The sequence below is a fragment of the Cricetulus griseus genome, chromosome 6 (genome assembly GCF_003668045.3).
Source record: "Cricetulus griseus strain 17A/GY chromosome 6, alternate assembly CriGri-PICRH-1.0, whole genome shotgun sequence".
In the NCBI taxonomy this organism is placed as follows: domain Eukaryota; kingdom Metazoa; phylum Chordata; class Mammalia; order Rodentia; family Cricetidae; genus Cricetulus; species Cricetulus griseus.
In genome coordinates, this window is record NC_048599.1 from 28,509,706 (window position 1) to 29,086,421 (window position 576,716).

Below are 576,716 nucleotides of genomic sequence, written 5' to 3' on the forward strand. Positions count from 1 at the left end.
CAGATCATCCACTACTTTAAAGAATTAAAAACTTAGGGGGTTGGCGAGATGGCTCAGGGGTTAAAAGCACTGGTTGCTCTCCCAGAGGCGCTGAGTTCGATTCCCAGAACCCACATGGCAGCTCACAACTCTGTAACTCCAGTTACAGGGAATTCTACACTCTGTGTACAGACACACATGTAAGCAATTCACATAAAATAAAAATGAAGGTTAAAAAATTTAAAGCTGGACGGTGGTGGTGCACGCCTTCAATCCCAGCACTCAGGAGGCAGAGGCTGGTGGATCTCAATGAGTTTGAGGCCAGCCTGGTCTACAGAGCTAGTTTCAGGACAGCTAGGGCTGTTACACAGAGAAACCCTGTCTCAAAAAAAAAAAAAAAAAAAAAAAAAAAAAAAAAAAGAACCGCTGGAAATGGGAGAAAGAATTGGCTTGGCTATTCTTGTGAGTGCTGGAGAAACCCTGAAGTTCACTTTGTGGAAGTAGGGTGGAGGTGAGACTCTGCCATGCCATGGCATGACTGAGTAGAGCTTGTAGGGCACACAGCAAAAGGTTCAGGTAAAATGGAACAACTCAAAATCAGGTATACATTTAGGGTGGATGCCTTTTCTTAACACTGCATGTTGAATTCCATATTTCAGTCCATAATTTACAAATGAAGCTAATATCACTCAGCTCCAGAAAGGGAATATGACCCATCTGGCCATCTGGACCCACAGAGTCCCTGGAAACTAACTGATTGATATAAAGATATGTGGGTCTGCTCAGGCTGTTGTAAACAAGATACCATATACTGAGTAGTTTTCAACAAAACATTTGTCAAGGGAGGGGGTGAGTGGCTGGAGAGAGAGCTAAGCAGTTAAGAGTTAGCACATGTAACATGATTAATAAAAACCCAGAGTCAGACATTGGGCTTCAAGCTGAAGATCAGAGAAACAAAGCAGCCAGCCACTAGCTCTTACCTCAGACCAAATTAGCTGATCTTGTCTCCATGAATCCCCAGAGGCAAAATGCTCCCACTCCTTGTCTCCTCCCACCTTATATTCCTTTCTCCGTCCAAACATAACACTCTGTGTCCACTTCCCTAATGCTGGAATTAAAGGCATGTGGTCAAAAGTGCTGAGATCACCTTTGTATGAGCTGTTTCTCTTTAGGACTGGATCAATTTCGTGTAGCTCAGTGTGGCCTTGAATTAACAGAGATCCATCTGCCTCTGTCTCCCTGGTCTTGGGATTAGAAGTGTGCATCACCACTGCCTGACCTCTATAGCTTGTAGCTGGCTTTGTATCCTGAACCCTCAGACAAGCTTTATTAAATCATAAATAATATATCACTGCAAGCACACCCACTGGGTGGCTCACAACCACCTTTAACTACAGCTCTAGGGGATCCAACATCCTCTTCTAGCCTCCAAGGGCACTGGAACATACATGACATACACTCACACAAACAGCAACAAAAACCTAAGAGCTGTGTGGGATTGCTCAGCAGGTAAAAAGCACTTACTGTGTAAGTCTGACAACCTGAGTTTGATCCCCAGAACCCATGGGGAAAAGAGAGAACCATTTCCTAAAAGTTGTCATCTCACCTTTGTACACATACCATAGGATACCTGTCTATCTCTCTCTCTCTCTCTCTCTCTCTCTCTCTCTCTCTCTCTCTCTCTCTCTCTTTCTCCCTCCCCCCCCTCTCTCTCAAACACACAAGAATAGTAAGTAATTTTTTTTAATTGCCATGGTTATAGAGCCAGGGAAGTCTAAACTAAGACAGATTCTCTGTGTAGTGAGAGCCTGCTTTCTGGCTCAGCACTTGGTTAGTGTGTCCTTGTGGGAGTGGAGAGTGACTTCTCTCTGGCTTCTAACCCAATCCACACCAGCTCTGCCCTCAACACCTAATGATATTCCAAAGGACCCAGCTCCAGTTAGTTTTCGAGGTGGGACACAAACATACAGTAGGCAGCTATGATGCAGCAAAGATACTTTAGGCAGTTGGGTTTCAGTAATGGAGAGGCTTTGTTGTCCCTGTGTACTACTGGGGGTTGAACAAAGAGCTTTTTTTCATTGAGCTACAGTGCCCCAAACTGGGTGGAATAAATAACAGAAATTGATTTCTATCCATTTCTGAAGACTGAAAGTCTAGGCTCAGAATGCTTGCTAAGCTGGGTTCTGGTGAGAGCTCCTTCCCTGGGTTATAGCCTGCTGGCCACCTTCTTGATGTTTCCTCACATTGGATAGGGAATGGGAGAGAGAACTCTCTAGTATCTTGTAAGAAGGCTAATCTTATAAGAAGGATATATTTTATTTAATTCTTAGCTGCTTCCCAAAGGTCCCATCTCTACATACCCTCACATTTTGGGAGAAGGCTCCAACATATGAATTTGAAAGATGCCATTTCGTCCATAGCATAGAGTTAAGGAATTTTTTTAAGATTTTATTTATTATATATACAACATTCTGCTTCCATGTATATCTGCACACCAGAAGAGGGCACCAGATCTCATAACAGACGGTTGTGAGCCACCATGTGGTTGCTGGGAATTGAAATCAGGACCTCTGGAAGAACAGTCAGTGCTCTTAACCTCTGAACCATCTCTCCAGCCTGAGTTAAGGAATTTTTAACTGTTGTTTTTATGGGTGCTGCTAATAATGAAAACAGCACTGAGGAATGTGGCTAGAGAATCTGTATTTCTAAAAAAATTCCAAAGCAATACTCATGTTAGTTGCTTTTTGGATCTCTGTAAATATTATAATCACAAAGGGAAGAAAAGATTTATTTTGACTTGTTGCAGCAGAGGATTTCAGTCTCCATGGCAGAGAAGGAGCATGTAGCAGGGACTGTTCACATAACAATGGACCAGGAAGCAGGAACCAGGGACTGGATGTAATCTTTAAAGGCCCACTCTGGTGGCCTTCTATAAGCTATGGAACCTAAAGACTCCATAGCATCCCACAGTATTATCACCATCTGGGAAGTAGCATATAAAATATGAACATGTAGGGAACATTTCATACTCACATTCTTCAAACCATGGCAATCTTGTTGTCCTGGAAACCACATTTGGAAAACCCACTTGCATAATGGAATAGCTGACTCCTGCAATAAGGACTCCTGAGATTGAAACAAAGAACCTAATGGAAAAGACCCATGCTAGTAAGTTCTATGAGTCCACAGGAAATGTAATTCCCACTTTCAGCTCCCAAGTGAAAGGCATTGGGGTTCTATAATCGCCATTCTCAGATAACCTCTAAAAATGTCTGCCATGCCTCCCCTTTGCTGTTGGCTCCAGGCAGAACTCAGGACTTACTAAGCCCTGTGTCATCTAGCTCTATTTGGAAAAAGAGAAAAGACTTCACTACCTTTCTTAGTTTGCTTTCAATGCTGTGAGAAACACCATGACCAAAAGCAGCTTGGGGAAAAAGAGCTCATTTGATCCTACAGTCCATGATGAAGGAAAAGTCAGAGCAAAGACTCAAGGCAAAACCTGGAAGCAGAGGCCATGGAGGAACACAGCTTACTGGCTTTCTCTCCATGGCTTGCTCAGCCTTGCTTTCTTATACAACCTAGTACTGTCTGCCTGGGAATGACACTGCCTTGCCTATATTGGACTGAACTCTACCACATCAATTGTTAATTTCCTACAGACCAATCTGATGGAAGCATTTTCTCAATGGTAGTTTCTTTCTTCTTACCAAGTAAACTAGCTGTGTCAAATTGACAAAAACTAACCATCAGGATGGGCCTTTAATCCCAGCACTCAGGAGGCAGAGGCAGGCAGATCGCTGTGAGTTCCAGGACAGCCTCTAAAGCCACAGAGAAACCCTGTCTCGAAAAAACAGGAAAAAAACAAAACAAACTAAACCAATCATTACACTCCCTCATGTTTTTGATTCTAACATGCTGTATCCACAGCTATGGAAGTCATTTGTGCTGGAATTTCCTGGGCCATGCTAACAGGAAACATTCTATTCTGTTGCTCCCCTTGGCTCTTTACACATCAGAAAATTTTGGTTCTGTGTAGCTCTGAATTATATTTCTCAAATGACTTTTAGCAATGAAGAACAAGCCTTACTACTCACAAATTCAGAAGTTAGACTGGCAATCATTGTGGCCATAAACAGGGACTCATGTCTCCAAGGGAGTCACAAAGTACTGTGAACAAGAAACAAGATGAAAAACTCAGCTGCCCTCAAAGTTAAGGAGGTCTTCAAGCTCCAGCAAGAAGAGAGACAGCAAGAAGTAGTGAGGCTGGGGAAGAATCTGAATGGTAGAGTGCTTGGCTAAATGTGTGACACCTTCCCCCCAAATAAAGATAAATGCAGTGTGTGTGGTTTTAGATGTTTTGCAAATGCAAACCCCTAATTAAAAGTCAAAATTCCAAATGTATTGTGAAAGGAACCAATTCCAGAGGGGCCTGTTACTCTTGTCTTGCTCTTTGGTGGGGAATTTTGTAGCCCAGACTATCCACTGTGTAGCAAGAATGACCTTGAGGGGCTGGAGAGATGGCTCAGGGGTTAAGAGCACTGACTGTTCTTCCAGAGGTTCTGAGTTCAATTCCCAGCAACCATATGTTGGCTCACAACCATCTGTATGTAATGTGATCTGGTGCCCTCTTCTGGCACGCACTGTATACATGATAAATAAATACATATTTAAAAAAAGAATGACCTTGAAATTATAATCTTCCGGCCTCCATCTCCCAAATGCTGGGATTACAGGCATGTCTGGTTTTATATGGTTCTGGTGATCCAATACAAAGCCTCATGTATACTAGGCAAGTAATGTACAAACAGCTCCATCCCCAGTGTCTCAGAAGGTACCACAGTGGAGACAGTTTACTTCCTTATTATTCCTGCAGAAGCCATTTGTCCTTTAGCCACCTTCTTAGTGAACACAGGGGAGTCTGTGGTGTGTGGAAGAGACATAAACCCAGAGAGCCTTCATGAAAATGGAATGTTTTCTCCTTGAGAGTTCAGTGTCTGTGGAGGGGTTGGATCCTTGAAGATTGTATGTGTGCAGATAGAATCACAGATCATCTCTATGTCTAGAGGAGGCTTGTATAGTAGATCCAAGACTTATTTTTCTAAATTTCACATTCGGGTGCCAGCCATGTAGGTGGTAGAGACAAGACACCTGCTTACTTTGTGAGTTCCTGGTCCCTAGTATCCAATGGTCATGGGTTGAGTGTCAGCATCTGGTGGTCTGCTTGTAAATTCCCAAGTCTGGGGTAGGTTCTCTCCATTGTCAATGACCCTCCAAAGGTTCAGGGTCATCTTCACTCCAGCTTCTTAGTGGAAAATGGAGCCAAAATCTCAGATGTTCATTGTTAGGGCTTCTTCTGTTTTCCAGGACTGTTCCCTCTCAAGGATTGGGATTAAGGATTGTCACACCTAGAAAGTTTGTCAGGGAGGTGGAAGAAAGGACATCATCAATATTTTAAGACTAAATGACCAGAATAATGATTCAGTGGGCTGAGCACACTTAATAAGTATACCCATTATGTAAATACTTGAACACAACAAGCTATATTTCTCTGTCTTAGAACATTGGGGTCAATGCCCCTACATGACACCTGGGTGCTACACTCTGTGTGACTATTCAGGGAGCCAGGTTACTTCTGAGTTTCTAGTCTTTAGAAGGTGATTGCCAAAGACATTCTGTTGTGACTTGGGTTCAAGGACAGAAGAAAAGGGAACTTAGGAGGTTTTCCTGGCCAGGCCTGGAATGATATCAGCCACTCAGCCATACTCAACTACAAGAGTACCTGTGCCCAGCAAGGACAGGAGACCAGAGTTGGATGGTCACATGGTGGCCTCTGTTGTAGATGGTGTGTATAAGAGCCTCTTCAACTAGACTTGTAGGGAATTTCAAGACTGTGTGAACAATCTTCTATTTAAAACCTTGTTTCCTGACTCAGAGGCAGTATCAAACAGTGACAGTTGGCTACTACTGTTGACTGCTTGGTTCTGACTCAGTATTTACAAAGAAACAGTTGGTGTTCCATCCAGAGCCTTGTGGAAGAGAATTTGAGACAGTGAGCAGGGCTGGTTGATTTGCTAGTTAGGGCTTCAAGACACTGCCCTCTGCTCCAGATCTTCCTCACTTCAGAAGCAAACGTTTTTCAAAGGTTAGTTTTTAAATGACGTATACATTTATTTGTATGTATGGGTGTGTGCACAGGAGAGTACAGAGACATCAGACACCCTGGAGCTGGAGTTATAGGTGCTATGAGCTACTTGGTGTGCCTGCTGGAAGTCAGAAGCCATGCTCAGGCTTACCTGCCAAGCCCTCTCTCCAGCCCTTGCTCAAGCTTACCTGCTGAGCCCTGTCTCCATCCCCCAGAGCCAGACTTTGTTCAGATCACTTCAGGCTTGCAAACTCCACATCCACCACTCCTCCTCCTGTGTGTGGGCTCTTTTGCTGCTAGAGGTTGCCATGTGAACAGCTCCAGCTGAGGGAAGCATATGTCTCCTGCCTGAGGCTCTGAAGAAAGCCATTGTATCCCTGCTTAAGGGGAAAGAGAAAGCCAGGTGCAAGGACTCAACCATGTGCTCTCAGAACTTGGTAATCAGAGGCAGGAGAAGATTGAGGCATTGTCTCAAGAGAGATGGTAGAAGAGAGGAAGAAGGAAAGGAAAAAAGAAAAGGAAGGTAGGGACTTAGTAGTCTGCTCAGCATTTCCCCTGTTGCCTTTCTCCTACTGAGGACATAGTCCCTGTGGAATACAGCAGCCACCATGGATCCATGAAGACTAGTACCACATGCCAGGGACTTGGAAGGAACTGTAGAAGGCCTAGTTCCTTAATAGTGTTACTGTCACTGCCCTAAACCTGAATGGCCTCCTTCCAGACCTGTGTGAGAAAATAAATCCCTTAACTGGTTATTCCAATATCCCTTACTCAAACAGCTGAATGGACTTGGGGTAGGGGATGGGGTGAGGGTTAGACAGGTTTCTCTATATGTATCCCTGGCTGGCCTGAGGCTTGTAGATCAGGCTGGCCTTGAACTCACGGAGATCCACCAGCTTCTGCCTCCTGAGTGCTGGGGTTAAAGGCATGTGCCACTACTACCTGTCTGCTAAATGGACTTCTTTTTATTTGGTTGGGTTTTTTGTTTGTTTTTTGAGACAGGGTTTCTCTGTAGCTTTGGAGGCTGTCCTGGAACTTACTCAGTAAACCAGGCTGACCTCAAACTCACAGAGATCCACCTGTCACTGCCTCCCGAGTGCTGGAGGTGTGCGCAACCACTGTCTGGCTAAAATGGTACAGGTACAGGTTGTTTTAGGTGACCCTGCTTGGACACCCGTTGGGGGAGGGAACATAGGCACTGGGAGTCAGTGAGTAGCAGAGTGTGCTACAGACTCCTTTGTTAAGGAAGTTAAGCCTGCCCTTGTACCCCCTCCCAAGGTCCCATTGGCTCAGCCGTCTGACTCTGCTGTGTTGTCCTTTCCTCATTGGTGTCTCTGGTCAAGTCTCTCCGTCAGCAGGCTTGGCTCAGAGAGGAAGTGCCTGCCTCATGTGCTGGCCTGGGCACCTGGGCAGGACAACTGAGGCTTGAGTAGGCTGGCCAGCAGTTTCTCCTACACAGGTTCTCCCTGAAAATTAAGCATCACTGCCTGGCTTACATGTTAGTCTCTGCTAAATTCAATTTTGATGGGTCTGTCCACAGATGGTTCCTATTCCTGTGGAACAATTGGATTTTTTAAAGGTTTTTTTTGTGATTTTTTTTTTATTAGTTCAAATTAGGAACAAGCTGCTTCACCCTTCTCCCTCTCCCTCTCCTCCCCCCAGCCCTCCAGCCCCCCACCCAATCCCCCCTCAGCTCCCCAGGGAGGGTAGGGCCCTCCATGTGGGCTCCCCCAAAGTCTACCACATCATCCTGGCCCAGGCCTAGGCCCTCCCCCATGTGTCCGGCCGAGAGAGCATCCCTTCATGTAGGATGGGCTCTCAAAGTCCCTTCTTACACCAGAGAAAAATACTGATCCACTACCAAGGGCCCCCTAGAGTGCCGAGGCCTCCTCATTGATCCACATTCAGGGGTCTGGATCAATACCATGTTGGCCTCCCAGACAGTAGTCTGGGGTCCATGTGCTCCCCCTTGTTCAGGCCAGCTGTTTCTGTGGGTTTCATCAGCCTGGTCCTGACCCCTTTGATCTTCATTCCTCCCTCTCTGCAACCAGGTACCAGAGTTCAGTTCAGTGTATAGCTGTGGGTGTCTGCCTCTGCTTCCATCAGCCACTGGATGAGGGCTCTCAGGAGAGGTAGGGGTGGCCAGATTTTTTAAAGTTTTATCTTCCTTGTCTATATCAAGATTTGAGGGTAGCCTGGGATACCTGAGACCTTGTCTCAAAATTAGTTGAAATTTTAATCCATTCATCATAATTATACATATGTACAGGATACAGGGTGAAGTTTCAGTGGGTGAACACAATGTATGCTGATAAGAGCAAGGCAATTAAGAGCAAGGCATTTGGCATATCCTGCTCAAAGCTTTATCATTTCTTCCATATTTATTTGTGTGGTGAACATTCAAAATCCCTCCTACCAGCCATTTTGAAATGTCCAGTTAAGTATTGCCAACCATATTTACTGAGCTGTGACACAGAGCATTATAAGTTGTTCCTCCTACCTGGTTGTTCCCGTGCTCACCACCCATCCTTGTTACACCTCCCCTCTCCCAATCCTTCCTTTCCTCCGGTAGCTCTGATACTTTCTCTTCTCAGAATCAGTGTTCTTGGTTCTCATACTGACAAGAGAATCTATGGTATTTGTATTTCTGTGCTTGGGTTAATTCACTTACCATAATGCCCTCCAGGCTTGGGTGTGCTGCCACAGATGACAGGGTTTCATTCTTTTCTATAGATGAATAATATTCCCATGTATACATACTTTTAAAAACACACACACTGTGTTTTCTCTATTCATCTGTCCGTCCACCAATGGACATTTGGATGGACTCTATACTTCTGTTGTTGAGATTTGTGTTACTTTACTCCTGGAGTGCACAAGTCTCTTTAACTTGTCGATTCCTTTGACTATATGCCTGGTGGTGGTGTTACTGGCTCACATGGTGTTCTAGTTTTGGTTTCTTGAATGAACTCCACACTTTCCCACAGTGACTGTATGCATTCATTTACCTTTCCTCCAAGAGAACTTGAGAGTCCTCCTCTCTCACAACTTCACCAATATTTTCATCTTTTTAAAATAATAGCTGTGCTAATCAACTTTCCATTGTTACAACTCAAGATAATCAGCATAAAAGGAAGAGATATGTATTTTGGTTCATTGTTTCAGAAGTTGCTTTGGGCCTGTGGCAGAACAGGACAGCATGGTGGGAGCCCATGAGGACAGGTCTGTCTACTTCAGGGTAGCCAGCAGGCAAAGAAAGGAAGAGGGTGGGGTCTGAATACCCATTCCAGGACAGGTTTCCAGGGGCTTTTCCCCCTTTAGGCCCACCTTCTAGGCCTTACAAGCTCCCAGCAAGCTATAGCCTGGCACCAGGCTTCTAGCACATTTGCCTCAGTGGGACTTAGAGATTTAACCAGAGCAATACTCATTTTAAGTGAGATGATCACTGTAGTTCTGGTGTGTTTCCCTCTTGACTGTGACATTGAGCAGTTCTGCCATATACTTGTTGGCCATTTGTATGTCTTCTCTTGAGAAATGTCTACTCAGATAATCTGCCATTTTTAAATTGTATGATTTGTTTTTATGCTTTTTCTTCTGGGCTGGTTGAGCTCCTTACATGTGCTGAATGTTAATCCCTTAACAGAGGATTGATTTACAAATATTTTTCTTATTTTGTAGGTTGTCCCTTAACTAAAATCTCCTTTGTTGTGCTTTAGATACATATGGCAGCAGCGCAGTGGAGCCCATTGCCTACATGCTAACATAAAATGTTCAAGTGTCCTTATGGACCAAGCAAAGTAATTGTCACCCAGAGACAGGAGCATTCTAAAAGCAGAATATGCTTCTCAGAGCCCTGGGTAGAAATGAGGACTCTGACACACTGGAATGATTCCCAGTTTAAGGTCTTTCCAAAGTACACAAAACTACACTTCCTGAAAGGGCAATAACGGGGGATTGTAACGTATCTCATCTCTTGTATGGTATGTAAGTCAGTAAACTGGAGGCGATCCTCAAAATAACAATGAAAACAAGTTGAATAGGCCTTCCTTGGTTGCTTAGAGGCTGCTAGAGGCCTAACTCATTGTTTGAAAATTAGGGAATAAGGGATTAAAATTGTCCTGTGTTTAATATCTGATCAGCCAACCCCCTTATCAGATTACTCTAGGTCACCAATGACAAAGAAATGATAGGATTAAAGCTACCATGCTGCATTGATTCAGAGCTCCTGTAACCAAGAAATATCTCTAATTCTACATGGCTTCCAGTATCACAATGTGAAACAGAAACAAACACAAGGTGACTGTCTGCTGAAATGCACAGTGGCCTTGACAAAAAACAGACAAAAAAATAAATCAACCCAACAAACAAACAAAAAATCCTAAGTTTGAGCCTGCTCATTCCTCTTAGGAAATCCTGGCAAATCTGGCAGTCCTTTACAATACACCGCCTGTCCAGGCTCTTCCTGCAGCCTGAGTGATCTTTTACATGCATTATAAGTTTATCACATGGCATGCACCTGTGGTCCCAGCTACTCAGGAAGTTGAAGCAAGAGAATCACTTGAGTTCAGTAGTTCAAGACCAGCCTCAGCAACATAGCAAGAACCCCCTTCTAAAAAATTGTTCAAAAAACAAGAAAATGAGCAGTGTAAAGTATGCCCCCTTGTATCTGCCCCTCAGCTATCCAGGTGCTCACTCCCAAAACCACACTCATACTTATAGGGTGTCTTTTCAGAATGCCACTTGCATAGAGAGAAGCAGATATAGCTTCATAAACATCTGCTTTGTATGAACAGAAGTGGCCACACACATTTTTTCTGCCCCTTCCCCCCCACCAGCATTTGAGAGCACAGGTCCTCAACTTCATGTCCACAGCCCATTTCTTTAGTGGGTTTTAGTATAAAGGAAACCAGTCTGAACTAACTCCAAGACCCTCTCCCACACCCTCTTAGGAGACAGGTAGGAGCTCACACCTTATAAATAAACCTTTTCTTTTGCAAAACCTGTTGTTTGTGATTGGCATAATTCAGAGCAGACAAAATAACCCTGCTTTTGCTTCATGAGGATTCTGAGTTACTATCCCTAAGGCACTTGACTTGACCCAGGTCAGCTGGACTCCTAGAATCCCCTCTCTACTGTGGGACAGCCTCTATTTTCACACACCAAGCTCCTGCTCTTTATGAATGGCCGCACTGTATTCCACTGCAGATAGGTACCCTACATTGCATAAGCACCTTGGATGATAAAGTTTCAGTTTGGCTGCAATCTTCTATTACGGACTGACGCAGACCCTTCTGCATGCATACCCCACTCAGGTCCCAGGTGTCCCAGCTCTCTCCACCCTCTTAAGTCTTTGCTCCTGCTCTTCCCAGAACATTCTTCCTCTGTTCTCCAACTACCTAGCTCTCCTCCCACGTCTTGCCTCAGGGTCTTCTCCTTGGAGAGTTCATGTCTGCAGAAGCTTTCTCTTGCTCTCACTACCTTACTGATCCCACTATTGTCTCCCTGCAGATCATACAGAGGTGGCTCATTGTGCATTCTTGGGCCTGGTATAGGAGAGGAAGTCACCAACCCTTGTTGACTGACTGATGGATATCCTAGAGCCCAGTTCTCTCATGTGTTTTATTATCCTAAGTCTTACAAGAGAGCCTGATGTATTCCTCTCCCCCTTCCTCCCCCTCCCCCGTGTGTGTGCGCGCGCGCGTGCATGCGTGCGTGCGTGTGTGTGTGTGTGTGTGTGTGTGTGTGTGTGTGTGTGTGTGTGTGCGTGTGTGTGTGTGTGTGTTCGTGCGCTCTTGCATCCATGTGAGTACAGGTGGAGGCCAAAAGTCAATCCCAGTGTCTTCCTCTATCACTCCCCACTTTTTGTTTACTTGTTTTAAATTGAGATAGGTTCTCTCACCGAACCTGGAATTCAGTGTTTTGGCTAGACTGGTAGGCCAGTGAGCCCCCAGGCTCAGCATGTCTCTGCTCACCCCCTACCCCCCCCCCCCCGCCCAGAGGATTGAGGTACAGATACATGCACTGTGCCCACTTCTTATATGAGTGTTGGAGATCAATACCCAGGCCCTCATGCAGCAAACAATTTGCCCAAGGAGAGAACTGCATTTTAAAAACTGCCTTTCCTTTGTGCTCAATCTCCCAGCTGCCTTGGGCAAGCTCTTTGTCTGAGCATCAGAACCCGCCCACCTCCTGTTCCCTTGGGGAACGCTCCAGTACAAGCTACTTTCTGTTTGGTTAAATTCTCACAGAAAAGCTCTGAGGTAGATGGAGCTATTACCTTGCATTAGAAATGAGGGCATGAAGGTTCAGAGAGGAGAGTTGCTTGTGTAAGGACAGCAGTCAGCAAGGTGGGAGTAGGGTGGGGGGACTCAAATCCAGCTCTGGCTGAGACGCACATGGGTTGCTTGCTGGTCACTTCTCCCTATACTCTTGGAGTCCTGGGTCTTCAGTTAGATTACTGTGATAGTGCTCTTGGGACCTCACCCTAACTGCATTTCTACATCCTGCCATCTGGTGGGGAAGCTGAAGGTACCCACATGGCCAGTCTCTTTTGGTCACTGGTGACTACTGGGGACTTAGAGATCTGTCAGCCTGCATTTATGTTTGGGGTCAAGAGGTTGTCAGGTTCCTGATCCAAAATCATCTGAGAATGAAGCCTTGGCCCAGGGGTACAGGGTGCTACTATGGGCTCCCTGAGCTGACTCCTTGAAGTCCCCCCATCAGCCATGGAGCACTCAAGTTCTCCCTGGAGCTGGAATGTAATTGCCAAAGCTACGAGGCTGGGCTGACCTTGGCACGCCAGAGTGACAGATGCAGAAAACTGTTACTGTGTGGTAAGGCAAGGTCCTAGGGATTAAGTGTGTTGATTCCTTTAATTCCACTCAGAGCCCATTTTACAATCAGGTAAGCTTGAGAGCATAGAAATGAGAGGAGGGAGGAATTGAGCCCAGGCTTCTGAGGCCCATTCTCAGCTTTGCAGTCTTTTCCCATCCCAACACCAAGAAGGGACTTGACCTTCATGAAGGTGAGGTACCATCCCTGGAACTGGCTGTCCCGCAGCTTAGCCAGATGTTGGCTGGACAGGAGGCCACACTCACCATGGAATCCATTTGCCACATCTGTCATGGGTCATACAGCATCACAGACCTGGCTCAGAAAGAGATGGATGAGGGAAAAGGGTCTAGTGGGAATGGAGAGGCCATAACAGGGTCTACAGGAAGCCTGTAGTCATAAGACAGCCCTATACCCTGGATCTGCCTGCCTAGATCCTGAGGACAGTTACCATGGCCAGCATCTGAGGGGTGTGTGCCACTGGGAAACTCATTTCAGCTCTGGGTACCATTTCCTCAGTGTGAAGGAGGAAGAATGACTCAGCTCTGTTTTTACCTGTTCCCTTGACCTAGAGTGCCTCTGCCCCCCTTTCCCTCTCATACCCCCACCTTACCCCCAACTTGTTATGGAAACCAGAGGTCAACCTTGAGCATGATTCCTCCAGAACCATAGGCCTTGTTTTTTGAGACAGACTTTCTCACTAGGACTTGGGGATTGACAACTAGCCTAGAGTAGCTGACCACTAAAACCCAGGAATCCATCTATCTCTATCTCCCCTGCACTGCAATTATAAGCCACTGTGCCACGCCTAGCTGGGAACTGGACTCAGGACCCCATGCATGTTCTGTGGATACTTTCTGTAGGGAGTCACCCTAGCCCCGCCCAATAGTCCTGGGGCAGGTACCAGGTGGACCCGGGGACTGGCCCATTCTGAGTTGTCTCCATACCCCCAGGATGGTTTGCTTGCAGGAATCTGTATAGCTCATTTCCTCCCTCTGTCCTTACAGTTCCCTGCCTTACAGAACTTCTCAGATCAGGGTCCACAGGTCTCCACAGGTCCTGAAAAGCTTTTCAGGGGATGTACAAGGACATGTTACATTTCATAATAACACCAGAAAATTACTTGTCTTGCTTTTTTTTTTTTCCGTGAATACAGTGTTTCCCAGAAGTCATATGGCCTATGACATTGCAGCCAGTTGAAACAGTTTTGAGGAAAAAAAGCCACCTGTTTTCTGTTGCACTAGAGCACCAAGAGGATTTGCAGCACTATGGAACCGCACTATTCTTCATGCTAATTTTGGGCTATTTTCATTAAAGTTGTTATGTAATTATTTTGTTAATTTTCAGGTGTGTGTGTGTGTGTGTGTGTGTGTGTGTTACTGGGGATTGAGTCCAGGGCCTTGTGAGTCAATAAGTAAAGCAATTTACAAGTTGGGGCTGCTTAGCCCCTCCTCCCAGCCCACCTCTATCCTCTTGGGCCTCAGCCTCCTAGTGCAGTCCCAGGGTTCTCCCGATTCTTCCCTACCACTTCCCTCAGCCGATTCTCCTGACCACTATTCCTTTGTGAGTCTAGCAGACCCACAGAATTGCAGTCTATCAGGGACCTCACGGCCACCACACTGTGACCCAAGTCACTGCATGGCACAGTCCTCATCAGAGAAGCTTCCTGCTGCAGTAGATAGGAGTTAACAGAGAACCACAGCTGGACAGAGTGTAGACAGAGACCTTGGAGCACTCAGCACCCTAAATGGGATGTCGTTATCAAACCCTCCTCCCAAGGCTCAAGGATCTATGCAAAACAGAAGGCCAGAAGTTTGCAAGAGCCAGAGGTAGTGGATGACTCCAGACTCAAGTGGTGCACATCGAACTTAGAGAGTGTGAGACAGACAGCATGAGCAAGACCTGTGCAGGGACACTGAGAAGGGACACAAAGTCCCACCCCTACCCAAGAAGCTGTTTGCAGTTGATACCTGCTGGGAGAGGAAAGTCAGTTTTCTCCAATGGAGAGACACTAGGTATATCAGCCACACTTGAGGGAAGGCCCCGTGCCCAGGAGTAAGCGACCAACATAAAACAGACTGAGGAATTTTTATTTTATTATTTAGTGTGTGTGTGTGTGTGTGTGTGTGTGTGTGTGTGTGTGTGTGTGTGTGTGTGTGTGTGGTCACGGTTTGGTGGTTTTTGTCTTCTTGGTTTCTGCTTTCTTTCTTTTGTGGGGTGTATGGGGAAGTGGGGAAGGATCTCGGAGGACTTGGGGGAGAGGAAAGAATACCAAAAACTATTGTGTGGCTGGATGGTGGTGGCGCACACCTTTAACCCCAAAATTTGGGTGGCAGAGGCAGGCTGATCTCTGTGAGTTCAAGGCCAGCCTGGTCTACAGAACCAAGACCACACAAAGAAACCCTGTCTTGAAAAACCAAACAAACAAGAAACTATTACATGAAAAAGTATAAGTAGCTTAGCACTCAATCCCTTCCTGTTCACCCTCTTCATGGCCTTCAGTACAAAACACCATAACTTAAAGCAGTTACCAAGTATCTTCTCGGGAACAGCTGTCCTGTGTGGGGTTGTGCTATTGTGTCCTCAACACCAGGAACAGTTACCCACAGATATTCAGTAAGCACTCAGGGCTGAATATCCCCCATGGGATGGGGAGGAGGGCAGGTCTCTGTCTATTTCCCCAAGTCAGAGGATGATGACAACGTCCTTATGAGTCTAGAGGCTCTGGAGGCATGAAGGGCTCTCAAAGTTGCCCATGTGGGCTGAGGTTACTGCAGCTGGTCTCCCTGCACTGGCTGAGTCAGGCCAGCAGGGAAGGACCTCTCAGCTTGGCTAGGCCAGGCAGGGTTTTGGGCACCAAACGGCATATGTCTTAGGGAAGGTAACAATGACCCAAGGAACCATGAGAAGCAGTCCCATGATTGCTGTTAAACCAAGGCAAAGAGCAGATTGTGGGGGTGAGGGCTGGGGCCAGAGAAAGGGAGAGGTCGCTTTGTAAGCCCCAGCCTTGGCCAGGGGTGAATGAGCCCCACATTCTCAATGTTTAGGGCAGGTACAGGGGTAGAAGAAAAGTCCTGGCTCAGCTGTATCCCTGGCCTTGACTTTGGGACTAAGCTTGAGGCTAGGCAAATTGCAGGGAGGTCTGGAAACAAACCTAGAGAAGGAGTGAGGCACCGGCACACCATACACAGTGAATGCCAGCTGTTTTTGTTTTTTGTTATTATTTTGTTTTTCAAGACTGGTTTTCTCTAACAGCACTGGCTGTTCTGGAACTCCATCTGTAGACCAGGCAGGCTGGCCTTGAACTCACAGAGATATGCCTGCCTCTGTCTCTCAAATGTTGGGATTAAAGGCATGCACTATCACTACCTGGTGCCAGTTGTTTTCTTATGATGATTTTTATTCTTTATTTTAGAGAAAGGATCTGACTAGAACTCACTAGACCAAGCTGGCTTCAAACTCAGAGATTGATCTGCCTACCTATGTCTTCTGAGTTCTGGGGTTAGAGGCATTTGCCACTATACTCAGCCTGTGAATTTGATTCTTATTAAAAGAGCAATGGTCTGGGGGTCTGATGGCCTATTCCTCTGTTCCAGATGAATGATCCTGTGTCTGACCTTTGTCCCAGTCTCTGGGACTATGAGATAAGGCAGATGGATTGGGAGAAGGGGTTTACACCGCTTCACATCCAGGACCAGCATGTAGAGTTCCCTGGGCAGTGCTCCAGCTCTGCCTCCTGCACCGGCCTTTCAGAAGCCCCAGGGCTGATGCAGCCTGCTGAGCCCCACCTGGGAGCACTCTGACTCTGCTCCAGGAGGCTCCTCTGATGTCACCTACGATAAAGGGTCTGTATGTAGTAACCAATCCCCCCCCCCCATCTCTGATCAGCTGTGAGAGGAGACCTCAGACCTTACTTCCTGCTTCTGAGCCCCAGTTCCCTACTCTGGGAATGGGAATAAAGAGTAACCCTTTATTTCTAAGAAGCATGTAGCTCTGTCTGGTGGCAGGAATTGTTCTATGAGCATTTTTAGTGGGATTCTCAGAGGAACACAGAGAGAAAGAGTGAATAGCTCTGAGCAAGTCATACATGGACACAGGCAGTACTAAAGCCTGGTGAAGGGCCTGTCTCCACTCCCACTTTACCCAAGTGAAGGTAGAGGGACCATTCTGTGCAGAGGTTGTGAGGGACTGAGGCTTAGGGTTGTCTAACTCCTTCCCTGAGAAGAGACTCTCTCACTAGCACAGCTTCCTGTAAGTCACGCAAGAGCTCCAGGAATGCAGTTTCCGTGCTAGCTAGGCTATTCAGCAATGCAGCTACCTTTAAGTCACCCATGCTCCTGTAACCCCAATAAGCTCATTAGTTCACTAAGCTAGACTTGGTGTGTTATCAGTTCCTTATCCGGGGTTACTAGACATTTGTTCATATCTCCCCAGGAGAAGCCACACAACATCAACCCTCTTTGGTAGACGGCAAAGCTGAGGTTCAGAGAGTGAAAGTCACTACCCAAGGTCACACAGTATATCAATGTTGGAATTCAAACTTGTCCACAGAACTCTTGGACCTGTTCTGTAATGCAGGTGCCTGTAGGGAGTACATGCAGCCAGGAAAGGGGGTAAGAGGTCAATAGAGGGGCTGGAGAGATGGCTCAGAGGTTAAGAGCACTAACTGCTCTTCCAGAGGACATGGGTTCAATCCCCAGCAACCACTTGGTGGCTCACAACCATCTATAATGAGATCTGGTGCCCTCTTCTGGTGTGAGGCATACATGGAGGCAGAATGCTGTATAAATAATTAGTAAATAAACTAATCTTTTTAAAAAAAGAGGTCAATAGAGGCCTCATTTGGAACCTATTGATCCAGCGTTACAGCCTGCCCACCCCTCCCAACTGTCTAGTGTGGTCACACCAAGCACTCAGGGAGGGCAAGAGTCCACAAACCATAAAAACTCCATCAGCAATGCTCAACCTTGCAGCCCCAGCCTTGTATCTCTCCCAGGGACTGCATTCCTGGCAGCCTACAGGACATTCCTGGGTGCTCCAAGTCTCCTAACCACATGGGAGCTTGCCTAGCTGGAGGCTCAAGCAGTGGAGTTGTTCTTAATTTAGGAGGATCATCCACTCATCCCTGTGCAAACACTGGGTCAGTTCAAAGCTTCTCGAGCAGTTGACTTCAGATTTCCTGGGTCCTTAGATCATACAGCCTCCTCTCCAAATGTTACCCAGGCAGAAGTTATGAGGCTGGGAACACTGCTGCACACATCAGCCAGCCTTCCTGCCTGGCTGCCAACCAACAGTGACATGATGGGTGAAAGGATGAGACTTGGCCAGGGTAGTGGTAGCTTACTCTAGGAGGCAACTTATTGGATCTAACCAGTCCATGAGACCAGAGACCAGAGACCAGAGAGAAGAGAACCCAGCCTGGAGGATTCTGATCCTGACAGGGTCCATGGGAGGAAGTGGAGGAGCTAAACTCTATCTCCATTTGCTGAAGCCCTTGTGCCTGACCTAGTTGGTGGCCATTGCTTCCCCACCACTGCCCTAGTTCTTCCAGGGCTGGCCTCCAGCTCATATTTCTTCCCTGTGGTGTTGGTTCCTCCTCCAGGCTCTGTTCCCAGGTATTCCTGACTTATGACCTAGATTGTTGTCTCTGAGCCACAGCTGGGGGCCAGGTGCTGTGTTCAGCACTTAAAACAACTTCTCAGGGCTTCATAGAGTCTGGAATGTTAGATGTTGCTACCTGACCTCCCATTCTGTTTTGAACCCAGGAAACAGACACAGTCTACTAAGAATTTGCAAATAAGTGGGGTTAGGGTTCAGGCTGGTTGGCTTTATCTATTCTGTGTTAACTACTTCCTATAAGTGCTTCTTGGGAAAGGGCTGGATGTCAGCAGGGAAGGAGTACATTGGCATGATTGTGCAAAAGGCTTTAGAATCCTTTAGATCCAAATTCCATCTCTGCCACAATCTGGCTGTTAGGATGTGGGTGTGACCTGTTTCTTCTGTAAGGTAGGATTCACTCTGAGAGATATTATCAAGCTGACATCAAATAAGAGCCCAGCAGATAGCCTGTACCCACTGATGGCAGCTGACATTGCAAGCTGCTGGCCACTCATTTATTAGTTCATTAATTCATATATTTCCACAAATAAATGAATGGCTAATAGTTTTTAGTCGTGATAACTAATCATTCAGCACCTACTATGAGTCAGCACTGTGCTGGACCCTTGTGACCACATGGAAGGTTGAACACCTGTCCATCAGAGTGCCCTGGACTGCCTCTGGCCTTTCTTACTACAACTCTTTACTTGCCTCCTACTGGAGAAGCTCAGAAGTGCTCCCAGGAGAATGAGGGCCCTGTACTGTGATGCTCTCTTTGTGTCTTTTTTTTTTTTTTTTTCTCTCTTGGTTTTTCGAGACAGGGTTTCTCTGTATAGCTTTGGAGCCTGTCCTGGCACTCGCTCTGGAGATCAGGCTGGCCTCGAACTCACAGAGATCTGCCTGCTTCTGCCTCCCGAGTGCTGGGATTAAAGGCGTGCACCACCAACACCCAGCCTCTTTGTGTCTTTATCACCAGGAGGTGATATTACTCCATAGTAATGCCTCCATGAGGCTAGTATGTTCTAATAGCTTCAGCTAAAAGTTGAAATTAGTGAGGATGTAGGTATGTCAACTTATAATGGAGAGACCCAAAGTGGCTCTCTTAATAGCTTAAATGCCTTCTCTAGTATGAGTCTCATTTGTTCTGGCTGCTCTGCTTGGCAAAGTTATGGCCAGAACACTGTATCCCCAGGGTGAGGCTCTTTGTGGTGTACATGGAGCACCACTATGTCTGCAGTCCAGTTAGAAAATTGAGAAGAAAAACAGCGTATCCTTATGCTTATATAGTCTACTGGCTAGAACTTGGTTACATGTATATTTCTTATTTTTGTTCTTTGTTGTTTTTCGAGACAGGGTTTCTCTGTGTAGCCCCAGCTATCCTGGTACTCTCTCAGTAGACAATGCTGACCTCAAACTCACAGAGTGCTGGGATTAAGACGTGTGCCACCACTGCCCGGCTCACATGGCTATTTCTAACTGCAAGGGAAGCTGAAAAGTAGAGTGTTTGCTTTATTAGAAAACCTGAAGTTCCCATCACAATGAGAGAGAAAGAGAGGAATTTCAGAGCCTGACCCACAGTCCAGCTCTGTGACAGACTGGAAGAGGACCATTAGAAAGCACACACTGTCCATATGTGTTTATGTCTGTGGGCATATCTGTGTGCTTGTCTGTCTGTGAGCACGTTTCTTTGGTGCACATCTGTGTGTAGGACTAACCAACTCTCTTCCTCCTAGAAGGGCATTCGGGGCTCTTGCTGCAGTTGGTATGGGCTGGCATAGATGGTTTCCCTGCTGCTGCCTCTGCCCAATTAGTATGTTCTCTCCCCAGGGAAGCTAAACCAGCTTCTTCTCAGTTTGTTTCGCACTGGTAGGGCTTTAACCTAGGGCCTCGCAAGTACAAGGCAAGCACTCTACCACTGAGCTACACCCCCCAGCCAGCTTTTAAACCAAAAGATCACGGCATGGTTATTCTTACAAGCCCAATGTCTGCAGAAGTTCCCACATATTCGGTAAATGAGTTAATATATTTTGCAGATGAAGCAAACAAGGCTCCAAGGGGTGGCTCACTCAGGTTCCCACAACTAACAAGCACTAAGGAGTCGGGAAACTCACCTATGTTGCAGTACTTTGTGTCCCAGGGAGGAGAGGCTTGCTTGAATGACAAAACAGAGGCCCCTTAGGCCTGTTCATTGGACACTGGGTACCCTGGGATGGAAAGTCACCTACACGTAGGCCCAGCTAAGGGAGCCTGCCCTCCACAGACTTCATCAACTATACCTTGTTCCCTTAAAGACCCCACAGCTGAAGTGCCTCCAGGAGAGCACTGCAAACATTCCCAGAGGGGTGAAGGGAGAGGTCAATTTAGGACTCAAAAAAGACTTTCTGATGGACAGACCTATAGTGACAGAATGATAGGCAGTGAGCTCTCCACCATCCAAGAAGGTTAGCAGAGTTAGAGTGTGGCAGACGAGAATACTGCCTGATAGTCAGAAAAGAGGCCAAGAGGCTATACCAAGAATCACAGAGGAGGAGGCACTCAAGTGCTCATGACCTTTGCACTGACTATGTAGGTCTCCAGGAGCTACAAGTAGTTTTTGCTTTGCTTTGACCTATGGTGTCCATGTACCATAGGGCTGGGCAGTCTTTCCAAGTCTGGAGATAAGATCTAAGGCTGGCGCCAAGACAAAGTAATCTTGTCTCTTTATCCCTGCCAGCAGTATTAGTTCATCCAGTCACAAAAATAAACTTCTGAAATGATGAAAAAGAAAAAAAAAAGTACAAGCGAGTCATAAGACAAAGGAAAGAATTAGAAAATCATCTGTGACTCATATCTTCATATTTCAACACGCATCTCTTTGGTTCTGAAGTGCTCTTTATCATAGGAAAGAAAAAAAAAAAAGGATGAGGAGTGGACGGTCACAGGAAAAACCCCACAATGGCTTCCAATTGTTTGCAAAGATGCTCAGTGTCCTTTGTAATCAGGTTAAAGTAAGTGACACAGGTCCAGTCCCGGGCAAGATGGAGGAGTCTGAAGACAGCTGTAAAAGCCAGATAGGTCACTGGCCAGATATGTAAGTAGCTTAACTGAGGACAAGAATAGACTGAAAGAGGCATCATTACTTCCTTTTCTGTCCTTCTAACATATTTAGCCAGAAAAAACGTAAGCCTCTCCTCCCTGGAATGCAGAGTACTACAACATAGGTGTGTTCCCCCACACATTTGTACCCATTAGTTGTGGGAACCTGGACAGAAATGCCAAGGAAACCAAGTTCTGACTCAGGAGCTGGAAGGAGACACCCCTTCACCCCCCACCCCTGACCTCCCCACTGCTTTGAGCCAGACTGTTGCTATATAGCCCAGGCTGGCCTTGAACTATTCATTTGCCTCCCATGTGACATGTGAACGTTGGCAATCTAGGACAAAATGTGTTCCAAGCAGTAAGGATACAAAAATTCACATGACATAAAATGAGACATTTTAAACTAGCATTTAGCATGTATGTATGTATGTATGTATGTATGTATGTATGCATGCATGCATGCATGCACAGGGCTGTATCCCCAGTAGCCCTTAGGCATTACTTCCTATTCCTTTCTTCCTTGTCTACCCAGACCCTGGGGACATCATTTAGCTCCTGTTTCTGTTGATTTACCAATTCCAATTATTTTATATTGATAGAATTGTAAACTATGTGTATGACTTTTGTATCAGTCTCGTTCACTTAGCAAAATGTTTTTGTGTTTACCTGGAGTTAGTAAATAGCTTCAAAATCAAATGAAGGGGGGCTGAGGATAATCAGTCAAGTTCTTGCCACCGAAGCCTGAAGACCTGAGGTTGACCCACCCAGAAAGTATAAAAATTTAAAAACTATTCCTAAATTGTGGATTTTTTATTATGTGAAGGTACTAGATTTTTTTGTAATTTTTTTTATTAGTTCAAATTAGGAACAAGCTTGTTTCACATATCAATTCCCTCTCCCTCTCCCTCCCCCATCCTCCCCCATCCCCAACCTATCCCCACCCCATCCCCCCTCCACTTCCCAGGCAGGGTAAGGCCCTCGATGGGGGCTCCCCAAAGTCCACCCCATCATCCTGGGCTGGGCTTAGGCCCTCCCCCATGTGTCCAGGCTGAGAGTACATCCCTTCACGTGTGATAGGCTCTCAAAGTCCCTTCTTACACCAAGGAAAAATACTAATGCACTACCAGGGGCCCCCTAGAGTGCTGAGGCCTCCTCATTGACATCCAAGTTCAGGGGTCTGGATCAGTCCCGTGCTGGCCTCCCAGAGAGCAGTCTGGGGTCCATGTGCTCCCCCTTGTACAGGCCAGCTGTTTCTGTGGGTTTCACCAGCCTGGTCCTGACCCCTTTGATCTTCATTCCTCCCTCTCTGCAACTAAGTTCCACAGTTCAGTTCAGTGTATATCGGTGGGTGTCTGCCTCTGCTTCCATCAGCCACTGGATGAGGGCTCTAGGATGGCATAAAAAGTAGTCATCAGTCTCATTATAGGGGAAGGGCATTTAGGTTATCCTCTCCATCATTGCCTAGATTGTCAGTTTGTGTCATCCTTGTAGGTCTCTGGAAAGAAGGTAGCAGATTTTATTGTATGCTTTTTCTCTTTTGAGATGATCATACCATTTCCTCCTTAGGGTAATACTAACATTTAGGTATTTTACACTGATGAACTTTCTTGTGTTAAACCACCCTTTCTATAAGAAATCTCACTTGCTCATGGTACTAATCAACTGTTGGACTTAGTTTTCAGATATTTTGAGGAGGATTTTTGGAGTTCATGTTTACTAGGGATATTGGTCTGTTTGTGGTATCATCTATTAGTCTCACAGAAAGTGCTAGGAATTGTTCATTTTCCTTCTGTTTTGGGGAGGAATTTGGTAAGGACTATTAATTCTTTTGTCTATTTGAGAATTATTTTTGTTGAGTTGTAAGAGTTCTTTACATTTTTTGGCTACTGTGACCTTATATTGGACTTGATTTGCAAATCTTTTCTCCCACTCTGAAGTTTGATTTCTTAAGCTTTAAGTATTTTTTATTATGTGTATGGCTGAGTTGCCTGCATGTATGTCTGCACCATGTGTATACCCAGGGTCTGTGGAGGCCAAAAAAGGGTATCAGATTTGTGGGAGCTAGAGTTACAGTTGTGATCTGCCATGTGGGGGCTGGGAATTAAACCCAGGTATTATGGAAGAGCAGAGAGTATTAACCACTGAGCCACCCCTCTAGCCTTCAATTTCTTAACAGTGTTCTTCACATAAATGTTTAAAATTTTTATTGTTTGATTTGCATATTTCTTCTGTTGCTAATGCCTTTGGTGTAACAGCCAGCCTATTTTTTCACCTCCAAACCCAAGTTCATAAATTTTTCTGTATTCTCTGAGAGAATATAGTTTTGGGCCACATGGCTATCCATATAATACCTCACTGTTGTCCCCACTGTTAACCTGTGATGTTGCTTGATTGATGTATCCACTTTGCAGATGAGAAGGAAGGCCAAAGGGTCATGTGACTTGTCTAGAGTCTTGATGCTAAGGGGCAACGCTGAGATTATGGATACACCCCTACCCCACTTAAAATTACATGATGGTTGATCATGAGTCTCTTTAAAGATAAATGTCTTAGAATCCTAAAAAGTGGGTTAGTGAGATGCCTCAGTGGGTAAAGATGTCTGCTACCAAAGGGTAGAAGAAAACAGACTCATACAGATTGTCCTTTAACCTCCACATGCATGGCTTGGAATGTACATATGTATGCACACACGCACGCGCGTGTGCGCGCGCACGCGCGCGCGCGCACACACACACACACACACACACACAAATTTAAAAGTAATACAATTCTACAAGTAAACTGTGAAAAGTTACACTCTTATATGGGCCATTTTATAGGAAAGGACAGATAGCTACACAAACGTGAGGGCTGCAGTTTGGATCTTCAGCACCCATGTGTATGCTGGTGGCCTTGGCAGCCTGGCTGTAAACCTAGCTCCCGGGAGGCAGATATGAGACTCCCAAAGGAAGCTTCCTACCTGGAGACTAGTCTAATCACTGAGGAATTGCTGTCAGTATATGGCTGACTTTGTAGTTGGTCCATGATATGAATATAATCTAAGAAGTCTTTTTGAAAAAAGGATACCACATGCTATAAAAGCTACAAATTCTGTAGTCGGGAAGATTTGTTCAACAGGAAAAAGAATCTGCCAGAGAGATTTCCTGGGAGCAACATGATCATCAGTGCTTACCTCTGGACTGAGTCATCCTGTCAATCACATAACCTAGAAATGCAACATTTGTGTCTTAAGGATCGTTTTGGAGCCAACCCTAATTTCTGGGATTGTGACTCACCATATCGGGGAAATATATTCTTTTTCTCCCCACTTCCTGAGATTCACTAGCATAGAATTCAGGACAGTTTAGGAACAAATGGACCATTTCCGTAGTGAATCAGCATGTTAACTTCAGCTGTTTTCCCCAATAGTCTGAGTACATCCAATTCCAGCAACAAACAGCTTGTCATGAATGTAACTCATTATATCATCCTTTCTGAAGGGGATAACAGTGAACTGTTCCCCATTACATGGGGGAAAGAAACTTCTCAAATAAGAGATACACTTGGTGCTACAATTGTACACCCTCTGGGGAAATACCAGACAAGTCTCATTTTCCTGTATGTAGTAGCATCCCTCTGGATGTTTGGAGTTGGTAACTGTATTGTGAGGTTGAAACAGCCTGACATCATTTATCAATATTTGTTCCAGAAATATTTAGTTGGATTCTTAGAAAAAAAAAAAAAGTTCTGTGTCACAGGACTGGTCTGAAGAAGGAATGAGATCATGTAGGGGGAGGAATGAGCTTATGAAATGCAGGAAAGAATGCAACAAATGGCTTATTTATTATATTTATCTGCACAAGCGAAACTACCGGAGGAGTGCACTTTCATTTACTAAACTGCTCTGTAACACAGCACACCCTGCTGGTACAACTGTGGGAAACATTCTCCACCCACTGCCTCTGGCCTTATCTCCTACTTTTGTCTGCACTGGCAAATACAAGCTGCCCCACTGCAGCACTGTTTGCAATAACAAAAACAGCAGGAACACCAACAAGTTCTTCACAAGGAATGTTCTCCGAAATCTAATGTGCAATGAAAAAAGATGCAAAAGGGTGGCCGACTGTCATTTGTAAACTAGAGCTACTGCAGCCGGGCTTTGGTGGCGCACGCCTTTAGTCCCAACATACTGGAGGCAGAGACAGATGGATCTCTGAATTCAAGGACAACCTGGTCCAGAGTTCTAGGACAACCAGGGCTACACAAAGAAATCCTGTCTCAAAAAACCAAACCAACCAACCAACTAACCAACCAACCAACCAACCAACAAAACGACAACAAAGAACAGGGTCTGGAGGGATGGTTCAGTTAGGCTCCAGTTCCCAACAGCCAATGGTGGCTCACAACTGTCTGTAACTCCATTTCCAGAAGATTTCAATATCCTTTCCTGGCCTCTGCGGGCACTGTATACACATGGCACACAGACATATACACAGACAAAACACCTGTAGACAGTAAATAAAATAACATCTTTAAAAAGTAATGCAAACATCCATCAATGAAAAGAGAAAAATAAAACATTCCAGATCATAGTCAAGAGCATACTTCATTTAGAGGCATAGGCTCCCTCTTGTCAGGGCCCTGATCACAGGAGAGATGAGAGGCAGGAAGAGCCTACTGGCTCCCAGTAAGCCAGGTGCTCTGAACCCCTCTCCAGACACAGGGCTCTTTGGGTCCTGGTCCAGTGCTGGGAACACCTGCCTGTAGTCCTCAGAGAAGGCCAAATAAATCCCCAGCTGGCTGACTGCTTCTCCCTGATTCCTCAATCAAAGGTCAGTCTTCCACAGAGGTCTCTCAGTCCCTTCAGAGTAGTTCCCTGGGGTCCAGCCCAGCTGTCTATGGCCACCCTCTAGCCCTTGAGAGGCTCCATAGACACCTGGGGTCCAGACCTTTCTAGGTACCCAGTTATCCCTGAAGCCTCACTCTCACTAGCTCTGTGTGAGGCAGAGGCCTAGCACTGATACCATCTCCAAGTTCTCCAGCTGTCTCTTAAGAGATCCTACTTCCTGGTGGAGGGGAAGAAAGTTTGTTCCCTTCCTTTGGAAACTTAATGCCTTTCAGTAACTTAAAGAAAATTTAAGTTTCTTTATTTAAAGAAAATTCTTCAACAACTTAACCTTTTATGGTCTTGTGGGATGGGAAAAATCACGTAACTCTTGATCTCTGCAAGCGCTGTGTGTATCTTACCATGGCTGTAGGGAGGCTGGGCCCCCTAATGTCTCAGAGACCCAGTTTCATCATAGTTCATCATAGTTCATCACAGGGGGCATCGCACTAAGCACCCCCTGTAGTCTGCTCAGCTGGAACTTTCCTTGAGGCATAAAGGTCTGCTCAGGACAGAGAGGGCGCAAGGATGAATGTGTATGATCCCTGGTTTGAGTCTTAGCTGTTGTTACAGATGTGTCTTTGAAAAGCTTTCCCCTCCCTGACTCAGTTCATCTACCCAGCAGACACTTACTTTATAAGGTCCCTTGTATTCATAAGGCACTGTTCCCCCTGAGTAAATGTAATCAAAGCACTTGCCTCCTAAATACTGAATTAAGGAGATCATGCCTGCCCAAGTGTTCAAGGGGCCTGGCTCTGGTAAGGACGCAATAGATGGCAGCTGTACTCATCAGGAAGTTTTTCCTAGAGTCAAACACTTCACAGATATCTTTGGTCCCCAGTGTGGGGTGAGGGGAATACTGTTTCCCTAATGGATGAGAAACAAAGACCCAGAGAAACTTAGGTGACTGCTTGAAGGTCACCCCTAGCAGAAAATGGAACCTAAGCTCAAAGCCAGAACTGCCTATCCACATTACCCATCTGCTAGATCTGGCTCTTGAGGAAAAAGGTCCATCCCCCCTCCCCCAACTTTTTTTTGAGACAGGGTCTCTTTTCATAGCCTTTGCTGTTCTGGAACTATGTAGACCAGACTGGCCTCAAACTTAGAAGAGATCAGCCTGTCTCTGCCTCAGAGTTTTGGGATTAAAGGAGAGCACTACCACGCCTGTGGTTTAGCCTCTTTCAAAGAACCAATCCCAACTCAGAGGTGCTCTCTTGGGCTGACTCCTCCATTCCCTACACATCCTTGTCATCCCTGCCACCTCTGTCCTTGGGCCTTTTTCCCAGCAGAAGAGCCTTGAGGTCAAGGGCATGGCTTTGCAGTCCAGCACTGAGTGATTCAAATGTAGTTCTGCCCATTTTTTCCACTGATGTCATCTTCCATAAAAGGGTCACCATGGTCGGTACCTCTGAGTGTTGACAAATTAAACAAGGTGAAGTATAAAGTTAGTGTTCAAATAATGGCAGCAGCTGGTTTTATTGGTGGTAGCTAAAATCCCGGTCCTGGCACCAACCCCAGGTTCTCGGTAGGCAGTGACTGGAGCATTCTCTTCATTGCATGCCCTACCTCCTAAGTACATCTGGTTTTAGTCTGCATTTTTTACCATCTGCACAGGAAGACGCTAAAGTGACCAATGTCCTTCAAAAAGCTACGTTTCTGGCCTAGAGCCTCCTGAGGAGATTGGGGCAGGGGTAGGAACTGCAGTTACCAAGTACTGGCTACTCAGGGCACTTGCATCCTTCAGATGGGAATCTCAACTCCATTTCAATTGCATCTGCCCTACTAGAGCAAACAGTCAAGGTGTGGGTGAAGAACACAGAGCACCCTGCCCTGGTAGAGCTTGGAATCTATTGAGGGCCAAAGTAAACACACAAATGGAGAGTATATGCTGTACCAGGCAGGAAGCAAAAACAAGGCAAGGGATGGGGGGGGAAGGCGAGGTGGGCAGGGGCTGATCTGGCAAAGTCCCTTAGCTTCCACACAGACAAAAGCACCTGAGGGCGTTAGAGTGAGGTTGCAGCATACAGTTAACGTGGTGAAAGCAGCTCTCTGGTTAAGAGCAGAGTCAGGGGAGGCATGGAGTTCCTGCAGACTGCATGGGAGGGATGATGGAGGCTGCTCAGGGAGCTAAATGGGGAGGACATGTGGCATGGAAGGAGAAAACTGCTCATCATCTGCAGGAGCTGGCTCAGACTTGGAGCAGGGTAGATGCTTTAACCATCTTGACCTGAGGCATGTGGCCTGGAAGGAGATGGGAGGACAGAGTGAGACCCTGAGACAGAGCTACACCCATTTGCAAGAAGGAAGGCATTTTATTTGGGCCTGAGAAGGATCTCAAGACAGCAGTTGTCTTCAATCTGGAAGTCAGGACAGAGGGCAGCAGGGAGCCTGATGTCTGCACCAGCTGCTTCTCATGAATTCCAAGTCACTGAAGGGTCTGGCAGGGGAAGGGCATCTCTGCAGTATTGGTGGCAGGAAATAGCTAATGACACACTGCAAGTAACTGTGGCAGTGTCATCTATAGCCAAGAATGTGCCCAGTCCCTGCCCACATGCTTCCTTCCTTCCACAATGATCTTCTAAGGAAGCAACCAGATGTACACAACCCCACCTGTCAGTTGTTTGGTGTAGTCAGTAACACCAAACAACATGTTCCGGTGGACAAGCTTGAACAGCACTTGTTAGGAAAGGCACCATGGAGCCAGGCATGGAGGTACACACCTGTTATCCCTAGGCAAAATCTCTGTAGGTTCAAGGGTAGCCTAGTTTGCACAGTAACTTCTAGACCAGCCAGAAGTAACATTGAGATCCTGTCTCAAAAAAGAAAACAAAAACAGGCATCATAATTAACTTACCTTTACTCTGGTGAATGAGATATCCTTCCAATAGACCAAGACATGTCCATACATTTTTGGCCCATTTAATTTCAAGTGATTCTCCTACTTTTCATGAAATGTTGGGGATGATTCAAAATGTTTCAGTTGAGAACAACTGCCCTGAGCTCAACAGCCCAGGATTAGTGGCTGGAGTATCCCATAGAAGCCCATCTGGGTGGACAGATGTTTCCATCTGAGCCTCCAAAACAGAAGCCTGAAGCTGGAAACAGCTTTTCTGGGCGTGGAGCCCATTGTATGCAATCCCTCTGGCCTTGGGCCAGGCACAGGACTGGGGCAAGTTGATGCAGCTGCCACCCATACTCACTTCACAGGCAGGGGAAAACCGACAACCCCACGCAAACCACTCAGGATGCAACCAGGTGTTGGAAGGGACCTGAATTATGCAGAAAGGCCTGGGCATTAGAGCATGGTGTCTGGAACCTTGTCCATGGCATGCCACCATTTGCCAAGTATGGCCTGGGACATGTGAAGCACTGAATAGAGAGGTGCTGCTAACTTCCTTCCAAGCAAGTCAATCTAAAGGACAAATTCCATTGTCCTTACTTTAGTTTTTAATGGCCAATTTTGTTTTCTAGACATTTGTTTTGGATTACCTTTACATGCTAGAGACCATACCAAGGGATATGCTGCAGCCACAGGGCACTGTTTGCCAAGGCCCTGTCTCAGGATGTTTCTTAGTAAATCCCAGTGTCAAGTTGGATTTGGCTCAGGGCAGGGCAGGGCAGGACATAGCACAGTCAGGGAGGCAGAAGAGTTCTATCCAAGGTCCCTACTATCCTCCTTATACCTTCAAGGGTGGAGGTCTTTGCTGGGCTGGCATGTGGCTCAAGCTGCTCCAAGTCAGAGGTGAGCAGGGCAGGGAACAAGTGTGACCCAAAGCCACAAGCTGTCATCAATTACATATGCCCAAAGAAAATTTGCTTCTCCTAAGACTTTTGCAATTACCACCACAGTTAAAGGCACTCTAGACACGAGACACTTGTACCTGGATCTGCCATGTTTTCCTCTTAGACAAAGACACCTTAACTAAACTCATTTAGGTTGGCATTGCCACACCCCAATGGAAAAAAATGGACCACACAAGACTTCTGTAAGTAAGGCAATGATAGCAAGCAGGCCTCACCAAGCGGACCAGCGTGGCTGAGGAGGGAGCTGAAAAAGTACTCATCTCCAGTGCATTCAGCTCTGGCCCCAGATGCTGACTCCTACCTAGTTCCACCGGGGCAAGTGAGATGTTTTTATGAAAGGAAGTGGCTGCAGTCTCTTCTTGCAGCCCCCACCCTTCCTTCTCTATGAAGAGGGAATCCTCCACACATCCATCTGTGGCAGGAGGAACACACCAGGAGATAAGTATGTGTGCCATAGTGACTTTATGCAGAGGATAAATGCAAAGTCCCCTTACCATGCCCCAAACAATCAAATACAGCTCCAGCGGGAGAGTTTCTGTACAACAGGATTGGTGTTATTCCTTCAACTTTTTTGGTTGTTTTTATTTTTTTCTTTAAAGTCCATTGATCACCACAAAAACCCAGGAAATACAACTAAAGAGAAAACAAATGTCCAACTGAAGTCTAAGAACCCAGAGCTACGGATGAGACGCGGCACTGGAAGGATGTGTACAGGGAGCAGGAGGGTGATCCCCATGGGCATGGCTGCAGTCATGGGAGACACATAGGGGGGTGAGGCAGCAGCTGAGTAGTTATGTTAACCGCTGCACGATGACAGCGTTGAGAAGGTTGGCTTCCTTCAGGGTCTGGTTCTCGTCAGCCAGCTCTTTGTTAGGGAAGGTAGTCATAAGGACAAAGCTGGTAGCCGCCATGGCTGGCCGGGCATCCACAATGAAGAGCCGGATGTCGCTGATCCTGGAGGGATAGGGTAAGTGGGAGGTGATGAGCAGGGTGCTCGGCTGCTGCCCCTAACCCTGGCCCTTGGGAAGAGGAACACATCTGGAGGCCTTCTCACCATGCCTGCTTCCCTTCTCCATAGAGCAGACAAAAGCTGTCACCTGGAAGCACATAAGCTCATCCCTTCCCCTTTCCGCCTGAAGCCCTCTCTTCCCGAAATCCTTAGGCCTGCCCTGTTGTGCTCTCTTTCCTTGTCCTAATCTCTCTTCTTCCTTCCTTCCTTCTACACTCCGCCTTTCATTATCCTATTCCACTTCAGGACTCTTTGCAAGGCTGCCTCCTATTGCCCCCAATTTTGCATAGCCCTGGCTGTGAGCACACATTTCTGGGACCATCTGACTACTGGCTATGCCCACAGACTGCGAATCCCAGCAGGGCAGATGCCACAGGAGGACTTCTCAACTGATGTCAGCAATTCCTTAGTCCTAGGAATCCCTTCCCCAGGCACGGCCCTGCACCTTAGTGTCACAAGGATGGAGTAAATGGAAACAGCATTTTCCCTAGATGGCATCAACAGAAGCTTTCTGCCACTATGTGCTGTTGACCCATGAGAGTGCATCATACAAGATGCAGCCTAGACCTGCATTCTGCACAGGCTGTCACCAGGCAGGGGCTAACCAGTGAGGTAAAACTAAATTAGTAACTGGTTAGTGAGATGGATCACAACTCAGAGGGAAGCACCAACATTAGGGACATCTTGGAAGAATTCAGGAAGATCTTTGGGCTTGCTTTACACCTTTATCCCATAGGCACATCTGGTCAGCATTCAAGGATTGCCAGAATACTCACTGGCCCACACCTGGCTTAGCTGACCCACCATGGCTGAAATTTAGATCTTGATTTAGAGAAAGGAACTGCCATCTTCACTGTCAACAGCCTTCTGGCATCTGTCCTGCTCATCTCTTCATTCCACAGTGCCCCAGGTTTTCCTATCTTTAAAACCACAGAGATACTTCCTTTGAATAAAGAGCCTGGTGGCTTAATCCAAATGAGGAATGAGACTTACAGATGGGATATGGACAGACCCTGTTACCTGCTTCCCACAGGTCTATGCTGGACATGCAGGCAAAAGGTAGTCCAGACAATGCAAGTACCTGTGGCTGTGGTTGAATTTCTGCACCAGCCTCCCACCATCTGCAAGCCGGATTTGGATGTTCGTGGTAGGTTCTGCCTCGTTGATTAAGATGGATGAGCTGGCTTTGGCTTCATTTTCTGCTTGCTGGGCTGGAGAGCTGGTGTTCAATACCTGGGGGGCCGTGCTAAAGGGAATGGAGCACATCAGGGCAGTGGAGAAACAATGCCTCACAGGCAGGAACTTCTGGGCTCTCAATGAGTAACTGTTTTGTTTTGTTTTTTTTTTTTTTTTAAAGAACTTATTTATTTATTATATATACAACATTCTGCTTCCATGTATATCTGCACACCAGAAGAGGGCACCAGATCTCATAATGGATGGTTGTGAGCCACCATGTGGTTGCTGGGACTTGAACTCAGGACCTCTGGAAGAGTAGCCAGTGCTCTTAACATCTGAGCCATCTCTCCAGCCCTCAGTGAGTAACTGTTATGTGCCCAAAGCTGCTCTTGATGCTGCTGTCAGTGACTAAGAAAATATACTGGTACCAGGAACCCAGTATATTTACCTCAGACCGCAAGCAACAACTACTCGGGTCAAGTGCACAGCCTGTAGTAGCAGAGATGAGACTGCTGTGAGGCTAAAGAACTCATAGATCAGGATGCCTCAGCCTCAGTGCAGTTGTGCTTAGAGGACACAGTTCAAGTCTGTACAGCCTAACAAGTATTGGTTCTGTTATGTTCTCCAGGCAGGCATCCTTGAGTATGAGCTCACTCAATGCATTTCATATGTGCCAACTATGGTGGTGGAGGCGTGAGGATTCCTGAACAGACTGACTATATATGAACAGAATACCTGCCAGTCATTAGTACTCACATCTTAAGGATGAGATGCATCAGGTCCAAATTCACCCACTAGCTATGCGGCCTTGAACAAATCAAGTTTCTTCCTGCCATAGCCTCCATAGTGGTAGGATTACAAGCATGCACTACTATGCCCGGTTTTCAATATAGGACACAAATAACATGAAAATGGAAAGGCGGTTATGGGTGAGTGGGAAGAGTACCAAGAAAGGTCAGAGAATAGGGGAGAGAAGAAAAAGTAGGGGATAAAAGAGCATATGAACTAGTCAATCTTTCATCACTGCAACTAAATACCTGAGGTAATGAACTTACAAAGACTATTTGGCTCAGTTTTTGAGGGTCTATTTCCAAAGGTAGGAATGCCAAATTGCAAGAGCAAAGCCTAGATGGCAGAGTAAACTGCTTACACCTCATGGTCAGGAAGTGGAAAGGGTCCCAGAATCCTTTCTGAGGGCACGTCTCCAATAAACTAAGGAGCATCCATGAGTGTGTACAAACATATTATACAAGTGTGTAAGACTAGAATGGTATACTTTCCAGACACTAACTGGACATTTCTGGATAATTGTGTTAGACAGTACAAAAAACAGTAGTCCTGAGATGCTGTGCTGCCAGGACAATGGAAAAGCAGCCTTTCCAAGGGCAACAATGTCCAAGAGTCCCTGTGCATCCTGAGCAATACTACTGGGAGGCTGTGTTGGATAAGGAAGTTAGAAGCTCCTTAACCCCAGCATGTTTATTCTAGGCTTGGCATCCAGATCCCAGCTTCCCCAACACTCCAGATTCTTAGTCAAAGCAGCAGGTATGTTAAATATACTGCTCATGCCACACAATTCTAAATACATCGGCTCTTTTATTCCTCCCAACAATAATCCTATGGAGTAAGGACTCTTATGAATACTAATTGATAGCTGAGGGAGTTAAGGCCATGCAACCTAAGGCCACACAACTATAAAGTGAAAAGGAGACTGTAGACTCTACAACCCAGCCTCTTTCTCTTCCTCCCCTGAAACACTGCTTTCTTTGCCCAGATTGGTCTATGGCCATGTTTCTGTAAGCAACAAGGAGCTCTTCACAGTGAGCCTCAGGATTGGCTGGTGGGACTGACAGTCCGGCTCCCGAGACATTGCTTCTCACCTGCCCAGTTTCTGGCCCTCGCCAGTGAAGGCTTTGAAAGCTCCCTTGGGCTTCACAAAATCCTCGTCCCGATGGTCCTCCATATCCAAGTTCACCTGCCCACCGTGAGCTAACCTCCGAAGCTCTGCGGGCACCTCCCTGAGGGAAAAGGCAATGTTGGGGTTCATTGTGAGCAGAACGAACACACAAGCAATGGGGTTGTCCTAGTTATGTTTTTATTGTCAACTTGACGCCACCTTCAGTCATCTGGGAAGAGGGAACCTTAACTGAAGAACTGCTTTGCCCAGATTGGCCTATGGGCATGTCTCTGAGAGACTGTCTTCAATGACAAGTGATGTGGGAGGGCCCAGCCCACTGAGGACCACACCATTTCTAAGCAGGTGAATCTGGCTGAAGCCTGTCAGTCCCTTTGCTTTCTCAAGCCCTTCTCCCTCTTTTGTCTGGACACCTCTCCCTGTCTCCCTTCTACATCCCTCAGGACTTTCATAAGGAGAGGAACTAGGAAGAAGATGAGGGGGACCCCACCCTGATAGCATCTCATATCCAAGGGCCTAAGGAGAGGGAGACTGGTCATGGTAAAGTCACCAAGATCTGGCTACCTGCCTGCCTCTACCTTCCCTAACTGCTCAGTCACAGCATTGCCTACTTAGTGCTATCTCAGGGCAAATGGAAAAAAAGGACCAAATATTTTAGAGTGACCTGTGAATCTTCACGTCAACTGTGCTGAATATGCTTCACTAATATTACTTTTCAAATAAGTGCTGCTTCTTCCTTTGCTACCTGACATCTCACTCACTAAAATGAGACTAACCTGGGCTTTTCTGCTTACCCTCTACGGATAGACTCCAGAAACTGGGCATTGGATGGGTCTTGGTAGCTTCTGAGTTCACCATTGTCAAGGCTGAATCCAGTTCTCCAGAGCTTCAGCACTACATGAACCTGTGACAACAGGAGGTAAGTGGTTAGTTACAGGAACCTATAAATGAGTGTGGTTTCACTATTCCACCATGTTACTATAAAAACAGCAAGGAGTGTGTTAGCACCAACCTAACTAGAAACGTGTTATGCCACAGTTTAGGAGAAATGGGTATTGTTTTAAGGAGACTTCACTAGCAAGGTGCCTGTGCAGTACATAACTTACTCACACCTGGGCAACCTAACTGCCAATGTGCTTCATGTATAGCTTGTGCGACATGCAACTCCAATGTCAAATCTACTCCTGACCTATTGTGCAGTTTTTAAAAATGAAACCTGGGGTTGGAGAGATGATCCAATGGTCAACAGCATGCAGTGCTCTTGCAAAGGATCCAAGTTTGGTTCCCAGCCCCATGCCAAGTGGCTCACAACTGCTTCTAACTCCAGCTTCTGAAGATCAAACCCTCTTCTGGCCTCTGTACAACATACATATACCCTGTCCCCTCCACACAATTAAAAATAAAAATAAATCTCAATGAGCGGTGGTGGCGCACGCCTTTAATCCCAGCACTTAAGAGGCAGAGGCAGGCAGATCTCTATGAGTTTGAGAACAGCCTGGACTACAGAGCTACACAAAGAAACCCTGTCTTGAAAAACAAAGGCAAACAAACAAACAAAAACCATCAAGAATAAAAGAAATCTACAATTTGTCAACAACTCCCTATCACACTGGAAAGCTGACAACCAATGCACTGGTGGCCGTGCTACAAGTCTATAAAAATTTTACTTTCTTCCTGCTTGTCTTTATTTTGGAATAAAACTTAATTATTTAAGTTAATATAAATGAATGGACACAAAGCTACACCAAATTGTAGTATAATGTTAAAAAAATTTAAAAAGACTCAAAGTTATGTAGTATTATGACATGGTGTCTGTGTGTGTGAATGTACACGGAAAAAAAGAACAGTCAAACAAAATGAAACCAAACAAAGCCCATCCATATTTTAGACCTTCTTTGACATTCTCTTCAAGCTACACCCAAATTACCAGAGGAACCCACATACACTGCCCCTTTGTCTGAGACCCACAGAATGCTCAAAAACCTTCCTGTGCCCACCCTCGTCCCTACCCTTTGCCCTGGCCCTCTGCCTACCAAGTGAAAATTGTCTCATTTTTATGGTAAGCTCCATTCAGAGCATAGCAAGGACACTATTTCTATAGGCTCCTCTTTCAGAGGCTGCTGTTCACACACGTGACCAATCCCTTCTGAAAATGGGCACAATCAACAGTCCACAAGTATCCCCAAGAAGGCAGACACTTACATCTTGGCCCGAATGTCGCCTCCTTTCTCCTGCCACGTAGGCAGACTCTTCCTCTGGTGCTGCTCCAAGGCGGTAGCCCCCTCCTGCAAATGGCTATAAAGGACAAGTTCATAAACACTTGGTGGTGAAGTTACTCAGGTACAAAGACACACTGGGATGAGGCAGAAAGACAAGATTCTGATCAAGTTTGAGAACTACCGGATATCAAACTCACAGGTCACAGGGCAGGATAAGGGGTGACTGCTGGAATACCCAGCTAAAGGGAATAGCTACCTCAGAAATAAGGGCTACGCAGGAGTTTGGGTACAGCATAACACCTATGAGCTTTTGATTTTCCCAAGCACAGAAATTTTTACATAATTGGTGGTAAATTTAATTACAGTGAAATAAAGGTAAACACTAGGTTGGTTAAATTAGGTAGGCATGTTTCTAACACAGGCCCCACTAGTCTTCTACATAGGAGAACAAGTAGCTAAGAGAGAAAAACAAAGAAACTAGTCAATGCGGGAGGAAAGCAGGCCTTATTTGCCATTGTTGAACTCAATTCCTTTGGGCACCACCACCCTTATGCTCACTCTCGGTTTACTGGTCTCTCCAGGGCTCTTGGTCACTCGCTCCACAGCTACAGCCCCATGCTCTTTGGCACCCTTAAACAGATCATCCACCAGCTCGTTGGGACTTCTCTTCCGGGGAGGACCAACAATCTGCTGTCCACTTCTCTCTGAGCCCCCAGCATAAAACCTGTGTAGAAAATGCCAAACACACCAGAAAATGAACAAATGTACCAGGTTCTGGGCACACTGAAGCAAAGGGTAAAATGTCTCTTGTCTTTATTGGCTAGCTAGGAACACATACAAAAAGATGCAGGCAGGTATGGGAGCAGCCATGAAGTCAGTAAGGGTCTCTGGCACAATGTAGGGGTGGGAAGTTGGGGATGACAGCCAAGGTTGCCTAGGTATTTCCTGGGGCTTTTTAAGGATGAAATCATGTGAAGAGATGGGGAAAGAACATTCCAGGCATGCACAACAACACATCAGTGCAGGAGTTTCAGCAGGGATCATCCATCTGTAGACCACTTCCAGGAAGCAGCAGCTGAGGTCCAAGTCAGAAGCAGCTAACTCTAAGAGCTCTGGATTAATGATAGCGGTGCAGTTACTACAAGCTGCCAGGATCCAGTCCTGGCTCGACAACTGGGTGACCTAAGTCATAAGCCAGTGTACTGCTTGCACATTTTCTTGCTTTGAAATGAGAGAATGAGAGAAAGATCACATGCCCTACCTACCTGCTCCTTAAGTCAAGGACGTGAGGTTCAAATCAGCAGATGTATGCAAAAGAACAAGAAGAGCAATGCACACATGTGAGGCAGAAGGACACCACACCCACAACTCCCAAGACCTGCTCCACCTGCCAAACTTATGAAATGTTATACACTGGGAACCCCAGGAGATATACTAGATGCCAGGGAAGCTCCAATCTTGAAAATAAGCTCCAAGATACTGACACCAGGTGTTCTAGTGGTCCAAGACCAACTTGAGACAAGTTAGTACTTTTTCACCAATCTGGATCTAAGAATGAGTTGTCATGTGGTTGCTCCCTCATCTTTTTTTGGGGGTGGGCATAGGGTTGAGACAGGTTTTCTCTGTGTAGCCCTGGCTGTCCTGAAACTCAGAGATCCACCCACCTCTCCTCCTAAATGCTGGGATTAAAGGTGTACGCCACCAACTCCCAGCCCTCATCAATTCTTAAACTAATTTAGCAGTATGTCTCTAAAAGCGGCCAGTAGGAATTTGTAAAAATCAATTTTGGTCTTCTAATTATTCACAATTACTGTAGAATGGGAGACAAAGCTTAGGCTCTGCAGGGAATGTTTTATGTCTGAAGTGTCTAGGGGACAAAGAAGCTATAGGGATGTGAATTAATGGAAGGTCAAAATGGCAAATGCGACCAGGCTGGGAAAGATGGAGGTGGTACTTGGGAGGTAGGCAGCCAGGCAAGTGATAGTGCCTTCTACTTGAAAACTATAAAACCTTAAAATTAACAACATCCCTGAGTCTCCAGTATATTTAAAAGCAAAGTTCTGACATAGTGTGAAGCACTACATGGATGAACAGAACACATGTGACTTCTCAGAACTCTACTGTGAGGGAGGTCACTACATCTTCACAATGGTTATCTTCAACTACCTGAGGAATGCTTGGTAGACCAAAGCAAACCGACGGAGAATAAATACCCAAAAAATGAGGCTACAGCCACCAGTTTATTCTTGTTCAATCCAGGTAAATATAGTTCTGCCTGAACTGAAAGGTCTTAGTTAAGGGATCTTTAAGTCTTGGCTTAAGAACTGGGAGCCTGTGATCAACAGCCTTAAAAGTATCTATGTTCTTCACCTGGTATTTGTTAGAGGAATTACTGTAAGAAAAACAATTCATAAGTAGACAAAGATGAATATACAAAGATGCTCACAGCATTGACATTTACAGTAGTACAGACACACTACACCACTTGACACACGGGCTAACGAAGTTACAGAAAACACAGGAATTTCAGTGTCAGCAGGGAAGTATCTATAAATTTTCTTCACTATGTAAAACACAAAAGTCTGTTTATACTCAGAACAAGTATAATGGGAACATAACAAAATATTAATGATAATAATCAAAGAATAAATAATAAATAAAAATGCTATACTCTTCATTAGTCATATTTCCACAATGAAACAATAATTCTATTACAACATGCCTAAAAGTAAAAACAATGATTGTGTTGGGAGAATACACATTTATGTGGATACTTGGCTATTTCTGCAGTGTGATATTATGGGTAACTTTTCCATTCTTGGAGGTTTTGTTTCCCTTCCCATACCCTTCAACAAATTATCTTATTTTAACAATTAGAAAAAATTTAATAAAACAAAGCCCAGAACATGAAGTGGGGGGGGGGCACACATAGCAATGAGATAGAGATTACTTCTAAACTACATGGAACAGACTGTTCTTAGGATATCATACCCCCTATAGACAGCAGTGATAGATGGCAATAGTGAACATATGTCCCACATCTTATCCCAGGTGATTTAAGCACCAATGTATACTTTAAATTGCATTCCCTTTCAAAGCCTTACCTCTGTCCCTCCTCTTCCTCCTCCTCCTCATCTTGGTCATGAATAAGGTCTCTGAAGGACGTCACCCTATTATCACTGGGCACAGAAAGGAGCAAAATTATTTCAGGAATAGTTAAAGAAAGGCAACACCTATGGTCAGTATGGGTCAGATGTTATGGTGTGAAGACAACACAGAAGAGTGACCTAAGTTTAGATAACAAAGGATGTGGCATTTGTCTGTTAAGGTCATATAGGACCGAGAATAACTTAAGCAAGTACTACTGTGAAATAAAGTGGAATCCAATTTAAGCTCTTCTGGGAATGGGGGAATGAGGTAATTATTAGTTGTAAAACTTGCTATTTAAGGAGGATGGAAAGATGGCTCCCACTTGATGCTCTTGCAGAGGACCCAGGTTCACTTCCCAGCACACAGATGGTGGCTCACAGTCACCATCTGTAACTCTAGTTCTAGGGAATTGAACACCCTCTTGTGAGGTCTGCAGGCACCAGGCATATACATGGTACACATACATACACATAGGCAATATACTCATACACATAAAATCGAAAAAAATTAATCTTATTTAATAGTTTTATCATTTAATTTTTAACATGACAGGCACCAACTAAATGTTGGATTTATAAAGATAATTAGACATAGCTCTTACAGGCTGGTGGCACAGATAAGTCAAGCACTATCCACTGTACTGCTGCACAACAGTGGTTGTGACAATACACAAGACCTTATAAACACAAAGCCTCTTGTCTAGTGTGGGGGAGACAGAACACCAAGAAAGGCTTCCTAGAATAGGACACATTTGGATCATTACCAAGGAACTAGTGGATAGGTGACTGAGTAGAAAAAGGATGGTGGAGACAGGGGGAAAGGGGAACTACAATAGCATTATGGAAACACAAACGTAAACACAGAAGAAACAAGAGAATAACATACTAGAGAAGGGTCAAGGAGTTGTGGAGAATGCATGTGTGGGTGGCAAGCAGCACTGGTGAAGAGAAGCTCGCTGCCTGAATCTATGTCAGAATAAGGAAAAAGGTTCTGTTGTTTAGATCCTCATGCTTCAGTCTCCCAGGTGTTCAAATTATAGGCATGAGGAACCTCACCTGGCAAAAACAGCATTATTATTAATATTTGGGGTTTGAAAATAGTCCCGAAGGATACAGAGAGGAGGTTTGAGGGGTTAGCTCTGCTAACATTGTTTTCAATTGCCAATTTCTTCCTTGTTTGGACCTATCCTCAGTGCAAAGGTTTAAGGACCATGAGAAATGCATTTCACTTATAAAGATGAAAAATAAATGCCATTATTCCTTGGGAAAAGGAGCTTTCCTAGAATGTAGAATGGAAAGGGGGGCAATTGAGACTCATGAGGCCAAAGAGGAACAGCTGTTTACTAGGAATGTCTATGTCTTAAAGATTTGTTTCAAGGAAACAATTAGAGATCAGGAGAAACTCTGAGGTTTCATCAGTTAGAAATGAGAAGACAAAACCCATGCAAACACAGTTCCTGCTTGAGTTAGTTGAGAGTAACCTCCCATGGATTTTTTGAGAGGCATATGACACAGTACAAAGGATCTTCTTACTGATGACAACTACACTAATATCTGGAGAGGCAACTTAATGGTCACTTGCCCTGGTCTCTTTGAATGAATGATATGTTAGGACTGAGAATCCACTGGAAAAAAATTCTACTGTTTTGTTGTTAAACACATTCATATACATGAATACACCTTCCTGAGCAAATAAGATACTCTCCATATGGATTTTCCCTTTTTCCTAAACCTATATACCCCAAATCCAGTAGCATCTAACATTATTTTGGTGTTGGTCCAGATGATTCCCATCCTAATTCTGCCCCCTAGTTTGGGATTTTGGACATACTATTTAAATTCTAAGCCTTTGCTTTCTCATATGTAAATGGACATAATCTCAGCACTAACCTCTTAGACTTTCTGGGTACTGCTGGGGTGCTGATTCATGTAGAGGTCTCTGCATGCTATGGTGCACTTATGGACCACTGAAGCAATTCTCAAGTGCAGTACTTAGATCAGAAGTGAATCTGTGAATTCTCAACCATCTTAAATCTGAAATCTGCAAGTGTTGCCCTGCACAGTCCCTGCTGAGGATGGGAAGGGATCTCAAGTTTGAGAACAACTGCTCTGGGTTAATGCTTTAGAGAATCACCTTATGGACAAATGTGCTGGGGACATTATCAATGTCAGAATCCTCTATTCAATAGTCTTCATTTGGAGGCCATTAAACTACCTCCCAAGTCCCTCAGTACACTCTCTGCTTTAAAGCCGGCCATCTTGGTTCTGTGGTAGCTCCTTTCAGTGACCATTGGAAATGTTCTATATACATGTCCAACCAGGAAGACACAGGACATCATTTTGGCCACTCAGCATCTAAAGTGTGGCTAGGCCCAAGCATGGTGGTCCACACCTTTATCTCAGGACTTAGGAGGCTGAGGTAGGAGGACAGCAAAATCCGTTACATGTAGCTAGTCTGGGTTACATAGAAAGGCCCTGTCTGGAAAAATAAAATGCAGCACATGCAAATAGATAACTGAACATTTATTTGCTTTTCTTTCTTTCTTCCTTCCTTTCTTCCTTCCTTCCTTCCTTCCTTCCTTCCTTCCTTCCTTCCTTCCTTCCTTTTTTTGGTTTTTCAAGACAAGATTTCTCTGTATTGCTTTGGAGGCTGTCCTGAACTCTGTAGACCAAGCTGGTCTTGAACTCAGAGATCCGCCTGCTTCCAACTCCCGAGTGCTGGGATTAAAAGCATGAGCCACCAATGCCCGGCTTATTTGCTCTTAACTTTAATTAAATAGCTACAAGAGGAAGGGGTAGCCTATTGAACAACACAGACTTAGAAAAGGGGATAATGCAGGTCCTGAAACTGTAAGTACAGATTCTGCTAGATCAAGAGCGAAAAAAATAAACTGCCTGTTGCATTTTGTGAGATTCAGTGACAGGAGTCAGGAGTGGGAAGTGCTGAGCAGGAAGGCAGCATGTGGCAGCTTTGGATTTAGATAACCATGAGCCTGTGTACACCAGGGCAGCAGCTGTGACTCAGCTTTTCTGAGACTACATCTTGATGAGAATGGTGGACAAGAACACAGGTGAGGTTATCTGGCACCACTAGACAGATGGTGAGTGAAACACTTTCCTACTTCTAATTTTATTAGAATAATTTCAGATGAGATTTCAGAAATTACATTTTCAAATGAAAAATTTTAGTTAAATTGTCAGAACAAAGGCTCAAGACAACATGGACAGATGTTACTTATCAGTGCATGGATATGGCTAGAGTGAACAGAATCAAGAGTTGTGAGGACAGGGCTGTGGGGTGCTGCTCAGCAGAGGAACAAGCATGGGGGTGGAAGGTGCACTGAGATTGACAGGCAGAGAGCAAGAGAGCCAGCATGCCTGTTTAGAGAAGAGACACCAACAAAGATAGAGCCACACCATGACAGGGATGGGTCATCATAGAACTTTCTTCTGCCCATTTTACAGACTCCTCCTAGAGGCTCAGGGGTTCCACACTAAATGCCCCATTCTAGAGTCAAAGGAGGAGCACAGTGACGGAGTATTCTTGCTTGGCATCAGATACAACAAGAAAGGTAGACTGCAGGCAAACAGGGATCAGCCAGCAGAAGGCTAGGTATCCTCTAACAGCTAGGTCAAAGGTTGGAAAGCAACTTCCCCCACCCCACTCCACATCAAATTCCTTTGCGGTGCTAGTACAGTTTAGCTTTAGTTTCTCCTGAGAAAAATCACATCAGCATTTCCCTCCTAAACGAAGACAATGACTTAACAAACCACACCCCCTTTCCTTCCTTTTCTTTGCTTCACTGAAGCCCACTATCAAGTTAAGGTAAGGCCAATAGGCCTTCATGTGTGCCAATCTTATAATCTTTTTTTCTTTTTTTCTTTTGTTTTTGGTTTTTCGAGACAGGATCTCTCTGTGTAACTTTGGAGCCTATCCTGGCACTCACTCTGGAGACCAGGCTGGCCTCGAACTCACAGAGATCCACCTGCCTCTGCCTCCAGAGTGCTGGGATTAAAGGAGTGCGCCACCAACGCCCGGCCGGATTTTTTTTTGTCACGGTCTCTTTGCATAGCCATGGCTGTACTGGAACTCACTATGCAGACCAGGCTGGCCTTGAACTCAGGGATCTATCTTCTCCCCAAATGCTAGGATTAAAGGTTATGTGCCACCATGCCTGGTTTGCTATGTAAGTAGTGTAAGGATTCAGGCATTATGCTGGTCTGCCCCTGTCACCTAGCAGAATGCACTCAGGCAGTACCCTGGTCAGCCCAGGTGCAAAGGACCTGTTTAAAAGAAAGACCTCTGCCAACTTATGCTCTCTTTCTCTCTTTCCTGCTGTTCCCCTGGGGCAGAGGACTTTTCCTGTCTCCCTCTTCTCTTCTGTCCTCTGTCTCTGTGTCTCTTTACCTCTCCCCCAGACCTTTCCCTTTCTAATAAAACTTTTCACTAAGCTCTGCCTGGTATGTTTGTCCCTTGCCTTGGTCACCCTTGCCTTGCATGGAATCCGCCAAGGTTCTCACACTTTATCCTAACAAGTAGTAATTCATTGACTCTGCCAAGTGGCAGACACTACCAGCATTTCCATTTGGCAGTGATGAAAACTGAGGGGCTGAGATACATACATATCCTGTTCAAAGTAACAAGTCTCTGATCGAGGGTCTGAACCTGGCAGTCAGCCTCCTTGGCCCGACTCTAATAAACCCTTAATGTGCTAAGACTTTTAGACTGCAGGAGAATCGAGGAGGGAGCAAGTGGCTGGCATTAGAGGTTACATTTCAACTTCTCCATGATACTTCTAACACACCAATAACCCAACAGTGAGGTTGGATCAAAGAGTTGGATCCCAAGAAATTAGCCACCTTTGCCAGTAGTCCACTCATACAACGTACCCCACACAATAACATTACAATGTTTTATCAGCACCTCATAGCCTAGCACCTCATAGCCTAGCACCTCATAGCCTAGCACCTGCAAATAAGTAAAAAACATGACCTTTCTTCTGTGGAAACCAAAGGCAGGGAAAGGTATGAATGAAGGACCAATGAGATTTGGTGTTAGTGTTTCTCAAAGGGAAGAAACGTACTTCAAAGTTCAAAGGCTCTCCAAGAGAGAATTCACCACTTCATGGCAGAGACATTCTTTCTGCATTCTGGAGTTAATTCAAACCCAGCAAAATTTTCTGCAAAGTGCAATTAGACTAAAAGCACATGAGTTCTGCCTCTGAGAAGACCAACAGTCTTCTTCTGTGTAGATCATAACTGTGATTGGCCACCAGAGTAAGAGGTCTAGGAAAGGGGATGTAACACAAAGCAGTGTTTATCTTCCCTAGTCAACTCCAGGAAAGGTGGATCACAGAGGTCCCCCCCCCCATGCAATAATAGGGTGTTGGGCATTCCTAAAGTCATCTAGCCTCATCAACATTGAAGCATCCACAAAGGAATGGAAACTTGCAGAGATGAGATGAAGACCTGAAGCAGAAGCTAGAGAGAAGGCATGGTGGGTAGGAGCACTGAGTGTCTCCCAGACGCCCCAGTTCAACTTCCAGCACCCACTCGGTAGCTCACAGCCATCCATTAACTCCAGTTCCAGGGAACCCAATGCCCTCTTCTGGTCTCCACAGTGCACAGACCACCCACATACATTTTTTTTTGGTGTTTTCGAGACAGGGTTTCTCTGTGTAGCTTTGGAGCCTATCCTGGCACTTGCTCTGGAGATCAGGCCTGCCTCTGCTTCCCAAGTGCTGGGATTAAAGGCATGCGCCACCAACACCCGGCCACTCACATACATTAAAAACAAAAACACTTAAGTACACCCTTGAACCTCTCTGTTCTCTCTCTCTCTCTCTGGTTTTTTTTTTTTTTGGGGGGGGGGGTTCGAGACAGGGTTTCTCTGTGGCTTTGGAGACTGCCCTGGAACTAGCTCTTGTAGACCAGGTTGGTCTCCAACTCACAGAGATCCTCCTGCCTCGGCCTCCCGAGTGGTGGGATTAAAGGTGTGCGCCACCACGTCTCTTAAGTAGATCCTCAAACCCCTTCATACACCTAGGCCTGAACCCTCTGTAAAGCCAGAAAGCCCCCTTCCTGGAAATATTCATGTAGCAACTGAAGTCGGTCCTTACCTGGGAGCTGTGCCTCTAGACACTGAACTTGGGGTTGCCTGTGAAATGGTCACAATGTCTTCATCCCCTCCATCCTCATAAAAGCTTGCTAGTGCAATCTGAAACACAGAGAGTATCTTGGGACCCTCCAGTCTTTCACCCAACAAATATCTTCAAAGACATAGTTTACACTTCAAAAAAAAAAATAAAAGTCTTATACCTGGAACCAGAGAAAATTAGACAGAAAGTCAAGAGACAATCTACACTGCCTGAAAAGAAAAAACAAACAATCCCCCCAAACCCCCACCCACTAAGGGAGAACAAAGATAACAAATAAGATTAGCATTGAAAAGTATGGATTTGTGAGGTTGTCTGTATCCTATACATGTGTTAATTTATTTAATCCACTTAGAACTCCATAATTATTATTATTATTATCTCATTTTATAGCCGGTACAGAAGAACTGAGAAATGAAGATAATTTCTGGAGGTATGAAGTAGGATCAAGTTCAACACCAGGTAATATGTTCAGGCTCTCACTCTTATGTTTTTATAACAGAAGTGATACAGCATAGGGCTAGATGCTATATTTCTTTGTGAAGCCCAATTTCCTATTTTGTGAAATGGGGTTACCATCCTACCAACCCTATAACACTAAATGAGATAACCATTACCATTAATACACTGTCACCTTAGCTTTACACACGAGTCCTTTGGCCATTTGTGACTGTCACCAACTCAATGAGTAGGCATTTATTTATCACATATTCTCTACCCAAAGAGACAAGACAGAACTATGAGGTTCCAGACAGTTGAAGGAGGCAGATACAGCCCACAAGGTGACCAGCCACATAGGAGGAAATGAGCTATCATGGGACAGTTTGAAGGTATCTTCACATAATATAACCAGTGCTGTCTTAGCACTTGCACTGAACTGACATTTAGAGAACCTGCATTCAAAACCTGGCACTGGCAGCCAGGTTACCCCACAAGTAAAAGCCCTGGTTCAGAGGATCTATTGGGACAGAAGCTTTTCCATTTTGTTTCTGTTCAGCACAGAGGTTTCACAGTGCCTGTAAAAAGTGTGCGACTTCCCCCCCCCCAAACAGGGACTTTCTATTTAATCCTGGCTATTCTGACTCACTACTTAGACCAGGCTGGCCACGGAGCTCAGAGGTCTTCTGCCTCAGAAGGTCTGTTTGACCACACCACCAAAGAGCTTTATCTTTGGGGAAGATAATTGGGGAAGCAATTTAAATGCTGCAGTCACACAGTGAGCACTTTCCTTGTCCCTTTGAGGGTCCAATTCCTCATCGGTAAAATAGGGTTAGTCTTTACCTGTTTAATTAGTAGTTAGTGAGGTCTTCAACAAGTTACTTATCCTCCAAAGTCTCAGCTGCAAAATGTGAGACATGTAAATGAGACATTTCTGTAATGCTGAACAGTGTCTGGCTTGTAGTAGGTAATATTAGTCATCATCATCTACCTAAGATGTAGGCTGGCCAAGGACGTTTATGCAATCAGTTCTCTCTAACACTAAATACTGAGCGTTTCTGAGCACCGAAAGATGGGCATTGCTCTAGGGATCAGAAGTGTACAACATCCCCCGCCTGGTGAGGCTTATCTCGTCTTCTAAATTAAGCAAGTACTTAGTGACCATTTACCACGTGTCAGTGAACAAGACGTAAATCCCAAGAGATTCCCCATTCTACAGCCAAATTGACTAGGAAAAGTGAGGAGGCCCCAACCTTGTACCACAATCCCACAGGTAGCTTCTCCCGGCAATTAGGCAAGACGGGGGCGTGGGCCGCCCGGGCAGGGTTCCTCCCTCCAGCACCACACCGCTGAGGGCGCGGAAGTGGACGACCACCGCGTCCTAGGTGGGGCTCCATCTGGAAGCCAGTCTCTTGAAGCCGCCCGGCCACCCGCAGGCGCTCCCCGCGGCAGCCACGCCCCCAGGCGACTCCTCCACGCGGACTGCCGCAGCGCCCCAAAGTCTGGCCGACGCTGCGAGTCCGCAGGAAAACCGAGGCCCTGCAGAGCAGGCCGGGGCCCGCCCGCGCCCCCCCAACTCCTAAGCCGAGCCGGCGACGCGTGGCAAGCGAACGCATCGACCATGAGGCCTGGACCAGGGCCCTGGCCCGCAGGGATGACTGTGCGCTTCGGGCGCGTAGGGATCGGAGCGCGGACTTGGGCTCCGCATTCCCCAGCCCGCCCGTTGCGGCCCGCCTCGCGGAGCTACCTGCAGGTCCCAGCCGGCTGACTCCAGGAAGAAACGGGCCCGGTCCTCCTCAGCGCCCGTCACCGCCACGAACTCTCTCAGCGAGTCCTGCCGCTCCTCCGCCATCTTCGCCCCGTGCACTTCCCAAACCGCTCCGGCCGACACTGCAACAGCCCCAACCTCACTGCTGCGTTCCGCCCTCCGTTCTACCCGGCCCGGCAGCAGGACGCCTGTCCGTAGGCTCCGCCCCTCGCGGTGCCTCACGCAAAACCCTCCGTGCCGGAAACCCAGCCGCTTCGCGCCCTCTGATGGCTGCTATGCAAATCGCACCCTAGTGGCGAAAGTAGAAGGTTGATGGATGTGAGTAGGGAGGGGCTGGTTTTCCCACGGGCCCCAGGGATGTAGGACTTTTGAAGAAGTCAGATCCCGCAATTACTCATGGCCGCATCCTTTTATTTCGTTAATTGATTTACTTGTTTATTCGTTTCCTTCCTGAAGCTTATCTGAGAATCTATGGCTTTATTTTCTTCCAAGGGCTGTGGATATAACAGAGCAAAACAAAGCATTTTTGTCTTCTTGCAGCGTTTGTTCTTTGAACCTAACAGTACAATGCTCACAACCTCTCCATGGTTTCCTATCTTACCTTAGAAGTCGCATGGTTTGCCATTTGTGTATGAAATAGGCCAGTCCTTCCAACTTGTTTCTATAGCTTCCTCTGCTTTAGGTCCCTTAGGCATGATGGTCCTGAAATGCACTAGCTAGGCTTTCGTGCCTCCTTAGTTCCTCCTGGTCAATCCGCTAGGGGTATTGTCTCGAATATAATTCTGTCTTTTAGGCCCTTGATTTTCTTTTTTTGTTTTGTTTTGTTTTGTTTTGTTTTTCAAGACAGGGTTTCTCTGTATTGCTTTGGAGCCTGCCTTGGCATTCACTCTGTAGACCAGGCTGGTCTTGAACTCACAGAGATCCTCCTGCCTCTGCCTCCCAAATGCTGGGATTCAAGGCGTGCACCACCAACGCCGGGCAAGCCCTTTCTATGCTCTCCCCTGCTTAGGATTTTTTCCCTTTGTTAATTGTTCATTTTCAGGTTTTATTTGCTAAGGGGGCTTGAGGAACTCCTCAGCTCAAATTCTGCTCCCTTTTGAGACAGGGACTTTCTTGCTTCGTAGAGCAGTCTGGCCTTGAATTCACCATTCTCTCAATCCTATTTTTTTGTTTGTTTCTTTGTTTTTTGAGACAGGGTCTCTCTTTGTAGTCCTGGCTGGCTGGCCCTAGAAGTCACTATGTAGACCAGACTGGCCTTGAGATCTACCTGCCTCAATCTTCCAAGTGATGGGATTAAAGGTGTATACCAAAACAGGCAGGGTGGTACAATCCCTTAATCCCAGGTATGTAGGGGAACCCTGTCTCAAAGGACCAGAAACAACAGATGAGGTAGAAGGTGTGTACCACCACGCCTAGTCTCTGACCTCATTTCCTGCATTCTAGAATTAAGAGCGTGTGCCCCCATGCCTGGCTTCTAAAGCCTCTTAACTAAAGTTGTTAACAAAGCCCATTTTCAATTAACACTGTAGTTATTTTTCTTGGAAACTGAGATGTCTGCCTCACCCCTGCCACTAACACACTCTTATCATTCAGTCCACTGCATCCCATGTTCCTTCCTTCTCCAGCTTCACTCCAGGCTCCCCCACCCAGTCCCACCCACCCTTCCTTTGGCACTCTCTATGCTGTTGCCTGGTAGTTTCACTGAGGTATAAACTGTAGTTTCCTAACTGTAGTTTCCTGAGAAAGCCACGCTTTTGTTGAAGTTTCTACAGACTGATGATAGAGTTGGAAGGTTACAGATAAACAGCCAAAATGATCTTGGGCCATCTCTAATTTCCTTAATAGCCACTTACCATCTACTTCTAAGATCCTTGTTGATGTGTTTGTTGTTTTGTTTTGTTTTTGACAGCCATAGAATCTTTCTTGGTTCTTGGTGATACTAACTCAGGGAGGTAAGGTGCTTGATGAACAATGGTCACCGAAGCCACCCCATGCCAGTGGCTTCCCAGTTCATTGTCTCACACTCAAGATGAAGAAGGAAACTAGATAACTAGGAGAGAAGAACTCCCAAGAGGAGGTGGGGTCTCAAGGGAGGAAACTGCTGGGCTGCCTGCCCAGTAATCTTTTTTGGATCTAATGGTGGGAGCTGGATGGAGACTGAAGTCATCTTTATTGGGATTGGTCAGTTTTGGATGCCTCATAGTGTGAGCTGATACAAGATAACCGGTTTATATGTGTTCCTTAAGCTCAACTGGAGAAATGATTGCGTTTTACCAGCTCTTGACCCATTACAATCTCTGGCCTTGCTGCCTAAGGGAAGCTAACTCTCATCTCATTGTGACTAATGAGATGTCAAAACCGTGAAATGTATTAACTTAGCAGACTACTAGCTTCAACAAACTTAAAGACTTCAAGAATAGTGTTGCCAGGTGTTGGTGGCACACACCTTTAATCCCAGCACTTGGGAGGCAGAGGCAGGCAGATCTCTGTGAGTTTGAGGCCAGCCTGGTCTACAGAACAAGTTTGAGGACAGCCTCCAAAGCCACAGAGAAATCCTGTCTCGAAAAAACAACAACAAAAAGTTACTGTATATTCATGGTATGTGTGCATGGGTTCATATGCCACTATACATGGGTGGTGATGTTTCTTTGGTCAGTGGTTGGATATCATGTGACAATTTTGAGTGTTTGTGAGAAAACTCCAAGAAAACAAACAAGATTCCTGTGACCTCAGTTTCTTCAAAAACTCAGCTTTGTTCTTGGAATGTGTTTTTGTGCTCCTTGTAGGTGTATCTGATAGGAGTGAGTTTACTGTAGGGAGCCGTCCCTGCATTCTCCATTACAAGATGGCGCCTGCATCCGGCAGGCACCAAATGTAAACAAGATTATTGCGCAGGCGCTGGGTAATTTTCCATTCCTTGATCTCTGCCTATTCCGTGGCGTCATATGGCCGGATGAGCTGCAGCCAATCATGGGGTGACACGTCCGAGGCGGCGGTTGCCAGCCTTTATTAGGGGACGGGATTCTTGGCTCAGGGTCTCCGCTCTGGGAAGCTTATGCTCTCCACTCTCAAGATGCATTAAAGCTTGTCTGCAGAAGGAAAAAAAAAAAAAAAAAACCCTGCCTCAAAAAGAAGTTAAGCTACTGTTTAAGGAAGTTCAGCTGTATTACAGAAATAAGACTTTACCTAGCCACCTGTGTGCTTCTTAAAAACAGATAATGGGCCGGCTTATACCTCTCAAAAGTTCCAGCACTTCTGCAGACAGATGGAAATTACCCATCCAACTGGCCTACCTTATAACCCTCAAGGACAAGGCATTGTGGAACGTGCCCATCGCACACTTAAGTCTTATTTAATCAAACAAAAGGAGGGAATGGGAGCATCCTTACCCTCGGTGCCAAGAGTTGCAATATCCATGGCACTCTTTACCCTTAATTTTCTAAACACCGACGCTCAGGGCCATACAGCGGCCAAGCGTCATACCTCAGAACCTAAAAGGTCTAAGGAGATGGTAAAATGGAAAGATGTCTTAACTGGTCTTTGGAGAGGCCCGGATCCTATTCTCATAAGATCCAGGGGAGCGATATGTGTTTTTCCACAGGATGAAGAGAATCCCCTGTGGATCCCGGAAAGACTCACCCGAAGAGCCCCTTTGGACCCTCAAAAGTCGGAACTCCACCCTCTCCCCGGGAGTTGAGAGCCGCTATTATCCAGATTAACTCCTGTCCTTGACGGAGGGACTGTCATCATGGATTGCTTCAGCTGTCTCCTATTTTAAGGAAATGGGTGGAGGTGGGATTGTTTGGTGCAGCCGTTTGCTGCGGATTGATGTTGCTTCTCTGGCTGGTCTGTAGGCTCAGGGCTCAAACTAAGAGAGACAAGGTGGTTATCGCCCAAGCGCTTGTAGCTTTGGAACAAGGGGCTTCCACTGATATTTGGCTAACTATGCTTAAGCAATAGGCCGCTGGCCAGACAGCTCTTGCACACCCGGAGCCTAGGCTCATTGCACAGGGTAGAGTGCCTGGCTTGAGCAGCCCATGAGGGATGTCGAGCAAGGCATCGCACAGAGAGTTGCCCAATATGCAGGCTTCTCTGGGAGGCATGTTGTCCTGCATAAGGGTTGCCTGCCCTAGTCTCCCTTTCCCAGAAAAACGGCAGAGGACAGGTCGAGAGCGCTTCGGGTCAAGCTAACAGCCTGATGGCGACTCTTGTACACAGTCTTAATATTTGATTGGGAAGGTACAACCTCTGCCTCTATCCCTCAACATTTGGGTGACCTATTTGCTTGTAAAAATATAAAGCCTTATCATTAATTAATAAAAAAGGGGGATCTGTAGGGAGCCGTCCCTGCATTCTCCATTACAAGATGGCGCCTGCATCCGGCAGGCACCAAATGTAAACAAGATTATTGCGCAGGCGCTGGGTAATTTTCCATTCCTTGATCTCTGCCTATTCCGTGGCGTCATATGGCCGGATGAGCTGCAGCCAATCATGGGGTGACACGTCCGAGGCGGCGGTTGCCAGCCTTTATTAGGGGACGGGATTCTTGGCTCAGGGTCTCCGCTCTGGGAAGCTTATGCTCTCCACTCTCAAGATGCATTAAAGCTTGTCTGCAGAAGGATCCGAGTGTCCTGCGTGTATGATTTCTTGCTGGCGAGAAATACAGAGCGCGCGGGACAGTTTACTTTAGATTATTCGCTGCAGCTGGCTGTTATTCGTTTGTATGCCTCTGGAAAAATGTGCTCCCTCCACATTCGGCTTGTCCTTGTGATTGTACACTTTTCTCAGGCGATTCCTCTTCATCCTCAGAGTATAAATTGTCTGATGCACTGAGTACAGTTTGCTCTTGCACGAGACATCAGTTCTCCTCATTTGCACCATTCTCCCACGTCCCACAAACACTAGAGCAGTAAACAGTTGCGGTGCATAGGCTTTTGTTATTGTTGTTGTTGCTAATGGTTCCCCAGGAAAAAATCACTCAACACCCAAGCTAGTCTTGTACTCATTCAATGCTATGTAAGCCTTGGACATTCCATCCTTCTCTGTCAGCTTCTCAGGCAGCAGGTATTGAAAGTCTTGTGCCACCAGGGCCAACTTAAAGGTGTGACAATTGGCCAGGCTCCAAGCCCCAGTCTCTGCTTGATTGAAACTATACATCAAAATAAAACTCTGTTCCAGCCTTGGTGCTTCCCTCTTCTCTCTGCTATTTTGAGGCTGAAGTGCATGTGAGGGAATGAGAACTTCAAAGACCCTGGCCAGCTTCCTGGGCACTGTCTCCCATGTAAGCATAGCCCCAGCACCTCAAGAGCTAACATCAAATCTTCCCAGGATGCAATTCTGCATGCCTTGAGGCAGTGCTCCCTGGCAGGGCAGAAGGGCAAAGTGTGTGTGTGTGTGTGTGTGTGTGTGTGTGTGTGTGAGAGAGAGAGAGAGAGAGAGAGAGAGAGAGAGAGAGAGAGAGAGGATGCATAGACTGACACTAGCAATGAGATGTTTTCCCAGCACTCTAATATACAGACCCAAAAAAGGTGGCCAATAAAACAGTGAAAATCCCCATACTTTAACAGTTAGACCCTGACTACTTGGTTCCCGATGCAGTGACTTGTGATGTCTTATACAAACATTTAAAGTTAACTTCCAATGAGCCATGGCATCTTGTTTGAGATGTCCAGCTTCAGGAAACAACTAGTGCTGTAAAATGTACTATTTAACTAGCTAATACAAACTCTCCCAGCCTCTCAGATACAGACCCTCAAACAAATGACCCACAGGATAAAACTAACCCACCCCTCATCTGCTATAAGACTTCCAGCCCCTCTCAGCCTCACTGTGCTATTCTTTCTCTGAATGCTCACTGGCTGTGACCTTACCAAGATGTATTTAATACATTTTTCTTCTGCTACTTTTTTTTTCATTTTGGGGTGGTGGCAGTGTAAATTCACTTATAACCCATTCATCACCAACCTGTCACTTTCCACAGCATCTAACAAGTCACCATTGTATCTCCGTGGCAGGCTGGACCTGGAAAAGGAGGCTCAGAGTAGAGGTAAGGTGGACATGTGTCCCTACAGAACAAGCTCACGACTCTTGCTCCAACAGTGCTGCCCCAGCAAGCAAGAATGGAGACAAGTTGAGCTGGGGGGGGGTGCACACCTTTAATCCCAGCACTGGGGAGGCAGAAGCATCGGATCTCTGAGTTCAAGGCCAGCCTGGTCTACAGAGTGAGTTCCAGGACAGCCAGGGCTACATAGAGATATTCTAGAAACACTAAGAAACCACAGATGCCAGCCCATAATACTATAACCAGTAAAGCTCTCAATCACTATAGTTGGATAAAACAAGATATTCCATGACAAAGCCAGATTTAAACAATACATATCCACAAATCTAACCCTACAGAAAGTACTGGAAGGAAAACTCCAACTCAAGGAAGCTAACTACACCCACAAAAACATAGGCAACAGATGATCCCACATTACCAAAAGCCAAAACCACACAATACCACCACCAAAAACAAATAAAAAAAAACAAGAATCAACAATCAATGGTCATTAATATCTCTCAATATCAATGGTATTAATTCACCTATTAAAAGACACAGGCTAACAGAATGGATATGAAGACAGAATCCATCCTTCTGTTGCATACAAGAAACACACCTCAACTTCAAAGACAGCAATTACCTCAGAGTAAAGGGATTTTCCAATCAAATGGTCCTAAGAAACAAGCTGGTGTAGCTATTCTAATATCTAACAAATTAGACTTAAAACTAAAATTAATCAAAAGAGATGAAGAAGGTCATTTCATATTCATCACAGGAAAAATCCATCAATGAAGTCTCAATTCTGAACATCTATGCTGCAAATACTAAGGCATCCACATTTGTAAAAGAAACATTATTAAATCTCAAATCACACATAAAAACCCCACACACTTATAGTGGGAGAACTCAACACCCCACTCTCACCACTGGACTGGGCTACCAGACAGAAACTTAACAAAGAAACAAGGGAACTAACAGAAGTTATGACCCAATTGGATTTAACAGACATCTATAGAACATTCCATCCAATCACAAAAGAACATACTTTCTTCTCAGCACCACATGGAACCTTCTCTAAAATCGACCACATACTCGGCAACAAAGCAAACTTAAACAGATAAGAAAAAAAGGAATAGCCCCCTATATCTTATTGAACCACCATGGTTTAAAGTTAGAATTCAACAACACAAACTGCAGAAAGCCTACAAACACATGGAAATTGAGCAATGATCAATTGCATCACTCCTGGGTCAAGGAAGAAATAAAGAAAATTAAAGACTTCCTAGAATTCAATGAAAATGAAGACAAAACATACCCAAACTTATGGGACACTTTGAAAACAGTGCTTAGAGAAAAGTTCATAGCACTAAGTGCCCATATGAAGAAACTGGAGAATAGTCACACTAGAGAATTAACAGCACATCTGAAAGATCTAGAACAAAAAGAAGCAAACTCACCCAAGAGAAGTAGATGCCAGGAAATAATCAAATTAAGGGCTGAAATCAATAAAGTAGAAACAAAGAAAACAATACAAAGAATCAATGAAACTAAGAATTGGTTCTTCAAGAAAATCAACAAGATAGACAAACCTTTATCCAAACCAACCAAAAGGCAGAGAGAGTACATGCAAATTTACAAAATCAGAACTGAAAAGGGGGACATAACAATGGACACTGAGGAAATTCAGAGAATCATCAGGTCATACTTTGAAAACCTGTACTCCACAAAATTGGAAAATTTATGGGAAATTGACAATTTTCTAGATAGATATCACCTACCAAAATTAAATCAAGAATAGATAAGCAATTTAAATAGACCTATAACCCCTAATGAAATAGAAGAAGTCATCAAAAGCCTACCAACCAAAAAAAGTCCAGGGCCAGATGGTTTCAGTGCAGAATTCTACCAGAAATTCAAAGAAGAGCTAATACCAATACTTCTCAAATTGTTCCACACAATAGAAGCAGAAGGGTCATTGTCAAACTCTTTTTATGAGGTTACAATTCCCCTGGTACCCAAAGCACACAAAGATACAACTAAGAAAGAGAACTACAGACCAATATTCCTCATGAACATTGATGCAAAAATACTCAATAAAATACTGGCAAACTGAATCCAAGAACACATCAGTAAAAATCATCCACTATGATCAAGTAGGCTTCATCCCAGAGATGCAGGAATGGTTCAACATACATGACAATCCAGGAGTGTAATCCACCATATAAAGTGAAAAAGAAAAACCATATGATCATCTCACTAGATGCTGAAAAAGCCTTTGACAAAATCCAATACCCCTTCATGTTAAAGGTCCTGGAGAGATCAGGGATAACAGGAACATGCCTAAACATGATAAAGGCAATATACAGCAAGCCAACAGCAAACATCAAACTAAATGGAAAGAAACTCAAGGCCATTCCTCTAAAATCAGGAAAAGACAAGGTTGTCCACTCTCTCCATATCTCTTCAATATTGTCCTTGAAGTTCTAGCTAGAGCAATAAGACAAGAAAAGGAGATCAAGGGGATACAAATTACAAAGGAAGAAGTCAAGCTTTCATTTTTTGCAGATGATATGATAGTCTACATAAGTGACCAGGGAACTCCTACAGCTGATAAACACCTTCAGCAAAATAGCAGGATACAAAATTAACTTTAAAAAATCAGTATCCCTACTATATACAGATGATAAATGCAATGAGAAGGAAATCAGAGAATCATCACCCTTCACAATAACATGAAATATCTTGGGGGTAACGCTAACCAAAAAAGTGAAAGACATGTTTGATAAAAATTTTGAGTCTTTAAAGAAAGAAATTAAAGAAGATACCAGAAAATGGAAAGATCTCCCATGCTCTTGGATAGGTAGAATCAACATAGTAAAAATTGGCAATCTTACCAAAAGCAATCTACAGATTCAATGCAATCCCCATCAAAATCCCAGCACAATTCTTCACAGACCTTGAAAGAATAGTACTCAATTTTATATGGGAAAACAAAAAACCCAAGATAGCCAAAACAACCCTGTGCAATAAAGGAACTTCCGGAGGCGTCACCATTTGGACTTCAAGCTCCACTATGTAGAGCTATAGTAATGAAAACAGCTTGGCATTGGCACAAAAACAGACAGGCAGACCAGTGGAATCGAATTGAAAGCCCTGATATTAATCCACACACCTACAAACACCTTACTTTTGACAAAGAAGCTAAAATTATACAATGGAAAAAAGAAAGCATCTTCAACAAATGGTGCTGGCATAACTGGATGCTGACATGTAGAAGATTGCAGATAGATCCATATCTATTGCTGTGCACAAAACTTAAGGCCGAATGGATCAAAGACTCAACATAAATCCAGCCACACTAAACCTCCTAGAAAAGAAAGTGGGAACTACCCTTGAAGGAATTGGTACAGGAGACCACTTCCTGAACATAAAGCCATTAGCATAAGACACTGACATCAACAATAAATGGGACCCCCTGAAACTGAGAAGCTTCTTTCTGTAAGGCAAAGGACACAGTCAACAAGAAAAAACGGCAGCCCACAGAATGGGAAAAGATCTTCACCAGCCCCATATCTGAAAGAGAGCTGATTTCCAAAATATACAAAGAACTCGAGAAGCTAAACACCAAAACACCAAATAATCCAATTAAAAAGTGGGTACATAACTAACTAGAGAATTCTCAAAAGAGGAATCTAAAATGGCTGAAAGACACTTAAGAAATTGCTCAACATCCTTAGCCATCAGGGAAATGCAAACTAAAACAACTCTGAGATACCATCTCACACCTGTTAGATTTGATTTTGCTAAAATCAAAAACTTCAAAGACAGTTTATGCTGGAGAGGATGTGGAGAAAGGGGAACATTCCTCCATTGCTGGTGGGACTGCAAACTTGTACAGCCACTTTGGAAATCAGTATGGCGGTTTTTCAGGAAAATGGCCATCAGTCTCCTTCGAGATCCAGCAATATCTTAGGCATATACCCAAAGGATGCACATTCATACAACAAGGACATCTGTTCAACTATGTTCATAGCAGCATTATTTGTAATAGCCAAAACCTGGAAACAACCTAGATGCCCCTGAAAAGAAGAATGGATAGAGAAAATGTGGCACATCTACACAATGGAGTACTACTCAGCCAAAAAACAAAAACAAAAACAAAACCTTTATCCAAACTAACCAAAAAGCAGAGAGAGATCATGCTAATAAACAAAATCAGAAATGAAAAGGGGGACATAACAACGGACACTGAGGAAATCCAGAGAATCATCAGGTCATACTTTGAAAACCTGTACTCCATAAAATTTGAAAATCTAAAGGAAATGGACAATTTTCTGGAAAGATATCACTTACCAAAATTAAATCAAGAACAGATAAGCAATTTAAACAGACCTATAACCCCCAATGAAATAGAAGAAGTCATCAAAAGCCTACCAACCAAAAAAAGTCCAGGGCCAGATGGTTTCAGTGCAGAATTCTACCAGAAATGCAAAGGAGAACTAATACCAGTACTCCTCAAATTGTTCCACACAATAGAAGCAGAGGGACATTGCCAAGCTCTTTCTATGAGGCTACAATTACCTTGGTACCCAAGCCACACAAAGACACACACAAAAAAGAGAATTACAGATCAATATCCCTCATGAACATCGATGCAAAAATATTCAACAAAATAGTGGCAAATAGAATCCAAAAAACACATTAGAGAAATCATCCACCATGATCAAGTTGGCTTTATCCCAGGGATGGTTCAACATACGAAAATCTATCAATGTAATCCACCATATAAGCAGCAGAAAAAGAAAAAAACAATGGAATCTTGAAATTCGAAGGCAAATAGATGGAACTAGAAGAAACCATCCTCAGTGAGGTAATCCAATCACAAAAAGATGAACTGGTATGTACTCACTCATTTTTGATTTTTAGACATAGAGCAAAGGATCACTAGTCTACAATCCACACTGCCAGAGGATTGAGGAAACAAGGAGGACCCCAGAAACATCTGACCTTAGCAAGTGGGAACTCATGGACCCCAGGCAGATAGCTGGGGAACCAGTATTGGACTGAACCAAACCTCCTCAACTTGGGTGACAGTTAGGAGGCATGGGCAGTCTATGGGGCCTCTAGCAGTGGAACCAGTATTTATTCCGTGTGCATGAATGGACTTTGGGAGTCCATTCCTCCATGGAGGGATACTATCTCAGCCTAGATACACGGGGGAGGGCCTAGCCCCCCCCCAAATGATGTGATAGAATTTGATGATTCCGCCATGGAAGGCCTCACTCTCCCTGGAGAGTGGATAGGGAGTAGGACGGGTGTGTGTGTGTGGGGGGGGGTTTGGTGGGAGGCATGGGAGGATGAGAGGGTGAGGCAACTGAGATTGATATGTAAAATAAGATTGTTTAGCGGGCGTTGGTGGCGCGTCTTTAATCCCATCACTTGGGAGGCAGAGGCAGGCAGATCTCTGTGAGTTCGAGACCAGCCTGGTCTACAAGAGCTAGTTCCAGGAGAGCCTTTCCTGGGCAGGGAACCAATGTTGTAATTTAAGAAAAGCATCGTGCAAGAGAAAGATGACATGAGACAGAGTTCATGTCATGAGACAGAGGCAGAGGGTCTTTTTGTTTTGTTTTGTTTTGTTTTAGGGAAAGGAATCATAGAAAGGGGAAGGGAGAGACCAGTCTCCAGAGACAGAAGCAGCAGGAGAGAGAGAAAGAGAGGAGGGGAGGTGGGCAGGGCCCTTTTAAAAGGGAACATAGTGAATGTGCACAGGTTGTGCTCTTAGTAGCTGCAGCTGAGGGTGTATCCTGTCAGCACCCAAGGACAGGCAAGTACAGATGCCTGACTACATACCGTCTATATATCCCTCATTTTCAAGGTTAAACTGATACCATCCTAGACTCTACTTAGGTGTTGACCAAAAATTCCTTCAGCTCAAGACTTATTAAATATTCGGTGAGGCTCATATCAGCTGGCAGCATGCTTTGTCTTTCTTGTCTTCCTATACCTGAGACTCAGCATCACTCACTGTGCATGAAAGCTCTATGAATGAATGGATGGATGGATGGATGGATGAATGAATGAATGAATGAATGAATGAATGAACGAGAGTGAAATGACATACCGATCAGACAATGAGGATATCTCAGAGTAGGGTCTGTCTTAGGGTCACTGTCAGCCTTTTTGTTCCACAGAGAATGAAAATCAGGAAGAAAGTTCTGCCAAGGATGTCTCCAGCTCCAGAGCCAGCCTCAGGGCATGGCTGCTCATCCTGACACCACTGAGCTGCTAGGGACACCATCCTTTGTAATCAACTGAAATGGTCCACAGAGGTGGTTCAGAACCGGACACATTGCAGGAAAGCAGACACCCTCTACTGGTGACAATGAATGAACAGGCTGAGCCAGAGAATCAAGAAGTTGAGTTTCCAATCAGGAGGGGGAACCTGCTATCTCAGATGAGAAGGGAGGATGGGGACCCCCCTCAGCTCTTGATTCTGAGTCTCAGCCTTTCTGCCCAGCCATCAAGACAATAGGAATGACCGTGAAAGCTGGTTCTTATGGCTCCCTCAGCCTGCTGAAGGAACTACATCCACATTGCTAACTTTCACCTTAATAAGATAATCTCTGCTAGGAAGAGACTATTCTCTTTTTACAGGTAAAGACAAATCAGAGACTCAGTAGGACCATGTCCAAGGGAAAACACAGAACTCTGGAGAGGCCTGGAAGCCGAGGCCTGGAAGCCTAGGCCTGGCATCCCAGCTGCTCTGGAGACTGAGATAGGAGGGCGGGGTTGCAGAGCACATTCAAGGTCAGTCTGGGCAGCATAACCAAACCTATGCTAAAAGGGCGAGGATGTAGCACAGTGACAGAGAACTTGCCTGTCATGTGTGATACTGTAGGTTCAATCCTATTAAAAAATAAAAATCCCTAACCTGGAAGTTTGGAGAAAGACTGGACCAACCCTCTCTCCTTGCTCTCTCATCTCACAGCTTCAGCTGTGGTCAGGTTCTGGTTTCAAATCATATTTGAATCTCTGCTACTCAGGTATGAGGTATACCCCAATATCTACAGCTTCCAGTCAGTCCGCTCCACACCTTCTCCCAAATATCCACGATGTTCCACACACCAGTGCCCATGGCTTCCTGGTTAATACACACACACACACACACACACACACACACACACACACACACACCATTTCCCTTGGCTTCCAGGCTAAGACACACAGACATCATCATCAATCATCATTACTCACAGGCCAGTCCACTCCTCACACACTGCCTGGGGCTCACACAGCACAGCCTGCCCGGGGCTCACACAGCACAGCCTGCCCGGGGCTCACACAGCACAGCCTGCCCGGGGCTCACACAGCACAGCCTGCCCGGGGTCCACACAGCACAGCCTGCCCGGGGTCCACACAGCACAGCCTGCCTGGGTTTTACACAGTGCATATTCTGCTTCTATGTCAAAGCACACACTGTCCATACTTCATTAGTCGAATTCTGCTACCCTGCTGGGAGGCTCAGGGGTCACAGAGAGACCGTCAGGGTTTGTTAACAAGATTCTGTATGTGTACCTTCTGGGAAAGGATGGACAAGGGAGTCACTCAGTCCCAGCTGTCTGTCTGCCTCTCTTTCTTTGTAGTGCCACAGCCTCAATGTTCATGTAATCCCATCAGGAAGTGAAAGCCACCAGCAGGGGGCGATGTGGTTTCCCAAATGGCAATGAACTCTACACCAACAATGGGGTGGGAGGGGAGACAGGCAGAGGGGAAAATGGGGGAAGGAGGAGAGAGTTATACAATCAGTTGTGACAAATGTCTGGGAGAAACAGTGTAAGGGAGGCAGGCCTTATTTTCACAGTCTTGGAGTCCATTCCAGGGTGTTGTATTCGGTGGGGTATGCCCACCCTGAGATGCTGTATTCAGAGAGGTAAATGGTCACCAGGGTACATCTACCCATCCTAAGGTGTTGCCAGCTATGGGGTATCCTGATCTTGGAGTGCTATGCATTGTGGGTATGCCTGTTCTGAGGCCCTTCCCACAGTAGACTATATTGACCCTGAGATGCTGTGGTTAGTAACACATACCCCAGCTTCTTGTCACAGTGTCTCCCTGTGCCTGGCATAGCCACAGAGAACAGGGGAGAGGAGAGTTTGCATTTGACACAGGTCTCTGGCAAGCAATGTCATGTTGTGGCTGCAGGAGGCATAGGAATCTATAAGGAACAAGTCTATAGGCAAGGGCCGTCAAATGGCCCTGCAGCCACATTGTGGAATGCATTTCAACAAATTCGCTGCCTTTCACCCAGTTCTCAAACCTGAGCCCAACATCTCGCACTTCAAGGTCACCTCCTTGACCTCCTTTCTTTCAGCGCCTTGGCTGATCCGATCACCCACACCTTCAATCTGGAAGCTTTGAGTGCAGAGCCCCAGACATGCTATGCAGAGACATCAGTGACCAGCTTCGGCTCAATGAGGAGGAGGGAAACAGTCAGACGCTGCGGAGACCTAGCTTTTAAAAAATCTTCACTTATCCTGGAATAAAAGAAAAGGAACAAATGAAAGCTAAAGGAACTGGGTGGGAGTGTGAGGGAGAGAGACTGACAGGGGTTGTGGTGCTCTAGGCTCTGGGAATGAAGCTGCAGCCTCTGTCCTCAGTTGAGATTCTACCATAGAGAGCAGGCCCTACTTGACTTTCCTTAGAACCTGGAGCCAGCTCTCCTCTCTGACAGAGTGGTTGGGGACTCCTCATTCTGTGAATTGTTGCGGTTTAAAAGAGATTTATCCTGCATTTGTTAACAGTGACTGTCATGGCCTTTTCCTCCTGCCAGCCCCTATGCTAGGAACTCAGTTAAGGAGCAAAGCATTGGGTGTAGGCCCAGCTCCTGGCAGGATGATTCTTAAGGATCCATAGGTTTCACCACAAAGGAGACACTTTGGAACACACCATCTGGGAACTCGCCCAGCTCTCCCCTGGTCCACCCTGGAACAGATACCATCAGGGCCAAAGTTCCAATAAGAGTGTCACCTGACTGTCCTATCCCTATATTTCTCAACCAATGAGGAGGCATTCTGAGGAGGAAACTGATAGGAAAAAAAAATTGCCAGAGAAAACAAGCAGAGAAAGTGTCCCCACCCCCAAAGAGAGGAGGGTCATGGGAATAAACATGGCTTCCTGGGGACATGCATTTATGTTGGAGAATCCACAAAAGTGAAGGAAAAAAAAATCCAGGGCACAGGAGCAGCAAAACTGGCTGCGTGTGAAGCAGTGGCAGGAAGTACAATGGGATATATACCATTTCCTTTCTCAGTGCCAAGAACCCAGAATCCCACTGGCCAGAGACTAGATTACATGGCCACAGGTACTTGCAAGGAAGGCTGCAGCGGGAGTCTCTAGATGTTCACTCCCTCTGGGCAAAAGCTCAGTGACTTCCACTGCTAAAAGAAAAGAGGGGCATTAATGATGGGGACAAGTGAGTGTCTCATTCTCATAGTAGAGCTAGAGCCAGATAGGAACATGTCCGTCCTGTGATTCAGGATGGCTGACCATATTTGATAGTTGTTATACATTCAAAACAGAACTGTTCCTTGTGCTAACTTTACACAGCAATGCCTGTACCACCTGCTCATGGAACAAGTACAAACAAGGATAACGCAGGTTAGCCCATTGAGAAGGCCCCACTACTGTGGGGAAATGAGCTAACTTATCCCAGTTAAAGATCTCTTAGGAGCAGGCACTTTTGGTCCTGATAACAGTAAGAGTCCCTAAAGACTGGGGGACAACCACTGAAGAGTGACAGAAAGAGGCCTTCTTGGAATCAGCTAGTGGCCAGCCAGCCTTTTAGTTCCTGTGCCCTTCTCTGTATCTTGAATGACCTCCAAGGGGAGCTGAGGCATACTTCTTTTTGCTCTGCTAGGAAAAAGTGAATTCACACCGACTGACTCATGTCAACCAGCTGTCCTGTGTTGTCAGCTTCAGGTTTTAAACATCCTAAAGCCATGATGGGAGACCACCCTGGCTTTGAATTTAAAGGGGCAGCACAGGCTATAGTTCTGGTTGTAGGACACCATGATCAGGGCTGGTAGGATGGCTCTTTGCAGGAGGTAGCTGTTGTATTTGTCATGCTGACTCTGTTGTACCTTTGCAACAATTGGGCCACCAGCCACCTCCTGAGGATGAGCTCATCCCTGTGGCAATCTCTGGTAGAAGTTGAACTTTAGCTGCAGAGAGTGTTGCTCAATGCTGGGCTCTGTGTGGGACTCTTTACAGCTTAGCTCAGCAGTATTGCAGACACTCAGCGCTTCCCCCAGACCTGAGGCAAAGGTCTATAAGCCATGATGGGTGAGAAATCCAACTCTAAATGTGAGCTGGAGCCAAACAGCAGGAGCTCAGGCCTTGGTTGCCACCACTCCCCAGGAACTAAGCAGGGGGAAATGTCCAGAAGTTAGAATGGAAACAGTATGATCTGGGTATGATGCAGAAGTCTCTGGACATTTTCTTCTCTTCTCTTCTCTTCTCTTCTCTTCTCTTCTCTTCTCTTCTCTTCTCTTCTCTTCTCTTCTCTTCTCTTCTCTTCTCTTTTCCTTCCTTCCTTTCTTTCCCTTTACATGCACATGCATGTTTTATTTATTTATCTATTTATTACTTTTATTCTCTCATACATTATATCCCAAGCAGTTTTCCTTTCCTCCACTCTTCCCAGTCCCTCCCCCGACCTCTTCTCTCCCCCAGATCAACTCCTCCTCTGTTTCTCTTTAAAAAAAAGAGCAGGCCTCCCAGGGATATGGCCTAACAAAGACAATAAGACTAGGCACAAACACTTGTATCATGGTTGGACATGGCAACCAAGTTGGGGGGAAAAGGGTCCCAAGCACAGGCAAACGAGTCAGAGACATCCCCAACTCCCGTTGATGGGAGTTCCATGAGAAAATCAAGTCACATAGCCATACATTTATGCAAAGGACCTAGCTCAGACCCAAACAGGCTCCTTGTTTGTCACTCTAGAACACAAAGAAGCCAATACACCCCAGAGGAGTAGACACCAGGAAATAATCAAATTGAGGGCTGAAATCAATAAAGTGGAAACTAGGAGAACAATACAAAGAATCAATGAAACAAAGAGTTGGTTCTTTGAGAAGATCAACAAGATAGACAAACCTTTATCCAAACTTACCAAATGGCAGAGAGAGAACACTAATTAACAAAATCAGAAACTCAAAGGGGATATAGCAACAGACACAGAGAAAATCCAGAGAATCATCAGGTCATACTTCAAAAACCTGTATTCCTCAAAGTTCGAAAATCTAAAGGAAATGGATAATTTTCTGGACAGATTTCACTTACCAAAATTACATCAAGAACAGATAAGCAACTTAAATAGACCTATAACCCCTAATGAAATAGAAGCAGTCGAGCCAGGCATTGGTGGCACACGCCTTTAATACCAGCACTCCAGAGGCAGAGGCAGAGGCAGATGGATCTCTGTGAGTTTGAGGCCAGCCTGGTCTACAGAGCGAGTTCTGGGATAGGCTCCAAAGCTACACAGAGAAACCCTGTCTCAAAAAACCAAAAGAAAAAGAAAAAAGAAAAGAAAGACAAAAAGAAATAGAAGTGGTCATCAAAAGTCTACCAACCAAAAAAATACCAGGGCCAGATGGCTTCAGTGCAGAATTCTACCAGAAATTCAGGGAACAGCTAATACCAATTCTTCTCAAGTTATTCCACACAACAGAAGTAGAAGGGTCATTGCCAAACTCTTTTTACGAGGCTTCAATAACCTTGATACCCGAGACACACAAAGACACAACTAAGAAGAGAACTAAAGACCAATATCCCTCATGAACATTGATGCAAAAATACTCAATAAAATACTGGCAAATCGAATCCAAGAACATATCAGAGAAATCATCCATCCTGATCAAGGATGCAAGGATGGTTCAACATATGAAAATCCATCAATGTAATCCACCATACAAGCAGACTGAGGAAAAAGAAAACACATGATCATCTCACTAGATGCTGAAAAAGCCTTTGACAAAATCCAACACCCCTTCATGTTAAAGGTCTTGGAGAGTCAGGGATAATAGGAACATACCTCAACATAATAAAAGCAATATTCAGCAAGCCAACAGCCAACATCAAATTAAATGGAGAGAAATTCAATGCAATTCCTCTAAAATCAGGAAAAGACAAGGCTGTCCACTCTGAAGTTCTAGCTAGAGCAATAAAACAACAAAAGGAGATCAAGGGAATACAAATTGGAAAGGGAGAAGTCAAACTCTCACTATTTGCAGATGATATGATAGCCTACATAAGTGTCCCAAAAAACTCTACCAGGGAACTCTTACAGCTGATAAACACCTTCAGCAAAGTGGCAGGATACAAGATTAACTCAAAAAAAATCTGTAACAGATTTTTTTTGTGATATATTTGTGGAGAAAGAAATCAGAGAAATTACACCCTTTACAATTGCCACAAACAACATAAAATATCTTGGGGTAACAATAAACAAAAAATTGAAAGACCTGTACCCTAAGAATTTTGAGTCTCTAAAGAAAGAAATTAAAGAAGATATTAGAAAATGGAAGGATCTCCCATGTTCTTGGATAGGCAGGATCAACATAGTAAAAATGGCAATCTTGCCAAAAGCAATCTACAGATTCAATGCAATCCCCATCAAAATACCAGCACAATTCTTCACAGACCTTGAAAGAAAAATTCTCAACTTTATATGGAAAATCAAAAGATCCAGGATAGCCAAAACAACGCTGTACAATAAAGGAATCTCTGGAGGCATCACCATCCCTGACTTCAAGTTCTTTTACAGAGCTATAGTCCTGAAAACAGCTTGGTATTGGCACTTCTTATTGGAAAAATGTTCTTATTGGAACATTTTCTTAATTACGTGAAATAAAAAGAGGCAAAAATCCTTTTATGATTTGGATGCACAGTTGTGCTCTGCTTAGGGACCTTCCCTTGCTGCAGGCCAGGGCTCTACTCAGATACAGTGGGGCAGGTACGTTAGTGGACAACCTTGAGGGAGATGGACACAGCTAGCAGCGTAGAGGCCCTTATAGTCAGGACAGCTAGGCCACCAAGGTGTCATTGGGGGTGGGAGAGCTGTGAGTATCCAAGCCTTCTTGGTAGAGCAGATGGATGGAACGCACTAGGATGAGAGGATGGGGCCAAAGCTGGCTTCAGTTTTGCATTTTGATGTGGGTGTGAGAAGTGTGTTAAATCTAAAAAATTACATCCAGGTGGCCTTACAATTTAGCACCGGGGAGCACTGGCAGTGTCACTCTGGTCCCAGCCCTCATGTGTAGAAGGCAGGTAGAGAGAACTGGGTCTGGGCTGTCTGCAATGGTTCAGTGAGTCAGCTGGAAAAGAGAGAGAGAGAAGAGACCAGGCAGGCTGGAACCCAGCCACTCCGCACCTTGTCATTTTGCCCCTGTGTTGGCCGTGAGGAACCCTCTGTGTGTGTCATCGTGTGAGGTACAGGTTGGAAAGGCTTCTCAGAGCTGGGCTAAGTCTGCTGTTTACAAAACTCACTGGGTGGGAGTTCTGGAGGGGACAGCCTCGGTTGACTGGTGGACATGAAGATTTTTCAGCTCCTGCCACCCCCCACCTCCTCTGGCCCTAACAAGAGCCTGCTTGGGTATACACTGTGTCAGCAGGGATGTCTTCTCTGTACCTCTTTTATTCTAGAGTCTAGAACTTGCCATGTGTCAGGCAGAGGTGTCCATGGAGCCAGTCTCCAACAAAACCCTGAACTCTGAGTCTGCCACAGATTCCTGGCAGACAGCATGTCAGAAGGGCCCTCACAGCTCTCTGCTGGGAATCTGTGGCTGGCTGTACGGGATTCGAACTCTGGGAGCTTCTGGACTCTGATTGCTAGAGGGGGGAGGGACTCTTCGTCACATGGTTTGGGCTTAAATCATGTTGAAAGAGGCTCCTTTGAAGCTGGAGTTCTCAGGACCCTTAATTTCAGAATATCTCTGAGTTTTGGAGTGCATTCCCCAAGTGTGCTAAACTGTGGGACCCTTCTTATGAACAGCACTTGTCAAAACCTCACCAAAGCACAAATTGAGCCATCTGTCAAATGATCAGAGAACACTTGCTGGGCACCATGATGCATGTGGCTCTTTGCTAAAGAAGGTCTCATTGCCAGAGACATAGATTCCTTTTCTTTACCGCAAACACGTGGGTACCTGCTGGTTCTGTCTAGAGTGTCCCTCTTCTGAGGGCTTTCCACAGCATGTGCACCTCTTGACTCTGGTATCCTCAACACACCACAGGCGAGTGCCCAGGGCTAGACATCTGTTCCCATGTCTCTGTGGGAGAGGATCACTTCTGAGCAGGGCCAGCTGGCCCCTTTCTGTGTCGTGCACATGGGGTGATTTGATTAGCTGCCTGGTAAAAGGTGGGAAGCAGAGAGAGCCACAAGGACATGAGAGGCAGCCACACGACATCTTTGTGTCACTAAATGCTGCTGCCTCTAGATCCAGCTCTGAGCCTTTAGATTCAGCTGCAGCTATCAGAGGCATGAACTTTCCACTTTTTAAAATATCCCATGCTATCTTTGTGTAAAGGAGGAGGCAGAAAGCGTTGCTCATTGACTTAGGAGATAAGGTCTTCCACAGCAGAGAAACAGGCAGGAAGAGATGAGGTCCCACTATCTTGCTCAGGGGCACACTCCCAGTGACCATCAGGCTTGGTTTGAAGGTAAGGCATCACCCACAGCCTGTGTTTGAACCCTGGGTCTCCTCCAGCTGGTGGCACTGTTTGGAGAGGTTGTGGGGCATATAGGAGCTGGGGGCTTTGCTGAAGAAAGTGGGTCACCGGAGGTGTCACTGGAGGTGGATTCCGAGGCTGTACCCAAGCCCAGGAAGGGCTCTCTGCTTCCTAGGCCACTCCCATGTAAGGACCTTCACCACACACCAGTTTCTCTATCAGACATGCCTCCCCTGTTGTGGAAGACTTTATGTCTCGAACTGTGAGCAAAATATAGTCTTTCTCCCTGAAATTGCCTTTGTCAGGCATTTTGTTACAGAAAAAAAAAGTAACTAATGTGACTAACTTCCTCCCCAGAGACCCATCTCATAAAGTGCCAGTCACCTTCCAGTAGTGCTTTTGGGGGCATTCAAGAGCCCAAACTATCTCAAGGGTGTCTTAGGCTTCAGTGAAAAAGACCTTCATTAATGCAAGTGACAGTCCCCTGGCACAGGGAGGCATGCCCTGCACCCTGGGGACTGAGGTCACTTGCACTCAATCTCCCTGGTACCCAGAAATTGCTGGAGAGCTGGAGAGTGATCTGCTTCTCCCTTTAAATGTATTATTGTTTTGTTTCTAGAATTGATAGTTATTTTTTAAGTATAGTGATGTGTAGACATACTTTTTCTGGTTTTATTGACCTTTTATCAATAAAGAATGTCAATTTGACCTCTTGCAAGCTATTCACACAGTTTGTTTGGCCTGTGACATATGGCTGGATCTTTGTGGTTCCCAGGACGCTTTTATTCAATGTTCAAAAGTAATGGCACTTATTTAACTCTCTCGAAGTATGGCTTCAAGGACACTGTAAGCTTTGCTCCAGACCACGCCCCTCAGCTGCTGATATCACAATCATGGGTGTGCCCACCCTGTTTCCAGTGGCAATGATTTCTAAGTTCTGATACCTTATTAGCTTAGATCATATAGAAGACAAAATTGTACTCTCTTTGTAGAGAGAAAGCCCCAATAAAAGAGCCAAAAGTATAAGGGCAAATTCTCCCACTCTTTAGTGTTCAGCTCCTCCCTGCCTGAAGCCTGACACAGGGTTTGTGATGCCTTGTAATTAGGACCCAACTGGAAAGCCCCTGGTGCCTTCTTACCCCCAATGGTCATTTTCAGAACAAGAAGCCAATGGTGTTATAAAGCATAGTGATCTGTTCTCTTAACTATTCAAATAAGAGGCCACACAAATGGCCCAAAGACAAGGCCAGATAATATTTCTTAATGGCTATAAAAACGGATCCCATTCACTGTCATGAAAGGTACTCTCTCAGAATTCACCCGCTGTGTGTCTGCCTAAAGTACCTATTATTCATTCAAGCTTACATATCTATATGGTTAGGCAAATATTTTACCCTGATCCTTGGGCTCCTTTATCTCAATGTGACAACTTAATAGCTGGCATGTCCAGATCTTACATAGGGACTTTCTACCTTGTCTTTGAGATCCTGCCTGATGTCTGTCAGTAGAACTGTAATGATTCCCCCTCGATCAGGTCACATCTAATGGTAACCAGCCTTAGTTTGTGGGGTATAGTGTTGGAACATGTATCCCTCTGAATCCATATTGAATCTTCAGTACTGAAGCAATGATAATATTGAGAGTTGGGACCTTTGGAGATACCAACCCAGGACGTTCATCACCATGACAGACTATCGAGGTCAGGTGGTGGTGGCTCATACCTTTAATCCCAGCACTTGGGAGGCAAAGGCAGGAGGATCTATGTGAATTCCAGGACATCACTGTCTACAAAGTGAGTTCCAGGACAGCCAGGGCTACACAGAGAAACCCTGACTCAAAAAACAAAAAACAAAACAAACAAAAAGGTCTGAAAGTTTACTCTTCCCAGGACCATGTGAGAACACACAGCAAACTTCCATGCCATGTTAGAACAAGAAAACATGCCATGTTAGAACAAGAAAACAGCCCTCATATATCCTGCAATACACCTCATGTACCCTGAATATCCGATTCTTACCTTAGCAACCTGCAGAAGCACAGGAAATCAATTTCTAGAAGTTGCTTATAAATCCTGGTCCAAGGCAGTTTGTTGCAGAACGGGGTGAGACTGTGACATCTGAGGGCTCTCCTTCTCCCACACCCATGGGAAGAATGCTTTTGCTGTCTGTAGGATTCTAGGCTGGTGTTTTTCTTTCTTGACCATCTTGACCATCTGCCTATTGTCTTCTGGGATTCTAGGTTTCAGATGAGAAATCTGAGAGTCTCTTGAGGGAAGTTGTGATCAAACTCTTCCTCTCAGTTAGTAACTTGTCCTGACGTGTCTTGGGAAACAGAACATTTTGTTATAGTAGCACAAGCCGGTAAAGGGCTAACGTACTTTTTTTTTTTTTTTTTTTTTTTGGTTTTTCCAGACAGGGTTTCTCTGGGTAGCTTTGGAGCCTATTCTGGCACTCGCTCTGGAGACCAGGCTGGCCTTGAACTCACAGAGATCTGCCTGCCTCTGCCTCCTGAGTGCTGGGATTAAAGGCATGCGCCACCAATGACCAGTGCTACCATACTTTCGACACCAATCCAACTTTAAAGAGAAGAATGAATACTCTGAATGTAGGTATGTTGAGCTCTGTTACAGTCAAATGTTACCACAACATTTTTGGTCCCACTTACAAAGGTCGTTGGAACATCCTCTTGGTTCACCTTCTTAATGATAGATATCAGAGTCTATACCCAGTAAAGCATAGAGCTTTGGGGGCCTATATTATCATTGTTGCCATTTCTATTATTACTATTAAAGTGGAGTGGGTCCTTGCTGTGGTTTATATGTGAAATGTCCCCTGTAGTCTCTTGTGTTTGAACTTGCAGTCTCCAGCAAGTGATAATATCCTGGGAAGCTGGTGTCTAGCTTTAGGAGGTGAAGTCTAGCTCTAGGAAGCAGTTTGTTGGCTTGGTGTTAGTGGTGGGGTGACCACCAGTACAGTGTAAGCAGCCACATGCTAACACCAACCACTCCTGCCACCATGCTTTCCCTGCTCCCTCAACGTGTGAGCCAAAATCAACCCTTCCTTATGTTGCTTCCTGTTGGGCACTTGGTAGCAGTAACTGCAGAGTAGCTAATACAGTCCTTTTGGACAGGAGTATGCCCATCCCTCATTGGTCCATGTCTTGCTCTGACCTCATAAGGTGGCACTGTGAGGAATGACTGACACCTGAGCATATAGCGTACTGCCTAGGGCTGGGTTTTGTCCTTCTGGTGCAGAGAGCTGGTTGGTGGTGATCTGTGGGTTGGGACTTGGATGTTGGCAAAAGTTTTGGACTCGGATATTGGTGAAATTTTCCACTCGGACGCTGGTGAAGTTTTGGACTTGGATGCTGGTGACCTGTTGTACTTGACAGAGTAAGTCTTTCACTTTGCGGGTTGTGTTTTGGAGGTATGGGTTTTAGTTTTTCATTTTACTTTTTGTAATTTATATTTCTGGTTTTAGATTTTAATTTTTACATATTTTAATTTTTCTTTATTAAATATCCTCCATTTTTCTTTTTTAAACAAATATTCTTTATCTTTTTTTACTTTTTAAAGTTTCTGTTAGTAAATATTGAACATAAAAAATAAAAAATTCGCTGTGACATTTCTGTGTATGTACATAATATACTCTGATAATATTCACCTACTGTAATACATATTCCCCCCTCCTCTTCACATCTCTACTCATTCCCTTTACTGTCAGGTTCCCTCCTTGACCTGTGATTCAGGATTTAAAAGCAAATGTCTTTGTGGGACTGGCTTGTTATACACAGCACCATGATTTCCAGGTCCATGTATTCTCCCCCTGAAGAATGACAATTTCACTCTTCCCAGCTGAGTATGAGATTCTGGCCCTTCTGTTTCTGCACAACCTTGTTAATCAATTGGCATAGGTTGCTTGCAGCCTTTGCATGACTGGGTGAACCCATCTTGATCATGAAGTATAGTTCCTCTTAGTGCTGTTGAATTTTGTGTGAAGTACTAAGTACTCTTACAAAGGATTGTTAGGTCTATGTTCACCAAAGATGTTGATTATACCTTTCTCTCATTGCTGTATCCCCCTGATTTTGGTACCTGAGTAATGCAGACTCATAGAATGAGTCTAAAAGCATCCTTCCCTGTTTTACTTCACAGAATAGTCTGAGGAGCATTGGTGTCAGTTCTTCTTTAAAGTTCTGATAGAAATCATCTATGAGTTTGTCTGGTCCTGGGCTCTTTTCTTTTCTTTCCTTCTTTCTTTTGTTCTTTCTTTCTTTTTCTTTTTCTTTTTCTTTTTCTTTTTCTTTTTTCTTTTTTTTTTTTTTTGAGACAGGGTTTCTCTGTGGCTTCGGAGCCTGTCCTGGAATTAGCTCTTGTAGACCAGGATGGTCTTGAATTCACAGAGATCCACCTGCCTCTGCCTCCCAAGTGCTGGGAATAAAGGTGAGCACCACTACTGCCCACCACCCGGTGGTCCTGGGCTTTTTTGTTTGTTTGCCAAGAGTTTATTTTAAATTACTATTTCAATTTTGTTGCCATTTTTCTGTTTTAAATTAATTCTTTAAGAATTTCATACAATGAATTTCAGTCATATTTAATTTATCCCTTACTCCAACCCCTCCCAGATTTCCACACTCCTTTCCTACCATCCATATTTGTGTCTTTTTGTTTTGTTTTGTTTTTGGCCATCAAGTGCAGTTTCTGTTGTCCTTATATTCTTGGATATTTGGCCTTCCACTGGGGAGTGGTCTATCCAACCTACCAACAACCACACCCTTAAAGCGTGTTCTCCCTCTTCTGGAAACTATCAATTGTCAGTAGCTCAGCAGGAGTGTGACTTCTTGTCCTGCATCCCTTCTTTCTGCTGAGATTTTTGTCTGGAGTGAGCTTAAGCAGGTCATAATACTATGAGTGCAGACAGGAAACTGCCCTGCTTTGTCCAGAAAACCCTTTCCCTGTTGTCACCCACTGCCTCTGTGTTTTAGTAGCTGATGTATGTCTAGAAGTTTATCTATTCTAGATTTTCCTAATTCACTGGAACATTTTAAAAACACTCCCTAGTGATTGTATGGATGATCAGGTATATCCCTGATAATACTACCTTATTTTGTCTCTAATATTATTCACTTGTATCTTAAATTTTTCTATTAGTTATTTTGGTTAACATTGTATCTGTTATATTTAATACATTATATCTCATGTGTTATATAATCAAGTCTTAAAATAATCAAGTCTTTGTTATACTGGTCTTTGTATTAGTTTAGTTTTTATTTCATCAATTTCTGCTCTGAACTTGAATCTTCTGTTTCTTTTGGCTTGTTTTTGTTTTCCTGTGACCTTGACATGCTCCATTAAGTTATTTAGGACATCTATGTTTTTTTTTAATTGCATGAATTTATACCTACAAATGTTTCTCCTAGACCTGCTTTTAATTAATTTTTATCTTGTGCCCATAGTTGGTGTGTATACTGAGCATTTATATTAACAAAGATGAAGAGGTGTGAAGAGGCGCAAGACAGAAAGTCCAAACCCTTTGATGAAGAGGCTTTAACAGAACATTATAAAATCCTAACGACCCTTGGCCAAGGAGGATTTGGGGAAGTAAAATTGGCTAGCCATCTACTCACACAGACAAGGGTAGCAGTAAAAATTCTTCCAAAAGGCAAAAAGAACACCTTCATCAAATCAGAAATTGAGATAATGAAAGCTCTAGATCACCCCAATATTATTAAACTTCTGCATATAATCGATACCACAAATAATATTTACATGGTCATGGAACATGCCCCAGGGGGAGAGCTAATGGGCAGGATTGTGGAGCTTGGTTATCTACCAGAGGAGGAGTCCCGTAGGCTGTTTAAACAGATGGTATGTGCCCTCCAGTATTGCCACAGGAAAGGGATTGCCCACAGGGATCTGAAGCCTGAAAATATTTTAGTGGACGACAAAGGAAATATAAAGCTTAGTGATTTCGGGTTGGGCGCCAAGCTGATCATGGGACAGAAGCTGGCCGCTTTCTGTGGGACCCTCCCTTATTGCGCCCCGGAACTCTTTGAAAGTAAAGGCTACGATGGCCTTGCAATTGACGTCTGGAGCTTGGGAGTTGTACTCTACTTTATGTCCACAGGGTGCCTCCCTTTCCAGGGACATACCTATGAAGGACTAAAGCAGAAGATCTTGTCAGGAAAGTACTCAGTTAAATTCAAGCTGTCACCAGAGCTTTGGGACTTGATTGCTAAGTTGTTGACTATAAACCCTGGACAAAGACCAAGAATAGGTGACATTTTGAGCTTTCAATGGCTGAATCAAAGCAATGAATTTTTTCTCAGTTCCTTTAGAGAGAAGACCAATAGCCACCCAGACCCCACGGTAATGGTCATCATGGGTGTGATGGGATACAAGCAACGAGAGATAAAGGAAGCTTTACGGGAGAAAAAGTTTGATCAGGTGATGGCTACCTATTTGATTCTTAGGCAACAGTCACCCTGGGGGGACAACTTTATAAAAAAACTGAAGCCTAGCAAGTTGGATCGAACCTTGAACTCTACAGAGCCTCCCACAATGCCAAAAGTGACTACAATAAAGAGGGGCTCTAGTGCCCCTACTCTTCCCACCTCCATTTTGCCCACTGTACCTGAGAGTCCTGAGAATGACAAAACACATAGAATGAGATACAGCATACCTCCCACCCTGAACTATCCAAACAAGAAGACAGCCCCTGTTCATGGAATCTGTCCTCAACATGTCCAGGAGGCTCACTTCATGAGCAGCACATGGGGGGACACAGAGAGCAATAACACCTCAGATGAAATATGTACCCGAATGTCTTTAGAATCTACTCCACTGGACTCTTATTCTTCCCTTGATGTATCCAAAGCTGGCTCTAACAATTCAAAGTACAAGGTACCCTTGCCGGATGGTTTATCTCATCATGCCTCTGTGGCAGGAGCCCAGTGTAAGTACACCAACATACCAAGTGAAAATATCAGCTCATCTCTCCCACAAGCCCCACCTCAGGAAGACTTCAGGGGACAGCCTCACAGTGTGACTACAGCTGGTTTAAAGAACAGGACCTCACAGGATGGTTTATCTCATCACACCGCTGTGGCAGAAGCCCAGTGTAAGTACACCAACATACCAAGTGAAAATATCAGCTCATCTCTCCCACAAACCCCACCTCAGGAGGACTTCAGGGGACGGCCCCACAGTGTGACTACAGCTGGTTCAAAGAACAACATGACTTCATGTGATGTTTTATCTCATCACACCTCTGTGGCAGGAGCCCAGTGTAAGTACACCAACATACCAAGTGAAAATATCAGCTCATCTCTCCCACAAGCCCCACCTCAGGAGGACTTCAGGGGACGGCCCCACAGTGTGACTACAGCTGGTTCAAAGAACAACATGACTTCATGTGATGTTTTATCTCATCACACCTCTGTGGCAGGAGCCCAGTGTAAGTACACCAACATACCAAGTGAAAATATCAGCTCATCTCTCCCACAAGCCCCACCTCAGGAGGACTTCAGGGGACGGCCCCACAGTGTGACTACAGCTGGTTTAAAGAACAACACGACCTCATGTGACGTTTTGTCTCATCACACCTCAGTGAAGGAAGTCCCGTTTAAGGACACTAACAAATCAAATACAAATATCAGCTCATCTCTCCCACAACCCTCAACTCAGGAGGACCTCAGGGGACGGCCCCACAGTGTGACTACAGCTGGTTCAAAGAACAACCTGACCTCACAGGATGGTTTACCTCCAGTCTCCAGCAAGGAGGCCCAGGGTGATGGTTCCACTGTACAAGAAAAAGACCTCAGCCCATCCTCCCCAGAAACACCCCAGGGACAGCTCGGTGGCCGGTGCCAAACTGCACCCAGAGCCCCCTTTAAAAAGCGAGTTTGGAAGAGCCTACAGAGTAGGATTATAAAAGGCCTGAGAAGTTTATGTTGCTGCCTGCCAACTGAAACTAGGGAGCGTCTAGCCAACAATAAAATCCTGGCTGTGAGCTAAAAGGGCTGTGAGGCCAGCTGTGGTAACAAGTAAGTGGAGAGGCTACAATGCACTTTTGCATCTAGGCTCCCCCCCCCCCCCCGTGTCCTTTTCTTTAAAGAAAAAAATATTTATTTACCGTGTGTGGAAATTAACTTGGAGGAGTCAGTTCTGTCTTTATACCATGTGGGTCCTGGGGAATGGAATGAGGTTCCCAGGCTTGGTGTCAAGTACCTTTATTCACTAAGCCATTTCCTGGACTAAATGATAAGCTTTTAAATAAACAGATTATAAACACACCCATTTTTTAAAAGGGTTAGTGATAATATATTATCACACCAGAAAGCAAATTCCAGGGTATCTTTCCTAAGAAACTTGACCTAGATGTAGGCAGACAGCAGAGGATAGTAGCCCGAGGCTGGGCAAGCACGCAGGAGGAGGGCTGGTGAAGAGAGCAATGGGGCAGGCACTCAACTCAGGAGGAAGCAGACAGAGGACCCATCCCAGCAGAGGGCCAGCACAGCCAAGCAGAAAACCTGCATATTTCACCTAAGAGGCCCCTTTCTTGTGTCTGTTTCAAGCACTGTTGGATGCACTGTGTTCCCTGGAGGCTGACACCAGAGAGTGGGGAGCAGTGTGCTGAGGTTGCAGAGAGGCACAGGAGAGAACCAGGTAGGAAGTTCAGACAGCTGTGTTCACAGCTGAAACTAGGGGCAAAGCATTCCTGTGTCTGAGGATGAAGACTGGGGAGGAGAGGGCATGTCACCCCTTTTTCAGATCACCTGGGACTGTGGTGATATATTGTTTATAATTTAATAAAGCTTGCCTGGGGATCAGAAAATCAAAGCTAGCCAGAGCCATAGAAACTGGGCAGTGTTGATACACAGCTTTAATTCCAGGACTCAGGAGACAGAGGCAGATGGATCTCTGTGAGTTCAAAGCCATCCATGGCTACATTAGAGTAAATCAGTCCAAAAGAGAAAAAAGAAAATGAAACAGATCTCATGCCTTTAATCCCAGCACTAGAGAGGTATATAAGATAGGAGCAGGGTATTCAGTAGTCAGTCTCAGGGTATTTAGTCTCCAGCCACTGAGAGATCAGGATCTCCCCAGCCTTGTTAGAGGTAAGAGCTCTCTGGTGGCTTGGCTGCTTTGCTTCTCTGATCTTCGGCTTGAACCCCCATATCTTTCTCTGGATTTTTATTATTTATGCTATGTGGGACCCTGAGGACCAAGAAAGGATTCTGGGAGGCAGGTCTGAGCTCATGATCCTCCTCACTCTCCATCTTGTGCCCATCGGGGAAGGTAGAGTGTATGGAAACAGGTAAGTCTGGGAGGCAGGTCTGAGCTCATGATCCTCCTCACTCTCCATCTTGTGCCCATCGGGGAAGGTAGAGTGTATGGAAACAGGTAAGTCTGCTGGCTATGGTGTGGCTCTCAGCACCAGCCTGGCTTACTAGGTAGCTTGCTTCTTACCCCCACCAAGATCCAGAAACCTTCACAACTCACCCTATTATTGGTGCTTGTTGCTTTGCAATCTTCTGTACTGTGTATCCGAACATACACACACACACACACACACACACACACACACACACACACACACACACACACACACACACCCCACACTCCACACTTCTCCCAAAGTACCTTGTGCATAGTTGACACTAGTGAAGTTTGCTTGTACTGGAGAGGACTCCCACTCCAGACAAGGTAATTTCATACTTTATGTGATTTCCCCTCCTGGAAATGCCTCAGAATTCCTCTAAGTCAGCTTGTTCCTGTCTCCACCCCTACCCCAAACACTTACCACCCTGCTCTACTGCTTCACAGGAGCCATGCGTGTGAAGGCAGCACATGCCATGGTGTGCACTTTGCCCCAGGGCATCCAGGTGTGTGCAAGGTAAGGCCCTCCAGCTGTGCTTTGAGTGAAATCAAGGTGAAGTCTGGCTTGTTTGACAGTTGAATTCAGAGATGGAGCTGGTCCCAAGCATGACCATGGATTAGAACGGGTTGATGGAAAAACAATGGATAACCCTGGTCTGGCTGTAAGGGTGTTCCTTTGGGTGGATTCATGGTCCCTTGCCACATTCCCACCTCCTAAGAAAACTCAGAGACATTTAAAGGGATTTAAGGGTTCGGATTCATACCTCTCCTTAGACCACTCTCTAGTATACCCCCAAGATACTATTTTCAACAGTATCTCATACAAAGATCCAAGCTGTTTTCTTTCTGACACCCTGTAGTGACATTCCTGTTGCTGAAGCTTTGTGTCCCCGGGCAGCCGGCTGGGAAAGACTGGTGCCTTTGCTGCCTGAATGACCCTATGCTGGGGCTACCAAAGAGACTCCTGGGACTACACTCATCAAGGGACAAAGCCTGAGTCCAGCTTCACCTGCGTGGTGCTTAGGACAGGAGATGCCACTCAAGCCCTAACACATTGGACAGAAGGACACAAAGGTGATGCTCCCTTGCTCAGGCCATGGGGAAGGCATGATTGGTTACAGGGTAATTAATGGGCAACTGAACACTTGGTAATTTTACCAAAATGCCTTGTTTTCATGTCTCCTAGATGTAAGAGGCTCCTTCTGATTGACAGAGAAATTGGACCAGAGCCAGAGACTTACAAGTAGATGGACTGAGAGGAACAAGGCAAAAATGTCTGCTGATCCAGGTAGCACCCGGACCCTTTTACTAAACCCTTGTTGTGTGGGAACAGTGTCTGAGGCAGCTTGAGGCTTTCCTCACTGAGGGATGCCTCTCTGTCCAGGCAGGAGCCATGTGAGGGTGAGATGCTGCTCAAACCCCCTCCATCTACTGTATGGAGTCAGCTGTTGTTACTGTTCCCTTCATCACCTAGGCAGGGACATCACTTCCCCATCAGAAAGACTGACAGCTGCAAGGGACAGACATACAGAACACTGACAGTCACTTTGGGGGCTTTTTGTACTGGGTCCCCTTTTAGAGAGTGACATCAACCTAGAGAACTGAACCATGAAGGCATCCCCTAGGAAAAGGTCCTAGATACTGAAAGCTGGGTGACTGTTGGTTTTATGATTGTGTATACAGGTGAAGATCAGTCACCGAGGATATGCTCAGAGAGCTGGGCATAAAATTGCTGCAGAAGTGTTACCAAGAACGACACAGGCAACTGGGAAAATAGATTTGGCACAAATAAATCTGAATACAGAGACTATTTTCTTATTACAATAAACTACTTTGCATATTTGAACCACGTGCTGTGGTGTCCTGATTTGTATCTATATACATATCCTGACCCTGGAATTATTCAGCATGTCTATCTTCTGAATGCATCATTTCTCCCTGTGGTGAGAGCAGCACTAATTCTCCATGATACTCTTTGATCTTCATCCTGGGCGTTAGACCTCTGCTCTCTTCCTCCTACATACCGCCTAGTCTACATCCTAGAAACATCTCTCCATCCTGCTATTATCACTAATGGAGACTTTTGTTTTAGTTTCCACATATGCAGTGTTTCTCTCTCTTTTAAGGGTTATTTTACTTAGCATAATGTCCTTCAAGTTGACCACAAGTCATAGTATCCCTCTCCCCTTTGTTTTTCTGAGGCAGGGTCTTGCTGTGTAGCCTGGGTTGACCAACAACTCCTGATACTCATGCTCAGAATCCTGGCTACTGTGATGACAGGTTTGTACCCCTGACATATAAGGCCTAATGATATTCTTCTTCAATAGACATGTGGATGTAGGGTAGACACATTGTTAAAGGATTAGGTTTTGACTCATTTGGAAACACTCCCAATTTTCTGTGTAGTTGCCCTATCTCAGTGTCATCAAAAGAAAAAGCCTTACAATTGGGTGTGGAAATGCTCACAAGGGCCCTGACTATCAAAAACCTTCAAGGTCCTTGTCTCAAAGGCCTTTGTTCAGGATTGGAAAAGAGACGCTGCAATAAGCACAGTGTCTAAGTCTGAGGGCTGTAGAAAAAGAATCTCCCCACACCACATTCTATTCATGTGCTCTTTGTTCTATTTCTACTCTGGTAATCCTATCCTGCTTCTAACTTCTCCATGCTTCTTACTCTTTTTCTTCATTTTCCCCCACACTTGTTTTTCCTACATTCTTCTACATTTCTGATAATTTCTGCCAGCTCCTCCCTCCAGCTGTTCCCTCATTAGTCTCCTCTTCCCAAATTTCTCTGTCCCCAGAGGTTTGAGGCAAAAGATAAGAATTAGAGTTAGATTTTTATTGGTTAGAAGCATATTCCTAAGCTAAGCAACAAAGGCAGAGCCATTGCCATGATAACATAAGGCCATAGGAGCAAAACTGTGACCAGACAGGAAGGGTACAGAGCCCAATGACAACTTTAAGACACAGATCTATTGTTAGTAGACTGGCAAGTGAAGAATAGGCATGCTTTAAGGTTAATGTGAGGTTAGCTTGGGACAGCTCTTGGGACAACAGAGAGAATCCAGGACACTCCTGTTCTCTATCTCTCTGAGAGCTATAGCTCTGCAACTTTAGACAGGCCATAATTCTTGTCATTGGGCATCTGCAAATGTCTCAATTGAGGTATCTTTGCCTGGACACTAACACTGTCCAACTGACTGCCAAGGAAGATAACTGCAAGGGGGTCAGACTTTTTGTGTTGAGAGAGTAAAGGTATCGATTGATACTACTTTCTTGCCCGAACCGTTGCTGGGGGAGTCATCCAATATACCAATGCATAGGGGAAGTTGTGTCCAGTAAATGATTACTACACCGCTGGAGTTTTGGGGATGAATCCCACCATAAAAAGGGAGTGCTATGGCTGCCCAGGGAATTTACAGTAAGGACAGTGACTATTCATAAAGCAAATACTCCCACTGCCCTGCATGTGAGCCTCCTACATCAGAAAATGATCCTGGTGGGTTAGCTTCATGATTCTGTCAGCTGCATTCTCACTGTAGAATTCTGTGGTCTGTAGCACCTGACTCCTGATCACAAGGCACTGCCTTTGTGTAGCCTGTAACCTGGCTCCCTCTCAACTTGTATTTCTGCCCTGCCATTCATATCCTGTTGAGGGGGCAAAGTTTTCTTCAGGGGGCAAGGGATGCTCTGTGCTATCATGTGAACTAGAGATGAAGAGGCTTCCAAGATGACAGGAGCCCTGGCCCCCTGCAACCAAATCACTGTAGGGAAGAAACTCAGAAAGCAGCGCACTTCTCTTCCTGTGGAGGCACAGCCAGCACTGGCCATCGGGCAAGACTGGTTTTGGTTTCGTGAGGGATCCTGTACTGGGCTGTATCAGCTCATCCCTCACCGCATGCTGGTTGACTCCGTAGCTTGGCAGTCATGAGTAGGCCTCTGATACATGGACAGTACCAAAGTCTCTTTGGTATCCTGACATTCTCTCCTTTGTTGATGCGTGGGCCTGGGCTGGTGGCTTCAAAGATGGCTGGATCACAGGGAAGACGTGGTTTCACACTTTGAGGAATCTCCACACTCTGTCTCATGATGGTTGTATCAATGTTTGCTCTGCCGGTAATGTGCAAGGGCCCCCAAATCACAGGCTAATTTTTTTCTTTTGATAATATCCAGACTAGTGACATTTATGACAACTCATTTACCAATGGTTGGCCATACTTCCTGGACAAATGGCGTTCAATTTACAAAGTTCTAACCTATGTCTCTGCCTTGGCAAGTTTTCCCTACTTTTCCAGTTGCAATTTCAGAGTATCATCAGGTCTTATATTAAGGTCTTTGGTCCATTTGGAGTTGATTTTTATGCAGTCAGAGAGATAAAGATCCACTTCACTCTTGAACATTAAATGGCCCAGGTTTTTCTAGCATCATTTGGCATCTACAAAGAAAGTTGCAAGCTAGTCTGGGCTAATTAGATAGATAGATAGATAGATAGATAGATAGATAGATAGATAGATAATAGATAGCACAGGGGAAGTGTTAGGGGATCCACAGGAATGACCCCAACTAAGAATCTAGGCAGTGGTGGAGAGTTGCCTTTGATGCCCTTCCCCTATAATGAGATTGATGACTACCTTGGTTACCATTCCTAGAACCTTCATTCAGTGGCTGATCGAAGTAGAAACAGGCACCCACAGCTAAACACTGAATCATACTCCTAGAATCCAGTTGTAGACAGGGAGGAGGGATGAGCAAAGGAGCCAAGATAGTGCTGGGAAAACCCACCGAAACAGTTGACCTGACCTAGTGAGAGCACGGAGACCCTAGATGTAAAGCTGGGGAACCAGCATTGGACCGAACCAAGCCCTCTGAATGTGGGTGCCAGCTAGGAGGCCAAGACAGTCTATGGGACCTCTAACAGTGGAGCCAGTGTTTATCCCTAGAACACAAATGGACTTTGGGAGCCCATTCCCTATGGAGGGTTACTATTGCAGCCCAGATAAAGGAAGGAGGACCTGGGCCCTCCCCCAAAGGATGTGACAGACTTTTGACCATCCCTGTGAAGGGCCTCACTATCCCTGGGGAGGGGTTGGGGGGTTGGGTTGGGGGGTTGGGGCGGAGCATGGGAGGTTGGGAGGGAGAGGGAATGGGGGATGGATATGTAAATAAGAGTGCTTCTAAAATAAAAAGATAGATAGATAAAAATGTAAAAGATGGATAACTAGTATTAACTTCAAATTTGCTTGTTCCCTTCCCAAACATCTATTAACTATTTAATCAACAGTAAAGAATCATGAAGATGCTGAGACAGGAGACTGTCTCCTGTCTGTTCTGTTTAAGGAGTAATTAGTGCTTTGTTTAGCATTTGTCTACTAAAGACCTGGGGGAAATGTGAAAAAGTCTATACCTAGCAATAGCTAACACCTCTGACATTAGAAAATTTAAGCATGTCATTTAATAGATACTGTTGGATCTTTCTGTACTTGTTAGAATTTGGTCTCTCCTGATCATAGATTTAGGTGAAGGCTGAGAATACTGTAAGACAGAAATTAGCATCCTTTCCCCAGTTTCAAAAATAGCACTTACTGCTCTTTCAGAGAATGGGCATTCCATTCCCGGTACCCACACAGGGAACCCCACGACTGGTGTCCTTACATTTCCATGTATCCAGCACCTCTGACCTCCATAGGTACCTCCACCTCCACCTCCACTAGCACGCACCCACCCACCCACTCAGACACACATGTAAGTGTGAGGGAGGGCACAGTAAAACACCTGAACCTGGCCACTCCACAGGAAAGAAGGCTTTCTTGGGAAGTCCAAAGCTGCATGGCTACCTCTTGGGAGGCAGAGAGGATGGCAGAATGGGGGGGGGAAGCCTTGCCTATTTTAAAGAGGTGGGGGTGGTAGCTGCAGGGAGGTAGGTGTGCAGGCCAGAAGGGCCTGGAAGTTTAGTGGGGGGAGGTTTGCGGGCCAGAGGAGACTAGGAACAAGCATGGCAACTTTGATGTATTACAGGTAAGTGCTAATAGGGTCCTAGATGCCCCATTTGCTATAAGGGAACTGATAGCTCTTCCTAGGAGACAGAAACCCATGTCACAGTTTTCTGAGGAATGCTGAGTGGATATATCAGCAATGCTTCTGTTTACCCTGCCAAGAGCCTAGGCTGAGCTGAGCCCAGTGGCACTGCCATGTTGGGGGAGCTGGGACTTAATACTACTTTTGCGGTTGATAAGGGCTGATTGTAGCCACTATGTGACTTCTTCTTCAAGGTGAATTGGGATGTTGTAGGGGTTCCAGGAAGTCTAGGAAGTAGCCCCATCAAAGGGTGAGGAGGCAGGCAGAAGGGGGATGGTAGGAGATCTGGGGAAATGTTGTCAGAAGTGTCTGCTTTATGGCCCACTGTATAATTTTCCAGTTTTTCCTCGCAGAGCATCATTATTATCATCATTATGTGGCACAAGCAGACTCCACCTGGGACCAGCTTCAAGCGTGACAACACTGACACCTGGGCATAAACCATTCCACACTTCACCTCCTGTCAGGACCTTGCCCAGACTGAACAAACAGCAGTGGAGAGTAGACCATCCCACTCTGCCTTGCCCAGGTAGTCAGGTCCTAAGGCTTTAATGGAACTCCAGAGGATGGAGTTTGTGTGTCAGCTAATGGACGTCTTTGACCCTCTCTTTCACTTGGCCGCACTGGTTCACACAGCAGCAGCATTCTTCATCATGGCAGCCAATGAAGAGGCTCATGGAGACAGAGATACAGGCTAAAAGAAGTAGGTGGGACAACAATGATACCTTTCTCCAGTCCATTCCTCCTCCTTTAACATAGTCCTAGCATACACATTTAGTGGGTTGGTGACACTGTGTTGATCATCCCAGAGGGAAAATCCCATCCTGCCCTCCCTCCTACTAGGAGTTCTCATAACTTCACCTAGAAGTAGGCAGACAGCAGAGGATAGTAGCCCGAGGCTGGGCAAGCACGCAGGAGGAGGGCTGGTGAAGAGAGCAATGGGGCAGGCACTCAACTCAGGAGGAAGCAGACAGAGGACCCATCCCAGCACAGGGCCAGCACAGCCAAGCAGAAAACCTGCATATTTCACCTAAGAGGCCCCTTTCTTGTGTCTGTTTCAAGCGCTGTTGGACTCACTGTGTTCCCTGGAGGCTGACACCAGAGAGTGGGGAGCAGTGTGCTGAGGTTGCAGAGAGGCACAGGAGAGAACCAGTAGGAAGTTCAGATGGCTGTGTGCCAGTGGGACGCTGTGTCCATATCACAGGCTGAAACTAGCATCAAAAAGTTCTTGTACCTGCAGATTAATGGGACAGTATTACACCCTTCTCAGATCACCTGGAAACCTGAGGACTGAAAGAAGGTTCTGGGAATCAGCCCTCAGCTAATGGTCCTTCTGCTTCACGCTTGTAGGTAGCTCTGTGCTGGGAAGTGGTGCCAAAAATAGTCCTGGCCCAGTACATTGCTCTGCAGGGAGCAGAAAAACCTGTGATAGGAGATCCATGAAGTTCTCCGCAACATCATGGAAACTAAACAACAACAAAAAACCGAAACAAACCCAGCAGGTTTCAGAGAACCTTCCATGAACAATGAGAATGTCACCCTAGCTATTTACCCCCAGGTGTACCTGTGAGCTGAGGAAACAGTGGTGCTGGAAACCGAGGATCCTGGAGGACCTGACCTGGTGGGTGTGTCCAGGAGATACATAGCTGACCAGGTCAGAGCAAGCAGCAGAAGACTGAAGCAGCAGTGAGGGACTATCTGGAGTCCACAAATCACCCCAGCTCTGGTTTCTGATTGTGCATGTTGTAGAAAAGTTTATTTGAAATGAAGAGGGTAATTTCCTATCTCATGACTTGCCCCTTCAGGAAATGTCTTGTGGACCTCCAAATCAGCCCTCAAAGGACACTCAGTAGGTCAGACTTGCACATGGCTGGATGCCCTGGGGCAAAGTGGAGAAGAAGATGCATACCGGCTTCCCATGGCTCCTCTGAAGCGGCAGAGCAGGATGATAATGTTTCAGTGGGGGTGGAGACAAGAGCAAGCTGCTTTGGAGGTCCACAAGACATTTCCTGAAGGGGGCAAGTCACAAGATAGGAAATTACCCTCTTCATTTCAAATACACGTCTCTACAACATGCACAAGCAGACACTAGAGCTCGGGCGCAGTCTGGAAGTGATGAGATGGTATGTTCATTCCTGAGAGGACAGTTGTTATGGGAGTCTTGGGTGTTCAACTAGGGTTACTATAGAGTTCATTCTAAGGGATGAACAAATAATTGTACATGCTAAGCATAAGGTCCAAGCAGAAAAACTGAAAGCAGCAGGCAGATAGAGATAGGGTATATGATACAATAATAATCTCAAACTTCAATTGAACAGAAAAAGACTCCTCATGCGGATCATGGGAGGGGTCCCAGACAGAGGTGGGAGTCCTGTCTGAAAGGTTCAGACTTTTGATGCTAATGGGCTCTACCTCTTTAAGAGACAGACCCCGCCCCCTGACAATACTCAGGGCATGCTACACCATGCTACCCGTCACCCATGACGACTCTGGACATGCATGGAACCTCAGTGCGCATATCTTCCCTTTAAAAGCTCCAATCTCTCTCTCTCTCTCTCTCTCTCTTTCTCTCTCTCTCTCTCTCTCTTACTCTCCCTCTCTGTTTCTTCTTGGCTCTCTATGGCGACCGGTCATGGCGGTCAGCCATTACCCCTTTTCCTCCTCTTAGTCTCCCTACTCTGCCGGGCCTTATAATAAACTTATAGTCAGCATGTCTCATGTCTCAGCATTTCTCTTTTCTTCTTTCTAAACAAAAGAATAACACTGTCCTTCTATCACCAGATCTTTTATGTGCTCCAGAGGGCCTCTGTTCCTGCTAAGCATGACAATGGCCCCTGGGTATTGAGGCTTTCCTAAAGGGAAGTAGTTTGGGATCACTGGATACTACTATTGCCATATGCCATCATTGGTGTGGCCCCCTTCACACAAAGCCTGATCTAAGGTCATCATGTAGTTAGTGCCCAGGATACTAGACCTGTCTTGTGGGGCAGTGTGTGGGCCACCTGGGTATTGGGCCTAAAGCAGCCATAAACATGATAGTGCCTGATAAGTGCTAATTTGCTTTGGGCACAGCCCGAAGACTAGCCCCTGGCTTGTGCCTTCCCTGATGTCGGTTAGGTGATAGGCCCTGAATACTTTTCCCAACATGGCAGTACAATGCAGTTGGTCCCTGGCTATCATTCCTTCCTGGAAGGTGCCATTTCTGTGGCCCACCTGGGTACTGGCCTGTCCTGGTGCCTGCCTACTGTCCCAACCCTGGGTACTGCTCCTGCCCTGGGGAACAGTGTGCTGCTGCCTGGGTGCAAGCCCTGCTTTGAATAAAAATGTGCTGGGTCCTCTGGATACGGCCCTCTCCGAGGTCATTGTTTGTGTGGCCTCCTGGCTACTGAGCTTACTAAGGTCAGTAGTCTGTCCTGGAGGCTATTTCATTTGCCCCGGGAACAGGATATTGGGCACACAGGAGGTATCATGTGAGCACACTATTGGAACTTGACCTGCCCTGAGATCCAGTATGCATTCAACCATTAGGATACTAAGCAGCTGTGGGTGTGGCGTTTACTTAGCTCCTGGATGTTGGGTCTGTCCTGTGGTCTGCCTTTAGTGGCCTCCTGGATACCAGGCTTGCCCTAGTAGCAGTGTTCAGGAGGTCTCCTCAGGAGTGTGACTGCCCTGAGGCCTGCATGTTGTTGTGGCTCTCAGATCTGGGCCTTGTCAAAAGTCAGCATGCAATCAGCCCCTGGTCCCTGGGCTTGCCCTTGGCCCTGTGTGCTGGAGACGTGACATGGAGGTGAGGTGTATCTCTCCACTTGATGTTTGGCATAGGGGTAAATTATAGTTGGGTCCCTGGTTACTGTGCATGAACTGGGTTGAAACACTAGTTCTATGCTTGGTCTGAAGTCAACATTGGGTCACTCTCCCTGCAGCAGTCCTGCCTTGTGAGCAATGTTCAAGATGTCTTCCTGGGTACCATCCCTACCTTGTGAAGCAGTGTGGGCATTCCTCTGGGTACTGAGTTTGAACTGGGTAGAAGCAAGAGGGCCAGTCTTGGGTTTAAAATGGGTAGAAGCAAGAGGGTATGGGTATGTGTCTGCCTTCCCAGAAATCTGTGGGCATTCCCCCTAGTACTAGGCACACCTCACCTCAGGGTCAACAGCCTGGGTAATAACCTTCCAGGAGTCAGCCTCCAAGAAACCTTCTGAGTCTTGGTCTTGGCCTGGTTGCACCATGGTGGGGACCTCCCAGAAGTCAGGGAGTGGTGGTCTTCTCATATACTGAGTGTGTGGGTTAGTTTTTGTACCTGACACAAACTGGCATTACCTAGTCATATAGAGGGAACATAAAGAGTTGCATCCATCAGATTAGCCTATAGGTACATCTGTGGGGTACAGTTTTGACTAATATTATGGGAAGGATTGGCCTTTCTGAGCAGTATCTCCCCTAGGTAAATGGTCTTGAGTTGTAAAACAAAGTATCTTACGGCTAGCTTGGACTATATAGTCAGACTATGTATCAAAAATAAATTAATTACTTTGGAATGATAAATAGACCAACAAAAAATGTCTCAAGGCATTTTCTAAATTAGCGACTTAGCTGGAGCCCAGGCCATTGTGGGTGGTGCTGTTTGAGTTTCTTCCCTTAACAGTGATAGTGATATAGAAGTGTGAGCCAAACAAACCCTTTCCTACCTCACTTGCTTTTTGGTCATAGTGTTTCATTGCAGCAATAGAAACCATAACTAAAACATGACCCTATCTATCACCCGCATGCATGGAAAGGATACTTTTGCTCTCTGGGATTCTGGGCTCACAGTTCCTTCTTCTTCATTTCAGATATGTCAACCCAATGGGACCCTGGAGTTCTGGTGAGAAAGACAATGGGGAAAGCTAGAGAGGTGGCTCAGCAGTTAAGAGCACTTGTCTAGCACTTGTCTAGTCTTGCAGAGGACCTATGTTTAGTGACCCCAATGACCTGTACCTCTAGATCCAAGGGATTCAACACTCTCGTCTGTCTTTCATGGGCACCCATGAGCATACATTTGCACATTCTCATACATAGACACACACACATAAATTAAATAAATGAAGTTAAAAGAAACTTACAGAGGGCCTTTTGCAATCTATGGTGAAATTCTTGTCTCAGTCCCATTAGTGTTAATAAAACACTCTGCTACCATCCTTTTTCTTTCTGATCAATCAAAGTTTAGAAAAAGGTAACTGCATAGCTTAGTGGTGTGGTAATCATAAAAGTCAAAAAGTTACTAGAGAATATTAGGAACAGTTTGAAAAGTCCATTGCCATATCATATATATTCACTACCCAACTAGTACACATAACAAATGAAGCATAATCATTATCCTCATTATTATTATTATTATTATTATTAATTATTATTTTATTATATTATTATTATCTTAAGTGAAGGAGAAGGTCCTTGCTATGGGTTGGATGTGAAATGTCAAGGACAAGCTCATATATTCGACTGCTAGGCTCCCGACAGGAGTTGCTCTTTTCAGAAGTTGTGGAACCCTCAGGTGGTGTGGCCCAGATACACAAACAGGCTCAATGGGGGTATAAATGGTGTTATGTGATTTTTTCCTGGGGAAATACAAGCAAATGTTTAATCACCTCAGATAGGGAACCAGTGACAGACCAGAGTAACCAAAGTCCATTATGATAAACCAGTGTGTTTATTAGGTTTATTTACAAGAATATGGGGCAACTTGCAAGAGCATGAGTGACTCATAAGCAACTACAAGCCCGAAATGCCCATGCTTTATAGGTGATAACTCACAAGAGCCACAAACCTGGAGCTCTCTACAGGGCTTGCAAACAGCTCCACATGTAGGAGAAACTCTACCCCAGCAGTTGTTTCTTATATCCATAACCCTGGGGAGGGGTCTTGAGAATCTTTTTAAGACTCAGGAACTTCCTCAGATTTGTGAGTTGTTTATTTCTTGAGTTTGGTGAGCCTTCTACTTCCCTCCTAGAGGGAACATTTCAATTCTGGGAAAAACAAAAATCAAACACACAAATGGCACACAACATTCTACCCCTTCCTCTGGCTCTTACAGTCTTCCCGTCCCCTCTTCCGCAATGTTCCCTGAGCCTTGGAGAGGGTGATGTTTGCCTCTGATTAAGTATCCGGTCACTATGCCACAGTATTCTCAGCATCTTCATTCGTGGTTATGAGTCTGGAAGTTTCCTTCTGTGATCAATTGCAGCCGACAGCAACAGTAATCTATGGGTGTAAGGAAGCGCGAGTACTTAGAAGACAGTCTGACATGACACACTTAGCACATCCACTTAACAAAACAACAACAGCTGCTTCCCCACTGGGGTTTTAACTTTCCAGCCACAGGTTTCTGCTCTGGTTTACAGTACCAGACATGAGCAAGTCTTAAATCTAATCAGAAAGCTGTGGCTATATCCACAATAGTCATGCCAATATTGTGCCAGCAGGCAGATACTGGTATTATAGCACACAGGGCCCATAACTGGAATGTTGGGTGACACTTCTCCCCAAAGCACCTTTCAACACTATGAAGACCAGCCAGTAAGGAGGGAACTTCCAGGTCAGTCTCAGCCTTGTTTCTCCATGACCTGTAACCAAAGTATATGGTGTCTTCAAGAACAGGGCCTTATCAACTAGTTCTGGCATGTAGTTAATAACAGTTCCAGAGTCCTTTATAATTTGTGTGCCACAGGAACCTCCCTGGTCAACAACTCATAATGAGTTAGCCTATCCCTAGCGCTAGGATTCATTAAAATACTCTATGACATCTGAAAGTGCCATTTTTGACCCATGAAATATACCTCTTGTACTTAAACCATTTAGCTGCTGTTTTAAGAACCCATTCTTTCCTTCAGTTAGCCCAACCCCAGTAGTATCATAAAGTTGGTGGGGGTATCATTCTTCATCCCAGTTTCACACATCAGTTTTTAAGAAATGACCATCTTTGTCACCATCAATTCTCTGTGGGTGTGCATGCCTAACACTGAGTTGGGTGAGACACTGATGGTGGCTTCACCTGTTGCTTGCTAGAATAAATATGCATGAAATAAACCTGTGGTGGTATCCATACAGGTGAGGGTATATTTGCATCCCTCACTGGCAAGCACAGGCCATGTTTGGGCTATTTACCACTTTCTTACTGAGCAAACTTACATATGCACGGGCCTCATCATAGCATACACATACTGGGAACAGGATTCATATGACCGAATAGCACACAGTATTATTATGATATTTTATAGAAATTCCAATAGCTTTAGCTATATTTTAATTCCATGTTGGTTCCCTTTTTGATCAGACTTTACACAAACCCAATGAGCAGCCTCTAGTGGCACCTGAGAGAAAATGGCCTGTACTTTGGTAAGCATATCTGCTTCCTGATTTTCAGCAGTTCTGATTCCTCTTGAACTCAATTCTATCTTTCCTGTCATCTCTTTGTGGCTGAACCAGTACTTGCTAGTTTTCATTTCCCTGTTGGGCCATCCATAAAGTGAGGCCTCTAAATACAGCTCAACTGTCAGAACAGATTGACACAGGCCATGTCTCAAAAGTTACTACTAAACATGCTGTTCTTAGCTAGACCCACGGGCTACATTTTCCTTCTTTCTAGAGCCACACGATGCTTATGTTTGTTTGTATGTTCATATTGATGCTTCTACTCATACCATACTTGTACCAGGTATTCACAGGTATGGGTGGTGCCTCTTCTAATGCATTGTCTGCCAGAGCTGTTGGTTCAGGTATTTGGAGGTGGCCGAGAGACTTGAATAGGGTACTGCTGCTAGGGCAGCCTACAGGGTGATGGGGCTTCCAGACACCATACCACACAATTGTAAACATGCAAATTACCTTTGTAGGGTTTGATTCTGTGCCATCATGGAAAGAGGCTTTGCCAAAAGGCCTTCACTACAATTCTTTTTTAAAAAATATTTATTTTATGTATGAGTGGCCGATCTTCATGCACACCAGAAGAGGGAATCAGGTCCTGTTTACAGGTGGTTGTGAGCTACCATGTGGTTGCTGGGAATGGAACTTGGGACCTCTGGAAGAGGACCCAGTGCTCTTAAACTGCTGAACTACTTCTCCAGCCTCCCTCACTACAATTCTTAATTGAATAAGCTTGTCCTTACAGTTGCGGAGATGGAGCCATGGATGTATTCCGTCTGTTGTAATGCCTTACATGCTGCTAGCAATCGCCATCTAGCACTAAACTGAGCTTCTGACCCTTCTCATGTCTGAGGACAAAACCCCATTGGAATCATTTGCTCAGATTATGTTTTTCCATAGCCCCCAAATGTTCTAGTGCCTTCTAACAGGAAAGAGATACTGTGGCAATGAATCACACAGTTGGTTGACCTATTTTTTACAAAGATCTTAGCCTGTAAAAAAGCCTTTGAGTCTCTTTATCCCAATCCCACATTGTTGCAGGATATTTGATCACACTGTGAACCCCAAGATTGCATTATTTACTGGAAAAAACTGTTTCTTGTTGTGGTGTGGCTCAGCCCTAGTGCACATCTTTAATCTAAGAGCTTTCTGCATACCGTAAACAGGATTAAATAAAGTCAATCACAGGTCAAGAGGCAGAGCAAGCAACCAATTGACAGGAAAAAAAAAACATAGTAAGAGGGAGTCAGGAGGATGGGTAGAGACTCACAGGAAGTAGAAAGGAGGGATGTTGAGTTTCAGGATTTTTGTTTGAGATGGTGCAGGAGAAAAGCCTTTTATCTGGGATGATGGCAGCAGAGGAAGGTCAGCCCCATGCTTGTTCTGCCTCTCTGAGCTAGCAGGTTTTCACTCCAGCATCTGACTCCCGGGTCTTTTTATTGGTAAAAGTGAATGTTTGAGGTTCAGTAAAAACAATACTACATGCATCCTATTTACCAAATTATTCAGAGGATGGGCAACTTGGGTAAGGCAGCATGTGAGAATCTACCAGTTTCCCTCCAGCTCTCTTATAGTTACAGGCACAGGCTTGCATACAATGTTTCCAATAACTTTGTCAGGTAATATGTATACCAATGGATCATAATGCTCCCAAGAATTTTATAGTTGTACATCTTGTGTGGAGTGAGATCTCTTTGCTGTTTCTTTAGGCACACTTACAGCTTTTTCGGTACTGTTTTAAACTTGTAAAACATTCCCAGGTTGGACTTACGGTCATCAGTGTGTGTGATGGGTATATGAGGAGTGCATGTGCCATGTTGTGCATGTAAAATCAGAGGACAATTTTATGGAGTTGGTTCTTTCCTTCCACCTTTATGTGGATTCTGGGGATTGAACTAAAGATTGCCAGGTTTCATTATAAACACTTTTGCCCACTCAGCCAAATCACATTCCCAGATTGTCAATTGTTGTGTTCAGCGTGTAATACTTTCAGGAACTACATTGCTCTAAACCTACAGTTGTTCTCAGGACATCTATGTACTCAACAGTGTACTCTACTCATCAAGCAGGCATGTACTCCATACCACACAGCAGACTTCCAAACTTTCAATCTTCAGGAAACTCTTAGTCACATGTCTCACCACCCATCACAAGGCTCACACAACTTCTGACAGGGAGGCACTATCCCATACTGCATGGAGAAGGGAAGTCACACCAGAATTCCTTCTGAGGGTGCTCCATCCACAGACTTTTCAGCCTTAGCTTCATGCCTTACTAACCAGGACTATTAACTAACTTCTCTCAATTTCATCTATACTCTGTCATATCCCTGCTTGGGTGCCAAGTATGTTGCATGACTTTTCTTGGGAAGCCTGGAAAGGTATGATGAAATGTCTACCCACCACAGACAGGGGACTGACAACAGATACAAACTAAAGATTCCACCAAAATGGTGAATCAGTGAGGTTATCAGCATCACTTGAAACATGGGTGATAAGAACAGGACACAAAAATTTTACCCCCAGGTACTAGTCTTACAAACATAAGCATCTAAACCTGGCTTTTTAACCTGAATATTGGGGACTTAAACTCAGGTCTTTATGCTTGCTAAGTAGGCACCTCATTGACTGAGCCATCTCCCCAGCCCAATACTAAGTACCCTTGTTAAGGATTTTCCCACATATGTTCATCAAGTGTGCAAGCTTATTTTTGACCATTATTGTGTCTTTGTTCAGTTTTACTATCAGGGCAATCCTGGTCTCGCATGTTGAGTCTGGAAGTCCCTGCCTTTTCTGTGCTATGACTAGTTTGAGATCCACTGGTGTGAACTCTTCCAAGCACTGCTGTAGCCCATCAGTGACTCTGTCTGAGCTTTCATTTTCTTTTTTGTGAGATTTTTGTTATTTTATTATTTCAATCTTGTTTGTTGTCACTTATATGTTTAGGTAGTCAATATCTTTAGGTTTAATTTTGGTATGTCATGTATGTCTACAAAGTTATCTATCTCTAAAAACTTCCAGATGGAGGACTATGAATTTCCAATATTCCTTACTGATCTCTGGAATTCACTGATACCCTATCCTATCACCTTCTTCTGTGTCTACTAAGTCTATTAAACTTAAGTAATGTTTTCTCTTGGTTTTTAAAAATTATTTTGCCACAAGTATGTCAGTATTTCTTATCATTTAATTAGTAAACTCTTTGTTCCACTGAACATTGTGTTCTTGTAAATGTCATTTCATTACATTTCAGTTCTGATCCTTATTACTTCTATCTACTGTCTCTGGGTTTGATTTGTCCTTGTTTTTATATGAGCATCATATACATCAAGTACATCATTGTGTTATTTGAGACATCTATGATTTTTTTTTTACTGTAAGGCTTTATAGATATAAACTCTCCTAAATCTGAGTTTAATATTTTTTATTTGCCTTCTGTAGTTGGTGCTGCTACTGAATATTTCTGCCAAGGGGAGGGGTGTTAATGGAGGAGGACCTCAAGGTCAGCTGCTCTAATGAGCACACCCTTGAAAATCATTATCACTGTCATCATGACACTTTTGGCCAAGGTGCCTTTGGAGAGGTGAGACTGGCCTGGTCCCTCCTCACAGAGACATAGGTGGCATTGTGTTGGAACATGGTCAAAGGAATGACCCCTGGTGAACAATGCCTTTGGGTACTGTTAGAGAGGCTCCAGGAAAAAAAGGCAGAGGGCCTTTTACCTCAGGTACATTTTCTTCCCTGGATTGTTCTTGGATGTGATTTTGTGTCTCCTGTGTTAAGCATTTATATCCAATTTATAAGATATGTTTATTCGTCGTATTTGATGTAAAAACATAGTTATAGAGCCCAATCTGGTAAACGGACATGCTGAGTGCTCAGTATACCCTGAATCTGGATATGGCCTCTGCCTTGCTTTCATGCTTTCCCAGGTATCATCTACAGTACATGCCAGGCAATTTCGTTTAAACTGATCTGTCCTGAGAAAGATCTGGGAAAGTGCTGCTCTATTAATATTCAGTATGTGCTTACTGGCATCTATTTACATGTTTTTCTGAACTCAAACAACTTTCATTAGATCATTGTTTTCTTTGTTACATTCTTGTACACTGAAACTGAAGTAAGATTGTCTACAGCATCAGACTGTAGTTTGCCACATTCTTTCAGGTCCTCAGACCCCAGGTTCAACAGACAAGATCTGCACAGGTCAACAAAAGTTGACAGCAGTAAAAATCCTGAAATGGGAAAGAAGAAAAGCTGCCTTACTATATCTGAGGTTGCGATCATGAAATCTTTGGATCATCCAAAGGTCATCATACTCTACCACACCACCAACCTCACACAACACCTATATCGTTATGGAACATGCCACGGTCGGTGAGCTGCGTTACAGAGAGTCATGGCATCAGTGCAGAGCGCCACAGCGAATGAACCATATCACATGGTTTGAATATATGCAGAAGGATGAAGTCTATAGACTCATAAACTATTCAAGCAGGTAGTGTGGGCCCTCCACTACTGCCATGGAAAAGAAAATACATATAGATACCTCAAACCAGAAAATATCTTAGTAGACACAGAGGAGGACATAAAATAAGTGATTTTGGTCTGGGCAGCGAACTGACCACTGGGAAGAAGTTGAAGGCTTTCTGTGGCATACCACTGCAAGTTGTACACCTGAGCTCTTTAGGAAGAGTGGATGATGGGCTTGCTGTGGACATCTGGGGCCTGGTAGCACTGTTGTATTTTATAGTTGCTATGTCTTATCACCCTTTCAAAAAAAAGGGAAATGCTTACATAAGTAGCAAATATCAAAAATTGTATTACATCTTCTCAACTTTCTCTAGAACTTCATGACATGATCAGCCAGTGGCTGGCCATTGATCCTGGACAGTGGTCCAGATAGGCCACATAATAAGACACCTGTCTGTAAACCATGGTGATCAGTCTTCCCTGGGTTATTCAATAAACAAATTCCCAACCAACTAGAACCCTACAAATTTACAAATAGGTTTGTGGTACAGTCTTCAAGAAACACAAGATTCTTTAAGACATAAAAACAGGAGGAGATAGTATTTAACTGGTCAGCAATGGTCACCCTGGAGAGGACAAAATGACAAGTTCAGACTTGGAAGCAGGGTAGCACCATCACCTCTGCACATCCTTCCACCTTCCTTCTCAGCCTGAGGAGACCCAGTTTTCCTGCCCATCCCAATCTCATCTTGTCCACTAAAGGCACCTTCTATCATGGCAAGAAGGGTGAAACAATGCATAGCATATCTGCAACCTTGTGCTGCCAGAGAGGAGCCGGCCTGCATCAAACTCTAACAAAACATATCCTAGTGTAATCAGGAGGCCTCACTACATGAGCAGCAAGTAGAGGGAAATGGACAGCACCATCATACCTAAGGATGCATTATGGACCTTTCAGAGAGTTCATTATCAGAAACCTCCTCCATCGAGCCACCCCAGAACATGACCAGATCTGGTGCTTACAACCCAAAGAGTAAAAGATACTCTTAGGATAAAACATCTCCATTCTCAGGGAAGGAAGTCCAATGTGAGAACAGGAGCACACAAAGACACAGACAGCAGTTCATCTCACAACCCCCAGCAGACATCACCTCAGGAGCAACTCAATGGCCAGCCCCAAGGTGTGACAGAGCCTACAGAATCAAATTGCAAATTGATTGCACAGACTGTTCCACTGCCTTCTGGCCCCAAAGAAGCAGTGTTGCCCAATAACAGACACCTGTCAGTGAATCAGGAAAACAGCGGAGGCAGTGGTGGAACAAATAGGTAGGTAGAGTGGTGGTGTGTATGTTTGTGCTTTCTCTTGATACTTTTAATGTCCTTTTCAAATATACATATTTTAGGGGTGGTTGACTTAACATGTATATCACCTAAGAAGGCAATTTCCACAGCATCTCCCTTCTGGGTAGTGAAGCAGACTAGACAACAGAACATAATGCCTGGAGGCTGAGCAAGAGTGGTAGAGAAGGGCTGGTCAAAGATAAGAAAAGGTTACTCAGGAAGAGTCAGCCTAGGAAACCATCCTACTACAGGGCCAGCCCAGTCAAAGAGAAATTCCATGTATTTCAATGTCACCCCAAGTCCCTTTCCCATGTCTCTCTGCTTTTAAGTGTTGATGGAGCACCTGGGCTCCCTGGAGGCTGACATCTGGTATGGACGCCACCAACCACAGCAGAACCCAGCCTACGTCTAGGCAGCTGTGTGCCTGCACCCCAGGCAAGAGGATCCTGTCTAGCATGAAAGGTATACAAATTACCATATGCTTGTCCACATAGAATCCACTCACAAAATTATTTGGTTCAGTGCTGGATTTCAAATGTGTACTGCCCGCAGACAACTGGGGACTAAAAGCCCCTGTGAACCTCTGAACAGACAATGTAACACCCTGGTGCTGACACATGTCCACCTGATTGCTCCTCTGTCCATTCTCTATGTTTCTGGGCAAAGGGAGATGATCTTCTGCGTGAATTCTCCTTCCCAGTCAGACTAGCCCACCATGGACAAAAGAGGGTACAGATGATGCAGGACAGCTCAAGCCATGGACCTTGTAGTTGTTGGTTACAGAGTGATAGACAATTGAACATATTTAATTTGTTTGTGCAAATCTCCATTTTCAGATTCCCATGAGCAGTGAAGTGTCACTTGCCTAAGGGGAAAGAGGATCAGAACTAGAGAGAGATAAGGTGGACAGGCAGAGAGATGGAAGAAAAATGATCATCTATCCTGAGAACCCCCATCTGCCTGCACTGTACGTTTATATACAGAAACACTGTCTGAAGAACTGTTACCATCATGGAATCACATATAGGAGCCTGAAGAAAACATTCCAAGCCACACATGCCTCTGTAACACAAAAATTATTTTCTTCTTTAATTTTCTTGTATATATTTAACCACACACTCACACTATGATGTGCTGATATGTGTGGTAAAATTCACAGTAAAATGTTTTGATGCTGGAATATGCCCATCATCTCAAGGTACCATTTGCCTAGGAGACAAAAGCATTGGTAACTCACTATAATTCCCTAGTCATCAGTATGAATATTTGACAGCAGACTTCTTTCTCTACCAGCTTATCTACATCTCCTCATTTTGTGCTCATTTTTACAAACATGTCTAATTAATAAGCAGGTTTGCAATACTTTTCACATGTGCTTATTTTCCTTAGCAAAATGTGTTCCAGGTTCACCCATTTTGTGACTCCCCTCGGTTTCCTAACACCGGTTCTTGCAGGGTGATCCAGGCTGGCCTAGAATGAGTGCCCTTTCTGCCTCAGCCTACTTTATGGCTCTGCTGAGCTTACAAGGGTACTTCCCCTCCATTTAGGTTCCAATAGTGACCCTCTTTGCTAGGTATGTGGGTGCTGTAAATGGGTATTCTAAAGATTCAAATCCTGCTTGGGCGGGCTTTGATTGATGAAAGCATTTCTGTGGCTGGCACTCCTTTGTTGTTTTCCAAACCCAGTGTCTTCAAATGCTTCAGTGTTGATGTTTTGAAGATTCTTACAAGGGTCTAGACTTCTGTCCCAAAGCACTGTCCCTGAAGTATAGTCTTGCTTTCACCTAGTTTGCAAGTCTCCCTCAGAAAAGGAGGCCTGGGTAGTCATGCAAATCCTGTTGATGTAGCAAAGGTTCTCTAGAAGAACAGAACTGATAGAATGATATATATATATATATATATATATATAATATATATATATATATATATATATATTCATATATATAGAGACTGTAGTTCAACTGGTCCAACAATGGCTGTCTACCAACTGAAAGTCCAAGAATCCAAGTAGTTGTTCACTCCATGAGGCTGGATGTCTCAGCTGGTCTTCAGTATACACCAAAATCCCAAAGAAGTAGGTTTTTAATATCAGTGAAATGAGTGAGGGCAAGTGGACAGGGAGCACAGACCTTTTTTCTTCCTTTTCCTTTATACAGGCTGTCACCAGAAGGTATGATCCAACTACAGGATGGGCCTTCTGACCTCAAATGATCCAGTTTTATAGTGGGTCTTCCCACCTCAAGTGAGACGAATTTAAGGTGGGTCTTCCTACCACAAATGATCCAATTAACTAAAAATCCCTCACAAGTGTACCCAGTGACTTGGGTTTTTACTTAATTCCAGACATTGTCAAGTCGACAACTTAGAACAGCCACCACACCTTCTTCCAAGGACACAGTGGGGTCTCAGGTTAAGTGGACTTGGTCTCCTGATGCTCTAGGGAGCCCTAGCTCTACCTCCTCTCATGTCAAATAACCTCTTTGGAAAGAAATATATGCCACTCTGCCTGGAATACTCCCTTATTACCAGTTCAGAAAACTGGGACTCAAGATCATAGACTGGTACAAGATTTAAGAGAGGTGAATAAATAGGTAGAAATCATTCAGCCAATTTCCCCAATTTCCTATGTCATACTCAGTCTGTTGCCACCAGGACATAAGGTTTACATAGTACTGGGCTTGAGGGACATGTTTTTTCCACCCCTTTGTCAAAATTAAGCCAGCCCATCTTTGCATTTGAATGTGTTGCTCCTGAACTGGGGATATCAAGGCAAGTAACCTGGACCTGATTATCTCAGCGAGTAAAGAAGTTCCCTACCATCTTTGATGAAGATTTTAATTAGGACTCGAGCCATTTTCACAGTAAGTATCCAGAAGTCACCCTATTTCAATATGTGGATGATTTACTGTTAGCAGTCAAGAACAAGGAGGAATATTTAAGAGCTACTCGGGGTCTCTTAGAAACTCTGGCTCAATTACAGTGTCCAAAAAGAAAGCTCATCTTTGTTTACTTCAAGTTACCTATTTGGGCTATAATTTAAAAGAAGGAAAAAGGCTTTGGACAAAAACATGCATAGAGAAAGGACATTAAGTGTAATTAACAGTCTCTTCCAACTGCTACATTGACATCAAAAGGGGACTTATCCCCACCCTGGGTTTTGACCCACATCCGTGATGATGTCCAAGCTGTCACCAGACAAGCCAAGGGCAAATCAAATAAATAATGAGGATTTCAATTTGCATGGCATACTCAACTTAGGTGCACAACCTGTTTAACCATTTGTTCAAAGTCGGAAGGAAGGTCTATACATTTTATGCTCCACACTCTTCTGGGCTATGGGCCCAAATTATATGTGTAATTGAAGCAGGAGTTGAACTTGGAGATGCACTGGACAGTTGCCTACTAACCGTCTGTGTCCATCATGCTTATGATGGAAGTGCTGAGGCCTTTATGAATAGCGCAGCATATGGGTACCTGGAGAGAAACTGCACTGATTGCTGGCTTCTGAGCAACAGTGTCAGCAATAATTTGATTTTTGTCCTTTTGTAGCTTGTTTCTCCCAAAACTAGTAGTTGGGGAAGCTGCCTGCCTAGAGAAAGTGCAGTGTCAGATGGTGATCCATGAAGAGCAAGGACTAATTTAGTATCTACAGGGTTAGCAGACGTTGGGCTTCAGGAGGATTTTTTTTTTAGCCTGATGACAGCAAGCTTCACTTATAAATTTTTGCCGATACACCAAGGAATCAATATGAAGGCTGGGCATGATGCCACTAACATCACAATTACCAACTCTGTAGCCCAATCCTGCTTTTCCAGACTGCTCATTGTGAAAGCAGTCTTAGAACATATCCTTTGCAAGGAAGAAACACGTGGGTTGTTCTTCATCCATTGGTGAAATTGGTGCGGGTCAGGTAAGAAGTTGAAAATTTCAAAGTTGCAATGAAGGGTCTCACTCAACACAAAGAATACACTCCATTTTCAAGAATCTTACACCTTGCTGGCCTCAACAACCTAGAACATGGCTTGTTCCCTTCACTCTCAATCACTGCACTTGGCGATGCCATTGCCCACAGCTGCACACTTGCAAGTGTCACCATGGGAGAACAATACCAGTAGCGAAGGGAAGCTGCCACGGAGGCAGAATGGAGGCTGCAGGAACACGCTGAGGAGAAAGAGATTAACAGACTAGGCCTTGATAAAGTTGAGACTAAGATCCTGATCGACTTCCATCGGAAGCATCATGAAATAAGCAATCAGCAAACCAAGAGGAGATCCTGGATGCAAAGAGAAAAAGGCTAGAGCAGCTAGATGCTGCCAGGCAAAGGCATGCTGCTAGCAGTAGAGCATCCAATCTTCAGGGATGCCCTTCCAGTGGCCTTAACAGAACCAGGCCCCCTCTTAGTAGTGCCAGGACATTCCCTAGACAACCAGGTCCTCTGATCCCCCCAGTCGAGACCAGTCAAGTCACATGGTTGACAGTGATCAGCATGCCCCAACAGATTCTCCACAAGGTGGTGATCCGCTCCTCCTGTTTCATTCCAATTCTCATAGAGAAGAATACAGACCTCGAATGGGCACAGCACACAGGTAAGATCTTGTTAAACATTTCGATTTGTTAGACAACCAGCGTGTTCTTCATGGTGAAATTCTCGAAAGCCCACAAGAAGTGGAGGACGAGAATGCTGATGACGAGATAGACTTTGAGAACGAAATGTCATGTACTCTGACTCCCTCACAAATGTCCCTAAAATACTTGAAGAACTAGATGTCAACATCCAGTCCTCCCCCAGTCATCCACAGACCAGTCTACTCCCTATCATTCATGAAACCTCTGAGGAGGAAAAAAGCACAAGCAGTCACCACGAGTTTCCTCTCCCCCGATTTATCCTGGAGATGGAGTAAAAACCACGACTGTCATTACCAGACCCAGCAGTAGCCTCCCAGTGGAAACAACAACAGAGGAAGCAGCCAATATGATGCCTTGTCTCAGACAATTAGCCTACCAAAAGAACAAATTCAAGAAGTAGAGAGGGTCTTTGACAGGTAGGTACGTTAAGGAGGGAGACTTACATTCTGGGCTTGTATTTTTCCATAATTTGACTAGTATGGGCAAAACATTCACCACAAAAACTGGGGCAATTCTCCCTTACCCTGACTGTCTGGAGCAACTGCTCCTCAGGCTGGAATTTTGGTGAGGAAAGGCATGTCTATTTCAAGGGGACAGAGTACACCTGGGCTGTGCTTGCCACCTGCATTAAATTTGAGTATTGTGTGGATTCTCTATGACTCAGTCACACTATTGGTGGAAGCCATGCTGACAGCCTTGGGAACCTCGCATAGATGTGTTGCAAATGGAGCTCCTTAGATGACAAGGCCCTTTGGAGAATCCCATTTGGCAAGGACACAATACTGCAAACTCCTGAACTGACCTTGGGGAACTCATGGGCTTCAGGCTTCACTAACTTTCGCTATGCTTATTCTTATGGAAATTCTTAGTTCTGCCTTGTTAATCATGATTATGCCTGAGTATACTGGGAACAAAAAGTTTTTACAGAAAAACCAAATTTCTCTCATTTGTTACAGAAACCAGTTTCTCCAGTTGTCCCCGGCTGCCTTTGCAGTCATCCTGAATAAGCAGGAGGGAATTACTAAGGTTAATGCTTATTGCTTATTCAATATCAGAAAGATAAATATATTCCAAAGAACGTAAGAACCAAGAAGACAGTTTCTTAAAGATGACATTAAAAACCTTATAGGAACACAGAAGGAAAAAGAGATAGGACAATAAACGTCAGACATTTCTCTGGCACTCAAATACTTCTCCAATACCAAAGTATCAATAAAGAAATCTAAAACTCCTAGTTCCTCTTAAAGAAGTACATTTAGAAATTGCCAGGAAGAATAAAGAAACTTAGTCTCAATAGTTAAAAAGTTAGGTATTAATCATTATTTTGAGAACTTGTAAAGAGTAGGATTACAACTGCAATCCATATAATAAAGTTGACATACAGATTACTCCGAAACTGATACATACCTGAAAATGATACTCTAGGCATCACAATATATTTAGCTGATTTCATATTTTAAGAATTAGTCACTGGGCTCAATTTTCTTTCTTTGTAACAGCATGTTTGCTGCCTGCTAGGGCACAGCATGAATAAGATGTACCTAGCTAGATATAAACACTTGGATTGCTATATATTGATATGGGGTAAAGGTCAATGATGTCAAGGGAGTGGGGAAGAAGGCGACTAAAATGTTAATGATTCTTGGAAGTGATTAAAGAGAAATGCTTTGAAACTGCTCATGCTTGAATGCATTAGAACCTGCATAAATAAAGACAGCCTGAGCTAGTCGGGGCCATCAGTTTGAAAGACAACTGGTGGCCAGACTCCTCATTTTTCACCGACTTCACACATCCTTCCTGTGGCACAAGAACCCGATGGAGCTGGACTCGGGCACACTATCATCCTCCTGCCTCCACATCTTGAGAAATAACCACTCAGGATCCTTAACTAAGATCAACTATCTTATTCATGCCTCTTGCACCTTGCTTTGGATTTTTGAAGTCCCAATTCCTCTTTTGGGGTTAAATTCACTATCATCTGTGGATTCAGAGTTTCCACCTTTCTGCACTGCACCTTATATTTTTGTGCAATCACCTCTTTTGCACGGACAGGACACTAATGGTTTACTTTATACCCCACTTATTAAGAAAAATTTGCAATATTGAAGGACATTAAAGTGTGAGCTTATTGGGGATTTTGTTGTACCCTTTGAATTGATCCTCTTCAACTAGAACCACTCCAAGTATCCCTCACCAGAATGGCATCAAATCCTCAATCTACTGACGAAGCCACTGAACAACTAATGACTGGGGTGTTATCTAAAGATGGGGTGTTCAATCTTACGGAGCAACACCGAGCAGCTGCTTAGCAAATTGACACAGGTTTGTTGATGATTTCATTTACAGAAGCTACAGTAGATGCACTACTGGTCAAGGTCACCCAGATGGAGAAGCAGAGTCAACAGATCAACTCTACAATTAACTGAATGCATTCTCAGCGGGAGGAGATGAGCAAGACCCTTTGCAATCTTCTCTGTGACGTGAAGCCAACAGCAGCCACAGCCCGCATGGTAGAAACTATTAAGTGATGCTGCTCCAAACTTTTGGCCAAATATGATGCCCTAGTCATGACCACGGGGTGATCAACCTCCATGGCAGCAGCTGCTGAAGCCTACTGGAAAGAACATGGGACAGCCCCGCCCTGGCTGGCTCTTTTTGAAGCCCAGTATCTGGAACAACCCTGCAGTGATCCCAATTCATCTGTTTCTGTAGAGGTATGGACTGCCCATGAAGCTCTTAAGATGGCTAGAAGTCTAAATGAGGAGACATTTTCAAAACCTCAAATAACAGCTAGGGAGTTTGTTGTGCCCAAGTCATGAAGACTGCCCCCAGAGACCCCCCAAGGAGACAGACTCACTGAACTGCAAATGCAAGGCTTTATTGTTTAATCCTACCAGTAGGGACTCGGTCTAGCAAGCTGATGCAGCAGCCTCCAGAGGGAGTGTCCATCTAGTCTATTGCAGGATTTTTAAAGAAAAAAATTACAGGATTACATCAGTAGGTTCAGGTCGGATCCTGATTGGTTGGCATTTGGGGAATAATTAGTGGGAGTTTCCCAGAGTCAGAGCAACTGGCTTGTTAGCATTTTTGATTGGTTGGAACATTTGGTGGTTTCTATGGCTTTATCTGTTACTTGCAGGTAGCCTGTTCTCATTGGTTGGTGCTGGGAGGGAGCATTCTGTGGTTTCTGTGGTTTTGTCTCTTGGAGGTGGTTTGTTGTCAAACACAGTTTCCAGGTACCAACTAAGTCTAAGAGGAAGGTTGTCTTGGAGTTTTGCTTACAACACAAGAACTAGAGGCTAAGGGGAAGGGTGAACTGGGTTTGTTCTGAAGGCTTTTCCACAACCTTTACATTTATATGGTTTCTCTCCAGTAAGAGTTGAATGGGAACTTAAGGCTTTGCCACATTTATACAATTTCTCCCCAGTGTGAATTATTAGAAGCGAAGCCTTTGAGTTTAGTTTACTTCTTTCATGTTCATGTACCTCTTATATAATCATCTCCCAGGGACAAACAAGGCATTCCATATACTAGCCCAAGCCATGGGAAGGATTGCAAGGCACTGTAACACTGTGGACATATGAAATGCCTGCCTGGCTGAGGGTGAATTTCCACAATGTACACATATGCAAATGGTCCGGCATATGCCTTGTCTAGCTGAAGCTTCACCCCCAGAGCTCAAAACTAAGAGCCACACAGAAATTCCAAGGCCCTGTCAGAAAAGCATTCGAGCCATCCTGCCAAATCCCAGACTCGATAGAGGCTGGGTCTGCATATATGTACTCCCTTCAGGGCACAACTTCGGGCTTAAGATCCAACATGCCACCCACTTTGCGGGGGGGTGGGGTGGGGTGGTGGTGTTGAGACAGGGTTTCTCTGTAGCTTTGAAGCCTGTCCTGGAACTCAATCTGTAGACCAGGCTAACCTTGAACTCACAAGAGATCCACCTTCCTTTGCCTCCTGGGTGTTGGGATTAAAGGCGTGCACCACCACCACCACCACCACCACCACCACCACCACCACCAAGCTCACCACCCACTTTTGTTCAACACTGCCCTCCAACCCGTCCTCCATTGTCAACTCGAACTGCCTTGTCCAATGGAGGTTGCTCCACCCAACTCGTGCCTCTAATTAGCCTAGTACCTTGCCTACAACACTGAGGGGCTACATCACCCCAATAAGGAAAAAAATGCACAGAGCCATAACGAAAATCTCAATCTCAACCACTAAGAAAGGAATTCCTGGAGGCTGTTGCTAGATATTGCCACTTCCAGATGCCCAGGTTTGTGAAATCACCAAGCCTTTGTGCTCAGGTACAGTAGAGGCAACACCCACTTGAAATGGACTGAGGAATATGAGCAGGTGTTTTGAGAACTTGAAAGAGGCTCTTGTCTAGAACCCCAACCTTAACCTCTCTGACATCATCGAGTTCTTCTATCTTTATATCCATGGAAGAAAGGGCATTGTTAAGGGTCCCTGATAAAGGTCAGTAGCCTGTATCAAAAAGACTGGATTCTGTGGCCTCAGAATGGCCTCCTTGTTTACAGGCCACAGCAACTACTTCGATCTTTGTTAAAGAGGTAGACAAACTTACCCTGGAACAGACTTTAACCACAATAGCCCCACATGCTATGCTATAGAGTCCCTATTAAGAGATGCCTCAAACTGTTGAATCTCTAATGTCCACCTAACCCAATATCAGGCCCTTCTCTTGGATAAAAAATTGACTGACTTTGACAAATCCCATGGCCATCAATCCCGACACCCTGCTCTTGAACAACTATCCTGAGGAACCCACCCATAACTGGAGATGCCTGGATGTCATTCAAGAGAACTGAACCAGACCTGACAGACACTCCCCTCTCAGTCAGAGACACTAACCTCTACATTGATGATAGCAGTTTCGCCTGGGAAGGAATAAGGTACACAGGGTTGGCAATAGTTACAAGTCAGAATAAAGTAATTTGGACACAAGCCCTACTCAGAGATGCATCATCCCCCAAAGCAGAAATAATAGCCCTAACTCAGGCACTGAAATGGGCCAAGGAAAAGAAAGTACATATTTACACAGATAGCCAATATGTTTTTGACATGGATTATGTTCATGGACAAATAAACAAAGAGAACTACTAAACTCAGAAGGAAAAAAAAACATTAAAAACAAACAGGAAATCATCTAACTGCTGGAGGTTATTTTGTTGCCATCTGAACTGGCTTATTATACACTGGCTGGACATCAGAAGGACAGTATCCTCCAGACCCAGGGGAACAATTTGACAGATCAAGCAGCCAGAGAGACAGCTCTTGGGGACCCTTACCCCCAAACCATCTTGGAGCTATCAGCTGTCCCTGAGCCTCCATTCCACTTCCATGACTATACCCCCACATACTCTCCAGAAGAGAGAATCACACTCCAGCATGGGAGCCCATCAATATTGCCATGGATAGTGGATCCTACCAGATGGAAAAAATCTGCATTCCTCGGCTATTGTAATAAATTAGCTGATTGCTCTCCACAAGTCAATGCATTTGTCATCCCCCTCCCCTACAAAAAAATCTCAGAACTCATCTCCCATCATGTTTGGTTGCCTGTACATTGGGAGATACATCAAGGCATTTCAGATTGCTGCTGACCTACACTCGTGTAAATGCCAGAAAGGACTTGCTCCCCTAAGTACACCAGAGTCAAGGTATAGTACTTGGTGAATTCTGGGAATTAGACTTTACTGATGTCATACAAGGACCATATGGATATAAATACCTGCTTGTCTTTGTCAACACTGTCTTGGTCTGGGTAAAAGTCTTTCCAACACAAATGGAAATGACCAGATAGTAGCAAAGAAATTAACAATTGAAATTATCCCAAAATTTGGCTTTCCTTTAAACCTAGAGTCCAACAATGGCCTGGTCTTTGTGGCCAAGCTCTCTTAATTAATCTCAAAGGCTCTCAATATAAATTGGAAACTACATTGTATGTATCATCCTTAGAGCTCAGGAAAGGCAAAAAGGATAAACAGGACTTTAAGGATGTTTTAACTAAATACACTCTTGAGACTGGTGGTAACTGGGTTGATCTCTTGCCTTTTGCACTCCTAAGGATCCATAGCACCCACTACTGGAAAAAATTCACCCCATATGAAATAATCTACAGATGTCCACCTCCCATGATCCCCTGGGCACATCAAGAGCTGCTAACAGATTTCCCTCGTCGCTGAATCCCTGGAGGGATTACAATTAACTCTGAATAAGATCTTTTCTCAAATCCAGACTTCACAATCAATAAGGCATGGCACACCTGACCTCTTGTTCCAACCTGGTGACACTGTAGTGATACATCACTTCAAAACTGACCACCTCAAGCCCAGGAAGGATGCTCACTGCTGTTAGGGTTGATGGTATTCATGTCTGCATTCATCACTCTCATCTCAAGAAAGTACCTTTGGATCCCAAAGAAAGAGAAACAAGCCACCTGAGATGGAAAGTGACTGAACAAAGTCCCCTCAAGATTAAAATTTCCAAGGTTTGATATTTTATTACTAACCTTGTTCTCATTTTATATTATGAAAGCTATGATATTAGCATACTGGGTTATATTTATGTCCTCAAATTTTAGATATTCTAACCCACATAAACTACCCATCTGGAAATGAGAACTTGGGGTCTCTGATATAGGTCAGATATTGGACATTGTTACAACTTCTAACTAACTAACTAACTTTTGACCTAACTTAAAGGAGATTACTGTAAGTTCTTTCCCCTCCATTCTGGGATGGAGTGTGGACACTTAAACCTGGAAAAAAGCCCTACAAGACATCCTGATCTATATATGGACCAGCCCAAGGAGGCAAATCTTGCCAAGGTACTAATTCATATCATTATGCCTCTTGGAACTGTGTAACTATTGCCCCTTGGAAAAAGTAAAACACAGATTATCTTACCATCTCCTCCAACCTGTCTAAACCAACCCTGTCAACTGGAGCCATGTAGCATTGTAAATTTCCAACCTAAACTCTGGGCCATCTATGACTATTCTGGCAAATCCCCCTGGGATGCCAGAATGACTTTGGCATTTAGGCTATATGCAGTTGGTCCAGACTCTGGTTCCTCAATCACAATTCAAAGAGGAAAACAAGAAGAACCTTAAACCCACAGGGACCAATAGACAACTCTTCCTGGTGCTTCAAGGTCCCCAGTACACCTACACCCTGAGAGTCCACTAACTGTCTCCACCCTTTCTAACTTCCACTGAGCCACCCCCACCTGTAGGAAGACAAGGCCTAAAAGGCTGAGAGATAAGCCAACCTGGAGTCTGTCTGAGGGCCTAGCAACAGGCACTGTCAGAGGTCCTGATCATGCCTAGCCAATGTCAATGGATCAGAATGCAGCCTGGCTGCGGGGAGGAGGGTATAAGGCTCTCCCCATTGCTGAATAAATGAGTCTGCTGTTTGCCTTTACCTGACTCTTGTTACCTGTGCTGTTGACACCACGCCTTCTCATCCCCTCCCCATAGGGAGCCATTGGGACCCAGCAACATCTGGCATCTGAACAGGTTCTAGTCAGCTACCTCCTCTCATTCACTGCACTAGACTGCACCCCCAAGATGATGTGTTTCAGTGACAAGGTCCCTCAGTGTTGTGTGCTTTCTGTCCCTTCATCAGGTAAACATTGGTGTAGGGTAAAAGAGCCAAAAATACCCACTCTGGCCCTGACATCAAAAGTAATTCTCCCCCTGACCAACTGAAATGGGAAACCAACCAATCCCAGAGCACCCTCACTGAACCCAGAGTCAGTGAAACAAACACTTTATCCCCAAACCCAGAACCAAAGAAAAACATCCTGACTTCGAAACCAGTGCCAAAGAAACACACTTTGTCCCGAGAATCAGAGCCAGTGAAAGAAATATGCCCTGGCCCTAAAATTAGAGCCAAAAGAAAACAGTTTGGCCCTGAAACAGAGCTCTCTCTGCCCCTGACCCACTAAACTAGCCAATCCCTGCGCAGGAAAACTAACCAATCCCCGAGCAGAAAAACCTCTCCCTGGGAAAAGTCCACCCCTAAGAAGCCCTGTATAAGCTCCTCTTCCTGTTCAGTTGCTACCTATCCTTTCCCACCCTGGCAGAGGCAGCCACTCTCCCGGACTCCTCCTTCCTAAATAAACTTCTTTCTCAGGAACGTTCAGGGTGAAGATCTTCATCACCCGAGCAGAATAAAAGAACTTGCTGAGACATTCCCTTTGTGGGGCTGAGCAAGGCTGAGAAGAACATCAGACCAGAAGAAACTTGCTGAGGCATTCCCTTAGAGGACTGAGCACTGCTGCCACAGAAAAAAGTAACAACTGTTCTCCAGAGCTGTAGGGGCTTCTCCTTCAGCAGACTGTAGCTGAGAGGGCGGAAGAAGTGCTTAGCTCTGCTAGGATGTTCACTTAGGGGAACAGAGCAGGGCTTGGCTGTAACAGGTCTCTCCAGGAAAGGGGCAGGATTGCTCTATCCTGTGGGGAGACCATCCCTGACTGCATCCCAGCTTCAGGTAGCCTGGCTTGCCCACAAGTCAGGACACATTTCTCTCCAGGGTTGAGCTGTCCTGTTACAGCTCTAGGTAGCCTGGCTTTCTGATAAGTCAGGACACCTTTGCAGCCCCAGAACTGCAAGACACTCACTTAATTTTGGTGCCAAAACCTGGGACTCACACTTGCTTACAGTTGGGACCCTCCCTTTCTTTGCTTCTTTTGTGTTGTCTGTCATGTTTGTCTGCCTGTCCAGTTAAAAAGGCACACTTTTTTTTTTTTTTCTGTTTTGGTTTGCCCAGTGCCTCCACATAAGGACTGACTCCCCTCCCCAGGAGGTAGAACAAGGCTTGCCTGCTGTTTCCCTCTACAAAATGAACATTGAGGTACTTCACTCCAAGGGTACCACGGCAGAGGGGTAGCCTCCCGCGATGGGAGTGTAGCTGATAGGGAAGCCGCACACGTGGTCTTAACTGTGGCCACCACGTTCCTCAGCAGGTTTCGCTGGGCCTGAATTGCTTGCCGCCTCCTGTCAGATGCCGTAAAGAAATCAGACATGGAGGGGATGAACGTGATGTTCACTCGCTCCTGAAAGCAGAAATTTCCTTACACTTCCGGTATGACTCCCAGCCTCCACAGCTGGTGGAAGCCTTTCTGGTCAACCTGGGACAAAATGCTGCTAGCCATCCCTGGAGTCCCACCCCCATAGCTGAAACTAAATCAGACAAGGGCAGAGGTAATGGCCTTTGACTCTTCATTTTCTGAAAAGGTTTGACATATTTAAAAAAAAAAAAAAGGCTATTTGATCCCTCATGGATGCTCCCTTTCTCAGTCCTCTGCAGGAGGTTGTGCATGTCTGGATATCTGAAATTCAAAAGGCTGCCACCTAGTCCCCCCTGGTAGCTCTCCAGGAATGAATGCTCTTTCAGAGTGGGTAGTCAATGATGGATAAGAGCTTGTTCGGCAGGCCAACCTAAGACAGGCATACAGTTGCTGAGCCCTCCTGAGGCAGGGTCAACAGGCCTGAGCAAAAATCTCTGGCTCCCTCTGAGTGCCCATGTAATAAATAAAAAAGGATAGATATGTAGGAAAATAAGGCCTATAAGGCCAAGAGACAAGCCAACCTAGAATCTGCCCGAGGGCCTAGCAACAGGCGCTGTCAGAGGTCCTGATCATGCCTAGCCAATGAGGGGCGACCACACAATGTCAATGGATCAGAATGCAGCCTGGGTGCTGGGAGGAGGGTATAAGACTCTCTCCATTGCTGAATAAATGAGTCTGCTGTTTGCCTTTTACCTGACTCTTATTGTCTGTACCGTTGACACCATGCCTTCTCACTGGTGCTTTTCTCTGAGGAAGCCATTAGGACCCACCTCTCCAACAGAAGTCCCTCTCCTGACTATGCTAACAGCAACCTTTTCTGTCCTCAACCACTCTGCACCTAACCTGATACAGGACTATTGGCTTTGCCTTGACCCAAAACCCCCTCATTATGTAGGAGTGGCCTGCATCCTGTCACTTGCAGAACTGCCACAAGCCAATACTGATGTCTGCTCCTGGTTCCAGCCCAAACTAACCCTAGGTGACATACAAGGACAGGACTATATGTCATGTCAAAAGTATCAGGTTACTTGGCTTCTCCCTATGGATAATTGTGCAACTATTATCCAGAACCTGACTGCCACAGGTACCGACAGTCAACAGCTGTTCCTTCCTGCCCCTTCTGTCACCTGGTGGGCCTGTATCAAATGTCTATTGGTCTCCCACATTGTCCATAGGACACATCCTCTCTTTTACGTCCTTACTCATATCCTCCCACAAGTTTACACCTACAGTGGGGTCACAGGCCACCTACACCTAGCCATGACACCAGACCACTCTTAACCAAAATGGGCATTCCCCACACTAATTCCTCTCTTAGTGAGTTCATGGATTGAAGGGTCTGCTGCTCTAGGAACATCAGCGTTGGTACTATAAGATCATGAGTTCAGAACTTTGAATGCCCAAGCTAAGCAAGATTTAGGGTTCTTAGGAGCCTCAATATCCAGGCTAGAAAACCAAGAAGACTCCGTGGCAGAAGTAGTCTTGCAGAATTGGAGAAGTCTCAACTTGCTTTTTATGAAACAGGGAGGACTATGTGTAGCCTTAGGAGAAATCAGCTGTTTTTATGTCAACCAGTCAGGAATAATCAGGGATACCATGGCCGTAGTAAGAAGCAATATTAAAATTTAAATACTTAGACTACCAAGAGTGAAACAATTGGTATCAACCACTGTTCAACTGGTCCCTCTAGCTAATGCTTGTTTCATCCACAGTGGGTCTCCTAACCCTTCTGATGAAGTTCTTCACAATTGGTCCATGCATCTTTCAGTATTTCATAAATTGTTTCCCGCCAGATAGAAAATGCTAAAATACCCTCTGTCTGCATTATCAGCACTTACAAAAACTAGAAATGGAAGTTCCCTATCAAGAATTTGAAAGGGACACATAAGAAAAGGGAAGAAAGCTGGGCAGTGGCAGCACATGCTTTTAGTCCCAGCACTCAGGAGGTAGAGGTAGGTGGATCTCTATGAGTTCAAGGCCAGCCTGATCTACAGAGTGAGTTCCAGGACAGCCAGGGCTACACAGTGTAACCCTGTCTACACACACACACACACACACACACACACACACACACACACACACACACGAACACACTCCAAACAAACAAACAAACCAGGGTGGGGGGAGGGGTTAGGAAGAGCCATTTTGATACCCTAGTTCAGTTAAGTTTCGATTTACTGTAAAACTTAAGTTTCTGATTCTCAGAATTAGACTGTGGACCACAGAATGTTCTATAACAGATGTTCCAGTAAAATTTCCTTAAGTGGCTGGTGTCACTTCTGTAACCCTACTTGCTTGCCAAAGCACCCCCACCCTATGATTTTGCCATGTAAAAGAGATACGGGAAACTGGCTCTGGGCTGTTCTCTTGAACCCTATCTTAGGTGGAACCTGAGCTGTCGGCCTGGCTCAGGCATGCACCAAATAAAGCTTGCTTTGATTTGGCTGTAATTTGTAGTGGGTGGTCTTTCTCCTTGCATCTGTGGGATTAATTAACAGCAGCTGTGCACATCCTAGTGGCAATGTCTATCTGTAGAAACCTGACCGGGAAAAATCCCCTGACAGTCAGTGGAGACTCTGGGTCACAGGTAGAGAGAAAAGCCAGAGATGCTACTGCAAGACCTGAGCCAATGTCTGAAGAGCCCTCAGTATCTGAGGGAAAGAGGGTGTAAGCAACTTGCCCTGAGAGACACCTGGTTTGTAGCTATGCACCTGGTGCCTAGACAACTTTAGATCCTCATAGCAGCAGAGTACGTCAGGGCTAATCCTAAAGGATACTCAGGATTCCGGCTACCACTTTAAGTTATCCAGTCAACTGAGGGACAATTGTAACCCCAAGAAACTGTCCACCTATTTCAGAAGTTTTCATAGTGCGCCTCTGTGGAGATGGGCAGTTAGCAGCAGTGTCTAATAACTGAAAGGCCTCTACTGGCGATATAAAACCTGGGTTCCGAGCCCTGACGATGAGGCTCCCTTTAGGAGGCAATGAGACTTCCGGAAGGGACTGTTGCATTAAAAACACTGGCTCTCACACAACTTCCTGAAGTCAAAGCTTCAAGAAATAAACCCTTTGCTGAATCCCTGGCACACATGGGAACCAGGAACAGTAGATGCAATTGGGAGTGGGACATGTTATAATTTCCCAGTATCTGCAGGAGTTTGAACAGAAGCCAAGGAGTCATCAGGGAAGGTGGGTGTTGGAGATTTAGTACCACCTGAATGAGCTTATTTTGAGACAAGGCAAATAAGATAAAAGATTCAGGGATGGAAATGTAACTAAGCAAATGCAGAAGTTAACTGTAGGCGTACACACAGGTATAGGGACATCACTGAACAGCTCATCCAGCTTCTTTGAAAATGCTTAAACCTTTTTAAATAAGGAAACATGGAAAGAGGTCAGCGAAGGACTGAGTAAGGGGAACTTCCAGCTGGAAACAGAAGGGTCCCGGGATAGAGAGTCTAGCCAGCCAGTCAGCCTTGTGGCTGAGCACTTAAAATGGATAACTTTGAAACCAGAGGTGGCGGCTCAGGTGTGATCCAGCAAGGGAAGAGTAAAATCCATGCCTAAGTATCACACAGAAGCCACTGCTCAAGAACCAGTGAGGTCCTCAAGCTACAGTCTAGAAACTTCATAGAAGGACCAGTGAGACCCTCAAGCTACAGTCTAGAAACTTCATTCAAAGACTGCATAAGCAGATGATGGAAAGAAAAGAGTAAGATACAGTCATTTGTGGTTAGTGACAGAATAAAGCCTAATAAATGACACCCAGAGTTGCAGGCACTCTGGCAAAGATATGTCCTATACTTACTAGCATTAGGGTCCTCAGACAGGAGGGCATCGAAGCAGAAATGCCATCTCCAAGAAATGAAGAGTCTCTGAGCCACAATGAAGAGAAAGTAGAAGACACACAAGTCAGAGGCACAGGACAGTGAAGCAGGCAGTGAATAAAGTACTACCTGGTGCTCAGAAGCTTTTAAGATGGTAATTCCCAGGTCTGCACCAGAATTGCTGTTCCTAGGGTCTTGGCAACCTGGGGGCCTGAGTTTTCCCACACAGCCAGTATGAGCACAAGGAAGCTTATCAACAAAGGTACACAGGCACTGCTCCTGGTCTTCCATGCCCAGTGTTTGTATGGGGTCTAGCACTCATTTCTGGAGTTTCCTTTGTGACACTGGCCATTCTGCTTACAGGGGTGGATATGATGCAAACAGCTACTAGTCCTGAAGGGAACTGCAGAATGGTCTCCAAAACAATCATTTGTTCCACCTTGGAGTGCGCCTGCCAGCTTGACCACTGGCCCACAGATCCAGGGCACTATGCCAGGGCCTAATGGCTCCACTGCCAAGTCCAGCCACACAGAGCAGCCCTGGTACTCTAACAACGAACACCCTGACACATGCATACCACACCTTTGCTTATATTGTTTTCTCTGCCTTTTCCCATCTCCGTGCCTTACTGGCAAATGCTTATCTAATAATAATCATCAATACCCCACCAAACATACCCTCTTGGATACTGTACCCCCACTCATGGCCAACGAATTCCAGGAGAGCAAAGAGTGCATTCTGAGAACAGGAACCTGAAGGAAATGGGTTACGGAAACTCTGAGGCTGCCATGGGCCTATAGAGATGTTCTGCCATGAGCAAGTAGTCAAAAACTCAAGCAAGCCTAGAGTCTTGAGTCAGCTAGCTCTCTTAAGGCCAGAAGATTCTTCAAGTGCCAAGCTTCTGGTAAGGAGTTAGCAGAATCAATGCCAGTGATGTTGAGTGCCAACCAATTAGCCCAGGCAAGAGCAGTATCCCTGGTGAACTGATGAGTGGCACTGCTGACTGAGCTTTGGGCAGATGTCTGGGCATTGGTTCCCACTCAGGGAAGGCACAGAGAGGCTGTCTATAGAGACACTGCCTCCTTTTCCTACCTTTAGACTGGTGAGAGGCTGCTGTGTCCTTCAAACTTCTTAAATAACAAGGTTGGAATGATACATCAGAAAGCCAAGAGAGCTGGCCCTGGATGACGCTATTAAGATAGAGCAGAACCTCCATGGCTACATGTCAAGGCCAGAATCATGTCCTCAGGCAGGACAACATGACACTAGGGATGTGTTTGAAACCCACAAATTGTAAAAGGTGAAATGAGCCCGAAACCACCCTAGATAAAATGTATGGCACCTGTTCCAGTGACCAGGTCAGAGCAACACTGGCCTGTGTGGTCAGGTTGATTTACCAAGGCTCTGAGGGAATTCTTTGACCCAATTTTGTCCAACTCTTCACTTCTCCAGGCTACTCAAGGTCACCTGCCAGATTTAAAATACAGCCATTTAGATCTCCTGTAAGCACATTGTAGAGGGAGAGAAACTTCTAGTGTATCCATGTAACAATAAGGCCACGTACTGGCAACCTTAAACCACAAGGATATTGGAAGCCCCATTATGCTTCAGTTGAAGCCCCACAGCACTAAGGATAGGCAGACAGGTTCATTCAAAAGACAATTCCACTGTGGTATGGTATGAATAAAATAAAACATGTGTGTGCCACTTGATATCAGCCCACCTCAACCCTGGCACCTGGAAAGCGTCCTTTTCTCTGTTTTCTGGTGGTTTTTTTTTTTGTTTGTTTGTTTTGTTTTTGTTTTTTTGTTTTTTTTTTGTCTTTTTTTGTTTTTTGTGTTTTTTTGTTTTGTTTTGTTTTGTTTTGTTTTGTTTTGCTATTTCACAGGATAATGTAGAAAAGTCCTGCTTTGGGTGGTTGCATCTGGTTGCCTCATGGTGTCATCAGACTCATGGTAGGAACTGGTACGTCTTGCAAATGGATACCTGATACCATGAGTTGAGGTGCTATGAAGGTGATCTGGGAGAGAAGAAGTGGAATCTGGATCCTTCAAAATAGGTGCCAGTGGTCTGGCCTACCAGCACATAGAGGGAACCAGGCGATGAGTGTGATCAGAGACTCTGACCATGGGTTAGTCTCAGGATCTGCAGAATTTGCCTGGTTTCTGAGCTACTCTGGGAGGAAGCTATCCAAAGAGCTGCCTGACAGCAGGCCTGGTGATGGGCAGAAGCCTTTGAGGCAGGCTTCATCTGCATGGTAGTCCTCAGCCAGCTCCAGATTCCAAGCTCCACATCAGCTCAGAAGTTAGCAACCTAATCTGATAGACAGGCATTCCAGGACCTTCCTTCCCAAGACTCTAGGACTTCTTTGGGGGTCTTGAGACTGCCTGCAGAATTTGGAAGTGAAGGAGGGGTTTTTATTTGAGAATGGCTAGTAGGTAACTGGAGTATGGGAGACATCCATCTGAGAAGTCCTGGTACACCACCCCCTCACTAGACACCCATCTCCCTTCTTGAACCTTCCTCATGGGAATCCAGGAAAACTGCTCAGGGTGCTTTGAAAATCTCTGGGAATAATAACTCTGAAATGAGTTCCTTCTTCCTAATAACAAAACAGGAAGGAGTAATTCCACATGCCCAGCACCCACAGCCTGGCTCAGTGGAGCTCATCCCTGGTAACGAGAAACAATGGTTTCATGACCTGAATAAATATACCATATATATCATTAAAGAAATTTTCCTTGACATAAAGGCATATCTGGCTGAAGAGCTTAGTAATGGGAGATCATTCATACTTGTGTGTATATGAGAAAAGGAAATTGAAACTAACAAAAAAAATTATAGGAATAATTGGAAGGCAGGTTGATATGCCATTGATGGCTTTATTTGTAGTTGCTGCAAGTTTTTTTTTTTTTTTTTTTGAGGCCAAGGAGTGATTGGTAATCATTGACAAGCTAGGTGTGCCATACCTTCTGTACTTTGTTACATGTGTTAGCCATTCCTGTGGTCTCTATTGAAAAAACAAGCACTTGTAGCCTCATGAGATCCATGACAGAATGCTTTGCTTAGTCCTTTAGTCTAGAAAACCTTTGGTGCATTTAAGGTTCCCAGTTGCATGAAAGACACATATAGCTGCTTCCCTAATTGGGGGGGGTGTCTTATGGAGGTGCTGTGTCATTTTTACCACACTGGCTAGCAATCAGTACACAGACAATATAAGGAATGAGTATGTTAAGACCTATTAGGAGGAGGATATCAAAAACTAAGATCACAAGTCACTCCGAAGTTAGAGTAATCATGTGTAGGCACTTGACCTGTAAGGCTGGCTGAAAAAGGTAAAATAGCTTGCAGTCCTTGGACCCAAGCTGCGCTCAGGCTCCACATGGGGTCACACTATGAGTTAGCAAAACGACAGGGATGAGAGCAGAACATGCGTGGAATACTTTTGGATGCTTTTTATGAGGATGCTGGGGAGCTTTTGCAATATATTTCCCTCAATGATAGGGCTGCTCTGGGCAATGTGTGTGTGTATAGAGTGGGGGTATCTCCTGTGGAGGTTGGGTAGAATCTCCCAAAGGGAAGCCAGGACGATAAGAACTGACAACGTGTCACCTTTTATCATGCTCAGGGCAGGGACAGAGATGAGTGAAACTTCTGGCTACCGATGCCAGTCTCTTCCTGGGTATTGTGCTGGTAAGGCACAGGAAGGTGAATGATGATAGCTGAGGTGGCAGTACAGTTGCTGCCTTGGCTGGTGTCTAGTCAGCTTAGTGATTTAGAGTGACAAGGAGTCATTTTCTTTTGGGGGAGCCTGTCAAGCAATGATCACCACTTACTCTGGGAGTCTGACAGCTTCCAGAAGAGCCATGGTATTAGGCTCTTGATGGGGTATTTGGTAATCCCTTTCCAAGTGGCAGCATGGGCATGAATCACATGAAGGTAGAGACTAAGTAGTGTGTGGACACAAAGTGTGCTATTGGCCAGTGGCTGAAGCACAAAGGGGAGAATGATAAGGTCAGCTTTGTGTCCCTGTGGGTCTGGTTAGCTAGGGAGGGAGAGTGTTACAGGGCAGCCAGTTCCAGTAAGGCTCAAGGTATCCAAGTGTAGTCTGAGTTATGGCCTTGGCCATAGGTGAAGTACAGGGCCTCAGAACCAGTGAGAGGAGTGTCCTGTAAGTTCTGGCCTGGCTTCTATAGGTTCCAGATAAGGGTTCCAGGCAGCAGCATTGGGGTGAAGGGGCATAGCTTGAGTCTGGTAATGATCTGGTGGGATTCAGGATTGAATTCTAGGGATTCTAGAAGTCAGGTCTGGTGTTTGTGACCTCGGGCTTTAATAGATCTATAACACCCAGCAGGGTGTGAGGACAGAAATTCTTTGAAGCCGGGTGTTGGTGGCACACGCCTTTAATCCCAGAACTCTGGAGGCAGAGGCAGGCGGATCTCTGTGAGTTCAAGGCCAGCCTGGTCTCCAGAGCAAGTGCCAGGATAGGCTCCAAAGCCACACAGAGAAACCCTGTCTCAAAAACAAACAAACAAACAAACAAAAAAACAAAAAACAAAACAAAAAGAAATTCTTTGTGCTCCTACTCCTTTGGAGGCCTCCTGGATTATGAAAGAAGCTGTGGTCAAAGAGACTTGGAGACATAGAGAGTCATTTGTGGGATTCTAGGTCTCTTGTTTTTGATAGGTAAGCTACTGGGCAAGAGATCAGTGCCAGAACTTGGGTGAAGACCCCCAAAGCAACAAATCCCCAAGGCATGACAACTCATATTCCTAGTGCTGACCCTTATAAAACTTCTGTCAGGCTGGGTCCTTTGCAGAAAAGCAAAATATAAAAGTGCAAAACCCAATCCTAATGACCTTAACAGGAAGCTGTCTGAAGTCTCAGGCACCTTGAGCAAAAAGATGGGAAGTACAGCTAGGCACGGTAGTGTGGCCTATAGTCCAGCTAGTCAGGAGGCTGTGGCAGAGGGATCACTGTTGTCCAGGAGTTTGAGCTAATCTGGGCAACAGGGTAAGACCCTGTCACAAAACAAAACAACATAGCAATACCAAACAACACTGGCAATTAAGGAAGCATTAAATACAATGTCTTGGAGATGTGGGATGTTGTAGCTGGAATCTCAAGTGAGGGTCCCATGACCCTCACCAAGCCCTCTATTAGGGAATGATAGAGTCCACAAGCCTGATGTTGAAGATCCCTTGCAGTCACTCATGTTCTGATGATGGTGGTGGCAGTAATGCTCAGAAGATGGCATTCTCCAAACAGTAACCAGAAGTCCCCCCAAAACCTTGGAGAGTGCAAATCCTTGTTGCAGAGCCCAACATCATCTCTCTCCCTGCCACCAGGCCACTGTGCTCATGAACTCATGTGTGTAATGACATGGTGGGTGGCAGGAATAGAAAGCTGACTAGTAACTACATGTCAAATCATTCAACACACTCAATTATTAAATTCCTCTTCTCTCTACTAAGGCCACCTTTGTGGAGACCATTCATAGGGGACACAAGTAATTTTATATCATTTGTCATTCAGAGAGGTCTATACAGCATCTCTTCCTCAAATTTTCTTATCATGCATACAGAAATCAAGATGAAACAGACCTAAAAACTTCCTCACAGCAGACCAGTTTTCATGGTGCCAGAAGGTACAATGCAGGCCACCAAGGGAAGAAAAAAAAATCAATGGCCTCCTCACAGCTAGCCCTGCATAGCTACAATACCCATCTGCCAGGCAAGATGGGCCCACTGGTTCAGTAGTAGCACAAAGGTTTTACAGGTTAACCAATGACTTAGATTGGATTTGAGATCTGCTCCACAGAAAGGAATCCAAGCTTGGTGCTATAACTTATGCAAAAGCCCATGGTTTGTGAGTATATGATAATGGCTGGACCTACTGCTGTTGTTTTATTAAACAATATATTGTCAAAATTAGTGCTGCCCTCCTTTAGCCAGACGGGCTCCTCCGCAGTGGTCAGCAGTTAGTACAGAAACTCGTAACTGGTCAAAATGCCGAGAAAAAGTGTCTATTGAGTGTTCATCCCTAAAGGAGCCATTTATATCAATCCCTCCCCTACCTTCAAGGCGCAGGGAACATCACAGAAGAAGGGAAGAAAGAGCCATAGGATAGAGAATAGTGCTGTGAAATGCTATCTACCTTTAGGGCACTCTACCTTTCTATTGGTGAGCTCATTTGCATGACCCATGTCAATAAGATCTGTCACCATAGCGATAGGCAGCACTAATCAGCCCCTGTGGGTTGTTAGGCAACAAAAGAGAGGACATGAAAGCAGGGAAGGAGGGTGTTGGGAGTGGCGGGGAAGTAAGAGAAGGTAGCTGAGGTGCATATGATGAAGATGCATGGCATACATGTATGAAATTTCTGAAGAATAAAAAATATCCTGTTAAAAATTTCCTTGTAATCTACATTATGTTCATGTGTTGGAGTCGCTGACCCTCCAGAGCTCATGAATTTGTTCATTTCTCCTTACAAGTCAGTTGCAAACCAGGTTGTCTACTGTGAGGGAAGAATATCCCAGGAAGGAGGTGTCCCAAAAAGCAGATGTTCTAGAAAAAGAGAATTCCACAAATTGGCTGTAAATCTGCAACTGACTACTTTTTTGTGGTGCCTGACTGTTTTGTCACACAGAACTACTTGTGGACAAAACGCAGTACTCTCTTCCTTTGTGACATGAGGATATGAGACAGAAGGGAGTGGTGTTGTATGTGTCAAGTTAGCAAACTACGTGGATGCCTCCCTACTGTAAAGTCTGTCTTACAGAGAATAGTGACAGTACTCTCCATGGATGCTGGGACTCCCCTTACAAGTCATTCCTATAACAGTGGTGAAAGTTATATCTTTCAGACCCTTTATGTGGGTGAGTCTTAAATGACAGTCCCCCTTATACAACTCTCTCCCTGAGTCTTTGAACCCTTAAACGACAACATAGCAAGCATTTCCAACTCACTGACCAAGGACCATTCTTATGGTCTGTGTTTCAACCAACCTAACAAATTGTTAGAGCATTTTCTTATTAAATGCCAGGTCTCTATCTAGTGAGCACATACCAGCAAATCAAGCTGATCTGTGTTTTTTTTCTGCCATCATGACCATTATCCCTACCCACACACATTCTCCAGAGTTCTGTCTCTATCAATTAGAAATTTCAATTGAAATTTTGGTGTCAAGTACACATTACTTTAGTCACTTGGCAAAATATCTCATATTCAGTGACCTGCTTAGACTTCTGCTATCCACCTAGAAGCAAAGCAAGATGACAAAGGTGCTTCTTGAGCACAGTCAGCACTGCCTTGCTTGGGGTTGCCTTAGAGAAGCCATGAAAGCTTTCCTAGGATGGACAGGAGGCAAGACGCATCACCACTAAGGGAGGATACTTCTGCCACCTCGGGAAAGAGCAGTCTCCCAATGAGAGGAAAGATACCTCTCTCACCATCAGAATTTGTCTTACTATCTGTGATGGCTATTCTTGATTGTCAACTTGACTGTATCTGGAATTAACTAAAACCCAAGTGGCTGGATATACTTGTAAGCAATTTTTTTCTTAATTAAATCATTTAAAGTCAGAAGATGTGCCAGGCGTTGGTGGCGCACGCCTTTAATCCCAGCACTTGGGAGGCAGAGGCAGGAGGATCTCTGAGTTCAAGGCCAGCCTGGTCTCCAGAGCGAGTGCCAGGATAGGCTCCAAAGCTACACAGAGAAACCCTATCTCAAAAGACCTAAATAAATAAGTAAATAAATAAATAAATAAATAAAGTCAGAAGATGCATTTTTAATAAGACCTCCCGAGGTGAAAGGATACACCTTTAAATCCAGATCTTTTTAGGGTGCTGCACCTCTGGCAGCCTTTATAAAGACATGGAAGGAGGAAGCTTTTGCTCTTTGCCTGCTTGCTCTCAGTCTCACTGGCAAGTCCATTCCGCCACTGGAATTAGAGCCTACTTCTTTGGGATTCTGATGTACACTAAAGACCCAGCCTCATGGACTGAACAACTGTGGGATTCTTAGAACTTCTATTGGTAGACTGTCATTGTTGGACTATATTATTGTGGAAGCTATATATTATTGAAGCTCCCATTGCTTCCACACAACTTCCCAGGAGGTAACTGAGGCACACAGGTTGTTTCTAAGGTCACTGGGTGTTAAGAAGTCAAGTCTAGTATTACTGTCTTCCTCTGCTACCCATTCTGTATTTTGCCAGAGATCAAAAGATGACTGAAGAAGGAAGAATTTTTATGTTTGTTTTTTAAATTCAAAGACAGTAAAATAACTTTAAAAGAAAGATCTGGGGAATGGTGGGAAAGTGAAGAAAAGTTTAGAAGTATAACAGTTAAAAAGAAACCAGTATCATCAATGACATAACCATTATTTAAAAAATTGTTTCATGGCTGGGTGGTAGTGGCTCACACCTTTAATCCCAGCACTCAGGAGGCAGAGGCAGGTGGATCTCTCTGAGTTTGAGGCCAGCCTGGTCTACAAAGCGAGTTCCAGGACAGCGCGGGCTGTTACACAGAGAAGCCCTGTCTCAGAAAAATATTGTTTCACGTGTATTTTATCAAAGTCCCTATTCTGAAAACTGAGGCTACATACAGCCCCTTTCCTATTTTAATTGGAATTGTGTTTAAGGAAGACAAAGGGTTCTCACTTTGGTGTAGGAATTCATGAATTAGTTGCCAGAGTTTGAATAACATTGGTATAACATTTAAAAGGCTCAATTTTCCCTTCACATAGTAGATGTAGTGTTGTAGGCTTCCAGACCTTTGCAGTTCCTCAGACATTAGCACAACTGATGCCATGACAGAAGTACCATACAGGCCTTGGAACCCAGCACGTAGGCAACAACGTTTGCCAAAATGAGAGCAAAGACCTAATCTATCAAAGTCCATAGTTAGTTTTGGGAAAGTCCCCAAATGTACTAATCTTGCTTTTTGGCTTCTAGAGTTTGGCTTCTGGCTAAAGTTTCTTGCTAATGGTGGTGTGTCATCCAGGATGTGGGTTTTTTTTTTGTCCTTAAAAGCTCACCCTGAGAAAGGCTTAGGACTGCACTTAGATCCCAAACACCTAGTGTAATTGATACCAGGCTAATAAAGAATTCCTTTTGGCTTGAACCATGCCTAAGTGATCTTCTCTGGCAGATACCTCACAAATGTAGCTTAAGGACTTGCACAATGTGCAAACTTGAGTGCTGGCCCTTTACTTCACAGATCAACATACCAATTTAGAATGCTATTACTATCAGTCACCAATCATATCATTTCCTTTAGTGCTGCTTGTAATAGGCTGGTCCCAGTGGGCATCTTTCTCAATATTTGCATGCCCAGGAAGTTGATAATTGTATTCCCTCCTTGTCACTCGGTAATGAGCCCTCACAGTATTTACATAGTAAACAATTTGTAATGGAATTGGCAAAAACAAAAAGGATAAAAGTTCAGAGAAGAACCAGGAAGAGTTACTGCTGGCGTAAGATGCAATCTCAACCAGAATGGAGTTAGGGAAGGATAAGCAGGTGCTGTAGCGTGTTGGCACTGGCCCCGTTTGAGAGACTCTACTTGGGCAGCCAAAGAATTTCATGAGGAATGTGGTAGTAGCAAAAGAAGAAAGATGGTACTGTCTAAAACTTCACAGTAAAGAAACTATTGGAGAGATCTCCCAGCACCAAAAGTACAAAGGATTAAGTGTTGGCTGCTGATCCAAAACACAGAGGATGATGATTTACAAGATAGAAAAGATGCCTGCCATACAGAGAAATTGTATAAGAAGTCAATCACTGTTCAAAGTATTCTTTACATGCTTTTCTCAAAAACAAAAGACAAAACTCACAATGTCTAAGATTTCAAATTGCATAGTACTAAGAATAATTTTTGTATTATTCTTTACTTACACATTTAATTACTAACAGTATGAAGGGGTTTTTTTGTTTTTTTTTTTTTGTTTTTTGTTTTTGTTTTTTTGGTTTTTCAAGACAGGGTTTCTCTGTGTAGCTTTGGAGGCTGTCCTGAAACTAATTCTTGTAGACCAGGCTGGTCTTGAACTCACAAACTCTGCCTCCCGAGTGCTGGGATTAAAGGCGTGTGCCACCACCACACGGCTCAGTATGAAGGTTTTTTAAATATTGCTTTTTATTTAAACAATTTTATTTATATCTATATTATGTGCAAGTCTCTCTCTTTCTCTTTCTCTCTCTCTCTCTCTCTCTCTCTCTCTCTCTCTCTCTGTGTGTGTGTGTGTGTGTGTGTGTGTGTGTGTGTGTGTGTGTGTAGGTGCACAGGGAGGCCAGTAGAGGGAGTGGATCCCTGGAGTTGGAGGTACAGACGGTTGTAAATCATCTGGAAGTAGGTGCTGGGAACTGAACTCAGGTCCTTTTCAAGAACAGTATAATTTTTAACTGCTGAGCCATGTCCCCAGCCTTGAAGGTTTTTAATGTCTGTAAAACCTCATAAGGTTCACAAGGGGATGAGATGATTCAGTGGGTAAAGGGCCTGATGGATAAGTGTGAGGACCTGAGTTGGTGTCACCAGAACTTACATAAACAGGTCATGAGAGTATGAGTCTGTAAGCCCAGTGTTCCTCCAGCAAAATTGGAGGTAGGGACCAGAGAATCCCTGGAAGAGAGCAGGCCAGATAGCCTACTATATGTAGTCTGAAACAGGAAACCCTGTCTTGAGCAAGGCTCAAGGAAAGGACCAACACCCAAAGGTGCCCTTCACACATGCACCATGGCATATGAACAACACATTCCTAAACTCACATATATAAACACATACACACACACACAAATACATATAAATATTAAATAAAAACAACCTCACAATCACATTTCCCTCAAAGGAATCCACAGATGGATTCTACCAGTTTCAGTTTCTAACAACCCTGCTTTTCAATACAGAGCAAGGACTGCCTAAATCTCAGAAACACAGAAACTGGAGTGGGTAGAGGCTAGACAATGGTCCAGGGGGTGTGATGGGATGTGATATGGCTGAGCCTAGGGGAGACAGACTGTAGACACAACACAGTGTTGTGTTGGGAGTGGGTTGGACTGAGAAATCTTGTGTTTCAACTGTTAGTAGCCCCAAATTAACCACAGTGAGAGAATCTATATGAGAATAACACAAGCATTACAAATCATTTTTTTCCCTCATTTTAGACTCAGATTTGGAAGAGTTACCATTTCATCAATGGATATAAGCAATTTCAGTCTTGATTATAATGGGGGAGAAAAGAGAGAAAGCAAGACTGAACTGTCCTGTCCCACCACTGGCACGATGGACGATAGGGACAAGAAGAATGTAGGCGCCAGAAGAGCTGACGTCGCAGAGAGGGTAGGGCAGTCTTTTGTGAAGTGGGTCTGGGACTAGACCCACTTGTATAAAGAGAAAAGAAAATAACTTTTATTTCTAAGTTAGGCTAGGGCTTATTTGAAAACATCAATATGGTTTGAGAGTTTGATTAGCCAGAAATCCAGAAAATGGTGTAGCTATGGAGAGCATGACTAGTGTATTTAGCCACAGTCAACCCCATGGTGAGGGTAAAGAGACACCCAGATATGCTCAGATTGGGTTTATCCCTCACATTCTAGGGAGGGTCCAGAGTCGGGGCCCAGAACCCTTTCCCAGGCACCTGTTCAGTACCATGGATCCAAACCCAGCTCTGGGACATCATGGCCTATGCAGAGGAACAACCAGATATTATGGGCTAGTCGCTGTCCTGAGAGGGAAGGCATTAGGAGATAACAGAAATTAAAGGTCCAATGTGACAGAGGAAGGAGAGAGAAATAAGGAAATGTGTCCCACTTAATAATTTTCTTATCATTGTGGATTATCCCTCAATTTCTATGACATCCCTAATGCTGCTCTCCTCCTGGTATGCATGTCCTCGGTAGATGAGAACCCCATGCCACAGAATTATCACTTCTGCCTCCTTCCCAAGTCATGACCATCTTTCCTTGTTACTTCTTGGTCACAAGCAATAGAAACATCCCTAAGAGCAGACCATCTATAACTCCTAGAAATGTAAATTTTTTTTTGCCCACAGACCCTCTAGCCATCTATTAATCTAAAGATGGTCTCCAAGGAGACCATGAAAATCAGCTCCTTCTGTCACCCCTTGGTCCACCTCCTTCAGATCATCAAAGATGCTGTGAATACTGTTGACAAACCCTTGGCATATCCCCTTCTGCATATCACACACATACCTCCCGGGGGTGGGAACTACCCAGGGTTTCACGAGTCTCCTGAGTATACAGAGCAGTGTGTGATCACCTCCTCCAGACTCCATAAACCTGATGCTGTGTGACATTACCTGACCCTCCGGCTGGCCTTGCCCCTTCTATGACAGTCCTTGGACTACCCTCCCTCAAACCTACAGTCAGATCTTCTGCCTCCTGTGGACACAGACAGCAGAGACAGCAACCATCCACAGTACCGAGAAGCTGAGGAGCAGAGCTATGAGGACTGTAGCAGATGATGCCTCCAGTTCTGGAAAAAAAAGGGGGTGCAGAAGAGCCGTCAGAGATGAGGACATGGTTCCCTGTTAGCATGGATGTGTGGCAATCTAATCAGTTTGGTGTCAGTGTTAGGATTAACAATAGGCGACCATGCAGTCCTTGCCAACATTCTTCCTCTATGCCATGCTGGGGTATACCACTATCAACACTCTGACCCAGGGCCACAGAAGGGACACTATGATTCTCACTGCTGTCTCAGTCTTTGCTGAGTGTGGACTTCTGCCACTACCTGCTCTATGGGCAGGTGTTTCAGGTGCCTGCAGTTCCCAGGGCTGCAAGTGATAAAGGCCTCCCTACAGCTGATCTCAAGCCTACAGTTATTAGGGAAATGTCATGACTAAATTGGTGGCATTGTACTCTCAACTGTTGGTATGTCCACAATGGGCATCCCATCCTTTTAAATTAATTCACAAATAATACAGCTGGTACATGGAAACCAAACACTTGCCCAGCCTCTGCAATGCACATCAGTGAACTTCTAGATGGACAGGACTTTGTTTCATGGCCATTCTGAAGCAGTGGAGCTATTAATGATACCAAGTTTACTCCAGCGCTCACACTGGTACCTCAGTTATATTTTTATACCAAAGTCATTAATTATTACAGCCAGTTTCCCATTTCTTCAGTTTGAACTTCTGAATTAGGTTGATCCATTTGCAGCCTGTACTGCCTCAGCACCTCACTCAAACTCATCATTGTTCTGAGTGTGCTCCAGACAATGCTGAATCTCAAGAAAGTAAGAACCACCAGACTGCTTCTCCAGCAGCTGGGCTCTCAAGGCTCCTGTGTAAGTGATGTCAAGCTTTGTGGGCTCAGCATTACCACCTCAAATGAAGGCTCCAGTGAGGGCATGATCCAGTGTTTACCACCCACCACAGAGACCACAGCAGTCACACCTACTGCAGTGGTTGCCATCTGAGCCATCAGGCCTGGATGCCAGGACACAACATCAGGTGAGCCAGCTGCAGATGGTGAAGCTGCTGTGGGAGGCAAAGATGAAGGTGATAGCCCGTGAGCAGCTTTCATCTGAGGTGCTCAACTGGCCGGAGGGGCCACCTAGGAAAAGTGACTTTGACTTCCATGGGGCATGCCAAGTGTTTGTATACTGAGCCTCTAGAAACTACAAACTGTAAATTTCTTAACATATAAACTACCATATTTGAGCCATGAACACTTTGAAACCCTAAACAGACAATAATGAGTGACAAGATTGAATAAGTAATCAATAGTATAATAGAAATATTAAAAATACATTTAAATTTTTTTTAAAAAAAATATTTGTCAGCTGGGAAGTGGCGGCACATGCCTTTAATCCCAGCACTTGAGAGGCAGAGGCAGGCAGATCTCTGTGAGTTCCAGACCAGTCTGCTCTGCTGGACAGCCAAGGCTGTTACACAGAGAAACTCTGTCTCAAAAAACAAACAACAAAATGCTTGTCTACTTTATTAGTTACTTTTCTCTTGCTCTGATAAAATACCATGACTAAGTGTGTTAGTCTGAATGAAAATGGCCCCATGGATTCATAGGGAGAGACATTATTGGAGGTGTGGCCTTGTTGGAGGAAGTGTGTCACTAGGGGTGAGCTTTGAGATTTCAGAAGCTTAAGCCAGTCCCACTGTCACTTTCCCTTCCCGCTGCCTGCTGATTCATATGTAGAACTCTCAGATACCTCTCCAGCACCATGTCTACCTATAACGTTTCAACAAAGCATGGCTGCCTAAACAACACCTGAAGAAAGACCATACTAATAGACATACTAACATGGAGAGGGGAGATCTCACAGGGCCTCACTCATATGCAAAGAACTGCCGGTAACAAGGAATGCTGAGAGCAGAAGAGACAGCTGTCCTCAGGGAAAGAGTTCCCCAATTGGTTATCTAATAGCAAGTGGGCATCCCTGAAAACATAGACATACAAGCAACATCATATAAACAGCGTGGGCTGTACTTATATATTTAGGAATAGATTGTACAACAATTAAGGAAAAGTGTCCATGACTTTAAGACAGAACAAGGTGGGTACATGGGAGGGACTGGAGATAGGAAAAGGAAGGGTGAAATGATATAATTATATTTTAATTTCAAAAGGCAAAAAAACAAAGCAAACTGAGCAAGCCACGGGGAGCAAAGCTGTAAGCAGCGTTCCTCCATGATTTCTGCATCAGTTCCTGCCTCCAGGGTCCTGCTGTGAGTTCTGCCCTGACTTCCCTTCACAATGGGCTATGAGCTATAAACTAAACCCTTCCTCTCTGCTCTATCCCCTAAAAGTTTAGGTTTGGTTCTTGCCCTGCAACTAGGCAGCCACAGGGGTAAGCAGCAGACATTCAGAGCCAGGAGAACTGGCTGAAACAGCTGGAGGACCTAATAGTAGAGCTCTGGCTGACAACTGATAAAGTGACAAAGGCCCCTGCCAATCTCTCCAAGATCCAAGATGTCAGCAAACCTATTTCCCATGTTAACCCAACTGTCTTCGTTAGAGTTTCTATTGCTGTGAAGAGACACCATGACCACAGCAACTCTTGTAAGGAAAACATTTCATTGAGGTGGCAGCTTACAGTTCAGAGGTTCAGTCCATTATCATCATGGCGTGGAGCATGGAAAACATGGTGCTGGCTACATCTTCATCAGAAGGCAACAAGGAGTGGACTGGGCATGACTTGGACCTCAAAGTCCACCCCCACAGTGACATACTTCCTCCAACAAGGCCATACGTATTCCAACAAAGTCCCTCCTCCTAATAGCACCACCTCATATGAGCTTATAGGGGCCAGTTACATTCAAACTACCACACTGACCCAGAGGGAAATTCTACAATGGCAAGAAGTGCAAGGCTTGGGGGAGGGGGATGCTGCAGCCCTGGAGGATAAAAGCTCTGCACTGACCCTCTCTCTACACCCACCATAGAGCTAAAGACAAGCAGCAGCTGCAATAGGAGCACTGTGCGCACTGCACAAGGACACTGTCAGGGCCGAAGGTGATACTCAATAAAACACAAAACAGACTGGGAAAAAAAAAAGGAATAGGTTTGAATACTTGTAAATGACTAAAAAAATCCCATTTCAGGCTTCCTCTGGGGAGCAAATCCTGTGGGGCTTCTGACAGCAGGTGTCAATGCAGGGTCTTCTTTACCAGACTCCCCCTATAAACCACCAAGGATCACTTTCATAATAAAAATTTACCACTGAGTTGTTTAACATTTCACTGTACCATGAACTTTCACCCACTTTGAATGAGCCACCAGGAGCTGGAGAAACGGCTCAGCAGTTGAGCACTTGCTGCTTTTTTAGAGGACCTGAGTTTGAGTCCCAGAATCTACATCAGGAGGCTCACAGTGCCTAGAACTCCAGCTCCAGGGGATCCCTGACGTCTCCTGGCCTTCTTGGACAACTGCACATATCCACAAGTAAACACATAATTAAAAATAAAACAAATCTTAAAAAAATGTGTTTCTGAGCCAAGATAAAAACAAAATGTCCTTCAGACTGGGATGAGGACCCTTATAATTTCATATACATTTATTATGTTATGGGGAAACTTGGACACAGGCTACTTCAGTTTACAAGATCTGTTATATAGCTGAAACCCACATTTTTTTCCTTGCTGAAACCAGATATTTTACTCACAATACTCAAAATATTGTGACTGTTGTGTAAACTGTAGTCATTTTAACAAATCTGTTTTTTTGACTTAACTGTTTGCTCACTTTATAGTGAATACTTTTTACCATATAAACTAAATATATTTTATTTATAGGTATGTCAACTCATTAGTTTGTAATTGGTTGTAAACAGTATGGGAGCCCTCAACAGCTGATAACTAGGTCCCCTTGTCTTAGGCTATTCTGTATCGATTATGTACTTATTAAACCTGAAATGATCTTTACCCTGTAATTCTCAGCTTACAGATTATAATGAAGAAACACTTGTTTTGGTTTTGTTACAATAGACTTAACCTCTGCTATAATGTGAATTAATTACCCTGCTAAGTAGGAAAGTGTGTACCTTTTATTTGTTGCTCTTCACATTTGAATTTTTCTACAGAGACAATATTATATAGACACCTTTTACAGATCTTACTGTAGCTTTTTCCATCCATGTAAAATAAAATGTTTTTCTACTGTACACACAGACACTCTGACATAGACATGCCTCAATTCAACGCTTGAGGTAAGTGTTGGCAGAGGATAGACAAAGGAGCTGGTTAGCTTCCTAAGGGAATCATTTCCATGGTTAGAAGTCCAGTCTGACTGTATTCCCAGCTCAAAAAGGACATCACACACATCTTCATTTCATTCTGCATTAGGCTTAAAATACTTACAGATGAGAAAGCAAAGCTTCATGATTTGTCTCCATTTTCACTGCTAAATCCATGCTTTCTTCTGCCAGAGAAACCTTTGAAAGAGAGCAAAGCAAATGAAATGAATTCATAGTTTGAAATTATACTTAAAATCTAAATGTAAACCACTCTGCCATGACTAATATGCCATGACTAGTTAGCAGTCAGACTTATTCTGCCAGCACCGTAAACAAGCTTCCATCTCTTGCTGATCATTTATCAGAAGAAGATGCCAAGGACAGTGATTTTCACCCATTTCCTAGCAATGAGGGGATACTCAGGACTACCCTTTTTGTCCACGAATGCTCAAAGCACTTACTACATCTCCCCCCCAAAGTTTGGCTGTTACAAAGCTGGCCTAAGACCTGGCACCTGAGAAACTGGTTTTCAGGAAGGTTCCAACCATTAACTCATAAGAGTGGTTCACGGCCAGGCATTGCTGGCACACGCCTTTAATCACAGCACTGGGGAGGCAGAGGCAGGTGGATCTCTGTGAGTTCAAGACTAGCCTGGTCTACAAGAGCTAGAGCTAGTTCCAGGACAGCCTCCAAAGCCATAGAGAAACCCTGTCTCGAAAAACCAAAAAAAAAAAAAAAGTGGTTCACACCTTAAACTATGTGCACAATCAATGTGACTTATGCTGAACACAGGCTTATGTGTGAGTCTGAATTATTGGGACCTACTATGAACAGGACACCTATGTGAAAGATTTCCAATAAACTAGGAGCACTGCATTTCTTTCTAATGTTCTTCACAGGTTCAAATATCACCATATGTTGTCACAACCCAGTGTCAGAGAAATTAGACAAATTCTGTGTGACTCTGGAGGAGTCCCCGTAGGCTTGGCTCTCCTTCCCTCAGATGTACCCCCCCTCCAGTCTTCTGTAATAAATCCTATTCAGGTGTAACTATGTACTGAATCCTGTGTAGCTGCTACAGAATCAGCAGATCTGGTACCAGTGTGAGAATTCTTGCAGCACGGGAACCACCTGGTGTCTCACCGTCTTCAGGAACTTGTCATCTTCCAGTTATTTCACTTCTGTCATTTCTTCCTCTGTCTCCCTAGAGATCGCGGGAAAGCACAACAGTCAGTGAGTTCTCCAGTGGGTCCAGATGTTAGGACAATTGCTCTCGTCTTCTCCTAAAGTGATTGCTAGTGAGTGATACATGTTTTATCATTTTGTGATGAACTTTGCTTCCAAATTATAGATGAAAAGTTTAATCTCTCTGCAAATAAAATATTGAAAGGCTCAAAAGAAAACCCTATACTATTTAATTAGTCCACAAAGATGCCATTCTGATTAAATTTACATACTGTAACTTTGGATTGTTTTGATAACTCAGCAATTTGTTCAGAGTACATCAAATGATTTCTTGAGGCTATGATTATGCTTTTGGTTATTTTGATTTGCATTTATTTAAAACAATGAAAATTATACCAAGTTATTTAATTCTAAGAATGATAACCAGAATATCAAAAGATCCATCTATTTTCATCTAATTATGCCCTTTTATATATTTCCATCTTATTGTGATTAAATAACATCTACAGAAGTCAGGCAGCCAGCTAGTAAGGGTTAAGGTTAAAGATGGAATTTTAACACACCTACAAATCTTATTTTTTACCACATTGTTTGGTTTTCAAGTGTTGATATATGTACTATAGGACATACACAAATTTTGTATATGTGAAAGGGGAAATAATGAAAAAGATTTCAGATTAAAATTATGGATGAATTATTGCTATGAAGATGGTGAGTCACAAAACTAACTCTGGAGGAATTTCAACATGAAGGAAACATTATTGAAAACATTTTTAAGAAATTGACAGGGGACTGAGTTGAGTGTTGTGCAAAACTGTCTTCCAGGTATAACATGGTTGTGGCACTGTTGAACTCATAGCAACTGTAATGACATGCACATAGTTGAACACACCAACATCCTATCATGGAGAGACAATTCCCTACTTCTTCCTGAAGATTCATTGGCAATTAATAGTTGCTAAAGGGAAGGGCTCAGGAGGCCACAACAGGCCCTGAGGATTTATAGGCAGTTAGTGGTTCTAGGAGAGGGAAATACATTTTCTTCAGTGGTGTAACTACTATTTAAGGTGCCCAAGGTTATATTAGCCTCTTACTTATGTTTCTTTAAGAAACTCATTTGAATACATACACATAAACTCACACACAGGCACAGATGGGGCACATGAACCTCCACCCTGAGGAGCAATTTACAGTTGATTACCTGCTAGGAGACAGGGAGTCAGTTTTCTTTAGGTGTGTGGCCCATGGTAGGTTGAGCATACTCCAGGGGATGGCCCCACACTCATGCATATGCAGACAGCACTAATTACACTCAATGATTATATTAAAAACAGTACTAGGGTCTACAGAAATGGCTCCGCAGCAGTTAGGAGCACTTGCTGCTCTTGCAGAGGACTAGGGTTCAGTTCTCAGCACCCACACAGTAACTCACAATCATCTGTGACTCCAGTTCCAGGGGATCCGACCTCTGTAGACACTAAGCACATTGTGGTGCATATATGTACATGCAGACAAAATACCTCCACACAAAATCATTGTTTTAATTAATATATATATATATATATATATATATATATATATATATATCAGGTTGGGACAGGGGATGGAGAAAGAGAGTACTGAAAATGAGGGGGTGCACTTCCCGCTCAGGTAAAAACCTGGTGCAAGGGACTCTCCCAGGAATAAACAAGGATGGCCCCAGCTAAGACTCTTAGCAATAGCAGCTAGGTAGCCTGAAATGGCCATCTCCTGTGACCAGAGAAGACATCAAGTGGAAGGAGTGAGAAACCAACCCAGCCACATAACCTTTGACCTGCAGTCTATCCTGCCTATGGAATGTGCTTGGGTAATGGCAGCCTAGAGATTGAGGGAGTGGCCAACCAATGATTGGTTTAGCCTAAAACCCATGCCAGGAGAGTAAGCCCACCCTTGACACTGCCTGGAGCATCAGTACCCACAGGCTGGATGGCCCAGAGACATTTGATAGAACCAAACATGACTAGAGGGAAAAAAAAAATGTCAATGTAATGATGTCTAACATTATTCTTCTACACACATAGATTGGTGCCTAGGTCAATGGTCATCAGGGAGCCTTCATCCAGAAACTGATGGAAACAGATGCAGTGACCCACAGTCAAGCATTAGGTGGAGGTCAGGGAATTCTGCAGAAGAAGAGGAGAAAGGACTGTAGGAGCCAGAGGGGTCAAGGACACCACAAGAAAATTCACAGAATCAACTAACCTGGGTTCATAGGGGCTCAAAGGCTGAACCTACAACCAGGGAGCCTGCATTGGCCTGACCCAGGCACCCTGCATATATGTTATAGTTGTGCAGTTGGTCCTCTTATAGGTCTCCTAACAGTGGGATCAGGGGCTATCTCTGATTCTTTTACTGGCTTTGGGGGTTTATTCATACTGGGTGGCTCTGCCCAACCTTAATATATAGAGATGTGCTTAGTCTTTTTTTTGAACATTCATATTAGTTATTTTTATTACTAGGGATCAAATCACATTTAGGAGATTCAGTGGATTTGATTTTTTTTGCAGATTTTTTTATTTGAAATAGAAACAAGACCACCCCCAACTAAGACCCTAACTATCACATATGCTTTCTGCTCTCCAGGGAGGGTGAGGCCTCCCATCCTTTAGGATAGGGCCTAGGCCCACCCCCATGTGTCTTGGCTCAGGGAGCATCCTCTATGTGGAATGGGCTCCCAAAGTCCACACCTATGCTAGGGATAAAGTACTGAACTACTACAGAAGGTCCCGTAGATTTCCGAGGTGTCCTCACTGAAACCCATGTTCCTGGGTTCTGGATCAGACCCATGCTGGTTTTCCAGCTATCAGTCTGGGAACCAAGAGCTCCCCGTTGTTCAGGTCAGCTGTTTCTGTGGGTTTCACCAGCCTGGTCTGGACCCCTTTGCTCTTCACTCGTCCTTCTCTGCAACTGGATTCCAGTTCAGTTCAGTGATTAGCTGTGGTGTCTGCTTCTACTTCCACCAGCTGCTGGATGAAGGCTATAGGATGGCATATAAGACAGTCATCAATCTCATTATCAGGGGAGGGCATTTAAGGTAGCCTCTGCTCTGTTGCGAGATGTGCTTAGTCTTACTGCAACTTGATATGCCATGTTTTGTTGGTACTCATGGGAGACCTGCCCTTTCCTAAACAGAAATGGAGGAGGAGTAAATTGGGGGGGGGGGGAGAGAGAGAGAGGTCCGGGAGTAGCTGGGAGGAGATGAGGGAGAAGAAAGTGTTCCAGGATGTAAAATAAATTTACTTAAAATTTAAAAAACAGAAAAAGAAAGTAAATACATCATGGGATTTAAAGTCAGATGTGAGCTGAGCATAAAGGAAAGTACTGGCAAGCAGGAAGTTTGCAGGCATGTGCACGGGCAAAGACCAAAGGTCAGCCTTGGATGTTGTTTTCCAGGAGCCACTCACCTTGTTATTGTCCCACCTTGTCTTCTGTGGCACCTGGAGATCACTAACTCAGCTAGACTGACTTGCCAGATGGCTCCAGGGAAGACAGTCTCCCTCTCCCCCAGGACCAGGATAACCAGCACAAACTACAACACCCAGTCTTTTTCATAGATGCTGGGGATCAGACTCAGGTCTTCATTATTCTGGAAACGAAGAGCATTTTATTAACTTACATAGGTCCAAAGTATTTTTATAAGGAAAGCTATTACAGCTATATCATTTTTTGTGAGTTGAATTGCATGCTTCTAAAAAATATGTGTTAAACCCTAATGCAACCTTGTTTGGGAATTAGGGTTGTACTAGTTATTTTGCATAGTTGGACCAAATTCCTGATAAAAATATCAAAAGAGATGACTTAATTGTTTCGACTTCCTATCAGTCGGTGTTCACACTTACTTGATCACAAGGTCATGGTGGCAGCAGAGTGTAGAAGACAATAAGAAGCAGGGGCAGTCTATAAGATATTTTCATGGGTCATAAGCAATAAGAGCCACCCTCCCTTGTCTGGAAGGTTCCAGAATCTCCCAAAATAGTAAGGCTGGAGAGAAGACCAAACAAGAATTCAAAGCATGGGTCTATGGGGGACATTTCAAAGATTCAAACCATAAGACAGATCTTAGCAGATGTAATCATGTTGAATTCATGTGGCGTCTAATCCAGTGACTTTCATATACAAAGTAAAAAAAGAGAGACACACAGACACAGGGTTTGATGGAAAAACAGGCAGATGGTGTGGTGTGAGTCTACCAACCAAGAGACACCTGGGATTGCCAACCAACATCTAGGTACACACTAAGAGCTTCCAGAGTACCCAACACCGGGAAGACCTTGATTTTAGACTCTTAAATGCCAGTCTGTGAGACAACACATTTGTTTTAATCTACCAAGGTTGTTACAGAAGCCCTAGGTATCTCACCCTCTCTCTTCCTCCCTGTGCTCCATCACATTTCTCCCATGGAAATGACTCCTGGGTAAGCACCATGACTGCCAGAGATTAAATTGTTGGGATTAAAGAGATCTTTAAAAACGTGAGGTAACCTGCTTCAGATAGGTACAAAAATATAGCAGGCAGGCAAAGCTGTTAGCTACTTTACAAAGCAAGTAAGTAAAGGAGACTGAACTACACTGTATACTACAATTAGTTTAAGAAACTAAGGAGTGCATCCGGGAAGGTCACATTTAAAAAATAAATAAAATAAGGGTCCCCTGAAGCAAATAACTTGTGTTAGGTAGAAAATAATTAAAGATTGTATACATTTACTGTATTTAACCCCCTTTCACCTGAAATAACAACGTCCCAGAGCCCAAAGCTTTGAGCTTCACCTAAGTCCTCCATGCCCAAGCGGTAGCACCGCCCACCAACTGCTTCATCCAGAGGCCTTTGCGCCAGAGCAACAGCAACGCTTGTCAACTGCTTCACCCAGAGGCCTTTGCACTCAAATGTAAGACCCACCAACTGCTTTACCCAGAGACCGTTGCTGCCTTGTGCAGTGCCCGCCCACTTCTTTACCCAGAGGCCTTTGAGCCCAGGCAGCAGCAGAGACGGAAGGCACGTCCATTTCTCCCAGATGTCATTGAGGGAAAGAATAATGTAATCACTTCAGGCAGAAACGCACTCCAGCTTGAAGTGGCAGCGAGCACACAGAGAGCCTCAGTTTTCCCAGAGGAGCAAGTGGAATTGCAATGATGGCTTCCTGAAAGCACAAGTGACTTGGTTTAATAAAGTTCATGCCCCCATCAAGAAGAGCTATATATTCTAAGGTTCCCCAGAATTCCAGATGTGTCAGTTGCACAGCTGTTTAGGTTCTAAAGAGGGAATTCACTTATGTGTGATAGAAAATGAAATGTTGGCAATCTAGCACAGAAAACGAAGTCTAAAGTTCCCACAGTGTCACTGAGTGCTAGGGCCAAATAAACAGCTGAACACATGAATTATGCACAGTCAGCACTTTCTTTAGAAGAAAATCTAATTTATTGAAAGCGTAGTTCCCAAAATAGGTAGAGTCTTTATTCTCAGAAAGATCCAGACATTATTATTAACGATTACACAATAAATAGACAGGTTTGGAATCCTCTGTTACTATTGAGAGATAAACACTTGGAGATAAAGACTGCTGTCACAGCATACTCAAACATCGGCAAGGCCAGAATCCTGGGGTGACATTCTGGGTTGTCCACTGAGCAGTTATATTGGGCACAGACAAGGGAACTGCCCTGTCTTGCCTGGTTCTTCTTTATAACTCCTAATGTAACCTACCTCCAATGAGGTTTTCATATGCACAGTGGTTAGGGTAATGTCTCACACCTGTAGGGTAAGCCCTGGGAAAGCTAACTCATTTTTTAAAAGAGAGTTTCCCTCTTTAATTAATATATATGTACATATACATATACATATAAATAAATGCAAGCTGCTGAATCTGTTTAGTGTTACTCATGTGTATGTTTTGGGGCTAACCACTTGGAATTGAATAATCCATTAGAGAGCTCATCCCTGGAGAACACTGGTGTCTTCCCTCTCTGGCAGTCATTAGCTGCCTCTAACTCTTCATCTAGGGATCTTGTAAGGGTTCCCCTGTCAACCGGTATTCTCATCATCCAGATCTTGTCTAAGCAACCATACTGTTGAGAATTCACAGGCAAGAGCTTCCTAGAAGATATATTCTTGCAATATGTAACAATAACAAAGAAAAAGAGGCCATGAATTCAAGAGGAGAGACACATAAATATGGAAATGATACACACATGGTTCACATGCATGAATTAAAAAAATAAAAGCAAAAGAGTTTCCCTTATATGAGGATTTAATGGAATGTTTGCTAAATGGATTTTAGTGCCAATAAAATGTATTTTTATGGAAATGTCAATAAAAAGACCATCTGTTTTTCACTTTATCAAATAATGCACATAACATTATGTTTCTCTTTTGTTCTGATAGTCTCCTAAATCTAATTATTTGTTATGATAGTAATTATTAGTAGTGCAATTCTCTGTCCATTTATGTCATTCTTTTCATTCACTGTTGAATGTCCTTGTAGAGAAAACACTTTTAAATTGCCTATAAACGTTATGAGTAGAAATAATGACAAATCCAGAGGTATACAAAAAGACAATAGCTTAGATATTCTTAATATTTTACATATTTAATGCTTTCCAGAAAGAATTTTGTGAACTATATAAAATAATTGTTTAAAAATACTGTTTTATTAAAGATACATTTTAAAATTTATATTGATGCTTTAAGTGAAAAGGATCTTCCAGGATGTAAAAGGGGGAATAAGAAATAGAGACAAGTGGTGGTGGCTCACACCTTTAATCCCAGAACTCAGGAGGCAGAGGCAGGCAGATATCTGCGAATTTTCGGCCAGCCTGGTCTACAGAGCGAGTTCCAGGACAGGTTCCAAACCTACAGAGAAACCCTGTCTGGAGAAACAAACCAAACCAAACAAACAAACAGAAATAGAGAGAATGACTATGGTCAAAATCCACACTCACACAGGGAAATATCATAAAGAATTCTTTTACTTTGTATAATTAACACTACACAATCCCCTGGCCCCAGCTCTTTGCAGATATGTGCCTTCAAGTATATCACCTCCCTTCTCCCAGCCGTGGTTCTCTCATCCATGAAATGAGGCCACAAGGCTGAATTGGGCAATTTTGTCAGGCATACACATGTTCAGCAAACTCCCATCTATCCCCATAGTTACCATCTCTTCCCTTTTGTGAAACCGCAGCTGGGTTAAAAATGGTTCTTCTTGGTTTCCTTTTCACTTGTTTCTGGAGCTGAAGGAGAATTTTTGAAGCCCGTGCGGCTCTTTGGAAACTCCTCTTCAGTCAGCTTGTTTGTCTGACTTGTTTGTCTTTCTGTGCATTGTTCATACATGGCTATGTTGTCTCTGTTCTATCATAAAAGCAACATGTTGTTCCATTTCATTTCCTCGGTGTGATGGATGCTTCCTGCAAAGATCACAGTCCAATTTCAACTTACAGCCCATTGTAAAGGCATAGGAGGCATCCCCTCTGTTCTGAAAAATGGAAAACTATCAAAGGTCAATACAATAATGGTAAAACCAATGAGTCATAGCCCAGTTGCCAACTAGTGACATCTGTATAAACTGCATAATTCTCAAAGCCATTGGTAAACCCAGACTTCTGTCCTGTGTGTCAGATGGGGAAAGTGGATCAGAGTCCCTGGCCAGTGAGGATGGCAGCTGGAATTTTCTCTCACTTGCCTGGTTTCAGGTAGTATTCTTCACAGCCTGGGATTAAATCACCTTTGGCAAAATGTCATAAATGGATCCTGTGACCCCTAATATCAAGATTCCCATATGCCCTGGCCCACACCTCCTGTGACCACAAGGATCTCTCCTCCAACTCAGCTGAGAGACAGACCTGCCCAATATAGACAAGAGTCAGAGGCTGAAGGGCAGAGGGGTAGCCCGAGTGCCACAGCAAAGCAGGGCCTACTCTCAGAACTAGCTGGGCCTCAGGAACAAGTGATGCTCCCACCCTGAATCCCACATTCTCCAGCACTCACATGAACACATTCTGGCCTGTTCTCAGGCCCCCAATATTCCAGGATATGCAATCCATGTCCATGCCTGCTGGAACTGTCTCTGTATATGCCTTGGGCATAGAAACACAGACTAGTGAGGAGCCCTGAGATCCAGGATCTTGCATCCAGTGAGACAAACCTGGGTCCTCCTAGCGCTACTCTTTGCTCATTGGAAGGGCCAATACTATGGCCTCTGGTGGGATCCCAACCTCCCTCTCCTGCATGGGGTGGGGTGCAAGCAGCATATGAGGCCTGTCGCACTCGAATTTGCAGACCTGTCTTAGTTAGGGTTACTATTGCTGTGATAAAACACCATGACCAAAGCAACTTGGGGAGGAGAGGGTTCATTCAGCTTATGCTTCTGTACCACAGTTCATTGTCAAAGAAGTCAGGACAAGAACTCAAGCAGGGCAGGAACCTGGAGGCAGGAGCTGACACAGAGGCCATGGAGCAGCCTCTGCTTACCGGCTTGCTCCTCATGGCTTGCTCAGTTGACTTTCCTACAGCCCAGTCTTATCTAGTCATTTTCTTCTTTTTTATTAATTTATTTTTTATATTCTAATCCCAGTTCCCCCCTACCTCCTTGTCTCCTACCCCCCCCTCCTCCCATCTGCTCCATGGAGACAGTAAGGCCTCCCCAAGGAAGTCTGCTAAGTCTGTCCCATCATCTAGTTGAGGCAGGACCAAGGCACCTCTCCGTGTCTAGGCTGGGCAAGGTATCTCTCCATATAGAATGGGCTCCACTAAGTCAGTTTTTACGTTAGTGTTAGGCCTTGGACCCACTGCCAGTGATCTCATATATTGTCCCAGTCACACCGTTGTCACCTATATTAAGGGTGTCTAGTTTGGTCTTATGCAAATTCCCCATTTGTCAGACCCAAGTCAGCAATCTCTCAGTAGCATGGGTCAGCTGATTCTGTGGGTTTCCCCATCATGGTCTTGACTCCTTTGTTCATATTATCACTCCTGCCTCACTTTGATTGTACTCCAGGAGCTTGGCCCATTGGTTAGTTGTGGATGTCTGCATCTGCTTCCATCTGTTTCTTGAAGAGGGTTCAAGCTTCTCTGGGGTTATGAATTATAGGCTGGGTACCTTTTGCTTTATTTCTGGTATCCACTTCTGAGTGAATACATACTTTATTTGTCTTTCTGGTTTGGGGTTACCTCACTTAGAATGTTTTTTTTTTTCTAGTTCTGTCAATTTCCCTGCGAATTTTAGGATGTCATTGTTTCTTACCACTGAGTAATACTCCATTGTGTAAATATACATTTACTTTATACATTCTTCAATTGAGGGGCATCTAGACTGTTTCCAAGATCTGACTATTACAAATAATGTTGCTATGAACATAGTTGAGTAAATGTCCTTGTGGTATGAATGTGTATTTAGGCATTTACTTAACTGGGGTTCCCTCCTCTAGGGTGACTTTAGTTTGTACCAAGTTGACATAAAACTATCCAGCACAAAGTCCCTAATGGTACTGACTCAACTGACCTTATATCAATGGAAATCACCTTGGAAAAGTCATCTGGGGAATCCTGTGTACTACTGAGATACTGGAGCAAGAATTCAGGGAGTTAGTACCTATAGGGACTCCACAGGGTAGGGCATAGAAGCACAGTAGGATCATTAAAAATGGGTTAATTTATAAAAGAGAGCTAGCCAGTAATAAGCCTGAGCCATTGGCCAAACAATTATATTTAATATTAGCCTCTGAGTGATTATTTCATGAGCAGCTTCAGGGACCCTAAGTGGGAGAGAAACCGGTTCAGGGGAACCACTCCTTTTGGGGGCCATTTTCTTTCAAGCCACCACACTGGGAGATGGGTGAGGGAAGGTATGTTAAAGGAATGTTGGTCAGAGAATACAGATTTTTAGTGGAAGAGTTCAGGGCATATGTTGTACAACACAGCCCATGACTAATGACAAAGGCAATATATATTAACTTGATTTAGCCACTCCCCTATATTTACAAATTTCAAAACACTGTTTTGTACAATACATACGATTATATTTGTCAACAACTTAAAATTTTTGAGCAAAAGAAAGAAGTCTAAAATAGTGTGCTGTCTAGTTTTATGTCAAACTGACACAAACTAGAGTCATATGAAAGGAGGAAGCTGTCTTAGTTAGGATTTACTATTGCTGTGGAGAGATACCATGGCCATGGCAATTCTTATAAAGAAAGCATTTAATTGAAGGGGCTCACTTAGAGTTCAGCGGCTCAGGCCATCATGGCAGGGAGCATAGTGGCATGCAGGCAGGCATGGTGCTGGAGAAAAGGCCAAATGTCCTACATCCTGCAGACACCAGGAAGTTGACTGACAATCACATGGAGCAAAGCTTGAGAAAACGAACCCTCAAAGCCCACTCCCACAGTGACACACTTCCTCCAGTAAGACCATACCTACTCTAACAAGACTGCACCTCCTAATAGTGCCATTCCCTCCGGGGGCCATTTTCTATCAAACCGCCATAGAAGCTTCAACTGAGAAAATGCCTCCATAAGACCAGGATGCAGGCTGGGCGTTGGTGGCGCACGCCTTTAATCCCAGCACTCGGGAGGCAGAGGCAGTCGGATGTCTGTGAGTTCGAGGCCAGCCTGGTCTCCAGAGCGAGTGCCAGGATAGGCTCCAAAGCTACACAGAGAAACCCTGTCTTGAAAAACCAAAAAAGACCAGGATGCAGACAAGCCTGCAGGGCACCTTCTTAATTAGAGACTCATATGGAAGGACCCAACCCATTGTAGGGTCCTCGGTTCTATAAGAAAGTAGGCTGAGATAGCCATGTGGAGCAAGCTTGTAAGCAGCACCCTGGCCTCTGCATCAGCTCCTGCCTCCAGGTTCCTGCCTTGTTTGAGTTCTCCTGAATTCCTCCAATGATGGGCTACAAGGTGAAATTGCAAACCAAAAAAAAAAAAAAAAAAAAAAAAAAAAAAACCACCTATTCCTCCACAATATTTTAAAGTCATGGTGTTTCATAACAGTAATAGAAACCATAACTAAGATAAATCCATTATAATGGATCACTAAGAAACTTTGATCACTTCTAACCCAAAGGACACCTTAAATGTCTACACTGTGTAATGTTTAATAAAGTTAAACATAACTTATCTCATCGTTTTGAAACAAGCTCTTCTGTATAGCTGAGGATGCCATTAAATCTGGAATCCTCCTGTCTCAGCCTCTGAGTGCTGGGATTGCAGGTAGGTGCCACCATGCCCAGATCTTATTTCCTTAAAAGCTCTTATTTCTCATTCAGAATGGAAATTTGTATGCCTAAGAACTCAGTCCTGTGGGCCTTGCCCTTCCACCCAGGCAGCATTATTCCATCAAGAGGGTGGAGTCCAGTGGCCTAATTACCTTTCAGCAGGTCCCCGGCCACTCTAGTTCTATCAATTCACTATCACACTTGGGGCAAAGCTTCCTACAGGAATCTGAGGCACAAACTGACAGCAGTTAAGAGTTAGACCCATCTTTTTTGTTTGTTTGTTTACAATGCTGCCAGAAACAATCTAGTACCTGTAAGAAGAGAACGTTTTGAAAATATGTACAGGGGTAAATTCCTAACAGTATGAATGACTGGCCAATGACAGACATTCATTGCTAAATTATTCTCAAAAGTGTACCAATTTACAATTCCTCAACCAGTATATAAACATCCATTTTCCTGTGTGGTTGCCAGGTTTCGCTGTTAAATATTTAACTTAAAAAAAGTTTCTTGGGGTTGGAGAAATGGCTCAGAGGTTAAGAGCACTGGCTGTTTGTTCTTCCAGAGGTCATGAGTTCAATTCCCAGCAACCACATGGTGATTCACAAGCATCTATAATGAGATCTGGTTCCCTCTTCTGGCCTGCAGGCATACAAGCAGGTAGAACACTGTATATATAATAAATAAAATATTTTTAAAAACAAAAAATGTTTTCTTGGCTTCTAGTTTTCTGTTTCCAAATACTCAGATGCTTTCTTTTTAAAATTTATTCTATTTGATGTGTATGGGTGTTTGGCCATGCACGTATGTTTATGTATCATTACTTGTGGAGGCAAGAAGAAGGTGTCAGCTGTCCCTAGAACTGGAGTTACAGACGACTGTGAGCCATCATGTGGGTGCCTGGAATCAAATCCAGGTCTCTGGAAGAACAGCCACTGCTCTTAACCACTGAGTCATTTCTCCAGCCACCAAATATTTAACTTTTATTACATTCATACGCAATATATATTTTTGAAACAGGGTTTCACTAAGTAGCCTTGGCTGGCCTGGAACTCACTATGTAAACCAGTCTGACTTGGAACTCTTGGAGATTTGCCTCCCTCTGCTGCCAGAGTACTGGGACTAAAGATGTGGACCATTATCATGGCTAAATATGTTATCTTTATTTATAACTTAGATTTACATTTCTTAATTATTAATGGGCTTGACCTTTGTTCTAGCTTGCTTCCTGTTCTGTGATAAAATATTTTGTTCAAAGCAGCTTGGGAAGGAAAAGGTTTATTTGGGTAATGCTTTTCGGTCACAATCCATCACTAAGGGAAGCCAGAGCAGGAACTTAAGCAAGAACCAGAAACAGATACCATGGAGGCATGTTGCTTGCCGTTTTTTCTTTTATAGCTCTGACCTACCTGCCTAAGAATGGGCTAGGCCCACAGTGGGCTAGGCCCTCCCAAATTAGTCATAAATCAAGACAACCTCTTACAGTCATAGCCATAAGCCAGTCTGATCTGAGCAATTTTTCTATTGAGGTTGACAATAAATAAGCTAACCAGCACCTTTCAGCTATTCATTAGCTGATGTTCACAGTATTTTTTAAAATCATTTTGCATCTCACTGCTTAATTTCCATAGGAAAACTTCCAGACATATAATTTTAAAAGGAACCCAGGCTGTAAAGACCCATGTTTGAGTATCAACTGTGGCAATTTGAATGTAATTGGTCCCCAAAAGCTCATAGGGAGGGGCACTATTAGGAGATGTGGCTTGTTGGAGTAGCTATGGTCTTGTTAGAGGAAGTGTGTCACTGTGGGAGTAGGCTTTGAGGTCTCATATATGCTCAAGCCACACCCAGTGTCTCAGTTCACTTCCTGTTGCCTGTGGATTAAAGATGTAGAATTCTCAGCTCCTTCTTCAGCAATAATGTCTGCCTGCACACCACCATGTCCCATCAATGATGATAATGGACTAAATATCTGAATTGTAAGCCACCCAATTAAATGTTTTTCTTTATAAGAGTTGCCATGGTCATAGTGCCTCTTCACAGCAACAGAAACTCTCACGAATGTACCAACCAATTCAAGGTATCATAACGGGAAACAAACCTGTCTGTTAGGATTGATTACATAGGTTGCTATACTTTGTCTAAGTGTAGATCTGCCATTGAATCAAGCAACACTCTATATGCACATCAGAAGACCTGCTCTAGCTAGTAAGATTCATGTGCCCATTAGCAGCTTTGTCTACATTTATTATGACATTTGACACAACTACAAAAAATAATTCAAAATAATGCATTCATAATTTTGGCTGACTGCTAGCCTAAGAGAACACAAGTGATTTGCTACCACTGTACCCATGGAAGGCAGTCTGCTGGAGGAGGCATACTTTTGGTAGTCTGTCATTCATCTCTTTCTACTGCGCATTAGAAATCCATTTGTGACTGTCTGTGTACCTCAGGTTATGGGAGCAATTTTTTTTCTGTACAGAGCTAATTATTTTAGACCTCAAAGTCATGTTATTCAACTCTGTCATTGTAAGGCAAAAGCAGAAATATACTACACAGAAACAAACAAGTATGCTGCATTCCAAACCCAAGATGAGTTAAATTTATTTCAACAAAGGAGGTTCTATGGCCAGGCAAAAAACTTCAGATGAAAGTTGGTTTAATGAGTTCCTTATGTATACAATACAGCTCAAAGTTAAATTTATAGCCAATGAAAAGACAATGGTATACAAGAACAATCTGATTGGCTGAAGTCAGTATTAACCTTTTACAGTTATATTCTGGCCATTTTGGTCTGATTGGCTGGAGGCTCAGCTGTTTTGTCACATTTTTTTGTATGTATTACTCAGGTAGGATAGGGTTCACTATGAACAGAAGCCACTTTGAGATGGTATCATTCCATTATAGACATAGATCTTAGTCAAAGTTAATTCAAGCCAGATTGTGTATATGCCTTTAGAACTAGCACTTGGAAGACAAAAACAAGTGGTTCACCGTAAATTTGAGGTCAGCTTGGTCTACATAGCTAGCTTCAGGCCAGCCAGTTGCACAAGAAGACATTGTCTCAAAAGACAAAAGGAAATAAAGTTAATTCAACACACTAAAATTATGGACAATTAAATTTGAATTTCATCAATTTTCACGTCATGAAATACTTTTTGGATTCTTTGAACAAATTAGAATGTAAGAACCTCCCCTAGTTTGCAAACTCAACAAAATCAAGTCTGTGGCATTGACGGACCCAATAAACAATTTCTGGTAACTGATGGTGGTCCAAATTTCATTAATCACAAAGGATTAGAGGTTAATTTCAACTAACACAAGGCAGACTGTGTTATTGCCCGGATTCTGGACGAGGGAGGCCTTTACAGACTGTCTAGTTTCCTTGCTCCAGCTCGTGATGGTGACTGTGCAGCCACCAAAGACAGCCAAGTGCGTGGAGAGTTCCTCCAGCGCGGTTCGGACATCCTTCTTAACCCGCACCACAGAGCAAGGTCAGGAAAGCGAGCCCTCCAAGCCACGCTTCGCCTATCTCGCGCACGGGCACCTTCTACATAATGTATAGCGTCCGAGTCTCGCGTAATTCCTCGGCTCACACGCTCAGGTGCCGAGCCCATCTCGCGGTAGTTCCCCACGGTCCCCGGCGCTTCGGGAGGGTCAGGTGACCCTGCGACTCCGCCCGACGGCTCCTGGCCGTCGTCGCGCATGCGCGGTGCGGCGGAGGCGGCTCGCGCGCGGCTTGAGCGGCCGAGGCTATGGGGCTGAGTCGGGTGCGCGCGGTCTTCTTTGACCTGGACAACACGCTCATCGACACGGCCGGGGCGAGCAGGAGAGGCATGTTGGAGGTAACGTCCCCGCGCCGTCGCCCTCCCCCGCCGCGTGCCCATGGAGGAGCTGCCTTCCCGCGCGCGGGGCCGGGCGCTGGACTCTGAACTGCCACGACTGCAGAGTCGTCGCCACCTGCGGTCACCCGGGCTCGGACGGCGCGGGACGAGACCGCGCGCCCTCCTCCCGCTGCAGCCCGCGCGGGATGGGCTGCCGTGGGTTTGGGGAGAGAGGCTCAGACGAGGTTTTGGCCCAGGAAGTTACATAACTCTGAGAGGCGGGCCTGGACTTAACCTACATCAGAGTATTTTTTCCCCCCCTGCAGGCCTCTCTCTGGCCTTCCGGGCTTCCTGGTGTTGAGACCCTCGGGACGTAAAATGCTCAGTGGGCATTCTTTTGATGAGGCTTGGCTGGTCCGCATCCTCCTTCCTGTAGCTGCAGATGCTGTGGGACATCTTCCTCGTCCTTCAAGGAGAAACCGAAGGAGTATCAGTTGCGGAAAAACACTTACAAAAGCCAGCCGTTTCAATACTAAAGGTCCTTTGCTTCAACGAGGAAGTTTTTGTTTATCCGGATCTTAAACCGTTCCCATTTCTTGCCGCATTTCACACATGCAGTTCGTGTCTATCTCATACTTTTTTTGTTTTGTTTTGTTTTGTTTTAAACACAGCACCTCTCTTGGACTGTGCTTTTCTGCACAGCTATGTTTTTAGGAAAATCTGCACACCATCTATGTATTATCTCAATCTATGTATTTACAAATCCATTAGCAGGTAGCTTATGTTTCCACCACTAGAATACAATAGGCTTGCCAAGTGGTTAGGCCGCTCCCAAAGTGCCAGCGTCACTAGGAATTTTGAATTGGTTTTGGATCTGTGTGTGTGTGTGTATGTGTTTTCTTGGTTCTGAGGTTTAAACTGATGGCCTTGCCATCCTAAACAAGAGTTTTCCATTGAGCTACTTCTCCCCACACTTGGAAACAGTCCACACTGTTGCCTCTTACGTTTTGACACCCTCTCCATTATCTACCTGCAGACGGTGCATACTTAACCCCGTGTTCTTACTCAGCTAAGCCCACTGTTTTGAAACTCAGTTTTTGTTTTAGGCTGTTTCTTGTTATAGGCCTCTAAAACCTTACATTTAGTTTGAACCACAGTTCTTCCAGTACCAAGTGCCTCAGCAGGTCCCCTGCCTCAAATCCTTGTAAAATTTGAGTATTAGCCTGTGAAACACTGTCAGATAGTTTTAATAAAATACATGGGAAGAATGTAGCACCCGATGCGCACTCAGTGAACTATGTCCTCATCTACTCTTGTCTCTCAGGCCCCCTTACCTTTGCCTCAATTACAGAACGGCTCAAACTATGTAGATTTTTGCTGTGATCTTGTCTCCAGGCTGATCACATCCAATTCATCCTCCACATTCCTGCCACGTTGAGCTTTGGTTTCTTTTGTTGTTGTTGTTTTTTAAAACAAAAATTTACTTCGGAGGCTAATGCAAGACCGTTGTCACTTGAGCTCCAGAATTCGAAATCAGTCTAGGCAACATAGACTCCTATCTCAAAGTCACACCACCAGATCACAATATTATTCCATTTTGTTGTCTCTTACGGCACCTGTCAGGATGTTATCGTTAATTTTTGCAACTCGTGCCTATGGCTGAATCCTGAGTTTCCTAAAAGAGAATATGCTGTCTTAATTATTTGTGTTTGATACGTAGTAAATGCTGAATGAATACTGGATGGTGGACAAGAATTCAGATCTCCAGTCTTGGTTCTTTTACCACCTCCTTTATTTACAAATGGTCTATGAAATTAGCAAAATTAAATATTGTGAAGGCTGCCTTGTAAGGATGCAGCATTCCTTTTAAATTTCTACCTATTCCAAAATAACGTGCCAGCTGTCATAAGCCATTCTGAATGACTTAGGAGGGGCTAAGAAAACACCTGACTTGGGAAGGAGCATTTCAACTGTGCTTTTAAAAGAATCGTTTGTAATCTCTTTAGGCATATGTCCCAGTTACTGTTGTATTGCTTTGACAAAACCATGACCAATGCAGCTTACAAGAGAAAGCCTGTAAGTGGGGGCTTACCCCACTTAGAAGGTTCGTCTCTCTGATCACCATGGCGGGGAACGTGGTGGTAGGCAGGCATGGTGCTGGAGCAGTAGCTGACAGTTCATATCTGACCTCCATGTTGGAGGCATAGAGCAAGACTGGGCCTGGCTTTTGAAAACTCAAAAGCCCACCCCAAGGGTACCCCTCCTCCAACTAGGCCACACCTCCTAATCCTTCCTGAATGGTCCATCAATTAGGAATCAGACTTTCAAATACATGAGCCTATTGGGGCCATTCTTGATCATACCACAACAGCATACTCTCATAGTCAAGAGGAAACCTACATGTATTTTTTTATTGAACAGATCAAAAACATCATTTGTAAATTAAAGGTCTGATAGAAATAGCTGTGAACATGATAAATGCATTTACAAAGTATGTTAGAAAAAGTAGATTCATCATATTTGGCCTTAGTAGGTGATGTCTGACTTAGCTAGACATAAAAAGGACCATCTGAGCTGTGGATATAGTTCATTTGGTAGAGTGCTTGCCTAATTTGCACAAATCACTGGTCTCGGTCCCCAGAATCATATAAAACTAGGCATGAACCTGGTGGTGGTGGTAGCAGCGGTGCACATCTTTAATCCCAGCACTTGGGAGGCAGAGGCAGGTGTATCTATGTGAGTTCAAGGCCAGCCTAATATACAGAGTGAGTGCCAGGACTGACTCCAAAGCTACACAGAGAAACCCTGTCTTGGAAAACAAAACAAACAAGCAAGCAAGCAAAAAACAAGGCATGGTGGTACATACCTGGATTCCCAATATTCATGAGATAGAGGCAGAAGAATCAAATTCAAGGTCATCCCTCTGATACAAAGAGTTTGAGACCAGCCTGTCTCTAAAATGTAAAAAAAAAAAACAAAAAAAAAAAAAACAAAAAAAAAAAAAAAGGAAAAAGAAAAACAAAACCAGGTGGAGGGGGCTGGAGGGATGGCTTAAGGGTTAACACTGGCTGCTCCTCCAGAGGACCTAAGTCACCATCCCAGCACCCATGTTGGATGGCTCACAGCCACTTGTAACTCCAGCTTCAGGGGATCTGATGCTTTCTGTTCTCTGTGGGCAGCCCCACACATGTGGCAAATTTAAAAAAATAAATCTTAAAAAATAATAATGAAGGTCATTTTAAATTTCTGGGCTGTTTAGCTGGTGTGTGTGTGTGTAAAATCACAGTTGGCTTACCTCTTACTTGTGACAGTGACTTTAGTTCCAGGTCCAGGGAGTGGAAGGTAGAAAAGATCTTTTCATAGATGTTCAGAGTGTTAGAGTTTTGAAGTGAATGTTTTAATCTAGACTGATGCTTGCTCTCTCACTGTTACAGGACTCCTGTATTCATGCCTGCAGTTACCTGGGGCATTCATTACCTCAATTCTTTCCAAGCTGTCTTACCCCAGTACAAAATTTTACACACTCAGCTCAAGATTATGGCAGTTAGAATAAGAATAGCGCCCCCCCCACATTTGAATGCTTAGTTGCCCTCCCACCCCCCACCTCCACCCCAGCTAGCCCTTACTTCCTATTCTCTGTCAACCAATCCTGTTTCACTCTACCAAGTAGCAGTGGGTTGCTGAAACTTAGAGTAGCTTTGGAGCCTATCCTGGTATTCACTCTGGAGACCAGGCTGGCCTCGAACTCACAGAGATCCACCTGGCTCTGCCTCCGGAGTGCTGGGATTAAGGCGTGTGCCACCAATGCCTGGCTATTGTTCTGTTTTTTAAGGTAGTGGCACAATCCCATGGAGTTGAAAAGGCTAGTTTTCTGTTTTGCTTTTGCCTTAAATTTTTAGGACTGATGTATTTTTTCTTGATCAATGAGACTTTTCTTCTTGGAAACTGGGGCAGGAGGATCACTGTAAGTTCAAGATCAGCCTGGGCTACAGAGTAAGATAGCTGATTTACACAAATAGCCTGAAATACTTCTTTTTCCTCTATTAGAAGGAATGCTTATATTCTTAAGAAGAGAGACTGTTTTATTAATACCTTGCTCCTTTTCAGTTCTCAGAGTTTTGGAGTGAGTAGTATGCCGCTTTCTCCTTGCATCATTTTTACTTACTGGACTGCTTTGTTTCAACAGACATGGTTTTTGATGGTGGTGCAGGAAAGGGCCTTCTGCGTGCTAGGCCCATGGTCATGAGCAGCACTCACAGCCATCATAGCACAATGCCTTGCACTCATTTCTGAAGATCAATATTTGCCTTGGTATGGCTGACTTTAGAAGCATGCCCTTCTGTATAGGCAGTTCGTTGGAAGGGTGTGGGAGGTAAGAGTAGGGGTGCTATTATGAAGTATAATCAATGATCAGGTGACTACTGGGATGACACTGTAGAACGTGCTTCGGTTGTCACAAGAAAGCATTAAAGGTGTGATGTTTAGCCACAGTTTCTGCCTCTTGTTGGTTGAATGGTGCTTCTAGAGCAACACTTGAGCCCCAGGCATGCTGGATGCAGCTGGATAAGCCTGCAAGTAGAGAAGTCACAAACTTGAAACTTTGGGGAAAGTGGGTGTGGAAGGGATTTGGGCAGCATCTGTTCAAGGGTCCTCCAGCGTATCCTTGTCTCCTTGTGCCTTCCATTTTGGTTCAGGTCAGCTTGCCCCTTTGGGGTCAGTATTCCATGCCTTTTTGCTTCTGTGTGGAATGACTTAAACCTCCCTTGTCCCTGTTATCTGCTCATCAACTCTTGTTTTAGGTATGACTTCTGCTAAGCCTCATTCAACTATTGTTAAGAATGGTGCATGCTCTTAATTATTGATGTGAGAAGGAAAAAAAAAAAAAAAAAGAATGGCACACACCTTTAATCCTAGCACTTGAGAGGCAGAGGCAGGTGGGATCTCTATAAGTTTGAGGCCATCCTGGTCTACAGAGCTAGTTGCAGGACAGCCAGACCTAAACAAAGAACCCCTGTCTCAAAAAAACAAAAACAAAAAGGAATGAACTCAGTTTTATTTCTATAGTTCTTGCCCATTTAACTGTCAGATGTCCAACCAGCATCAGTCAATAATGGCAATGGGTCTGCCTCCTTTTCCTATGGTGATGCCCAACGGACAAGGGAACCCTGTCTCCAAGAATCAGTGCCTACTATCAGGCCAGCATGTCTGCTGTGGAAGCAAGCAAGTATGGATTCAAATCCTAACTCAGGAAAATTTTTAACAGTTCTGAACTTCCACTGCCTTGTCTTGAAAGGGGAATTGTAGAGTTATAGCAAATGTTAAGAAGGTATGTACTGATGTAACCATAAAGCTAGCCCCATTTCAGTGCCTGGTAAATGTTAAGATAGACCAAATGGGTAACTGTGGTTTAATAAGACTGGGATTGTAGCTTGGTAGTAGTGTACCTAATGTAGACAAGGCCCTTGGTTCCATCCCCAGTAGAGTGTGTGTGTGTGTGTGTGTGTGTGTGTGTGTGTGTGTGTGTGTGTGTGTGTTATAGCAGTGCTTTTCAGAAATTACTAAAATGTTCACTAGATTTAAGCAAAATTCTTATTTTTGTGTCTTCGTGACCAGTATGAAACATGGTAGGCTACCAAACCAATGAAAGCTTGTTTTTGGCTTTATGTGAAGAATCATCGTAAAATAGATGCTGGTTTTTAAACATGGGAATTCGAGACAGAGACAGACATGGCGGGGGTGAGGGGGGCAGACAGATGATATGTGTATGATTGATTGTCTCTGGGAGTGGAGAGTCCTCTAAAATTAAGGACAGTTCCCTCTAGAGATGGTGTGGTAATGGGAAGAAGTCTCTGCTTCTCAAGACATGATTGGTGAAGACAGGTATGCTGACCAAGTTATTTTCCTTGCCTAGGTAATAAAGCTCTTACAATCAAAATACCACTACAAAGAAGAGGCGGAAATCATCTGTGATAAAGTTCAAGTTAAACTCAGCAAGGAGTGCTTTCATCCATACAGTACATGCATTACAGATGTGAGGACTTCACACTGGGAAGAAGCAATCCAGGAAACCAGAGGTGGTGCTGACAATAGGAAATTGGCAGAAGAATGTTACTTTCTGTGGAAATCTACACGTTTACAGCATATGACCCTAGCAGAAGATGTCAAAGCCATGCTCACTGAACTTCGCAAAGAGGTCCGCCTACTCTTGTTAACAAACGGTGACAGACAGACACAGAGGGAGAAGATCGAGGCTTGTGCTTGCCAGTCTTACTTTGATGCTATTGTTGTAGGAGGAGAGCAGAAAGAGGAGAAACCAGCACCTTCCATATTTTATCACTGCTGTGATCTCCTTGGAGTGCAGCCAGGAGACTGCGTGATGGTTGGTGACACACTAGAAACCGATATACAAGGAGGCCTCAATGCAGGACTGAAAGCCACAGTCTGGATAAACAAGAGTGGAAGGGTGCCTCTGACATCATCCCCCATGCCTCACTATATGGTTTCTTCTGTGCTAGAATTACCTGCTCTCTTACAAAGCATAGATTGCAAAGTCAGCATGTCTGTGTAACACACAGAAGAACACAGCAACCAAATGCAGAGCCAGTTTACAGGGTTAGAACTGATGCACGCCAAGGCATTCTGTGTATTTGGTTCAGTTCTAAGAATGTGAGTGAGGATTCACTGCCATGCTGTGACGATCCTCCCAACCCTGCTGCTGCTGATAACCATAGGCTTGCATTCATATCTGAAATCCAGGTTTTAAATCTGTAGTCCAGAAAACTTGAAGAAAGGCAAGATAGCTTACATGTGGGTATGCAGGTACTGGCTTACAGCATAGAAATAGATATTTTATTAAAAAAATAGATATTCTAAAATAGAGATTCAAGCAACTAAATCAGGTTGGTATAAGTACTAAATCATACAAGTTAAAACATTTCATAGTGAAATTTTGCATATTTTAGACAATTTTTTTGTTAAAATATTTTGCCTACTTTCAATGTGTATGTTCTTATCTATTATCTAATTTTTCTGCATGATTTTTGAAGGACTGAATTTTCTGTGGTGTGAACATGACAGATTGTTATAATTTGGAAAAAAAAAAAACTATTAAAAATCAACCCATGGTGCTCTATTTTCATACTTTTGGAGTGAGCTTGTGGCTTCCATAGTCTTTATTCAGAGTAAAAACTACCTTTTTTCGGGCACACAGTGGAGAGGACTAGATGTTTTGTTTAGGTTAAATGCTGGTCATGTGACACCAAAAGTCATTTGCATTCTCAAGCAGAGAATTGCCTCCATGTGTTCTGACCAGGCAGTCTCCCTACTGGTCTGTTCTCTGATCATTATTTCCCCAAAGTGACCAAACTGGTAGAGAAAGTAGGTATTGAAAGCCAGATGTGGTACACACCTTTAATCCCAGCACTCAGTCAGCAAAGGCAGGTGGATCTGTGAGCTCAAGGCTACATAGTGAGAACCTGTCTCAAAAAAAAAAAAAAAAAAAGGAAGGAAGGAAGGGAGAAAGAAAGGAAGGGAGAGAGGAAGGGAGAAAGGGGGAAGAAAGAAAATCTACTTGAGTGGCTCTCACAGTACCTCTGTAGTAAATTTATTTTCCTTAGTTTGAGGAAGCACTGTGTCTCAGATTCTCAAGTGCTCACTTGGAGCTTGAGTAGTGTTCCATGGCAACATTGGCAACCAGGAATTTCCCCCAGGCTGTTAGACTGGCCAGTCTCATGATTTTATAACCAGAATTGGAATGGGTATCTAATAAAAGAAAATTAATGAAATAAATATTGAGTTGGTTTGAGTGGGTTTTAAAGAATTACAAGACAGCACTAATGGGAAATACTAGACTACATTGAGGAATGTATAGGTTTAACATCAAGAGTGAGACAATCACATTTTAGGTTCTGCCTACCGGTAAAACTAATAACCATTGTTCTATGTCTATTCATAACAACTAGATTCTGTGCTTGTATAAATGTCCTCTTGTTTTGTGTGTTTGTTTGTTGGTGAACCAATGTGTTTTACTGGGCAAATGTCCTCTTGTGTTTGCTTCTCACTCTTAGTTCTTTAAAACATTATTGTGTCCTTCCTTGACTGTTCCGAAGTATGGCTGCTGTGAAGTAGTAAAATGTTCTATGTATAGTGCCCATATGAACTTGACTAAAATGTACCTATCTAAAAATTGTCGAGTTGAGAATTTGGTCAAAAATAATTATGTCTGTGATTGTTGTAGTCACACTGAGGTCTCATCCTTCTAGCCCTCCCACTAGTAGAAAACACATATGTCAGGTCATCTTTACTATGCTAACTGAAGGGTTATCACTCCTAAGATGTGAGCAGTTCCTCAGCACAAGTAATGTAGGGAAAATACATGTAAACTTGTCTTCATAGCGTGTCCCAGTCAGTTCGGCACGTGATATCTTAGTCTGTTTATATCTTCCTCAGGAAAGAGCTCTGATGCTCTACCTTCTGAGTGGAGTGTTATATAGATAGTAAAAGTATTTGAATAGGCTAATGATATTACTAATGCTTCTTAGGTTGCTAGAATTCTTTAAAATTAAACAGACAAAATGTTTTGTCATCTGGGCTGGAGAGATGGCTCAGCAGTTACGAGCACTGGTTGCTCTTCCAGAGAACCTGAGTTCAATTCCCAGCAACCACATGGTGGCTTACAAGCATGTGTGATGAGATCTGGTGCCCTCTTCTGGCCTTCAGGGATACATGGAGGCACAACACTGTATACATAATAATTTTTTTAAAATAGACTCCTTGGGAAAAAAATGTTTTGTCATCTGTATTATTTCATAGTTTCCCCAGAGATAGTGTGCCCATACAAAGCATGAAATTCTCAGTTACTCAGAGGCCCCAAAGCATTGTGGCTAATAAGGAACCTAAAATAGATGTGCTCAAGACCCCTACCTGGGTCTTGACACAGGTGGGTATGTCCCAAATCTGTGGCATTTCTACTGTGTGAGGATAAATCTACTGCAAGAATTTTCTTACAGAATTACTTTGTTAATGACCTTCAAACTAATTTGTAGCTTGGTAAACATTTTTCAGGGCTGGGGTATAGTTTTGTGGTAGAGTACTCAGCCAACATTTACAAAGCCTTGGACTTGGCTCTCAAATCCAAGAAAAGAAATACTAGGAAAAAAATTCTTTTTTTTTTTTTTTACCCTGTTTCAAAAAGCCAAAAAAGAAAACAAAATTCTTTTTTATCATAGTGCCTTAAACATTTATTTATAGTGAGCATGTTAATATATTAACGTATGCCTGTTAATTGCAGCCTTGTAATTTATATATTCATACAGTGTGTGGTGCTTTGGTATTTTTCATCCCGCTTTTTAAATGGTGATCTATTTTGTTAACATGTGAGCAAACATTACTTACACATACACAAGTCAGAGGAAAGGAAAATGGCAAAAAGGCTCATGAGGTGAAGAAAGCCGGCTCAGCTGTAGATCCTTACCCTGCCTGGGTCTGGACTGACATGCCTGGTGGGTAGTCCTGTCCTTTGGTTCTCCTTTTGTCTCTTAGACTGGATTTCCAGTTGTCTATGTCCTGTGTGACCCCTTTTATTTCTCTTGTTTGGGTGCTAGGCTTATTTGTGTAAGTTCCTTAGAAATAAGATGAGGCAAAATTACCAAGATGTTAAATGCTTGAAAGTGTCTTTGGTTGCTGATCTTTTAAAAGTGCACATCCAGACAACATTCTTGATCAGATTGTCCAAAATGTTGGCTTGTGCTCTAGTGGCCATTTGTGTGTAGAGGTTCTTCTTCTCTCCTGTAGCTCTGGGCACTCTAACAGTCTGTGATGGTGTACATTGTATTATGTTTCAGTTTGGGCCTTTGAACACTTCTAAAATTTAACACTTTTTGATCCTGGGAAATGCTTATGGATGTGTATGAATGTTTGCGTGCGTGCGTGCGTGCGTGCGTGTGTGTGTGTGTGTGTGTGTGTGTGCGCGCACACGCGCGTGCGCATCATGTTTGTATTGAGGTCAGATGAGGGCGTCCAATTCCATGGATCTAAAGTTAGAGATGATTTGAGCTGCTGTCTGGGTGCTAGCAACTGAACCCAGGTCTTACAAGAGCAGCCAGTGTTTTTAACCACTGAGCCATCGCTCCAGCTCCTATTGCTTATTTTAAGTGCCTCCCTACTACCTTGGATTCCATAGGGATTGTTTTTCTATGGAACTACAACTGCTCAGATGTTAAGACACACACACCCCTCACTGACCTTTCATACTGTTTTGCTCCTGTTTTTCCATGTCTGTTATTAACTTTTTGAGATGTTTCTTCTTTATACCCTTCCCCCCACTACTTCATGCTTAAAGTTTTCGAGAGCCTTTTCAGACTACCTGGATGTTCCTTTTCCCAATGGACAAAAGATGGCATTGACACCCCCCCCACACACACACACACAGCCTCATCAACTTAATAAGATTTAGTCACAGATGCTAGTACAAAGTCCTCACCTGGATTAAGGGCAGTCCTCAACTTAAGTTTCAGGCCACAGTCATCGTACTGACCACATCAGGAAGCAGAGAGCAATGAAGTACAGCCCAGCTGGACTATCAGGAAGTGAGCAGAGGCAAGGAGAATCTAGCATCTCTGCTTTTTTGTACCTACTACTCCTTTAATATCTTCTGAGGCGGGGGAGCCTTCTTCCAAGAAAAAAAGTAGAAACTAGTTTTCTGCATGTTCCTAGAAAGCTATGTGACCACTTTTAGTCAAAGAAATGATTTGACAATACAAAGGGCCTGGCACAAAGGATTGCCCCATTCTCCACTGTAGCAGTGGGCCTTCTGAATCTCATCAGGCCTTAAGGCCATCACTGTAGAAGGGTGATGGGAATGTTCTTCTGTATATATGTTTCTCTTACTGATGAATAAAACACTGATTGGCCAGGCAGAAAGATAGGGCTACCAGACTAGGAGATTAGGAGAATTCTGGGAAAGGTAGGCAGAAGGGCCTGCCACGGGGTCACCATGTAAGTAAGCCACCAGAGAAGAAGCAGGTCTGTGCGTTCTCCAGTAACCCAAGACAATGTGGAAATACATAGGTTAATAGAAATGGGTTAATAATTAAGAGAGCTAGCCAATAAGAAGCACTAGCCAATGGCCATAATATAAGTGTGTGTATTTATTTGGGGCTCAAGGGCAGAGGGACCCTGCTGGGCCAGAAAATCACCATCAACGGGTGAAGAGTGGATGGTTGTATATTTTTACCCACACTCATCCCCTCCTGGTTGGTAGGAGCAGGACAGAGAGGATTAAGCCCGCCCCTGTCCTGAGTTAGCTCCAGAGCCTCCAGTAGCCTACTGAATATGTGGGCTGCCCTTTCTGGACAGCTACAGGCATTGATAGTTGTCTTCCTGTTGCTTTCCCATCACTGGGCCTTGAAAAGTGGGTCTAGGAAAGGCTCTTAATGGCTGCAGATGTCCCATGCCCTTGTCTTATAATCTGTGAGAAGATACATCCCATCCATGTTGTCTACTGTCTTTCATGCCCCTGCACAGCTACCTTATGCTTATGCTTTATAGGGGAGGCATACCTTTTCCCCAACCCCAAGTTCCACCATTGGACTAGAGAAAGGGGCTCACAGATGAGAAGCTCTTCAGGGATATAGGGCTGCAGCAGAGTGAGTTACAGATCAATGGTAGAGTTCTTGCCTAGGATGTGTATGGTCCTGGGCACCGCCAGCACTGAAAAGTTCCCATCAATTTCCCTAACCTTTACGTCATTTCCTTTCTCAACTCATAGTCTTAAAAGGTGTGGAGGAGTTCTGGGAAGAAACATTCTCTTAACAGCTACTTTGAGAACTCCAAGGACTGGTTTGCTTTGCTGTCAGTATCTACCAACTTAGTTCAAAGGGTTGACTGGATATCCTGGTACATAAGCAAGCAGGTACTGTATAGACGAATTGCAAAGGTCAAAAAAGAGCTACTAAGCTGATTTAAAGGAATCAAGACATTTGATGGGGGCAGAGAGGGAAGAGAACATTTCCAGAGAGATTAATTCAAGCCAGCACCAGTGCATGGAGTCCCCAGCCGCCAGGAGGAGCTCACCATCTCCAAAGAGGTAATGTCAACCTGCTTGAGGAATGGGATCTGCATGAGAGAGAGAAGGTGAAGTAAAATTTGCACAGGTTGGATGGACTGTCAGAAACAGGCCGTGATAGGAGACCCAAAGGGGATAAAGAAAGCTATCATGGCTAAGGGGGTGGGGTGGGGGGTGTTCAGTGAAATTGTGTGAGGCAGTTTTATGGATTCATGCGAGGGTTTGTGTATGCAGTGGGAGTTTGTTAGAGGCATATGCATGTACTTCTACAGCTTTATGCCCCAGGAGGTTGTTTAATGCAGAAAGGGCTCTGAAAGCACAAAAACAGGTTCTTCTGTATAGATTTCAGTGCTGTATCTGCATCCCCATTCCCAGTGCTCTTGGGAGACACCCTCTGGCTATAATATTAGCCACTCTAGGGTGCATAAGTTGGGTCAGAGGAGACTGGGAGAACCTGTCTGGCCCATGTGCAGCAAAGCTAAGTGGCCAGCCTACGCTCCTGATACAGAGAAGGGACTCTCCTGCAGGGAGGACAACTTAAGTGACTGTCTGATAAGATTCCCTCCCCACTGTGCCCTCTTACCTAAGAGACCCCAAATTTAGAAGACCAAGAGAGAAATTTTTCCAACACATCACCTTTTTCTTTCTGTGTCTAAGGCTCACACATTTTTTTTCTTTATTCTTTTGGTAATTATTTATTTTTGAGACAGGATCTCACTGTGTAGATTTTGCTGAAACCCACAGAAATTTGCCTTCCTCTGCCTCCCGATTGCTAGGATTATAATGTGCCACCATGCCTGGCAACTTTTATTTTTTTTAAAGCTTTTATCCAGCTCTTAGGAGCCTGAGGCAGGAGGATCATTACAGTTTGATACAAACCTGGAATGCATAATGAGTTTCCGGCCAACCTGGGTTACTGAGTGAAAGAAGAAAAAGGGGAGGAAGGAAAGAAGAAAGATGAGGGCAATTTTTTTCTATATTCATTTTTTTATTTGAATTAGAAACAAGATTGTTTTACATGACAATCCCAGTTCCCTCTCCCTCTCCTCCTCTCCTACAATCCCCCCTCCCCCAATTAAAACCCTACCTATCACATATCCTTTCTGTAACCCGGGATGGTGAGGCCTTCCATAGGGTGTCATCAGAGTCTATCGTATCCTTTGGGATAGGCCCTAGGCCCACCCCCTGTGTGTCTTGGCTCAGGGAGTATTCCTTTATGTGGAATGGGCTCCCAAAGTCCACACCTATGCTAGGGATAAGTACTGTACTACAGGAGGTCCCGTATATATCCAAGGTTTCCTCACTGAAACCCATGTTCCTGGGGTCTGGATCAGTCCCATGCCGGTATCCCAGCTATCAGTCTGTGGACCAAAAGCTCCCCGATGTTCAGGTCAGCTGTTTCTGTGGGTTTCACCAGTCTGGTCTGGACCCCTTTGCTCTTCACTCGTCCTCTGCAACTGGATTCCAGTTCAGTTCAGTGATTAGTTTTGGGTATCTGCTTCTACTTCCACCAGTTGCTGGATGAGGGCTATCGGGTGGCATATAAGTCAGTCATCAATCTCATTATCAGGGGAGGGCATTTAAGGTAGCCTCTCCTCTGTTGCTTAGATTGTTAGCTGGTGTCATCTTTGTAGATCTCCAGACATTTCCCTAGTGCCTGATTTCTCTGTAAACCTAAAATGTCTCCCTCTATTATGGTATCTCCATTCTTGTTATCTTCTATTCTTCCGAGGAGGGTAAATTTTTATAAGACAGGATTTCTCTTTGTAGCCCAGACTGTCCAGGAACTCAAAGATCCACCTGTCTGCCTCCTGAGTGCTGGGATCAAAGGTGTGCATTACCACACCTGGCCATTCCTTGTCCTCTTATATTTATCTACATTGTCTATGCACTTCCTTGTTAGTGGACAATCAGAGTTTTAAAAATCTCTTGCTCTTTTCCATTCCTCTTTAGAGCATTGCTCTCTGCTCCCCATATTTTTACTCTACTGTGGTGATATCTTTCTTGCACAAATAAAGCCTGTCTGAGAGATCAGAGAGAAGGAGCAAGCCACGACGTACCTGACCTCCTAAGTGTCTCAGCAGAGAAGAGAGCAATTTCCTTTTTCTCCCTGCTCATATCCTGTTTCTGCCCAGCTACATCACTTCCTGTCTGTACAGACCTCTATGGTTAGCTAGTGGCAAGCGCCATTCTCTCACCCTCTAGACAGGCTTTATTTGTGCAAGAAAGATATCACCACATAGTCCTCCTTTTTGTCTAAAATTTTTAAAAAGGTTATAACAAATACAGACAGGCTTTATTTGTGCAAGAAAGATATCACCATACTTTCCTTTATTTAACTTTCATGTCCCCCCCTTTTTTTTTTTACTCCATTCCCCTTTTTGTTTCATTCGTTTACAATTGCAACCTTTATCTTAAGCAGTATTTAATTTTACTGCACACTCTACTTTTGCTTTCTTTGGCCTTTTTCTTTTATTTTTGTTTTGTGACTTGGGCATCTGTTGCTTTAGATATCTCCAGTTTTATCTGTTGATCTTCATAGGGAAGTCTTTTGTTGTTGTTGAGTCCCTTGCTATTTTTATTTTATGTGTATGGATGTTTTGCCTGCAGTATGTCTGTGCACCATGTGCCTGTCTGATTGATCCCAGCAGAAGCCAGAAAAGAACGTCAGATCCTCTGGAACTGGAGTTAACAGTTGTGAACCACCTTGTGGGTGCTGGGAATCAAACTCAGGTCCTCTAGAGGAGCAGCCAGTGCTCTTAACAGCTGAGCCATCTCTCCATCCCCAACAGCTTATTCTTTTTTTTTTTTTCCTGAGACTGGGTTTCTCTGTAGTCCTGACTGTCCTGGAGCTCACTCTGTAGATCAGGCTGACCTCAAACTCAGAGATCCACCTGCCTCTGCCTTCCAAGTGCTGGGATTAAAGGTGTGCACCACACTGCCCGGCTCCAGCAGTTTATTAAAGGCCCAAGCCACAGTACCATTCAAGTAGGAGAAACAAACTGCTATTAAGAGCAAAAACACAAACCAAACAAGAACAGAATTACAGACAGACTCAATAAATGCCAACTCACTGACCACCACAGAAGAACATAGCAGGAAAACCAAACAAACAAACAAGCAAACAAACAAACAAACAAACAAAAAACCTAGAGACTAACTTCTATGATGAACGTAGACAAAAATACTCAGCTTTGTTGCAAAGAGAATAAAAAAGATCTTACACTGTAACCAACTTGGCTTCACTTCAGGGAGCAAGGTGGCTCAACATAACATCAGTAAATGTCATTCAGCATATACTAGATTTAAGGACAAAATATACTTGATGTAGAAAAATCCTTTGAGAGGCTAAAGAGGTGGCTCAGCAGTTAAGGGCATTTTCTGTGTGTCTTGGTAATTATGAATATGGCCCAACACAGGTTTGTGAATTTACTTAAAACATGAGAGAGAGGCGGGGGAGGAGTGTTGATTATTTCTTAGTTCATTGTTAGGGTCTTTAGCATGAAATTTCATAGATGACAATGTCATGTTGCAGTGTCGAAAGGCTATCATGACTGCTAGAGAGTGAAAAGACCCCTGTGCCCATGAATCAGAAAAATTAACATTGTGAAAATGACTACAATACTAAATGATCTTCAGATTCACTTCAATCCCTACCAAAAGTCCAATGACATTTTTCACAGAATTAGGAAAAAACAACCCTCCAAGTCACATGGGAGTGTAAAAGACTCTAAATAGCTAAAGTGATAATAAACAAAAAGAAATGTCAAAGCTGTCACAATACCTGATTTCAAATTATACTAGAGTCAGATTAACAGAGACTTCATGTAGTGGCACAAAACAGATACATAGACCAATGGAATAATATAGGATGAAGAAATAAATCCACACAACCACAGCCACATGATTTTTGACAAATGTGGCAAAAATATGTTTTGGAGAGACAATAGCCTCTTCAACAAATGGTGCTGAGAAACCTTGACGGCCACAAGGAATAAAACTAGATCTGTAACTCAATCATAAACAAAACCTGTTTAAAATGCATCAAAGACCTTTAATGTAAGACTTGAAATGTCAAAACTGCTAGAGGAAGACATAGGAAAATCACTTCAAGATAAAGATACAGGCAAGGACTTCTTTAAAAAAGACTCCTTTCCAAAGCTACACAGAGAAACCCTGTCTTGAAAAACCAAAAAAAAAAAAAAAAAAAAAAAAAAGAAGGCTCCTTAATCTAAAACATATGGCAAGAATTGACCATTATAGGGCTAGTTAGAGAGATGGTTTAGTGGGTAAGTGCTTGCTGTGCAAAAATGAGGATCAGAGTTCCAATCCCCAGCACCTATGTAAAAGTTGGGCATGTCTGCATGTTCCTGTTGTAGATTATGGTTCTTAAAGCAAAACAACCCCCATCTTCATTAGATTAGCCTTGTATGCTTGTAAGAGTCTATCTTGATCAGGCTGTTGACATTGCCTCATAGGAGTGGGTGGAGAGGGTCACTGAACCCACATCCAAGATTCCAGTTACTTCTCCCAGACATGTGTATGTCATTCTGCCCTCATTGCAATTGGTCTTAGCCTCTTGGGAGATGCTAGAGTACATAGGCCTGATAAGGTTAACTAAAATGAGAATCAGTCCATGTGCCTGTGGGGAAGCCATCATCCATGCTGAATGAAAACTGTCTTAAGTGTGGCTGCTTTGAGTTCACCCAGACTCCTCGCCGTTACCCCTCTTCTATGCTCTGTAAGTACATTCAATAAACTCTGGTTCACCAGGGTGAACTTAGGTAGAATAGTATCTTGGTGTGTTGTTGGGTCCTTCGGAGGAGGATATAGAGGCTGTTTCTGTCTCACCAGAGGAAGGATTTTTACCAAAGACTATAACGCCAGCCTTGGGGCAGAGACAGGTGATCATTGGTTAGCCAGCCTTGCTGAAAGAGTGAGCTCACATGCAGGGAGTTACACAGAGATACCCTGTCTCAAAAACAAAATGAAAACCCAAATAAGTAAAGAAAGAGAGAAAGAGAAAGAAAGAAAATAAAAAAGAGAATAAAGTGGAGAATGATAGCGCTGGACACTTGAGTTCTTCCTCAGGCTTCCTCACATGTGTATGAGTGTGTGTGGGTGCACACTCATGTGTGCACACAATTGGCAAATGGAAATTCATGAAACTGAAATCGTCATAGCAAAGAAAGCAGTCATCAGAGTGAAGGGACAGCTCGCAAGATGGAAGCAAATTCTTTACCATGCATTTGGCAGTGGAATCATTTCTATATTGTTGAGGAACTAAAAAAATAAAATAATCCAAGCAATTTTTCAAAAGAAGAATAATGGCCAGTAAATATATGTGGGGAAAGTACAACATCCTTAGCTGTCAAGGGAATACCCATTGAGACCACATTTCATTGGCGTCAGACTTGCATCAAAAAAAAAAAAAAAAAAAAAAAAAAAAAAACAGAAATGGTAGAAGTGAGATTTGAGAGTTCAATGTTATCTGTGGCGTCAGAGTAAGTTCAAGGCCAGCTTGTGCTACATGAGACCCTGTCTCAAAAATTAAAATAAACAAAATATTTTAAAAGAAAGCAAGGAAGAGAACATAATAAATGTTGGTATCCCTATACACTATTGGTAGGAATTTAAATGGTTGCAAGCCTCTATGGCAATCAGAATGGAGGCTCCTCAAAAATCTAAAAACAAATCTGGATGTGGTGGCACACATCTGTAATCCCAGCACTTGGAAGGCAGAGGCAGGAGTATTCTGTGAGTTTGAGTCCAACCTGGTCTTCATTGTGTGATGCAGCTATACCATTCCTGGATGTATACCCAAAGGAATAAAAGTCAGCAAAAACCAGAAAGCTGTGCATCCATGTTTATTGCAGTTCTTTTCCTGGTAGTCAAAGATGGAACCAGCCTAAATGCTGAAAAGTGAAGAAGCTATAAGTCATCATGCTAAGCAAAATAAGCCAGACCCAGACAAATATGTTTGTCTCGTGTGTGGAATTAAGATTTAATTTTAACAATACATGTAGGACATGGAAATAGAAGGGTTACAGTGGTGGGGGAGAGAATGGAACATGAAGGGATGGGAGAGCACTAAAGAAAGGATGAGCTGGACAGATAGCTTAGTGGTTAAAAAGGATAATGGGGGAAACAAATAGCTTATGTTTATTCCCGTGCAGAATCTGCATTTAAATATATTTACATATGATGTGAATGACGGTGGATTATTTGCAGGAAAGTTGGGCAGTAGGAAGAAAGGAAGAGACATATTGGAGTAATGAGAGGTTGAATATGAGTGGTAAAATGATATGTATGTAAAAATACAATGAGAGCCATCAATTTACACATTAATATAATCTAGCGAGGAATTACTAACTATAGCCCATGGAATCATATTTAAATGGGAGGCTTTGGTATGAACGTGTTTATTTAACATAAAGTGTATATAGTTAATGTTTAGGCAGATTGGTAGGCAATAAACACACTCACTCAGATCTTTGTTTCTAAACCTGATTCTCCAATGAAAGAAATCAAGGCTTTTTAAAGATATGGCCTGATGCAAGGAAAATGTGAGGAGCCTAAAACATTGTACAGTGCCAAAAATTGAGGAAATGCCCTCCTAAAGTGAAAAGATGGGGGCATTCCAAGGGAGCATTTTGAATGAGTCCCTAGTGTCTAAAGCTGGGATAAGTTGAACTAACAAATAACAGTCTTTGATTCTAAGCAAGAGTATAAAATAAGTACATTGGAGTCCATAATGACATAAAGAAATGATTAAAAAAATAAATGAACGGGGAATAGGAGATAGGTCTTCCTTATAAAGAATACTAAATAATATACGTAAATAATTCCCCCTCCAGAAGATGAATTTAATCTTCTCCTAGAGTGTGGTCTCTATTTGTACTTGCTAGCAAAGAGTAGTATATGGAAAGGGAACTTGAGACTCTATAGTGGAGGAGAAATCTGGCAGTCAATACCTTCACCAGGAGAACCAAGCGGTCAAGATTCACATCATGACTAACATCATGTAGCTAGATGCAGCGTTGTACACCAGCAGCCCTGTTCAAACTCACATGTTTAAGACCAGTCTAGGCAACAGAGCAAACGGTTGTCTCCAAGGAATCCTGTGAATTTTGGGTTCCTGATACGATGTGATGACAAAGGCACATTTTTCTGTGTTCTTCCTCAAAGCCCATACTACTAGTCTAAGCATCAGATAACATCAACAAACTCAAATTGAGGAACATTCCAGGTCTATTATGCAGCCCTGACTGTCATGGATCTTGCTATGTAAAGCAGTCCAGTCTTCACTCACAGAGATCCACCTGCCTCTGCCTCCTGAGTGCTGAAGTTGAAGGTGTGCACCACCACACCAGCCAATCTTTCTTTTAAATAATAAAGTTCTAGGTTTTTTTTATTTAGAAACAATCTTATTTTACATATCAATCCCAGTTCCCTCTCCGTCCCATCCTCCTATGCCCCGCACAGACCCTCCCAGCTCACCCCCCACCCACTCCCCAAGGATAGTGGGGCCTTCCAAGGGGAATCATCAAAGTCTGTCACATCCTTTAGGGAAGGGCCTATGCCCTCTTTCATGTATCTGGACTTCAATAGTATCCCTCCACAGGCAATGGGCTTCCAATGTCCATGTGTACACTAGAGATAAACACTGGTTCCACTGTTAGAGGTCCCATAGGTTGCCCAGGCCTCCTAGCTGGCACCTACATTCAGAGGGCTTGGTTCAGTCCAATGCTGGTTCCCCAGCTTAATGACTAGAGTCTCTGTGCCCTCACTAGGTCAGGTCAACTGTTTCTGTCGGTTTCTCCAGCACCATCTTGGCCCCTTTGCTCATCCCTTCTCCCTCTCTACGACTGGATTCCAGGAGCATGGCTCAGTGTTTAGTTGTGGGTGCCTGCTTCTTCTTCAATCAGTTACTGGATGACGGCACTAGGATGGCAACCAAGGTAGTCATCAATCTCATTATAGGGGAAGGGCATCAAAGGCAGCCTCTCCACCACTGCCTAGATTCTTAATTGGGGTCATCTCCATGGATCCCTGAACATTTCCCTAGTGCCAGACCTCGGTCTAAACCTATACTAGCTCCCTCTATCAAGGCATCTCCTTTCTTGCCCTCCTCTACTCCTCCCTTGTCTTAGTCTTCCTGATCCCTCTTGTTCTCCTCCCCTCTTCTCTTCTCCCCTTCTCTTTTTCCTACCTCCCTCCTCTGTACCCTGTGCTCCCAATTTGCTCAGGGGTTCTTGTCCCTTTCCCCTTCTTTGGGGGACCATGTGTTTTTCTCTTGGGGTCCTCCTTGTTTCCTAGTTTCTCTGGTGGTGTGGATTGTTGGCTGGTAGTCCTTTGCTCTATGTCTAATATCCATATATGAGTGAGTACATACCATGCTTGTCTTTCTGTGATTGGGTTACCTCACAAAGGATGTTTTCTTCCAGTTCCATCCATTTGCCTGTGAATTTCAAGATTTCATTGTTTTTTTTTTCTGCTGAGTAATACTCCATTGTGTAAATGTACCATATTTTCTCCATCTATTCTTTGGTTGAGGGGCATCTGGGTTGCTTCCGAGTTCTGGCTATTACAAACAATGCTGCTATAAACATAGTTGAACAATATGTTCTGGCTGTATGAATGTGCATTTCTTTGGGTATATGCCCAAGAGTGGAATTGTTGGATCTTGAGGTAGACTGATTCCCATTTTCCTGAGAAACTGCCCTACTGATTTCCAAAGTGGCTGTACAAGTTGGCACTCCTGCCAGCAATGCAGGAGTGTTGCTCTTTCTCCATATCCTTTCCAGCATAGACTGTCATTGGTTTTTTATGTTAGCCATTCTGACAGGAGTCAGATGGTATCTCAGAGTTGTTTTGAGTTGCATTTCCTTGATGGCTAAGGATGCTGAGCAATTTCTTAAGTGTGTTTTAGCCATTTTAGATTCCTCTACTGAGAATTCTCTATTTAGTTCTGTACCCCACTTTTTAATTGGATTATTTGGTGTTTTGGTGGCTAGCTTCTTGAATTCATTGTATATTTTGGAAATCAGCCCTCTGTCAGATGTGGGGTTGGTGAAGATCTTTTCCCATTCTGTGGGCTGCTGTTTTGTCTAGGTTTTAAAGAATACAGTTCTGATTATTCTTATTTAATTTAACTATGGAAAATGAATGTGAACTAAAAACACTACAAAAGCCAAAATGTGGTATCTGTGGCTGTTTGTCAAAGCACAACTCTCTGAGGGATGCTTCTAGTTGGTCTTAATAATAAAATCCCAGAGACAGATATTGGGGTTAACCCTGAAGATCAGAGAAGCAAAGCATCGAGTCACTAGAGAGTTCTCACCTCTACAAGTGCTCAGACCAAAAGGGCGATCCTGTCCTCAGATTGCTTCTCCAGACTGCACTGATTCTCAGACCTCAGACTGCTTCAGACTGCACTGCTCCTCAGACAATCATCAGCTCCTGTCTCCTCCACCTTACACTCCTCTCTAGTGCTGGGATTAAAGGTGTGGGATCCCAAGTGCTGGGATCACCTTCCTGTAAGCTCGGTTTCTCTTTTAGACTGGATTAATTTCATGTAGCTCAGGGTGGTCTTGAACTCACAGAGATCCATCTGCCTGACTCCTGAGTCCTGGAATTAAAGGTGTGTGCCACCACTGCCTGACCTCTATGGCTAAGTAGTGTGGCTAACTTTGCACTCTGATCTTCAGACAAGCTTTATTTGTTAGATTATAAGGTATTACCACAGTTGATGCCATGTCTTGACTTTGTATATCACATGGTGATGGAAATTTCATGAGAAAAAGAATGTCTGGTTCATAGAAACCATTTTTCCAAGCCACACTCATTGAAATCATTGTCAGAGCACATATAGTCTATCACAGACTTAAATAAAACACAGAACCTGACTGTTTATCAGGCTTCCTGCTAGGTGCTGTGAGAGATGTGGTACAGAGACTGTTATTTCTCATGGTGGAGACTTTCAATTTAGTTGGGAAAAGTGAAGCCTAACAGTGGAGCTTTAGCAGTACCATTACAAGACAAAGCAAAGTAGGATAGCTTACTTGATGGACAGGATGCTGTGGGTGCTCAGGGTGTCTTTTCAGAAATGGATGGAGCTGGGGCTAGTGAGATGGCTCATCTGGGTGAAGGTCCTTGTCAATCAACTCTGAAGTCCTGAGTTCAACCCTTGGGACCCACATAGTGGAAGGGGAGAATTGACATTCCCCTAGATTTTCCTCTGACCGCTACACGTTTCGGTGCATGTGCTCTCTCTCTCTCTCTCTCTCTCTCTCTCTCTCTCTCACACACACACACACACACACACACACACACACACACACACACACACACGAATCAATGTAATAATGTTTGATGTGGGGGCTGGAGGGATAGCTCAGCTATTAAAGGCTAAGCTCACAACCAAAAATTTTTGATGTGGGCAGCTCTGAATATAATCTGGTAAGATGGACAGACTCAAGTCAATGGAAGGGAAGCTTGGTGTATTAGCATGAAGGACACTCCTGGACCATCAATGCAAGATTTTCCTGAAGGGGGAGACCTACAGGGCTATGATGTCCTTGAGGAGGCAGGATGAAGATTAGTGTAGTTGGCTTCTACTGTCTTAAATGCAGACTCATTAAAGGCCTTGGGGAAAGAAGTTCAGCCAGTTTTGAGGAAGAACAGGTATCAGATTCCTTAGAGCTGGAGTTACAGGTAGTTGTGAACTGCAGTATATGAACCGGGAACTTGGGTCCTCTGAAAGAAGAGTATGCATCCTTAACCACTGAGACAACTCTCTCGGCCTCCCATGTGTGGTCTTATAAGCCAGCTATGGCTACCTTTCTGGCTATTTTCCTAGCTAAAATGTCACATCTAGTTACTTCCTGACCAGTTTTCCTACTAAATCTATCACTGACATTATGAGCCCAACATTCCCTTCCCTATCTTCATTATTTGACTCATGTCTACCAGCCAGGTTCAGATTCTCCAACTGGCCTTTGGAAGTGTGAAGAACATTTCACATATCTACAAAGTGGGTCACTTGAGGGAAGAAAGCTCAGTTGTGTGGACCGAGTTGTGCGACTGAGGGACAGAAAACTTACAGTTAAATGTGTTTATTTTGCCAAATTAATAGCAGTGGGTTTGTCAGGCATGGTGGCACACACCTTTAATCCCAGCACTTGGGAAGCAGAGGCAGGTTTATCTCTGCAAGTTTGAGGCCAGCCTTGTCTACAGATCAAGTTCCAAGACAACCAGAGCTACACAAAGAAACCCTGTCTCAGGCTGGAGAGATGGCTCAGAGGTTAAGAGTACTGGCTGCTCTTTCAGAGGTCCTGAGTTCAATTCCCAGCAACCACATGGTAGCTCACAACCATCCGCTATGAGATCTGGTGCCCTCTTCTGGTGTGCAGATATACATGGAAGCAGAATGTTGTATACTTAATAAATAAAAATCTTTAAAAAAAAAAAAAAGAAACCCTGTCTCAAAAACAAAGCAAAGCAAAACAAAACAAACAAACAAACAAACAAGTAATGGTTTGTCTAGGTCCCATGATCTGTCCTGTCACAGGTTCTTAACCCTGATAGTGGTGTCAAATAGCTTGTGGTTCGGTGTGCTATATATATAATATATGATTTATTAAAGCTTGCCTGAGGATTCAGAAAGCAAAGCCAGCCTTCAACTATATAGATCAGCAGTGATGGCACACACCTTTAATCCCATCAGTCAGAAACTAGGAGGTGGTGGTACACACCTTTAATCCTATGACTCAGGATTAAAAGGTAAATGGATCTCTGTGAGTCCAAGACCATCCAGATCTACACAAGATTGATTCAGTTATGAGGAGAAACAGCTCACATAAAGATGATCTCAGCACCTGTGATCATACACTTTTAATCCCAGAACTAGAGCAGGGTCTTCAGGAGTCAGTATCAGACATTCATTCTCCAGACACATTGAGGATAAAAAGACATTGAAGTCTCAAGACTCTCCAGCTACACTGAGGAGAGGCTTCAGTGTGAGGTTTGGTGGAGCCAGGCGCACATTTCAATCTGAGGTAGAGTGAGAGCTAGTACCCAGCTGCTTTGCTTTTCTGATCTTCAGGTTGAAGCTTGGACCCCAATATCTGTCACTGGTTCTTTATTTTTTTCGTGCTACAGTATGTGTCTTAAATCCAACCAGAAAGTGTTGGCAACTCCTATAACATTTGTGCATCTGTTTCACCAGTAGACATGTTTTGCTAAACCAGTCCTATAATTTGCAGGACTCACAGCTGGGAAGATTGATAATTTCTTCTTTCCTCCAGTAGTTTGCATAGCATCTTCTAGGACTGTGAAAGCTAGCCAATGAAGCTTCATTTTTTTTTCATGTTCTATGACTCAGGTATTACCATGAAGTTCTGATTGGTTACCAAGAGCAATGGTAACAGCCTGTAATGTTTGAGAGTCTATGGGACTCTACCGGCTAACAGCTCTAAAAGAGGCAACTGATTCTTGACATTGGGTTTTTGTTTTGGATTTTTGCTAGCCTGTGGTGTTTATTCTCCCTGTTATAGGGTAACTCAATTTAAACTCTCTATATCTTTATATGTATGTATTTTAGAATGTTTCTACTGTACTAAGTTTCACCATGACTTTCTCAAAAGGTCTTTAGTGTTAATTACCCCTCTCTGTACTCCCTCCTCTATCCTGCCTGGTATCCCAGGTTGGCCTTGAATTTTTTTGTGCAGCCAAGGTGACTTTGAATTTCTGATTCTCTTGTCTCCACCTCCTAAGTGTTGAGATTAAGGCATGAGACCCCGTTCCAGGCTTATGTGTTGTTGGGAGTTAAACCCAGAGTTTTGTGCATGCTAGGCAAGCACTCTATCAAATGAGCTATATCCCTACCTTATTTTACAATTTGTTGATTCTTAATCCCACACCTATGCTTTGGCAAACACATTAATAATGTGTACTATAATATATCTGAACTGGACACAATAAACCTGCTAATGTTTGGATGCAGTTTGTCTCTGACATGTGAGTATGTCTTCTTGGGGGTAGCTGGCCTTCTCTGGTAGAGAGAAACTGAGACTGGCCACTTGTCAAACCTAAGTTAATCTAGTCATTTTCTTGTTAGAAGTGCCCTTCTATCACAGTTTGGACATGGGTTGTTCCAAGTCTTCATAGGCCAGAGGCTTGGCTACTGATTTGGTGGTACTTAGAGGTTTGGGCTGCATATAGAGTTCCATGCTTGAAATCCCAACATTTAGATAGCTGAGGCTAGAGGATTCCAAGTCTCAGGCCAGCCCAGGCTGTACAGCAAAGCTCGTGTTAAAACAAAGCCAAACAAAATTAATTTTTAAAAAGGAAAGACCTAGTCTAAGGTGGTTAGATCACTGGGGACACTGCCCTCAGAAGATGGTGGTAAAGTTCTTGTGGGTTCCCGGTTAGTTCTTGCAAGAGTAGGTTGAGATCAGAAATCATTTTCACCAAGATGGCGCTGTAAGAAAGGAAGGAAGTTCTTGGCCCCTCCCAAGTCAGAAGCCAAAGTGAAGGAACTAAAAGTCAAGTAGGCAGTGCTGAAAGGGCATCCACAGCCATAAGCTTCTAGAAGTTTCAAGGCTACTCCCCTCCAGAGGCTCAAGACCCTGTGGCTCTAGATATAGCCCAAGTATGCTCTCAAGAGTGCCTCCAGGAGAAACTCTCCTGACCACTATGCCAAAATCAGGTTCCCCCTGAGCAAGTAGCCATGAAGAAGAGAGATGACAATACATTTGTGTTAATTGTGGATGAGAAGGCAGCAAGCTCCTATCAAACAGGCAGTGAAGAAACTGTATGATGTTGATGTTGCCAAAGTCAATACCCTGACAGGGCTTGATGAAGAAAACATGCTCAGTTAGCTTCTGATTATGATGCTTTGGATGTTGCTAACAAAATTGGGATAGTCTAAAGCGAGTCCATCTGGCTAATTTTAACTGCACATGTTTTTCACCTTAAAAAGAGTAAAGGAGTAGTTCAGCGCCAAGTATGTAATAAAGCATGGTCAACCCTGGTCGGGGACACCTAATCTTAGATCCTCAGCCTTCAAAACTGTGAGCTCAGTTGAACTCTTCTCTTTGTAATTACCCAACTGCAAGTATTTTTACAGTAACAAAAACTGGACCAAGGCAGCATCTTAGCTGATCTGTTTTCATCTCCATGCATGCCATGTCCTCCGTCTACTAGACTACCAAAAAGAAGAAGGAAGGAAGGAAGGAAGGAAGGAAGGAAGGAAGGAAGGAAGGAAGGAGAGTGTGGTGGCATGTACCTATAATCCTGATAATTTGGAAGTTTGAGACAGGAAGATTGCCAAGTTCCAGACCAGCCTGGTCCACATAAAAAGACAATGTCTCACAGAAGGAGGAGGAGGAGAAGGAAGAGAGGAACGGGGGAGAAAGAAAGAAATCACACAGAACAAGCCAACTGATATCAGAAATACTGGGCAAGAAGGCTGGGTGCAGATGTAGCTCAGTGATAAAGGGAGGGAGGGAGGAAGAGGACAGAGGAGGGAGGAGAACAAAGCATAGGAGGGAAGTCAAGATCTCTATCTGCTGAGAGTGAAGCCCAGTGAAGCTCATGGGATACCTAACATGCACACGGCCCTGGATTCAATCCCCAACACCCAAACCAAATGTGGCTCATATCAAGTGCTAAAAAAAAGAGATTTGTAAAAAGGGCAGATTGTTCAAGAACACCATGAGACCTTTGCAGTGATTCTACCATTTCCTCCTCTGGTTCAGTCAGGAACAAGAAGACAAAATGCAAAGAATTAAAGAAGACATAGTCCAAGAACCAGAAAGAAATTCTGTTAGTGCTTCTCATTTTATCATACCTTGAGAATATATTATTACTGTTAAGACTGGAGATGTGGATCAGTTAGAACACTTGCTTAGCAAGCTGAAGGCTGTATGTTCATGCTCAGCACCAAAGCAAATAAGTAAATAAATCAATTAATTAAAACTAAACAAAAAAGACAAAAGAAAATAGCAATATTCGTTCAAGGGTTTATGGAATCACTGCCAAAACAACAGTGTAGAAAGGAAGGAGAGCTGTGACCCTTACACAGACAACAGATAATTTGAAAATGAATGTGTGTCAGCCAGGCTGGGGTGGTGAGCCACCAGGTCGGCATTTGCTGAACTGCTGAGAATAGACAAAAAGTACCAGTGTGGGCTGCTAAACCCATGGACTCTAGGGCAGAAGCCTTGTTTCCTAGATCCTTGGCTTAAAAAATGATACATTATGTCCACAACGGAAAGGGGGTCATATTTTGTCCCATGACCATGCAGCTTTTCTTGTTGGGAAGGTAAATGTAATCTGCTCATCAAAAAGATTTGCAGGACAAATGTGGACTGTGTATCTCTATCTGGAAAAGCAACTTTCCTTATGTGGAAAATCAGGTAGTCTCAGAACCTGGTCCAAACACTATCCCTTTAGTGATGGCTTGGGGGCATGTGCTCTACCATTTGTGTGTGTGTGTGTGTGTGTGTGAGAGAGAGAGAGAGAGAGAGAGAGAGAGAGAGAGAGAGAGAGATGGAAAGTAATTATTTTTTAAAAGATACTATCTTCTGGGGCCTGGAAGATGGTTTAGCTGGTAAAAGCACTTGGTACACAGGGGTGCTGCACTCCACAAAGCTCATGTGCCCCACCATGCATGATGACTAAATTAATTAAACAACCTTTAAAAATCAAACAGAAGCCAAAAGAAGAGGCACCAGGATGTGATGCTGTTGAGATGTGTAGACTGGACTAAAGAGTGTAAGCGAGGCAAGACTGACTCAGGTTCTTTCCTGAGCAAATCTGAGAGTTTCCAGGGGAAGATTCAGGCACAGGCATCTTTACATTTTAAATTGTCAAGTGGAGGGCCTTATTCCCCTCACATGAGAGTTTGGAGCGGGTATGTTTCCCATCTATTACTGACTCGGTTCTAGTCTATGATGCTGTTGAAGCAATAGACCCTATAGGAAGTGGGATCTAGTACCAAGTCTTCTGGTCATTGAGGAGGTGCTCCAAGGGACCCCATCCCCCGAAACCCTCTCTGCATCCCAGCTTTGATGTGGTGACTTGCCACAGCAACAAAGATAAATGATCATGGACCGAGACCTCTAAATTGAAAGCCCAAACAACTCTCTTTTTATTTATAAGTTTGATCTCAACTATTTGCTCTAGTTAGGGAAATGAAGCCACATACCCTGTTTCCCTCTGGCTAGGAGCCACTGCTGTGAGGACTAATTTTGGTTGCTGACTTGACTGGATTATTTAGTTCATCTCCTTGAAATGGGTATTTTTCACATCTCCACTTCACAGATAAAGAAAATGAAGATCCTAAAGGCAATAGAACTGGATGGTAGAAAGTCCAACATTCATTAAATGGCATGGTGATTCTCACTAATACCGAGCTCATTCTCTAACAGTACATGAAAAACCCAAATAGAGGGTAAGGAGATAGAGAACGATAGTCTGTTAAACTATTTTTAAAACTTTACTATTGTGTGAGTCTGTGTGTGTGCATTATGCTTCTATGTGTGTATGTTCAGAGGGGCATGTACCTCAGTGTGTGTGTGTGTGTGGGGGGGTGTTTTGCCTGGATGTATGTCTATGCGAAACATGCATGCCTGATCACTGAGGAGCCCAGAAGAGGGCATTGGATCCCTTGGAGCTGGAGTTACAGATGGTTGTGAGCTGCCAGGTGGGTGCTGGGAATTGAAGTTGGTTCCTCAGGAAGAGCAGCCAGTGTTCTTCACTGCTGAGCCGTCTCTCCAGCACTTCAGGCCATCAGGCTTGCAAGGCAAGTGCCTTTATGCAGTGAACCATCTCCCCGGTTCCAATAAAACACATTCTTCACAGTTGCAGCTATGGCACAGCACAATTGGGGATCTCATATGATAGTCTAGAGTGAATCCGGACCCTGGCTGTAAGTTCCACTGCTACATAATGCCACAGTGTGTGCATAGCTGTCGTGTCCATCGCTGACTGGGATAAGTTACGACACATCAAAAGGGAAACAGCCAAAGAATGACTGGTCAGAGTATGGTATGGGCTTTTTACAGGTCCCTGGCTGCCTTCCACTTTGTGGAATTCTCCACTCGAAAGGACTTGGGTAACTTGTTTTTTATGACACCCTTCCTCCCAAAGCCTAGGCTCCTTCTTCTTCCTGACCAGCTAGGCCCCTGGTCCAGCACTCCTCCTGCTTCCTCGCCCCGCCCCCAGGCTCCGCCCCCAGATACCGCCCCTCCCCTTCCCTGGGGAGGCCCCGCGAGAACGAGGGGGCGGCGCCCGGAGGCCTTTGGGAGCCCAGGGGAGCGGACACAAAGAGCGGCCGAGAGACGCACGACTGGGGAGCCTACCCGGATCGCTTTGCAGTAGGCTCCCGGCGCCCACATCGCGGACTCAGAGCGGAGAGAGGAACCTCCCACTCTCCAGGTGAGTAGGGCGTGGGAGAGGAGCTGAGGGGTGGGAAGCCGAGCAGGGCCGAGCGGGGCCGAAGAGGGCCGAGCCAGGCGGCCGGGTGGGCATCCTTGTGCCGCGGCCAGTACATAGCGGAGCGGATGGCTGGAATGCGGGCGCGCGCTCGAGAAGCCACACCGGGAGTCCTGCTTTTCTGGGGCACTCTTGGACCGGGAGTAGTGGTCGGTACCGAAGTCAGCGTGTGGTGCAGCCGCCGCCCCAAACTTTGACGAACTTGGAGCGTGGGTTGCATGAGCCTGCTCCGCTTCCCGCCTTCGTCCTCCTTTGACGAGGGGAACCGTAGCAGGAGGCGAGCCCGGCCTGTGTCTGCGCCCACCAGTCCCCCTGGAAAAACCGGGGACCGTGCTTGATTGGGAGCACCTGCTGGCGTTGTTACTGCTCGTCGGTGTCTCTTGTGCCTTGTGAAAATGTCCTTGTGATCTCTGCTTGTATTATCAGTTTGCACTTAGTTGTTGAAAACTGGGACACCTCTCTGGGGCGGAGAAGCCTGTTGCATCTGTGTCAAGGTCGTCCCTGTCTGCACACCGGTCCTGCTACTTTGCTGTGCACTTCCAAGACTGGTTCATCAGTAATAGAGTGGCAGTGATCCCGTGTTTGGGTTCAGTCTCGTTGTCTTAAGTTCACATATCCCACGGTGGGAGTCGCAATTCAAGGTTTCTGGAGCACACACATTGTCAGGAGCTCTCTGTACCTGTTTGTATGTAGGTGCAAGTGAAGAGCGATGCGCTCTGTCTTCGCCACAAGATTTAGTCAAGCTTTGGAACCCGGGAGAAGGTCCAGGTCAACTGATGCACAATGCAGGTAGCCCAGAGAGACACTGAAGATGGTGTTTCTTCTTAGAGGCTTTAACTGAGATTTCCAGGTGGGTTTATACTACTTTTAAAGCAGAAAAGAAAAAAGAAAAGAAAGGAAATGGGTCTGTTCAACAGAACAGTAAGCCAAGCAGTTTATGAACTGTGTACAAGAACAGGTGTGTATGAGAAGGAACAGGCCGGTGGAGGCAGTTAGGGCAGCAGCCAGCTTGCCTGCTCTGTTCATTTTACATCATCTGTTAGTGGCTTAAACTACTACAGATCAGGCTAGTCTGCAGTCATTTGCCAGACACTCATGCTCTGATGGAGGACCAACCACATTTGTGAACTGAAAACATCCTATTAGGAATGTCATTCCTGTATCCTTGGAATAATTGCTACATCCTAGTTCAAGGAACCACTGATGTCAACATTCTGATCTGCTAGATTTATAAGTGTTATTGCATGCAGTTAGGTATGGAGCATAATGTTTACTTTTGGGGGTGCTGGGGGTGGAGCCCATGGACAGCCTCAGGTATGCCAAGCTCTACTCAGCCCAGTAGCAATAACACAGATATTCAGCTCTTAGTTGGTTATGTATTTGCTATAACTACATATCTGTCATGACTTTAGTTTTACTATTTAGAAAGCTTCCTGTAAGACAGCATGCTCTGCTGTGCCAGCAGCCGCCTCAAGCAGCTTGTTGACTGCGTTGAGAGGCCACTTGGGTGATTAACCTCCGATATCTAAGTTAGTGTATGTGCACATGGTGATATTAGCACAGTAATGATATTCCTAAGTGGCTTGCTTCTCAGTGTGCATGCCTGTCATTAGCAACACCAGTCTTCCTATGGTAGAGAAAAGTAGGATCTCTCTGTTACATAAAGTGGAGATTCAGTAACAACTGGAGGAGGGTACTGCTTTTTATTTTTCAGAATGAGAAAAGAGCCTTCTCCAAAAACTTGAATTTTAGATAAGATGTAACAATACTGACCTGGAAAAAGAACACTTTATAGAGGAAGTTAGGATTTAACTTTTTAAAATCTGTGAAAGCTAATAGAAAATGGGTTTTTCTAACCCATTTTACAATGCAGTTTGAAGATATGTTAGATCCGTGCTAGGACATGGGTAGGTTGGGGTTATTTGCTGATAGCCAGGTGTAAATCACTTAGAATTTGCATCTTTAGGAATGTTCAGCAGGATTCTAACTATAAAGTATGGGTTTGGATGTTATTTGGTGGGTGGTCCTCTCTAAATTTTCAAGGTAATACATGGGACATTTGAGACTTGAGGATCCTGTCTGAGTGCCTTCTTCCTAGTGTGGATACCTGCCTTTGAGTAATGCCATAGGCAGCTGTTAGGTAGTGCTCCTTTTTCTGGCTCAAGAAAGATCTAGAAGCAGGATATAGAATCTGGGGCAGTGTCATGGCCTCACACCTGGACTGGAAGAGTTTTCTTTTTGTGTGCTTCGCTACTTGTCTGCTCATCAGTATTTGAGTGGCAGTGACTCTAGGTTTGCGTTTAACTCAGTCCTTGGCTTCAAATATGAATTAGAAATTCAGGCTCAGTGCCAGAAATTTGGTTATTCACAGCAGGAGGCCAAAAATTTGGGTCAGACTCTACCTGGAGCTGTTGGAGGGTGACCACAGTTGTTGGCTTAGCTCATTCCACCATCCTCCTGGGTGACCTTGAGTCTACGATATTCTGACATCTCTGTTTGAACCAACAGTAGTCTTTTAGGAACTGATGAAGCATGTGGAGTGTATCTCCCATTTGTGGGACATATATATAGAACTGCACTTTCCTTTGTCTGTGGTATGGACTAACCTGCTCAGACTTAAGTGATGGAGAACCTCTGATAATGGGGGAAGTGCTGTGTATGTGTTTGTCTTACTGGATGATAAATAAAGTACTGTTTGGCCAATGAGGAAGCAAAATAGGTGGGACTAGGAGTCAAGGAGGATTCTGGGAAATGTAGTAAAAGATCCAGGCAGGAAGTGATATAGAAGGCAGACTCAGTATATTAGCAAGGGCAAGAAGGAAGTTGTCCCTTTTGCTCTTCCTCCTGCTCTCTGCTCTGAGCCGCCATGTGATCCCGGGATGAGGACGCCAGTGGAAGGCGTCCTACATAAGTCTTATAAAATATAGAGATTTATGATAATTAAGACTGAGCTAGCAGATGAGAAATCCTAGTTATTGGCCAAGCAGCATTGTACCTAATGTAAGTCTCTGTGTATTACTTGGGACCTTAATGTGGCAGCGGGCAGAACTCGGGCAGCCTGGCAGAAAGCGCCCACATGCGGCACTTTGGGTTTGGGTGGCTTTGGCCTAAAGACTTATTGTTACCCTCTGAGGTTTCTTGTTTCCCAAAGACTGGGGTGTGGTCTCCCTTGCATTCAAGCTATGTTTTGTCCTATACATAATTTTGATTGCTCGAGTTTGAAAAGAGTGCTAGTGTGTATTGCAGTATTTTTGTGCATTGTTTTGTATCTCATTAGAGAAAAGTGGTGTTTTTCTTTTATGTGTGATGTGCCACCATCTCTAATTTCCCAGTTACCGTATCTGGGGATCCTCTTTATGTAATAAGCAATGATTCTGCTGTGTTGGAGTTTCACTGAGGGAGTTACCATCTTTTAGGGAAATCAAAAGCTCTGGGTTTAAAAGTCTTTCCGAGTTTAAGATGCTTTGGCTGACAACAACAATTCCACCAGGACTATGATAACACCACTAAGCTGAAAAACACCAACTAAAGATTGACTTTGGACTACAAACTGATCAGACAATTTCAAGATGGCTAGCTGAGATGACCCAGCCTCACAGACCACTTTAGCCCTCTACTTTCCCGTTACACAGAGACTAGACAACAAATGATATAGCTATCTCTTCCAGGACTTAACAATTTTCTTGACAAAGTTTCTTTTCTGGATGCCCTAAAGGTATTGTTGCCCCCAGAGAGTAGAAAGTAAATTTAAGAACATAATGCCCAAATTTCCAAGAGGTTGGTTGGATGGTTTGGGGTCTTTCAATAGGTGATGGATATTTGACATTGTTTATGGGAATTGGTTACAAGTTGTTGGTAATGGTCAGGAGAAAAACTGAACAAAGGAGATTAGATTCAAGGTTTTGTTTTGAAAAGAAGAAAGGGATATAGACATATGATAGGATAAGAGGATAGATTATTGAACCTACTCTGAAAAGAAAAAGAGGGAATATAGATAAAACAGTAGCTCATGAAACCTAATTTTAAAAATCAACAACTAGTTGTAAATGTTTGACATTGGATTGGACTTTTGTATGTTATTATTTTGTATATTAATTTGTTTATTGATACAAATTTAAACTTAATTTGTTAAAACAACAAAAAAAAAGATGCTTTGGCTGCCAGTGATGGGAACCCTAATTTAATACAGAGTAAACAAACAAGGAGGTGACAAGACTTCAAGGCATCAGCTGTGGCTGAGGTTACTTTAGTCATTTACTTGCTCCTCTGTGCATAGCATTATGCAGGGCAGGCCGTAAAGGTGCATCACTTCTGCAAAGAGAGAGAGTTGGCTTCTGGGGCTCTTGTTAAGAATAAGGAACTTAGCCAGGTGGTGGTGCACACCTTTAATCCCAGCAGATGCAGATGGATCTCTGAGTTTGAGGCCAGCCTGGTCTACAAATCCAGTTCCAGGACATCTAGGACTGTTACACAGAGAAACCCTGTCTCAAAAACCACCCAACAAACAAAAAGAACAAGGAGTTTGGTTGAAGAGTTAAGTTACTTTCTTAGTTAAGTGTACTTTCTGCTCTTGCGGAGGACCAGAGTTAGTTTCTAGTACCCAGGCCAGGTGATTGGCAACCACCTGACACTCCAGCTCTTCTGCTGGTCAGCCGCTCATGCACACATGTACACATAACACACAAATAATAAAGTAAATCTTGAAATGAAGAACAAGGAGTGGAGTCTAGTCCCTTAGAACTGCCAACAACAACAGGAGATACAACTCAGTGTTGTGTCAGTACAGCCCAAGGACCTTCAGAGCCTGTGTGTCTGTGTGCTGAGTCCTGCATGCCTTGACCTTGGAAACCTGACTGTGATTTGATAGGAATGAAGAAATGACAGGTAGACATATAGAAAAACTGGGATTGGGTTGGATGTGCTCACTCTGATGGAAGCACCTACTACAATCGGAACCAGGAGGAGGGCTTAGCCAGTCTCAGTAGGAGGTTGCTGTAGGAGGGTAGTCATCCTGGAGGAAGGGGAGGAAGCTGTGGTTGCTAGTGTTTGCACATACTGGCCGGTCTCTCCTAAACCCTTGCAATAGAGGAAGGCTTTGCTATTCCTTTCTTACTCCTCTGAGTGTCACCTGGGTAAAACTTAGCCATTTTCATGTTTCTGCATCATTGGGGTCTTTGACATGGCTATGTCCATGTCAGTCACCCAGGACTTCATCTGTGTGTGTGTGTGTGTGTGTGTGTGTGTGTGTGTGTTTGTGTGTGTGTGTGTGTGTGTGTGTGTGTGTGTGTGTGTGTGTGTGTGTGTGTACAAAAAGAAATTTCAGGATGATCAGAGTAGAGCAATTCGTGTTGATGAAGCAGAAAGACAAGACACATTTGAAGGGCCAGGTGTGGAGAGAAACACACTAAAGTGCCCCAGTAGCAGCTGGAAATGTGATTGAGGGACTTGAAGCTACTTATTCTGCAACTACATTTAGATATTAGAGAGAGGTGCTGGTATTGTCCTCCTGTTCCATGGGAATCTGCCTTTGAAGGGAAGACTTTTCTAGGAAGATGGTGCTAACTTGTGCCTGGAGATGGGAGAGCTTGTAGAGATGAAACATGGGTCAAAGGGAGGCTTACTTAAGTTCTGAGGAATGTGCATTTCAGGCATGGTACACGATAGCCATTTCACCAGTGTTGTTTGTGCTGTTTCTGATAAAGTGGAGCACGGTTCTTTGCGGGTGGCTGAGTCAGTTTTGTTCAAATTCTTTGTATCACTCATCAAGAGATAGAAATTAGAACAAAAAGAGAAAGGGGGATCCCTTTCCCTTGTGTCTCAGGTGTTTTCTAACTATTATGCAACTATTTCTAACTATTATGAGAATCTTTGGATGTGAGGTAGATGCTATGCTTGGAGGCAGGGTGCTGTGGAAGCATGGGAGAAATAGGCTTTGGATTCCTGGTTCTTGGTTGGTCTTTATAGACCTCATTCCAGGGGTGGTTGGTTAGCTGTATCAGGCTCTATGTGTGGCCTGATTGTGATCTGTCAGAAATAGAGCCCAGGTCACTAGGATTTTGGGGCTAAATTGTGTGTGTGTGTGTGTGTGTGTGTGTGTGTGTGTGTGTGTGTGTGTGTGCTCGCGCACCTGCCTGCCTGCCCATGCACATTAAGGCCGGAGGTTCATGTCAGGGGCCTTTCTCAATCATCCTTTACCTTGCTGTTTTGAGACAGGGTCTCTCATTGAACCTGGAACACACCAGTTCAGCTAGACTGGTTGGCAGCCAGCCTCAGGGATCCTCCTGTTGGTATGTTCACACATGGGCATCCCATCCCTTTTGCTATGTGCATCAGTCCTAAGTCATTTCCTTTTTTTTCTGTCCACAACTCCTAAAACCTACTTCAGGGAGACTACATTATATTCCCTGGCCAGGGCCAAAATCAAAATTGCATACCAGCCAGACACCCCCAAGACACATCTTCATGAGAAAGCCATTTGCCATGAAAACCCTTCATCACTGTGGCTTAGATAACTGATCCATCAGATGCACAAATCTCAGCACAGGAGCACAAGAAAATGAGGAAAACAAGGTGAGTTGAGGCCTCTCAGATACACAATTTTCTAGCAACAGATGAAAAAGGAAATGACAATGATGAAATGTCTGGTAGCAAATTTTCAAAAGAGTCAGGAGACGGCTCAGTGGTAAAGTGCTTGATGTTCAAGCATGAAGGCCTGGGTTTAGATCTCCCAATTCCACATAAGAGCCAGGTGTGTGTCTCGAAAAACCAAAAAAAAAAAAAAAAAAAAAAAGTGCCAGGTGTGGTATGGTAAGACTGTGATCCCAGCACTCAGGGCAAGAGAGGCAGAGACAAGACTTCCCGAGTCACAGGACAACAGCTTGGTGTGCATATGTAAACAGAGACTTTGACTCAAACACGTAGAAGATAGGGAGACCCCACATGCATACCTAATGCACACATGTGCCTGTGTGTGCTCCGGTACTGACATGAACACAGACACACGGGGACAATAAATGTTAAGATTTTAAGAGAACTTCTTGTTGCAGTGAGTAGGAGTTAATGCACAGGCTCCTACAGTTCAGAGACATCCCATAGATGGGATGTCTGTAGCGCCCCCTCGCTCCCATGGGGTTCAGGGGACATTTTCCAGGAGGAGGCAGAAAGTGTAAGAGCTGGACAATGGGGAGGAATGCTGAGAAATGCTGTCTGCTGGACTTGACAGCAGCTGTGGTTAGCTGCGTAAGGTAATCCAGCCCCCGGTTCTGGCATAGACGGGGAGTGCTCGCCAGGTCGTATCCCTTACTGAGAGGTTATTGAAAGCCGATCGTTTCTAGAGGAGGGGGAAAATCATTCTATTTTGAACATGTGGCCACTGGCACATTTCTCATGACTTAGTGGGTAACTCCATACACATACATAAGTGGGCAGTGCTTGCTTGTGGGGAGCTCAGAAAGCCCTGACTGAAGTCCTGAAAGAATGTGTGTTGTTGCTGTAGGCATAGCCATATCCAGGACATAGGGGTTCCTCGGGCTCAGAGGGATGGCAAAGCCTTTCTCGGGGTGCTGAGTGTTGACAGTGTGTGTAGAAAATACCCACTCTGGCTTTCTCCTTCCACCCCTATTTGCATCTAAAGACTGCCCTACAGAGACTGCCCCTCCTACCAGGGTTAGTTAAACTTGTCTCCTTGGTCCAGCTGTACACCCTAAATTCTGCTCCTTGTTTATCTGTATGTAATAACCCCAGCACTTGTGCAGGTGTATGCTTTAGCCTCATCTCTCTGTTCAACTCTGTATAATAAATATGCAAAACTTCTGGGATGCTGAGGTTTCTCCAGCAGAGAGCCCAGATCCCTCCGTCCCAGCTTTCTGTCTGTGTCTGTGTCTATTTGTTTTTAGCTCATTCCCTTGCTGCCCCAATCATGTCCCTGGAGCTGTGCATGAATGCAGCAATAATTGGACTTAGTAGGTTAATAAACAAAAAGACATGAAGTGGGAAGGGGCCAAGTTAGGGAGAATTTGAGGGAAGTTGGAAGGGAGAAGTGGAAGGGAGGTCTGGTCATGTTTCATTGTACAGAATCCTCAAGATAAAAGAAACATGATTAGAATTTTGAAATCATCTGCCCTCTTATTCACAGTGACCCACAGTCTATGGCTCAGAAAAGCCCATGTATTCTTCCTTATTTTAAGACATACCTTCTTTATGATAACGTTTCTGAATTGGGGTGCACCTTAAAATTGTTGTTATCTTCATGTCCATCGGATTTTGATACTGTTTTTCTTTGTCATTTGCCTTAGAATTAGTGGCCTCTTAGGTTTTTGTGAAGGATAGTGTCTTTCCCCGGTTCCATGGTCTAAAGAGGAGGGGAAGATGACAGTCCTGAGGAGCATCAGGTGTAAACATTTTCTGTCTCATACCAATGTCTGTGCCCCAGTCTGGTCTCCTGCTTTGACTGTGTCCAGCCTTCACTTTGTACACACAGACGCTTTAGACTGGATTTCTGCCTTCACCTTCACACTCTAGTCCCATCTTCCTTTGTTGACTGTTTCGGGGAGCAGAAAGCTGGTTTTCAGTCAAAGCTGACTTCAGAAACCTCAAGGGCAGAATCCCAGGATCTACTCCCCAATGGAGAGAGGAGTCTGCCCTTAAAGTGGTTGTGGGAGAGATGGGTATGAGGTCTTCAACCAGACATGCCCCTGTATAGATTTGCTGAAGGATGGTATAATGTCAAAGAAATGTTTTAGCGTGTGACTTCATAATTGTGCAAACATCACAGAGTAGGTAAACAAACTAAACCCACTGTGGTGCCACTGGGATCCATGTTGAGTATGCAGTTTTTCTTAGATTTTTCTACCTCAGCCTCCTGTGCCATTTGATTCAGCCCATTTCTTGACATAACTAGAATCCACCTGCCTGTGCCTCACATGCCCTATTTCCAAGATAATGGATGAGATAGGCTAAGATGTTCTAAAGCTCCAAACCTCTTAGTACTCAAGAAGGAGTGCTTTTAAAAAGAGTCTTAGGATGACAATGCACATTAGGCCAGTAGCTGAGTTTCTCTCTGGACTGAACTGTTCTGCCTCCTGGCTCTCAGCATTCCTTTCTGTGCTAGTTACAAGTTCCTGGTGAATTTTTTTTCAGTGGGTGAATTTATTTTCACTGGGTAATTTACTCCTGGCCTCAAGGAACAGGCACTTTGTATTTACAGTGTCCCTCGGGAGCTCTGCTGTCTCCTCCTGGGTCTTCTGTCACTGTAGTGCAGCAAACTTATGTAGTCTCTTTAGAATTGAGGCTCTCTGTGTAGCACTGAAATGTTTCCAGCCCTAGTCTAGTTTTTAGTGGTTCTGGATTCCTGCTTGACTAAGGGGAAACTTTACATCAGCCCAAGATTATAACTTGTTAGGTTATTTTGTTTGGCATGTCTGTTAAATAGCTACAGTAGAGAAATCTAGTGGTCTCCTCGTTGCCTGGTTTCTTGAACGGTTGTTTATCTGCATTTAGGATGACTAGCTTGGGACAGTGCTGAATCCCCTTGGAGTCTTCCAGTTATTGGTGTTGACCTTCACAGCAGGCCCATTCTTTAGAAACAGAAATCCAAAATAGTGTTTCTCTCCAGATTCTCTGGACTGTTTATTTACAGAGATTAAACCAAACAAAACAGTCAACAGTGTGTGTCGTGCCTCAGGCTCCCCATTGAATGACTGGAATTTCAGATAGGAAAGAGTAACTAGGAGACGAGCGTGTGTATGTGAACATTTTCAGGGTTTTCTGATTAGATTTTATAGGCTGTACTATTTTATTCTCTTATTTCCTTTATAGCTAACATGAAAAAATTATACCCAGGTTCTGGTGAAGAGAAAGCATCTTACTAGGGCTGGGGTGTGAAGTGCTTGGTTGAAACTTTTCCTTCTTAATGTGGGGGACTGTTGTTGACATTAATGTTCTTTCCCTATAGTTGGGGATACTAACACAGATTCTTGTATGATATTAAGACTTTCCATTTGGTAGGGAAACGAAAGAGATAACTTTCCATTATATTTTGGATATGAAATCCCTTCACTTTGTAGAAACATTTTTAATTTAAAATGTTTTAATTTATGTGCATGAGTGTTTTGCCTGCATGCATGCCTGTGTACCAGTCTTGAACTTGGTGCTGTGGAGGCCAAAAGAGGGCCTCTGGAACTTGAGTTACAGATGGTTGTGAGATACCATATGGATGCTGGGAATAGAATCTGGGTCCTCTGGAAGAGTACCCTGTGCTCTTAACCACTGAGCCATCTCTCCAGCCCTGAAACATTTCTTTATGTACTAAAAAGTCTTGATGTGTTTGTGTACTGTTGGTAGGAATGAGGAATTATATTTTTAAAAAGTTTGTTTTGTAACTGGAGTTAGGACTCATTTAATCAGCTCTATGGCCTCATAGCTAAGACCTGTATTTGTTGCCACTGGAAAAATCCAACCACTGGAGGGGCCAGTTGTTTGGGCAAGGAAAAAGATTCATTTGGAAAGTTAGTGTGCTGGCTAGTTTAATGTCAGCTTGCCATCAGCTGGAGTTATCTGAAAAGAGGGAACTTCAATTGAGGAAATGCCTCTATAAGATCTGACTATAAGGCATTTTCTTAATTGATGGGGAGGGCCCAGCCCTTTACAGATGGTGTCATTCCTGAGCTGGTGGTCCTGGGTTCTGTAAGAAAGCAGGCTGAGAAAGCCAGTAAGCAGCACCCCTCCACGGCCTCTGCATCAGCTCCTGGCTCCAGGTTCCTTCCCTATTTGAGTTTCTGCCCTGACTTCCTTCAGTGTGGAATTGTAAGCCAAATAAATGCTTTCCTCCCCAACTTGCTATTGGTCATGATTTCATCACAGCAATAGAAACCCTAACTAGGACAGCTATCATGGAGCCTGTGGACAATAAAGGCCACCTTGCTGGGGTGTTCTGGGTACAAGGCCTACAGAGGGAGCTAGGAATGTAGGCTGGCACATGGGTGCTTGAAGACTTGGGGAGGCCTGCTTTTCTGACACCCACGCAAGGCTAAGGGATTCTGGGCTCTGTGAATCTAAAGAAAAGTTTCGGATTAAAAAGTTCTAGAACTCACATTTTTTAGCTCCTTTTCTCTGGATTGGTTTCAATGCAGTTACAAAAGACACCATTTTCTCCATCAGGAGAAGATAACTAAAGGCTACTTCTCCTGGAGGACAGGGGAGATACAGACAAGCAACTTCCTGTGGAGGACAGGGGAGGTCTGTGGAAGGCAACTTCTTCAACAAGATAATAAAATGTAACTTTTCATTGTACAGTCAGAGGCATCATCTATAGCAAAGGCAGTGGGAAAGCTCAGAGAGATAGAGAGAGGAGAGAGAGAGAGAGAGAGAGAGAGAGAGAGAGAGAGAGAGAGAGAGAGAGAGAGAGAGTCTGTGTGTGTGTCTCTGTGTGTGTATGTGTGTATGCACACATACACACATGTGTGTGTGAGAGGTCAGTGGTGCGTGTGTGTGTGGTGTGTGTGTGTGTGTGTGTGTGTGTGTGTGTGTGTGTGTGTGTGTGTGTGTGTGTGTGTCAGTGTAGAAGCCAGAGGAGGATGTTGGGTACCTGGCTCTATCTGTTTTATCCCCTGGGAACAGGGTTTCTCATGGAATCTGGAACTCACTGGTTGTTTGTTGGTTTATTCCTAGCTAGACTGGCTGGCAGTGAACCCCAGAACCCTGTCTGTGATTTCAGGCCACACCTAGCTTTAGTGTGGGTGATGGACACCTGAATTCAGATCCTGTGTTTACAGAGCTAAGGCTCTTACCCGTGGAAGCATCTCCCCAGCCTGCTAACAGCCTTTAAGGCAACTGAGGGTTTGTCCTGCAACAGCCTTGGACAAATTGCCTCTCTATACCTCAGTTTCTTCACCTGTCAGTTGGGAACAGTCGTGGAGCCTCCCTCATAAGACTCAATGCATCAGTGCTTAGGAATCTGCCCAGGATATTCGTGCTTAAAAAATGTTAGGTTTGTTTATCAAAGGTTATTTAGCAAGTGTTCCACCAAGTTTCAGCCATGTGCTGAGGGGAAGTCCCAGGACCTGCATGCTGGGAGGCAAGTGTTCAGAAAATCTCCTAGGCCCCCGTTTATTTTTCTCCCTCAACCTTTAAGGTCACTTGACTAAAACAAAATGAAACAAACTACTCAGAATGGCAAAATGTGTAGAAACAGGTCATTTAGGAAAAAGGCTCTATTACATTCTTTCCATCTTGTGTTTTGGGCCTTTGAAATTGACTCTTTAGTCTTGGGGTTAATTTCCTTTTTCTTTTTTTAGATTAAAAAAAGGGGTTTTTAGTTTTTTTGTTTGTTTGTTTGTTTGTTTTTAAGTGTGTGGGTGTATTGCCTGCCTGTGTCTGTGAACTACATGCATGCAATGCCTGTGGAAGCCAGAAGAGGGAATCATATCCCCAGCACTGGAGTTAGAGACAGTTGTGAGCTGCCATGTGGGTGCTGGGAATTGAACCTGAGTCCTCTGGAAGGGCAGCCAGTGCTCTTAACTGCTGAGCCATCTCTCCAGCTGTAGGGATATATATATATTATATATATATATATATATATATATATATATAATATATATTATAATTTGATCACTTCTCCCTTCCCTCTGCTCCTTCAAAACCCTCACATGTACCTCCCTCTTGCTCTCTTTCAAATCATGACCTCTTTTGCTTTAATTATTGTTATGCCTCTGTGTGTGTGTGTGTGTGTGTGTGTGTGTGTGTGCATGCATGTATGTGGGTGTATGTGGGTGTGTGTGTACATACACCTTAGAGCACTTTCTCTGTTCTGAAGACTGGGAGCTTCTCACCTTGTGAAATTAAGTCCTTGTCTCTTCCCTTTGTCATCTCTGTGCTGCTGCTGAGCCATCAGGTGAGGTTTTAGTTTCAGACACTTGGCATCTAGTTTGGAACTTCCATCTGGTCCTTTTAACATAGCTGTGTCTCTGCCAAGACTCCTAGTGTGCATGCTCACGTGCAGAACCTTTTCCTCCACACCCCTGAGTGGCCACAGTGGCAGTCAGGAGCTGAGAGCCACTTGGTCCAACCTCTGGAGCTTCTGGGTTGTTCTCTGCATGTGTTTTTCTTGAGAGTCGTTTTGTTTTGTTTTGACTTTACATTTCTGTGACAGGTTTGAATTAACTTCTTGGTTTGTGAAATGCACAGCACAGATGTGGGTTCTCTTCAAATCTCTTGAAGAATACTGATTCTTACCTTCATTGGGAAAGTGGCCTCAGCTTGAAAACGGCCAGCTGTGCAGCTGCTCACACCTCATTTCAGTTTTCATTCTTAGCCGAGTGTTGGGAGCTGCTTCCACACATGCAAGGTTTAGGGTCATCTGGAGATTTATGCAAAATTTATCCATAGGATATGAGTCTTTCTCTTTGTGGGTCTCAGCATTTTAGTATTCTTCTGTCATTTTCACTTGCTATATTAAGCTGTTAGCCTGTTTTGATTTATTATGAGAGAATGCTCAAGGCTGAATTTTTTTTTTCTGAAGAGTAGAAGTTTGTCTATCTCATAGTATTGGAGGCTACGAGTCCAAAATCGGGTGACTTTATCACTTAAACCTCTAGTAAGGGCATCCTGGTGGTGACATTACAATAGCAGAAGCTATTGTGGAAGCGATTACATGTTAAGAGAGAAAGCCAGAGAGGTTTAAAGGAACCAGGCTTTCTCTCGTAAAAGTTTACTGTTTCAGGGACCTGCTGGGTTCTCATTAGAACTCCTTTAATGTCTTTTGAGGGCATATCCCTGTGAACGGATATCCTTGCACTCGGCCCTGCCTTTTAGTAGTTCTACGACCTCCTGACACTGCCCTGCTTCATACAAAACTTCCAGCATGTGACCTGCCAAGGGGCACATTCAAACATAGCCAAATGACGAATGTCCCCCAACTTTTGACTTTTTTAGTTACTAAAATTGTTTAGCCCATCCCCTACCTCCCTTCCTCACCCCTATTTTTAAGTATTTGTTTAATCTTGTGTATATGGGTGTTTTGCCTGCATGTATGTATGTACACTGACCTGCATGCCATGTTAGCTATAGTACTTAAAGATTTAGGATGCCATGAGGTATACAGTAGGTGCTCAGTAAATGCCTATCAGTGAGTGAATGCTTTATACCTTGCTTCTCTCGGCCCTCTTTAAAGCTTGAGATGGGATCGAGCTGTTTTGCTCAGGCTAGCTTCAAACTCCTGGGTTCCAGTGATTTCCCTGGCATCGGCTCACCAGGTAGCCAAGATTTCATGTGCAAGCAGACTGCATTGGCCTTTCTGTCTAGAATGTGGCTGTCTGTGACTCATGTGCACAGTGTTGTACCTCTTCCCTGGTAACTTACCCCAGCAAGTTATAGTGTACTGCTGATCTTTTGTGCTCCTGCCCAGCATTTTCTGTCATCTGGATGTGACTTGGCAGTTGATGAGTGCTCTGTGGCCCTCCTGGGTCATCAGGCTGGGAAGCCGTGTAGACTTTGTTTCACTCATGCCAAAGAAGCACCCTGGGTTTGACCATCCCTGTGGTGCAGTGCAAGTCATCACAGATAGCCATTTGTGTAGGACAAGTTTGCTGAGGTCTCTTGAGACAGACACAGCTTACAGGTAATTGCTGGAAACTGAAAATAATGCGAAACATAAAACCCTGGAGGATAACACAAGGCCTTGGAAACAAAACGAACTTGTAAAGGGGAAAGTGTGAGCCTGTGACTTGCTCCTGGTGCCTGATGTGGGGAGGAGCACAGTGGGCAGAGGCCTTCTGTTTGAGTATGAAATGGGGCCACAGCTGTCTCACCATTGTGCTGCTTGGTGTTGCAGCTCTCAAAACTGTGTGTACCAGGATGCTCAGTGCCTCTGTCCACCCACTTAGAGCTGTTCCTCATCATGTTTTTAAAGATCACTGGGAAGCACAGAGCTGGAGACAGACCCTCCACTGTGCCCCAGCCCTCAGCAGCCAGCCACATCTGCCTTCTAGACAAGGTGTGGGCAATCACAGCTTCCTGAGTCCAGCCTGGGCCCTGCTGATAGCCCAGATGAGTGTTGTTATTGTTGTTGTCCCCATGGAAGGAAAGACTGTGGATCTCTGCCTGCCTGAGGAGGAGAGAGCCAGAAACTCAGGTGGCAAGCTACAAGCCTTTGTGTGCCTGGTGCTCACCGAGGCCAGAAGAGGGCATTGGATCCCTTGGAACTGGCTACAGATGGTTGTGATCTGCCATGTGATTGCTGAAAGCTGAACCCAGGTCCTCTGCAAAAGCAGCCAGTGCTCTTAACTGCTTAGCCATGTCCTCTGTTCTGCCTCCCATCTTTGAAACAGGATTTTTCTTTCCTTGACTCCAACTCCCAAGTGCAGGGATTACAGGTGTCACACACTCAAGACTGGTTTTCCCATCAGTGTTCCAGCTGCTGGGTAAATGCAGGGACCATCGTGGTGACCCTTTTAGTGCCCCTGTGATTATACCTCACTTCCAGAATTCTCCTGCTTTTTGCTTACCTTCAGGTGCTTTCTTGAGGTGCTTGTCTTTGTATTTTGCCTTTTATGTTTTGTCCAGTGTGAATATAATGATGGCTAATACTATTGATATGGTCCAAGATTTTCTTAATGGCTTTACCAGCTATTCCATTCTCTAAAGACTGCTGTTTTGCTCTCTGCTCATCCTCATCTCTATCATATCCTAGAAATGAACCTTCCTAGCTATGTGGGACATTATAATATTTAATAAATAGTATATATCCCCAGCCTGGACAAAATTTGATGGTTGGCCAATGAGGGAAACTGTGAATCAGAATTCCTGTACAGGAGCTGTGTCTGCAGAGGCTGATTGATTAGAATGCTAGTAACGCTGAAAGGCTACTATGTTGCAAGCCCAAAGCCTATTTATAATTTATCTCAGACTATCTTGAAGTCACTAAGTAGCCGTTCCTTGCCTCCCTCTCTCATGCTTAACATCCTGTGACTAACAGATAAAACCGTTCTGAAATGTATTAGCTTAACCAAACCCTACGCTTCCATCAGTCAAAGGACTAAGAGTGTTGTCAGCATCCGAGGCCCATTGTGAAGTTCTGTTCATCTGGCTATGACCTGCTAATATACCTGATGTGCCCACCGATATATTTAAAAGGTGTCTTGATTTATGGCTTTCTTTGTCCTCTTACTATAAAAATTCGTAAGTTGCTATCTCCTCAGAGCATGGTACTTGGGAAGACACAAATCTGTTTTCCTAGGACATGATCACTCACATTTGGCTTTAGAGTAAACTGGGTCTTCTGTTTCTTTGAAGTGAGAGCTGCTGCTTCCATTTTCCATTGATACCAGTCTTCATTTGCGAAAGGGTCACTTTGATTGGATTACAGACCCCTATGGTTTTAAAATATATTCGTGTGTGTGTGTGTGTGTGTGTGTGTGTGTGTGTGTGTGTGTGTGTGTGTGTGTTTCTGTCAGTGAAGCAAAGGAGTTCCCGAATGCCCAGATATAAAAGACTATCAAATATTTATTTGGGGAACACTTACACAACAAAGGTAAAAGGCCACCACAGCCTTCTGCCCTGGAGGCACAGGATGCTGCTTTCAGCTCTGGGACCACTACCCAAGAGAGGGCCAGCGCTTGCTCCCAGTACATCCATAGAACCCGAGACTGCACCCCAAAGGGGTGGGTACCTCAAAGACTATTGGCTGAATGAGTTCCCAGAGCAATTCTCCTTTTTTGTCTAAATAAGAGGTTCTAAACCAAATACAAAACTATATACAATAAGAACAAATATCAAAATATTGACCAGGAGAAAGAAAAGGTAAAAACGTACATAAAATTAGAACTACAACCAACAAGAACATCAGCAAGCAAGAAACACACACTAAAAGTCCAGGCTGTAGGTAGTTGCCAAATAAAAGAGATTATTCCAACAGCTGTCCTATCCTGAGGGGTCTAAGTTGTGTACCTAAAATATCTCAGCTAAGATATGATAGAATAGTAGCTGAGAGTATCTAGTCTTTAACCCCATCAAAGACCTGAGAAGGAAAATAATATACCCAGGTAAGCAGGAAGTGCAAGCAGGCAACTTGCCAAATGTGCAAGAAATGACAGAAACGGTTGGTTACCTGGACAGTCATCCAAGGTCTCACAGTAACGTCAGGACAACCGACTTTGGCTAAGAAGGCCTAGAATATTTGACAGACCATTTTCAGAAGCAGGAAAATTCAAAAGACTGTCCTACCCTGACTTGGCAAGATTCACCAGTCTCTTTTTCTTATATCCTTCTTGTCCAGTTAGGACAGTGTGTCCATTGTCAGCAGTTAAGACAAGGGCAGTTCTTTGCCCAATAGGCCAGTTTTGCCGAGAAGAAAACAACCCCCAAATGGAGTGTCTCTGGTGCCCATCATACCCTCGGGAATAGCTCAGTGCTTCTAGGAGCAATTGTGTCTCATATCAATGGAGTTCTGAATTATTAAAACATTTAAATGCAACATTCTGTCTCATGTTTCATAAAACTTTATACAATGTTGGGCTTTTTTGGGGGGTCAGGCACAATTTATATTGTACAAGAGTTGTGATATAATTCAAATATAAACTTAGACATGTATCTTCATTCATTTATGGCATCTTCAGGTGTGTGTGTGTGTGTGTGTGTGTGTTATATGAAACTGAAGTGTTGGGGTAAAGTTTTCTTTTCAAAGCTGTGGGTCTTTAGTATGTTGCCAAGGCTGATCTTGAACTTCTGGATGTAAGTGGTTCTCCCACACCTGCCTTCGGGGAGGCTATGATTATGGGATGTGCTGTCATGCAGAGATGATTAACCTTCAAATTTCAATTAAGGAAGGAAAACAAGGTCACATATAAGGTACTTCATTGCACCGTGCTTTGTGATTTCCAGGAGAAATGTCACTTTCCAAGGGAACTCCCATGAATATTGGGGTCAGAAAAGATGTTTTTAAGACATTTGAAAGAAATTTTACAGTCTTCAAAGTACACCTCAAACAGTAATAACTGATGAGGATGGCCCAGTGGGGTCTCTTGGCTGTTCTGTCAGCATGTCTTTTCTTACTCTGGGTGATAGTTATGAGCGTGTATGTTTTATAAACATTCCTTGAGTTAACGTACCCATCTAATGCTGGACTTCTGCACCCCCGCCCCCAACTTGCCCCCAACTCTGCCTGGAAAATTCACACCCATTTTTCTAAAGCACTTGCTGTCTGCCTTAGCTGCTGTGGGCAGTGCTACTTGTGAATTCTTTTTTTTTTTTCCCAGTCCATCTTTTAATTTTTTTTTGAAAAATTCCTGACATTACAGAACTAAACTGAAATGTACTAATATTCCACTCTTACATTTGCATGACAAACAAAAGTTCATGAGCCAAAAAAAAATCCAAAAAAAAGGAAAAAAGGGGGAGAAGCTTATAAAACTAAATATGGATATCTCAGCATAATTGCTGAACAGAGAAAGGAATTAAAACGTTTTGAATTAAAAAATCATGAGTGGATGATAAAGTGTGTAGAAACTGAAAATTTACAAACTATTTAAAACCTGGAAACGATGACTGTTGAGAAACTACACAGATGGATTATGGGTGGTGGTGAAGAGCAGGAAGGGATCACGGATGAACCTGCACTGCTCTAGCTGCTCCCCATGCCTCCTGACATTGATAAGGTCACTGAGGCAGGCTAATGCTGGCAGCAGATCCAGTGATGGTGACCTGTCGATCAGTAGATCCTTCCACTGGGTTTGCAGTTTTGATCTGCGCCCCAGACATCTGACGGATCTCATTGATTTTGGCGCCCTGACGCCCGATTATGCAGCCAATCAAATCATTTGAAATGGTGAGTTCATGAGAAGTAGTTTGAGCAGATGCATCCAAACCTGCACTGAATCCGGTGTTGCCATGGGTCATGGGAAAATGAGACTGTTGCAATGCCAACTGGTGCAGCTTGGTCAACTCTAGAGGTGGTCCCTCCAGGTCAGGGTTGAGGCACATGGACTGGGTGGTGTGGGGAAAGCTCGCACTGTCGCTGCCTGTGCTGTACCTGTCCTGACCACCTGCAAAGATGACTAGAGAACTCGAGGGCTTGGGCCTGTAGGTGATGGTCAGGCCCTTGGGGTGGGGGTGGGGGGGCTGGGAGAGAGTCTCCAACATGACCACGCAGATCTGTTTGACACACTCAATGAGGGATTGCGGAATGCCAGCAATAGTGATTGCCCACTCAGTTGAGTTGGGAAGCATATCCCCTGCCACCTGGACCTGAGCCCCTGTACTCTCTCTTATTTCCTTGATCTTGCAACCACCTTTCCCAATGAGAGAGCCACACTGACTAGCAGGAACCACCAACCGTAAGGCGACGGGAGGTCTACTGGCAGCTGTGCTATTGGTCATAGAGCTGCTTATGCCCTCTTCCAGTTTGTCAATGATCATAGCAAAGGCTTTGAAGATGGCATTAGTCGGGCCAGCCAAAGTGATGATTCTCTCAGGACAGTTCCCGTCTGAGATGCTGGTCCGGGCACCACTCTCCTCGCGCATCTTCTTAACGGATTCTCCTTTCTTTGCGATGATACTGCCAACTTCCTTTCCATGCATAAGTAGCCTGCTGGTGAGAGTGGCATTTAACCCACCTTCAATCACACCGGTGTCCATGCCTAGTAGTTACAGGGAGCTGGACTTGGAGTGGTCAAGTCTTTGGTCACTGGTGGGAGTGAAAGCCAAAACTGGAGGCGCGAGTCGACTGAGGGGAAAAGGGGAGCGGGCGGGAAGGGGAAGGGGAAGGGCAGGAGGCCGGGGGGCGGAGCGGAACAATAGGGGCGGGCGGGAAGGCGAGAGAGCCCCCCCCCCCCCCCGCGCGCTAGCGGGCGGAGGAGGTGGGGTGGAGGAGGAAGAAGGGGGAAAGAGACCCAGGGCGGGCGGGCAGGAGAGGGCACAGGCTGTGGCTGCTCCAGCTGCTGCCTCTGCTGGTCTGGGCTTACTTGTGAATTCTTTGCATCTTTCTGAGAACCAGCATTTGACCCTCCCACACAAAGGTGTGTCTCCCTCAGTCTTTCTGCTCTGACCGTTCTGTCTTAGGGCAGCATGTGCTCCACCCAGAAGCACAATGGATGAGGCCAGAGCCACATCCTGTCCCATGTGTGTCCTTCTGAGAGGCTCACCCTCCTCACTACATCCTGGTGGGGAAAACTAATGGCAGCCCATGTTCCCCACCCAGGTTCCTGGGTGATACATGCCTGTATTTGCCTTGAAAGAATGAGTTAACATACTCTAGTTAAGGCATATGCTAATTCTGACCTAGCTTGTTTATTTTAAGCTAACTCCTGTCTCCTCTGGAAGAAACTTTGTTTTACTATGAGACATGACTACAGTTAATATTTCTTTACTTCATCTTTCTTTTCTTTTTTGAGATAGGGTCTTGTATAGCCTAAGTTGGCCTCAAACTTGTATAGCTAAGGATAACCTTGAACTTCAATCTTCTGTCAGCATGAAGTGAGTGCTGGGATTACTGGCATGTACCACAACCATCAAACCCAGTTTATGGGCTTTTGGGGCTTGAGCCCAAGGCCTTATACATGCCAGGAAACACTCTAGACGCTGAGCCATATCCACAACCCCTATGTTTTTTCTTTACAATTGTCTTTAATAGTGAAGAAAATCAGAAAATGGCTTTCTATATGTCACCCACAAGCCATTGGTTAGAGATACCAAAGCACAGAGAGCACCAGTGGCTGCTCCTGAGTGTCCCTAGTCCTGGCAGAGACCTCTGTTGGCCAGTGCATGACTCTGGTTAAAATGTCACTTCTCCAGCCCTTGCTTTAGATCACATACGTCTTTTCCAGTAGCATTTTGAAGCCACTTAAGATTCTCACATAAAAGCCGGGCCTTGGTGGCGTACGCCTTTAATCCGAGCACTCAGGAGGCAGAGGTAGGAGGATCTCTGTGAGTTCGAGGCCAGCCTGGTCTCCAGAGCGTGTGCCAGGATAGGCTTCAAAGCTACACACCCTGTCTCGGAAAAAAAAAAAAAAAAAAGATTCTCACATAAACAAATGTAGGAAATGACTTTCAGTATAGTGGGGTTTGGAATGGGAAGTCTGATGAAAAGAGAGGTTGAGCTGGTGGGAAGATAGCTAAAACACTCAGGGGGAACCTTGCTGGTGCAGGGCTGGCTCTCCTGAGTGTCATTTATTGACTCTAGCCAGACTGTACTCAACCGTGCTCATCACACAACAGGAGCTGGTAGTCTTCACAGATGAGCAGAGCTCTATCCCAATTGTCATCAGAGCTGCACAATGACCCTTTTGTACTGTGCACACACCTGTTATAATTCCAACTCTCAGTAGAATCATTGCAAGTTCAAGGCCAGCTGGGACCACAAAGTGTAAGGCCTTGTCTCAAAAATGTCAAACAAACCATAAACCAAACAAATAAACAAAGCTGTAAAGACAAATAATTGCTAGTAGACAGGAATTCCTTTTGTATCCTTTTCTGCTTGTTATTTATTGCCCATGTTTCTCCCCCTGGACACACCTTGGAGGGTGGATCTTTTCAGAGCTTCATTCTCCCAAAGGGGGCATTTCTAGACTTGGCTATTTACCAGTTGGAATCAGAAGGCCTCTGCCAAACATCTCCTTGTGACCCCTGGGGTTCTCTGATAGAAGAGCCTAGGAGGCTGTGTCACTTCCCAGGGCCAGCAGGACTGGAACCCAGGCTCTGGATGTGCTTTTGACTCAGGATGAAGCTGGGACAGACTGACATACCAGAGGATTATGTATTACTACTGTTCCTTCAGAAGATTTTTGACTTGAGTGGGAAGAAGGGCGGAAACGTGAAATGGTTTATGGGAAATAACTTTCTGCATTGTCCTTTCCACATCTCTTAGGAGTGGATAAAGGTCCTTCGCTTTGGTAGATGCTGAATGTTCTTTCACTGTCATGTCAGCATTGTCTCATTTCTGACCTGCCTGTTGTAGTTTCTTTGACTGTAATAGCCTCCCTTTCTAGAAGCATGCTTGCCAATAGATGGGTGTGTAGCAAGCTTAGCTAGAACCTGGTAAACATCATGAGTTCTGAAACTGACCCAAATCTGGTTTTGCACATGTGGAAACAGTTTTCAAAACATGTTGGTGTACTCAGGATCTAGTGAGGTCGTTTGGAAAAGATGGCACAAACCAAGTTGCCTTGGGGTGCCTGTCACTCCTGGCATTGAGGAAGTATCTGCTTAGTCATTGTGCAGTGTGCACATAGGTCATGAGTTTCTGAGAGCCCTTGTCTGCAAACAGAAGAATCAGAAGCTTCCTTCTTAGCACAGAGTAGCCGAGAGAAAGGAGGAAAGTGTTAGCAGCCATTGCTGGAGGATCCTTTAGGGGTCAGGCTTCTACTGAGCAAGCCAGGTGATGCCTGTAGCAAAGCTCAGATGTATAGAGTGTCTCTTGGGTCAAGCAAACCTGGATCCCATTTTGATTGTCTTCTATGTGAAGTCCTAGCATCTTCAAAATACTTGTTTGGGTATCTTTGTGCTTCTGTAGAATGCAAACATCGTAAGTCTCACAAAGGAACCCTTAAGAACTACTCTGCAGAATGTCAGCAGACAGTACTTACAAAACTTTATAAAAATCAATTATTGGGAGCTGGAGAGATGGCTCGGCAGTTAAGAGCACTGGCTGCTCTTCCAGAGGTCCTGAGTTCAATTCCCAGAAACCACATGACTGCTCAGGACTGTCTGTAACTCCTATTCCAGGGGATCTGATTCCCACATACATACTTGCAGACAAAACACTAATGTATATAAAATAAGAATAAATAAATTTAAAAAAATAATTGTCACAACAATTTGAAAATTAAGTACTTGTTTATAGATTTGTCAATTATGAACAGGCATCATTTAGGGTGTAAAGTGTGAAAGCCTACTTAATTATTATTATTTTTATTTTGCTAAAGAGATAGTCATAAAACAGGATTATACCAGCATAAAACCTGAAGTGCTTAGTGTCATTAATAATTATGTTTTAGAGAATGCCTTTGGGGAAGTTTTTCCCAAGCATTAAATCCTCGAAGGCTAAGCATACATGTGTAAAAGAGCCAGCCACAGTCAGCATCATTCCAAGAAGAGATACACCAAAATCCGCCAGGTATCTAGTCAGCATCTGCCACTGAGGTAAAATTCAGGATCATTAGGACAATATGACCACAGCACTGATGAATGGAAACATTAAGGCCCCTCACAATTGTACAGAAGAACAGTAGTCCTTGCAAAGAGATGGTGTGGAAGTGTATCTTATTTATAATCACTAAATGCTGATTCAACCGAGGCAAATAGGTTAAAGATCGGGGTTTTGAAAGCACAGTCAATCAGTGCATGTGGGCATGTGCCTTCATCCAGCACCAGGGAGGCCGAAGCAGGTTGATCTATGTGAGTTCAGGGACAGCCTAGCCAGGGATACCAAGAGGACCCTATCTCCAAGAAGTAAGTGTGTGTGTGTGTGTGTGTGTGTGTGTGTGTGTGTGTGTGTGTGTCTATTTGTCTGTGTGTGTGTGTGTCCAAAGAGCAGGTTTTTACATCAGAATACACCACAAACTGCATTTATGTGTCACTTTCCATGTTACTACATGCAAAACTTACATTCTTTTAAGTGTATAAACTTTGATTTAATATATAATGTGTAGATACATACTTCTGAAAGCCACTGATACACAGGCCATTACAACTACTAAAAAGCACATTAAAAATCATGCTTATAGAACTGCCTTGCAAAAGACTTTAATACAGATACCTGAAGTATCTGTTTAAAGGATTTCCTAGGTAGCCAAATATCTTTAACATAATAGCAGAAAACAATTTTTAAAAATCATATAAAATCTTATGTAAAAGCAGTACATCCATAACAGTGTTATTTGCTATAGACACAAAAATAATGCTCTAATTGCATTGATGGCTTTATTGGAGCATTAAGATCTTTTAAAAATAGGTGAATATTATTTTATTCCCCAAACACACACATATATGTATATGTAATCTTTAAATTCATTTTTAATTATGTCTTCTTGTCTCTGTGTTAGTGGGTAAGTAGATGTGAGTGAAGGTACCTATGTAGGCTACATGTGTTAAATCCCTTGGAACGAACCATTCAGAGGTTTTGAGCCATCCTGTGTGGGTGCTGGAAAATGGGTGTTCATTCTCCATAAGAGCAGTAAGTGCTCTTAAGCAATGAGCCATCTTTCCAACCCCACACACTCTAGATTTTTATAACTGGGGATAGAATGCTAATTTCTGTCTTGTAGTCTTCTCAGCATTCACCTAAATCTGTTATCAGGATGGACCAAAATTCTACCAAATACAGAAAGATCCAACAATATCAATTAAATAACTTTCTTAAGTTTTCTTATGTCAGAGGCAATAGCTATTGCTGGGTATAGACTTTCTTACATTTCCCCTAGGTCTTTAGTAGACAAATGCTGTACAAAGCTCTAATTACTCCTTACACAGAGCTCATATCTACCCACTGTACATTTTGGGAACCAAGAACCTGACCAGTCTCCTGTCTCAGCATCTTCATGATTTTTTACTGTTGATTAATAGATGTTTGGGAAGGGAACAAGCAAATTTGAAGTAAATTCTAGGTATCCATCTCTTACATTTTGAATTTATTCATGCATTTGTTTATAGACATAATCTCATTATATAGCCTTGTCTGGCCTTCATCTTGTTCTGTAGACCACAAATTGTGCATGGAAATTTGGGTATCTAATGTAGAAGAGTGAAACCAGATCTTTATCTCTCTGCCTTCATAAAAATGAACTGCAAAGGGGCCAAAGATCTTAATGTAAGACCTGATACCCTGAAACTGCTATTAGAAAAGTACAGAAAACTCATGAAGGTAGAAACACAGGTAAGAATTTTGTGACTTGGACTCCATTTGCTCAGGAGATTTGGTGAACCATTGACAAATGTGCTGTCATAAAACAGCTAACTGAAGAGATGCCTACAGAATGGGAGAGGACCATTTGCCAGCTACATGCCTGATAGAAGTTTAATATTTAGAATATACAAAGAGCTTAAAACTGATGATGAAGAGAACTAAGGAGTCTGGATTGATGGTTCAATTAGTGACACATTTGCAAGGTAAACCAACAGTGTAGAAACTGACTCTGAAGCTAGCTACTGGAGGCAAGAGCACTAAATGTGGTGTGTGATACTCAGCCAGATCCTGGGTTCTGGTAAGCCAAGACCCCATCTGGAATGGCTACTTTTGGTCTTATTTGTTCTATAGTAAGCAGAATTATAAGGCCATTGGTTGGGACTTGTTTCCTGTTGCAGAGGTCCCCCAGGTCCCACAGAGGAGATACACTCTTTCAGCTTCTCTACTCCTCCTGGTCTTTGATACTCAGTGGGGTCTTGAGGGCAGGGATTAGATTCCCTTGGTACTGCACATGTGGATTTTAAACCAGCATTTGCTGTCTCTGCCTCCAGAGGGCTTCCCTGTCCTGTGGAGTATCCAAGGGTGACTGGCTGGGGCAGATGCCATGTGTTTGGAAGAAGGTTTTATTCCTGCGTGAACAGACTTTGGGTCCCCTGGAAGCAGTGCTTACAGTTGAGTTTCAAATAAAGCTTGACAGCATCAGCACTTTTGAGAATCCTCCTTTCCATTAGAAAAACATATCATGAAGTAGCCGAGTGGATTATTACCCCATTTTGCATTTAGCTGTTGAAAGCCAGGCTTTCAGGTTGTTTGATGTGCAAATGTCTTACACATTTTTGAAATCCTGGGGAGTATCAAAAAATTCATTTTGAAGGAAGAAGAAATGGAAGAGACTTTTGACATGCTCAGGGAAGTGGTGTTCATTATTGACAACAAACTGTTTGCTGCAGGTCTAGCCCTGGATCTTTGAATGGGTCCAGCAGCTTTCTTAGGAAGCATTTAGATATCAAAAGATTAATCACCCAGGGAAAGCTGGCAGCTGAGAATAATGGGAAGTAGTTTGGGTGCAATTTGTTGGGAAAATAAAAAATATGCCACCTAATATTTTCACAAGTGTTAGGTTACAGAGCTTCTAGTAGAATCCACTTGCCAGAATCAAACTCTTCACCCCCAGCTCCCTGAAGCCTCATTCTTTAAGGAGTTGATGAGAGACACAGTCCTGTGACTTTATAGCTCCCAGTTGAGTCATCTCCTTCTCCTTGAAGCCACAGTGAAGGCCTAACCTCCTCACTACTGCTCAGACCCAGGATGTCCTCCTGTCAAGGCTATCCGTTCATCAGTGCCTTCCTGATTTCTAGCAGTAGGCTGGGTCACGTGGTATGGAATTCACCTCCCACCCCAAAATGTGTAAGAGCAAGAAGCCTCCCTTTTTTCCTTGGACTCAACGGCTCTTTCTGACTTTAAGACCCCATCACTCTGCTCATAGCATTATAAGTCTCCTGATATTGTGGGAACTGAGGGGACTAAGGGCATTTTCACTCTGTAATGCTATCCTTGCTGGCTAGTTCTAAAGAAGTTCTTCCTTGGTCCTGAAATCTTTTTTTTTAAGATTTTATTTTATGTATACAATGTTCTGCCTGCATGTATGCCTGCAGGCTGGAAGAGGGCACCAGATCTCATTGTAGATGGTTGTGAGCCACCATGTGGTTGCTGGGAATTGAACTCAGGACCTCTGGAAGAGCAGCTAGTGTTTCTAACCTCTGAGCCATCTCTCCAGCCCAGTCCTGAAATCTTGCTTTTCCACTTTGGGCCAAGTTGTTATCTGTAGCTGCCCTAGAAATTTTCCCATGAAGGATAATTTTGTCTTAGCTTCCTTTCTGTAAACTTGTTGCATCTTTTATTGTCCTTGACAAGAGGCAGAGCTGACCCATGTCCTTTGTGATGTCAAGGAAAGAGCAAAAATGGGTCCAGGGAAGCACCACACTCTTGGCTTCCCTAGTAGGAAGGAAACGGGACGGAAGCACACAGCTGGTTCCCTGAGCTTAGCAGCCACAAGCTCCGTCCCACCCAGGGGCTCTGGCCAGATGCACAGGCACATCTCTCCATCAGTGCACTTTGATCCGTCCTGGATGGTGACATGCATTTATCTCTCAGTTGCTGTTGCAGGAGTTGGCCCAGTGAGACCGTACTTGGTCCACACTAGGAACCAGTGCCTCTTGTCAATATAACTTGAGCCAGTAAGGCAGCCACTAGCTGTGGACACTGCCACTCGGGGTGGAGGTGTTTGGTTGGGGAGGATAGGGAGAAGGAAGAAGAGAGAGGGGGTGAGGGTGAAATTGACACAGATGGGGCGGCAAAAATGTAGGCACAGGTGACATCAGGCCTTGCTGGATGGAAGCCTGGGGGATGTCACTGTGGGCCATGAAGATGGCAGAACATTCTGAAGTGCCCAGGTGTGTCCTAATTTTGCTTTCTGTTACTGTTAAAATACTTCACCAACAGGCGGTGGTAGAGCACGCTTTTAATCCCGGGAGGCAGAGGCAGGCAGATCTCTGTGAGTTCAGGGTCAGAATGGTCTATGTAGAGAGTTCTAGGCCAGCCAAGACTATATAGTGAGACCCTGTCTCCAAAGGGGATGGAGGATGTCAATATTTTAATTACATACTATCCTATTGGTTTTTGTGAACTTGACACAAACTAGAATTATCTGGGAAGAGAACCTCAGTTGAGAAAATGCCTGCATCAGATTGTCCTTTCTGTGGGGCATTTTCTTGATTAATGATTGATGTGGGAAGGCCCAGCCCACTGAGGGCAGTGACACCCCTAGATGGTATAAGAAGGTAAGCTGAGGGGCTAGAGAGATGGCTCAGAGGTTAAGAGCTCTGGCTGCTTTTCCAGAGGTCCTGAGTTCAATTCCCAGCAACCACGTCGTGGCTCACAACCATCTGTAATGAGATCTGGTGCCCTCTTCTGGCCTGCAGGAGTACATGCAAACAGAACATGATGAATAAATCTTGGAAGGAAGAAGAGGGAGGGAGGGAGGGAGGGAGGGGAGGAGGGAGGGAGGGAGGGAGGGAGGAAGGAAGGAACCACTCTGAGCAAGCTGGAAAGCAGCACTCCTGGATGGCTCCTGCTTCAGTTCCTGCCTCCTGATTTGTGCCTTGAGTTCCTGCTCTGACTTCTTTTAATAATGGACTGTGATGTAGACGTGTAAGCCAAATAAGCCAACTTCCTCCCCAAGTTCCTTTTGGCCATGGTGTTTATCACAGTGATAGAAACCTATTAAGACACATGGCTGCCCTATGTTTTCTTTATCATCTTTATCATTGATGGACACTTGGATTGCATTTTGTGGTTAATGCTATGATGAATGTAGAAGTCCAAATATTTCTTTAAGACCCTGCTTACAGTTTTTTGGGCTATATACCCAGAAAAGGCATTGCTGGCTATAGGATAACTCTACTTTTAGCTTTTTTGTGGCATCCATCTGTGGTGGTTTCAACCATAGCAGCCATACCATTTTTCATTACCATCATCCATCACTCATCACTCAGAACATCAGCAGCTACCTCTGTGGCTGTACACTTGTAGAAAGTAGAAGTTCAAGTTCATCATCTACTCTGATGTCTCTCCACAGCCTGTGGCCGGGAAGGAGATACTCAGCTTCATCTTGACACAGCCAGCCACCTAGGAGGTATCACAAGAAAGAACTGGCTTTAACGTTTTAGTCCTCCTGCCTCAGCCTCCCAGTAGCTAGGACTACTGCATCTTTTTATTGGAGTATCTCTTTTTATATGTCCTTTTATTCAGTGAAATTTAGTGTAGAATTTGCTGATTTAGTTTTTTGTTGTTGTTTTGTTTTGTTTTGTTTTTCGAGACAGGGTTTCTCTGTGTAGCTTTGGAGCCTATCCTGGCACTCGCTCTGGAGACCAAGCTGGCCTTGAACTCACAGAGATCCGCCTGCCTCTGCCTCCCAAGTGCTGGGATTAAAGGCGTGTGCCACCACTGTCTGGCCCTAACAATTTTTTTAGGTATTAGAATTGTGAATGATTTAGCTCTTTTGTGCTCTTTTCTTCTCCTTTCCACCTCCTCTGACTCCTTCTTTCCTCTCTCCTTCACTCTTTTCTTCCCTCCTCATTTCCTTCTTTGAAGACAGATATTGTTATGTTGCCCAGGCTGACCTTCCGACTCTGGGGCTCAAGCAGTCCTCTGCTTCGGCCCCACATGTAGCTGGGTCTATAGCCATGTGCCATAGCACCAGGCCTTATCTCTTTTCTAGTTACTCTGTTATTCTGTAGCTGTTTCTTTTTTTCTTTTCTTTTTTTTTTTTTTACACAAGAACGAAATGCCTTTTCTTGTAACTGCTGATTAAGGAAAGGCTCAGGACCCTGTCATAGACACTGGCCTCTTCTGCAAAGAGAAGCTGGTTCCTCCAGCTGCACTTGACCCTGAAAGGGCTCCTGAAGCCTCTCTGGACACAATAGCTCTGGTATCAGCTGTTGTCCAACGTGCAGGCATGAGAGGAGGGGGACCAAGAAACCTACCCTGACAATGTCCTTTTCTCCTTCGTGACCAGCCTGCTATGGGATGGACAACGAAGAAGAGAACCACTATGTCTCACAGCTCAGGGATGTCTACAGGAGCTGTGACACCACAGGGACAGGGTTTCTGGACCAGGAAGAGCTGACCCAGCTCTGCACTAAGCTTGGCCTGGAAGAGCAGCTGCCAGCACTTCTTCAGATTCTTCTTGGAAATGACCGATTGGCCAGGGTGAGTGTGGGCTCTTCCCAAGGGAGAACGCAGAGCTGTGTCACTGATACTGGTACACAGCACCCGAAGAGAGACAACTGGGAAAGGAAAATCACAGCCATGCGCCAAGGCTGTTCTGGGGATTGTAGAAAGAACTTGAGGGAATGTAAGCAGTCATGCCCAACACGTGTAGGTGACCCACCACACACAGCGCTGGTCTCTAATGGTGCTGTTTGGTTTGGTTTTGTAAAATGGTTTATTTGGTGGTGGGATGGTGGTTCACATTTACCTTCTGTATTAGGTTCTTCTAGTGAAAATCATCTTAAGTACATATTTGGAAAAGTGAAATGAATCTTCTCACTCTAAAAGGCAGTGAGTGGTCAGACGTCATTTGAGAAAAAAGACTCAGGGTTGTTTGGTTTTTGTTTGTTTGTTTTGTCCATCAAATTAAATGTGAATCTGTGGAAAGTAACAGGATCTTCTCCTTACTTGAATTCCTGCAGGTCAACTTTGAGGAATTTAAGGACGGGTTTGTGGCTGTGCTGTCTTCTGGCTCTGGTGTAGGGCCCTCTGATGAAGATGGTAGTTCCTCAGAGTCAGGTAAGAGGATTTCCTCTAAGCACTTGCATCTCTTTCCTATATCTCTCCGTGGTTTTTCAGGGTGTAGCTTAACTGTTCCAAATTCCAGCCTCTCTCTGTCACTACCAAGCTGTGTGGACATGAGCAAAAAACACCTGGGGTTTCCTCTTCTGTGAATGTCATGAGAGTGTAACCTGCATTACCTGTAGGGAGCCCCTGCCACGTGAACTGAGGGGTGTGGAGGAGGGAGAGGTGGAGTCCCAAGCAAGTCGACTGGCCTTCCGCCCTGGACAGTAGCATCTGGTGTGATAGCCAGTGCTGTTACAGCATGCTAACAGGACTAACAGGAACCGCATTGTGGAAATGCTTGTGGGGCAGGAACACAGTACTTCTGTATCATGGCAGGAAGCCACCAGGCCCTAGGACTTGGTTGTGAAGTACAAGAGCAAGGGGCCTGATGGGATGGAGCTAGAGGCAGGAGTGTTTAGGGACATGAGGACTGTATGAGGTGGGCAGTGATGACTTCAGGAAACAACTACCCGCTGGCCGTACAGCAGGGTGAAGTGTCTGGAGCGGAGGCATGGAGGTGAGGAACAGCGAAAGTCACAGGGACTGGCGCTCACAGAAGTTGTCTTCTGGATGCTAGGCCTTGAGCTCCACGTGTATTTTATGTAGATTTTGGCCCTCCTGGAAACCCTGTGGTCCTGTCACACCCACAGTTGAGCTGAGAAACATTTACCTCTGATCCGTAGTTAGTCCATGGCAGCTTGGATTTGAGTCCCTGTTGTCCACTGTCCCTGTGCACACAGTGTCGGGACAGTGTGCTTTTTGCTTTGGATGACATCATCAGCCCTTTTGCCACCTCCTCTTTGATTGCAGAGGCTCTGGACACAGGACATAGGCACTGGGGTCTGTCAGCCGCACACCACATGCACATGCACAGGTGTTTGTCTCCTGCCTTCCTCGCGAACATGTGAAGAGGGCGTAGATAGTCTTTCCTGACACGAGAGTTTGACACAAGATGGTAATTGGATATCAGAATGTCTTTGGAAAAGTGAGACCCATTCCCTCTGTTGTACCAAAGACAAAAGATCCTACTTCCTACCATGTGACACTTTACAGCTGAAAACTCTCTGGAACATGTTCTATTTTCCTAAAGAAGTGAGTCCCTTAAAAACTGTATTTCTTCCTCACCAATGCCAGTTCTTTTTCTTTTCTTTTGATAGAATTTGAGAAGCTTTTCTCAACTAAGTAGCCCCCCATGCCTTTCCTGAAACACTGCCTCTTATGCCATTGAGTGGAGACCAAGCCTTGCCCATCTCTGTTGTGTGATCTCTATGGAAGAAGTGTGAACAAAAGTCTGTTCACTGTAGGCAGAACACTAACAACAGGCCAAAGAAAAGACTTTACCGGTGCCTCATTGGGAAACCAGTGAGATTATTAGGGTTACTAAGAGGAGCATGGATGATTCCCCCAGTCCCCACCGGCATCTTCCGATAGCTGCTGCTCAGTGCTAATACAACTTTGGTCTCTTAGTTTTGTGAGCCTTGTATCTTCCTGAGCTTCCTCAGCCTGATAAGCTTCCTTAGCTTTGCCAGTCTTGTGAACCTCCCTCCTGAGTGGAGGAGAGAATGTTTCAATTTGGAGGAACTAGCCATACAACAGTCTGGAAACATCTGACCTTGTGTCATGGGCCTCTGACCACAGAGCTGGGGCAGCCCTGCCTCCTCCCCCACCCCCAGGGTTGAGTCTCGTGCAGTCTTTTTCACAGTTCTCTGACTTGTCCATTCCTTGTCTCCTGTGCCTCACTCACCCCTGCCTGCTCCTCAGCCAGACTGTACTGCTTGCCTTTTTGGTTCCAGTTGTACCATCTTCATCCTGATTTCCAGTTTCTCTTCTAGTGCCCCCTGCCCACTTTGCCTTTGGAATGTGTTTATGTGGCCAAATGCCTGGATTAGGAATAGTCGCCCTGCATTTCTGTTACTCCTCCTGTTGTTAAAGGCCATTGGTGAACATGTAACTAAATGCACTTGACTTCCCAACCCTGTTGTACTTTCTCAATACTCTGTACACTTATTAATGGCACATAGGTATCCAGGGTTCTAGCCAGACAGTGAGGCTCCTGCAGGATGTTATGCAATGCATACCAAGTTGATATTGTGATGGGCTAGCGGTCAATGCTGGGTCCAGGTGACTTATTGTGCTCCCACCCCATGGAAAGGGCCTGTGGTGCTATAGGGATTGGACATGGCCTAGTCACTGTTGCCATTACTCTGCCATTGTTGCTTATGTGCTGAAGAGCCAGCCCTAGGGGTACCCTTTCCTAGTAGTGCTTCTTCACGGTGGAGGGTGATTTCTCCTTGGACTGTGCTGGTGAGGTCCTTAGGACTGTTGCCAGAAGAACATGTGTTTTTCTCCATGGCTCACCACTGTAAGGGAAGTGCCCCTGTCTGTGGATGGATATGTAGAGTAACAGCACTATAAGGCCTGTGTGGAGCCTGATCATGGGCAATAGAGATGTAAATGGCGCCATTGGACATGAGGAAGCCCACAAGGAAGAGAAGCATGGTCAAGTTGCACCATTTTCAGATGTGCCCAACTAACTCCAGTATGGGGCTGTAGCCATGGCCTAGTGGCCAGGGTCCCCTCTGTGACAGGCCTCCTGGTAGGGAGGACGAGAGTGGACATCTTTTATGTTACCCAGGTGTTATATGCTTTCCACTCACACGACAGGGGTTTCGTCTTCTAGCCCTACCAGAAGGTGCTTCCCCCAAAGACAGGCAGGGAGAGCCATGCCCAGCTGCACCTTGCCTACAGTTGGAAGCCCGTCAATGACAAGAGCCTTTGTTTTGTGACTGCTCCTTCTTGAGAGCCAACTGAACAAATTTATTAAGGAGAAGTGAGAGAAACTCTGTAGGATGGAAGGGGCCCCAAGGGAAGGAAAAGCTGCAGAGACATGTTGTAGGGGCTTTTAATAAGATTTACAGCAGAAACTGGACAAAGACTAAGGTAGTTTCCATTAAGATGTTTAACGCTTTCAGCTTGTCACCTGAGGAGATGACCATGCCCTGATCTCCTAGTTAGGAGGGTGGTCATATGCTGAACCCTCTGTCCATCTTTGATTGCTTTGTTAGCTGCTAACCTTGGCTTCAGTTGACTGCTGGCCTTGGCTGAAACTGTAACTATTGACCTTGCAAGTGTTGCTGCTGTCTGACCTTGGCTGGTATTTTGCTGACTGCCAACTAAACTATGCTGTCTTTGTTCTTCTGCTCACATGACTAAAAAGTATTGAGTTGGGGTTTAAAGACACTGAGACAGATTGTTGAAGATATGAAATTCATTAAAAGAGTTATTGACACCACTGAAGACAGGCAAAAGCATAGCAGGGCCTCTGAGGAGAGTTTAGGCTACAGGACCGGAGACAGACGGCATGGCATGCATAGTCTCTGAAAGAGTATCCACGGCTCTCAAAGAAGTGAGTGGCGTCGTGGGTTTTACCATGTGCCCCACCTCCCCGTTTATCCTCTCTGTCCATGGGGAATTGACTCTGGGCTCAGGTCATTTTCTCATGTGTTCTCCCAATTTCTCTCTGTGGAATGGGTGCTTTTCCTTCTTCTCAACATGCCCCATGGCCTCTGTCCCTCCAAGGACACTTGCCTGATGTATTAGAGTAGTTATCAGTGATACTCATGATGACTGTTAAAGTGTCCCTAGAAATATAACCCTGTGTGTTTTCAGACCGTCAGTGCTACACTGTCACTTCACAGTCAGCATATCCACAATGGAACTCAGCATTGATCTCACAGAACCTTGTTCCCCATCCCCAGTTCCTGTGTGTCTTCAGGTCACCCAGATTTCTCCTCAGATGGTCCAGGGCTCGACAGGTAGTGCCCGTCAGTCAGCACAGAGGAAAGAATCTAGGTGGTTCTTGGCCTTCCGAAGCTGCCTTCTGTTTAATACAACCTAAGTAGCTTGTGCTCTGAAGGGCTCCCCAGCTTCCTAGTCAGGCCCGGCCTCATCCAGGTCCCCTTACCTGCCTTCCCTCAGAATCCTGATCCTGAATTCTTCTCCTGAATCCACATCCCATCATCGCTGCTTCTCTTGTTGCCCTCCCTGTGCTCACCTCCCAACATGTGCCCAGTTAGGATTGTGTAGATGTGCGGATTGGATGAAGAAAGGAGGAGCCACAGGAAGTGTAAGGTTTAAGGTATTCCCTTCAGTCTGGAGACTACAACCCATGCTGCTTCTGCGCCTGGCCTTCAGGCTACACAGGGTTGCAGTTGGTCTTTGTCTGTCTCCCATGCCTGTCGATGGAGCATCTCTAGCCCCAAGAGCTTGGGATCCTAAAGTAACCAGCAACCTAGCAAGAGTGAGGATTTTCTGAAGAGACACATGTGTTCCTCACTCAGACTATCTGGACCATTGCAGCAAGGCACTGAGAGAATTGGGATTTCCCCCAGAAATCTCACGCTGAGAGAAGAAAATTGCTGAATCCTGATATGAGCTAGAGGTGGGGGGGTCTTGTCTCTAGGAAAGAAGAAGGATTTTATACAATGATGGCAGGTTTTCAGACCACCTTGCAGGAGAGACTGGAGTCAAGATGGTGATGAGTCACCAGTAGGTAGGACCATATCTTGATCAGGAGTGCCAAACTATGCTTATCTCTTGCCTTCTAGTTAAATCTTAACCTCAAGGCAAGACCCTGAAGATAGACTCAAGGGGGTCAACTGGATCTCTTTATTCTTCTTCCTTAATGTGGCCGCATTGAGCACATCTGTTTTTACTGTTGATTTGGCTCTTCTAATCGGTTCATTGTGATGGTGGCTGAGCCTGGATTGTTGAGGCACAGGCTGTGACCCTGAGTCTAGTACACTAAGGAAGGAGTTCTGGGAAATAGTCCTCAGTTCTCTAACCATGTGTTCTTGGACTGTTGGTGTTTCTCTAAAATATGCTCGAGAAAAGCTAAAGAGCACCTGGTGTTTAGTAGGAATTCCTCTTACCCAACCCAGGTTTCCCAGTTTTGCTTCAAGTAACAGGGCATCCACTGTTAACTGATCAGTGTCCCTTGTCCTCCAGGCTAACGTGCTCAACAGTGTGTCTGACCTGCTGCTTCTAAGGAAGCATTGCCCACCAGCCTGCTTCATAGCCATCCCCTTCCCCCCTCCCATCTCCTTTTATCTTTCCAGCTACTTCCTGTGCTGTCCCTCCAAAATATGTGAATGGCTCTAAGTGGTATGGCCGCCGGAGCCGACCTGAGCTTTGTGACTCTGCCACTGCAGTCAAATATGGATCAGAACAGCAGGCCAAGGGTAGCATGAAGCCACCACTGAGGCGTTCTGCATCTCTGGAAAGTGTGGAGGTGAGTCAGCCAACCCTTCCCACCCAGACTGCCCAACATAGGGAAGTAATTGTCAATTTGTCACTGTCCATACACATGGTCCTGGAGGATGTAGGCAGGGGACCAAGTTCCTGGGCCTTGAATTATCAGCAGCCTGGGTGCACATGGCAGCTATGCTTCAATTGAAACCCTCTTCTCTGTTTGGGACAGTCCTGGTCCCAGGCCACTTTTCATCAGATTTGGAGCAATGCGGACTTTGTGGTGACCTTTACTCCTCTTTCATGGCTCACCAGCCACACCTCCCTATCACTGTGGAATGTTCAAGTTAGGGCTTCACAACAGAGGAACATTCCATGCCAAGGAATGGAAAAAGAAGCCTTTGGTGAGCCTCCAGGGCAGGGATGTGGGAGTATGGAGTCCACAGTACTGTCTGCCTCAGGATATCCCAAGGTCCACACATCTGTGGTCCTGCGTGGTGCCTGCTGGAGTGTGGGAGCTGACACTTCCCCTAGCCCTGCACCTTTTGCAGCTAGCAATAGGTGCCTGCTTCATGTAAAGAAATCTGTTCACTGGGCAGGTGAGGTGACTCAGTGGAGAAAGGCACCTCTGCCAAGCTTGATAGGTTGAGGGAACACACTTCTGAGCTTGTGACTCTCTACCTTCATGGCGATACTTCGTCTCTGACTCAAAGCTCAAACTCAGAGAACACTGTGTTGTCAGCTGAGTTAAATGCCTTAGAAAAATGGAGCTGAGTGTTTATCACCAATTTGGGTTCCATCCTCAGAGAGTTAGGGCAGCTTTAAAGGGACAGAGTCTTGGTCTCCCAGGTGTTCATTCGGGAATCAGCAGGTCACACGGCATTTGCTCAGAGGCTGGCTTTAGCTCTGGTCTGCCGGTGTGGTGAGACTTTCACTTACATCACACATTCCTTGATGGCTCTGTCTTCCAGGCCGAGGTGTCAGCGCTTACTATGGACTGTATTGTCCTCAGAGCCCCTAAAGGGACCAGGGGCTAGCCCCTCTCTTTGCTGAAATAGTGGGGATGGTAAAGGATTGTGCACTGGACCACAATATCACAATATTTGCTGTGGGTGTCCCATGAATGGAATGTTGGACAATTCCTGTCAAATGCTGCTGTGTAAAGCAGGCCTCATTCTGCTGTGGGATACAGGAGCTTTCTGTGTTTTCAGTGTGACCTGCTGGTGGTTTATGCTAAGGAGCCCGAGTATGCAGAACAAGGCAGTGCCCAAACTCACGTCTGAACTCTTTGCTCTGGAGAGGGCATCAGTCTTCATAACATACAAAGCTCTGATTGGTGGGTCCATAACCTATTGAACTTCAGCCTGAGGGTGACAGCCCAGAGTGCATCTTCAGTGACCCCTCCCGCCCCCGACATCCTTTGTGCTTATTCCTGATGCTTCATCCACTGTGTCACCCACTGGGACACTCACATCCTTTTCTTTGTTTTTTTTTTTTCACAGAGCCTCAAGTCAGATGAAGATGCTGAGAGTGCTAAAGAACCTCAGAACGAATTATTTGAAGCACAAGGTAACCTATGGCACAAGGTTCATGCTGTGTCTGATTGGAGCTCTGTGAGGCAGGGCAGTGTCTTGGGAACTACATGTTTTGTGTGTGTGACCCTCCCTCATAGGTTCCTTCTACAGAAGGTTAGAATGTTGGTGTCACAGTCATGAAACAGTCCCCTGATCTTCAGTTTTCCCCAAGACCGGTTCCTGAGATAGAGGCTTCTGGCTGAGGTTGCAGGGTTCTGCTGCTCTGATTCATGGCATTGCCCAGGTTTCAGGTATTGCCCAGGAGTCTTGGACCGAGGGGTTTGCTTCACCTGTGTGCAGGCTCTCAAGCTGTGAAGGGGTAGCCTCAGGCCCTACCAGCATTGGAGTTATCCCCCAGCAGAGAACAGTGTGTGGTTCTGCTCCCGAAGACCCTCACACAGCAACCAGATTCCCACAGCTGGAGCAAATGAGTGCATCAGCATCAGGAGAGTGTGGCTGGTTCTGGGGCTCTTGGCCATCTGAGCTGCTGTGGTCTGCGTGTGATACTGAGCTCTGAACAGCCACTGGGCACATAGGCATGAGCCAGAGGTGAAATACATCTGCACTTCCTGGGATGGCAGTTGCATTGCATGTCCCTGGGGCTGTAGAAATTCACAAAAAGCTCTTCATTGTAGTCGTAGTAACCCTAAGAGATAGTACAGAGGCTTTGTAAGGAAGTGACTCTTTCAAACCCAGATTTGCCTCTGTTACTTCTGTGATGAGAGGTAAAGAAATAGTGCTTACATGTTAGGGTTGGCTCAGTGAGTAGAGTGCTTAGCTTATAACCAGAGGACCTGAATTCAGATTCCCAGCACTCGCATTAAAAAGTGGGGTTTGTCAGAGCACCTCTGTAATTCTAGCATGGGTGAGGCAGAAAGAGTGGGAGCCCTAGAGCTTGCTGACTATCTAGTCTTACCCAGTCAGTAAGCTCCAGGTTCATTGAGAGACTGTCATGGAGAATAAGGTGCTAAGTGACTAACACACCTGACATCTCCACACATGTATGAGTACCAGCAAACACGAGTACACTGACAGATACACATGAACATGTATGCATGGGCATGTGTGCACACATCCACATGGAAAAATGAGTTGAATCCTGGAATTTAACTGGGGAGATGAGATCAAGGCCAATGGCAAACAATTCCAAAGCAAGAAGAAAATATAAGGTGCTGAAGAGATGGCTCAGCAGTTAAGAGCACTGGCTGCTCTTACAGAAGACCCAGGTTCAAGTTCTAGCACCCATATGGCAGCTCACAACTGTCTGTAACTCCAGTTCCAGGGGATCCGATGCCCTCTTACAGACATACATGCAGGTAAAACACTAATGCATGTGAAATAAATCATTAAAAGACAATGTATGATGTCAACATCAGTGGTGCCACAGAAGTGATAAAAAGGAGCTTGCCAGCATGAGGGTGACATCTGTTCCTGGCCACTGTGCAAGCCCTGAGGAGCTGGCCAAGGGACTGCCTGTGCTTTTCTGAGCCTTTCAACAGGCTGAAAGCAGTCTGAGCACCTCTCACTTTGTGCAACCAAGGCACTTGCAGAGGGTTTCTGATGAGCTTGGCAATAGGAGTGAGGATCACACCAGGCCTCGATGGCCATGGCAGCCAAATGCTTCATGCCACTGCTGCAGAGCTTCTCAAGGAGTCCTCATGAAGAGTTGAAGAAGGTGGCTAACATGGCTCCATATCATGACATCCAGGGCCTCTGCTGAGATGCGGGAAGGCCAGATCCTGAATCGTGGGAGGATGTGAAGGTGGCCCACACTGCTGGGCTGAGGCTCACATGTGGACTGCCTTTTTGAAGGTCCTAAGCATGGCCGGGCTTCCTCATAGCATCGTGGCTCAGGTCTCCCCACACAAGGTCTGGCCAGCTGGGCCGCCTATCCTTTGTGTTATAGGAGCCTACTCTACAATCACACAGCATGGCTTCTTCCATGTTCTATTGGTGAAAGCTGTCTCCAGGCTTCAGAGGTTGGCGGGGAGAGGCCACAGACCCCTGGGTACTGATGGAAGAGGAGTCAGAATTTGGAGTCAGGATTTTAAACTGACTTATAGGGAAAGCCAAAAAGATGGAGCAGGCGTTTCAGAAGAGGGGAGTGAGGAGGAGAATGTGGCACGTGCTTCAGAAAGAGACTGGGAAGCACACCGTGAGGCCCTTTAAAGCCAGACCCGTGAGACCCCAGGGCAGCAGGAAGCTGTTGCAGGTCTCTGAAGAGGGCGGTGTTGAAAGGAACGTGTGTTTTAGGCTGCAGTGGCCAGGGAGGAGTAGTCTGGAGCTGGTTGAAGAGATTGACTACTCTTCTTGCTGCAGAGTGCCCAAACCCCAAGCCACCTGGAAGGAACTGGGAAGTGCCTAGTGGATGCATTTGTGGAGCTGGTCTGTCCTGTTGGAAAAGACACTAGACCACCTGCGAATACACAAAGCTTCTAGCTCTGACTACCCGTGGGCCATGGGCAGAGTCTAGGCCTTGTTAACCTGCACGCAGCAAGTTCCCAACCTTGGGCAGAATGCCCTGTGATCTATGTCTTAGATCAGTCTGCACTGGCCACAAGCCCTTTGGCGTGCTTTGCACTACCCAGCCCACGGTGTCATTTGGGAGTACTCGGCCTGGCTCTCCTTGGAGGACAGTTTTAATGGTAGTTGTTGAGTTATGAAAGTAACTAATGCCAGTAAGGCTAAGCGTTCCATTTGGTTTCTTTATTATGGGTGTATTTATCAGTGTTTAACTGTGACCCTCCTTGCTTCAGGCCAGCTTCGATCTTGGGGTTGTGACGTCTTTGGGACATCCCGGAAATCCTGTAGCCCCTCCTTCAACACTCCTGAGAACCAGGTCCAGAACATCTGGCATGAGCTGGGGGTTGGCAGCAGTGGCCACCTGGATGAGCAGGAACTGGCTGTGGTCTGCCGAAGCATCGGGCTCCATGGGCTTGAGAAACAGGTGAAGGCCTGGGACCGCCCCAGTAACTTGGTATTTGTAGTGGTCATATTTAGTGCTGAGTCTGGAAAACCAGTTCACCTTCATACAGCTGTTTTCTTCTGCACTGTGTAATCTTAGATCTTTTGATGGCTCTCAGTGCTGTTGGCCACAGCTTTGAGATACCTTTGAGAGTCTATCTTCACACACACAGTCCATCCTCACAAATTTATAGCTGCCCTCAAGGGTCTCAGCTGTTTCTAAAACCTTGACTCTGAGCTCTCCTTCTGCCTAGCCCAACACAGCACCTTTGAGCCTGGCTACACCCCAGGTGTTTGCCATTCTTCTGCGAAGACTTGGACAGGAAGTTGGCTGTGATGATAGCATAGGTCCTGCCCTGTATCCCTGATGGAACATGAACTGTAAGGCCTAGGCTGAGTTTCCAGCAAGTTCCTATCCCCATAGACACTTGAGTTACCTATAGAGTTAGGATGTTGCCAACTCCCACTGGTCAAGGCCATGTAGGATTCAAACCAGCTGACAGTTTAATTTTTGGATAAGCCAAGTGCCCTTGTTGGGTGCTTGCAGCAAGAGGGACAGAGCAAGGTGACTCTCCAGGCCTGAAGGGTGGTGGCTTTTGTCTAGGAACTTGAAGAACTGTTCAGCAAACTGGATCAAGATGGCGATGGCAGAGTGAGTCTTGAAGAGTTTCAGCTTGGTCTGTTTGGTCATGAGCTTCCTTCGCTTCCAGAATCTTCCAGTCTCGTCAAACCAAACCGGGTTTGGTCTCATTATCAGGTAAAATGGGAGAATTAAGTGTCCAACACCAGCAGTACTTGGTTTTGTTCCTTGACCCATGAGGGCCCTATGGTTCTGCCAGTGTCATAGCACTAAGCCCAGAAGCCAGATAAATGTGCTCACACCCCTGTGCGTGTGCAACACTCTGGATCTCACGCTCATCTGGTGGTACAGATTCCTGATGGTATGTTACTCACCTTCTCTGACTCTGAACACCTACCTCAGGAACTTCCAGAGAGTGATGCAGTGTGGGGAACATGGCAGTCTCTCAGCATGTCTTCTCGGGTATGCAATTGAGTGATGTGTTTCAATGAGACAACTGTCTCCCTCTCCTGTTACACACTAAGGGTGAATTGTAGAGTAGTGTAGCTTGTCTGGGATTCCTCCACCACATGGATTGAGTTTTTTCTGACCTGAAGTCCTGAATTTTATTTTGTACAAGCCACTCCACTCAGAGGCTACTGGCCCAGCACTTGTTTCATTAGAACCAAGACACAGTACAGGCTAGCTCTGGAGGGCAGGCACTGGTGTGGGCAGGTACATTTGAGAATCTAAGTTTTGACTAAAGTCACTGGCGATAGGCAAAGAAACTCAGAGCAAGCACTGCGAGATGGTATCATCCTTCAAGGTGGAAATACTGGGGGCGGAGCATGGATCAGTGGTGGAATTCTTGCCCAGCATGTGCCGTCTCTGTGCCATTCTTAGTAACACACATAAACACATACAAAAAAAAATCAAGTGTGAAAGCCTGAAGATGAACCCCCCACTCACCCTCAGTGTTGGATCAGCTGGATCCTCCCTCTGAGTGAGGCTGTCTGTTTCCTGTGCTTTGATACCACTAGCAACTATTCTCAAATGAGCTCTCAGAGTCTGGACCGCCTTCTAGAAGGCCCAGCAACTACCTGTACATCCTACGGTAGCATATAAGGAGGACTGTGGACCCCATGTGCTTCTCAGAAGTTGCTTCTTACACCTGGCAGCCTCACCGATGGCAGAGGTCGTAGTCTGGAATGTACTAGAGGTTGCAGCCCTTCTCTGTACACCTTACTTCCTTTCCTTTCCAGCACGCGGTGATCTTCTCCCGTGCTCCTGGTGGTATGGATACTGAACCAACTTCCCACCTTGTCTCCTCTGCTCACTACCTACTTACCATTATACAACACAGCTGCATGCATCTATACCCACTGTCCTCTGCTCGCTAAGCACACGTCATCTGTGCACGCACAGTTCACTGAGAACACCACGCACATCCACCGTGCGTGCATGCATTCCTACGGTAGATATGGCAGCCCCATTTGATGTGTGTACCTGGTGTGCACTCACTCTGTAAATGCTCACTGGCTGTACACATGTGTGTTCACCGTACACTCATGCCAACTGTGTACACACGTTTTCTGTATGTGTACACCTGCTCTAGACTTGTGCACATCCGTTGTGCATTTGAACTTCCTGAAGACACATGTGAATCCACTCTGTGTGCGAATGTGCTGTCGAACTGTGTGCTCCACTGTACCTGCATATCTCCTGTATGTACTTGTGTTTAGGCTCTGTATGTGTCTCACCCGGTATAGTGACATCCAGTCCACCACGAGCATTCCAACACGTCCAACACGTCCACTGTATGTGTGAACCTGCTGTAGAAAAATTTCTATCTGTGATATGTGCACACCCACTGTGGATGAGTGATCCATCAGTCTCCGTCTCTGCGCCACCTACTTTTTGTTTGTTTGTTTTTTGAGACAGGGCTTCTCTGTGTGTAACAGCTCCTGCTGGCCTGGAACTTGCTCTGTAGACCAGGCTGGCCTTGAACTCACAGAGATCCGCCTGCCCCTGCCTCCTGAGTGCTGGGATTAAAGGCGTGTGCCACTGCTGCCTGGCTGCACCACCTACTATTGACCTGTGTACATTCAGTGTCTATATGTCTCTACTGTTAACTCCACACCTTCTGTATGTACACATCTGCTGAAGACATGCACAGGTTGGACGTGTGCATCCAGTGTAGTCATGTGCACATCCACTGTTCTTGCACAGTGTGTACAAATGCATCTTACTAAATACATCCCTATTATAAGCACATCTGCAGGCTCCGTACAGACATGCCCACTGTAAACACTGTGTATGTGCACCCACTGTGTTTACACAGATCTTTTGTGAATGCTCGTCAAATAGAGATGTGTACCTGCTGTAAACACAGCTGTAATCACAGTAGGTATCTATCTCCTGGATGCATAAACTCACTGTGTGTCTACATACATGGCACGCATTATGCTTACTCATAACATATATACAAATATGTGTACACATTAACATAAGCCTATATTCATTGCACATAGTCCATAAGTGCATGCACACTATGTTCTAGCATATTATGGCACATGCTGCCAAGATGGAAAGAGGGCAGATTCTGACTTTAGTCTGTAGCACACCAAATTCTTGCCCTTCTGATGTCTCTTTGTTTTAGAATGTCTGCCTTCTACTTTGGGCACCATTCAGGACTTCAAGGACTTTAGCAGAGTGACCTGCTTGACTGCAGGGTTGAGCCTACCAAGTCCTGTGTGGGCGCTGCTGGCCTTATGTGGCTGTGCCAGCTCCAGGAAGGCAAGCTCCAGAGAGATCATTGTCAGTCCTGCCCTTCTGCTAGAGCCAGAGGAGGGACTACCAGTTCCTCAGTGCATTTGGGTACCAAGGCTTACACACAGGTGGCCATCACTAGAGGGGTGGAGATGTTCTCCCTCTGTAAATGGAGCAAGATGTCTGCCATGCAGGATTTTCAGACAGCCATACAGCTCCGGGAACTCTCTCTCCCTGCGCATGCTGCAGAAGTAGGGCCAGGTGAAAAAGCAGGCATATGGGGCAAATGGGGGACTGGAGCTGCAGGCGGCAAGAGAGCCACCAGCAAGCCCTTCCCGGGGCTGCACATTGATGAAGCATTTTCAGGCTGGTGTTGGGGGTGGCTGTCAAAGTGAAGTCCAAGAAAGGGACAAACCAAGATGGGGCTAGGACAGGCTGGAGAAAGTGTTTCTGCACAGGAATGTTGAAAAGAGAAAGGAGACCTAGGAACTGGAGAGGTGGCCAGGAGAGTTCACAGCAGCCTATCTATATCACTCAGAGTATGGGGTGTAGTCCTGGGTGCAGTGCGTGCCTGGGGTCCCGGCCCTAGTATAAAGGAAGCATTATCTACCTCAGTCCCAAGGTTCCTTACGGCTGAGATTTGTAGGGAAGGACCCCAGGTGGGACAGGAGAGGGTGGGAAATCATTCTCACCCTTGGTTCAGGTAGTAGAGAAGCCTCATAGGCAGCTTTCCCTCTGGGAGACCTCCTTACTGTCCCCTAAACCTCCCCAGCACTGTTTAGTGCTGGGCTGTGGGGCTCAGAGTTCTGGGAAATGTGGGGCTCTGCTTGGGCTATTCTGACCTTTCTTTTTGAGTCTGTCTGTCACTTCCTTCCTCAGCCTGGGTTTTCCTAGCATATGTACTTTTTTAACATAGGATGAAATGGCCAGATTCCTCTGTGGGCCTTCTTTACATGATGATGTGCTGGCCAGAGCTGACTCAGACCTAATAGGCGTGAGCGCCATGATAGATAAGAGCAAGTGCCCAGGGATCCTTGCAAGACTGGGTGCGGCCCCACTTCCCTTCAGAAACATGTGATCCCAGGTAAATCCTGGGCTATGCCATGCTTCTTCCTGAGGGAAGGGGGCTCGGATCATTGCAGGTATGTGTTCTCTTGTTTTAAGCCAGATGAGAAGGCAAAATACCAAACACAAGCTGACAAGGTGAGACGTGTTAGAGGGTAGGTACTACAGCCTCAAGACACCTGAGTGCTCAGGGCATCTTCCTTCCCGATGTGCAGGAGGAGAATGGCTGCCACACAACCACGACCTCGTCCCTCGTGTCCGTGTGCTCAGGCCTGCGCCTGTTCTCCAGTGTCGATGATGGCAGTGGTTTTGCCTTTCCCGAGCAAATCATCTCCGCATGGGCCCAGGAGGGGATTCAGAATGGCAGGGAGATCTTGCAGGTTTGGAACTTACCGCTTGTGGCTGCCTGTTGGGTGGTGTCTGAGACACTGTGGGGCTGAGCAGGGAACATGAGAGGCCATGTGTCGACAGAGGATAAATGCAGCAGAGCATATGCTGGGTGCTGACAAACCCTCACCCCGTGCAGGGGAACCCCAAAAGAGAAAACAGTCTGGAAATGTGCATTCCAAGGTAAGTTCCAGTGTCATACACAACACCCAAAAGAAGGAAGTCACTCCAGGCAGTGGTGGCACACGCCTTTAATCCCAGCACTTGGGAGACAGAGACAGGTAGAACTCTGTGAGTTCAAGACCAGCCTGGTCTACAGAGCTAGGTCCAGGACAGGCTCCAAAGCTACAGAGAAACCCTGTCTGGGGGGGGAGGGAAGGAAGTCACTTGGCTTCATTGTGCTAAAAGGACCTTTAGTTACCACTGCCAGCCAGTCCACAATGCCTCACTGAGCAGAGGTTTCACACAGGTGGGCTTAATCTTGCTCTATAGGTTTGGTTGAGTCACATTTGTGGTTTAGATAGAGTTCTGCCCTGGGGCAGCTGAGTCAGGCTCACTGAGGTCAGCAGGGGTGAGAGACTATTTCTTCCAGGAAGTGATACAGACTAGATTCAGTTTCCTTTCCAAATTTTGCTTTCCATTATTTGGGAAAAAAGATCACAATTTGGAACGGGAAGATAGCTCAGTGATTAAAAGTGCCTATTGCTCTTGCAGAGGACCCAAATTAAGTCCCCAGCACCCATGTCAATTGGTTAATAACTGCCTGAAATTGCAACTCTTAGAGATCTCGTGTCTCTGGTCTCCACTGGCACCAGCACTCAGGTATACACACACAGACACACATACATACATACAATTAAATTCTAATATAGTAATTTTTAGTCATAGCTCGGCCTGAGGAAATGGCTCAGTTGGTAAATTACTTGCTACAAATGCATGAAAGGCTGAGTGTTTGTAACCCCAGCCCCGGTAAGGCAGAGAGAAGAGGGTCCTTGGGCTTTGGCGCAATGTCTTCCAGCTTAACCTGCTTGGCAGAAAACACCCTGTTTCAAAGTAACAACAGCAAAAAAAAAGAAAGAAAGGAAGGAAGGAAGGAAGGAAGGAAGGAAGGAAGGAAGGAAGGAAGGAAGGAAGGAAAGAAAAGAAAGCAAGCAATCTAGATGAATGGTATCTGAGGAGGAACTCCACTGCTTCCTTTTGAATGTGCGCACACATGCACCTGTGTGTCATGAGCCTATTGTAAGAGTTTTTCCAAGCACAGTAAAGTAAATGCGTTTATACATTCTAGTTTAATGTTTTTCAGTATTGGTATCATAGTGCACAACTAAATTATGCAGCCCTCCCTTGCTATTGCTATTGGACAGGTAGGTTTTCCCATTTCTTACCTCCTCAGGCATCAGCTTTGCTGATGTTGCTCTGTGTAGTTGATTCCTGTACATTTTACCTTTTTTTGTTTTTTGTTTTTTGTTTTTTTGCGTTTGTTTGTTTATCGAGACAGGGTTTCTCTGTGGCTTTGGAGGCTGTCCTGGAACTAGCTCTTGTAGACCAGGCTGTTCTCGAACTCACAGAGATCCGCCTGCCTCTGCCTCTCGAGTGCTGGGATTAAAGGTGTATGCCACCACCGCCTGGCTTTGTTTTTGTTTTTTTTTTTGTTTGTTTGTTTGTTTGTAGTTTTCTTTTATATTCATTTTTTTTTTCATTTTACCTTTTTAAAAAGTCTTGTTTCTGCTCTGAGTTCTAGGAATAGAGGCATGAGCCAGTTTTATTCTTTTGTGTGTGTGTGTGTGTGTGTGTGTGTGTGTGTGTGTGTGTGTGTGTGTGTGTGTGTGTGTGTGGTGGACACGTGCAGAGGTCAGAGGACAACCTCAGGTGCAGTCCTTGCCTTCTTTGAAACAAGCTCTCTTATGTATCAGTGCATATGCCAAGCTAACTGGCTTGTGAGGTTCCAGGGGTCCTCCTGCCTCTGTCTTTCCTTTTACCATGAGAGTGCTGGCAGTACAGATGGGAGCTGTGGCACCAAGCTTTCCCTGCATTCCAAGCATTCAAACTCAGGTTCCCACATTTATGCAGCAAGCACTTTTCCCTCCAACCCATGTCCATAGCCCTCCAGGGTAGTTTTGATGGCTTCCTTTTACTTAGACAAGAAGCTTCTGTTACTGTAGTATACTTCTATAACTTTCTGACCCTGACTCCATCTGGGAACCCTTCTGAGGAAGGGCACACTTGTGTGGCTCCCAGTTCTCATGCCATGTCTCTGGGCTACATAGTGAGACCTTTCCATACACACAAAAAGGAATCTGTTAGGGGCCTGAGTGGCCCTAAGGAGTTGGACATCAAGTGTCAGGCGGCTGTATTAGGACTTAGGTCTTCTGCTTTGTGATGGTTTGGCTGTAGGGCAAGCCCTTTCACATGGAGCATCCACAGGCTTACAAAAGTACACAAAACTCTTGGTCTCGGAGGGGACTGAACCCATTCCTCAGTTCTCCTTTCAGTTCATGTGGTGTGCTGAGATGAGAGGCTCCTTACTGCATCCTACACATTGTTTAGGGAGAAGAATTCTGTCCATCTTGTGTTGTACTCACCAATGAAAAGGTGTTTTGGGGATCACAGCATGATGAAGAAGCCCAGTGTTGACAGCCCAATTAAATTACTGGGGTTGAGAAGGAGCACCCCAAGAACAAGAGATACTTGTAGACAGGACAGGGACAGGTGCTGGTTATAGTAACCACTGTGGATATGGGCCCCCGAGATGCCACAGAGCAAAAGAGTACTTTGGGAGAAGTCCCTCACTCCCCTTTGCCCCCTGGGGCTTGCTGATTCCAGAGCCTGGACTTCGGTGTGGATGAGAAGGTGAACCTCTTGGAGCTGACCTGGGCCCTTGACAATGAACTCCTAACAGTTGATGGTGTCATCCAGCAGGCAGCCCTGGCCTGCTACCGCCAGGAACTGAACTACCACCAGTAAGAGCCAACAAGGGAATGGGGATAGGGTCCCGCTGGCCTGGTCCACCTCCTGGGAACGTCAGGTCATATCTCCCCTACCTCATCTGAGTTTTCCCTGGTGGCTCCCAGGCTGCATATTCCCTACTGTCCCACCTTTGTAACCAGAGTTCATATACACAGAGCAGAGGAGGCCTGAGAGCCCACAGCTGGTCACTGGTGCTACTGCTTGTATTATGTGTCCCCAGAATTAGAGATTACCAGAGCATCCTCAAACACAGGATATGGTTAGAAACCCATATGTCCAGGACCTCATTCAGCCACTTTCATGATGTTTGAAGATTTGAACTTGACCCTCATCCTGCTGATTCTGGGGCTCACTGTTGTGGAGGCAGAACCCCTGTGGTTTGAGAGGGACCTGCTTCTGAGAGCAGCCAAGGGATCCCTGGCTATGGCTAGCAACAGGAAAAGGAAGTCCATGTGAATACTTAACCTTTCTGACGGACTGGGATATGGTTTAGCTTACTATCGAGGAAGTCATTTGGCCTTTCTTAACTTGTGCACTGGCAAAATGGCCACAACAATTGCAGAGCACCCCAGAAGGTGGTTTGGGGCAGGGAGATCACACTAGGCTGTGAGGCCCAGGTAAGTCTGTCAGGCTGACAGCAGTGTTCCATCTGTCCTTCCCATGGCAGAGGACAAGTGGAGCAGCTGGTGCATGAGCGGGACAAGGTGAGGCAGGACCTGGAGAAAGCTGAGAAGAGGAACCTGGACTTTGTGAGAGAGATGGACGACTGCCACTCTGCCCTGGAACAGCTCACGGAAAAGAAAATCAAGTAGGTCCTGGGCCCACAGCTATAGTTCCTGGGCTGCCACAGCAGTGACCACCCCATTCTTGGGCGCCAGTCAGGGGCCAGAGATGCTGCCTGCTCAGGTGATCTTGCCATTTTGCTGAAGCCCGTGGAAGTTGGGACAACTTTTGGGAACACTTTTTTTTTAATTTATTTATTATGTATACATAATAATATATAATAATAATAATAATAATAATAATAATAATAAAATACAATAATAATGCCTGCAGGCCAGCAGAGGGCACCAGATCTCATTCATGGTGGTTGTGAGCCACTATATGGTTGCTGGGAATTGAACTCAGGACCTCTGGAAGAACAGTCTCTTAACCGCTGAGCCATCTCTCCAGCCCCAAGGGAACATCCTTTTTAAAAGGAAGGTTTGCATCTGAGAAGCAGTGTCCTGCTTTATGTGATGTAGGTACAGTGACTCTGGTGTCTCCTGTGTGTCTGTGACCATGGGGAAAACCCTAGCTCTGTCCGTGGATTTATCAGGATCTGTCTTAACTCAAGTTGCCTGTATTTCAAGATGAAGAGTGATTTGGAAGGAACAGCACCTAGATTGATCCATAGGGGTCAGTGAGAGAAGGTGCCTGGGTGGGACAAAAAGAAAAACACAAAGTTACCCCTTGGGTGTATTAACCAGACATTGGAAGAAACCCCTGGCGTGAAGATTTCTAGGGCTACAGCATGGAAGGAGCATCTCCAGCTCCCCCGTGGGAGCCTTAGGTTCTGGCCAGCCTCAGCTATGTGGTCATCTGCCTGATGCTTTTAATCGCCCAGATCTGTGTTATGATATGGGCCAGAGAGCACTGCTGGTTGTTTTTCTTTTCTCCATCTTGGGTTGGGCATTCAGCTAGGAGAGGCCTGCCTCAGGCTAGAGTCCCAATCCTGCTGTGCCTAAATCCTTCATTCAGCTCCTCCCCTGTGGGCTGGCTGGGGCCAGTCCAGCATCTTTGTGATTTTAGCATTGAGTGCACCACTTGTCTCAGTGTGGCCTGTACTGCCTGAGGGGAGAAAAAGGGAAGGCACTCCATGTGGAATGGGTGTCCACCTGCTGAGGAGTCTATGTATCCTGTCATGTGTACTGTGGCATTTGAAGGCCATGCTTCTTCACAGCAGTCCTGATACCTTGGGAATGTAGAGTAATCAAGATCTTGAAGAAGCCTCCCACACAGGCTTGATAGGAGTTCAGGGCATTTCACCAGATTTTCATCTTCCTTTATTTGCCTTGTATGCAGCTTTAGTGTCTCAGTTCACCTGGCCAGGGGCCTATTAGGTCATCACTGACCCAGGGACAAGGGATGAACAGCATACAGTCAGATTGGAACCACAGAGGCCTAGACAACACCTTGTGTGGCTGAGGGCAGCAGGTGTTGGGTACCACAGGCTTTGCAGGGTGATCCCTATGCTAATGGACCTCAGCAGCCAGTCCCTTCCTTCTATAAATTTGATTGCATTCTGCTAAATGCTGGGTTTAAACCAAAAGCCCATTACTTCCTTCACCAGAGGTGTCCTGGCACTTTTGCAGGGCAGCCCAAAGCCAAAGGTTAAGGAAGGAGATAATGGGCTCTCAGGCTGTTATGGTCCTATCTATGTCAATGCTGCCTCACCTAAACCCCAACACCCATCTTAATCCCATTTTAGGCAGAGAAATGGATAGTCAGACAAGCTCATAACTTGCCCACAATTACTTGTGGGTGTATGCAGTTGAAACACAAGTCTTCTCTGCCAGGTCTTACACCGTTCCTCTCTCCCTTCTCCCTGGGTCTCATGCATAGTAAGCCAGTGCTGTACTACAGAGATACATCCCAGCCCTTTCTCTTTCTTTCTTTTTTTTCTTCCTTTCTTTCTTTTTTTTCTTCCTTTCTTTCTTTCTTTTTTTTCTTCCTTCCTTTCTTTCTTTTTTTTCTTCCTTTCTTTCTTCCTTTCTTTCTTTCTTTCTTTCTTTCTTTCTTTCTTTCTTTCTTTCTTTCTTTCTTTCTTTCTTTCTTTCTGTTTGGTTTTTCAAGACAGGGTTCTCTGTAGCTTTGGCGCCTGTCCTGGAACTCACTTTGTAGACCCGGCTGGCTCGAACTCACAGAGATCCACCTGCCTCTGCCTGCCGAGTACTGGAATTAAAGGCATGCACTGCCACCACCAGCATCTCAGTCCTTATTTCATTTTAAGACAGTCTTACTAAACTTCCCAGCAGACCTTCCACTTGGAATCTTCCTGTCTTGTCTCCTGAGTAGCTGTGGTTATAAATGTTATCCTGGGCCAAGGTGCCTGGCTAGTCCTGCAGTATCTCAAAGATAGTCTGTTTCTTTAGGGAGTGTAGGAACCTTAGGTCTGAGAAGCACCAAGAGAAGTGGATCCTGCACACTTTTTCAGGCAGGGTGGATTCTTAGGCCTCTCTGTGGTGATATCTTGCTTGTACAAATAAAGCCTGTCTGAAGGTCAGAGAATGGAGCTTGCCACTAGCTAACCATAGAGATCTGGAGGTCTCATGGGGTTTTTAATTGGTCTAAGTAATAAAAACCCAGAGTCAGATATAGAGGGAAATGCTGAGAGATCAGAGAGAAGGAACAAACCACTGCCACACATTACCTCCTTAGCATCTCAGCAAACAAGAGAGCAAGTTCCTGTTTCTCCCTGCTTATATTCTGTGTTGGCCTAGCTACTTTACTTCCTGTCTGTCTGTACAGACCTCCAGACCTCTATGGTTAGCTAGTGGCAAACTTTATTCTTTGACTTTCAGACAGGCTTTATTTGTACAAGGAAGATATCACCACACCTCTCTGAGTCAGCTGTGGCCTTTGGTTCACTGTGAAGACCCAATATCTCCCCTTTCTCCATGACCTGTGCACTTGAGTTCCTATAGAGCCTCTCTATAGAAGGGAGTTCTGGCCCCCTTCCTGCAGCCAGTGCTGCCCCACACTGGCCAGCTCTGGTAGGACAGGGCTTGTGTCTATCTCTACATGGGCCCCTCCTCTCTGAGGTCTGGGGAAGGCTTTGTGCGAGTTGACATGGAGATGAGGATGTGAGCCTTGAGTTTACCTGTGTGTGAGAATGAGTATGTAAGTTCCAGATTTGTGGAGAGCTGTATGAGTGTGGATAAACAGGTGTGTGAGACTGTTGGCTATGTGTAGATCTGAGAAGAGACATGTGGATGTATGGGTATGAGTGTGTCAGTGAGCAGAGCTTCATGCTCACTCCCACCACCAATGTCTTGATAGGACGGTGGTAATTTTCAAAGAAGCTAGAAGTGAGGTGTCTACTTTTAAGTGTTTCCAGTCAAACCTGAGCTGTGGCCTCATCATAGGAGGATGTGTATAAGACTGAAACCAAGTATGGAGACCCACTAAGTGGTGGAATCAAGGCACGTGACCAGTCACCTCTTCCCTTGGCACAGGCCATGTTGGGTTATCACAGAAGGATGTTTCCATAAGAAATGCCATGTTGTATTTCCGTTGTTGTGAGCAGTTGGTGACTGTTGGCTTCCCAACCTCTGAATTCCACAGTTCTCTGGCCCAGGCTAACTCATCTTTACAGGGTTGGCATTTGCTACACTAAGAACCTCTCCTTACTTCCTTGTCTTCTCAGAACTGCTTGTGAAGTCTCTGTTTTCATAGTGAAGCTGTTAAGAGAGTGAAAAGGGCTTTGGGTATGGTCCAAAGTTAGAGTATTTACTTAGGAAAAAAAAATGGCAGATAACTAAGACAGGCTAGTAGTGCAGTCAGTTGAATGTCATTTTTTTCCCTTGATGTACTCAAAGGGTTGACACAGCCATGACACTTTTACTTTACTTCCAAGTGTTGGGTCCAGCGTGTGTGCAGGGCTTGCTGCTAGCTGCCTCATGTGTGACACTGGGACATTAATGGTTTCTCTCCAGATTTCTTCATGCTAGGGCTGTGCGGTACAGTCCTACCCTCAAGGACCACCCTGATGAGATCGATCTGCAGTCCGTAAGGCTAAGGTTTCTTTATTCAGATGAACACCAGCCAAGCACAAGCCAAAGTGTGCCCAGAGCTCGCAAGCTAGCGTGGCCAGAGAGAAGGGCCAGAAAGAAGGGGCTCCCATATGTCTGCCCCCTTAAGAACTCCCCACGGGTCATCCTGTACCCCTCGACCATGACCTGACAGGCGTGGTCAAGTACACCTGTAGTCGGCCTTTAGGAGGCGTGGCTACGATGTCTCCCTACGCCACCCTCTCAGGGTCATGCACCAGCCATTTGCCAGCCCTGAGTTAGTGATGCTCATAGAAGATTCTCCTCTAACATTATGTTCCCAGTTGATTTTGAAAGCAAACTTATTTGGATCCTAGTTTGAGGTACAGAACTGATCTACCTGGGCAGCATGTATAGGGCTTGGGTCTCTCCTAGCCATCTGGGAAGATTTGATGGTGTGTCTTTTGGGGGGGGGTTAAAGGAACATAATCTCTCTGTCTCTGTCTCTGTCTCTCTTTCTGTTTATATACAGGGGTGAATGTCGGGGTGGGATGCATGTGCCTACATGTGGAAATTAGAGGCCAGTTATAGACCACCCATCTTATTGGATGAGACAGGGTCTCTCACTGGCCTGGAACTGCTGATTTGGCTAGGCTGGATCCCAGCCAGCCCTGGAGATCCTCCTGTTTTTGATTTCCTGGAGTTGGGAAATGCACTACTGCGCCTGATTTTTTTTTTTTTGTGGCTCTGGGGAACTGAGGTCCTCATGCTTGCACAGCAAGTGTTTAGCTGACAGAGCTATCTCCCCAGGCCCAGAGGATCATAAACTTTAGAACAGTATTACTATGTGTGAATCTGCTTGAGGGATGTGTGGAAATGCTGAGTGAAGCTCATGCCTGTGGATGTCATCACAGAGTAGTAGGGAATTCTCAGTAGGTTCCTGTAAATAACTTTCATGGTTAGGTTAGAGTTTTATTACTACAGATATAGTGAGGGATATATATTTGTTACAGAAAATTTAGAAGACACAGGTAAAACCAGAAATCTCACTTTTAGAGAGTGTCTTTGCTTCTTTTTTATAAGCTTATCATTACTTAAAAGATGACATTGCAGGGGGTTGAGTAGATGACTCAGTCTACCGATGAACCCACACCTCTTGGGTTTCATCACTGATCCTGCCTAAGGCACCCTGCTGAGGAGCCTTGCTCACCTACAGTTTAGACCTGAAAACCCCATGAGACTGCGCTGGAGTGAAAAGACCAAGCTTGCCCCGACTTTTCCCCACTGCCAGCAGCACTTGCAGAAGATGAGAGTAGAATTAGAGGGAGAAGTGCCCGTACCTATTCCTCTGATCCCTGGGAATTCACTGTCTACAGGTTTTGTGTAGCCTGGTTCCTAGAGAAAGAAGCTAACTTTGATATGCATCTGGCATCCAAGGCCTGTCACCGGGCTGCTGTGGGCCAGGGCTTCTGGGTGTGGTGTGGCACAGTGTGGGTGCAGGAGGTAGAGAGGCAGAGGACATTCAGGATATCTTCCCAGAGAGCTCTGCCTACTTGCTCACCCCAGGGCTCCCAGGGCAGCTTTGAGTGTCCACCACCACCCCAACTCCCTTGTCTGGGTATCACCTCCACCAGCCCATGGGCGAAGGGAACCCATCAATGAGTGTATCGCCAGCATACACAGTTCATCTGCTGAGCAGATTGACAGGGTCCAGCAGAGGGGAAGTTCCAAGGGCAGGTGTCCAGAGAGGCAAAGTGACACTTCCACATGATATGGGACTGTGTATTTTGTGCTATGTTGTAGGCACCTAGAGCAAGAGTACAGGGGAAGGCTGAGCCTCCTGCGATCAGAGGTAGAGATGGAACGGGAGCTGTTCTGGGAGCAAGCCCGCAGGCAGAGAGCTGTACTGGAGCAGGATGTGGGCCGCCTCCAGGCTGAGGAGACCAGTCTCCGAGAGAAACTGACCTTGGCCCTGAAGGTAGGTGGGATGTATCGCTGTTAAAAACCATTAAGGCACATGTTGGCAGATATTTTACTTAGGGTTTCTATTGCTGTGAAGAGACACCATGACCATGGAAACTCTTATAAAACATTTAATTGGGGCTAGCTTAAGTTCAGAGGTTTAGTCAGTTATTGTCATAACGAGAAGCATGGCAGCATGTAGGCAGATGTGGGGCTAGAGAAGGAGCTGAGAATTCTACATCTTGAAATGCAGGTAACAGGAAGTGAACTATCTCACTGGGCATGACTTGGCATATATGATACCTTAAAGCCTGTCTCTGCAGTGACACATTTCCTCCCACAAGGCCACACCTACTCTAACAAGGTCACACCCCCTAGTAGTGCTACTCTCTATGGGCCATGAATTCACATATATGAGTCTGTAGGGGCCATACCCATTCAAACCACCACATTCCACTCCCTGCCCCATAGGCTTGTAGCTGTAACAATGCAAAATGCATTTAGTCTGACTTCAGAAGTCCCCATAGTCTATCACAGTCTCAACAATGTTTAAAAGTTCAAAGTCTCTTCTGAGATTTATGCAAATCTCTTAACTATAATACCCCATAAAACCAAAACACAAAAACAGACCATATACTTCCAACATATAATGGCACAGGATATACATTATCATTCCAAAATGGAAGAAAGGAAAGACAGTGAGGAAATACTAGACCAAAACAAGACCAAATACCAGCTGGGAAAATCCCAAACTCTGTCTCCATGTCCAATGTCAAAGCATTCTTCAGATCTCCAACTCCTTCTATCTTTATTAACTGGTACACACTTCTTTCTCTTAGGCTGGTTCCACTGTCTGTTAGCAGCTTATGTTGGCAGGTGTCTCACAACTCTGGCATCTGCAATATCTTGGGATTTCCAAGGGAATACAGGCTTCAACTTCACAGTTTGACACAATGGTCTCCCTAGGCCTCCATTCAGGGACACCCCTGACACACGCCTGGCCTCAGTGGCTTTCCATAGTCATGGAGGATGAATCCATAGCCCCTTTCTTCTATCTTTGACTCTAAAGCCAGAATCACATGCTGAAGCTGCCTAGGTCTGTTGCTTTCTGGGGCTGGAATGTGGCCTCTTTGTTCAAGTACAACTATCAACTTTCTGTTTTTTGATGGCTTCCTTCATTGCCTAAGCTTGACTCTTCTGGAACTTACTCTGTAGACCAGGCTGGCCTCAAACTCAAAGATCTGCTAACCCCTGCCTTCAGAGTGCTGGGATTAAAGGCATGCAACACCACACCCAGCTCTAAGCTTTTCTTTAGTTCCTTTTTACAAGTTAGAAACTTAGCCAAATGGGATCTTGCCACTTTATAAAGAGGTCACCACTTTATTCCATTTCTTAGTCTGTTTATCTCCATGAACACAGGACTTAATTCCATTCCATTTTCTGGTATTCCTTTTCTCCTCAAATTATACATTTTGTATTTTTACTTGTTCACCTTTCTCCTTTTCATTATAAATCTGTATAAGAGTGACCAGTAATAACCCCACAACAGTCTATACTAGGCTCTTTTGAGATTTCCTTTGTCAACACTTTAGCTTCAGGCAGACTTTTCAGATGAGGGCAAAAGCAGCCACTTTCTTCACCAAAATATCACAAGAACAATCTCTAGGCCACAAACGAAAATTCCTGTCCTCTGAAATCTCTTGAGCCAGGCCTCCATAATTCAAATAAACCTCAGCACCATTGTCTTACATGTTCCTTCTAGTATGGCCCATTAAGCAGCTCTTAAAACATTCCATTGCTTTCCTGACCCAAAGTCCAAATTCCTCCAACAAATGTATGATCAGGCCTGTCACAATACCCCAGTCCTTGGTACTAGCTTCTGTCTTACTTATGATTTTTATTGCTGTAGAGAGACACCATGACCATGGAAACCCTTACAAAAGAAAACATGTGATTAGTGATAGCTTACAGTTTAGAGGTTTAATCCATTGTCATCATGGTGGGAAACATGGCGGCATGAAAGCAGACATGGTGCTGGAGAAGGAACTGAGAGTTCTACATCTTGATCTGCAAGCAACAGGAAGTGAACTGACTCATTGGGTGTGGCTTGAGCATATATGAGCCCATCTCCACAGTGACATACTTCCTCCAATAAGGCCATACCGCCTAATAGTGCTACTCTCTATGGGCCACACATTGACACACATGAGTCTATGGGGGCCATAGCCATTCAGTCCACCATAGCAGAACAGGGTGATGTCATGCTCTCACCCAAAGTAAGAGTTCTTGGCTTTGTTCCATCCTCCTCTGTTCTGAGTCATATGAACTCAAAATCAGAGTGAGTCAGTTACCACAGCCCTCGTGGCTGCATCCCTAGGGTCTAGGAACACCTTTAGACATTTCCTGCCATGGCCTGGGCTCAGAGTCTGGAGCAGACACAGCTTTTAGGGTTTGGGTGAATGTTCATGCCTTGTACCCACCCTGCCTTTGTTTCCCAAAAACTGTCTGAGCTGTTTAGGCAGCCAAGCTCCAGAAGCACTTACCTATGAGCCTTCTTGCTGTTCTCCTCCCAGCTTCTTCTCCTTTCCTAATGCCCAAGGACCTCTGTGATCTCTTTCCCTTCCACCCTGCTTCCTGCAGTCCCTGCCCGTTGTAGGAGTATCTGGATGTAACTGACATCTCCCTAAGTGTGATGGCACTGTCTTGACCCTTCTCAGCACAGTCCTTGTCTACAGACAACCACTCCTGATGTGCTAGACCTCTGAGCCATATTGACACAACTTCAAACCCATCATTTTAAAAACGGCTCAAAAAATGGTGCATTACCAGGCCATTCTTGTGTCACACTTGAGCTTTCTGCACATGAGAGTGGGGGCGGGTAAGAAGGTGGCAAAGGAAAGCAATCACCTTAGAGTTATTGGATGTGTCATAGGAAATTGTGGGTTCCGCCAGCATACGTGGCCTCCTTGTTGCAGAGGCAGCAGGCACCCACATGCCTAAGAAATGCTGCTGGGAACAAGCCTCCAGCATATAAAGAAGTGACACGGGCACTTGTCATTGTCTTTCTCTGTATCCTGTACCCTGTCCATACGCACCTGTCTCCTAGGAAAACAGCCGATTACAGAAGGAGATCATAGAAGTTGTGGAAAAGCTTTCAGATTCAGAGAAGCTGGTCCTGCGTCTGCAGAGTGACCTCCAGTTTGTGTTGAAGGACAAGGTGAGCGTTTTTTGCTATTCTAGGTTTTCAGAGCAGTGCCTGTGGGTGGTGGGTCCTAGTCAGGGCACCACTGCTTGTCTTCCCAGGAACCCTGATATGCTGATGTATATATATTTCTCACTTTCAGCTAGAACCTCAGAATGTGGAACTCTTGGCCCAAGAAGAGAAGTTCACAGCCATCCTGAAAGAATATGAGCTCAAGTGCAGGGTGGGTGCCTTTCTGAGTCTGCTTGGCCATCTTGAGCATCCCTGAGTCCTGCTCCTACAGCCTGCCCTGCAGCAGTGACAGGAAGGGAGGACCACCTACACAGGGCCAGCGTTATGGGTTCTCAGAACTCCCTGGCTCTGGCCCCGGAGGCCATGTGAGGCCTCATTTCTCTCCCCTCCTTGGTCTACATGTGTAGGGTGGCCCACAAGTGATGGCAGGAGCACCTTTTCCAGCAAGAACTTTTTGTTCAGGCTGAGCTCAACCATGCATGGGCATTGCTTAGTTGTGCAACAGATATCTCAGTGACTAGTCAAATCCCAGGACAGAAGGTGTCCCTGCTGTACTCCCAGGATGAATCTTCTTAAAGAAATTTCAGTGTAAGAAGAACAGAAAGGAAAATCAGAGTTGACACGGTCTATTACTAATGATACAGAAAAGATCTTTGATTTATAAAGTTACCTATCACAAGTCCTTATTAGTCAGCTTTTGGTTCGGCTTAATTTACCAAAAGTTAACTTATGTAAAACTTACTAGAAACGTTATTTACAAAGAGAGAGTGTGTGGTTAAAAACTCCTGCCCTTGAACCTGGATGTACAGTAGTGTACTAGCTCAGCTGATGCAGGAAGATTGCTTGCACCCAGGAGCTAAAGTTCAGTCTTAAGCCAAACACATGCTTATAATCCCAGTGCTTGGGAGGTAGAGGCAGGCATAGTAGGAGTTCAGGGTCATTCATCTTTGACTACATAGCCAGTTAGAAGTGCACTTGAGCTACCTGAGACCTTGTCTCCAAAAAAACAATCCCCTCCCCCCCAATAAAAAAAAACACAACAAAAATATGGGGCAGCCTGGGCAATGTTGCAAGACCTGTCTCAAAAACAAACAACAAGATCATAAGAGCCCACAGGCCTGTTTGCTCCTTTATATCATAAGCATCAAGGAGAGTAAAACAGTAGCTGCTGTTCAGTATTAGGAAATGAGAAGCATGTCATGACTAGAATTTTGCATAGTCTTAGAAATCACCTTCATAGACAAACCCTTCATAGGCAACGTTGCCAAGTGACCAAGGATTGAGTAGTGTAGGTGCTCGGTTAATGGGCACTTAAAGCTACATGAGGTTATAGTTCGTTAGAGGACCGCCATACATAGCATGCCTTAGTACTGGGTCTGGCCTGCAAAGCCAAAATAAAACAAACCCACTCAATAATAACCACCACTGACAGAGACAGGAAAGCTAAGGAGGTCAGGAGAGTTTATCATTCAGCCATTTATCTTTCTCATGTTTGTTTATACTACAATAATAAAAATATGATGAATGATAATTTATATAGCTACTTGAATATGTTACTGAAGGATGTGGCTGAAGCAGACAGCTGGTTGTAGTTGCATCTGACTCTTTACAGTTCCATTGACTGTAAGGCTTTGCTCTGAGTCTGTTCATACTGAAAATCTGTAACTCTTTCTGGGGATACCATTATAGGCATTGTTATGACACTGAGAGCTACAAAATAGTTTTTACATGACATGAAAATTGATTCCCACATTGCAGAAGGCTGTAAAGTATTAGACAGAAAACAAATTCAGAAATGGAACTGCTACTGTTTTAAATGTGTCCTCGGTTCCTCTTCCTGTGATGTATCTTGAGTTTCCACTAGTTGGAGTATCCTACAAGTTGAGTAAAAGAATGTCCTGGGAAAACATGTGGCCTTGCTTTTAGGGCCCTCTGGTTGGAGCAGTCCCAGAACTGGAGATGTGAGCCTATAGTCAGGACTGATTGTTGTCATACATCCCAAGATTGTGCAGGATCCAAGGCCTCCCAGGGAAGTGTGCTAAAAGCTTCTTTTCCTTTCCTTTTGACAAACAAGTGTCTGAGCCTGCTCACCCAGACATACGTCATTAAAGTGCCAGCAAGGTGGTGCTTGTCACAAAGGCAGACTCTTCATCCTCACCAAAGGGTGTCTCTCCCAGTTCAGTTTCCTGTTGCCCAGCAGCCTCTACCCATCAGGCTTCCACTTCCCAGATGTTATTCTTTCTCTCTGCTAAGTGCATCACAGCTCTGTAGCATTTAATCTAAAACAAATGGCCTAACAGTTCCACCTCAGCTGAGAGGAGAGCAAACACATATCCGACATGTTCCAAGATGTTGATCCCATGCATGTGCCATGCCACCATTCTGGTGGTAAGTAGCACCTGTTGAGAATTTTCCTGTTTTCTTCACAGCCTCAACATTTCCCCCCTTGAACCACTTTTATACATCCAGTGATGTAAGCATGCAAAAGTTGTACAGCATTGGTGGTGCACACCTTTAATCCCAGTACTCGGTAGGCAGAGGCAGGTGGATCTCTGAGTTTGAGGCCACCCTGGTCTACAGAGTTACTTCCAGGACAGCTAGGCCTGTTACACAGAAAAACCCTGTCTCGAAAAACCACACACACACACACACACACACACACACACAGGCACAAGAAAGTCAAGAAATGGTTTTCGAAGTTCTGCTAGGACCTTTAGGTAGTAATCTCAAATCCAGGTTTAGTGTTCCATGCTGGAAGCCCAGAATCTGTACCTGCCTGTGTGTCTAGCCTGTAGTGGACACTCACTGTGGATGGGGCTAGCCTTGGGTTTGGCCTCCTAAGTCCGAGTGGCTGCAGCAGCTGGAGCAGTTATCTGGCTTTGCCTACACAGGACCTACAGGACCGCAATGATGAATTGCAAACAGAGCTAGAAGGCCTGCGGATGCGGCTTCCCAGGAGTCGACAGAGCCCCTCAGGGACCCCAGGCACCCATAGAAGGCGGCTCCCTGGACGTGGCCCCGCAGGTAGGAGCTCAGTGCTGAGGGTAAGTTGAGAGTGGAGTTCTGGGATCTGACCACAAGGCTGCACTTTAACTTGGCACTACAGTGGCCAGAGATGAGAGAGTGGAAGATTGTAGAAATCACAGAAGTTATAATTACCTGACCCTGGAGGATACAGGTTTGTGCTAGGGGCCTGTTTCCATGAGGGATCCTATGAGATCACAGGCAACCTTATGATAGTACTAGATTTGGAAGGTCACTGGCATGGAGGGTCAAATAGCAAGGTGGCTAATAGGGGGAGGGAGTCCTGGCTGCTGGTTCAGTTGAAACCACACTAGAGGATCTCCTCCTGCTCTTGGGCAGTGGGTCAAGACACGGGCCCATGTTAAAGTGTTCTTGGTTTTTTCTAGAGGCCGGGGCATGTTAAGGAGGTGTCACAATCCTTGTGGAAGACAGTGTGTACTTTGCTGGTCTCTGCCCTCCCAGTGGTTGTACCAGGCTGTCACCATGTAGTCAGTCCAGCTCTGCTTCCTTCAGCAGCATCATGGGACACCCATGGCCCCTATCTCTGTGCTGCCCATGGGTCCAACCGTCCTGACGACCCCTACGCAGTTCCATTGTGGCAATCCATGCACCTCAGCATTGTTCTCCAATCCAGAGAGCTCATGAGTCTCCATGTGCCCAATATCTATTTATGTTGGAAAACAGAAAAAAAAATATACCCCAAAGAGATATTCTTGTGTCCTCTAAGAGGAACTTAAAGACATTACCTGTGTGGGGCATGAATGGCTGCCAGAATCCCTGGGGAATCTCCATAAGAAGTAGAGAGTGGCCTTGGCACACCCTATGGGGGCTAGGATAGAGGAAGAAGGTACGGGATGTGGTCACCTGTGCTGTTCAGCTAGAAACCCAGCCTAGCCAGATAGTAAAACATGGTGGTTGCCCCTCTGGTGTCTCAGGAACCTGAGTTGCACAGAGCATGTGGCCCTGGTCAGGAGTGTGGGGATAGACCACTGTGGAGCTATTCACATTTCCCTCTGCACCCACCAGAGCCTTCACACACAAGGAATTCCAATGCTGAACCATGTCAGTGTGTGATATAAAAACACATCACACAGAGTCACCAAGGACACACAAGACAAAGACTGAGTATGTGAGCTGGTGCATGCATTTGAACATGTTCAAGAATGGAGACTTGGGCATGAAGCTCTACACAGTAGGGAGGTTGTGGAGCTGTCACCATTCTGCCTTCTCTTCTCACTTGCTCTGTTCTCCTGGCATCATCAGGAGCCAGATTTCAAATGCAGTGAATACACCATCTGCCAAGCTCCTTTCAGAGTTAAAGGGCCTGGTGAATTTAGAGGGAGCCTCCTGCTTCTCTCTTAGTAACCAATGATATGGTGGAGACTTGAACCTTGCTGGAGAGATCGTTTGGAGGTTAAGAGCACCTGGGTTCAGTTCCTAGCAATCACACGGTAGCCCACAACCATCTGTAAGTCATGATCCAGAGTCCCTGACATTGATCTCCGGCCTCCATGGGCACTGCACACACAAGGTACATAGACATGTATGCAAAACACACATACTCATAATATATAGATAAATCCTTTTTGAAAAAGACTTGAACCCCTGAGTTCTTTGTTGTGTCAGTTTGCAAAACAGTGTGACCTTTCCTTCTGTCCCCAGAGTCCTCAACCACGGTGCACCTAGAGGGCAGAGTGACCCTTACTACCAGCCCCATGTTCTTTATACAGTGCAGGCGGAGGACAGAGACTGTCTTGCCAGACCTGCGCTCACATGTTACACGCGCAAGGGTCAAGAAGGCACTGGAGCCATCCTTGACATGTCATAGAGTGTCCTCCTCTTTACAGGCAATCTGTTCGTGGGTGACTCTACTCCAGTGAGTTTGGAGACAGAGATCATGGTGGAGCAGATGAAGGAGCATTACCAAGAACTCAGGATGCAGCTGGAAACCAAGGTCAGGGGATTTGGGACCTCAGGCTGCAAAGCCATGCATCCAGTGCCTCAGACTGCTTAGCAACACAGGTCATTCTGCTCTTCTATTGGATCCCTGTGTCCCCTGGTAGATATGCTGGAAGTGTTTCACATGGCTTTGCCTGTATATTTGGATTATTCCCTTCCCCCGGGGCTTCCAGGCTGTGGAGTGCTACCCCACTGGTTTTGTGAAGGCTCCTTTGCTATCACACCCTTTAGCTTATGGTATTTGCCAGGTGCTTGGCCAGTCTTGATCCCAAGCCTCCTGAGCTCACCCCCTGGATGTACCTCAGAGTTACTGTGAAGGGGTGCATAGGCACACTGCATACTTTGGTATCACTATCCTGTCACCCCTTTTCTGGGACCTGGTCCGGTCTGGGCCATCAGCTCTTTTCAGCATCCCGCCCGATACCCTCCTGTTCATGTGTTACGCTGCTTGTCAGGTTGTTGCTAGAACTTTCTAATTAGCACTGCACATCTTTCTTTAGGTAAATTACTATGAAAAGGAAATTGAGGTCATGAAGAGAAACTTTGAGAAAGATAAAAAGGAGATGGAGCAGGCATTCCAGCTTGAGGTCAGCATGCTGGAGGGCCAGAAGGCAGATCTAGAGGCCCTGTATGCCAAGTCACAGGAGGTCATCCTGGGCCTAAAGGAGCAGCTGCAGGATGCAGCACGAATCCCTGAGCCTGCACCAGCCAGCCTGGCTCACTGCTGTGCACAGGCACTGTGCACTCTGGCCCAGCGGCTAGAAGTAGAGATGCATCTGCGACACCAGGACCAGCTGCAGCAGATAAGGTTTGGGATGGGTTTTTGTTCAGGGTTGCTCACCAAGAACCAAAACTTGACCATAGGCTTATGTAAACTGGTCAGGATCCAGTGCCTGGTTACAGGCAAGTTTCCTTCTGACAAGGGCCCAGAGAACACATTTTTATGTAAGGACTTCACTTTCAATCCACCTTGGGTCATGGAGCAGTTTGCTGTGTGGTGTTTGGACTGTTTTTTTTTTTTTTTCCTCCTTCTCACAGGCCTGGTAGCAAGATAATGTATTCCCCATCACTAAATAAATATTAAGGAGTCCAGAGGGTAGGTGTATTAGTCAGGGTTCTCTAAAGGAACCAAAGTGATGGAAGGGTAAAGCACACACACACATACAAAGAGAGAAAGACAGGAAGAGAGAGAGATTAAAAGTGGATTTATTAGAGTGGCTTACAGGCTGTGGTTTGGCTAGTCCAACAATGGCTTTCTCTCAGCAGAAAGGCCAACATTCCAGTAGTTCAGTCCATGAGGCTGAATACCTCAGCTGGTCTGTGGTGGAACCCTGAAGAAGTAGGGTCTAATACCAGTGAAGGAATGCCTCAGCAACAGGGTGGGTAACTTTGCCAGTGAGTGTGAGGGCAAGCAGGCAAAAAGCAAAAACTTCCTTCTTCCATGTCCTTTTATGTGGGCTGCCACCAGAAGCTGTGGCCCAGATTTAGGGTGGGCCTTCTCTCCCGAAATGATCCAATCAAGTAAATCCCTCACACATGTACCCAGTTGCTTCAGTTTTAGTTGATTCCAAATGTAGCAAAGTTGACAACCAATATTAGCCATCACAACAGTAGAGGAAGAAAAATCCAGAAGCCCCTCTAAATAGACAGTTTATTTGGGTTAGTGAGAAAAGTCTTGGAAAGCTAAAATATTTGTACCAAGGAAGGAAAGGATCACCTGGAAAACCTGAATGTGGTGCATTTCATTGTGCCAGTTACTTGAGAAATGTCACCTGCCCTCTATTCCTTAAGGCCAACTTGGTAGAGTCAGTACTTAGTTACTAGGGACACATAGCCAGTGGAGGTTGTCACCCCCACAAAGAAAATGGCCCATCCTGCTTCCTGGCCTGGCCACCCTCATGTTGGGAGCCAGAGCCTCCCGCTGGCTAGACTGAGCAGATGGTTCAGTTGGATGTTATCTTGAGGCTGGTTGGGTCCGTATGTTGACAATGAAGGGTTGCATTCCTGTCATGTTGAAAGCTGCAGCTCAAGTGGCTGTCATGGCATCAGTTCCTTTGAAGTGGGCTCTCTACTTGGTGGGAGAGGATTGAGAGTAGCCAGAAAACATAGGATGTGAAGGGGAGAGAATCAGAGCCCCCTCTCCCTCCCTTGGGGGTGACAGCAGCAGAGACACTTGGGGCCATTGGAGATCTCAGGGAACTGACTGCTGCAGTCTTTAATGGCAGAAGCAGTCATCTTCAAGTCATGTGCTCTCTCCAAACCCTACGCTGTGTCCTCTTCAACATGAGGATTGTGTTAAATGACTGGAACAAAGCTGCTTTGGGGCCTGAAGGCCTGGGCTCGGGAGCCCTTTTTCTTGCAACACCCAGGATGTGCCAGGCCAAAGTATACAGCATGCCTCACTACACCGGGTTTTTCGATCTAGCCCTTACCTCACTCCCACATCCTCTCCACTCTCTCCGGGCTCATGAGACACCAGGCCAAACTGCTTCTAGGGTTTTCAAGGGCATTTTTGAGTATGGGTCAATTTTACCTGTCTCACTACCATCTGAGACCGGTGCTGCCCAGGAGCGCTCAGTGGGACCAGCGCTGCCCAGGATCTCAGTGCAAGGCCTCCAGCCACACTTGACTAAGCACTTGCAGTGTGGCCAAGGACAGGAATTTTAATAATTCTACCTGATAGTAACCCTTTATTATCTTCAAGCTGTCAGATATGGTGAATGATTCTGTGCTGCCTTCTGTGGACTCCACAGCGGACTCCCTGGGAGAAACGGGGCATCCTGACACAAAGGAGGCTACAGAAAGGAAGGAGGCAATGGTGCTTAGGGTGGGATGGCCCTTTCTCCCATGAGTGGAAGGGCCTGGGACTCAGCTGGCAGGACCCACAGTGTATGACTATGTTTCTGCAGGAGAGAGGCAGAAGAAGAGCTGAACCAGAAGTTGTCATGGCTGGAAGCCCAGCACGCTGCCTGCTGCGAGAGTCTGTCCCTGCAGCATCAGTGTGAGAAGGACCAGCTGCTGCAGACACACCTGCAGCGAGTAAAGGACCTGGCTGCTCAGCTTGACCTGGAGAAGGGGTGGAGGGAGGAGAGGGAACAGGAGGTCCTGGCACACTGTCGGAGGCAGCAGTTGAAGCTGCAGGCTGTGATGAGTGAAGAGCAGGCTCGGATCTGCAGGTCATTCACCCTGGAGAAGGAGAAGCTGGAACAAACCTACAGGGAGCAGGTGGAGGGACTTGTCCAGGAGGCAGATGAACTGCGTGCTCTCCTGAAGAATGGAACCACTGTGGTGAGTGACCAGCAGGAGAGGATACCCAGCTCCATGACCCTGGGTCCAGACAGCAGGCAGCAGCCACCTGCCCAGCAAGCTGTCAGCCCTGATGGAAGGACCAGGGCACCAGCAGAAGAATGTCCTGGCCAAGGGAGAGCTAAGGGGACTGATCTTCCTGGCCAGCCTTGTAGTATAGTTGCCATGCCAAGCCCACCCCCTACCCTAGTGCCCAGAAGGTCCTTGGAGAGCCTGGGTGTCAGAGACAATCATCAGTGTCCACTCAGTGCTGAGGAGGGAGCTGTCCCAAAGGAGCCAGAGCCTCCTGCCAGGGCCCTAATAGGCCAGGGCCAGAAGCTGCCCTTGCCCACTCAGCCCCAGATGTCGGAACCATGGTTGGGCCCAGCTGCTTTGGACAGGAAGCCAGCTCCTGTTGGGGTTCAGGGACAGGCTTCAGAGAGGCCAACTGGGAATGCTGAGGGCGTCCAAGAGACTTGGCTCCAGTACAGGGAAGAAACTTCCAGGATGAGGCCCTCACCGCCCTGCTCGGAGCTCTCAGATTCACAAGAGGCCAAGTTCAAGCACCTTGCCGCTCCGGGGGAGACAGAGGCCAAAGTGCCATTAGTGATGTCAGAGCGTGAGATGAACGACGTGAAGACCAAACTTCTACAGCTAGAAGACGTTGTCCGCGCTCTTGAAAAAGAAGCGGATACCAGAGAGAATTACAGGTTGGTCACTCTGAGTCATTAAATGCATACGAGCCCCTCAGACTTGTCCCTTGTGACCACTGTATAGTCCCCCCAATTTGGCTTGACTGCCAATGTGGCTGTGTAATTCCTATTACTTGTGCAGAAATCACAAGCCCATCCCTGGCTCCTGGCTTCCCTGATCCCTGGGTGCCAGCAAGTGGGCCAAGAGAGGAAGGGTAGACCTTTCTGAGACAGCTCAGCTGGCTCTGGTGTCCCCACCTCTCACCTCATGAGGACTATGTTTGGGAGGCTTCATGTAACTTGTGGGTCATCTGTGAACCTGCTTCCCTCTGAGTTTAAGAGAAGCAGAGCTATGGGACTGCAGTAGGCCTTGGTGCCAGACTCTGTGATGAAAGTGAGTCAACAGATTGTTATGCTTGTTGGTGGGCAGCAACCAGTGAGGCCTTCTGGGGGATGGACCCCTGGGCTGCAGTGCTTGGGCTGTCCTGAGCACTGTTGGGGGTTCGGGGGACTCATGGCTATAGAGCTGGACATATTGCTGTAGCTGATCTTGTTGGAATACCCTCCGTGGGAAGGAGGCTGGGATTTTAGTCTGTTGGCCAGATGATCAGAAGATGAGATGTGGATGGGTACCAATTCTGTTACAGATGGAAAGGCTTACCTAAGCTATAGGCCATGGCTACCAGAGCCTTCTGGCTCCTTCTCTGGTAGTGGAGAAGTTTGCAGGCACATGGTGGTGTACCATATATGCCTTTCTTTACTCCCAATAGCCCTCATTCAGCACATTGATGAGGTATCTGCTCCTGTACAGACAGACTATAGGTCAATACAGGAAGCTCAGGATGGTGACATTCAGTGTGTCACAGGATTGTGTGTGGTCACATTTGGATGACAGGACCATTTCCACAGTGTAAGAAAGCAAACATGGCTTCCTTTCAGCAGGAAACACCATCTTCCAAGATTCTCCAAAATAAAAACCCAGTGGGAAGAGGAGAGGCACCAGTAGATGTCCTCTAGGCCTTTAGCAAACATGCAGTTGTTCCTTTGACCACATATATAAGAATCTATGAGAAGGGCAATACTATAGATAGATATTCAAGGTACTGCTCAAAAAGGAATAGCCCATACATGTTAGCATGGCTGAGCAGGAAAGGTGTGCAGTGTTACCCAGCATGCTGCTGGCATTGCTGTAAGCACACAAGTTAAGAGTAAGAGCCTCGTCGAGAGCATTAATGTGCACTTTGAGCATATTGCTTGCCCTGTAAGAGCTGAAAGAACTTGCTGAGTGGAGGAGAGTGGTCAGAAAAAGGAGAACACCAAAGGGAAAGGGACCTGGGTTCAGCTGCAGGGCCAGTCTGCTCCACCTGAGAAGCTCTCTTTGTGGAAATGAAAGGAGTCTGAGCTGCTGGAGCCCAGCCCCTGTGAATTCATGGTTCGGGAGGGGGAGACATGAGGGTGGCCCATATATGCTTTCCTTTAGCCCCATCAGCCCCCGGTTCAGCACACTGCTCCTGTCTACAGAGGCAGACTGTAGGTCATCACAGGGGGTCTGGCCCACTGGCACACAGCAGGCCACTGAGCCATGTCTCCAGTCCCATTTGTCATTTTTATTACCTGACGTTCTCCTATGCAGAATTATTGGAAGAGAAAGAGATGGGGGAGAAGAAGGAGAGGGAGAAGGGTGCCAGCCTAGATAGTAAAAAAGAATTTTCTTAATAAAATTGAAATTGGGCGATGGTAGCTTGCACACCTTTAATCCCAGTGCTTGGGAGGCAGAGGCAGGCGGATCTCTAAATTTGAGGCCAGCATGGTCTATGGAATGAGTTCCAGGACAGCCAGGGCTACACAGAGAAACCTTGTCTTGAAAAACATTAGATAGATAGATAGATAGATAGATAGATAGATAGATAGATAGATACTGAAATGTATTTCTCCCTTAATTCTTTAAAGCCGAGAACAAAACAAACCCCAGACATTTTTGATGGGCTAGAAGCCCAGCACCCTCCAGAACTACCCACATTGTTCCCAAAGGCTCTTCACTTATGCTATGTCTCTAGCTGTTTCTCCACACCTTTGCTTCCTAAGCAGGTGTCTGAGTGGTCTGCAGTATTGTCCTCAGCACCCTGACTTTGGATAATTCTAGTGTCTTAAGTTCCTGGGGGATCCCATTATGGATCAGTTTGTTGTTTCTGCAGTCATTCCTGGTGGCCTTTTCACATGTCCCTTAGTCTCTGTGTGTTCATATTTACTTGAGATTAAAGGAATCTTTTTTTTTTTAAGATTTTTTATTTGAATTAGAAACAAGATTGATTTACATGACAATCCCAGTTCCCTTCTCCCTCCTGTCCTTCCCTACCACCCCCCAACTAAAACCCTACCTATCACATTTCCTTTCTTCTGAGATTAAAGGAATCTTGAGAGCCTCGGTAGAGGGTGCTTTTCTGTTTTGCCTTTGCAGAGAAGTGGGACACCGCTCACCTGGGATGATGGCCTGGGCTCCCTTCTATGCCCCAGCTGTGGGGGTGCCCACAGGGTAGCTTCTCTGCCCTGCAGGTTGTGATGCTAAAACAGATACGATGCTCTGGGCCAGCCCAGCTTTGTGAGGCATGCTGCTTGCTCATAGCAATAGCTTACTCATGGCTTCAGGTCAGCCTCCAGTTTTTGGTTTGGTTTGGGGCCCTTGGAGTATGGCCTCTGTGAAGATAGCATACACTACATGTGACTTGGCTCTTCACAGGCTCTAGGTGTTGGCAGAGTCCGGGTGCCAAGTGCATGCAGGAGTTGTGGGTGTGGTTCAAAGGGCCCGGCCTTTGGGGAGCACACACCAGAGCTTGCTGCCCTGGAGACAGGGAATACCTTGTGCTTGTGTCCTCCAGAGAGGGGATGCAGCCTGCACAGTTTTCAGCACTCCCTGCTAGGAGCTGCCTGTGAGGCTGTGTCCAGCTTTCCCCTTCCAGGCCTCAACTGGCTTCTTCAACTTTGACCACAGGACTAAGTTTCAGAGGCTTTCTGAAGAAAACTTTGTGTTGAAAAGTGACCTGGGGAGGATTCAACTGGAACTAGAAACTTCAGTGAGCAGAAATGAAACACAGAGGTAAGGTGGGCCTCACGGTTCCCTAGCCCTGCGTACTGCAGCCTGTTGGTACTGAGGAGTGAACTTAGGAGGGGCAGGACAGTGGGGAACTGTGAGCAGATGTGCAGGCTTGGGGACTCCAGCAGCCCCTAGATTCCTGTAGCCTTGGAGCTCACACAGAGGTCTATTGTGTGTACAAGCTGCCACTTGACTGGCCTCCCACCACAGTTCAGAACATGGCATGTGTCAACCCTGCAGAAATGTTCCACATAGCACTTGAGGGCTGGGCTGCCAGTGTCTGGAGGGGAGCAGAAGTTCGCACAGCCTGGCGATGGCCCACTGTGCTTTTCTCCAGCTTTACTACCGGCATCTTCAAGTCAGTGAGTCGGAGCTGGGGACTGGCTGAGCCCAGGCTATGAAGTGATGTTTTTAATCTGCTTCTTCAACAGGCAGGAAATTGAGGTTTTAAAGAGAGACAAGGAACAGGCCTGCTTTGACCTGGAAGAGCTCGGCACACAGGTTGGGTACTGACTGGCATGAGTGCCAGCTCCCTTTCTTAGTGTCTCCAAGTAATTTCTCTCTAGTGAAAGGGGAATAGAGAATTTTTTTCCCAATGAGATCCAGTTGCAGCCAGGTCTCTGGTGAAGACCCAAAGGCCCCTCCGTAGGTTGGCAGCTATCCCAACTGTTAGCAGTTATGTGTGCCATCCAGCCTCCTTCAGTCTCCACATGGTAGTCTCTCCGGGGGTATTTGTGTTCTCACCTCTCACATGGACTCCAGTGTCACCTCAGTTATTCTTTAAAGTGCTTCTCTCAGTGGGGCTGGACGAGGCACCCCTCCAACATCTGGGGCAACTCTGTCTCCCCTGCCGGGCCCACCCTCTCTCCCAGAAGGGCCTCATTGTAAAAAATTAAAAAGTAAAAATAAAGTGCTTCTCTCCAAGTCTAGTCAACACTCAGGGTACTATGTCTAGGAGTTCAAGATTTGTATTTTGGGGAGGACATGCCTCAGCCCTTAACATAGCCAACGTATGATATTGACAGATTCTTAGAGCATATTTATATCCCTAGTTTCCATACCTGTCCTCATTGCTCATGCATTGGATCCTGCATAATTGTATCAGCTGGGTAGACTCCTATATTCTTTGCAGACCTGTGATTGGTGTTTCTATTAGGGAATCCCTGTTACCATTTAGTTGCCATGCCAACTTTCCCACATGGCAACCCCAGTCTTCCCTCCCCTCCAGAAAGGTCATTTCAAAGTGTAAATGGAACTGTTATGTGTTGTTTTTACTCTTTTGGCTCTTTTTGGGGGGGCCCACCACTCAGCTCCCAAATAAATCACACCCAGAAGCTTATTATTACTTATGAATGTCCAGCCTTAGCTGGGCTTGTTTCTTGCCAACTTTCCTTAACTTATATTATCCCATCTACTTTTTGCCTCTGAGCTTTTCTTGTTCTTATATTTTGTAAATCTTACTTTTACTCCGTGGGTGGCTGATGGCCTTCTTCTCTTGCTCTCGTTTTCCTCATTTCTCCTTCTGTTTGTCCTCTCTGCCTGCCAGCCCCCCCCCCCCCCGCCTGTCCTTGCTCCTGCCTGGTGATTGGCCATTCAGCTCTTTATTAGGACCATCAGGTGTTTTAGACAGGCAACGAATCACACACCCGAAAATAATATTCCCCAACATGGAACTATACCAAGTGTGGCCTTTGGGGTTGTCTTTTGTCACACATCACCATTCCCTGGCGAGTTTGGGGGTTTCTCTGTGCAGCCACAGTTTCTCATTAATGCTGTATCTGTGTTTCTGAGTCATATCATGATGCTCTGCTCTTAAATGCTTCAGCAGGTGTCTCCCCATCAAGTGCATCTTTTACTAAATGCAATATTGTTGTAATGCTGAAAAGACTTAACTGTACTAGGCCAGGCCATACTCACATCGCTTCAGTGATCCAAAAATTGCCCTGTAACTTTCAGACCTCTTTTTTTTTTTTTTTTTTTTTTTTTTAAATAAGCCAGCCACATTGTCTTGTTTGCAGAGTGAAGGGGTTAGAGAATAAGCCTGGCACATCTCTGGTGATGTGCTTTGATCAGTACCATGAGAGATGTAGTGAGAAGACTGGAGAGCTGAGGTGACCAATAGCTAGCATTCCTGACGTGCATGTCTGTGGGCATGGTGCTTCTCTGGGGCCAGGTTCTGGAGAGTGTCCTAGGCAGAGGTACCAAAGGTCAGTATCAAATAGGATCAGCTGGATATTTCTCTCCATGGGTCCCATGGCGACTCATGGAAGCACAGGGTGGCTCTCTCATTCTGCACATGTCCAGTCACATGGCAGTCAAGGACCCCCTTGACTGGGGACAGATATGGAAGTGTGGCCTTCTGCAGTGACACATTAGCTCTGTTGACTCAGAATATTTGCTTTCTCCCATGACACTGGCTTTTGGAAGAGACTGTTATTTCACAGGCTGCCCTTAGTCTGTATCTGTTGGCTGCTTTCTCTGATCTCTGTGCTGTTTGGTCCTATGTTACCTGTTTGACTTGCAGACCTGAGAATAATAAAGACCAGAAGGCATCAGAAGGGTGGTGGCTGTAGTACATAATGGCCTCTGGTGGCCTGGGTTGTCTCTTGTCTTACAGAACTGGGCGGGGTTTCTAGTTCTCAGCTCTGCTGGCCACTAAGGCCAGATCACCCCCTGCTTTCTGTGAATGGTACAGCCTCTGCCCATTTGCCCAGCTTCAGAGTTGCCAGATAACCACAGGGAGAAAGGTCCCCCTAATTAAGAAACTCTGGAATGATCTGAATTGAGCCGCTGTTTAAAAGCAGTTTTTTTTTTTTTTAATATGTTTTAACTCTTTTTTTCTGTAGGCTCAAAGGTACAAGGAGGAATTGTCACAGCTTAACTGCAGGATCCTTCAGCTGGAAGGGGACACTTCTGCCCTCCACACTCAGAAGGAGGAAAATCGTGTTGCCATCCAGCTGTTGATGCAGAAGCTGGAGGAGGCAGGGTGCCGGGAGCAGCAGCAGGTCAGGGGCCAGGCAGTAACTGGGGAGTGGTTGGAAGGGTGGCCTACTGGGGTGGTGGGGGTCAAGGAGGTAGGTGGCAAGGCCTGGAGAAAGGGGTCAGGCTGAGCAGCTTTGGTAAAGTCACCAGGATGCAGAAGTGGGAACTGACTGCTACTGCAGGTGACAGGAGAGCAAATGGTGGGGTTCTCCAGCTTTCTTAGTAAGATAAACAGCAAGAGCCCGACAGTGCCCCTGTGTGTGGGCGGTAGCATTTTGCTTGTGAAGATTGTACCTAAAAGCATTATGGATTTAACAGGAACTGTTTTTATTGATGTCCTATTTATAATAGAAAAACAGGACCAGAATCAATTTGAACACCAGCAGATGAATGAGCAAATGATGGCACAGCCATTAAACACCAAGTTCTCAGATAGCAGGGTTTGGGAATGATCCAGGTTCCATAAGAAGGACAGCACTGCAGGACACTGTGTGCTTCCCGACATGAGCTCACAGTAGATATGCACTTGGATACAAGATCATAAAGAAATTAGGTGTGGACCTCAGGCTCTCAGGGTCACGGGAGATGAAAATTCTGCAGTTTGTTTTTTTCTTGTCTGTAACTTTCTGATTTCTGTGTCTGTGTGTCAGGTTCTGCTTATAATTATAAAAATAGTTTTGCTTGTTTGTTTTTATAAACAGGGTGTCCAAATCCAAAACCTTGAAGTTGAACTTGAGCGTGTAAATGAGGAATGCCAGGGCTTACGACTGTCACAGGCAGAGCTGACAGAAACCCTCAAAGAAAGTCAAGGCCAGGTGGGTAGGTGAGGTGGTTTGAAGCACTTGGTCCAGTCCTAGGCTATGGGAAGTATCAACATTAGGATGATGGTTGCCATGACTTATCCAGCCCAAAGATGTTACCGGGCCAGCCAGATGCTCTACAGCTGACCAGGAACTCATCAGGCTCAGAGGCATCCCCATTCTGTTGGTAACGTGGACAGATCAGCTTTGCCTCAAACAGGATCTTTGATGGAGCTAGGCTTCTCACTCCTGTCTCTGGGGTCTTGGAGGTAAACAGACTGTGGCAGCCAGTTCTTTTGAGATGTCAGGGACATTCTGTGTTTCAGATAAAGCATCCAGCATCAAACTCATTAAACTTATGTTTCAGTCTTACCTTTGTTTGATTGAAGGAGTTGGCCAAGTTATGCATAGTTTCATAGCAGAGGCTGCTCATAACCATAGTGAGCTCTGTGGCTCTGGTCCCCTGGGTTTAGGACCTTGTGCTGCAGTCTATTCCATTTCTGTCCCCAAAGTCCTCAATGCCTTGTATATTAATCACACTCTAGCACCTGAGCCGTAGCTAAGTAAGAACCATGAATCCCCTCCCCCATGTAAGGAAACCAGGCCGGGCTCACATGGTTTATACCTCACTCTGGTCACATGGAGTAGGCTGTGAATGGAACGGAACCTGATCCAGCATCAAGGACCAGAGCTGTTGTTCTGTGGGTTCCAGACACAATCTTTCCCTGCCACATTGCATGGAGACACCATGGCTAGTAGGAGCTTGGTTCTGAGGACCGCTGTACACACACAGGCAGGTCCCACAGCACAGTGAGTGGGCCCTTGTGCTCTCTCTGGAGTGACCTTAAAGAGAATATAATACTAACACTTTTCACTGTCTGGTAATGACTCTGCATTTATCAGTCGTGCCAAAACTTGTCCTTACAGCTGCACAGTGTCCAGCTGACACTGGAGAATGCACAGTGCCAGCATAATCGGATTGTCCAGTGCCTTCAGGAGCAGATGGGTCAGTTGGTTCCTGGAGCTCACGTAGCTGAGCTTCAGCACCTGCTCAGCCTTGAGGAGGAGGCCGGGAGACGACTAAATGCACAGCAGGTGAGTGGGGATGTGTAGGGGACAGTAAGCCACGCCTGTTAGAGGAAGGGATGTGCCACTTCAGGCCAGCTGCTTGGGAAAGGGCACTGAGGACAAGGAAGCTGGAACATCCAGGGCCATCTAATAGGTACTGAGGTGTAGATCAAGGTCATAGTTGAAGACCAGGAAGCCAGCCAACCCCATGGGTCCCTCCAGCCAGGGCCCACAGGTCCTCCCAAACTCAGTCTGTCTTCAGGCCTCACCATCATAGTCAGTCATCATTGGTGAAGACTGACACCATGATGGCAGCTCATTTGGTCCAGGTCATTTATGATTAAGATTCTGAGGACAGAGTATCTACCATGTCTCCCTGAACTAGAGGAAGAGGTGATTACTATAGCCTGTGGAGACATTGCCAATAACCTGCACAGATTTATCATGCTCAGATTTGTGCATTTAGTCATTTTTCACTTAAAAAAAACAAAAACAAACAAACAAAAAAACAACCCAAGGGGCTGGAAATATGGCTCAGAAGTTGAGAGTACTGGCTGTTCTTCCAGTGGGCCTGAGTTTAATTCCCAGCAACCACGTAGTAGCTCACAACCATTTGCAGTGAGATCTGGTGCCCTCTTCTGGCATGCAGACATACATGTAGGCAGAACACTGTATACATAATAAATAAATCTTAAAAACAAGACAAAAAACAAACAAACAAAAACCCTCAGGAGCACTGTTACACTGGTGTGTAACTTCTGTGCAGGAAGAATATAAGCAGCAACTGAAGGCCAAGGAGGACCAGGTGGAGGATGCTGAGGCTCGGTTACGCAATGTGGAGTGGCTGCTGCAGGAGAAGGTGGAGGAACTTCGAGAACAGGCGAGTAGAGTATAGCCTTTTGTCCTCCCTCCCCATGGCCCAGGAAGGTTCTGCTTCCAGAACCTGGAGATCCAGGAAGGGTTCATTGAGAACCACAGGCAGAAAGTGCATGATTTTTCTTTAGTAATTATTAATCCAGGGAGATGGACTTCTCAATACATGCCATCCTGTATTTGCAGATCATGCCAAAATTGTGGCTGCCATTCTCAGGAATCCTCTTCCTTTGCCTTGCTCTCCATTACATAATTCTAAGCCCCTCTACCTCTTTTGTCATGAATGTCACATGTTAGAAGCACATGGGCATATTTGTGTCTTTCTACAGTGTCAGAACTGATTAGATTAGTTATAAATTCACAAGCTGCTATGTCCATGTCCTTGGCTACAGTTTGACAAGTACTTCCGTTTTCTCATGGTTACTGCCCATTGGCAATCATAGGTTTTTTAATTCCAGTCTTAACTAATATTAACTGTTATACCACACATTGCCTTTCACAATCTACAAGCATGTAGGCCACTGGATGAAAGAACGGCTCAAAGTGTGCAGCGTCCAGGGGGAAGATGGAAATGATTCCGGTGTATGGAAGAGTGGGGACAGGGAGGCAGACGGAGTCCAGCACAGAGCTGGACACTGCATGCATGTCACGTGCAGGTAGATTCAGGTTCGGGTAGAGGCCAAGTGTCAGCCAGGAGTGGCTGAGTGTCACATGCAGGAAAAACTGTACTCCAACTGGAGCCTGAGAAAGAGGCAGAAGTCCTTCACTGTGGCAGTTTTCCTGAATGAGGCTTGTGCTGAGGGACCTCATGACTAGAAGCGTGCCTGCCACATGCTAGTCCCCTCCCTTTAGTCTCAGGCACCGGGTTACTGACGGGGTGGCTGATGAGCTCATGTGCCTGGTGTTTCTGATGTGATTTGAGATATATAAATAGGTGACACAGGTGACTTCTTTACATGAGCATACAGGACATAGCCATCCTTTTTTGGCATTTATATTCCAAACACAATAATTCCAGTCAAAGCTGTTACTTTATAACATGGAACCACCCAAAGCTAGGCACAGCCTGAAAGCTGCCACTCACTCAAGAGTAAGCTAGGGCAGGCCCAGTCTGTTCTCACTTCTACTCCAAGTCTATCCAACCATACCTCTCCCCAAGCACCTGCCAGCCACAGGGCCTTTGTATGTATCCTTTCCTCTGCTTGCAGTGCTCATGCCCAGCCTTGACTAGCTTTCTGGCTTTCTTCTATCTCTGTCCTAACGGAGGCCCTACTCTGTTCATCACAATGGCACACACTGCTCTGGTTCCTCTGCATGTTAGTTTCCGTCTGTCTCCATTGTTAATGTGCTCTGCCACAGCATTAGTGTTGCCATAGTGCGCGCAGTGATTATATCCATGGATTCTATGTGGCCTCATGGTGCCCAGTGCTCAGATCTATGTGTGTCTTGAACAAGGACACAGCAAGGGCCACTTCCTGGAACTATCTGTTTCCATCACTGAAGCCTATCTAGCCTCCCTGTACATAGTAACTGGCTCACACACCTGGCTACAAGGGCAGCTGTAGTGACTCAGTGTGTCCTGTGTGGCATCATCAAGGCAGAGCATATAGACATTGTACTGAATAGCAAGGCTTTTCATTTCCTGCAAAGATGGTCAGAAAATTGTCTTAATTTTTCTCCACATAGTTCTGCAGATTCTCACTTTCCTCCCTTATTATCAGGAAACAGAAATTGTCATTGTATCCAGTATGTGTCAGAACTCAAGAATGCCAAGGGTAGAGCTGGATCAGAGGGTGAGGGGCAGGCTAGCCTAGCAGCCTGCAGCAGTTCACAGGGAAGTGTGCCTCTCTCCCCTGTCTAGTTGGAGAAGAACACCAGATCTGATTTGCTGCTCAAGGAACTGTATGTGGAAAATGCCCACCTCATGAAAGCTGTTCAACTCACAGAAGAGAAGCAGCGAGGTGCTGAGAGGAAAAACTGTATCTTGGAAGAAAAAGTTCGAGCTCTCAACAAACTGATCAGTAAGATGGCACCAGCATCACTTTCTGTGTAGAAGCTGCTGTTTCCTAGAGTTCATGTGAAGGAATGTGTTTTCAGATACTGCTACTCTGATGCCAGAATTTCCTATGGCTCACTAGCCACTCCCTCGACATGTAATGACTGGTTCCTGTTCACCCTACAAGCATTTGATGAATATCAGTCTATTGTGTGCCAGGTGCTGGGGAAGTGGGTCTCGGGTAATGCCTTGGGTTAAGTCCCCAAGTTTGATATTATTAAGACTTAGGTTCTCTGCAAAGAGCAATGGAGAGAAAGTGGCAGAGTATTTTGAGTGTTGTGCTTTGGGCTGGAAGACTGTATTGCAGAATCAGGTTCTAGGTGGGCTCTGTCATCAGAGCTCTCCATGTGGGCGGTACACCCCCAGAAGAGGGCATCCCCCAGCAGCCCTCTGCTGCTCCTGGAGGTGGGAGGAAGGTAGTGGGCTCAGGGATAGCTGTGTTCATTGTTGCAAGTGCAATCTCATTACAAAAATGTTGTCACACTGGAAATTGTACATATTTTTTTTAAAAAAAGGTATAGTTTTATAACTGAGATATACCTAAATTATGACCATTTGGTTTACCAGAGTATTCTACTGTGATATGAAAAGATACTGTATTTTCAGCAACTTCTTTTCTATTAAAATTGATTTTAAAAATAAAATAAAATGGATTTAACTCTAAGGTTTTTAAGGTCTTAAATTATTTCACCTGTAAGTAAATAGTTTTCTAGGAGTCACTTGGGCTGGAGGGATGGCTCAGAGGTTAAGAGCACTGGCTGCTCTTCCAGGGGTCCTGAGTTCAATTCCCAGCAACCACATGGTGGTTCACAACCATCCGTTATAAGATCTGGTGCCCTCTTCTGGTGTGCAGATATACATGGAAGCAGAATGTTGTATACATAATAATAAATAAAATCTTAAAAAAAAAAAAAAAGAATCACTTGCCGGGCAGTGGTGGCACATATCTTTAATCCCAGCACTTAGCAGGCAGACAGGAGGATCTATGTGAGTTTGAGGCCAGCCTGGTCTACAGAGTGCCAGGACAGGCTCCAAAGCTACACAGAGAAATCCTATCTTAAAAAAAAAAAAAAAAAAAAAAATCACTATGGGGCTAGGAAGAAGATCCAGTAGACAAAGGGATGAGCAAGCATGAGGACAGAGTTTGGACTCATCCAATAAAAATATAAACGGGGCTGGAGAGATGGCTCAGTGGTTAAGAGTACTGCCTTCTTTTCCAGAGGACCTGGGTTCAATTCCCAGAACCCACATGGCAGCTTGCAACTGTCTGTAACTCCAGTTCTGGGGGATCTGAGACCTTCACACCAATGTACATTAATATATATAGGTATAGTAGTGATGCCTTTAATCCCGTGGTTCTAAACTTGTGGGTTGCAATCCCTTTGGATATCCTACATATCAGATATTTATATTATTCTTCATAACAGCAAAATTAGTTATGAGATAGCTATGAAACAATTTTATCATTGGGAGTCCCCACAACATGAGGAACTGTGTCACAGGGTTGCAGCATTAGAAGGTTGAGAACCACTGCTTTAGTCCCATCACCCAGGAAGCAGAGGAAGGAGAATCTCTGAGTTTGAGGCCAGCCTGATCTACAGAGTGAGTTCCAGGACAGCCAGAGCTACAATAGTAATACCCTGACTTGAAAAAAATGAAAAAGCAAGGATTCTCTACTCCAGTTAGCTCTTTACCCCAGAGGGAATACATGTAAAACGTAGAGTCTAGTTTTACTAACCAGTAAAATACTAAGTCTCCGTATACTTTGTGTTATATCAGTATAGGCATTGCCAAAACTCAGTGAGCACACCTTTAATCCAGCACTTGGGAGGCAGAGGCAGGTGGATCTCTATGAGTTTGAGGCCAGCATGGTCTAGAGTGCCTGGCTCGTGGGTGCACTTCTTTACTTTGTCCTTTTGCCTGGAACTGAAGTACAAGGTGAGAGGGCAGGAGATATGGGTCAGTTGGTAAAGGTCCTGCTACACAAGTCTGAAGACCTGAGTTCAGGTCTCCAGAACCCTTATACAAAGCTGGCAGTGTGGACCTTGTAATCCCATCACAGGAGAACTGGAGATAGAAGGTTCCCTGGAGCCCACTAGCTAGTCTAGCTCAATCAGTAAGCTCTAGGTTCAGTGATTCTAGCGCAATGATGGCACACACCTTTGATCCCAGCACCCAGGAGAGAGGCAGGAGAATTGTTCAGTTTGAGGCCAGCTTGATCTACAGAGAGTTCTAGGATAGCCAAGGCTACACAGAGAAACCCTATCTAAAAAAGGGGGGGAGGGATGAAGAGCAATTGAGGAAGATATCCAACACTCAATATCTGGCCTGTACATATATGTGCATTAGCAACCACATGTACTCACACAAAGCAGATTGGTTAAGGACCTGAAAACATGATCAGCTAACTGACATTTATAGAAAACTGACTCCACTCCCAAACTTAGCAGTAGTAAATAAACCTGTAATGATTACCATGATAGACCTTGTTTGGAGCTTTAATACAAGTTTCAAAAAATTACAAAGACTGAAGTAATATCAAATTTATTCTATCATCATGATAATCAAAAATTACTTGGAAGGAGACTGACAGGAAGGCTGGCTGGGCAGAGAGCAATATGGTGTAGATTCAGGGCACCAAGGGTAAAAACTCTGTTATTATTACAACATGCTCAGTTATCTAAGGGGATGTTCCAGTGCTGGAGAACACAGAGAAGAGGCCTCAGTCCATACTGAATGGGCAGGTGTATATCAGTGCTTAGGATCCAAGAACGGGAGTGGCTCATCAGGCCCAGGGACGTTGAGGTGATGTTGGAAAATACTATAATGGACAAGGCCACCTGATAAAGCCTCACTGAATCCACATGACTCACAATTTGCTGCTACACTATGGTCTCTACTGAAAAATGGAAATCTTTCGTCCTCACAAAGCCAATGCTGAGATGACCAAGTACCACAGCGATGACCACATTAAATTTTTGCATTCCATTTGCCCAGATAACATGTTTGAGAACAGCAAGCAGATGCAGAGATTCCGTGTTGGTGAGGACTGTCTAGTATTTGATGGCTTGAGTCTTGTCAGCTGTCTACTGGTGGTTCTGTGGCAAGAGCTGTGAAACTTAATAAACAGCAGGCAGACATGTGAACTGGGCTTAGGGTCTGTGTCATGCAAAGAAGTCTGGAGTATCCGGTTTGTTATGTCAATGATAGCGTCTTGGCCATCCTGGAACTGCTAAAGTATCACCAGAGGGTGCTGTATGTTGACATTGACACTCACTACAGTGATGGTGTGGAAAATGCCTTCTATACCACAGACCGAGTCATGACTGTGTCCTTTCATAAATATGGAGAGTACTTCCCAGGAACTGGGGACTTATGGGATATTGGGGTTGGCAAAGGCAAGTACTATGCTGTTAACTACCCTCTCTGAGATGGGATTGAAGATGGGTCCTATGAAGCCATTTTCAAGCCAGTCATGTCCAAAGTAATGGAGATGTTTCAACCTAGTGCTGTGGTCTTACAGTGTGGCTCCGATTCCCTATCTGGAGGCCGGTTAGGTTGCTTCAATCTGACCATCAAAGGGCATGCCAAGTGTTCAGAGTCTTTCAACAGTTTCAACTTGCCTATGCTAATGCTGGGAGGAGGTGGATCCATCCATTATGTTGCTCGGTGCTGAAATTATGAAACAGCTGTGGCCTTGAACACAGAGATCTCTAATGAGCCACCATACAATGACTATTTTGAATACTTTGGACTGGACTTGAAGCTTCACATCATCCCTTCCAATATGACCAACACTAGAAAATCAAGCAGAGGCCCTTTGAGAACTTGAGAATGCTGCCCCATGTGCCTGGCATCCAAATGCAGGCAATACCGAGGATGTCATCCCAGAGGAGAGTGGTGATGAGGACGAAGAAGACTTGACAAACGCATCTCCATCTGCTTTTCTGACAAACAAACTGCCTGTGAGAAAGAATTCTCCAATTCAGATGAGGAGGGAGAAGGTAGTCTCAAGAACTCTTCTAATTTCAAAAAAGCCAAAAGAGTCAAAACAGAGGATACAAAAGAAAAAGAACCAGAAAACAAAAAGAAGTCACAGAAGAAGAGAAGACCAAGGAAGAGAAGCCAGAAGCCAAAGGGGTCAAAGAACAGGCCAAGTTAGCCTGAGCAAGATCTGCAACTCTGGCCTCTCCCCAAGTTTCTCACTTCTCCCCCAATCACTCAGATTTTATATTTTCTATTCCTCTGTATTTATATAAAATATATTAAATATAATGTTCCCAGGGACTAGATAGGAACCAGGGACCAGAGACCACGGCAGTGGTGTTAGGAGAACTCTTCCCAAAGCCACTTTGTCCAACCTACTCAGGTCTTAGTTTTGAACCATGTAGGGTCTGAGTGTAAGAAAAACAACCAGAAGACAAAATCCTGAACTACCAAGTGCCTGCTTTAGAAGCTCTGTTAAGATGCCCTTATTAATGAGCTTTCTAGAAGGGGTGACGGGGTCTTCTGGAACCTCTTATTTTCAGGCTTCCCACTGGACTCCAACAAGCAGAAAAACTTCTATTGCTCTGTCTTGCCCTAACTCTGCAGATGGAGGTGTTAGCTTAGCTTCCTTTTTGAGATATTTTCATTTTGTGAGACTCTTTGTAATAAAACAGCACATTTCTATAAATAAATTTGGAAGGTGAATAAGATTAAAACACATTGTATGAAATTCTCAATTAATAAAAATGTTATTTAAAGCTGGGTGGTGGTGCACACCTTTAATCCTAGTACTCAGGAGGCAGAGACAGGCAGATCCCTGTGAGTTCGAGGTCAACCTGGTCTACAGAGCTAGTTCCAGGACAGCCAGGACTGTTACACAGAGAAACCCTGACTCGAAAATAAACAAACAAAAAATGTTAAAATTATTTTTAGTTCTAAAAATATATTCCCTATGTAAATCAAATTAGAAACCAAAACCAAGCTGATGTGGTGGCACACTCCTTTAACCCTAGCACACCAGAGGCAGAGACATGTGGATGTGAGTTCAAGGTCAGTCTGGTCTACATAGTGAGTTCCAGGACAGCCAGAGCTACATAGAACCTGTCTCAAATAGCCAACAACAACAAAAAGAATTCAAAACCAGAATGACAGCTGAAGCTGGGCGTGGCAGTTCAAGACTATGTTACTAGCACTTAGGAGGCTGAGGCAGAGCATCAACAGTGCCAAGGTCTCTTCTGGGCCCTAGTCTTTAAAAGTGCAAGGATGCTGCTGTCCTGCCTCCAGCCTCCCACAGCTCCGGAAAAAGGCTCAGGCTCACCTTTGGCCTACTGAAAGCTAAACTAGGTCAAAAATAACTCTTTCCTGGGTGCTTATTCTACTGCTTAGGAAAGTACAGATTTATTCCCCTACCCCTGGGTGTTTACATCTTCTACTAGATAAATATTTGCTACTTTTGAAAAAACTGTATCATGAAAACAGATCCAAACTGAAGACTATTTTTATTTATAAAAGTACAGCATTTACTGTGGGAATGGAATGACTAGAGATATAGCTTGTACAAAGGCTTAACAGTTGGCAGAGTATACTCCTAGCCAAGTACTCCTGGTCTAGTCTGCTCTTTGATTTTTGTTGTCTTGTCTTTGGGGGTGCAAGGGATGGAACCCAGGGTTTCTTAGATGCTAAGGAAGTGCTGTACCACTAAGCTACACCCCAAGCACCCTTCTTGGTTATCTTAGAGCATGTCTGTAAATTTAAAATCAAAGAAGGAGGGGGAGGTTCAGTAAGGAAGTTTACATGAGCTAGACTTAGCTTCACACCTGGCAAAGTTTGAAGAGCTCTGCTGTTGTCATCACGGGACACAGTCAGGACAGCACATGCTCTAGAACCCCTTGTCTGATTAACTGCTCACATTTCCACCGAGGCAAAAAGTGCTGCAAGCAAAAGGAAGCAGAAGGCAAAGAATGAGAGAAATGACTAGGAAAAAAATTTAATTATATTTTGTATCAGTGAAAAGCAAGTTATTGTATACTTATCAACCTCTACAACTAAGTAGATAAAAACTAATCTTAACTAACTTGCTATTATAACCAAGTAAAACTGATAATACTAGTAGATGAATACTACTTTTAAGTTCTTACTTCATAAAGTCACTGAATAATTCTTAAGATTTACTCATTTTTATTTTATGTGTATGAGCGTTTTGTCTAGATATCTATGTGTACCACATGTATGCCTGTTATCCATGGAGGCCAGAAGATGGCACTAGATCACCTTGGGCTACGGTCCTCCACAAAAGCAGCAAATGTGCTTAACCACCAAGTCATCTTTCCAGCTCCTTATTCACCAAGTTTTTAAAAATTATTAAGTGTTACACATACATACACACACACAAACACACACACACACACACACACACACACACACACACACACACACACACACTGAGTGACACACTTGCCAGTTGCTTTAACACCATATTTATAAGTATTAAAGAATACATGTTAAGCCAGGAGGTGGTGGAGCAGCACTCAGGAGGCAGAGGCAGGTGGATCTCTTTGAGTTCGAGGACAGCCTGGTCTACAGAGCCAGTTCCAGGACAGGCTCCAAAGCTACACAGAAATCCTATCTCAAAAAAAACAGAAATACATGTTATTTCCTCACTAATGTCATAACTGTGGCCAGATATTAACTAATTTAGTATACATGCAGGTGTGTGAGTACATGTGCAGACACAGGCATGCAGAGGCCATAGCATGCATGTGAAGGTCAGAAGACAACTCTCAGGAGTTGGCTTTCTCCTGCCACATTATGGAATCCAGGAACTGAACACAGGTCATTGGGCCTGTGTGCTAGCACTTCTACTTACTTTGCCATTTTCTGGCCCATGATCAGGTATTTTATTAGTTCTGTAAGATTCAGGCATTATGCTGGCTTGCCCCCTGTCACCTGGCAGATGCACTCAGGAAGTACCCCGGTCAGCCCAGTGTTCATCACTACATAATCTGCACGCAGGTGCAAAGGACCCTTTAAAAGAAAAACTCCACCCACTTCCACTCTTTCCTGATGTTCCTCTGAAGGGGCAGACAGGACTTTTCCTGTCTCTCTGTCTCCCTTCCTCTCTTCTTCTCCCTCTCTCTGTCCCCCATCTTTCTCTGCTTTCCCTCTCCCCTCCCTTCCCTTTCTAATAAAACTCCTCATTTAAGCTCTGTTGCCTGGCATGTTTGTCCCTTGCCTGCCATGGAGTCTGCCAAAGTTCCCCTCGCCCAAAATGATAAGTTCTTTAACATTAGAGAATAGGTTTTAAATACGATAACGCAAGTTGTTGAGGCTGTTCACATGTCCACACAGGAGCAGATGAACAGGCTCAGGCCTCACTGCCTCGGTACTCAGTGGGCAGGTCAGCCACAGAGCAAGAAAACCTCAACAAATTGAAAGCACTTCCTCTCATCTTGTTCTGAGGACAGCTTTGCTCTTGGCAACTGCAGGTTCCCAGGATACCTTCAGAACACAGATTCTTTTTTTTTTTTTTTTTTAAGCACCTTAGTTAAATCATCTGGTTTTGATGCAATATGTTTAAAGAGACACATGGGAGAGAACAATTGATTTAACAAAGATTTTAGGGTATCTTTGAAATCGATTCTAAAAACAAAGCTAGTTTTGAGAAATGACAGCTGCACACTAATAAAATAGATCAGTCACCCTCTCAGGCCAGAGCACCAGATGGCCAGAAGAATTGTGTTCCAGGATGTAAACAGTCCACATCATGATTTAGGGACAAGCCCCTAACTGGTCAACACCCATATGGCAGGGCAGGCAAAGAAGTGGCCCTTATGAAGCTCTTTCCCTCCTTTACTGTGATTTCAGAAAACGGGGAGAGGATAAAAATGAACTGTGTTAATATGAAGTTACAGCTCTTTACAATGACAATCTTATCCTGTTAAGTTGCTCTGCTTACATATTAAGTACTTAAAAGTTCTTGAGCAGTGGTGGCACACACCTTTAATGCCAACACTTGGGAGGCAGAGATGGTAGATCTCTATAAATTAAATGCCAGCCTGGTCTACAGACAGTTCCAGGCCAAGCCAGAGCTGCAGAGAGAGACCCTATCTTGAAAACAAAGCAAGGAAGAATTTTCATAAAATCAGGGACAAGGTCAATTCAACATTCTTTTGCTTGTTACTTTAGTACTATAGATATGAACCTATAGCTTCATGCACGCTAGACAAGTGCCACCATTGAGGCACAACTCCAATCCTGTTTTTATTTTTCATTTTGAGACATTATCTCACTAAATTGCCAGGTATGGATTAGAATTTCCTTTGTAGCCCAGGTTGGTTTGGAACCTGTTATGTAGACCAACCTGGTCTGGAACTCACAGAGATCTGCCTGCCTCTGCCTCCCAAAGTGCTGGGATTAAAGACAAGGCCTTCAACTTTTGATCCTCCTGCTTAGGTGGGATTACCTCCTGAGTAGATGGGATTACCAACCCTTAAAGTCAACATTTTAGTAGTCCCGAAACAATCTGTAAACTACTCAGAACAAGGCCCATTATAATAATTACTCAGGAAAATGTTTAGTATTGAGTATAAGCAGCAACCTAGTAAATTAATTAACTTTTTCTTGCCATATGAAATGTTTGGTTCAGGTCTTATTATTTAGAAAAAGTCCAGAAAGGTCTGAGATAGAGGAACATCACCAGGAGATACTCATTTTGCTACTGAATTGAGCATTACCTCACACACATTCTTAACAAGGTTTAAAGTATGTGACAATAGAAAATACCTGACTATTTTTTTTGAGCAGAACTGAAGTGCCATCATCAACTTCAAATTCTCCATAGTCTTTTAAACATCGTACCTGAAAGAACAAATTGAGACTTTGTTTTTTCTTTGAGACAGGTTCTTTAGCTGTGTTGTCTAGTTGAGTCTCTAACCCTTAGGCTCAAGTGATCCTACTGAGTCAGCCTCCTGATTAGCTGAGAGTATAGGTATGCCCCAGCATACCTTGTTTATGTTGTTATAGGTGGTAAGTAATAAAAAAGAAAACAGGTGTTGCACAAATATCTATTGAATATCTAGATCCACTCCAGCCTCATTTCTGTAGTATTAGTATGAGATTAGGATACAAGTCTACTTTTGGAAGAGAGTCTTCCAACCTTCTTTAATATGCAGATTCATTCCAGGGAATTCTTAGCAGCAGAAAATGAAAGCACAACTTTCATTTGTTGTCTCGATATGAAGCAAAAATGAAATTGTGCTGAATTATCTTTTAATTTGTCAAAAATTCTTAATCATCTCAGCTTGTTCTTCATCTTAACCTTATTCTTTAGGCACCTAGGTCATCAAAACTGAGAGGTCTTGGTTGGAAGGTAAGAGAAGTGAGGCAGTCTTTGACAGCAACACCTGCAAAGAACTAATTGGGCTGTTAGATGGCTCAGAGGGTAATAGGACTTGCTATATAAGCCTGGTGATTCCTGATCGCACAGGGTAAAGAGAGAACCAACTCCCCAAAATTGTTCTTATATATACCAAAGGACACACAACTGCACTCAAATACACATTACGTTCAAAAAAGTTTTTAAAGGGACAACACTGAGTGCTATCCAGGAAAACAGGGAGACATTTCCACCTCATGACAACTGGGAAAGAGTTCACTCTCCTGAGGGTTAGGACTGCCACTAACTTCCAGTAAGCCAACTCCAGCAGCTAAACCAGATATTTATACCATGTCCTAGAATTAATCTGAAATTTGACAATGACTCTCAGAGCATTTTAATCTTCACTGCTATATTTACTTCTTTGAAAAGACCGGTTTTGGGGAAGAGGTGCCATGGCCACATGTGTTCCCCTCAATCACTTCAGGATTACTTTTCCCCATCTTAAGACAGGGTGTACTGTAGCCCAGGCTGGTTCTAAACTCTGGACCGTTCTGCCTCAGCCTCCCAACTACTAGGACTACAGATACGAACTACCACACCTGGCTTAAATTACCTACCTCTATACACTAATATTCTTAAAACAACAAACAAAAAAAAAAATAAAGTCAAGCATGGTAGCTCATGCCTGCAATCCCAGCACTTGGGAGGTGGAAGCAAGAGGATCATGAGCTAAGTAAGGGTTATCATTGACTATATGGCATGTTCCTGGCAAACCTGAGCTGCATGAGACCCCAACTGAAAAAAAAACAAAAAAAAAAAAAAACAAAAAAAAACCCACCATATACACACACACACAAGTTACCACTTGTCTCATACATATGTTAATTTTTCCCATTTTATTTCATGTGTATGGGTATTCTACCTGCATGTATGCCTGTATACCACATGTAAAGTATCCAAGTGAGGCAGAAGGCATTGGGTCACCTAGGCCTGGAGTTACAGATGGTTGTGAGCTGCCATGTAAGTGCTGGGATTGAACCTGAATCCTCTGGAAGAGCAGCCAGTGCTCTTTACCACTGAGTCATCTCTCCAGCCCCTCATGGATATTTTTCTAAGTTTTCATGTAGAAACTAGAATCTGACAAAACTACACATTATGTTTTATGTCTTACCTTTCAATCTACACGTTTCTCTCCCTCTTTAGAAACTATTTGTAGTACTAAACCCAAAACTATTAAAATGGGTATACTGATGAAATTTTAGGTGTCCATCCTAAAGACAGTGGAAACTTTCTCTCTTTTAGTTTCCTTCTTTCTTTAGTAAACCCTCATCTTTGATAAAGGGTAGTGCAATGTCTGCATTAAAGTAAGTACATACTTCAATATATAGGCTTTTGGGAGGTTTCATATCCTGTGTGATGTCCAAACCTTCATCTCCTCCCAGTGACCTCATGTAAGTAGCAAGAGATTTTTTATAATGGTTGAACCACTCCATCTGTGAACATAAAAATGGTCGTTTGACAAAGGTTTAAGAAAATTTGTACAAACTATATACTACCATCTCAAAATAACACATCTTGGAGTTGGATCTTCCCACATCAATTAACTTAATTATGAAAATTCCCCAAAGACATTCCCACTGGCCCAATGATCTCTTCCTAGGGATTTTAGGTTGTGTCAAACTGACAAAGCTATCATAACTACTGAAGTGAAGACAGCTCTGGCAAATATCAGACACTCAGCCAGTATGGTCTGAGCAACAGCATATAAAAACCATAGGGAGGACCTCCTATAGTAGTTCAGTACTTATCCCTAGCATAGGTGTGGACTTTGGGAGCCCATTCCACATAGAAGAATACTCCCTGAGCCAAGACACATGGGGGTGGGCCTAGGCCCTATCCCAAAGGATATGATGACACCCTATGGAAGGCCTCACCATCGGGGGAGTAGAAAGGATATATGATAGGTAGGGTTTTAGTTGGGGTGAGGGGTGGTAGGGGATGACGGGAGGGAGAAGGGAACTGGGATTGTTGGGTAAAACAATCTTGTTTCTAATTCAAATAAAAAAAAATCTGAGAAAAAAAACAAAACAAAAAAAACCATAGGGAAGACAGGGGTCTACAAGCTCCACTGACCCTGCCCACTGTGCATGGACTCTGTCTGTCTGTCAGTCTGTCTGTCTATCATATCTGTCTGTCTTTCTATCTATCTATTTATCTATCTATCTATCTATCTTCTCCTTATACTTGTCTCTATCTATCTATCTATCTATCTATCTATCTATCTATCTTTCTCCTTACACTTGTCTAATTTGTTTTTGAACTTTCTTATGATTGAGCTATCATTCGTCTATATTTTCTAATTTCTTGTTCTTTTTCCTGATTTAACATTTTTTTTCTCACTTAGCTTCTTTCCCCTTTCTTGTATTTGATTTTGCTTCTCTATTTTCCCTGCCTCCTTCTTTTATCTCATTCATTTACTATTTCCACACTCACTCTAAAAATTAACTTTGTCCCACATTCTACAGTACTTTTGCCAGTTTTACTTTTGTGGTTACTGATGATCCATTAGTAGGCTGTACTTGATTTGAAGTGTATTTCTATATCTTCCATTGCTTCTTGGTTTGTTGCTATTACAGAAATTTGCTTTCTCTCTATGGAGGGTACTGGATATTAAACCTTCAAGAAGATCCCCAAATAAAACAGGGAGAGAGATCCTGACCATCAGATATACACATCACAAGACAGACACCCCACAAAACATAAGAAAGTGTGGCAAACTGGCTCTTCTAGAAGGCTGTATGTAATTCACTACCAAAATCAGTGACAGTGAAATTGCTATAAGGCTAGATGATGATTTCAAAAGTTTACTAGTAAAAACTGATTAATGTTTTATTTTATTTTATTTATTATATATACAACATTTTGCTTCCATGTATATCTGCACACCAGAAGAGGGCACCAGATCTCATAACGGATGGTTTCGAGCCACCATGTGGTTGCTGGGAATTGAACTCAGGACCTCTGGAAGAGCAGCCGGTGCTCTTAACCTCTGAGCTATCTCTCCAGCCCATGATCAATGTTTTTAAGGCAATACAAACAAATGGTTTAATTAAGTCAGCAATACAGAAGGTAAGGTAGTAAAATGGATGAATTAGGAATAATAAGTCAGCAACCTTCGGGTGGGGGGTGAAAGAGTGGTGGGTGGTGGTGGCTCACACCTTTAATCCCAGGGCTAGGGAGGCAGAGGCAGGCCTCTGTGAGTTCTAGGCCAGCCTGGTCTATAAACAAGTTCCAAGACAGCCAGGGCTACACAAAGAAACCACTTCTCAAGAGGAAAAAAAAAGTCAGCAACCTAGAAGAAAATGTCAGTAAAGAAACTGAAATTGTGGGGGAAAAACAAAATAAAAAACAAAACCCATGGAGCAGAAGAGGAAATATTACATGAATTTGTAATTTTGATTAGAATGTACATATATGCACATATTATATAGAAAAACACCCAAGTAATAATACCAGTTTTTAATTCCAAAGATGAATCAGCAATAAATAGCATATTGGGCAGGGTGTTGGTGGTGTATACCTTTAATCCCCACACTCAGGAGGTAGAGGCAGGTGGATCTTTGTGAGTTCCAGGCCAGCCTGGTCTACAAAGTGAGTTCCTGGACAGGTAGGGCTGTTACACAGAGAAACACTGTTTCAAAAAACAAAAACAAATAAACAAAGAACTAATGGGACTCTATTTTGTTAAGTACTTAGTTTTCCATGCAGTACTTAGAATTACTCCCCACCACATACTTCCTATCACAATATATAAGAAATTACTTTAAGGCCAAGTGGTGGTGGCTCAAACCTTTCATCCAGCACTCGGGAGGCAGAGGCAGGAGGATCTCTGTGAGTTCGAGACCAGCCTGGTCTACAAGAGCTAGAGCTAGTTCCAGGACAGCCTCCAAAGCCACAGAGAAACCCAGTCTCCAAAAAAAAAAGGAATTACTTTAAGTGAGAAATTGCTGAATACTAAAAACAAAAAGAGAAATACAGATAACTATTAGAGAACATAGCATTTTTATACATTTGAATAGTGCTAACTTACTTCTTCAGCAGACATGTGGAATCTCAAAGCATTTGGCAAGACACTGCCATATTCCCACCTGAGTGCTCTAATCCGAAGTAACCGGTCATACCTAGGACATGAAGGAATTAGATGGTATAAGAACAAAAGGAGTCACAGGGCCAGTGATGGCGCACACCTTTCATCCCAGCACTCAGGAGGCAGAGGCAGGCGGATCTCTGTCAGTTTGAGACCAGCCTGATCTACAAGACCTAGCTCCAGGACAGCCTACACAGCCACAGAGAAACCCTGTCTCGAAAAACAAACAAACAAAATAATAAAAGGAGTCAAAAATCTTTCCAATGAGAAGACTCAAGACTCACAAAAACCTAAATGGAACATGTGGACTTTGTTTGGCCTCTGATAGAAATACACCAACAAGAAAAGATTCTCGGGACAATGGGAAAAAAATTGTGCGTAAGAACTGTTTAGGTAGCTGGTGTGGTGGCAAATACCTTTAATCCCAGAACTTTGGAGGTAAGGCAGTCAGATCTCTGTAAATTCAAGGCCAGCCAGGACTACACGATGGCCTGTTTCAACCTGAGAGATGCCACTAGGCATTGTTTAACTCTCCAATTGTGACAATATGCAGTGGCTACAAAAGCCAAGAGATCCTCGCTGTTTAGAGAAGAAAAGTATTAAGAATGCAGTGGTGAGGGGCTGGAGAAATGGCTCAGCAGTTAGGAGCACTGGCTGCTCTTCCAGAGGTCCCAAGTTCAATTCCCAGCAACCAGATGGTGGCTAACCAACATCTATAATGAGATCTGGTGCCCTATTCTGGCCTGTAGACATATATGCAGATATAACAATGTACATAATAAATAAATTAAAAAAAAAGAAAAGAATTCAGGGGTGAGCTGCCATCATAATCCAAACTAGTACAGCATAAAAACAAAACACAATGAAGTATGTGGCTAAGTTCCACAGAGCAAGTTATATTATCTCTCTCTTTTCATGAATACACTAGTGTTTCATAATTGAAAAAAAATTTTTAAAGGAAGCCAGAGCTGGGCAGTGGTGGAACAAACCTTTAATCCCAGCACTCCAGGGGATTTCTGTAAGTTTAAGTTCAGCTTGGTCTACAGAGCCAGTTACAGGACAGTCAGGGCTATATAGGGAAACCCTGTCTGGAAAAAAAGAAAAAAGAAAAAAAGGGAAGCCAGGTGTGATTGCACATGACATTAATCCTAACATTCAGAAGGAAAAGCATAAAGATCTCTGCAAGTTCAAAGTCAGCCTGTCTACATGGGTAAGACCCTGCCTCAAAAAACAAAACAAAAAAACATAAAAAGGAATGACCAAAGATTTCTTTTTTTTCTTACTACCCACTGAGAAACCAAACTATATAAAAAACCCTCCTAGGTTCCCTGACACTCCAAGCAAAACCCAAGATACTTACAGGTATGCTACAGTGCAGCGTCGATTTCTTAACAAAGAACAATGTCGAAATTTGATTGTTGGTATCAAATCACCTCGTCCAGCTGACTTTGCTTCATTCCTGGTAAGGACATATAAGAAGTAAGAAACATATATATTCCAGTGTAGGTTAAGAATTTCAAAGCCAGAATGACTGACTTACAAGCTTGTTGTCCCTTTAAAGTTAGTAGCAGTCAACCTGAGCAGAGTGGCTACCTCCATTAGTATATTAAAAGATAAAAAACCAGAACTGGGTACAGTGGTGCACACCTTTGATCAAAGTACTTAGGAGGCAGAGTCAGAAAAATCTCTTGAGTTCAAGGCCATCCTAGTCTCCATAACATAGTGAGGCCCTGTATTTCTCACCGAGTATCTAGGTTGTTTTGTTTTTGTGGTGCTGGAGACAAAACCCAGGACCCCATACACGCTAGACAAGAGCCCTAGCACTAAGCTATGTCCTTGACCACTTACAGCCTTTCTATATACTTCTGCCATTCAATGCAGGTCAGGTCAAGTCTCCACATTCCTTACAACTGCTTACAATATAAGGATATAATTCCTGGATTATAAGGAACCAATATAATACATTTGAACTAGCAGGGCATGGTGGCACCATGTCTATAATTCCAGAATTTGGGAGGCAAGGCAGAACAGAAGGCATTAGATAAGACCAAACTACAAAATGAGATCTTTTTTCAAGAGATGATATAAATTTACTATCAGAATAATGTAGAAAGTAGATGTAAAACTTTTCACATTTACACACGATTAGTTGAAGGATTTGCTTCTATTCACAAGTTATTTTTAAATTTTTGTTGCATTTATTTATATTCACATGCAGTTCCTATAGAGAACAGATCAGAGGGCAACTTTAGGAAGTTCAACCTCTGCTTTCACTGGGTCCTGGGGGTCAAACTAAAATCAACAAATAGCAGCAAGTACCTCTACCCAGAGTCATCTCACCAGCCCTATTTTTTTATTTTTCAAAATCTTTTTATTTAGGCTGGGTGATGATGGCACACTCCTTTAATTCCAGTATTCAAGAGGCAGAGGCAGGTGAATCTCTGAGTTTGAGGCCAGCCTGGTCTACAGGGTGAGTTCCAGGACAGCCAAGAGTACACAGAGAATTACTGTCTTGAAAAATTAAAAACAAAACAAAACCCTTTTTATATGAATAGATATTTGCACCACATACATGGAGTTCCCATGGAGGCCAGAAGAGGGTGTCAGATCCCCAGAACTGGAGTTACAGATCATTGTGAGTTGCCACTTGGGAACCCAGGTGCTCTCAAGAGCAGCTGGTTAACCACAGCCATCTCTCCAGCTCCTCACAGATAATTTTATCGAGAAACTAATAATAATTTTTCACCTCCCCAGAAAAAATTTAACAGAGTAAGGGATAAATTTCTGGATCACTAATTTGCAGGATGCAAATATGGGAATAATAGAAAATTCAGTTCCTTACTGGACCAAGACCTAATAGGCAAAGTCTACAATATATCTTTATTCTGTTTATTAAAGTGACCTGAATGACCACTGTGTCCCCCCTCCTCTCTGCTTGTTAAATACATACAGCAGCCAGGATGCTAAAGACACACCTATCCCACACAATGATCTCATCTGATGCCACTCTCTTTTCCTTGCTAAGTTGCAGCCACACAGGTCTTTAAGTGAAGTTTTCTGGCTACCCATCTCTTTAAGATCCTTGACATATGCTGTAGTCACTGCCTGAATGCTTACTGCTCATCATGACTGTTTTAGTGAGTAAAACCTTCTCCTTGAAGCCTTAGCTGAAATGTCTTTTCCTTAGAAAACACTCCCAATTCCTCAGTTTCAGTTATACTTCACACTGGCTCCTAGCATTATTCTCCCGTGTGGCCTTCCTTTAGAGCACGATATGTTTGTACTTAGTGTCTGAACAGAAATCTAGGCTATGCTATTTATCACAGAAATATTTATCAGTGCAATTTATTCAGTGCATGTCTGTTGAATGGATTAATGAACAAGCTTGCAGAATTAAGTTCAAGACTTGACACTGGACTCACATTTACCACAGCCCTGCTGAGGTTCAGTTCCTCATTCTATTGGTAAAAATATTTGTTATCTACATGCATTGTGTTCCTATCACTTTGTATGCCCCACAGACCTAATCATCTTTCTACATCCAAGTAACTCATAAACCTCTCTAGTTAAGGTTCTGACTAACACTGGGCATCCCAGCACTTGGGAGGCAGAGCCCACCCTGGTCTACTGATCAAATTCCAGGACAGGTGAGGATACATAGAGAAACCCTGTCTCAATAAAAAAAAAAAAAAAAAAGGGGGGGGGGTCCTGACTACCTCAGCTTTGATCCAGCTCTCAGCACTCTTTTTTAATCTTACCATGTGATGGCAGCCTCTGAGGTCTGTTCACACAGACCAGATTCTTCACTGTATGAGACGCCATGCCTAACTTTAAATATCCAATACATCTATAGCCCTCTCTTGACCTGCTAGTTCTCAATAAACTCTACTCATGCTGTCAGAAATCACTGCTGTTCCTGCCCGGTGAACTCTTCTCCTTCAAACACAATAAGGCATCTGTTAATGAAAACAAAGAGTGGGAACTAAGGATTGACTTGCATCATGGGCTTTATCTGCTCCTATCTCATCTTGTTAAGTCTACCTTAATTCTTTCAACTTAGAAGTCATACATCATGAAGATGTAAATTAAGCATCTAGCATATGTGAAGCATTGCCCAACCACAGATCACCAGAAATCCCTTTAAGTTCAAGTCCTGTGCTCACTTGTACAACCAGGGTAAGTTCAGGTTCAGAAAATTACAAAAAAAAAAAAAAAAAAAAAAAAAAAATTGCATCCCCAAAGAGATAAAGGGTTCTGATTTTAACATCTCATTTCTTATTTTTAAAAAATTGAAATTATCACAACTTACACATCAGACTGATTTTGTTCATACAAAGCTTTCATCTCCTCCAGAACTTGTCTGAGTCCATCCTCCTGAAATGTATAAATGCATTAATTGATTTCCTGATTAACTTCAACCTGTACTATATGCGTCTTTCATTTATATACCTTAACAAAAAAATAGGCTTCACAATATTTCCATGGCTACAGATATTGGTAAGGAACATAAAATGAAATAGCATGTGGAAATCAGTTCCACACTTAAAAAGAATGGGCGTAGTTCTTGAACCCAGGATGCCAAGCAGAAGGATTGAGACTTCAAGGTCCTCATACATTACACAGATACCCTATCTTAAACAACAAAGGACTGTAGATGAAACGCATTGGTAGAGCACTTCCCTAGCTTGCATAAGATCTTGAACTCTATCCCCAGCACCAAAAAAAAAAAAAATTAAACTGAACTACCATATATATGACCCAGCACTTCCACTCATAGTTTTATACCCAATCTCATTCCTAGACATGTTTTCTTTTTTTGCTTTCTTATTTTTTTCATTTCACTCATTCATTTTTTTCTTTCTACTATTAAATCTCCAACCCTTACACAAAAACTTAACAATTTTGTTGTGTTTATTTTTTTATTTTTATTTTTAGGCTTTCATAATTGGTTCTCTCTTTTTTAAAACCTTTTTTTTTCAAGATTTATTTATTTATTATGCATACAGTGTTCTGCCTGCATGTATCCCAGCAGTCCAGAAGAGGGCACCAGATCTCATTACAGATGGCTGTGAGCCACCATGTGGTTGCTTGGAGTTGAACTCAGGAACTCTGAAAGAACAGCCAGTGCTCTTATCCTCTGAGCCATCTCTCCAGCCCCCATAATTGGTTCTCTTAAGACAGGGTCTTGCTAGTACTGTGTGACTCAGGCTAACCTCACATTAAACCTTCTGCCTCAGCATCCCAAGTCCTATAATTACAGGCATACACTGGGCTTTATGCAAATGTTCTTGGCAGCATTATTCAAGATACTCAAAAAGCAAATAAAATACAAGGACCAACAACTGATTGAGATATGAACCAAATGTGGTGTATCATCCAGTAGGGTATCATTTAGCAATAAGAAGGAATGAGTATTGATATACCCTCCAACATAGATGGGTCCTGACAATTCCATGTTAAACCAGAGACAGCAGACACAAAAGGACTGTAGTTTGAGTCTATTTATCTGGAATACCTTGGAAAATTCATAGACAGAAAAGCACTTTAGCCAGGCAGAGTAGCCATATGCCTAAATCAATCCCAACAACTGGGAGAAGCATGTCAAGTTGAGGCCAGCCTGCACTACACAATGAAACCCTGTCTTAAAAAAACCAAAATGAGGCTGAGCATTGGCGACTCATGCCTTTAGTCCCAGCACTCGGGAGGCAGAGGCAGATGGATCTCCATGAGTTCCAGGCCAGCCTAATTTACAGAGCAAGTTTCAGCCAAGGCTACACAGAAAAACCCTGTCTCAAAAAAACAGTAAATAAATCTTTAAAATAAAAAAGAACAGGGGCTGGAGAGATGGCTCAGCGGTTCAGAGCACCGACTACTCTTCTAGAGGTCCTGAGTTCAATTCCCAGCACCTATATGGTGGCTCGAAACCATCTGTAATGAGATCTGATGCCCTCTTCTGCCATAAAGTCATACATACAGATAATGTACTCATATACATAAAATAAATAAATAAATAAATCTAAAAAAAAAAAAAAGAACAATAAAACTACTGAACTGCAGGGTGGTGGTGGCGGAACCCTTTGATCCCAGCACTCCGGAGGTAGAGGTAGGCCGATCTCTGTGAGTTCGAGGCCAGCCTGGTCTACAGAGTGAGTTCCAGGACAGCCAGAGCTGTTATACAGAGAAACCCTGTCTTGAAATATCAAAAAAAAAAAAAAAAAAAAAGTCTCAGATTATACTGAGCAAGAGGCCAGATATAGATACAAAGAGTACATACTCCATGATTCCATATGGCCCTTACCAAGGCATCAGGCCCTTTATCAAGTGTAAGCTCTTAGCAGACTGAACCCAGATACATGATAGAAAAAAAGTCAATAATCTACAAGCAAAGAAGGCAAATCAGTGGTTTCTAAAGGCGGAGGCTGGGACCTAGCTTCACACAGAGGCCCAGAACTACTCCAGTTACATCAAGATACTATTGGTTCATCAAGAGCCTGCCTATAGGGGCTTGGTGGTTAAGAGCACTGGCTGCTCTTCCACAGGACCGGGTTCCCAACACCCACATGACAGCTCGCAATTGTCTGTAACTCCAGTTCCTGTGGACCTGACACCTTCACACCAACGCACATAAAATGAAATTAATTTGAAAAAAAAAAAAAAGAGGCTAGTTATAAAGATCTATGCGGACCTGGAGCGATGACTCAGCGGATAACAGTACTTGCTGCCCCTGAGTAGGACCTGAGTTCCCAGCACCGACATCCTGCAGCTCACAAACGCCTATAACCCCAGTTCCAGAAGATCCCAAACCCTCTTCTGGTTTTCATGGGGCACCTGCCACACACACACATAATTCTTTTTAATAGAGCCAGCCTGAACAACATGAGTATTGATTGTCTCAAAAAAAAAAAAAACAAAATCAAGAAACAAAAATGAGGAAATTCACCAAGTCAATGGATAACATAAATATAAGTGTTTTCCCTACAATTCTTTTTTTGGCCCAGTTTCAAGCTTTTTGTTTCCTATGTCGGAACCTAGCAAGGCTTTAAAGAGAACCCAGCAAATGGCACGTGAGAAGAATGTTCCCCATGCTACAGCTGCCTAGCCCAGGGAAGGTCCACATAGGCCCCGCCCCCGAGCCAGAGGCCCCCCCCCCGAGCAGAGGCCTTGCCCTCGACACGCCCCGTCCCCTCCCTCCCCGCCCGCCCGCCGCCTCTCCTCACGTTGAAGGCCGGCAGCTGCCCTTCCGGTGCGCGTTGCAACTCGCGGACAAGCTCCGTAGCTTTCTCGCAGAACATGACGGACGCTCCCGAGTCCCGCGGTCCCGTCAACTACCAAGTCACGCCAAACGGTCGCTTAGCTCTCGCCCGCGGCACTTCTATTGTTCAGAGCCCCACAGCGATCAGCCTCTCCTCCTTGCTTTGGCGCCAAACAGGCCCAACCAATAGAAGTGCGCTGTCGGGTAGGGGGGTGGGGGTGCTAAGGCGGCCGAGAAGGGACATTTGGCCTCATTGCGCAACCGCAATGAGAGGCAGGGAAATGAGTGTTAAGACGATTTCTTCCCTGGTGAAGTCTGAGACTCTTAAGCTGAACCAAAGAGCTACTTTCGATTGTGCAGTAAAGTGCACATTCTTCCCTTTTTATTTTTTCCATTTGAATTAATTATCTTTATCTTTTAGATTCCAACGGGCACCTTTAGGTTAAGAGGAAAAGTCGAGAAACTAGTTATGGCACATGTTTTGTTTCAGTTTTTCAGTGCCGGTTATTTGTCATTAAGGAGAAACCGTCTTTTATTGGGTACATTCTGTATGGTAGGGACTATGCTGCATATTTCAGTTAATTCTCTCAATTCTCCCTAAAGGGTTATTAGTATGCAGAACTGATAAGGAAGCCAGAACAGTTAGTATAATGAAGGTCACACAGCTCATAAGATAATTAAAACCTGTTTTCTATGCTTTGCACTATCATCTCTGACACTCTTTGATTTTAAAGTAATTTAAAAAAATATTTGCAAACTGGAAAATGTCACGGATAATAATTCAAAATTGGACATACTACTGTAGTCGGATGCCTGCAATCCCAGCACTTCTGTGGCTGAGGAAAGCAGATTACTTCGGTCCAAGAATTCTAAAGGAGCCTATCTTGCCAGGCGGTGGTGGCACACGCCTTTCATCCCAGCACTCGGGAGGCAGAGGCAGGTGGATCTCTGTGAGTTCAAGACCAGCCTGGTCTACAGAGCAAGTTCCAGGACAGCCTCCAAAGCCACAGAAACCCTGTCTCGAAGGCAAAAAAAAAAAAAAAAAAATAGAGCCTATCTGTTATTATTTTTGTTTGCTTGTTTTTCCAAGACAGGGTTTCTTTGTGTAACAGCCCTGGCTGTCCTGGAACTTGCTCTGTAGACCAGGCTGGCCTTGAACACACAAAGATCCACCTGTCTCTGCCTCCAAAGTGCTGGGATTAAAGGCAATTAAAGGAGTGTGCCACCACTGTCCCATAGGAGCCCATTAAAAAAAAACAAATGTGTGTGTAGTCTTGTTTTGATTTGCCTTCTTTTGTGGTGATAAAACACAATGGGGAAGGAAAGGGTTAGTTTTGGTATACAATTGTAGTCTACCAGGAAGGGAATTCAGGACAGGGACTCAAGCAGAATCCTTGAGAGAAGGCTGCTCATTGGCTTCTCATTGTGAACTCTCATCTTGCTTTACCCAGGACCAACAGCCTGGGGTGACATTCCCCTTAGGGGTCTTGGCCTTCCCATGTTAATAAATAAGAAAATGCCCCACAGATTGGCCAACCTAATGGAGGCAATTCCTTAAGATTCCCTCTTCCCAGGTATGATTAGGTTTGTGTCAAATTTTCAAAAACTATGGCACATTCAATTACATGATTATGGGAGATTGCCTAATCTTACATAATCCAAGATAAAAACCACTTGCTTTACTTAACATCTTTTGTTTTGAGACAGGGTCTCACTCTGTAGACCAGGCCTACCTCAAACTCACAGAGATCCACCTGCCTCTGTCTCCTGGGTGCCAGAATTGAAGGTGTGTGCCACCTTGCCTCACTATTTAGCTGTTGGTTTTTTTTTAAAGCAGCATTAATTTCTAGAAAGCAATAGTGGTTTTTCTTTTGTTCTTTTGCAAAAGTAGATAACAAGATTGCTAGGGTAACTGGACACTGTTGAGAGAGGTGGTTCAAAGAGAAGTGCTGAGACAAACTGTCCTTCAGGTGAAGCTTTGGTACTTAATGCTCCATACAAGTATGGTGGGATTCTGAAGACAGACACTTCAGTTCCACCAAACTAAATAGCAGTCCTCTCTAAAAAGTTTCAGAGGGATGTGATCCAAAGCCAGAAGGCAGTAAGCATGAACAGCAGCCCATAATACATGCTGGCTGCTTGAAGTCAGTTTGTCTCTGTTTCTGGGTCAGCTGGGGAAGGAGGCAAGATTCTGCCTTTTGTGACTTTATAGTCACAGCATGGGCCTGTCATATTCCTATAGCTGATCCTGGAGAGAGGGAGGGAGACAGCTGGGAGTGTGGTCTGATCTGTGAGCCTACAGCTCCCAATTTAACAAGGACATACATTATCTGCAAAATGGGTATGGGAATACCCCACTTTAAAAAGCAACTACTTGTCAAGGTGTGGCTCGTGCCTGTGATTCTATCATTCCAGATGCTGAAGTAAGAGCATTCCAGAGATTTCTAGGCCAACCTGGGCTCGAATGTGAGACCCTGTATCAAAAAATAATAGGTAGGAAGGTAGGTAGGTAGCTAAGAAAATAGGGTTGTCCTTTTTTCTCTATTAGGGATACTTAGTTTAATGTTTATTAAACACCTAGTTATACTGCTGTAGGATTGTGAGGCACAGGCTAGTAGTTACAAACCTTCTCAGCCATGCATCTTTTCAGGTTCAGCCAAGAGGCAAGTCCTTTATTGACCTTTAGATTTCTTTTAAAATGAGAACAGTGGTATACCTGTGAGCAGTCTCAATGATTCAATCTTCCCTTCAGCAAATATTTATGAAGTATGTACTAGGAGCCAAGCATTGGTCCAGATATTGAAGATACTGCAGTAAACAAGGTCCCTTCTGGAGTCTATCTTGCAGTGTGGAAAACACCAATACAGATAAAGATATATCAGTGTCAGGTGTTTGGGTGATAAGCACTAACGAATAAACCAAGGAAGGTGAACACAGCAAAGACAAGAGAGTCTGAGGGTTCTGTGTTAGTGTTCAGCAAACATAGTTCTCAGAGGGGAGTAACTTTGTAGATGTGGGCTTTAGGGAGGTAGAGCTTCTGGTAAGAATCAAAATACCAAAGTCTTAGGGAGGGATTAAGTGACATTGTGAAGGACCAGCAGGGAGGCAGTGATCCTGGGAGAGGTTGGTGCCTGAGGGTGGGGCTGGAGCTCTGTCAGGCAGATTACTGTTTTGTATATAACCTAAAATAATCCAAGTGAGGAATGATGGCTGCTTGGTCCAGGGTGGGGACTGGTAGAGAAGATGGCTTAGATACTAGATTTTGAATAGAGGGCTGACACAGAACTTGATGACTGGTGTGGTGTGATGTAAGCAAGGAAAAAAAATCAAGGTTGAGCCCAGAGTCTTGACTCCAAGAAGGGCAAGGATGGAGTTCTCATTCCTCAGGAAGGAAAGGCTATAGATAAAGATGAAGTAGAAGGAGAGTTGGATGCCTATTAGAGGTCAGCAAAGTAGACCTTTACATAAAGAGCCTTAGTTCCAGGAAGGATATGACTCAGAGATAGTGTGGGCTTATCCAGTGTGGTAGTGTGGTTAAACACTAGGAGACCAGGAGATGAGGATCATAAGGACAAAGTCTAGCCACTCCCCATGCCCTCTTTCTGTCTCCTCCCTCCAGTTCTTTCCCCCACCCCCACTCTGGGTAATGGAACCTCAGGTAATGGAATGGTAAATGATCATCTGGTACACTAAGGAAGAGCTACCACTGAGCTATATCCAGCTCTTTTTATTTCTCTTATTTTGAAGCAGGGTCCACTAAATTGCCTGGTTGTCCTGCAACCTACAACCCCCTGATATCAGCCTTTGAAATAACTTCAGGCATGTCCTACGAGGTCTATCTGCTCTGTTGTTTTTCTATAAAGATTTTAAGACTGATAGGTAAAAACTATTTTTAAGTGTTTTATTTGCTTTTTGAATCTTCAAATCTATAGTACTGTTTTTGATGTTTTAAAGACTATAGATATTCACATGGTATAAAAAAAGTCAAAGAAATTCTTGGGCAACTTCAAAATATCATTACAAATCCAACAACATGACCTCTTACATTTCTAAATTCCTATTTAATCTTTAGCAGTTGCCAATAGTTTTCAAATTGATTGACACACATGTTGAAATTACAAAATAACTTTGAAATAAGAAGGCAACTATGTATCTCTCGGTTGTAGGTCATAAGTGAAATTAATGTTACCATATCAAACAAAGGAAAAAACTATAAAAAGCTACATTCATGAAAGTGTCCTTTCCATTTTTTCCCGGGGTGGGTTGAATTATTAATTTCGGGTCTCATTCGTACAAATCCATCTTTGAAACGGACTTCCTGGCCTCCACCATTTCTAATTGTTTTTGTGAAGACCCCTTTTTTTAAAAAAATTGTTTTTGTTTTTTCGAGACAGGGGTTTCTCTGTATTGCTTTGGAGGCTGTCCTGGAACTCTTTCTGTAGACCAGGCTGGTCGCGAACTCACAGAGATCCACCTGCCTCTGTCTCCTGAGTGGCACGAGCCACCAACGCCCGGCCGTGAAGATCCAAATTTTAATAGAGATTTCAAAGCATACACAGGCAGTTCATTTTCTTACATTCAGCCAAAGAACAAGAAGTAAATATAAACTTGTTTTAAATGATACAATAGCTACAGGAGAGCGTGCTCTTTTTTTTTTCTTCTATTTTAAGTTAAAGCTTTTTGTTGAGTACAACAAACCTTAAGAATATCTGGGGGTCCGCGGGGTGGTGGTGGCGCACGCCTTTAATCCGAATATCTGGGGGTTCTCGCGTATTAGGGGAGCCAAACGCTCCAGAGAGGGAGTGGAGGGCGCCTATTTGGCCCTGCAAGTGGAGCCAGCGCCCTCAAGGACCCCCTTCTGGCTGTCGCACTCCCTGCGTCCTCAACATTGGACCACTGAGATGGGGCAAGCCTGAGTTGGTCTGCAGACGACACCTGGCACCTAGAGCAACTCGGCCTGAGAACCCAAACCGACCGTAATCCACAACGTAAATGCGGTGAGACACTTCAGATCAGCCCTGCCCTGACAATGATCCGCAACTTGAGCTTCTTCTGCCCTTCTCCAAGATGGCTGTTGTTGGCGCTGTGGATGCTGGGCGTGCTGCCCGCAGAATCGGAGAGGAGGTGATGGGGGAGTGGCCTGGGGGCGGAGTTGTCTGGAGCCTTGCGCTGATTGGCCGCGGTGGCCGACCGGCCTCCGGCGCTGGTCCATAGTGGACGCCGCGGCCTGGGGCTGGGGATGTGACGGGCAGTGGGCTCCTGGCTCCCGGTTCTGACGGCTGTGAGCAGCGGCTACTGCGGCCAGGGCTGCGCAGGCAGGCAGGCGGGCGGGCAAAGTCGGGGCGCCGAGGACTGCGGGCCGATAGGGCCGCGGGATGAGGAAGCGGACCGAGCCAGTCACCTTGGAGCATGAGAGCTGCGCCGCCTCAGGCTCGTCCTCCTCCGGCTCGGCCGCCGCGGCGCTGGACGCCGACTGCCGCTTGAAGCAGAACCTGCGTCTGGCGGGCAAGGGGCCGGCAGAGCCGCGCAGCGGAGCGGACGCAGGCATGAAGCGGGCGCTGGGCAGGTGAGACGCGGCGCGGGTACTCACGGGCCCCTCACCTGGCGGGCAGGTATTCCCAATCCCCCACCTTCAGGGATCTGCTGTGGGAGCATCACAGCGTCCCATCCTCCCGGCGTCCTCTTCGACCCTTCTTCTGGCTGCCTCCCCTCGTCTGGCCCGCAGGGACCGTCCAACCCCATTCTTTCCTCCAGGCGCTTGCCTCTGGAGCGCTCCTTCCACCCTCGCTTGCCTGGCGTCCACCCGTACCCTACGGGCTTCTCACTAACCCACCCAACACTGTAGCCTGTGGACCCTTATCAGATTAGCCCGCAGGGATACTCAGCGACCGGGTCAGCAGTAGTTAGGGATTCAGTAATCCTGACTGGCCCTGGAAGAGTCTCCCGAGGAGTTAGGAAGGCCATGTGTAACAAGAGGGCCACGCAGGGTGGACTGCAGACCCTGTTAGCCACTTCACTTGCTTTCCCTTGACCTCAAACGGAGCTCAGTAGCAGCTCTCCTCTGTCTGGAAAATTTTCGGGTGCTTGGTCCTTCTCTTCGGTAGTTCATCCTAGTAACTATTTCAGAGCAGCGTTCGCAGACTCTCTTTCGAGTTCGTAGTGTCTAGGGGAAAGGATGGATGCATCCATCCTCAGCTGTTGGAGGGAACCGGTGGTTGGCTGTGCAGCTGGCTCCAGGCACTTGAAATCTGGTCATTGAGAATCACTTTGTAAGGACCTGAAGTCTTCTGGGGTTAGTCGATTAGTTAGTTTTGCATCCTTCCTTTGGGATGGAGAAGAGTACAGTTATGTAAAGCCGATTTCAAAATTGAAATAACATATTCCCTTATTTGATGGTTTCTTAATATGACAATTTGCCAATTTGTAGAGTATTATCTTTCTTGGCAGTTTTGAAGTCTTGGTAGTTCAGGATCAGAGATGTTGCTTTGCAATATTCCCAAGACAGGTTTGTAGCAGTCATTTCTTTTTACATCAATTGAGTGTTCCTTATGTATATGTAAAACATTTACCTAAACAGAAAGAAAATGAGCTTGAAGCTCTGTGGTGAAAGATCATGACCTTAAACTACAGAGATCTCTTAAGTCAGTCTTGATTGTAAGATTGATTCTCAGTCTTACAGAAGGGCCAGAACTGGCTGTTTTTGTTTTGTATGTGGATAAAATTAACTAGCGCCGGGCGTTGGTGGCGCCCGCCTTTCATCCCACCTTTCATCCCAGCACTCGGGAGGCAGAGGCAGACGGATCTCTGAGTTCGAGACCAGCCTGGTCTACAAGAGCTAGTTCCAGGACAGCCTCCAAAGCCACAGAAAAACCCTAACTCGAAAAAAAAATACAAAAATAAAATAAAATAAAATAAATAACTAGCAAGGGGTGGGTGGGGTTGCCTACCCAGCAAAGGCTCCTGTCCTCATCCCTAATGACCTGAGGTCCATCCTTGGAACTTAATGGTGGAAGGGGAGAACTGTCTCCCGAAAGTTGGCTTTTGACCTTCATGCAGTCTACCTCACATACATGCATACAAAATAAATGTATTACATGTAATTAAAAATTAGCAGATGATTAATCTTTCGTAAAACTGACACTTTTCTTTCTCTTAAGAAAAGTTTACTTGCATTAAAAACCCTTGATAGTTCAAATACATTTTTATTTATATGCTTTGCATATAATTTAGATAACTTAGAAGTTCTTTCTTTGAAAAAAATCAAATTGCTATGTACAGTAATGTTCAGGGGGTGGGAATACTGCCCTGACACCTTCCTTGTATTAAAAGGACCTGATTTGTATTGTGGGACAAAGAGGAGCATTCAAATGGTGCCCACATCCTCTGAATGAACAGAGGCTTTAGGGGAATAAAGCATAACAAAGGAAGGCCAGGATGGAGCAATACTCCATTGCTTTCTTTCTGTCGCCTTTATGAGACATTCTGGTGCTTCACTCAGCCCTGCCCTGCCCTGCCCTGTTTACCTTATCATTTACCTGACATTATAATTGTTACAGTTGCATGCATACTTGTTGAATTGCATTACCTGTCTCCTCCCCAGCAAGAATGGAAATGCAGTAAGAGCTAGTTGCTTTCTCCACCTCTGTAATACAGTGCCTGTCAAATGGTAGGTGGCAAAAATGCTCATTGAATAAATGAGTATCTATGGAATAAATTCCTAGAAGTGGAATTGCTGGGCCAAAAGGTGTGTTTATAACTGACAAGTAAAGCCAAAGTATGCACTGAAGAATTAGTACCGATTATGACCTCCATCACTGTAAGTTACCTGCCCCTAAGACTGTGTATAATTACCACATTTTGACCTTGCCTGTTTCTTTTATAACTTAGTTCTTTGGATACTTTCAGATACATGAAAGTGAAGTAAACATATAATGGTTCACTATGTATCTACCACACACTTTTAAGCTTTTACTGTTTAACAGTATTGAGTCATCCCTCTTCTCTGCATTTTTTTTTTCAGGGTAGGGGCTAGACTATTTTAAAGCAAATTCTATGAATTGATTAATTGATTGATTTTTTTGAGGCAAGTTTTTCTGTGTAGCCCTGGCCATCCTGGAACTAGCTCGAACTCAGAGATCTGCCTGCCTCTGCCTCCTGGTGCTGGCATGTGCCATCATCACCCAGCTTGCAAATTTTATTTTTAAATATTTTAGGATAACTTGAACAAAAAAAATTTATTTGAAACAATGTAGTAGTGATAGTACCATGTATCAACTATGTATAATATCCAGTCTGCACTCAAATTTCCTAAATTCTCAGAAATGTCCCACTGATTCTTTTATCTTAAAATTCTGTTTTTTGTCTTTGCTCCTTACCTATGTGTTTCCTTTAGAAAAATTCTATACATTCTTTTTATATATTTATTATTTTGTGTGTATTTGTGCTATGTGTGTGGAAGTACATGTTCCATGTAAAGATCAGAAGAAAACTTCATGGTATTTGTTTTCTCCTCTATCTTTATGTGGGATCTAGGGTTGAACTCAGTTCTCCAGGCTCAAATGACAAGTGTCTTTACTGGATGAGTCATCTTCCTGACCTCTCCTATACATTTTTTATACTAATTATTTGGTTTTGTTGTTGAAAGTATGTCCCTTTATCATAGCATGTATTCTTATTGTATTAGTCATAACTAATAACATTATTTCTCATAGTTTTTACAATTGATTCCCTTTGATTTTCTGAGTATTCTGTCAGAACAGCTGCAAGTAGTAAGAATTTTGCCCCTTGTCTTCCAGTTTTCATGTTACTTGTTCCTTTGTTTTTTCTGATTCATGGTATTTCTAGACAGAAAGCCAAGTACTGTTGATGATTCTGGACATCTTTGAGTAGTTCATGACTTTATTGAGAGTCAAGTACTTATGGGTAATGCTGGGTACCATTGACTAGTTCATGATTTTACGATAGTCAAGTACTATGGGTGACCCTGGGCACCTTGACTAGTTCATAACTTTACTGACAGCCGAGTACTGTGGATGATACTGGGTACCTTCATGACTTTACTGATAATGCTTTTTGGTGTTTTTTGTCATTAAGTGTCATGCTAGTTATTTTAGCAAGGTGTGCTGGTGATGTTTTTTAATAAAAAAAATGGTAGCTGGATTTTTTAAGTGACATTTTTAGCATTTGTGGCAGGTTTATAGTGCTTTTCTCTTTAATATTACAGGTGACAGTTTTTTTTTATTATAGAATCATTCCATTTTGGGGATAAATATTGTTACATAGAGGTTTATTGATATTTTATTTAGAAATTGCATGTCACTATTTATAAGGTTCATCTATAATTTTCTTTCTTTTTTTTTTTGCAGTACTGGGATAGTGAGCAGTTTAATCAAAATTTGTTGTATTTTTATTTACATGAGTGTGCACATGAGTGCAGGTGCCAGGGCCAGAGGCAGGGATCTCTGGTAGCTGGAGTTATAGGTGATTGTGAGCAACCTGACCTGGTGTTGGGAACTGATCAGATCCTCTGAAAGATTTGTACATGATTTTAACACTGAACCAATTCTCCAGCACCCCCAAGGGTTTATTTATTTATTGCTGTCTCTATCAGTTGTTTGAGCATTATCTATAGCTTATTTAAAAGTTTTCTCTGTCCAGGCATGGTGGCCAATGGGGCTGAGGCAGAGGAAGGTGCTTGAGCCCAGGAGTTTGGGGTCAGCCTGGGCAAAATGAGGAGGAGGTATGGATCTCTCTTTCTCTCTATAAGGCAGTTTAAACTACTTTGTGACAGAGTTTAAGTAGCTCAGGCTTGTCCTCTAATTCTCTGTATAGTCAAGGATGACCTTGAATTCTTGGTCCTCTTGCTCAGCCTCCAAGTGCTGGGATTACAGGCCTCTGCCACCAGACCTGGCTCAATTTAAAATACTTTCAAAATGGTCTGTTTTTTTAAAGTTTGAAGAATTCCCATGTAAAACTGCTAAGTGTGGAACTCTTTTAGCATATAGCATTATTAACTGTTATGAATTGTTCTAGGCCATTAGTGTTTAGGCTTTACTACTGTCTGGGTTCTCTTTTGCTGACTTACACGTTCATGGAAAATCATCAAATCATCTACTTAATTTAGCTTCCCCTGCCTCTCTCCATCTGAGGCTATTTTCCTAATATTATTAAACATTTCCTGCCTCCTCCCCTTGATTTAGACTAACTCATGATCTGTCTAAGACAGATATACCCTGGAATTTGAGGCAATGTCCCCAAGAAAATATTTGTTTCTTATCCTAGGAGTGCTGGAGGATGCCAAGGGTTACTAGTAGAAGTAGTTCTGTCTGAAGGTTGCACTGTCCTGTTGGTTTTTGTTTGTTTGTGTGGGCTATTATGTTTTGTATATGGTCTCATCAGCTTTAAAAAACAAAACCAAAAAAAACATTGTAGCTAATTCAGATGGAAACAATTTTTGAGATCAAAAGCCCCTATTTTGTTCTGTGTTGGTCAAAGGGTGATTTTTTATTTTTTTATTTTTTTTATTTTGGGTTTTTGAAACAGGGATTCTCTGTGTAACAGCCCTAGCTGTCCTGGAACTAGCTCTATAGACCAGGCTTGCCTTGAACTCATGGAGATCCATCTGCCTCTGCTTCCTGAGTGCTAGGATTAAAGGTGTGTACCACCACCGCCCAGCCAAAGGGTGATTTTTTTTGGGGGGGGGATTTTTTAAAAAAGACTTTATTTACTTATTATGTATACAACATTCTGCTTCCATGTATCTCTGCACACCAGAAGAGGGCACCAGATCTCATAACGATGGTTGTGAGCCACCATGTGGTTGCTGGGAATTGAACTTAGGACCTCTGGAAGAGCAGTCGCAGTCGGTGCTCTTAACCTCTGAGCCATCTCTCCAGCCCGGGTGATTTTTTTTAAAGGTAAATATTGATACAATTAACATAGGAACTCTGTACTCTGTGGGAAGAGGAATGATATTAATTTGCTTTGTCTGATCAGCAGAGATGCCGGGCACATGAAGGATTTTGTAGGAGTTTCTCTTGTTTTTCTTGTAGCCCTAGGATTCTTGACAGTGTTCATGAAAGGTTCAAGTGGTCTACCTTGGACCCTGGGAAAGCATACATGAAATATATAGGAATGGTGTTTCCTCTTCTCCCAGCTTTTAGACCAAATCCAGGGGTGGACAGAGACCATGAGCTATATGGGAGGTTTCCTAGTCAGATCACTTTTCATGTAAATACCAAAGAACACAGTCAACACCCTTCATTTTTCCTTGGTCTAGAGAAGGGCCCTTATCCAGCATGCTGCTGACTTACTACATCCTAGAAAGGCTAGTGCCTGAGGTCAGTTTTCATGTTCTTTAGCCTTCCCAAGGAATAGCCTGAAGCTCATGCTGCATGCATCCCTGTGTGTGTGTCTCTTCAAGCTTAATTTACTAAGATGAGAGGAAGCTTTTATTCTTCTGTTTCCTCTCCTGCACCAAAAACAACAGAATTGACCCAGTAGTTACAATGTATCAAGTTGGCTTTGTCTGTGGTACTTCGTCTGGCCCCCATTGGGTCAGCCTTTTCCCATTGTGCCGACCTTGTCATGGTTGCACTATAGCCTGACACCAGATTTTATTAGGACTGTGTTTTTTATATTTCTGTTTGACTCAAAGTTCCTTTCAGTCTACAAGCACTAATCCTTCACAAGGCAGCTTTCTGTGGTAATTCTGACAGACAGGCCTGAGAGGACAAGTATCAGCCAGCACGAGACACCCCAAGACCAAGTTCTCTGCACAAAGGAGATTTATTTGCCCCAAAGAGACAAAGGGCAAGGAATAAGAGACAAAGACAGGAGATAGAGGACTAGGGAGAAGGAGAAAGGAGCAAGGGAAGAGGGATATTTGTCCTGGAGGGAGAAAGGAGACAGAAGTAGCCTATAGGCAAATGATAGTTTATAAAGGGAAAAGAGGGAAAACCCCCTGTTAGAATGAGGTGTTTAATTTTAATTGGACATGTTAATTAGGACAGCCAAAAAAGGGCATTTGATTGCTGGACTTCAATACTTAGGTAGCTGGGGTAGAAAGTGACCAAATAAGGGAATAGACCTTGGTGGCTAGCTTTAGGAATATAATATAATGATTTTTAGCAAGGAAGAGGGACTAGGGGAATGGCAAGGCCTGCCAGAGTCATGTTTGTCATGCTTGGGCCTTCCAGGTCTATGTTGTGGGAGAAGCCCTTGGGCAGACTGAAAGCTCTTGACATGCTCATGGAGGCCACTTTAGAAAGAATCAAAGTTAAAAGTGACTAGGTGAGGAGAGCATTGGTCAATGGGTAAAGATGCTTGTTGCACAAGTCTTGTGACTTGTGTTTGACCCCTGAAGCCCATGTATAGGTAGAAGGAGAGAATTCTACAAAGCTGACCTCTGCCTTTTACATGTGTGCCAAGGCAAATATGCCCCCATACATTCAGGCATGCACACAGACACACACTTTTAATACTTAAAAAAAAAAAAAAAAGGAATGGAAGATAGTCACTTTATCAGGTCTGTGCTAATAAATGTGGAATCCTGTTTCAGATTCCTGCTGCTCCTCTCAAGAGAACACTTGCATTTCAAATAAAATATGCAGGAAGAATGTTTAATGACAGTTGTGACAAACTTCAGATCAGTGCTCTTTGTCTACAGTTGGTACCACAAAACTTAAGTTTCAGTGGATTTGTGCTTTGTGAGAGGCTCTGTCAGCACAGCAAGTCACTTGTCCATTCCTATGTTGTGATGAGCATGTGGAATTTCAGGACAGAGGGACTAGCCAGCACACGAAAGTTGATAGCCAAGTTGCTGGGACCTGTCATTTGGGTGTAGTCTCCCCTATGCTAAGTTCCATATTTTATAGGATGCTGCATAGTGACCTGAGTCTCAAGTGAGTCTTTTTTAATCTATGTCTCCCAGAGCTGGCCTTTGGTGGCTAGTACATGCCTTTAATCCCAGCACTCAAGAGACAGAGACAGGTGGATCTCTTTGAGTTCGAGGTCAGCCTGATCTGCAAAGCTACACAGAGAAATCCTGTCTTGAAAAACCAAGGGAAAAAAAAAAAAAAAAAAGAATGTCTCCTAGTTAGATTGTGGCAAGGCCCAGTTGTGTGAAAGATTCCTGGCACCTGGTGAGCATCAGGAAGCAGCATCTCCTGGTGCAAAATCCCATTGTTATTGCTGATGCTATAATAAGCTAAAGGAACTAAGAAAGCTGTAAGCGTGTGTCAAGAATTTATTCTGCCTTCCCATTCCTGCTCTAGATTATAATCCAGCGCCTCATAGTTGTGCATTTAGTATATCCTAGTTGGTAAACATATCTTCATATTACATATATAATTATTTGTGGGTTTTTTTGGGGGGAAACACACTCAGATACTAAGTAGAGGTCAAAATAAATTGCAGGAGTCTGTTGTGGAATATTGTTTTAACTAGGTAAAAATGTGTTACATTTGTTTATGCTGCACAGTATTACTTTAACTGTATAAAGATGTGTTACTTTTATTTATGCTACATTTGTTTAACAATGTAAGGATGCATGTTTAATTTGTAAAGATGAGTTGTATTTGTTTCACCTTGCCTGTCTAAGGCACCTGACTGGTCTAATAATGAGCTGAACACTAGGAGGAGAGACTGAGGGGTACGCTTGGGGCCAGAAGTCAACCCGCAGACTTAGAGAAGCAGTGGAAGTAAGATATACAGAAGGAAAGAATAAAAAGCACTGAGGCAGAAGGCAGATAAAGAGAAGCAGGTAATTTAAGTTAAGAGAACTAGCTAGAAAAGAGCTAAGCTAAGACTGAGCATTCAAAACTAATAATAAGTCATGATTTGGGAACCTAAAAGAAAAAAACAACTTGGTATAGGAATCAGTTCTTTTCTTTCACTGTGTAGGTTCCAGAACAAACTCAGGTCCTCAAGCTTTGGCTGCAAACAATTTTAGCCATTGAGCCATCTGGTCAGCCCTATATCTGTCCTTACTATATTGATGAGTTATCCAACACTTTTATAAGCCATTTTTTTCCTAACCCCCACCTCGTGTGTGCATGTGCATGCATGCATACGTGTGTGTGTGTGTGTGTGTGTGTGTGTGTGTGTGTGTGTGTGTGTGTGTAGAGGCATGTGTATGCCTCATGACATATGTGTGAAGGCCAGAGGGCAATTTGTGGGAGTCAGTTCTCTCCTTGTACCATGTGGGTCGCAGGGATTGAATTCAGGTTGTCAAGTTTGGCAGTAAGTGCACTTACCCAATGAGCCATCCTGCCAGCCCTGAGCCATTCTTTTAACAGTTTGAATATCTTAGGTATAACACTTGCAAGACTTCAGCAGTGATCATGGGATTTACTTTCCTGTGGGAGAGACAGGAGACAAAGGAAGAGAACTATGTTAGGTGCTCTGGATACTAAGAGTTGTAGAGCCAGTAAGAGGCCAACTGTGGACAAGTACTGAGGTAGTGGTAGTGGTCTAAATGAGAACGAAGCCTTTCTGACAATGAGACACTTGAATGGAAGCTTCTGGCTGCTTTGAAGCCGAAGAATGGCACAATAAGCTGTGTATCTCTCCCTCCCCCCTCTCTCTATATACCATTGTGGGGCTTGGGCTGGGGAAGTAGACTTGGAGATGGGGGGAAAATGTGGAATTCTGACCATACCTCAAAGGAGGCATTCTCAGAACTTACTGATTGCTTGAATGGAAGAGTGTGGGGAAAAAAGTCTTTTCTGACTAACTGAAACAATAGAACTACATTGCTGAGAAGGGAACTCTCTTAATTGGTTTACTACTGTAACTACCACAGACTGGAGAAGATTTTTAATTTACAATTCTCAGTGTGGAAAGTCCAGGATCGAAGGGCTGCATCTGAGGGGAGCCTTGGGGCTACAGTTTATACAGCAGAAGGTATCACATGGAGAAAGAGCATTTTAGAGAAAATGGAACAAGGACAGAATCCTTGAACACTCAAGAGAAAAGGCCTGCGCTTCTAACAAAGCTACTCTTGATGATTTCTGACCCACTCCTGGTTGTAACAGCCTTAATCCAGTCTTGCCACCTCTTAAACATTCCATCCTCTCAATATAGCTCTATTGTTAACTAAATTTCAACATGTCTGGGGTATGGTGGTACATGCCTGTTATCCTAACTTCTGGGGGTACTAAGGAAAGAAGGAAGAAGGGTCATTGTATATTTTGGAGGAGTTCAGACCACAGGATTTCATTATAAAAAGTCTCACAGATCTGAAAGAAATCACAGTACAGCATCAACTGAAATGTCCAAGTTCAGTCTCATCCAAATCAGAAATGGGTGGCATTCCAAGGTTTTCAACCAGAGACCTGTTTTCTCCTGCTGTGATCCTTACTTCCAAAATATAGTGGTGGGGCAGGCATTCCAAAAGGGAGAGGTAGGCAAGAAGAAAGAAGTAGCTGGTCCATAGTAAGTCCAAAGCTCATCAGAGAAAATAGCATTGGTCTAAATGCTAAAAAATGGTGTTCTTTGATACTATATCCCACACCCTGAGCACTGTAGGATAGTAATGATGTGTTCGTGGGTGCTTGAGCCTTTACCGTCTGCAGCACTCCTGCTTCCGTAGCTTTGTTGGGCTTTTACCAGCAATCCTAAGTCTTTTACCTTAGTTCTTCCACAATGGAGTCTCATTGGTAGCTCTACAGTTTGGGGATCTTTCTGGTGGCCCTGCCCTTATAGCTTTGCTGAGCATTTGCCCTAGTGCTATTTCTGTGGTGGCTCTATCTCATGATATTGCTATCTAGTCTGTGAACAGCCTACTTAAAATCAAGGTATACATGCCTTACAGTTCTCAGAATACTCCAGAGCATGGGCAAAGTTAAGCTAGTCTTTAGAATTCTATAAACAAAGTGATCTTTGCTCTGATTTCCCATATAGTTCCTCATTTGTGCCTGAGATCTCACAAGGATGGCCTTTACCTCTGTTTTCCAACATAGTTTCACACTTTTAGATCTCACAAGGATAGCCTTTATTCTGATTTCCAATGTAGTTCCTCATTTCTGTCTGCCCTAGCTAGCTTTAACGGTCGACCTGAGTTGCTTGTTAAGCCTACAGTCATCTGAGAAGGAAGTCTTGAATAAGGGATTGCCTAGATCAGATTGACTTTTTGGTATATCTGTGGGGAATTGTCTTGATTGTTAATTGATGTATAAGGGCCCAGTCTGCTATAGGTGGCACCATTCCCCAGACAGGTGGTCTTATGCTATTATCAGAAACGTAGCTAAGCAGAAAGGTACAAATGAGCCAGCAAGCTCTCCATAGTTTCTTATTCAAGTCCTTGCTTGTTCCTGCCTTGACTTCTCTCAGTGATGAACTGTAACTTAGACGCTGAAATAAATTCTGTCCTCCTCTAAATTGCTTTTGGCTAGAGTGTTTAATTACAGTAGCAGAAAGGAAACTAAATAGTGTCTGAGACCTGGCAAACACTTAAGCAAAAATGATGAACTCTTGACTTCCCTGAAGCTCTTTTTTGTCTTTTTTAAAAAATTTATTTATTGCTGGGCAGTGGTGGCGCACGCTTTTCATTCCAGCACTTGGGAGACAGAGGCAGATAGATCTATGTGAGTTTGAGACCAGCCTGGTCTACAAGAGCTAGTTCCAGGACAGGCTCCAAAGCCACAGAGAAACCCTGCCTCAAAAAAAACAAAAAAACCAACCACAGTTCCTCCTCCCTCCCATCCTCCTGCTCCCCCCACCCAACCCCCCATCCACTCCTCAGTAAGGATAAGGTCTCCTATGGGGAGTCAACAAAGTCTGGCATATCAAGTTGAGATATGCTCTCCCCTCCCCCAAAGTGAAGCTGAGCAAGGTATCTCTCCATAGGGAATGGACTCCAAAAAGTCAGTTCATGCACTAGAGATAAATCCTGGTCCCACTGCCTGCAGCCATACAAAATTGCCCAAGCCACAGAACTGTCACCCACATTCAGAGGGCCTAGTTCAGTCCTGTGCAGGTTCCCCAGCTAGCAGTCCAATCAGTGAGCTCCCACTGGCTCAGGTCAGCTGTCTCTGTGGGTTTCCTCATCATGATCTTGACCCCTTTGCTCATGTAATCCCTCCCTCCTCTCTTTGACTGGACTCTGGGAGCTTGGCCCAGTGCTTAGCTGTGGATCTCTGTATCTGTTCAAGTTCTTTTCTGAGTCCTTACCAGAATTATCCCTAATGCTTTGCTCATGAAAATATAGGCTTTTTCTAACATTCTTTAAATTATTCCAACTTTAACCCATTACCAAGTTCTCAGCCTTCTTCCACATTTACCTGTGTGTATGTGTGGAGGTTAGAGGAGGGAGGGCCTTGAGTGCCCTCCTCTGTCATTCTCCACCTTATTCCTTTGAGGCAGTCTCTTCCCGAACCCAAAGCTTTGTTTTCAACTGGCAACCAGCAAGCCCTAGTAATCCTCCTATGTCTGCCCCATTCGGTCCTAGGGTTCCAGACACCATGAGGATCACATCCAAGTTTTTATATGCACTCACAGAGAATGCTAGGCTACAGGCTCAGGTCGTCGTTCTCGAAGAGCAAGTACTCCTAAACCACTGTGCCATCTCTCCAGATTCTTAATCTGTTTCTATAGCTTTACAGAAGACCGCAGATTGGGAAGATTATAAACTAATAGGAGCTTATTTGGCCCACAGTTGTAGAATATGAGAATTCTAAGATTAAGGGTCATATCTGGTAAGGGCCTTCATTCTGTGTTATACATGACACAGTAGAAGACATATGGAGAGAGAGAACTCAGGAAGTAGAGTAGCTTCAAGCAAGAAGTCACATGTCAGAGCCTGTTCACTTTTATTACAAAACTACTCCCTTGATCTTTAAGCCCCTTGTTCAATCAGTTTGTCGAGATGAAGAAAGAGGGCCTGGGGGTATGACCCAGTGTTAGAACACTTAGCATGCTCAAGGCCCTGGGTTTGATCCTCAGTACTGTAAAAAGATAGAGAAGGACTACCAGCTGAGGAATAGAAGCAGAGCTAGGAGTATTTTGATCTTTTTGTTGTTTTGTTTTGAGACAGGGTTTCTCTGTGTAGCTCTGGCTTTCCTGGAATTTGCTCTGTGTAGACCAGACTATCCTGGAACTCAGAAATCCTCCCTTTGCCTCCCAAGTACTGGGATTAAAGACATGTTTTGATCTTGTATTGGTTCTTGAAACTGGGACAAAGTGGTATTGCACTTTAAAGTGAAGGAAAAAAAGTTAAATTGTGTTCAGTTGTTATCAGACTAGTGGAAGTTCCATAAAGGATTGGATATATTGAGTGGCTACTCATATAATGGAAAGGTAAAAATGTAGGGTTGATGCCAATTATTTTGATGCAGTGAAAGAGGACCCTAGAAAAGATTAAGATGTTGATTTTCCATTGCTTTTAATGGCGCATGTAGCAGACACATTATCTATCCCCTTTCATCTTTGAGCTGTGCCATTCTCAATCCTGAAATATCCACGTAGCTTTGCCTGAAAGTAACATTAATATCAGGGACCTATGTATTATTGTATTCCTCAGTTACTATGCTTTCCTAGGTACTGTGAAAGCAACTGGTGATGCAAGGAGAGGATACCTTCCCCTAGGGAATCTTGTTTTTCAGCTTTATGGATGGCAGCCATCAGCTCTTATATTCAAATGTTTTGATCAGTGCTTTGGCTTAGAGAGAACACAAGAGTGACTAGAGACAGTCTGTCTGCTCTCATATTCATCTTTTTGCTTTTTTTTTGTTGTTTGTTTGTTTGTTTTTCGAGACAGGGTTTCTCTGTATTGCTTTGGAGGATGTCCTGGACCTCGCTCTGTAGACCAGGCTGGCCTTGAAGTCACAGAGATCCACCTGCCTCTGCCTCCCAAGTGATGAGATTAAAGGTGTGAGCCACCAACTCCTGGCTCATCTTTTTCTTTCAGAGTCTTGTTGTATAGCCCAAGCTTACCTTAAACTTGCCTTCTGTGCTGGTTTAAGAAAAAATACCCCCACAAAGGGAGTGGAACTATTAGGAGGCACAGCTTTGTTTGGAGTATGTATGGTCTTGTGGGAGAAAGTGTGTCACTTTGAGGTCTCATATATGTTCAAGCCACACCCAGTGTCTCAGACCACTTCCTGTTTCCTGTGAGTCAAGATGTAAGAACTCTCAGCTCCTTCTTGAGCAACATGTCTGCCTTCATTTTGCCTTGCTTCCCACCGTGACAATAATGGATTAAACCTCTGGACTGTAAGCAAGCCACCACAATTAAATGTTTTCCTTTATAAGAGTTGCCATGGTCATGGTTGATGTCTCTTCACAGCAATAGAAACCCTAAGACACCTTTCTTCTGCCTTAATTTCCTGAGTACTGTGATTACAACAGGCATTTACTCACCTCTATGCTTGATTTTCTGATATCCTTACTTTTTTCTTTTTCTTTTTTTGGTTTTTTGAGACAGGGTTTCTCTGCGGCTTTGGAGGCTGTCCTGGAACTAGCTCTTGTAGACCAGGCTGGTCTCAAACTCACAGAGATCCACCTGCCTCTGCCTCCCGAGTGCTGGGATTAAAGGTGTGCGCCACCAACGCCCGGCCCCTTTTTCTTTTTTGAGATTTTATCTTTTGTAGCCAAGGGTGGCTTTAAATTTCTGATCTTTCTGACTTTAACTCTCAAGTGCTGGGATTACAGGTATGCACTGAAGACCAGCCTGGCCTCAAATTCACAGAGATCAGCCTTCTGAGTGATGGGATTGAAGGCGTGTACCACCACTGCCTGGCATTTCATCCTTTCTTAAAGACCCATTTATTCCAATGTTTTTATGTGCTGATTTATGTTAAAAAGCATCCCAACCTTTGGTCTCTTGCTTCATTCAAGTGACATAATGCAAAGAACATCCCTGACCAGCTACATAGTCTAGAAATAAAAGTCTCACAGTTAGGGACACAAGGCACACTGACAAAGCATGTCATGTCAGGACCCTTCAAACATGGCTATGTATGAAGCCTTGAAAATGAGAAGTAACAAAGATCACCATTGTAGAACACTTAATATCTAGCTTAAGGTTCCAGAAGAGCCTCTTAAACCTGTGTGGGCCATGTGGAAGCCTGCCAGTGTCTCCCCAAGGCCTCAAGAGAAAATGGAAAGATTTTGTAGGGTCCAGGGAAAGATTTCTAGGTGTGAAGTCACCCTGGAGATGCCATCGCTTTGGTGAGAGGCTGCTCAGGGGCCATCACTCTCATTCAGCTCCTTACTTTGTATCTGATTCCAAAGTAGTAAAGATCCAATAGTGAGAGTCGAAGTACAGAAAGATAACAGGGAAGTGAAATTCTCCTCCAGAGTTTTAACTGTGTGGTGCATATTGAAAATGGGATTTGTATCTTCTTTCATTCATTTAGCAAGTATTGCCAGCTGGGCTCAGAGAAAGCAGAACATGTAGCAGGAGAGGTAAAAGCCGCATGGCAGTGTGTAGGTTAAAATTAACGCATTAATTTAAGTTATAAGAGCTAGTGGGACAAGCCTAAGCTAAGGCCAAGCTTTCATAGTAAGTCTCCAAGCCGTTATTTGAAAGTTGGTGCTTCAGAAAGACTTTCACTTAGCCTTCCTTGACACAAGAGTAAGTCTCAGTCTGTAAGCTCCACACAGACTGAAGGAGAAACACAGCCAAAAGGCAGATATAAATACCAAGTAAAATTTCAACAGTGTGATGAAGTGCTGTGCAAAAACAAAAACAAAAACCCAAGAACAAGATAGGAAACATGGCCATGTAAGAAGCCTTGACAATGAGCCCTACCTCTGATAATCTTTATTGTTGTTATGGCCAGGGTAGGCCCTATCTGCCTTCCCACCACAAACACAAAGAAGACCTTCCACAGTGGGCTACTCAGCTGTTCAGCTCTGCCCACAGAATTCCTCCTGATTTTTGTTTTCCTCTCTGAAAACAAAGAGACATTACAGGTTGTTGTTGCACAACCTTTTATTATTAAGACCTTGAAGTTTTCAGAGGTGTAGTGTGATTGCACCTAGTACCAACTGTGTTGGAGTAAGATTTTGAAGGTTGTTAAGATTTCCACCTAGCTGGGTGCAGTGGTGCACGCAGACACAGAGGCTGCCAGATCTCTATGTGTTTGAGGCCAGCCTGCTCTACAAAACGTGTTCCAGGACAGCCAGAGCTGTTATATTGAGAAACCCTGTAATGAGTCTTTCTGAAGCACCAACTTTCAAATAACGGCTTGGAGACTTACTATGAAAGCTTGGCCTTAGCTTAGGCTTGTCCCACTAGCTCTTATAACTTAAATTAATGCGTTAATTTTAACCTACACACTGCCATGCGGCTTTTACCTCTCCTGCTACATGTTCTGCTTTCTCTGAGCCCAGCTGGCAACTCTCCCTTCTTCTTCATGGGTCCTCTCTCTTCCCAGAAGTCCTGCCTAATCTCTTCCTGCCCAGCTATTGGCCACTCAGCTCTTTATCAAGCCAATCACAGTGACACATCTTCACAGTGTAAAGGAATATTCTGCAGCAAAACCCTGTCTTAAAAAAAAAAAAAAAGAAAACAAAAAATAATTCTACCTAAAAAATAAGAAATATTTAATTCAGCTGCTAGAGTCGGGAAATTAAGCCTATAATGGATTTATTATTTTCTATATTGTTATATTCTTTCTAAGAATATATGTTGTAATAAAATAAAAAAAATACTTCACTCTTTTGCTGATTACAGTAATGGAATTGTAATAGTTACTGTTCTAGTGCTGAAATAGAGTATCAGACAGAACACCTTCAGGAAGGGGGTTTATTTTGGCTCACAGTTTTCAGAGGGTATGATCTACTATGGCAGGGAAAGCATGGTAGCCAGAGCCTCTCACAGCTCATGTGGAAGCTGTTTCACATGGAGCGGAATAGAAACTGGAGAAAGATGAATGCAGTTCTTCTTTTCCCACTCTTAATCCATCCAAGCCCCTAGCCCGTGGGATGGCCCCTTATTCAGGTTAGGTCTTTCTTTCTCAGTTGATCTTCTGTGAAACATTCTCACAGATACTCCAAGATATATGTTACAATCTCTTTGGGGGTCCTAAATTTGACATTGTACTAATCATCACAAGTCCACTCCTTGTAGACTTTCAAACACATTGCTTGAATCTGCAATACTTTATCCCCTCCCTTCACATTCTCAGTCACCCCCCAAAACCCACTCCTGTCTATCTCATAATTTAGCTAATTTCTTTCTTTCTTTCTTTATTTCTTTCTTTCTTTCTTTCTTTCTTTCTTTCTTCCTTTCTTAAATATATTTATTTTAAAGATTTATTTATTCTGTATACAGTGTTCTATTTGCATGTGTCCCTGCAGGCCAGAAGAGGGCACCAGATCTCATTACAGATGGTTGTGAGCCACCATATGGTTGCTGGGAATTGAACTCAGGACCTCTGGAAGAGCAGCCAGTGCTCTTAACCTCTGAGCCATCTCTCCAGCCACCTTCTTTCTTTCTTTTTCTCTTTCTTTCTTTCTTTCTTTCTTTCTTTCTTTCTTTCTTTCTTTCTTTCTTTCTTTTCTTGTTTTTTTGAGACAGGGTTTCTCTGTGGCTTTGGAGACTGTCCTGGAACTAGCTCTTGTAGACCAGGCTGGTCTCGAACTCACAGAGATCCACCTGCCTCTGCCTCCCAGAGTGCTGGGATGAAAGGCATTCGCCACCTGGCCTAATTTATCTAATTTCAAGAGTACCTTCAAACATTATTTAGAAGGTTAAGTTCAAAGTCTCCTCTTTTAATTGATGCTTTGACTCAAAGCATTCTCTTAACTTGAGCCAATGTAAGATTTTTTTTAAATGTTATAATTTTTTAAAAAAATGTATATAGTAGCACCAAGAAAACATTCCCATTCTAAAAGAGAGTGGACATAGCAAAGAAATATCAGACCAGTCTAAGACCAAAGTCCAGCAGGGAAAACACCAAATTTTTGTAGTTCAGGTTCAGCTTTAGGGCTCATGGTACCATTGTCTAGTCTCCAATAGGCTTGGGTAGCCATGACCCTCCAGCTCTATTACCTGTGACATTCATGACATCTGTCATGAGCTGACTCCACTTGGTATGAATAGCTTTCCTTGGTGATAACCCTTATTCCTAGCATCTGCAACACCCTGGAGTCTGTATCTATTGTAGTTTAGGCTTCATATTCATAGCTTTACAAATAGTTACAAATAGCCCACTCAGGAGTTCCATTCAGGGAATCTTACCCTGCCATATATTGCCTGGCCAAGTGACTTTCCTGAACCTTGATGCAAACCTCATTATCCTTCAACACTTGTATTTTTCATGCCTGCAAGATGACTCCTAGTTGTGTTTCTGGCTCAAAATGTAGCCTGGCCACTTTGAACCATAGTTGTAGCAGCTTCTGTGTCTTTACAGATGAACTTGGGGAAACATTTTTCTTTCTTTTTTATTTCATGTTATTTGGTGTTTTGTCTGAGAGTATGTCTGTGTGAGTGTGTCGGCTCCCCTGGACCTAGAGTTAAAGACAGTTGTAAGCTGCCAGGTGAGTGCTGGGAATTGAACCTGGCTTTTCTCTAAAGCCAGTGCTCTTGACTGCTGAGCCATCTCTCCAGGTCCAGGAAAACATTTTTCTAAGGGATCCTGCTGTGATGGGGTATCCTGGGTGCTCTGTCTTCTTAGGCATTCTCTTCCATTCTTCTTTAAAATTAATTTGCATTTTTATGCCCTGGAGTTTGATAGATTGGGGTCTTGGCTTAACGATATCTTTTCCATTGTCCCAGTTCAGAGTGTGCTCTCTCTTTAATTGAACCAAAATACCAGTTACAACAACTTTGTCTTCAACTATTTTGTCTAAACTTTAAAATTTGTTCAAGATCCTCCATTCACAAAACTGTATCTTTTTCACATCTTCTTGCTCCACTTAAGCAATCTCACTGTAGATTAGATATGGTCTTGAAATTACCTCTGTAAAGCAACGTATTATCTTCTAATTTAGCCTCACTCAAAATTTCAGAACATAGAACATAGCCAGAGCTTTTGCTAGAATATAATACAAATAGTTTCAATCACAATTCCTGATAGAATCCTTGTTTGTCTCTGAAACCTGGTGAGTAGTCTTTTCTATTGGCAGTATATCTTCTGAGTTTCCAACAGACCGACCAACTCATTAAGCTACACTTGCAAAACTCCAGGATTTCTCCAGGCCACAACTCCAGATTCTTCCACTTTACTCCCATATACTTGTTCCCAAAGCCTATGAACCAAGTGGTTAGGTTTATCACAGCAAGACCCCACTTAGCAGTACCAGTTTCCTGTATTTACTTTTTCACCCTTTTCATCAGTAGGGCAGCATATCTATTAGACCAATTTGAGGGAAGAAAGATTTGTTTTAACTCACAGTTAACAAATTTTTGTTCCCTCAAGTTGGTCTAACAGGGTTGGCAGGAGCATGTGGCAACTGCCTTTTACATGTCACCAAACAGGAAGCCGGGAGAGGTGAATGTTGACATTCATTTCCTTTTCTGGCCCCAGCTCATGAAATGATTTTGCTCATATTCTGGGTAGATTTTTCCTCCTCAGCTGTTCCTCTCTGACATCCTCAGAGGTAATTCTAAATACAATCAAGTCAACAATGAAGGTTAACCATCACTGTAGGTATTGCTGAAAAACAAGTATGAAAGAATAAATAGAACTTCCACCTCTCTGGGAGTTATGGAGCACACCTGCAACCCCAGTAGTAGGAAGCCGAAGCAAGAAGATCAGTTTGAGGCCAGTTTGTGAGACCTTGTCTTACAAAAACAACAGAACATTCTACCTCAAGCCCACTTAGAGACACATTGGGGTGAGTTATCTTGAAGTAGCTGAAACAGTGCCACAGCAAAAAAAGAGACAGTATACATGGACTAAAGGTTGGTTGGTGTATTTACACTGTCTTATGTAGCCTAGACTGGCCTCAGAAGCACTATGTAGTGAGGCAGGTCTTGAACTCCTGATCCTCTGCTTCTACCTCCCAAGTGCTGGGATTGCAGATGTGCACCTCTATGCTCAGATAAAATAATGTTTTTCAAAATACCTGGCATTGAGCAACAATTGCCAGTAATCCCTGGAGAGGACTGACATATGAGATGAGCCCTAGGATTGCTGGGCCTGACTTCTTTGAGAAGTTTCCATGCCATAGCATAATAAGGGAGAAACTGAGGAATGGAGCCTTGTGTGCCTCCTGGGTTATGGATATGAAACCAAAAGTCTAGAGACTGCTGTATAGAGTACCAAAAAGAGGCAAGGGGCAAAGAGAGCCTGGGGAGGTCTGCAGGCATTCAGGAGGGCACTGATCAGCATGTGTGTGTGAGGAAAGAACTGCTCTAAAAGACGAAAGGGAATAGTATCTGATCCGTCTAAGACCAAATTCATGGAGTGTATAGTAAAACACTCAAGAGCATTGTACTTCAGTGGTGAGAAATAGGTCTAGACTGAATACTTCTCCAAATCCTCAAATAGTCATTAAAGTAAGCCCAAAGAAGCAGAACCTTCTCTTATAACTGTGCTATTGATAGTATAAAAATAGGACCAGGTATGGTGGCACACACCTTTAATCACAGCACTCAGAAGGCAGAGGCAAGAGGATCTCTGTGAGTGTAAGCCTGCCTGTTCTACATAGCGAGTTCCAGGATACCAGAGCTACATAGGGAGACCTTGTCTTAAAAATAAAATAACAACATCCAGCACCTAATACAGTAAAATGTATAAGATCTAGCATCTTATCAAAGATTACCAGGTATATGGGTTTGTTGAAGCTCCTTTTCTCCTCCCACCCCCACAGGGTTTCTCTGTGTTAACAGTCCTAGCTGTTCAGGAACTTACTCTGTAGGCTAGGCTGGCCTCAAAATCACAGAGATTCACCTGCCCCTGCCTCCCGAATGCTAAGATGAAAGGCGTGCGCCACTACCGCCCAAATGGAGGCTAGAATTCTAAGGTAAAGTTGTTTTCTGAAAGCTGACTACCTTCTTTTTTCTTCACATAGTCTTTTGTCTATATGTATCTGTTAATATCTTTTTTTTCCTCATTTTGATTTTGTTTATTGAGACAGCATCTTATGTAATCCAGCCTGGCTTTAAGCTTACTACATAGCTGAAAATGACGTTGAACTCTTCTGATCTTCCTCCTTCTGTCTCTGAAGTGTACTGGGTTTACAGGTATGCACCATCACTCCAGGCTCCAAATTCACCAGCCTCAAATTTCTTCTTATAAGGATTAGTCATAGTGGATTAATGCTGACTCAACTGATCTTCTTTAAAGACCTCTCTCTAAATATAGTTACATTCCCTAACATTTCAAAAAACCCGAAACTACATTAAATGGGCACTCAAGCTTAGTTTCAACAGTAGTAATATTTTTAAAAGATCAGTTCATAGTGACAAAGGGATCTATTAATGAAGAGGACAGATGTAACAGTACTAAATGTTTATGCACATAATTGGCAGAGCTTCAAAATGTACATTTTAGTTACTTTTCTCATAACTGTAATAAAATACTTTGCTAAAACAACAGAGGTGTTTTGGTTTAGTTGGGTTGATCATAGCAGGGAAGGCATGGTGGAGTTTCATGGTGGCAAGTGTGTGGCTGAAGCTCCTCACATCTTAGCAGATCAGGAAGAAGCAGAGACCTGATGGGAACAAGGCCAGGCTAAAAAGCACACTCCAGTTGTCCTTCTCTGCTGGGTGTTGGTACATCCACAGAGTAGAGCATCAGAGTAAAACAAAAACAAAAACAAGCTAACTCAGCAAAAACTGTTATTCTGCCATCCTGGATGTGTTTGAGAAAAATTCTCAATGTACAACAAGTGTGGATCCTTATGTAAACTGTGAACTCTGGGTACAAATGTGTTGATGCAGGGGATGTTGATGAGAGAGGACTGTAGGTGTGTTGTTTCTGCTCCATTTTGTTGTCAGCCTAAAACTGCTCTAAAAAAAAATTAGGGCTTAAAAGAGAGAAATGAAAATTGACAGGTGTTTTATCTTAAGGTGTGTTACATTTGTTTATGCTCTGGAACATTTGTTTAACCATGTAAAGATGTGTGACTTTTGTTTATGCTGCATTTGTTTAACTCTGTGAACCTGTGTTACTACTGTGCCTGTCTAAAACACCTGATAGTTCTAATAAAGAACTGAACCGCCATTAGCGAGGCCAGGAACAAGGATAGGTGGGGCTGGCAGGCAGAGAGGATAAATAGAAGTAAAAACGAGGGAAATTTTTATTTCAGGGGCCAGCCATGGAGTAAGGAAAGGAAAAGGCCTGGAGGTGAAAGGTAGTTGGGGATAATTTAAATTAAGAAAAGCTTTCAAGAAATAAGCTAAGCGCCGGGCGTTGGTGGCACATGCCTTTAATCCCAGCACTTGGGAGGCAGAGGCAGGAGGATCTCTGTGAGTTCGAGGCCAGCCTGGTCTCCAGAGCAAGTGTCAAGATAGGCTCCAAAGCTACACAAAGAAACCTTGTCTCGAAAAAACAAACAGAAGAAGAAGAAGAAGAAGAAGAAGAAGAAGAAGAAGAAGAAGAAGAAGAAGAAGAAGAAGAAGAAGAAGAAGAAGAAGAAAGAACGAAGTCAAGCTAAGGCCGAGAAGTCAAGCTAACTAAGAATAAGCCTCTCTGTGTGATTTATTTGGGAGCTGGTGGTGCCCCCCTCAAAAAGCCAAGAGTAAAACAACCACAGACAGGGGCAATGATTAGTGAAGAGCATGAATCCCCAAATATAAAAATTTCAAAGTTTTCTCTAGTGACAAAGTAGATTGATCCATAGAATCTGAAGTTGGATCCAGCTGGAGGGGGCGTGAGATGGGGGCATGAGAGGGGCTGGGAACAGGGTGACAGACAAGCTTGTTGGTTTCCCAGTAATTTAAGTTCAACTTAGTAGGTTACACACCTTTACACAGTGTGTCAGTTATGTCTCAATAAAGCTGTTTTTAAAACTAAATAAACATTATAGTACTTTTACAGGAGAGTTTGGAAGGAAAATATCTGACTTTGGTCTAGTCTGTGGTAGAATTCTGGGCTTTACTCCTACTGCCTTTGGTATTTGTGAGCCTTGTCAGGTAATCTGAAACACCATGGAGAAGGCAAGGTCAAGTTTCCTTTGTGTTTCTGTGTATTTCTGACTACACTTTTTCATTCCAAATGAGGATTCAGTAGAATGGGAAAGAGTGCGCTGAACTCGGGGCTTACTGTCACATGTGTACATACAAGTTAACGATCTAATTTTACAACATAAGGACTTAGAAAAATAAGGAATTAAACTCAAATTTAACAGAAGAAAATAATATAGAACGAAATGAAATAAAAAATGAGAATCAGTGAAAGTAAAAATTCTTTTTTTATAACTTTTTTGAGGTTTTATTTTTTTAAAGATTATGTATTTTTTATGTTTAGGAGTATTCTGTTTGCATGTATTCCTTTATGACATAAGAGGGCATCAGATAGAAGAAGGCTTTGGATCCATTATTGGTGGTTGTGAGCCACCATGTAGTTGCTGGGAATTGAACTCCGGACCTGTGTGAAGAGCAGCCAGTGCTCTTACCTGCTGAGCCATCTCTTCAGTCCAAAATTAGTTCTTTGAGGTCAATAAAATGAACAAACTTTCAGAGAGATAAACTGAGAGGAAGAAGATTCAAATTACTAAAATCAGATGTTAAAGGGGGGATGTTATTACCAATTCTACAAAAGTTAAGGGGTGCCAGGTGGTGGTGGCACACACCTTTAATCCCAGCACTTGGGTGTTGTAGAATATTAAGGTGCGTTACTTTTGTTTATGCTCTGAACATTTAATGATGCAAAGATGTTTGATTAAATAAAATTGACCTGCGGTCAGGAGACTGGGTTAGCTTCTAGCTGACAGGAAGTTGTAGGGAGGAGCCAGGTGGAGGAGGGTCTATAAGGAGGGGGGAGAAAAAGCACGAGGACTTCTTGGGAGAAGCAAAGAGGTGAGCTGCTTGCCTATTCAGCCTCTCTGAGAAGCAGGGTTCTACTTTAACCTTTGAACCTTGATTTATTTAGTGGGACCACAAAGATGTGTAAGAGCTATTACCTATCATGTGCAAGGCCTTGAGTTCCAGTTACAGTAAAGGAAAATAAGAGTGTAATTTTTTCTTGAAACTAAAGGATGTTCTAAAATTTCCTCCCACTTCCCCTTCTGTAACCTGAAAACTCCTCCCCTACAAGAATATAAGTCCTTATAGTGCTCCCTACAGTGCCATCACATAGATGACAGTGGCAAACCATCTTTGAGTGGGGGTGCTATCCTCTATTTTTTTTTTTTCAGACTTAATTCACTTTATTTTTCTTGTATTCACCACCCTTATGTGGTGGCCACAGCTGCAGCCTGGGTCCTCTGAACAGAGACTCTGGTGTGGGCTTTCACAAGATGGTCAGTGAATTCCTGATAAGGAGACTTGGTGAACACAGTCTCTTTCCAGAGGTCGGGGGTCAGGTAGCTGTAGGTCCTGGAGATGGCATCAAAGGTGGCCTTGGCAAAGTTGCCCAGAGTGGCAGTGCAGCCCCTGGCTGATGTGTAGCAGTCATCAATACCAGCCATCATCAGTAGCTTCTTGGGCACAGGAGCAGAGACGATGCCAGTACCTCTGGGGGCAGGGATGAGATGCACCAACACAGAGCCACAGCGGCCTGTCAATTTACATGGAACAGTGTGAGGCTTGCTAGTCTTGTTACCCCAGTAGCCTCTTCGCACAGGGACAATGGAAAGCTTGGCCAGGATGCTGGTCCCTCTGATGGCAGTGGCTACCTCCTTCGAACACTTAACACCAAGACCAACATGACCGTTGTAGTCCCCAATAGCGACAAAAGCCTTGAACCTGGTCCGCTGGCCAGCCGGAGTCTGCTTCTGCACTGGCATGATCTTTAGAACCTCATCCTTTAGGGAAGCACCCAGGAAGAAATCAATAATCTCGGATTCCTTCATGTCCTTAACCAAACGGCCCAGCTCCTTGTCTTCGGCTTTACCTCCACGAGCCCCACGGCCTCGGCCATGTCCTCGACCACGACCGCGGCCCCTGAGACAGCTGCCGAAGCCTCCTCCGAGGAAGCCTCCGTGGCCCTCCCGCTGCACCCGGCGTCATCCGCTATTTGGTGTTTTCCCGAAGTTGAAGAAGCGGTGCTATCCTCTATTAATGAGGTAAAATTACTATTCAACATGTTAGGAGGCCAAAGCAGGAAAACTGTCATGGGTTCAAGGCCAACTTGGACAGCAGAGACAGACCCCGCCTCAAAAACAAACCAAACCAAGCAAATCTATTATACAGTAATCTTTGATTTCATATGTATAAGCAAGTGGTTGTTAGACAAAATGAAAGAAAAGATTTTAAAAATCAATTTGTAAAAATACCTCAAAGGACACTTAGTGGAAAATGCAAAATCAAGAGAAACATAAGAAGGAAAGGAAAGACTCAACAAAATGTTAAGAGGCACTGTATTCTTGAGTAGCAAACCTGAAAGTGGTAAGATGCCTAGTCCCCTGGATGATTTCTCTAGAGAGATTCCAAGTGAAAATACCAAGCTGATTCTCTGAAGCTAAGAGGAGGGCAGCTTCCAGAGTGGCAGGAACCTCTGCAGAGGACTATGGTGTAGGTGGGGCCTGGTCCATGCTGCATCACTCCTCAGAAAATTTGGTTAAGTTTGAGTAACAGGAGGGAGCCAGGATAGGGGATCAGAAAGATCTCTTCTGTAAGTTAGTATAAGATAAAGATCAAGTGAGTGATGTAGGAAATGAGTAAAGTGGGGCTGTTTTGCTGGTCCTAGAGATCAAGTCTGGGTCCTTGAACAAGCCGGGCAAGCACTCTTACCACTTAGTTGCACGTCCAGCCCTTGATTTATTCACTTAGTGGGTTTTTTATTGCTATTCAGCTCCTTAATTTTTATTTTAGTAACTCTTTGAGAGGCACATATATAGCCATTTGAAATAAAATATCTGGGTTGGAATCTTGCACAATATACCAGCATCAAAAATACAATGTGCTAGGTTTGGTGGACCATGCCCTTAAGCTTAATACTCCAGAGACTTAAGTCAGGCCGATCTCTGTGATTTCCAGAAGTGCTGGCTAGTCTTACGCTAACTTGACACAAACCAGGGTTATCTGAAAGGAGGGACCCTCAATTGAGAAATTGCCTCCATAAGATCTAGCTGTAGACCTCAACATAAACCCAGCCACACTGAACCTATTAGAAGATAAAGTGGGAAATACCCTTGAATTAATTGGTACAGGAGACCGCTTCATAGCAGCACTATTTGTAATAGCCAGAAACTGGAAGCAGCCTAGATGCCCCTCAACCAAAGAATGGATAGAGAAAATGTGGTACATTTACACAATGGAGTACTACTCAGCGGAAAAAAACAATGGAATCTTGAAATTTGCAGGAAAATGAATGGAACTCAAAGAAACCATTCTGAGGTAACCCAATCACAAAAAGACAAACATGATATGTACTCACTCATATGTGGATTTTAGACTTAGAGTAAAGGATTACCAGCCTACAATCCACACTGCCACAGAAACTAGTAAACAAGGAGGACCCTAAAAGAGAAAAACCTGGAGAAGGGGAAAGGGTCACGATCCCCTGAGCAAATTGAGAGCATGGGAAGAGGGGGGAGGGAGCTATGAGAATGAGAAGGGAAGAAAAGGAAGGATGCAGAGGTCATGAGGGAGCAGAAAGGTTGAGTCAGGTGTAGATTAGAAGAAAGGATATGTGATAGGTAGGGTTTTAGTTGGGGGGTTGGTAGGGGAGGAGGGGGAGGGAGAAGGGAACTGGGATTGTCATGTAAATCAATCTTGTTTTAATTCAAATAAAAAGATTAAAAAAATAAAAAAACCAAAAAAAAAAAAAAAAGAAAAGAAAAAAAAAGATCTAGCTGTAAGGCATTTTCCTTAATTAGTGATTGATGGGAGAGGCCCAGCCCATTGTGGGTGGTACCATCCCTGAGTTTGTGGTCCTGGCTTCTATAAGAAAGAAGGCTGAGCAAGCCATGGGGAGCAGGCCAGTAAACAGTACTCCTCAATGGTCTCTACAACAGCTCCTGCCTCCAAATTCCTGCTCTGTTTGAGTTCCTGTCCTGACTTCCTTTGATGATGGATGATGAAGAGCTATTTGGAAGTGTAAGCAGAATAAACCCTTTCCTCCCAACTTGCTTTTTGGTCAGGGTGATTTGTTACAGCAATAGAAACCCTAAGACACCAGGTCAGTCTGATCTATACTGAGATTTCCAGGACAGCCAGGGCAGCCAGTGGGACCCTGTATTTTTTTTTTTTTTTAAGTGAGCAAATGGATCAGAGTGAAGTGAAAGCAAAAAGTACTAGAAGAAAATATGAATGAAATTCTTTTATAGTCTTGATGTGGGAGGAGGCCTTTATTATGAAAATGTTATTAGTATATGTTAATTAAACAACAGTGGTCTTCATTATGATGTTATGCTATATACACTAATTACTATATTCCAAATGAGAACACTGTTTTGTTTTTGTGGGTACTCTCCAAGTTGATTCTAAGACTAAGGTAGTTTCTGGAGTGGTGTATAATATATTCACACCCTTTGGGAGGAAGTCCTCCTAACTATAAATTAAGAGCCCAAATCACCTACATGATGAGAGGTACAAAGGCAAAGGAACTCAAGTTAGATGTTCCTGTTTTGTGGCTGCACTAAGAATATTGATTTTAAAACCAGTCTACCTTAAAACTCTGATGTTTACATCTTTTTTTCCTTTACCTTTTGTTTTGTTTTGTTTTGAACACAAGCTTTTGTCCTTGCTATGATCCTTCTGCTTCAGCCTCCCAAGTGCTGGGAGTGTAAGCATGGGTTACCATGCTCCACTTTAATGTGACTTTAAACATAAGAACACCTTTATAACATATGGAATCATAAAAGAAATAGTTATGAAGAGCTAATTGCTCTAAAAAGAAGAGCTTCTAGGAATTGGGATGGGAAATGTCTTAGCAGGTAAGAGCAGTCCCAGTGGCTCTGATCCTGCAAGGGCATGAGGCATGCATATGATACACACAGGCAAAACACTCATAAAGTGAAATAATAAGTCTTAAACATTTTTAAAGCTTCTAGTAACTGAGAAGGAAGTAGATCAGATTGCTGTGGATACTGTGCAAAAACCTAACTAAAAAGCAAAGCAAAACAAAACACTTGAGCATATGAAAGGACTCAAGGACATGTTTCTTCTCTCCACTACATGCTTCCCTACCTCACATGTAGACAGGCAATTGTTCTACCACTGAGCTATACCCCTGGCCCTACTTTTGATTCTTAGAGAAGCCGAAAGTACACCAAGATGGCCATTTCCATCCGTCAGATTGGCAACTGCTTTGTTATTTTCCTTTTGAGGTGTAGATGGAGTTTCTGTCCTGCCTGGTGCCACAGCCGTTTAGACCCAAATAAACACACAGAGGCTTATATTATTCTAACTCTGTCAACACTGAGGGAAATCGATTTGTAATTACAGATGAGGTTGTTTCCGTCTAGTGCCATCCTAGTCCTGCCTACACCCTCATGAACAAAACTATGTATGTGTACAATGATTCCTTGTGAAGTGTGCTAGAAACAGCCTGATTGCCTAGAGTAAGACGGTTTTTCAGTGTTTGTCCTGTTGGTTAATTGAGGTGTGAGAAGCAAGAAAGCTATGAATTGATATAGGAAAATCTCTGGATATCTTGTAGGATGAAAAACTCCTCAAGGAAGAAAACATTGATATTGTGTAGCATGCAGCTTTCATGTTTAAATGGGAGGGTTTAGAGCATGTGTGTTTATATGTGGAAACTCTGGAATCAGTACTTAGTAAAAGTGGTTATTTCTGGGTCCAGAGGTGACAGGATTTATGACAAGTTAGCAGTGAGATTTGCTATGATTTGTTTTTTTAGGCTATGTAAACATACGACCTTTAAAAACTTGTCAGTGGTTTAAAAACAAAAAATGAGTGTGAATGTTCCTATATACAACTATGTATATGTATATGTATATGTATTATGTATATACAACTATGTAGGGGGATGGGGGAGGTATGTATGTATGTTCTAGGCAGAGGAAACATTGAGACAAATTCTTGCTGTGTAGTGCCCAGAGTGACTTAGAACTTTTGGCACTCTGCTGCCACCTCCTTAGTGCAGGAGTTATAAGGGTGGCTAGAGTATAATCTTAGGAATTAGGAAACACTAGCTGTTGTATTGGGTCAATTTAAAAAATCAGCTGCATGTTGCTTTGGGTGACACTGGCAAGAACATGGCAAGAACATTGTCCCATATGATTCCAGATGGTCCAGGAATTCTCTAGCAGGCAGCCCGTACCTATCGGCAACTGCACACTAGGTAGGGGTGGAGTGCTGGTTTGGTATGGCTTGCTATCCATTTCCAGTGTAGAGCCTAACTTTATACAAAGTAACAGGGCATTGAGCTTTAAAAAGCACAGTACTGCTACACCAGGATGTTAATATTAGCTTGTTTAGCATCGTGTGATGGGAGGTGATTTTTATTTTTCATTTCATTTTTTTTTTATTTATATGCTATTTTCCCTGGAAGATTCTTGTAGAAAACTGCACTGGTACAGAGTCTCCTCTCATGCTGGGATGGCTGTTTGGTGAGGCTTTTTGTTAGCTTTTGTTTCATCTTGGGGGTCTCATGTATCTATCTGATCTTGAACCCTCTGTAGCCAAGGATGCTCTTGAACTTTTATGTGAGTGTGGCGTGTAGGTACACATGTACATTATGTACTTGCATGTGGAGGCCACAGGCCAGTATCAGACATCTTCCTCTCCATTTTAGGTTTATTTTATTTTTGTGGTGGTTGGAGGCCTGTGTTATTGCATGCCTGCAGAAATCAGAGGACAGCCACTGGGAGTCAGTTCTCTCCTTCCACCATATGTTTTCTGGGGATTGTATTTAGGTACTCAGACTGGCGTGAGTTAGCGCCCCTCCCCCCCCCCTTTATTTTCTTGAGGCAGTCTTAGGGAATATGGAACTTATGGATAGTGGTAGGCTGACCAGACAACGAACTCTAGGGATCCTCCTGTCTCTACATTTCTAGTCCTGGGATTACAAATGGGTGCTACCTACCATACCAGTTTATACACTGCAAGGGGTTGTACTCAGGGTTTTATATATTTGAGGCAAGCACTCAATCCCTGATTTCTTGTTTGATCAGTTCTTTTATTATTGCATCACTGGAACCCTTGGAGGCCAGGAGAGTGTTGGAGCCCATGTAACTGGAGTGGTTGAGGGCTGCCGTATGGGTGCTGGGAATTGAACGTGGGACCTCTGGAAGAGAAGCTAGTGAGTACTCTTAACGGATGAGCCATCTCTCCATCCCCTTAGTCAGTAATTCATAGTAGAATGCTAGGTTCAAGAATAGTTCTTCACAGCTGTTGTATTGCCAATATTCCTTTTTTGTTTTGAGATCCAGTATTACTGCTTTGTTACCCGGTGTGCTTTTTTTATTTTTTAATTTTTGTTCGTTTGTTTTTTGAGACAGGGTTTCTTAGTGTAGCCCTGGCTGTCCTGGAACTCGATCTGTAGACCAGGCTGGCTTCAAGATCTGCCTGCTTCGGCCTCCCAAACTGAAATTAAATGGTGTATACCACCACCACCCAGCAGGGCTTATGAAAATTTACTGTCTTGGCCTCCCATGTTCACCATTGTGGCCAGCTTGATGCTATCAGTCTTCTTATTCTTTGCAAGTAATACAGTGAAAAACTGAGCATGGCTGTTCACACCTGTAATCCCAGTGTTCAAGAGATCAAACGCAGAAGAAATGTTGCAAATTTGAGGCCATCCTGGTTTGCATAGGGAATTCTAGGACAACTAGGGAGGGCTCCACAGCAAAACTCTGTCTCAAACAACTACAAAAATAACACAGTAAAAATGGAAATTAGTTATTTAATTTGCATTTTCACATGTCATCTTTACTTAGTACCTGTGTTTTGGTAACAAAAAATCTCACAAAATACCATCTGTCAAGTGAGAACAAATTCCCAGTCTATCCCTTGTAAATTTTTGTTATCTATTTGTTATTTCTTTGTTTGTGAGACAAGGTCTACTCAATATCATAGGCTGGCTTGGAACTCTCTGTAGTTTAGGCTGACCTTGCACTTCTGAGAATCCCCCTACTCCAGCCTCCCAAATGCTGAGATTATAGACATCAGCCACTATACCCAGCTGTTTTATTTAAAATAAATAAATAAATAAAAGTGCTGTGATTTCAAGAGCTGTTTCAGTGGTCTTAGACTGGCCCTCATGGGAGGGAGACAGGATGTGCAATTCATCTTGGCTATCCTGACTTCCATGTGCATTTTTAAAAATATTTATTTTTATTTCATATGCATTGGTGTTCTGCCTGCATGTCTACTTGTCTGTTTGAGGGCATCAGATACCCTGGAACTAGAGTTACAGACAGTTGTGAGCTGCTGTGTTCCAGCAGAACAGTTAGTGCTCTTCACCACTGGACCATCTCTCCAGCCCCCAGGGAAGGGAACTTTTTGTGCTCCATTCTTAGCACAAGGAATCCCAAGGCCTAGGGATTCTCAGGTGGGTGAAAATGCAGATGACTGTATTCTAAAGCTGCTTTTTGTAGCTAATGTTTTATTGACAAACGCTACATCTACAGCATTCAAAGTTAAATTTTGATCAAAGACGTCCATTTCGCCAGCCAGAATTGTAATAAAAAGTAGAATGTCAGTCATGGTATTCACCACCTCATGCCTCTTGGATACTTAAAGTATTTGTTAAGAGAATGAAAATTCAAGTAAAGGAACGGGACTTTGTTTCTTCTCACTACACTATAAAGTAGTATTCTAAATGTTCTGGTTGTTATGGAAGGAGGCATACAAAAGCTGGAAGGATAGATAGGTTAGTAAAGTGCTTGCCTTGCAAACGTGAGAACCTACATAAACAGAGCTGGGTGTGAGGGTTCAACTTTGTAATTCTAGCACTGGGCAGATGACAGGCAGCTCAGGCCAGCCAGCATAGCCTCCTCGAGAGTGTCAAACCAGTGGGACCAGTGAGAGGCCCTGTCCTAAAACAAACAATCCAAATCAGTGAGTAGCATCTGAAGAACAACATGTGGAATTGTTATCTGATTTTCATAGACAGACACATGCACATGTATACACACATCCAGATCTGCACCCACACAAACACTGAACACACAAACAAGAGTCCAAAATTGTCACTGCTTGCTTGAAGGTGACTTTTTACCTGGAAAATCCAAACAACAGTGCTCAAGACTATTAAGTGAAAAATAAATATATGCCAATTGAGAGTTTTCTTATATACCAACTGACAGCTAGAAAGAGTAACATTATAAGCTGTATTGCACAGTAGTAACACAGAAATATATAATATCAATATCAAGAATAAACATTACCACTGGATTGTGGTGGTGCACACCTTTAATCCCAGCACTTGGGAGGTAGAGACAGGTAGATCTCTGTGAGTTTGAGACCAGCCTGGTCTACAGAGCTAGTTCCAGGACAGCCAGGGCAGAGAAACCCTGTCTAGAACCCCATCCCCCATATATATTAAATGATACTTTAACAAGAAAATCATTAAACTTTAATAATATGTATGCAAAGAAATATATTTTTACATAACATTTACTTTTTATTTTGGGTTATTTCCAAGAAAGGATTTCTCTTTGTAGCCCTGGGTGTCCTGGAACTCCTGCTATAGACTAGGCCAGCCTCGAATTCATAGAGATCTGCCTGCCTCTGCTCCCAAGTGCTGGGATTAGAGGCATGCACCACCACTGCCTGGCATAACATTTATTTTTATATCTTTTTTTCCTGTTTTTTTTTTTTTTTTTTTTTTTTTTTTTTTTTTTTTTTTTTTTTTTTTTTTGAGACAGGGTTTCTCTGTCTGGCAATGGCTGTCCTGGAACTTGCTCTTTAGATCAGGCTGGTCTTAGAAATCCTCCTGCCTCTGCCTTTCAAGAGCTAGGATTAAAGTCATGCACCACTACTACCCAGCTCTTTCACAGTGTATCTTTCATATCTACCCTCAACGACTCCTTGCTGCTACCTTAAAACCCCGTGTTCCCTTCCCATTGTCATGTGGTGGGGGGCTTGTAACCTACTGAGTCTAGTTAGTGCTTGTTGATACTTAGAAGTTTTTGTTGTTTGTTTTGTGTCTTTGGTTTTTCCAGACAGGGTTTCTCTGTGTGACAGTCCTGGCTGTCCTGGAACTCATTTGTAGACTAGGCTTGCCTAGAACTCACTGAGATCCACCTGCCTCTGCTTCCCAAGTGTTGGGATTAAAGATTCATGCCACCATCAGCTGGCTGTTTTCTGTTTTGTTTTGTTTTGTTTTTTTAAAGATTTACTCATTTATTATGTATACAGTGTTCTGCCTGCATGTATACCTGCAGGCCAAACAAGGGCACCAGATCTCATTACAAATAGTTGTGAGCCACCATGTGGTTGCTGGGAATTGAGATCAGGACCTCTGGAAGAGCAGCTAGTACTCTTAGCCACTGGACCATCTCTCTGGCCTGATATTTATAGTTTTATATCTTAAAAAATTATTTCAGTGGAAGGAACAGTTAAACCTATCATCTTTAGACTTATATGTAAATTTTTTATGTTCAAAGATATTTTTAAATTTCATTTATCTAATGTGTATTTGTGCATGCTCGTGTGTGTGTGTGTGTGTGTGTGTGTGTGTGTGTGTGTGTGTGTGTGTGTGTGTGTGTGTGTGTGTGTGTGTGTGTGTGTGAGAGAGAGAGAGAGAGAGAGAGAGAGAGAGAGAGAGAGAGAGAAAGAGAATCTTGACTGTTATCTCTTCAGAAGACAGGGCTTTTTGTTGGCCTGAAGCACTCCTATTAGGCTAGGCTGGCCATCAACCCCAGGGATTTGCAAGTCTTTAACTCACCAGCACTGAGATTATAAGTGCATGCCACTGTACCCTACTTTTTTTATGTAGGTTCTGAGGATAAAACTCGGGTCCTATTCCTGGACATCAAGCATTTTACCCCTTGATAATATAGGAAGGCATAAATTTGACAACAAATAGCTATAAGATCACTTTTCCCTGGGCAACAGTCACCCTTCTGGTTGCATTTACATTCTTTAATCTGTGTACACACGTACAATTTTCATTTCTGTCTAAGATTTTGGTTTTGCTTCTTTTTGAAAAGGGTCTTCCAATGTAGCCCAGAGTGGCCTTGAACTCAAGGCCTTAGTTTCCCCAGTGCTGAGATTATAGGTGTACCACTGTACCCAGCTCTGCACATGATTTTATGAATTGTAACTTAACTATTGTATACTAGATTTGAGTCCAGGTCCTCACATAGAGATGGCATTGTTTTTAACATTTGTATAGGAAGTGCCTTCCTTGTTTGACCTGGGGGCCTCCCTATATACTGAGTTGCCATAATGCTGTCTGACTAAAAGATACAAAGGAGTAGGAATGATATGATATGGACAAGGAAACCACATGTGCCTGAATGCCACCCTATTGTTTTATTTTTGTCATAGTGGCTGTGCTTTAAACTGCTAGTGGCTCAGCTAGCTCTGTCAGTAGAACATAAGACTCTTAATCTCAGGGTTGTGGGTTTGAGCCCCACATTGGGCACCAAATATAGCAAGTTCTCACACTGCCAGCCCCCAAATCATGACACAGAGACTGATTATGAATGCCCAGCCTGTCTTAGGCTTGTCCCACTGGCTCTTATAACTTAATTTAACCTGTCTCTCTTCGTCTGTGTTTTGCCTCAGGGCTTTTTACCTTTCTTTCATCCTGTATGTCCTTCTTCCCTGCTTCCTCCATGGCTGGCTGGCCCTGGGAGTCTCTCTCCCTTTCTCTCTTGTCCTCCTTGTTTTAATCCTAGATTCCTCCTCTTATTTTCTCTGCCCACCAGCCTTGCCTATCCCTCTATAGCCTAGCTATTGGCTGTTCAGAACAATCAAGTACCTTAGGCAGGCAAGGAGAAATAAATGCAACACATCTTTATATAGTTAAACAAATGCAGCATAAACAATTGCAACATATCTTTACATAGCTAAAGTAATATTCTGCAATGTAAACAAATGGAACACATCTTTACCTAGTAAATATTCCACAACACCACCCTATGTGCTTTGCACAAGACCCTTGCCTACTTCCGATAATGCTTGCTCTTTGTAGGATTTTCTACTGTTTGGCCTTGTCTTGCCCGTTATCGTGTTTTGACACACAAGAAGGGTATACAGGTCCTAGTTCAGATTGCTTATACAGAAGCAAAAGAAAGGAATTAAATGCAGACTGGAGATGACAAAGTAATGTTGGCATGCCTTCACAAACACCACTGTTGCCCTCAAGGATGGAATGACCATTGAAGGGGCAAGAGGAACCTATAGCTACCCATCATGATGTCAGAGGAATTTTAGAAGAATAATTACTGCTTTTCTCAGTCAAGACCAGTATGATATATACCCAGCATCTTCATAATACATGAGTTCATCATTTATTTAATCGGCTTCCTACAGATCTGGCTTTTCTCAGTGCTTCTTGCTATTATTAGCAGTTTCTTAGTGTTCAATCTGTTCCTTTTTCAAAAAGTGCCTTCTTACTTTGGGTAATTTGAGATGTGGTGAGTCAGAGTATGAATATTTACAATTTTGACACTGTTGCCAAGGTGACCTGTGACAAGGTTATAATGTTTTCCCCCTTTTGCCTGGAATGTTCAAATGGACCATTCTCCTCTCACCTTCATCAGCTATTATTAAGACTGAATGTTTATGGATGAAAATGAAATATTATGTGATACTTTCCTTTGATACATATACTGCATGATATTTAACATGAATCTTGCAAAATTTATAGATTATTTTCTTGAAAATATTTTGTTAGTGGAAGTTGTTATAAGAAGTTGATTTCTAGCTGGGCGGTGATGAGGTGGTGGCATGCACTTTTAATTCCAGCACTCAGGAAGCAGAGACAGGCGGATCTCTGTGAGCTTGAGGCCAGCTTGGTCTCCAGAGCGAGTACCAGGATAGGCTCCAAAGCTACATAGAGAAACCCTGTCTCGAAAAACCAAAAAAAAAAAAAAAAAAAAACAACAACAACAAAAACAACAACAACAACAAAAAAAACCAAAGAAGATTCTTGATAGAAACTGTAGACTTCTGCTCTTGTTAATTTGTTAACTTTGTGAGCAATATTTCACGAGCACCCATGAGCTAGGTACTGGTGACAGCGTCAACTATAACATATATCATGGAAAAGACATATAGAAATTATATATTTAACTATTCCCTTACAGACTGTGGAAGGGAAAGAAAGCTCAGATTAGATTGAAGTCACAGGAAGACAGCAGAAGTGTCAGTGAGACAGACCTGGCTGAGGACAGGGCTGGAGGCGTCAGGTGGGGAAACACACTGTGTGTGTGAGGAACTGAAGGATCTGGAGGATTGAGACCAGTGAGTGAGTGCTCATGTGGGAGCATCAGCAGGGGTCTCAGTGGGGCACCAGCATGACCGGATTGCATGTTAAAAAGGTTTCTAGGGCTGTACAGTACAGAATGTCACTGGAGCAAATCAGGTGTGAGAGGCTTGCAGCTGGAAGTCATTCCAGGAGACCAGAGCATTGGTCTCCAAAGTGGATCATCAGACACAAAGTCACTGTACCCTGGGAAGGAACTATAAGGCCTTTTGATTACATTAATATTTAGAAACTAACCTGAATAAACATGCAGACAAAGTCATACTTTATATAATTTAGTAAGCATGTATGTAATGAGGCCATATACTTTTTTAAAAAGTTATTAATACAGTGAATAATAAAAAGTGATTGCCAAGCATGGTAGTTAGTTACTTTTCCTGTTGCTGTAATAAAATATTCCAACAAATTGCTGTAATAAAATACTCCAACAACAGCAGCTTAGGTGACAAAGGGTTTATTCTAACTCATAGTTCAAGGGTACACCCCATCATGTTGGGGAAGTGAAGGCAGCAGACACTTGAAGCAGCTGGTCACATTGCATCTACAGTAAAGAGGAAGCAGAGAATAAAGAATTTGTGCTTCATTTATACAACCCAGGTTATATTTGGGGAACGATGCCATTCTACAGTGGGATGGTGTATTAGTTTGTTTTCTATTGCTGTGCTAACTTAAACATGATGAGCTAAAGCAAACTTTCAAAGGAAAGTGGAGTTTTGGGCTTACATTCCCCTGAAGTGCCAGCCTAATTGGTCTTATCAATAAAACCCGGAATCAGATGTTTAGGTAAATGCTGAAAGATCAAAGACACAAACGAGTAGCCACAGTCACTTCTTACTTCTCTGAATCCTCTGACCAAAATGGCTGAGATCCTGTCTCCTCCCTGCCTTATCATTTCCTCTCTGCCCATCCTTATCACTTGTCTCTTGTCTGTCACCCTCTGATCTCCAGGCAAACTTTATTCGTCAGAGCACAAACAAAATATCCCAACATTTTTCCCATTAGAGTCCATCATTGAGAGAAGTCAGGGAAGGATCCTGGAGGTGGAAACTAAAGCAGAGACAATGGAGTAATGCTTTTTACTGGCTTGCTCCTTAAGGCTTGCCTTACTTCCTATTTATTTATTTATTTATTTATTTATTTATTTATTTATTTATTTGAGTTCATTGGTGTTTGGCCTTTATGCATGTCTGAAAAGGATCCACTGGATCTGGAGTTACAGAAAGTTGTGAGCTGCCATATGGGTGCTGGGAATTGAACTTGGGTCCTCGGGAAGAACAGCTGATGCTCTTTTTTTTTTTAAGATTTTATTTATTTATTATGTATACAATCTTCTGCCTGCATGCAGATCTCATTCAAGGCAGTTGTGAGCCACCATGTGGTTGCTGGGAATTGAACTCAGGACCTCTGGAAGAACAGTCAGTGCTCTTAACTGCTGAGCCATCTCTCCAGCCCCAGATGATGCTCTTAACCACTAAGCTATTTCTCCATCCTGAGAGGGACTCTTGTTTGTTTGCTTGGTGTTTGAAACAGGGTTTCTCCATGTAACCCTAACTGTTGTGGAACTGGTTATGTAGACCAGGCTAGCCTAGAATTCACAGAGAGATCATCTGCCTTGGCTTCCCCAGTTCTGAGACTAAAGAAAGGTGTGCATCACCACAAAGATCCCCCCCCCCCCGACAGTTTCTCTGTGTAGCCCTGGCTGTTTTGGAACTTGCTGTGTAGACCAGGCTAGCCTTGAACTCAGAGATCCGACTGTCTATGCCTTACTTGCTTTCTTATACAACCCAAGACCACCAGCTAAGGAGTGGTACCACCCACATTGGGATGGACTTTCTCACATCAATCATTAATCAAGAAAATTCCCTAGTCGGGCGTTGGTGGTGCACGCCTTTAATCCCAGCACTTGGGAGGCAGAGGCAGGTGGATCTCTGTGAGTTCGAGGCCAGCCTGGTCTCCAGAGTGCCAGGATAGGCTCCAAAGCTCACACACACACACACACACACACACCCACACACACACACACACACACACACACACACACACACACACACACACACACAAAGAAAAAGAAAAAAAAAAGAAAGAAAATTCCACACAGACTTACCTACAGGCAATCTGATAGAGATGTCTTCTCAATTAAGGATCCTTTTCCCCAAATGAAAAACTAACCAGCACATTTGGTCTTCCCACCTCAGTCAAGGTAATCTCCCACAGGCATCCTAGCACTTTGGAGGTGGAGCTAGGGGGATCACACATTCAAGGCTGGCCTGGGGTTACATAGCAAAACAAAAAGGAGAAAGTGTGTGGTTCATGGTAAAATAATTGCCTAGTATGTGTGAGGGCTTAGATTCTGTCCCTAGCAATGTAATTAGTTGATTAATTTTGTGTGATGTGCCAGAGATGGCTAGTCTAGGCAGGAAATGTTGCTAGTCTGAATTGAGAGGTAGTAATTGAGATGACTAAAGGTAAAGGTTTGAAGCAAAAGATTTTGTTTGGATTGCAAATGAAGAAGAGCAAGAGGCAGATACCAAAATGCTGTCAGTCACTTGAGCAAGTAGTGTTTGCAAGATGGAAAACGTGGGGCAGAACAGGTGTTGGGAAAGAGGAAAAAAGCAAGAATGCTGGCTTTGAGCAGCCACCAAGCCTCCAGGTGGAGATCTAAAGGGAAGATAGGTAAATAAACTCAAACTAGTTCAGGCATAGATTTTGCTGAAGAACCAAGTCCACTGAAGCATGTTGCTTACTCCTGCTGTGTGTCAGTTATTTTTGTTGTGGTCACTGAGGGTCCAGGCCATTGCCTACCACAGCTCCACACACTTCCTCTCTCAGGATAGACCCTTTGCTCATGTTCCCTTAGTCTAAGCAAGTCAGTTGTTCATCCCTGACCTTAAAAGTGGAAGAGCACAGTATGCCATCCTTCTGTGAATTCAAGCAGAGAACAGTGCTAGCCATTGCCTGGCAATTTTTCAGAAGACCCACTGGTGCATAGACCACTGGGTATATCGGGAGCAGCCTTGAATTTCCCAAAACCGCTCAGCTCTAGGCATGCCCTTGGGGAGTCTTAGAAAGCACTGTAGCAGAATTCTTGGTGGATAAGCAGGTGCAGGTGTCCTTAGAATGAACTTGCTGCTGCCTACCACTTGCCTGGAGAGGTAGCATCTGTTCCCCACTGTATTGGGATGGTCTAGGCAGTCTCAAGCTACCAGTGCTGCTGGAGAGCAGTAGTTATAGACCAGAGCAGGAAATATAAGCTCAGCATGATGGGTTTGTCCAAAGAGACCTTGTCAGATTGTATCTGCCTCTCCCTAGCCTCTGGCTAGGCTCTGAAACTTTTCACCCCTGCCTCCTTCAGGGAGCACACAGGTGGTCTTGATCTCTTGGGGTCTATTGCATTGCAATCTCTCTGAGGGCAGGTGGCCGACAGGCAGAGCCAGTGGGGTTACAGTGACTGAGGGTCTAGGAAAGTTATGTGCTATCTTCCAGAAGCTGATCAGAGAGTGACCACTCCCTGGTTTGGTTGATGGATGATTTGAAAGCACTGCTATTTATTGGTATATGGCCACTTAAGGGGAATTTGAGAAACCCAAGGGAGTGGAATCTGAAGCCTCTGGTGCAGGAGCAGAGATCAATAGGAGTTACCAGGAGGCCTGACCCTGGGTATACTCACTGAAGGTTTCATCATACAGATGACCCAATGGCCGGCTACTTGGCTCCCATGGTAGCTGGACCAGCTTTTGTTCTCCCAAAGAAGAAAACAGACCCCGTATTGTTTTGTAGTATTGTTTCCTTGTCACAGCTCAAAGTGGAGAAAGCTCAGCACCCTGAAGCATAAACAACGGATATTTGGTGGTATATTCATGTATTTACAAATGCTTTTCCCCGTATATGTTTCTTTGGGATTTTTCTGAAAGGGGATGTTTTATACCCCAGCAGGAAATGGTTTTAAAAACAAAACCAAATCAGAATACAGGAGTAGTGGAACACAACTATAATCCTTTCATTTGTAAGGTTGAGACAGAAAATCACAAGGCCAGTCTGGGCTACACAGTGAGAAAGTGTTTTCAGAGAAAGTGGGGACAATCCGTTCCCAGCTGTGTCGGAGACAGTGTTTCCCACTGACCACAATGAGCTCAATCAACCCCATCCTTGTTTTCTCTGAGTCTATTTGTTGAGGACAGAGATCTGCTCCTAAATTTCTTGGTACTTTCTGCCCCACCTCCTGTGATGCTGGTGGAACCCAGGGCCTCACATATGCTCGGGTAGTGATCTGTCACTGAGCCACACTCCAGCTCCTTCTGTTTCCTCTGAACAGCAGGGAATCAGAGAGCCTCTCTTTTGGTCTGAGCAGGGTGGCTACAGTGACTGAGATCATGTATCCAGGAAAGAGAGGGCGTGGGAAAGTTAGATGCTGTCCTCTAGAAGGTGATCAGAAAGTGAGCTCCCTAGTTGGAATGATGGATGATTTCAAAGCACTGGTGTTTATGACCACCTAAAGGGCATTTGAGGGTACCGGGGGAAGTGAATGTGAAGCCTCAGATACAGGAACAGAGATCCAGGAAGGCTGCAGGTTATTGAGATGGAGAGGGATGTGTACCTCACAGAACCAACAAGTTCATGGAGTGCCAGGAATTCAGCAGGCTTAGCAGAGGCTTTGCCAACTTTGTTCTGAGAATGGAGCTTTTCCAGGGATGGGACTTGGGGGAGGGAGCTTACGATTACTTTACTTGTCTTTTGTTCTAATTATAAACCTCTAGAACAGAGATGCTATCTTCATTGTTAAGAGCAGTTTAGTTAGGTTTGAGATATTCCAGTATCTTTTTAGAAGGCACAGAAGAAGCCAGTGTTGTAGTTCATGCCTGTAATCCTAGTACTCAGAAAGTGGAGGCAGAAGAGCATTGCAAACTTGAGGCCATCTTGGGCTACAGAGTGAGAATGAGAATGCTTACACACACACACACACACACACACACACACACACACACACACACACGGTGAGGCAAGATAAAAGGATGCAGATAATAGAGCAACTTTCTAATTTTCAGCTATGTGAGAAAGGCCAAACATGGTTATTCTAAGAGAATAGTATGTACCAAAGAGGCTCAGGAGGACAGACAAGTGAACTTTTTATTCCCCTAAAATAATGTTTATCACTTACTATTTTCCTCACAGTTACAACAATCCTGTTTTACCTAACATTTGTGTGTGCTACTGTTTGGCTTTACAGATTTCTGTTACTGTCACCATGTTCCCCTATTCATTAGGGGTCCTATGTCTGTCTGTGTAATGCTCTGAGACAATGCCTTTGTCTTGGACACCGGCAAAGGTGGACTGTGCTCAGTTCCAGTATTTTTGTCTGATATGGGGCTTCTATAGAACATTTTAGACCAGAAAATTTAAGGCCTGGAAGTTAGTGATGAAAATCTAGGTGTTTATGAACTGAAGTACACAGGAAAAACACATATTGACTCCATAGCTGAGACCCCTTGGAGGCCTCTCTACAGACTCGCCTGGGTTCTCCTGCTAGTCTCCTGCTTCTGCAGGTACCTCTCTCCCCCAAAGTTATTTCATTTGGGTATGGAGGGAAGTAACTATATGTGAACATGATTTAGATATTGTTTAGGGCTTCCCAGTCTTTAAGAATTCAAGAAATTGTTTGGCTATTATAGGGTTGTTTCATTTGCCTCCAAATTCCTGTCCCTCTCAGGTTTCATCCTCAGTACCATTACTGTTCCAAACACTGGGTAAGGCCACTATGTGACTCTAAAATACAGGTGGGAAGGCATTAGTGACTGCAGGTAGGCACTCTTAGATGATGTGTTGATTGAGAGCCAACTGTATAAGACATTGAATTAGCCCTGCAAAGTCGAGTGGGAAGGTCCAAAGCCTGCTCATGGCCCAGGCAGGCTGTGTTCTCCAGGTCCAAGATGTGAATCACTTGTCTCTACTTTGGAGGTGATTACTTATTTCTCAGCTTTGATGAGAGCACAGTTAATTCTTTGTGCTCTGGACTGATTACCGGGGGTAGAAGTTGACCTTGCCAGCTCTGCTTCCAGTTGGATTCAGCAATGCAACAGCATATACAGAATATAGTAGGACAAGGTCTAATCCAGCTGTATTTTCTCCTCTTGGGGTCCTGTGCCCTCTGCCTGGGGCAAGAAACTGCAATGGCTTTGAAACACATTTAGAGAGGGTTATATTGGGAAATGACTGAATAGTTAAGTTTCATGTTTTGCACAGAGACTTGGTTAGTCTATAGTCTCACTTTCATGTATTTGCTTATACTTTGGGAGTTAGCTTTAAAGAGACATGAAAATTAATGTCTGTTTGCCAAAGTGGAAAAATGACACCCTCCGCTCTTACCACTTTATTTCTAAAGGGTGTGTGTGTGTGTGTGTGTGTGTGTGTGTGTGTGTGCGCGCGCGCGCGCGCGCACATGCATGTGACTGAGGTTGGAACTCTGGTTCATGCTCCACTACTGTTCTGTACCCCAGCCCTATGACAGAATGTATGTTAAGGATATAAATAATGAGCAAAGTGAAGAAATACACGGGGCAAGGCCGAGGGGTTGGCTGCAGGAGCTTTCGTCTCCATGGAGCTTGGCTTCTCCATGCAGAGGGCACATTCTTGTCCACCTTCACACAAGTCCATGTGATCAGCTGTCCAGCTTTCCGGTGAGCTCCTGTTTTCTTCTCCCCATGGGCATGACTGAAGCATGGACAACCACATAGGAACAGGATTGGACAGAAAGGAGAACCCCAGAAAGCCTGCCTGTCAGCTTCTTGGCCTCTTGATTCGGCAGGACCCCATCTGAAATGAGAGTTGTACGTACGAAAGGTCAGGGAGACAGTAATTTACGTGATCTGCCTTGAGGGGATTGTGATGATTGTGGCCTGCCTTGTGATGACAAAGAAACATGTGTGTGGCGGGGTGTGACAGGTTAGAGGGAGATTTTGTTCCCTGAGACCTAGAGCACCCTTTTACCTCGTCTCTGTGAAGCTATTTCAAAGTGGCTTTATGACCCGAGGACAAAGTTCAAATGAATAAGATATGCAATTCTAGTCATTGAGGTAACCCTGTGCCATCTCATTGAAATAACTGAGTTTCTATCGATGACGGTTTTTGCTATTTTTCTCAATGTCTGTGATAGCAACCAGCATTTTATGTAGTCAAATGACATTTCTTATAATAAAGAGCATTTAATAATTTCATGGGCTAGGTGTGGTGCCAGGCAGAGATCTGTGAGTTCCAGGACAGCTAGGGCTACTACACAGAGAAACCTTGTTTTGAAGGAAAAAAATTTTTTTTTTCCATGAGAAAGAACAGATCACTTAAAAGCAGTGTTTCAAAGAGGAAGTTACAGAACACTTTTAGGAGAATGAAAATGAAGGTACAACAAACCAGAATTTATGGGCAAAGCTAAAGCAGTGCACGGTGGCAGTCTTACTAAAAAGGACTTCAAACAAGGTATCCTTCAACATTAAGACTCTAGGAAAAGAAGAAAAATAAGGTGACCAAAAATGAAGGGTTGTATGGAAATCAATGAAATAGATAATAGAAGAGAAAAAAATCAATAGTGCCAGAAATTGGTTCTTTGAAAAGATAAAATTGTGAAACCTTTAGCTAGCAAGAGCAAGTGAGTGAGAGAGAGAGAAAGAGAGCGAGCATGGGAGTGTGCACATGAGAGAGAGAGAGAGAGAGAGAGAGAGAGAGAGAGGTAAATAGCTAAAATCAGAAATGAAGGTGAAGAAATGACTGCTAACTTTACAGAAGTTTTTTGTTTTTTTTTTTTTAAACAGCCCGGGAAGATCATGAAGGTACACCATGAACGGTTATGGGCCTAAAATAGACAATAGGGAGAGAGAGAAATGGACAACTTCCTGGAACCATACGGGTTCTGACATTGACTGGTGAGAGCCACACTAAGCAGACCTGTGGCCAGCAAGGAGATGGATTAATATAAAATTTGCAAAGAAAGGGGAAGGACCAGGTAGCCTAACAGGAAAGTGTTACCAAACCTCTGGAGACAAATGAACAACTTGTCTTCACAAACTCTTACATAAAGTAAACATGGAGGGGACATGTTCCACGTATAAAACTTTTATAAGTTTTACCCTGATGATGATACTGGACAGAATTTCACAGGTAATGTTTGTCATGATTGCATGTATAGAATCCTTTAACAAAATGCTAGCAAACTGAATCCAGCAGCATGTAAAGTACCTCTACATCATAAACAAGTGAGATTTTATCCTGAAGATAAGTGAGTTTGACATCTAAGAATCAACTAATGGAATATACCATATTAATAAAAAGACAGAAATCATACAGTCAATAAATACAGAAAAAGCATTTGAAAAATTCTAACATTCCTCATGATAACAATACTCTAACCAACTCAAAATAGAAAGTTACCGTTTAAAAACTCATGAGGGGCTGGGAAGATAGCTCAGTCAATAAAGTGTGTGCTTTGCAAGTGTAAGGAGACCTGAGCCTGATGCTCAGAACCCATATGAAAAATAGCAGATGGGTCTGGAGTGACATCTCAGTGCTCTTCCAGAGGACCTGGGTTTAGGTCCTAGGCAACTCACAACTGCTTGTAACTCCAGCTCCGGGGGATTCTGCACTCTCTGCTGGTCTCCATGGCACCATCATGTAAGTGATGTACACAAGCTCACACACACATAAATGAGCCAATAAATAAATCTTTAAAAAATAGCAGGCATGGTAGTGTGAGCCTGTAATCTCAGCACTAGGGAGGCAGAGACAGGATCTCTATGGCTTGCTGGCCAGCCAGCCCCACCTGCTTGCCACACTCCAGGTGAATGAGAGACTGTCTTAAAAAATGAGAGATGGCACCTGAGGAACATGACTGAAGTTTTTCTGTGGCCTCCACATGCACCTTTTCATACATACATACAAACATACACACACACACTTACGTAATATAAAATAAACGAAACCCATATCTGATTTCAGACAAATAGCAAAATGCTGAACACTTTTCTCCTAAGGTCAGAATCAAGAATGTCTAGTATCTCCACTCCTAGTCTGCATTGAACTAAGGCTCTAGTCAAGGTAGTTAAGGCAGAAATAAATAATATCCAAGTTAGATAGGGAGAAGGAAAACTTAACTCTGTTTTCATCTGACACAATCCTTTGGCTTTTATTTTATTTTATTTTTTATTTTTTTCAAGACAAGATTTCCTTGTATAGTTGTGGAACTCAATCTGTAAACCAGACTGGCCTCGAACTCAGAGATCCACCTGCCTCTGCCTCTCAAGTGTTGCAGTTAAAGGTGTGTACCACCAAGCCATATATATGTATTTTGAGATAGGGTCTCATTCTGTAACCCAGGCTGTCCTAGAACGCATCTTGTAGCCCAAGTTGGCTTCTAGTCCTTCATGATCCTCTGCCTCAACCTCCCTAGTGCTGAGTTGTGAGCCACCATACCCAGCCATGATAATCTTATATACAGAAATTCCTGATGAATTTACAACAGACAAACAAGCCCCCTGCACATACCACAAAACAAAACTATCAGAAATAACAAACAAGACCAGCAATAATGCTGGATAGGAGTAGTATATCCAAATTTAATACTATAGTATTATAGTAATGAGCAACCCCCAAATGAAGATAAATAGTTCCATTTATCATAAAGTCAAAAAAGAGAAAAGGCACCCTGAAATATGCCATCTTTTCTTTCTTAGACAGAATTTCACTGAGTTGTTCAGGGTGGCCTCCGATTTATTCTATAGCTTGAACAGACACTGAACTTGGGATTCTGTTATCACAAACTCCCAAGTAGCTGAGATTACAGCTCTACATAAGCCCAGTTTTCTTCATTTCTTGTTAAGATGATTCTTGAAGAATTTTTCTGTTATGATTTTATTCTTTTGTTATTATTATTATTATTGTTATTTTGCGGTATTGGGGATCGATCCCTAAGTCTTGCACATGCCAGGCAGGTCTCTACCTTTAAGTCATATCCCTAGCCTCCAGTATATATTTTAATTTGTAAATCTTGATGTGTGAGGAAGCTGTTGGGCAACAAATTACTTTCTCATTGACTTTTAAATTTTTTAATGTTTTTTTCAGTTGATTATTTTTGGTTGTACTAGGGATTCAACTTAGAGCTTTACACATGGTGGGCAAATACTCTACTACTGATCTACATCTGTAGCTTGAATATTTTGTTTAGGAACTATCAACCACTTTTATTCTTTTAGTTTCAAGGGTTATAATTTATGTTTCCCCTTGCTTAGCTGTTTTAACATACATGTGCATGATTGTGTTATGATGATGGCAGTGAATATCCTTCTGTAGCTAGTGTTTTACTCTTGAAATTCTGCTTTGGATTACTGGTTTGAGGTAGACAGGAACTTCCCCTATGTCAAGGGGAAGTGCCTTCTCCCTATATTCCCCTTTCACTAGGTGTTTTATGGCAGCTGCATGTTGAGTCTTGTCTGTGCACTAAGTAACTTTTAATGAAAACACATTGAATGATGATATAGTTTATGGGGGAAAATATGACCATGAACTTGGGTGTATGAAGTTTAGAGAAACATGAGCCACTAAGAGCACACCTGGTCTTGAAGGAAGAGATGTGTTCCTTTAATGCTGTCCCAAGACCTGAGGGCAGTCTTCATTTCAACTAGCCATCAAGGACAGGCTGCTCACCTTGGGGACTAATTGTAAACAGCAGGACTGGGAGTGATGAAAAGTACAGCTAAAGGAATGTCTGGGTGTTATGGCTTATGATTATAATCCTCCAACCCAGGATGTTGAAGAAACTACTCCCCCACCCTACCCCAACCCCCACAGGGTTTCTGTGTAGCCTTGGTTGTCCTGGAACTCACTCTGTGACCAGTCTGACCTTGAACTCACAGAGATCCTCATGCCTCTGCCTCCTGAGCTCTGGGATTAAAGGTGTGTATCACCACTGTCTGGTCAAAAGTATATTAATTTACACATTAAGAGTCATAAACTCAGACTGGGCTTTGGTGGCAACTTGAAGGAGTTAGTTTTTTCTGTTCGTCTACATGGCCCAGAGGATCAAATTCAGGTCTTTAGGCATGGCAACAACCACCTTTACCCACTAAACCATTTCACAGGCCCCATGTTTTCATAGCTCTCTTAAAGCTAGACTTCTCAGAAGCCAGGTGGCTCCTCCTATTTGCTGTTTTCAAAGTTTCCAATACCTCATGAGGTGCAGCATCTAGAAACTTCCATTATACTTACTTAGATGGGACAGAAAGTGGCAAATTTCAGGTCAGTGTTATAAAATTCAGTGATCTCACTGGCCCTCTGTAGGATCTTGGGGACACATGAGCCTGCAGTGCACCTGGGGAATCCTGTGTCAGCATTGGTATCTCATTCAGCATTTCTCACTCAGTATGTTGGTCTAAGCCATGCTGGAGCCAATTGCTTATTTCTGGGCTATTTCTAAATAATTCCTAAGATGATTTTTAAAACAGCCATTGGACTGCTAACACATGTAACAGCAGAGATGAACCTCAAAGCACTGTGCCAAGTTAGTAAGACGGCCATAAGATAAAACTATATGACTGTTTACCTGAAAGTCTAGAAAAGGAAAACTGTAGGGCAGAAAAGCCGGGGGCTTAGGTCAGAGGGAGATTGACTGAGAGTGTGGGGGACGTTTGGAAGAATGGAAATAGTCTTCACTCTGTGTTCCTCTCACAATCTCTCACTCTTCTTTTATTCTACTGGAAGGTAGGTATTCAGTGGTTTGGGATCTTACACATGAGGAGGGAGAAAGTGTATCCACACAAAGACTCATCAAGTGTTCATGCAGCTTCATCCACAGTGTCCCCAAACTGAAATATCAATGCCTATCGGTGGGTAAATGGACAGACAAACCCGATGGTATCCTCAGTCTAAACATATGTGGCAAAAACCACTGTTGCATGCAGCCATGTAGAAGTTGTTCGTCTTCATGTGGTATTTTAGAGTGATGCTTCCTCCACACAATGAAGCCAGTAGCTCTTTATCATCTTTATTTTCTATCATTTATTTATTTATTTTGTTTTTTCAACACAGGGTTTCTCTGTGTAGGCTTGACTGTCCTGGAACTCACTCTGTAGACCAGGCTGGCCTCAAACTCACAAAGATCCACCTGCTCTGCCTCCCAAGTGCTGGGATTACAGGCATGCGCCACCACCACCTGGCTATCATCTTTATTTTAAAATACATTTTTTTCCTTTTGACATTAAGATTAGACCCAGGGCTTCATGCATGCTGTATTACTTCATGCTTTTTACTTTATGCTTTGAAACAACTTACATAAGATGGAATCATCTACCCTTTATAACGTTAAAGGAACTTACCAAGAAGAAACTAAAAACAAACAAAAAAGATGTGGTGGGGGAGCAAAGTCTCACTGTGTAGCATAGACTGTCTTTGAACTCAGAGCATTCCTCTTTATAGTGTGAGTGGTGCTGGAACTCAGGGCCTTGTATGAGCTAGTCAAGTCCTCTATGACAGACCTTGTTTTAATTCCTCAGTTTTAACTCGTTGGATGACAGCAATCAATATAAATAAATGTCTTAGGGTCCTCATTTTTTTTTTTAATGTAAAGTTTGGAGATATCTTTTTAAGGGAATTGGAAAGACTCATGGTATGACTCAGGAATCAGAAGTCTTGAGAGCTGAGGTACTAACCTGCCTGAAAGGGATTCCGTGGGATGAGTCCAAGAGTTGATCTCATTTTCAGCCTCTGCAGTCTCCAGGACCTGGTTGGGCAGGTTCTGCTGATGTCCTGGGTGTAGGTACTTCCGGCTTCCCACGACCAGCTAATGAGTAACTCAGCACTGAGCTGTATCAAAGCAGCTTAGCAGCAGTGAGGCTTCAAGGCCCAGAGAAGCCAGCCACTCTGCCGGGATGAGGTGGAAGCGGGGGTCTGATATCAGGTGGGGTGCTTTTAGGGGTCCTTTCGTCTCTGCTGGATTCTTGCCCAAGGGCCAAGATAACAAACAGACAGGACTGTGTCTTCAACTTTTAAGAAATAAAAACAGAAAAACAGAATGTTCCCTCTAGTATAGTTGAAAACTCAAAAGACTATCTCAGTTAATTAGCAGAACCTGAGGGAGGCTGGCCATCAAGAGCAGTGTCCCCTGTGTGGAAAGATGCCTGTGGCACTTGTTAGAGATTGAAGGTGCTATCAATAAGCTGGCAGAATGGTTCACTTATACTGCACTTTGACTCATATTGCTTCTGTCTCATAGACGAAAGAGCCTGTGGTTCCGACTGAGGAAGATAATTCTCTGTGTTCTGGGGTTCTACATTGCCATTCCGTTTCTTGTCAAACTGTGTCCTGGGATACAGGCCAAACTGATTTTCTTGAATTTCGGTAAGTCCTTTGTATTGATTTTTCTTTAATTTTACTTAGTATATTTTCACAATGGTGGCTGACTTTAAAAAGTGTCTTCTTATTTTAATTGAGATTGAACTTACATATAGTAAAATGTGTAGATTTTAAGTGAATGGTGTGTGGGGAAGTAGAGCCTCCATCCAGATTCAAGAATTAGTATGGGTTTGTGACCTGGAAAGTTCCCTGTACCTTCCGTTAATAGATGGGCATGGCGAAGATGGCATTACCATCTTAGGTCTCTAGGTGACTACTGCACTAGAGGTGATTATCTCTCTTGAGCCAAAGTAGATAAAAATGTTGACAGCATGAACATTTGTCTGAAGCTGTCATGTTAGAGACATGTTGTCACTTGTATAGTCCACGTTCATTGAAGCCATAGAAAAGAACAGTGTCAGCCAGGGAATGGTGGCGCATGCCTTTAATCCCAGCACTTGGGAGGCAGAGCAGGTGAATCTTGGTGAGCTTTTGAGGCCAGCCTGATCTACAAAGCAAGTTCCAGGACAGCCAGGACTGTTACAAAGAAAAACCCTATCTGGACCCCCCCCCCCAAAAAAAAACAGTGTCTTTAAAAATAATAACAATAACGAGGCCTCATATTTTTCTTTTTGTTATTATTGGTCCTTTAAAAAAAACAACAAAGAAAAAAGCCTTGTTTTGTTTTCCATAAAAGAAAAAAACCGACACATAAGGATTTTTGTGGAATTTTGTACTGTTTAGAAAACATGGACCCTTGGCGGGTGGTGGTGGCACACGCCTTTAATCCCAGCATTCAGGAGGCAGAGGCAGAGGCAGAGGCAGAGGCAGAGGCAGGCGGATCTCTGTGATTTCGAGGCCAGCCTGGTCTACAGAGCGAGTGCCAGGATAGGCTCCAAAGCTACACAGAGAAACCCTATCTCGAAAAACCAAAAAAAAAAAAAAAAAGAGAGAGAGAGAGAGAGAGAGAGAGAGAGAGAGAGAGAGAGAGAGAGAGAGAGAGAGAGAAAAGAAAACATGGACCCGGTGTTATTTCAAAGCTGCTTGGGATGTAAGAGGGAGGAAAAAGTGAAAAAGTATTGTGCTATATAAGACAGGAGGCAGAGGATCCTAGGTGTGTTTGCTAGAAACAGTCTTTTCAGAAATACCATTTTATACCCAATATGGGGCAAAAGAAGGTGGAGGCATTCATTACCAATGATAAAAATGGCTATGGTCAGTGTTGGGATGGGATGAGGTGGCTAATGTGGGAGTCAGGTAATGGCTACAGCATCCCCTACAGGTGGCCTCTTCACCAGATCTTTGATAGGTTGGCTTACATAGTGAGCCCAGCCCTTGTGTGTTTGGGAATTTTAGACTCAGAAGCTGGCTTGATGCTTCGAGACAGCTGGCAGGCTTTGGCAGGTAGAGAGACTGTGAGGGTCCAGTTCATGTGGGAGTGTAGCCCAGGACATGGTAGAGCCAAGGATGCAGGGCAGGCGAGAGGCATGGCTCAGGTTTCAAACCCCCAGTAGTAACAATTCCAGGCTCTGTAGGGGCTGGTTTTACAAATTTTGGGTGTTTGGTCTATAATAGGCTTAATTATAGAAGTTGGGAGATACTAACAAGGAATTTCTATTCTTTAAACTAGTAAGAGAAACAAATATGTGTGTTGTATATTAAGAGATATTTTAGTTTTTCAAGTGGAAGTTACTCACTTCTAGGAATTTACTATCTCTATGTTTGGTAACTTGTAAGGAATAAACTTAAGAAACAAAATCACAAAAAAAAAAAAAAGCAAGCCAGTGTTGTTTTTAAAGTTAAAAGTTAGTGTCCTTTAAAGAAGGTACAGAAAAGATGCTGGGCTTTCAAACACAAAGACACAAGAGCTGTAAATTTATTGGTGTAGCCCTTAGAACTGACCCCTGTAGCCTAGCGCTGTGTGTTCTCTGCTATTTGGCACACAGTCAGGTGCAAGCAAAGATCTGGATTGGATTTATTTCCACTAGATTCTGCGGGCTGCTTTAGACACAGTCTACAGTTTTGCAGTGCTGGTTTTCTGAAGAGATGGTAACTGTGCCACAGGCACAGAACTTTGGGTTCTCTAGTGTGTGTCACAGAGAGGAGGTTGTGAAATGGCTGCCCCCCAGGCGGATGCTTTCCTTCCACTGCCTACTGCTTGGGAGCGGAGGCCCTTGGTCAGGTTTGGGTTGGGATTTTGGAGTAGTGGGACTTAAACCCAGGGCCTCACATGCCTGTACCAGTGAGTCCTTCCCTGGGCAGTGTTTCTGAGGGTATAATAGGATAAAAAGCTGTCTCTGGGTTGCCTTTGTTTGTTTGTGTTTGTTTTGGGCTTGGGAGGTGACTCAATGGATAAAGTGCTTGGTGCTCGAGGATTAGGATCTGAGTTTGGATCCCCAGCACCCACAGAAAAAACTGAGTGTGGTGGCACATGCCTGTAACCCTGGTGCTGGGTGGTGGAGACAGACTAATGATCCTGGGACTCACTGACTATCCAGCCTAGCTAAAATGGGTAAGCTCCAGATTAGTGAGAAATTCTGTTTCAAAACCTAATGTAGAAGTTGGGCATGGTGGTGTATGCCTTTTACCCCAGCATATTGAAGGCAGAGGCAGATGGATCTCTGTAATTGCAAAGCTAATTTGGTCTACATAATGGTTCCAGGACAACCAGATAGTGAGACTCTCTCTCTCAAAAAAAAAAAGTAGAAAAGTGATTAAGAGAGATATCCTGATATTAATCTCCAGCTTTTGCTTGAGCAAGCGCGCACTTCCCCTGAGCAGTCCCTGTTAAAACCATATAGCTTTCTTTCTTCTCTCATTATCTTCCATAGATGTCCCTGGTTGATCTTATAAAGTAATTGTAATTGATAAAACCCAGATAACCTGCCAGGCCCTTCCTTTGTTGGCACCACACCTGATACAAGGCTATTCTGTTACTTACAAAGATGGAATGAGATGCAGCCCAATAGCAAAAGTCCCCAGGCGGTCACAAATGCCCATCTAAGTTTAGTAACTCCAGGCTTTTACCCTTTCAGATACTTTTCCAGGTGAGCCTTTTAAAAGGTGTGAGAAATCAAGTTGCTTTCTAGTCATTTGCATATTTATTCATTCACTCTTTACTGAGTGCCTGTATGTGAAGGGTCTTTTCCAAGTCATGCCCCTTGGTTTTGATTGCTGATACATGGTGGCATGGCTGAAAAGGGGTTGAGGAAAATCTGACGAAGCCAGCGACCTGCAGAGGTAGGGTTTCTGACCTGTATAGCCAAGTCCTGTCTGAGAAGAACCTGTGAGATGGTGATGAGAGCAGGACCACGTCTATGGAGCATGAGTGATGAATGCTCTGTGTAGGGCCTGTTTCGTTTGTGATAGATACCCTTGAGCCATGTACTCCACTCCTGCTTTAGTTATGGCATGAATCAGTGCTCAGCAGGGTGGGCACCAGACAGCATCCCACATTCATAGAGATCACCAAGTGCTGGTGGCTAAGAGAGATATAATAACCACTTGGTAGGAGAGAGGGTCAGTATTAGGCAGAAAGAGTGTACTACACATCTGGCCTAGGTGATCCTATGACTAGCACTCAAGCTACCTCCACCTAATACACTCCTTATCCCCATTTCCTGCTTTGTGGCATTTCTGATCTTTCGGACCCACACTGGCCAGGTGGGTCCTGTAATTACAGTTCTCTGGGGCAGTGTGATCCCTGGCGACTGATCAGGCTCTATGTCAATGTCTACATAGGCAAGGACATGAAGGGCAGCATCTGCTGACTGCAGGGTATTCCCTATGCTTCCCTTTCCATTGCTAAATCAGGAATAAGGGTGAACTGTCAGACCAGCTTCCTGGGATGCTCTGTTTGTACAGAACAAAGTTTCCCAGTTCCTAAATGTCCTGACCTAGAAGCTTTCTAGATTAGCTGTTTAATCCTCATAAAACCACTTTACCAGGAATTCCTCCAGAATCCCAGGGAGGTTCATGTTTCCATATTGGCCTCCTTTTCATTCTGTTCGAAGTTATGAATATGTTAGGATGCTGAACCAGGGAAACCAAGTGTTCCAAGCCTTTCTCCTCCTTTGGAGGTTGGCTGTGGTTCCACCTTCAGAGGCAGGACTGACATGTGAGTCTCGGGTCACCAGAGGGCACCTGATCTGAATCTTTTTAGTTTTACTGAGGGAGTCCACTTTGTCAGCAGTGGCAGGCAACACAACCCAACATAGCTACCAGCACCCTGAGTTCTCTTACCCCTAAGGATCTCTAGTTAAGTAAAGACATCTTGACTATGCTACAGAAAAGAGTTTCAGGATGGGTCAGAGTGAAGCAAAGCATGTGAGTTTATTATAAATGTTTAGACAAAATCGCTGTATCAGTTACCTTTCTGTTACTATAATAAAACACTGTTACCAAAAGCAACTTATGGAAGAGTTTATTTTAGCTCATGGTTCTAGTGGGGTAAGAGTCCATCAAAATGAGGATTCAGCCGGGCATTGGTGGCACACGCCTTTAATTCCAGCACTTGGGAGGCAGAGGCAGGCGGATCTCTGTGAGTTTGAGGCCAGCATGGTCTACAGAGTGAGTTCCAGGACAGCCAGGAATACACAAAGAAACCCAGTCTCGAAAAACCTAAATAAATAAAAACAATGAGGATTTGTAGCAGCAAGCACCACTCATGGTGGCAGGAACAGGAAGCTGAGAGAGCACAGCTCCAATTGTAAGCACAAAACAGAGAGAGAACTGGAAGTCTTCTGAGGCTACGAACTCTCAAAGCCCACCCCCAGTGATCTAATTCCTCCAGCAAGGCTGCACCACCTTCCTACCCAGCCAACCCCAACAGCACCGCCAACCGGGGATCAAGTCTTCAAATAGTTGAACCTACAGTGGACATTTCTCATTCAAAAAATCACCACAATCATTTAGGAAAAAGGATAATACATAATCCCAAAACACATGTCTAGGCTTCTCAAGAGGGTCATGTAAGGTCAGCCAGGTGGTGCAGCAGGTAAGAATGCTCAAACCTGATGACCTGAGTTTAATCCCCAGGACCCACAGTAGAATGAGAGAACTGACTCCCAAAAGTTGTCCTGACCTCCACACTCATTACATGGGACATGCATGGATGCCCACATTCACACACATAAGCATACACATATAGTAATAATAATTTTTAAAAAGAGGCATGCTTAAGTGTCTTTACAATGGCTATGTATAATCCTGTGGCTTTCTAGATCCCATTCCTTAAAGTATGCAACTTAAAGCAAGGTTTAAAGACTAAGTAAAGCTCAAATGCAAAAAAAAAAAAAAAAAAGCCTAAATGAACTTTTAAAATGAAGTGAAAATATATGAGGTTGTTTACTTATTCTCAAAGAATTTACTTTTGTGACTAAAATTGTAAAGTGGCATTATGATGCACACTATTTAGATTTAGGGGTGCTGATAGAATTACAAATACTCACATATTACGTAAGCACAGTTCACTTGCTGCTTTTAACCTCCTGTCTGAGATGGCATCTGGAGGTTCAGGAAGACACCTATTTCTGTGGGCAGTTTTGACTTCATGGGTTATATTGAACTTTTGACAATCCACCCCTATTCCAGTCAGCAGTGAGGCTTTTCTTCCTTCTCTAGTCCCTCTTTTTGTTTTTCAAAACAGGGTTTACTCTAGTTGTCCTGGAACTCACTTTGTAAACCAAGGTGGCCTCGAACTCAGCGGTCCAGCTGCTTCTGTTCCAGAGTACTGGGATTAAAGGTGTGTGTGTGTGACACTACCACCTGGCTAGTTTTTTTCTGTCTTTATCCTATTTTAACTTCACCTGAAAATGAGGCTGCAGCTTTCAAATTCCAGTGTGTGGTAAGGTCATAGAGGGAAGCATGGGATTGGCTTGTACAGCCCAGGAAGTAGACTTCTTTCTAGTCAGAGCCTTCATGGGTCCCTCTGTTACCAATAAAAAACTTAAATAAACCTTTAGCTCTCTGATGGGTGGCTGCAACAGGACAAAAAGACTTGGCATTCTATCTTCCTTCTTGTGCTGCCATCACCCTCAAGTCAGGTTCTGTTCAGGCCTCTTGCAGACCTGCTGATCCTCCATGGAGCTGGTCTTCTGCCCCTGAAGATCTTCCAGCAGCTGCAGTACACAGTACAGCCTCTGCTCCACCTTCAAGCCAGCCAGTAAAGGCCTGCTTCTCCCTCTGTCCAGGGAGCAGCCAGTGCTGGCTCCTTTCTACTTGTCAGCTGGAGCCCCATTAAAGCTTTGCATGTATCCTCTGCTTGGTTTCATTTCTATTGCTTCCATGCCAGATGACTACCAAGTCTTCAGTAACACTATTGCCATGATAAAATCTGAATACTTTAGTATGAGTGTCCATTTTCCTGACAGGTCTCCAGACTTAGTGGCTTAAAACAAAAATGCGTCTCGAAGTCCCCGTGGCCAAAAGTCTAAGATCAAAGTGTTGGCACCCTCTGAGGCACCTGGATAGACTCCATCCTGTCTCCCTCCCTCCCTTCTGTACTAGGGATGGAACTCCAGGGCCTTGTGCATAGTGGACAAGCACTCCACCACCTCCTGCCTGTTTCATCAGCTGGCAGTGGCCTGCAGTCTTTGATGTGTCTTGGCTTGGAGAAACCTCAGCCCACTACTCACAATCTTCACGTGAGCTCCCTTTTTAGAAGTATGCTAGCCATGATGGGTTAGCGGTTGCTCCGGAAAGACCTGGTGTCTAAATGAGGTCATGATAGTCTTGGATTCTAGGAGTTTGGGGGGGGGAGGACATTATTCGACATGTAACAGAAACTTAAGAGGAAATTTAAAACTTCAGCCTGCGTCTTCAGGGAAATGTGGATTAGGAAGGTAGTGATGTGAAAGGCAGTCCCAGGGAGAACTCCTCTCCCAGCATGGCCTGGAGGAGATACTCAGGACTTTCTGGAGAAGGAGCATATGTGCATCCCTGTGTCCTCAGGAATCAGATGGTTCACTTATTCAGCAAGTGTTCGTTGAGGCCCAGTGGCACTTCAGGAAGTGAGCTAGCCCTGCTATATATGATGGGTGAAGTTAGTCTTGAAACCTCCCTCTTCACCTGCTCCTCAAATCTGTGAATGAATTCCTTCTAGAGATCGTTATCACCTAGAAGTCAGGACCATCCTGCTCTTTGTCACTCTCCCCCATGGTGAGGGTAAATTACACCTCGGGTCTTATGCTTTCTGGTTTATTCATTTAAGTTTTTCATATTTCTATTAACTTTTTCTTCAAAAGTTGTTTGCCATTGCAGTAAAGTACAGTGACGTATAAGGGAGAAATTAAGTCTCTGTGCACACTCACACTTGGTATGTGTCTTTCTGTGTCCACCTCTCAGCCTCACATGGTGTGGTTGCATTTGTTGATGTCTTTGCTTGTGTTTGCAGCGGCAGTGGAACAGTGTCCCTCTTATCTACCCTGTCCTGCATGTTTCCCATAGCTGATGCTTCCATGATCTCTCATAGGTTGGCATACCACTTTATCCAGTTATGACCCTACTGGCGATGACCATTAACTGTTAAGACCCTGCATAGTAGCCTCCACATAGTTCACTGTGGATGAGGTTCTGGATTCTTCCATTTTGATGTCTTTTCTGGGTTAAGTCATGCACCAAAAACTTGAGAACCTCTGTGCCTTCTTTCCCTCTTGTACCCGTCATCTTATCCATTATCCCTTTCCAGTGTCTGCCAGCCACCCTGCCCCTAGCCTTCAGCTATGGCTTAGCTGAGCTCTTCTGCAGGATCTTCTCCCCTCTGTGTCTCAGCCTATCTTGTACCAGTTTATCCTGTTAAAGCTATCCCTTCCCCTGCTTCTGTCTTCCCCTTGAGCCACCATCCTAGGCTCCACTTGGGCTGTGTCCTACTGCAGTGTTTTCAAGTTGTATTTCAGTTCTTAGCTTTACCTCTTCCCTCAAGTGTGCCTGTCATGTGGCAAAATCCTGATAGAAAAGCCTTTTGAGAGTTTCTCCTATGCTATGGGCACTCGATGTGTACTTGTCAGTGTGTGTGTGTGTGTGTGTGTATTGTAGTGGTGTGTTTGTATGTGTGTATGTGTATGTATTATAGTGGTGTGTGTGTGTTGTGTGCTCGAGTGCATGTGAATTCATGGGTAAGAAGAAGTTTGTGTGTGTCCATCCTCTCCCATTAATTCAGACTTCATCTCTTTGTCCCCTACAGTGAGGGTTCCCTATTTCATTGACTTGAAAAAACCACAGGATCAAGGTTTGAATCATACCTGCAATTACTACCTCCAGCCAGAGGATGATGTGACTATTGGAGTCTGGTGAGTGTCTGCAGCTGAGGCTGCAGGGTAGAGGCACTAGCTTCTTTGGCCTCCTCAGGAGGCTACAAGGGCCCTGCTCAGCTCAGGCAGTGTCCTTGACACTGGGCCCGGGGTACTGTTGCTTGTTTTTATCTTCACCCATTCTCAAGGCCAAAGGAAGCGCTCAGCTAAATTTGATCTCAGTGGTACAGAGTGAGATGGCACCAAACTCACTCCTGAAGTCTTTGAAACAGCAAAGGCTTTGTGACCACATTGTTTTTAAAGTCTTATTTCCAAGTTTGTTTTTTTTTTTGTTATTGTTTTTGGGTTTTTTTTTAACCAAACAGTCTAGAGACAAAAGGAATGTAAGCACACAATCAGAAATACAGACTTGAATGTACCTTTCAGAGAAGTGAATGCCTACTGTCTGTAGTACTTCTCAGGAGCCTGTGGGAGGGAGTTTACCTTTTCCCGTAGATTCATACTGGGCGTAAGCCCTGTGACTTCTCTGTGCAAGTGAAGATTCCTAAGCAGCTGGGTCAAGATTTACCAGAATGGCATCAGCGTTCCTTTCCTTTTCTTTTTCTCAGAAGCAGCTCTGAATAACTACCCCTTTATCTTAGCTGGCTCTATTTTTCAGTTGCCATAAAGTCTCTTTCTGCAGCCTTAGAAACCCACCGTGCATGTGAGATGTTTGTAAATGAACCCAGCGAGTAGGCTGCCAGTGTGGATGAGGGGACCTTCAGAGGCTTCCATCTGTGGTAAAGAAGAGAGAGCAAGAAGGGAGGCTCTTGTTCTCAGCAGAGGACATTGGGAGTAGTTTTGTCATTTTCTTGTTTGATTTAATTGAGCATCAGCTGACCCATGTGTGCTTTTGGAACTGTCAATAATCTGACCTGCTTTGTCCAGAGCTGTATGGGGTGGGGGGATAATTGGCCTGTAAGTAGGAACAAGGCTCTGTCTTGTGCAGGGAGCGTGCGCGCAGAAAGCATCAACAGCACCTGTGTACATTATTAAGTTCCCACAAGAGTTAGGGTGTTGGCCATTCACATCTCAAGGCAGTAGACAGCAGCTGCTGCCCCTGTTTGTCCCTCTAGACTATTCCATGACCTTGGGCCTTAGGAAGCAACAGGCTCTGCTCTCAGCTGCTCTCCCTACATCTTTTCAGATTCTCTCGCCAGTTTGTGCAAAGGCCTGAGTGCAACCCAAGCACAATTCTTAGCTACCAACTCAGTGTCAGCTGCCCTCTACCAACAGATTGGAGGTGTGCACACTGGGCCTCTGCCAAGAGTTCCAAAATGGGACAGTCTGGCTTCTAGAAGAATATCAGCTCCAAACATCTAAAATAGGCTACCATCTTTCCCCCCAGTACTCCATTAATACTATGTATTGCCTAAGGCTGACTAAAATCTCCTGGACTCTAGCAATCTTCCTGCCACAGCCTCTCTAGTACTATTTATGTATAGTACTAGAGCTATGTATCTAGTACTATAGCTTGTGGTTGTATGGGATAATTATGGTGGCTAGAAACACAAAAACATTATCCTCATGAATGGACAAGAGAGTTACATTAAAATGAGAAAATAGCCAGGCAGTAGTTAGCACACACCTTTAATCCCAGCATTTGGGAGACAAAGGGGGTGATCTTTGAGTTCAAGGACAGCCAGGGTTACACAGAGAAACCCTGTCTTGAAAAAAAGCAAGAGAGGGGGAGGGGTGGGGGAAACAAGCTTGGCTACTTGAATTTTAAAAGATTATGTCTTTGGCATCTAGAATGAGTGAACATTTTTAGCGGAAAAGTAGGCATCAATTTAGACCCTCCCCAGTGATTAACAGTATTCGTTTTTTGGCCTTTGTATATCTCTGAAGGAGAGTTTGGCCAAATAGAATAGCAATATCCAAGAGCCTGGGTCAGCCTGGCTGATGGTGAATTTGTCCATGTATTTGTGGCCCAAGAATGCAGCAAGGTCCTATCTAGGAAGTTCCAGTTAAGGCAGGACAAGGCCACCAGAACAAGTTGTTTGACCAATGAGAGGCCCTTTTGCTGTCTCTAAGGCTGTCAATAGCTGACCTGGCAGCTTGCAGTTCTAGTTACTTATTTGAGGGCTGAGATAATATGCCACCCACCTGTTTGTCCACTGATACGTAGATAGGAGCTCTGCTACTTTGTGTCTCCACAGACCTTCATATAGGTGCCACTGTCTATGCAGAAGGGGCATCTGACTTTGCTTCCCCCTCTGCTTCTGTATCCAGGCACACCATCCCCTCCATCTGGTGGAAAAATGCCCAAGGGAAGGACCAGATGTGGTATGAGGATGCTCTGGCTTCTAACCACCCCATCATTCTATATCTGCATGGAAATGCAGGCACCAGGTAAGACAAGTGGTATGACTTCTGGGCAGCAGCACCTGGCTCCTTCCTAGGCTGGAAATGTGTTTGCTTAGACTATCTTAAGTGGGCCTGTGGTCTACATAATCAGGTTTACTGAGCTACCTCATGCAAGAAGAGCTTCTCCAGAACAAAGAAAAGATAGAGTTCTTTTGGGGCTAGGAGAGTTTAGAGGCATCCCTGTGTGCTGAGGACCAGTGGGTCTCATCTACCCAGAGCTCCCTGGGAGATAGTGCTGAGCAGCAAGCAGCCCTGGAAGTTGAATTTTAATCGGGTGGAGGGGGATGTTTCTCTGCCAGAGAGACTGAGCTCCTTCAGTCAATAGCGTGTCCTTCTTCCTGCTTTGAGTCAAAGGGCACTCACTGTGTCTGATAGTGTGTAGTTTATGAAGAAGGGCTTCTCTTTACGGAAGTGGTAGTCACTCATGGGGTGGTGATTACACTTGTTGGTGGCTTCAGTACACCTTGAGGAAAATGAAGACTCCGTTTCACCTGTCTGTTGTCACCCTAGTCTTACCAGTGAGATAGCCTCAGGGTGTAGACTAGGGCAGCTATAAGAAAGGCAGGCACATTTCTTTTCTTTCTTTCTTTTTTTTTTTTGACTTTTTAAATTTATTAATTTATTTTTTACATTCCAATCCCAGATTCCCCCCCCTTCTCTCCTCCTGCTCCTACCACTTCCCCCCACTTCCCATCTGCTCCTCGGAGAGGGTAAGGCCTCCCCTAGGAAGTCTACTAAGTCTGTCCTATCATCTCATTGAGGCAGGAACAAGCCTTCCTCCCCTCCATTCCTGCCACCCCTATGTCTAGGCTGAGCAAGGTATCTCTCCACGTAGAATGGGCTCCATAAAGTCAGTTTGTGTATCAGAGTTAGATCTTAGACACACTGCCAGTGGCCTCCTATTACCCCAATCTCAACATTGTCACCTGTATTCAGGCAGTCCAGTTCAGTCTTATGCAGGTTCCACAGACCGGAGTCAGTGATCTCTCACTAGCTTGGGTCTGCTGAATCTGGGGGTTTCCCCATCATGGTCTTGACTCCTTTGTTCAGATTATCACTCCTTCCTCATTTTGATTGTACTCCAGGAGCTCGGCCCAATGGTTAGTTGTAAATTTCTGCATCTGCTTCCATCTGTTTCTGGAAGAGGGTTCTGGCTTCTCTGGGGTTGTGGACTGTAGGCTGGGTGTCTTTTGCTTTATGTCTGGTATCCACTTATGAGTGAGTAAATACTATATTTGGCTTTCTGGGTCTGGGTTACCTCACTCAGGATGTTTTTTTCTAGTTCTATCCATTTGCCTGCAAATTTTAGGATGTCATTGTTTCTTACCGCTGAGTAGTACTCCATTGGGTATTTATCATTTGAGATTGTTCTGTTGAGAATTCTGTTTAGATCTGTACCCCATTTTTAAATTGGATTATTTGGTAGTTTGATTTCTAGTTTCTTGAGTTCTTTGTATATTTTGGAGATCAGCCCTCTGTCAGATGTGGGTTGGTAAAGATCTTTTCCCATTTTGTAGGCAGCCATTTTGTCTTGTTGGCCATGTCCTTTGCTTTACAGAAGCTTCTCGGTTTCAGGAGGTCCCATTTATTAATGCTCTCACTGTCTGCGTTACTCGTGTTTATTTAGGAAGTGGTCTCTTGTGCCTATGTATTCAAAGGTATTTCCCACTTTATCTTCTGTGAGGTTTGGTGTGGATGGATTTATATTGAGGTCTTTGATCCATTTGGACTTGTGTTTTGTGCATGGCAATAGATAATGGATCTATTTGCATTCTTCTACATGTCGACATCCAGTTGTACCAGCACCATCTGTTGAATATACTTTCTTTTTTTCCATTTTATATTTTTAGCTTCTTTGTCAAAATTGGGTGTTCATAGGTTTGTGGTTTGATATCAGGGTCTCTGATTCAATTCCACTGGTCCACCTCTCTGTTTTATGCCAATACCAAGTGGTTTTCATTACTATAGCTCTATAGTAGAACTTGAAGTCAGGGATGGTGGTGCACCCCAATAATCCTTTATTGTACAGGGTGTTTTTTTGCTATGCTGGGCTTTTTGGTTTTTTTCATGTGAAGTTGAGTATTGTTCTTTCATAGTCTGAGTAGAATTGTGCTGGGATTTTGATGGGGATTACATTGAATCTTTAGATTACTTTTGGTAGGATTGCCATGTTTGCTATGTTGATCCTACCTATCCAAAAGCATGGGAGGTCTTTCTATTTTCTGGTATCTTCTTTAATTTCTTTCTTTAAAGTCTTAAAGTTCTTGTCATATACAGGTCTTTCACTTATTTGGTTAGAGTTACCCCAAGATATTTTATGTTGTTTGTGGCTATTATGAAGGGTGATGTTTCTCTTATATTTTTCTCAACCCGTTTATCATCTGTATATAGGAGGGCTACTGATTTGTTTTTTTTTTTTTTTTTTTTTTGTTAATCTTGTATCCTGCTACATTGCTGAAGGTATTTATCAGTTGTAGGAATTCCCTGGTAGAATTTTTAGGATCACTTATGTAAACTATCATATCATTAGAAAATAGCGAGAGTTTGATTTCTTCTTTTCCAACTCGTATCCCCTTGATTTCCTTTTCTTGTCTTATTGCTCTAGCTAGAACTTCAAGTAGTATATTGAATAGGTATGGAGAGAGTGGACAGCCTTGTCTTGTTCCTGATTGCAGTGGGATCGCTTTGAGTTTCTCTCCAGTTAGTTTGATGTTGACTGTTGGGTTACTGTGTATTGCCTTTATTATGTTTAGGTGTGTTCCTTGTATCCCTATTTTCTCCAAGACATTTATCATGAAGGGGTGTTGAATTTTGTTGAAGGCTTTTTCAGCATCTAATGAGATGACTATGTGGTTTTTTTCATCTCTGGGATGAATCTTACTTGATCATGGTAGATGATTTTTCTGATGTGTTCTTGGATTCGGTTTGCCAGTATTTTATTGAGTATTTTTGTATCAATGTTCATGAGGGAAATTGGTCTGTAATCCTCTTTCTTAGTTGTGTCTTTGTGTGGTTTGGGTATCAAGGTAACTGTAGCCTCCTAAACAGAGTTTGGCAATGACCCTTCTGTTTCTGGAATAATTTGAGAAGTTCTTTGAACATCTGGTAGAATTCTGTGCTGAAACCATCTGGCCCTGGGCTTTTTTTTGGTTAGAAAACTATTGATAACTGTTTCTATTTCCTTAGGGGTTATAGGTATATTTAAGTTGTTTATCTATTCTTGATTTAATTTTGGTATGTGGTACTTATGTAGATAGTTAGTTATCCATCTCCTTAAAGTTTTCCAATTTTGTGGAGTACAGGTTTTTGAAGTATGACCTGATGATTCTCTGAATTTCCTCAATGTCTGTTTTTATGTCCCCCTTTTTATTTCTGATTTTGTTAATTTGAATATTCTGTATCTTTTGGTTAGTTTGGATAAAGGTTTGTCTATTTTTTTGAATTTCTCAAAGAACCAATTCTTTATCTCATTGATTCTTTGTATAGTTTTCTTTGTTTCTATTTTATTGATTTCAGCCCTCAATTTGACTATTTCTTGCTGTCTATTCCTGGGTGAATTTGCTTCTTTTTGTTCTAGTGCTTTAAGTTGTTCTATTAATTCGATAGTGTGAATTAACATATTTCAAGTCTTGAATTGTTTCCACTTGTTTGATTGCTTTGTTTGTTTTATTTAAGGGATTTATTGATTTCTTCTCATATTTTTTATCTCTTTTCCTCCATTTCTTTAATGGAATTTTTCATTTCCTCTTTAAGGGCCTCAATCATTCTAATAAAGTTATTTTTAAGGTCATTTTCTTCTGCTTCATCGCCATTGGGATGTTCAGGTCTTGCTGCTGTAGCACTACTAGTTTCTAGTGGTGCTGTATTGCTCTTTATGTTGTTGAGTGTGTTCTTACCTTGTTGTCTATGCCTCTCTTCCTCCAATCAGTATAGGTGGAGCTTGTGCTTGGGGGGGGGTCTCTCTTTCTACAATTTGTATAGTTGGGGGCTGTGACTCCATTGACCACTCTTCAGGTGCAAGCAGAGCAGAGCCTCCTTTGGTCGCTCCTCCTGGTGGAAGTGGACCCAAGGCTTAGGTGGTGGCTCTTCACGGTGCAAGTGGTGCTACAGTTCCAATGGACACTCCTCCCATTGGAGGCGGGGCCATGGCCCATGGAGATTGCTTCTTTAGGTGTAGGTGGGACTGAGCTTCTAGTGGTCATTAGAGCAGCGGGGTATCTCAAACTGAGAAATAGCAGTGGACACTGGCTGGGACACAGGTGCTCTTTCCCAGAGGAACTTCTTGTGATAGCTTATGGAATCTACTGCTGGAAGCTGCTGCTGTAGTCTCTCCTGGTGGTCACTCCCTGCTCCTGGATGGTAGCTTGAGCCACCCTCTGTTGCTGCTCCAGGACTGGTGGCTCAGGCCTCCCTCTGATGCTGTTCCTGAGCTGGAGGATTGGGCCTCTCTCTGATACTGCTCCCAGGCCTGAGACTCCTCTTCTTTTTAACCCCCCTTCTAAAAAAGAGATGATAGAGAGTATTGAAAAGTGGCCATAGGGAAGCTGAAGGCTGAGTGTGCATAGAAGTGTCCTTGGCTGCCTGTGTGGGTGAGAGAGATGTCTGCTGGCATCTTTGATACAAGCAACACCAGTGCTTCCTAATAGGCTGTTGAAAAAGCACACACTTTGTCCATTTGGGCCTTTCTGTTTTATCCCAGATGCTTCTCATGAGTAGGTTTAATGCCTTGGACTTCAGACTAGTTTAAGCTGGATTTGCTCTCCCACCTAAAGAGCTCATGATCTTTTTACACCACAGCATGTTGTTCAGAACGGACAGGGGAGGCGGAGAGGTGCATTTTTCTAAGGAAAGCATTGTTTGAAAATCCTACAGTCCCCTTTTCTATGACTCTTTGGGTTGCCTGTGAGAGAACCTGAAGGAGCCACAAGGGAGGTGGCCCTTCACCAGCAGGGTAGTGTGAGGGTAGCTGTGGGTAGACCTTTTATAGGTAGAAACGGCAAGAAGAACAATGTATGGGTCTTTCTGGAGGCGAAGGCAGTCCTGGATAGATATCTATGGAGCCATGCAGAGGGCATTGTAGGAGGAACCCAGAAGCACAGCCCACGAGGCTGGCCTCTGTGCCAAGAGCAGAATGTTTGGCTACTGAGTCACACATGCTCTGCACAGTTTACAGTCTGCTTTGTTGGGGACAAGCTGCAATGGGTTTCTCTTCTGCTTTTCAAAGACCAAGTAGCTATAAACAGCTTTTGTACTATCTTTCCCTAAATGAGAAAAATTATAGTTGGCTGTGACACATGTTTCTGGTAGTCACGTGTTAAATAAAAAGGACAAAGCTTTTCTGTAGCTATGTCTGAAAGGAATATGGTAACATTCAATGATCGGCTATGCCTTCCTACTCCTAGAGACTGCCTTCATTCTGTCCATTCCTGTCTACATCCCCATGTCTCAAAGGCTTTGGCTCACTTACTGAGATTCTTCTCCAGCTATCCCTCCCTCCCCAAGCAGGGTCCCATTAGTCTCTATAACATTGAAGTATCTCAAAGGTGTGTCTTTCTGAGCTTTCAGCCCACTTTCTTTTTTTAGTCAATGGAGGGAGCTTGGGGATTTTAGGAAAGCTATCGTCCAAAGATAACTAAAAACATCTGGCAGGGTTTTCTTCTGGTCTTGAACACATTTTTTGTTTGTTTGTTTTGTTTTGCATTTTTGTGCTGCAGAGTATTGATTTCTCTCCTCTAACTCATTCCTGTGTCCCTGCAATGGCATTCCCACTCACTATATACCTGAAATGGCCTCAGTACTCATTATACAAGAAGAAAAACAGGTTTGAAGGATGAAGAAGGGAATTAAGAAATGCTTGATAAGACTTTAGTCTGCTAGGGAGTTAGCCATTCTCATACACTGTGATGAGAGCCAAGGGTCTCCTGATAAAGATCCAGGGATCACTTCCCTATGTCTGGGTATATTCCACTTGTGTATATGGCACACACATGTGATGAGATATCAGTGTAGCCTGGTGAGGCCGTAGGCGGAAAGGAGCTCCCATGACCGAGGGTCTACATAGGAAATGAGGGTTGAACTAGGAAGGCACTTGGACAAGTTCCTTGGGACACAGCTTCCATACACATAGGTAGGTCTTGGCCTGGCCCTAGGAAACTGGGGAGGGCTGAGTGACACAGGCAGGCAGGTCTGTTGTGTTTTTTGAATCTGGGCCGTGAGAGTTCATTCCCTACTGAAAAATTAAAATTCATGACAATTAAGAAATATCCCTAAGATGCTGGAGAGAAGTTTGATAGCATTTAGGGGAATCCAAAGTCATGTCTACCATAGGACCCTCTTTGAAATGGGGTTTGGGATCCCAGATTGAAGATTTTAAAAATATATATGTATGTGTGTCTGCATGAGTTTATGTGCACTATGTGCATGCAGATGCCCGCCCACAGACGGCAGATGGCAGAAGGCATTAGATCCCGTATAACTGTGGTTTCAGACAGTTGTAAGCCGCCTAATATGGGTATTGGAAACAACCCAGGTCCTCTGCAAGAGCGGTAAGCATTCTCAACTACTGAACCATCTCTCCAACTCTGGAGTCCCAGACTCTTGAGGATCATCCATTGCCTTGCTTTGAGCACAGCACTAATATCACTTCCTGTTTTCTTCCCTTTCATGCTGCAGAGGAGGTGACCACCGTGTGGAGCTGTACAAGGTGAGTGCTGATGGGCTGTTAGCTGCAGGATGCTGGAATAGAAGGGGTCATTTGAACTAGCCACTCTGAAAAGTCACCATTCATGGACATACTGAAGGTGATGCCTGGCTAGTTCTCGCATGAGTCCTACATCATGCTGCTTCTGGGGTGGGCTCCAGAACCAGTGCATACATGTATTAGTTAATGAGATGAAAGGAATTTTCTATTGTTTTTAATAATGTGTTCCTCAAATATAGAAATGCTGTGGGAGCTATCCTTACTGCAAGATTACCCTTGGGGTGTAGGGAGTATAAAGGCAGGTGGAATTTGGGCCAAGTTCCACACAGGCTTGATAGAAGCTCCTGCAAGTAAATGTTCATGCCTTGGGCATGACATGGAATCCCTTTTGTTTTTGTAGTTTTGGTGTGTGTGTGTGTGTGTGTGTGTGTGTGTGTGTGTGTGTGTGTGTGTACAGTGCAAATCAGAGGAAGACAGAGGACAGCTTGTGAGAGTTGATTCTTTCTTTGCACCATGTGAGTCTTGGGTATTAAACTCAAGATTACCAGGCATTTCAGCAAGTGTCTTTGCCTGCTTGGAACCTTGGTACAGCATTCTTGGTCCCAATGCCCACCCTCCTCTGCTTAGAGAGTTGTCTGTATCTAATAGAGCAGAAAATAATGTACACAGATATGTAGGCATATTTTGCTCTGAGTAGTGGGACATTTTTATACCGTTGTGTAAATTGGATCAAGACAGGAAAGGTAAGAGGCTGAGAAGTTAGCAGTTCCCTTGGTGTTTTTGTAGTAGAAAAGAATCTCCTTGTCTAGGCCCACAAGGCTTTGAGTGCAGGCTAGGAGGGGGAGGATTCACCAGGCTGCCCAGGAAAGCACCATGTCTTCCTGAAGGTGGAATGCTAAGTGGCTGTAGGTGACAGTGGTGGTGTGGAAGTCACTTTAACTGTTATAGGCATACCCTAGCCAGTGTATTGGGCACCACACGTGAGTAATGATCTTAACGAGAATGGACAAGGACAGCTAGTAAGTCTGTAGGGATTTTTAAAATAATAGAGAAATTCACCAAAGTCAGAGAAATAGTAGGTTGCACTAAGGGTCCTCAAATGAAGTTTCTGAGGTCCACCAACATGCTGGCTGCCTCAGGCCTCAGGCCTACTGACGGTACCTGAGAGTCTGCTGCCCTGTGTTGTGAAGCATCGTCCTGGGAGCTGTAGGAGCTGGCCACCTGGTCATCTAGGTGGCAGCAGCAAAGGTACCCTTCCCCTGTTGCACAACCAGAGGCAGTGAGAACATCCTACAGTAGCAGGTCCAGACAGGAGCTACCTGCCAACAGTCTGTTAAGTTCCCACTGTATGCAAGCCTCAGGACAGAACCCTGGATGGGTTTAGTAGGAAGCAAGCCATACAGCCAATGATGGATGTTTTTTGATTCACAGGTGTTGAGTTCCCTTGGTTACCATGTGGTCACCTTCGATTACAGAGGTGAGGCTCTTTTTGAATGTATCCCTCAAAATACCAACCAAACAAAAGAATGCATCCATGCATGCCCCCGCTTCTGATTATACATGATGGGCAGATTTGAGTGAGAGCTTGGAACCCAGGCAGGCGCTTGTGTGTGCAATGCTGGGCTTGTAGGGCTGTGCTGTCAGTGGGAGGAAGGCTAGGTAGTAAGCGTCCTGCTGTAGCTTCTGGTGCTGACTTTACTGTCAGTGCCCTGATAGTAACATTTAAATACAGAAAATACTGCCTTTTCTCCACATTGGACTCAGATTTCCCCTGCAGCTGGGCATTAGACACTGGCTTAGTAGCAGATCTAGTCTTGGTGAGATGATGAAAACTGGAAAAAGATTCATTGAGAACAGAGAGATTCTTCTGTCTTGATGGTCTTGCTTCTTTCTTTTTTGTATTTAGTCAGGGCCACTGGGCAGACTGAGAATCCAGTTTGATGTGTGCAATGAGCATTCTGATTAATGAGCGGCAGAAATTCTTTAACAGCAAGCAACTGTTGAACCTCAAGGGAAAAGGCTGCATAGCTAGCTTGTTTGACTCTTCTGAAGGAGGGCAGTTATTCAGATGTCCTCAGGCTAAGGCATTGATTGGGAAGGGATGGAAGCCACTGCCACCTGCAAGTAGGGTTTGTATTAGTTTTCTTTTGTTGGTGTAACAAATTATCATAAACAGAGTATCTTAAAACAAAGCAAAATTATTATCTTGTATTTATGGAGATCAGAAATTTAACAACTTTAGCCCCTGCAATAGAATTAAAGTATCTGTGGGCTTTGTTCTTCACTGACTTCTGGTGGGGACCCATCACTGTCCTTTCCTAGCTGTGACTCATGGATGTTTGGACCCTGGCATTTGGTCTCTCTTTCTGTTATCAAAATGTTTATGAATACTTGGGCTTTCTTTACCCAGATGATCCAGTATCACCCCATCTCAAGGTTGGCCCATTAGTGGCCTTCATTTTTTCTGCAGCTTAACTCCTTGGCCTGAGGGTCACGTGCTTACCAGTTCTGTGATTCAGATGTGGGCTTCTCCAGGAGTCATTGTTCTGCTGACTACAGTGATGGCTTTCAATAAAGAAAGTTCCATCAAGATGAATGTTCTGAGCCAGGTGGTGGTGGCACACATCTTTAATCCCAGCACTCGGCAGATCTCTGAGTTCGAGCCCAGCCTGGTCTACAGAGGGAGTTCCAGGACAGCCAGGGCTACACAGAGAAAACCCTGTTTCAAAACAAACAAAAGGATGAATGTTATGGGCTCAGAAAAATTAAGTGAAGAGCTGGAAAGCTCTGTTCTTTTTCCTGCCTTCTTCCTTCTCCATGCTGCAAAGGTTTTTTAGAAACATTCTTCCTCATGTGTGCTGAGACCCTGGGGTAATGAAAAGAATGCCTCCTTCCTGTGTTCTCTTCCTGTAGTCTGTCAAGAAGACATCCCTGCATCTTGTCTTTCCAGGCTGAGTCTCTGCCTGCCTGTGTGGTGTAGGACTACCCCATTTCCTCTCTGACTCTGCTCCTGTTTTCTGTTATTCTGTCTCCCTTCCTGTCTCCCACATGATATCACGAGCCTTTACCCATGTCCCTTCTCAGTTCTTCTTCCCTGGGGTTGGGAGGCTGACATAATTATGGGGTTTGCTCACGCAGCAGAATTGCAGTTCTGAGCCTTGTGGTGTATTCAGGTCATGTGATGATGACTCAGTGCTGAGCCACTGAAAAGGCAATTGTACTTGATCTTTGCTGGAGACTGTGAGAAGAATCTCTCAAACTCCCTGCAGCTTCATGACTTCCTCCTCTCTGACCTGGTTCTTCTGTGGGCCCTGGGCAGAGTGGGCTATCTTATCCGCACTCCATCTGGCCTGGCCCTCATGAGTTTCAGGGCTGGCCTGTCAATAGAGCAGAGGAGGAACTCGGCTGGAGGTTTACACCTGTGGGCAGGTGCTAGCAAGACATGTGTTTAAGGTTCTGATGTGTGTTTTTCTGACTCTGTCCTGTTAGTTACCAATCTGATGTGCATGTAGAATGACAAGAACCTCTGGTTTGTCAGCCAGCAGAAGTAGGAGAGGTTCACTTCCAGGCCCTCCTGCCTGTGTCCCTGCCACCAGAGCAGGAGCAGCAGTGAGGGCACACATGTGGGACTGCAGATGGCTATAGGGCAGCTCTGCTGGGACCGCAGATGGCTATAGGGCAGCTTCTGTTGAGGGTGCTTTAGTTTCACATGCTGCCTTTGCCATTCTTCCTTCGCAGGTTGGGGTGACTCCGTGGGAACACCATCAGAGCGAGGCATGACTTATGATGCACTCCATGTTTTTGACTGGATCAAAGCAAGAAGTGGTGACAACCCTGTGTATATTTGGGGCCATTCACTGGGCACTGGGTAAGAGCTCTCAGGCAGGAGGAAGACTTAGTGAAGGCAGGCCTAATGTGTGACCTCTGAAGCAGCCCAATGCCTCTGAGCATATAGCATCATCCATTCTTACAGTCTTGGTTCTTGGCCCTGTGGTAGGGGATAAGGGGGTTAAGTGCCATGAGGGACTAAGGAGAGATTAGATTTCTAGAGCTATTCCTCAATTCAGAGGTGCCTTAGAACCAATATAGGCAGTAGAGATGGCAGTCAGTATTGCCCCAAGTTAGCTTCAGGTCAGATTCTCTGGGTACTTTCCAGGATCAGCGAAGTCTCATCTAAAAGAATTGTCATGATAATTCAGATGAACTCTGTTTTTTTTTTTTTTTTTTTTTTTTTTTTTTTTTTTTTTTTCCCCAGAGTGGCAACAAATCTGGTACGGCGCCTCTGTGAGCGAGGTGAGTAAGTCAGGCACTGTGGCTGGGTACCCTGTTGTACATGTTAGTGGTCCAGCCCCTGCTACACATTCTTGCCAAGCAAGTTCTAACTGGCAAGCAGCACAGTGATGTCACGAGCTGACCATCAAGGGTGGGGCCCTGGTGTGCTCAAAAGTTTACCCAACCTGCTCTCCCAATAGCATCCTCAAAAGTCATCAGGGAACCTGGGGGCTGGGTCGGATGGTGGTAGGAGGCCTGCAGAAGTGGGTACCTGGGCTCCCTGTCCTGTCTAAGCTCCCCAGCCACCCAGCCCCACCGGCTCCGTCACTTCTCACCCACTATCAGATCTCTGTGTTCACTTATCTAGAGACGCCACCAGATGCCCTTATACTGGAGTCTCCATTCACAAATATCCGTGAAGAAGCAAAGAGTCATCCATTTTCAGTGGCAAGTATATGATTTTATGAAAACTTATTTTCATTATTGATATAACTGCTATGAAAATAAGAGCAAGTAGATAATGAAAATAGTTTAGTTTGACATTACTAAAGGACTCTCAGGTCTAGGCACAGATCTGCGCATAGAGCTTCCATAGAAGGGGGATAGCTTTCGGCCAGGGACACTGGTACTACAGGAGCCTTGGCCCTGTGGCCTTATTGTATATTCAGTACCCATGTGGTTTCACTGCACAGCTGATCTCACAGCATCACTGTCCATTTGGTGCTGTGGGAGGCTGCAGACTATCTCCTTCCTCCGGGTGGAGCCTACACTTTGGGTACTAGAGGATGATTGGAACTTAGGCTTGGTGCACAGCAATGTCTCCAAGTAAAGTCCAGGTAATCCTTGCTAGGGATTCAAGGGTGGGTCAGTCCCGGCCTTTCCCTCATCAGTTGGGATCCATCGTTTTTCTTGCCTGCCCTCCTACCTTCCCTCTTCAGCTCCCAACCAGCGTGTGTTCTGGAATCTGTTGACATGATCTCATGCTATCACCTGTGGGCTACAAGACCCCTTTATCTTTTCATATCGTTGGTACTGCTTTTTTTCTGACACTTTGTGAGGAAGCTAGCCTTTGATCCCTATTTCCTTGGTGGGTAGTGGTCTTTTGTCTGTGGGGAGTCTGGTTTCTGAGCAGGATTCTGGTTTTACCTGAGGCGTGGAAGCCCCATCTGATCATTGGGGCCGGCAGATGAGTCTTCTGTCTCCAGCTACAAAGCCAAGACAAAGCTGGGAACGGATGGAAACTACACATCCCCCTAACTCCCTGAACCTAAACTACCAGAACTCTTGGCCTTTTCCCTCTGCACAGCTATTTTAACCCTTCTGAAAAGTGCTTTCCATCTTGTCTGTGTTCAGATATATCGATACTTCCCTGGCTTTGACTGGTTCTTCCTCGATCCCATTACAAGCAGTGGAATTAAGTTTGCAAATGACGAAAAGTGAGTATTGTGGTAAAGTGAGGAGAAAGACACAGGGATTCCCCGCATGACTCGCTGCAGTACTGTTAACCTGACAGTGGTATTCAGAAGACGAATGGTTGGTCTCTAAGAAAGTGTCTTTTGAAAGGGAAAGTCAAGCAGGGCTTTGTATTAGAAATGAGAAAAACATTTTAATGTCAGGCAGGGGCATATGCAGGCCACGGTATGCCTGTGGAGTCAGAGTTTCAGGTGTCAGTTTTCTCTTTCCACCACCTTGTTAGGCAGGTTCTCTTGCTGTTTCTGCCATACTGCATACTCTAGGCTAGTTGACTCACAAGGTTCTGGGCCATTCTTCTGCCTCTGTCTCCTTTCTTACTTAATACAGGGTGCTAGGATTTTGGATGCCTGCTATCACATTTATCTTTTTTAATACACTCCAGAAATCAAATTAGTTGTCAGGCTTGCACAGTGAGTGCTTTTACCCACTGAACAAGTAGATAGGTAATGATACAGTTTTTTCAATGGCACAGAAATACTTTAAAAAGACTAATAGCACATTTTTGCCTATATAATTCTTTTTTCAGTCTTGAAACTAGGACTCCTGAATAGACATTAAAACAGTATTTAAATTCAACAGTGAACACATTGAAATCGATGTTTAAGCATAAAGTAGTTTTCCTTCAAGTATGTATTTTTGTTCTAAAAATAAAAATGTACCAGATTAAAATTTCAGTAAATTATTACAAACCAAACTCCTCGCTTAAGTATTGCCATTGTAGATCTTAAAGGGAAGTTATCAGTATAAAGCAAATTTCTTTAAAAACAAAAGTGAGTAGTGGACCTGGGAAACTGCCTTTGGCTCCAACTCTCCCACAAAGCTAGGTGGCATATGAGTAGCTGTAGGACCGTGCTCCAATAGAACCCTTAACCTTCACATCAGCCACTTGTCACTTCCTCCAGGAGGCTCAGGCTCATCAGATGCTCCACCACTGGCTAGGGAGATAGCCTTGCAAACATGAAAACCTGAGTTTAAGCTTCAGAACATATGTTTAAAAAGCCAGGCAAGATGATGCATGCTTGTAATCCCAGTGCTAAGACCTGGGGCTCGATGACCATCTAGTCTAGCCCTGCTTGCTGAATTCTAGGTCAGTGAGAGGTCCTGTTTCAAAACAAAAGGTGATGGGCACCTGAGGATGATGTCAAAGGTTGTCCTCTGGCCTTTACCTACACGTGCATATGTGTGTGGGTATATATACAAGAAATGTTCCACCACTGAGTCATGTGTGTGCTGGGTGCAGGCTGTCTCAAGGCTGGGTCCTGTTCCATGTGCTAGAGTGGCACTGAGCTGCCTTCAGGGAGTGCACAGCTCTGCTAGGGGTCAAGATCAAAACAGCTCAAGTGGCTTCCTCAGTGGTCTTGTCCAATCTTGTCAGCTTGTCTTTCTACTGAGGCTTGTGGAAGAACTCTGGCTCTCTTGGACCTATTGTCCCATTTACCATTAAAGAATCAAGTTAGAGTGACTTAAATGTCAATTACACCAAAGATTAAATAGAGTACTGACTCTTTTAACCAACAGATTCATAGTAACATGCACTTGGCAGTAAGCTGCTGCTGCTTCAGTTTTTTTTGTTGTTTTTTTTGTGGGGGGGAGGGGGTGTTGAGACAGTTTCTCTGTAGCTTTGGGAGCCTATCGTGGAACTTGCTCTGTAGACCAGGCTAGCTTTGAATTCACAGAGATCACCTGCCTCTGCCTCCTGAGTGTTGGGATTAAAGGTGTGCGACACAACCTCCCAGCACAGTAGGCTGTTTAGAACACTTAAGTACTCCCACTTATAAAGATTGTCTTTTTAACTTTTAATGCATCTGCTGGCAAATATAATGGTTTTCAGTTTTCATAAAATACACAGGAATCAGATGTTGGGGAGTGAAATGACCTCTGGAATACATTCTGATTTAAGAAGCAAGAAAGTAAAACCCTGAGAAGTTGTTTCTTAGCTCTGTAGTGAAAAGAAACCCAACCAAGGCTGAACTCACCATAAACCCAGGTCTCTGCCCAGGGTGAGGGGTGCAGGTGACCCCTCTTTGGTCTCCACCCAGCCCCTTTCCCCTACAGTGTGAAGCACATTGCCTGTCCTCTGCTCATCTTGCACGCTGAGGATGACCCAGTTGTGCCCTTTCATCTCGGCAGAAAGGTAGGTGCTGTGTGACTCTGCCCCTGGTGCAGTAGGTGCCCTGGCCCCAAGTCTGGATCAGGTTGGGCATGCAAGGTAGGGTGGCAGTGGGTTCAGGTCATACTAGTCTGCATCTTCTCCAGGTGCTTGACTGCCTAAGAGGTCTGAAGTCAGAGTCAAGACCAGACTGCTGTTCTATCCCCCAGAAACTATGACAGACAAGCATTAGAACCCAGGCTGACAAGGGAGGACTGAGGGGACGACATCCTGCTGGCAAAACTGATGTGAAGACATCCAGACATCTTGCCTTTGGGGATAAACCGCAGGCACTTTGCACTTGCTTCTACTAAATCTGCTTTGATTTTGCTGCTAGGAAGCCATATTAGATTTGTGGAGGAGAATAAAAGTGGGGTAAAGAACAGCCTATGGGTGAACCTGGAGGAGGGCATGCTGCACCTCACCTGCAGACTTGGCCTAGGACTTTATGAGCAGGCTTCATAAAGTACAGACAATGAGAGTGTCAACTGCCCAGCAGTGCCCCTGTCGTCATGGAGCTGAGGTGGAATTACATTGTCTCTGCCACTGGAGCCACCTCCACTTAGCTGTTTCTCAGAGGATGAGCACCCTGGAGATACAATGGCAAAAAAGGGTCTTAAAATGGTGGGCTTGAGTAGCTGTTCCAAGTGTTTGGCCCATTAGCCCAGACTCTGGCTTCTTAGACCTTGGCTGTTGAAAGCTGTAATAACAGAAAGTGTCCATGGGCACTTGCACTGTTCTCTAGTTGAAGCATCCAGTCTTTGTTGCAATGAGAGGTCTCCATTGGGCTGTGGGCTGATTCATCTCTCCCTCTCACCAGCTATACAACATTGCTGCACCATCTCGAAGCTTCCGAGACTTCAAAGTTCAGTTTGTCCCCTTTCACTCAGACCTGGGCTACAGACATAAGTACATCTACAAGAGCCCTGAGCTTCCACGGATACTGAGGTGAGACATTCTCTCCTAACCCATGAGCCTCTCCTGGATAGTGATGCCTCACAACTAGCTGTGCGGCAAGTGACAGCCACTGAAGCCATTTGAGGGGCTCAGTGTTGTGCCACAGGGTCACAGTGATTCAAGAACCTCCCACTAACATCACAAAGTAGTAACAAAGTTCACTTCCCTTTCTTCTGGATAAGTCTGATTGGATGGGTCATATGGTCTGCCTGTATACATTCTACAAACCCATATGAACATGTCTGGGGGTGTACCTAACACAGTGTACACATGCACCATCCTTACTCACAGACTGCTGTGTGTGTATAGGAGTGTGTGAACATCCTGAAACCTTTCAGTGTGCATATGTACCATTCCTGGTACACAGAAGACTTCATATGTACAGGAGTACTCAGACGTAGCTTCCTAAAGGGAAGCCATGTTTTGGGCTACTGCACACGAATCATACTCTTGGACAGAATGTAGGCTACAGCCCAGAAAACCAAGGCCCCCATCTGGCCTGGGTCCAGAGCCCAAGTGTAAGTGTGGGGTAACAAGGAACAACAGTTTAACAGAACTCCCATGCATGCCTATCCTCCATGCTTCTTCGCAGATTTCCTTATAGCATCACCTAGCTCCTTGTCAGATGACTCAAGTTCCCCCCATCACCATCAGAGCAGCCCTGATCACAAGTCTTACCCTCCCTGTACACACAGGAAGAGGGTACATACTTGGGCTGCTGTGTAGCACATGACCCAGAGCACTGTTGTTGCTGAGAGTGAGAGCTCTGCTGTAGGTAGCTCTGCTGGTAGGCTTGAGAAGTAGGTTAGAGGCACTTCCAACCTGTGACTAAAACTGGTTCCATAAATTGTCTCCTAAGGAACAGTATCCTGTGTAAAATTGTACTCCATCCCCTGGCTCCTTTGAGAGTTCCCAAGGCAAAGCTACATTATATTAAAGGATTCCTTCCTTGTCTTTTGGGACAGGGAGCTGAATAAGTTGGGTTTGAGATTGACATCTTTTTCCCTCATTATAAAAGGGAATATGGCAGAAAATTCCAATTGAATATGGAGCCCCAAAGCCTAACTTCATCTTCACTTCTCTGCACTGGCATTTGACCTAGGAGCTGAGCTGCAGTGCCCTGTCTGCCTCACCGAGGCCTCTTTCTTGTCAGCAGCCTGTTGCCCCAGGTTCTTTGCTGCCTCCACCAACTAAGACAACCACTTGAGGGTTGTGGGGAGAAGGATCTTAGGGCCAAGCGCAGTTTGGCTCATGCACTTGTCCTTTTTTGGTCTAGGGAATTCCTAGGGAAGTCGGAACTGGAACGCCAGCACTGAGACTAGCCCGTGAAGGCGCATGAAGACCCACCTTCCTTCCCTTCTCCCTGGCCAGCAGTCTGGCACCCAGTAGCCCAGGGTGCCACCACCTGTGGTGCTCAGGAGCCCAGCGCATACCTAGAAAGAGGACTCAGACACAGTGGGCAGAGCCTCCGCAGATGTGGATCTGTGAGGGAAACACGGTGGCAGGCAGGCGGCCTCCTGAGCCTCTGGTGGCCACCCTACCTGAGTTCTTTTTGGGAATGTTTACTGACAGCAAGTGGACCCCATATGTCTTGTGCTGGGCGTAGAGAACCTGGGAGGGGCCCAGGAGCGCAGGACCACTCCAAGTTTTCTGGCACCACCACTTAAAATATGGGGAAATGGTTTTCTGCCCTCTCTGGCGTACACAGAATGGACTCCAAGTGGTTGGGTTGTCCCCTTCAGCTCATGTACCTGCTTGCCTTCCTCAGCTGACCCTGCCTCCCATGGCATCTGCTCACCCACAGTAAGGGGCACCTGGATCTGCACTCCCTTCCATTGTGCCCACCTGTCTGTCATCTAACCTGGCTGTAGACTGAGCATTTATTTAAGAATAAAATCTTGGTGGTGGTCTTTATGTTGTTTTCTCTACAAAGCAGGAATCACTGTTGCTTCCTCTGCTTCCTCAGGCACAGTCCCCACAGGAAGTACAGGGCTGCTCCCAATGCCCAGGCACTGAGGTCTACTCTGATTGGCGGCACCTTTTCCATATCTGCTAGGTAGCCTCTTCCTAAAGGCAGGCCTAGGCAGACTACACCACTACACTGTGTGAGCATCGCCACTGCCAAAACACAAGCACTGTTCTTCCAGAGGATATATATGAGTGGCACAACCAGGGCTTAGAAATGTGCCGGACACATCTTACCGGGTTGTCTCCATCTAAGTCTGTTTTGTCAAAACAGCCTGACCTGAAGCTACATGCCTAGAGACCAAGCAGGGGTGAGAAGTGTCAGATCGCAAACCTTAGCAAGAATGGCATGAGGAGCAGCCACAGGGGCTGTGGTCCTGAACATGCAGCTGAGTACAAGTATCTGCATTGTAGACATCCTCTAGATGCAAAACCCTCTGGGTGCAAGTCCACGGAGGACCCCCGCCTTTCCTGGTGGTGAACTTTCCCCAGGTACTTAAACTATACAACTTTATATCTCAAGGTACCAGTGCTGGGAGATCTTGACCATCTGCCTGTCTGTTTTCCATGGTCAGAGGCCCAGCATTAGCAGGTGTGGGCTTAGCTAGAGGACCCATGACTGAAATCTTAAGTCTCACCATTCCAAAGCACCACAGAGCTCCCTAAGTGATTCTCAAGACATGGGAAACCAATGTTCCCTATATTACTCTAGGACCAGGGATTTATCTTACTAAAGCCAGCCTGTGACAAGAATACCAAGCTTCCTTCTCTTGGCCTATAACTGGGTGTACCGGTCTTGTGTTACCCATCTACAGTTCACTGTCAATAGGGCATGGCCATCAAGGAACCCTTGGCTTCCTTGTATAAGTGGTCTATGCCAGCAACCTGGGCCTTGTTACCGAGGGACAACTCAGCCTGTTCTGTGTGGTGTCTACCCCAGGCTTACATCCTCCAGTTTCCCATGGGAGTTATGTGACACTGTATGTTGTGACAGAAACACAGACACCACATTGACCAACCATGGGCATAGACGTTTAATCCATTTCTCACACAAGGAGGTAACAGCAAGTAGTAGAGTGATGGTCATGTATCATGGCTTCAGGGACCTCGTGCATAAGGCCACCACACAGGGCAGCAGATGACCAGCCCTAGAACCTGCTCACCCCACAAGCTACCACAGTGGCTCCGGTGACTTGAGTATTGAAAGCAGACACTTCCCAGCAAACGCTGCTGTTGTGGTGGAAGTGACGGGGTCCCTTACCCACCCCCAGCCAGTTACAGCAATGCAAGGTGACAGAAGCCTCTGAAAGGACAGTCCCATGTAGTTTCTCTGACAACCCATTCTCTTTCAGGCAGCACTTAATGCAGGTTCTGCCCTCAGGGAGGAGCATGGCTCCTGGAGTAAGGGGGCCAGGGTGTTCAACCTCTCCTCACTAGGCTGCTGCAGCAGAGGGAAACTGGGCTTCTTTGGGCCCATAGGCCCTTTTTCCAGACCTGGCTGGTGGACATGGAGGCAGAATGGTGCCTGGTCTTTGTGTAGACAACAGGAAGGAAATGCACCTCAGGACGTGGACAGAAGTGTTAGGGGGAGAACTGCAGAACAAGATGCTGACTCTTCAGTCAAAATATCCCTAAAAGTAGCCAACTCTTGACACCAAACTGAGCTAGTACGATGTTTACTTGCTAAAAAGAAAGGCTTTAGCTAGTTTCAATTCCTCATGAAGTGTTATTTCCTGTTGAAAAAGCAGAACACCAACCCAACTCTAAATTTGCCAGTCCTTAACCAAGGCCTCAGATATGGGGTAAAGGTCCCTCTTCAGTGTTGCTCTCCTGAGGTTCTGGGTTCTACATGACACCCACATGGTTCCACAGATGGCTACAGAGGCGTGGCCTATATGGGCCAACAACCCATATTCCCAATACAGCCAAGGGCAGAGGACAAAGCTGTGAGCATGAAGAAATGATTCTACTCAGCAGGACCAAGGAGGCCACATACTGGACTTGGCCTTACCCTACAGCTAGTGACCCAGGTCCTAGTAAAACACATAGAAATACAGGCTTCATCACAGATCCCTACTCAGATTCCAAATCTAAAGGTTCAAAACTAAAGCCTTAAGCTCACTCAGCTATGTGCAGGGTTTCAGGGGTTCAGCTCCACTCCCTGCTCATCCTCTGTGGGGGATCATCTCTGCCCATCCGTGCTGTGGACTCTGCAAGAGTTCTTTTGCAAAAACCAGGAGGGTGCCACACACTCCTTTATCCAGATCCTCAAAACCATTCCCATGGCCCGTCCTGGAAACACAGTGCATCGGATCACAGGGACCAGCAGCTGCTTGCAGTGCCTGAGGACTGGCACAGGCACAGAGTCAGCCAAACAAGCCACTGGTCTCACTGTGTGGTGGGGTAATTAGTCCTTGGGGAGGTTGGGGGGCGGGATCTGTAGGTCGGAGGGCTCTACGCCCCAGATCTCCCGTGCATACTCAGTGATGGTGCGGTCACTGGAGAACTTGCCAGAGCAGGCAATATTCTTGATCACCTTCTTGGTCCACTCCTTGGAATTCTGTCAGAGGAAGAGGAGATGATTAAACCTTTGGCAGAGCTAAGGGGTCCTACGAAAGCCCAAGCTTCTGGAACATGAGGACTGTTAACAGATGAGTGTTGAGCCTTGGGACACCCTGGTAGTAGAAGAGACTGCAACCATGTGCTCAGAGAAAAGGGGTCCTCACTGACCTGAAAAGTGACATTAAATGTAAGGTACCAGGAGCCTAAGACAGGGTCACTGTCCTGTCCTCAAAAGTCTCCTAGACATGGCCCACAACATGAAGCAAGGAGCACAGCCAGGTAAGCAACTGCCACAGGCAGACCAAATTACAAACACTTCAGCCCTATTACAGCTTCCTCTGAACTTCAAAACTCCCTAGACTATAGCCTCCAGACTTCAATGGAAGGGGCCTTCTAGGAGGGGCTTGACTCCTGTGGGCCAGCCCCCCTGGATACTCTTTTCAGGCCCCTCATTCTAGTCTCAGCTATCAGCAGAGGTTTTCCCCCATGACACCTAATGATGGGACAGCTGAACTTGAGGCAGGCTGGATATACTGACCAGAGACACTCCTCTGGTCTGGCTGAGAAACGGTTTAACCCAACAGGTCCACACAGAATACAGACACATCCTAGCCATCCTGATGGTCCACAAGCCTTACCCGGTATAGTTGGTCCACCTGGGCCTGGCACTGTATGTAGGCTTCATAGTCTGCAAACACCTTAAACCTGAAACAGTAATAATGGGAGGCTGGGTCAGAGCAGCAGGTGCAGTGGTTGAGGCGCCCTGACTGGACATCTTGTGGTATTTCTCAGAGGATAGTCTCCCAGCCAGATCAGGAATGGTCCGGGCCATGCCTTTCACATCCTCCCAGCTCTGTTGGGGGCGTAGGTAGAGACAATCCTGCTTGTGGATGCCAGGATGCACCAGGTCCACATGGCCACAGGCTTCCCTGGGAATCCTTATGTTCTGGGGGTGCTTTTTTGAAAGTCTGGTTTCAACCCGACATTTCTTTTAAGGAAATTGTTGTTTCCAAAGCAGGTGTTAGAAATGCACATGCCCAGAGGCAACTGCAGACACCTTTTATTTTACTATCAAATCAGAAGCATAGTTCACTATTTAAAAGTCCCTCCTTCATCATTGGCCCCAAGAGGGCCCCACTTTATGCTGGACACGTGGGTGGAGCCATGATCTTGTCTCACTGAAGCCAATGCCTGGCACAGTCTTCAAAGAACAAAGACAAGCTAACCAGAGGCAACTGAAAGTGGAGATGTTAATACTGGATTCAACTTATACCAGTAGGGTAAGCACTACCCTGAGGCACCAATGTCTTTGCAGACTTGCCTTGTAACTAGGTTGGTTGTAACCATACCAGGTGATATGATATCTCAACAAAATACTGAGTACATTGTAAGCTTGTGATGCAGCAAGTTGGTTCCATTTTAACCAGGGAATGAATGTCCTTGTAGACTAATATTTGCCAAGGATCCATGCCCTCTCTGCCATCACTCTGCAAGCTCTAGGCTGTCCTGCCTGCACTCCTGAGCACACTCTGCAACATCCCAGGGATATTGTCTCACTGATTGTCAGCACCTTCCAGACAGGGTGGTGCTGCTGGCCGCCACCCATGACCCAGGGTCCCTGAGGTACCACTGTAGACGGTGGCCCTGGTTTGGCTGTGACTGGCTGGGGTAAAGTCTGGTCTGAGGTGGAGATGGGAGATCGTAAAAATTCAGGCAGGTCTTACAACATGGAGTTTTTAGCCCACCAGGTGAACCCAGCTGTCTTACTGGTGGGGAGTGGGTGGCCAACTTGAAAAGCCAAAGTAATAATAGGATTTGTGTCTTACCTGTCATGGTACATCAGCATGTTGACCACATCCTTGAAGCAGTCTGGATCTTTGGGAGAAAAGAAGCCGCTGCTGATCTGATCCACAGCCTGTCTCAGCTCAGGCAGGCGCTCATAAAATTCTCTGGCATTGTACCTAGGGGAGATAAGCTCACTTAGCAACCGGCACCCCAGGCAAGCAGCCTCAAAGACAGGTGGTGATGGAAACCAGCTTATGCTTGACACAGTCTCTACCCCAGGGTAACTCTCCCTTGTGGTCGAGGGCATCAGCTACTGACTACATGTGGTTCCCTTGAGAGGCAGCTGGTTAGACAAAAGCAATTGCTGCTTCCTTCACTGTTCACAGAAATGTTACCACTATTACACACAAGCCTACACACAAGCCTCCCTTTATCGTTTTGCTAGAGAATACAGAGCCCACCATAAGCTTACCCCTCCAAAAACTCCTGGCCAGGACTCTGAAAAAACCAAAGGGCACTCTAAGAGACATGACGCCTAAGAGGGTCATTGGCTGGACCATTGGATGAAGGAATAAAGCCAGACAAAATGACATAAAGCTAGCTGTGACTCACCAAGAAGCCTGAGAGGACAGTGAGGGACATGCAGAGCTGAGAGAGAAACCAGAGCACCCTATACAAACACAAGAGCTCTTGGGATGACAAGGACAGACTGATCTTAGTGACTCCCCAGGAGCTTTGAAAAACAATTAGACTACACTGCCTTTTAAATTCAGAGGCCAGGATTCCTTATCACTGTCAAAGTCAGGAAAAGCAGCTGTTTTCAGATCAGAAATGGGGATACATGATGACCACAGCCGCCAAGGGCAGGAAAGGGCAATGCAACATGGACTTTAATGACTTTAGTGTCACTGAGAGGCTGCACCGCCCTCAGTAAGATGTGAACAGTGGGAAGAGTGAGAGACAGCAGCTCTGTACTGTTGAGATTTTCCGCATTCCGTTTCAAAACGGGGGTGTCTGGGGACCGTGTCCTGTCCTGCACTGAGTGGTATGTCCCTCTAGGAGGAGACCTGTAGCCAGGGCTTCAGATGATGGGCGGATGCTTGTTATGGGGACATGAAGGGGCAGCCAGATTCCCTACCCCAGCAGCCTCCTTGGGATCTCATGTTTTATGCTTACGAATGTACTCAAAGAGCACTCGGTCCCCGGCCCTTGCCCTGCTTCAGCTTCCTACCGGCCACCTTTCACAGCCCCCACCCCAAAGCTGCCACACACCACAACAGCGAGGGAAGGGACACATACCCTTTCTGGTCCAGGGCCTCAACGTCCTCCACCCGCATACCAAAGATGAAGAGGTTCTCCTCCCCGGCCTCCTCAGCCATCTCCACATTGGCACCGTCCATGGTGCCAATGGTAAGAGCCCCATTGAGCATGAACTTCATGTTGCCAGTGCCTGAGGCTTCAGTGCCCGCAGTGGAGATCTGCTGTGACAGGTCAGCGGCTGGAATCACTGCAGGGAGACAGGGACAGATACAGACTGGATGGCAGCTCAGCTCAGCTCAGCTCAGCTCAGGAAGCAGCTTGTCTCCACGGAGCATGATCCGAGGATAGGAATCACAGTCCTGAAGTCACTGAGCTCACTGCCCAGCAAGGAGACTGACCCCACAGCAGCCTCCTGAATTTTCCAGACTCCTCCTCTGGACCAGGTTAGCTAAGGCAGAGGGGGAAAGATGGAAACCCTTGAGGAGAATCCCCACAGTGGCATGGGAATTTTGTTCTGGAATTTTCCTTACTTTTACCTTTTAAAAACAGTGTATGTGCTTTTTCTATGCATATTTATATATTCCATGTATGCCTGGTGCCCATAGAAGCCTGAAGAGGGTTTTGGGTCCCCTGAACTAGAGTTACAGATGACTGTGAACCACCATGAGGGTGCTAGGAACCAGACTTGGATCCTTTGGAAGAACAGGCAATGCTCTTAACCACTGAGCCATTTCGACAGCTAGGACTGGGATTTTCTAGGAACCATGCCAATCAATCAAGTCCACTGGAAGGACTGGGTCCTAGTTTACTGACATTGCAGATACTTCTTCCTCTTGACACTGGTATCTTATTCAATTAGAACATGCTCCTGATTAGCCCAAGAAGGGCTTAGATCCTGCAAAACTAGATGGCAGGGAAGGCTGGGTCCAAGCTTGAGGTTCATGGTGTGGGAGCCCATGCAGGCAGCCCAATACCACACCCTCCTCCACACTCAGGCTCCTTGCACTTAGAAGGTAGCAGGCTCAGAGTGATATCCTTGGGGCTGGTTCACTGTCCCAGGACCTAACCTGGTTGGACACCTCATCTACAGCATCTACAGCTAAGGCCAGAGCTGCCGATGCTGCCTGATGGCAGTCACTCCCATTCAGGAAAAGCCCAGGGTCAGGCATCTACAGCCCCCAGGCTCACAGTCCAGCTGACGGCAGCTGTATGTTTCCTGGCAAGGAGCCAGAGGAAAAGTGAGGGCAGACCCTGCCTAAAGCCCCGTGGCCATTCTGTGGATGAGCTGAAGCCAAATGGTCTCAAAAATACAGGTGAACAGTTTCAGGCAGCAGAGAGGGTAAGATGCTTTCGAGGCAAGTCCCACCAGGGTTTCCAGCCAACACCTGAGGGAAGCCCAGTTCCTGGAACCCACCATGGGACCTCAAGCATCAAGTGTACCCGATGGAGGTGCGAACAACACGAGCATGGCAGAAACAGCTGGATCAACGACCAGACCTGTAGTCGGAGCTCACAGGGAAGCGAGCACACCAGGCAGCTACCGTCTGAAAGCAGAACTATGTAGCTGGACATGCAGCATCTGACCCCAGTGGCAGAAAGGGAATGGGAAGCCCAGGCTCAGGCTCCTCGCCATCCATCTGATCGAAAAACGTGTTTTCTACCAAGAAAGATCTACCTAGGTCAGTGAGCATCCTCATGTCTCAAGAGAGGTCCCCAGTAACAGCCCAAGTGGAACAGCCACAGACCAAACTCTCCAAACAAGCTACGAGGTGCCCTCAGAAAAGAATGACAATGCTGGCACATGACAAATGAGCAGTGTGCCTCACAGGGAGAGGCAGCGAGAGGAGGCGTATGGAGGGAGGGAGACATGGTGAGGACAGGGTTCAAGAATCAGGGAAAGAGACGGAAGGTGGCAGGAGCTGGTGGAGTGAGCAGGGGAAGGAGGAGAGGAGAGGTAGAAGATTCTGGGAGGTCAGGGCAGTCACATTCTACTGCCAAGAGAGACCCAAGAGCAGCAGGCAAAGTTGAGGGGAGAGGAGGAGGTGGGGGTGGGGGTGGACACTGAGATCCAGACAGGTGTGCAGAGGTCCAGATGGCAAGAATGAACAGTATAAACCCATGACGTGCAAAGGTCCTCAGACAGTGTTCCCCTGGCAGGACCTCTGTGTCCACACCAGAAGCTGACGGCCAACCCCACACCCAGCTCAAAGCAGAAGCCAGTCAAGGAGTTCAGGGCTACCTTTTTCAGCTAAGGACACCCGGTAGTTCTCCAGGAAGATCACTTTGAGCCTGTCACCCACAACTGGATCATGATTGACAACATCTCCAATGGATGTGACCAGCTTGATGATCATCTTGGCCATGTGGTAACCTGGAGCTGCCTGAAAAGAGGAAAGAGCGGTTAGGGGATTTTAGCATAAGCACTGGGCTCAGGTTCCGAGAAGGGTCTGTGGAGTATTTGGTAGCACTACTGACACCTGGGCATGTAAGACAGAGCCATGAGCCTGTGAGCCATGCAGACCTGTGCTGGACTGGCCAGTATACTGCAGACCATGGAGGTCACACCTGCAGTGGCCCTGCTGGTGTTGGGGAAAGGGAAGAGCCTGGCTTTTCCCAAGAGTCTTGGCTTCTGCTTACTCCACATGTCATCTCACTTGTGCATTTGTCAGCCTTGAATTTGATTTTCTGACTCTAGTCAGTGTTTTAGAAACTACAAGATGTAGCCGGGCAGAGTGGTGCACAACTTTAATCCCAGGAGACAGGGGCAGGTGGGTTTCTGTAAGTTCAAGGCCCATCTACTCTATATAGTTCCGGGACAGCTAGGGCTACATAGTGGGACCCTGTCTTGAAAAAAACAAAACAAAAACTACAAGATAAAAGAAACAAAGACTTCTAGAGCTGTTGATTTATAGAAAACAAAGGAATATACTAGAATGTACTGGAGGGATATATTCAGAAAAGGATAACTTCAGGAGAAAAATCCAACTTCTACAACAAATATACCTTAAATTAAAATTTAAAAACACAGAAGGAAGCTGGGTGATGGTGGTGGTGCATACCTTTAATCCCAGAACTTGGGAGGCAGAGGTAGGTAGATCGCCATGAGCTCAAGGCCAGCCTGATCTACAGAGTGAGTTCCAGGACAGCCAGGGCTACACAGTATATCATCTCTTGTGCAGATGGACAGTAAGTACAGAATAAAGTGTATTATCTGGACTCCACTCTGCAGTGGTAGAGCAGGATGATCTGCACTCCTTCCTACTTTCCTTTAGGTTTAAATTTACTCATTTTAATACTTTAAAACCCTCCTAAAAGTCCATATTGCTTTGGACTGTACATACTGAAATATTAACAAACTAGTACACCATCCAAATTTGCTTCCAAAATACCAGGTGCTAGGTGTGGGCAGAGGCCAACCAAACAAGGTGAGTCTGTTTAACCTTAACATCAGAGGAGAGGATGGCCTGTGGCCAAGGGCAGCACCTGTGTCTGCCTCACTCCAGTCATGGAATGCCAGGAACAGCAGATATGCCATCTGTGGATGGCCATGGGAGGCTGTCCCAGGGCAGTCTCTCAAAAAGAAACTGTACCCCAACAGCTCATGTCCTCTGACAAGACCCGGCTACCAGCTGAGTACAAAGAAGTGGCAAGCATGTCTACTACCCCTGGAATGTGTCACAGTGTACGTGTGGCAGGTGAGACAGTCACAACTACCATCGCACCGTGAAACCCTGGAGGCAGAGAAAGGATGTGGCAGGGTTTGGATGGACTTGGGGTGTGCTCCATAAAGCCCCTGGGACCCAGCCCTTGGGGCTGGGGATCCCCTAACTCCTGTGAGTGAGGCCAGCAGGCTTGAATCCACTTTCCTCATATTCTATTCATTGTGTAAAAGGCTCCTTGCCCCAGCCTGGCTCTTCATGGCTAGGTGCTACTGGCATGTGTAGTGACACCTGCTTTTTGAGTAGGCAGGCTGCCCGGGGACAGTCAGGAAAGCATGTGTTTCCAGGTCCAGCATCAACACGAGGAATGAGGAGGAGGAGGTTACCTCACCTTGCCCCCGATCATAACAGTCCTGGGAACAAAGGCCTTGGCTGGATCCTTCTTTATTCCTGGAGGGCAAACAGAAGAGGCAACTTTACCAGATGGTCCCTGCCCAGCTCCCCAGGGTGACGTATCGAGGAGTACATTCATCAGACTGTTTGTTTTTACCTAGGACATACACAGCTGTAGCTGTAATACCTCCAGGAACCTGTCACTCAAAGGAACAAGGCCTCCCCTAGGCTTTGCACTTGCACGCCAGGCTGTTGGAGAAGGCTGTCCAGGACCACCGATGACAATTAATGCAGTATCCCAAGCTTGAGGAAAGCCACCCATACAGCTCCAAAAAAAAAATGTCACCCCAGGAGCTGTTTGCCTGTGGTCACGAGGAGTCACAGGCCTGTATGAGATATGCACGCACCGTGTCCTCAAAATATATTTTTCCTTTTGCTATTATGCTATTATTACTATGTGCATGGTGTGTGTGAGCGCGGGGGGGTGTGTGCCGCCATCCACATGTGGAGGCTGGTCCTCGTCTACAGTTAGGGATGGAACCAGGTTTTCAGGCTTCTGCAGAAATGTTTTTCCTTAATGGACCTTCTCGCCAGTCCTTCAGACACATTTTAGACACATCATTTTGATGATACCAAGAAAGGAATGGTCTGGCATCATCAGCCCTTGAAGCGTGAAAGTCTCCCTGGTGCCGACACATGGAAGGGAGTTAGATCACAAGGTGTGCCCTTGAAGGGGGACACTGAGAGACACCTTCTCCCATCTCCTGGCTGTCATGAAATGAACAGGCCTCTTTGTCCATGTGTTCCCATTGTGAAGTACTGTGCCACCACTGGATCAAGTGACTGTGGTCAGAATCCTTGAGCCCAACCCTGAGCTGAAACAGTCTGTCCTCTTAGAAGCTGGTTCTCCCAAGTATTTTGTCACCAAGCTTACTTCACGGCTGAGAGGTTTGCACCTGACACTTGTCCTGCAGAGGTCTGGTCAGTGGACTGAGCCACAGTGGCCAGTTCAAACCCATCCATCTATACATTTCAATCAGAGGTGACAGTGTCTACAACAAGTGTCCCTACACAGCCATTCAGTAGCCAAAGCTTTGATTCCGTTTGATTCTGTGGGAACACAACTGTTTGATTTCTGAACTTCCCACTTCTGGAAATCAGGCAGAATAACATGAAGAAAAGGAAGGCTAGGCAGGGTGGCCACACCTATCAGCCAGACATTTGAAAGGCTAAGAAAGGATTTTTTTTTTTTTTTAAGCCCAGGAGTTCATGACAAGCCTGGACAACCACATAGCAAGACCCTTCCTCTTAGTTAAAAAAAAAAATAAAAAACAAAAATCCCCACAAATGACATCTTCACCAAAACTACTCAAGTGGACACCAGGCAAACTTCAGATTACTTAGTAACTCCTATCAAGGACAATAGGGGTGGACGACACCAGGGTCTCAGGAATCTTACATGCCCTGCCTCAGGGTGGGCCAGACCTCAGCTGGACTACTCACAAGGCCATGCACTAAAGAAACATGGCTCAGACCTGGGAGGAAAGCCAGGAGCTTCCCTGGCAGGAGCCTGCTACAGCATTTTCCTGGGCATCCAGCTCATGCAGAGCTCCAGGAAGAAGTGGCCTGCAGGCTCAAGCGCCAAGACACAACAAAGAATAAGCCATTTACATGATCAAGAAAACCAGAGAGCAGGGCTGGAAAGATGGCTCAGCAGTTAAGAGCACTGGCTGCTCTTACAGAGGACCTGGGTCTGGTTCTCAGCACCCACACAGTGGTTCTAATAAGTAGTCTTTCCAAACCAGACAAAATTCATTATCAAAATAATAAGCTTAAAACAAAAACTAAAATGAGCATGAGACCTTGCCTGGGAACTCTACAAAGCCCTACTGCACTGAAGTTCAACACACTGTTCTCGGCCCCCACCAAAAAAAGAAAACCAACCAACAAACAAAACAAACATGGGCCTCGTGATCCAGTCCTGAGGTTTCCCAACCCCAGGCTCCAACACTGAGCACTTAGAAAACCCAGCTGTGCTCAAAAGGAACTTCTCCCTCCCTCTCTTTCTCTTTCTCTTTCTCTTTCTCTTTCTCTTTCTCTTTCTCTCCCTCACACACTGAAGGGGTTGAGGATCAAGTCCTGGGCCACCTGGGCTCCTGAGGGAGGGAGGACATCACGGCAGTGGGGACCTGGAACTCACGGTTGTACAGGGTGATGATATGCAGGCAGTTGAGCAGCTGTCGCTTGTACTCATGGATCCTCTTCACATGAACATCAAACATGGAAGCAGGGTTGATCTTCACCTTGTAGTCCTTCTCTAGCAGGGCCGAAAACTTGAGCTTGTTTTCCTGAGAAATGGAAGATGCTGGCTATGCAGATACCGGAACTGCCTATGAGCTCTCCCAGGCCCACTGGCACTCCCACTTTCTACCTGACCCAAGAAGACTCTTGTCTCTCCAGAAACCAGCATAGACAACACTGGGGGCTTAGAGCCCAGAGCTGGGGACATTAGGGGGGAGTGGGGATTCGGGAGACATGGATGTTCCGCCACACAAATAAATGGAAAACTAGGGCCGAGTACAAGCCTGGAGCTATGCAGAGAAACGAAGACGACAAAAAAAGGGGGTACCACAAGTGTGTCCTGCAGGAGTCGGTGGGAGTGAGGCACAGTGGGTGAGAAGTGACAGGAGAGAGGGCCTTGGAAACTGCGCACTACCATGGAGACTCAAGACACAACTTTCTGCTGCCCAAATGCTGGCACCAACATCCATGTCAGATGACACCACCGGGGGACATTCTTAGGTTCTGATGAACTGGAGATGCCTGTGACCTGGCCAGGGTCTAGTAGCTGCCACAACCTCAGCTTTCCCACATGAAAATGGAATGCCCCTGCCAGGGGTTCCCAGAGGCTTCTCTGCGAGTTGTGGATGGAAGAACGGACTGGGGTGAAGGCTCACGTGGCAAGGCTGGGTTCACCCACTTGTTAATGGCATGAAAATAAATGGGTCCTTATCTGGAGAGCTGAGGTAGGTCCTGACCCCAGCTCCTGGGTGCCTACCCAAGTCCCAGGTGCTAAGCCCGAGCGAGCAAGCGAGGCAGACTGCAGGCCAAGGAAGCCTACCTGCTTGATCTTGGCTATGTCTCTGATGAAGGCCTCATCGTCGACCAGTGACAGCAGCTTCTTCAGTTCGCTCAGATCAGTCAGGAAACCTTCCCCGATTCTCTGGGTTAAGAGGACACACGAGTTCTGTTCACCATGCCTGAGCCACCATGGAGCTTGTCCCTCCATCTGTCACCTTTCATCCTTCTCTCCCTGGGATCTGCCTGCAATGCTGGGCCCTCATGCCACCCTCTCTCATGCCCACAGTTGTATGGCCACTAGAACACAACAAACTCACAAGACTTGTCAGACCCCACTTTCCAGTATTTCCTGCTTGAGACACCCTATCACAGGTGACACCTTGGACTAGCAAAACAATTCTTCCTCCCAACCTGCCTTCTCATTACCCCTTATCATTTCCAAGGCATCCCATTAAGGTTCTTCCTGCTGTCTGCCTCCCACAAGCCACGCCCCCACCAGTCCCCACAAGAGGCCTGGTGATGTATGGATACTGTGCTGGCTTCCTGACCCCTTGGGGGCATGAGTAGTGTACCAGATCTGTCCCCAGAGAAGCTACTCCCTGCCCCCAGCCCACAAAGTTGCAGGTGGACTGTCTTTCCCAGCCTCAAGGCACTACGGCCCTTCAAGGAAGGCCTTAAACATACCCCGAAGACCAGACTGCAGCATAGGGTCCAACACATGACAGCATGTGATTAGGGACACAAGATGCTTCAGGGAACAGCTTCTTCTAGTCTTCTCAGGCTGGCGTCTGCCACTCAGCTATATCCCAGGCCTTCCTGAAGCCCAGGCTAGCTTTCAAGCTGGCACATAGCCAGAGCTAGGCCATTACGGTGTGCCAAGGGGTCTCTACTGCTAATGTACCAGGGCCACTGCTAGACATGAAAGAAATATTCCTACTAATTCCACAGCCACTCTGAGAAAAGCTTGGTAAGCAACCTGGGGGCAGCCTAAGCTTCTAATTTGCCTACTGCTCCTTTCCAGACTCTGGCCTGGTATCTCACAGGACACAGCAAGGCCAGGGACTCACCTCCACAATGATGTCTGCCAGCCCCGGGTTGCACAGCAGCAGCCACCGTCGGGGTGTGATCCCATTGGTCTTATTCTGGAACTTCTCTGGCTCTAACTCATAAAAGTCCTTAAAACTGCAAACAAAACAGGGACTTGTCACAAAGGCTGTTTTAAACCAGGTGAGACCAAAACTGTAAGGCCTTTACAGGCACCTCCCGAGAGGCCCCAGAGCTCAGCCACTGGATTTTCTGAAGCATGCCAAGGGTGTGCCGCTCCTGAGAGCTGGAGCAGTATCGCACAGGCAGCACCTGACTGCCTGCCACGTGTGGCTGTGGCTTGTGTGACTATCGTGTCCTAGGTGTTAGGACCTAGCTGTCTCCAGAGAGATCTAGAAAGAACAATCAAGGTCATGAGCGTGGAGACTGAGCAGGCAAGAGAGCTCACACTCTGGCGCTCACTTTCCATGTATGTTGAAGACACCCAACTGACAAGCCGGTTGTGGGGAGAAATACACAAAGTGCTGGGCCAAAACACAGGAGGGCTTCTACAGGGACGATGTGGCTAAGGACCCTGCACCCACGGTGCTGCCCAACTGGTGGTTGTGGTAGGTATTCAGCACTCTGGTGAAAGAATGGGAGGAAGAAATTCCTCAGCTGTCACACTTGTCACCGCATCTGCTGGCCCCAGACACTCAGCCCCACGTGGGGCATCCACATTCCCCAACCTGCAGCAGGTGCACCGTAACTAGACACTGTAAGTAGGCAGGAGCACAACAGGAGCGACTACTGGCAGGAAAGAAAGATGTCTCTCCAAAGTCACCCGAGTCACTTGCGAACATAGTGGTGTGTGATGTGGTGGGGGCTTTGGACACCTTCACCATGTCCAAAAGTGACTCAGTGGCATGGGGCCTATGTGGCCCACCTTGGTCATGGAATGGGTAGCAGACAATTCCACACTAGGCTGGAGATCTAAGAGGGAACCCCCCACCCCCACCCCAGGCTTGGTGAAGAGCCCCTCACTCACACAGACTGCTTCACAATCTCGGAGTGAATCCTTGCCACGCCGTTCACTGCATGGGACCCAATCACACACAGATGTGCCATGTTGATTCTCTTGCAGTCCCCTTCTTCAATCACAGACATCCTCCTCAAGCGGTCCACATCCCCAGGAAACAGGGCAGCCACGTGCTGGAGACAGGATAGAGGTAGTCTGAACATCCCACAGCAACTGAGGTGCCCACCAGTGCTTAGGAACAGCCACCACGCCTATAGGAAGGTCCACCTTCAAGTGGCTGCAATGTCCAGCCCTGAACACCAGTGTTCCAGAAACTAGCCACTTATCCCAGTGTCCTCCCCAGAAACCTATATCAGATGAGCTCACAGGGGCCCTGAATTGCAAATTTCACCCAGATAAGTCTCTGGGACCAACAGAGCTATTCTGAGGAAGTCAGGATGCCAGTGGGGTATGAGAGTGCCATCCAGTTTATGAGGGGAGAGTTAGGCCATGGCCCCTGGTAGCCTGAGCAGCATTAAGCTATACTTATATTAGGGGGACAGCTGTTCTCTCCCCAAAGGGTTGAAGAAGTCACAAAAAGGCTAGGGCATGGCTAGGTGACAAAATGATTGCACAGCTAAGAAAGTGCTCAAAAGCCTTGGCCATCAGAGAAATGCAACTCAAAACAACTCTGAGATACCATCTTACACCAGCCAGAATGGCTAAAATCAAAAATACCAATGACAATCTATGCTGGAGAGGATGTAGAGAAAAAGGAACTTTTCTCCATTGCTGGTGGGAGTGCAAACTTGTAAGACCACTTTGGAAATCAGTATGGCGGTTGTCCAGAAAAATGGGAATCAGTCTACCTCAAGATCCAGCAATTCCTCTCTTGGCATATACCCAAATAATGCATGTTCTTACAACAAGGACATATGTTCAACCATGTTCATAGCAGCGTTGTTTGTAATAGACAGAACCTGGAAACAACCTAGATGCCCCTCAACTGAAGAATGGATAGAGAAAATGTGGTACATTTATACAATGGAGTACTACTCAGTGGAAAAAAAGCAATGGCATCTTGAAATTTGCAGGCAAATGGATGGAACTAGAAGAAACCATTCTGAGTGAGGTAACCCAGTCACAAAAAGACAAACATGGTATGTATTCACTCATATATGAATTTTAGACATAGAGCAAAGGATTACCAGCCTACAATCCTCTTCACCAAAGAAAGTAGGAAACAAGAAGGACTCTAAGAGAAAAATGCATGGACCCCAGAGAATGGGAAGGGGCAGGAACTCCTGAGCTAATTGGGAGCATGAGGGTAGGGGAGAGGGAGCTAGCAGAATGAGAGGAGGAGAAGAGCAGGGGAGAGGAGGAAATAGAGGAGCAGAAAGGTTGAGTCGGGGAAGAATAGAGAAGAGCAGGATGAGAGATATCATAACAGAGGGAGCCATTATAGGTCCGAGGAGAGATATGGCACTAGGGAGATTTCCAGAGATCTATAAGGATGACACGAACTGACAATCTAGGCAATGGTGGAGAGGATACCCTAAATGCCCTTCCCCTGATGACTGATGACTACTTTATATGCCATCCTAGAGCCCTCATCCAGTGGCTGATGGAAGCAGAGGCTGATACCCACAGATATACACTGAACTGAACTCTGGAACCCAGTTGCAGAGAGGGAGGAATGAAAATCAAAGCGGTCGGGACCAGGCTGGTGAAACCCACAGAAACAGCTGGCCTGTACAAGGGGGAGCACAGTGACCACAGACTGCTGTCTGGGAGGCCACCACAGGACTGAATCAGACCCCTGATCATGGATGTCAATGAGGAAGTCTCCACACTAGATCTATGGGGCCCCTGGTAGTATTTATCCCTGATGTAAGAAGGGACTTTGAGAGCCCATCCCACGTGAAGGGATGCTCTCTCGGCCTAGACACATGGGGGAGGGCCTAGGCCCGGTCCAGGATGATGTGGTGGGCTTTGGGGAGCCCCCATGGAGGGCCCTCCCCTCCCTGGGGAGGGGAGGGGAGGGAGAGGGAGAAGGAATTGACACGTGAAGCAAGCTTGTTCCTAATTTAAACTAATAAAAAAATTAAAAATAAATAAATAAATAAATAATGATTGCACAGCAAACTCAAGGACTGGGATTCATCCACCCCCAGTATTAAACACATGCAAAAGCATGACAGTTACCCAAACCAGAGAGTTCCCTGCTCACATAGCCCCGTCCTCTCTGTGGTAATACAGAACACAGCTTCTGTTTCTGAATTGCCCGGAGCTGTCAGGACACCTCCAGCGCAGCCCAGGAAAGACACCCAGATTCCTAGCCTGCTCAGAATGGACCTTTGAAAAAAGATCTATCTGCATTCGCTTCTCATTTACAGAGCAGGGGTCTCACAGGTCAACCAGGAACTCTGCCAGGTGACGGTCCTCGGTCCTCACAGTACAATCCCTCCTCTTCCAGGCAGGATGAGGCCAGTGTGGTGGAGCTATCATGTGTTGTCCGACCCCTTCCCACCACCCAGGCTCACATCCAAGTGCCTCTGGTTGATGGTGTAGATGATCTCCAGGTGGCGTGGCAGCAGCTTCTCAAACATGGACACTGGCCAGCGCTCCAAGGCCTCAGGCAGCACCGTGTGGTTGGTGTATGCACAGGTCTTCTTGGTGATCTCCCAGGCCTACACATCAAGAACAGCAGATGTCACAGGGACACACTGCAGCCACGAGGGAAGGCCCTCATCCCATCCCTGCTCTGTGCTCCCCAGGCTAGTCACCACACTGACATGACCACCTAACTTTCACATCCCACACATGTAAACACACACGGCATACCCTGTCCCCTGACCCTATTCTCCAATTACTTTCTAATTTCTCCTTTGTAATCCCCCTGCTGTTGGTGAACTATCAGAAAATGGGGCAGTTTTCTGATAGTTTCCCTTAAAATGTCTGACACCCACAGTGCAGAGGGCACTGGTTACCATGTGGCCTGCCACCACAGGGTATATATTCCACCTCAAGGGGAATGCACACCACCAGGCCAGAGAGAGGCTCTGGTTTCTGAAAAGGATAAGAAAACTGCCTTATGGTTTTCTAGTGATCTAGTTAAAGCTCAACCAAGAAGACGCTGCTGTACCAAGAAGAGGACCAAAGGAAATGGAGCCTCTATACAGTCTTCAAATCTGAACACTGTAGACCTTCCAACTTCCTTTCCTCACTACGTAGCCCAGTCTGGGTTTGAACTTACTACCTTCCTGCTTCCATCTCCTGAGTGCTCAATTAGAGGTTTGCACCACCATGGTCAACTAATATATTTCTGAAGGCTTAACACTTCTAGGTTGTTTTGTTGTTGTTGTTTTTGAAACAGAATATCACTCTGTAGCCCAGGCTGTCCTGGAACTCACTCTGTAGATGAGGCTGGCCTCAAATTCATAGAGATCCAGCTGCCTCTGCCTCCCAAGTGCTGGATTAAGGCATACACCACCATGCTTGGCCAAACTTCAAGGGAAAAAACATGTACAAGACCCCTAGAGTATTTATCCTTGTCTCTTCTGTCCTGTTACCCTTGTCCACCATGCGTCTGTCCCACAGAGCATCCACTTCCTGGAACCAGACATTCTCTCCAGGGCCTTGGCACTCTCAAAGGTGAATTCCCAAACCTCCTGCGGCTGGGAGAAAGGCCCTACTTCCTGGAAGTAGCTCAGCCCATACTCATGTGTGGGGAGAGTTAGGCCCCTGGTCAAAGGAGGACACTGTCTTTCCCTTCACACTCACCTTATCCCAGTCTACCTTCTCCACATCCACCAGGATCCGCATGAGCTCAGGAATGGAGAGCGCCGGGTGGGTATCGTTCAGCTGAATGGCTACCTAGAGTCCAGGAGGGAGGCTGTTCAGTTGTCTCACCCCTGGCACCTGAAGTGGTGAGCCAGGCTGTGAAGGAACCATTCTAGGAATGTACTCTGGAGAAGCCCAAGAGCTTAGCTTAGAGGCGCCAGGAGGGTGCTGCTGGCTCTGCTGTGACCTGCAGTCACCTATCCCCTCACGTAGCTGCAACCCGTGGGCAGATGTGTCCCTAGAGCAGCTATGCTCCGAGCAAGTGCAGAAGGGACTGCAGGATGTAGTACCCTCACAAGCCACTTTGCCCTCATCTCAGAGGGGACAGCTTCGTTTGGAATTACTTCCGTGAGCCTGTAACATGCACCAGGAGCCTTTCACAGTGACCTGCCGGCCTCCACTCTGACACACCAGGGCTGCACTGGTTTTGGAAGAGACCCTGAGACTCAGGACACAATGCCATCTTCCTCTTGCCTCTCCCAAACACGAGGAAGAAACCTCAGAAGCCTAAGGATGTCCCATCCCTATGACATTGAATTCATTACTTTTACAGACCTTGTCTGGGAACGTGTCAAAACAGGTTCTTACTGGGTCCCGGCAGCCGAACCTGGAGGACTTGAACCTTCGAATGATGTCCTGAAGGGTGGCGGCCACCACAAAATACTCCTGCTTCAGCCGAAGCTCCTTCCCCTCGAAGAACTGCAAAACAGTACTATCGTGGCAGCCAACACCAACCCAGGAACTCCACCAACCCAGGAACTCCAAGACTGATGCACTGGAGGAGCCCTGCATTTTCTTGCCCCTATCTCCCACACTTATCCCTCTAGAGGGCCTCGTCAGGTGCCCTACTCAAGGTGGCAGGCTGGATGGCTGCATGGTCAAAACCAGCCTGCCCAACAGCAGGTCTGCATATACACCTTCAGCACAAGGTCACCTAATTACAAGGTGTCTGGTCTATCAAAGAGAGTGACAAGCCCACCTATGAGGAGTGTCATAGCTACTCAGAACCGGTTCTCAAGACAGACATCAGGAGACACCCCACATCTGAAGTTCTGGAATGTACCCAGTTTCCAGGGACAGAAGCATTTGACTTCGGCCTCCTGCACTGATGTGCACAGATTACTTTAAAGAGTGCACAACTAATCAAGATAAGCAAATTCTGCTGGTTTATTTTTGGTGTTGGGGACTGAGCCCAAGGCTTTGGACATGCTAAACACAGGGTCTACCACTGAGCTTTGTCCCTTCCAGGGCTCCTCAAGTCACTGGACACTACAGCCAGGTGAGAGCAGAGAATCCAGCTGTGACCAGAGGCTAGCATGTGACAGGAATGTGGTAACACTCTTCCAAACATGCCCTGGCATTGATGCAAGATGGGCGCTATCTCCCCATGTATACACACATAGGTCTCCGGCTTACATGTCTACACTTCAGAAAGTGTCACGTTAGCCACTCACATTGTCATTGGGATACAGGACCCTGGAGATGTTCTCAGCCAAGTTCCTGTCCAGGACAGCTTCGATGTAGTCCCCAACGTTGACTAAGGAGAGACAAAGCCCAGTCAGTGCTGCCTCTGTGCAGGCCTGAGGGTCTTGTGAAGAGAGGCTGCTACAGCTGCTCAGCAGCTTCCTGGAGGACTCGGAGATGCCCTTGGCCACTGCCATCTTCATCTCATCACAGCAGAGCAGCCAGCTCTGCTCTCACAGTGCCTCATTCCCACTGCACACTACCAAGCCCCAGCTCTTTTCTTGGGGACATATGGTCTAAATGACCATGACCCTGGCTGCCTGGAGCCAGACATTCTGTCCACCCTACCTCTTGCTTGCAGGGGGTCTGTAAGGGCCACACACTCCACAAGATGCCCCACCCCAGCAGACAGTACAAAAACAAAGACAGGAGTGGTGAGGGCCTCATGTTTAGATAAAACATCTAAACAGACAAGCGCACAGGAGGCGCAGCGGGAACTTACAATCCTTCAGCTTGAAATCATTGGGTGCCTTGGCAGACCACAGCCTCATGGTGTTGACGGTGTTGTTCTTATATCCAGGCACTGGGGTGTCGTAGGGCATGGCGAGCACCACCTAACCACAAGAAAGCACACTTAGGGCTGAATCAGCAAAGACCCCCTCCTGCCCAGCCACCATCCCATGGCAGGAGAGATCTAGCTCTCCACAGTCCCTGACCCATCGGTTCCCAGGCTCCTACCTTCCCTCTCCTGCAGAACACACCCACCTGTCAGAACACTTGCCAGAGTGCCAAGCCTGCCCTCTCAGGGTGCCATCCATCCTCAGAGCAAGGCCGTCTGAGAGGGATGGCAGCCACACTCTGACATCTTTCCCAACCACACCTGTCTCCCAGCTTCATCTACTTTGGTACTGGCAGCAACTGAACAATCTTCCCATGCTGGCCTCAAGGTGCCACAGCACAAGCACCCCACCCCTTCCCCAGTGCCCATGCTCTCTCCTCACCCACTCTGCTTTGGCAAGTCCAGGCCCTGGCTAACTCCTACTGACACCTGCTCCCAGTTTCGGACATCTTTGGCAATGCTCCTTGTGTTGGGTGCCTTGACCATATGGACCCTCTATGTACCTAAAACAGCCCAGACAGAAACACAGCCACTCTGCCATGTTCCCTCCTTGCCAAGCCAGCCAGCCAAGCAGCTTTGCAAAGTCAGTTGGCCGACAACCATAAAGGACAGTGTGTCTGGATCACCGGGAGTAACGCAGGTATCGTTTTTCTCTTCGTATGTGCTGCCAAGCCTCTCCCCCTGTCCTACAAATGCTCATCTTACAGAGGACAGGTCCCAGTCATCCACTGCCTGCCCACAGTCAGTCTTCAGAGCTAAGGCTCTCATCATGCACAAAAAGCAATCATCACAAACACATACATTTAGAACACAGGTTCACTTCTCTGTGTTCGCGTGTGTGACCCTGTACAGCTCTGTACAGTAAACTGTTCTGGCTCTAGACTGCTGTAGGTCCAGGTTTCCTATTTAAAACTCTGTTTTAGAATATCAAAGGATTCCCCAGCCGCCAGGCTTCCATGTCTGCTCATCCATTTACATCACAGATAACTGAGACTCACTATTCTAACCTTGTTCCCTGCACTTCCCTCTTCCAGGATGCTCTCCCCTTCTCCAGGGACCAAGGTGTGTGCCCCCACCCCTAGAGTTGATTTGTTCCTTGCACTACATCTTCCCAGACCAGCACCACACTGTGGCCTTCTGGGAGAGAGAGACACTGGCCAAGACCTAGCATACCCACTAGGAGCCTGGCTAACTCAGACACTACGTAAGAGCTATAGGTCATAAGTGGTACCAGGAGACAGCAGTGGTCAGTGCTCTGTGATTGATCTGGGAGCTGTTTTCATCCTCCCGGAGCCAATGCCTTTCTCCCCATCAGGACTTGATTCTGAGCTCTGTCACTAAGATCTAATACTGTGTCATCTAGTAGTGTGAGGACACTCCGGCTGCTAGCACCCCAAGACACATCACTGGCTAAACTGAAAGACTGCTGATGAGATGTGTCATAGTCTACAGCCCAAAGTACAAACATCAATGAGTGTGAGAGACAAACCCTTCCTTGGGCTCTACCTTAAGTCCTCCAAGGAAGCAGTATGTCCCCCGGCTCCCAAAATGAAGTCAAGATGATAACAAAAGCCCTCACTCAGAGCAGCCCTCTTGCTCAACAGCAGTGTGTCCGTGGGTTGGGCCTTCATACCTGTGTGTCCAGCCATAGGACACCATCAGGGGTGTGTTCCACTCTCCCGTAGAAGTGTACAGGCAGCATGTACTCAGGTCGAGCTTTCTCCCACGGGTTCCCGTAGCGCAGCCAGTCATCAGCTTCTTCAACCTGGAGGGGCAGCCAGGAAGGAAGTGCTCAATATGGAGGAGATAATGCCAACAAACTAACCCTGCTCTTGGCCAGGGCATGCAAAATACAGAGATCGAACAGTGCCTGGCACCAAAACACCCAGTCAAAAGTTCCAACCCAGCTGGGCGTTGGTGGCGCACGCCTTTAATCCCAGCACTCGGAAGGCAGAGGCAGGTGGATCTTTGTGAGTTCGAGACCAGGCTGGTCTACAAGAGCTAGTTCCAGGACAACCTCCAAAGCCACAGAGAAACCCTGTCTCGAAAAACAAAAAACAAACAAAAAACCTCACATGGATTCTCATTATTGGCGGGCGTTGGTGGTGCATGCCTTTAATCCCAGCACTCAGGAAGCAGAGGCAGGTGGATCTCTGTGAGTTCGAGATCAGCCTGGTCTCCAGAGTGAGTGCCAGGATAGGCTCCAAAGCTACACAGAGAAACCCTGTGTCTTGAAAAACCAAAAAAAAAAAAAAAAGAGTTCCAACCCAGGGGCTGGAGAGGTGGCTCAGAGGTTAAGTGCATTGCCTGTTCTTCCAGAGGTCCTAAGTTCACAACCATCTATAATGAGATCTGGTGCCCTCAAGTGAACTAATACCCTTGCACTAGGGGTGAATCTTGAAAAAAAATGTTGATAGCGGATCTCTTGTGAGTTCAAGGCCAGCCTGGTCTACAGAGTGAGTTCCAGGATAGGTTCCAAAGCTACGGAGAAACACTCTTTAAAAAAAAAAGGGAAAGAAGGCAGGCAGACAGACAGACAGACAGACAGACAGACACACACACACACACACACACACACACACACACACACACACACACACACCACATACTGCGTGACTCCACTTACAGTAAATGTCCAGAGCAAGCTGACTCAGGACAGTAGACAGAGGGTTAACAACTGTCAGACACTAGTCACGATTATAAATGGGTAAGCATTCTGGAGATGGTAAGTAAAGCTGACTTCCCAACTGTGAACCTTCCAAGAATGAATGTTATACCTCCATAGGGACAGAGGTTAGAGTGCTTGCTGAGCAAGCATGGGGACTGGAGTTCAGTCCATAAAAATTATGGATGGCCAGGACTACTTGTACACACACACACACACACACACACAGGAATTTGTACCCACACGTCACAAAACAAAAACTAAAATATACACATGCACACCAAATACATACATGAAGATGGAAAAAAAAAAGGACAGTCATAGTGTAGAGTTTGGCATGGTGGCACATTCTTGTAATCACAGCCCTTGGAGGTGGAGACAGGAGAATGAAGAATTCAAGGCCAGCCCCAGCTACTAGCGAGTTGGAGGCTAGCTTAGTTATGTGTGGCCTTGTCTTAAAACAAACAAACAAAAAGCAAGCCCTAAAGTCATAGAGCGAAAATCAATGTGTACCTGGCAGGCACCCTCATGAGAATGCCCAGACACAGTTCAACATGTGGCCCTTGACCCCTTTAGGGATCAGATATCAGATATCTTGCATATCAGAAATTTAAACTGCAATTCAGAACTGTGGCAAAATTATAGTTAAAAGTAGCAACAATTTTGTGTTTGGGGGTCAACATATGAGGAACTGTATTAAAGGGTAACAGCATTGGGAAAGTTGAGAACCACTGCCCTAGAGGATGCTGCTATTTGGACAAACCATCCATCCTTTAAGTCAGCCATTTTCCCAAACCTAGATCAGTGAATACACAAAACCCATGCAAATTCCCATCAGGACTCTAAAGGTTTGAGTGAAACAAATGTTTTTGTTTTGTTTTTTTTCCTTTGAATTAAACAAGTCCCAACATGTGACTCTGAAGGTTTGTTTTGAGACAGGAGTCTCATGTAGCCCATGCTGACCTGTAGCTGAGAATGATCTTGAACTCCTGATCCTTTCGTCTCCTCCTCCCAAGTTTGGGGATTACAGGAGTTAAGCACCATGGCCCCTTTATAAAGTGCTGGGGATTGAGCTCGGGGCCTTGTGCGTGGCAGGCAAGCACTCCACCAATGAAGCTGCCTCCTCTCTGCTGGGATTTGTTAACAGCTCTTGCACAGAAGCAAAGAAGCCTAGAAGACGATCTAGGGCGTTCAGGAAGGTGACACAGAGTCAGTCACCATGCATTTCTATTCCCAACAAGACTCTTCTGTGCATAGTGATCAGTCCTGCCTTCTGACCCTATGGCAGCATTCCCTGCCCTGTCACTCAAAGTTTTCAGTACCACAGCTGGTGTAGTCCTACAGAGTAATCCCAAAGTCAGCTACCTTCCCAAACGTAGGCAGCAACAGGCCTACCCTCCTCACTGACTCACTAATAGCAGGTTCCTCAATCCTTCCACTAGAGAGCTCCACAGGTCACAGCCTTGCCTGCACTTGTTGCTACCCAACCGCTGCCTCAGTGGTGCTGGGAATGAAGGCAGGTGGTGGGAACCGAAGCTATAATAATTCCTATCATCCTAGTCTAGTCAAGTCTATTGTTTTGAGTAAGGGCCTTGCTGTGTAGGCCTAGCTGGCCTAGAACTGAAAAAGTGGACCAGACTGGACTCAAACTTATGGCAATCCCTCTGCCTCTGGCCTCTTGGAGGGCTGGAATTACATGCATGAGTCACCATACCTGGTTTGCTCCTCTAGCTATCAGATTGTCTCAGTGGATGAACCCCAACTGTAACACCCTCCTGCCAAATACAAGCATCTCAGGACACCAGCACACATCTCATGGTGTCCTGGACACCACTGCTGGTGTACCCCTCTGGGATCTTCTGAGGCTCAGATGACCAGCATGTCCTCCCCGCATGACTTCCCTGTCACCATAAAGAAGCTGTTTGCCAAGGACTCACACAGGATCAGCCTAGCCAGAGCCGACTGCTTCTTGCTGTGCTGTGCTAAGAACTGGCTAGTTCTCCCCAGGAGTGTGGAGCACAGTCAGATGAACTCCAAGAGCACACACTCACTTTTGTATATGAACGAGGACTGGAAAACAATGGAGACACCTAAGATCACCCACCTGCCAGCCATTGACAATCTTCTGGTTGAAAATCCCAAATTCATAGCGGATTCCGTAGCCATATGCAGCTAGACCCAGGGTGGCCATCGAATCAAGGAAGCAGGCTGAAAAATCCAACCAAAAATCACAGCTCATCACCAGAACTCAAGAGTGCTGGACACCATTCCACTGGGAGTCAGCCAGGAAGTTGTCAAGGAGCCAGTGATAACCATAGCAACCTCAGTTTTCACAAAAGGTGACATGAGTCCCCTCACCCAAGAACAGAGAGCAAAAGTGAGGAATCCCAGAGATCATGGTTAAGTCCCCTCACTGCCAGCCTGCTCACAAATGTGTGGCTTGTCTTCTGTATACTCTAAATTCACAGCTCTGATGGCAAGGACACATCCGACTCTATCCAGAAACGGGACCACTGATGTACACCCATGGCCCAGAATACTAAACACCCAAGCCTCTAGGGTTCCATTGTGAGCTGCTGCAGCATGTCACCAAATGGAGCTCTTGTTTTGTTCCAAGCCAAACCTCCTAAGGGGCTGGAGGGATGGCTTAGCAGTAGAGAGCACTGGCTGTTCTTACGGAGAATCCAGGTTCCCGTTCCATCACCCACATGGTGGCTTACAACTGTCCTTAATTCCAGTTCCAGGGGACCTGATGCCCTCCCTCTTCTGACCTCTGCAGGCACCAGGCATGCATGCCACGCACATACATCCATGCAATGCACACACATAAGGTTCATTTTTCAAAAAATCAATTTTGAAAAACTTCCTGAGAAAGAGATAAAAATAAAACAGTGTTTTGAATAAAAATGCAGAAAGAAGCTGTGTTGTATTTCTGGCTTAGGCCAGTGAGGTGGTGCATCTCTGTGAGTTCCAGGCCAGCCTGGTCCACACAGTGAGCTCCAGGCCAGTCAGGGCTACATAATGAGACCTTTTCCACCTTCTGGCTTTGAAAAGGAGGGCTGTGGTGGATCGCAGTGGTACAATGCTTGTCAGGTACGTATGTAAGGCATTGCTAGCTTTACAAAGAAAAGCGTGTGGGAGAGAAGGAAGGGGGTAAGGAAGCAGGAGAGAAAAAAATGGAAGGGTGCCACGGGGAACACTAGCAGAGAAAACACATGTCTAATTCACCAAATGCAGACACCTGCAAGCAAGCGCAATGAGGAAGGCCTGGACTTCTGTGCTAGACGCACTCTTCCAGGAAAGAAACAGACCAATGAAGCCATCGTGGGTTCACACAAGGTCAAAGAAGAGGCTGGACAGGGAGAAGGAGGCATCCAGGTCCAGGCCATGCAGGGCAGGTGACAAGGAAAGGTGACATGCTATGGGCATCTAGGCAGAGGTGGGACCTTCTGAGCTCAGAGGTGAGTTTACCAGGTAAAGAGCATGGGGGCTTCCATCCAGGAAGGGACGCAGGCTCTGCATCATCAGGGCAAGGACAAGGCAAGATAGTGATGGCCACGTGCCATGAGGGTTGGGCAAAGAGTAACTGCGGACACCTGAAGAGTGGGCTCACTTTCAAAGCCAGCACCATGCCTGGCCTGACCCGTGGCCTCTGAGAGGAGGCTGTGACATGTGGGGGGCAGGGCAAGTCATTTCTTTATGTAGATTCAAGTGCAGTTTTATTTGAGAGAAACAAGATGCCTTAGAAATCTTAAAGAATTTAGTTAAAATTTGAAAACACACAGGTACGTTTTAGAGTTTATCTCAGTTTATAAAATGGCAACTTCCAAAAAGGCTGGGCATGGGTACCCTCCCTCTCTCCCAAACCTCATCACAAAGCTAGACTGCTTTTTCGGCTTCTATGTTTGTTACCTAGCTTGTTCTGCCCCCCAAAGTCTGTAAAATACTCAAAGAAAACAACACTTATGGGTGTTCTCAAATGCAGCCAGAGAAGGCAGCACGGCCCAAAGCTTGGCCCTGTTCTAACAGGAGTCAATAGGGTATGGGCAATATTCCCAAAGCACTGGCTTTTCAGTCCTGGAAAGTGGTGCGGGAGGGGAGCTCTGGGAACCTTCTTGTCACCACTGACCCAATGCTGGCAAACATGGGTTTCATGATAATTACAAAGTGTCCTGGCTGGAAGAGAATGTACATTTTCCCTTTTGTCTAATGATGGCAAAGATTTTGACACAAACACATTTGCCCATGCCTCTGAGGGGGCCAGTTTATGGTGATGGATGGACATCAGGAGTACACTGGATGTTGGCCTTGCCCTGTGAGCCTCCACCAAGCCAACAGGTTAGAGAGACACAAGAACAGATTACCTGCCAGCCGTCCCAGGCCGCCATTCCCAAGGCCAGCATCCTCCTCTATTTCCTCCAGCTCTTCCAAGTCCAACCCCAACTGCAATGAAACACAAAAGTGACATTTCAGTATTGTGAAATGGCAACAAGTTGAAAGTATTTAAATTTCCAGTCGGATTTCTTTCAGACTGAAAATTCAATGGTAAAACTTAATGCTAATTAATGCACAGAAGTGAAAGTTTTCAGGTTATTTCAAAACCTACTAATAGTGACTATTCAAAATTAGATACAACTAGTGGGGTGTGCAGACCCTATTTGTAACCCCAGCACCCAGGCGGCTAAAAACAGGAGGAGTCCTAATCCAAGGCCAGCCTGGGCTACTTACTTCACTGTAAGATCCTTAAAGAAAATAGAAGAGCTTAATAGCTACAAATCCTTGTTGACAGGCTATGAACCAACAACATAGTGAGCAGATTTGACCAACTGCCTAACTATGGTTTTCATGAAGTCCAATGTACCTACTTTTTTTCTTTTGTTGACTATGCTTTATGAAGTCAAAACAAAACAAAACAAAAACAACTACTGTGCCATGAACATTTACCTCCATATATTCCCCTGGAAGTTTGACAGTTTTAACTCCTACAGCTAGGTCTGTGATCCATTTTGACTCATCTGTCTATTTAGTGTGAGGGAGGGGACAGACTTTCCTTATCTGCTGTGTTATCCAAGTTTCCCAGTATTGCTTATTTAAAATGCTATTCTTTCTCCATGGAATTATTTTGGCATTCTTCCCCTTTATGTTATTATTACTGTTGTATGCAGCCCAGGCTAGCCTCAAACTTGCAGTTCTCCTGCTTTAGTCTCCTGATTGCTGGAATTTGATGGGGAATGTACTGTGTATGTTCATCTTACTGATTATTGAATAAAATACTGTTTGGCCAATGAGACAGCAAGTTAGACAGGACTAGGAGTCAAAGAGGATTCTGGGAAATGTAGTAGAGAAGTGGTGTTTCAGGCAGGAAGTGACATAGCAAGGAGACTCATATTTAAGTGAAGGAGAAACAGGAAGGGTACCCTTTTCCCTTCTCCTCCAGCAGAGCAATGTGATCCACTGGCAAGGAGGGACGCCAATAAGGTGTCCGATAAGATAAGTCTTATAAAATATATAGATTTACGATAATTAAGACTGAGCTAACAGATGAGAATCCTAGTCATTGGCCAAGCAGCATTTGTACCTAATATGTCTCTGTATTATTTTGTCCATCCACGTGATGGGCAGAACTAGGGAGGCTGGCAGAGACCGCCCTCATGGCGGTAGGGCTGGGCGGCTTTGGAGGAAAGATTTATTGTAACAGTTATTATGAGTGCATAACCCACATCAGTCCCCCCCCCCAATTTAAAAGACTTATTTGTATGTGTGCATGTGTGTGCTGTGTGTGTACAGGCGCTCAGGGTCTAGAAGAGAGTGTCTGTTCCCCTGGAGTTGGAATTACAAGTGGTTGTGAGTCATCTCATGTGCTAAGAACCGAACTTGGGTCCTCTGCATGAGCAGCAAGCACTCTTAGTCACTGAGCCAGCCAGGTAGTGGTGGTGCACGCCATTAGTACCAGCACTCAAGAGGCAGAGGCAGGAGGATCTCTGTGAGTTTGAGACTAGCCTGGTCTACAAAAGCTAGTTCCAGGACAGCCTCCAAAGCCACAGAGAAACCCTGTCTCGGGAAAAAAAGAAAAGAAAAGAAAAGAAAAGAAAAGAAAAGAAAAGAAAAGAAAAGAAAATCACTGCTATCATCTCCCCAACTCCCAAGTTCTTTTCAAAAAAAAAAAAAGGAGAGATTTACCCTCAACATGCAGGCTTATTTCTGAACTCCTGGTTCTGTTTGGTGGCTGACACATGTGACCTTCTACCAGCAGGACCCAGACCTGGTCACTGCAGCTCTATAGTAAGTTTTGAAACTGGCAAGTGTGGGTCTCCCAAACAGTTACAGACTGTTTCGACTGCTTGTAACTCCACCGGGATCCACCCAGACAGGCCGATCACTTTGTCAGACTCCGCATCTTAACAATACTAAGTCTGCCAAGCCATTAATAGGAAATGTAAGCCTTCCTTAGTTTCTTTCAACTTCCTTTCAGAGTATAAATGCTGCATGGGGAGTCGTATTCTTTGCTACATTTTCACCTATTTTATACTTCCTTATACTACTATAAGCAGATCTTAATCTGCAAACTGAAGATATAGATGGTTTCTGCAATCGATCTTGTATCCTGAAAACTGATGGCACTCTTTTGCCACTTCTAGTATTTCTTTATGGATTTCTTCTGTTGTTTTTCAAGACAGGCTTTCTCTGTGTAGCCCTCACTGTCTTTATGGATTTCTTATGATTTCCTAGTTCATGTCATCTGTAAGTAGATGGCTTTACCTCCTTCTAATCTGGATGCCTTTTATTTCCAGTTCTTGCCTAACTACCTGGCCAGAACCTACTACTGTAGGACGTTGAGACAGTGTGAGCAGACATCCTGATGCTGTTAATAACACAGGCAGGTTAAACTCAAGATGGGAGGCAGAGTCAGGAAAATAACAGAAACTCTGCAAGATAAGTCCATTTCCACCAAGTAAACCACAAAACAGAGAAACAAACAAAAAAGAGATACATATAAATGAAGGGGAATTTAGGAGCTGTATAAATTTCAAGCATTCTGTTTTAGTTCTGAGGCAACCTGGGGCTAGAGAGAGAGATCAGCAGTTGGTGGCTCTTCCAGAGGAAACAGGTTCAATTTCCAGAAGCCATGTGGTAGCTCACAGCTGTCTGTAACTCTAGTTCTAGGGGATCTGATGCCCTCTTCTGGCCTCAAAGGGCACGGCATGCACATGGTGCACACATGTAAAAAATTAAAAATTAAAAAATAGAATTAAAAAAAGAAATTATAAGGCAATTTATATGATCAGCATCATGGAGTGGGGATGTCTGAGAGTCCCCATCTTCTAGAGATCATATTGAAGCCCTGAGTTAAAGCTGATGAGAATCTTTTCTATAGTACAAATGACTCCCAATGCGCTGCGGAAGAAAGCTGCTTCTTTTGAAGTTCTAGTTGTAAGAGTAAGCTGTTCCCTGAACGTTCTGGCATCTCATACCTTGAGAGGGGACTGGATCATGAAAGCTGTGACCTCGTGGATGGGTTGAGCAACTGAAGCCATAGGCTGAGTAAAGACTATCAGGGGAGGTCTAGTTAAAAAAACTGGGTCACCGAGGAGAAGGCATCCTAGGAGAGTGTGCCTGCTCCCAACCCCCACCATTGATTCCTGAACCCTGGGAGGGGAGTCTCTTCTGCCACATGCTCTAGTCACCAAGACATGCTGCCTGTCTCAGGCGCAGTGAAACTGGCAGCTAAAATGAACTTTATTTTTCTTTATTTGATTTCGCTCAAGTATGTTGTCATAGCAATATAATGGTATGATACAGCCTTAGAGAAGGAGAGACATGGGTCTCCAGCAAGGCTTACACCCATCAGGTCCCCCAAACTCCTCCTACCTATGCTCTATACAGAGCAGGTAGGATGCTGCAGTGTAGGTGGGAGGAGCCCTCTCCAAATATATCCATGCAGCAGGGGGGAGACTGCAGGGTCTCAGCGCAGAACTTCCCCATCAGAGACCAGCGTTCCAGGGAAGAGAGGAGAAGGAAAAGACAGGCTGGGGAGACAAGCATAGCTCTGCTGAGACTACAAATGACCTGTGCAGGAATTATCCCAAAGAGAATGGTGCAATGAGGAGCCTGTAGGAAGGGCTGACTCCTTCCAATGAGAGGAGGGCACTTCCACACCTATATAGTAGACTGAGTTCAAGAGGGTGCCTTAAGACAGGGGAGTGAAACCAAATGGATCAGGACATATTCAAAACCTACCTCTGGGGTAGAGTATACCTTTCTAGAAACTTCCAAATCATAGCATCACCACTCAACTCAGTCCTCCCATAATAATTCCATTTATTATCTTCCCTTACAATCTTACATTCTCCCCCTAGGAGGAGGCATGCTGCCTGCCAGGACAGTCCTTTCTGGTGGGGTAGCGCACACCATGGCTCAGGTGTCCATTCTCAGAGGACACAAGTCCTAACATCGGTGATCACTCTGCAGGGGACAGATTAAACATACCTGATAAGTGGCTTCATCACATGCAGTCTGAAGGCCCAGGTTCACCATGGTGTTCTGCAGCGTGCGGCCCATGTAGAATTCCAAGGAAAGGTAATAAATTCGCTGAAGAAGTAAAGGAAAGAAACTTAGGTTTCCCACTCTGTCCACACAGCAGGGAGGGAGTCTCGAAGCACCTAGGCAGGACTTTAATGTGAACCCAATGCTGATCCCTTACTTGCAGGGTAGCCCTACCCTCCTGAGTCTTTAGTGCCCAGAATGGACTTCCTATGACAGGGGATCAGGTTGTCCTATAACTGGGGAACAGGCTTCCATGGCCAGCAGATTCCACAGTGAGCCAGGCTGGCCTCTTCCCAGCTGTGTGCCCTAAGACAGGCCGTTTTTGTTGCTCTAACACTGTGATAAAACAGCCTACAGAGGAGGGAATGTTTCCAATTATTAAAAATACACTGGCCATGGTATGTGTTCTGTTGCTCCAGCTACTTGAGAGACTAAGGCAGAGGGAGGACTTAAGCCCAGAACTGTGAAGCCAACCTGGGTGAGCTGGTGAGACCCCCATGTTCAAAAGGGTGGCTTCTTGAACCCACAGGAAGTGCACAGTAACCAGGAATGAGGATGCTGGCAACCTCCTGAAGATGTTTCCTCAAGGCAAAGTCTGGTTTTTACCAGCTGTGCGGTAGGTTTGCTTGGTGTGGGGTGTGAGGTGTGTGCATGACTTAGGTGTTTTAACTTGGACTGTGGCCACACACAGTATACCAGACCAGACAGGTTCTAGGAGCTTCTGTCAAGACTCAGAAATCAATGCCTCACCAACAGGTGCTGACATGCAAAGACATCCTGGAAGCCATTTCAGAACCAAACAGGAATGGCTCTTAGCCAAGTTCCCTTATCTAACTGAGAAGAGTCCCCAAAGGGAACATGATGCTTCCATCTTCTTCCTGACACGATGTTAGCCACAAAGCACCAAACAAAATGAGACAAGAAAATAATTGGTAGAAAAACCACTGACATTGATGAGAAAGAACAACACTGGCAGAGTTAGTGTCCCAGAAAAAGAAATAAAATGTCAAAAGAGAAGACAATTCCAGAACACTAAAAGCCAAGTCACAAAGTCAGAGTTTGGTCTCTGCCACACCCCCATTCTTAATTTAATTATGTGAATTAATGTTGACTTTCTATGCAAATTCCACTATCCTTTAAACGACAGGAACACATTGTAGGGTAACTAGCAAGTCCTTGGACAGCTGTAATTGCACCTGCTGTTACTATTGATTCACAGTCCATTGCTTCTTGCTTTTTAATCACTTTACGCTTTATTTGCACTACACTTGAGCCAACTTATTATTTTATAGCGTTTCCATAGTGCAAAGGAAGCTGCAAGTCCTGTCTGGACAAGGTTTACTAACAAATGGAAACATACAGAGTCCAGCTAGCTCCAAGCTGCCTGGGAAAACAGAGTGCTCAAGGTCCACACATACAAATTCTTTTTACTATGGACAGTATCCCCAAGCCTTATTGCCTCCAAAACTCTCAAGAGATGTCAACAAATGTCTAAAAGTAAATTCTACACAGTTGCACATTCTTATCTGACATTTTTTGGATGAGACATGCTAGAATGGTCAGGTCTATGAAAATACTGCAAACTCCAAAATCTGAAAACACTTTTGGCCCTATGCAGTTGTGATAAGAGAAGGTCAACCAATATGCACCATGTTTCCCCATAATGTATATAAAAATATGATCTTAATTTATTGATTAATAGCAACAATGAAAAGGAAATATAATATATTTGATAATAATAGGGAATACATTCTAATGAAGTTATGTGATTGTGGCACTCCTCTCAAAAAATATCTTACTTTGCAACAGATATTAGCAACACCAGCATGTTCATTTCTTTCCTTAGATCAAGAACTTTTACTTGTTTGTGCAAAGGAAGCTCTTGTTTTGTTTGTTTTTTTTGAGACAGGGTTTCTTTGTGTAGCTTTGGAGCCTGTCCTGGAACTTGCTCTGTAAACCAGGCTATAAAGGAAGCTCTTTATAGCTTCTATTTGACATGAAAATTGCCAGCGTTGTCCCTGTGCTTTGGAGCCAGCTAATAAAATAAGTTATTTGAATACAACACTATGATACTGCAATAGTCTGCATGACAACTACGAGCACCATGAAGTGACAAATGGACAAGCAGAATATACTGGACAAAGGAATGACTCAAAACTCAGGCATTGCAGTGCTCAACACCGTGCAAAAATCAAAGCTTATGGTGTCGTCAGTACTGGGAATGGGTTACCTCTTTTTGAGCTGTTAGTCAGAGGGGTCTCACAGACCTACCTCCCAAACGTTACAGGCCATTGCTATGTGTTACCCTCAGAAACTGATGAATAATACCTATTGATGAAGACACCACATACTTGTGTTATAGGACACAGAGAAATAAGTTAGTATCAACCTAGAAGCTTCAAACCTTCAAAGCTTTCACGGTGCTTGCTGGATGATTCTATTTAGGCTATTACGGGAGAAAAATATTCAACAATCTCATCCAACCATGAACCAAGAGCTACAATTATTGGCCTAGCGAGATATGCCCACTGGTGCAATAATGGCATAAATGTTACAGAAGTAACAACTACTTTCTCCTTGTATTTAATGCCTGCTCCACAAGACAGAATTCATGCCTGGTGCTGTTAATAGGGCCAAAAGCTCATGAATGGGTAGGCCCTGAAGGGGAAACCTAATCCTATTATTCTGCTAAATGGACATAGCAATAAACTGCTCCCTAAATTCTTATCTTTACACCCACAGATTAATGCAGCTCTCGTCATCAGAGAAGCTTCTTTTTACAGCATACGGTAATTAGTATAGCGATCCATAACGGATCCATTTGTAGAGAATAAAAGAATAAAGGGGTGCTCAGCTCTCATTAGGACAATCAGTATCACATCCACTCTCCTCAAGGCAAGAGCCAGAGGTCTGCAGTGAAACATTACTTGCTGGACATGACAAGGCTACATATGAACTCACAGCAGCTCTTTCTGCAAGCACAAGACTTGTGCAAGATCGAGCCAACCAAAAACCTAGCGCAAACATGGAGGAGGACTCATGAAGGCCCCCCGACAACTGAGAAGCTATCAGCAGGGTAGGAGAATGTTTTTCTCAGAGATGTGGCCTCTGAAAAGCCACTCATGTTCCAGTAGGTGGCCCAACACCTGTGTACATACAGACAACACTAAGTAGACTCTGTGTTTTTAAAAAGAAAAAAAAAGACATTAACAAAAACGGGACATGAAGTTGGGAGGGGAAGGTGGGGGTGAGGGGGTGGGGAGGAGGGAGTGCCAACCGATTTGATCCAAATACATTATATGAATATAAGAAGTCAACAGCGTGGGGCGGTGGTGGCGCACGCCTTTAATCCCAGCACTCGGGAGGCAGAGGCAGGCGCATCTCTGTGAGTTCGAGGCCAGCCTGGTCTCCAGAGCGAGTGCCAGGACAGGCTCCAAAGCTACACAGAGAAACCCTGTCTCGAAAAACCAAAAAAAAAGTTAACAGCAAAAGGAACAACCTTATGGGCTTTTTATCTGGAATTCTCCCATTTTACATCTTTAGATTGCAGCTGACTACAGGTGGCAGACTTTGAACACACACGTAAAGCATACAATGGGTGTACTGTACATATAGGCCTGTGTGAACCCACTTACCCACTGCTGAATTCTCCCTAAGAGGAGAATTATACAAAGCTGACCAGTCGGGAATATGATCCTTTTTGAATGTTCTATTTTGCCTTTCCTAAAAAAACATGTGTGTTGTATATGTGTGTGATATGTGTTCACGTGTGGGCATGTGTTTCAAATGACGTCTTTTCGGAATCAGTTCTGACCTCCCACCTTGTGGAGTCAAGCCCCTCATTGTTTCTGCTGCTGCACTGCAGATTCCAGTCAAGCTTGTCCACAAGCTTCCAGATGATTTACCTGTCTCCGCCTACCACCTCACTACAGGAGTGCTAAGATTACAGACGTGCGCCGGCACATCCAGACTTCACAGCAATTCCAGGATCCGAACTCAGGCCATCACACTTGCACAGGAAGCATTTTTACCCATTGAGCCATCTCCCCAGCACAAAATCTTAAGGAAGGAAGGAAGGAGGGAGGGAGGGAGAGGAGGGAGGGAGGAAGGGGAGGAGGAGGGAGGGAGGGAAAGGAAGGAAGAAGGGAGGGAGGGAGGAGAGGGAGGGGAGGAGGGAGGGAAGGAAGGAAGGAAGGAAGGAAGGAAGGAAGGAAGGAAGGAAGGAAGGCAGGCAGGCAGGCAGGAAGGCAGGCAGGCAGGCAGACATGTAGCCCTGGCTGTTCAGGCAATCTCTGTAGAGCACACCAGCCTTGAACTCACAGAGGTGTTCCTACCCCTGCCTCCTAAGTGCTGGAATAAAAGATGTGTACCACCGTGCTCAGCCCCAAATCTATGTATTTTTAAATTTATTTTATTTTATGTGCATTGGTGTTTTGCCTGCATATATGTCAGTGTGAGGGTATCAGATCTTGGGAGTTACAGACAGTTGTGTGGTGCCATGTGGGTGCAGGGATTTGAACCTGGGTCCTCTAGAAAAGCAGTCAGTGCTTTTTGACTGGTGAGCCATCTCTCCAGCCCCCCAAATCTATACTTTTTTTTTTCCAACTCTCTATTTTTAAAGTTGTTAGAGTTTGTCCTTTTTGCCCAAATTTGTATCTTCACCTAGCACTGTGAAAAGGAAACATAACTGTTGATCTCCAAGACTATACTGAGATACCCAACACATGTTGGACCTACACTTGAAACCTCTGATTTCATTTCCCCGCTAAGTTGATCATCACTCCACATAAGCAGAGAAGCCACTGGCCAGGACAGCCAGAAGCACTGGTCAAGGGGAGCCTTGGCCTTGAGGGTTGAGAGATGCTTGCTGTTTAGGGTTTCTGCAACCTGTTTTTAAAAGTTCTTGCAGGGCAGTGGTGGCACAAGCCTTTAGTCCCAGCACTCGGGAGGCAGAGGCAGGCGGATCTCTGTGAGTTCGAGGTCAGCCTGGTCTACAAATCAAGTTTCAGGACAGCCAGAGCTGTTACACAGAGAAGCCTGTCTCAGAAAAAAGGGGGAGGGGCTTGTTCTTATTTCCTGATGTGTGTTGATTTGGTTTTCCAGTTTCCTTAGGATGGTTGAGTGAAACTTCCAACTGAAAAGAAGCTTGCTGGAGGAGTCAGCCAAAAAAATGGACAGACTTGATGGTCCAAATGGAGGCCCAATTCAGGCTGGCCTGCCTTGGCCAGCTGAACACAAGGTGCTCACCCTCTGAACACAGCAAAGTCACCCTGGGGTTTCCACTGGGCCAGGTTGGGGCTCAAAGAGCACACCATGTTTTAAAGGGCTATTGCAGCTGTTAGCAAGGGGCAGCTGTGGAGAGCAGCTGCAAGGACACCTGTCCAAGCCCCTGTGAGCCACTCTTTAAAGGTCAGCCTCTCCGCACTCGGTCCTACCTATCCTCCAGGGCAATGGTGGGCTTCCCTGCTCAGGGACATGGGTGAGAGGATCCCTTGCCTAGTCCAGCTAGAGAGCAGCAGGATCCTCAAACCCTTGCACCATGGGCTCTTGACCTTCCTCTGGGATCTGTCCATATGACAATAAGTGTTAAGTGGCCAAGTGGAAGCCTTTGCTTGGAGGTTGTTTTTGTAGTACAAAGGATAGAATTCCAGTGCTTTGCTCATGATGTGCAAGTGCTCTGCCAGTGAGCCACACTCCCCTTTTAAAGTTAGGTTTATTTATCATATGTAAAGCCTCCTCTACTAGGAGAATCACAAAAGCTCTCCAGCCAGAGTGGTAGAAACAAATATCACACAACACAGTGACCTTCCAAAAGCATCTTAGAAGGCTTACAGAAGTGGAGTTTAATACCAACAGCCTTCATAGAGCTACTTTTTTTTTTTTTGCATTGTTTTCTCTTTGGGTATTGAGACAGGACCTAGCTGGGTATTTCTGGCTAGCCTTGAACTTGAGATTCTCCTGCCTTATCTGAGTGCTGAAATTACAGACATGTGCTGCTACCATCTCACCTAGCCTGATGCCCTTTACAAAACCAAGGTCAAAAGTGGGCCTGTTAGACTCCTCCACCTTCAACCAACTCCTTTTCCCTCCTCTCAAAAATAAAAATAAAAAATTCTTAATTAAGAGTCTCCATTTGCAGAAGTGTCTGGGCACAAAACAAAGACGTGGGCAACTGCTTTCATCAAGATAACCAAGGCTGCAGGCAACTGGTCAGACATCTGTAGTCCTGTTCCCAGGATCACATGGCAATATTCCCCTTGTCTATTTGGTTCTGTGCATTCACCAGTGACTAAAGGCACAGAACAGCTCTCATCAACAGACTGCCCCTGCCTGTCCCACGGCACTAACATGACATAGGCGCACGATTACACACCAGTGAGCACAGTATAGCACAGGCCAGGTCCTGGGAAGGCTCCTTACCCCTTTAGACACAGAGTCATAGGGTGGGGGTTGGGGGGGTGACGCTGGGCTGGGTCTTTGCCCTCCTGCTTTCTTCCTATAGGATGAAGAAGGCCCAGACCCTTCCCAGCACAAGCTGAGGTCTAATGGGAGGAGAAACAATCTGGCTGAGCAGGATCCTCCCACCTGCCAGACAAGACCTGCCCTCACCATCTCACCATAGCACAGTAGTGTGTGTGTGGGTGTTTGTGTGTGTGTGTGTGTGTGTGTAGCGTCACTCCTAGATCAGTCTTAGACACCAAGCATAGCATTTGCCATAGGATATGTGGCCTGCCTGCCACAACTCTAAAACTCCCGACCTTATCTAATGAGTATTCTGGAGCTTGAGAATGTCCCTTTTTTTCTGATGGTGGGCTCAGACATAAAGCAGGCCATTGGCAGCTTTTCAGCTCTGAGACTGGCAGGAACCAGGCACTGGCTATGGGAGGAGGGGCCCAGCACGTCCTGCTTTTCTGCAAGGCTAGCTCTAAGCACAGCTCATACTGAAAATGGACAGCTATGACTTTGTCTTGTTTTGTTAGGCTTTATTTTTAAATGTCATTCATGTATATGAGTGTTTTATCTGCATGTATGTCTGTACATTCCTGCCCAGAAGAGGGTATTTGGATCCCCTGAGACTGGAGTTATGGTTGGCTGGGAGCCACCATGGGGATCCTCTGGAAGAGCAGTCATGGCTTCTAACTGCTGAGCCATCTCTCCAGCCTAGGGTAATTTTTTACAGAACTACCCACATCCTTACTTTAAACTCCATTCAAAGGCTGGGAAAAACTACTGAACTAAAATGACATATCACACTTCCTGAGCAAAATCCTGTTGCAGACACTATCCACTAAACTCCTGTGTCTAAATGCCTAAGTTTCTGGGCCCACAGAGCTTCCCTTTACTATATCCCAGGAACCCTATCCTGCAGACAGAGGAAAAGCCGTTCCTATATTGAGTTGGTTATTTGATTCATGACTGCTATGCTTTCAGTGTGCACTGTCCCCTACAAGCTCATAAGCTCACATGTGTTTGAAGTCATTGGCCCCCCCAGCTAGCAACACTGCCATGGGGAGGTACAAACTTTTGGACGTGGGCTTGGCTAGAGGAAGTGGCCCCATTTGGCCTCTCTCTGCTTCCTGATCCACCAAGATATAACAGGTCATGCTTCAAGCTTGTACTGTATACCTCCCACTGTGGAACCATGAACTGAAATTACTTCCTAAGGTCTTTCCATCAAGTATTTTGTCCCAGTGACAAGAAAAGTAATACAATGTCTTATAACACGTCAGGGGTTATTTGGGTTTTTTGTTTGTTTGTTTGTTTTGTCTTTAGACATTAAGACAAGGGTCTTCTTATGTAGCTCAGGCTGGACTTGAACTTAAGGCAATCCTGCCTCAGCCTCCCGAGTGCTGATAATTATAGCTATGTGCCCCCACACTCAGCTTTTTTTTTTTCTTGAGAAAAGTTCTGCTATGCAGTCTAGGTTGGCCTTGAACTCCTAGATGCAAGTGATCTTCCTAATTCAGATTCCTAAGTAGTTGGGGTTAGGTGGAGCCATCACATCCAGACTTAAAGCCTTGCTCTTTTTAAGAGAGGGAAAAAACAGATATAATCAGGCTTACAAAGTTCTATTTTCTTATTATTTTAACTTTTCATAACTGTCTCATTGCATTTGCGTGCGTGCGTGCGTGCGTGCGTGCGTGCGTGCGTGCGTGCTGCGTGCGTCGTGCGTGTGTGTGTGTGTGTGTGTGTGTGTGTGTGTGTGTTTGGTACAGGGGATTGGGGATTGAACCTAAGGCAAACACTCTTATCACTTCGTTACCTTCACAAAGCATTTGTTGTTTTTGAGCTACAATTTCACTCTGTAGCCCAGGCTAGCCTCAAACTCCCAGCAATCCTTCTGCCTTAATCGCCTGAGTGTGACAGGGGACCAAGCTCATTACATCTTATTGCATTATTTAGTAGTGAGACAGCTGGTGGAGCGGAGCAAGTAGAAGGCAACACCTCACCAGTGAGAATGTTTGAGCTGGAGCAGTGTAAGTGGTTTTGTGAGGACCCCGAGTCTTGGAAGGGCTCACTGAGGTTACTAATGGTAAAGGCGCACCAAGGCTGCAACTAACTTTCAGATAATTCAGAGGAAAAAACTGAGCTTACAAGCAGAAAGACTTACCAATTATGTTCAGTTGCTCAACATTTGGGGAATTCTGTGTATTCGTCACGTAAATTTTGTTTTGAGACAAGGTCTCACTATATAGATCAGGCTGCCTGCCTCTGCCTCCCAAGTGCTGGGACTAAAGATGTGCACCACACATTCAGCATCTTGCAAATTTCAAGTCTATGATCATGTAAAATAAAGTTGTGAAAGTCATATAAAGGGTGGGGGCATTGCTCAAGGATAGAATGTTTGCTACCATGGTCAAGGCCTTGAGTTCAATCCCAGCATGGAAAATATTTGTGTGTGCGTGTGCGTGTGCGTGTGCGTGTGCGTGTGCGTGTGCGTGTGCGTGTGCGTGTGCGTGTGCGTGTGCGTGTGCGTGTGCGTGTGCGTGTGTGTGTGTGTGTGTGCGTGCTTGCATGGAAAGGGAGAGCTGTACACATCTACACGTGTATCCAGAGGCCAAAGGAAAGCATTAGGTGTCCTCGGTCTCTTATCTCTCTCCTTCTAATCCCTTTAAGATGGGTCTCAAACCTGGAGCCTGCATTGCATCGCTGTTTAGCTAAGCTAGCAACCAGCAATCCCCAGCAATCCTCCTGCTTCCTCTCACTTCAATGCTAGAGTTACTCGTGTGGGAAGGACCACACCTAGCTTTTACATGGGTGCGGTGATCTGAACTCCAGCTGAGCCATCGCTCTGGGGCCCCCAAAGTATTTGGACTTATTTTTATTATTTTAAGTTATGTGTATGCAAGTGGGTCTGTGGGTAGCTACGTGCACATGAATGCCTTGGAGGCCAGAGATGACAGATTACCCTAGAGCTGGAGTTACCTTACTGAAGTTGGAGCCATCCATCCAATGTTAGTGCTGGGATATACTTGGGTCTGGTTTTGTTTTGTTTTGTTTTTGTTTTTCCGATACAGGATTTCTCTGTGTAGCTTTGGAGCCTGTCCTGGAACTCAATTTCTAGACCAAGCTGGCCCTAAACTCAGAAATCCACCTGTTTCTGCTTCCCAAGTGCCGGGAGTAAAGGTGTGCACCACAACTGCCTGGCTATATTCAGGTCTTTTGCAAAAGCAGTATGTGCTTTTAAGTGCTCAGTCATCTCTCCAGCACTACCACCCCCATTTTTTAATGAAAAAAAAAAAACATTTAAAAATACTTGAGGTACAGGAATGAGGTCAGTTACAATATTTCATAAAGATACAATGGCCCTTACAGACATATACAAGCCCTACATGGTAGGAAATCTCCAGAGAAACAAAACCAAAGTGTACACACTGGATGGGAGGCTCTGCGGATTGACTATGCAATACAAGGTCAAACTCTGCAGGACAGACCAGGTTGGCAGAACTGCAAGGCCAGTCCATAAGCAACCAGTTAGCAGAATTCATTCTAATAGGCTTTCAGATCCTTGAAGAATACTTTAAGATATGTATATTTGGTCTTCGTGGCCAGAGTGCCTAAATCCTTGTTTTGTTTCTATCATTTTCCTAAGTGTTAAGAGTAATAAATGCAAAATGAAGATTGCTGGGGACATGGCAAAGATCTATAATCCCATCAGAGAGACAGAGATAGGAGGATTTGAAAGTGGAAGTCAGCCTGGAGTTACATAGTGACCCTTTGCCTCAAACAATAACAAAAAGCAAAACAAAACAAATGGCAAGAAGTGTCTTTGTAATCCAGCCTCATCTGACTTTGTATCCATGAGGTAACCTCAAGCAAGCCACAAGAATGAAGACTGGCTGCCCAGGGGAATCACAGGTGATTGAGGGGATTAAGGGTTGGACAGTGCAGGCTCAGTCTGGCCTTGACCTTCCTAGGGAGACCAGGATGATCCTGAATCTGATTTCCCTACCTCCACTAGACTGCTGGGATTACAGGTGTATGCCACCACACTCTATTTAGACAACTCCTGGATCAAGTCCAGGTCTTTGTGCACACGAGGCAAGCATTCTGACAACCGAAATACATCCCCTCCGCCTCTTTTTAATTTTAATAAACTTCCTGGCTTTACCTCATTCTGAACTTCTTTTCTGTAGCAACCAAGGATTCAGATTTACCTGAATGAAGTCTGTGGTGGTTTGAATAGGATTGGTCGCCACAGATTCACATATTTAAATGCTTGGTCACCAGGGAGTGGCACTTTTAGGTGTGGCCTTATCTGAGGAAGTGTGTCACTGGGGGTGGGCTCTGAAGTTCAAGCCCCGCTCTCTCTTCCAGCTGCCTGCAGATCCAGATGTAGACCTTTCAAGCTACTTCTGCCTGCACGTTGCTGTGCTTCCCATCATGAAGACAACAGACTAAATCTCTGAACTGTAGGCAAGCCCCAATTAAATACTTTCTTTTATAAGAGCTGCTGTGGCCAGTGTCTCTTCACAGCAACAAAACATTGACAAAGCCAGTAGCAATGAAAATTTTAACTAAATTAAGACTATGGAGAGTGGTATGTACCAGAGTGGTATAGTCCCAGACAGAAGACTGTGGGTAGGAAGAACACAAGATCAAAGACAACTGGGCTACACAGGGAGACTCTGTCTCAAAATAAATAAAATGCAAACAAAAACAGGCCCACTGATTTAAATGTTAATCTCATCCCCCAAATCACCTTCCTATAAATCAGGATAATGTTGTCTGTCTGGGCACTGTCTCCCAGCCAAGTTTACACATAAAATTAGCCACCACAGCCTGTAAGAACAGGGGCCAAAGGTGCATGCTCACTGACAGGAGCCTTCATCTGGTCAACACTGAACAGCTGCTGGCCATCAGTTTCAGGCCAAAGACCTTCATTATCTGCTGTTGGGGAAGCCTGCTGGAGGGAAAGGTCACCTTCACACACACAAGTGGGAACACATCAGGAGACTAGCAATGCTCAGAGGATTCTGCATTTGCTTGCAGTGCTGATGAATTCTACCAAAGCCCCAGATGTGGGGCTCACAGAGAGACCAGGCTGCTGGATTACCTTAGAAACTGGTCCAGCCAGACTGCAAATTCATTGGCACTGTCTTCTTGGAAGAACTGCTTCTCCTCAACCTACTGCTAACCATCAGGCCTCATGCTTATGGAACCAAATCATAGTCCAAGGGACCCCAGAGTGAGGTCACTACCCACAGGGTACTCAACTGGTTTTTCAAAGGCCTCTATAGAGACCAAGTGCCTGCACACAACACATACGACATCAAGACTCTGGTGTCTACCGTAAAGGGATTTAACCTGCCATTTGCTTTGGTGGCTAGAGCTGAGGACCGGAGTTTAGTTCCTGACTTCATACTCAATTTTAACCCACTCTTTGCACTTGTTAGCCACAAAGTGAGGTAGGCACCTTTAAGAGCAGACTCAAGCCGGGCGTTGATGGCGCACACCTTTAATCCCAGCACTCGGGAGGCAGAGGCAGGCAGATCTCTGTGAGTTCGAGGCCAGCCTGGTCTCCAGAGCGAGTGCCAGGACAGCCTCCAAAGCTACAGAGAGAAACCCTGTCTCGAAAAACCAAAAAAAAAAAAAAAAAAGAGCAGACTCAACAATCAATGTACATTTAAGGTATCTTGGGCTGGAGAGATGGCTCAGCTGTTAAAGGTTAGGCTCACAACCAAAAACATTTGAGGTATCTTTTCCTTTATTTTCAACAGAAGTTTTACAATACCAGTTGCAAACACCCAGAGACACTCCAGACCATCACTTTAATCTTTCTTTCTTTCTTTCTTTCTTTCTTTCTTTCTTTCTTTCTTTCTTTCTTTCTTTTGGAGATGGGGGTCTTACACTTTAATATTTTAAACGTGTGCTCCTTGACTTTGAAATGAGTATACTAACTGAGCATGCTCAGGAGTAAGCCAGCTCCAATATATCTACAGGCCTCCTTAATAACAACCCAATGTCGGCTCTGCTCTGGAAAAGCATTGCTTTGGAAATAACTCCATACTCCCCTTGCTTCTGGCAGATCATAAGTCTTTTTCTACCATGTCTTAGCTGTACTTATTTTGGCTTGTGACTCACCACAATTCAGACCCACTGGGTTTGGCTACGCCATTATGTCTTATCCCAACTTCACTGAGAACATCTATACTAATTTAAACCTTTTATGTTACACCTTGATTAACCATCCTCAAATCTTTCTGGATAGAGGTTTTTGGTTTTTTTCTTCTTCTTCTAGACAGGGTTTCATTGTGCAGCCCTGGATAGCCTAGAACTTACCATGTAGACCAAGCCTTGAACCCAGAAACCAGCTTGCCTGTGACTTAAAGGCATGTGCCAGCACACCCAGTAAGACTTTGGTTTTTGAGACAGTCTCCTGTATGATTCATGCTGATCTCAAACTTACTATGCAACCAAAGATAGCCTTGAACTCTTCTGGCTTGGGGCATTTCTGAATAGAGGGAATGTCAACATGAAATAGAAACATTTTAGCCTAGGTGTTGATGGCACACACCTTTAATCTCAGCACTTGGGAGGCAGAGGCAGGCTGATCTCTGTGAGTTTGAGGCCAGTCTGGTCTACAGAGCAAGTTCCAGGACAGGCTCCAAAGCAATACAGAGAAACCCTGTCTCATAAAGAAAGAGAGAGACAGAGACAGAGACAGAGAGAGAAACATTTTACAAGCAAAATAAAACCTTAAACTGTCAGGATGACAAAAACCTCAAAAATAGATTCCCTGGCTCAACTCTCCTCATTTTAAAGATGAAAAACAGAGGCTAAGAAAGGCTTAAAAACAAAAAACAAAACAAAACAAAAAAACTATGCTCTGGGTCTAGAGAGATGGCTCAGAGGTTAAGAGCACTGACTGTTCTTTCAGAGGTCCTGAGTTCAACTCCCAGCAATCACATGGTGGCTCACAACCACCCATTATGAGATCTGGTGCCCTCTTCTAGTGTGCAGATATACATGGAAGCAGAATGTTGAATACATAATAAATAAATAAATAAATATAAATAAATAAATAAATAAAAATATTAAAAAAAAAAAACTATGCTCAACTAGCTGGTGAATGGTGATACTCAAGGCCATTCTAGGATACATGGAGGGATTCCCCTAACAGAGGTAGGGGCATCAATCCAAACAGATAGTAGCACACTACAGACAAAGTAGAAAAACAGAAAAATCAGTATGGAAAGGAGTTTGGGGCTGAAAGTGTGTCTCAGTGATAACTGTTTACCCAGAATGCTTCAGGCCCTAGGTTTGAGCTCCAGCACCAATGAGTAAAACAAAAAGTGTAAAGGGGGTTAGAGCCGGGCGTTGGTGGCACACGCCTTTAATCCCAGCACTCGGGAGGCAGAGGCAGAGGCAGGCAGATCTCTGTGAGTTCGAGGCCAGCCTGGTCTCCAGAGCAAGTGCAAGGAAAGGCTCCAAAGTTACACAGAGAAACCATGTCTCGAAAAAACAAACAAACAAAAATAAATAAATAAAATAAGATAAAAATAAAGGGGGTTAGATTCAGATTCGGTCCTCCTTTGCTGCTAAGGTCTTCTGGTCCCTAAACTGAGTGGCCTCCAAGGAGTTATTTCAGGATGGACTCCTAGACTTTGTCAGAGAATCCATACTATATCTGTAATTACTGTTTCTAATCACCATGAAGCTAGGGCCGCAGAGATGGCTCAGTGGTTAAGAGCACTGGCTGCTCTCCCAGAGGTCCTGGGCTTGATCCCAAGCACCTACATGGCATCTCACAACTGTCTGTACCTTAGGTTCCAAGAGCTCTATCACCCTCTTCTGGCCTCCATGGGCACCAGACTCAAAACTGATGTACAGAAACAAATGGAGGCAAAATACCCATTTTACATTTATTTATATAATAAAATATATTCATTTATTTTAAAAAAATAATGAAATTTTAAAAAAAACAAAAACACAATGACTCTAAATGAAAGAAACATCAAGAGCCAATGGATGGGTCTAAGAAAGTCTTTGGGGCTATGCATTCTCAGAACTGAACAAATGGAAGGCTTGAAAAACTAAGAGCTGCCAAGAGGCTCAGTGGGTAACCCTGAAAATCTGAGTTCAATTCCTGAGACCCATGTGTAAGAAGGAGAGAACGACTTCTGCAAGTTCTCCTCTGGCCTACACATGGATTTTGGTATGGTATGCACCTGCCACACACACACACACAGTTTTAAATATAAAAAATAAATAAAGAAAAGCCCCAAGTGCTTCTACCAGTATAGGAAAAAGATGCAGAAAACAATGAATGACTCTTCCAATGTGAGCACCATGTGGTGAAACTATAGTTAACATTTCCCTACTACTCACTGCATATTTTCTTTTCTTTTTTTGGGGGGTGTGGTTTTGAGACAGGGTTTCTCTGGGGCTTTGGAGGTTGTCCTGGCACTCACTCTGTAGACCAGGCTGGCCTTGAACTCACAGAGATCAGCCTGCCTCTGCCTCCCAAGTGCTGGGATTAAAGGCGTGTGCCACCAACGCCTGGCTCATTGCACTTTTTTTTTTTTTTTCCCCGAGACAGGGTTTCTCTGTGTAGCTTTGGAGCCTATCCTGGCACTCGCTCTGGAGACCAGGCTGGCCTCGAACTCACAGAGATCCACCTGCCTCTGCCTGCCGAATACTGGGATTAAAGGCGATACACCACCACTGCCCAGCAGAAAAAATAAAAACTAAAAAAAAAAAAAAGACTATTTTAAAGTAATTTTTAAAAATTACTATAAAGCACTGCTTTATCTATTATGCCACCATGCTTCCACAGTCTGAGACACACATATTTGTTCATATCCCTCCGGCATTGCCAGAGCCTGGGATGGCTCTGAGGTGTTTTGTTGGCAGTGCACTTCCACTCCTCACTTGGACTGCTACTGCAATAAAATCATTGTGCAGAGAGGTGACTAGCTGATTGTCATCATCAATTACCCAGACAAGTATCAAAAACCAGGACATCAAACACTCAAATCTGGGCTCTACTCTACCACTATGCTACACCTCTTCTGTCTCTTGTCTGAGAGGGCCTTTGCCCAGGCTACTTCAAACTCTGGAGTAGCTGAGTCTACAGGAGCACACCTCCATATCTGTATCCACCGTGAATTTATTTATGTTTGTATGATGAGTGTGAGCATAGGCGCACATAGGCCACAGGACAACTGCAGAGGTCAGAGCCCGGCTGGCCGGTCTTGTTCTTTCCTTCCACTGGGGGGAGGGGGTTTCTAGGGAAACATTCCAGGCTTTGTTTGGCAAGTGCCTTTACCAGCCCTCAGCTTTCTAATTTTATATAGTTTTCCTATGGGATCTGACAAACAACAGCCTTCCATTTAAAAACTGGGCAGGTTTTTTGATTTTTGAGATGGGGTCTCAACCATGAGAACCCTGCCACAGCATGTTATATGATAAGATTACCAGTGTAAACCACCACAACATACCCGTCCACACTAAATTAGCTAATATGTGGGTATGTGTATGTTAAGTGGGGTGTGGGGAGAAAGGTTTCCATCTATAGTGAGGGCAGCGGACAACCCATCACTCCTGAGGATCAGGAAACCTGCCCTGCTGGCTAGAATGTTACATGGAGAGCCATTTCCTTAATCCTTGGACCCATCATAACCGGACTCCTACAATGTCCTCTACCTCCTGGGAAATGACCTTGAACATACAGGCAAAGCTGTATCCCTTGTCATCCGCTTCTTGGACAACAGCAGAGAATCTGAGCAACACAGCTCTTCTACTAACAAGGCATTCTGGGGGAGCCACTGTTCCTGGCCACTTTCCCTGGCAGTTATCCCAAGCCCTTGTTGTAATAACCTGTTTTAGCCATTTGGGGCCACTTCTTTAGAAGCTGTCTTGCATACTAAATATTAAGAGGCCCAACCAGTAGTCTAACAGCCTGTCCTTACCATCTTTATTTTAGGAAGGGTAAAAGCCTCAGAATGAGTTTGGAAAGCAATTAATTTTTACTCTTAGCAATTATCAAATATACTTTAATGCCCAATAAAAAATTACTCTAAAGTTCTGTCAGTAAGGCAGCTGCTGGGTGCCCAGATCTCTCTACTGCAGTAAAATCATTACTAACTGGCCCCAGGTCAGTAAGTGTCTTTTCCTTGCTGGTTTTCACTCTTAGTACATGGTAGGCAGAATTCTCCATGTCAAGTGGGAAAAAAAGGAAGGAAAATCCAGCTACAGGGCTGTGAAAAACTATGATACAACCATAAGTTGAAAAGCACCAGTATGTGTTATTGACCCAGAACCCTGTTTTTGAGTGAAGCCACACATGGTTTAAGATGAATCAAAAGCCACAAAATTGTGCAACACACAAACATACACATACCTGTGTATTTAGGAACAGAAATTACCTGGAAGTACAAATGGCAAAGAATAATGAGGACTGTCGGGGCTTGGTGGGCTGGCTGTGCCTTTAATCCCAGATCTCGAAGACAGAGGCAGTGGATCTCAGTGAGTTTGAGGCCAGTTTAACTGCATATAGTTACAGGCCAGACAGGGATGAAGAGTTGGGGGGGGGGGGGGTGACTGTCAGAGACTTTCTCAGTTACTTTGTTTTCCTACTGAGAACAAACGTTTGCAAAATAGAGAAAGTAACAACTTCTAAAGCAATCTCCAAACAAGTTTTATCAAGGTGGAAACCTCAAAGACAGCCTTCGGCTCTCTCCTGTTTTAGGCAGGCATTACAAAGTATTTTCTTCTCATCCGTGTGTGTGTTGAGGGGGAGAGGCACAATTCCCTGCAGAAGATGACTGATCTCACCCCTTTCAAGCTCATAAAACTACCGGGCCTGGTTCCAGTCCCCTGTTCTTCACTTGGAGCTGCAGAAAAGCAAAGGGGGTTGGGGGTAGGGGAAGCTCACAGCTGGAAACCAGCCGGAAAATCCGGCTGGACTTGGGGCCTCGCAGCTGCCGGAACAGCAGACCCCTAAGGCACTTCTTGAGGACCTGCGACTTCGCTGTGTGCAGTGGCCTGGCTCTGCACAGCCAGACTACGGACGACACACCCCAGGGGACTGACTGCAGTGGAAGACCAGAGCCACTCAAAGCCATCCTCTGGGACTAAAGGCTGGGGGCAGGAGAGCCAGAGGATGGCTCTCAATCAGAACCAAACTAGCAAGCGCAAGGTATGCACGCATCCTTCTAAAGAGGACGCATAGTTCTCCTGTCACTTCACCGGTCACTGGTGACCAAAAAGCAACAGGGACCGGGGCCCACGGGCGACACTGGGGGGCGGGGCCCGCCCTGCCCAGGGCCCGGTCTCCCTCCCGGGAATGGCGGGCCGCTCACCTTGGGGTCCCGCTCGTAGTAGTGCTGCTGCGTGCGGATCCAGCGGCCCACGAGGTGGTCGCGTACCGTGTATGCCAGAGCGAAGAAGTAGTCGCGGGGAGTGGCCACATTGCGGTCCTTGACCAGCGTGAAGTGCAGGTGCCTGTTGAAGCTCTTCCGCACCTCGGCCACGTCGCCCAGCCCCGCGAGGCCACGCACACTGATCTGCTTCTGCCTCTCGCTATCCGTCAACGCCTTCGCCATGGCGCCAGAAGAGGCAGAGGATGAGGGATGGACCTGGAGCGAGCTGAGATGACTCTACTGCCTAGGATGCTGCGGCGACTCTGGCGCCAAGGACTGCGGCGGAGGCAGGCTGATACGGACTGCGCTTGCGCATTTTGAGAGGGCAGGGCCGCGCCGAGGGGCAGAGCCTGAGCTGGGGGCGGGGCCGCGAGGAGGAAAGACCATGGATTAGGAGAACGTTTTAGCCACAAAGACAGTATAGACGCTCCAACGTGGGGGAAGTGGTTTATCCCTTTTATTGGTGTGTATAAAGCTGGAGAGACTGGCCCACAGCCTCACCATACCTGAGATCTATCCCCTTTATGGGGCAAAAGTAGAAACAGAACTAGTAGTGGCTGTGCCTGCCACACCAGAGGGCGAACCCTTGCTCTCCAGGAACTTCCTGGAGCCATTTCTGGGGCTGCAGGCTCTGGCTCTGCACAGAATCACCAGATGTCCCCTTTAGTACTGCCTGGGGTGCTAAAGTGCAGTAGAGTCCTGTGAAATCTTAGGAGCACATGCCTGACAGGCAGCCTCCAACACCTGCTGGGCCCTGTCGCTGAGCTGACAGATGGTTCTGAAAACACACCTAAGAAAATAAAAGGTTATTTATACAAAAACTGCAAATTCAGAATTCCTCATGACACACTTCACTTCAGCTCTGGGGAACAAATTGCATGGAAAACCTCAAAATACAAATTGCTACTCCAGGCTGCAGTGATAGACCAAGCTATCAAAATACTGATACTTATATATGTGTGTGCATGCACATAATACATGTGTACAGAATATATACATACATGTATATATGAACACACATATATGAATATATATCACATAAATGAATATACATATAATTCAATTATATATATATATATATATATATATATATATATATATATAATTTCCTTATCACTCTGAATGACTCCCTAAATCACATACTAGTAGACACAGTGCCCTTTGACCTGAAGCAGGAAGAAGGAACACCCTATGGCTGGAGAAGTTCAGGCTCTCTGACAGAGACACATCCCCTCCAGCACTATCTCCCAGTAGGCAGATGAGACCCACTGTTTCTCAGCACACAGGGATGCCTCCTGTAAACTCCTGTGGCCCCAGAAGAACTCTGCCTTTCTTTTGTTCTGGAGAAGCTCCCCTTACATAATGAGGCCTTCATTTGCTCCTCTAGGTGGGCTGATGGGGATGTAGAAGTTCCTGATTGTGGAGGTAAAGGTTGCCACAGCAGCTATCATAACAGTCCAGAAGTAGAGGAGGTGTGTGTGCCACTGGGGGTGGACTTTAAGGTTTCAAAAGCTTACCCTGTCTCTCTCCCTCTGCCTCCAACTTGCAGATAAGACATGAGAGCTCTCAGCTACTGCTCTAGAACCTGCCTGCCTGATGCCAATTTTTCTGCCATGGACTCTAACCTTCTGGAACTGTAAGGAAGCCTCCAATAAACTCTTTATTAAAAAAAAAAAAAAATGCCCTGTGGTGGTGGTACACACCTTTAATCCCAGAACTCAGGAGACAGAAGTAGGCAGATCTCTGTGAGTTCAAGGCCAGCCTGGTCTACAGAATGAGTTCCAGGACAGCCTCCAAAGCCACAGAGAAACCCTGTTTTGAAAAACAAACAAGCAAACAAAAAGTCCGGGTGTAGGGTTGGAGGTGTAACTCAGTAATTGTGCAGCTTGCACAGTTGATTCCATCCTCAGCTCTAGAAAAGGCAAAAACAAAAATCCCCGTGTAGTTGTTTTCCTGATTCGATGGTTCCAGAGTTAATTTACTTCAGCCTCTTCGTTTACAGACTTCTCAGGAGACAACACACTGGAACACCTCTCCTTGCTCTTGTCTGCTCTGGAATTCACTCCAGCATTTTATCCTTGTGACCGTGAAGCCAACAAGATCAAATTTCAACCACTGATGACCGGGCCTGTGGGACTCCTCCTGGTAGAATGGAGGCCGGGAACTCAGCCTATTGTTATCTCTTTGAGAGTGACTTTGCAGTTCAAAAGTCATAACAGTATGTGTGCCCCTACAACTTGCACTGTCCTGGGGAACAGATTTCAAGCTTCAAAAGACAAAACCACTGAGGCCAGCCTCACAGGCAGACCCGTTTCAAAACAAATAGTTGTCCAAAGCCAGGTTTTCTGGTGTGACAGATTATGGCTAATATCTGGGAAAGGTTCAGCCACTTACCTTGTCAGGGAATAGGGACCCTATATCTCTAACCATCTACAGTTAACTCAGAGGTGTGAAAGACTGAAGCTCGGTGGGTTCCAGGCAAACTGCTGGTTTCTCTATGCTGGTCAATCAAGTGTTAGATAACCACAGACCAGACTTTTCAACAAATGGAGGTAAATGGCAAACGCATTAATTAGCCTGGACCTGGATAAATGGAGACACACACTCCCACCACACCCCCACCCTGCCACCAGCTGGAGTGATCTGGTGACACGAAAGCCCTCCTTCAATGTCCTAGTTAGTTTTTGTCAACTTGGCAAAACCTACAGTCATCTGGGAAGAAAGAACCTCAATTGAGAGAAGGACATCATCAGATTAGTCTGTAAAAAGGGGAGGGGACAGTTCCCTCTTTGGTTAAGTGACTTTTGTTCAGGACTTCTTAGATTAGTGTCACACAATACCACCTTTTCTGACTCTTCACTTGAGCCTGCTCGTGTTTGATGGATGCTTGTTTGTTGTTGTTGTTGTTGTTGTTGTTTTCTTTTGAGAAATAGTCTCACCTTGTATCCCAGGCTCACTATGTAGCCCAAGATGATCTGGAACTGGTAATCCTGCACCAGTATCTTGCTGGTAATACCTCCAGCACCAGTGAAAACCCATGACAGCTAGAAACCTGGAGCACACTTTACAACCCACGGGCAGCCCAACAGATTGGAGAGTGTCTCTTCCAGGCAGCTTAATTGGTCCGAGCCTCTTCCAGGTACCTTGACTTGTCTGTTTCTCCCAGGAAGTTTGGACTGTCTGGGAATAATCTCTCAGCAGTCCTTATGGCTTCTGTAAACTTGGGGAGGAAGCCCAATGAATCTGGTCGTTTCAAGCACTTCCTGAAGCTACTGAGTTGTTTACTTTCTGAGTTTGTTTGTTGTTGTTGTTTGTTGGTTTTTGAGAAAGAGCCTTACTGTATAGATCACTCTGGCCTTTCTCACAGATACTGACCTGGGTGCTAATCTGAGCTCTTTATTTGCAGTGCCTTTTGTTCTTTGAAATTCCCATACAATGCATTTTGATCATATTCTGTCTCCTTTCCAAATTCTTCCCAGATCTACCACCTCTCCCTACCTACCTAACTTTGTGTGTTTTTGAAAAAAATAATTCATTAAATCCAATTTGTACTGTATCACCAACCTTCTACAAACTTACAGAAAACTACTATTGTCAGAAACTATCAATTGCCAGTAACTCCTCGGCTAGGGTTGGGACTTCATGCCCACCTTCCCTCTCTCCATGCTGGGACTTTGTCTGGCTTGAGCTGGTGAAGAGCCTTTGTGTGCTGTCACAGCTGCTCTGAGTTTGTGTGTGCAACTTCCTGCGTGGCCTTCAAGTCTCTGAAAAGTAACCTGGAAAACCATTACCATCACAGGAGAGCTAGTGGGAACTGGTAATGACCTGCTGCATTTCCTCAACACCAGTGACTTCTGTTTCCTCCATGCCATGAGTGGACCCAGTGCCCTGCATAGGTTAGGCAATTGCCCTTGGCTTGAGCCAGGATGCTGTTGTGTTCTCCAGGCTGGCCTCAAGCTCATGGTCTTCCTACTTCCAACTCCTGAGTACCGGGGATCACCAGTGAGTGTCAAGGCCTCACACCAGAATCAGGGATATATATATATATATATATATCAGCCAGATAAGAGCAAGTGGAGAAGCATCTTTAAGTTTTCTTCTGATAATACCAGAACTTGTATGGAATGACCCAGAACCCCTGGAGTTGCACACTCTAACATCACTCCAGTATAGACCACCGACTCAGGGTACATCCTAGCCTCTTCAGTTTCTACATCAATAAAACCCTTCACGTACAAGCACTTGAGAAGTTGGCGGCGTACACAAAAACAAAATGATCCTTTCTTTCTGATCTTGCAATTCTACTCCAAAGAAAACATCCAACAAAAATGCTTATGTCCACCTGAAGTCATATGCAAAAATGCTGCTAACAGCATGTAAATGTCTTGAATGGGTACATAAACTATGAACCAAAAATAATGAAAATCAGACAATGGTTGCCAGGACACTGAGTAACACTCTCTGGGGTGATAGACATGTTTGTATGTTTTAGGAGTATAAACTACACAAGGGCAAGTACTTCACAGAATCACTTAAGTAGTGGTTTTAAGATCTGTATATTTTACTATATGAGAATGATATCTAACCAAGAAAAATCAGCTGGACTGGTAAAGGCTAGAAACAGCTTCTACAAAGTGGGCGGCTGTGGCCGTCAGCAAGCCCGCAGAACAGCCCCAAGTTCCCGGTGAGTGTCATTTCACACAGAATAAGTCTAGCAGAGACTGAGCCAAACATGGAGCTGTCTAAGAAGGGGAGGCAGGGAAGATTTCTTGCCAAAAGTCTATTTACCTTTGCTTTGCTGCTGCCTGTTTGATTTAGGGGGAGCTCTGCCGGGGAGCACCCGCTGACAAGGCAGAAGAGCAGAGGACCCTACAAGGAAATGCCTGGCAGAACAAGGAGGGAAGGCCCACGTGACCCATCAGGGATTTCAACCTTCTTCATTCTTCTGGGTAGACTTTTCTCAATTGAGCTTCCCTCCCCAAGGATCACCAGTTAGCTAGCTGGCCTGGCTCTTCTCGACTGCAGGTCTGAGAAAGGCCTTTGGGTTGAAATAACAAGAGTGTCTCTGAAGAACATAAGAGCATATGTGGTCAGGCTTGACTAAAGAGACCTGCCTGAAGAGAAACCTGCTGTTTATATGATTTCTTTGGCAGGATTGTGGAAGATTCTGTGGAAGCCCCTGAACTTCATCCCCAAATCCATGCTTCCATTTTCAAACTGCTTTACGCTGGGCGTTGGTGGTGCACGCCTTTAATCCCAGCACTCGGGAGGCAGAGGCAGAGGCAGGCAGATCTCTGTGAGTTCAAGGCCAGCCTGGTCTCCAGAGCGAGTGCCAGGATAGGCTCCAAAGCTACACAGAGAAACCCTGTCTCAAAAAAAACACCAAACAACAAACTGCTTTACTGAGGTATAGTTTACATATCCTAAGCTATCCATGTAAAGTGCACGATTCCAGGGGTTTTTAGTGTGATTAGAGATGTACCACTATTATAGTTTAGTGTAAATAACCTTTTCATTGTCTCCCCCAAATCCTGCATCTGTAGCAGTTTGTAGTTACTATCAATTCCTCCATGTCTGCTCTGGGAAACTACCACCTTGATTCTGCCTTTACTTGGGATATTTTATGTAAGTTAAATCATACAATATGCAATCCTTTGTGTCTAGTCTGTCTCTCCACTACTGTGCTGAGAATTAAACCTAGGGCCTTGCTGTACATGTGAGACAGCTTTACCCATGGAGTTAACCGCAGTCCCAAAACTTCCTTCCTTTAAAGGCCGAATAACATTCCAACGTGCTCTTTTTATGAGTGTTTTGTCTGCATGTCTGTGCACCACATGCTTGCCTGGTGTTCAGAGGCCAGAAGAGGGTGTCAGATGCCCTGGGACTGGAGTTACAGACAGTTGTAAACTGCCACGTGGGTGTGGGACTCAAACCAGGGTCCTGGAAGAGCAGTCAGTGCTCTTGACCAATGAGCCATCTCCCCAGCCCTAAAGTACTCATTAAAAAAAAAAAAAATAGAATGCCTTTTGAAAGTCTTGGATTATGTCTTAGTGGTAGAATGTTTGTCTAGTATATGTCCCCAGAACGTAGGAAAACTATTTTTTGAAATCTCCTACTCCTCAGGAAGTTGAAACCCCTTATTTTTATTCCTACATCTCTTGCCTTCAAACAAGTCCTGGCAGGCCTCTGAGCTTTGGCACTTTGATTTGCAAAGCTGTTTGGTCCTGAGCTGTCTTCCCTGGGTGGCTTCCAACCCTGAAGCTGAGTTTTCAGAGCGCCCACAACATAGCAGACATCCCACTGCCTGGCTCTGTACCATGGGACCTCATCAGGGGCCGGGGGTGGCTCAGTGGAAGAACACACACGCTCATGCTTGGCACTCTTCCAAACTTTCAGACTGCTTCTGGAGACGGCCTTATAGGGGGATATCTGCCTGGGAAGTCTGTGAATCATGCAGCTGACACTATGATTTACAAGGCAGCACTGACCTTCTCCCATAGAAACCTTTATCTCTACAACCAACAACACAGAAAGGGGCATAAAGGTTGTTGGATAAAGGGGTGGCTAGGCCTAGAGCTGTTGTTTCTCATCATATCTATTTTCCTCTTTAGGGCGGAGCCCAGCCTGTGGGGTGTGGCCTGGGGTGACCAGGAACACTGTGCTTCCCCCACAATGAATGAGATAGCATACTGGCTTAGGGTGAGAAGAGAAGCCTCTGGGCCTGTGTCTCACTCACTAGGCCCTGAGAATTCTTTGAGCTCCTTAAGGCCTAGCTTGCCAGTGGCAATGAGGGGCTAGTTGTGTGGCTAGTGACTCTAATGATCTCACGCGATGTAGTTAATGTGATGCCTGGCACAGTGACCACTCAATAAACCAAAGCCACTGCTATTCTAACTTAATCAAAGGAGAAGAGATGTTAGCTGGGCCCTGGTGTTATGACTTGAAAGAGTCCCCCATGCATGCACTGCATTGGAAATGTGATTTCTGATGCACCAGTATGAGGAGATGGAGATCCAATAAAAGGTGACTGGCAGCCGGGTGTTGGTGGCACACGCCTTTAATCCCAGGACTCAGAGGCAGGTGTATCTCTGTGAGTTCGCGACCAGCCTGGTCTACAAGAGCTAGTTCCAGGACAGCCTCCAAAGCCACAGAGAAACCCTGTCTCGAAAAACCAAAAAAAAAAAAAAAAAAAAAAAAAAAAAAAAAAAATGGTGACTGGCCTCCTTGTGAGCAAAACTGAGGTGACTATCAGGAGAGTCAGTTAGTTTTCTCCAGCATTGTGAGTGCAACTTGGGGGATGGGTGTGAATCAGTGGGTGAAGTGCTTATTGTTAAGCATGAGGACTTGAGTCCAAATCCCCCACACCCAGGCAAAAGCCAAGCATGGTGGTAGGTACATGCCTGGAAGTCCAGGGCTGGCCACAGGGTTGGGATGGTGATGATGGAGACAGGTGATTCCCCAGGAATCCCAGCTAACAGCAAGCTCTTGGTTCAGTAAGATAGAGACACTTAAAGTTAACCACTCTCACTTAATGTGCATGCACAGATGAGCATACCCACATGTGTATACACATGTACACACCACACACACACACACACACACACACACGCACACACACACACACACACACACCAAAAATTGTATGTTGGATCCCACTCGCTCTTTTCTATTGCCTTCTCTTGCCATTCTGCTTTTTACTGTAGATATAGCGAAGGTCCCCACCACTAGCCTGTACCATGGTCTTGGACTTTCTAACTTTCAGAATTGTGAGCCAAAGGCATTTCTGCTCAGTATAAATTACCCAGTAGTATTCTGTTACACTAGCTGAAAACAAAGACACTTGTCCATGATTTCAAGGCAAATCTAAGAATCTTTTTGTTGTTGTTTTTTGAGACGGGGTTTCTCTGTGTAGCTTTGGAGATTGTCCTGGCACTCACTCTGTAGATCAGGCTGGCCTCGAACTCAGAGAGATCTGCCTGCCTCTGCCTCCCGAGTGCTGGGATTAAAGGTGTGTGCCACCAATGCCCGGCTCAAATCTAAGAATCTTGAGTGTGAAGACATTGGAAGTCCTGATTCTTTTTGCTATTGTTGTTTTTGGAGACAGTTTCTCTCTGTAGCCTTGGCTGTCCTAGAACTTGCTCTGTAGACCAGGCTGGCCTTAAACTCACTGAGATCTACCTGCCTCTGCCTTCCAAGTGCTGGGATTAAAGGCGTGCACTGCCCCCACTGCTGCCACCACCACCACCTGGTTGGAAGTCTTGATTCTAACTCTGCATCCTCTACAGAATCCCTGGATGCTCACAGGAGGCATTAGTTCTCATGAGGAAGAATGCCTTTTCATTACTTATTTATTTATATTTATTTACTTTTATGGGTACCACTGTTTTGGCTGCAGGTATGCATTTGCACCACATGCATACCTTAGTGCCCACAGAGGTCCAAAGAGGGTGTTAGATCCCTTGGAACTAGAGTTACAGAAGGTTGTGAGCTGCCATGTGGATGTTGAAAACTGAACTCAGGTCCTCTGCAAGAACAACACATGCTCTTAACCACTTAGCAAAGTCTCCAGCCCCAGGCAAAAATAAATTTTGTTATTTCAAAACCTGAAAGCAGCTTTCTTGTGACCTCCTCCTCCCTGGCACTATGTTAGAACCTGGCCCCTGGAAAGGTACAAGCCTTCAGGTAATGCTGGACACCTGTCATCTTCTGCCCAAACCAAAGCTTTTCACAGTTATCTCCAACTGTCTCAAGCATTCCTCACATTTCTATGTCTCCAATAAAGTCCCAGGCACATGACGTTACTGGACACTTCACACCAAGTCTGTTCCCAAGTTCCTGCCTGGGGTGATGGCTGCTGACACCATTGTACCTACCATGCTTTGTAAAGTACCATCCTGGAGTCATCTCTGTCTTTCCCCTAGACAGTATTTGGAACTCACCCTTCCAAGGACTCTGAAATGGTTTTAAAAATGAGTAGATCACAAACTGATTTCTTGCATGTGAAAGGATCCAAAAGCATTCGAAAATATCCAAAAGCTTCAAGCTCTTAATGGAAAAACTAAAAGCATAAAAAGTCCATTTGGTTAGTTTGTAGTGCTGTGGGTTGAACTCAGGGTCCTGTGCATGCCAGGCAGGCACCCTGCTGCCCCTGTGCCACACCCTAACTCCAGAACTTGAAAACTGTTTAAGTAATGAAGCCTCTGCAATTATGACACAAAATCTGGGAGCCACACAATAAATAAATAGAAGGTTTCAATATATAGTAATAAAGCTACCATAAAGTCAAAAGGGAGCCAGGCAGTGGTGGCACACACATTCAATACCAGCACTTGGGAGGCAGATATTGTATCTCTGTGAGTTCAAGGACAGCCTGATCTACAGAGTGAGTGCCGGGACAGGCTCCAAAGCTACACAGAGAAATCCTGTCTCAAAAAACAAACAACAATAATAACAACAAACAAACAACAAAAAGTCAAAAGGGAGTGGTGGAGAAGTATCACAATGGGCTAATCTCCTTAATAAAGAAAGATTGTAGCTGGGTGGGGGTGGTGGCGGCGGTGCATGCCTTTAATCCCAGCACCAGGGAGGCAGAGGCAAACTCTGTGAGTTTGAGTCCAGCCTGGTGTTCAAAGAGAGTTCCAGGACAGTCTCCAAAACCTACAGAGAAACCCTGTCTTGAAAAACAAAACAAAAATCCTAAAATCTGGGGAAATAATTACCAGTGTTCATGAAAAATGATAAATATTAACAGATGTTCTTCTTAGATACAAAGAAAAATCATCAGTCCCATTCTACCATCTGCCAGAATGGCAAACATCAAACCATGGGCAGTCACTGCGCTGGTGAGGGAAGCCAGCACCAGTTACCGGCAGGGTAAAGAAACTGGCTATGTCCACTCCAATTTAAAATGGTAATGTCCTTGACCAGACAGTGTCAGGATGGCTCACATATATGAAGATTCAAGTAGAAGGACAGCCTGAGGTCCTAACAGCTAGATGTGGGAGTGTGACCACCGACTACTGCAGGTAGCTAGGGTCTCTGCCATTCAAGTAGGAGCAGTGTAGGGTAAGGGACATAGCAGATGTCTGGGGTATGTCGGTGGACCCAGGGAGGCACAAAGGCGTACAGGCCAGAGTGATGCAGCTATTTAAAAAAAAAAAAACAAAACACAACAAAACAATAAAGTCCTCTTTATTATCACGAAGGGTGCCAAGAGTAGTGACTTGCATGTTTTGCCAGGCCTAAGAATATCCCAGTCTATTAGTGTTCTTTTGGGAAGCATCCAGCTGTTTACTTTTTCATGAGTGAGATCACTAAACATTACCTGCAATGAGTCTACTTCTGTATTTCCGTCCTGCGGATTTGATGCTTCGCCTCTGGAGTTTTCAAACATTCAGGCCATCAGCTAAAGAAGAAAGGGGCGGTGGGGTCTCTGCCAAGGAGTGTAGTGTGGAAAGGACAAGATTTTCCATACTCTCCTCAGCAAAATCCCCGGGCTCTGGTCCCAGGTGACTCTTTTATCTGGGAAGACTTCTTCCTGCTTTCTTTTTTGGACATGTTATACACTGGTCACAAGCCCCTCCAAGGTTTCATTTTAAGGAGACCACCAGGCTTACTCTGCTCTGGTTCTGGGGTCTCCCTACTGCCTTGGAATCTGAGTTCCACTGACCATCCTTTTCCCCCAGGGAATGTCAGGTCTTTCCCAGGCTTCCTTCCTACCCCTGTCACCTGTGAAGCTACTGCTTCTGTAGTGAGAAGCCACCCAAGATGCCAGCTCTAGCCCTACAAGGACAGCTCCACTGTACAGGGACCCAGCTTCTTTAGGGTCATGTGACTATTTGAGTAGCATGAACAAGGTATCAGAGAAGTAAGAGCTGGCTCCTTGGAGCCTTCACTGCCCCCTTTGCCTATACAACTGTTCCTCTGTACTGGCCAGTCCAAGTGGAATTCTTGGTTTAAGGCGGTGGGGGGTGGTGTGGTATGAGGCGTTTCTCAGGGTCAGACCTTGTGAACCACCATAGACTTAGGGGATGTGAGCATTTGGGGTATCAGTGGACCCTGGCATGTGACCCCTTTTGGACTATGCCAGAATCAAACTCGATCGTTGTTGAGCAGAGTGACCTACAGGTGATGTACCCAGAACTGTCCCTAGCCAAACTGTCAGCCATATCTCAGGAGAGGGAGGAGCTCAATAGAGAGCTGGGACAGGGCGCCCCTAGACCTTCAAACAGTCCAGGCCTCTGGGTGGCCTGCTGCTGCTGCTGCTGCTGGTTACTGCTACTGTTGTCCCAGTTGGGCAGGTTTTAAATGCTGGCAGCTCACTCAGGACGCAAAGGAGAGAAACCCTTGTAAACCTTTATTTGGAGTAGAACAACATGGCTCAGCTTATTCTATAGACTGTACATTCACTGAGGGGACCACAGGGAGCCAGCTGCAGCCCAGTGAGGAGGGTGGGGTGGGGGCAGTATGGTTCCAGGGCTGAGTTTTCTGATCCGCCCCACTGGTGCAAGTGGCTCATAGCAGTAATACATTCACTGGGACATTGTTGTGCCCAGAAAGGGGGCTCAGTTTTAACACAAAGCACTCACAGTTCACAGGGTAGTGCTTGAGTACACGGCCTTGAACATTCTTATAGCTCTGCTCATAGCCATATGCTCTGCAAAGCTGGAACACTGGGTCCGTAAAGAGGCACTGTCCCACCTTCTTCCTCCTCAGTGTCCCCACATCAGTTAACTCGGTACTATCCAAAGATGGGGCAGCAGACCTCCAGGTAACGCCATGACTATCCTGAGGAAGAGATGTATGCACTGAAGATGCACTCCCCTGGAAATTGCACTGTGTCTGGGCTAGTCTACTCCCACAATTCAGGGAAGGCAGACAGAGGCCTAGCTCATGAAGGAACTGGGGCTGGGAGACAAAACAAGACCCACACAGAAACACATAAAAGCAGCCACAATCCTGCAGATGGACGGGATAAGAACAGGGCTGCATCTCAGTCTGTGCCCTGGGCCCCACCTGGCGCCCTGCCCACTTGGAGGCAAGGCAGGGAGATGGCCTCAGGCCAGGAAGCATTCCTACCCTGGTCCTGCCCCAGCTAGTGTAGTGGGGCTAGTACATGGGCCATGTCCCAGGCAAATGGGCACAGAGGAGGATCTCAGCCAGGTGCAGGCTCCTCAAGGATGGTGTCACTTCCAGGTCAGTGTTGGGAGCCTTGGAATTCTGGCTAGGGTGGGGACTAGGGCTTGGCTGCTACAAGGCAGGAATCTTCTGTCTCTTCAGAGAGTCAATGTAATGAAAAATAGCCCCCAGAGCCCAGCTGGTTTCAACGTTGTCAATTTTCCGAGCCAGCTGGAAAAGACAAAGGAAAAGAGAAGAGAACATCATAGGACTGAGATGTAAGACTGGGTGGCATCTGTGGAGGAAGGCAGTGGCTGAAGAGGCTACACACAGTTTCAGGCTATTTGTTAAAAGCAAGGATGGGAGCAGGAGATAAACAGTAGAGAATGTCTTTCATCCCAGCACTTGCGAGGCAGAGGCAGGAGGATCTCTGTGAGTTTGAGACCAGCCTGGTCTACAAGACCTAGTTCCAAGACAGCCTCCAAAGCCACAGAGAAACCCTGTCTCAAGAAAAAACAAACAAACAAACAAACAAAACAAAAAAAACCCCAAACAACCCCTCCCCCCAATCCAAACAGTAGGGTCAACAGTTCTCAGCACCCCACACTACAAATGGAATGTGGAACCCAAGATGTGATGCTTATTTACCTTCAGCACCTTGTCCCTGGGAAAACCAAATTCACGGAGCAGCAGGCTGATGTAGGTGAGGTCCATGCAGGCAAAGGAGCTGCTTGGTGGCTGTGTCTCCAGTGTGCGGCATACTGGAAGAGATGCCAATTCTTAATCATGTTCTAGACCAGTGGTTCTTAACCTTCCTAATGCTATGACCCTTTAATATGTTCCTCATGATGTGGTGACTCCAACCATAGCATTATTTCCATTGCTACTTCATAACTGTAATTTTGCTACTTTGTTATTGTTGTTTCCAGACAGGGTTTTCTCTGTGTAGCTTTGGAGCCTGTCCCAGAACTTGCTCTGTTGAACAAGCTGCCCTTGAACACACAGAGATCAACCTGCCTCTATCTCCCAAGTGCTAGGATTAAAGGCGTGTGCCACCACTGCCCAGCTAATTTTGCTATTGCTATGGATCATAATTAAATACTTTTGGAGATAGAGGTTTGTCAAAGGGGTCAAGACCACAGGCTGAGAACCATTGTTTTAAACAACCTAGGGGTGGGGAGGAGGCAACCCTGACCCCATCTTGCTTTTCACTTCTGATTCACTGTCAAACTGCAGTGTAGTAACCCTACTGGTAGGCCAAGAGGCCAGTCTCAACCTCCACTAGGCCTGGATGCTAGATCCAAGAGAGACTTGAATGTCTTAACTTGGGGTAACAGTGGAACCCCACTTTTCCCAGCTACATCTCTGTATCTGAGCCCCTTCACACTTCCTAGATGTCAACATATTCTAGAATCCAGCCTTTCTAAGGCCTGATAATGACACTAAGGCTGACTCCAAATCCATTCTTGTGTATGTGTATGTGTGTGTCCTTGTGTAGGCACAGAGGACAGAACAACACATATGGTATCCTGCTATATCACTCTCTAATCTCTTGAGACAAGGTCCCTCATTTGAATCTGGAGCTTGGCTGGTGACCAACAAGCCTCAACGAGCCTTCTGTCCTCTCCCCCACAGCCTGGGCTTTGTAGACTCTGGCAACCTCACCTCATTTTATGTGGATTCTGGGGATTTGAATTCAGATCCTCATGCTTGTGCAGCAAACACTCAAACTATTTTTACAGCTCTCAGAATCTATTCCTGATAGATGGGCAAACCCATCTAGATACCAATGTCCAGGGAAAAGCCAAGAAGTGACAGAAAAGCATAAAAATGCCATGTTTTTAGCATGGGAGGGTAGGAGAGGGAGGAGGAGGAAACTTCTATGGAGAAATACACTAAGCTTAATTGCTCTGAATTGCAAACTGGGAACAGCAACCAGAAGAGCTGAATGTGGACATGATGTCCAGTCTTGGGTGCCAGAGCGCTGTGTGACCCAGAGCAGCTGCAGACAGAGCACAGGGGAAGAGGAAAGGCAACTCAGTGAGACACTCAGGATGCTGCCACAGCAGGAGCTACTATCCTGGAACCCAACTTCCTCAGGGTCATTTGACCATCATGAAGCGGCTGTGACCATCCCAGGGAAGAGTCTCTGGGGGTTACTTTGGTAACAAGGGAATGCGTCAGAGATTTGAGATGAGGGAAATGGCACCTCAGAGCCCTGTGGCAGGCACTGGAATTGTGGCCTTTCACAATGGAGGACACCCTCCACTGGGAGGTTGTATCTGGGGTTTAGGCCTTTGGTGATCCTAGTACACTTTGAACTCTGCCCTTACACACCTCTCTGCACCAGCTAACAGACGGAATAAGGTACTAAACCCAGCAGTGATGGGACTTGTGCCCATCACAAACACCTGGGTTTCTGCTCCCATACCCCACGACCGGTCACCCTGGCAAGCGCAGTGCCACTCACCATACTTGGCTGCTGTCTCAAAGTCTCCGACCACAAGGCTGCCTCCTTTCTCTGCATCTGTCGGATAAGATAGACACTGTCAGCCTCACTTCACTGGCTGACTGCTTACCCTGCCCTGGGTCCATAGGCCAAAGCGAGCCCCTCATTGCAGGTCTAACCTCTTCCTCAGAAAGACAGCATGTGGCTGCCCATTTCAAGTGGCTCCTGAGCTGAGGCTGCAGGACAAGGCCAGGCAGTAAATGACAGAGAGTGAGTGCAGAGCAAGCCCTACTTTCTAGCAGAATCTATCCGCAGCAGATAACTGCTATTTTACTAGCTGCCTCAAAGGAACTAGCTTACCTAAGAAAGGGGCTTATGACTTCCTGCTTCTCTATCACACTGCCCAACTCCTTTCACACCCACTCACTTCACCCAGACCAACAAAGCCACCGCTGTCTAGCATCGGCCCCCGGCCCCCGGGCCCCTGCCCAGGCCGCCCTGGCCCTTACCTATAAGGCCAAAATTCGCTGCAAGGTCATAGTAGTAGGAAAAAGCATAGAAGTCCACGTGCTGTGCCTCTTCTGCCCTGTGTACTTTGTTTCTGAGGACGTCTGACACCCTGCTGGCACACAGCTCATAGAGGCCCTCTGCAAAAGGCAAGAGAAAGCACAGAGCCAAAGTTAGCAAGCCCGAGGCACACAGGTCACACAGCTCCCATCCATGTGGATGACTGACAGTTCAACCAGGCTGACCACACACCAAAGGTGGATATGCCTCTTGTCTTGTGTCCAGCCTGGCAACAGTAGCCCAGTTTTTCTCCTAGAAGAAATTCAAAGGACCCAGAATAACAAGACCAGGGTGAGGGCCAGTGACAGGGTGGTGGAGGCTGTGTGTCCTGGGCTGTTGGCAGGAAGCAGCCTTCATTTCTCTCTGCACAGAACTGGCCAGAGTAGTTTCTGGGCCAGGAGCCTAAATGTGGCCATTTGTCCCAGGCCCCAAGGCACCCAGCTCCTTTCTCACTGGAGCTGTTGGGAAAGTTGGCTATTTGGATAGAAGTGCTTGGTGACAGACAAGGAGACTTTGTGCAGAGACCCTAAAGAGGGAGGTAGGCAGAGGGGCCCTAGCTCTCAACAAAAGCCTTCGAAGTCCTGCCACAGTTCTTGGTTGCCTGTGCTCTAGGGGGAGGTACAGTCTTGTCTGTGTTGGTGCCTGCTTTTTAGAAGTATCTGGAAAAAGAAAAGGGAAGCATACTACCTTTGACCCTCATGATCCTGGCAATACCACCTACCTGCCTTCTGTCCTGAAATTCTATAGGTGACCTCAGCATGCTCCCACTCTCCTCTGAACCGGGAAGACAGACAGGGGCTGACCAGTTCCTTGTCATCCTCAGCTGAAATAGAGATGGCCATGAAGATAAGAAGGAAATGGTGCTCTGTCCATCAGACAGAGCTTAGAGGACTGGGTGGGGCCCAACAGAGAATGCTACAGGCTGTACAGGGTACAGGGACGCAATGGGACCTGTCTCCCAAGACAGTCCAGGTCAGCTGGAGAAAACTCCTGTTGTCACAGGGGTGGCAGTCAATCCCACTTGTCCAGAAACATGACTGTGGCCCTGGTGAAATGCAGCAGCTTATGTCCCCTGGGCGCCTGGGGTTCCAGACACTGGGCCAAGTGCTGTTTTATCAGTTATCACAATGGTCCTATTTGGAGGAGACTGTCACAACCCAGTTTTACAGATGGCTAAGACTGGCAGTAACTGACAAGTTGGTAGAAAGGCAAGGACAGGTGACACCAGGTGTTCCCATGCTAGAGTGAATCTGAGCTCCCCATCATGAACTAGGCCCAGAAGCTACGTGCTGAGGCTTGTGTCCAGCCTTTAGCACTTTAAGATGGGGTGAAATCTTGGGTAGGTGGAGCCTAGGGGGGGAAGTTAGGTCACTAGGGCATTTTCTTGGAGGAATACTGGAGCCTGACCATTTTCCTCCTTTGCCTCCTGCTGCCAGCAGGTGAACAGTGTCCTCTGCTCACACCATGATGTCCTGGTTCACCACATGCCCAAAGGCAACATAGTAAGTGATCATTAACTTATCCAAGACCATAAGACAAACTTTTCTTTCTTAGAGCCATTTGTCTCAGTTACTGTCAGTGACAGAGAACTGACACACGAGGTGATTCTAAGTGTAGGTGACACAGTTAAGAAATTATTTCTCTACTGTCTCTCTTTTTTTAATTAAAAAATCCCTTTATTTTTATTTGATGTACATGGGTGTTTTGCCTGCATGTATGTGAGTATAACATATCCATGAAGTATCTGTGGGGGCTAGAGAGGGCATCAGATCCCCCGCGTCTGGAGTTACAGACAGTTGTGAGCTGTCATGTGGGTGCTGGGAATCAAATCGGGGTCCTTCAGGAGGGCAGCCGGAGCTCTTAACCACAAAGCCACCTCTCTAGAAACCTCCTAGTATCTCTTTTAAGAATGATAATTTAGAAGACTGGATGAAGGTAAACATGTCACCCCATATTCTATCTTATGTGTAAAAAGATCTGGGCCCGTCCCACCCAGGCTGGATTAGTAGGCAGTGGCTGATACGCTGCTGTGTAGCAGAGGGGGAGGAGAGGCACCAGGGGTGGGGACAGAGCCTAGAGCAAGTGTTCTACTCACCAGGCTTCCCCTCCACGCCACCCAGAATAGCCAGTCGGGCCGACATCAGTCCTAGCCCCAGGTAGCTGTGGAGACAAAATTTGGTGAGGCTGGGGCACTCATGCACCTGCCTGGGCTCAGTGGGAGAAGGAAAGGTGTTCTCATTCTTCTCTGAGCTTTACACTAAGGCTGAGACATTAAGTAATCGAACTGAGAGCCTGTTAGGAGCTCTTATAGAAGCTGTGCACATGGCAGCGAAGGAGACAGAGCCTGTCTGTTTCTCTGGGGTTCTGCAAGTGCTGTGTGGCCAGCAGGCAGCCTTAGTCTTTTCCAAGCCTCCCCCAAAGAAGGACAGAACAAGAACAATAGAAGAATGTGCTTTTATGGGAAATTTAAAAATGATACATGCAGGAGGAGAAGCAGGGGAGGCAGGACAAGAAGGGCCCAGGCAGTCTCTTGGCACAAGGGATTCTGGGATCTGGCATCTACATGGGGAAAGGGTCCCACCATAAGTGGGAGGTGCCCCAGGAGTGGGCAAACCCACCTGTAGGAATACAGCCTGTATGTCCTGTTAAACATCTGCAGTGCTGTCAAGTGGCCGGGCGGGGAGGCCTGCAGGGTACCCTGGGGAGGAACACGAAGCCACTGTTGCCCCTGGTCTTTCCAGAAGACCGTACCCTCCTCCCTGAATCGCCTGGATGAACAGGGACATCTAATGAGTTTTCCTTTGAGTCTTTGGCTATGAAACAATGAGGAGCAAGAGATAAAAAAACCAAACCAACCAGAATGATGGTTCTCCCTCTAGGAGAAGCTTTCTTTCTGTTTTTCTTTCCATATTAGGGATCAAACCAGGGCTTCCAGGTACTTGGCCAGTGAGCAACATCCTCAGTATTTTTTATTATTATTATTATTATTATTATTATTATTATTGCTATTTTGAGACCAGGTCCTGTTACCTTTGAACTCCTAATCCTCCAACCTCAGCCTCAGCTGGGATTACAAATGGACATCACTGGACCAGCTGCATCTTGTACCTTCTGACATACATAGTCCAATCAGACCAGATAAGCATCTTTCTCTAATAACCTGACTAGGACCACAGCTTCAGTTACTAGGTGTGTACAGGTGCATTTATTCACCCACTCTATAACACAGGTGTTTGTGACTGTTAATAAACAGTGTGGGTGACAAGAACAGAATTTAAAAATAGCAGATGTCACTAGACACAAGTGTTTTTTCTCTCTTTAGAACAGTTATCTTGAAGAGGGTTGACCCTCCCCCCTCACCCCCAATCTATTAGCCGTACTGTCCACTCTTGCTCCTGGAGCTTCACGGGGGATGACGGTGTCTAGTCTCTAGCCCAACGCTTCCTTGTCATCATTTGATTTCACCTCACTGAAGGGCAGGTTTCTATTTAAGAAGTTATCTGTGAGAGAACTCAGAGGGGTGGAGCACCTTCCAGTGGCCAAGGGGCCTTCTCTGAGGGGCCTCCTTGGGGTGGCGGCAGCTCCCTGACTGTAACGCACACACCTGGTGAGGCAGGCAGGGCAGGTTACCTCGACACGGGGAAGGAAGGTGATCTGAGTGGATCCTCCGCCCAAATCCAGCATGCCCACACTGCTTCCTGGGGTTTTCAGACTGCCTAGATCACAGTGAATAAAGACATAGTGCTGGCTGCCGGGTAAGGAAGGACATGAGAACACCAGGAAGATCAAAGAGAGGTCAGAAGCTGCCCTTGATGGTGGTGGTGGCGGCACGGAAACTGCAGAAGCTGCTACAACTACTTAAACCATTGTAACTTAAAAGTCTCCAAGACCTGTGGCTCTGCCAGCTGTGGCTTTGATGGGAATGGCAGGATGACTCTGACCATTGAGAGAAATGCTCGCAGGGGCCTACCTTCTGGCAAGGCCAGCCTCGGAACACCGACTTCTTTGCTGTTCTGACACGGGTCCTCCCTACAGGGCATCATCCTCTTTGACTAGCCCCATCTCAGACTGTTCTCAAAAAGCATCTGAGCTCGCGATCTCCAACCTATCCACCAGTGTCTTTCTGCCCTCATATGGGGGAGACCTGCCCAGAAAACACTCTCTTCTTTCTACAGACACACCATCCTTCTCCAGTACAGGGCCGTACTGAAAACCATCGAAAAGTGTCTCTTCACAACCTGTGTCCAGGGCAGACGCCTCTGGCCGGGGTGACCAGTGCTCACCTCATATCACGTATCTGAAGACCTGACTAGGTTCAATTTGCTGCTTTTCTCAGAAACAAACTATAGGTCAAAGTCCCGGTGGATGCTGGGTGGGGGCTGTGCTGAGAAAGGTAAGGGCGGTGAGGGGCTATGCACACACACAGCACATACGGGCTCACATCGCCTGACCTGTCTGGATATTCCGCTACCCCAATCTGCCTCCAAACCAGCAACACTGAATCTGGCTGTTATGGTAATGGGGCCTTGGCAGGTGCTTCAAGAAGCCTGGCAGGCACTCCTTTCCTAGGGATGGTGAGTCATTAGCCTTTCCCATCCAGTAGACACGCACCTGTCAGGAAGTTGACAGTGATCCATGCTGAAACACCTGTAAGAGAATAGCACAGACATTTCAATTCCTTTTTTAAAAAAGTGTGGTGTATGGGTGTGCTACTTGCATGTATGTCTGTGGTCTTCATGTGTGCCTGGTGCCCATGGAGGCCAGAAGAGGGGTTGGAGTCCCTGGAACTAGAGTTATGGAAGGTTGTAAACCACCATATGGATGCTGGGAACTGAATTTGGGTCTTCTCTAAGTGATCTTAACAGTTGAGCCATCTCTCTAGACCCCATTTTGACTCTTGACACACAGGACTGCTATCTATTTTGCTATTTCCAGATTTCAGGGGTGTGGTGGGCACTGCTTGCATTCCCAGCCTTGAGAAGGGAACAGTATTCACTCAAGAACCCAGGGCCTTTGGGCACACACTGAAAACCTAGAACACAGTACCAAATGCCGGTCTCCTCCAGGACTTTGTCACCAGCTTCCATTTTTTGAAGAAGGCAGGCAGAGAATCCAATGTACCCTCTGCCCTCCAAACAAGCTCACTCTTAAGGTCATATTTAAAATCACTGGCCTGGGAGAAACCTCAAGTGTTGTTTTCAGATCGAGCTATATAACCACAATGTTCCCAGCATGGCAGCAAGTGGCATTCTCTAAATGTCCTTAAAACCCAAAGCATGATGTTTTCAGAGGATTCATCTGTACCAGGCTTGGAGCTGGTCAAGATAAGAGCATGTCTCTAACAAATTGAACAGGACCATGGCAGGCCAGCTACAGTGCCCTCAGGCATGGAGTCCATGCAGCAGCAGCGGCAGTGGCAGCAGCACCAAGTCATTTGTCTGACTGGGACATGCACTGATGAGGCACTCATTTGTCCACTCTACCTTCATCTGTGCCATTCATGATGGAGACACAGTCGTCCCCCACAAGGAAAGGTGATGCCTTGAAGACCTCCTTCACCTAAATGCAAAGAGAAACATTTTTTAGCCTGGCATGAAGCTGTACACTAGTACAGAACTTGGGAGGCAGAACCCAGAGATCTTCCTGAGTTGGAGGTCAGTTTGGTCCACACAGTGAGTATCTCACCCTCCACCCCAGTCAGGGCAGGGAGGGTGTGCTCATTCTTCAGAAGCAAGATCAGAGCTTGCAAGGGCACTGTGTGTTCAGCTGGCTGTGACAGAACACTGAGGGTTCTGTGGTATGCTGAGAGACAAAGATGAAACTGTTTCAAGTTTCTGCAATCTTCTGTAGGGGTGTCCTTGGCTGATATCCCTAGGATAGCTAAGAGACATGCTACCCCAGGTATCTCATCTTGAACTGCTGGGGACAGGAGAGTTCTGAGAGCAAAGATGGCCTAGACAGAGTTGGCGTGCACTGAACCTGAGGGGTCCCCAACCATTCCCTGGCTTTGGTTCAGAGATGAAGCCCTATGAGTCAGGGCTTAAACCTGGGGACCACTCATATGGCCTGTGTAGAGATGGGGGCACTTATCCAGGGACATGGGCCATCAGAGCCTCGCAGAGGGGGATGAAGGCGTGAACAACTGGGTGTGTTTCTTTCTCCATTTTCTAAGGAGTTTCAGGACATAGAAACTTCAGTGCCCTTAGTCACCCCTACCTCCCCTGTGTCCTAAGAGGATGTACTGTGCCACCAGCTTGCCAGTAAAATATAAGAACGGTCTAGAAGTTGAGGGACACTGTATCTTCCCAAACTTGGTGGATGGAAGAGAAATTAGAAATGCATTCTGGGGGTGGAGGATGTAGCCCCAGTATAGAGTGCAAAGTGGCTGTCTGGGGATACCATGTCCCCCAAGAAGCACTGGGTCTGGGGAAGAGGATAAGGGTCTCTTGGGCAGTCACATCTGAGCTTGGGCTAAGATGTCAGCTCAGCTCACGTATCTGTGGGTGCCCACAACACAATCTTAAAACAAAGTTGTGTTCCGAAATGTCACATAGACAATTCCTAACTGTGATACGGTGAACATTTCAAAGTTTTTCTCTAGAGGACATTTCTACGTTCTGCCTGCTTAACTCTAGCTGCAAGGTTAGTGGCTATTCTGTCTCTATAGCTCAGTCTGGCCTCTGGTTTGAAATTGTCTTGCTTGGCCACCTGGGTGCTGGAGTGACAGGTGTGTACCATTATGCCCAGCAGGGTTAGCATTTTTTAGTGATCCTTAGCTGCCCTCCAGAGGGGGAAATGGCTAAGTTTACCTTTTGCAGCAACTTCTGAGCCTTTTCTCCAGGCAGCAGGCGCAAACCAGCTGTGGCCTTGAGGACCAGAGGGGTGGCCTTCCAGAAGTCATACGGAATGTGTTGCTTAGCAACATTCAGAAGTTCCTGGATCCCCTGAGCACTCTGTGGATATAGTGAAAGCAAAGCAGGGCTGTTACCCTACACTACCCAGTTATCACTACCCTTTAAAATGTATATTAAACATATTATCTAGTTTAAAAATCAAACTTGGGGGATGTGTACACGCATGTGCATTTCACATGCAGACATAGGAAGATAACTTCCATGAATCAGTTCTTACCTTCTACCTCATGTGGGCAGGATCTCTTGCTTTTGCTGTTGCAGACTTACTATAAAATAGCTGACTCCCACACTGAGTTTTGCGTTTTTTTTTTTTTTTTTGTGGGTTCTGGGACTCAAACTCAGGTCACCAGGCATCTGAAGCAAGTGCTTTTGCCCACCAACCCATCTCTTCGTCCCTTTCTCTAACTGTCAAAATTGGCAGGAGCACCGCGTCAAGCAGCACTGGCCGTTTGTGAGAACACAACGGGTCAGAGCAGCGGACTAGCAGAGGGTCTAGGGGATGCTGAGATGGGCTAAGATGCGGCTCAGTGGTGGGCACTTGCCTAACACACGAGGAGAGGCCCTGGGTTTCATACCCAGCGTTTAAAAGAAGAAACAAACAAACAAACAAATGACAGGGAAAGTCAAACCCTCTGAGCAAGCAGGGTCTGCTTTAGAAGAAACCCAGGACTCCTTGGTTCACATCTTCTAGTGCATTACAACATTAAGACATCAGAAGTCTAAACACTACACACTCACAGAAATCCTATTTCACCTCCATGAAATTTGTTTTACATTTTCCTTTTACATTTATTTGGTTTGAGCCTTACATAAATTTACCATTGAGCTTCTCTGCTAGCCCTAGCACAACAGTTTTAGCATTGGTATTTGGTTTTAGTAAATGTTATACTTTCAAGCAGAGGAACTGCAATGAAAAATGAAAATTACAAAGTTACTATGGGGAGTCTTAGATCAGTATCAGAGCACTGGTCTAGACTTGGGAAGCCCGGAGTTCCATCCCTAGCTTCCTGCATCACAAGAGTATCATGCAGAACTTACACTACTAATACAAATATTTTAAAGTTCAAACACAACCTTTTTTTCCCCATTTTGTTGTTGTATGAGTGTTTTGCCTGCCTTCAGTCTGTGCACATGTATGCAGTGCCTACAGAGGCCAGAAGGTGGCACTGGACTCCCTGGGACTGGAATTACAGGTGGCAGTAAGCAGCTATGCAGGTGCTGGTAACTGAACCTGGGTCCTCTGGAAGAGCAGCCAGTGCTCTTACTACCGAGCCATCTCTCCAGTCCCCCAGTAATGCTCCTGTACGTTTGTGGGTGTGAGCTTCTGAACTGTGTGAGGATCAGGGCCTCATGGCGTCAGCACACTGGCGAGACCTGCACTTCTCCCCACCTCTCTATCTTCCCCAGGCAGTACCAGCACCAGGTCACCTTTCTCTCAGAAGATGGCCAACGGATCCTGTTCAGAAAGAGCTGGCTGGGAAGTCAGTTAGAGGACATGGAAGGACAGACAGACACAAGACGGTGGTTACCTTTTCAACATCATCAGCATAAGCAGAAAGCCCAGGCTTCAGTGCCTTAAAGGTCTCATGGGTCAAGGTGGGAGTTTCTAAAGGGAGACATTTTAAAAAGACGCAATTATGATTATATACAAGGAAAATAAATATACACAGCGGAGACTAGCTGATGTTAAGAACAGAGGCCTGACCACGGAGGCCAACTAGGAGAATTATTTTTGTTTAAATTCTGCCATCTAGATCGGCTGAGTAAAGGACCTAAAGTTTGTTTTCCTATATATGTATATACACGCAAGCACACACGCATGCATGCATGCACGCACAGAGACAGGCCGGGGTGAGTGTGCTTGCCTAGCATGTTAGAGGCCCTGGAATTGATTGCAGCACTGCCAAAAAAACCCAAAACAAACTAACAAAAACAAACAAAAAAACCAAAACAACCGAACAACTCAAACCCCAGTTTTATTGAGGATAACTTACTTAAATTTTAAGATAATTCTTGCTGATTTAACAAATAAATGATCTTAAACTGTAAAATAAAAATGACGTCTGTAACTCTGGGATATTATCCTTATATGGGCCTTCAACAAGCTACTATAGGCTTGCTTTTCTTCTTAAGAAGTTGAGTGTTTGATGTCAGGAGGACATCAACAAGGAAAGTGTCCAGATCCATCCTGTGGCCAAAGACAACAGTCTAAAATAGGAATAGCTGAATATGAAGATGAGGGAGACAGGACCAGAAAGGCAGGAACAAAACTTTTTCATGAAGGTTGTTCTCTTTAAAGACAAACACTAGATTATAGTATTACTGCCTTAAACTTAAGACTTTTTTTTTTTTTTAAATTTGGTGATAGAAATCTATTGGGGCCTAAAACATGGTGGAACAGTGTTCTACCACTGAGCAAATCCTTAGAACTATAACTGTTACATTTGGTTTCAAAACCAATTTTGGAGGTACCTAAGTAGATCTGGCATTTAATGTCTAACTACTGCAATAAATATAAAAGTATCAGTGCACAAGTGGACAAACTAACAAAAGGCTAGAGTATAGTTCTGCTGTTGAGTCAGCAAGAATTAACTGCTAAATTATTATTATTGTTGTTTTTCAAGACAGGGTTTCTCTGTGTAGCCCTGGCTGTCCTGAACTCACTATGTAGACTAGGCTGGCCTCGAACTCACAGAGATCTGCCTGCCTCTGCCTCTCAAGTGCTGGGATTAAAGGCATGCACTACCACACTCAGACTAATTGTTAAAAATTAACACCTTAAATGGATACAAACTTTTTTTAAAAATCTAAATTATTCTCAATAATGTCTGCCCCCCCTTTTTTCTTGTAGAGCAAAGTTCTGGCCCAAACACATAAAAATAAATAATAACTAAATCAGAAGCAAGTAAACCAGACTACTGTAGCTTTGGAAAGAACTGTCAGGGTCTCATGCTCACAGAGCAATTAATGCCAGGATAGTGTCTGCTCACTACGGAACTGGGCAAAGCAGAGGACTAGAAAGCTGGCTGTCTGAGGGTCAGATGCACAAAGAGGGCAGATTTTAGAGCAACAGATGTGAGAGCTGAGTAAAGAGCCAGGCAGCCAAGGGGTCCTAGAGAGAAGCCCCCACCTTCTGTCTGAAGTCTCCATTCCCAGGAAGCAAAGCTGATGCCATGCTAGGCTCTTAGGGCCCACAGCAGCAGTTCCTGCAAGCCTCAGTCCCAGGTTTCTGCTACTGTTCTAATTTGCCTGGGCTTCTGGCTCCGGTAAACCTGAGTATGCAGTTGTTTCCTGCCTGGAGATCTCCCAACATCAACACGACATGGCCCAAATCACAGGCTCAGCCACAAAGCCTGCTGTGGACACAGGGAGGGCACAGGCCACTAAATGCCCTCCAGTGTATTAGCTGCCCATCCTTAGTAGTCACAGGTAGTCTCAAAGTGTAAGGATAGCCTTGGGCTCCTGGGGATATAAGTGCATGGCTTTTGTGTCCACCGAGTAAGTATGTCTTAGAAACTACACTCCCCCCACCCCAAAGTGGTCTGGTGCTCACTCCCAGGGCCTCATGTGTGCTCTACCACTGAATTTTGCCTTAATAACTTCATGTTAACAGTCTTGTGAAGTAAGTTAACAGCCTTGCCCTGAGAGGGGAGAAGGCAGACATTGTGTCCGAGCCCCTAATGATTCATGGTCAGACAGATACCTCCAGGTAGCCGGGCAAACTGGAAGACGTGGATGCGGGTGCCGGTGCTCCCAGCGTCAAACATGATCCCATAGAAGACCTCATGACTATGTGTAGCTGAGTCTGGGGAGCTGAAGGCCTGCTGGGTCCACCGTGCCCCTGAGGCAGCTCCAGCAATGGTGAAGAAGGCCTGGGCAGCAGATGCCCGGTGCCATTTGATATAGGCAACATAGATGAACAGGCCCACACACAGCCCGAGGGGGTATGCCACCTTCGTCATCCGCAGAGTCCCATGGTTTGGTATTTTTCTCATTTCTCAGTCTGCTGGGGACTATGTAGCTGTTGCTGGCTGAAAGGGAGGAGAACCAGGAAAATCACATTAGGCTGTAGACTGTGGCATATGTCAGAAGTTCCCAGGTCTGGGGACAAAGCATGCAACTCAAAACGGGTCTGCAACCCCTCCCCCAGGACTCAGAGGAGTCATTTGATTTTCTTGATGATTCTGGAAGGGATGGTCCAGAACTGAGGGTTCTGGACACTGGATAACTTCCCAACAAACCATACTGGGACACACTGCTGCTTGTATCAAAGAGTCCAGTGTCCACAGATCACTCCAGGCAATAGATGGACATGCCCCATCCTGTCTTGCCATCTTTACTCATGGTCCCATTTATAGATTGTACTGTTAGTGATTTACTTTCCCAGGGCTGTAAAAACTGGCCACTCGAACAACTACAGTGAACCCGAGACAAGTGTGAAACATTAAACTTATTTTTTCTGGATGTTTAATGGATGCTGCTTTTCATTTATAAAAAAACATTCCTGTTGAGGGATAAATGATGTCTGATAGTTTCAAGGACTATAATATTCTATAGAAATAAATTAAACTGATGCCATCAGTTTTGGTGTCCTGCTGGCAGCAGTGTGTGACTAGGGCAAGCTAGTTCCTCCAAGGGCCTCCTCTGCAAGGTGGCTGCTCATGGAGGACTATCACATGAATTACAATGATGGAATTACAATGTGTTCAAGAATAGCCACATTGAACATAAGCTGAAGACAAGCTTTGTAGAGGGGCAGAGGACGCATCACCTGGAAACCAGGCACAATGATGGGCAGAAGGAGCCTGTGGCTGTCCTAAGTAGGGCCTGTGTGAGCATCCTAAGGTGCCCTAGGTGAAACAGATGTGCAATGATGCTGCACACAGAGCAGGCTTTCCTTGGTTCCACCTCTGGTCACACTCATATAATCTTAGGCAAACAGCTCAGGTCACATAACACTGTCTCTGTGCCCCAGGCCCAAGTAAGAGGCCCAAAATGGGGCAAGAAAATAAGACAAATCACCTTCCCCAGTTCCTGCGCATGTAAAACTCGGAAAGGTTCTCTGGGCAGGTGCTAAGGATCACGCCTCCCTCGCCTGTCCCCAGCTCCTGCCTTTCTTTGGTTCCCACTTGATCCCATTGTACCTGAGAGCTACTCACTGCTCTCAAGATCACATCTCATCACCTGCAGAGGCCTGGCCCTTGCAACTTATTCCATACCTTTTACCCTTGCCCATGCATCCCAAGAACACAGTGCCTCTTTTGCCTCGAAAACTCAGCTCCCTGTCCCAGGCCCTTTATACATACTATTACCCATCCCCAGAATGCTCAGCCATCAACTGGGCCAATTTTGTTCAACTGTCCAAATTCTACTGCCTTCCCCGGCCTGAATGTGTTCACCATGTGCTGAGTGCCCTACAACCCAACCTGCAAATACAAGATTCTACTTTAGACAGCCTGACAACACATATGAGTCCACAGACCTACAATCATGGCATGTACACAGGATATTAACAATCCAAACTGAACACATACCCAGGGGGCACAGGACCAGGACCAGACAGACCAGTCGGTCCACAGGCACCTCCATGTCTCAGAGGCCCAACTCCAAACATATCAACTTAATTCTGTTGTTGAAGTGTTTGTCAGTAGCTAAGGCACTTGCAGGAAGGACCAATCACTTTTCTGCAGCCATATTTAACGCCCAGTGGTGGCAAACTGATCAGACTCCCCAAAGGCTTGTCGAGGAAAACAACTCAAGCTTAGTTACAGAACAGGGTTTTAAAAACAAACAAACAAATAAATAAACAGACAAAAAAGCAAGCAGCAGGCAGAAGTAAAGCCAAGTGGGAAATAAGCAGAACAGGAAGTGGCACACAGAGGCAAACAGGTGGCTTGGAGAGGTTCACTTCCTGTCAGGTAGACTGGAGTCAGAGAACGTAGCAGGTGTGGCATTAGGAGGGGAGGAGGGGACGAATGATCTCAGAACTAAGCTCCCTCTGATTTGAACTGGCAGCAGCCAGAGTTTTCCTGGTATGCATTAAAGTACAGGAACCAAGCCATGATTGCAAATGACTGCTGCACACGCTAAATATGTGTCCCAAAACAAAGACCACTAACGAAGTACCACCAATTTCTTCTGGTAGTTGTAGAAAATCTTTTCTTGGAGAAAAGAATAAACCCTATACATGAATGGCCCTGTAATGTCTTTTGCAGGCTGCTGCCATGCCTCCGTGGGTGGGTACCTACCTCAGACTAAGTATACAAAGAGCTGTGTGCCTCTCACGTTCTATCTATGAGCCTCCAGAAGGGCTCAGATACACACCACATTAGCCTACACTCCTCCCCAGGGCAGAAGGAGAGGGACGAAAACCCCTCAATTTTTTTAGACTTACCATTATGCTTGCTGAATTTTTCAAGGGCTACATTGTTAATTCACTGGTAACAGGGATAGGGAAACCTCCCCTCAATGCTATTCAGCCCCCTCCAAGGCTCTGCAGTGCCCCAAGAAAACCCCTGTAATCACATTCATCTACCTCTCCCTGGGAAAATCTCCTTCGTGGGTGTCTGAGATGTTCTTATTGTGGCTATGAAGACTTTGCTATACTCCCTGTGATGTAGGATGTATGGCTTACCACACACGACCGTGGGGTACAAGTGCCTGGAGAGATATAAAAGGCCCAGGTATTTTCAGGCGCCTGATTCCTTTGGACAGATTCAGTGTGTGAAGGGCTGTGTTTGCTGTAACCTACTCAGCAGTGTAGCCTCAAAACCGCCCAATTACTTCCCGCTGCTCCCGTTCCCTCGGATTCTCCACCCATATACATTCTGGGTGTCTACATCAGGACCTCTCCCTCCTTTAGCCTGAAGCACCTGTGGCCACACATCAACTTAGGCAGAACCACCCCGACCCCTGACAGGCTTTTCTGGGTCACCATCGGCCCCACCTTCTGAACACAGGACTTCCTCAGTTTCCTGAGCCCCCTAGCTGGACTGTGCAGCGTAGGAGGGGTGGGGCCTAGGCCTAGCTCCGCTAGGGGCGGGTCAGCACACACCGGGCGGCCGAATGAATGGATGGATGGCGCAGGGCAGTGGGCTGCTCTCGGGCAGAGACCCCTGCTGCTTGGCCTACAGCAGTGTAGCTCACAGCACCGCCCGAGTACCACCGTGTAGTGGAAACGTGCAAGGACCACGCAGAGGAACGAAAATGCAAGGACCGGGAGCGCAAGTGACCCTGAGGTCACCCCCCAGGAGCTGCCGCCTGGCACAGGGAGGTGCCAGGCACTTGAACCCGCATCACGGGGAACTCTGTCACTCGCGCTTTGGGAGACCCATCGCACTCAGTCATCCCGGCAAGCACACCCCGCTGGCCCCGCTTACCCTGCACGGCGCCCTCAAGCCCCTCGGCGGAGGCAGTGACGTCCCCGGAGACAGAGGGCGACCACCCACCAAGGGCTCAGCTCTCCAGTCCTGCTCCGCGTCAACACAGCCTTTACGCGTGGAGCCCGACCTAGCAGAGCCCGAGAAGCGGTCCCCGCCTACGTGCACTTCGCGTCACCAGGTGGGCTGGACGGCATCGATGCGCATGCGCCGCGGTGCTTGCAGTACGCACGCGTAGTAGCCAGGTGCTCATCCGGTGTGTTTTTCTTCTGCTGGTAGAGGGTACCCGGCAATCAGTCAGAATCTGGTTGCTTCTTGGCTCCTTCTGAAAAGTCCTCGCGACGTGGCAGAACGGAACCTCGTCTTGACTGGTGTACGAGTTCCTTCACTCTCATCCATCACCTTGTCTGTCCTTCTGTAGGCTTTCCCCCTGGATCGCTCCACGTTCGAGTTGCTTCCTCCTTTACCTTCAAGGGAATACGTGATAAGATATGCATTCATGATAGTGAATGCAGTGCCATCAAACCTCCTTTATCTTGATCATAGTTTTTGATGTTCTCCTACAAGCCACAGGTTGCCAGCTCCTAACTGCAGTGAGACCCAGGATATATATGCCCCTAGGTCATCTGTCTGAATGTCCATCAAGTTGGTTGTCCTTTTTCCATCAGACCAGGGCTCCTCGTCTGCCTGCCCGCGTGATGGCATCTGTACATTGATTGAGGTACAGGGGCGTTGATTCTGGTCCTGAAGGACTTCCCTGTGTCGGCTGGGAAAGCCTAGAAACAAGGATTTTTTTTTTTTTTCCAAGACAGGGTTTCTCTGTAGCTTTGAAGCCTGTCCTGGAACTCGCTCTGTAGACGCTGGCCTCGAACTCACAGAGATCTCCTTGTCTTTGCCTCCCGAGTGAGTGTGCAAGGATTTCTAATGGTCAAGTCAAGGCACTTGGGACTTAGCGGGTGGGTGTTAGCCAGAGTGCAAGGACACTGTGTGAAAGCAGGGTTGGCAATCGCTAGTAGTCCCATGAAACCATTGCAAATGGCCACTCGAGCAGCTGATTGGACCCTTGCCTTGTTTTGCTAATCAGATCCCTGAGATTTGATTACAACAGTAGTCTAGGGTCTCTTATTTGGTGGCTATTGAAAGTCGCCCCTCCCCTGGTGATTTGTTGTAGACAATACTACAGTATCCCAAGGACTACCTTGCTACCCACTGTGGATATGCTATGGGAGAGTCTTAGAAGTGGAATTGGCTGTGATAAACGATATGCCCTTTGAAAATAACTCCACAGATATGGCTGAATTTTCTCTTCAGTCATTGTACTAATTTACACTCTTCAAATGTATAAAGCATGGGTTCCCCACAGCTTAATTAGCAGAATCTTTCCAAACTTTTGGATCTTTGCTAATCCAATAGTAGAACAACTGCTATTTTGAGCTTAATTTTCTAGTATTTTGAAGTTTGTTCGTGGACCTTTAATGACCCTGCTTCTGTCTGCCTCCTTCACATCTTTTACCACCTCCTCCTTTTTTTTTTTTAACCATATTTCTCTCACATTCTAGAATTTGTCTATTTGTATATGCTCTTACTCACTGTCGGGAAAGCTGTTCTATCAGGTGTTGCCTTTTGTAGATCCGTTTTCATTTTTAAGGTACCATCATGCCATCTTCTCGGACTGTCTCATTTATAGTGACCTCTCCTAGCTATTCTCTATCATTCTTTGTGTATTTCCTTCATAGTATTAAGTCACGCCCATCGTTATTTGTTGGCTTGTTTATTGGTTCATTCTCTGTCTTACTCCAGAAATGTAAGTTTCATGAGAGTAAAAGCGTCACCTGCCCTAAGCAGTAGTGCTTGCTCATTGTCTGGCATTTTTTTAAAAAAAGATTTTATTTATTTATTATGTATACAACATTCTGCTTCCATGTGTATCTGCACACCAGAAGAGCCACCATGTGGTTGCTGGGAACTGAACTCAGGACCTCTGGAAGAGCAGTCAGTGCTCTCAACCTCTGAGCCATCTCTCCAGCCCCCGTCTAGCATTTTAATGCCCTGCTTTGTAGGCCGAGGAAGTGTTGGAGGAAGTAAATGAGTACATAACCTGTCTTAATTTACCCAGTGACTTAGGTGCAGCTACCAGAAGGCGCTAGACTCCTGCTAATGCCCTATACTCTAGTTAGTCCCCTCCATCCAAACTCTGCTAAGCAACCTCTGCCCACCCCCACCACACAAACTAGCAGTTTAGAGTAGAAAATTACTAATAACCAAGCTTGCCTTTGAGGTCATGCGTCTGATGAGCTTTAAAATAAATAGGAGGTAAAACACAGAGATAAACCCATGAGCCTTTGTTGAGAAAAGACGAATGTATGCAATAAGAACTACATGACACCTAAATTGCACACCTGGTTGTTCAAAAAAGGGAGGGTGGGTCATGTGGTAGGTTCTATAAAGATTGTTCTTTGTCCCCAATAAGAATGCCTGTAATTCTAAGCAGACACAGGTGTTGGCAAGATCATAAAATAACCTACCTCGATTTTGCGATGCTGTGTTTTCAATGCTCTTATTATGAAGTGATTATTGTTTCTCACATTTATTCTTTATCATTATATACTCTTATTATGAAGCGACTGTTGTTTCCTATATTAAAAAACTATTACATCTTTTTATTTGTATGGGCATGTACAGACATGCCACGGCACATGCAGAAGTCAGAAGATAACTCTGTGCAGTCAGTTCTCTTCTTCTACCGTGTGCATTTAGGTCATTTGACTTGGCAGCATGTGCCTTTGCGTGCTGAGCCCTCTCCCCAGCCCACCTCTGAAGGTGGAGGTTTCTGTCCCACTTGGTCCCACAGCCGCTTTGCCCCAAATAAACACACGGACGCTGTATTAATTATAAAGCTATTGGCCAATGGATAAGGCTCCTTATTGGCTAGCTCTGTCTTAATTATTAACCCATTTCTATAAATCTAAGTATTTCCATGTTGTCTTATCTTACTGGAGAAGGGTCTGGACCTGTTACTCCTTCCTCTGCTACATGGCATCTTCTCCCAGCCTCCCTCTGCCTGTGCCCCCTGCATTCTCCTTATCTCCTAGCCCCGCCTATCTTCCTGCCTCTACTGGCCAATCAGTGTTTTATTCATCAACCAGTAAGAGAAACATACATACAGAAGAACATCCCCCATCATTTCTCTTCCGTCTGTGATTTCGTCCTCAAATTATTGCCTTTCCAACCATATATATTCTCCCTAACTCCTCCCATATTCAGGCCTTCTTTGTTCATGGTGAGCCTTGCGTTTTACAGAACCTAGTACTGTATGTGGAAGAAACAGGGCTTTATTCTTGCTCTTGGGAAGCTGGTTGTTTATTCTTCCCACCCACCACTCTTGTCATTCTGAGGTTTCTGTGGGCTTCCTGAGACATGGTCTCACTGAGATCACCTTGCAGTGTAGCAACAATCTGGCTGAGACAAGAAGTACAGCTGTAAAACAGGTTGTAATGACCTGAGTGGTTTATTAAGTATCTTGGTGAGCAAAGGCTAGCAGAATTGTCCTGGTGATTCACTGTTGTCTCCTCCCCAGGAAGACGTTAACATTATACCTGTAAGTGTGATGTTATTCATTGAAAGAGTAATAAAAACCTCTGTCCTTTTTATTTCAGGAGTCTTCAGGAGTATTTATTTTCGTTCTATTTCTTTTGTTTTTGTTTGGAGACAGGGTCTTACTATGTAGCCTTGACTGGCCTGGAACTGGCTTTGTAGGCCAGGATGGTCTTAAACTCACAGATACCTGCCTACCTCTTTCTCCAGAGTGCTGGGATTAAAGACATGAACCACTCACTACATGTGGCTTTTAAGACGATTTCTTTGCTTTTATTTTATGTGTATGAGTATTTGCCTGTGTGTATATATAAATACACTGTGTGTATGCCTTCTGTCCACAGAGGCCAGATGAGGGTAGTAGAGGCCCTATCACTGTGGTTATGGACAACTGTAAGATGTCATGTGGATGCTGAGAACTGAACCAGGGTCCTCTGGAAGAACAGTACATGGTCTTCACCTTGAAGTTATCTCTCCAGCACCATCACCCCTGTTAATTTATTTTTATTTTTAATGTGGTTACATTCTAATTATGTTCTAATTAATTGTGTTCTAACATTGAGCCATTTTACATTCCCAATAAAAAAACATTTTAAAATGCATTACTGGATTTGATTAGCCAAGACTGTATTTTTGAAATCTTTTAGATATACATGGTTTGAATTTTCTATGCCTTGACTAGCTGATAGACTATGCATATGTTTACATGAGACGTTTGAAGTCTCTGGCCCATTTCCAAGGTCAAAGTTTCTATTTCTTTTCCAGGGTATCTTGTTATCTTTACAGCAATTTTCCCCCTTCACTGTTTTCATCTTCCTTGAATAACATTATGTACAGGGTTCCTTCCACTTACAATTTCCATTTTCCGCAGAACATTATTTATTTGTTCTCTCTCTCTCTCTCTCTCTCCCTCCCTCTCTCTCTCCCTCTCTCTCTCTCTCTCACTTGTGGGTACTCTACAGTCCCAGAAACTTGGTCATTTTGTGGTTTTTCCTTTTAGCAAAAACTAAGCTTTGACTCTGTTGAGCTTTCCCATAATGTTTCATTTTATAGTATGAATTTAATCTTTTTAATTTTTTCGTACTTTCATTTTGTGCATTTTTTTGTTTTTCTAATTTAAGCTAAATATTTCTCCGATTGAAGTATTTGCCCATTAATTTTCAGCCTGCCTTCTAATGAGTGCATTTAAAGCTTTATATTTTCTCATTTATTTATTTATTCATTCAGTTAGTCTGTGTGTATGTGTAGCTGCATGAGTTTATGTGTGCCGCATGCATGTAGGTGCCCAGGAGACCAGCAACTAGTCACTGTCAATAACTACTCAATATGGGTGGAGCCTGGTGGTCATCTGCTCTACCTATGTCAGAATTTTTGCTGGCTTGCTCTTGAATAGGTCTTGTGTAGGTAACCACAGTTCTGTGAGCTCATGATTGTGATAGCCATGCCATACCCAGACGACAGCATTTCACAACCTCCCTATCCTTCTGCTCTTACCTTCTTTTCACCTCCTCTTCTGTTATGCTCCCTGAGCCTAGGTGATGGTGGGATTAATACAGATGTCCCATGTCGGGCTGACTATTCAGTCTCTTGTTCTCAGTGCCTTGGCCAGTTATACATCTCTTCATTGACTGCTGCCCACAGAAAAAAGAAGCTTAGCTGACCAAGATTGAGATCAGCTAAATTCTAAGAGCATAAGCTAAATATTTAGAAGACAACTTGGCAGCATGAGCACTTAGCAAAATAACAATAGTATATTCTTTTCTCTAAGTTGTTTTTGTTGGGTGTTTTTTTTGTTTGGTACATTTGAGACAGGATCTCACTATGTAGCTCTGGCTGTCCTGGAACTACTTTTTAAACTAGGCTGACATCAAATTCACTGGGCTCTACCTGCCTCTGCCTCTGGAGTGCTGGGATTAAAGATACACCTCTGTACCATGGTTACAGTGTCCTTGGAGGCCAGAAGAGGGTGTTGGATCTTCTGGAGTGACAGAACCCAGGTCTTATGGAAAAGCAACCAGTGTTCTTTTTTCTTTTCTTTTTTTTTTTTTTTTTTGGTTTTTTGAGACAGGGTTTCTCTGTGTAGCTTTGGAGCCTATCCTGGCACTTGCTCTGGAGACCAGGCTGGCCTCGAACTCACAGAGATCCGCCTGCCTCTGCCTCCCTAGTGCTGGGATTAAAGGCGTGCGCCACCAACGCCCGGCGGCAACCAGTGTTCTTAACCCGAGTCATCTCTCCAACCCCATGTCTTTGTTTTTGTCCTTGTCAAGTACTTGGGTCAATGAATAAAGAAAAAACTGCCCCTTTGTTATAAAAGCTAATACCCATAAAAGCTAATAACCAGAGGTTTATATTTAAAATTGTATCACTCCTTTCTGATTAGCAATACCCAGTATGGTTCAACATTGAAAGACACACAATAATATACCATAGTGTTCCCAGACACCCAGCTCTCTTTCTAGAGGTCTTTACTGCTAACAGTTTAAATCTATTCTTCAGAGGTGTTTTCTGTATGAGTGGCTTGTTCACTTTCGTTTATCCTCCGTGCTTATTTTTCTTATCTTCTTGGGAGGGTCTTGTTACGTTGCTTAGGTTTGTCTGGAACTTGTTATATAGTAGCCTGGACTGTCTGAACTTGCTTTAGCCTCGTATTTCTGTGCCACCAGGCTTGACTGAGACAATTTCCTTAGCAAACAGTGGGTGGCAGTATAAAACCACAAACGATAAGAGTTTGCAGCACCGTATCAAATACATATGTATGTATGTATGTATGTATGTATGTATGTATGCATGCATGCATATATTCACATAAGTAAATGAATGGGAAATTTAAATTAAATTTTAAAAGCTGAGTTAAAAATCAATTTTAAAATGAGTTGTGAGGGGTGACTTGGGGATTCATAAGTATTTACTCTACGGAGAAAACGCATGCTGCTAAGTTTTCTATACATAAATATGTTTTTAAATTGCTGTTAAAAAAGAAAGAAAACAGCCAGGTATGGTGGTGCACACTTTTAATCCCAGCACTCAGGAGGCAGAGACAGTCGGCTCTGTGAGTTTGAGGCCAGTCTGGTCTGCAAAGTGAATGGTAGGGAGGGCTGTTACACAGAGAAACTCTGCATTGGAAAAACCTCATAGTGACAGAGGGAAAGGGAATTGCAGAGATAGAGAGAGGGGGAGAGAATGAGGTGATCAAGTAGTTCCCTGTCCAGATTCCCTAATTATTCTCCCCAGGTCATGTGATTTTCATCAGCTTTATAACATTTAAGCTGTTAGTATCTGATGACTTAAACCCATGCAGACAGGAAACCTGTAGTATCAAAGTACTGATGGAGGCTCTCTCACTTTATCCATCTTTATATTTCTCTTGGCTTTAAGAAATGAATTAGCCGGGCGCTGGTGGCGCACGCCTTTAATCCCAGCACTAGGGAGGCAGAGGCAGGCGGATCTCTGTGAGTTCGAGGCCAGCCTGGTCTCCAGAGCAAGTGCCAGGATAGGCTCCAAAGCTACACAGAGAAACCCTGTCTCGAAAAACAAAAACCAAAAACCAAAAAACAAGCAAAAAAAAAGAAATGAATTAGTCCCATTCCTCTGTGCACTCCCTTCCCAGTGCCTGTGACTGGTGCTCTGTTTTAGCGACTTCTCCTCTTGTCTTCCAGTGAGGTCCCAGACATAGGCAAAGATAGTTGGTCTATTTTCTTTATGAAGCGGGGATCCCTGTCCCTGGTCAAAATTTGCATTCCATACACATTCCTTAAACACCTTTTTCATTTGCTAACATACTCTGGAGAAAATTCCTTAGAATTTGAGAGCTTTTTAAAACTGCGTTATGCTTCCTATGTGGTAAAGTAACAAATCTTAAGTGGCTCAGTGGTTTTCAGAACTTGTATCACCACCAGCATTTTTCGACATAGGATGTATATGACTGTCCTTGAGCCATTCCTGGTCATGCCGTCTCAAGTGTCCACAATTTCTACCCAGAAAGCTATTTATTTCCTTAGAGACTGGGTTATTTTCATCTTCCTTTACCTACTTTAGGTTTCCAGCTCCCTTTTTGCTCTTACCCATGAGAGATCTCTCAGTTTTACCCACTAGTGAGGATACATTCTATAATGGCCAGTGCCAACTTTCCTATCTCTGTTATTCTCATTTGTGACCTAAAGTCTGTTGTGAAAACAAATGCATTTGCCAATATATTAAGCCTTCTGTTACAAACACAGAACACCCTTAGGGAGGTAGCAGCCATCCAACAAATTATTAGGTAACAGAAGTGCATGCAATAATAGACTGTGTGGGCAGGCTATAATTGCTTAGGAGCTTAATAGCTGTAATTAGTCTTGTTAATCTCTAAGACACTCTGTTACACAGTTGCAATGGCTTATTAAGATCAGAAAAGTATCCAGGTATGGTTTGCACTCTCTTACAGTAACACTGGCTAGAGCAGAGGAGCTCAAGCCCAGCACAATCAGACCCTGTCCCTAAAAAGAAAAACAGACAGACAGACAGAAACTCAACACTCACACAAAACCAGCATCAGACTCACTTCCCAGGTTTTATCAACTTCACTAATGGTATCTCTGGCGATTTGGGTAGGAATGGTCCCCACAGGCTCCTACATTTGAATGCTTGGTCTTTAGGGAGTAGGACTACTTGAGAGGGAATAGGCAGTGTGGCCTTGTTGGAGGAAGTGTGTCACTGGGGATGGGGTTTGTGGTTTTAGAAGCCCAAGCCAGGTTCAGTGGCTCTCTCTCTTCCTGCTGCCTGTGGATCCAGGTGTAAAACTTTCAACTTCTCCAGCACCATGTCTGCCTGTGTGCTGCCACTTTCTGCTGTGACAATGATGTTTTAATTACTATGCCTTAGAAATCAGGACAGATAGTTCCTGAAATGCTGAAGGCTATTATTTATGGGAGATAGTAAGTCACATGTTTTCACTCCCCTAAACAAGTTTGTTTGACCTGTCTATAGGAGATGTGCTTGATCACATGTGAGTGGGAGGTTCTCAGGCAGGAAATGTCCGGATGTATGCTTGCTCCTGATTGGATGTAGGCTGTCAGGCTGTATGCTTGCTCCTGATTGGACTTGACAGGAAATACTTAACCTGTATTTAATTAAAGCATGCTTCAAATTCGGCTTTGAATTGTGGGATTAACAGAATGAGTTCATTTTCTTCATCAATTAAAAAATCAAAAGGCAAAAAAAGTTGGAAAGTCGAACAAAACCAAAGAAGAACAATTGTGTTAGAGTAAAAACAAAACAAAACAAATAAACAGGGAAGGGATGCTATATATCTCAGTAGTTGCCCCGAGGAGGGGATTGGAGGAGAGAAGGGAAAAAGCCATGCTGTTTGAGTTAAGCAGGCTGGAGGCCAGACACTTGGTGGACAAGCAGCCACGTGGTAAAGAGGGAGAGGTTTAGGGAAAGAATAAAAAAGCCCAAAGCACCAGAAAAAGTATATTTAGGTTCTAGCTAGTATCAGAAAAGAGATAAAAAGAAAAATGAACTAGTTCCATCTGGACTCAGAAAGTCTGACAGACCTAGCCAAGCCTTGTGGGAGCTCTAGGGACTGGGCTAGGGAGTGGCAATCCTGGGAGGGAAAAACACATTATCTCATTAAAGGGATAATTATCCCTCCCACCTCTTTAGCTTGGGATAAGTGAGCTGGACTTCCTAGGAGTGGTCTCACCTCCCTGAGGGATAGTTCCCTGGCTGTGTGAGTAACTTTGGCATGTTTTGGGTAGCTTGGGTGTTAGGTTGTTGTAGAATACTGTTTTAACTAGGCAAAGTTGTATTTGTTTATGCTATAGAGTTTATTTGTGTGTGCTACACTTTAACTGTGTAAAAGTGTTACTTTTGTTTATGCTGCATTTGTTTAATGATGTAAGGATATGTGTTTAATGATGTAAAGACATGCGGCATCTGTTTCACCTTGCCTGCCTAAGGCACCTGATTGGTCTAATAAAGAGCTGAATGGCCAATAGCTAGGCAGAGAAAGGATAGGTGGGGCTGCTAGGCAGAGTGAATAAATAGGAGGCAAGAACTAATCTTAAGAAGATCAAGGAGGGGCCGGAGAGATGGCTCAGTGGTTAAGAGCACTGACTGTTCTTCCAGAAGTCCTGAGTTCAATTCCCGGCAACCACATGGTGGCTCACAACCACCTTGAATAAGATCTGGTGACCTCTGCTGCCATGCAGGCTGAAGACTGTACTAAATAAATTCTTTAAAAAAAAATATCAAGGAGAAGGAAAGAAGGAGGAGTAGGAGGAGAAGTGAGACCCCTGGGGCAAGAACCTAGGCAGACATAGAGAAGCAGTGAAAGTAAGATATACAAAGTAAGAAAGTCCGGAGGCACTGGGCGTTGGTGGCGCACGCCTTTAATCCCAGCACTTGGGAGGCAGAGGCAGGCGGATGTCTGTGAGTTCGAGGCCAGCCTGAGCAAGTGCCAGGATAGGCTCCAAAGCTACAGAGAAACCCTGTCTCAAAACACCCCCCCCCAAAAAAAAAAGGAAGTCCTGAGGCAAAAGGTAGACGAGAAACAGGTTAATTTAAGTTAAAAGAACATAAACAGTTGGCCTGAAAAAGGGAAAGCATATCGACCCCAGACCCTCTTTGGGAGGCCAGTACGGGACTAATCCAGCCCCCTGATCATGGATGCCATCGGGGAGGCCCCTGCACTCCTGGGAGCCTCCGGAGGTGGACTGGCTTTTTGCCCTGGTGTATGTGGGGGACTTCGAGAGCCCATCCCACTTGAAGGGATGCACTCTGTCTCTGAACACATGGGGAGGGACCCAGGCCCAGCACAGGAAGATTTGGTGGACTTGGTGGAGCCCCGGTTGGGGGCCCTACCCTGCCTGGGGAGTGGTGGGTGGATGGGGTGGGGGGTAGGTTGGAGGTGGGGGAGAAGGAATGGGGGTAAGGGGAGGGAGAGGGAGAGGGGAAGTACATGTGAAACAAGCCTGTTCCCTAACTTGAATTAATAATAATAAAAAGAGAGAGAAAAAAAAGAACTAGTCAGAAATGTGCCTAAGCTTCGGAGCATTCAAAACTAATAAGTCTGTTTGTCATGATTGGAAGCTGGTTGGTGGCTTAAAAGAAAAAGCCTGATACATTAGGTCTCCACCCAGGCCAGAGATTACATCTTCTTGACCAGAAAGAACTAGTTTTTTTTTTTCTTGATGGGCAGGCCTTTTCTGTTGCTGTATCAAAGTTATACCATAACTTCTGACAATATGTAAGAGTTAATTATTTAAAATGTCTCTCAGTTTGGGTTCCACTAGCAATCACAGAGGGCTAAATTCATATTTTACCCTTTTGTGAAGAATACCATAACAGGGGAGTGTACTTTTCTGTACTTCTGGTTAGCAGGCAGGAGGTGTCCTCCTCTTTGGCTTTGTGAGGCACCTCTACTGTTAAGTTTTTGTGTTTTGGTTTTTTTTTTGGTTTTTTTTGAGACAGGGTTTCTCTGTGGCTTTGGAGACTGTCCTGGAACTAGCTCTTGTAGACCAGGCTGGTCTTGAACTCACAGAGATCCACCTGCCTCTGCCTCCCGAGTGTTGGGATTAAAGGTGTGTGCCACCAACGCCCGGCCACTGTTAAGTTTCTACACTTCCTTTTGAAATCAGTATTGTGAGGAAACACTTTGAGAACAGTAAATACCCACCTACTCCCCAAACTTCTACCCATTAACTTCAAATACTGTTTGATGATCTCCCACGCTCGTTCTCTCTCCCTCTCCCCCCCTCCCTCTCCCCTTCACACCCCCTCAAAGCACCGTGTTATTTGGGCTGTGTGCTTGCTTCCAAAGGCTTTCTAGCACAGGCTGCCTCAGCCAGCGCTGAAGTGACCCCTGAGAAAGTTAAATCTGTTTGCAGAAATCACACCTTGCACAAGTGGACTTAAAACAGCAGTTTTGGTTCTGAAGTAATCCTCAGCCTTCTAGATATGGATAGACATACTAGCAATTTGGCGATTTAAAGAAACAAAGTAATATTTTATAGGAGTCAAGAAAAATCTGGTTCATTTCGTTTATTGAAGTTTCCAATGTATTAAAATACAAATAGCAAAAAAGAATTTTGAATATGATAAAGAAAAAAGAATTGAGCTGCCTATGGGCTGGGCCTGGGTTGTCTCCATGGAGAATCACTACAAATCTTATCAACCTACCAAACATATTTGAATATTTTACAAAATAAGATGTTAGAGAAATATGGGTCGCTGCAATGTTATGGCATAATAATTAACAGGTAAAAGCCTTTAATAGGCCAAAATACAATGCAAGAAATTTGTGCCATCCATCTACAAGATAATTACAGGATGTATTGGTAACATGGTAGTGTCAAAGGTTTGGTATAGTTATGGACATGGGGTTAGCATTTGATGAAGCAGATTTTCATTTTTAAATTCTGTCCACATTTTGTATCAACTTGAAATTTTATATAAACTTTGGAGATTTCACCAATTTGTTGAGACCATAAGATAGTATGGTCCTTGTCTCCCATACACTTGGATGGTGGCACTCCTTATTTATGGCTCCCACTACATTTTATAGAGGAAAGAAATAATACAATGCAGTCTGTGTGCACAGGAGCCTTGCCTGGCCTCTTGCCCACTCAAAGACCCTTCAGCTCCTTGTTGTGACGAAAACAAATCACAAAGCTTTAACATTTACTAAGCAGGAGGTGACAGGTCCTTCCCATCTCTTTCTATTCATGGCTTCAAATTAATAATTAGTCATTTGAAAAATGAGCCAATCTGTCTCCTAGAAGGGGAAAATCCTGAGCCAAGCCAATTAGCTTCTTGGTTCAGGCTGCCTTGGGAATTTAATGTAGTTTCATGGCCCATTTAAGGTCTCAGAATATTGTTGTGTTCTGAAGAGGAAGTCATGACTGTTAACTGAGGGGAGGGCCCTGGGGACCCATATGCTGAGGATGCTCCATTGGAGTGGCTGGTAAGGGCCCTGGGGCCAGCAGTCTTTGTCCAGGCCACATGCCTGCTCTATTCTTTCCCGGGGACTTAGCAGCTGGCTCTGAGTAGGGCAGGCCTTCACCACCAGCAGAGGGAGTGGCCACTGCCCCAAATAGCTGCACACTTGAGCAGACCTTTTGTCTGTTCAGAAGACATTCAACTGCCCATTGCCTCCTCACAAAGGAGAGTAGTGGCCCTGGGCAGGGCGGTCTGTCTGGGCAGCATATTGTCGAGGGGTTGAGTCTACAAACCAACAGCTTGTGAGTTACCCCTTCCAAGGGTGTGTGCAGGGAATGGCTGCAAAGGGATGAGGGAGGGTGCAGGGAGCAGGACCCAACCAGACATTTTAATTAGGGAGACTTAAAGAACCTTAGGATTAAGATACTGGGGCTCCAGGGGAAGCTCCAGGGATGCTTTGGTTCTTTTCTCTCTCAGGAGCTACCCTGAGTTTATTTTATTTTTGAGACATGGTCTCATGTAGTCCAGGTTAGCCTTCAGATCACTATGCCTTAAATTTCTGTTTTCTCCTGCCTCCACCTCCGAAATAATGAGATTACAAACACATGTCAACACAATCGCACCTGACTCACCATTTTCTTTAAGTGAATTTCAAAGACTCCTGGATTTAACAACTCTTGTTGGGGAAAATACTTTGAGTCTTTCTGACTTAAATATCTGCTTCTTGTGGAGAAAAAAAAAGCAGGCCAGTGGTGGTGTACACCTTTAATCCCAGCGCTCCTGAGGCAAGCCAAGCAGATAGCTGTGAGTGCGAGGATTGCCTGGCTTACAGAGTGAGTTCCATGACAGCCAGAGCTACACAGAGAAAACCTGTCTTTTTATTGTTTGTTTTGTTTTGTTTTGTTTTTCGAGACACGATTTCTCTATATTGTTTTGGAGGCTGTCCTGGAACTTGCGCTGTAGACCAGGCTGGCCTTGAACTCACAGAAATCTGCCTGCCTCTGCCTCCTGAGTGCTGGGATTGAAGGTGTGTGCCACCAGTGCTGGGCTAGAGAAATCCTGTCTTGAAAAACAACAATAGGGGCTGGAGAGATGGCTCAGAGGTTAAGAGCACCGACTGCTCTTCCAAAGGTCCTGAGTTCAATTCCCAGCAACCGCATGGTGGCTCACAACCACCCATTATGAGATCTGGTGCCCTCTTCTAGTGTGCAGAAGATATACATGGAAGCAGAATGTTGTATACATAATAAATAAATAAAATCTTAAAAAACAACAAAAAAAATGTGTTTGTTGGACTGGGGAGATGTCTCAGTGTACCAAGTGTTTTCTGGCAGGTGGACCTGAGTTTAATTCCCAGCACCCATGTAAATAGCTGGGACTAATGATGGGTCCCTGGGGCTTTCTGGCTTTCCAGCCACCCTTAGCTAAATCAGTAGTCTCTGGGCCAGTAAGAGACCCAATCTCAAACAAACAAACAAACAAAAAACAATTAACCAAACAAACAAACAAACAAAAACACAAAAAACAAGATAGATGTCCCTGGAGGATGACAGCTGGGGCTGATTTCTGGCCTCCATACATAGATACACACATAATCACTTGCACACACACAAATTTTTTAAAAATCTGCTTCTATTCTCACAAGAGGTTGTCAGAGACAGAAATTGAAAGAAATAGTTGGAAACGGGAACAAGACCAACCTGGCCTGGTGCACAAGAGCTGGGTCAGTGGACTTTACTGCCATTGTCACAGGCATAAGGAAACAGGCTAGAGTTAGGTAACCAGCAGAGACTCCAATCCAGTCTGGCTGGTCTCCACATTGGTTCTGGGTGCTGTCCTCCTCTCCCCTTTCACAACTGTCACTCTTCCCTTTCCTCTAAGGCTTTGGCTTTCACTCCCCCTCGCTACCCATTGCAGCCACAGCCCTTGGGTGCCCTCTGCACTGTAGTAGGGATAATACCCATGCTAGAGGATACTGTGCCAGGCTGTGGCTGGCTTTAGGCTTTGCTTTAAGCACCGAGCCTCACAGCACCTTGTATGGGGCTGGCAACCTGGGTGCTCAGTGAACTGAGTTTTATGACCCTTCAGTCAGTGAGCAGGGGAAAGTCCTTAAAACAAACAAAACAAAACAGCACAGGGAGACAGTGCCACAGAACCATTTTGAGATTCAGACAGAATTGGTAAAGAAAGCTGCTTTCATGAAATTGGAGATCAGAAATGTCTTGTGGGAAGTGACATCCAATAGGGGAGGGCCAAGACAGTTGCTGTGACTAGAGTTGTAATGGTGACAGGCTGAAGTGAGGACAGAGGCCTCTTCAGGGGTCCTTAGGGGTTCTGGTGGGGCCCAGGTGGGTCTGCAAAGCTGACATAGTGACGTGTATGAAAACTGATTAGGGTATTCACTCAAAGCGGAGCCTGAGAAGGGGCACCCTTGACTGGTGTTCCAGGAGCAGCTACCCCTGGAATTGTGGAGAATTTTAGGAGGCCAAGGAAAAGTCAGCAGGGAGCTGAGCCCCCTCCCTACCCAGCACTCAAGGCCCCGCCCTTGCACTCTGACTTTGCTGGGTGGCCTCAGTTTTCAAGAGCTGAAGCTCTTGGTTGCCACCTGGACTGGAAGGCATTCTGGCTAGCATCCAGACTTAGGATGCCTGGTGACAAGGATGGATAGCACATGGCCTGCTTCTGACATTCACACACTCTTAGCTCCTTGTGTGAACTCACCACAATCGCTTGACAAATACCCCAACTCTAGAGCCACAGAAGCTTAGCTGCTGGTGCCAGAGCAGGCTTGGGGGGCTTGGAGGTGAGGAGACAAAGAGAGTAAGCTGTGAAGACGCCCAGAAGAGAAGGTGGGGAACTCCACAGTCTGTCCTGGGGAGGGCCAGGGCTTTCCTCTCCTGCTTTCCTAAGACATTGCTGATGACCCTGAGGAGGTAAAACTGAGACCCCATTGGAGGAACACATGCTATGTATTGGTCAACTTGGCCTGATTGTGACAGACTACCCTGTCTTAGTTAGGGTTCCCACTGCTGTGACTAAACACCATGACCAAAAATCAAGTTGGGGAGGAAAGTTTTATTTGGCTTACATTTCTGCATTGCTGTTCATCACTACAGGAAGTGAGGACAGGAATACAAACAGAGCAGGAGCCAGGAGGCAGGAGCTGATGCAGAGGCCATGGAGGGGAGCTGCTTATTGGCTTGCTTTCCATGACTTGATCAGTCTGCTTTCTTATAGAACCCAGGACCACCAGCCCAGGGATGATCCCACCCACAGTGGGCTGGGTTCTCCACCATCAATCACTAATTAAGAAATGCCTTACAGCTGGATCTTATGGAGGCATCTTCTCAATTAAGATTCCCTCCTTTCAGATAACACTAGTTTGTGTGTCAAATTGACATAAGATTAGCCACCAGCACACACTCCAAGACATGCCACACCCACCTAAGAGTCTAGCCAAATCTTCCCTATGCTCTTGCATATTCTTAGGTTACTGCACCATAGTTACACACACACACACACAGAATTTTCCTTTGGGGGAAATGTTAATCCCCCAAAGGATTAGGAAAAAGATCACTGACCCAAATAATCATGGCCAAATTAATTAAAGTAAGCTTTAATATACCTGCATGCCAGAAGAGGGCACCAAATCTCATTACAGATGGTTGTGAGCCACCATGTGCTTGCCAGGAATTGAACTCAGGACCTCTGGAAGAGCAGTCAGTGCTCTTAACCTCTGAGCCATCTCTCTAGCCCTAGAGTAAGCTTTTTTATTGGTGTACATGGGCTGTCTCTCCCTAAAGGCAGGGCTCAAAAAATCAGTCTTGGATATGAGGAAGACAAAGTTTTTATAGCTCAGGGGTAGGGGGTTTCCAAATGGGGGATTTAGTGGGCAAAATAGGTAGGGTTAGAGGAGTAGAACATAAGCACAACAAATTAGACATAACTACTTTCTGAAACAAAGACATGATTGCAAGGTGGTTTTACCAAGGTAGTCATGACAACAGGTAGTTATAACAACCCTTTGAAATAAAGGTAGGGTTGCAAGATGGTTTTAAAGCAAAGACACAGTTGCTGTTCCCTGAAACAGGCAGGACAGAACCCTAGTCCTTGAGAAACAGAAGTTTCATCATAAACAGAAATGAACCTAGTTTGTCTTTACCCTAAGATGACTTTTAAGCCCAAGATGGAGGCAGTCTGGTTCATGAAAAATACAGCAAGCCATTAGGTAGTTTGGGGTCATAGACATGGTGATTTGGCATGAAAGGATGTAGACCAGGGACAGGTGTGACCCAAGATATACAGTGGAGATGTGGAAAGACCGTTTCCCTCCTACGTGTCTCCCTGTAGCTAGAGAGACAGAAAAGATACCCAGAGTCCTCAGTGCTCCTTGTGCATGGGTGTCCATTGGGGCAGAGGTCAGAAAGATGATATTGGTAGCCAGGGGCATGCTGATATCCTGTGGCTGCCACAAACAAGCCTACTGAGAGCCACTTGTGAGCCAGCTTTCCTGAGATTTGAGACCCTGGCTCAGTTGGGTGGACCGTGGCTTAGTCACTCTTTTGGTTCACTTTCTCCCAAGCAGACCCAAGACTGGGATTTGGGTGCAAAAATAGTTGGCCCCCTGTATCTGCAAGTTCCTGTTTGTAGATTGAAGCCGTTGAGAATCAACTATTTGGGGGAAAATTGCATCTATACTGGACATGCTAAAGAATTTTTCTTTTTATTCCCTAAGCAATACAATGTTACAACTATTTACATCCTGTTATCATTTGAAATTTTAGTGGTCCTTCCCAGGGCTCCTGTTAGAAACTCTGTCCTACTTTGGTACTGTTGTGAGGAATGGCCTAGAGGGAAGGCTTGGTTCCCAGGAGATTTGCCCTGGAAGGGGCTGTGGAACCCTGGTCTCTTTTGCTCCTTGGCCATGAGATACGCCTTCTATGATGTATTGTCCCACCACAAGCCCAAAGCAATTAGGGCCAAATGATCACAGACCAAAGGTTCCCAAACCGAGCCAAAACAAGCCTTTGCTCTCTCGTAGCTGATTGTCTCCCGTGTTTGTCCCAGTGATAGAGAACAGACTCTCACAAGCACTTCCTTCTAGTTATGGGTGTTACAGCTTTTGTGGTGATCTGAAGTACATAGGCAGTTGAAGGGAAATTATATATAGTCACAACCCTGTATAGTCACAACCCCCCATTTTAATAAGGGACCATGAATTTTAGTATGAATGGGGTTCCTGGAAGCAGACCCCTGAATCCACTGAGCAATGACTACAGTGTGTTTGTGATGGAATCTTGGGCAACTCCAACAGGAGAGTGGGATGGGAAGGAAGGCAGAGGGCAGGGGGTCAGATAACCAGTGCAGACAGCCGAGGAAGAGGAAGACGGGCAGGGGTGGGATGGGGGGAAGAAACTTGAAAATACAGATTACAGAAAATAAGCAAACAGAAGAATATCCCTACCACCCAGAGGCTATCATTTATACTTTAGTATATATGCTTACAGAGCAGCTAAAATGCCAATAAAAGAGAGGCTGGGGAGATGGTTCAGTGGCTCAAGTGCTTGCTGTGTGAACAAGAGACCTCGGTTGGGATCTCTGAGAAGGCATGGCTGCCACCTCCAATGCCAGTCCTCAGAAGGCAGGAGACAGGGGATCTCCAGAGTCAGGCTAGCCACATCAACAGCTCTGGGTTCAACTGAGAGACCCTGCCGCAGTGACTAAGGTGGGGAGTGATCAGGGTCATTCACCTAAGTCTCTGAAAACTCAGACAAGTGTGCATGTGCACTGCACACACATGTGGGCGCACACCTGTGAACATGACTGTACACACACAAAACCTACACTAAGGGCACATGAAGAAAAATGTCAAATGATGAAAGGTGAAGAAGACAGTTCACAAATTGTCCCCCTACTGTGACACCGAATTATAAAATTATAAAATTGTACACAGACTGGAAAAGTATTAAAATGCAACATGCCAAGCTGGGTGGTGGTGGCACACACCTTTAATCCTTGCACACAGAGGCAGAGGAAGGTGGATCTCTGTGAGTTTGAGGTCAGCCAAGGCTATGTAGAGAGACCCTGTCTCAAAAACAAACAACCCCCCCCACAATACAAACACACACACACACACACACACACACACACACACACACACACACACACGGAATGTACCAAAAATGTTAACAGGGCTTATTTATGGATCAAAGGCTTATGAGCAACTGCTATTTTCTTATTTCCTTCATTTTCTACAATAGACACAGAGACTTTTATAACCAGAAATTAAGGGCCACTTTAGAAAGTAATCGTGTCTATTTTTAAAGTGAGATGCAGCTGGGAGCCTGTGTGGGATGGATGAGCTGCTTGTTTTCTGTCTGGTGTGGCCGTGTTATGTTGTTTTGAGCTCTGCCTCCTATAGAAAAAAAAAATCAGATTGTTATTCAATTCCCTGACATTAACACATGACATTTCAGGGTTGCCTATGCCCTGTGGTCAGTTGATTGGCATGGGGATTATGCCATTGGGGGAATGAGTATGGAATTTGCTAGGTGCTTTGCTCTAGTAATCAGGACTTTATCTCTAAGCTAAGAGAGAGAGGATTGAGTTCCTTAACAATGATCAGAAAATGCTTTTAGGAAGATTCCTTTCCTAGCCAAACATTTCTTAAGTTTTCAGTAAACACATGGGTCACCCTGGCCAGGGCACACCTGCCAAGAGCTTGGTGGTGAAGCACCTTTGCCTTCAAAATCAACAAAAGAATGCCATAGGATCTATAGAGAAAAATTACCTGAAAGAGGGGAAAAATGATGAAGGGGTGGCTGCCGTTGTTCATGATATGCTGGCAAGGTTCTCTGGCCATCGTCCCTTTTGTGGGGACTAGGATTTTCCTCAAGTGGTGGCAAGACTCTCACCAGCGGCCATCAGAGCATTCCCTAAATGATTTGAAATTTAGGTCTTAAAACCAGATTCACAATGCTGGGTTTGTGCAGCACTGTGGTTCAATTGTAGATTCTGTTTGAAAGTGTGTGGCTGGGTTTGTGTAGTACTGTGGTTCAATTGTAGATTGTTTGAAAGTGTGTGGCTGGGTTTGTGCAGCATTGTGGTTCAATTGTAGATTCTGTTTGAAGGTGTGTGGCTGGGTTTGTGCAGCATTGTGGTTCAATTGTAGATTCTGTTTGAAGGTGTGTGGCTGCTTGTTTGGATTAGAAGGGAGATGCTTCCTGTAGGCTTCCAGAGAGGTGTCTTTGCCCTGATGTCTTTCTCTGGGGCTGCTTGAGAGCCCAGGACACATCCCTAGTTTCTTAGTTACTTTTCTATTGCTTCAAAGAGACACTGTGAGCAAATGAACTTATAAAAGAGAACGTTTAATTGGCAGCTTCCTTACAGTTTCCGATGGTGAGTCCATGACCATCATGGCAGGGAGCATGGCAGTTGGCAGACACGGTGCTGGAGCAGTAGCTTACATCTGAGCCACAGGCCCAAGGCAGAGAGAAAGAGTGACTGGTCCTGGTGTGGGCTTTTGAAACCTTAAAACTGGCCCCCAGTGACACAACAATAATCCTTCCCAAAACAGTTCCACCAAGTGGGAACCAAGCATGCAAACATAAGAGCCTATGGGGGCCATTCTCATTTCAAACCTACACACCTGGTTTCATGCCCCAGTACTTACACCTGTTGGGACTTGATAATAGAATTTACATTTTCTGCAGTTCCTTAGGAGCCCAATTTCTCAGGGACAGGGAAACGATTGCATCGTTGTGTGGGATTCAAAGGATCTCAGACTGAAGGTAGAAATATCCTCATCACGAACAGAAATTATGTGTATATATTGACAAAGATTAGAGTCCAGCCTTCATCACCACTAAATAAATATTTGTTGACTAAACAGATCAGAAATGGAGTTTCTCTTAGTGCTGTTCTACCCAGCAGATTATGTGGCTCCTAATACATAGCATATTGCATATGTTTGCTTTTTCCCCTATTCTTTTTATTTTTATTATTTTTATTCATGTGTATCTTCTGCCACATAAGGACACAGAATCTGCCTCCCATTGACTTCTATCTTGTCAGGATGCTTAGAAAGTACAATCTGTGAGTGAAGTACTTAGGTACCACCACAAGGGGACAAAAGCAGATAAACCCTGGGACTCTAACCTGCTTCCCACTAAAAACATTCTTTAAGTCTAGTGAGATTTCTCACAGGTAGTGTAGCAAGTCTTTCTCTGTACCACCAGCTCCCAAATAATGACACAGAGACTTCTTATTAATTAGGAAAGCTCAGCCTTGAGCTTAGGCTTGTCTCAACTAGCTCTTTTAACTTAAATTAGCCCACTTATATCAATCTACGTTCTGCCATGTGGTGTTACCTCTCTTCCATCTTGCACTTCCTGTTCCCTCTCCACGTCTGGCTGCTGACCCCACCTTTCTTTTCCCATACTTCCTGCTATTGGCCATTTTGCTTTTTATTAAACCAACCACAGTGACATATCTTTACACAATATAATCAAATTATCTTGCAATATTTCCATCTTTTGTCTAAATAAAAAGGAAAGGGTTTTAACTTTAACATAGTAAAACTATATACAATAAGAACAATTATCAGGTAAAAATTATATTCACAATGTTCCGTCCATTTGTATCCTATCTTGGTGAGTCTGAAGTTTTTGTACTTAATTCACTTTCTATTCTAACTTATATAATCAACCCAAATATAATTTTTTTAGACTTCAAAACATTTTCTTAGATAAACAATTTAAGCATTTATGACTCTCAGCCTTATACACTTTATCCCTTTTTGTGAGCTTCTTTTCTGAATTTGGTAACAAAGAAAACTGTAACTATAACTATATACTCTAAACTCCATGAGAGATCCAAAAAGGATATATTACCCAAGTAAACAGAAAATGTGGAACAAACAACTTCCAAAACTATAAAAATGACAGAAATAGCTGGCTGCCTGGACAGTCACCCGAGATTCCTCTGTAATATTGGGGCATCCATCTTCGGCCTACAGGCCTAGAATATCTGGCAGACTTTTCTGTGAAGCAGGAATTTTGAAGGACTATTCCACCTTGTGTTGGCAAAGTTTGGTAGTAGCTTTATTTTGTGTCCTGCTTGTCCAATTTGGACAGCATATTGCCAGCAGTTGAGGCAAAGGCAGTTTCTTTCTCTGTGGCTAACTTTTTACCACAAAGAAAGCAAACTCCATATGGAGGTTCTTCAATGCCCATCATCTTCTCTGAAGTAGATTGGTGCTGCCAGGAGCAGATGTGTCTCATTGTCATGAAAAGTTTTATGTTATTTTTTAAAAAGATTTTATTTATTTATTATGTATACAACATTCTGCTTCCATGTATATCTGCACACCAGAAGAGGGCACCAGATCTCATAACGGATGGTTGTGAGCCACCATGTGGTTGCTGGGAATTGAACTCAGGACCTCTGGAAGAGCAGCCAGTGCTCTTAACCTCTGAGCCATCTCTCCAGCCCCAGTTTTATGTTATTAAAACATTTTTTATTAAAACATCTTAAATGCCATATTCTGTAGGTCTCTGAAGTGTTTGAAGACTACCTGTCTATCTGAAATATATCTCTGTTTGACCTTGAAAACATACCCAACATGACAAGTTTGATTGTTATAGATGGCTAACTACTAACCTACATTTCTTTATTATCCTAAATAGTTTGTAATAATAACTTTCAAGAACTAGAAATTTACATTACATTGCTAGATGAACTGCATAGGAACAATACCTTAAACGAAAGTAGAAACATATGTACAGTATGTTCTAACAAAAATAATCTTAAATTTGTATCAATATGCAAAAATATCCAAAATGAGAGTAGAAACATATATACAGTATAACAAAATAACCTTAAATTTGTGTCAATATACAAAAATAGCTTAAACAAGAGTAGAAATGTATATATTGTATAACAAAATAATCTTAAATTTATATCAATATACAAAAATCAATGTAAAATATTTAAGACTAGTAGTTGCTTTTTAGTTTAAAAGTAGATTCAATAATCTACCCTTTTATCCTATCATTCCTATACCCCCCTTTTTTCTTTTCAGAGCAAGATCCGGAGTCTAGTCTCCTTTGTTCAGTTTCTATCCTGACTATGACCAATAACAACTTGCAATCAATCCCCTACATGATGATAAACATCCATAATCCACCGGACAAACAAAAACCACTCATTCTACCTCTTGGGAATATGGGCAGTGTGTTCTTAAAATTACTTTCTGTTGTCTGGGGGTGTGTGATAGCATCTTTAGGGGACCCTGAGAAAATTGAGATAATGATGAAGTACTGGGAGAGTTAACTGTATTATTTTTTGTTTTGTCTCTGTGTGGTGGGAAAGTGTAAAGTTTATCTGAAGTTTGGCTGGCTATCCTGTAAGAGTGGGTGGGCTATCTCAGCTAACAATTCTGAAGTTATTCTGGATGCAGAATTTTGAATAATCTGCATTCTGAGAAGCTGGATCACCTGGGCTACTTGTCTTCATTGGTGTCTGGTCCTTTTGTTCTGAAAACACACAAACTTTTAAAGGTAACATATATATATATATATATATATATATATATATATATGTACATTAACTCAAGTATGGAATGTGCTATGTGTGAAAGTCAACTAAACATGATTTTCTGTTTTATGTTTGAACAGGTAAAAGGCCTGTCTCAATTTATAAGTTTTTTTGGACTGTATAACCAAACCTCTATTCATGCCATATGAAAGGGTGGCATGTAATATTAAATCATGAGGATTCAGTAGCCAACAAAATTTATAACGTCTCATCCAGTCTCAGAGTTGTTCCCATGTAGAAGGATCAGTATTTATGTCACCTGTCCTGTATTTTTTCCTAGCTTCCTCCCTCATGTCTGTAGCCAAGATCCTTAGGAAGTCTCCCCTGGCCAAATCTGATCTTTATTAATTTTGAAGGAATTCATAGCCTTTTATTTCCTCTGGAAACAAAAGTATAGCTTCTCCCCCAACACAACACATTTTGAAGCCAAGACATTTTTTTTAAACATATAAGTAGGTTTATTTTAGCAGTTTCCATAATCCAATGTCTGTCAGCAGCTATTGTTTTTTTGTTAATTAACATTTAAAAAATTCAAAGTCAACAAAGCACCATACAGGATCCAGACACCCTGTGTATTTCCCATCTTTATGTGGCTTATTCCTTTTATATTACTTTAGTTTCTCTTTAAAGACTCCACTATTGTTTTTAATCTATTTATTTTTTTTATCACTGCCTATTCTCATTTTCTTTTCTTTCTTCAGCATCTAAACACATTTTAAGCACGTTATATCTGTTTAGAGTTTTTTTCAGTCTGGACCTGAGACAAACCTTAAACTGTTAGATGATAGTTGCAGTGTCACTGGAAACTGACTCTACCCACCTCAGTTTTGTGAGAGCCTAACTTCACAACAGTAGGTACAGGCCCGGAGCCATAGTTATCCACCCTAGCTCTGGGAATTGGTATCTGCCTGTGGCAGGTGTTTGTACCCAGGTCTGGCTGTTCAAGTGTTCAGCTGCTTCTTAAAAGAGCTATGCCTCTGTATGCTGATGCTGAGAGAGATAGCAGTTTCTGGGAAGCTGGGCCAGGAAGTTTCATCCTATTGTTTGGATATTTGTAGCAAGTCTTTCTCTGTATCACCAGCTTCCCAATAATGACATGGAGACTTCTTATTAATTATGAAAGATCAACCTTTAGCTTAGACTTGTCTCAACTAGCTCTTATAACTTAAAGTAACCCATTTATAGTAATCTATGTTCTGCCACATGACATTATCTCTCTTCCATCTTGTACCTTCTATTTCCTCTCCGTGTCTGGCTGCTGACTCTCCCTTTCTTCTACCCAGAGCTCTCTCTGTCTGGAAGCCCTGCCTATACCTCCTGTCTAGATGTTGGCTGTTTAGCTTTTTGTTAAACTGATTACGGTGACATATTAAATATGTAATCAATCATAGTGTAATCAAATCTCTCACAACAGAATAGTGCTTTCCATGCCAAGGTAAGGACCTGAGTTTAAAATCCCAGAATTCATGTAAAAGTTGTGTGTGGTAGTATACATGAGCATGGCACATTCATGACTGTACACACACACACACACACACACACACACACACACACACACACACACGCACACACGCACGCACGCACGCACGCACGCACGCACACACACACAGAGAGAGAGAGAGAGAGAGAGAGAGAGAGAGAGAGAGAGAGAGAGAGAGAGACTTAAAAAGCATGCTTTCTACAGCTTTGTCATAAAAACACCAGATTAAACCACAAGGCCAGAATGTCTATAGATCAAGAGCCACTTACGACTAAGCAAGCTAAAAGTAGTGGTGCCTGAAGTGGCCACACAAATGACAAAGATAAGGGGATTATTACCAAGGAAAAATGCCTTTCATAAGCTTCCAGAATCAACTCAAATGCCAGACAATCTGTCAGAGCAAAATAACAACATTTGCTCTTTATTAACTTAAAAATCTCAAATTTGGAGGACACACAGCTGTGCAATACATGGTTAGCTTCAACCATAGATCATAGCTCTGATGTGTGGACTATAGCTATTCCCAGGGTAATTTGCAAAAACTCTAAATCTATTCTTGGTAAAAACACTGACTCCTCAGTGGAGCCTACAGGTATGTGATGGGTGACTAGAATGGGATAAAAGATTTGTCTTCACAGTGTGTCTGTCCCCTTTACTGTCTTAAACCAGGAATTGGACTCAACTCATCTCTGCATGTAGAAATCTCCAACATATGAGACTGTAATACAGAGTGGACCTAGCCTGCTGCCTTTTGGAGCAGACATATCCCATGCACTGTCTCTGCAAGTTAAGCACCCATAGTCCCTCAGCCTTACCATAAGACCAGAATGCTTATGCAAGCTGATGATGCCAGCTGTGGGAGTAACTCAGCAAGTCACTTTAGCTTGGCATCTTTGCACATAGGAAAGACAGCATCTTTTGAAACTATGTCTATGGCCAGTGGACAGATACCAAACTTTAGCCCATCCCAGGAGACAAATAAAATGTCTGTCCCTTCATTTGTTCAAAGAGTGGGCTGGGACACTCCTAGCTAAGACCAGTTCCCTGGAATTGATTGGTTTTAGGTAAAGTCCCTATAAAGGTTCTTTTCTTGTGTTGTTGATAGTGTGGTGGTTGGCCTCATTTCCAACATTTTTGTGGCTGTGGTTCCAGCCTGTGATCATGAGAAACAAATCATAACAGACACTGAGTCTGTTTTCACCTTGGTCTTGGCGTGCCTGGTTCTGGGAGTTTGAGCAACAAGTTTCTGTTGTTTTTAAGGTACTCAGCCTATTATGAGAAGATCCATAGTCTGTAAGGTTAAGATATCTTTATTTAGATAAACACCAGCCAAACGCAAGCCAGAGCATGCCAGGTGCAGCAAGGCAGGCAGGCCAGAGAGAAGGGGCTCCCATGTGCCTTGCAGCCCCTTAAAAACCTATCAGGTCATCCTGACCTGACCTTGACCATGCCCTGACAGGCATGGTCAGGCACACCTGTAGCCAGGTTCTAGCAGGCATGGCTTACACTGTCCCCTACAATTACCCCTTTAGTCTAAAAGAGGATTAAAGCTTAACAGTGTAAAGTATCCAAAATTAACAATCATAAAGGTGAAATACAAGAAGATACAATAATCTGCTATGACACATCCTAACTATGTCTACATCCGCTAAACCCTAAAGTCTTCTGAAAAGAGGTGTCCAAGCCTGAACACCTCCTTCCAATCCCAACCATAAACAATAGTAAGCTATCTCTAACTAGGCTTACACTACCCTAATAGACAATAATGGGGGAAAGGGGAGTAGCATCCTCCAAGTTACTTCCTGCTGAAATGGGATGGCAGTAGCCTCATGGGGTCCTGTGGGAAAAAAATGTTAGTATAGTGAAAGTCTCTAATGGATTATATCCAGTCCATGTTAGATGGGATTTGCTTGATTGAAGATCTATGTTGAAATCCTCAACTTGATTGAAGTCAGTACCCGAAGCTCTGGTCAGAGTGTCAGTTGAAATGGAGTAAATTGTATCCAGTACAGTCTAGGAGGTGTGGCCCAGTTTCCTTCCGGATGGTCCAGGGATTGTTGTCAGGGGGGTCTTCATTGGCTGTGTGGGACTCAAACATAAGTGTTAGCAGAGAAATGTTTGCTTGTATATGTATGCATGCTGGAAAAGGCAATCGTGGAAAAATAATGACTATGACATGGTGTACACCTTGAAGGAAAGAGCCAAGAAAGACAAAGACAGTCCTCAAATTCTCTTTTTTTATTCTGTATTACATCAATTGGCTTCTTGATATAATACAGAAACTCTAAAGTTTAGTTAAACAACGTGCTTGGATTTTAGAGGAGGAAAGCCAAATCCAACTCTAAATCCAGCATTGATTTACTTGGATAGGGACTAGAAAAATAAAGAGAAATAGAGTTATTGAGAGACAGCTGTAAAGTTTATGGGTCAGGCACACCTGTAGCCAGCTTCTAGCAGGCATGGCTTACACTGTCCCCAACATTCAGCCTAAGGTTTTTAATTGTAGCAATGGAAATAGACTTAAGTATGCTTTAAAGTAGAGTTGTAACCTGTGGCCTGTGAGGTACATGTACCCCATTAAAGCTACAAATGTGGCCCAACACAATTTTATAAACTTACTTAAAATATTATGAGGTTTTTTTTTTGTAACACAATCATTAGATTGTTTGGAGACAGAGTCTTACTATGTAGCCTTGACTAGCTGGGAACTTACTATGTAGACCAGGTTGGCTTTGAACTCACAGAGCTCAATCTGCCTCTGCCTCCTGAGTGCTGGGATTAACCACCAGACCTGGTTAATTACAAGGTTCTTGAGCATGGAGTTTGTAGATGACAATGTACTGGTGTAGTGTCAAAAGGTTGGGCACACCTGCTTGAACCTCTAATGTATGTATGTATGGACTCTCTGTGATCAAAATTTCCCATTAGAGGCTGTGTGCTCAGTAGCTGTGAGAACACATTCCTGCATCCCTCTGGAAACTTAACCTGGCTTCTTAGAGTGGTTCTAAGCTGATGTGGCCTCTGCCTGCCAGGCTGGGTGGCTGGGTTATTCTCTGTATCCTGGAGAGTATACCTCAATAAGCCCTACACAGGGATTCCTGACTTAATTGTGCTTCTGTGGTACCCAGACCAAGGGCATCAACTCTGAGCTATTCTGGTTTCTACAGCTCCCTGGGAAGCTGGGAACTGGTCATTTTCTTTTTCCATTTTGTGGCCCCTGAAGATCAAAAATAGTGTGAGGCTTCCATGGAGTCCAGAAATAGTGGAGATTAATAGGTAAGTACATCTGCTTGTGAACACCCCAGAATAATCTGGTAGATACTTCTGCTGCCTCCCTGTGGGCATAATAACTCAGCTATAGGTGGGATTTGATCAAAAGTGGTGATTGGTGACTGACAGGGAGATGCCACACCCAAGGTGAAGCTAGAAAACAAAGCAGAGGTAGCTAGAGGTGGCTCAGCTTTCATGCCTGACGTGTGTTTGGGGGGTGAGGCTGGGAAGAAGCAGCCATCACTAGTGAATTCTTCCCTGTTTCAGGAAACTCTAGTAGGAAGTAAAGCCAGACAGGAGAGGGAGGAGCCTAAACCAGATCATCACCCTGCTGGCTTTAGTGTGAACAACACCCAAGTCAGTGGCTCTGTAGACCTGAGCCAGCAACAGAGGGGATCCCACCTAGATATCTGCCCGTGATTGAGGGCTGTTCCCAGGGCACTATTTCTCAGTGAGCTCCCAGACCAGAGAAAATCCTTCTGCAGTTTGGATGGAAAACTATTTGCACATGGAGTAGGTAGGATAGGATAGGATAGGATAGGATAGGCAGCACCTGCACAGTGAATTTTGCTGGTATTGTACTGAGTGCTCAGCCTGCTCTTACCATACCGCACCATAGTCCTGTGGAATAAGCATGGAGACCATTTTCACTTTCCAAGGCAAGGAGCTAAGAAGGCTAAGACTATGGCACAGGGTGATACCACATCCTGGAGGGTGGGGGTTTGAGACTCAAGTCAGTTAGTCTCAGAGCATTGTCTCATCACTGCCAAAGTGTTTGGCATCTTACTGGGAACTTCCTCGTGAGTGGTGAAGATAAAGGAAGCACCCCCCCTCCCACCCGCATCTGGCCTTACAATGGGCTCCTCCCAGCAGCATCCATGCCCTGGATACTGCTAGTCTCACTGTGGGCAGCAGCAGGAAGATGCAGACTGTGCCCTCCCCATAAGAGACGCCAAGAGCTATAACTGAGTTCTTGCACCCACATTCTGTGAGTCTCCTGTGGTACTGGGAGGAGAGGCAGGTAACTGAAATTCAAGTTCATGTATACCCTGGGATGTGATGAAATCCCATCAAGGGCTTTCCACTTTACCTCTGTGGTAGAGAGGAGCACGTAGGGGTTAAACACTTTATCTAGATGGCTCTGCTTGTTCTGTAGAATTAATGGAAGATAAGCTAAAAGTTCATTTATAAGAGTATTAAAGGATAATTATTATGGAGTAAGTGCAGAGGGTCTAAAGGCATTATGATGCCCGACTTACATCAGAGAGCTGGAAAATAGGCTAAATGCATTCAATAATGCGTACCTGACAGTTACCCTGCAAATTCCACTTTGTAGGAAAATCCCCCCTTTTTTTCTGTTTTAATTTAGTTCTGGTTAGGTCATCTGTGAACTTATACATTGGACCCAGTAACTTACGAGTTTGAGGCCAATCCAAATAGATGATCTTTTAATAGTAACAAAATAAAAAAAAAGATTTTGTAGAAAATCTGCTTCAATCAGATTAGATGGAAAATGGGTAAAGCTGATTACAATCTTACTAAAGACAGTGTTTGTGCAGTATTTGTTTAAACAATGACATTACTTCTCTTTTAACACATACTCTCCAGAGAAAAATCAGTAATTAATTAGAGGTCAATTTCAATTCCGTGTGTAGTCCTGACATGGTACAGGGTGTTATAAGCCATGTAGTAGTGATTATATCTACAATAGGATGTATGCAAGTTATATGACACACTAAGTGACTTTATATCAAGTTCTTGAACATTAATGGATTTTTGTCATTTACTAGGTCCTGTTTTATTTGTGTTGGTATTTTGAGACAGGGTTTCTCTGTGTAGCCCTGGCTATCCTGGAACTTGCTCTGGAGACCAGGCTGGCCTCGAACTCACAGAGATCCGCCTGCCTCCGCCTCACGAGTGCTGGGATTAAAGGAGTGTGCCACTACCTCTGGGCTACTTACCGGGTCTTGGAATCAGGTTCCTTGGGTCCTGAAAGGCTGTGGTATTCAGATTCAGAGAATGGAAAGTCTACAGATGTGTAGCTTCTTTCCTGTATGCAGTGAGCAAGATGAACCATCTCCTCTGAAGGGGACTTACCGTTCAGCTGTGAAATGGTAGCTGCAGGGCCTGGGGCTCTATCTGTCTCAGCTGCAGAAGCCATCATGCTCTTTCCTGAGCCACTTTGTCCAGTGATGTATTTAAGGCAGCCCGAGACCACTGTGGGCCACTCATGAGTCATCTCCCACCCAGAGCTCTGAGCTCCTTTTGCTTCATTAAAATTGACCTCTATAAGAGAGGACCAACTGAGGTCAAAAGACCCACCTGGTACGTGGATGGCATCATTCTATGGGCCGAGGGCTGGACAACTTAAAAGAAAAAGCAAAAAGAAAGAAAGAAAGAAAGAAAGAAAGAAAGAAAGAAAGAAAGAAAGAAAGCTGAGCAAGCATGTACATAGCCTTCTTCCATGGCTTCTGTTTCAGTTTTTGCCTCCAGGTTCCTTACTTGGCTTTTTTTTTTTTTTAAGATTTTATTTATTTATTATGTATACAACATTCTGCTTCCATGTATCTCTGCACACCAGAAGAGGGCACCAGATCTCATTGTAGATGGTTGTGAGCCACCACGTGGTTGCTGGGAATTGAACTCAGGACCTCTGGAAGAGCTCGGTCCTCTTAACCTCTGAGCCATCTCTCCAGCCCCCTTACTTGGCTTCTAAGGTGGACCGTAACCTGTAAGCCAAAGAAACCCTTTCCTTCCCCAAGTCGCTTTTCGGGAAAGTGTTTTATCAACAGCTTTCTGCTTAAATTCCAATATCCAACCTCTATCCCAGGGTGTGCTGCTTTCAGAGAACTCCACCTGCCCACTTAGATGGCTGGGCAATGACCAGAAATAAGAGAGCAACCTATGTTTCTTTCTAACAAGCGAGAGAAAGCAGTCTTTTATTTGCTGTCACTTTTGTTACAAACTTTCTGGAACACCGAGAATCATATAACAAGCACCTACAGAAACTGAAAGGTTCAGGCTTTATGCTGGCCTGCCCCCGTTACCTGGCAGAATCCATTCAGGCAGTTCCAGAGTTCCATGGGAACTTAGTCTGCACGCAGGTGCAGAGGACCCCTTTAAAAAGACAGACCCCTGCCCATTTATGCTCTCTCTGCTCCTGCTTCACTCTCTCTCTGCACCTTCTTCGAGCTCTCTCTCTGCTTCTGCTTCTCTTCTCTCTGCCTCTTCTCTTACGCTCTCTCTGCCTCTCTATGGCAACCGGCCTGTCCAGCCTATAGTATACTGGTTAATAATCTCATGTCTCATCTTGTGCCTTTTTTCTTTATTTCTAATTTAAGCAAAAGAATAACAGAAACACCTTGAATTCACCACTTGATCTCATCTGGCAACATTAGTGCTCCTTCCATTTGAAACATGTGGCAGACATCTTGATATCTCACTTCTAAATACTTCAGCATACATTCTTGAAGGATGGCAACATCCTATAGAACTCCATCTCATGGGCACTACAATACCATCTTGTATTCAGTGTATATTCAAATTCCCTCCCTTGCCACACACACACACACACACACACACATGCCTTTTAATACAATTGGTTTGATTACAAAGCCAGAATTTAGCCAAAGATCATGGATTCTATCAGCGGTGACATAATCTTTTGTTTTGTTTTGGAGAGAAGAAGATTATAGATTCATAGAAAAAGCTATAGAAGGGGAGAGCGACATGCTGGTTTGAGTTAGGCCTAACACAGTGAACAAGCAGCCACTAGGTGGGGAGGGGATCTTTGGAAAAACAGTGTAAAGCTGGGGCATGATAATATATACCTTTAATCCCATCACTTAGAAGGCAGACACAGATGGATCTCTGGGAATTCTAGTACAGCAAGGGTCACCTAGAGAGACCCTGTCTCAAAACCAAAAAAAAAGACAAAAAACCCAAAACAAAAAGAGTGAAGAAGCCCCAAGTAAAGAAAACACCCAAAAGAAAGACAAAAGGGAAGAAAAAGTTACTCAGCAGGGTGAGCAGACCCAACTTCATGGTGGCCCTGAGGTGACTCTTGTGGCATAATTTTATAACATGTCATATATGCAGTCTGTCACTGGCTGAAACGATATGTATGATTCCTGTGAGGGTGTGTACTCCGTTTTCTTTAACCATCCATGGCCCCTTAGGTTGTTTCTATATGGCTACTGTGAATGAGGTAATGAATATGAGACACACATCTGAGGTACTAACTTCATTCCCTTTGGAAACATACCCAGATGTGAGACTGTTAGAGCATATAGGAATTTTTGTTGTTGTAGGCCAGGCTGGCCTCGAACTCACAGAGATCCACGTGTCTCTGCTTCCTGAGTGCTGGGATTAAAGGTGTGCACTACCACACCCAGCCATAGAATTTTGTTTTTATGTAGATATTTCATTTGTGGTTACCAAGGAGACTATATTTAGCATACCCAAGGTGTTTGTTTGTTTTATGTGTGTGCATGTTTCGCCTGTGTGTAAGTATATGTGTGTGCCATCTGCATGCCTGGTGCCCTTGGAGGTCAGAGAAGGGTCGGATCCCCCAGGACAGGAGTAATGGGTGACTGTGAACCACCATGTGGGTGCTGGAAATCAACCTTGAGTCCACTGCAAGAGCATCAAATGCTCTTAACTACTGAGTCATCTCTCCAGACATCATACCCAAGTCTTAGGACTTCAATTTGAGTTTAGTCTGCCCCAATTTCTGCATAAGAGAAGAAAAAATTATTCAGAAAGGTGGGCAAGGGAACAGTACAAAAATGCCCCCTTTCCAGACATGTTTCCGTTGCTTTCAGTTGTTGATACCACAAAAGACATTTTCATTATATATTGTGCCCTTTAAACGAACATTTCTTTAGATGAATTGTTCTCTTGAAGTGTGTAGAAAAAGCAACGTGGAGTCAGAAACCAAGTTATAATCATAGTATCTTTCAGATCAATAATTTAAGAAGGTATCTCTGTCTCAAGTTGGATGTGGTGGTACATGCTTGTAATCCCAGCACAAACGAGGCTGAGACATGATTTTGAGTTGGGAGTCAATCTATCTAAAACCAAAATGTATAATGGTTTCTTAAATCATATAGAAGACAGTAGAGTTACAAACTGTTATTAGAGCACTAGTAACCTTTAAAATGGTGTTGCCCTTTATTGAAATCCCTGTTTCTTCATATGAGGTTGGGTTATTGTCTTGCATCTTTCTGCCATGCCCTGTGGTACTCTGTGGGCATTTTTTGCAGGCTAGGTCTGGCGCTAATGAATTGCCTCAACTTTGGTCTACCTAGGGATGTTTTAATTTCTGCTGTATTTTCAAAGGAGAATAGTTCTGTCAACAGTAAGACTCTCAGTTGGCAGTATTCTTTTCATACTCTAAACACCCTAACTCATCTTCTTTTGACTTTCAAAGTTTCTGGTGGGAAGCCTTATCTTACTGAAGATCCCTTGTGACAACCCACTTTCCACTCATTGGTTGTAAGGTTTTTCTCTCTTCATGTTTCAAAAGCTCCATTTAAGGGGCTAGAGAGATGGCTTAGTGATTGAAAGCCCTGGCTCCCCTTGCACCTGGGCTCAATTCCCAGCACCTACATGCTGGCACACAGTCGAGCGTAACTCCAGCTCCAAGGGCTCTGGCCTCTTTGCATTTCTGTGGGCAGCACTGTTTTGTTGCTTTTTCTTCTTTCCCATTTTCTTTGCTTTTGAAATTTACTTTATGCTTTCTCTTTTTAACTTTGGTGAGAATAATGAGAACAAAAACTGTGGGTCTGGAGGTGACATTTAACAGGGTGCTCATCACATGGTTGCATCTTATCTAGTCCAGTGAATGGATCAACATTTAAGGACTTCTGAGGTGTTTTCAGTTTCTGTTACGGCAATGCACTGCCATTGAAGTACTAATTTGTGTTTAATTCTTCCTTTGGGATAAATCCCAGAGGAGACAATAATGCCAGCATCTCTAACATCTTCATGGTCATTTCTTTCTTTGCATTTCTTGTTAGTGCAGCCCTCTCAATGGGATGTGTTCATGCAGGTTGTAATTTCCAGTCAGTGACACAGGTCATTTTGTCCCTCGGTGTCATCTAGGATGAGGGTAGGATAAAGCAAGGCATGGATGCTAAGGACACAAAGCTTACGCCTGGACAAGGCCCATGATTTTCAGGAAATGGGAGGTTTGTGGGTAACAATACCACCACGGTTGCAGAAAGCAAGGGACAGTTTGTATAGACAGAGAGGGGCTCAAAGTGACATTTAACCACTGGACATTAACAGGGGACATCTGTCACTGCCTTTCAGTGAGGAAGCTAGGCCTGCAGCCTGGGATGACAATATGTTCCAGGCTTCATAATCGCTCAGAAAATACCACTTCTGTAGAGGGTTCTTTCTGCATTTGTTGCAAATCCTTCTATTTTATTACAGAAATCCTGGGCAAATCCTTCAGTGAGTGGACTTTCTATTAACACAAAGCTGCTAAGTGAAAGACAAAATGAACAACAGAAAACTTAAGCCAGATTCCAGATAATCACACATTGGCCCCGGGCCCACCAGCCAGGAGCGACTTGCTTCAGAGCTCTGAGTGGTGCTCTTGACAGCACGACACGGGGGTGGAGCTGTAGAGATGGCCCCTTAATTAAGAGCCGGCCTGCTCTTGCAGCACACCTGGGTTCAGTTCCCACCATTTCACAAGGCAGCGCACAACTGCCTGTGACTCCAGGTGCAGCAAAAACTCTCCCGACTTCCACGGGCCCCAGACACAGGTGGTGCACATATATACATGCAAACAAACATTCATACATAAATAAAGGTAAGTCATTTAAAAGAGTGAATAAAGAAAGACGTAGCAAAAGCCTCCAGTCCTGGCAGAGTGGCCCCGGGTGCCCTTGTCCTTCCTGCTCTTCTCCATATCTAGCTCCTCCTTTTTCTCCCCAAAAGGAGACTTTAATGGCATACCCATCCTTCATCTGGAAGGCACTGGAAGTGAGTTGTTCCAGAGCTTAGTCTCCCCCATGAGCTGTAGGTCCATAGGCCACGAGGAAATTCTACAGATCTAGTCTTTATTTATTTATCCAAGTGTGTGCATGCCTCTGAGGATATGTTGTATGTATGCAGATGCCTACAGAGGTTGGGAGAGGGTGTAGGAGTCCCTGAAGCTGGGGTTGCAGGCAGTTGTGATTGTCCAGTTTGGGTGCTGGAAACTGAACTCAGGGTCTTTCGGAAGAACAGCAAGTGCTCTTAACTCCGGAGCCATCTCTCGGCCCTCCAGAAGGGAACTCTAAATGCACTGCCTTTGTGTAGCTATGTCCAACATACTTGGGAGAACAACCAGCTGAACAACACGGGGAGGGCATCTTATTATGGATAAGCTTCCAGCTTATCTAGTATTGTTTTCTTTTTTGGTATTAGAGACAGGACAGAATGTGTGAGTTAAGCACACATTCTACCACTTAAGCTGAATCCCCAGCCCTCTATCCCACATATTCATTAACAGCTATTTTTTCCCGACAGGAGAAATGTTATCACTGGCTTTTGTGAAAAGAATATTGGAAATCTATAAAATCTATTTAAAATGAGGGGGGACTCTGAGAGTATAGGTCAGTTTTGGAGCATTGCTAGCACGTGTGAGGCTTTTGGTCCAATTTTCCAGCAATTAATAATAATAATAATAATAATAATAATAATAATAATAATAATAATAATCTGGAGTGCTGTCCATTGCAAGTGACCACTTTTTGGCTCTGTCACACTGGGGTGGGAGTGGCGTAATGTTCCACAGTTAATGCTCTTAGCAGCAGCCATTAGCATCACAGTGTGAGCCACGATCAACTTTTCACTCTCACCAGCAGAACATACGTTGTATCCACGTGCAGGGTAAACATCTTCCTAAGGCACAGTGTAGGGACCAATTCTCTGAGGAAAAAACGGCTTCATTTAGCAGGATTAGTTCCCTCGATTATCTGTGGGGATAAATCCACCAGATGTGTCACTGGACAGTCAGTCCTTATATGTACGCATGCACAGGCATCTGCCTCCCTGTTCATCCAGCATGATGCTATTCACCAGGTGTTGCAAGATGACACATAAAATTAGGAATAGATTGAATATATTAGGTTTTGTTCAGAACTGCCAGGAACTTTTCTAAAATGCTTATTTTTAAAATTTTACTTCACTTTTGGTTCCCTGGTTTTGTTTCTTAACCAGTTCAGTATCTCTAACAGATCTTAGATATGTCAATAAAGAAAGTCCATCTAAGTCTAAGGCAAGTAGGGGCAGATGGGTACAAGAAAAGTCTTTGGTGTTTTCTGCAGATTCCCAAAATGAACAACTATAAAACTGATTAAGGCACTAAAATGTGATTAAAGGCTAGCAAGATGGCTAAATGGGTAATGTCAGCAACCAGATGACCTAAGTTCAATCTGTAGGACCCCCATGGTAGAAGGGGAGAACCGACTCCTCCAAGTTGTCTTCAGACCTCCATATACACACAGTGGCATGAGGGCACACCCCCATCCAGCACACAAAATGAATAAATAAAATAGAATATTGATTTTTAGAAACTTATTAAGAATTTGCATTTCAAGTTTTCTTTTAGCTTTTTTTTTTTTTTTTTTTGTGTGTGTGTGTGTGTGTGTGTGTGTGTGTGTGGCTGGAGAGATGGCTCAGAGGTTAAGAGCACTGGCTGCTCTTCCGGAGATCCTGAGTTCAATTCCCAGCAACCACATGGTGGCTCACAACCTTCTGTAATGATATCTGTTGCCTTTTTCTGGCCTGCAGACATACATGCAGGCAGAACACTGTATACACAATAAATAAGTAAATCTAAAAAGAATAAATTAGTGCATGGGGAACTTAGCATTCGTCTGTGAGCTCTAATCGTCAAGCATTAGGCCAGTGAAGGACTGACCCTATCTCAAAAAACAAGGTTGAAGGGCCTGGAGAGATGGATCAGAGGTTAAGAGCACTGGCTGCTCTTCCAGAGGTCCTGAGTTCAATTCCCAGTAACTACATGGTGACTCACAACCATCTGTAATGAGAGAGATATGGTGCCCTCTTCTGGCCTGCAGGCATATATGGAGGCATAATGTTGTATATGTAATAAATAAATCTTAAAAAAATAAACAAGGTTGAAGAACCATACCCCAGGATGGCCTCTGACTTCCATGTGCAAATGCACATGTACACATATGTTCCCATGAACATACATGTACACAAAGACACAGCTATGTAAATGAAGCTGTCCAAAAGAAGCTATGTCCAGATCCATTTACTTCATAGATATGAGATCTTACTATCTCACACATGAAAAAAGAAAAAGATTTAAAGAGGCTGACAACTGCCAGACCAGCAGTGCACAGCATTTACCTGCACACGTGGATCTAACTCTAAAGGTCTATTTCAAGGAGTAGGACCCTCTAGCTCTTTCATGTCTGTCTCTCCACACTTTTTCTTAGTCCTGCTGCAGCCTGCTTGCAGGAGTCCCTCCTCCCATCCTGCCTCATCCCCTGGGGACTCTGCCCCCCTGGTGCAGACCCAGGGTCCCCTTAGCTCTTCCCCACAGACCCTTTCAGTTTTCCCTTCTAGTCCATCTCCTTTGCTTTGTGTCAGCCGCCAATGACCTGCCTAAGCACTCTCTACCAGGAACCACACTTGCCTAGAACACAAAGTGGGCATCAGCAACCAAAGAACAGAATACCTACAACAAAGACAAGACTAGGTAGGTATCCATGCCAAAAGACACCTCAATCATTCATCATAACCTCAGATGCCAAGATCCCAGCCCCAAAACACAAGCATGAACAGGCAAGACACTGATACCTCTTCCTGAAGCCAACAGCCGTATTGCAATGGGCCCTGAAAAAACCAATTTAGCAGAACCACAAGACAAGGACCTCAAATCATGAATATGTTCAAGGACCGTAAGAGGAGATGAACAAATTCCTTAATGAAGATGATAGAAACACAAACAGTTGACTAAAATAATGAAAGCATTTCACGATATGAAAATCCAACTTAAAGAAATAGGATCAGAGAGATACATTTGCCCAATAAAAATGGGAGCTATTAAATCTAATGGTTCTTTGAATTTTAAACATACTTGTGACACTTTGTTCAATTGAACACTAATAATGATTGCTATAATTCAACCCAGATGATAATTTTTTGAGGTAGTATCTCACACTGTAGCCTAGGCTGGCTCAGCGTCTCAACTTAATTCTCAGATATCTAAGTGCTTGGACTACAGGTGTGTGCCACCACCCCTGGATCCCCAATGACATTTCAAAATGTGTTGATTTTTTTTGTTTTTTTTTAAGATTTATTTATTTATTATGTATATAGTGTTGTGTCTGCATATATTCCTGCAGGTCAGAAGAGGGCACCAGGTCTCATTACAGATGGTTGTGAGCCACCATATGGTTGCTGGGAATCGGACTCAGGACCTCTGGAAGAGCAGCAAGTGCTCTTAACCTCTGGGCCATCTCTCCAGCCCCCCCCCGGGTTTTTAAACATTAAAAAAAATTGTGGTTACACTCAGGAGGCAGAGACAGTTACATCTCTGCAATTTCAAGGCCAGCCTGGTCTACATAGCAAGTTCTAGGACAGCTAGGACTACATAATAGAGAGACCCTGTGGTGGTTTGAATAAGAATAGCCCCAATAGATTCATGTGCTTGAATGCTTGGTCACCAGAGAGTGGTGATGTGGGATAATGCTCTTATACACTATAAAGATTTGTCACTTGTATTGGTTTAATAAAAGGATGATTGGCCAGTAGCCAGGCAGGAAGTATAGGTAGGGCTACCAGATGAGGAGAATTCTGGGAAGAGGAAAGGCAGAGACACAGTTGCCAGCCAGATGCAGAGGAAGCAAGATGAGAATGCATTACTGAGAAAAGATACCAAGCCATGTGACTAAACATAGATAAGACTTATGGGTTAATTTAAGTTGAGCTCATTAGTAATAAGCCTGAGCAATAGGCCAAACAGTTTATAATTAATATAAGCCTCTGTGTGTCTATTTGGTACCAAATGGCTGCAGAACTAGGCAAGATAGAAACTTCTATCTACAGAATGGCACTATTATTAGATGTGTCCTTGTTGGAGGAAGTGTGTCACGGGGGTGGGGTGGGGGTAGGCTTTGAGGCCTTAGAGGTTCAAGCCAGGCCCAGTGTGGCACTCTCTTCCTACTGTCTGCTGATCCAGATGTAGAACTCACAGCTACCTCTTTGACAACATGTCTGCCTGCATTCTGCCACGATTCCCACCCTGATGACAATAGACTAAACCTCTGAACCATAAGTCAGTCCCAATTAAATGCTTTCCTGAGTTGCTGAGGCCATGGTGTGTCTTCACAGCAATAGAAATCCTAAGACAGACCTTGTTTCAAACAGATAGAAAGGTAGATAGGTAGATAGGTAGATAGATAGATAGATAGATAGATAGATAGATAGATAGATAGATAATCATAGTTAGGGAGAATTTTAAAGCAGAATTAATTTGAAATTTTTATTATTATTAATGTGTAGGGGGATGCATGGTGCATGTATGGAGGTCAGATGACAACTTTGTGGAGTTGGTACTCTCCATCCTTTACATGAGTTCCAGGGATGAAACACACATCATCAGGCTTGTGTAGCAAATGCCTTTACATGTTGAGCATTCTCTCTGGCCCTAAAACTTAGAATTTAAAAAACCTATTAGTGCTCCTGAAACATAAAACCATGCTCCATGAGAGACTGCCAAACACAAAGTGCATAAAACACCAGGGTTGGAGGGGGGCTGAGTTTAAAATATGAATTCAAGGAACAAAGGAAACTTTGGTAAATGTCTGACTAACAAGAAATGTTTGCTATGCCCTTTTAAAATATAGATAGCTGTGGGTGCAAGTTGCCCTTACAGGACACTGAAAGTGGTTAAGGAATGCCATAATAATCTTATCTAGTGATACCCATGTGCGCAGTGTGCTGTAAGCATCCTTTGTGATTGGTAGCAATTTTCATGAAAAAATAAGCAACAATAGATCCAGTTACCCATGAATGTATAAAAAAGCATTCTAAATCAGGTGCCTTTACCAACGACACATTCCCATTGAGATCCCCACTTCCAGCACTCGGGAGAACCCAGATACAACTCTACTGGGACCCGATTTTCAGATGAGAATGTGGGAGCATCCAAGTGTTATGGAGAGAACACAGACACAGGCACCAAGCTCCCTGGCCAGTCTCAGAGTCTCCTTTATGAGATTGCCTATTACTAAGCTAACAGAGTATGCAGTGCCTGCACTCCTCTCCAGCCGCAAGAATTTATAGGGAGCAGTGGAGACTATAGCAAGCTGCCCATCTTCAGGGTGGACATAGGAGCCAGGAAACCAAGAGATGTTCTTCTCTAAGCCTTGTCTCTCCCCTCCCTGCCCCACAATCTTCTCAGATACAGAGTGACAGAGTGAGCACCAGCAACTGCCAGCCCCTCAGAGGAAATGTTAGTTTTGAGCCTGGTTGAGACCCTTATACAGGAGCATCTTTCACTGATCCTCAAGACACCAGATGGTTCATAGGGCCAAAACTCTTCTAGCCCCATCCACATCGGTGCTCTCTTAGCCTATGTCCCACAAGGCATGCAAAGTCACTCAATGTCATAGGCTCTCAGGCCAGCGTCACATGTGGGAAAGACAGAGAAGTGGTCTCTTTGGGCCCCTCATCTGTTCTTCAGCCTTGTAAGCTCCAGTCAGAGCCCACCAGTCCCAATACTCCTAGACTCTCCCAGTGCATCATGACATCCCACCCTGTATCTCTGAGCGGAGATTCAGGACAGAGATGATCAGCACAGGACTATCCCAGTCAGCCCGCGTTAGGCTCCACACTCAGACTGGCCCCAGAGCCTCTACTTTTGCAGGCAGAGCACCCATCCTTCCTTCCATCCCTCCTACACTTCTCCGTGCATTTATCGTGCTCTGGTTATAGTAGCTGAAGCTGCTTCTGCCATCTGCACGGTTCTGAACCAATGGACCTGCTTCCTTCAGGACAGTTTCCTATAGCAAACAGGATCTCCCAAAGAGATGAGCAGAAACAATACACTCAGTGCTTGCAATACACAGTATGACTTCAACCAAATGCTTCCTCACTCCAGTGGCAGGCTGGTGGCTGGAGCTGGGCATGGAGGGTGCTCTATGGTGAAGAAGAATTGAAATACTCAGAGATAGAGCCAGAGGGAGAAGAGTTTCCACAGTTTCTGCAGACCCAGCTGTATCCCATTGTCCATATTTGCTGTCCCATCCTCCGAGCTAGTTTGTTTCCTTCTGCTTAAATTAGTTCTGGTTGGTCCTGACACTTCCAGACAGAGACACCTGGACAATTTCGTGTGTATGAAACTATTTGTTTTACTCTTGTTTTGTTTCTGAGACAGGCTGTTTTCTAACTGGGTAGCCAAGCATGACCGTGTGCTCCTGACCCTCTTACCCGCATCCCCAGAGTGTTGAGATTCCAGCGTGTGCTATTTTGCCTGATTTACACAATGCTGGGCATGGAACCCAGGACCTCATGCATGCAAAGCAAGTGCTATATAAACCATCTCCAGTCTTTCAATTTTCATTTCCAATTGTGAATGGATTAAGCAGAATTGCCCCTAGAAATGCTGGATAACATGCTTTCTTATGCCGCCATTTATTTATCTTGTGACATTTAAGGGGAATTTCCAGGGCCCAAAATGAAGGTGAAAACCAGGGTGGTGAGAGGAACTGAGAGCAGGCTCTTCCTTGTGGTCCTTGCCAGCTTTGGGAACTACTACACTTTGTCTTTTTATTTTAAGAACGTGAACAGAAAGTACAGAGAGTTCCCATATACACACCCTAAGCACCCCCCCAGGCCTTCTGTCATTAAAAACTTTCATAATTTTTTTTTATCAATCAAGGCCACAAATGGGGGGGTTGTTGAATTATGGAGTCTGAGGCTGGACAATGGCATCATGTCATTTAGTCATCACTACACCATTGCACACAGTTTCACCGCACCAGAATAGCATCCATAGCTGCCTCTTCATCTCTGCCTCTACAGATGCCCTGGTAACCAGCGATCTTTCCACTGTCTCTATAACTTTGTCTTTTCTGGAATGTTGTTTGTGGAGTCACACAGTATGTAGCTTTTTCAGATTGATTTCCTTCACCGAGTAATAGGCATTTAAGATTTCTCCCTGTCTTTTCATAGTCATCTCCTTTTTTCAGGGTCTCTCTACATAGCTCCACTGTCCTGGAATTTTCTGTGTAGACTCACCTGCCTCTGCTTCCCAAGTGCTGGAATTGAAGGCATAGGCCACTATGCCTGGCTCTTTTCATTGTTTTGATAATAGAATAATATTTCACTGCCTGCATGTAGTAGAGTTTATGTATTTCTCAGTGGATGGGCCAGGCTGGTTGCTTCCAACACTGAAGTAATATAAAAAAAAATAAGTGCCGTGAATATTCATATTGTGAGAGCATGCTTACCAACGTAAGTGAGTAAATGCCGAAAAGTACAATTGCTACATCATATGATAAGATCATGTGTAGTTTTGAAATAAATGGACAAACTGCCTTTAAATGTTCTTTCTATATATCAGATACAAGTTTTTAAACAGATCTGTGTTTTGTAAATATTGTCCCTGAGTCTGTAGCTTGTCCTCTCATTATGTCATTCTGTGTCTTTCATAGAATAGATAGTAGGTTTCTACACAGATTTTCCAAACACATTTTTTAAAAAAGATTTATTTATTTATTATGTGTACAGTGTTCAATACCAAATCTCATTACAGATGGTTGTGAGCCACCATGTGGTTGCTGGGAACTGAACTCAGGACCTTTGGAAGAGCAGGCAGTGTTGTTAACCGCTGAGCTATCTCTCCAGCCCCTCCAGACACATTTAATATTAGTTCCCCCACACCTCTGATTTTGCCCTACTCTCAAATTCCCAAATTATTCCCTTTCTCCATCGCCAACACCTCTTCCCTTATCCACCACCACCACAGACCCCTTTTAGTTTCTTGGCTTCTACAGGTACTCCAATTTAAATATACAAAGCTAACAGATTGAAGGCTCCAACCTATATATGAGAGAGGACATATGACATTTGTGTTTCTGGGTCTGAACTACCTCACTAAGTATGTTTGTTTTTGCTTTTGTTTTGCAATTTCATTCATTTACCTGAAAACTTTGCAATTTCATTTTTTCTTTGCAACTAATAATATTCTATTATGCCTATGTACCACATTTTCATTACCATAGCTATTGTGACTAGAGCAGCAGTGAACACAGGTGAGCAGGGACCTCTGCAAATACAGAATCTTTTGCATGTATTTGTCCAAAAGTGGTATAGCTGATCCTTTGTATGATTTCTCTTCTTTTAAATTTGTTGAAACGCATTTTACAATCCAGAATATGGCCTATCTTGGAAATTTCCTATGTAATCTTTTGTGTGTGTGTGTTTGTGTGTATGTATGCTTGCTGTTTCTGTTATAATTTTGGTTGTGAGCCTAGCCTTAACAGCTGAGCCATTCTCTCCAGCCTGCTTGCTGTTTCTCAGGAATTACCCACTTAAAATATTTTTTTTTGAGACTGGCCTGGAGTTCATAAAGCTGGCTAGCCATTAAGCCCTGGGACCCATGTGGCTGCTCTTGGCCAATAAGTCCAAGTATTAGGCGAAAGCCTAGAGATTTGGATGAACCAAAGACTCCTGGTCCTTTTCTGAGAGAATATCTTTCACCTTTATTGTGGAGCAGCTTTATATACAAACTTACAAAAACCCCAGGTCAAAGGGTTCACAACAGGATATTGATCCCAGTGGGGTGAGGTCAGGAAAACAGGAGGTACCTGTGGTTATGCTGGAAAATGACTCTTAGAGACCCCATGGGGGCTGGGTTCCAACATCTCCCCCTTCTTTATATATAACAAAACAGTTATCAAGGAAGAACTATTAGAATTCAACCATTCTATCTTAGTGTGTTACTATAACTATCTGTCTTCAACTCCATCAAAGACCATAGAAGTATAATATATAAACTCTAGAACTGACAGAGACATCTTGCTTCCTAGACAGTCATCTAAAGTTTCTTGGTAACCTTGGGGCATCCATATTTAGCCTACAGGCCACAATGTGTCTGGCAGATTTCTCAGCAAAGCAGGAAATTCTAAACTGTCCACCTGCATTGGCAGTTTGTCATCTTTTTTTTTTGTGTGTGTGTGTCCTGTAGAATGTCTGGCAGACTCTTTTGTAGCGCCTGCACTACAACACTTCCACAGTATAGGGCGAGGGGCTTGAGGATTTAAATAAAGACAAGACAGCAGGTCTTTCTTGCAGGGAGAGAATGCCCTTTATTCCAACAAGAGTGGGGGCTTATATACTAGTCAGCAGGGATGGTGGAAAACTACCCAGATAATAAGTTCAGGTTCCCAAGCCCATCAGGCAATCCTGATGGGTGAACAACAGGATAACAGGAACTTGCACTCAGGCCTTCAAGGAAGGAAGAAAACAGGATGTACTGGCTAGGTAAGCTCCTAGTCACAAGCTGGTCAGCAGACCCCTATGGGGGAAGGGCCCAACACTCTTTCATGAAGCAGGGAATTCTAAACTGTCCTGCATTGGCAGTTTGTACTTCTCCATGAAGCAGGAACTCTTTAGGCATTTTCCTGTGGGTCCTGCATGTCCAGTTTATAAAGCAACAGTTAAACAGTTTAGGCAAGAGTAGCTTTTTGCCCAAATGGCTGGTCTTGCCATGTCAAAGTCAAACTCTATAATGAGTTTCTTGAATGTCCATCTTCCTCTCAGATATAATTGGTGTGCCAGGAGCAGTTGTGTCTCACTGTCAAGAAAAACCCTAAACCATTTAAATGGCACATATTCTATAGGTCTTTGAATGGTATGAAGAATATCTATATATCTAGAAAACCTAACTAGTATCAACAAATGAAGATCCATTCCAATACAAAGTATCAAGAAATGAGGATCCATTCCAATACAAAGTATCGTTTCTATATCATTTCCCTCCTTTTTCCTTTTAAAAGTGATTGACTGTGACCACTACCATTTCTAACTGATCAAATTTAAATGAAAACAAATATTCAGATCACCTGGGCCACTGCTTCAGGGGGTCCTGCCCCATGAAACCATACCACTCTGGAAGCCTGGTAATATACCAGCCCTTCATCCTCCATGGAAATAAAAGCAGAAATTTCCCTCCCAAGTAACCTGTACTTTAACAACTGTTGCTCCTTCCCCAGCAATTAACAGATTCAAAGACAACACAATAGCATTCTTTTGTTAACAGTCACACATTTACAATCACATTTCATACACACATGTGTGGCCACACCACACATACAGAACATACATCTTTTGAACAAAAATCACAAAGGAGAGGAGGTGTCAGGGATGGCCATCCTTACCATAGGTTGGCATCTTTGGAGGGTCTTGAGGACTGCCGCATCTTTGTCCATTCTTTTGTAGGGCCTGGGTCTTTTCTTTATCCACTTGGACATATTCTCCTTTCTTATCTGATGTGACAGATGATGTGGATGGCTTGCGATGAGGGCTCTGGGAGACCGGCTGAAAGTCCAGGACTGTGTAATTCACATTGCCAGTACTCTTTTTGGAGCTGGGCTGTTAGTGCCACTGGATACAGGGGATGAAGATATTGGGTTCTGCATAGAGACATAGTTCTCCTCACTGTCTCTGGAGTCTGTATTGGAGATGGAACGGCAGTACTGAGAGGAGCTGGAGTTAAAGGTGTGGTTGACTGTGGACAAAGACTTGGTGACAGGTGTCTTGAAAGGGACCTCATTGGTGACAGTATTGTACAGTGTCTATTGCCCTGGGCAAGTTTTTGTGCGGCTGTATCACTCTCCTGTCCAGTGCTCTGAGAGAATCTGGCATTCCTTGCATTTTATGCATTGGTGCAAGTGTTGATACTCTTGAGTTGCACTGGTGGACAAGGCAGTCTGGATGTGGCTTGACACAGGTTGACTGAAGAAAGGTTTCTCAGGGCATCCGTGCTCTCTTTAGTCTGACTGAAGCCGCAGATCTGGCAGATGCTCTGGACCCACCTATTCATGTCAGCCTCTGTCTCAGTCACCAGGTAGAAGGTGAGCTCATTGGTGTTGATATCCCTCAGGGGTTTCTTAGAGTGTTCATTCTTGTAGTATTCCAGAACATCTGGGTCACCACTCATTTGACCTCTCCATAGGACAAACCAGCGTTTCTTCCAAGCATAGTGCCCCAACTTTTTCTCAGGAGGCGATTTCCCCAGCCAGCCTGTGCACACCACATCGTTGCTGGCTGACTGGAGCCCACAGCAGGCTCGAGTGGACAAGAGCATGGGCTGCTGGATCAGCTGGCTACTGATGCACAGCTCAAGGGGGAGGGATTCCTCAGTGGAGGATTTCCCGTATTTCTTTAATGATTTTCTTAGCATTATTACTTAATCCAAAGTTAAAATGAAATCTTACCAGTACCTTGTCTCTTTAAACTTTCTCTGTGTGATTGACTGTGATCTCTATTCCAATCCAACTCTCTCAGGAGTTAGGCACTCCCTTTTCCAGTGCCTTTCCAATCCAACTCCCTTAGGAGTTGAGGTACCTATTTTCTAGTACCTTTTGCAATCCAACCTCACAACTCCTTACTTGCTTTCCAGCCTTCTGAGGGTGATCTCTCAGGGCCCCCTTTCTTTCCCGATCTCGGTGAAACCTCCATTTGTGGCTGCTCCTGGCCACTAAGTCCAAGTATTGAGCGAAAGCCTGGAGATTTGGATGAACCACAAGACTCCTGGTCCTTTTCTGAGAGAATGTCTTTCACCTTTATTGTGGAGCAGCCTTATATACAAACTTACAAAAACCCCAGGTCAAAGGGTTCACAACAGGATATTGATCCCAGTGGGGTGAGGTCAGGAAAACAGGAGGTACCTGTGGTTATGCTGGAAAATGACTCTTAGAGACCCCATGGGGGCTGGGTTCCAACAGCCCTGCTTGCTTCTACCTCTACAGGCTGGAATTATAAACATGTTCCTCTGTTCCTGGATTTTTTACATGGATACTGATGATTTGAACTCAGGTCCTCATGTTTGTGTGGTAGTCACTTTACCAACTCCAAATCTGTTACATTAAAAAGTTTATTTTTTTAAATCCTCCCACCCTATGTATGTGGGGTGTTTGGAGTTTGTTCATGTAAATGCTGGGGGCAGAGGAGGCCAAAAGCATCAGAACCCTGGTGCTGGAGTTATAGGAGGTTGTGACCCACAAGACATGGGTGTTGAGACCAAATTCAGGTCCTCTGTAAGCGCAGTACACACTCTTAACTGATGAGCCCTCTCTGTGGCCTCAAATCTGATATTTTTTTAAGCAATAAAAAATAGGAAACATCAGGGTGAGGAGCAAGAAAGAAATCCCAGAATTGTGTGACAAATGCTGTCCTAAGGACGGCAAGGTAAAGGACTAAGTAATTGAGAACACTTTCTTCTTGGGCAGATGGAAGGCTTGCCTAGAGCTGTAGCTATGGGTATAAAATGTGTCTGGAATGGTAGCTCCTCTGCTTGGGAGCTGTACTTTTAAGAACATAGCATCTTTGCTATGTTCAGGAAGGGCTGTGGTATACCCTGGTCACATCTCTCTTTTCCTTCTTCTCTACTCTTTAAGGAGGGTTTCTCTAGTTGATTTGGGTCTGTCTGGCTAAATAGAGTGCTGGTAAAGTGAATTAGAATAAGTCAAAGCAGCATGCTGCTGTCTTTTGCTTGGACTGACTAATGGGCAGTCTAGTCTGTGTCCACACAGAGATCTGCTGTGTTGAATCCTGCCAAGGTCTGACTACCACCAGTCTGGAACCCACCCAGCCTTGGCTGCCACTTTTGTGGCATAAATAAAACTTCAACCTGGACAAAAGCAGAGTTTCAGGATGGTCACTCGTAGTCAAAATGGAGTAGCCAATGGTGACACCTGGTGCCCTACCTCTGCAGTTGGGGAACCCACCACAGAACTGGTTTGTGAGAGTCTTATTGAACTGTGCTTCATAAGTGACCCCTCACGATTCTTATCAACCACAACAAACTCATTGGTTTACCAAACGAGACTTGGGTGGAATTTTTTTCTTTGGTCTGTAGTCATTGCTATTTGTTCACATCTGTTTTGGAATATTTGTTTACACAGTGAAGAGGTGTCTTTGCCAAGGTGCCTTCTGATTGGTTTAATAAAGAGCTGAATGGCCAATAGCTAGGCAAGAAGAGGTTAGGTGGGACTTCCACAGGCAGAGAGGACTCTGAGAAGGAGAAAGGTGGAGATGCCAGGAGACAAGGAGAGAAAACATGAGGTACAGGATAGAAGAGAGGTAATGCCATATGCTAGAACATAGATAAACATAAATGGGTTAATTTAAGTTACAAGAGCTAGTTGGATAAGCCTAAGCTAATGGCCAAGAGTTCATAATCAATAAGAAGTCTTCATGTCTTTATTTGGGAGCTGGCTGGTAGTATAGAGGAAGACTGGATACAACATCTTTCTTTTTCCTTTCATCTTGGGACTACAGAAGGCAGGAAGTAATGCTCTCAGATTTCTCAGGCCCTTGGAAGCGGGCTCAGAATTTGGTGTGAGATTCTCTTGGGGACCAGAAGAATAAATGAAGGGAAGCTGAAGTTCTTCTAGGAAGCTGGATCAGATTACTGCCCACCGTTCATACCAATCCACCTAGGACTCATTCACTTGGTTGTTTCATGACTTTTCCTGGGAAGACATGAATAAATGGCAATGACTACAGACCAAAGAAAAGAATTCTACCCAAATCTCGCTTGGTAAACCAATGAGTTTGTTGAGGTTGCGGATAAGCACATGGTGAGAGGTTGCTTACAAAGCAGCTGCACCACTGAAAAGCCCACCCAGAATGGGTGTTGACTTCTGAAGATGCATCCATCTTATAAACTTTGTATCTTTCTGAGCTTCCTGCTCCCTGTAAGTTCTATGAGCTTCCTGTACCTTGTAAACTTTTCTTAGGTTCAATTCAGAGGATAATGCTGAAGAATAAGGCACCCACAGCACTATCAGATCAACACTGGACCCTAGTCCAGAGCTTGCTGTGGACAGTCTAGACTTGGGTTCCCCCAAAGAAGAGCCTGAGACAGGGATTGTGTGAAATTGTTCATTGGGAAAATGGACCCAGATGTTCCCAGGTAGAGAGTAGGGAGAGACTGTCCTTGATCCAAAGTGTGGTGATAGCCTGGGAGGGAGGACTCCTGCTCGTAGATGATTTGAAGAGGGAGGCAGGGTTGCTAGTGGTCGGGCTTCCAGTTCTTATTGTTTGGGTTCAAACCCTGGCTCTGCGCAATTCAGATAGTTATACTGTGTGACTGGAACCTCCAGATTGCTTCAGGAAGACCCATTTCTCTATCTCCAAACCCCATCCCCACAGTCTCCAACAATGGAGAAGAGCCACCAAAAAGCCTAGTTCTGCATTCTTAGCAGCTGGTGGCTCTTACCAGGACTTTGGGAAAAGTCCTGGGGACACTCCTCCCAGGACCCTGGAGATAGTCCTCCCAGGACCTTGGGGACAGACCTACCAGGACCTTGCAGAGACAGAGTAGAGTGCACTGTACATGTCTGTGGCAGAACAGAAAATGTATAATCCACTTCTGTTGTTCTGTGATCCAGGGCTTTTCAGAACTTGCTCATGCTTTTCCCACGTGGCTAGCTAGCAAGGTGGACTCAAAGCCAGGGGAATCCCCAGGAAAAGATATGGAACTGAGGATGTGGGTGGCGGTGGTGGCAGTGGTGGTGGGGCACTAAGAGGAGGGCAGACAAACTGACCAAGGAAAGGGATAAGAACAAGAAAAATAGTTCTTCCACAACTTTTTTGTTTGATTTTTTTTTTTTTTTTTTGGAGACAGGTTTTTTTTACTCTGTAGCTCAGGCGACCTGCTGGTCTCCAATGAGTCGTGATTTTCCTGTCTCAGCATCCCAAGTGCTGGAATTACAGGCATGAGCCAATGTACTGGACTCTATCAACATTTTAACCAGGAGCAGAGAAGCAGATGAGCACCCCACACTGTATCCCACTCCTGTTACATCTGAGGATTTTGTATAGCCAACCAGGCCAGCAGCGGCTCTGAAAAGATGAGGAGGAGTTTCTGTGAACCAGCCCCAAGTGGACAAAGCCCAGCCTGATTCTAGGAAAGCTACAATGAACCTAAACCGGGCACATAGGAGAAACGCTGGACTGGCACGTTTGTGGTTGGCATCAGAGAGGGTCTGGAAACATTCCCTGTTAATAATGAGAGGGAAAAGTTTGATTAGTTAAATCCCAGATAATCCTGGCTGATGAAGGCGGATCTGGACTCCTTAATGGATTTAGGGTTCCAAAGGGGGTGGCAGAGGCAGCAGACATTGGCTCTAGATCTGCACAAGGTGAGAGGAGGCCAAGAGGAGTCCACACCAGGCTGCCAAAGCATCAAGGTGAGGTGCAAACCTCTCAGCCCACGTTTTTATCAGCCTGGAGATAGGGTGGACATACAGTGTGGGTGGGCTCAGGGGCAGAGCCATCTCTAGTGCCCCGTCTCTTAAACTACTGGAGGTGATTTCTTCCACTTTTGAAGACATTTGAGTAAAGCACTTTCCCATCTCCTGCTGTTGTATCTCCATCATTTGGTGCCAGATATTGGACTTGCTGCAGTGGTGGTGCGGTGGCATAGGTTCCTTAGTAGGAAGGGGGCTGAAAACCAATCAGCCCCTGACTTGGCTCCTCTCTCTCTCTCTCTCTCTCTCTCTCTCTCTCTCTCTCTCTCTGGTGTGTGTGTGTGTGTGTGTGTGTGTGTGTTGTGTGTGTGTGTGTGTGTGTGTTGGAGGGGAGTCATGTATGCCAGGGGTGCACTTGAAAGTCGGAGGACAACTTGAGAGAGTAGGTTCTCTCTTCTACTACTAAAGGTGGGCTCAACACCTTTATCCTCTGAGCCATCTTGAAGGCCGCATGAAAGGATTCCTTGATATCACTTTGCCTTGCCATTAAGGCGCCCAGAGTTCCAGCTCTCCTGCCAGAGTCCCTGCAGGCTCCGTTCATTCTGCCATTTGTGAAACAGGCAATATTGGGGTGTCTCTGTTCAGGAATAGCAGGATCCCTAAACCCTCACATCCCTGACCGGGCTCCTTTCTCAGTTACGCTCTGCCTCACTTTCTCCATTTCCCTCCTGTGTTCCACGAGACCATTTGATGAATAACCTCTCATCTGCAAATGGGTTGATTTGGTAAGATCTTTCTCAGCGGGTTAAAAACAGATGTGCTCTGAGCTGTCACCAGAGCCTGAGATCAGGCATTCCTCCCATCTCCTACCTTTCGGCTTTTCTGTATCTCTGGCATCTACTTGGGGTGTGGGGAGTCTGTCATCTCAGTGGCCTTCCGTACACCTCCTAAGGCAGAACCTAGGAGAGGGAGGCCCTAAGACTTGGACCTCTGCGGCAAGGTCGCTGGGGCCTCTTCTACTTGCAGGTGACCATGGCTGAATCACCTACCAAGGCTACAGACTACAAGAGTGGATTCCTGGATATTTTTCTTAACTGTGAGCCCAAATTTGCAAACCAATATGCTGCTAGTTGGCAGGGCTCAGTATCTCTGATGTCTTCCTCTAAATCCAAAGGTGAATTTTGGGCAACATTCCTAGTAGAGATGAAAAGGACTTCTCCCTACAACCACGCTTCCCTCCTGCTAGCAACTCAGGACAATTATCCTGAAGGAAAGTTACTGCTTTGCTAATCCAGGGGAACAGCTTAGAGGGGAGATTTGGGTCTCCCTTTAATAATGGAAAGTTAATACGCAGCCTCTTGTCATTGTCTTTCTTAGAGCCCCTTGTTTAATCCTCTGGCTTAGTGGTGGCGCCCCTCACACAGCGAAGACAGCAAGGGAGACGTGCTGTGGAGGGCTCTGACTCGGTCCCACGCGGAGGAAGTGGCTGCCATGTCCTATAGATCTAGGTCTCCAGGTTGCCGCTAGCTCGCTCGCTGTCTGGGCGATTTTGAGAACCGCAGGAGAGCAGGGTCCCATGAAAGGATGGGCGTCTGGGCGGAGTCTGAGCTAGGAGTGGCTTGCTCACGAGTTTTAATTAGTCCTAATCTCAACAAATATGAAATTCCTACGAGCCAATCAGGTTGTCTTTGGATAATAATAAAACTGGACGGTAATTTGTTAGTCTCAGTGAGGAGTCTCAATAGATGGACCTGTTTATTCCAAGCTCCCCATCCATTTAGGATTGCTGAATCAAATAACCGGTACATTGTTTTAGTAAAACAATATCCATTGCTTGCGTGAAATTAAAATTTCACCAGGCTGCGTGTATTTTTGTTAATCTTGGCCACGCTCTTAGCCCTCATCGTCCACATCTGCCACTCCTCCTCTCTCTTCGCCTTTCGCAGCTCCTGCGATTTTGCGAATTTGTTGCATTCTACTGTTTGGCTGGAGTGAGAGTGGCCGGCCTCGAGTTAAATACAAAATGTCACAGCTTCTTTCGTCCAGGGATTTTCAGCCTGGGCGCTGGAGCTGTAGGGGCTGCCGACGTGGTTTGGGTGGTAGTGAGGGGGGTGTGGTAGGGAACCCGCCCAAGGTATTACGGGAGAGTGGGGCGTGTGCACGGTTTTGGAAGGCCAGGAGTGTTCAGAAGGGAGACCCATCAGGATGTGGAACTTGTGGGTTTCATGGGGGTGGGCAGACAACGCAGCCCTTGTTGCTCACTTTTTCTCTTCTCCCAGAACATGGGGGTGGGGTGGGTAAGGGACAGCTGGAGAGAGAAAAGAGGTGACTGGGGGACCGCAGTTGGGAGGCCAACGACTCAGGGGAGGGGAGCTGGTGGCGTCTGCACCTCTGGTGGGAGCCTGGATGCGTCTGCTCCCTGCTGATTGGCGCCTTCTGGGCGGTGTAGGTGTCACGGACAGCCTCCCCAGCATAAAAAAGCGTCGCCCGAGCTAGCCTCCTTTGCACAGGTAACCAAGAGGGACTCAACCTCCCTCGCCTGGCCTAGAAAGCCTAGAAGCATGACTGGACGGGACGGGCTTTCGGATGGGCGCTCTAGGAGTAGAGCCTTGGCTCCAGGCTGTCCTCCCACCGGCTCTCGCCTTCGAAGCTTCGCCATCAACGACCTGCTGGGCTTGGAAGCGGACTTGCCGACTCCGGCGGGGCCCGGGTTAGGATCCAGCTGTGAAGCTCCAGCGGAGGCCGCGGGCCCCGGGCCGGGGCTCTGCGGTTCCTGCCCGGCACGCGGGGCTCTCCCGCTGGGGCTGGGCCTCCTTTGCGGCTTCGGGGCGCAACCCCCCTCCGCGGCCGCTGCTCGTGCGCGCTGCCTGCTCCTCGCCGATCTGAGGCTTCTGCCGCCCGCAGGACCCGAGCCTGCGGTGGCCCAGACCCCGGTCTGCTCGCCGCCTGAGCTCGGCCGCCAGCAGCGCAGTGAGAGCGTCTCCACGTCGGGTAATTAGCAAAGCTTCCCGACCCCAATGCTCGAAAGGTCCAGAAGCACCTGGGTAATGCTTGGTCGCCCTTTGAGACACTTTAGATCTCGGGAGGTTGGACACGCAAGGGGAGCACAGTCCGGCAGGAGGGTCCGCTGTGCCTCCTGCCATAGCTGGTCTCCAACCCCCAGACTCTCCTCCCAAGCCTTATTCCCCGCCGGCGGTGGGGGAAACCGCCATGGGTTCCTTCCGATGGACCCTGTGTCCAGACCAGCAGGCGCCTTTTTCTCAGCGCTTTGAGAGGCAAGTGGTCAGGAGGCCTGGGGTCTGTCTCTGTCTCGTATATCCTTAAGGTAGAATCAACAGAACTGACGGATAGTTTTAGAGGGCTGGGTGTCAGCGGGAACTCTTGGCCTCTCTCCCCGGGTGCTAAGAAGGGAGTCCTGGGTCTCCAGCCTCTGTCTGTCTTACTATCACCTTCTTCCCAATACCGGCAAGTGAGAGAAGCCATCTGCCTACTCATGTTTTGTTTGGAGTTCACCTATTTTCCTCGGGGCGGGGAGTTTTGGATTGTGGGGAAAGAGAAGGAGCCTAAGATATTCATTCCTCAGTGCAAGAAACTAGGTTGGAGATGTGAGATGGTGGGAGAGAATTATGTAAAAAACCGCCGACCTAGTGAAACCGTCCTGCAGAGCATCGGCTAGGTTGGCAGAGTGGAGTGTGATGAGCAAAGAGGGGCCGATCTCTGGGGCTCTCTACAGAAAACCGACTTTATCGCATACTCCTGGCCTCTCGGGAGGATGAAAGGAAACCCTCTGTTTGTTGTGTCATTAAAATCCAAAGGACCATCTTCATAGAATGGGCTTCTTCTCTGAATATTAACAAAAGAAAAGGTGAAATGCAAGCAAACTTTATTTTGCGAGGGCATTTCCTGCAGAAACAGCATCATGTGACTGGTGAGAAATTCTGTGGCCCCAAGAGAAAAAAGAAACGGTTGGCATCGGTTTAAATACTAGATTGTCAATCCAATATATGCGAATATTATCATTTCTGTGTAATCAGTATGAAACAATTTGGGGATATTAAGTTTTCCAAGCTGACAGAGTGTTTTAAATCTGCCCCAAGTCTTAGTAGCCACTGCTCATGCATTTTCTCACCCCAAGTGTCAATGGCTTCCGGACACTCCATAGAAAAACACAGAATATTATAATTCAAGTATGCCGTTTTGTGGTGATATTGAAATAGAGACAAACTGGTGTCTTTTCATTGCTTTTGTCTTTACCCATTAAAAAAATAATCTGGGACAGTTCTGTTTTTGAATGATGAATCTAACTTTCCTTACCCTGAGATCTTTTGCTATGTTGAATATGGGTAGACAACTGCACAGTTGAATGGTATTGTTTCCAGGGGAAGCTGTATGTCACCAGGACATGTGTGTCATGCATGCACAAGCTTCCTGGGCTGTGCCTCTAGAATGGGTGCATCAGGGCAGGGTGAGTTCTGACAAAGATTCTGAAGTCACAAATCCTGCCTCTCAGAAATGTCCACGTGGACACTGAGGGGAGGTGGGAGGCGACTGGAGCATGGTGGTCTATCTGCTGAGGGACTCGGGTAGGAAAAGACAGTAAGTAGCCAAGGAGCACTGGCTTTAAAGAATGTGAAATTTGCATCCCAGCTTCATCACTGCAACTTGACCTTTTGATCTGGCAGGACAATGATACCAGCTGCTTTATGTTTTACTTTATGAGGAATAATTGAAATAATGCAGACTGTATCTGGAATGTGGGAATTGCTCTCTTTGCTTGTATGTACCACTAAGTACATTCATAACAGATACACACTGTTAACCCTCACATTCAAATATAGCAAAACATATAGCCCAAAATACAGCAAAACCTTTGACATTTTCAGAGAGTTATCTTCTTGTACCAACAGATGGGGACAGTGCATCTGAAGAAAAGAGTGACCTGAAGATGTCCCCTACCCCGGGCAAGAGGAAGAAGCGGAGGCACCGGTATGGGTCCAGGCTTCTGGGCCTGTCTTTCCTCGGGTGGACACAACCCTACTGTCTTTGAGAACAGTGTCTGAGAATGTATAGAGGGCCCAGCATTCTACTGGTGGGTAGTGAGCACTACATAGCCATTTTCAAGATGACCTGTAATTCCCAGGAGGCTACAGGGAAATCTCCACAATTCTAAAGACATGGTTTTGTGGGTTTGTAAATGGGTTTTATCTCTGGCACATTTCATGTGTATTTCTGGCTCTCTACAGGACAGTTTTCACTGCCCATCAACTGGAAGAACTGGAGAAGGCATTTGGTGAGGCTCACTACCCTGACGTGTATGCCCGGGAAATGCTCGCTGTGAAAACAGAGCTCCCCGAAGACCGAATACAGGTGTGGAGTGGTGTCCTTTCTCTTTTCTTTAACCTACCCTCAGATAGTACACAATTTGTGAGCCATCAAGATGGCCTAGTGGGGTAAGGCACCTGCCACCAAAATGATTTACACCTGAGTTGGATCCCTGGTACCCACTTGGGAGGAGAGCACTAATTCTTGTAAATTTTCTCTGGCATCATTATGTGTGCTGTGTCACTCCAACATCTAAACTCATGCACACAAAATTAATGAAAAATGGTGTTTCAAAAAAAAAATCACACAATTTGTATGCTGGACTGGAAAACTGCATGAAGACATATCAGCAAAAATGTTTAGCTCTCGTCTTTAGTTCTTAAAGACATCACCATATGCGTCCAGCCTGAGTAGGTGCCACACGGTGCTGCCAGTGTGTCATAGGGTATCCATCCTGAAAGTTCTCTTGTGCTGGCGGATGTGCTCTGTTGGAAGAGTTGCCAGTGACTTGCTGCCCTAAGCTTCAGGTTATCGTGTATTGTTTAAATTAATGCACTTTTCTTCAGGAGAAATAGCAGCAGTCCATCAGTCTGAGATTTGAAGGGGCCATTGCCCCTGCAGACCTCCTAAACAGAAAAATCAGGAAACACAGGGGGCCGCCCCTTCATAAACACCCTGCAGGAAAGGGTCCTTTTCATTCTTTATTTTTGCTTCCTGGCTTCTTAGAAAATTTCACAGGAAGCGACTCCTGTCTCATCCTCATGATGCTGTGTCCATGCAGGTTTGGGGGGCTGCTTTCAGGCCTGTGGGTGGGGGACAGGCCTTTTGTTTGTAGACCCAGAGTCCTGGAGCGCACGCGTGCCCCTCCAGGCACCCCTTTTCATAGTGTCTCTCCTTGAGCCTCTCGGACTCCCCTCTGCCTCTAACCAGGTCTGGTTCCAGAACCGGAGAGCCAAGTGGCGTAAGCGAGAGAAGCGCTGGGGAGGCAGCAGCGTGATGGCTGAGTATGGACTCTACGGGGCCATGGTGCGCCACTGCATTCCGCTGCCAGATTCTCTGCTCAACTCGGCGGCGGATAGCCTGCAGGGCTCCTGTGCGCCCTGGCTTCTGGGTAAGCCAGGCTAAGAACAAAGCCAGAGAGTTGGGCGGGGACCTTACAGGAGATTTGCAAGAGCAAAGCAGGAGAGGTCTCAGATTTAGGCCCAGTCTGGACTCTAATTTGTCTTTAATTAGCCTTAATTTTCCTTGGAACTGTGGAGGCAGTGTGTGGGATAGTCCTCATAGGCTACTCATATTGGTCAATATGTATTCAAAACTTATAAATAGAGAGACTTGCCTTGTGTTTGATACATACTTTCAAAGTGGTGAATGCTACTAGAGAGTTTAGAAACTATATGGTTTAGAGTGCAAGGTTTATAGGACCACGCAGAGCAGAGACAATCTAGAGCAGTCCCTTCTGTTGGCACCACTGAAGTAATAGGCCAGGTCTTGGGCCTGATTTAACAAACCTGCCCTAGGGTAGTGCCTCACTGGTAGGGCCAAGCCCTTTCTGGTGCTTACCCTTGATGATCTGTTGGGGTTCAGAGTTGAGATTTCAGAGGCTTGAGTCACAAGATGATCACTACCAGAAAATTAGTTAGGTGGGTCATAGTGGGATTTTAGGTTGGGAAAGTCCAGCAAACAGCTTTCTGGCTAGGTGCTGTGCTGAGAACTGAGAACAGCCTGGACTTTGCCTAAGGACCAAAGAGATTAGAGAGAAGTGGGGATGGAGAACCAATGCCCATGTCACAAATAGGGGTACTTGCTGGCATGGGACTTCAGTCATACAAGCAAGTGAGTTTAGTGCTAAACTAGGGTCACTTTGTTATTCAAGCAAATGCAAAGTTACTGTGTGACCCAACAAAGCAATTTTGCAAGAGTGACAGCTGGTGGATAGGGTCTTCTCCACCCCAATGATGGTGGCTCTCCTCTAGGCTCTAGACCAGCACTGACAAAGAAAATTCTAGTGATAGAAATAATAGTGGTAAGAAAGGAATATATTTACTTGCTGAATTTAAAGATATTTTTTTGAGCCTGGTGTGGTGGCACATGCCTTTGATCTGAGTACGTGGGATAGAGGCAGGTGGATCTCTGTGAGTTTGAGGTCAGCCTGTTCTACATAGCAAGATCCAGGACAGTTGGAACTGCACAGACAGACCCTGCCTCAAAACAAAACAAAGCAATTTTTGTTGTTGTTGTTGATTTTATTTTCCAGGGATGCATAAAAAGTCTGCAGGAATGAGGAAACCAGAAAGTGAAGACAAGCTAGGAGGACTCTGGGGTTTTGACCACATCAAGGAGGGTGCTAATAAGGGCCAGGATGGACCTGAAAAAGGCCCAGATAAAACAAGCCTGGACCCCGAGGATAGCTTGGAAGATGTGGCCATTGACTTGTCCAGCTCTTCTAGGCAGGAGACGAAGAAAATGCCCCCGGAGTCCAATGCTCAGGGATGTTCCCATGACCCAGGGCTGCAGGTGCTCCAGCCCCCAAAAGTGGAATCCTCATGAGACCAACAGATCACCCCCTCCAAAAATAGGAAAAATGCATATTTCTCTTGAACAATTTTTGGAGACAAAACTGGTCTAAGACAAACACCTTCAATTTGGTTTTCTTCCTGAAACATCTGGATAAATGGTGATCTAGGGAAAGTTCCATTTAATTCTAGAATGGAGAACATTCGTACAAGCTCTTGAATTAGTCAATTTGGTCTAAAACTTTGTTATTCCTTTGTAGAATTTGAACAGGGAAGATTTGAAGTTCACACATAATTTTAGGGATGGGGTATGATGTAGCTCAGTTGACAGTACACAGGAAAGCCTGGGGCCAGTCCCCAGCACCACATGTAAGATGTGGTATTGTACACCTGTAGTCCCAGTACTCAGTAGGTAGAAATAAGGGATCAGGTGTTCAAGACCATCCCAGTTTTAGGTCAACCTGGGCTATACAAGATCTGAGAGAGACAGATAGATAGATAGATAGATAGATAGATAGATAGACAGACAGACAGATAGATAGATATTATTACCACCTGTATCATTTGAGATGTGATTCAATCATTAAGAGGGCTCTTCACTCCAAGTTAGAACATTTGGTTTGGTTTAATGAGACAGGGTCTTGCCGTGCAGCCCAGGTTGGCTTCAATTTTGGATCTCTTGCCTCAGCCTCTCCAGTACTGGGGTTACAGGTGTGAATATAATTCCTAGGAGAAGTTTCTAAACAGATGAATAAATGAATGAATGAATGCTATGTCACCTTTCCTTGACCTGGCTCTTAGACATTCTCATTTTCATGGTAGGCAGTAATTTTGTATTCTGAGTGTTAAGTGATAGGCCTTGAATATTCAGTGCTTAAACAGCAAAGAAGACCATACTTGCCTCCTCTGAAGTCACCTGAAGACATGTTTAGGCAATTGTTAAATATCTAGAGACTGAAGATCAGACCTGATTTCTTGGTCCTTTTGAATTTATGTTTGGAAGCACTTTAGTGACTTGAATTAATGAATGTTTTCTTTCCTGTATGTCCTTTGCCGTTTATTTATTATTTAAAAATAAATGCATGGTGTGTCTGGCTCAAGGCTATTTGCTGGTTCCCTGATGGGATCTCCCCTCCTGTCTGTTTCTTTGGAAGCATGCACAGCAGGTTGTCTTTCAGGCTCCTGTGGAGCTTACTGTAGGGCAGTGGCCCTGGCTGAGTCACCCTTTGGAGTGCATTGTCTGAAGAAGGGTTGTCTGTTTTGGGCAGCTTCCTCTGCAAATTATGTCAGGAGTCCATCAGCTTGGAGACACACACACACACACACTCACTCACACACACTCACACTCTTACACTCTCACACACTCATACACAGACACACACTCACACTTTCACATACACACATACATGCACTCACACAGAGACACACTCATGCACTCATACACACTGACACACAGAGAGATAGACACACACACACACACACACACACACACACACACACACACACACGCTGTCTCTTCAGATAAAAAAACAGGTTTCTTCCTTTGAGCTATCTTTATCCATGTTAGTTCTATAGTGTTGTAAATATTGAATACTACTGATTCCAGACTATGGAATAAATAAATCTTCTCAGTTTGATTTATTTTGGCTGTTACTGATCCTGGCTGAGTCCTGGGACTGAATCTTAGTGAAACCAGAAGTCCTCCCATCCTTGCTGCCTAGAAATGGCAGCCCTTGCTCTGAGGCCCCTGGGCCACACTCATATGGATTCTTTTATCTCATGAGGACAGTATGGTTGTGTTCACATACGTTTTTCTTTAAAAAACTAATTTATTATTTTTAATTTATGTACATATGTATTTATGTGCATTACACGTGTTCAAGAGTCTACAGAGGTCAGAGAAAGTACTGGATTTCCTGGAATTGGAGTTATAGGCTATTGTGAGCTACTATGGGTGCTGGGAATGGAACCTTGGTCCTCTACAGGAGCAGTAAGCATTCATAAATGCTGAAGCATCTCTCCAGCCCCCTTCACACATCTTTATAATGCAGTTATAATCTTTATAATCCTCGGATTCTTGTCCCCATCCTTCATCTTTAATTTATCAAAAGTTGAGTTTGAGGAAGGGAGTTAGTAACTCTTGTGTATTTCCTCAGCATTGAAACATTCCCTCCTAGAGAAGGAAGGAGGCCTTCCTTTCTATCTAGGAAGCCCAGGAAAATGAGTAGATCCTAGAAGCTCAGAAAGTCACAAATCTCATGCAGCTCCTCCCCAGGGTTATGAAAACTAAATAGTCTTAGGGAAGGGGAGACTGTGCAGGCAGATGGGCCTGCCTGCACAATCCACAGGGCACTCTAGAGATGCAGCTTCTGTGAGCCAGTGCCCATGCCGTGGTGGCTTTTCTTACACACCGCCTTCGAGTCATCCATGGACCTGTAAGTGACCCCCATAAACTCACTGGTTCACTAGGCTAGGTTTGGTGGAACGGTTGCCATGGTCTGTTGTTAGTCCCCTCTCGGGAGAGAATACAAGTTCTTCACATATCTCCAGGAAAAGTGATGACCACCCCTTCCCAAGCAACATGCATGCATTCCACCCGAAAAATATTAGTAAAGTATTACTGCTACTAGAGAATTGATCGCAGTGAAACCTGCATGAGATGATGGTAAAATGTTGCTGAGTGAGAAATTCCTTAGAGGGGAAAAAGATAAAAAATAGAAATAAGGATGTTTAAAGTACAGTGAAAATGAAATAGCATTTGACAACTGGTTCTGCATAGGAACAATGGACAAATTTCTCTGAAATATTGTAAAGAAAAAGGAGATACCAGAATGGTGTGAGAAAAGGGAAAACCGTATGTTTATATACATATGTACATGTATATATGTATAAATATTTCTCTTTTTTCCTTGACATGGGCTTTTGCTATGTTGCCCAAACTATTTTGATTTTCTGGAATAAAGGGATCCTCCTTCTTCAGCCTCCTCAGTAGCTGGACCACAATTATGTGGTCACCCAGCTAAAACTATATTACATATGTAAGAAAACACTATACTCAGTGGGGTGGTATTTGGGAGGCTGGCCCAGAAGATCTCAAGTTCTAAGCCAGCCTGGGCTACAGAGTGAGATCTTGTTTCTTTTTTTCAAGATTGGGTCTCACTATGTAGCCCTGATTGTCCTAGAACTCACTGTGTATATCAGGCTAGCCTCCAGCTCACAGAGATCTACCTGCCTCTGCCTCCCAAATGCTGGGTTAAAGATAAGGCCATGAGATCTTGTTTCAAAAAATAAAATAAAGTCACTATTCACAACTAAAATGATTGACATGTTCACTAATTTGCTATAAAAGTCATCAAAAATAGGCTATGGAGATGGCTCAGTGAGTAAACCCATCTGTAACTAGAGCTGTCAGGGATACAATGCCCTCTTTCTGCCTTTGTGGGCACCAGACATGCACAAAGTACACAGAAATATCTGCAGACAAAATACAAACATAAAACAAAATAATAACAATGAGATTCAAACCCATAATGCTTTTATTAGGAAAAAATCTACAAATGGACTGGGCGTTGGTGGCACACGCCTTTAATCCCAGCACTGGGGAGGCAGAGGCAGGTGGATCTCTGTGAGTTCAAGGCCAGCCCAGAGGGAGTTTCAGCACAGCCTCCAAATCCACAGAGAAACCCTGTCTTGAAAAAACAAAAACAAACAAACAAAAATCTACAAATGGTATATCTTCTGAGAAAATACATATTACTAGCACTGAATTGACAAAAGTGCAAAGTATGTGTGGTACTTTAAATGTTAGTGGTCCCTATAAGCTCATAGGGAGTGGCATTATTAGGAGGTGTGGCTTTGTTGAGTAGTTATTGCCTTGTTGGAGAAAGTGTGTCACTGTGGAGGTAGGCTTTGAGGTCTCATATATGCTCAAGTCATGTCTAGTGTCTCAGACCATTTCTTGTTGCCGGAAAGATGTAATATTCTCAGTTACTTCTACAGCACCACGTCTGCCTGTACTCCACCATGTCCCACCATGATGATAATGGACTGAACTTTAAGTGAGCTACCCCAATTAAATGTTCTCCTTTGTAAGAGTTGCCATGGTCATGGTGCCTCTTTGCAGCAATAGAAACCCTGACTGAGGGTTTCTATTAAACAAGGACTTCACAAAACATTATGCTGTAATACGCCTGTGGATTGATGTCAAAGTCACATGCAAATTCTTGAAAGTCAAATAAAACAATTTTATGGCATAGATTTTGCTCCTGTACACAGCAAAAGTGTTGGATTTCTATCCAAATTCTAGAACACCCAAAAGTTAACACACATACCTCCCAGCTTTATTTTAGCTCCATAAATGGAAATATGAAATTTGCAATGTTTACAATGAAATTCTGTCAATGTTTACAATCCAACAGAATACTAGGCGTGTTCTTGGTCTGCAGAAGGTCTATTCCAGGCATACAAAGGCATTTTAATACTGTTATTCATAACCCAGGAGTGCAAGGGTATTTTAATATTTTGAAGGAAATATACATTTATTAGCATCTTAAACTATACAATAAGGTTATCTTGGTAGGTACTGAAACCACTCAACAGGGAACTGAGGAAATTGCTCAATGGGTAAAATGTTTGCTGTGCAAGCATGAGGATTGTAGTTCAGATTCCCAGAATCAAGGTAAAAGCTGGATAGGCACAGTGGCCTGCCTGTAATCCAGCACCTGGCAGGTAGAAATGGGGGATCCATAGGGCAAGCTGCTTAGCTAGAGTAGCTGTAATCAGTGAGCTATGGCTTCAGAGATTCTTCATCAATAAAAAAGTGGAGAGCAATAGAAAAGGACACCTTGTTGTGCCCAGACTCTGGATCCCCCAAACCACCAAGAGACCTGATCTGATGCAAAAGCAAGGAGTCTTTTTAATTAACTTGGGAGTTAACTCGGGTCCTCTGTCCATCCAACACAGTGAGTAGAGTAGCAGGAAACCCGAGCAGCTGTGGAACGGGGCATATATTGGAGGTAGAGCAAGGGGGAGGGCGCGGTGTCTGGAGGTCTGCTAGTTGCATAGTAACAGTCTCAGGATTGGTGCAACTCTGGGATGGGGGAACCCGTCCTGAGTTGATTGGTCAGCTGCAGCTGCAGAAAGGTTACTATGCCTGGAGGCCATCCCAGGGCCATGGCTACCTACTGCATTCCACTGTTATCAGTAAAGCACATCCAGAGCCTGCCAGCTAACTTCTGATTGGTTCCTTATCACATGAAGGGTATCTGGCAGTTTATTCCCAATAATTTGGGCAAGGTTGGACAAGGTGTGTGTGTGTGGGTGCTCGGTCAGGGGCCTACATCTTTATGGGTCTTTTCTTTCTACAGCCTGTCATGGCTGCCAAAGCAGGAGGCTGGGTGAGGGTCTGGGCCTTCAACCTGACATCAACTTTGAGTCTCTACATGCACATACACACATATTTGCACAGGAACCCCTCTCACAGATGCACTCACACACATGTAAACGCATGTACACATGAACTCACACCACATATGCACACAGATACCCACAGAAGAAAAGTGCTCAGTAAATTAAATATCTATTTCCTAAAAACATCACTTAAAACCAGGTGTAGTGGTGCATACCTATATTTCTGACAGCCTGGAGGCTGAGGGAGGAGGATCAGGAGTTCAAGACTGGCTTCTCTCAGCAACAGAAAAGTAACTGATACAACATGGAGTCTTCATAGATCTGGCATGCATCCCACATGGCTCAGTCTTTTCTAGGTGACTTAGAACATGCAATACAATGTAGATAGCTGTAGGTTGTATTATTTAGGAAATGACAAGGAAAAATGAGTACATGTGTACTTACAGATGAACTTTACACATATTTTTGATCTATGGTTGAATGGATCTACAAATATGGAACAAAATGGTACAGAGAAAGAAGGTTGGCCATGAATAAAAAGAGCAGGGGTGGAGGGGCACTTGTCAAATCAAGCTAAAACTCCTACTAATTCCTAAGCAAAATAAGGGACTGGAGTAAGTCACTGGGGTAAGTGAAGTCTCAGGTAAACCAAAGCATCAAGAAGAGGCTTCATGGTTTTGTTTCTCACCCTTACATCTGGAAGTGTCTTCCTTTAAGCCATAGGGTAGAGTCCCAATTTCATTTCTCCGTCTATTGATAATATATAATTACTTCAGTGGCTCATCTGGACTGCCTTCTCCATCCCCCTTCACCCTGCCCCCCCCCCCCCGCCCGTGTAGCTATTGTGAAATATTCTCCTTAAGCTTCGGCTCCTTGATGCTATACAGGTTGATTCCATAAGAGTGCACAGGCACCTTCATGTCCTGTTATGATGGGTGATCAGATAAGATGGGTTTTAAATGTCCCCCAAAGGCCATGTATGAAAGGCTTTGTTGCCAGCCAGTGGCATGTTGGGAAGTGGCAGTGCCTGTGAGAGGTCTAGTGGAAGGGACTTAGGTCACTGGAATTGTGCCCTCGAGGGGATATTAGGATCTGGCCCCTCCCTTTCCTCACAGTCACTATGAGTTGGGCAAGCTTCTCTATTGTTCTCATGCTCAACATGCGGAAGCTAAGCAACAATGCAATGAAAACTCTGAAATCCTGGGTCAAATTAAACCTTTTTTTTTTTTTTTTTTTTTTTTTTTTTTTTTTTTTTTTGTCACAGTGACAAGCTGACCTACAGGGTCACTTTGGGAGAGCCCTTGAATGCTGCTGAAGTTAGCTCATTGGAGAACACTGTGCCTGTGTCCTGCTCTCCTGTCACCTTTGATTTCCCTTTGTGGGTTCCTGAGATGCTGAAGGTTCTCCACCTGTTACTTTGTTGACAGACTAGAACCACACTTTTGACAAATAGGTAGGTAGAAAGCTGGTCTGGAAAGCAGCTTCTCTCCATGGCCATAGCCCTGGGCTACTCAGGCATAAGAAGGCAACTGGAGAGACAGACATCCTCTCACATTTCCATGGATTTTCCCGGGCCCCCATCTTACAAGTTCATCTAGGGGCAAAAGCCTTAGGATCCAGTTATCACAAGTGGCACACTGGCACCACCTGCTGGCCGATCCAGTTAACATACATTCTCTCCGACTGTCCATTCTAAAGCCACACTGCATTAGAGAAAATTTCTGACCTTTTCTACCCAGTTCTCCGAGTCACCCTCAACACCAGCAGCCACGTTTTCTTTCTGATCCCTGATCTCCACCCAGGCTTTGGAATGTCTTCGTTTCCCGTCGTGTCCCATCACCTACCCTCCACCCTTTGCAGATTTTGTTCAGTCTTACATTGACATTTCAGGATTTCTCTTTCACTCCCTGCCTACAAAGACCCCCTTATTCTAATTCTTTTATTTTTATTTCTAAAATTTTAATTAGTTAAACTTATTTTTTCATTTTATGTGAATGTTTTTGTCTGGGTGTTTGTCTGTATGCCAAATGCGTGCCGTGCCCCAGAGGCCAGAAGAGGGCAGCAGATCTCTTGCCATGTCCGTGCTGAGAACTAACGTCCTCCAAGAACAACAAATGCTGTCAATCACGCAGCCATCTCTCTAGTTAGTTATGTTTTTTTTTTAAGATTTTATTTATTTATTATGTATACAACATTCTGCTTCCATGTACAGCTGCACACCAGAAGAGGACACCAGGTCTTATAAGGATAGTTGTGAGCCACCATGTGGTTGCTGGGAACCGAACTCAGGACCTCTGGAAGAGCAGTCAGTGCTCTTAACCTCTGAGCCATCTCTCTGGCCCGTTAGTTACGGTTTTTTGTCTTAGAGTTTCTATTGAGGTGAAGAGACACCATGACCATCACAATTTGGGCTATCTTACAGTTTCAGAGGTTTAGTCCGTTATGGACATGTTGGGAAAGATGGGAAGCAGACAGACGTGGTGCTAGCGAAGGAGCTGAGAGGTGTGCATCTTGATTGCGGGCAGCAGAAGGAGACTACCACACTGGGGATAGCTTGAGCATACGAGACCTCAAACCTGCCTCTACAGTGGCACACCTCCTCCAGCAAGGCCACACCTCTTAATAGTGCCACTCCCTATGGGCTAAGCATTCAAAGACATGAGTCTATGGGGCCATTCCTGTTCAAACCACCACAGTTTTAGTAGATAAAAATTGTCCATACTTGTTCAGCATGATGTTTCAAAATATTACAATGTAGATAGTCTTTTTGTTTTGTTTTGTTTTTTTTGTTTTTCAAGACAGAGTTTCTCTGTGTAGCTTTGGAGCCTATCCTGGCACTCACTCTGGAGATCAGACTGGCCTCGAACTCACAGAGATTCGCCTGCCTCTGCCTCCCGAGTGCTGGGATTAAAGGCGTGTGCCACCAATGCCAGGCTTACAATGTAGATTGTCTATATGGAGTGAAGTAATGTAATTTCTGCTTCCAACGTTTATCATATTTTATAGTAATAACTTAAAATCCATTTTAGACCTTATGATAGTTAATGGTGTCAGTGTGACAAGACCTTGAATCATTTAGCAGACAAACATCTGGGCACGTCTGTGAAGGAGTTTCTAAATTGTTTGAATTGATGTGGGAAGACCCACACTAAGCGCCGGCTGAGGTCCCAGACTGAATAAAAAGGAGAAAGTGAGCTGTTCACCAGCACTGACCTTTCTGCTTCCCAACTGCAGTCAAAATGTGACCTGCTGCCCCATACTCCTGATGTAGTGCCTTTCCTGCCATGATGGACTGTAACCTCAAACCACGAGTCAAAATAAACCTGCCTTTCTGAAGTTGTTTTTTATAGGCGTTGACCACTGTAACAAGAAATATAACTAATAGTGGTCATTTCAAGAACATGATGTTGGTTATTATCTATAGTCAGCTGTGTTGTGTAGTGGGTCTATTGTTCGTACAGTGTAAACAAAGTTATGTATCCTTTCACCAGGCACGCCACACGGTTTTGTTTCCCTCTCCAATACAATGCCAGTTTTAATTGTTTTCACATATATTTGTTTTTTTTTTGTGTGTGTGTGTGTGTGCACACCATGGAACATATGATGTAGAGGTCAGAGGACAACTTTTCAGAGTTGGTTCTCTCCTTCCTCCATGTTCATCTTGGGCATTGAACCCAGGTCACCAGGCTTAGTAGCAGGCACCTTTATCCACGGAGTCATCTCTCCTGCCAAACACTGCCAGTTTTGTACAATAACCAAAGTGGTCATTTAATTGTGAGCAAAGGGCCAAGATGCTGGGTGAGGCACTCTGGGAAATCTTTTAATGTCATCGAGGGGAAGTTCCTGTGGTCCAAAGATTCAGTAATAATTACAGTTAAGTCCAAGTTTTCAGAGGAGTACCGTGTGTGCGTGTTCATGAGCATGTGCTTGTGCATATATGTGTATGCATATGGGCATGAATAAGCTTGTGCATGTGTGTGTGTGTGTGTGTGCGTGTGTGCGTGCGTGCGTGCGTGCGTGCGTGCGTGCGTGCGTGCGTGCGTGTGTGTGTGTGTGTGTGTGTGCGCGCGTGCGTGCGTGTGTGTGTGCATGCGTGCGTGCGTGCGTGCGTGCGTGCGTGCGTGTGTGTGTGTGTGTGTGTGTGTGTGTGTGTGTCCTCATCCACTTTCTCAGTGAACATAATGAAGACGCCTTCACATGGCTTCTGAATGGAACACCTTTAAGCCTTTTGTCACATCTTCAGGAATATTTGTCACTATAGCCGCTGCTGTAGTGGTCTGCTTTTGCCCTGGGACTCCCATGGCCTTCAGCGGATGCTAGTATCGTTATCTGAGTGACCTGGAAGAAATTCTTTGAGGGCAGTGTGCAGCATATGAGTATTGTGGGATATCTGATTGAACTGTGACACCCAAAGACTGTGTTCTTAAAATTAACCTTGAGTCAGGGGGTGGAACCAGCAACTAACTGACAGGAATTAACCATAAAGAAGCCAGGAATATGGATGGAGAAGATGCACAGGTAGGAGAAGGGAGGGACTTAGAGATTTCATGGTCTCTTCCATCTGGAAAGTATAGAGAGAAGATCAACTGGTCACCCCTCTGCTGCTTCTTTGATCTACCAGGTTTTCACCCCAACATTTGACTCACAGTCTTTATTGGTAATAGAACAACTTAGATAAAAACAGCATATGAGCAAAGTAGTGAACAGCAGAGCAGGGTGAATTCCTGTGATGAGTGCTCTGGAGAAGACTGAAGTCATGCCACACAGCAGTGTGGAGGCTCTGGGGGCCCCAGCTCTGGTTGACCATAGAGATAACAGACTACAGAATGGGGCTTTGCGTGGTGCTCCTTTATTCCTGTACCACAGTTCTCAGTTTCCCATTCTCTTTCCTGGGTCACCTCCTGAGTCAAGCCACTTGTCCTAAAGCAGCTTCAGACAAAGATGGGGATGGGAAGAGGGTTGGGGTAAAAGGGAAAGTGGTTTATAGCCCTAGTCATGACAGAGGGGTCATGGAACCTGGAGGGACTATCAGGCCTAAACTCCTACCTGTGTGTTGGCTAATTCTATGTAATTCAGGTTTGTAAGCAAAGTTTGAATCTATCAAGACAGCCATTTCTGGAAATCTAGATGATATTACCATTGTTTGAGTTTCAAGGACCAGTTTTGGGATTATGTACACATACACTGAAATATTGTTAGAGTCAATTTGCAGGTCTCTTCTTGAGTTTCTGTCATCTTCTGATCATTGTTCTAGAATAGGGTACAAGTTGGAGTGTTGGGAAATATTATTTTAAGGTGTGTGGCTTTTGTTTATGTTGCATTTGTTAACTCTGTGAAGCTGTGTTACTGTGCCTGTCTAAAACACCTGATGGCCTAACAAACTGCTATGCAGTCAATAGCAAGGATAGGCAGGGCTGGCAGGCAGAGAGAATAGAAGAAGAACCCAGGAAAAGGAGGAGAGCAATGAGAGAACAAGGAGAGGAGGGTGTCAGGGGCCACCCAGCTACCCAGCCACCCAGCCAGCCACGGAGTAAAAAGGAAAGTAAGAAATACATAAGTAAGAAAGATAAAAGCCCAGAGGGAAAAGATAGAGGAGATAATTTAAGGTAAGAAGAGCTGGCTAGAAACAAGCCAAGCTGAGGCTGGACACTCATAACTAAGAATAAACCTCCATGAGTGAGTTATTTGGGAGCTGGGTTGTGGGCCCCCTAAAAAGCCAAAACAGCCAAAGAGTAAAAGACATTAAAAACAACACTGGAGTTCATGGCCTTCCCAGTGAGCATTCACTGTGCCTTGCTTTCCTTTCTCTCTCCTCTTGTATTTTCTCCTACCATACAGACATTTAACTTACATTTCTTTAGTATATGTTTTCCATCTCTCTTAGTTACTGTTCTTTTGTTGTGAAGAGGCACCATGACCAATCCAATGTCTAAAAGAAAAGCTTTTAACTGGGCCTTGCTTAGTTTCTGAGGGTTAGTCCGAGGTCATCATGGTGGGGAGTGTGGTGGTGGGCAGGCAAGCATGGTATTTGGAGCAGTAACTGATAACTTACATCCTGAACACAGGCAGGAGGCTGAGAGTAGGGGTGGAGGGGGTGGGCTTCTGAAATCTCAAAGCCCACCCCCCCAGTGACACACTTCCTCCAACAAGGCCACACCTCCCAATCCTTCCAAAACAGTTCACTAACTTTTGATCAAGCATTCCCATATGTGAGTCTCTGGAGGCCATTCTCATTCAAACCACACTATCCTTCCACTAACATTTCTTTTCTTTTTTATTTGGTGTTTCAAGATAGGGTTTCTCTGTGTAGCCCAGGGTTTTCTGTCCTGGAACTCCTCTGTAGCCCTGGCTGGCCTTGAACTCAGAGATCTGCCTGTCTCCATCTCCCAAGTGCTGGTATTAAAGGCATATACCACCACCCAGCCTATTTTTCTTCTTTCTGAAGTAATTCATTGTTAGGGCCTAGACTGAGGAAACTCCATTGGTTTTTGTTTGTCTGAAAATGTACCTCATAGATACTATTGAGGAATGAAACTATGCCAGATACAGTTAAACTTTTTTTAAAGGATTTATTTATTTTAGCTGGGCGTTGGTGGCGCACGCCTTTAATCCCAGCATTCGGGAGGCAGAGGCAGGCGGATCTCTGTGAGTTCGAGGCCAGCCTGGTCTCCAGAGCGAGTGCCAGGATGGGCTCCAAAGCTACACAGAGAAACCCTGTCTCGAAAAACCAAAAAAAAAAAAAATAATAATATTTATTACAGCATTCTGCCTGCATATATGCCTGCAGGTCAGAAGAGGGCACCAGACTTCATTACAGATGGTTGTGAGCCACCATATGGTTGCTGGGAATTGAACTCAGGACCTTTGGAAGACCAGCCAGTGATCTTAACCTCCGTACCATCTCTCCAGCCCCACAGCTATACTTCTATGGCTGGCAGCAACCCCCCATTCCTGAGTTGGAAATCTGCCTTCTCTGATTTTATAACCACAGCCCCATTAGATTCTTTGACTAGAATGGATATAGGTGATGATTCCTGTTGTGTTTAACCTGCTTGCACTCTGTATATGTCCCCATGATTTTTGAAGTCTTTTGTTGATAGAATTTTGTTTTGTTTTGTTTTGTTTTTTGAGGCAGGGTTTCTCTGCGGTTTTGGAGGCTGTCCTGGAACTAGCTCTTGTCGACTAGGCTGGTCTCGAACTCACAGAGATCCACCTGCCTCTGCCTCCCGAGTGCTGGGATTAAAGGCATGTAACACTACCGCCCAACAGAAATTTGAAATTTGTAACTCAACCTCTCTGTGTTCTCTCTTCTGGACACACACACACACACACACACACACACACACACACACACACACAGAGAGAGAGAGAGAGAAGAGAGAGAGAGAGAGAGAGAGAGAGAGGGGAGGGAGGGGGGAGGAGGGGGAGGGAGGGAGGGAGGAGAGGAGAGAGAGAGAGAGAGAGAGAGAGAGAGAGAGAGAGAGAGAGAGAGAGAGAGAGAATGTGTGTGTGTATGTGTCCCACGTTCTGTGTCTTCTCCAAAGTTTCTATCATTTTGACTCTGCTGTATTTCTGACTTTGATGGGGAAATGTATTTAGTTCATAGTTACTACTAGGCTAGAGCTAGGATGTGTTTCTTAATCCTATTCTATATTTTCTAACTTCTATCCTTATTTGTTCTTTCCCCATTACATCTACTCTTTGTGTTGTCAGTGCTGCTTTGAGGCAGGGACTCAACTGTGTATCTCTGGCTGGACTGGAACTTGATATGTAGATCAGGCTGACTTCAAACTCACAGAAATCTATCTGCTTCTGCCTCCCAAATGCTGGGATTAAAAGTGTGTGACATCATGTCTGGCCACTCTTGGGTTTTTGTTTGTTTGTGGGTGTTGGGGAGAGTCTTACTGTGAAGTATAGTCTGGGCTTCAACTCCTGGCCTCAAGAGACCCTATGGTCTCAGCCTCCTGAGTAGTTGGCTCTGTCTAGTTGTTTTGTTGCTGTTATTGTTTACAAACTTTTGCTGCTATCCTTTCACTAGTTTTAGTTTTCTGAGAGTTATGCACACCTACAAACATGTCCCCACCAACATCGAGAGCTGCAGGGCAGTCACATCATGCCTCCATGTAGAAAGGACTCAGGCAGGCCTCTTCTCCCAGGCTTTCAGCTGAAAGCCTGAAGCCCTCTGCTGCTGTTCACCTGTCCTTTTCAAGCCCCTTGCAGCTTCTGCATGCATCTTGAGCTACACTGTTTTCTTTCTTCCCACCATACTTATCTGTCATTGCTGGGGGATCCCACCCCCGCCCAGTTTCTTTTCAACCCCAGAGTCCATGTGTCCCAATTTGCCATCTTGAAAAGTAAATCCAATTATTCATTTATAAAATTAAATCTACTTATTTACTAAATAAACCTCATATACCCTGTCGACTGTAGTAACTATGTGTCTTGAACATTCAGAAGAGATCCCTCATCTGCTATCGGGAGTCAGAATCCTTGGGGTCAGAACTATCAAACTGCTTCTGCCAGTCATCCTGTGTTCATAAATTATGTCAAGAGGCTCTTCTCAGGGCATCTATATGAAGGCAGTTCTCCTGGACTCCTTTTGATGGTGGCATCCTTTAAGGAATGCCTTATGTTCTGGTTGACTTGTCTAGGGGAAGATTTCAAGCAGAACTAGCTTTGAAGGCAAGGGTATAATTCTACCACCTGGTGGCAGCATTGGTCACTTTTACAATTCCATGTGACTGGGAATGTTGTCAACTTGTTTAGCTCCTGATCAGCAAACACACATCCTCTAGGGATTCCCAGCTGAGATCCTCAGCGTTGGGCCATGCTTAATCACTTGCTGGGATTGCCCAGAAAACCAGCAGGCATTTCCTGGTTCATCCAGGCCTGTGGTCTGTCTTCAAGTCATACCCACACTGTAAATCTTCCTACTTGGGTTTTGACTGAAAGGAGGAGATGTCCAAAAGTCCTGAGGCTGTAGCCAGATGTGGTGGTGGCAGTTCCAGCTTCCCTTACCACAAGACATTGACCTGATAGCTCAGATCTGTCAAAATTCCATTCTTTGGGCCACTTCCTTCCCCTTTGTAGTCTCTTGTCACAGATAAGCCCAGGAACTGTGGTACTTGCTGCAAAAACAATCTTCAAGAGTCTACCTGACAGTTGAACCATACACTTGGGGGGCAGGCAATGGGGTGGGGCTCAGTGAGTATTAAGATTCAGGGAAAATGTCTGGGTCCAGGTTGCTGCTGGGTAAGCATAACCCCAGGACAAAACTGTGAAGGTCTTGAGTGAGAATAGGCACAGGATTTGGGGAGACATTCAGGTCCTCAGAAAAGGAGAATGACTTTTTAAGATTGCCTCTCAGGAGGCAGAGGCAGAAGGATTTCTGTGAGTTCGAGGCCGGCCTGGTCTACAAAGGGAGTTCCAGGACAGCCAGGCTGTTATACAGAGAAACCCTGTCTCAGAAAACTGAACCAAACCAAACCAAAACAAAACAAAACATGGTTGATATAATAGTAAGCTAATGAGTTCCCGTGCACAGGTGTACCTCAATGGAAAAGTATGTGCTTAGCATATGTAATAGCCTGGGTACCACTCCAGCACTAACAGAGTTAGCATGTTTCGGTGTTGCCCAGCTTGGGTGAGCATGTGGCTGGAGCTGGGGCGGATCCACCATAGAGTGCCTCATGAAGTCCTCTCAGCACACCATGGCACAGAAGCTCATGAAGATAGGGATTCAGGGCTCCAGAGAGGCATCAATCATTCTGTCATTTCCCCTGAAGATGGCTCTGCTTTTCACCTCCTGCTCCCTCCTGCTCTTGATGGTCAGCTCTCTTGTCTCGTGTGTATCTGTGTGTTGCTGGGCTAACCCTGTAGAGGGTAGACAGCTTTTCCACATCCATAGTGTTGCAGTGAGACTCTGGGCCTGCTGTAGTTGGGTAGGGACCCTCAGGCCTCCACTGCCACAGGGCACGTTTATGCAGTGTGACCTGAGACCTTCGTGTCATCATCACTGAGTCTGTGAGAAACCGGAAACCCCTAGAATTCTGGCTTCTGGCTCTCTCCTTCCCTTGACCCCTCTCCATACTCTGTCATGGAGTCCTTGCTTCAGTTTTGCTTTGTGTCCCTATGCTCTGAACGTGCATTCTGACCTCATCTAGTGCAGGGCCTTTGCCTGGTGGACGCCCCTCAGCTGGCTGCTGTACACAGGAGGTCCCCATAGATATCCTATGAATGTCAATTGAAACAAACATGGGATGGGGAGTGGGGATGAACAAGATGCAGGAAAGAGGAGGTAGGATTCTTAGAGACTCTTTGGAGGCCGCTGACTTGACAGTGAACGGATTTGGTGACTCCATGCTAGGCCTTAATAATGGAGGAAGGTCACAAAGAATCCACTACCAACCAAAATGGTTTATTATTTTTATTTTAGTTTTTCATTGTGCTAGAATCCAGTTGTGTATACAGGCAAGTGTTTTTACCACTGAGCTGTATCCTTTGCCCGGGACTGTTTCTTATATTATGTAAGCATCACAGGAGGCATTCTTTAGGACTGGCACAGTAGACAAGCTAAAATTCCAAAGAGCTGGAAGTATGGCTCCGTCTCTAAAGTGTTTGCTTTGCAAGCACAAAGACACGTGCTGGGTTCCTAGAATCCACATAAAACTGCCAAGCATGGTGGTGTGTGCTGTGTGTGCTTGTACTGTCAGGGAGGGGGAGACAGAGACAGGAGAATTTCTTGGGCTTGCTGGCCAGCCAGTCTAGCCTAATTCATAAGCCCCAGGCCAATGAAGGACCCCGTCTCACAGGAGAGGGATGATGCCCCTGAGGATGACGGGAGAAGTTATCCTCTGGGCGACCACATGCAGAATTGTACATACATGCATCAGTCCCACCTGACCAATCACACACACAACCTTACACACAAATCATTTAATGGAGTTACTCATGCTAAAGTTCATGTCACAAAGATGAAACTAGGCTGCTAATCTGCTCTTCAGAGGAAACAGAGAAGCAAACAACCATGTGTCCCACCCCAGGCTATTCTTAGAGGGGCTGGTGAAGAAGTTCCATCTGATACATTCTTCCATGCACAGAATAGGAAGCAGAAGGCGCTAGGGGTGAGCCACCATCATTTTACCCATTGTTCTCTATTCCCGTCCCTACTTTACAAGAAAAGTGACTTTGAAATGACAATCTGCCCTTTGAATTTTGTCTTTGCTTTCTCCAGCTCTTCTCTGTCTACACTACCTGCTTTCTCTGCCTGGCCCATTGGGAAACCTGGTGTATTTCATGGAAGGAGAGCTCAAGAATTGGAAATAAAGCCAGTTGAGATCTTTAAATTGTGACTTTGTTCTTTAGTACCTAAGTGTGTTGGAATTCTTTGCCTCTCTTTTATGATGTGGAGTGGGAGCCAGGAAAGCAAAGACAAAGGATTGATAGATGGACACACCCCTGGAAATTACTCAGTGAGCCCTGGCAGCCTAGAGTTACCAATGACACCACCCCCACACTCCACACCTCCCACCTAGTTCTTGGCCTTGGGCACTTGTTGCTGCCAGGCAGAGCCAGGACAGGTGCATCTAGCTTCGGGCCTTGAAGGTTCAGCAAAAACCCTCCTGGAGGCACTGGTGCTGAGAAGCAACACAAGCACCAAGTTCCCTTCCTGCAGTCTGTGACCTCTACCCCGTGGCTTCCAGCCCTGGATTCTGCTGACTTCAAAGCCAGACTCCAGAAGGGAAAAAGTGTGGCCAACACTGCCCAGATGGCCCATGTTCTCAGAACTGAGAGCTGCAGGAAAGAAATTTGTGGACACAGGACTGGGTAAGGCTAACCCTTCTTCTAGTTCCAGAAGGACAGCTTTGGCCTTAGGCTGTCTTCTGGAGGAAGGGCCCCATTCGGCCTCTTAGCTGGGCAGTAGAAAGTGCAGTTTTACACCATTTGGCTGATTCTGCTTCATGTGCATATCCAATCCAAAGAGGAAACAGGAACTATGTGGTGGTTCTTTATTTGGAAATAGAGTCAGAGACCAGATTGTAGCTCAGGGATCACAATGCATGATAAGCATACAGAAGACCTTGGGTTTAATCCCTAGGGAAAAAATGAGAGAGAGAGAGAGAGAGAGAGAGAGAGAGAGAGAGAGAGAGAGAGAGAGAGAGACAGACAGACAGACAGACAGACAGACAGACAGACACACAGAGAGGTCATACTTTTATCGGTTGTCAAAATACATTTCTCAGTAAGCAAAGATAATAGAGGGTGCACTATCCCTGGGGCCCACGGTGACTAATGACAGAAAAGCTGTCTGTACTGTCTCATTCATTGTTCAATAAATATCTACTGACTATGCAGTATGTACAAGGAAGATTCTAGGTGCTGGAGACACAGTCCCAAACACAAAAATTGGCCTCCCTCACTTAGACCTCCTGCTTCCAAGAAGAGAGAGAGAATCATAAAAACTTATGGACATGTGCTACAGAGAACAGTGAAGTCAGAGGGTGGACGTAGGCATGAGCGTTGGGTGATGAATCCATGAATGTGACAGAAAAGACCTGTGGATAAAGGGAGTTTGAAGAGGTCTGAAGGAGGTGGAGGGAGGTACCCTACATGGATTTCTAGGACAAAGTGATCCTGGCAGGACAAACAGTGTGTGGAGAAGTCCTGAGGCAGGAGTGTGCCTGCTGCTTGGAGGACAGGAGCCCAGTTGGCTGCAGCCTGAGAAAATGAGGGTAGAGAAAACTAACCCTGAATAAATAAGAGGACCCAGAGACTGACATTGGGGTTCAAGCTTCAAGCTGAAGAACAGAAAAGCAAAGCAGCTGGGCCCTAGTTTCTTACTTCCACCTCAGGCTGAATGGTCTGGTCCTGTCTCTACAGGCTGTCACCAAGTCTCAGACTGTAATCTTTCTGCAGCGTGGCTGGATAATGAATGCATCTCTGAGACTTTGCTTTTGTTTTATATACTTCCCTAGTGCTGGGATTAAAGGTGTGAGCTATAATTCTCTTTTAGACTGATTCACTCTTGTGTAGATCTGGGTGGCCTTGCACTCGCAGAGATGTGTCTAGCTCTTAATCCTGAGTCCTAGGATTAAAGGTGTGTGCTACCACCTCCTAGTTTCTGGCTTCTGGGATTAAAGGTGTGTGAATGATTTGCTTTTCTGAATCCTCAGTCAAGCTTTAATAAATCATAAATAATATATCACTACAGGAAACATCCTGGAGGAGGCAAGCCTGGATCCAGGGGACCCTTTCCCCCTTCCTGGTAGACCCCCTTCCCTTTCTTCTTTCTCTTCTCTTTTCCTTTTGGAGACAAGGTCTTGCTATATTGTCCATCTGGCAAGAGATCCTCCTGCCTCAGATTCCCAAGTAGTTAGAACTATAAGCATAAACCTCTGTACCTGGCCGACATGGCATTTTTCATACTGGCCTGTGCATGTATATCTTCTGGGAATGCAGGATGTGAATCGTGAAGCCTGTGATGGAGCCTAGGATTCTGCATGTCTCAGGCTTCCCGGAAGAGGACCATGCATTGTGAGTTAGGGTAGGAATGAAGTAGAGGAGACACTGGCTTGTTCTGAATGCAGATAGACCTCATCTGATCTTTGCTTTCTTTTTATATCCTACTTTCCCCCCACACATGCTGGGGATAGAACCCAGGGCCTTGTACATATTAGGCAGTAGCTCTACCACTGAGCCACAGCTCCAGATAGCTCCAGCCCTTAACCTTTGTTTTAAAGAAACTGCATTGGCTGATTAGGCCAGAGAGGGAAGGAGTGGAGGAAATTAGAAGTCCATTGAATGATAATTAAAAAAAATTGAGTATGGTTCAGATGGAGGATGAGTGGTGGGGGGGGTGAAGGAGGGTGAAGGGTATTATTCTGAAGGTGATCTCTGGGGGCCTTGCTGATAAGTTGTTACTGCCATGTAAGAGAGAGGAGTCTAGGATGACAAGGTATAAGTCACTGAACAATGAGAGAATATATTCTCCTTCTCTGGCTGGAAGGCAAGAGTTTGAGAAAGAATTTTCAGGATGTGATATATTCAAGGAATTGCTTAGACATTTTTAACAGGGGCTGGCGATGCACTCAGTTGGTAGATCATTTGCCAAATATGCTTGAAGCCCTAGGTCTGGTTCCCAACACCCCATATACAAAGTATGGTGGCATATACCTGTGATATTCAAGAAGTGCAGGTACGGAGGAGGATTAGAAGTTCAAGGTCAGTCAAGTCTGAGGCTGGCCCTGTCTCAGAACACCAAAACCAAAACCTGACATTTGAATATGGGCTGAAATTGGAGGAAAGGTTCTGGCTACCGGTTCCAGCTGAAAGTCAGAGGATGAGAGTTAACTCTTGCCTCCAGGGGGCCTGGAGGGAAAAGTGGACAGTTGGGAACTGACACTCTAGCACTTTGAAGGCAAGGAGAGAAAATGCAACCAGTGCAGGGATGAGATGTAGAAACTGGTAAAAAGGAGGGCTTCACATTTCAGGAGTGGTTCTTGTGTCAGTTGGCTATGACTGAGTATGGAAGTTAAGGCTGTTTGAGACTCCGTCCAGCCTTGCTAACCACCTGGAAGATCTTTTGAGCTGAGGGTGAAGCTCTCAGACCTGGTATAGAGCAGCCAAGGTGGATGCACCTCTGTCCAGAGCTGGTTCTGGCCATGGGCTAGTGCAAATCCATCTTCTCTGTGAGCTCATTGCCTCCAGAAGGCAGGACCAGCTCCCTCACAGCATGGCAGCTGGGAAATAAACAAAAACAGTACCCAGGGCTGAGGAGAACTCAGGATCTAGCCAAAGACTGTCAAAGCATCACTTCTGCCAGGTCCTATGGAGTAAAGCTAGGAGGCTAACCCAGATTTAAGGGGAGGAAGCCTGGATCCTCATCTTTTTAGAGGTTAGGTGTATGGGGCATAGAACTCATGCTTAGTATGTCTCTGAGCCACACTCCCACTCAGTCTCCTTTCTCGATGGAACAGGAAAACTCCAAATACACACTAGAAGAGGAAGTGTTGGGCACCTCTCAGACCACCTGACTGAGTTTGATCTTTCTCTTACTTATAATTTTATATGTCCAATTAAAAAGGTGATTTGATGGTGCAGTTGGGGTGCTTGGTGTTACCTTCCTCTTCCACTAGTCAGCCACGTGCTGTTTTTTAAGTCTCTTCCATTAGTTTGGACTGCTTCCTTATTTTTTTCCAGCAGTATATAACCTTTTGTTCTACTGTGTTTTGTTTTTGGCACTAGCCAAGTTTTGGTTTTGTTTTGTTTCTGAAGGCGGAGTCTTGCAGTACTGTCCAGGCTACTCTCAAACTCACGGTCTCCAGGGAGAGATTTCTGCCTCAGCTTCCTGAATAGCTGGGACCCCAGGGGTACTCCATTGTGCCCGACTTACCTAACTTCTAAAAGAACGACAAGTGCTTGGCCGAGGGCAGGCAGGACATGTGCCTGCTTTAGCTTTTGGCACTGCTTTCTACCCCTCCCTCCTCAGCAGCTCACCCACAGTATCCCCTCCAACGGAATGACCTATCTGCGGCTCGCACAGCCAACAGGAAGCAGTGTTTGCCAGCCTGAAGAACTCAACAAACCAGTTCTTGAAAATCCCCCACCCTTAGTGTTTATTTTTATTATGTATTCACTTCTTAGTTCTTTGAGAAAATCAGCAAGACAAGCAACCCTTATCCAAACTAACTAAAAGGCAGAGAGAGAATATCCAAACTAACAAAATCAGAAACACAAAGAAGGCCATAACAACAGACACTGAGGAAATCCAGAGAATCATTAGGTCATACTTCAAAGACCTGTGCTTCGCAAAATTGGAAAATCTAAATGAAAGGATAAATTTCTTGACAGATACCACTTCTTAAGTAGTTGGCAGAGACACATTTCTTTCTATTCTTGATTCTTCAATAACAGAACCTGCATCTCCGTGACGGAGCTGATGATGCATAGTGTCAAACAGGCCAGACATGCTGTGGACATTGATTTTATTCTTCACCGTAGCTTCCCACCACCTCAAATCAGCGAAGGTCTCCAGGGCAAGAAGCGATACCTGCCAGGACAAGGGTCGGCAGCTGGGTAACATGCATAACTTTCACCAGACTCCGGCCTTCGTAGAATCTTCTTCTCAGCTTGAAGGCCCCCAGGCTTTTTATCAATCAGCCTTTTAGTCCACCTGGTGTCAGTTATGTGTGAGTGGCATGGTGGTACAGGCCGGCACCGTTGGGAAAAGGGTTCATTCTCAGGAGATCACCTAGGGAGGAAAGATTTGACTTCAGTCTCTGGAATGCTGAACCGACTGACCGCTCATCCCCACCATCTGTGTTCTTCGCTCTCATGATCCAATCCTTCCTATCTCGGAGCGCTGCCCACGTCCCTGGTCGGGAGCCTGGGCAGCCCACATAATTTGCTGCTGCTGTCGCAAGCAGAGAAAGTTGTCTGGTTTGCAAGAAGAAGCGATCGCAGAAACCCAGGAACCTGAAGTCAAAAGCGCGGGCTATCCTGACACTAGGCGCACAGCAACTCCGCCCCCACTCCCATCCCCAGCCCCCCTCCCCCCCCCCCCACTGCTCGCACCCCTCTTCAGGCAGGGAGAAGAGGTGGGGCCGGGGCAGGCTCAAGGAAGCCGCTTCTGCGAAGCAGGGAGTAGTGGGTGGTGGCCGCGGAGGCGGAGCCGGGGCGGGGCGGTGGAGACTCTTAGGGGCGCCCAGGCTCCCGCACTCGCGTGGGGCGTCGGGCGAGATGGCGGCGCGCAGCCTGGGCAGCGGTGTGGGGCGACTGCTGCGTGGCCTGCACCGGCGCTCCGGACAATCGGGGTGGTTGCTGAGCGTGTCCCGATCGACCGCCACTCGGCTCCTAGGCAGCGTTTCCCTCGCAGCGCAGCCAGGCTCATACCCTGCGTTGAGCGCTCAAGCGGCCCAAGAGCCAGCCGCCTTCTGGGGGCCGCTGGCCCGTGACACACTAGTTTGGGACACCCCCTACCACACTGTCTGGGACTGCGACTTTAGGACGGGCAAGATCGGCTGGTTCCTGGGAGGCCAGTTGAATGTGTCTGGTGAGTGGGTTGCTGGGGACCAGCTACGTCCCGCCGAGACTCGGGAGGCCCCTGTCAGTAGCAGCTGTGCCCAGGCCTTGGCCCCTGTCCCCAGTATGCTTCACCACCCACTCTAATTCTTGTGCCACGTCACCCTGACCTGCATCCCACCCGGTCCAGAGACTGCAGCCAGCAGGGCACCAACTACGCGCCCAAACGTGCAGCGCTGGCTCAAGCTGAAAACTTAAGGTAGCCCGTTTGAGATCAGAATGGCCTATCCTAGCGCAGATTCTGGGTGGGACTTTCTTCAGACTTTAATCTCAGGGTTCCCTAGAACGATGGGCATACAGCTTACGACCCCAGACAGGCCTAGGTGGAGAGAGCGCATGCTCCAAGAACCCAGACCTTTTCTGCCCAGGGCCCCCCAGGTCAGCGGGATAAACGCAGTGTGTAGGTTGTTACCATCAGCTACGGTGCTAGCTAGCGTTAGCAGCAGCTCCCCAGGGGACAAACCCTGCAGTGTAAACAGAGCCCTGGTGGGTGCAGAAGGAAGAACGCGCCTGCGGCTGGGAGGGAACTGGTTATCTCCTCCCTCAGGGGCGTGTGGGCAGGAAGTTCTGGGTCTCAGAACTGCACCCCAAAGACAAACGTCTACAGTGTTAAAGGCAGACAACCCCAGCACTCTGGAGGCTGAGTCAGGAGGAGCTGAGCTGAGCTCAAGGCCAGCTTGGGTCATGAAGCCTCCTCGTTCTCCAAAAGGGACACATCAGTCACTAACTGTTTTCCAATGAGCCTGAATTCCATGCTGCTGGGGTTGGAAGCACTGAGAAGTCCCAGGGACTGAAGGAAGGGCTGGACTGACAGGCTGAGCCTCTGGTGCACAGCAGGGGTTCAAGGACTTCTGCCTTCCAGTGGGGTTGGAGTGAGGTCAGAGATGCATAAGAAAGAAACTGCATGGGGAGCTCTTGCTCCCCAGACTGATAGCTGGGATACCAGCGTGGGACTGATCCAGACCCCAGGAACATGGGTTTCAGTGAGGAAACCTCGGAAATCTACCGGACCTCTTGCAGTAGTTCAGTACTTATCCCTAGCATAGGTGTGGACTTTGGGAGCCCATTCCACCTAGAGGGATACTCCCTCAGCCAAGACACACGGGGGTGGGCGTAGGCCCTATCCCAAAGGATATGATAGACTCTGATGACACCCTATGGGAGGCCTCACCATCCAGGGGAAGCAGAAAGGATATGTGATAGGTAGGGTTTTATTGGGGTGGTGGTGGTGGTAGGGGAGGACGGGAGGGTGAGGGAACTGGGATTGTCATGTAAAAAATCTTGTTTCTAATTCAAATAAAAAATCTGCAAAAAGAAAGAAAGGAAGAAAGAAAGAAAGAAAGGAAGGAAGAAAGAAAGAAAAACTGAATGCCACCCTGGTATGGCAATGCTTTGTTCAAGGACCACAGGTTAGGATGGGATCTGGTGTCTGCTGCATCCATTGCATTAACTTTGGTGCATCTCAGCTTCCCCATTTGTAGTTAGGGAAGTAATACTTGGCTGTGCTGGGAGATGCAGAACCTTGTCCAGACTTATTGGTAATCAATAATAAGCCATTATCAATTTTGAATTACTATACCCAGAAATTATAGGTGGTGTCTGTTTTTTTTTTTTTTTAAAGCACAACACCTTAAAGAAACTTTGGACCAGTCATATTTTTCCCATTTTGTATATTACTTGGCAAGTTTAATCTAAATGAGTCTCTTACTAGATAAGTGTTGCCTTTAGATTTGAGTCAGCAAAATCTTGAACTTGGGGGAAGAAGTTCCTGGGACTGTAGAATTGATGGAATGTGCCTTTGAAGTGAGTAAAGCAGTTTGCAGAAGGAAGAGGGCACAAAGTGTGTGGCTTCTTTGGAAATCCCCCTGGGCTTAAGAGGCCAAAGCCAAGGGGACACCCAAGCTTACAGCTGATAAGGAATGGTATTGACCTTATGGTGAGGCTTGGGTGTGGTCTTCATGGAATTCTTTGGCCTCTGTTCTTCCACCTTTAGAGTGGGAGCCGGGAGCAAGCTGACCTGTAGGAAAAGCAGCTTCTCCGAATGCCTGGCTGTCAATCTATCAGCAGCATCTTTGTCCTTTACCAGCATCTGCAAACCCCAGAGGTCATAGTGTGAAAAGGGGACAGACTGCAGCTGCCCTGGGAGCCACCTAGAAAGCTGGGAAGTGGTTGAACTGTTTGGGTCTGATTTGTTTGTCTTGTGTGACAATGCCAGCTTGTTCCAAAAAGTGTGAGTGACGATATTGGCCTTTCAGGGATATCCAGACTAATGCTTCTCAAAGCATGGTCTTGGACCAGCAGCCTTCTTGGGGAGCTTTTAGCAATGCAAATTCTGTGGCCCTCTCTAGACCCTTAGATTTAGAAACCTGTTGGCTGGGCATCTTCCAGCTGCAGGTGCTTGGTTCAGCATAGTTTGGTGGTTTCAGCTGTGCCTTTTGAGCTACATTGAGTTCTCAGTTCATACTGTGCTGCACTTCCCACGTTTCCTTATATGTGAACTAAAGATAGGAGTGTGTCCTGGAACACTATTGTAGTTACCATTGTTACGTACTTTCAATTTAGCAGTGCTGCAGGATACAAGACCATTTTATTACCCTCTGAGGTCCTAGGTCAGGACTCTGGACAGGGCCCACCCTTTGTCTCAAGCCAGTTTCTCACTTCCTAGTTTTGGGGCCCAAACTGGTGCTGTGCTTGGAATATGGTTCATCCCCTGAACTCCCCAGTAAAGTCCCTTTGTCAGGTATTATGAGGGAGGTAACTAGGATTAGAAGAGGTTATCAGGGCAGAGGCATAAGGTTCAGATTGTGGTGTTTTATAAGAGGGAGAGGCCAGAAGAGATAACTGATGTCTCTGCATCGTCTTAGGACTCCCTGGGGGTAGGGGGTAGAGGAGTCACCAGATGCAGGCCTTTGAACTAGGATATAAATAATTGTTTTCCTTTTGTAAAGATAGTCATCCTCTGTTATTTCATCACAGTTCCAGAGAATGAATTCATACAGTTGTGATAAGTGAGATTTCAGGCTGGGCTTACTTGAAACTTGTTCCCCAAACCACACAAGGCTTTTTCCCCTGTGTACTGGCTAGGTTCATGGAAAGTTTTGTGTCCAGAGGGTCAAGAGAATCGTGCAGAGATTGAGGCTTCTTCTGCACAGCCTGCTTGAGCTGGGGAGGGCTCTTGTTTGCACTTGTTCCCTCCCTATCAGATGTGGTTCTCAGCACACACAGCTGGGGCTCTTGTTAGGATTAGGTGAGATGAAGCTTGTAAAGCTCTTGACAACTGTCCTTAGGACATTGCCGTCCTAACCACCTACTGCTGTTAAATGTTAATGAGACAGGTGGTGGAAACAGTGGCCTTGAGTTTATCCTTCAGGAATGATGCTGAGTACTGTGTCCACCTGAAATGGATCCCATATGTTTGAACCCCATAGCCTGGCATGAATGTGAAGTAAGGCATTGGAGGATGTCCTGAAGCACTCAAGGAACCACACACTGTGTCCACCCCAAGCTCTGACAGTGAGCTGTGATGATGGAAGCTCCTTGGCTTGTGGGGAGGTACAGTCTCCAGGCTCTTCCTTGATTTGCCTCTAATGCCTTATGAAAAATACTTCAAAGTAGGGTCTTTGGAAATCCACACTGTAAAAAGGGATCCTTTCTGGGCTTGGTCATTTGGCTCCATTCTCTGTAGGGCTTCATAATTACTTTTTCTCTGTGTATATACACCCAGGATGCCAGGAAACTGCAAATCCAAAACCAGGGTGTCATGGTACATATGTTGCTTTCACCACACACATCTAGTCCTATTTTTTAAATCCCAGACCTTGAGTCTGATTATTTCAATGCAAGAGTATACGTATGAGCTTTTTGGAGACAAGGTCTCATGTGTAGACCAAGCTGACCTGGAATTCACAGAGATCCACCTGTTTCTCTGCCTCCTAAGTACTGACATAGAGGTATATTACCATCATGCCTGGCTTAAATGAGCTATTCAACTAACCATTGAATACTGAGACTTCTTGGGTGCTTTTTCTCCTCCTCCTCCTCCTCCTTCTCCTCCTCTTCCTATGTTGGGCATGGAGCATAGGGTTTTAGGCTAGGCTAGGCTGGCACTTTTCCACCGAGTGCTACCAGCAGCCTTCTTGATGCTTTAGGAACAATGCACAAATAGAAGTCATGTTGCTGATGTTCTTTCCTCGATGGCGGTGACTCAGAGATCAGGCTGATTCTGAGATGATGTGATGGCAGACAAAGTTTGTCTACATTTTTTAAGGAACTCCAAAGGAAAATGTAGCTCCAATCTCATGAGGTGGAGTTTCTGGAAGAATCAGAATTCTTCTCACTTGTCAGAAGCATGGTTTGCTTTAAATAGCAGTTGCTTCTGGAAAGTTGGCAAATACAACTTACGGAATGAAAGTTCTCCAAATGTGCCAGGGAAGTTTGCTATTTAAAGAAAGCCATTGTCAATCCTCAGTGTAGTTACTAACCCCAGTTTCTTTTCATGGATTGAAGCTTTGTGTTCTGGGTTCACTTAAATTTGAGCTGGGTACGAGGGGGATATATTTAAACAACCAATCAGAGCTTTTGGATTAGGGGTGTGGCTTAGTAGTTGAGCACTTGCTTAGCATGTGGGAAACCCTGCATTCCATTCCTAGCCCTGTAGGATTAGGGGTGGGAGTTTGAAGATTCCTACATTATTGTGTATCATCTTTCTAAAGGAGATAATAACGCTCCTGTAATTTTTTGTGTTGTTAATAAAACTAAAAATCTCTGATTCATTCTCAAACATTAACTGCTCATAGACTGTGTAAGGATCTGGGCTGGGCCATGTACTACAGTGACTGAGATGGAGCCCATGGCTGAGCAGGCATCCTGATCTCAAGGGCCATATCCCATTCTTAATAATACAAACATGGAATGGTTAGCGTCCTGTTATATAGATGGAGACACCAAGGCCCAACCTCAGAAACAGTGGTAAATAACCATTTTCAGAGCATCTGAGCTGAAACAAACAGATTACAAATCCAAATGATGTGGTTTAACATTCTCAGTTGGACATTTAGTCTCATAAAATATATCAAATATTGACAGCTTGCTTTCATAGACAGAAAGGGGCTGAGAAAAGCACAATAGAGATCAGGAAACTGATTGGCTCTTTCAGTCACTTCCCTTGAAAGGCAGGGACAGGGAGATAGGACAATATGAAAATAGTGAACAGCTCACCTAGCCTCTGTTCTCTTTCCTTTTCTGTATAAGCATATAGGTGTGTGTGTGGGGACTTCACCACCAGGCACACTGAAAAGTTTGGCTCTAATTTTTGTGTCTCCCATCTTGATTTCTCCAAAGGTCTGATAAGCAGTCATGTTTCAGCTTGGTTATGTGAACTTCAGCATGAACAACTCCATTTTGATTTTTAGTCTGGTTTGTGCTAGAGCTTGCATCCAAACAATGGTTTCCTTTAATTTGTATTTATCACAGTAAACAAGTTAATCTGTATTGGGGTAATGTGCTCAAGATTTCCACAGGGCTGGGGAAGAACTGTGACCCTCAACCAGTCCCCATGAGAAAGGAACCTTATGGCCCTTGTAACCCAGATGGTGGGGGAAGGAGCATCGTGCCCCAGAATGGGGACTCCTGGTCAGAATAAGGAAGTGCTACATGGTGTGGGTCTCTCAGAAGCTCACTGTGTGCTGGGGACTTGGAAGGCTCAAAGTAGGAGGTAGGGTTTGAGCTCCGCCTTCAGTTGTGCTGGGCCCTGACCCAGTTCTTCCTGTAAAGGCTTGAAGGTGGAATTTTCTTGTCCCACTGCCCAGTTCTTTGGGTTGTGACCTTTTTAAATGTAGAGATTGTGTATATACAGGGAGAGTGTCCTCCACACCTTCCTTCATTTCTCCAGCTCCTCTCTTCCCTTTCCCACAAGTTCCCTTTGGCCTTTTACTCTTTCCTCACTTCTCTCCTTCTCTCTTCCTTCCCTTCCTCTTTCCTCTGAACCTTCCTCTCTCTGCTTCTCTCTTTTTCTCTCTGCCCCATCCTGCCTTTCTTTTATTCCCTGTCACTGAGGTAGCAGACGAATCATAAATATGCGGTAAAAGCCACCATGAATGTGGCATTTTAGGGCCGTGGTTCTGTTAGGCCCTGTACTGTGGTGGCCCTAAGGAATGGGATTATTCTATTGGCATGTCCCTTGGGAACACTGTGACATCCTCAGACCCACTCTTATGACACACTAGGGGGCAACTAATTCTTAGGCTCACCCAGAGTCGGGGGTTGCTATACCACTCTGTGGACTAGAAAGCTGAGACTTGATGTAGATGACAAGGACATTGCCTGTAGTTAGTGGGTGGCTGGCCAAGGGCCAGACTCAAGGGTTTTTCAGGCAGCTCCAGGCTGCCAGCCAGTAAGGCACAGCCAGGTGTTGCACAGGGCTAGCAAAGACATTTATTTACCCCACCCCCTACATTCAAGGAGGAAGAGAGAGAAACAGAATCCCCATGGAATCTGAAAGCTACATACATAGTGGCTGTACATATAAACACACAGGCATCTATCTGCCAGTGTGTGGTTCCAAGATAGGCTGCAGCAAGACTGTTTGCTTAAAATGCACAGGCTCTGCTAAAGGCTGGTATGCTTCTCTTCGGGGAGTCTGATACCACTCAAGGGTGAGAAGCATGGGGTGCATAGCCAGGGGTCTGTGCAGTGAGAGAGATATAGGCTAAGATCTGTAGCATGTACAGGAGGGGTGGCAGTGTCAGGCAGGGAAAACCAGTGCAAAGACCCCGGGGCAAGGGGAGCTCTTTGGGCTCAGCTTGTCCAGCAGGGAGAGGAATGTCTTTGGTGGCCTTGGTAATCAGTGATCTAACATCTCCTCTGTGTGGGAGGCCTCTGGGAAACACTGGATTTGGATATCTATTCTGAGCTGCCTAGATTTGTGCCTTCTGTCAGCCCCAGGAAGAGATACACGGGAACACCTAACTATCCAGCCTATGCCAGGCCTTCTTCTCATCTCAGCTTGCCTTCCTTCTTGGCATTAAACAGGCAGGGTACCTTGCTGAGCTTTGCAATGCTGAGGGTCTTAGTTCAGAACCAGTCACTCTCCGGGGAAGAAGGATTCCCCGTGCCTATACATCTGTGGCTTCTCAGTACAGCTAGGTGGGTGGAGGACTGCGATTTACCTCCCAGGTGTCCAGAGCAGCCCAGACTTCCTGCTCTTAACCAGTCCTATCCTGATTTTCCTTCAGGACATCTGTAGCATTGATTCTCAGGTGACCCTTCCTAACTTGTCAAGACCAGCTCAGAGTCACCTCCATGGCCAGGCAGCTGGGGACGTGGCCCTGTATCAAAAAGGGTGACCTCTTTGCTGACTGCTTAGAGGTCATAAAACTATGACTTTAGCATGAAAGCTCTTGGTATTTGGACATCCCTGTACACACAGTGGCAAACACACACACACACACACACACACACACACACGAGGTGGGGAGAGAGAGAGAGAGAGAGAGAGAGAGAGAGAGAGAGAGAGAGAGAGAGAGAGAGAGCACCACACTGCTAAGCTAGATAGCCTGGGGTCACATTCAGCTGTGAAGCTAGCTTTTTCTTCCCTAACAGCCTTGTTTTTCCACTCATCATAGGAGCCATCTATTCTCACCTGCCTGCTGCTCCACTGTTCTCCACAGCTCTAAGTTTCATCTGTCTGTGGAATCACACCTTTTCCTATCTCCCCTCCCTTTTGCCACAGGTTGGGCTCAGCTTTCTTCCATTTGCTGCATAGAACAGTTTCTTGGTGGCCTGTTTGAACCATTACAGGCACACAGTGGAGGGCAGTGTGAGGAATGCTGGAACTAGTCTGAGTCAAATCCAGATCTGTTACTCTGTGACCTTGGGCAGGCTGTTCAGTCTCTGTACATTTCACATTGGCGATGAGAAATACTGGCAGCAGGCCCTCAAGAGCACTGTCTACAGCCAGGCCCCAACAGTTACTGTTGCTATCCCTAGTTGCTCTTAACTTCTGTGAGTGCATTTGTCTTGTCTGGGTAACTTCAGCCCCAGTGTTCTGTTGGAAAAAGTATGTGACACCTGCCACAGTCCACCTCAGATGATTGGAGGACACTGCTGGGAACGTGGTTGGGAAGACGGGGTCACCGTGTGAACCAGCCCGGGGTTAAGCTCACCTTTAAAATCAAATAATCAGTGAACAGGATGTCAGCAGAACTGAGCCCACTAATCCTCAGGTTTTTGTAAACCAGCCCACTGACCTTGTGTTTTTTCCAGTAAGTCATGTGAGCTGAGCTTGGGTAACAGAGTGGGAGGGGAGCAGGACTTTCTTGAAAGGCATGTCCAGCTCAGTGCCTATTACACAGAGTCTTGGGTAGAGATGCCACATGCAGCCAGTGTGGTGACTGTTGGAAAGCTGTGATGACCTCAGAGTCTGTGTGGAAGGTCACCTTGCAGAACAGATCCCATTTGTATAGTGATTGTGTCTGTTTTTTGCAGTTGTGGCAAACACCCTTTCTGCAGGAGGAGATCCTGCTCTGGAGGAATAGCAAACCACAGCAGATCAAATTCCACTTCACCCTCTTCCAAAGCATCCAGAATAACATCTGTTAACTTTTCTTTACATAGTCAACTGCCTGGATCAGCATGTGCAGAAGTCCCCTGAGGCCATAGCTTTGATTTGGGAGAGAGATGAACCTGGGACTGAAGTGAGGATCACTTACAGGTACTGTGTGTCACTTGGGACTCTCGGCACCCAAGGGGGAACCTGAACCTTTCTACAGTTTGGTCTTGGGGAAAGTGCATGGTCCCTGCTGCAACCATTAACACAAATTCTGGAAGGACTCAGGCTCTGTGTGTGCTTGGTGATACGGGATGTCTGAAGATTCCTGTAGTGATGTTAGGGATTGGGGAGGCATTAGCCCAGTTCTGCTGCTGTGTCTGGCTCAGGACATGGAATTTTCTGAACATCAGGAGATGTTTCAGCTTTGGGGCATGCTTTGTTATCCCAGGCAAAGGGGATGTGGACAAGGCAGGCTGTGGAGGTATCAGAGCACACAGAACATCTGTCCAACAGTACCCTGGGCTGAAGTTACCCAGATGAGATGAGGCAAACTCATCCACAGGAGCCATGAGCTACCAGAGCCTGGATGTTGACAGCACCCTTGGAGCACTCACCACCAGCGTCCCTTATCATTGATGTGAAATGCACAGAGATTAAGTGGCCTGCCCAAAGTCACATAGTAACAGATCTTGATTTGACCCATTGAACTCCAGGATCTCTCCCACCATTTTGCCTTCTGTCATTATTTCGTAATGGCCTAAACTGGAAGCAAAGAACTACTCAGTCATCAGTGTCAGCTACTGACCTTTCTCTATATACCTTATGATGGGCGTGGTGGGTGGGGTGATAATTAATACAAGTTTTAAAAATGTTTTTTTAAAGGCTGATAATGTTCTTTGGTTTCATAAGTGGAAACTAGTACCAAGGGGCACCGAGTACCAAGAGAGTGACAAAGTATTAATGTTTTTAGATGAGGTAGGGAACATTCAGGGAAATTTGGCCACAGACTGATGGTGTTTTAGACAGGTCCTTGGCTAACTGGCCATCTGAAGCTGCTGCCTCTGGGTTGTCTTGCTCACAGATGCTGTGCTACAGCAGGGAGGATATTGCCTCGTTAGTGATGTCTCATTAGCTGAGCAAAGGTGTAACTCAACGACAGCATGCTTTCCCAGTTGATATGGACCCTAGGGTTCTATCCCTAGCACTGAAAAAAATCCTTTTGGCTAAAAACACAATTTATCTTTACAATGATGTCTCTAGGCCACCATGTGTTCTGTGTCTCCTCATCAGGTGTTCTGTGTATGATTATTCTGCTCCAGGTAAGCTTCAGGCTTTCCATATCCAATCAGTCATCTAGCAAGTACTTGTTTCATGCCTTTATATCAGTTACTACTGGTTAGAATATGTTGCAATAACAACCAAAGCATGGCAGAATATTTAGTCTGAATAACGAGAGAAGGTCTCTCTGAGGTTGTTTAAGTTGAGATTCAGCTGCTAATGGAGAATACCATGTCCTGGGGGCAGGGAGATGGTCTGGTAGTTGGGACCTGGCTATGAAGGGGGCATAGAAGAAGTGTTCATAGAAACAGTTTTGGGCCATGGTTCTGAGCACACCAGTTACTTGTGGATGCTCAGGAAACTTAGGAGCAACTGGACACTCATTTCCCACTTGCTTCTGGAATTCTAGTTTTATTCCAGACCAGATTCAATCCTGGAATACAGTGCTTGGGTTGCCTTTTGTAGAAAGCAAGGTGACTTTAAAATAGGTATTCTGATTATTTTTAAATTATGTATATATATGTGTGGGTATGTGCTTCAGAGTGCAGGTCCCCACAGAGTCCAGATGAGAATATTGGATCCTCTGGAGCCAGAGGTAGAGGTGGTTGTGGGCCTCCTGATGTGGATGTCAGTAACTGGACTCTTCTGCAAAAACAGAACCTGTTCTTAGCCACTGAACCAACTCTCCAGCCCCAAGGCAACAGTAGTCCCTGGCAGTGTTACTGGCCCGCTCAGCCCTTCATCTACCCATCCAACCAGCATATTGTAGCCTTCATAGCTAAAGGGCTGTTACATACTTTGATATTCTCTTCCTTGCAGGCTTGAGCTCAGGGCCTGTGTTGGTTTCTTTTCTCTGGTACCTGGCTTCAGCCTCCACGTGGCCCACAGACCAACAGCATCTTACTTCCAGGAGCCTGGAATCCGTCAGACTGGATGAGGAGATTCCTGGATGGCTTCTGTACAGGGGATCTTGGGAGTGCTGCTTGTGTGAATTGGCTAGTTCAGCTACTTCTTAAGGATTTTGTTTCCCCCTCCATGTGCATGTCCACATACATCCTTCTAAAAAGAGGCTGAGGCAGTTGCTTGGGCAGGCCAGAGGCACTAACTAGACAGCTGGGGTTCTGCCCTGATGCTGCCAGAAGGACTGGTGTTTCCTCCAGTCCCCATCCCAGGTATGCTTAGAACTGTTGATAGGCAGGTCACTAGGAATGCCCTGTGGCCGGATGCAGCAGTATTTGGCAGTCTGTGAGCTGCTGAAATTTGTGGTTGAAAGTTAAAGGTAAACCACATGGAATGCTCAGGATTGCAGCCAGCTCATTAAAGTCAAGAGATACTTGAGGTTGATGGGAACGAAGCAGCTCCCAGTCAGCCAGACTAATTTTTGAGTACAAGTGAAGTGTTTACTAAGCTGCCCCTCTATAAACATGCAGAGTTTGTCCAAGGTGCTTTGATTGGTCTCTGATGGCTTAGAACTAGATGGCTGTGTCTGCCATTAGGGCAAAATGTTACACACACTGTAACTGCAGCAAGTTTGTGAAGGCCCTTAGTTAGCCCTTTCCCTGGCCATTTTAGGTGTTTGACTTGCTACTGGTTGTCATGTAGAGAGACAGACAGACACACATGTACTTACCATATTCTCTCTGGAATAATGTGATTTCCTTCCAGATACCCTGTGGGGAGGCACTCAAAGCTGCCCCAGGATAGTCACAAGCCCTGTAGACTCAAAGGTCAAGCTCCAGACTCTTAGACTCACTTTTTTTTTTTTTTTTTTTTTTTTTTTTTGGTGTTCTTCTGCTAGGGATCAAATTCAGGGCATCGGTCATGTCAGGCAAGTGCCCTGCCACTGAGCTAAACTATACCCCTGACAGTTTAAAGAAACTCAGTGTGGCTGGGGATGGTGGTGCACACCAACACAGGGGATAGGAAGCTGGAAGATGACAAATGTGAGGCCAGCCTGGCCTCTGTCTCAATGCGCACACACGCGCGCGCGCGCGCACACACACACACACACACACACACACACACACACACACACACACACACACACGCACACACACACCACCCCAAACAATACACAAAGAAAACACAAGGGTTGCAGCTGTAGCTAAGTGACATAACAGTGGGCCCTGAAGTTAATATCTGGCACTGCAAAGAAAACAAGAGAGAACCCTGAGGGGTTGTTGTTGTTACAGGTGATGGTGATATGTTTTTCTGGTTCTAGGAAGCTTAAAGGTGGCTGGGACAGCTGCATATAAACAGGACCTGGGAGTCTCAGATGACCTGTAGAAAGAATCTCCTTGATTGGCACCCTGGCCTTTGTCATGTTTTTACCCCTGGTCCTCATTGGTTCAAAATGTCCTCTTGGCGGATGGTCTGGCAAAGCTGTGTGGTCTCCCAGGGCACCACTCCCCTCTCTGTAAAATGGGTTGGTTGGTGCAGTGAAAATGACTTTACAGGGTTGGCCCAGGAGGCTGAGCTGAGCGTCTGCATCAAACTGCAAAAATACCAATGAGAGCTAGAGATGGCTGTGATCAGCAGCTGGCCAGTGAATATTGTTCAAAACACCATACCAGAATTACTTTAAAGATTATGGTTTGATTAGAAACGAAGAGCAATACTAATTTTTATTATTTTCAACATTTTGTTATGAAAAACTTGAAACAGTGCAGCCATCTATTTGCCACCTACATTTTGCAGTTGTTTCATGGTGTGGTGTCTCTACCCCTTGTCTGTGTGTCTGTCCTGTTCTCTGGGGCATTTCAAAGTGAGTTGTGGGTATCAGTACTGTATTCGCTGCCTTTCCCATCACCCCCACCAACTATATGACAAGAAGCAAATGAGGTGAGGAGAAGCTTACCTTTGGCTCACTGTTTGAGGGCATACAGTCTGTCATGCTGATGGAAGAATAGCAGTGGGCTGTTCTGTGGTGGCTGGAACATGAGACAGTCACATTGTGTGGAAGTCAGGAGGCAGAGAGAGTTCAGGAAGGAAGTAGGGCCAGACCATAACCCTTAGGACCTGCTCCCGAGTGACCCACTTACTTCAGCAAGGTTCTGCTTTCTTATGTTTCTAAACAGTACCAGTTGCTGGGAAACAAGTGTTCAAACACATGAGTCCCTAGGGAGATATGTCTCAGTCACTCAGACCTGTCGAGTGCTCTTCTCCCAAGCTCTCCAACATGCATGTGATCAACCAGAGGATAGATAGTATGAGCTTACTTTTCTCTTTTGATATGAAATTTACCAGCAATGAACCCATTTGCTAGATTTTGACCAATGCAAATCCTGCGTAGCTCAAACCTGTATTTTTGTCTTTTCAAGACAGGGTTTCTCTGTAGCTTTGGAGCCTGGCCTGGCACTCGCTCTGAAGACCAGGCTGGCCTCGAACTCACAGAGATCCGGCTGCTTCTGCCTCCCGAGTGCTGGGATTAAAGGCATGCGCCACCAATACCCAGCCCAAACCTATATTTTAAGTTACTGTTTTTGCTCCTTGTGAATTACTAGTTCTTCTATCTAGCTCCCCAAATACTGTTTTTTTTTTTTTTCTGACATAGTTTTAAATCCAGCCCTACAGATAAGGATGCAGACTCAGAGAGATGGAGTTGTTTGTTTCTGGGCCAATGCCTGGTGTGGGTGGGGAGCCACAGCTTGGCCCTGCATCAGCAAGTCCCAGTGCCATGAACCCACATCAAGTGCTAAGGGCCAGGTCAGCAGATGTTTCTGCAGCTTGATGGAACCTGGGATGAAGGCGATCAGAATGAGCCGTGTCAGCATCTGGCCTGGCATTTAGCTCCTCAGGGATGAACACTGGTGTGTCACCTTCCTCAGGTGCCCAGGGCCTCTCACCACTGGGTCTGATGAGTTCTCTCAACAAGTGTATTTCTGAGGACTCTGGTTTGGTGAACTAACAACTCCTTTACCCAGCCATGTGGGGGTTCAGCCCTGAGTGACACCACTATCCTGGGAACTCATAAGAGTCACCACAGTGTGCCCATGTGTGGAGGCAAACACACACAGGTACACTCCCACTCGCACACCTTTTAAATCAACCCCCCACAGCATGGGTACTGATCTGCTTTGTGCTTTGTGTGGGCTGTGTTACCGTCCTGTGGGAAGACACACCCTGTGTGACTTATTAGCCTTTGTCCATGGGTAGACACACCTGTGCCCTTCAGGACCATGTATTCTGCACCCTGGCCGGTAATAACCTACTTCACATGTTCTTTTGTATGTGGTCATAAACTCAGAGCTGTGAGTAGTGAGACGGATGGAGCCAGTTCCCTGGCACACTCTGCCAGAGGGCACCTGAGATTGGAGTTCAGCTTGTATGCCCTGTGCTCACCTCCTGGCAAGTAGGCTGTGTGACCACAGGGTAACAGTAGGCTGAGTCCCTGTCAGGCTTGTGGATAGTGGTTGAAGGAAGCCACCAGACAAAACATGGATAATCTGGTCCTTCCTGAGGTAGTGACCAGATGGCACTTGGGCAGGGCCCCTTCTTACCCCCTGAGTGCCTCTCATATGACAACCCAAACACCTCAGTTGGACATTGCAGAGACTCGGGGTATGTGTGGTAGGATTGATGAGGCTTTGTGAAGTTGCTGGCATGATTGGTGGGGCCCTACCTTCTGTGCTTGAGGGTTTCAGCCCACATTTCTAGGCTGGGGAGGGGACAAGTTAGGAACTGACAGAGGCTCTGCAGTCCACAAGCATGACCAGGGGAGAGGGTCCCCAGGTCTTCTTCTCATTGGCTGGCTCACTGTAGAGGTATGATTTTGAATGGGAACCCAGATGACAAACCCTAAGGTCAGTTTTTCTTTTTAGTGCACAAAATAACAGGTTTCATTACATCATTTTCTTATATGCAGATCACTGTGCCTTGCTGATATTCATTAGCTCCCATCACCCTCCCCTGTGCCTTTCTTCCATCTTATTGGTTCCCTTCTTCCCCCTCTTTCATCTTATTGGTCCCCTTCTTTCTTCCATAGTACCCCCTCCCTGCTTTCATGACCCTTGTAGCATTTGGACCCATCCTTCAGTTCTGGCTAAATCTGAGAGAGGAGGGATTGGATGACACCAATGTTCTTCAATGCTAGTTGTGGGGGTGGTGGTGGGGTAACTAGCATTGTAAAATAGTGCAAAGAGCAGGGGCCAATGCTCTTTAAGAAAGGATAACACCATGGACCTGTGCCATGGTTTTCACGGTGCTGATGTTTGTGGTTCTGTACTGGGCCTTTGTAGTTGGTGGGACACACTCCTAGGAGGCAACAGGGTCTACAGTTGCAGTGTGGCCATTAGGATGCTGCCTGCCTGCCTCCAAGGTCTCAGTGAGCATCTAGGGGAAGGTATCCTCCTGGTATGCTAGACTGGACATTGGGCATTACTGAAGAAAGCCACAGGGAAGTGCAGAATGGGTTCTGTACCGTGGGGGAGGGGGGCTCCCCTTATCCAGGTGACAGTACTGGCATATATATAGCACATACCCAAGTCAGGGTGGAGATGGGGGAACCTTCAGCTGGAGCCACCTCCCCAAGAACCTATTTATGTCTTGAACCAGAGTGTCTTCCATTATGACCAGAAGGTGCTGGTCTCTTTGGGTTGAAGTGATAGGAATCAGGAAGTCACTCCTTAGACATCAGTTATGGAGGTCTGGGAAGGCTTGATTTGAGGCAGAGGAAGACAAACTTTGGGGGGCTCTGTACAGGTAATCTTGCGGCAGGGTCTTCAGAGGGTTGGCTCCATACTCTGCCTTTTCCCCAGCTGTGTGTCACCCAAGACACATCACCCCTCTGACTCAGTTTTCTCATCTGCAAGGTGGAATCATGTTTCTCTCTGATGGACTTGAGTGCTGACTGTGCCACGTGTGATGGGTGTGTGTGTGTGTGTGTGTGTGTGTGTGTGTGTGTGTGTGTGTGTAAGTGTATGTATCTACACCATGTGTGCAGGAGTCCATGGAAGTCACGAGCGCATTGGATCCCCTGGAAGTGGAGTTACAATTTATTGTGAGCTGCTCTGTGGCTACTGGGAATGGAATCCTGTTCCTCTGCAAGAGCAGTATGCAATCCTAACCTGTGAGCCAACTCTCCGATCTTGAACCTTTCTTTAAAACCTTGGATTCTTATATTGAAGCCTGAAGATGGTTTGAATCTCCTGCTGTATTTTGTTTGTCATTCTTTCGGGCACACTAAGGGTCTCAGAAGTTTATGCTTTAGAGGGAAAGGATCTTTGGACTGCAAAAGTTTATTTATGTCTCAGGAAGCCTCTCTGATGGAGCCTTTTTGAGGTTTCTCTGGGGTGAGCCTGACCAAGGTTCAGTTTGAAGAGCATAGAAGCAAACACCTCCCTTGCAGCTGGATCTCCGCTTTGTAAGCTCTCTTCTGCTGTGCAAGAGCAGGTGGGGGTGGCCAGCTTGCAGGAGATGGACAAGCGTCTGGGGAGAAAAGAGGGACTCAGTTTTCAAGGGGAGGGACATGGCCTCTGCCCCTGCTTGAGAAGCCTGTGGTGGAGACCTTCCTTGTTCCTGTTTTGTGTTTTTCTTCCTTTTTCTGTAGCTTCTATAGACGATATCTTGAGTTAGCCTGACTGGCAGTTTTGCTGTGTGCAGCTGTGGCTTCCTGTGGCCTTACCAGGAGGGTCCCCTTTAGGACAGCAGACTAGTGGATCAGACAGACCTCTTGCCTACCTAGAAATGTGAAACTGTTCCCCTTCCCGCACTGCATCCTCTGGGGGAAATTTTTTCCTCCCCCTCGGTCTTGCCCTCTTCTTATGTGGAGGACACAGCATGCCATGCCTTAGGGTGCAGATTTGTGAGGTGGGGCCAGACTGTGGCAGTTCTGCCATCCGGCCCTCTGTCCTCTCTTACCATCTCTTTGTGTTCAGTCTCTAGCCTTGTTGCCTTCCGCCTGTTGGTTGTGTGTCACCCCCACCCCCAAACTCTGTGGATGACCCCAGGTTACTTACTGTTCAAGGTTACAGCCCGGACTCCCAGAGAGCTTCTGGAGCTGGGAACTTCATCCAGCTGGAAAAGCCATTATTAGCTTTGTGCTCATCTTGGCCTCGGCAAGGCATAGAAAAGTCCTCTTCTGATGATGCCCGGTTTCCTTTCACAAGGCAGCTCTGCAACCACGGATGTCCTGCCTATGATGCTCACTATTGACTGTCAACTTGACAGGATCCAGAACAGCCAAGCGGACAAACCTCTAGGCTTCTCTGTAAGGGAGTTTGTGGAGTAGGTTAATCAAAGTGGGAAGACCCACCCTAACTGTAGGAGACACATTCCGTAAGTTGGGGCCCCAGACTGAATATAAGGAGAAGAGGAGCTGAACACCACATTTACCTCTCTGCTTCCCGACTGTAGATGCAGTGTACCTCTAGCTTCCTCTTGCTCCTGCCTTGTGCCTTCCTGCTAGGATTGTGATCTCTTGAACTGTAACAAAATCACTTCTTCCATCCTGGAGTTGCTTCTTGTCTGATATTTGACCAAGGCTATGAGAAAAGTAATTAACATACCAGCCCCCTTCCCCCAATCGTTAGCATCTGTGTGGGTAGTGTCTCACTGGCTGTCTTTCAGATTACTGGGTCCTGGAGGGTATGAGCAAGGTTAGTGGTGCCAGAGGGCTGGGAGACATCGCAAAAGGACAGAGAGCTAGCTGAAGAAGAAATGAGAGGTGGGGGAGGGCAAAGGCCCGACTGAGTGCAAGTCAGGAAGAATAGAGCTCATAGTGTCGGCAGAAATGGGCCTTGTCAGTTGGTTCTCTTAGTGCAGGGGTCTCTGCCTGGCACTGCTATGATTTGGTGAGGAGACATTTCACATTAACTAAGCCAGCTGAGCTTCCTCTGAGAAGCCTGGGTCTTCAGTTGGTGAAGTGAATGATTTCATTGTTTTGTGTGAGATTGTTGGAGCCTTCCTTTCTGGTGCAAGTGGAGATGCTTTTGTGGAATTACAAGGAGCCCCCAGAAAGGCTACCACACCTGGTGAAACTTCCAGCATTCATGGGCTAGTGTCTCTCATCAGGGATGAGCTACTTGGCCAAAGTGACAGGACTACCCGTGGGAATCATGTTAGTGTGCTTTCTGCCCTGGAACCTATGTCCCGAAGTGCAGTGGGTCCAACCCCTCAGATTCTACGGAACTCATTGTTATCTGAAAGCCAGGGTGAGAGGGCCTATGGCCAGGAAAAGGAGTAGGCATGGCTGGGATAAAAAGAGGCATGCAGTGTTGCTCTTTCCCACCTCCCAGATATTAAATAGAAACTATGACATGATTGACAGTTTTTTATGAAGGGAAGAAAGAGTTGTTTACTTTTAAAGATATCTTCAGGGAGGTCAGAGGGCAAAGGCTGTTCCAAGGGGCTGCCTCCTGCAGCCAGGCAAGTTTGCTTGAGTTCTCATGCCATTGATTCCATGCGTAACTTTCAATGCCTTGTTTAGGGAGTCCTATTGGAGGTTTGAAACCAGCCAGAGGCAAGACTTAACCATGAGTGCTGGCTGGCACATGCTGCAGGACTGTTTTCCCAGGAAAGCTGGTTTTTGAACACTTGCCAGGATGACAGGGTCATGGGAGCTCTCCTTGGGAGCTCTCCTTGTCATAGTAAAATGCTTCACCAAGCTGCTCACAGAGGCAGGGAAAACACCCAGCCTATGGCTCCTGGGGTGGCATCCTGGTGACTATGTCTGCTGGAATGGATCATTCTCTAAGTGTCAAACTTCAGTGTCCTGTGCACTCACAGGAAAGCCCCAAAAGAGAATGGCTCCCACTTGTGTCCAGTCTGGAACTTTCTGTGGGAACCCAGCTTCTCTGTTTTGTCACATGGGCCTGTGCAGAGTGAGTGCTGGAAATCCACCAGGTGGCACGGGAGCCTCAAAAACCCGGAATAGGACCTGAGAAATGTCTTGTGGTTTATTTATTTATTTATCATCACAGGGAAAGTGAATGTTTTTAGAAAGTTAATAGTTACATCCATTTTCACAACTCACCAGGAAGAGGACTCCTTGTGTGGCTTTGGAGCAGTAAACATGTCTGTAGGCCAGGGGGAAGTGTTCTGCCAGGTCCAGCTGTTTTTGTTGGCTTTCACGCTGGGATTCTACCAGCTCATTGGGCCTGGAGTCTGTGGGAATCTCCAGAGTGCTTGATGCTTTGGCTCTTTTCTGCTCTGGGATGTGAGATGTGTTTTGTGCCTGGAAGAGAGAGAACTTTTTTTCCAGAGACAAGAGGTGGGCCAAAGGGAAATCAGGCGTTAATGAGAACTGAGTCTTTCTCAGGTCTGACTAGTTACTTCTATCCTTCAGGGATATATTTTTGGCTGACAGACTGCTGGCTTTGGTCAGCAATGTGGATTTGACCTGGACATGGCTGGGGTAACACCAGGGGCAGAAGGTGTTGAGTGTGATTTTATATTCCTCTGGTAACATCTCTTCCCCATCCTGTTGAGATAAAGAAAGGCTTCATTTAACCTCCAAGTTAGTGGACTTTAAGGTGTTCTTTTGCTACTTTCCCTGTTTACAAAATGGTTTATTTTAAAATTATGCTCATTATGTGTATGTATGTGCACATAAGTGGAGGCGCCCAGAGACTCAAGAGGCTTTGAATCCCCCATGGAGCTGGAGTCATAGGCTGTTGTGAGCTGTCTGGTGTGGGTAGTGGGACCTGACCTTGGGTTCTCTGCAGGAGCAGCATGTTCTTTTAACTGTTGACCCAGCTCTCCAGTCCCTTACTTCCCTTTTGAACAAGTCAGCCTCTGGCTCCCTTCCCCTTCTCCTGTACTGGGGATGGAACCCAGGACCTCACCCACGCTGAGCACAGACTGTCACTGAGCTAACCTCTCAGCCCAGTCCTCTTTAAAACAAATAGACATTTAAAAGCAATGTAATAACATTAATATGGCCAATGAGAGGAAATTATGATTTGGGGAGGCTTTATATTAGAAAGAAAAGAAGTTATTGTGATACTGGGGTTTATGAGAAGAGCTGGGTAAGTCAGGCTTGGGTGCACATCCCTCCCTGGTTAATTTAGTTGAATAGCTTTGAGGAAAATGTGGCTTAGCTTTCATGCACTTCAATTTCCTCATATGTAGCAGGGCTTTCTTTTCAGACTATCTTTGGACTGCCCAGCCTGCAAACAATGACCAAGAGACTTAGTGATTATGAAAGCTTGGCCTTGATTTAGGCTTTTTTCCCAACTAGCTCTTATAACCTAATTAACCCATATATTTTTAATCTATATTCTAGCACATGGCTTGGTTACCTCTTCTTAATACAGTACACCCAACTTGCTCCGAGTCTGCTGGTGAAATCATGCACTTAGATTCCTCCCAGTTTCTCTCTCTTTACCTGGAAGTCCTGCCTATTCTCTCCTGCCCAGCTATTGGCTGTTCAGCTTTTTATTACAGCGATCAGAGCAGCATATCTTCACAACACTCATAGGGAGAAACAGAGGTCATAGATTGTTTGGCAGTTGAAGTTTAGGCCTTGACTCTCCTGTGCCCCCCCCCCCCGCCCCCATCACCCTGAGAGATGCTTCTGTTGACAGCCTGTGACACTAAAAGGTGGTAGAACCTTTAAGACGTACAGACGTCTTTAGGTCATTGTGGGCGTGCCTGAAGGAGATGTTGGGACTTTGGTGTGTGCCTCACCCTCCTTTCCCCTCTCTCCCTGTCACCCTGAGGTGAGAAAATTTCACTCTTGCCATGATGTACTGAGCCTCTGCTACAGGTCCAAAGCAGAAGAAATAACCATGAACTAATAAATTAGTATGAAACCACGAGCCCCAAACAAAACCTTTTCTTTTATTAAGGGGATTGATTATCTCAGGTATTTTGTTTCAGTGACAGAAAGCTATTACAAAAGTTCTCCCATCTGAAGGATTTGGGACCATCTTGTGTACAGGGCACAATACAGTTGTTAATTACTGCTGTCATAACATAAGAGGGAATTGAGAATTTGTGAAAGGGAACCAGCCACTTTAGGCTGAGGTGTTAAGAGGTGATGGGCCTGAAGGTGGCTGTGGCTGGCCTAGGGAGAAGGCTCCCTGTGCTCACAGTGGGAAGCAAGTGTGGCTGGAGGAGGAGGGGTGGCACATGGCTGGTAGCTGGTGGTTGGACTGATGTTATAGGATGGGCTGGCCTTCCCCTAGGCTTCTCTAAACCCTAGGTCCCAGTGAGTGCCGGGACCCCAGAGGACAGCAGCCATGCTTATATGTGACCCTTCTTGCATCTTCTCCTGCTGTTGTACTGGCTGCTGACCACAAAGCAGGTGGTGTCCTGCAGGAATTCACAGCTGTTCCAGGTAACAGGGCAATGACACTATGTTCAAAGGACATTGTTCCACAACAGCACCTCATCTTTGCTCAGACACTACTGGGTGTCCAGGGAGACACTCTTCTGAGGGATAAAGGCTGAGGTCAGTACCTTCACCAGAGTGTAGCACACTGTAAGCAAAGTACATCTGTTTTCTGAGAGAATCCAGAAAATACAGCTGGAGTGGCCCAGGTTGTCTAGATGTCCTGGTATCACTCCCAGACACCTAGCTATTGCCTCATAGATCCCCTAATTGTGTCTTGGACTTTCACTGGCAAACAGCAGCAGCTTTGGAAGTTTTCCATGTTGAAGTATGCTGCTTAATATTTTCGTCAAAACTCTGTCTGTGCTATAAAGGTCATGGTCATAACAGCACAGGATTGCGTACTTCGTTTATAAGCCTGTCCAGAGCATTTCTGTGGCTTCCATTCACTGAGGGTTGTAAGCAGCAGAGTGAGTGAATTTCATCACCATGAGATCAGAGTGAGTAAATTTCATCACCATGAAATCAGGCTTTATGGCTCAGTAACTGTTCCTCCTGGGTTGGTTCCTCAAAATGGGATGCAGGACCTGCTGTGTCTTGCTGGGAGAGAAAGGTCAGTCTTGCCCCATTCTGCATCACTAAAACTCACCTTTTCTCCTCTCAAGTGCACTGAAGGGAATACTGTGTTCTAGAGATTGTAGCAGAGTCCTTCTGTGTTTGCTTAGGTCATGGAGTTGGTCCTCCAAGATTGGCAGGTAGAGAGATTATGCCAGGGGGCTGCAGGGATGTGTAGCTCATTGTCCTGCTCCTGTATGATTCTCATTTAATGTTCACTTGCTGTACTCATTTATATATTCATTTAATAAATATTTACTGAGTTTCTTTCTTTCATGACCTGGCCTTATTATAAATTTGAGCAGAAGGCAATGAATAAGATTCAAAGCTATGTCTAAGCAGTCCTTGTACTCTAGTTGGACAGATAATACTAAAGAGTGTTTGTTTCATGAGCCTGGAGAGCCAGAGTCAGTGTGGGAAATAGACAAACCATCCATTCTCAATTTGTTGTTTCCTAAACACAACACACACCAGCCAATATCTTCCATCCTTGGGCTAACATCCGGAATGACTGGGAGGGAAAGAAGCTTTCAGTATTAGGCATGAACAAACAAAAAACAAAACAAAACAAAAAACAAAACAAGAAAACCGGCACACACCTGTAATTCTAGCATATATGAGGAGAAACAGGAGGTGGAGAGTTCCAAGCCAGGCTAGGCTATATAGAGCGTTTTGGGTAAGCCTGGGCTATGAGGTCCTATCTCAAAGCAATGACAACAACACCCAACTTTGATTGAAAGAAAAGTAAATACAACTTCCTCTTCGCCTCCCTCTGAACTCTCTGTTTCCTGTTTAGAGCTCATCTCAGACTCTCAGGCTGGGGGTGGAGGGTGAAGTTACATTGTGTGACTTGAGGCAAGTGTCAGGTTGATTACTGCACTTGTAATAGGGTTGTGTCTACCATAGGAAGGGCTTGCTATAAGGATAGTCCACAGTCCTTTCTGCTGCCTCAGGGCTGCAGGGTAAAGGCTGGGTTTCAACACCGTTGGTCAGTGGGCATGGCACTCTAGCCTCCGTCTCCCTCAGCACTGTCAGAGCATAAACTCTAGAGCTGTGAAAACAGAGCTGACAGAAAGGGCCCGGATTTGCTCATGCATTACTGATCACAGCTGCTTTTTTAGCATTGGGCAAGCGTCTCAAAAGAGTGCCTCTGGGCCTTAGATTCTGTGCCTTTGGCCTTGGAGTGTTCTTTCATTGTTAACTTAGGGAAAGGGTAGGCAGAGTACCACTGAATGCCGCCTTTGTCCTCTTTAAAGCTTCTGATGAGAAAAGATGGACGCCCTCAAGGGGCCCTGTACTGAGCTGGGCAGGAGTGGCCAGCAGCTGGGCCAATAGCAGGGTAGACAGCCATCAGGCTCATTTGGGAGCCTTTGCAGGACTGCTTCAGAAGAAACAAAGGGCTCCTTGAACTCTGCCTGAGATGGGGCTGCATTTTCACTCTGCTGAGGCTTCCCACAGGCCTCTTGTTCAGCTCAGTCTTTCTTGAGGCCTTCTGGATAGGGAACTGTGGTTTCCAGCGGCTTTGAGGGCTCGAAGCAGGGTTTCCCTGGGGCTGCTTGCAACCTGGCTCTGCTCTATTTGGAGCATCTTGGTGAAATTCAGAGGGCAGGCATGTGGCCCCTGGTAGCTTCCCTCAGCCCAGAAAAAGGGGATCTTTGTTTTCCTGCTTACTGTAGCTTTTTGAGTCAGTTCTTTTTATTGTAAATAATTGATCAGTATCAGACAATGTACAGAAAAAGGTGGAAATGACTGGGTATCCATTTTCCATGTACAAGTTTGATGAGAAAAGGTATTAGGGTAGCCACAAGTTTATTTCTGTTCCCTGCTCTGCTTTTCTCCTCTTCTGCCCCCACAGTGGGGCAGCTTTCCTATTCAGTTCTTTTGGCTTCCTGCCTCCTTCCCCTCCCCTCCCCTCCCCTCCCTCTCTCCCTCCCTCCTTTCCTCTTTCTTTGTCTTCCTTCTTTTCTTCCTCCCTTCCTTCCTTTCTTTCTTTCTTTCTTTCTTTCTTTCTTTCTTTCTTTCTTTCTTTCTTTCTTTCTCTTTTTTTGGCTTTTCAAGACAAGGTTTCTCTGTGTAGCCTTGCCTGTCCTGGAAATCACTCTGGAGACCAGGCTGCCTTCGAACTCACAGAGATCTGCCTGCCTCTGCCTCTCTAGTGCTGGGATTAAAGGTGTGTGCCACCAACGCCCGTTTATTATTTTGGTTTGGTTTTGTGTTTTTGTTTTTTGCTCCTTGTCTTCCTTCCTTGTCTTCCTTCCTTGTCTTCCTTCCTTCCTTCCTTCCTTCCTTCCTTCCTTCCTTCCTTCTTTCCTTCCTTCCTTCCCTCCCTCCCCCCTCCTTCCCTCCCTCTCTCCTTCCCTTCCTTCCTTTCTTCTTTCCCTTCGTTTTTTGAGACAAGGTTTTTCTGTGTGGTCCTGGCTGTCCTGGAACGAACTCTGTAGACCAAGCTGGTCTCAAATTCAGAGATCCACCTAGCTCTGCCTCCCAATTGCTGGAATTAAAGGCGTGCGCCAACTCCATCCGGCTACTCCTTGCTTTCTTGGAGTTCAGTATCATGGCCTATGATTAGTCAAGGGCTATGATTATGAAAGAATCATGAATTAACTCTGAGTCAACCTAACTTGTTATCTTTTGATCAGCTGGCTAAATGTTGTAACCTGGTGAAGGATTCTTACATCATGTAGATATAGGGGTGTGTATGTGTGTGTTGTCAATTTGTCATTTGTGCCCAGTCAGTGCTTGGCACAGATCTCTGCCTGTCAACTCTGTGTACAGGCAAGGTAGTCATCTTTCTGTTGCTTTCTCTTCCCAGTCACTATGGCTTCATAATTTGGCACCTGTCCCACCAAGGTCTAAGCACTTGACTGGAAGAGAGTTTCTTGGTGCTTCTTTGGCTTCTGCTGATAGAGAAAACTGGGAGCCTCCTTTTCTCTTGCCAGAAGACTTTCTTTAAAAACCCGTGTTATAATTTAAGAAAAGCAGTGAGTGAGAGAAAGATGCCATGAGGCAGGATTCAAGCAGAGTTTTTTTTTTTTTTTTTTTTTTTTTTTTTTTTAATTAGGGAAAGGGATCATAAAATGGGGAAGGCGGGGCAGCCTCTCTGGGATAGGAGCAGTGGGAGAGAGGAAAGAGGATGGGGGGGAGGGGGGAGGAGGGGAGAGAGGAACCGACAGACAGAGAGAGGGAGAGAATGAAAGAGAGAGAAAGGATGGGAGGTGGGCAGGGCCCTTTTTAAAAGGGAACATAGTGAATGTTCACAGAAGGTGCACTCACTTGTGGCTACAGCTGAGGGCATGTCCTGTCAGAACCCCAAGGACAGGCCAGCACAGATGCCTGAATACTAACAGCCTACTTCTGCCTTTATTTATTTATTTATTTATTTATTTATTTATTTATTTATTTATTTATATCCTGGAAACCAACATTCTCAGAAGTCTGGGGAACATGACCTCTCAGAAACTAAAATGGCTGTGAGGGCAGCCTTAGCAATGTGGCTGACCATGCACAAATGTTGAACACATTTCTGTCTTGCCATGCTGCAAATTTACCTGCTCTACTCCTGCACTGACAGCACCAGTAGTCTGCGACTTGCTTGCCCCTCTCTGCATTATGTTGTACTGTGGCTCTTCCTTGTATCTAATGGCCTTCTCTGTGCTGTAGGGAGCTTCTGGAGACCACGTGCCGCCTGGCCAACACGCTGAAGAGGCATGGAGTGCACCGAGGGGACCGTGTGGCCATATACATGCCTGTGTCCCCCCTAGCTGTGGCGGCAATGCTGGCCTGTGCCAGGATTGGAGCTATCCACACAGTGGTGTTTGCTGGCTTCAGTGCAGAGTCCTTGGCTGGGAGGATCAATGATGGTGAGCATGGGTGGGCATGGGAGGAGCTCAGGCGTCCCCAGGCCTTGTTTTTGTTTGATGAGCCAACACACCCCTACCCATGGTTCATGAGACAGTCTTCTCAGTGGTCTCCAACTTGAAATTTACTAGCCTCAGTTTCTTGGGCTGGGATTAACAACATTTTACCCATCAAACACAACTGAAATTTCCATTTTATTTTATATTCTATTAGTTTATTGAATATTCATTAACTTCCATAGTTTTTAAATGGATTTCATGACAAAATCACATGAAATTAAGATGAGGAATCATAGCTGTCTATAGCATGTGGTTATTTGGTGTCAGGGTACTGGGGAAGTTTCCAGAGCCTGAGGACCTCTGAATGAACAGTATGGGAGTGCTTGGCTGATCACGAGGCTCAGGAGGGCCCCTCCTAGAGCTGTTCCTCAGGGTTGTCCACTGAGGAGAACCTGTGCCTCCAGTCATCTAGGAGCTGACCCTGGGAAGCGCCGTTGATGGTAGGCTGTAGGGCAGGGAAGAGGAGTCCAAACTGGATTCCAGAGCTTTCCTCACAGGAGGACATGGACAGCAGTGTAGGACCCAGGATCGGTATCAGGGTAACCATATGTATTGCTGATTTACACCTTGTCTCCTGAGAGTGGCTGGGTGAAGACTGCTGCATGGGGTAACTTCCTAGCACCTGAGATAGGTGCTTGGTACAGAGATTTAAGGCCCTGGGGTATTAGTTATTTTTTGTATCACTGTAATCAAATAACTGATTAAAAAAAAAACCCAACACCTTAAGTAAGGAAGGGCTTATTTTGGTTTGGTTTTTAAAGCGTTCAGTCCATTTTGCTTGACTCCATTAATTCTGTGCCGACAGTGAGGGAGAGTGTTATGGTGGTAGGGCCATCAAGCAAAGGCTGCTCACCTCATAGCAGACAGAAGACAGAGAAGACACTGTGTGTGTGTGTGTGTGTGTGTGTGTGTGTGTGTGTGTGTGTGCAGGATACAACTTTCAACTTCATGCCCCAGGTAACCCACTTACTGTAGCTGGGTTCTACTCCTAAAGTTTCTAGAACCTCTCAAAATATCGCCATCAGCTTGGGAGCCTGTGAGAGACACATGAAATCCAATCCATAACACCCAGGAGTGTGGGGAACCCCTGCAGGCAACACCACTGCAGAGTATTTATTTACTCTAGACTCTTACACAGGGCAGATGGAAAATTGATACACGTATGGGATTCTGTTGGGTTATCCCCTTAAGATAGTGTGAAGGGTATTCTCTCAGAACCATGCTGTTTCTCACACTCTGCCCTGGGCCTCAGTTAGCTTGGCTGTAGAAGTGTGGACTTCCAGGGTTAATTCTGGATGGGTCTTTGAACAGAAGGATGTGACAGAGGAGTGCTACCCTGAAGGCAAGGCTGGGCTACAACTCCTGGCACCCACCTGGAAGGGGTGGTTCTATTTTCTGGACAGCAAAGGGCCTTGGCCTATAGAAGTCACTGGCAGGGCTGCCTACGGGGCAGCCTTGGGACTTGGTCTACATCTCTTGGTGTTTCTCTGCCACAGTGGTTACACAAGTCAATGTGAGCATCCCTCACTTGGGGAAAGCTCCTGGGGCAGGTGAGAGGGTAGAAGCCTGGCTGGGAAACTGACTATATGTTGGTTTGTGGAGGAATAGTTTAGTCTCAAGATAATTTGTTTCTGGTTCTTTCCCAGTCATCCTCAGAGTTGAGGAAAGATAAGGATTTCTATGTGATACCCAGAGCTTCCACAGCAAGCAGACCCTTACTTTTTCTGTGGGTTCTTTTACTCTATTGGACTCCTCTGTCCCACCCTTAGGCCTGGAATATCCAGCTACAAGTCAGATTGGGGTATGAGGGTCCATACTGATCAGACAGTCTGTGTTGTGTTCCTTAGCCAAGTGCAAGGTTGTTATCACCTTCAACCAAGGACTCCGGGGAGGGCGTGTGGTGGAGCTGAAGAAAATAGTGGATGAAGCTGTGAAGAACTGCCCAACAGTCCAGCACGTCCTGGTGGCTCACAGGACAGATGCCAAGGTTCACATGGGGAATCTGGACATCCCCCTTGAGCAGGTGGGTTTATTTACCTCATGTGGTACAGTGTGGGGCGAGATTATTATTAGATCACTTGGGTCTGGGAATTGTTAGGCTCTTAGTCTGGGTTTCCTAGAGGTGCCCAGCCCCCACCTCCTCTTCCTCTACCCAGAAGTGGGAGTGGAACCCAGCATTTTGCATATGCTGAGTAGGAGTTCAAACACCAAGCTAAGCAGCCAGCCTCAATCCATTTTTTTGAGTCTTTGCATTTGAAATTGACCGAGAATGTAAACTTTGAGAGCCCTGATTTCAGCTAGGAAAATGGTCCTCTCCAGGGGCCTAATTGAGGGGAGTGACTAAATGCCTTGACCCTTGATGTGCTTCTGTCCCTTCCAGGAGATGGCCAATGAGGCCCCTGTGTGTGCCCCTGAAAGCATGAACAGTGAAGACATGCTCTTCATGCTCTACACCTCTGGGAGCACTGGGTCACCCAAGGGACTCGTTCATACTCAGGCGGGCTATTTACTGTATGCTGCCATGACGCACAAGGTAGGAACCCAGGGGAAAAGAGTGAAGGATGGCCCCTGCTATGCCTCTGGCAGATTCTGGGTAGGGCAAGGAAGAACTACACTGATGGCTAGAATTCTTGCAGCCACAGGCTTGTGGTACTGATGTTTTTGCTTTTAGCATGCTTATGAGCAGGCTGCAGTGAATTATGGTGCAGTAGAGCCAATGTGTGACAAAGAAGAGCCGGACTGCATCTGAGCTTGCTGTGGCCCAGCAACCCCTCTGCCCTGCTCAAGCTCCTTCTGCTGGAGGTGTGGGGGATGGAGCCCTCGTAGATCCCCTTTCGTTTTTGACTTCATGAGCTCCTTACACATGTATCTGACAACAGTATTGTAAACAGAAAGGATACAAACAGCAGGGCCTTACCAGGGCTGGGGTGGTAGAATACATGCTTAGTATGCACAAAGCCTGGCTCCATCTCCAGGACTGCAGAATACCAAAGCCAAGCCAAACCAGTCCTGTCTTGCTAAATAGATGAGTACATTTACTATTGTATATTGAAATAGCTATTTTTTTCCACTCAGAAGTTCATAGTTTATCGTTTTCTTCTGATTTTTACTTTTTGTTTGCTTGAAGGTTTTTTGTTTTATTTTATTTTATTATTATTTTTTTTGTACAACATGGTTTGATCATGTTTTTCCCCTCCCCAATTCTTACGGGATCTTCCCCACCTTCCTAACCAACCAGCTTTATGCTCTCTCTTTTAAACAAAGAAATAAAAGTAAAACCTCCCACAAAACAAAAATAAAAACAAAAAACAAAACTAAGAAACACACAAAAACCTCCACAAAAACAAAAATGGAAGCAAACAAGTATAACACCAATACGAAAAAAAAAAAAAACAAAAACAAAACAAAAAATCCACAAAAATATCAAGTTCATATTATATTTGTCAACTATGCGTGGGCATAGGGCCTTCCCTGGAGTATGGCTGATATACCCAGTGACACTCTGTTGGAAAAACTGATTTTTCCCTTTGCCAGTGAATATCAATTGCAGTAATGTTTTTGTTAGGGGTGAGAGACCATAGGAAATGGCACTATGTAAGTGTGGCCTTGTTGGGGTAGATATGGCTTTGTTGGAGGAAGTGTGCCACTAGGGATAGCTTTAGGCCTCAGAAGCTCAAGCCAGCTCTCTTCCTGCCGCCTGCAGATCCAGATGTAGGACTCTCAGCTACCTCTCCAGCACCATGTCTGCTTGCATGCCGCCATGCTTCCCACCATGACGATAATGAACTAAACCTCTAAACTGTAAGTCAGCCCCAATTAAGTAATTTCCTTTATCAGAATTGCCATGGTCATGGTGTCTCTTCACAGCAATAAAACCCTATCTAAGACAGACCCTATATCTGCCTTTCCTCCCAGTGCTGGGAACCTGTGTAGGCCTTATGCATGTTGTCACAGTCTCCATGAGTTCACATTAGCACCAGTGTTGTGTCTGGAAGACATTATCTCCTCTGGCTCTTACAATCTTTGCTTTGTTTTTTACGATAGAATCTTACTCTGCAGCCCAGACTGACCTCAAACCTGTGTCATCCTTCTACTCCAGTTTTCCAAGAGCTGGGATTATAGGCATGTATCAACAAGCCTGGTTTACCACTAACCCTAAAAAGAAAAGAAAAAAATTTGAGTCTCTAAAACAATTGAGGATTCTTATTATTACTCATTTCAAAAGTAAAAGTAGGATTAAAAACACCTTTATAAAGAAATTTGAATTACTAAGTGGAAATTGCACAACAGTGGGCCACCCTTTAGGCATATGAAAATGCAGATCACACTTTTATTCCAATAAATGTATATAGAAAGTGTTGATGGGTAGAGGACTGTGGTTTAACAAGGGGTCCCTAGTTGCCTCAGAGAGTAGCTGATACCTTCCAGCTAGGATAGAGTTTCTAGGTTCTACTGGTGGGCTGAATGCTCTATTCCTAAAGGTAATCTCAGCCATGACTAGTGACAATTGCAAAGTGAACTATATGGTCAGGTGACCTGGAAACCCATGTCTCTGTGAGCAGGGCTTAGACATTGTTCTGGCAGGTAGTAACTTTCCTTGGCTTGGTCTGTGCTATCATGAGGTCAGGGTTCGAGCCAGGCTTCCAGAGAGAGCCTTGAGTCCCAAGAAAATCTTGGATGGTGTCTTAGTCATTGTTCTATTGCTGTGAAGAGACACCATGACCAAGGCAATTCTTATAAAAGAAAACACTTAATTGGGTACTTGCTTACAGTTTCAGAGTATAGTACGTAATCATTATGGTGGCATGAAGGCAGGCATGATGCTGGAGAAGTAGCTGAGAGTTCTAAATCCTGATTCATAGGCAGAGAGATAGACTTGATCTGGCGAGGGCTCTTGAAACATTAAAGTCCATCCCCAATGGCACACTTTCCCCAGTAAGGCCATACCTCCTAATCCTTCTAATCCTATCAAAGAGTTCTACTCCTGGTTACTAAGCATTTAAATATATGAGCCTGAGGGGGCCATTCTCATTAAAACAACCACATTTCACTCCCTGGTCCCCATAAGCCTGTAGTCATATGATAATGCCAAAGTGCATTCAGTCAACTTCAAAGGTCCCCATAGTATATCATAGTCTCAACACTGTTTAAAAGTCCAAGATCTCTGAGACACATGGCAATATCTTAATTATAGCGCCCCCCCAAATCAAAATCAAAAAGCAGATCACATACTTCCATCACACAATAGCACAAAATACACATTATCATTCCAAAAAGGAGAAAAAGGAGAATAGTAAGGAAATATTGGACCAAAGCAAGACTGAAATCCAGCAGGGCAAACTCCAAATTCTGTATTTCCATGCCTGATATCAAGGCACTTTTCGGAGCTCCAAATCCTTGCATTTTTGGTGACTGCAATACTCTTCTCTCTTTTGAGCTGCATCTATTTCTCGTTAGCAGCTCTCTTTGGCAGGTATCCCATCTCTGGCAACTCCCACATCTTGGGAGCTCTAACACAATCCAGGCTTCACTTTCACAGCTTCATGCAATGGCCTCTCTCAACCCCCATCCAGGAACATCCCTGACACACCCCTGGCCTCAGCACCTTTCCTTAGCTGGATGGAGAGTCCACAACCCATTTCTTGTATCCTTGACTCTAAAGCCAGCATCATATGGGTGGCCAAAGTTGACAAATTCTGCTGCTTGCTGGCACTATAACTTGACCCCTTCTTTCAATTACATTTGTATCAGTTTTCTGTTGTTGATGGTTCCCTTTGCTGCTTAATTCCTTTTCACAATTTGGAAGCCTATCTGGGTGGGGTCTTGCCCTGAGGTTCCCACTCTATTCTATTTAGCATCAGGCTTTTCTTTAAAGTTTATCTCCTTGAGCATAGGATTTAGCTCCAACATCACCCTTCCAGGTACTTTTTCTCCTCAAACTGTACATTTTGTATTTCTCTTCATTCATTGCTACTTTTCACTAAACACACACACACACACACACACACACACACACACACACACACACAAACACACACATGAGTGATTAATAACCACACAACAGAGTCAATATTAGGCTGTCTTGAAATCTCCTCTGACAAAGCCATTAATCTGAAACTCACTAATTTAGTCTCAGGTAGATTTTTAGGACAAAAGTAAGAAAGCAGCCATGTTTTTTGCTACAACATCACAAAAATGGTCTCTAGGCCACTTACTAATGTTCTTCCCTCTGAAACTTCTTGAGCTGGGCCCCCACACTTCAAATCACCCTCAGCACTGTCTTTCATGTTCCTACTAGAATTCCCCTTAAACTATACTTAAAACATTCAAGTGCTTTTCTAGTCCAGAGTCCTTGTCTTCCATTTTTCCCCAACAAACAGCATGGTCAGACTGTTATAGCAACATTCCAGTCCCTGGTACCAATTTCTGGCTTAGTGTTACTGTTCTACCGCTATGAAGAGACACCACAACCAAGGAAATTCTTATATATATATATATATATTATATATATATATATATATATATATATATATATGTTTAATTAGGGGCTTGCTTACAGTTTTTTACACTTGGATCCACAAGGGGAGACACACACACACACACACACACACACACAGAGAGAGAGAGAGAGAGTGAGAGAGAGAGAGAGACGGAGAGAGACAGAGAGAGAGAGACAGAGAGAGAGAGAGACAGAGAGAGAGAGAGAGGTTGAGCCTGGTATAGGCTTTTTAAAATCTCCAAGCTTACCCCCAATGACACATTTCCTCCAACAAGGCTACACCTACTCCAACAAGGTTGCATCTCCTAATCCTTCACAAATAGTGTCCTTCCCTGATGGCTACACATTCAAGTACATGGGCCTATTTAGCCATTTTTATTCAAGCTACCACAAAGGGGTACAGAGATAGGGAAGGGAACATCTTTTTTAAATACTTAGTTTTTTTTTTTTTTTTTGCATTGGAAGTAGAGACTTTCAGACTTCTATGGCTAAGAACAAACACAAGTAGGAATGGCAATAGAGAGCTAGAGAGCGTGTCTTTCTGTTCATTTGGTGTTGGAAGCTTTTTCTGTGTCATATGTCACACTCAGGCCTTGGGGTATAAGGAGGTCTGGGGTATTCATAGGAATCTAGGCAACTCTATAACCCACTCTCTGTGTGGCCATGACACACAGCAAAAAGGCTGTTGGAGTAAAAGTTTGTTTCCCCTGCTAGGTGTGCTCAGCTCTGCTCTGATGTGGCTGGTTTAGCTTGTACAAATGCTGAGGCTTTCGTGTCTCTGTGTTCTCAGTGGAAGATGGTCTAGAGTGTCCACACTGGGGCTGCCCTGTGCTCAGATGACAGTGTGTGCTAGGGTCCTTGTTGATGCTTATCATAGTTGAAGGGGTCTTTGTGTATGCTCATGCACAAGGGTACACGTTTTAATATGCATGTATGTGTTCACCTGGGAGGATGTTTACATGTGTATAGATGTATGTGGGTACATACAAATGAGCATATTTGCCCACATGCATGTGATCATATGTTTATGGGTGTTCCCATACTCATGGCTGCGTGCTGATGGTATTGAGACCATTAGGGAAGAAGATGGTTCACTGTGAAGGGTGATAGAGGTATGAATGACATTGGGGCCTGCAATGGAGTGATAGACTTTCCTGGCCTCTTGGCCTTTTGGAGAGTGAATGGACACAGTCCCTGGTTTCCTGTAAGGAACTCTGGGGAAAGAAGTCTCCAGGACAGATGATTTAAATCTGTATTGCATACATACTTTTTTCCCCCGATCTTGAGTGCTTGGGGATTTTAAGATTAGAGCATCCTGATCCCTCCAGAGCATCCTTGATGGCCTGGAGACACAGCTCTACAGGGTCTGGTTGCTCACGATCTCTCACAACTGCCTGCAAACTGCTGACTCCAGGAGAAACTGGCCCTGGTCTGTGGCAGCAGAAACTGGGGGACTTCCCAACCAACAATTGAAAATAGTTTTGTGGGGGACAGGGTCTTCCCTTGGCTGGCCTGGGACTTTCTATGTAGACCAGAGTAGCCTCAAACTCAGAGATTTGTCTGCTTCTGCCTTCCAAGTAGAGGGTCTAAAGCTGTGTGTCATCATGCCCAGCAAAACTCTTTTTTGAGCATACACAAATCCTACCAAAATCCAATCTATGTTCCAATGAGTTACTATAAAGTGAGCATCACTTTGGTGAAGAAATAGAATGTTTATTAGTCTTGCAGAAGCCCCTTCAACAGTCCCATCCTCTATGATGTGATGCATCACTGTCCCACGTTCCTTTCACGGTTCACCCCAAAGCCACATCCCTGGAAATATAGATTTCTGCCCATCGCAGTATTCGGATGTTTTCTTTACCCTGTGGGTTCCCCTTTTCCCCTTTCATTTCCTTGGACTTTGTCTGTGGCAGATAGTTATTTGTCACTGGGTCCTCCTTCAGCAAGGGGAAGCTGATGGTGCTCAATGGGCACTTGTGTTTGATTTTTAAAAAAATTTAAATGTTATAAAAAACAGTGATTTAAGGCAGTTCAGAAATACGCCAGAGTTTTTTTTTTTCTCTTTCTTCTCTTGATGTTGCAGGTTGAACTTAGGGCTTCATGCACGACTCTGCTGCCAATGTACATTCCCACTTCAAGTTGCCACCCCTTAATTGTACAATGAGATGAAATGGCACCACTGGGTGCACAGCTGTTTCAGGACATGGGTCATCTTTAGGTAGCATATAAACACCCGAGTAACTTCTGTAGCTCAACATTTTTTTTTTCTATGCTCATGTACCATGTACTGTTTGGTACTTGCAACGATCATACTGCAGCTGTCTGTGTTGGTGGTTCTGTTGTCTGCTGGGCTCTGTGGGAAACCTCTGCAGCTATCATTCACCTTACTCCTGGCAGCTGTGGTGGCTGTGTCACTGTTACAGGCTGTGTCAAAGTTACAGACTACTGTGCCAATGACTGTGTCTTCGTGGTGGGTAGGAAAAGGGTGACTTGGGGGAGGCAAATGCTTCAGGGTGCTTTTCTGTATCCATAGCTCGTGTTTGACTACCAGCCAGGAGATGTCTTTGGCTGTGTGGCTGACATCGGTTGGATCACAGGACACAGCTATGTGGTGTATGGACCCCTTTGCAATGGAGCTACCACGGTCCTTTTTGAGAGCACCCCAGTTTACCCTGATGCTGGTGAGAACCAATAACTCTGATGAGGCCTGCTCTAAGTAGCGTGGGAGGGATTTCAAAGTCACAGAAGCTTGGAGACTGGGATCTGGCAAGGGAACTGTTCTTGTGCCAAAATGGACACTAGAGATGCTAGGCCTTGAGCCCTGCTAGGTGAACTCCAGCCTAGTGCTGTGTGAGGAAATCAGAGGGAGTTAACCAGGGAGTCATCTCATTTCAAAACTGCCTGTTTCACTTTTACTGCTCCTATATTAGAGGCTGCCTGCTGAGAGCCATCGCTTTAAAATTCTCCATCTTGTGTCTGGACCACCTCACTTGTCTACATCTTGAAGCCTGGGCCAGCTGCCCATCTTTCCCTCCCTCCTCAGCCTCACTGCCCAAGCCTTCAGGACCATACATGGCTTGCAGCTACCCTTGATAAGTTGCACTCACTTTGAAGATATGACCTTATCCTGCTGTCTTTGGTGTTTCTCTCACAATATTCCCAAATATTTGCTTTAATGTAGTCAAATTGCAGAGGCTCTGCTGCTGGCCCTTGCCCTAGCACACCACAGTGTTGGGGCATGAACTTTTTCTTTGATGCCTCTTGGTCCCCCCCAGCTGCACTCAAAAGAGCATATTGGGATGATAGCAGGGATGGAGGGTCGTTGTTTAAATGCAGCTTCAGGGAATAGTATGAGCTATGGAGTTTCAGTATTAAGTGTGTGTTTTCTGGGCACATGGCTGCACACATACCAGTGGCTATGCTGTTACTAAGGGAAGACAAGTCATTTCTTTAGGGCCCACCACTGATCAAAGTTCCATGTCATTTTTTTTTTTTTTTAAACTTGCAGCAATGACGTCTGAAGCTGATCCCTGGATAGCTCACGTGGAATACCTCACGTGATGCTGTCATTCAAGGTTGGGTGTAGGAGCTTCTGCATGCCACCTTGTAATTAGGGGGTTCTCTGGGACCCCATTCTTCAGGGATGGTATTGGCTCCCTTTCTATGATCACATAATAGACCCAGCCCTTTGTAACTCTGAGCTTAGTTTGAATGTGTGTAAAATGGGCCATACTCGGTGGGATCATGGTCTGATCACAACCCTTTTGTAGGTCGCTACTGGGAGACAGTGCAGAGGCTAAAGATCAACCAGTTCTATGGTGCCCCAACAGCTGTCCGGCTGCTACTGAAGTATGGGGATGACTGGGTAAAAAAGTATGACCGCTCCTCCCTGCGAACCCTGGGGTCAGGTGAGCACAGTTCTGTGTGTCTTAGAATGGGCCTGGGGCTCTGCCAGACAGTGCTGAGGGGCACTCCTTTGTGTCAGCAGTGGTTACTCTAAACTGATGGGCAAGGGTTGTGTGCTAATCCTGGGAGCTTTCCTGACAGACACTGAGAAGTCAGGCCACAAAATGCTAGGGCAGAGAACCTCTTTTCAGAGGCTTAAGATCCAGTCAAATGTATAGATGCCAAGAGCCAGGTTGATACAGACTTTCATACATAACACAGATGACTGCTACCTAGGTCAACTATAGAAGACTATAGACTAGAAAGTAGAAGAGAATCTGGAAGACTCCCTCCAGCAACCCCTTGCTGTGACCAGAGAACCAGGAGTTCTCTCAGTGTGTATTCTTATGTTCTGAATTTCATATGGATGGGGTGTTGTCTCAGGTAGCAACAACTTGCTTATTTTCATAGCTTTATGGTATTCCACTGTATAGATATACCACAACTTATCCATTAGGACCTTAAATGCAGTCTCTTTCTGGATGTGATGAGCAAGAATGGCATGAATCTCTCCTTGTGCATGTCCATTTTTTTTCTTTTTGGTCAGGTGCTACTCTCAGTTCTGTGGAATGAATGTCAGGAGTCAAAATTTCAGGTAGTGGGGTAAACATGTTTTTAGCTTTAGTAGATTCTGCCCCTGACAATTGTCCAAAGTAGTTGTATGGGATGAATACTCTCTGAAATATTACAGCAAATGCCCCACTTGCTCCTCAAAAACTCTGTGCCCGATTTCAGGCCTGCACTGTGGGTGATACTCTGGTTCCCCACATGGTGAATGTACCTCATCATAACGCACATTACTCTGATGACTATGGACATGGGAACACAGGCCTTTCCAGGCCTTTTGATGTAACCTCCAGGAAGGTCACTGAGCTGTTCCTCCCTAATAACTTATCCCTTTTGGCTTCAGGTTTTCTTGAAGACTGTTAGTTTTTAATTTTAAAGTTATTCTTGCTTTTGTGTGTGTTCAGTGGGAGAGCCTATCAACCATGAGGCCTGGGAGTGGCTCCACAAGGTCGTGGGTGATGGCAGATGTACCCTGGTGGACACTTGGTGGCAGACCGGTGAGTGTCCCTGAGTGGGGGTTGGAACAGACCTGGGGACTAGCTGGGGACTAGAGGGGCTCATGCATACACAGCACCAGGGTTCATGTTCTCAAGTGACTGTGACGGCGCTCACAAGGCCCATGTCCCTTCAGCGTGCAGCTGTAGAGGAGAAGGCTCAGAGGTACAGCTTGGCTGCTAGGGAATGTATGATGCTTTCCTGAGCCTTGGTTTCCTGTACTTCTTACAGGCTCTGTGTGAGCCCCAGAGTGAGGAGGAAATGAAGTGACACACTAGGGCAAGTGGCCTAAGGCCATGGACTGGCAAGTTTTCAGAGTTCACTCTCCTTCGCAGGCAGAGGCCCTTCCCTGGCTTGTTTCCTTCCTTTTTAACTTTGGTGCAGCCCTGGGAGTCAAGCCCAGGGTTTCTCTTATGCTCAATAGTTTTCTGGCACTGAGCAACCCCTTTCTAAACACAGCCATTTCTGAGGAGACAAGTCCTTTTGTTGGAGGGATCCAGAGTCTAAATTTAAATTTTAGCAGGAATAGGAAGTTTTCCTGTGGCATTTTGTTTCAATTTGTCCCTTTTTGAATATTTGACTCCTTGGGATATTCAGGGGAAGAGGCCACCACTATACAGTAACACAGCTTTTGGAAGTCTGTGTTGCAAGTAGCCAGCATGAGACAGGTTCAAAGATTAGCTCTTGTCTGTGCTGGAAAACTTGAGACAGAGAACTTTTCACAGTGGCCTCATGCGATGCCACCACACATGATGATAGACGCAGGTGCCAGAGAAATGGCCATGCAGGCTACACCATTCATTGTTGTGTGTCAAATAGGTCCCGGCTTCAAGCAGTTCACTTCTTTCATCTTCCTAAGCAAGTAGGTGGCCTTTTCCCGTTCCCTATTTTAAACACAGGTCTGACCCAGTGGGGGGCCTGTTAAACAGAGGGTAGCACCCATGCAGAGCTAAGGGCTCTGCTTGTGCCCACAGTTGAGGGGACTGCAGTCTAAACCTCGATGGGCACATTCTGAAACCTACCCATCCCTGGTTCTCAGGGTTCTCAATTGGTGTCTCTTCATCCTTCCTGCAGAAACTGGTGGCATCTGCATTGCACCTCGGCCCTCAGAAGATGGAGCAGAGATCCTCCCGGGTATGGCCATGAGGCCCTTTTTTGGCATCGTGCCAGCACTCCTGGATGAAAAGGTGTGTGGGGGTCCTGCTGAGGTTTTCTCGTGCACATATGCCTTGCTACTCATCTGGCAAGCCTTCCACACACCTGGCTTTCTGTCCATTGCTGATATGCAGGGTCTGGTCCCTGGATTTAAAGGCCAAGTCCTCACACACTCTCTGTAGCCCCGTCTTAATCAGCACTGCTATGACTGCTGCAAGCAAGGGCCCTCATCAGACTTTGCCAGAGGGAAAGCTCTGGATGGTTCTGTTCAGTGCCTCAGGCCAAACAGTCAGGACTCTGCTAATGGTCAGTTCTTTGCTTTTCTCTCAAAGCTAGCCAGGTCTCTCATGAATGTCTCCCTTCATCTGCAGGGCAATGTCGTGGAGGGTGGCGACGTCTCTGGGGCCCTGTGCATTTCCCAAGCTTGGCCAGGCATGGCAAGGACCATCTATGGTGACCACCAGAGGTTCATAGATGCCTACTTCAGAGCATACCCAGGTGAGCAGCTAGGGTGGATCCCCATACCGTCTCCATGGATTCCTGGAATCATGTTTCCATAGATAAGGGGACTGGTTAAACTCATGGCAGCTGAGTAATGTGATGGCCCTATGGAAGAGAGTCTGGTTCTGAAGGCCCCTCACTTCCCAGACCTTATCTTGACTGGGAGTGGGGTGGATATGCTGAGCCTCTGTAGGGGTCAGAGTGGACATGGGCTTATCCATTAACACATGCTCTGGTGTGGGATGGACATATTGGTATATAATGGGAAAGATGAGTGAAGAAAAATGCCTGGGAAGCTGTTACAAAGGCTGGGTGTTCTCACAGTTTACATTCCTGTTCTTCTCACTTTTCTTTTGGGTCCTGGGTTGGAAGTTGGTATGACTGCCATCATCTTTGCCTTGCTGGAACTAGCAATTTCCAGTCCCGAGGTTACAGGTGATGCTGATATTGAGGTGCATCTCAACTGTGCTAATGTCTGTTTTCTGCTCTCTGGATGTTTGCAGTCTTGACATCAGTCATCGGATGTAGTCTCAGTAGTCACTTGCCCTCTCTTTAGGGTACAGCCTGGCATCATTTAGAGAGGTGGTTTTACATTAGTTACTGGAGGGAGATCACAGGGCAAGAACAACCGAGCCACCTTGGGAGTTGGCTTCCAGAGTGGGGCTGGACCATGGACTGTGCTGGGGCTGGTTCAGAGTCCTTGGCACTGAGTCCCCCACTATGTTGTAGGTTATTACTTCACTGGAGATGGAGCTCACCGGACTGAGGGTGGCTATTACCAGATCACAGGGCGCATGGATGATGTCATCAACATCAGTGGTCACCGCCTGGGGACCGCAGAGATTGAGGATGCAATGGTAAACTCAGCCTATTTTTTTACTTTGCTTGGCACTATAATGATGCCTCTGCTGACCTCAGAGTCAGAGTGGGACTGTACACCCCAAGTAACCTCAGGGCTGTTTGTCCTCTGTTGTGCACAGGCTGACCACCCTGCTGTTCCAGAAACTGCTGTCATTGGGTACCCTCATGACATCAAGGGAGAGGGTAAGTGTCCCCTTCTCTCTACTCTGGAGATTCATGCCCAACAGGATACCCCAGTAGAAGAAGCAACAGGTCTCTGAGGACGCAGTGATAGGCCCTTATGGGCCATACTATTACCTTCCTGGTGAGGAAACTGAGCAAGGTAAGCATTAAGGGTCTGAGCTATGAAATGCCCAGATTTGCTGACCTTAGGGACACTAAGCCACAAAAAGCCATGACCTATTTGGCCCCTGGCTGAGCCTGGAAAGTCTCTGCTGTTCCTAGTATCTCCTGGTCTTTCTTTCTTTCTTTCTTTCTTTCTTTCTTTCTTTCTTTCTTTCTTTCTTTCTTTCTTTCTCCTTCCCTCCCTCCTCTCTCCCTCCATCTCTCCCTCTCTCTTTCTTTTTCTTTCTACATTCCAATCCCAGTTCCCCCTCCCTCCTCTCCTCAGGGCCTTCACTCCCCCCATCCCTCCTTCTATCTGCTCCTCACAGAGGGTAAGGTCTCCCCTAGAATGCAACTAAGTCTGCCCTCTCACTTCCTTGAAGCAGGACCAAGCCCTGCCCCCTCCATGTCTAGGCTGAGTAAGGTTTCTCTTCATAGAGAATGGGCTCCTCAAAATAGTTTATGCAATATAATTAGATCTTGGTCCCACTGCCATTGGCCTCACACTGCACAAGCCATTGTTACCTGTATTCAGGGGTCCTAATTGAGTCCTATGCTGGCTCCCCAGTTGACAGTGTGGAGTCAGTGATCTCTTACTAGCTCCGGTCAGCTGATTCTGTAGTTTTCCCCATCGGGTCTTGACTCCTTTGTTCAGATAATTGCTCTTCCCTCACTTCGATTATACTCCGGGAGTTTGGCCAATGGTTAGTTGTAGATCTCTCCAGGGCACTTTCTAAGCCACATGCATGACTTCTTGCTTGCCCGCCTGCTTGGTTTCAGTACTCCTGTCAGCTCTGTAGCTGCCACTCCTGTACACTGTGCTCTAGCAGGCGCTGTGCTGCCCTGAGACGCTGGGGAAACTTGACCTGTGATTCCGCTGCATTTTGACATGGCGAGGGAGGGCAGGGTAAAGTATCAGAATGATCTCAAACCAGTGATATTTTTTAACCCCCACACCCACCCCAAGCCAGCCAGTTCCTAAGTGGCTGTGTCTGGAAAGGACACTTGAGTGTTGCAATGGCAGGCCCACAGCACTCACACTGGTGCGACCTGGTCATATCCTAAGCCCATGTGAGGTCATTTCTGCACCAAATGACCTTGCCTTCCCTGCCCAGGGGCCTGGGATTGAGTGTTCTCTCTCCACTTAGGGACATTCCAGATTACAGTTTGCTCCAACTGTCACCTGCCTCTTGTCTACACTTCTGTGCTGCTGTATTTACTCAAACAAATTAACTTTTTTGACGTCCTGGATAGAACCCAAGCCCTCAAACATGCTAAGTTTGCAGTCTACCACTGCACCACAGTCCCTCAGACACGGCCTTTTCTTTTTTATATTTTTATTTTATGTCTATGGATGTTTTGCCTGCATGAATGTCTGTGCAGTGTGTGTGTGTGTGTGTGTGTGTGTGTGTGTGTGTGTGTGTGCGCGCGCGGTGTCCACAGAGAATAGGGATGCACATGGGTGGGGCTGGGGGTGGGTGAGACATTGGATCTCCTGGGACTAGATTTACAGATGGTTATTAGCTGCTATGTGGATGCTGGGAATAGGACCTTGGTCCTCTGGAGGAGTGGCTGGTGTTCTTAACTGCTGAGCCATATCTCTAGTCCCATCAGATACTTTCTTTGAATTAACTTGTTGAAAAATTTAAAAACCAATTAAAGTGCTTTAAAAGCAGCATCCTTCATTACTATCCAACCAATGCGCTGATGTGGCTGTGGCTTTGTTAGGGGGACACAGGCATGTGGGAGAGCTGTTTGGGACAGCCTCCAGCAGAGGCAATGTCTAGATACCATCAGGATGGGAAGTGGTTAGCAGTGAGAACAGTTCCTCATGGGTGGCTGTGAAGGTGCCTCATCTGATTAGGGACCCGGACCACTTTTAGGGCCCCAGTATTTTACATCTCCAAGGTCCAGGGATCTGCAGGACACTGATGTACTCCCAGCATTTAGAAGCTGTGAGGGTTCAGTTTGGGTTTCAAGACAGTGTCAATACTTTATTCCTGAACCCAAGAGGGCAAGGAACTGCTGAAAGCAGCCTGTGACCCTCTGGCAACTTCTGCCTTGCCTTTTGGGGTTTATCAGCCCCTGATGAACCTTGGAAAGTATGAACGAACAAGGTCAAAAAAAAAAAAAAAAGCTGCACTGAGGAGGGCTAGCTTTAGATTGGGCAGGCTATGCTGGGTTGTGCTCTGCCTCAGTTACTCTGCCTACATGTGGGTTCTTCAGGGGCACTCCCAGTGTGGTGTCTGATGCTTGACATTCTCTCTGGGCCTTCTGGTTTCTTCCTGTTCTGGCAGCAGCACTCAACATAGGTATTGTCAGCCCCTCAGTGCTTGCAGGGCTGCAAGGGAAATTTACAAATAGTAAGCATGATGCTAGGTGTATCATTGGCTTCTAACAGATTTGGAATTCACAGATAGACCATTCACAGCTCTTAATTAGTGTCAGGCTGCTTGAACATACTTGCATGTTTGTCCCTACTCCCTCTGAGCAATGGAAGCCCCTGGCCGTAGTTTGACTAGGACCTGAACACTGTGGGCTTTGGCTAGCCTCTGGTCCTGCTGGTTTATGACCACTTGGACCTTGCCCCCCTTTGTCTGGCTCTTGATCTGCTCCTCCACCACCCTTTGTCCCTGCCTCTGGAATCCACAATTCAGGTCTGTCTCCAACGTCACATCAGCTGCCAAGATGAAACAACACAGTTCTTTCCTCTGCAACTCTCACAGGGTGGGGACAGTGAAGCTATCAACCATTCGCAGAGACCAAATACTGTAACTTGTGGACAGAGTCAGACAAAGTATCACAGAGTATAAGTTAACCACGCTGGGCTTTGAGGGATGAATATGAGTTTTTCATATTCATGATGGGGGAGCCTTTTACTAGCAGTTTGATTCACTACATGCCAAGCATAGCTTGTGCAGGAAACAACCATTCATCAACATATTTATCAAGCACATACCACACTCCAGGCGTGGTTTTAGATGCTGGAGACACACCAGTGAATGTGAAGTAGGTGAAGCCTCTGCCCTCATGGAGCCACCTGATGGGGTGGTCAGGGAACAGAAAGGAGAGACAGACACTGAAGAGTACACATGGTCAACAAGGAAGTATGTAGTGCATGTAGTATGTTCAAGAAGCTCATGAGAAGGATACATTTGGAAGATGGGATCCATTGTAGAGCAGACAAATGAGTGACTAGAAAGCTGCACAGAGGTCCATAAACACTTTGTGAGAGGAGGGCCATTGTAGGGCGGTAGGGAGGACAGGTCATCAGAAATGGTGTCAGGACATAGGGCAAACAGTAAAATTAGATTCCTGTGTGGCAATAGGAGCCATAGTACATCCTTTCTAGAACTCTGCGGGATACTGAAAAATGTCTTCTAGTATTTGAACTGACGCATGCATTCACCTTGCATCCTGGTAGAACTTTCTTCGGTGATGGAGCTTTACAAGTTTGAAGGTTGATAGTGTCCAACACAGTAGCCCCAGAACACTCAACAAGCAATTGAACTTTGGCCATGCAATGGGGTAGTGTGTGTGTGTGTGTGTGTGTGTGTGTGTGTGTGTGTGTGTGTGTGTGTGCGCGCGCCCGCGCACGCGCGTGCGAGCGAGAGCACGCGTGTGTGCGTGTGTGCAGTCTCATGCATGTTTGTATAGTGCACATTCATGCGAAGGCCAGAGGCCAAACTCAAATGTCTTGCTTAGTTGTCTTCCACTGAAGTTTTTGAGACATGGTCTCTCACTGAACCTGGATCTCACTGATTGGCTAAACTAGCTGCCCAGCAAGCTCCAGGATCTTCCTATCTCTGCCTCCCCAGGGCTAGGATTATAGGCATGCACCACCTGCCTGGCCAGCCTTTTTATCCAGGTGCTGGGGGTCTGAACTTGGGTTATTATCCTGGTGTGGCTCCTTCTTTACTAATTGAGCCATTTAGCCAGCCTCAGGGAACTCATTATTATGTTAAAAAGCCACTGTGCTAAGTAGCCACCGAGTTGTTGGACATGGACCCATGTGTTCACCAGTGCACCGCTAGACAATCTTGTGTCGATCTCCAGACAGCCCACACCATGAATTCTTTTACAGCCCAGGGAACAGAATGTAAAGTCACATGTCTGTGGTCACACACAGCCATCAGCACTACTGCTGTGTCACGCTCTCAATCATGCATGACTACCCATGTGTGACAAGGACAGAGCTGCTCTTGGGGCTGCTTTCACTTTGTGTGCAGTGGGCCTGCTCCTTCAAGGTTGCAAGAGCTCAAGCCAGTTGTTACTTTGTAACCATCTCAGGACTTAGAGACCCTCTGGGTTTACAGCAGCTTGTGACCACAGATTCAAGCTGGACTGGGACCTAGCACTCTCTAGTCTTTGCTCTCTTTCCAGCTGCGTTTGCCTTCATTGTGCTGAAAGATGACATCAGTGATACAAACATGGTAGTAAATGAACTCAAGTTGGCAGTGGCTACCAAGATTGCCAAGTATGCTGTGCCTGACCAGATCCTGGTGAGTCAACTTCCCCTTGGGAGATAGCATTGCTCTCTTTAAATCTCCCCTGCTTCCCACAAATGTCAAGCAATGGTGAACTTTTACAAGCACAGGGGGCTCCTTTTCTGCCAACATCAGAACTGTCATTAGTGGTTTGGGTTTTCCTGCGTGTTTTCCTGAGAGTGGGAAGGGCCATAGCATTTGAAATTTACACACACGCTTGCTTAGGACACAGCCCTAGGCAAGGCTAGATACTTTTGTACTGTAGCCTTTGAAGGCTGGCTTCAGGTACAGGACTGAATGGTAAGGAGGACAGAATTTTCTTTTCTTTTTGTGGCGCTAGGCATGTGTTTATGGCCCACTTCTGTAACAAAATGCCTGACATAATTAACTTAAATGGAGGGAGGGAAGGTTTTATTTGGTTCACAGTTACAGTTCATGGTTGGTTGGTTGGGCTATAATTTGGCCTGTACACATGCTGCTTGTTTTGGTGTGAAGCATATGGCAAACAAAGCTGCTTAAATCATGGTAGCTGAGGAAGGTGGAGCTGGAGGGAGGAGCTGCCATCCTAATGTGCCCTTCAAAGGCTATTCCCCCAATGACCTATTTTTTTCATTAGACCCCTCCCACCTCCTAAAAGTTCCACTATCTCCCAGTAACAGCAAGAAGTGGTGATCACACTTTCAACATAGTCTTTGGAGAATATATAAGATAGGAACCATAAAAGTATTAAACCCAGAGACTTGTGAGTGCTGAGCTATGCTCAGCCCAATTACAGATTTTAAAGACTGGAGAGTCAGGGAAAGCACCAGAGTCCTCCAGCCCCATGTGGTTTCTAAACATGTTTCCCATTCCCAGCAAGGAGTCAGTTCCTGCAGTAAGGTCTGGGCTACCCCCTAGTCTCTTCAGGTTTTTCTTCCCTTCACTAAACCTCTCCATAGTGATTTCTGGGCTTGGTATCCTCTGAGGCAGTAAGAATCCAGCCCCCCTTCATATTGCTCACACTGCTGGCCTATCCAATGGACTTGTGACATGAACTATCTCCAAAGACAGAGTCATTATTAAAAATTTTATATACATGAAGCCCTGGGTTAGGTCTCCAGCCAGCACTACCATCACCACACACACACACACACACACACACACACACACACACACACACCACACACACACCTCCCAAACACAGCATTAACATTTGCATCAGACTGTAAGACAAAATTTTCTGCTCAGTGGCTTTTATCCAACCAAGTCCCAGGCTTGGGATGAGTAGGAATCCACTCAAGTACAGTGGCAGGAAAACGAGAGCCAGTAGTCAGACCTGGAGGGGAGGTTAGCAAAGCTTTGGCACAGGTTAGGGTCCTGTCCTTCGGGTTGATTTCAGCTTCAGTGTCAGGTTGCAGGGGGATTAAGACCTTGCTTGGCTCATGTATCAGACAGCTGCTGTGGAGCCCTCAGTGAGAAGTGTCAGCCTCCACAGGAGAACTCTTACCTCTGTGCGGGTGTGTTGAGACACTGGTGACAGAGAGCACTGTCCCGACCCTAACACCACCCATCTTTGTCAGGTGGTGAAGCGTCTCCCCAAAACCAGATCTGGGAAAGTGATGAGGAGGCTACTAAGGAAGATTATCACCAGCAAGGGGCAGGATCTAGGGGACACCACTACCCTGGAGGATCCCAGTGTCATCACGGAAATCTTGAGTGCCTTCCAGAAGTATGAAGACCAGAGGGCTGCTGCCAAGTGAGGCGTGCCTGTGTTTATGCTCACACAAGGCCGTGCCCGACCCCTGGCAGTCCTCAGGAAAAGGAACCTTGAAGGTGGCTTGTTTCATCTGAGCACATGATCCATCTGTGACCCCTCAACTGTCCTATGTGGGGCCCAGAGGGCCGCCTTTGGAGGGGGAGGCCTTTGCCCTACATCTGGTTTCCATAATGGAGTTATAACCAGCAGTGAGCCAGCACAGGCTGGCCAGAAGACTGTTCACCACTTAGCTCTAAAGCTGTCACGCTTTCTCCAGATGTGTCTAGATACAAAATGCAGATGTTTTATTTTTTGTACTTTTCTATTTGGGGAGAATAACAGATCACTCAAGTGTAATATGAATGTTAACATTTAGTTTCTCTCTCTCACACACACAGATAAACTGGGAAAAATCTCCCTTCTGTCTCCCCAGGGAAGTATGAGGATAACAGAATGTACTTTTTATTAGCATTTGGTGTGCTTGAGGTCCAAATCAGAGATGTTTGTGTGTCTGTCTTACACATAACTGTCCTGATCCTGGTAATCAGAGCAGCCATGGCACTTCCTGTATCTGTTTCATATTTGGTTCATTCTGTTTGTGGTATAGAACAAACTCGGCAATTCTTAGGTTTTTCGTGTTAGGGATCACACTCAGGGCCTTCTGCACACTAGGCAAGTGCTCTACCTCTGAGCTACACACCAGCACCTCTAACTCCCAAGAGACAGGGTGAATGTCCTCCCCTTTACTTGTGAAATCATTTGGGTTTGTTTCTCTAAACTGTGATCTGCAAAGAGCTTCTTTCCCCAAGGTGCCTCTTAGTAGGAGGTCACCATTGCTTCAAATAAATATTGAAGTTGTTCGTGAGAACCAGTGAAAACTCAGGTGTCTTATTAAAGTTCTGGGCTCCTGAAGATTCTGCATGCCCTTTCTTTTGTGGTTGGGGCAGCAAGAACCACTGTGGTCCAATGATGACACTTGGTGCTCCCAAGCAAGCCTGCTCTCAATGTGCCTTAAATCCTCTGGACGTTAGTCGGTGATACAATTGTAAAACCATGAAAATCTTATTTTGTAGCTATGTGTGGCTAAGCATGGGAGGCTTGAGGGTGTGACAGCTCTGTGAGCAGGGCCCCCTGGGGTAGAGGAAGACTATTCCATCTGATCCACAGAACTCCACTATATGGATGTTTCAGGAGTATCTTAGTTACTGCACACCTACTGTGAGTTTAACCTGTGTTGAGTTCTTGGGTAATGGAGTAACTCCACTGACACTTCCAGGAGGTGGAGTGGTTGTAGTATGCAGGAGTATTGAATAATAGTCCTTTGTTACAATCATCAGTGAAGAGCCATGTGATAGACTTGGTTGACTGTAGTTACTATGCCCTTTAGGAAATGGCCTAGATTTCCAGGTTGCTGATACAAGCTCTCAGAATGATCTATAGAAATATTCAAATAAAGCTTTATTTTGTTCACTCTTTTTTTATGGGGATGTTTTTTTTTTTTTTGGTTGATGCTGTTCTATTTTGTTTCTTTCTGATGTTAGGAATTGAACCTAGGGTCCCATGAATGCTAGGCAAGCACACACCTCAGACGTCCATGCCCCCAACCCCTACCCCCCCAACATAATCCTAAGAGAAAAACTAGAAAGGGTCTATTCATTTAAAGGATGGCACACAAAATGTTGGCAAGTGTGTTCATGTGTGTATGTGTTTGTTCAAGTGTGTGCAGGTGCCCCTGTGTGTGCAGATGTGCATACATGTGTGTGTGGGTGTACATGAGGGCAGAAAAAAAAAAAACCTCATAATGCCATCTACCATTTCTTTTCGAGACAAGGTCTTTCCCTGGCTTGTCTGGTTGGCCAGTGAACCCTAGAGAACCTGTTTCCACCTCCCCAGTACTGGGTTACAAGTGAACACCTGCCTATTTTATCCATGCCTGCCTACTTACCATGGGTTCTGGGCTAGAACTCATGTTTGCATGACAAACATTTAGCAAGTCAAGCTATCATCACACACATCTGAAAAAGTCCTCATTTCTGTGGGGAAACCACCCCCTGACCTTGTTAAGTGGTCAATACAGGCTGTAAGAGTGAGGTTATAATACTCATCTCCCAGCATCACAGACCCAGCCTAAGTGACAAGCTCAAGTATGGCCATGTGACACTGTCAGGGCCACCGAGAAACACACAAAGACACCTTGAAGTTGACTATTATCTACCACTTGCTTGACAACAAAAGATGTGGCCTGTCAGAAGGAGACTAAAGATCCAGGGATTAGTGAAGGCCTCTACCTGCCTGTTTCTCTGAGGACTTCCCCTCTTGTGTTTGGGTTTTTTGTCTCCTTGAAATTTCTGACAAGGATCCAATTTCTTGCTACTGCGGTGCAGAGAAGAGCAGGCAGCTGGCAGAGATGGGTACTTTGAGGTTGGTCAGTCTAAACAGTGTCTCTCAGAAGTGCAGAATGTGTGATCGTCATACCCATAAAGGCAAATTAAAGTCAGACTGGGGAAGCAGCTGTTGCCTTCTGAGGATGTTTCACTTAAAGTGGCTAAAATGAAAGCCACCACACTCAGGAAACACAGCTTTTAAGCATGACTGGCAGCCCTAGTCAGTCTTTAATAAAGTATGGCTTTATTTAATAAATGAGGCCGAAGAGAGAGCTTAGTAGGTAAAAGTGCTTGCTGTCAAGCCTGGTGACCTGAGTTCAAGCTCTAGGACCCATACGATGGAGGGAGAAAACTGATTCTTGCAGGTTGTCCTCTGATCTCCACATGTGCACTGTGGTGCACACACAGAACACAGACACACGCATGCAAATGGACAGGTAAATGTCATAAATAATGGCAATGAAATGGCTATCACTTATGCCTTGACTGCCACACTTACATGAAAGGAAATCGCAGAAAATGCTGGCATGCATCCATCCCTGGTATATCCACAGCAGCTGAACTCATGGTGAAAAAGAGGTTCGTGGGTTCCTGCAATTCCTCCCTCGAAGATCCGATTGGTGCACTTGGTGAGGGGCACTTGGTGAGGGGTAGGGCCAGCTCTTCCATTCTCATGTCCCGGAAGTCTGCTCTCCTGCCTTGGCAAGGTGACAAGGGGTGGGAGGGAGGGCATATTTCCCTTACCTTTGCTATCTCAGGGCATACCAGGGAGGGGGCAGGAGCAGCTCTGCTGGTGTCACACCCATAGGCCTGGCTCACCTGCATCCCTGCCAACAGGATAAGCTTTAATATTCTACCTACCCAAGCGAGGCGCCATGCCCGCTCTCCCACGTACTGCAGCTGGCTTGCACGCCGGGGTGGGGATTGGAGGGCAGTTCTCCCACCCTCGCAGCCCGGGGGTAGGGGTGGGGGTGGGGGCAACTATCTTACCTGCCACCGGTGGCATGGGCCTAGGGGTGGGAGGTCATTGTCATTTTTTTCCTTACCCAGGCGACCACATGGTAGAGGAGGAGTGGGTGGGGTCAGCTCTATTGTGCTGCCCAGGTGAGGTGCAGGGCCTTCTCTCCTTAGAGCTGCTGCCAGTGGGGGGCAGTGCCAATTCCTCCACTCTCCTGACCTCAGGGCCATCTCTCCCACCCGCCACAGGCAGCGGCGGAGAGGGGAGGCCATCTCTCCTCCCTCTACCCCACCTTATGGTAGATGAAGGGTACAGGCAGGATCACCTGTGCATCCATCAGCAAGGTCAGCTCTATTGCTTGTGCTGCCTGCTGCCTGCGCTAGGTGCAGGGCCCACTCTCTTAAGTGATGCAGCAGGTGCCGGGGCGGGGGTGGGGGTGGGGTCGGTCAGGACCAGCTCTCCCATTCTTGTGATCCAGGGACCAGCAGGCAGTATCTATCGCTGAGGGACAAGGAATAAGGGGGGTATCTCTCCCTCTCCCATGCTACTGTGTGATGACAGTCTGTGTGACTAGCTCTCCCAGAGGCCAGCTCACCCGCACCCCCCACCAACAGGGACAACTCCACTGTGCTGCCCTGGGGAGGCGCAGGGCCCATTCTCTACAGTGATGCAATTGGTGAGGGACAGTTCTCCCTAGTAATTTTTACTAGTTTGATTTTTAAAGGTATCTTTTGAACTTTGAGGTTCTCTCTGAATGGGTTAATTTGGATAGAAAAATAGCCTAGAGCCAGTTCAAAGGGAACATCTTTTAGGCCCAGACCAAGGGAGTGTTTTCTAGGTCTAGATTGAGGGGCTGTCTTCTATCTCTGGACCAAAGTGATGCAGTCTAGAACTAGACAAAAGGGCCACCTTAGACATCTAGGCCAAGAGGATGCCTCCCTCAAGGTGGTTTTTTTTTTTTTTTTTTTTTTTTTTTTTTTTTTTTTGAGAAAATGTGCCGGTTAGCTCCAACTACCTCTAATCTGAATTATATAATGCTCCCCCATCATCTTGTTTAAAAATTTTGTTGGGTAACAGGATTAAACCAATTAAATATATTTCTGAGTCTGTTGATGCTTTATTTATTTTTTTCTCTTCTTCCTACCTTCCATTCTTTTTTTGATGCTGAGGATGGAACCTAGGGTTTGCTAAGCCTCCATTACTGAATGACAACCCTGGCCCCTACCAATTCATTTTTAACTATGGTATCACACATAGGTATAAACAACTTTTACTAAGAACCAAATGTCTGTGACACTACCCCATTCTGTGTTGAAACCCTACGCCTAAAGCGATGGCATTAGGAGGAAGTTGATGAGGTCAGGAGGGTGACACCTCCGTGAATGAGCAGTGCCATTATAAAAAGACGTGGAAGCACTATTTCCTCCTTGTTCAGGACACAGCAGGGACACTAATATATGCCAGCCAGGAAGTAGTTTCACCAAACATGCACTCTGCCAGCGTCTTGTGCTTACTTTTCCAGTCTCCTTAACTGTTTGAAATGATTGCCATTTGAGCCTCCCAATCTACAGCCTTCTTTAGAGCAGCCCAACATTTTCACTTCATATTGTACTGGAAAAGGGGGTGTGGTGTGAAGAGACGGCTTCTGGGCTGTCCAAATTCTGAGAAGCTGCCTCCCTCTAAATAGATAAGGACTTCAATACAAAGACTTTGTGAAAGTTATCAGGCAAACTGCATGTACACTTGGATGGCTGTTTACATTCTAGGGACCTGCAACAGGGCTCCCTTGGTTACCATGGAGTTAATCAACAGAGGCTATGGGTTTCTGGGCATGGTTCCACCTTCTAGTGCCCAGGATTCCTTGTCTGTGTTTACTTCTTCATCTGCCCTTCTACAGAGGTTGGAGCTGCTCGGCCTCCAACCTATCCCAGCCAGCAGAGGCACCTGGCCTTATTGAAGTTTCTGTGGGCATTGCCATCTCCTTATGCCTTTGGTTGTTTAGAAGGCTATTATGGTGGTCAGAAAGACAATATCCCACCCCACCCCCCCTTAAGCTCACGTATTTGAACACTTGGCCCCCGGTGGTGGCGCTGTTTGGAGAGGCTTTGGTGGCTGTAACCTTGATAGAGGAAGTACATTTGTCGAGGCCAGCTTTGAGACTTCACAGTCTCACGAATTCCCATCTGCTGCTGTGTCTGAGGTCAATTATGTGGATCTCAGTTTCCTGATCTTTGTACTTCCATCTCCCAAATGTTGGGATTAAAAGCATGTGCTACTGTTCTGAGGATTACAGGTACACATTACCATATCTAATCTCTACCACCAATTTTTATAAGAATATCTGAGATGAGCCACCGTGTAGGTGCTAGGACTTAAACCCAGGGTCTCTGAAGAACAGTGCTCTTAACCACGGACCCATCTCTGCAGCCTTTTTGATTCCTTTTTATTTATTCTGCTTAGGCTTCTTGAACCTTCAGGTTGATATCTGTGTGTGTGAGTTTTGGAAATGCCTTAAACATTACTTCTTTGAATACTGCCATTGCCTATTTTTTCCTGTTTTTTTTAACCCCTGATTTCCCATAGTTGGGAAGTCTCACATTCTGTTTTCTCTATCTCTCTCTGTGTTGAAAACAGATTCTGAGATGAAGGCTTGAATACAGGTAAGTAACCTAAGGATAGAGTGACAGCTCGTACAGCCACTTTGGAAATCAGTATGGCGACTCCTCAGCAAAATGGGGATCAGTCTACCACAAGATCCAGCAATTCCACTCTTAGGCATATACCCAAAAGAAGCACATTCATACAACTAGGACATCTGTTCAATGATGCTCATAGCAGCATTATTTGTAATAGCCAGAACCTGGAAGCAACCTAGATGCCTCTCAACTGAAGAATGGATACAGAAAATGTGGTACATTTGCACAATGGAGTACTACTCAGCGGGTTGGGGGGGGAGAAAACCAATGGAATCTTGAAATTCGAAGGCAAATGGATGGAACTAGAAGAAACCATTCTGAATGAGGTAACCCAGTCACAAAAAGACAAACATGGTATGTACTCACTCAAATATGGATTTTAGACAGAGCAAAGAGTTACCAGCCTAAAATCCACATCTCCAGTGAAGCTAGGAAACAAGGAAGACTCTAAGGGAGACATACATGGTCTCCTGGAGAAGGGGAAAGGGACAAGATCAAATTGGGAGCATGGGGGGAGGGGTAAGGGAGCTATGAGAATGTGAAGGGGAGAAGAGGAGGGGTGAGGAAGACATAAGGGAGCAGGAAGCTGAGTTGGGGGAAGAATAGAGGAGAGCAAGATAAGAGATACCATAATAAAGGGAGCCATTATAGGTTTAAAAAGAAATCAGGTACTAGGGAAATGTCTGGAGATCTACAAAGATGTCACCAACTAACAATCTAAGCAACAGAGGAGAGGCTACCTTAAATGCTCTCCCCTAATAGTGAGATTGATGACTAACTTATATGCCATCCTATAGCCTTCATCCAGCAGCTGGTGGAAGTAGAAGCAGACACCCACAGCTAAACACTGAACTGAACTGGAATCCAGTTGCAGAGAAGGAGGGGTGATGAGAAAAGGGGACATGACCAGGCTGTGAAACCCACAGAAACAGCTGACTTGAACAATGGGGAGCTCTTGGTTCCCAGACTGATAGTTGGGAAACCAGCATGGGACTGCTCCAGACCTCCTGAACGTGGGTGTCAGTGAGGAGACCTCAGAGATCTATAGGGCCTCTTGTAGTGGATCAGTATTTATCCCTTACATAGGAATGGACTTTGGGAGCCCATTCCACATAGAGGGATACTCCCTGAGCCAAGACACACAGGGGTGGGTCCAGGCCCTATCCCAAAGGATACGATAGACTCTGAAGATCCCACATGGAAGGCCTCACCCTCCTTGGGGAGCAGAAATAGTATGGGGTAGGTAGGGTGTTAGTGGGGGGTGGGTAGGGGTGGAGGGGAGGGAGAGGGAACTTGGATTGACATGTAAAACAATCTTGTTTCTAATTCAAATAAATAAAAATGGAGAAAAAAAGTACCATTCCAGGAACAAGTATGACACATGGCAGAAGGGGAAAGGGGAGTATTCAGAGTAGGGGAGAGCTTGTGGATAGGAAGGGGAAACCTAACCAAGGTTCCATCATGCTGGACTCACGATCTTATCAAATGTATGTCACACTAACTCTTTTAGAACTAGCTATAGGCACCCCCAGGGCAGAGGTGGCTCCAGACAACAGGCCTGTCCCAGGTGCTCCTCTGACCATGGCCAGTTTTCCTGATATCTTTTTTTCTTCATATTTTTAAAGTAAAAAAAAATAGTTTGTGTATTTGAGGTGTGTGTGTGTGTGTGTGTGTGTGTGTGTGTGTGTGTGTGTGTGTGTACAGGCATATTCACACATTAATGTAGTGGTTGGAGATCAGTAACAAATGTCTTCAGCTGCTCCCACCTTATTTGTTGAGGCAGGCTCTCACATTGACTTGTGACTCACTGGCTCCTAACCCTAACCCTAAGCCTAACCCTAACCCTAACCCTAACCCAGGTTTCCTGATATCTTTAAACGGGACCCTTAGGGCAAAGGGGGATCTGTAAGGCCTACCCGAAAGGGAAGATCCTCACTCAAGTCTCTGGATGATGCCATCCCCCAAGAACTCACGAGAGACTGTCCTTGTTGCACTAGCACGAGGTTTATTGACAGAAGCCATCGCGCTGGGACCGAGACTCATATCCCACGCAGGGGTAGAGGAGTTTCGACCCCGAATGGCTGGGAATAGGAGTTTTTAAAGGAAGAAACCACAACCCAAAATATCAAGAATACCAGTGAGGGAAGGAACCACAACCCAAATTATCAAGAATACCAGTGAGGGAAGAAACCACAACCCAAAATATCAAGAATACCAGTGAGGGAAGAAACCCCAACCCAAAATATCAAGAATACCAGTGAAGGGTCCCGAGGGAAATCACAAGGGGAAACTCCCTATTCCTTAAGATTGTTTGTAAGATTCTAATCTAACTTTTTATGGCTAGCCTTTTCCTGGAACAGAGTTGCTGAACCAGCTAGCCACCCCTATATCCTAGGCCTTATTTCGTCTGCTGAGGGGGGTCTTCTTTATCCTGGCCTTTCAGCTCCAGACAACAGGCCTGTCCCAGATGCTCCTCCGATCATGGCCATAGTTTTCCTGATATCTTTAAACAAATGCTTAAAACATTTTGTTCACCATATGACTCTGGATTACCTGTTCTCTATCATCTTAGGAGAAGGTATAACATAACACGGACTTTTTAATTTTTTTTTCTTTTGTGGTTTTACTCTGTAGTGCAGGAAGGCCTGACATTTATTAAAGTAGCCTATGCTGGCCTCAAATTTGCAGGACTTACCCAGCCTCAACCTCCCATAAGTTAGGCTCATTGTAAATGAGCCGTCTGTCAGCTGTACAGGAGGTTATTCACCAGTGATAAGATGTAAAAGGATAAGTTTTGAGTCAGTGACTTTTCTCTCCATTTTATCCTTTAAATCATTGGATGGAGATTTCTGCTTTAAGTCATTAAGGTACTGATGCCAATTAGTTCCATTTCATTCCCAGGCTAGCTCCAACTCAGCTAGTTGATGGTTGCTACTCTCAGAGGTACAGGCATTTAGGGCCCATGGGCTTTTCAGGGCCAAAGTCCCATACTTGGTCCTAAAGTACTGCTGTCTATGGAGCTCTTAGAAGTTCCTAGGTATTATCTGAGGCCCCCCTGTCTGTCCAAGAGAACATAGTTCCTGGGTTTATTATAGTCACTGAGATTGAATCTCACAAGGTATTATGCTGGCCTCTCTCTGTCACCTGACAAAATGCACTCAGGCAGTACCCTGATCAGCCCAGGGTTCCATGGTTGTGTTCTCTGCACGCAGGTGCAAAGGACCTCTTTAAAAGAAATATGCCAGCCCACTTATGCTCTTTCCTTCTGTCTTTCCAGCTGTTCCCCTGGGACTGACAGGACTTTTCCTGTCTTCATATTTTCTTCTTCTTCTTCTTCTTCTTCTTCTTCTTCTTCTTCTTCTTCTTCTTCTTCTTCTTCCTCTCTCTCTCTCTCTCTCTCTCTCTCTCTCTCTCTTTATCTCTTTTCTCTCCCCCTCATTCCCTTTCTAATAAACTTCTCATTTAAGTTCTATCTGCCTGGCATGTTTGTCCCTCCACCTTGGTCACCCTAGCCTGCCATAGAATCTGCCAAGGTTCCCTTCAGCTTTATCATAACAGCTGGGGTCTCTAAGTCTGTGATTTTAACAACCCCTCAGTGAATTACACAGCAGGGGACCAGCTTTTGATAACCACCTTTCAAGCTCAACAAAATCAGTTTCCTTCCATTTTAAGATAGTGACCCTATTAAAGAGAACTGGAATCAAATCACAGTGCTAGAGGGATGACCATATGGGAGAACAGGGCAGACTCGAAGGACACAACGATTAGACCAAAGCCTTGTAGCTAGCTGCCTGACGCCAAAGCCTCCCTGTTTGCTTCATCAGCTCAAAAGGGGGATCCTATTGCCCTCACCTACCTTGTTCCCTGGAGGACAGGAAACAGGGAAGAAGCCTCAGTTCCTCTCTCGGGTAGGGATAAGGGCTACCGCTTTGATAGGTGTTGGCCTTCTCCTCCCTTTACTAAGGATGTGAAGAGATTCAGGGAACCCCAGGCTTGTTCCCCCAAATGAATCTGCTGGAGGCATGCTATCACCGTCCACACTGGCCATGTGCAGATCTTGGAGTCTGCACTTGGTTTTGCCACACTGGCTGTACTCTTTCATGTCATAAAAATGCTAGCAAAAGCACCAAGTGGTGATCCTGGAACTTGGACCACAGGTGTCAGCGCTGGCCACGCAGGTGACAAGCCAGGAGACAGGAATCCTTCCTTCAATAAATCTAGAAGTAGGAAAGGTTAGAGAGTGGGGTGTTAGTTGTCTTCCTAGATTACAGATCTATGAGCCAGTGAGGGCTGGAGGAGTCTGCAATCTTGTTAAGAGAACAGGCATCCTGATGGGGTGTAACTTTCTTGGTAAAAATCACCAGTTGAGTGACATCGGGTTCTCTTCCTCTGTTCCTATAAATCTGTGGCAATTTTGTGAATGAGCAAACATACCTTGGACCATTTCCTTTCCTAAAGATGGACATTACTTAACCTAAGCCATGTATCTCTTTATCACTGGGAGTCCCAGAAACACTGAACTCTTAGAGATATCAATCAATTGGTGCAATGAAAGAATAAAAGGCAGGTTAGTAACCATCAAAATAAAAGTGATAACTTGCTTTTAAGAAGTGGTTTCTAAGCCAGGCATTATGGCACATACCTTTAATCCTAGCACTTAGTAGGCAGAGGCATTCAGATCTGAGTTCAAGGCCAGGGTGTTCTACAGAGTGAGTTCCAGGATAGCCAAGGCTATACAGAGAGATTCTGTTTCAAAACTACACAAAACAAAACAGTACATGGTTTCCAGGGCCCAAGGATGTAACTCAGGGGTACAGCTTGGGTTTCCAGCACTATGGAAAACAAACCGCAAAACACAAAACCAAAATGGTTTCTCCGTGTAATTAAACATACACAATGAGGAAGTGGTGCCATTCAAAAAAAAAAAAAAAAGTCAGTACTAAGAGAACAATGGGGCTGGTAAAGTTCTCTTCCCAACAAAGTAACAAAAGTAAATACCCACTCCACTGAGAGACTTCAACTGCTGAATGTGCTAAGCCTGTGGCGCTGAGGCTGGACTGACTGAAAGAATAGATGGAACAATTACAGCAGTTTTCCTTGGCAGCCCATTTTCAGTTGTCATCTTGTCCCCTGCCTGTTGCTTGGGGGAGCACTCATCACTTAGCTTGCCAGTCTAGCCCTGCCTGCACTGGTAGCATCTTGTCTGCTCTGTGGGTTTTTCATTGCATGTTCCGTGGGCAACAGAATCCTACTGGATGCTGCAAAACAAGACGTTCTGCCCAGGAATATGGACTTGGGCAGGGACTTGTGCGACACATGAAATGAAGAGTCATGGAAAGCTAGTTTTGAAACCAGGTAAAGGGTGTTGGTGTGTCAGATGGGATGTTCTCAGGAGCAGCGTGAATTTCTCTATTGCCTGGCTTAGAAATCAGGGGCCATTTCCTCGGCTGACAAGTAGCCTAGAGTTGGTGCTTTAGGCACTGAGTTGCTATTCCATGGGTCTTTCTGTTCTCAACAATATGTTGGTCCCATTTGTATTTTTTTTAATCAACAAAGCAAAAACATTGCTTTTCAAAGGGACTCCCACACTTCTGTATTTATTTTATGGCAAGATCCTTGCCTGTGGGCACCTTACTGTCACAGGCTAGAATGGCAGCAGTTGACATTTTACTGTTTCACAATGGAAGGA

At 45.1% G+C, this 576,716-nt stretch overlaps 11 protein-coding genes and 2 pseudogenes across 19 annotated transcripts; 7 read left to right on the forward strand and 6 right to left on the reverse strand.

Annotated features, from left to right (window-relative positions):
- Positions 1 to 30,844: 30,844 nt before the first annotated feature.
- Positions 30,845 to 48,288, reverse strand: Nsfl1c (NSFL1 cofactor). 2 transcript variants are annotated; one of them, XM_027421550.2, is made up of 10 exons: positions 48,108 to 48,286; positions 45,887 to 45,984; positions 39,723 to 39,797; positions 37,884 to 37,889; positions 37,177 to 37,342; positions 36,602 to 36,694; positions 35,194 to 35,303; positions 34,365 to 34,502; positions 32,387 to 32,551; positions 30,845 to 31,250 (listed from the first exon to the last, which is right to left on the reverse strand). In XM_027421550.2, exons 1-10 carry the CDS (start codon positions 48,210 to 48,212, stop codon positions 31,088 to 31,090), a joined length of 1,119 nt encoding a protein of 372 aa, XP_027277351.1. In that variant the 5' UTR covers positions 48,213 to 48,286; the 3' UTR covers positions 30,845 to 31,087. The 2 variants fall into 2 exon arrangements, with proteins under 2 accessions (XP_027277351.1, XP_027277352.1); XM_027421551.2 differs by lacking the exon at positions 37,884 to 37,889 and having other exon boundaries at positions 48,108 to 48,288.
- A 26,101-nt stretch (positions 48,289 to 74,389) lies between these two features.
- Positions 74,390 to 76,915, forward strand: LOC100764243 (sperm motility kinase X-like). Its single transcript, XM_035446995.1, has 2 exons — positions 74,390 to 75,802; positions 76,466 to 76,915. Exons 1-2 carry the CDS (start codon positions 74,390 to 74,392, stop codon positions 76,913 to 76,915), a joined length of 1,863 nt encoding a protein of 620 aa, XP_035302886.1.
- Positions 76,916 to 147,963: 71,048 nt separating this feature from the next.
- Nanp (N-acetylneuraminic acid phosphatase) lies at positions 147,964 to 155,882 on the forward strand. The gene is made up of 2 exons (XM_027421552.2): positions 147,964 to 148,115; positions 154,006 to 155,882. Exons 1-2 carry the CDS (start codon positions 148,026 to 148,028, stop codon positions 154,660 to 154,662), a joined length of 747 nt encoding a protein of 248 aa, XP_027277353.1. The 5' UTR covers positions 147,964 to 148,025; the 3' UTR covers positions 154,663 to 155,882.
- Positions 155,883 to 177,448: 21,566 nt separating this feature from the next.
- Ninl (ninein like) lies at positions 177,449 to 255,899 on the forward strand. 3 transcript variants are annotated; one of them, XM_027421554.2, is made up of 25 exons: positions 177,449 to 177,603; positions 178,354 to 178,510; positions 207,126 to 207,319; positions 207,802 to 207,898; positions 213,064 to 213,236; positions 214,696 to 214,762; positions 217,524 to 217,714; positions 218,336 to 218,488; positions 222,340 to 222,504; positions 225,335 to 225,471; positions 226,146 to 226,286; positions 232,033 to 232,207; positions 235,298 to 235,408; positions 235,536 to 235,616; positions 238,297 to 238,429; positions 240,277 to 240,383; positions 240,889 to 241,196; positions 243,298 to 244,383; positions 247,355 to 247,459; positions 247,888 to 247,957; positions 250,303 to 250,461; positions 251,140 to 251,253; positions 252,166 to 252,333; positions 253,073 to 253,186; positions 255,041 to 255,899. In XM_027421554.2, the coding sequence occupies exons 3-25, from the start codon at positions 207,137 to 207,139 to the stop codon at positions 255,230 to 255,232; spliced, it is 4,230 nt and encodes a 1,409-aa protein (XP_027277355.1). In that variant the 5' UTR covers positions 177,449 to 177,603; positions 178,354 to 178,510; positions 207,126 to 207,136; the 3' UTR covers positions 255,233 to 255,899. The 3 variants fall into 3 exon arrangements, with proteins under 3 accessions (XP_027277355.1, XP_027277354.1, XP_035302009.1); XM_027421553.2 differs by lacking the exon at positions 178,354 to 178,510; XM_035446118.1 differs by lacking the exons at positions 178,354 to 178,510; positions 222,340 to 222,504.
- LOC100768330 (poly(rC)-binding protein 2) lies at positions 196,309 to 197,413 on the reverse strand. The gene has a single exon (XM_027420871.1). It carries the CDS (start codon positions 197,284 to 197,286, stop codon positions 196,309 to 196,311), a length of 978 nt encoding a protein of 325 aa, XP_027276672.1. The 5' UTR covers positions 197,287 to 197,413.
- On the reverse strand, positions 250,749 to 276,194 carry Gins1 (GINS complex subunit 1). Of its 3 annotated transcripts, none has more exons than XM_035446119.1 (8): positions 275,964 to 276,191; positions 273,056 to 273,120; positions 270,107 to 270,205; positions 268,690 to 268,780; positions 265,976 to 266,092; positions 264,005 to 264,079; positions 261,040 to 261,153; positions 250,749 to 251,553 (listed from the first exon to the last, which is right to left on the reverse strand). In XM_035446119.1, exons 1-7 carry the CDS (start codon positions 276,036 to 276,038, stop codon positions 261,085 to 261,087), a joined length of 591 nt encoding a protein of 196 aa, XP_035302010.1. In that variant the 5' UTR covers positions 276,039 to 276,191; the 3' UTR covers positions 250,749 to 251,553; positions 261,040 to 261,084. The 3 variants fall into 3 exon arrangements, with proteins under 3 accessions (XP_035302010.1, XP_027277356.1, XP_035302011.1); XM_027421555.2 differs by lacking the exon at positions 250,749 to 251,553 and adding an exon at positions 257,718 to 259,198; XM_035446120.1 differs by lacking the exons at positions 250,749 to 251,553; positions 265,976 to 266,092 and adding an exon at positions 257,718 to 259,198 and having other exon boundaries at positions 275,964 to 276,194.
- LOC100768614 lies at positions 257,191 to 259,557 on the forward strand (annotated as a pseudogene).
- Positions 276,195 to 281,193: 4,999 nt separating the features above from the next.
- Abhd12 (abhydrolase domain containing 12, lysophospholipase) lies at positions 281,194 to 358,888 on the forward strand. Of its 3 annotated transcripts, XM_027421557.2 has the most exons (13): positions 281,194 to 281,564; positions 330,650 to 330,774; positions 338,951 to 339,056; positions 341,289 to 341,408; positions 348,096 to 348,126; positions 349,555 to 349,600; positions 351,862 to 351,991; positions 352,379 to 352,416; positions 352,763 to 352,842; positions 353,749 to 353,831; positions 355,924 to 356,002; positions 356,838 to 356,965; positions 358,251 to 358,888. In XM_027421557.2, the coding sequence occupies exons 1-13, from the start codon at positions 281,374 to 281,376 to the stop codon at positions 358,288 to 358,290; spliced, it is 1,197 nt and encodes a 398-aa protein (XP_027277358.1). In that variant the 5' UTR covers positions 281,194 to 281,373; the 3' UTR covers positions 358,291 to 358,888. The 3 variants fall into 3 exon arrangements, with proteins under 3 accessions (XP_027277358.1, XP_027277359.1, XP_027277360.1); XM_027421558.2 differs by lacking the exons at positions 281,194 to 281,564; positions 330,650 to 330,774; positions 338,951 to 339,056; ... (1 more) ...; positions 348,096 to 348,126; positions 349,555 to 349,600 and adding an exon at positions 351,371 to 351,552; XM_027421559.2 differs by lacking the exons at positions 281,194 to 281,564; positions 330,650 to 330,774; positions 338,951 to 339,056; ... (1 more) ...; positions 348,096 to 348,126; positions 349,555 to 349,600 and adding an exon at positions 351,452 to 351,576.
- LOC103161747 lies at positions 302,791 to 306,141 on the reverse strand (annotated as a pseudogene).
- Positions 358,889 to 359,949: 1,061 nt separating the features above from the next.
- Positions 359,950 to 408,905, reverse strand: Pygb (glycogen phosphorylase B). The gene is made up of 20 exons (XM_027421556.1): positions 408,663 to 408,905; positions 390,799 to 390,900; positions 386,676 to 386,754; positions 384,416 to 384,519; positions 381,280 to 381,411; positions 379,530 to 379,641; positions 379,018 to 379,100; positions 378,119 to 378,262; positions 377,504 to 377,596; positions 376,264 to 376,410; positions 373,751 to 373,914; positions 372,747 to 372,861; positions 371,720 to 371,821; positions 370,799 to 370,946; positions 368,597 to 368,655; positions 366,786 to 366,927; positions 364,586 to 364,793; positions 363,328 to 363,462; positions 362,140 to 362,206; positions 359,950 to 361,499 (listed from the first exon to the last, which is right to left on the reverse strand). Exons 1-20 carry the CDS (start codon positions 408,903 to 408,905, stop codon positions 361,347 to 361,349), a joined length of 2,532 nt encoding a protein of 843 aa, XP_027277357.1. The 3' UTR covers positions 359,950 to 361,346.
- Positions 408,906 to 420,971: 12,066 nt separating this feature from the next.
- On the reverse strand, positions 420,972 to 434,764 carry Entpd6 (ectonucleoside triphosphate diphosphohydrolase 6). 2 transcript variants are annotated; one of them, XM_035446789.1, is made up of 13 exons: positions 434,473 to 434,764; positions 432,299 to 432,375; positions 430,665 to 430,808; positions 429,339 to 429,414; positions 428,467 to 428,502; positions 427,486 to 427,571; positions 426,474 to 426,553; positions 425,951 to 426,015; positions 424,577 to 424,678; positions 423,798 to 423,935; positions 423,310 to 423,366; positions 421,488 to 421,600; positions 420,972 to 421,070 (listed from the first exon to the last, which is right to left on the reverse strand). In XM_035446789.1, the coding sequence occupies exons 1-13, from the start codon at positions 434,762 to 434,764 to the stop codon at positions 420,972 to 420,974; spliced, it is 1,365 nt and encodes a 454-aa protein (XP_035302680.1). The 2 variants fall into 2 exon arrangements, with proteins under 2 accessions (XP_035302680.1, XP_035302681.1); XM_035446790.1 differs by lacking the exons at positions 420,972 to 421,070; positions 421,488 to 421,600; positions 423,310 to 423,366; ... (3 more) ...; positions 426,474 to 426,553; positions 427,486 to 427,571 and adding an exon at positions 428,199 to 428,239.
- Positions 434,765 to 491,028: 56,264 nt separating this feature from the next.
- Vsx1 (visual system homeobox 1) lies at positions 491,029 to 496,336 on the forward strand. Its single transcript, XM_027421562.2, has 5 exons — positions 491,029 to 491,458; positions 493,375 to 493,453; positions 493,711 to 493,834; positions 494,720 to 494,900; positions 496,044 to 496,336. Exons 1-5 carry the CDS (start codon positions 491,029 to 491,031, stop codon positions 496,334 to 496,336), a joined length of 1,107 nt encoding a protein of 368 aa, XP_027277363.1.
- A 22,112-nt stretch (positions 496,337 to 518,448) lies between these two features.
- Acss1 (acyl-CoA synthetase short chain family member 1) lies at positions 518,449 to 566,395 on the forward strand. The gene is made up of 14 exons (XM_027421563.2): positions 518,449 to 518,761; positions 527,404 to 527,500; positions 544,164 to 544,363; positions 546,268 to 546,443; positions 546,801 to 546,953; positions 553,453 to 553,600; positions 554,690 to 554,827; positions 555,836 to 555,928; positions 557,001 to 557,113; positions 557,453 to 557,579; positions 558,312 to 558,439; positions 558,563 to 558,626; positions 563,151 to 563,269; positions 564,814 to 566,395. Exons 1-14 carry the CDS (start codon positions 518,449 to 518,451, stop codon positions 564,991 to 564,993), a joined length of 2,049 nt encoding a protein of 682 aa, XP_027277364.1. The 3' UTR covers positions 564,994 to 566,395.
- The last annotated feature ends 10,321 nt before the right edge of the window (positions 566,396 to 576,716 follow it).

Excerpts from the sequence above, each read along its gene's own strand:
- Gins1 (XM_035446119.1), bottom strand. The coding sequence starts at position 276,038 with ATGTTCTGCGAGAAAGCTACGGAGCTTGTCCGCGAGTTGCAACGCGCA. Across the intron at positions 273,121-275,963 it reads GGCAGCTGCCGGCCTTCAAC|GAGGATGGACTCAGACAAGT; the intron begins GTGAGGAGAGGC and ends TATACATTTCAG. Across the intron at positions 266,093-268,689 it reads TCCACATGTCTGCTGAAGAA|ATGGAGTGGTTCAACCATTA; the intron begins GTAAGTTAGCAC and ends TTATGTTCACAG.
- LOC100764243 (XM_035446995.1), top strand. The coding sequence starts at position 74,390 with ATGAAGAGGTGTGAAGAGGCGCAAGACAGAAAGTCCAAACCCTTTGAT. Across the intron at positions 75,803-76,465 it reads CTAACAATTCAAAGTACAAG|AACAACACGACCTCATGTGA; the intron begins GTACCCTTGCCG and ends GCTGGTTTAAAG.
- Entpd6 (XM_035446789.1), bottom strand. The coding sequence starts at position 434,764 with ATGAGAAAAATACCAAACCATGGGACTCTGCGGATGACGAAGGTGGCA. Across the intron at positions 428,503-429,338 it reads CATGAATGGCACAGATGAAG|GTGTTTCAGCATGGATCACT; the intron begins GTAGAGTGGACA and ends ATTCTCTTACAG. Across the intron at positions 427,572-428,466 it reads CACTGTCAACTTCCTGACAG|GCAGTCTGAAAACCCCAGGA; the intron begins GTGCGTGTCTAC and ends ACTGTGATCTAG.
- Acss1 (XM_027421563.2), top strand. The coding sequence starts at position 518,449 with ATGGCGGCGCGCAGCCTGGGCAGCGGTGTGGGGCGACTGCTGCGTGGC. Across the intron at positions 518,762-527,403 it reads AGGCCAGTTGAATGTGTCTG|TCAACTGCCTGGATCAGCAT; the intron begins GTGAGTGGGTTG and ends TTCTTTACATAG. Across the intron at positions 546,954-553,452 it reads ATGCTGCCATGACGCACAAG|CTCGTGTTTGACTACCAGCC; the intron begins GTAGGAACCCAG and ends CTGTATCCATAG.
- Nsfl1c (XM_027421550.2), bottom strand. The coding sequence starts at position 48,212 with ATGGCGGAGGAGCGGCAGGACTCGCTGAGAGAGTTCGTGGCGGTGACG. Across the intron at positions 36,695-37,176 it reads GAGAGACCAGTAAACCGAGA|CCATTTGCAGGAGGGGGCTA; the intron begins GTGAGCATAAGG and ends TGTCCTTTATAG. Across the intron at positions 31,251-32,386 it reads AAATTCAACCACAGCCACAG|GATCAGCGACATCCGGCTCT; the intron begins GTACTTGCATTG and ends CTATCCCTCCAG.
- Nanp (XM_027421552.2), top strand. The coding sequence starts at position 148,026 with ATGGGGCTGAGTCGGGTGCGCGCGGTCTTCTTTGACCTGGACAACACG. Across the intron at positions 148,116-154,005 it reads GCAGGAGAGGCATGTTGGAG|GTAATAAAGCTCTTACAATC; the intron begins GTAACGTCCCCG and ends TTCCTTGCCTAG.
- Vsx1 (XM_027421562.2), top strand. The coding sequence starts at position 491,029 with ATGACTGGACGGGACGGGCTTTCGGATGGGCGCTCTAGGAGTAGAGCC. Across the intron at positions 491,459-493,374 it reads TGAGAGCGTCTCCACGTCGG|ATGGGGACAGTGCATCTGAA; the intron begins GTAATTAGCAAA and ends TTGTACCAACAG. Across the intron at positions 493,835-494,719 it reads TCCCCGAAGACCGAATACAG|GTCTGGTTCCAGAACCGGAG; the intron begins GTGTGGAGTGGT and ends GCCTCTAACCAG.
- Abhd12 (XM_027421557.2), top strand. The coding sequence starts at position 281,374 with ATGAGGAAGCGGACCGAGCCAGTCACCTTGGAGCATGAGAGCTGCGCC. Across the intron at positions 330,775-338,950 it reads ACTGATTTTCTTGAATTTCG|TGAGGGTTCCCTATTTCATT; the intron begins GTAAGTCCTTTG and ends TGTCCCCTACAG. Across the intron at positions 339,057-341,288 it reads GATGTGACTATTGGAGTCTG|GCACACCATCCCCTCCATCT; the intron begins GTGAGTGTCTGC and ends TTCTGTATCCAG.
- Pygb (XM_027421556.1), bottom strand. The coding sequence starts at position 408,905 with ATGGCGAAGGCGTTGACGGATAGCGAGAGGCAGAAGCAGATCAGTGTG. Across the intron at positions 390,901-408,662 it reads ACTACGAGCGGGACCCCAAG|CGAATTTATTACCTTTCCTT; the intron begins GTGAGCGGCCCG and ends TTACTTCTTCAG. Across the intron at positions 362,207-363,327 it reads ATGCTGATGTACCATGACAG|GTTTAAGGTGTTTGCAGACT; the intron begins GTAAGACACAAA and ends TTACTGTTTCAG.
- Ninl (XM_027421554.2), top strand. The coding sequence starts at position 207,137 with ATGGACAACGAAGAAGAGAACCACTATGTCTCACAGCTCAGGGATGTC. Across the intron at positions 226,287-232,032 it reads CTCACGGAAAAGAAAATCAA|GCACCTAGAGCAAGAGTACA; the intron begins GTAGGTCCTGGG and ends GCTATGTTGTAG. Across the intron at positions 250,462-251,139 it reads GGTGCCGGGAGCAGCAGCAG|GGTGTCCAAATCCAAAACCT; the intron begins GTCAGGGGCCAG and ends TTTTATAAACAG.
- LOC100768330 (XM_027420871.1), bottom strand. The coding sequence starts at position 197,286 with ATGGACACCGGTGTGATTGAAGGTGGGTTAAATGCCACTCTCACCAGC.